The 576716-nt window shown below is 43.9% G+C and overlaps 4 protein-coding genes, 1 long non-coding RNA gene and 4 pseudogenes across 15 annotated transcripts; 5 read left to right on the plus strand and 4 right to left on the minus strand.

Moving 5' to 3' along the window:
• The first annotated feature begins 19209 nt into the window (after positions 1 to 19209).
• On the plus strand, positions 19210 to 363712 carry SPIDR (scaffold protein involved in DNA repair). 10 transcript variants are annotated; one of them, XM_032609383.1, is made up of 21 exons: positions 19219 to 19322; positions 59951 to 60109; positions 60742 to 60808; positions 67230 to 67409; positions 69680 to 69837; positions 145132 to 145382; positions 160393 to 160493; positions 182470 to 182683; positions 260533 to 260728; positions 262171 to 262400; positions 320088 to 320228; positions 340068 to 340152; positions 341099 to 341242; positions 341334 to 341393; positions 342689 to 342893; positions 344206 to 344352; positions 357083 to 357176; positions 357855 to 357969; positions 358230 to 358283; positions 358475 to 358533; positions 362522 to 362605. In XM_032609383.1, exons 1-20 carry the CDS (start codon positions 19290 to 19292, stop codon positions 358484 to 358486), a joined length of 2646 nt encoding a protein of 881 aa, XP_032465274.1. In that variant the 5' UTR covers positions 19219 to 19289; the 3' UTR covers positions 358487 to 358533; positions 362522 to 362605. The 10 variants fall into 10 exon arrangements, with proteins under 10 accessions (XP_032465270.1, XP_032465274.1, XP_032465273.1 ...); XM_032609379.1 differs by lacking the exon at positions 358475 to 358533 and having other exon boundaries at positions 19210 to 19322; positions 362522 to 363712; XM_032609382.1 differs by having other exon boundaries at positions 358475 to 362664.
• On the plus strand, positions 47363 to 48824 carry LOC116742344 (annotated as a pseudogene).
• Positions 59161 to 59771, plus strand: LOC116742155 (annotated as a pseudogene).
• Positions 113430 to 126010, minus strand: LOC116742156. The gene is made up of 3 exons (XR_004346381.1): positions 125811 to 126010; positions 122987 to 124561; positions 113430 to 119001 (listed from the first exon to the last, which is right to left on the minus strand). It is a non-coding gene; the product is annotated as an uncharacterized LOC116742156 (long non-coding RNA).
• Positions 318635 to 318735, plus strand: LOC116742818 (annotated as a pseudogene).
• LOC116742674 lies at positions 330376 to 337924 on the minus strand (annotated as a pseudogene).
• On the minus strand, positions 363443 to 365051 carry CEBPD (CCAAT enhancer binding protein delta). Its single transcript, XM_032609389.1, has one exon. The coding sequence runs from the start codon at positions 364998 to 365000 to the stop codon at positions 364230 to 364232; it is 771 nt and encodes a 256-aa protein (XP_032465280.1). The 5' UTR covers positions 365001 to 365051; the 3' UTR covers positions 363443 to 364229.
• A 29308-nt stretch (positions 365052 to 394359) lies between these two features.
• PRKDC (protein kinase, DNA-activated, catalytic subunit) lies at positions 394360 to 545508 on the minus strand. The gene is given in 87 exon segments (XM_032609378.1): positions 394360 to 395900; positions 395903 to 395912; positions 397358 to 397497; positions 398096 to 398284; positions 398722 to 398923; positions 399010 to 399081; positions 399268 to 399357; positions 401353 to 401445; positions 401679 to 401899; positions 402393 to 402460; positions 403310 to 403514; positions 406563 to 406706; positions 406794 to 406881; positions 407820 to 408031; positions 409922 to 410082; positions 410714 to 410897; positions 411519 to 411712; positions 412898 to 413072; positions 415676 to 415850; positions 425639 to 425750; positions 427141 to 427249; positions 428011 to 428235; positions 428804 to 428992; positions 429810 to 429948; positions 431810 to 432015; positions 434370 to 434549; positions 436311 to 436442; positions 438286 to 438398; positions 441709 to 441927; positions 442745 to 442934; positions 444788 to 444995; positions 446003 to 446101; positions 446621 to 446794; positions 447854 to 448003; positions 448116 to 448240; positions 450130 to 450241; positions 451199 to 451330; positions 451832 to 451983; positions 453263 to 453406; positions 455276 to 455395; positions 455646 to 455780; positions 457342 to 457490; positions 458472 to 458544; positions 459593 to 459658; positions 459839 to 460007; positions 461202 to 461380; positions 464202 to 464406; positions 467557 to 467684; positions 470417 to 470584; positions 471388 to 471492; positions 471873 to 472058; positions 478029 to 478232; positions 478966 to 479124; positions 479548 to 479680; positions 479979 to 480187; positions 480743 to 480966; positions 482615 to 482866; positions 486487 to 486620; positions 487754 to 487853; positions 489232 to 489326; positions 497829 to 498055; positions 500456 to 500563; positions 505253 to 505405; positions 506061 to 506224; positions 507365 to 507455; positions 509298 to 509404; positions 516305 to 516464; positions 516831 to 516950; positions 517700 to 517786; positions 518491 to 518650; positions 519006 to 519121; positions 520512 to 520664; positions 521957 to 522082; positions 522691 to 522740; positions 523121 to 523289; positions 523959 to 524123; positions 525420 to 525566; positions 528966 to 529123; positions 529576 to 529606; positions 529689 to 529744; positions 541121 to 541220; positions 541312 to 541424; positions 541838 to 541946; positions 542696 to 542770; positions 543279 to 543371; positions 543475 to 543551; positions 545353 to 545508. Coding segments are annotated over 87 exon segments (12390 nt in total). The 5' UTR covers positions 545507 to 545508; the 3' UTR covers positions 394360 to 395705.
• Positions 545509 to 546184: 676 nt separating this feature from the next.
• Positions 546185 to 558401, plus strand: MCM4 (minichromosome maintenance complex component 4). Of its 2 annotated transcripts, XM_032609525.1 has the most exons (17): positions 546186 to 546415; positions 546566 to 546635; positions 546760 to 546849; positions 546963 to 547126; positions 547213 to 547314; positions 548149 to 548244; positions 548327 to 548422; positions 549786 to 549924; positions 550883 to 551103; positions 552618 to 552738; positions 553172 to 553431; positions 553752 to 554117; positions 554573 to 554700; positions 555411 to 555618; positions 556445 to 556673; positions 557065 to 557198; positions 557812 to 558401. In XM_032609525.1, exons 2-17 carry the CDS (start codon positions 546572 to 546574, stop codon positions 557902 to 557904), a joined length of 2511 nt encoding a protein of 836 aa, XP_032465416.1. In that variant the 5' UTR covers positions 546186 to 546415; positions 546566 to 546571; the 3' UTR covers positions 557905 to 558401. The 2 variants fall into 2 exon arrangements, with proteins under 2 accessions (XP_032465418.1, XP_032465416.1); XM_032609527.1 differs by lacking the exon at positions 547213 to 547314 and having other exon boundaries at positions 546185 to 546415.
• The last annotated feature ends 18315 nt before the right edge of the window (positions 558402 to 576716 follow it).

Below are 576716 nucleotides of genomic sequence, written 5' to 3' on the forward strand. Positions count from 1 at the left end.
GTATTCAAACCAAAACTAGCATCAAGTAATGCACAGCAGCTCTATTCATAATGGTTAAAACTTAAAGATATCAGTATGTCCTTCTGTAGATGAATTCATAAGCAAATTAGGGCAGATACATGCCAAGGGGAGCAGATACACCACCCCAAAATATGCCCATTTGACAAAAGGATTATTTTGGACTGATTAATTTAAGAAACAGCAGACCCAGGAGAATCTTTCAAACCAAGTAGAAAATGCCCTTTTAGGAGGTAAATTTACATTTATTAAGGATATCTCCATTTGTAAGGGTGTGTCCCTCTCTGGACCAGGAATTGAATGATGACTAAATATCAAGAAAAGCTTGTTGGGACTTCCCTGCTGGTCCAGTGGTTAAGACCCCATGTTCCCAATGCATGGGACCAGGGTTCAATCCCTGGTCAGGGAACTAGATCCTGCATGCTGCAATTAAGAGCCGCATGCCGCAACTAAAGATTCCACAGGCCGCAACCAAGACCCGGTGCAGCCAAATAAATAAATGTTAAAAAAAAAAAAAAAGCTTGTCAATGAAATAGGCCTGGATGTAAATCTGTATAACAACCTTACCCTTGTTTACTGGGCTTTGCCTAATAACATCCTTAAATGGCTGCCTCCATTCCCTAACATCTTTCTCTTATTCTCAGCAGAAGATAGCACTTAAGGTAACGGCTTGGGCCCATTTCAGGGAGTGACTCAGTTTTCCTGGGTATCTTTCAAGTATACAGGAGGTACGCATGGTATATATTAACTTCTGATTGTTTTCTCCAGTTCGTCTCTTTTCAATTACAAGGGGGATCTCAATAAAGAACATAGACGTGTAGAGGGAAAATTATTTTTCCTCATATACATGCAGTGCAACAGTATTCAGAGATATAAAGGAATGGATCATCAACCGGTGCCAAAAAAAAAAAATAATACGTGCATCTAAGACTTACATTGCTAAGTGATAGAATCCAGTGTGAAGTGCTACACAGTGTATGACCTCAGTTATATGACATTCTAGAAAAGGCAAACTGACACGGTAAACAGTTTACGGAATATGTGGTTGAAATAGTCCATATGATACTTCAGTGGTGAATACCTGTCCCTGCATTTGGCTATACCCACAGATTTTTACAACCCAACAAGTAATTGACAATCTATTCAAACTTAGCTACTTAGGATATGGGAGTGTCAAAGACTGGGATACAGAATGTAACAAAGAATCTAACTGATTCAGAAATGTATGAAAAAACTCACAGTTGGTAGTGGGACAAATGGGCTGACCTAAGTTAACTTTGGAAATGTACAGAATCTGTGGCCAAAGACAAAATGTGCCATACATACACAGTGGACTCTATGTTCTTTCCCACGATGGGTAGCAGCTAACAGTACTGAAACTACGATATCAGTCATCAAATGGAACAAGCACTGAATTTCATAAACGACAAATGGTGGAAGCCAGGTTTCTTACCACTGGAGTTGGATGTTACAGTCAAACAAAGGGAGAAGGTTACAATATCCATGTCATAACAGATCTGCTTGGAGATATCAGTATAAACTATCTTTAGCCTACACACAGTTCCACATGGAAATCTTATAATTATGTGTATATGCACAGGCTGGGATACATGCATATATTTCTATGTACTGTCAGCAGAGCATATTTAGCTCCCACATGTAAGTTTTTAATACCATTCTCTAATAAAAGGAACAAGGGCTCTGTGAAGAAAGGGCTGATGGTAGGACTGAGACAGTAAATATATGAAGCAGGATAATCTTAAAATATCAAAAAGTAAAGAAGTACCAAAAATTTTTTAAACCCACAAAAGAAAAATTATGTAAAATGAAAACAAGAGCAAATGGAAAAAGCTCTCAACAGCCAAAGCAAGAATTAACTAAGCAGTCTAATAATGTAGTGCTGGATTATAACCAAAGTTTACAATAAATATTCACGTGTCCAAACTGGTAAAAATAAATTACATAGTTTTTGATGAATGGTGTTAAATAGAAATCTCCTATGCAGAAAGTTTCTAAACAATGTATAGAGCCACTCAGCTGTCCATCAAGGATGTGAAGCTAACAACCCCCTCTCTCCTCAAGTGTGGCTTCTGCATTATGACTGCCTCCTACATAAGACACACAGGATGGACATGGGAAAAAATTAACCTCACTGTGGGAAATCTTGACAAACATTACCTCAGCCAGGTGACCAAAATGAAGAATATAAGGGAGAAGTTCCCTTAAGAGCCAGTCCTCTTGATATATAGTGAAGAGGAAGCACTTCACATCTGTGGTCTGCTTTTTCAAAGCCAAGTCTAACCACGACAAAACCACCGAGCAAATCCCAGCGCCCGGCAGTCTATACAGTACCTGAGCAGCCCTCCTCCACGCTGTCAAGGTCGTGGAAACAAGGAGAGTCTGAGCAACTGTCAGAGCCCAGAAGAGTCTAAACAGACATGATGACTGCATGTCCTCTCAGATCCTGTAACAAGGAAAGGTATAACAAAGGAAACATGAATAGGGACTTCAGTTAATAGTAAAGTATCAGTATTTGTTCATTATTTGTCATGATGCTGTAGAAAATTAGACAGGAAAAATTAAACGTCAAATAAGAGAAACCTACTGTAACAAACTGGAAATCTAGAGGAAAAGGGGGATTTCTTTGTAAAAACACATTACCAAAATGGACCCTAAATTAAGGGAAACACAAAAAGGCCAATTAACCACTGAGGAACCTCTTCCCCTACTGGCTATCCTATCACTGTTCCAGGCTTTCCCTCTCCCGGGACAGGGAAGGAGCAGGGACAAAGCTGTTTGCCAGCTCCCCTAGTTTATGACCCCACCAGTGTCTTCACCTACCCCAGCCACGCCTACCCAGTGAGGACACCTGAGGAAGGGTCAGGGATTATTGACTCAGATGTATCAACCAGGACTTTTTCTTTTCCCAGCGACTGGACACACTTACGGAAGTAAAATAAATTAGTATTTATTGTAAGGGTAGAAATACATTAATACTTGAAAGTGGCAAGTTGAAGAATGGATTGGACCTGGCAGGTCCAGGGGCTCACACTGTCTCAGTGTAACCTTGCTTCTCTCCAAAGCTTTGTCCTGCTCAGTGCCTTTGGGGGACCCCATTCACAGGCACAGGCTCTCTCACTGTACTTGGGCCAACAGCAGTTCTAGGCTGACAACCACTCACCAGCCATTTCCGAGAAAGAGTTTCTCCTTTCCTTGGATTCCAAGAAAGTCATGGTTTCAAATGCCTTTGATCTGGCTTGGGTTGCATTCTCATCCTTGACCCATCACCAGAAGATGGAAAATGGACTGGCTACATGTGGGTTGTAAACCTATCTTCGGGCTGGGTGGAATATGGGGTCATCCTTCTGCAACTGTTTGGACTGGAAGCAGGTGACATGTAATTCCCAAAGGAAAACTGAGGCACATGGGCCTGAGAAAAGATGCTGGCTGGGAGAAAAACAACAGATTCTATGTCAATGACAGCTCACTGCACAGCACAGAATCTGACACAAAAGGAAGAAAGGGGTTCCCTTAGGGTCAGGGGCTGCAGCGACTCATCCAGTACTCTTACTGTCCCTCCCAAGATGGCAAGAAGTTCTTTCACTTGCTGAAAAGTCAGGATCATTGGTGGTGGTAAACTCAAGTCTCTTTCCTTGGGCATCAGGTCCTCACATCTCAGAGGCTGGCCCAGAACAGCCCATTTGCCCTCAGAAGACACACAGACCTCATTCCTGCCCCTGAGAGGTGGGAGCCCTGAGTTATGCCATCTCCCTGGCCATATTAATTGCCCATCCCTGAAAAACAATACTGTTCCTTTTCCAGTTTCTTCTCTCTCCTTTACTAAGAGGAAGAAACCAAATGCTAGGGTGCTAAGGAAACTCTTGTGCAATGAAGTAACGGGAGGCTCGAGAATTATTCCATGCCATGGAACCCATAATCGGCAGACTTTCCAGAGGCCACGTGGATACATAAGGCTCTCCAAGACAATGGCAGTGTCAGTGTAAACCTCCCACCGGGAGGTCCAGTTGCTCCCATATCTTTGATTCTTAATGAATATGCATGTCAAAAGTTTCTAACGACTGAAAGGACAAAGGATTGCAGGGCCAGGGTCTGCTGCATGGGTGTTGTGTCAGGGCCACACTCCAATGTCTAGAGGATTATTACCTCTCTTGGCAGCCTATGAGGCTGTGAGGGGGAGGCCTTTTTCTCAGCCACGTGCATGTTGGTAGTTGAAACTTCTCAAAGGAATGTCTACACTGCCCAGGTAGCTCTTGAATTGCCCGGCATCACGGTCAGCTCCGTAGCTGTACGTGAGGGCCTGAAAATGCCCAGGCTGGACTGAGCTAGAGGACCACAGATGCCTGCCTGGATAGTCAGAGGTCGAGGGCTCTCCTGCCTGAGACTTGATCATCTATTCATTCCCACTCAGATGGGACAAAGGATGCCTCCAGTGCCAGGAGGGCTCCACCAGCCCTCAAGAAGGCAGCATCTGGGGGCTGGCAGGTCACTGCACCCAGTCCTGTCTCACACATGTCCACTGAGTGCTCTCCTGTCTGGGCTGTGCTGGAACCTGGGGCTGCCCAGGCAGAGTAGGGCCAGCATCACCCTTCCCAGGTAGGAGGGCAGAAGGAAACCATGCATGACTTCTGACACCCTCCACAATCCTTGACAGAGGTTGAGTTGGATGAGAAACAGTCCTAGACAAGAATAGACATTTCATTCTTCTCTCAGAGCCCAGGACTGGGGGAAGGGAGGCCAGAAAAACAGTTATTCACCTCAGCTCCCTGACTCCTGTTTGACCCTGGGCAAGTCCTATCCATTCTGGAGGCTTCACAGAGAAGGAGATGGGAGGGCAATGAGGGCCAATTGTGCTTAAACCTAACTCTAACCTTTACCCTAAGAACCCTAACCTCTAACCGTAACCCCCTAACAACCCTAGCCCCAGACCCCTAGACCCTCACCACTGACCCCTAAACTCTAATCCCTGACCCTTTAACCACAACCCTCTACCATGACTCTCCAACAATGACCCATAACCCTAAACCGTGACCGCTGAACCCTCACACTGACTCAGCCCCAGGCAGAAAACCTGGCTTAGTGGGCGCCGAGGGACAACTGAATGAACTCTCAAACAAACCGAGGAATTAAATCTTCCCGACCATGAATTTAGCAATGGTTTCTTAGATTTGACAGTAAAGCATAAGAAATGAAAGAAAAAAGTAGATAAACTGGATTTCCTCAAAATTACAAACCTTTGTGCATCAAAAGAGGCTATCCAGAAAGTAAAAGACAGCCCACAGAATGGAAGACAATATTGGCACATTATATACCTCATAAGACTCTTTACCTAGAATGGACCCAGGACTTTTCCAACTCATCAACAAAAAGACAAACAATACAATTTTTGAAAACAGACAAATAACTTGCATGGACTGCTCTCCAGGCAAGACATACAAATGGTCAACAAGGACATGAAAAGATGTCAAACGTCAGGAGTCCTGATGAAAATGCAATTAAAGCCACAGCGTGATGCCCCTTCACACACACTAGAATAAAAATAAATTTTAAAATAAATTTTAAAATATGTAAATAAAAATAACAAACGGCAACAATGCAGAGAAATTGGAACCCTTAAAGTTACTTGTGGATATGTACAATGGTGCAGTCTATGTGTACAAACCTTTAGCATTTACTCAAAAATATAAAATATAATTACCATGTGGTTCAACAACTCCACTCCTAGATATATACCAAAAAAATGGAAAACAGGCGTTCAAACAAAAACTTGTACACCAGTTATTCATAGCAGCACTGTTCACAATAGCCCAGGGTAGGAAAGATTTAAATGTCCATCAGCAGGTAAACGGATAAGCAAAGTAAGGTAGATCCATAAGCTGCATTATTCTGTCATATAAAGGAATAAAGTAAAATTATACAGCCGCTGTGGAGAACTGTATGGTGGCTCCTCAGAAACATGGAAAATGTATGATCCCTTGATTCCACTCCAGGGTGTACACCCAGAACATCAGAAAGCAAGGACTGGAACAGGTGTCTGTACCCCATATTCATAGCAACATTATTCACAATAGCCAAAAGGTGGAAGCAACACAGCACATCCTTCAACAGATGAATGGATAAGTACAGCGTAGTATATACGCAATGGAATATGATTCAACCTTTAAAACTAAGGTAATTCTCACACATGCTACAACGTGGATGAACCCTGAAGTCATTATGCTAAGTGAAACCAGCCAGACACAAAAAGGACAAACGTTCTATGATTCCACTAGTATGAGGTATGCAGATAAGTCAAATCCAAATACAAAGTAGAATAAGGTTGCCAGGGGTTGAGGGGAGTTCGTGTTTAATGGCTACGGTTTCACATGCGGAAAATAAAGTTCTGGAGGTGGATGGTGAGGATATTTTTACAACAATGTGAATGTACTTAAGGCCACAGAACTGTATACTTACAAATGGTTTAAATGGGGCTTTCCTCGTGGCACAGTGGTTAAGAATCCACCTGCCAATTGCAGGACACACGGGTTCAAGCGCTGGTCGTGGAAGATCCTGCATGCCGCAGAGCAACTAAGCTCGTGAGCCACAGCTATTGAGCCCTCGTGCCACAACTACTGAAACCCGTGCGCCTAGAGCCCGTGCTCCGTAAGGACAGAAGCCACCGCAATGAGGAGCCTGCACACGGCAATGAAGAGTAGCCCCCGCTGGCCGCAACTAGAGAAAGCCTGCGTGCAGCAGCAAAGACCCGACAGCCAAAAAATAGAAAATAATTTTTTTAAAAAAGCTTTTAAAAAATGGTTTAAATGGCAAATGTTATGTGTTCTTAATCACAATGGAAAAAATGAATGAAATAATGATCAATGTTACAATGCGGATAAACAGTGAAAACATCCCAAGTGAAAGAAACCACACAGAAAACCACCCAGATCAGGCTCATCTTGTACACTTTTCAATCCAGCAAGGTTGTTAAAGTGAGGAAAAGCCCCAGTGATGGTTCCAAGAAGAGAAAACTGGATTCGAATAGAAAAATACATTTCCACAAAGCTGGGGCAGCTGGTGAAAGTTGAAGCAGGTCTGTGGATAGGACTATAATGTGGAAACCTTAATTATTCCTCATTTTGGGGTTATGTGCTGGTTCCCTGGGAGAGTGGCCCTCCCACTCTCACAGGGTAAAACAAACTGGAGTATTTTGTGAAGGTAGAAAACTTTATACTGCTATTTAAAGTCTTTTATACACTTGAAATTTACTAGAAAATAAAGTACTTATCAAAACAACCATGTCATACCATGCCAGAAATACAGACATCAAACTCTGTTATAGAGGCCAAGCCCTACCCAGATCCAGTTCACCCGCAGTGGGGATGCCAGTCACCCTTGTAGGAGTCCACATACTACAAGAGGAACCATGGGAAGATTATATTGGGAGCCACTATGTCTTGGGTGCTGTGGATGACATGGATGTAGATGAAACAGTGGGATTTCTGAATTCTAGTTTTCCACATTCAACCACCAAAAAACTGTTACAACTAAAAAATGAATTCAGTAAAGCTGCAGGATACAAAAAAAAGAAAAGTCAATGCACAAAAATCATTTGTGATTCTATACACTGATAATGAACCATCAGAAAAAGAATTTTTAAAAAATCCCACTTACAATTGCATCCAAAAAGATAACTAGGAGTAAATTTAACCAAGGACGTGAAGGAACAGCACACTGAAAACTGGAAGACACTGATAGAGGACACTGAACAGACAAAAATAAATGGAGGGGCTTCCCTGGTGGGGCAGTGGTTGAGAGTCTGCCTGCCGATGCAGGGGACATGTGTTTGTGCCCCGGTCCGGGAAGAATCCACATGCCGTGGTGCAGCTGGGCCCTTGAGCCATGGCCGCTGAGCCTGTGCTTCCGGAGCCTGTGCTCTGCAACGGCAGATGCCACAACAGTGAGAGGCCCGCATACCGCAAAAAACCAAAACAAAACAAGGGCTTCCCTGGTGGCGCCGTGGTTGAGAGTCCGCCTGCCGAAGCAGGGGACACGGGTTCATGTCCCGGTCTGGGAGGATCACACATGCAGTGGAGCGGCTGGGCCCGTGAGCCACGGCCGCTGAACCTGTGCTTCTGGAGCCTGTGTTCTGCAACGGGAGAGACCACAACGATGAGAGGCCCACGTACCGCAAAAAAAAAAAAAAAAAAAAAAAAAAAAACTGTGAAAATATGCATTCTATGGTGGGAATTCCCTGGCCATCCAGGGGCTGGGACTCTGTGCTTCCACTGCAGGTGGTGCGGGTTCGATCCCGGGTTGGGGAACTAAGATCACGCATCCTGCATGCTACATGGTGTGACCCAAATTTTTGTTTAATTTAAAAAAAATATGCAGTCTAGCAAAATTAATGTACACATTCAATGCAATCCTTCCCAAAAGTCCAATGACACTTTCCATAGAAACAGAACAAATAATCTTAAGCTGTGTGTGGAACCACAAAGGACCCAGAAGAGCCAAAGCAACCCTGAGGAAGGAGGACGGGCTGGAGGCGTCTCCCTCCCTGATTTCACACTACATTACGAAGCTACAGTCCCCAAAAAGTGTGGAATTGGCACAAAAACAGGCACACAGACCAGAGGAACAGAGCAGAGAACCCAGGAATCAACCTACAGGTATGTGGTCAGTTAATTCACAAGAAAGGAGCCAAGAACATACACCAGGGAAGGGACAGTCCCCTCAATAAACGGTGCTGGGAAAATCAGATGCCACACGCCAAAGAACAACACTGCACTCTGTCTACAGCACACAGAAGAGGGGACAAAAACCCAGTTTTCCAGATCAAGCACTTCCTCTCCTGGGTCCTCTGAAGACAGACACCCTCAGCGGTCAGCCACACACAGGAACCTTCTGCCCACTTTTCCTCACCTTCTCCCTCAGTGGCATCACCTCCCAGCAGGTCATGAGGAGACGAGGCTCCTGTCAGCATGAACTGGACCCCACAGTGTCCCAAAGCTGAAGGCCCAGCGGGTCCTGAGGAGACCCGGCTCCTGTTAGTGTGGACTCGACCCCGGCTTGTCCCGAAGCCTGGACATCAGCGTGGACTCAGCCCAACGTGTTCCAGAAACCAAAGCCCCAGCAGGTCCTGAGGAGACAGGGCTCCTCTCAGCATGAACACGAACAGCATGATCTGAACAGACATCCCACCAAAAAAGACATACAGATAGTAAAAGTCATACAGAAACAAGCTCAAGGGCTTCTCTGGTGGTGCAGTGGTTGAGAGTCCACCTGCTGATGCGGGGGGCACGGGTTGGTTCCCCGGTCCGGGATGATCCCACATGCTGCGGAGCAGCCGGTTCCGTAAGCCATGGCCGCTGAGCTTGCGTGTCCAGAGCCTGTGTTCCGCGACGGGAGATGCCACAACAGTGAGAGGACCGCGTACCGCAAAAAAAAAAAAAGAAAAGAAACAAGCTCAACATCATATACCATTAGGGAATTACAAATTAAAATCATGAACTATCACAGCACACCTATTAGGACTGCTAACCTCCAAAAATATGACAATACCAATTGCTAGAGGGTGAGGAACAAAAGGAACTCTCCCTCATAGCTGGGGGGATGCATGTGCAGCCACTTTGTAAGGCAATTTGGCAGTTTTTCCAAAGCTAAACAAGTCTCACATTAGCATCCAACAATCATACTTCCAGTATTTAGGCAACTGCTTTGAAAATCTATGTTCAAATGCAAACAAGGATGCAATTATGAAGAGCAGCACTTCCATAACGGCTAAAAACTTGAAGAAATCAGGATATCCTTCAAAAGATGAATGCATAAGCAAATTGGGGTACATCCATGTCAACGCGAGTAAAATATGTCACCCCAAAATATGTCTCTCTGGCATAAGGATTATTCGTCTGCTTTAAAAAAAAAAAACAAAACAGGGCTTCCCTGATGGCTGAGTGGTTAAGAGTGCACCTGCCGATTCAGGGGACACAGGTGCAAGCCCTGGTCCGGGAAGATCCCACATGCCGCAGTTCAACTAAGCCTGTGAGCCACAACTACTGAAGCCCACACACCTAGAGCCTCTGCTCCGTGACAAGAAAAGCCACCACAATGAGAAGTCCGCACACCGCAATGAAGAGTAGCCCCTGCTCGCCACAACCAGAGAAGAGCCTGCACGCAGCAACAAAGACCCAATGCAGCCAAAAATAATAATTTTTAAAAAAAATCTCAGAAAACTGAGATTGCCATTTTATGAAGGACACTTACAACAGGGAAATCTCCAATTATAAGGGTATGTCCCTCTTTGCACCAAAAATAGAAGGGTAATTAAGTAACTCTTTTCAATGGGGAAGTCCTGACTTAAATGTGCAAACAGTCATACCCTTGTTTACTGTGCTTTGCATGATAACCTGCCATAACTGGCCTTCCCCACTTCCCCAGCATCTTTCTTCTGTTTTTAGCTAAAGACAGTATTTAAGGAGATGGTTTTGGTCATTTCAGGGCGTGACTCAGTTTCCCGTGGTATCCCCCCTGTATTCAGAAGGTATACATGTTATTAAACTCCTGCTTTTCTCCTGGTAATCTGTCTTTTATTACAGGGGCAGGGGGGCCCTCAACCAAGAACCTAGAAAAGTAGAGGGAAAATTGTTTTTCCTCCCATACACGTGCAGTGGAATACTCCTCAGCAGAAAGGAATGCACCAACAGCCTATGGAAAGACATGGATAAATCTTCAGTATACACTGCTAAGGGAAAGGCTCCAGTCTGCGGAGGCTGCACACAGTATGACCCCATTGATGACATTCCGGGAAAGGCAAAGCTACGTAGATGATAAGCAGATCATGGGGTGGGGGTTTGAAGTAGTCCATGTGATACTCTAGGGTGGATACCTGTCACTATGCATTTGTCTAAGCCCACAGATGTGTACAGCCCAAGGGGCCAATCATAATCTATTCAAATTTAGTTATTTAGGATGTAGGAGAGTTGCAGGATGGAATACATAATATCACAGAATCTAACTGAATTAGAAATATATGGAAACATCTCACTGTAGGGGATGGGATAAAAGGTGCTGACCTAAGTCACCTTTGGAAATGAATGGGATCTGTAGACTAAAGGCAAAATGGACCGTATATAAACAGTGGGCTTTATTCTATGAACTTCTTTCCAGGGTGTAGTAGCTAACAATTCTGAAACCTCTGCACATGTAACCTGGAAAGGAGCAATGCACAGATAAATGGCAGATGGTGGGAGCCAGGGAGCCAGCCACAGCCTTGCTGTGGGAGTGGGAAGTTACAGATAAGCAAGGGGAGAGCCTCTGCCCTCGTAATCCTGGATATAGGCTTCCTGGGAGGATGTTGACTGGCCGGGGAAAACACACAGATCTTCATGCTGGGAAGACCCTGCAGACATAGGAATTTCCCACCCCATCTTTCCACCCATACCTGCTGGAAACATTCAGCCCTCCATAATCAGTCAACATCTCCCCCCCAGGCAGATAAAGGAGCATCAGGGTCTTGCTTACCCTAAGCTGTCCCAGAATCCAGGCCCTGAGGGTGCAGCCAGGTTGGGGGTTCCTGGGCCTCTGACCAGCAGGTGAGAGGAGGGAGGAAGACCGGTCCTGAGGACAGAGGTTCCCTCAAGTCTGTGAGCCCAAGAGCCCCGATGGGGTTCATTCCCAGTGAGGATATGGGTGGAGACTGCAGTGGTTCTCTTCCACCTGGGCCCTTTGATGAAGCCATGGCAGCACTGGGCCCTGACGTCTCCTGGCGGTGCCTCAAACTCTGACACAGCAGTTTTACAAAGGAACAGGAGAATGGAGCTGAGCCCCTGACGGCCACTCCTTTGTGGCTCTGAGTTGCTTCCACCAGGACCGCAGTCCCTGCACATAGTCTGCTGTGACCTACCTGCCCCCATTGGCCTTTCCTCTCCCTCCCTGTGATGATTCCCATGACGTTTCCAGCCTGGACCCCTCTCCCAGGCCAGACGCCTCTGTCCAGCCACTGCACCCTCATCTCACCTTGGGGGCTAACAGGCCCCTCAGAGGACTGGGCCCGCAGCTCCCCACACCCAGGAGCAGCCCCACCTTCCCAGGTTGCCGATCCCAGGCACCGGGTGTAACCGAGCAGGACCCTACTGGGCCTTCCCAGGACAGACCTCTCCCCAACATGCTCTGCTGTAGCTCCTCTCTGAAGTACCTGGATAACAGTACCTGATGCACGCTTCCTGAGTTGTTTTACAGATGCTAAAACCACCACCAAGTGGAAGAAATTAACTACTTGATGATCATGAACAGGTAGCCCCAGAGCTTCTGGCGCCTAAGAATTTATAATGTTAACCGCCTGTTACCTCACCATCAACTAGAGAATTGTGCACCAGCTGATCACATACCCTGCGACTCCCCTCCTTCACCTGGCCTTTAAAATTGCTTTGCTGAAATCCTTCAGGGTGTTTGGGGTTTTAGAGCACAAGCCACCTGGCCTCCTTGTATTGGCACTTTTACAATTAAAGCTGCACTTTCCTTCACCACACCTGGGGTCAGTAGACTGGTTTTACTGCACTTGGGCAAGCGGACCCAAGCTTTGTTCGGTAACACTGGGGTCTCCCAGGCTCACACCCTCCTTGCGCCCCAGTGACTGTCACCTGCTCCTCCAGAGTCTTCTTGCAGCAAAAATAGAAATGAAGTTTTCCCTCCCCTGAGAACAAGGAAAACAATGGAACAGCAAAGAGGCTAGAGAAGAAACATAACCTGGTCTGAAAGAGTTCATCACTCCTTGTTTTACTTTGTCACTCATTTGTACTAACTACATTTATACTTTACAAAGCTAACCTCACTCCCTGACACTATGTAATTTACATTCGGCACCCATCACCCCTAACTCTGTGTGAGTTACATCCCCTGCCTCTCACTCCCTAACCTTATTATGTCCAGCACTTACATTCTATACGCTCCTCATAACATATCACCCCCTATGGTTTTTGCATTTCAGAAACGAGGTTACCGCAGATAAATCAGAGGCAAACGGACGCAATTACAGACTGCCGGGCGGCCTGATGCCAACTATGACTGTTTTGAAATGATGCAAAGGAAAGGAGGAATGCAAGACCTTCACTACTTTGATCCTTACCCTATACCCCGGACTGCGAGAGCCCCACATATAAAATCTTCCCTGATTCTCAAGGAGGGAGTGCCCAGTTCTTGAGGCACTAGCCGGCTGTGTCTTCCTCTCTGCCTGGCAGAAAAATAAAGCCATCTCTCTCTTCCTCCAAAACCCATCTCCGTATTTCTGTTCAGCCTCGGTGCACGGGGAAGCCGAGATTTCGACAACAGTCTGTGGCTAGTTCCCACACTAATTCCCCTCTATGCCCACAGCCCTGGCCCAAGCCCGATCTGGTGCCTGGTTCCTCCATCAGGCCTGACAAAGCTCCCTGCTTTGTCCCTGTGCGTCTCACACCCACCCCAATGTGGTCTTTCTGAAGCATAAATGAGATTGACTCTCTCCCACCTGTAATCCCCCAAATGTTTCCCCTCTTTCACTAGGGCACCTGCCGGGAGAGACATCTGCCAAGGCCCTGAGAGTCTCCAGCATCCCCACTAGGCTGCTGGCTCCTGAGTTCCCTGACAAGGGGCACCTCAGCAGGCCAGGTGACACGGCAGGAAACCCCAGAACTGCTCACCTCAGGACGGGGCAGGCACTGCCATGGCCTCATCAAAGAGAGAAGAGGAGGGTTCCCCAGCTGGGACACACTCTGCACGAGTGGCCTCTCCTTGAGCCATTACATCACCTCGTGTGACTTGAGGAAAGGAAGGACCGAAGCACACTTGGTTCCTAAGGAGGATGGTATAGGCTCAGTCACGTCCCCCCAAATTCACATGCTGAATCCCTAACCCCCAGGACCCCAGGATGTGGCTGTATTTGGAGATGGGATTTTTAAAGAGGTGATCAACATAAAAATGAGGTCACTAGAGTGGATCCTAATCCAATAGGATTGATGTCCTACAAGAAGAGATTAGGACACAGATAGGCACAGGGGGAGATCATGTGAGGACCTGGGGAGAAGACGGCTGTCTAAGCACCAAGGAGAGAGGCCTCAGGAGAAGTCAGCGTGCACACACCTTGATTTCAGCATCCAGGACTGGGAGATAGGTCTGTTACCCAAGCTGCCCTGTCTGTGCTATTTGTTATGGCGGTCCTGAGCAGACTCACACGCAGGGTAACTCAGGGCTCAGACTGGACAGAGCCCACTCTCCATCCCCCTGTATGTGAGTTACAGGAACCCCAGGAACAGAGGAGGGGTTCCCTGACGGGAGGCACAAGATACAAGATGCTAGGCATTAACATGGCTGCATTCAAGTTAAACGTGCCTGAAGTCCAATCACACGAGATGGTTTTGTCCTGTATGTACATCGGCACCTTCAGTCTGAACTGAAGATCTTTGGCTTCACCATCTCCATCGAGAGCATTAGCTTCCCTGCTGTGGACAGTCTCCTATAGGATTTCCAGAACCACAAAGCATCGAAGCTTCACAGGACCCAGTGTCTGTGCGCTACTGTCCAGGTGACCCTCACAACAGGGCCGCGCAGCTGCCCATCAGAACCCATTTCCCTTTTTCCTGTTCACAGCTACCCTGAACCTCCCGGCCTTCCCACCCCTCCCAGCTGGGGCGTAGTGTCTCGTGTTACCAAGGGAAATGGGTGGAGGTGGTGAGGGCCCTGGTCAGCCTGCATCCTACGATGGAGGGCATGAAGACCAGCTGGTCACCCCACCCTGCTGCTTGGAGACCTCACCTGGAAGCAGGGAGGAGAAACAAGGGGGACAGAGCCTGGGACCTGACACCCATCTTCCCTGGACTCTCACAAGAAGGGGACAGAGACACCTTGAACTTCAGCCCAGTTCTGGGAGACACTTTGTTCCAGCAACAAACTTTTCCCTTAAAAGCCAAGGTGCTTTACAAACCCCTCCCCAGCTGTCACAGGAAGTCAGGCTTCATCTCATCACACTTTTCTCAAACCCCAGCTCATGCTGAGACCACCTCTCAGGAGATGGTGCTTCAGAGAAGCCCCTTTAAAAGATCCCTGGAGTTCAGCTCTCCCAGCCCTGCCTTCAGTTTAAGGGAGAAGTTTCCTTGACAAACCTTCTCAGTTTCCTTGACAACCAAGCTTCACAATCTCCCAAACTCTTCTCCTTCAAACATTGCTATTCTAGGCTGGATGAGCCTAAAGAGACAGTGCTGTCATCACGTGCCAGAAACCAATTCCAAGCCCGTAGCTATTGGTTACACGATGGTATTGATGATGAAATCCCAGGAGAGCCAGCTTTGCAATATAACCACTTCTGGACTCGGCACTGGGTCCCTTTCCACGGACAGAGTGGAGTGGCTGTTTCCACGTGCCCCGTGGTGGAAGAGCTCACCTAATGCCGCCAGGACTTCATCCTTTCCAGGTGATTCCAGGGTCCTCACTCTGCCCAGACCCCACCCACATGGCTGCTGTCTGTGCCAGTCTATACGGGACCTTGGTAATCTCCTAAAATGAGGGTTATTTTATACACAGGTAATGGGTTGAATGCTGGCCCCAAAAGATGTGCCCCCCCAGAACACATGAATAGGACCATATCTGGGAAAAGCATCTTTCTATGTGTAGTTAAGGATCTAGAGGTGAGGTCATCTTGGGTTAGGGTGGCCCTCAATCCAATTGAGAGAGTCCTTATGAGAGACAAAAGAGGAGAAACACAGACACAGAGGAGAAGCCACGTGAAGACAGAGGCAGAGATGGGAGGGATGCAGCCGCAAGCCTGGGAATGCCTGGAGCCCCCCAAAGCTGGAAAAGGCAGGAAGAACCCTATCCTGGAGCCTTTGGAGAGACTTCTGTCCTGCAACACCTTGATCTCAGATGTCTGGTCTCCAGGACTGGGGGAGGATGAATTCCTGTTGTTTTAAACCACCCAGCTTGTGGTCATTTGTTACAGAAGCCACAGAACGGTCACACAGACCCTACTCTGTAGGATTCTGGAGTGCGGGTTTCATTAAAGGCCGACAGAGGCTGGATTGCAGAACCCTTAGAGTCAGCCTTGGGCCCCAGAAATCCTAAAGCAGAGGCTGGACACCAGAATGTTGAGGGGTCAGTCGGAAGCCCATCTCTAAGGGTGCCGGCTGCACACGGCCTCCCCAGGTTTTTAGGCATGTACATGTTGGGGATATGTATTTGCATCCTGATTCAGGACCTCTGGTGTCACCGTTCACGTTGTTAATTAAGAACCCACTAGTTACACAGATGAAAACCCTATCAGGGCACTTGCTCTAGTGGTAAACAATTCTGAAGTTGGTCAGAGGTGGGGAATCGTCTCCCATGCAGCCAGCAGCCCCCCACCCCGCAAGGAGCATCCTCTTTGCAAAGCTGGGGGACCGTGCCGAGGAGTCTCTGAGTAAACGTGAGCTGAGCCCTAGGCCAGCTGCTGCTGAACTGTTCCCACCCTTCCCAGGTAAAACACCTGAACGTGTGCAAGGACTTGAAAGCCTACAGGAAGGGCCATGGAACCACCCCAGCCACAGCACGCCGGCCGACTTGGTGTCTGCAGGCCAGCCAGGATGGTCCTGGCCCTGGGCGTTCTTCTGGAAGCTTTCCATTTCCCTGCCTGACATACCCCTCTTTTCCCGGCCCCCACTGCTTTTTTCCTTCCTCACCTCTGCCCTGGGAGAAATTCCAACGGCAGTTACGGGTGACACATCCTCTTCTTTAGCAGGTGGCAGCCCGGCAACTCCTGCGGAAAGTCCAGCAGAGCCCCACTCACACCGAGCCACCCACAGAGCCGCGGGCCCTACTCCCTCCCACCATCCCAGCAGCAAAACTGCTGATAGGGCAGAGAATATGGCGTCAGACACAGCTGCAGGGGCTCTTGCAGCCAGGAGTGGTGTTTATATTGACCTCAACCCAGGCACACCTGGGGAGGGCTGGACGGCCGGGTCAGGCTGCCCAGGTCAGCCAATCCTCGCCCCCTCAGGGGCTCAGAGTTGTAGAAAATGGGCCTTGCTACACCGGCCAGGTCCAAGGAACAGGTGTTGGGTCCTGAGGGTCAGGATACACATGGGGCTGCAGCTCTGCTTGTGTTCTAATCATTTATTCTGGTCCATGAGTGGGAGACAACTTCAAGACCCTCTCCTAATGAGAGGAACCTAGGAGTCAGGGAGAGGAGGGGTGGTGGGTGGAGACAGAGGCCTGGTGCCCCAGCTGCAGTGGAAGCCTCTGGAAGGCCCGGTGGAAGGAGACCGCACAGAGTGAAGCCCAGGGTCACAGACCTGTCGGAGCTGCTGTTTGTTAGTTCAGGTCCTGCTCTGAGGTGCTCAGGGTCAGCTCTGACCAACAGGTGGGCTTGGGGTGCTCTGCAATGAGGGCTACATGCACAGTTCCTGTGTGCCCAGCCTTGCTGCGTGTCTGCCCAGGTGAGCTCCATATCCTGGGAGGGGCCTGACCACGAGAGCCCCGTGGGCTGCTGGGTACCTGCACATGTGATCTCCATTTCCAGGGAGGGGCCTGGCCACGAGAGCCCCGTGTGCTGGGAGGGGGGCGTGTGTATGAGCGTCCTCTCTGTGCAGCCGGCACAGAGTTGCTTAGCAACTTCCCTGTGGGAGTGCTGGGATGAAGTGAGAACCAGGAGATGCCACGGGCCCCCTGAACCCGTCCATCCAGGGTAATGAGGTCAGTAGGTGGGTACTGGCCACTGGGCTGTGTGAGGGAGGCCCCACGGGTACCTCTTGTTTCTTCCACCTGACACCACGGAAGGCCTCCCCAGGACAGAGCAGACAGCCTGTCTGGGGCAGGTGGGAGCTCCTGGTGACGCTGCAGGGGACATGAGAGGGACGGACCAGGCAGGAGGGGGTGGGATCCCAGGCAGAGCCATGGGGCTCGGGGCCGAGGGGCCCTTTCTGGGTCTGAGCTGGGAGTGGATGTGCAGGTGGTGCGTGTGATCCAGGAAAGCTGCCCTGGTGTCGTGAGGCTGATCCTGCTTCAGAGTGACAAGCCTTCCGGATGATCCCAAAACAGGATAGTGAGACGGATCCTGTTAGAAGAAGGTAAGTGAATCCCCCCAAGAGGAGGCTCTGCGAACTCGTCCCGGGAGGGGGGTGAAGGGAACAGGTGTGGAAGCTGCGGGGAGTGGGCAGTCCCCCTGGGCAGGCGGCGGGTGCAGACCCCACTCCGTGGCCTCACATCTGTGCTTCTGGCTGGATTACCTGGCTTCTCGGAGCCTCAGCGTCCCAGTCTGCTCGTGGGGTGATGGTAGCATAGATTGACTAGTAATTTGCTCAGAACAGGGTAGAAAGGGGTCTAGTGGAAATTCCACTAGAATGTCAGTATGGGGATCCCCAGTCTTCAGGATCAGTCCGAGCAGACTTGCAGCAGAGCCTGGGGATGGGCTCCGTTTGGTGGGTCCCCCCGTTTCCTGAATCTCGGAAGGGGCAGCTCCAGTGTGCAGTGGCAGTGGCAGGTTCATCCCACACCTGGAAGCATCCAGGCCTCAAGGTTCAGCAGTCCTCGAGCCCTGTATCTGGGCCCCCAGGAGGCAGAGGGGACAGGCCAGCGTCCTCTTCGACCCTCTTCCTGCCCAGAACATTCGAGGACCAGGCCGTCATTAGGGAGAAGCAGCGATTCTGGCGTCTCTGAACTTGAAAACTTCTGCTCTGGAGACTAACCCCCTGCTCTCAAGTAGATGGGGAAATAACACCCCTGTCTCCGGTTATCCACGGCTGCAACCATTCCCTAAGCACCGCTTGCTGAATTCATAGCCCACTTCGGGTTTCCGTTTATTTTTATTAAGGCCGGTCCTTGCCTGACAAAGCACACCAAGCACGAGCTTTATTTGAAAAACCCCGCGCGGGTTTTTCAGCAGCTCCCTGGCCAGGAGGCTACGGCGGCGCTGCGGCCACTCCAGCGCGTGCTCTGCCGGACCCCGGCCCAGTTACAGGCAGGCAGAGCAACACAGGACAACCCGGACCTACAGCTGGGGCCGGCGCCCAGTTCCCAGCGGCCGCAGTGTAGATCAGTGCCAGGAAGCGTGGGTAGCAGGGAAACCACGCCCCCGCGCGAGTGTCCGCCAATCGCAGAGTGCAGTGAGGCGCGGCGCGCTGGGAGGGCGGTGCGTCCGGAGAATCCCCGCCCCCAGCCCGAGCGTCCGCCAATCGCAGAGCGTGGTGTGTCGCGGCGCGCCGAGTTGGTCCGGGGACGCGCGGCCTTCCGGCGGCCTGAGGGGGTGGCACGCGCTGGAGGAGGCGGCGCGCACGGAGATGCCCCGCGGAGGCCAGTCTCGTGGCTCGAAGGTAGGCCGTGGGTCTCTGGGTGCTGTCTTCTCGGTCCCCCCACGTCGGCTTCGCCCGCGGGGCGCGTGTGGCTGGCCCCGGGCTGGTGGGCGGCTGGGGCGTCTGTGGCGTGGACGCAGCCCGCGTTGGAGGCGGGGAGGGAGGGGCCGCCTCCCTGGAGGGCGAGGGTCGCGGCTGTGGGGCGACCGGAGCGGGTGAGCCCGGCCGTGCGACCCGAGTCCATCTGGTGCTCGCGCGTCTCTGCTGGGCCGCAGGGCGACGGCGTCGTCCTGGGGTCCGGGAGGGCCTGCGTAGCCGCCGCGTCTGCGCCGCGCTGCCTCCCCTGCCCCTTCCGACGCCGGAGCGGGAGCGTCTCGGCCGAGTCGGGCGCGGGGTCCGCCTGGTGACCGCGCTGAGAGCGGCGCAGCTGCGTTCTGAGTGCATTGCGTTTGTCCTGCGTGTGCCCTTTACCTTTTGAAAGCGATTTCTGAGCTCCTTGCTTACCAACATGCTTGTCTCGTCGTACTGAAAACTGAATGAAAGCAGACACTGACTCCTTTCTTGACTCCTCATTTCTTACCAAAAAGTTCCTGAAAAAATAGTCCGCGCACGCTGGTTCAGCCGCCGTCTCACTGCTGTGTCTCCTTGCCCCTGGAATATCATTGGTTGTCACACACGCTGTCAGTTTTGTGACTACCCATTTACGAAGTCCAGGAAGCCCAAGACAAGCATACCTAACCCTGATTTCAAAAATACTGAAATGTGAAGAAAGAAAAAACCAAGGAATCAAGGAAGTATGTTAAATTGTTGAAGCCCATGTAACTTGTGAACTTGGTCACTGTAGCATTTGACACATTTGCCACTTGATTCTTTTCCCGTATTGCAATTGCTCATTTATTTCTCCTTTGCTGCCTTCCTGCCAGGTTCTGACTTCTGACTTTGCGCCTTTTTCCTCACTTTCCAAGTTTGTTCTGGGAAGTCTCACACATTGATGTTAGCTGTCCCTCTGTATGGACGATTTTCAGATGTGTATTTGACCTTTCCCTTGAGCGTGGTTTAAACGCAGTGCACCATGAAGTTGTCATTTTCTCGCCCTTAGTCCCCTGGGTGCCAGCACTTCCTCCTGTGTTGTGCTGCTCTCAGCCTGTTGACACTGATGCTCTCTAATTGCGATTGCAGGGTGCACTTCAGCAGAAACTGTCAGGAGACTTGGAGGAGCAAGGTTCATTCCTCACAGGTCCTGGAGGGTGCATGGTACACCCAAGGACCTCACGGTGAGGTTGGAGGGCGAGACACAGGGAGAGAGGGACGGCACACCTGGGGTCTGCCTTTATTAGGGTCTGGGGGTTAGGTGTCTAGAATTTCGGGGATTCATTCTTCGTTGGCTAATTTAAAGCAATAGCAGGGAGGGAGAAGCACGGTCACTCAAATGGTCAGTTATTTAGGTTACCAGGGCTTGTTGAAAGAGGAACCTTCATGGGTGAGGGCAGCCTAGTTCCTTACCTGGTTGTTTTGCAAATAGCTCTGGCATACAGCTGTAGATACTTTTGTTCGAGATGGATTTCTTCTAAAGTGGATGCCACCTGGCAATCAGATGCTTAATGTCAGGCACTTACACTACATCCTCACTTAGAAATCTTCATGTTTTTGTCTTGATACTCACTTTTCCCTTCGTCATTCTATCAGTTTTCAAGACCTTATCATAGCACCTGTCATAGTCCCTTGAACATATTAGATACTTAATAGATATCTGATGAATGAATGAAAGGAGAACTAGTATAGAAGGTTTGCAAGTATTGTAGGTATGAAGAAACATGGGGAAAAACCCTGGTCAGAAGACTTGGGTACCAGTCTCAGCTCTACAACTAACTAATTTTATAATTCTGGGCAAGCCATGTAGATCTTTCTGGACTCTTAAAATGGAAGTTGATATGTGCCTGAACTAACATCGTAGAATTGGGAATAGTATTGGGAAAGGACTGAGTTGATAGATAATAAAAGGAAGATGAGACTTACGTACCTGAAATTGAAAGATGAAGAGGGAAGAGTCAGTGGTGACTCAAAACTTGAACCTGTGAAAAATGGGAAACTTGGGGAGAGTTAGTTGCTTCTTACCTGATGTTAGGGAACTTAAGGCCCAGGGAGAGATTAAGCTCCAAGTTGCTCCACGGCTGGGTGTATTTTATTTCTTTCTTCCCTCCTGCCTTTGCCCCCTCACTGTCCTTTCAAGTGCTATGATTCTTATTCCCTTTAAGCTTTGTCTTCTCCCTTTGCTAAATAGCCAGGAACGACCACAGGTACTCCCTTTACCTGTCAGTCGCTTACCTTCTGAGATTTCCTGGTCCTCCCCTCAGTCTCACAGTTCCTTCTGCCTCCTCAGACTGAATTGTAGCTCTCCCCCTTCTCTTTCTCACTGAAAGGAAAACTATCTTGTTAAGGTCATAAAAGAAATAAAGGAACATCATATCTTTCTGATGACACCCTCCTTCTCTACTCCTTTGGGTCCTCATCAGAAAACCTTATTTTATTTCTGGTGCTTCTTTCATAATAGCAAGGACATAGTAATTTTTAATTAAATACAGTGTACGTGTCATTTCAAAGAAGTTGTTTATTTTTCAAGAAAGGGAAACATTGCTTCTTTGAAGCAGGATGGGGAGGAGCCAAGGATAGAATGAGGACCTGGCTTCTGTTACAGAAAGGGGCTAGTATTAGGTAATAGGAGTATTTTTCCTCTGAGACTACAGGGAAGAAGGAGAGCGCAGTAGATGGGAGGTCTGCTGAGTTTTATAGTGGCTTATTTTAACCTTAGGGAAGATGTGACGGCTTGCGCTATGATGGTGACAAGGAGAGGTAAAGGCAAGCACGGGTGTGGAACTTGTGTATGTAAGTGTGTGTGTGAGAGTAGAGGGGTAGGGAATGGTAAGAGTGTTTACCAGCATTGACCAAGGACAAGTAATAAGAAAATATGAAGAGGGCCACTCTCATTTGTGGGTCTTTTTATCCTAGCCTTGTGGGTTGGTGATTGGTAAAGTGAATTGGTAGAAGGGTAGGAGTCTTAATGCTTGAAAGGAAACACTGACGTAGCTGGCCGTAAGAGTGCAGAATGGCAGGTGAGACATCATGATTAGGAGGAGGCTAGTGGCTGATACCATGACTGGGCTTGAGACTTAGAAGTTCCAGTGATATTCCCAGGTTCTCAACCAGGTCGGAAAGCTCAGCTGCTGTTATGTGCCTTTGAGTTGAAGGTGCACGTGACAGTTATCGCTAGACACTTTTGTTAAAGTGAGATAATGCAGAATCAGTGGCTAGAATCTTTATTTCCGCAATTAGACATACATGGGAGAAAATCCTGACATGTTGCTTACTAGCTCTCTGACCAGCACAATATACACAGCATTTCTAAGTTGTAGCTTCTTTGTCTATCAAATGGGGATAAGATAATACCGATCTTGCAAGGTTGGTATGAGGGTTAAATGATGAGGACTGCATGAAATGATGTACTGAGCGTATAGGCACTCAATTAATGTTAGTGATAATGAAAGCAATTAATAATAAAACACCATGATAATGAAAGAAATTTCTAGATGAGGACAGAGCTATTGTTCATCCTTTACTGTTTTTGCCTTTAGATTTCTCCAGAATTGCTTCACTCAATTTGTTGAACAAGGAATAGGAAGAGGGCTTAGTTTTAAAGTTGTTCAGTGGTGGAGAGAGATTCTCTCATAGTTACCTTGGTAGGAGTACATTATGGTTCCAGTTTTAGCCCTTGGTAATCCCATCGGATGATTTACCGGTGGCTGTGCTTCTCAGAGTTGGACTCCTTAGTACTGATATCTTAGTCCAGACGTTGTCTTATCCTTAAAATGGAAGGAAAGGAGAACTAACATTTACTGAAGACTTTTTGTATGTCAGGTACTTCACATATATATTTCCTGTAAGGGGAAAAATATTTTCTTTTAAATCAAAATAATATATGCTCATAGATTAAAAAAAAGTAGTATGAAAAAATTTCTCATGAAAACCAGCAATTGTTGCCCTGCTCCTTCCTGCACTTAATCATGTCCCTGAAGGCAATCGCTGTTTAAAATTGAGGTAATTGTAGAATCACATAACAGCTGTAAGGAATTATAGACATCTCACGTATTCTTTATCTAGTTGGCCACAATGATAACATTCTGCAAAACTGTAGTACGATATCACCACCAATGTATTGACATTAATACAATACAACTGTCTTATTCAAATCTCCCCAGGTGTGCGTCTGTGTATGTGTGTGTGTTTAGTTCTGTACAATTTTATCACGTGTAGGTTCATGCATCTACTACCACAGTCAAGATACTGAACAGTTTCATCAGCATAGGACCCTTTTTATAATCACACCGACTCCCATTAACTCCCACCCCTAACCCCTGGCAATCATTCATCTATTCGTTATTTAAAAGTTTTTGTCATTTCAAAAATGTTATTGGGGGCTTCCCTGGTGGCGCAGTGGTTGAGAGTCCGCCTGCCGATGCAGGGAACACGGGTTCGTGCCCCGGTCCGGGAAGATCCCACATGCCGCGGAGCAACTAGGCCCGTGAGCCATGGCTGCTGAGCCTGCGCGTCCGGAGCCTGTGCTCCGCAACGGGAGAGGACACGACAGGGAGAGGCCCACGTATCGCAAACCAAACCAAACCAAACAAAACAAAACAAGAATGTTATTGGGATAGGATCATACAATTTATAACCTTTTGATATTGTTTTCCTTATATTTCTTCCCACTCAGCATAAGATTCTTGTCTAGGTTGTGTATATCAGTAGCTTCTTCACTTTTATTGCTGAGTCGTAGTCCATGGAATGGACTACCACAGAATGGATGTACCACAGTTTCACTTAGCATTTTACCTGTTGAAGTACATCTGGGCTGTTTCCAGTTTCTGGCTATTAGAATAAAGCTGCTGTGAACACTTGTGTACAGGTGTTTTGGGGAACATAGATTTTTATTTCTCTAAGATAAATGCCCAAGAGTGTAATTGCTGGGTCATATCGTAATTTGATGTTTAGTTTTATAAGAAACTAACAAACTTTATTCTAGAGTGGCTGTACAATATTACACTGGCAATGTATGAGTGATTCAATTTCATAGATAATAAATTCATGCTTTTAAAGTACAGACTTCAGTGGTTTTTAGTATATTCACAAAGTTGTACAAATATTTATTAGAGAATATTCTCATCACACTGAAAAGGAACTCCATGGCTGTTAGCAGTCATTCCACATTCTCTCCTTCCCCATCCCCCTGGCAACCACTAAGCTACTTTCCATCTGTATAGATTTGCCTATTCTGGACATTGCATATAAATGGAATAACATGGTCTTTTGAGACTGGCTTATTTCACTTAGCCTAACGTTTTCAAGGTTCATCCATTGTTGTAGCATGTATCAGTACTTCATTCCCCTTTATGGTTGAATAATTTTTCATTGTATGGTATACAACATTAAAAAAATTCCATTCATCAATTGATGGATATTTGGATTATTTACACTTTTTGGTTGTTATGAATGATGCTGCTATGATCGTTTGTGTACCAATTTTTGTGAAGATGAAAGTTTTCATTTACGTTGGATGTAAACCTACCAGTGGAATTGATGAGTCATATGGTAATTGTATGGTTTAAATTTTGAGGAACTGCCAAACTGTTTTCCAAGTGGTTACATTTTTTAGTCTCACCAGCAAGGAATGAGGATTCTGATTTCTCCGAATGCTTGTCAATACTTGTTATTGCATTCTTTTGACTTTAGCCATCTTAATGGGTAGAAAGTGGTATTTTATTGTTTTGGTTTTGATTTGTGTTTCCCTAATGACTAATTATGTTGAGTATCTTTTCATGTGCTTGTTGGTCATTTGTGTATCTTCTTTGAAGAAATGTGTATTCAAATTACTTGCCCATGTTTTTTTTTTTTTAATTTGGCTGTATTGGATCTTCGTTGCTGCATGTGGGCTTTCTCAAGTTGTGGCAAGCGGGGGCTACTCTTCGTTGCGGTGGGCGGGCTTCTCATTGTGGCGGCTTCTCTTGCTGGGGAGCACAGGCTGTAGGTGCACGGGCTCTAGAGCGCAGGCTCAGTAGTTGTGGCACACGGGCTTAGTTGCTCCGCGGCATGTGGGATCTTCCCGGACCAGGGCTCGAACCTGTGTCCCCTGCATTGGCAGGCGGATTCTTAACCACCGCGCCACCAAGGAAGCCCTTGCCCATGTTTTAGTTGGATTTGTCTTTTTATTGTTGAATTGTAAGGGTTCTTTATAAATTCTGTATACAGTTTCCTTATCAGATATGTGGTTTGCAAATATTTTCTCCCACTCTGTGGGCTTGCTTTTCATTTTCTTAATGAGGTCATTTGAAGCACAAATGTTTAAAATTTTTGATGAAGTCCAGTCTTTTTACTTTCGTTGCTTATGCTTTTGGTGCATATCTAAGAAATCACTTAGGTCATAAGTCATAAAGGTTTATTTGTATGTTTCCTTCTAAGAGTTTCTAGTTTTAGCTCTTACATTTAGGTTTGTGGTTCATTTGGAGTTAATTTTTGTATGTGGTGTAAGGAAAGGGTCTACCTTCATTCTTTTTTTTTGCGGTACACGGGCCTCTCACTGTTGTGGCCTCTCCCGTTGTGGAGCACAGGCTCCGGACGCTCAGGTTCAGCGGCCATGGTTCACGGGCCTAGCCGCTCCGCGGCATGTGGGATCTTCCCGGACTGGGGCACGAACCCGTGTCCCCTGCATCGGCAGGCGGACTCTCAACCACTGTGCCACCAGGGAAGCCCTACCTTCATTCTTTTGCATGTGGATATTCAGTTGTGCCAGTACCATTTGTTGAAAAGATTATTCTATCTCCATTGAGTTGTTTTTGCATTTGCTTTTTAAAATCAATTGACCACAAATGTAAGGATTTATTTCTTAAGTATGAATTCTGTTCCATTCATTTATGTATTACCCTTATGCTGCTACCATACTTTATTAATTACTGTAGCTTGGTAGTAAGTTTTGAAGTTAGGAAATCTCTAGCTTGTGTTCTGTTTCAAGATTGTTTAAATTATTCTGGGTTCCTAGCATTTTCATGTGAATAGTAACATCAGTCAATTTCTGCAAACAGCCATCTGGGATTTTTATTGGGTAACTCTGTAGAGAAATTGGAGAGTATTGCTGTCTTAACAGTATTAAGCTTTCCAAGCCACGAATGTGGGGTGTCTTTCCATTTTATTTAGCTCTTTCATTTCTTTTAACTATGTTTTGTAGTTTTCACTGTAGAAGTCTTGCACTTCCTTGATTAAACTTATTTCTAAGCATTTTATTCTTTCTGTTGCTATTAATGGAATTTTAAAAAAATTTGTTTTTTGTGTTGGTCATTGCTAGTGTATATAATTACACTTGATTTTTTTAGTATTCAGATTGTGTCTTGCAACTTTGCTGAAGTCATTTGTTCTAATTGTGTGTGTGTGTGTTTCTTAGGATTGTCTATATATAAGACCATATCATCTCTGAGTATTCAGAGATAGTTTTACCTCTTCCTTTCCAGTTTGGATGTCTTATTTCTTCTCCTTGCCTAATTGCCATGGCTAGAACCTCTAGTACAATCTTGAATATAAGTGGTGAGAGCTCACATCCTTTTCTTGATCCTTATCTTAGGGAGAAAACATTCAGTAATTTATTATGTATGATGTTAGCTGTGAGTTCTATTTAGATATTCTTTATCGGATTGAGGAACTACTGTTCCATTGCAGGTATGTTGAGAATTACTATGGAAGGGTGTTGGCTTTTGTAAGTTTTTTTTCTGTTGATCCAATTTTTTCCTTTGTCCTTTATTAATATGGTATATTTATTGAGTTTTGGATGTTACATCAATCTTGCATTGCTGGAGGGAAAATCCCTATTGGCCGTGGTGTATATATAACCCTTTGCATATACTGCTGGATTCAGTATGCTGATATTTTGTTGAGGATTTTTGCAACTGTATTCATAAGTAATAATGGTCTAGTTTTTTTTTTTTTTTTTTGATGTCTTTGGGTTTGTTATAAGGATTTGGTTTCATAGTATGAGTTAGGAGTTTGTGAAGCATGGATATTAATGCATTTTTACGTTTGGCATAAGTTATTAGTGTAGTCGTCTGAGTCTTGCTTTTTCTTTGTGATAAGTTTCCAAATTACTGATTCAATCCATTTGTTATGTCTATTAAGTTTTTTAAAAAATTAATTAATTTATTTTGCTGCGTTGGGTCTTCGTTGCTGAGTGCTGACTTTCCAGTTGCGGCGAGCGGGGGCTACTCTTCGCTGTGGTGCGCGGGCTTCTCATTGTGGTGGCTTCTCATTGCAGAGCACGGGCTCTAGGTGTGCGGGCTTCACTAGTTGTGGCACGCAGGCTCAGTAATTGTGTCTCACGGGCTCTAGAACACAGGCTCAGTAGTTGTGGCGCACAGGCTTAGTTGCTCTGCGGCATGTGGGATCTTCCCGGACCAGGGCTCAAACCCGTGTCCCCTGCATTGGCAGGTGGATTCTTAACTACTGCACCACCAGGGAAGCCCTATTCAGTTTTTTAATTTCTACTTGAGTCAGTTTTGCTAGTTTGTGTCTTTCTTGGAGTCTGTGTATTGTATGGTAGTTACCTAATTTGTTGGCGTACAGTTTTTCATATTCCTTACAGGGTTTCCTATAATCCTTTAGTGCTTTTTCTCTTTCATTTCTTGTTTTTGCAATTTGAATCTTCTCTCTTTCCCTCTTTTTTTTTTTTCTTTTTGTGAGTTTAGCTAAAGGTTTGTCCGTTTTGGTCTTTTCAAGGAACCAACTTTTGGTTATATTTATATTCTTCGTTATTTTGTTTTCTATTTTATTTCTGTCCTCATTTCCTTCCTTCTGCTTGCTTTGGGTTAGTTGCTCTTATTTTTCTAGTTTTCTAAGATTAGCGGTTAAGCTATTAATTTGAGGCCTTTTTAAAAATAGATATTAACAGCTATAAGTTTTTAGGTAAGCATTGCTTTTTTCTGCATCTGCAAGATTTAATATATCTTATTTTTTTCATTTTTCTCATAATATCTTCTAATTTTTCTTGTTATTCTGTCTTTGATCCACTGGATATTTAGGAGTGTGTTGTTTAATTTCCATATTTTTGTGATTTTTGCAGTTGTATTTTTGTTGTTAGTTTCATTGTATTGTTGTCTAAGAGTAGTAATAATATGCTCTCACTCCTTTACAATGTATTGAGGCTTGTTCTGTCTACCAGAAGGTTTCATATGTATGTAAGGAGAATGTGTATTCTGCTCTTGTTTGTTTGAGGAGGTTTTCATGATTTCTTGTGGGTAGTCAGCTATTTTATTAGGGATCCTTTTACATGATGAGTCTTTTTTCTCTTGCTGCTTTTATGATTTCTCTTTGTCTTTTAGTAGTTGACATGATGTGTTCAGGGTTGGTCTCTGAGTTTATCCTCAGAGTTTTTTGAGTTTCTTGGGTGTATAATCAACTTTTCATCAAATTTGGGAAGTTTTTGGTCTGTATTTTTTCAGATACTCTTTCTACATCTTCCTTTCTTTCTGGGACTCCTATGCATATATTTGTATACCTGATGGTGTCCCACAGGTCTCTGAGGTTCTGTTCATTCTTTTTTTTTCTGCTCTTCATCTTGGATACTCTCAATTGTCCTGTTGCAAAGTTTGCTGACTTTTTCTTCTGCTAGCTCAAATCTGCTATAGAGCCTCTCTAGAGAACTTTTCATTTCAGTTATTGTACTATTCAGTTCTTGAATTTCTATTTGAGTGTAGTGGTTTCTTGCTTTCTTTCTAAAAAATAATTATGTCTTTATATTCTCTATTTGCTGGGCTATTTTGTTTTAACTTTTTTAGACAATTTCCTTTTTTTTCTTTGAGCATATTTACAGAAGCTGATTTAAAGTCTTTGGTGAATCCAGCTTCTGGCCTCCCTCAGGTACAGTTTTTCTTGACTGCATTTTTCTTGTTATACCTTTCTGTTTCTTTGTGTCTTACGATTTTTGGTTGAAACCAGACATTTAAAATATAATGCAACAACTCTGGACATTAAGTTCCCATCCCCTCCCCAGAGGTTTTTTAATTTGTTTGTTATTGCTATTTATTTGTTTAATGACTTTCCTAAAGTTTCTTAAAGTTTGTAAAGTTCCTGTTTTCTGTAGGAAAAGGGGCATCTCCAACTTTTCCTGCTACCTCTAGGAGATGGGTCCATTAAGGGACAAGGGGTGGATTGCCATCAAAGAGCTGGAAGTAAGGGAGCCTTGCTGTCCCAGCCCATGCCCTGCCCTGTGAACCCGGACCCATAAACTGCATAAAATGGAGTGTTGGTGGCTGTTTGAGGCTTACAGTAAATGCCAAAAATTTGAGGAAAAAAATATTTCCTGTTTGTAGCTGTTGAACACACTACAGTGTTTGTTTACTTGTCTGTGAATTATTGGACAGATATTTGTTTAGATGCTTTGAGCCAATAAGTCTTTCATTCTTTACTGAAGAGCTCTGTGTGCGTTGAGGCGTGCCTTCTGTAGTCTGGCAGTTTATAACTGACTTAACTTTCTCCTTGTGCAGGGCCTTGACATTATCCAGAGCTGAGATATGGGGGCCTTCTCAGGTTTTTCCTGGGCATACACACAGCCCTGCAGATCAGGTAGCATTCCAGATCCCCTGGAACATGTCAGATCTTTTCAGTGCTGCCTGTGGACATCTTATTCTTCAGATATTCCTTCGTTAGCACTTTTGGCTCTTTGGTCCGTGAAACGACTGTTGCTGCCACAGGCAGCTATAATATGAATTGCTGTCAATTGTTTTAGACAAATGCCCTGCTGATAGGGCTTTCCCATTGAGTGAGCTGTGAGTCAGGTCGAACTAAGTTCTGTGAATAAGTTTTTCTTCTCAGGAGCTGCCAGGCAGTTCAGATAGTGATAATACTCTGTGGATAGGGCCTTTTGAGGACCTACAAACCCAGTTTGCTCTCTCCTCTGACTGCTGGGCTGCCAGTTTACACAGCTTATCCTGGTTATGAGGCTGCTGTTTTTCAAGGCTACTATGGAGCTAGAGAGGGGGCATGAGATGAGGGCAAATTAAAACACCAAAAAGTTCACTGTTCTTGTCGATATTAAGCTACTTTTCTTGAGTGAATGTTGTTTAGATTATAAGCCTATGGTTAATTTCCAAAGTTTTGAAAAATTGAACTTTGACTATTTTTTCCCGCTGTTATTATTTCTTTTATGAAGGAGCAAGTTATTAGAGGTTCTTATTCTCTTATTCTGGAAGTTTGCTCATCACATTTTTTATTTTAGCCATTATGATAGGTGTGTGCTGATAACTCATTGTGGTTTTAATTTGTATTTCCATGATGGCTAATGATGTTGAACATGTTTTTATGTGATTATTTGCTATCTGTCTATCTTCTTTGGCAAAATACCTGTTCGTTTCTTTTACCCATTTTTAAATTGGATTTTTTGGGGTTATTGCTGAATTTTGAGAGCTTAAAAAATATTCTAGGTACTAGTCCCTTGTTGGACATGTTGTTTCCAAATATCTTCTGGCAGCAACATTTAAAAATTTTTACCATGTTCATTTGATAGTACGTGCATTTGCTATCAAATCTGTAACAACTCTTTGCCTAGCTCTGGAACTCAAAAATTTTCTGTTTTTTTCTAACAGCTTTATAGTTTAATGTTTTACATTTAAGTTTATGACATATTTTGAGTTAATTTTCATATAAGGTGTGAGGTTTAGGTTGAGGTTTTCTTTTTTTTTCTTATTTTGGTCTATGGACTTTCAGTTGTCCACTACCATTTATTGAAAGTCTGTTCCTTCCGCCATTGAATTGCTTTTGCATGTTTGTCATAAACCAATTGCGCGAATATGTGTGGGTTTATTTCTGGGTTTCTGAAGTGGTCGAGTCATCTATGTGTCTATCTCTTTGCCTACTAAGCCTTAACATTGGATAGAGTGACTTTCCACTTTATTCTTCTTCAAAACAGTTTTAGCTCTTCTAGGGCCTGTGGCTTTCCCTGTAAGTTTTAAGATAGTTTGGCTATGTCTACAAAATACTTTCTGGAATTTTGATAGGAAATGAATTAAAGCTGTCTATCAATCTGGGGCAGATAGACATCTGTGAGTCTCCTAGTCCATTGTCTCTCCATTTGTTAATCTTTGGGTTCTTTCATCAGCATTTTGAAATTTGTAGCAGGCAGGTGCCATACATGTTTTGGTAACTTTATACTTAAGTATTTCATTTATTTTGGTGTGATTGTAAATTGTATCGTGTTTTTAATTCTAGTTTCTACATGTTTATTGTTAGTATTTAGAAATGGATTGTTTTTCATGCATTCATGTTATATTCTATAGCCTTGCTGAACTCAGCAAGGCTGGCTAGTACTTATTAGTACTAGCCATTTTTTTTGGTTAGATTTCTTGGGATTTTCTGTGTAGACTATCATGTCTTTGTAGTTTTGTTTTTTCTTTTTCAAGCTGTATATTCTCAAATCCACTGTTGTCCACTGCCGCCCCCCCACCCCTGTCCCATCTCCCTGCCTTATTGTAGCAGCTAGAACTTCCAGTACCATGTTGGATAAGAGTTATGTGAGTGGACATCCTTACTTGTTACTGATCTTAGGGGGAGGGGGAAAGCATTCATTCTTTCCTGGTTCAGTATGATGTGAGCTGAGGGTTTTTGGTAGTTCGTCTTAAGTTGAGGAAGTTTACTTTTATTTGTAGTTAGATTACAGTTTTATAATGAATTGGTATTGGATTTTATTATATGCATTTTTTGTGTGCCAGATGCTGCAGTTTTTCTTTTCAGCTTGTTGATATATGGTAGATTACATTGGGTGATTTTAAAAAAAATTGATCCATATATATTTTTTAATTAGTTAATTTATTCTTTTTGGCTGTGTTGGGTCTTTGTTGCCGCGTGCGGGCTTTTTCTAGTTGCGGCGAGCGGGAGCTACTCTTCGTTGAGGTGCTTGGGCTTCTCATTGCAGTGTCTTCTCTTGTTCTGGAGCATGGGCTGTAGGTGCACAGGCTTCAGTAGTTGTGGCACGTGGGCTCAGCAGTTGTGGCTTGTGGGCTCTAGAGCACAGGCTCAGTAGTTGTGGTATAGGCTTAGTTGCAGGCTCACTAGTTGTGGTGCATGGGCTTAGTTGCACTGCGGTGTGTGGGATCTTCCCGGAGCAGGGATCAAACCTGTGTCCCCTGCATTGGCAGGCGGATTCTCATACATTGGTTGATTTTTGAATGTTGAATCAGCCATGCACACCTGAAATAAACCCCACTTGGCCTTGGTGTACATTTCTTTGTAAACGTTATTAGATTCCTTTTGCTGATATTCTGTTGAGTTTTTTTTTTGCATTTAAATTCATAAGAGACATTTGGTCTGTAGTTTTCTTTTTTATATTGTCTTTGCCTGACTCTTATCAGGGTAATGTTAGTTTCCTAAAATGAGGTTTGGAAGTGTTCTTTCTTGTTTTATTTTCTGGAAGTTATTATAAAAAGTCGATGTTAATTCTTTGTTGAAGGTTTGTTAGAATTGTGGAATGAAATCACTTGGGCCTAGTGGCTTGTTTTCTGGGACTTTTCAAATTCAATTTATTTGATGGTTATAAGGTCTGTTTACATTATCTATTCTTGGTTGAGTTTTGGAAGTTGTGGTTTTTGAGGAATTGGTTGACTTATAAGTTACTGAGTTTATGAGTGCAAAGTTTGTAGTGTTCCTATATCTTTTTAATGGCTGTAGGATTTGTAGGGATATATTTTTTCAATGGCTGTAGGATTTGTAGTGATATCCCCTATTTCAAACTCATATTTGTCATTTGTGTCTTCTCTGTTTCTGTTTTTTGTCAGTCCTCATAGATGTGTATTAATTGTAATTATCTCTTGAAGGACTGGCTCTTGGTTTTATTGCTTTAAAAAATAGTTGTTTTCCTGTTTTGAATTGAATTGATTCCTACTGTTCTCTTCCTTTTGCTTGCTTTAGTTATTTTTTGTTCTTCTAGTTTCTTGAGGTTGGAATTTAGGTTATTGATTTGAGTTTTTTTCATTTCCAATGAAAATAAGTTGACCCTTGAACAGTGAGGAGTTTAGGAGGCTGATACCCTGTGCAGTTGAAAGTCCATGTATAACTTCACAGTTAGCCCTCTGTATCTGTGGTTCCACATCCATGGATTCCACCACTTGTGGATCATGTGGTACTGGAGTAGGTATTTATTGAAAAAAATCCATGTGTAAGTGGACCCATGCAGTTCAAACCTGTGTTGTTCAAGGGTCAGCTGTATTTAATGTTACGAATTTCCCTCTCAGAGCTGTTTTAGCTGCATCCCATATATTTTGATTGCTCTTTCTTTTTTCATTTAATTATGTATGTTTAAAAAAATCTGTTGAAGACTGTTTTATTCATGAATCAGAAGCTTGTTATTTATTCATGTTTTTATCATTTATCTGTTTTGTTTTCATTATTGGTTTCTAATTTAATTCATTTATGATTAAGCCACACATTCTGTATGATTTCATTCTCTTAAATTTATTCTCTGAATATGCTACATTTGGGTGAGTGTTCCTTTGTGTTTGGAAAAATAATATGTATTTTGTTTTTGTTGGGTAGTGCGCTCTCTTTGGTATTGTTAGGGTGTTTTTGTTTGTTTTGTTTTTTTTGGTGAGATCTTGTATGACTTATATTGTTTCCTACCTAGAAGTTCTATCAGTTGCTGAGCATGGTGGGCAGGTGTCGAAATCCCCAACTGTAGTGGTGGATTTGTGTATTTATTCTTTCGGTTCTATCAGTTTTGTTTTATGCATTTTGAGGCTCTGTTGTTTGGTGTTTATAAAATTAGTAGTGTTGTATCTTTCTGTTGAATTTATTCTTACATAATTTCTTTGTTTCTAGAAATTTCTTTTTGACCTGAGGTCTACTTTACCAGATACTAATATAGCCACTTTTGTTGTCAGTGTTTACTTGGCATATCTTTCTATTCATTTACTTTCAACCTCCCTATAGTATTGAACTTGAAATTAGTTTCTTCCAAATAGCATGTGGTTGGTTCATGTTTTTTAATCTACACTGCCAGGCTCTGTCTTTTGATGGATGTATTTAAGTCATTTACATGTAAGAGAAAATTATTGATATGTTAGTGTTCAAGTTTGCCATTTTGTTGTTTTCTTCCTGTTCTTTCTCTTTTCTTGCTTTTTTGGAGTTACTTAAAAAATTTTAGGTTTCCATTTTGATTTATATATAGTTTTTCTTAGCTTTTTTGGTTGTATCATTTTCTCAATGGTTTTTCTAGATATACAATAATATGTGTAGCTTATCACAGTTTACATATGCAGCATTTTATCACTTCTAGTAAAATGTGGAAGCTTCACTTTCCATTTAGGCACCTTTAATGTAACCTAGTATTGTGGCTTTTGTTTCATATTTCATATTCATTGACTATGATTTATACAGCTCTTGAGAAGGATTGTCTTTTGTATTTATCCATACTCCTGCAGTTTCTGTTTTTCCTTTTTCCACACTGCTCACAAGGTTTAAAAAAAACCATTTTCTACTGTTTGAGTACTTTCTTTTACCAATCTTTAAGTGTGTATCTGCTGGTTTCCAAATACTTAAGTGGTTTTTCTTGGGGGGGGGGGCGGGTCTAAAATATCTTTATTTCCCCTTGATTGTTGAGCAGTTTACTGGATATCAAATTCTGGGTTGCTGTTATTTTCTTTAAGAACTGAAAAATAATTGCCCCACTTCATTCTGGCTCTAAGATTTCAGATGAGAATTCTGTCACTAGAATTGATGTCCCTGTATAGGCAGTATGTTATCATGGTTCTTTTCCAAACTTTTCTTTATCTTTAGAAGTTTAATTTTGATGTCTTGCTGTTGGTTTCTTTGGGTTTATCCTGTTTGGGGTTCTTTCAGCTTATTGTAGAAATATTATATCTTTTACCCAATGTAGGAAATTTTGAGCTGATATGTTTTAAAATACTTTCTCAGTTTAATTTCTTTTTCTTTACCTCTTGGAACAATGATATGAATGAAGAATCCTTTGTTATTGTCTCACAGGTCCCTGAGGCTCTATTCATTTTTCTTCACTATATTTTGTCTGAATCTGTTGTTCAGATTAGTTGAATTGTATTGATTGGCCTACAAATTATTGATTCTATCTTCTGTAGTTATGATTTTACTATTGAGTCTACCCAGTAGGTTTTTTATTTTGGTAATTGTATTTTTCAGTTCTATAATTTCCATTTGGTCCTTTTTTATAATTTTTTCTTTTTTTTCTAATTTTTCATTGTTTCATGAGAACTTGCAGTTGATTATTGAAGCATTTTTATGACAGCTATTAAAAAATTCTTGTTAGATAGTTCCAGCACCAGATTGATTTGCTTGTTGGCATCAGTTGATTGTTTCTTTTTATTTGTTTTTTGATAGTATTGGTTCTTAGTATGAAGAACAATATTCAATTGTATTCTGGACATTTAGTCTATCTTAGGAGATGCTGGGTTCTACTTAAGTGTTTTATTGTTGCAGTATGCTGCTAAGATCAAGCACACAGGTCCTGACCTACTTTTGTGGATTGTGGTTCTAATGATAGTTTAATTTTTAGAGGCTTTGTGATGTTGTTTTGGTCTGCTCGGCATATCTAGTGCCAGTAACCTTAGGGAACAGAAGGGGGTTCCCCAGGCTGACCTGCTAGGGTCTCTTGGTGAAGGAGCAGAGAATCTCAGGCACACAGTGACCAAGAAGCTTCCCTTGTCAGGTTATTGCTGTGTTGGGATTCCCCCATGCCTCTGAGAGACACAGAGTGATTCTTGGGTAATGTGTGAGTTGTCAAGAGATCTATCCTACTGACACCTAATCTCTCCACCTCTCTCCACTCTCTTCCTTGTCCTAGAATCTCTAATGGAAGGAGATCTGGGTCCATTGGGATTCCCTTGATCATTTATTATTGGCAGTGTTTCCAATTGCTCTCTCCCTCTGGTGGTGCTGGGCTTAGTTGATACTGTCAGAGAGATTCCTGTTTGATCAAGAGGAGGAATGAGCTAGGTTGGGGGTGGGGAAACATGGGGTCTGGGTTACCTTCTGTTGGGTGCTCGGACATAAGTCACCTTGTTACTCTGTTATTCCTTCAGTCTTGGGCTCCCAAACCAGCTTGCTATTTCTAGAATTCTTATCAGTCTCTATGTTATTTTCAGGGATTATAGTTGTTTTTAGTGGGGAGAAGCTGGGAGAAACAGATCTGTATCATCTTGTTTAGATCAGAAGTTTGGAAATAACTAATTTTTACCTGTTTTTCTCTGGAGTTTATTTTAAAAAACACATTAATTATCGGGTTGGCCAGAAGTTCCTTCAGTTTTTAAGTAAAACTAAAAGACACCTTTTTTATTTCACCAAGTACTTTACTGAACAACGTGTTCACCATTTTGTTCCACTACTTTCTGCCATTTTTCAGCCAACTTCATAATTCCTTCTTCCCACAACTTTTTATCTTTTTGAGCAGAGATCTGTTCCAGGTGCCTTTTTTTTTTTTTTTTTAAACCCCACATTTGTTTTTGTTTTTGTTTTTTTGTTTTTTTTTGAGGTACGCGGGCCTCTCACTGTTGTGGCCTCTTCTGCTGCGGAGCACAGGCTCCGGACGTGCAGGCTCAGCGGCCATGGCTCACGGGCCCAGCTGCTCCGCGGCATGTCGGATCTTCCCGGACCGGGGCATGAACCCATGTCCCCTGCATAGGCAGGCGGACTCTCAACCACTGTGCCACCAGGGAAGCCCTCCAGGTGCCTTTTACAGTCTTCCAGGGAATTGAAATTTTTTCTGTTAAGAGAACTTTGTGAAGACTAAAATAATTGGAAAGCCGAAGGTGCAATGTCTAGTGAACACAGTGGGTGGATTAGAACTTCCCAGCCAAACTTTAACAGTTTTTGCCTGTCATTAAAGAAACATGTGGTCTTGCGTTATCTTGAAGACTATGCGTTTTCTGTAGACTAATTGCAGACACTTTTCGTAGAGTGCTGCTTTCAGTTGGTCTCATGGGGAGCAGTACTTGTTGGAATTAATTGTTTGGTTTTCCAGAAGGAGCTTGTAGTAGAGGACTCCCTTCCAATGCCACTATATACACCACCTCATCTTCTTTGGATGAAGACCAGCCTTTGGTGTGGTTGGTGGAGGTTCATTTCAGTTGCCCTACTATCTCTTCTGTTCCACATCACTGTACAGTATCCATTTTCCATCACCCATCACAATTTGTTTTAAAAATGGAACTGTTTTTTTTACGTTTCAGTAGAAAATCGAACGTGGAAATACAGTTAAGAAAGTTTTTTTTTTACTTATGTGGAATCCAAACATCAAAGCAACTAACATAACCAAGCTGGTACAAATGCTTTTAACACTTGAATTGGATATTTTGAGTATGTCGGCTGTCTCCTGCATGGTATAATGTTGATCTCAATTAATGTCTCGATTTCATCGCTGTCAACTGCAGCTGGTCTACCCATCTGTGGAGCGTCGTCCAGTGAGAAATCTCCAGCATGAAACTTCGCAAACCACTTTTGACACGTTCGATGAGTCACAGCACCTCTTCCATACACTACACAAATCTGTTCTTGCATTTCAGTTGAGTTTTTACCTTTATTGAAATAAAGCATAATATGCCGAAAATGTTGCTTTTTTCTTCTGTCTTCAATATTAAGATGGCTACACAAAAATTCACCAACTTTGGTAAGCTTTTTTTTTAATGCATGCTGATAGGACAGCTGTTACAATACACTCTAACAAAATTGTTTCGGATGAAGTTAAAGACAACTAAGTGCTACTACAGCCATTTTATGGAAGAAAACAAATGCACTTGGGCCCAACCCAATATTTAATCTGTTGATTACCTAGTATGGCAGATGAGGACTTAGCTGTCTTATGTGAGCATTCCATATCTCTGTTATCCTTTGTTATTGTTACAGGTTTTTGCTAAACCAGAAATAAATATTACTACTATGATCACATAAATGTGGCCCATTGAAGACTGAAGTAGTGTACTTTGTTTCCTTCTTGTGCAACCATTATTTTAATGTAGTAAATCATTGCTACATGTTTTTCTTTACATCATTTTTTACTTAATTATAGGTAATTAAATTTTTTTTATTTTTTGCGGTACGCGGGCCTCTCACTGTTGTGGCCTCTCCTGTTGCGGAGCACAGGCTCTGGACGCGCAGGTTCAGCGGCCATGGTTCACAGGCCCAGCCACTCCGCGGCATGTGGTATCCTCCCAGACCAGGGCACGAACCCGTGTCCCCTGCATCGGCAGGCGGACTCTCAACCCCTGCACCACCAGGGAAGCCCGTAATTAAAAATTTTTTATGCCTGCCCTTAGGCAATATGGCTTATTTCCTCCTTTTGCATGATATATTCTCCAGTATCTTCCTAATAAAGAGTGTGTTAAGAGTTTTTTTGAGCTCTGCATGTCTGAAAATTTCTTTATCTTGTTCCTATAGTTGATTAATAATTTGGCTGAGTAGAGAAATCTAGATTGAAAATCAGTTTTCCTCCGAATTTTTAAGGCATTGTTCCAGTGTCTTCTTATGTCCATTTCATCTTAAATGACTCAATTTAATTAAAATATAAGTGCAGATGGAGTTGGAGCTAGATATATTCAAGGCCCACATACGTATTTAGGAAAAGCAAGTTAAAACTTGATTCAGTACTCTTAATGTTTGCTTCATAATTTGGGTTTTGATCAGGAAAGCTAATGGGTTGGGATGTAGGGAGAAAAGTTTGGAAGTATGGAAGACATTCGGTGAAAGAGGTAGCTAAAGAAACTTAGGGAAGAAAAAGTATGAAGTGAGTAGTTAGTTTTCTTATGTCTTGTTAACTTGCTCTGAAGTTCATAGTCCAAGTATCATTGTCTTTTTTTTCTTTTTAAAATTTATTTATTTATTTTAATATCTTTATTGGGGTGTAATTGCTTTACAATGTTGTGTTAGTTTCTGATGTATAACAAAGTGAAAGAGCTGTATGTATACCTATATCCCCATATCCCCTACCTCTTGGCATCTGCCTCCCACCCTCCCTGTCCACCCCCCAGGTGGTCACAAAGCACGGAGCTGATCTCCCTGTGCTCTGCGGCTGCTTCCCACTAGCTAGTTATTTTACATTTGGTAGTATATATATGTCCATGCCACTCTCTCACTTCATCCCATCTTCCCCTTCCCCTTCCCCATGTCCTCAAGTCCATTATCTACGTCTGCATCTTTATTCCTGTCTTGCCCCTAGGTTCTTCAGAACCATTTTTCTTTTTTCTTAGCTTCCATATATGTGTGTTAGCATACGGTGTTTGTTTTTTTCTTTCTGTCTTACTTCACTCTGTATAACAGACTCTAGGTCCATCTGTCTCACTAGAAATAACTCAGTTTCATTTTTATTTTTCTGACTTACTTCACTCTGTACGTATGACAGACTCTAGGTCCATCCACCTAACTACAAATAACAATTTCATTTCTTTCTATGGCTGAGTAATATTCCATTGTATATATGTGCCACATCTTCTTTATCCATTCATCTGTTGATGAACACTTAGGTTGCTTCCATGTCCTGTTTATTGTAAATAGTGCTGCAGTGAACACTGTGGTACATGACTCTTTTTGAATTATGGTTTTCTCAGGGTATATGCCCAGGAGTGGGATTGCTGGGTCATATGGTAGTTCTGTTTTTAGTTTTTTAAGGAACCTCCATACTATTCTCCATAGTGGCTGTATCAATTTACATTCCCACCAACAGTGCAAGAGGGTTCCTTTTTCTCCACACCCTCTCCAGCATTTATTGTTTGTAGATTTTTTGATGATGGCCATTCTGACTGGTGTGAGGTGATTCCTCATTGTAGTTTTGATTTGCATTTCTCTGATGGTTAGTGATGTTGAGCATTCTTCATGTGTTTGTTGGCAATCTATCTTCTTTGGAGAAATGTCTATTTAGGTCTTCTGCCCATTTTTGGATTGGGTTGTGTTTTTGATATTGAGCTGCATGAGGTGCTTGTATATTTTGGAGATTAATCCTTTGTCAGTTGCTTTGTTTGCAGATATTTTCTCATGATTTGATTTAAAATCTTCATTAGCTTCTAGACACTGCTCTAGGTTTGGGGGAACTATTTAAATAACCAGCAGGGGGAGTACTCAGTTCCTTTTGCAACAGGGACTCAAGCTGGAAAGATAGTTGGGATTTTAATATGTGCAGTTTAGAACAACAGTTTAAAATTTCTTTTTGTTTTTTCTGATATTAAAAATAATATGCACCTATTGTAGAATAGCTATAAAAGAAAGAATACAATAGAAAATAACACATGTAAATCTACAATCAGGTGATATGGGCACTTTCATGTATTTCCTGTTAAACTTTTCTCTCAATGCTTTTTTTTAAAGTTATTTTATAGATTTATTTATTTTTGGCTGCGTTGGGTCTTCATTTTTGCGCGCGGGCTTTCTCTAGTTGTGGCGAGTGGGGGCTGTGCTCACTGCGGGCTTCTCATTGCAGTGGCTTCTCTTGTTTTGGAGCACGGGCTTTCGTAGTTGTGACATGCGGGCTCGAGGGCACAGACTCAGTAGATGTGGCGCACGAGCTTAGTTGCTCCGTGGCATGTGGGATCTTCCCAGACCAGGGCTCAAACCCATGTCCCCTGCTTGGCAGGCGGATTCTTAACCACTGTACCACCAGGGAAGTCCTCTCAATGCTTATATCTGCTGCAAAATTGATGTTAGTTTTAAAACTTAGGGTCGTTAGTATTACATAGATACTCTTTTGAAAATCAATCTGAATATTCTTTTCCATCCTGGTAAGATCAGAAACAGAACATTTATTCTTGCGTATAAATAAGATTTCTGTTGGTTTCTCATAAAGTTGTAGATTTTAATTTCTGTTCTTTTAAGGAGCAGAACCTCTAGAGCATCAGAAAATTCCTATTAAGCAAAGAAAGGCAGCAGAATACAATGTTGTCTATCTTAAGGATACAACTAAAACATATATAATCAGAAGATGCAAACAGGGCAGCAGTATATTAAAACAGTTGTGTCAGGTTGCTGGCTTGGTGCCTGGTACATAATTTTGTACTCAGTTTTTGGAATGGACAAATAGTGGAATAGGGTGATGCTTTTAAAAAATTTATTGTAATGTTAAGACAAATAAAAATGGAGTACTTTTGTAAAGATTGAAACACACATGAACAGTTTCTTAAAAAGTTATGTGTAAGAAAGCTTGTCCAGTTGGTGTAGCTCTAGAGTATCTCCTCTTAAAAGCTATGACCGAGAAAAACAGTACGTATTATCTACCCAATAACTAATTTATTTATTTATTTATTTATTTATTTATTTTTTTTTTTTTTATGCGTTACGCGGGCCTCTCACTGTTGTGGCCTCTCCCGTTGCGGAGGACAGGCTCCGGACGCGCAGGCTCAGCGGCCATGGCTCACGGGCCCAGCCGCTCCGCGGCATGTGGGATCCTCCCAGACCGGGGCACGAACCCGTGTCCCCTGCATCGGCAGGCGGACTCTCAACCACTGCGCCACCAGGGAAGCCCACTAATTTATTTATAGAAAGAAGAGAAACATACTTAGTGCCTGAGTTCTGGCCACAGTTTTACTAAGATCTCAAAAATATTTATCTTTGAACATTCTGTGTAAGTCCCTCCTTATTTTGAACCAGTTTTGTTGAATTCTGCATTCAGTTCTTGTCACTTACGCATTAAAATGACATAGGTAACAAATGTACACTTGTGAGTGTGGAGAAATCCATTAATCAAAGGGAAGACAGTTTTGAGGAGAGGTTAATGAAGAAATCACATTGCAGTAGTTGAAGAATAAAATCTTTGTGTTGACAAATCTCTATATAAGTGTGCTGGGGAAGAGAAGGAGCAAGGGATAGCATGATGGGGTGAGAGAGAGTTAAAAAAAAAAGTTAATGAGAAACTTGTGCATGGTTGAATGATGGCCTAAGGGGTGGAACAGATTAAGATAGGAAACTTTGGAATCCTGAATGCAGTGTCTCATGACTGGCATCCTGTTCTTCATGTTGAGGATTTTCTTTTTATAGCCTCAAGCCACTGGGATGTAAAGCTTTCTGTTTTTTCCTCAGCCTTTTAAAAAATTCAATAGAGACTATAGCATTTTTACCCAACATTGTGTATTTTACTGCAGCAGAATATTCCAGGCATGTGCAGAGAAGTTTGTTCTGTGTTTAGTTTACCTGTATGGTAAAGCCATACAGGTTGGATTTTTTTTTGGCTGCATTAGGTCTTCGTTGCTGTGCGTGGGCTTTCTCTAGTTGCGGTTAGCGGGGGCTTCTCTTGTTGCATAGCGTGGGTTGTAGGCGTGCAGGCTTCAGTAGTTGCGGCGCCTGGGCTCAGTAGTTGTGGCTCGTGGGCTCTAGACCGCAGGGTTAGTAGTTGTGGTGCATGGGCTTAGTTGCTCCGTGGCATGTCGGATCTTCCCAGACCAGAGCTCGAACCTGTGTCCCCTGCATTGGCAGGCGGATTCTTAACCACTGCACCACCAGGGAAGTCCCTAGAGGTTGGATTTTAATCCATTGTTCTTGGTGGTGGTTCTCAAACTTTAATAGTGCCTAGCTCACCAGGCTGGTTGGTGGGCCTCTCATCACTCAGGATTCTAATTTGAGGTTTGAGTATCCTATCTCTAAAAGCATACGTGGTGATTCTGATGTGCATCGCCCTTGATTGCATTTTAAAAATTGTGGTCAAATAGAATGAAATTAACTATTTTAACAATTTTTAAGTCTATGGTCTGTGACATTAAGTACTTTCATGTTGTTCCGAAACTATCACCACCATCCATCTCCAGAACTTTTCATCATCCCAAACTGAAATTATACCCATTCAACAACAACTCCTCATTTTCCCCTCCCCGCAGCCCCTGGCAACCACCATTCTACTTTATGTCTCTGAGTTTGATGACTTTAGGGACCTAATATAAGTGGAATCATAATTTTTGTCCTTTTGTGTCTGACTTATTTCATTTAGCTTAATGTCTTGAAGGTTCTTCCATGTTGTATTGTGTGTCAGAATTTTTTTCTTTCTTCTTTTTTTTTTTTTTTTTTGCGGTACGCAGGCCTCTCACTGTTGTGGCCTCTCCCGTTGCGGAGCACAGGCTCCAGACGCACAGGCTCAGCGGCCATGGCTCACGGGCCCAGCCGCTCTGTGGCATGTGGGATCCTCCCGGACCGGGGCACGAGCCCGCGTCCGCTGCATCGGCAGACGTACTCTCAACCACTGCGCCGCCGGGGAGGCCCCGAATTCTTTTCTTTCTTTAAGGCTGAATGTAGTCCGTTGTATGTGTATACCACATTTTGTGTATCATTCATCCATTGATGGACGTTTGGATTGTTTCAGCCTTTTGGCTCTTGTGAATATGGCACTCTGAACATTGTTGGGGAAATATCTGTTTGAGTCTCTGCTTTCAATTCTTTTGGGTATATGCTGGATCATATGGTAATTATATTTTTAACTTTTGAGTAGCCACCATACTTTTATCCACAGTGAGTGCATCGTTTTGCATTTCTGTCAGAATGTACGAGGGTTTCAGTTTTTCCATGTCCTTGCTAGGACTTACTATTTTCTGTTTTTTTTTAAATTTTTTAAATTTTAACTTTTTTTAATAGTAGTCATTCCTAATGGGTGTGAAGTGGTATCTCATTGTGGTTTTGATTCACAATTCTCTCATGAATAATGATGTTGAGCACCCTTTCATGTGCTTATTAGCCATTTGTATATCTACTTTGGAGAAATGTCTCTTTCAGGTCCTTTGCCCACTTAAAAATTGAGTTGTTGGTCTTTTTGTTGTTGAGTTGTTAGGTGTTCTTTATGCATTTTGGATATTAGTTCCTCATCAGATCTTGGGTTGCATCTTAAGAAATGCTGGCTTGGGGTAAGGAGTTTGAATTGTGGAGTCAGACCAGCCTGTGTGTGAATCTTGGCTTGTGTGTAAGTTCCCTTGCATATTAAAACTGCCAGCTACCAATCTGGAGTGATCTACCTCTTTCTTGGGCTCTCCTTGTCCTCTATGCATGGGCACCAGTTTCAGACTTCACCTGGGGACTCCTGAGGTCGCAAACCTACAATGTGTCAGGATTTCATTGCTTTTTAAGGCTGTGAATAGTTTTTATTTACATGTACATGCTTATTTTGTTTATCCATTCATCCATTGGTGGACATTTGGGTTGTTTCCAGTTTTTAGTTATTGTGAATAATGTTATTTTGAACTTTGACATTTAAACATACATTTGAGGGACTTCCCTGGTGGTCCAGGGGGTACGTACGACTGCACGCTCCCAACCCAGGGGGCCTGGGTTCGATCCCTGGTCAGGGAACTAGATCCTGCACGCATGCCGCAACAAAGAGTTCGCATGCGGCAACTAAGAAGTCTGTGTGCTGCAACTAAGGAGTCTGCATGTCGCAGAGAAGATCCTGTGTGCTGCAACTAAGACCTGGCACAGCCAAAATAAATAAGTAAATATTTACTTAAAAATACCCAAACATCCATTTGAGTCCCTGCTTTCAGTTCTTTTGGGAAATCGAATTGCTCAGAAGTAGAATTGCTAGATCCTATGGTAATTCTATGTTTAATTTTTTGGAGGATCCACTGTACCATTTTCTATAGCAACTGTATCATATTGTATTTCTACCAGCAATGCACAGGGGTTCCAGTTTTTTCCATATCCTTGCCAATACTTATTACTTATTTATTTTTTGACAGTAACTATTAAAATGGGTGGGAGTTGGTATCTCACATTGTGGTTTTGATTTGTGTTTCCCTAATGACTAATGATATCAAACATCTTTTTATGTGACTGTTGGTCATTTGTATGCCCTCTTTGGAGAAATGTCTATCAGACTTTTACCGAGTTTTAAACTGAGTTGTTGAGTTGCGGGAGTTCTTCATATATTTTGGGTACTAGATTCTTAGTTGGATATGTGATTTGCAAATATTTTCTCCCATTATATGAATTGTCCTTCTGCTTTCTGATAATATCTTTTGAAATTCATAAGTTTTAAATATTGATGAAGTTTAGTTTATTCATTTTTTGTTAACTTGTCCTTTTGTGTCATGTCTGAAACCGCTGCTTACTAACTTCTGTTATTTTTTGTCAGACCCTTGACAGAAATCGTTTGACCACAGATGTATGGGTTTTTCTGGACTATGAATTCTGTTCCATTGACTGGGTCTATTGTTATGCCTGTACCACACTGATTTGATTACTGTTATTTTGTAGTAAGTTTTGAAATTGGGATGTGAGTTCCAGTCATGGAACTTTCGTGGTTTTCTCATAGAGTCAGGATGAGTTACATGTTTGGTATCAATGTGTGACTGTATAGGTGGGTTATTGTCAAGGAGGGAACCTCACCTGAGCCTTGGTGTCCAGAGTTTTTACTGGGGCTTTGCTGTGGACTGCATATTTGTGTTCTCTATTCCCAACCCCCATTCATATGTTGAAACCTAATCCTCAATGTGGTAGTATTTGGAGGTGGAGTCTTCGAAAAGTAAATAGGTCATGAGGGTGGAGCTCTCATGAATGGGATTAGTGCCCTTATAAAAGAGGTTCCAGAGAGATCCCTCCTCTCTTTAGCATCAGTGAGGAAGTGGGCCTTTGCCACATTTCACCGCTAACACTGAATCTGCTGACACCTTGATCTTGGACTTCCCAGCTCCTAGAACTTGAGAAGTGTTTGTTGTTTATAGGCTACCTACTTTATGGCGTTTTGTTATAGTAGCCTGAACAGACTAAGGCTCCATTACGTAGACATAAATGGCTGATCTCAGGCTCCAGTTCTTCTGTGTGTGACTTAAAGCCTACACTCTAAATCATACTGTCTTTCTGGTGTCACCAGCCCCCATGCTAACAGTATGGGGTGTGATTAGCCACCACCCTAAATCACATTATTAGACTGTCTGGTGTAACTGAAGCTCTCAGGCAAAGAAAGACACTTCTGTCAGCCATGGTATTCCAAGGGTATAGACATTACTTTCCAGAAGCCAAGGACAAAGGCTAAACTTGTTTGTTTGTTTGTTTTTTGGCCCGCTCTGTGCAGCTTACAGGATCTTAGTTCTCTGAGTATAGATCAAACTCAGGCCCCAGCAGTGGAAGCACTGAGTCCTAATCACTGGACTACCAGGGAATTAATTCCCTAGCCTTCCTTTTAGGTGAGGTGAGATTCTTTACTCCATGTTTACTTTTTCAGTCTTTCCCTAATAGGTCTTTTACCCATGGTTGTCTTTCTTTTCACACCTTAAGAGCCCATGTTTATGACAAACAAAATCCTCTTCTCAGTCTGCAAATGTCTCTCCCTAATTCACATTCATGTGCCCTCATTTTGAAGTGAATTTGTGATTGCTGCCTTAACTCACAGAGTTACTATAAGGCTTCAGTGAGGGAAAGAAATTAAAAAGTGGTTTTTAGAATTAATCTCTGCAATCTTCATACTGCCTCTGCATGTTTATACTAACTTCTGTTATTTTACTTCTCTGTATTGTGTTTTGTGACAGGTCTAATGATCATATCGATTTCTTGAGGACAGGGTTCATGATGTTTCTCTGTGTTTTCTGTGCTTAAGTGATTACAAGCGCTGGTTTGTTGAATTTAGTTTTCAGTAATGCTAAAAATATATTGAAATTCCATTTGTTTTTAACCACCAGAGTGGCTGCATTTGGTTGTGCAGGTTGAAAACCGCAGTGCCCGCAGAGGCCCTGTTCATAGTCATGTCCTGCAAAATTTGTATATTTATTATGCTACTCTTTTAGTAGATGGCAATAAAGCACCTTTCCTAATAAAATCAGTATGTTATGACAATTTCCAAATATATGGAAGTACAGTGACTTGAGAAGGGAGTGTCTTTTTCTCATTTGCAGAAAAATGTAGCCCTATTAAGAATATGGTCCTTGGGCTTAAACTAGCTTGAATTTTGATCCTGGCTTTGCTATTTACAGATACATGGTCTTGAAAAATGTCTTCAACAGTTAGTTTCTTTGTCTGTGAAATGGAATTAATACTACTCATTTCAGCATAAGATATCACCTAGGATCTATATGAGGTAATAGACATGAAACATTTGCAGTGATGTCTGGCAGCTACTGAATTATCTTAGTCTGTTCAGGCTGCTGTAACAAAAATGCCATAGGCTAATGGTTTATAAACAACACAAATGTGTCACAGTTCTGGAGGCTGGGAAGTTCAAATTTAAGGTGCCAGTACATTCAGTGTTTGTTGAGGGCCCACTTCATGGTTCCTAGCCATCTTTTTGTCCACACATAGTGGATCTCTCTAGTACCTCTTATATAAGGGCACTAATCCCATTCGTGAGGGTTCCATCCTTGTGAACTAAGCACCTCCCGAAGTCCTCACCTCCAAATACCATCACATTGGGGATTAGGTTTCAACATATGAATTATAGGGGGGACACAGACATTCCATCTGTAGCATAAATATTCAGTTTGTGATAGCTAAACGATTGTGCTTCTTTTCTTTTTTTTTTTTTTTTTTTTTTGCGGTATATGGGCCTCTCACTGTTGTGGCCTCTCCCGTTGCGGAGCACAGGCTCCGGACGCGCAGGCTCAGTGGCCATGGCTCACGGGCCCAGCCGCTCCGCGGCATGTGGGATCTTCCCGGATCGGGATACGAACCCGTGTCCCCTGCATCGGCAGGCGGACTCCCAACCACTGCGCCACCAGGGAAGCCCTGTGCTTCTTTTCATTGGAGCTGGTTTTACTTTAGTAGTGTGTGATTACAGAGTTATATCTGAGGTGGTTTACAATTATGTAAAAGTAATTTATTCGGTTGCATGAGGTCTTAGTTGTGGCAGGCAGGCTCCTTAGTTGCAGCTCGAGGGCTCCTTAGTTGTGGCTTGCCAGCTTCTTAGCTGTGGCATGCGAACTCTTAGCTGTGGCATGCATGTGGGGTCTAGTTCCCGGACCAGGGATCGAACCTGGGCCCCCTGCATTGGGATTGCAGAGTCTTAATCACTGCACCACCAGGGAAGTCCCATAATTAGGTAAAATCTTAATTCGGGGGGGGGCGGGCTTGTGCGTGGGAGTCCATGTGGGCGCCTGCGTGGCAGGGAGCAGTGCGGGGTCGCCGTGGCGGAGCTGCAGCAGCTCTGGGTGCAGGAGGCGGTGGACTCTATGGTGATAAGTCTGGAGAGAGAACATCCGGAAGATGCAGGGCCTCATGTTCCGGTGCAGCGCCGCCTGCTGTGAGGACAACCAGGCGTCCATGCAGCAAGCGCGCCAGTGCATTGAGTGCTGCCATGCACCTCTATCTCAAGCCCAGGCCCTGGTGACCAGCGAGTTGGAGAAGTTCCAAGAGTGCCTGGCCCAGTGCACAATGTATTGCAACGACAAAGTCAAAGATTCAACAGATGTGGGGAGTAAATAGGTTCAGGTGAAGCGGCTGCTGGAGAGTTGCATGACCACGTGTGTGAATGGCCACGTGAACCTCATCCCAACCATGACCAAGAAGGTGAAGGAATCTCTCTCATCCATTGGGAAATAGATGTCTGCTATTGGCCATCGGGGCTGAAGGCAGCAATCTATTTAAAAAGAGGAATGGGGATTTGGGTTTTCTAAGGAAAGTTTATGAATGAGGAAATTAAGGATGGCAGCAAGTTTAAGGCCTATATCACTTGCCTTTGGGGTCAGAGATAGCAAGGGAGAGTTTTTGTGGGCCTGAATTTCACGTGGCAAGTGCTTATCCTGGCAACAGGGTGTCTCCCTTGTACCAAATCAGAGCCCTCCAAGGTACCAGATTCTCATAGTACACAGTTACCAACAGGCTGGCACGTTTATCTGACCTGATTATGATCCAGTAGAGTGTGAGGAGAGGTGTTTCTATTTGTTGCCAACCTCCTGTTTACCAGAAGGATCACTACCACATTTTACACAAGCTGGAAATAAAACAAAATCCACGAGGTCACTAATTTAGAATGGGAAAGGGGGCTTCTGGGGCTTTGTTTTGCGTGGTTTTGTCTTATATACAAGGGCACGAAGTTACTTTAAGATGTAGAGTTGGTAGAGGTAGTTTGGATAAAAGCTTTGAAAGGGTGCTTGTGGATATTCATTTCTGGCCGTCAGGATGTGGATGCGCATTTCTTAAAATTCTCACACATGACATCTTTCAGCCTGGAGACGCTGCTAAATTATAAGAAGCACTGTCACACTGGAAGGGGAAGCATGTTGCTGCAAATGGCATTATTTTATACTTTTTTAATGACTGAGTAGTATTTCATTGTAATTATATACCACATCTTCTTTATCTATTTATTTGTCAGTGGACATTTAGGTTGCTTCCATGTCTTGGCTGTTGTAAATAGTGCTGCTATGAACACTGGGGTGCATGTATCTTTTTGAATTAGAATTTTCTCTGGATATATGTCCAGGAGTGGGATTGTTGGATCATACGGTAACTCTATTTTTAGTTTTTTAAGGCACCTCCATACTGTTTTCCATAGTGGCTTTACCAATTTACATTCCCACCAACAATGTAAGAGGGTTCCATTTTCTCCACACCCCTCTAGCATTTATTATTTGTAGACTTTTTAATGGGATGGCCATTCTGACCAGAGTGAGGTGATACCTTATTGTAGTTTTGATTTGCATTTCTCTGATAATTAGCAACGTTGAGCATCTTTTCATGTGCCTATCAGTCATCTGTATATCTTCTTAGGAGAAATGTCTATTTAGGTCTTCTACCTGTTTTTTATTTGATTGGGTTGTTTGGATTTTTTGTTACTGATTTATATGAGCCAATTGTATATTTTGGAAATTAAGCCCTTGTTGGTTGCATCGTTTGCAAATATTTTCTCCCTGCCCATAGTTTGTCTTTTCATTTTGTTTATGGTTTCCTTTGCTGTGCAAAAGCTCATAAGTTTGGTTAGGTCCCATTTGTTGATTTTTGTTTTTATTTGTATTGCCTTGGGAGACTGACCTAAGAAAACATTGCTGCAGTTTATGTTAGAGAATGTTTTGCGTGTGTTCTCTTGTAGGAGTTTTGTGGTGTCCTATCTTAAGTATTTAAGACATTTTGAGTTCATTTTTGTGTATTGTGTGAGAGAGTGTTCTCACTTATTGGTTTACATGCGGCTGTCCAGCTTAACCAACGCCATTTGCCAAAGAGACTGTCTTTTTTCTGTTGTATATTCTTGCTTCCTTTGTCAAAGATTAAATGACTGTAGGTGTGTGGGTTTAATTCTGGGCTCTCCGTTCTGTTCCACTGATCCATATGTCTGTTTTTGTGGCGGTACCACGCTGTTTGATTACTGTAGTTTTGTGGTATTGTTTGAAACCTGGGAGGGTTATGCCTCCAGCTTTGTTCTTTTTCCTCAGGATTGCTTTGGCAGTTCTGGATCTTTCATGGTTCCATATAAATTATAGGATTATTTGTTTTAGTTCTGTGAAGAATGTCACGGGTAATTTGATGGTAATCGCGTTAAATCTGTAGATTGCTTTGGGTAGTGTGGCCATTTTAACAATATTAATTCTTCCAATCCAAGAGTGTGGTGTATCTTTCAATTATCTTTAGCTTTCTTTATCAGTGTTTTATAGTTCTCAGTGTATAAGTCTTTCACTTCCTTGGTCAGTTTTATTCTAAGTATTTTATTATTTTTAATGCGATTTTAAAAGGGATTTTTTTTTTTTACTTTCCCTTTTTGATATTTCATTGTTAGTATAAAGAAATACAGTCAATTCCTGAATGTTAATTTTGTATCCTGCTACCTTGCTGAATTTATCATTTCTAGTGGTTTTTGTGTGGAGTCTTTAGGGTTTTCTACATATAGTATCATGTCATTTGCATAAAATGACAGTTTTATCTCTTCTCTTCCAGTTTGGTTACCTTTTGTTTCTTTTTCTTGTCTGATTGTTGTGGCTAGGACTTCCAATACTATGTTGAATAGAAGTGGTGAGAGTGGCCATTCTTGTCTTATTCCAGGAATCAGCAAAAAGGCTTTCAACTTTTCACCATTGAGTGTTATGTTGGCTCTAGGTTTGTCACAAATAGCTTTTATTAAGCATCTTTTTAACTAATTGCTTTTAAGTTAAAGTCTATTGTAATTTTATTCAGACTTCCATCTTCTGAAGAGTAGGCGGGTTAGGGTTGAACTGTAAGTAGAGATTTGGTTAGAGGGCTGTGAGGGAAGGAGGGACAAAGACTTGCATCTGTAGCCTTTGAAGGGGTCTTGCTGATAATCCTGCCTTTGCATGAGAATAAATTTATCACAGTTGGAGTTTATAGGTTGCTGTGCTTCAACATCTCAACAGTGAGGAAGCAGGAATGGGAAAGAACCAACGCAAACTCATTGTTTGCCTTTGAGTGGGGAGGGATCAGTAAAATAAAATTGGACCCAGAGTGTGATGTATTAGCAACTGTCATTGTTTTATGTCTTTTAAGCCCTTAGATTAAGAGTAATGTCAGTGGAGCCATGTCAGTGGAGCCAAGAGTGGTTTTAGGCAGCCTGGCATGGGAACTTGGTTTCTAGCAGAGGAATTTTCCATTTCAGAAAAAAATAAGTTTCAGACTAATGGTATTCTGAGCTGGTGTACAGGGCTAGTGGAAAATAATTCTGCTTTTCTTTTCAAGTGTTGAAAATTAAATACATCACCATATTTCCAACATTGTTACATTAAGAAGTTCCGGATTGTTGAGAAGAATGAGAAAAAGAGGGCTAGATTGCTAGAGATTAGGATTCTAGCATCAGAGTCTTAGAATAGCTGTAGTAAATTAGTCTGGTTTGTTTGAACAGTTTAGGTGTTTGATGACACCCAAACTAGGTGATTATTGTACTGTAAGTTTAAGCATAATTGTACATTCCAGACATTTACTACTTAGCCAAAGTACTCTTAAGTTTGAAAGTATATGAAAATTATACAAAATGTGGCAACCGTTTCCTTTATTTTCTCTGATGACAGAAGAAGAAATGAATTTAAACTGCTACATGATTTAATGCTTTTCTGACCGAAAACTTTAAAACACTGGAATGGCTATGGATTCTTTCCTGAAAAAACTCTTCCATGAATGGAAAAGATAGTATAGATATGAACTTCCTTAAATGAAGCAATGATTTAGGTGACTCCTAAACTTATTTAGCATATGCTGAAATTATTTAGCAGACAAGGGATAAACCAGCAAGTTCCGGAAGCTAGCACTTTTAGAGTTTGCCTCTTGTAGAACGTAAGTTATAAGTGAATCCTGGTTTTGAGGTCATAGAAGACATAAACACATGAAAATAACATTCTCTATTGTGGCAGTGGAGGTGCTATTGGAAGTGCTGATTTCCAAACGAGTGGTTCAAGGAGGATGACTGAGGGCTATAACAGTACAGGAGGATTTGTGAAGAAGGTAGTCCTTGGGCCAAATCCTGAGGGGTCCAGCAGGTCAGACTGAAGAGAGTTGGAAGGACAGCCTGGCAGGAAACAAAGGAAAGGGCAAAGTTGTCTTGAACCTTATAGGCAGTTTTCAAAAATTTTGTTATGCTTTGTGAAAATTTATTTTACTTACATGTTTTTTTCTCGGACTTGTTCTAATACCCTTTATTTTCTTATTTATTAACGTCTGTTGTCCCCACATCAGGAGGGTCGGTCTTTCTTAATCGGCATTGCCTGACTGTGAGAAAGATAAGAAGGCTAGAGCACTGGTTATGGGGGCAGCTCATGGAATAGTGACTTTGACTCTGCAATAAACTGACCTTTTCCAATGAGTCATTTAATTCCCTTCTTCTTTATTTTTAATGTTTTTTTGAAATATTTATTTGGTTGCGCCGGATCTAAGTTGCGGCAGGTGGGCTTCTTAGTTGTGGCCTGTGAACTCTTAGTTGTGGCGTGCATGTGGGATCTACTTCCCTGACCAGGGATAGAACCCGGGCCCCCTGCATTGGGAGCTCAGTCTTATCCACTGCGCCACCAGGAAAGTCGCTTAATTCCCTTCTGCTCCTTAAACTGTCTGAGAGGCTGTAGAGTTCTAATCAGTAAGCTGCTTTTTCTTATTTCTCGAGGTTTGAAATATTATAGTTGGTCATTAGATTAAGACAGTATTTTATGAATCATAGTGTATGAAAATATAAGCATCTTTATAAAAAATGTCTAAAGTACCTTCTCATATTAACTCTGCTGAATGTTAATCAGCTCTTCTTCTACCTTCCGTTATGGTGGTCTGTGGTACTATTATTTCACAGTATTGTCATTAGTGTCAATTTTATCTTGGTAGTCATCTTGAGGTAAGTATATTTATTATTCTCACTTTACTGATACAGAAACTGGATCTTGGGAAGTGTCAGTGTAACCAACCAGTAGCTCAGCGGTGACTCAGGCCAGGTCAGTCTGACAGCACAGCTTGAAGATGGGAGCTGAAAGGATTTGTGTGCTGCTTGTGGAATTTCCTGGATGTTTCTAAGCTTGAGGAGGATAATAACTCAGGACATTTGGAATTAGGACTAGCCTGGGAAATTGAGGATCTATGGGTAGCCATCACCCAAGTACATTTCTTCCTTTGTTCAAGTCCAAGACAGCTTTCTCCAGGAAACATTCTCTCAATCTGTTTTTGAGCTCATTAGCCCAATTTTGGTCTGTTTCTTCCTCCACTCTAATTATATCCTTAGAACCCACGGTCTTTGAAGATGGAAACTGTCTTTAGCTGTATACCTTCAGAGGGCTCAGTGAATCGTTTCAGCTCAGTACGAATATTTACTGAGTATTGTGGTCCAGCTCTTTCAGTAGCTGGTGATTGAAGGCCAACTTCAGCTGGACAGAGGCACAGAAGATTGATGGGTTGGCTTGCAGTTGACAGCATCTGGGCACCTGGGCAGCTCAGGGACCTGACTTACAGCCTGGAGCATGATTTGTGCCTCTTCTTTCTTTCTCAGGTTTCTTCATATTATATGGGACAAGGTGGCTCACTGCTTTGGGGTCACACCCTTGGCCAAGTTGGGAAGAAGAGACTCTTCTCCAGTAGCCCCAGTTAGAAAAGTCCTGGAGAGGGCCTCTGACTGCCTCAACTTGGGTCCCATGGCATCCCTGGACCAGTTACTATGGCCAGGCTGATGTCCTATGATTATCCTTGGCCAGGTTGGGCGCCCAAAACTGTGGTGGTGGGAGTGTGTTTTGTCACTAGAAATGTGGATGGATGAGAAGGCTGAGTAGTGAAGTCGCCCTGTAAGCACCTGCTCTGTGGCTGAGTAAACACTGTGGAGAGAGAAATACACATGTTCTAGAGAGCTGTGGCAGAGGTAATGTTTATAAGGGTAAGTAGATGAAATGGAAATGAGTTTAACACAGCTTAAGGGCTGTGTTTACCCTTAGGTTTATACTTACTGACTTATTTACTTTAGATACTTTAGATTTTGTGACAGGTGTGGTAGTAGTCAAGAAATTTGCATATTCATTCAAGAGTCATTTAGTGAGTACCTCAGTGGGGAGTGCTGTGCACTGGGTATAAGATGAAGAGGCATGAGACTCCTGCCCTCAGGAGCTCTTATTCTAGGGAAAGGAGTAGATGGGGCAGGAGACAGGCTGTTGTCCCAGAGGGAGGGATTAAGTGGAGGCATTGAGGGATATTTCATGGAAAAGATGATCCGGGATCCGTGGCAGAGTTGGAGAGGCTAAAGGAAGAGGAGAGGTGATTTCTGGCAAAGAGTTCCGTGGGTGCAGGTGTGGTGTTGGAAATGCTCCACCTGGCAGCAGCAAGGGGAGTAGAACAGATTGGCTGGGGAAGCAGAAGGGGAGGCTGAAGAGTGCTGTTGAAGGCCAGGATAGTAGGTATCAGAACTTGGGCTCAGGCCCTCGCATCAGTGAATTTGTGGGAGGGTCTCTGTTGCCACTGCCTGAGCTGCTGGAGGGCAGAGTCTTTCTTGCTCGTCTTGTATCCCTGGGGCCTGGCAGAGTGTCTGCCTGCAGTGGGCACTCAGTACATGTTTACTGACAGACTGAAGATGAGGACATTAGAATTCTGTCTTTTATGTTAAGTTAGAGGGTTCTGGTCCCTAAAGAATCTGAGTATGGATGAAATCCAGAGAAGCAAAGGATAAGTCAGATGCAACCAAAGCAGTGAGTGACAGGCCTGAGAAACGTTCTGTTGCCAGAGAGAAGGAAAAAACAAATGTGCAATTAACTTGATAGGACAGGCTCTGAGCATCACAGCGCCTGCCGACTAGCTGATGTGGTTAAAACTTTACATCTGTTCCTCATATTTGACAGGAGCAGATTTGAGAGCCACGGAGTCATTGTCTCTGCTTAATGTAGTTCAATTTCTGGGTGAAAAAGCGTTGACATCCTTCAAGTATGTGGCTAGAGCCATTGGGATACATATATTATTCAGATACCCAAGGAAACTTCCTTTTTGGATTGTTAGATATCAGATTTGTTCCCCAAATTTATTACATGATATCCAAAACAATATTTAGAAATTTTCACTTCTTTCCAAGGGAAGTATCCCACAAATGTATAGTGGAATGCATTTGGTTTTATAGGGAGTAAAGTTTCAAAATGAGTAAATAAAATACATAAGCATGGTGTACTTGAGAAATGAAAAATTGAGCGGAGCACCAATAAGAAGGAAAAGTGGTCTCTGAGGGGCTGATGTGGATAGTAAAGCAGTAAAGCAGAGTTTAACCTTTTTGTGTTTTAATTGGTTGCTTTTTTCTGAAGTATGGTCTATTCAAAGTACAGTCAATCCTCATTTTTCAAAGATTCTGCATTTATGAAATCGCCTACTTGCTCAGATTTATTTGTAATCCCCAAATCAGTGCTCTTGGTGCTTTTATAGTCATTTGCAGGCATATGTAGAGCAGGGAAAATTTTGAGTCACCTGACACCCGTGTTTCCAACCGAGGTCCAAGGCCCCACTCTGTCTACTTGTTCTAGCTCTCACACTCTAAACAAGGGCCCTTTTCTTGGTCTTTTTAGTGCCACGTTTTTCATATTTTTGTGCTTTGTGTTGGTGATGTCACTGTTTAAAATGGCCCCCAAACATAGTGCTGAAGTGCTGTCTAGTGTTCCTAAGCGCAGGACATCTGTGATGTGCATTATGGAGAAAGTATGTGTGTTAGATAAGCTTTGTTCAGGCATAAGTCATAGTGCTGTTAGCCATGAGTTCAATGTTAATGAATAAGCTATATATATTAAATAAGGTGTCTTTAAACAGAAACACACAAAAAGTAAAGTTTCATATTGACAGGAACTATGCTGTATTCCCCGAGGAGCAGTGGTTCAGTATCTGACAATTCGTTGTTTTTGGCAACTTTGTAGAACATTAACTACTTTGAATAATGAGAATTGACTGTATTTGTTTCCTATTCTTCTTCCTGGCCTCAACCTGGGCTTATATAGTTATTGTGTGTGTGTGTGAGGGGGGGAGGGTCGGGATAACTTTTTATTTTGACAAAATTTCAAACTTACAGGAAACTTGCAAGAATAACATAATGAGGTTCTTTCTAGTGGAACTATAAGTGGGTTAATAGTGTCCCCTGCAAAATTCATGTCCAGCCGGAACTTCAGAACATGACCTTATTTGGAGATGGGTGTTGGAAGATGTAATTAGTTTCTATGAAGTCATACTGCATTAGGGTGGGCCCTAAATCCAGTGACTGGTGTCCTTATAAGAAGAGGAGAGGATGCACAGAGATACACACAGGAGAGAATACCATGTGATGATGGAGGTGGAGATTGGCGTGATGCAGCTACAAGCCAAGGAATGCCAAGGATTGCTTAGAGCCACCAGAAACTAGAAAGAGGCAAGGAAAGATTCTTCCCTAGAGCCCCCAGAGGGACTGACACGTTCATTTTTGGACTTGAAGCCTCTAGAATTGTGAGAATAAATTTGTTGTCTCAAGCCACTGAGTTTGTGGTAACTGGTTATGTCAAACCCTAGGAAACTAGTACAGTAACCCTTTATTCTGATTCACCAATTTGTTATTATTGGTCTCTCTGTCTGTTTCTCTTTCTCTACATGTGTATATCTACTTTTTTTCTGTACTATTTCAGAGTAATTGAGAGACATAGTGAACCTGTACCCCAAAATGTTTATTTCCTAGGTTAAGGACAGCTCTTACATACGCATAGTATAATTACAAAACTAGGAAATTAAAAATTGATGAAATACTGTTATCTGATCAGTCGTATATGCTCAAATTTTATCAGTTGCCTAATAATGATCTGTTTTCCCTGGTCCAAGATCCAGTCCAGGATCATATGTTCATTTTCTTTTCATGCCTCTTTAGCCCTGCATTAATCTGGGATAGTTCCTCAGACTTTCTTTGTGTTTCTTGACCTTGCCATTGTTGAGGTGTATAGGCCAGTTACTGTGGGCTTGTCTGATATTTTCTCTGTTTAGATTTAGGGTATGCATTTTTGGTAGTAATACTGTGGAGGTTGTCCTGTATTCTGGTTGTTGCCTCATATTAAGAAGCATTTGATGCTGGTTTACATCAGTATTCATGACTTGATTAAGATGGTGTCTGACGGGTTTCTCCACTGTAAAGTTACTGTTTTTCCCTTTGGAATTAGTAAGTAATTTGAGGGGAGTCATTTTGCGATCATGTATATATCCTCTTCATCCTCAAACTTTTACCCACTAGTTTTAGCATTCATTGATAATTTTGTAAATCCGTCATTTATTTATTTGTTTATATCAATGTAGACTTACACTCTTGTTTTATTCAGTAGGTTATAATCCTTTACTGTCATTATTTATTTGATGCTGGAATGTCCCACATTTGGCCAGTGAGAGCCCCTTCATTCAGGCTTATGTGTCCTTTTTACATGTTCTCATTATTCCTTAGGCACTTTCTCACTCTCTGGCTCAAGATATTTCAGGCTCATTTTGTCCTTCCCTGTCCCATCCCTGGTATCACCCACTTGGTTAAAGAGCTGACCTGGGCTGATTTAATGTATTAAAGAGGTATTCTGGAGATAAAAATATATACGTGTGTGTGTGTGTGTGTGTGTGTGTGTGTGTGTGTGTGTGTGTGTGTGGACTCTGAGTAGGCCAAATGATATTTCCAGTTTCTTTACTGTCTAGATAACTAAGTGAGCTTTCTCAGAGCTGTCAGGTAACTGAATCCTGACAGGTGTCTGTGGAGGGTAGCACCTTCTTGAGGATAGATGCCTCTTCCTCTTGCAGTCCTGCCCCACCATAGGAATTTCTGCATGAGAAGGAACATGCTTAGACCTGTTAAGTATTAAAATACCATCTATGTTATGGCTGAATTTATTTTTATGAATTTGTTCCCTTCTTCCTAGTTAAGAAAGTTTTAATGGTATATTTTAATCTTAATTTATTTTTTTAAACTACAATGGCACTGGATGAGGGATTTTATTTCTGATTAGGTGGTCAGCTCATAGTAGTTGACCTTAATTTGATTCCCAATGCAAATATAAAATTTTCCTTAAATTGCAAATTTAAAAACTTACAAAGTGAGTATTTGTCTGTCATAGACGTTTAAAAAAAACAAAACAAAATAGCTTGAGGAAAGAAGTCAGTGTTGTCACTGTTCCTGGATATAAACTCCTTGGCTCCTTTGGGTCTTCTAGGGTGGATCCCTTGCCCTTTCTATTTCTGGTGCATTCTCAGGCTGCCTGCTCCCCTTCCTGGTGAACACCAGATGTCTGTGCTCAGTCCTCCTTTGCTCCCATGCTTCTCTCAGCTTCTTTCCTCTCAGATATGATACCATGCAGAACTTTCGAGTGTTCATTGTTTGTCCTCACACGCTTGTATTTTGGAGTTTGTTGTCTAGTTGTGTTGTCCACGTGCTTGTGGTTTCGCTATCTCGTGACTCTCTCTTTCTGTGGGGGTTCAGAGACGTTTAAAAACTCTGCCAGTCCTCTCTCGCCTTCTCACTTCCAGGATGACCAAGAAAAGAAGGAACAATGGTCATGCCTAAAAGGGCCACAGACATGTGCAGCCTGTTCGCTGCACAACTGTTCGCGACGTGTGCCCAAGGACAAGGCTGTTAAGAAATTCGTCATTTGGAACATAGTAGAGGCCGAAGCTTTCAGGGACATTTCTTTTTTTTTTTTTTTTAATTTTTATTTTATTATTTTTTTTTTTTTTATTTTTTTTTTTGTGGTACGTGGGCCTCTCACTGTTGTGGCCTCTCCCGTTGCGGAGCACAGGCTCCGGACACACAGGCTCAGCGGCCATGGCTCACGGGCCCAGCCGCTCCGCGGCATGTGGGATCTTCCCGGACCGGGGCACGAACCCGTGTCCCCTGCATCGGCAGGCGGACTCTCAACCACTGCGCCACCAGGGAAGCCCATCAGGGACATTTCTGAAGCCAGTGTTTTCGATGCGTGTGTGCTTCCCAGACTGTATGTGAAAGTACATAACTGCACGAGTTGTGCCATTCACTGCAAGGTAGTCAGAAATCATTCTCAGAAAGTCTGGAAGGACTAAACATCGTCACCTTGTTTTAGATCTGGGGGTGCTGCCCCACAGCCTGCACCAAAGCCCATGTAAGGAGCTAAGTCCTGAAAGACTGAAGAAATACTGTTCTTTGAAAATACAATAAAATGGAAATTATACTTAAAATAAAAACTATGCTGCCACCGATGCCATTTCTGGGCTTCCACCGTGTTACTGTATATTTAGTGAAGTTGATTTCACTGATTTTTTTTCTTTGAAAACCATTTCTACAGAGAAAAAGAAATTGGGATGTAGAATACCCATCCTTTCCAGGAGAGAGTCCACTGCAGTGCAGACGAGCAGGTCTCAGGACCGTGGGGGCAGAAGCTTCCCTCTCTGAAGCATGGCTCAGGTGTGGAGAAGGATTTCAGGAGACTCCTGAGACTCTACTGGTAAAGTCATAATATTTTTTTCCCTGAAATGCTGAAGGGCAAATCTGAGATTCCTGAGAGTTCAGGCCACTGTAATTATATTTCTTCGGAATTCCCTTCCTTATTTTCTTTCAGAACACTGTAATTGGTGTGTTACTTTTTTCTCCTCATCCTTGAATTCCTTAAAAATTGTGGCATAGCAGTATTCACCTCTTTCTGTCATGCAGAACCTTTGTACTTCTTTGTAAGTGAAGGATACATACTGAAAATGTTCTCAGAAGATGAAACTGTTGAGCATCCTGCTCTTCAAAAGAAGTATTTATGAAATGCTTACATATTTAGAATCTAATGGCAGCGAGATATTCTGGTTAATTTTGGTGTATGTGGTAACTTTGAAGTACTCAGCATAAGAAGGAGTACTCACCACTAAAGGTTAGATAGCTCTCTGTTTAGATTCTGGAAAAATACAGAAATGCACTGTAAGTATTTGCTTTGGGACTACTTGTTGGTAAATAAAGGAAAACAGAGGAATATGTTAAAGGGGTGTAGTGTAAGTTCTTGAATATTTTATGTAATGTTGGTTTTTAGCCCTTGTCACATAAACTGCTACATCATCACTAATTATCATTATTGTTATCATTATCTGCCTGCAGTCATTAACAGCTGAAAAGACGACTACTACAGAAAAACACCTTGAATTATCCTCTGGACCCAAGACAGGTAATATTTTGTTGATTTCTTGGCAGAAGAGGTATAAGGCTAATGTATCCTCCTTTGATTTATTTGCTTCCTTTTAAAAAGATGTTTATGTAGTTTGGGTAGACTATATATTCATGGTTAAGAAAACACCCAAACAATGTAAAAAGGTATTTTTTTGAAAAAATCTCTCATCTTTGTCACCATCCACCCCATTTTTTCTGTGTCATGTAGGTAATTATTAAAATTTTTTGTCTCTTTCCTGGGTTCACTGTTATCAACAGAGCCCAGTAGGCAAGCTCAGGTTCATAGCTCCAGAGTTTTAAAAAGAATCTGATTTGGGAAATAAAGTTATGATCTATGATATAAGGACTATACTACTTAGTCAATGAAATTCTTACTTGGCAAATTAGTTAGGGAAGGCTTTCAGTTACAGATAGTAGGAAGTTGTATTGGAGTGTTTGAAGAGATGGGTTGAATTTATCCCCTGCAACAAGAAGGACAGGGGGCCAGACTCATTTTGAGTTCTGCTGCCTTAGTGTAGGGTTTGTTTTTGCAGTCGTGAGGTAGAGGCTGAATTCTCCAGGCTCAATTCTCAGGAAAAGTATAGGCTTGGAGGATTTTCTCCAAATGAACTTTTCCTCTGAGAAGGAGTACTCTCCCTAGGACCTCTGCCTTGGCCAGAGCCTCTTACATAGGGTCACCTCCACTAAAGGGACATCAGTGAAATTAAGGATTTTTAAACATGTATGTTGCTGCTCAAAGAAAATTGGGATTTTGTTAGTAAGGAAGAAGAGGGAGTGGATATCAGGGAGGCCACTGGTTCTGCTGCTACACTCAGTTACCCTCTGGGCAGGAAGGATGAGGGCTTGAGACTTCAGGGATCTCATCTGACCCTGAAGTGGCCTGACTGTATCTTGAGTGTGGGGTCTTGAGATAGCAAGCTAAACATGCTGAGCCTCAGTTTCTGCATCTGGAAAATAGGCCTAAGAATTGTGTATCTCATTGCGTTATTGTGAGTTTAAAAAAAATAATGATCAAAACGCCTAGTTCAAAGGTTTACACTTAGTAGGTGCTTAATGGCAGCAATTGCTATGTTTGATGGCAGAGTGGGAGAGCCTGCTCGGAGTCCTGCGGCGTGGGGAGGCTTTCTGTGAATAAGAGACTAAACGCTTTAAGCTGTATTATTACTTCGCGAGCACTTAAGGGGGTTCTTTTTATGCAATTGAAGAATAAAATTCCCCTAATTTTTTTGATTCATAAAATGCTGTATTATAAAATACCATAGTCTTCTGATGGCTCTACAGAATTTAATTTTTAATATTATTAGTGCTGAATGTTGTGATTTTCAAAGATCAATTTAATTCTGATTTCTAAACTGTCATAACGTATGGAGAGAATAGTATAGTTGATCCTTGAATGACTGACATGGGGGGCTGGGGCGCTGACCCTCCACACAGTCAGAAATACGCCTGTAACTAACTTTACAGTCAGCTTTCCTTGTCCGCAGTTCTGCATCAGCGGATTCAACCTACTGCGGGTCGTGCCGTACCGTAGTGCATATTTATCGAAAAAAATCTGTGTGTAAGGATCTGTGCAGTTCAAACCTGTGTTGTTCAAGGGTCAGCTATTTTCTTTTACAGATGTGGCTTCTATCTTTTTTTGGAGACTTAAAATTGGTGTAGTCAAATTTAACTTGGGGAGAGAGGAATATTAAATAAGCTGCTACCTTGTATTTAATTTCAAAAGGATCTTTTGAGATGATTTCCCATGCCAATGTATTCAACCTAAAACCTACTCTGCTGTGCTTTCTATTCTGTGGAATGATCAGTAGATTCTCATGGGCTGAAAGAGCTTGTATCCATGTATAATTAATTTATTTACAGCATAAGCAGGTTGTTAAGAACAGAAAGTATTGTTAATAACTTAACAGAAGCTTACAAATAGAAATTGATAGAAAAGGGGACTCGAGGCATTTCCTAGAACTGGTTCATTTTAAAAACAGTAACTTCTAACATATTAGTTTAAGACAGGCTATTAACAAAACTTCTAGGATGTGGAAGTAATATTTTTATGAGAGCTGGGAAGCAGAAGTGGGGGAACATACTTTTGCAAAGCGTGCAAAAAAGGGGGAGACTCCATTTCCTTGTTTCCACATCTCTATTTCCTTACCTGTAAGGCACTGAGAACCAGAGAAGGAAGGGGGAGGAAATGGAGGAGAAGGGAAGGGATGAGAGAAGTGAGCAAATGAATGTTGGCAAAGGATCTTGCCAGAAGGTTTGAGGGACGTGGAAGAAGGTAAAAACTTGAAATGAAAAGAGGCTGGAACCTTTGTAGTTAGTGATTTTCTTTAAAAGCCAAAACTTTAAAAAAGTGTATTTACCAAGCAAAATGAAGCTATGTAATAAAAAGATAGTGTTTATTTTTTTTCTTGAAATACCCTGCAAAATATGTTCTCAAAATATTTATTCGTTATGGAGTCAGAAATCTCCTTGAGAAGCATTAGTAAATTTTTATGTATGTATTTATTATTATTATTTAAAAAAATGTCTAGTCAGGTCTTCCCATTTCTTAAAAAAATTCTGTATTTTTTTATTATTATATCTTTTTTGGCTGCATCAGGTCTTAGTTGTGGCACGTGGGCTTCTCTGCAGTGTGGCGTGTGGGCTCTGTAGTTTGCGGCACGCAGGCTTTCTCATTGAGGTCCGCGAGCTCAGTGGTTGTGGCACGTGGGTTTAGTTGCCCCACGGCATGTGGGAATCTTAGTTCCCCAGCCAGGGATCAAACCTGCATCCCCTGCATTGGAAGGCAGATTCTTTACCACTGAACCACCAGGGAAGTCCCGCATTAGTAAATTTTTAAATTATTATTTCTTGATGTGCTTTTCTCCCTGTTGGACCATAGAGGTTTTTCAGGGCAGACCCTCCTCTATTGCTCATCTTTATATCCTAGGTGGCTAGGGCTAGGATATGGCTAGGGCTGCCATAATAAAATGCTACAAACTGGGTGGGTTTTTTTGTTTGCTTGTTTTTGGGGGTTTTTTTTTTGCAGTACGCGGGCCTCTCACTGTTGTGGCGTCTCCTGTTGCGGAGCACAGGCTCAGCGGCCATGGCTCACGGGCCCAGCCGCTCCGCGGCATGTGGGATCTTCCCGGACTGGGGAACGAACCCGTGCCCCCTGCATCGGCAGGCGGACTCTCAACCACTGCGCCACCAGGGAAGCCCCAAACTGGATGTTTTTAACAACAAAAACTTCTTATCTTGCAGTTGTGGAGGCTAGAAGTCTAAAGTGAAGGTATTGGCAGGGTTGCTTCCTTCTAGGATGTGCTCCAGGCTTCTTTCCTTGACTTGTAGGTGGCTGTCTTCTCCAAGTGTCTCTTTACTGTGTTTTCGCTCTCTGCATGTATGGTTCTTTGTTCAAATTTCTCCTTTTTGCAAGGACAGGTGTCATATTAGATTAGGGCCCACACTAATAATATCACTTTAGACCCTATCTTCAAATAAGTTCACATTCTTAGATGCTGGGGGTTAGAATTTTAACATATGAATGAGTTTTGGGGGGACACAATTCAGCCTATAACACCAAGTCCTAGCATAGTGCCTAGCACACATTGGTCACCCAGAAATGTTTATAAATACATGGTAACTATTCTCATAGTCTGGCTGATGTTGTTCCTGGAATTTCGTTAGAATGAGCCTTGATTTCAAGGGCAAACCCCTTTTTAGCAAATAAAATGAATTACTGAGTAATAAATTCCTGGTAGAGGTTAACTATATAAATTATACAGTTAGGTGCCTATAATTTATAGGTTTATGAATTCATTATATAATCTGAAAATAGTGATAACTTCCTGTCTTAGTCCATTCAGGCTGCTATTGTATATAAGAAAAATACAGTAGACTGGGTGGCTTATAAACAAAAGAAATTTATTTCTCACAGTTCTAGAGGCAGAAAGTCAGGACATTGATTTAGTGTCTGGTGAGGACTCGCTTCCTGGTTCATAGCACCTCCCTGCTGTATCCTCATAGGGTAGAAGAGGCTGGGGATCTCTCTGGGGCTTCTTTTGTAGGGCACTAATTCCATTCATGAGGGCTCCACCCTCATGATCTAATTACCCCCTAAAGGCCACACCTCTTAATACCATAACACTGGGATTTGGCTTCAATATGTGAGTTTTAGGGGAACACAAACATTCAGTCTGTAGCATTCTACTTTTTCTTTTTTGATTTACTTGTCCAGATGCATAATAATGAAAAAGATTGATAATGTCTTTGGCAAGTAAGTACACAGCTTAGTTTTATTAGCTCTTTAAATCAATATGAGTTCTTAGGTTATTGTGAATAGTTTATATTTAATTTTTTATTTTGAAGGATAGACAACTTTAGTAATTCTAGATGTTCATGGAACAAAGTAAGTGTTCAGTAAGTGTTTACTATTATTTCATGTTTTTGTGCCTTTGTAAATGTTGATTTTCCAGACATCGTTTTGTCAGTGAACCTTCCTTTCCTGATCAACATAAAGTGGAGCATCCACCTTTTCGGTGCCATCATCATTATACTGTGACATATCTCTAATACAGTATTTAATTTTTCTTTTCATGATCAACTAATGTTGCCTTTCAGATCATGCATTCCTTGAGGGCAGGAGTTTTCTTTCTTTTTTTTTTTGTTTCCTCAAGGTTTACTATATCAGAGGTGTTATATAAATAGGTATTTAATGAAGTCATTTAACTTTTGAGCCTGTTTCCTCTTCTGTAAAACTTGAGTTATAATATCTAATCTCTTAACTTTATACTATATTGAAATGTGACTAAGAGAGTTCTTTTTTTTTTTTCGGTTTTAGCATTATAACTCACCTATCTACTCAATAGGAATAGAAAATTTGATTTTTATTAGATACCTATTCCTTTTCTGATCAAAATCAGTAAAATTTTCTGTTGGACTTCTGGTTCCATCAAGATAGAGTCGCCCTGTTCCTTCTAGGTTTCCTGTCTATCAGAATGGCTAAAATAAAATATAGTGACCACACCAAGTGCTGCTGCTGATGTGGAAAAACTGGATCAGTCACACATTGCTGGTGGGACTATAAAATGGCACAGCCGCCCTGGAAAACAGTTTGGCAGTTCATTAACGAGACCAAACACACAATTACCATACAGCCCAACAGTTGCACCCTTAGACATTTATCCTGGAGAATGAAAGTTACAGTCACATAAAATGCTGTACACAGTGTTCATCGTGGCTTCATTTGTCATAGCCCCAAACAGGAAACAACACAGATGTCCTTCAAGGGTAACTGATTAAACAAGCTGTGGTTCATCCACACCACAGAACACTGCTCAGTAATAAAAAGAAAGTGACTGGTGATATACACAACAGCCTGGTGAATGTCCAGGGAATAATGCTGAGCACAAAAAGCCAGTCCTAAAAGGTAACACAGGTGATTCCATTTATATATTATTCTTGAAATGACAGAATTATAGAAGTGCAAAACTGCTTCCTGGTTGCTAGGGATTAGGAGTTGAGGTGGGGAGGGGAGTTATCCTCACAGGGATGGCAGTGTAAGCTATCCTCACAGGGATGGAGTTCTCTATCTTGACTATCAGTATGGACATTCTGTGTTGTACTGTGGTTTTCATAATGTTACCATTGGAGGGATTGGGTGAAGCATACAAGGGCCCCCTCTGTTATTTCTGACAGCTGTATGTGAACCAACTATGACCTCAAAATAAGTTTAATTAATTAAAAAAGTTTGCTGTTAAGTATTTTAAGCAAACTGCTGTTACCAGGGCTCCTAGTATGGCAAAGGAAGCACACAGAAGCATTCCTATTACAGATAATTATTGGCGTGGTTTGTTTTGTGGTTTTTTTTTTTTTTTTTTTTTTTTTTTGCGGTACGCGGGCCTCTCACTGCTGTGGCCTCTCCCACTGCGGAGCACAGGCTCCGGACGCGCAGGCTCAGCGGCTATGGCTCACGGGCCCAGCCGCTCTGCGGCATGTGGGATCTTCCCGGACCAGGGCACGAACCCACGTCCCCTGCATCGGCAGGTGGACTCTCAACCACTGCGCCACTAGGGAAGCCCTGTTTTGTGTTTTTGTTTTTCCTTATGGCTTGATGAAATATTCTACGAAGTTTTATAGTTTTGTAATTATTCGAAGGTTATTTTTGAGTTTTCATTTGTGCTCCAGTCATTTTCCTTGTCTTTTATGACTTTTCTCAATCATTTTGACTTCTTTTTCTTCTTGTAATTTGGCTTTACTTCAAAGAATCTTAGCCAGGTTGTACATAGACCTTTAGTTCGGAAGATTTGAAATAAGACATTGCTTTCACTATCAGCAGAATATTGTATATTTGTGACTTCAGCAAAGTAACATGTATAAAACTTCATTTTGATCAGTAACTGTATCAATTGGCCATTTTTGTATTTTCCCTTTTTCTTTTGCAGAACCTACCACATCTAAGAGTACCAGTGGGCTTACAGCTATAACATGGAGTTCCAGTGGAAGTGATCTGTCAGATGAAGATAAAACAATTTTTAAATCACAGAGAGAGAATGGACATGGTTCTAGAATAGGCAGGTTTTATAGCAGGAATATTTTCTCTCCAGAAGATGGGGCCAGTGAAGGTAAATTGATAATTTTGTAAGAAATTTAGTTTCTGTTATAGATTAGATTTTAATAATGGAAGAAACTTACACTCATTTTCTAATATTGATACTTAGCATTTTTAAAAATATTAGAGTCCCAGCCTCCCAGCCTTTTAGAAACATTTTCTCATAATATTTATCACAGTAACTCTAAGAGATAAGTATTACCAGTATTATTTTTACAGTTAACAACTTAAGCTTGAACATGTTAGAACTGGTTGGATTCCACTTTGGGTCTCTTTGACCAAGCCAGTTCTCTAAAGTACAGGTACACGTTAGAGATATTGCAGGTTTGGTTCCCGACCACTGCAATAAAGTGAAAGTTGCAGCAAACCGAGTCACATGAATGTTTGGGTTCGCAGTGCACATACAAGTTATATTTACGTACTACTGTAGTCTATTAAGTGTGCAGCAGCATTATATCTAAAAAGAAATGCACGTACCCTAATTAAAAGATACTTTATTGCAGAAAAAATGCTAACCATCATCGGAGCCTTCATTCAGCAAGTCGTGTATTTTTGCTGGTGGAGGATCTCGCTTCAGTGTTGATGGCTACTCACTGAAGGCTGGAGTTGGTGTGGCAGTTTCTTGAAATGAGGCAACAATGAAGTTTGCTGCATCGATCGACTCTTTCATAAACAATTTCTCTGGAGCTTGCAGTGCTGCTCGATAGCACTTTAGCCACAGGAGAACTTCTTTCAAAATTGAAGTCAGTCCTCTCAAACCTTGCTGCTGCTTTATCAACTAAGTTTTTGTAATGTTCTAAATCCTTCGTTGCCATTTCAACAGTCTTCACAGCCTCTTCACCAGGAGTAGATTCCATCTCCAGAAATCACTTTCTTTGCACATCCATAAGCAGCAGCTCCTCACCTGTTAAGAGTTTTATCCTGAGCTTGCAGCAATTCAGTCCCATCTTCAGGCTCCACTTCTAGTTCTACTTCTCTTGCTGTTTTCACCACATCTGCAGTCCTTCCTCCACTGAAGTCTTGAACCCCTCAAAGTCATCCATGAGGGTCAGGATCCACTTCTTCCAAACTCCTGTTACTGTGGACAATTTGATCTTTTCCCATGCATGGATCATGAATGTTCTTAACGGCATCTAGAATGGAGAATCCTTTTCAGAAGGTTTGCAGGTGACTTTGTCCAGATCCATCAGAGGAATCACTGTCAGTAGCAGCTGTAGCCTTGCAAAATGAACTTCTTAAATAATAAGACTAGAAAGTTAAAATTATTCCTTGATCCATGGGCTGCAGAGTGGATGTTGCGTTAGCAGGCATGAAAACAACGTTCATTCCATTGTACAACATCTTCATCAGAGCTCTTGGGTGACCAGGTGCATTGTCGATGAATATTAATATTTTGAGAGGAGTCATTTTTTCTGAGGAGTAGGTCTCAACAGTGGACTTAAAATATTCAGTAAACTATGTTGTAAACAGATGCGCTGTCATCCAGACTTTGTTCTGTTTATAGAGCACAGGCAGAGTAGATTTAGCGTAATTCTTAAGCGCCTTAGGATTTTCAGAATGGTCGATGCGCATTGGCTTAACTTCAAGTCACCAGCTGTTTTAGCCCGTAACAAGACAGTCAGCCTGTCCTTTGTAGCTTTGAAGCCAGGCACTGATTTCTCCTCTTTAGCTGTGAAAGTCCTAGGTGGCATCTTCTTCTAGTAGAAGGCTGTGTTTCATCTGCATTAAAAATCTGTTATTTAGTGTAACCACCATCATGAATTATCTTTGCTAGATCATCTGGATGACCTGGTGCAGCTTCTACATCAGCACTCACTGCTTGACCTTGCACTTTTATGTCATGGAGATGACTTCTCTCCTTAAGCCTCATGAACCAATCTCTGCTAGCTTTAAACTTTTCTTCTGCACCTTCCTCACCTGTATCAGCCTTCATAGAATTGAGGAGAGTTAGGACCTTGCTCTGGATTAGGCTTTGGCTTAAGGGAATGTTGTTTCTGGTTTGATCTTCTATCCAGACCATTAAAACTTTCTCCATATCAACAATAATGCTGGAGAAACTCTAGAAGAATACAAAAACAACTAATAGAAGTAGTTACCTGAGAATTGGGGTAGGGGTAAGAGTTGGGAGAAATGGGATGTTTATAGATAAGAGTAGGAGTATACTTTCTGCTGTCTTTTAATATATTTTAAAACTGTTGAACAACATGGATCTTTTAAAACTATTGAGGAAGAATAGATTTCAAACACATTAAAGATATTTAAAATTAAAATTGTATTTTTTAGATGATCTCCAGGTTATTGACTGGGAGATTGACAGTGACAGGGAAGATCCATGTGATGAATTTGAAGACCGTGAGAGTGTGGTGGAAATATCTGACCATGCTTCTTGTACAAGCAGTCGTTCTTTGACACCTCCAGAGACGCTGCCTGAACTTCCTAAGGTAAGAACGAATTGTTTCCAACTTTCCATTCTGTTTATGGCATTTGTTAGTCACAGCCTTTGGTATTTTGTTTGAAACTCCCTCCTCAGGGACTACCACTTTTGACTCTGTGGATTATTTTGTTCTTTACCTCCTTTTCTCTAAATAACATGCTTGTAGTGTGCTTTTTTAAAAAAAAATATTTATTTTACTTTTGGCTGCCTTGGGTCTTAGTTGCGGCCTGTGAGATCTTTTGTTGTGGTGCACTGCCTTCTCTCTAGTTGTGGCACATGGGCTCCAGAGTGCATGGGCTCTGTAGTTGTGGTGCGCAGGCTCACTAGTTGCGGCTCGTGGACTTTAGTTGCCCCGCGGCATATGGGATCTTAGTTCCCTGACCAGGGATCAAACCCGTGTCCCCTGCATTGGAAGGCAGATTGCTAACCATTGGACCACCAGGGAAGTCCCTGTAATGTGCTTTTAAACGTGGATAAGTACTGAGTACTTTTCTCCTCACCCACTCTCGCCTCTGCTACACATGGGACTTTCCCATCCCTTTGTTCCCCCAGGACAGATGTCTCATGGTCTGGTTACATTAGGTTCAGCATTATGCAATTCTGAATAATAATATTCATAACAAGACAACTATTAATTGCGATTTTCCTTCCCAACTTTTCGTTTTTGTTGGCGTTAATCATTTGGGTTTTTGTTTGCCTAGTTTTACTTATCATGAATAAAACTCTTAATTTTACTTATCATGAATAATACTCTGATTTTTCACCATTGTTCAGTTCTCCCATTAAGATTTTCACACATAGCAGGCATTCTACTAGTTCTTTAAAAAAAGTTTAAAAAATATTTTATTGAAGTATAGTTGATTTACAGTGTTGTGTTAATTTCTGCTGTATAGTAAAGTGATTCAGTTATATGTATTCTTTTTCATGTTCTTTTCCATTATGGTTTATCACAAGATACTGAATAGAGTTCCCTGTGCTCTGCAGTAGGACCTTGTTGTTTATCCATCCTATATGTAATAGTTTGCACCTGCTAATCCCAAACTCCCAATCCTTCCCTCCCCCACCCCTCCCCCTTGGCAACCACAGGTCTGTCCTCTATGTTTGTGAGTCTGTTTCTGTTTTGTAGATATGTTCATTTGTGTCATAGTTCGGATTCCACCTATAAGTGATATCATATGGTATTTGTCTTTGTCTGACTTACTTCACTTAGCATGATAATCTCTAGGTCCATCCATGTAGCTGCAAATGGCATTATTTCATTCTTTCTTATGGCTGAGTAGTGTTCCATTGTAATTATATACCACATCTTCTTTATCCTTTCAGCATTCTATTCGTTTTGTTTTTATGGAGAACTGTTTCCCACAACCTCCTAGCCGCTCTGATTTCAACTCAGAGGCCTCTGTGCTTTGTGAATGTAGCCACCCTTTAGTCACCCTTCACCGTCTTTGGGGGGAATTCCCTTCACCTTGCTCCTGCATGAAGCAACTTTATCCTGGACTCCTCTTTCTTGGTTGTTACTCTCATTTTGATTGAGCACATCTTCCAGTAGCTTCCAGGAAAGGATTTATGGAAGATAATTTTTTGAGACTTGTCATGTCAGAAGATGCATTCATCACACTTTAACGTGTGATTGAAAATTTATACAGAATTTTAGGTTGGAAATTATTTTTCTTTAGAATTTTGAAGGCATTGCTTCATTGTCTTCTAGTTCCAGAGTTGCTATCAAGAAGCCTGAAGCTCTTCTCACTCTTGATCTTTTAAGTTTTTCTTATTCCTTGTTTTAAACTGTTTGATTGTGGTATGCCTGTAGGTGTGGCTTTCTGCTTGGAGTTCGTCAAGCTTCTTGGATCTGTGGTTTGTCTGGGATCCCCAAGCTCACTTCTGGGTTCAGTGATTTGCTAGGAAGACACTCAGAACTTAGCATACAGTCATACTCACAGCTATGATTTATTACAGTGAAAAGATACAAAAGGAAAATCAGCACTCTTCCAAGAGTCTTTTTCCAGTGGAGTCATACAGGGGATGCTTAACTGCTCCAGCAGAGAGTTTTGACAGTATATGTGCAGTGTTGTCTGCCGGGGGTGCTCATCGGTGACTCAGTGCCAACGGTTTTTATCAGGGGAGCTCTCTGCCTCACATGTGCCAGAATTTCAGTTTTCAGGATGGAAAACAGGTATTCAACATAAGCCATATAGTTTGCACAGGTTAGGCACAGGGAGATACTCTTATCATTAGGGAATGGTGGGAATCATCCTGAAATCTAAGTTCCCAGAGGTAGGCAAGGACCAACATTGTAAGCGGGGCTTTCTAGGAATACCTGTCTCAGGTCTGCTAAGTTAACTCTCCTCTTCACATGGATTCAAAGGTTTCATCACATTTGGAGAGTTTTTTGCCTTTATTCAACACTTTTTTTTCTGACTCCCTTTTCCTTTCCTTCTGTGATTCAAATTATACGTATGTTATTTAGGCTCCTTGATGTTGCATCATGTATTATCGACACTGTGCTCATTTTTTCCCCTCTCTGTTTCATTTTGAGTCGTTTCTATTGCTATACCTTCAAGTTTGATAATCTTTTCTTCCTGTAGTGTCTAATCTGCTGTTAATACTATCCAGTGTATTTGTCAGCTCTAAAAGTTTGATATGTCATTTTATCTTGTCCATGTCTCTTCTTAACACGATCATACATTTGTCTGTGTTTTGAACATGAAGAGTATAATAGTTGTTTTAACGGCTTTTTTGGTAAATCTGTCATCTGTGTAATTTCTGTGTCTGTTTCTATTGATTGGTATTTCTTTTCATTATGGGTTGTATTTTTCTGCTTCTTTACATGCCTGGAAATTTTTGAGTAGATACCAAATATTTTGAATTCTATGTTGTTGGGTGCTGGATTTTTAAAAAAAATTATTTTAATTTTGGCTTTGTTCTGTGGTGCAGTTACCTGGAAACAGTTTCATCCTTTTAGGTGTTGCTTTATGATTTATTAGGTGGGTCTGGGGAAGTAGACAGTCTTATATCCCACTACTGAAGCAAGACCTTCCTGAGGTCTGTGTAATTCTCTGAATTATGGGTTTTTTCCAGTCAGGTTAACGGTTACGGTTTCCTGACCCTGTGTGAATAGTGGGCACTGTTCTTCTAATACTTCCAAATGGTTCTTTCGCTGGTCCAGTGTTGTTTCTTTATATGCACATGCTGATCAGTACTCTTCTGTACACTTGAGGGGGATGATTGGGGTTCTCTGTGCAACTCTGGCTTTTCTGGTACTCTGTGCTATGAACTCTAGCTGCTTTTGTCTCCATGGACTCTCAGCTCTGTCTCTTCAACTCAGGGAGCTCACCAGGTTCCACCTCAGTTCTCCCTCCCTACTGTGTGGTTTGGAAATTCTCTCAAGAAAGTAAGCTGGGGCAATTATAGAGCTCAGTTCGTTGTTTCCCAGCTTTCAGGGGTTAGTGTTCTTCTTGCCTGATGTCCCATGTCTTGAAAACCATTGTTTCAAGTATTTTGTCTCTTTTCTTTTCTTTTCTTTTTGATTGTTTCAGGCAGGAGGATAAGTCCATTCCCTGTTATTCCATCATGGCCATCGACCTGATCTTTCCAGGCAGTCGAGCACATGAAAAGGTGCTCATCATCATTAGTCATTAGGGACATGCAAATCAAAACCATAATGAGATCTTACTATGTACCCATTAGTATGGCTCTTACCCATAAATGGGAAAAAAAGTGTTGAGGATGTGGAGAAATTGGAACCCTTGTGCACTACTGGTGGGAATGTAAAGTGATGCAGCCACTGTGGAGAACAGTTCGGTGGTTTCTCAAAAGTTAAAAATAGAATTACCATATGACCTAGTAATTTTGCTTCTGGACATATACCCAGAAGAATTGAAAGCAGGGACTCAGACACTTGTACACTGATGTTCATAGCAGCATTATTCACAATGGCCAAATGGTGGAAACAACCCAGATATCCATCAACAGATGAACGAATAAACAAAATGTGTGTGTATGTATATTGTCTACTAAAGAAATATTCACAGCATAAAAGTTGAGAGTTATGTTTTATTCGGCACGAATTTTTAGGACTTCAAGCCCGGGAGGCAGCATCTCAGGTAACCCTGAGAGAACTGCTCCGAGGAGGCGAGGCGGGGAGCCTGGTTATATCGGAGTTTTGCAACCAAGGGCAGGTGGTTAGAACGTCAAAAGATTATTTTTAATTGAAGTAAACTAGGCATCTCATGTTAAGGAATTTAACACTTTTCTATGTATGGGAAGATGAAAGAGTCTGGGCACACTGAAATCGTTCCTTTGATATATACCTCAGCTGTCTGGGGCCAGTATCCTGTGTTTTCATATCCTGAGTTCCCTCAGGGCTCACCACCTCACCGTAGGCTGGTGGCTGCAATCACTGATGACTGTGACATCTTTTGTTTACTGATATGCAGTCAGTATTCCATTTCTCAACATGTATGTATGTATATTTTTGTATATATATCTACATATATGTATATGTATGTATATATGTATGTTACTGAACCAAACTTGGGTCTACTTGCCCACGTGTACTAAAGCCAATCTATTGACACTGGCTTGTGGTGAGGGAAAGTACAGTGTTTATTGCATGGCGCCCCAACATGGGGCTGAGCAAGGAGAACAGGTGGCTCACGCTCAAAAGACCCAGACTCCCCAAAGGCTTTCGGGGAAAAGTTTTTAAAGACAGGGTGAGCGAGAGGGTTGCAGGGTGCCCGATCAGCTTGTGGACATTTTTCTGATTGGTTGGTGGTGAAGTAATCAGGAGTCACCGTCATCAACCTTCCGGTTCCGTCCAGTCTGGGGCCTGTGTGCTTGTGGTCAGCATGCAGCTCACTTATTCCACCTGGTGGGGGTTTCAGTGTCAGCAGCACAGGTCAAGGACATGGCTCAGCATGTTATCTATAGCTGATGCGGAAGAACTAAAGGCCCTTCACTTTGTTTAATGGCTAAACTATTATTATTTTATCTTGCCTGACAGTTTTGCTTTGTTTCTTCGTTATCTCACATCTCGAATTAAATTTGTTCTTTGGAACTTGGGGAAGTCCTAGGAGGCTAAAGCTTTCCTACAAACAAGAGGCCGGGTACTCAGCAGTGTCCTGCTCTGTTTCGCGTACAGCAGGCTATTATTCAGCATTCAGAAGGAATGAAATTCTGATACATGGTACAATGTGGATGAAACTTGAAAACATTAAGCTATGTAAATTTTTTTTTTTTTTTTTTTTTTTTGCGGTACGTGGGCCTCTCACCTTTGCAGCCTCTCCCGTTGCGGAGCACAGGCTCCGGACGCGCAGGCCCAGCGGCCATGGCTCACAGGCCCAGCCACTCCGCGGCATGTGGGATCCTACCGGACCGGGGCACGAACCCGTGTCCCCTGTATCGGTAGGCGGACTCCCAACCGCTGCGACACCAGGGAAGCCCTATGTAGATTTTTTTCTTGGCTTGTTTTTAGGGGGAATACTCTGTCACTTAAGGATATACTTATCCTTTGAAAGCTGCTGTAAATAACCACTTCTGAAGGACTGTAATGCTGCATGGTAGAGATGCCGGGTGGTAGACTGAGTTTACTAACTCAGCAAACTCTTGCATACAGGTTTTGTAGTGCTTGCAATTCAAGTTTATACCTTGTTAAAATTACAAATTACAGTATGACACAGACTTTTCAGGGTTGCTCTTGAATAATAGAGTTGAGTTATAAGAAGTGAGTGGCAAGCCTCCATAGTTCTCCAAAAGTGTGTCTCTGGGTGGTAGGGTTATTGGAGAAGTTTATTTTCTTTTTTGCTATATTTATTTCATAAATAAAAAAACAAAAGCACAACAGTCATTGGTTTTTCCCTCAAGGAAGACAGAGAATCAAATCACGTATAGTGAACATGTACTGGGCCTTACATTGTACTAATTGCTTTATGTAAGTGTATTAGTCCCTTTGAGCTGCTGTAGCAAAAATACTACAGACTGGGTGGCTTAAGCAACAGAAATTTATTTCTGACAGTTTTGGAGGCTGGGAAGTTCCGCCATCTAGGAGCCAGCGGATACGGTTTCTGTTGAGGATCCATAGCTGTCTTCTCACTGTGTCCTCAAATGATGGAGTGGGCGAGGGGTCTCCCTGGGGCCTTTTAATAAGGGCATTAATCCCATTCAGGAGGGCTACACCTAAAGGCTTCACTTCCAAATACCATCACATTGGGGATTAGGTTTCAACATGCAGTTTATGGCAGTACATTTTCCATTTGAGCCTTAAAACAATCTTGTGAAGTCAATGCTGTTATGCCCAATTTTCAGACAGGAAGCTGTTAGAAAATTATGTGACTGTGGCCAAGTTATGTAGTAAACAAGGCAGCTGTGAAACCTTGCAACAGAAGTATTCAGGTGTTGTTTGATTGCCCCAGAATCTACATAGATTGCTTTCTTATGTTGGAAGAAGCTTGCGCATGGGCAGAACTTTGAAAGATACGGTCATAGAAAAGAGAAGATCTTGGCTTACTTTGTATTTAAAAATTCAAGACTTCTCTATGTAGTTTCTCATCAAGTACATTTGTCTTTATTAATAGTCATGTATGTTAAAAATATAACATACTACGTTGTCATTGAAAAGTGACTCAAAAAATGGATTTCTCCGAGCAGGCATTGGGAGGCATTCCTATAATGTGGGAATTGTGGTTTGCCTAATCATAGCAGTGTTCTCTAGACCTTAACTCCTGCCTCCTTTTCTTCCTTTCTTTCCTCATACAGGTACAAAGATTCAATTATTTTCCTTATTTCCTTCAAGCTGCTAACTCTTAAATCTTTTTCTAATGCTCTTGCTGTCCTGAATTCCATGGGGGTTTCCAGCTGCCTGATGACATCTTTGTGTGGATGTCCTAAGGTTACTGCAAGTCTAAGAGTCCGAAGTCCTGTCCCTCTTCCTTTTAACCCAGGCTCATCCTCTTCATGCGTTTTTGGTCCTAGTTCATCGTTTTTCTTTTTCACTGCCCGAATCTATTCATTATCAGGTCATGCAGATTTGGCCTCAAAACCACAGCATCCCCACCACTTCTGCCCTAAATTGGGCCCTTTCATCTGTTGTCCGTTTTGTTTCAGTTGCTTCATAACTGATTTCTTAGCTTACATCTTTTTGTTAGATTCATCTTAATAAACATTATGACCTTATCATTCACTTATTGAAACACTTTTCAATGGTACCCCATTGGCTGAAAGTCAAGGTCCATGTAACTTGACCTTTACAGTTTAGCCTCAGGCCCTTAAAATGAATGAGGTGGAGTATATACTATATGATTGTCTTTATATAAAATTCTAAAAAGTGCAGATGATTCTATAGTGAGAAAGCAGGTCAGTGGTTTATTGGGAATGAGGGTGGAGGAGACGGATGGATTACAATGGGACATGAGGAAAGTTCTGGGGGTGATGGAAATGTTTATCTTGATAATGGTAATATTTTCACAGGAGTGTACATATGTCAAAACATTGAATAAATATGTGTAGTTTAGTGTGCGTAAGTTTTATACTTCATTAAAATTGATAAAACATTTTGTAAAGTATAAGAAAGATGTAGGTCTATGTGCTTATGAAATAATACTCAAAATACTTTGTTAAATGACAAAAACAGGATATAGAATACTTGTGTAGAAAAATGGAAAGAATGTATGTTTATATGGACTGTCTCTGGATTGAGGAAACTTTTTTCTTGTATGCTGTTTTAAATTTTGAACCATGTACATATATTGCTTGCATTAAAAAAATTTTTAAAGGACAGTTTACGCTTCTATCCAGAATATAGTGAGAAATTCTACAGAACAGTAAAGAAAAGATAAATAGCCCAGTTGAAAATCAGGTGAAGGATAGGAAAGGGAAACCTGAATGACTAATGAGCATGTGAAAAGATGCTCAGTGTCACTAGTTGTATGAGAAGTGCAAATTAAAAATGAGATACTACATTTTCATCAGATTGCCAAAAAAAAAAGTCTGACAGTGCCTAATGTCAGGAGTGTGGATCGATAGGAATAGTTGCTGTTGGAATGTAAATTGGTACAGCCATTAGTAAAGCTGAAGATGTTCATATTTTATCACCCCACAATTTTGTCTTAGATAAATACCCTTGATTTTTTTCAAAATGGCTTATGACCCGTCAGTGGCTGCTGTAATTGATTCAATGACTTAAAAATAGAGTGGAATAAAATAGACTACATTAGAATGTATGACAGTAAGAGTATTTTTTGTGAAACTTTAGGTTCAGATTTATTAGTATACATGTGTTGGATCACAATATGAATGTATGTTTTACTGTGGTTCTTGACCAAAAAGTTTGAAAGCCACTGTTCAGAGAAGTTTTCACATATGCCCAAAGAAGATATGTACAAGAATATATGTTCAAGGACATTTATTTTAGTATTGTTTATAAGAGAAAGAAACGTAGGAAAGTAACCTAATTTTCTGTGAACACATGCAAATTGTGGTACATTTGTATAGTGGAGAGCTGTAGCTACCATCATGGTTAATGCTGAGGAAGTTAGCCAGCTTGCCGAAGGCTATGTGTAGTTTGATGCTACATTACTTGAAGTTTACAAACATGCAGAACTGTAGTTCATACTGATAACGGGACAACCTTGGAGAAGAGGGAGGTTTTCGCTAGATGCATTTTTCAATCCTAAGGTAAGGTCACTTTGCACCATCATTCCCTACAGCGCAGTTATGGAAATGGGCTTGTACTGTACTTGTGTCTGTACTGGGACCATGCTTCCCATGGGCTGGTCCCAGCCATTGACTGAATATGCCAGGGTTGTGACAACAGTCACACAGAACCGCTCAAGGGATGACTTTGAATTGAAGACAGCATCAGCCAAGCTAAAATCTCCTAGAGCTGCAATGCAGTCAGAGACTCTTCTACCCCGTTCTCTTTCCTTCTCCTCCTCCTTTCATAGTTGTCAGACCTGCATTGTTGTCTTAAAGTTCTCCTTGACTCCTGCTTTCTCCCCTTTGTCCTTCACAGGTGTTTCCTCCAATAAATCTCTTCTGTAGCTGTTGCTGTCTTGGCATCTACCTTTCAAGAGACTTTAACTCATATATCTGCATACCCTCTGCCCAGTATCTTGCAGTCACATCAGCAGTTATTTCCTAATACTTCCCTATACTGATACCTAAAGCCATTCTCTTCTGTTCATTGAATATTTCAAGGAGGTCGAAAGAAGTAAAATGCGATGTGCAGTTTTTGTAGACTTGCCTCTACTTAACGATTGTTTGTCTTTGAATTTCTGTAGCAGCATGCCCTGAGAACATCTGGTGGTGAAGTGGGCCGGTGAGCCTGGGAAGGGATGGCAGCCAATCAAGGCATCAATATCAACAAGTTACCATTGTGGGTAACTTAGTACTGCCGGAAACCTCCGGAAGCATCAGAATTATCCCACCAGAGGGGCAGGGAAGCTGGGGTATTTATGTACAGATGCCTTCATTCCTTGGCTGAGGGCTGCTCCATGGTGGAGTTGGGGGATAGGAGTTTTTCCTAATTTTTACAGACTACTGAACAGGTGGAAAAAACGGGTTCCAGCAGCCAGATGAAGCCCTGATGCAAAGAAATCGGGGTGTTGGAAGTTGGAAATAGGGCCAGCATCACTGAAGACATAGGGGAGGAGTTGGGCGTTGACAGGGTCAGCTACAGTGTTAAAATGAGCCATGCACATTGATTAACACGGAGGGGGAAGACTTATACCATAATTAGGAATCAGGTTTCTTCAGAAACAAAACCTCCCTTATATAACTCATGAGGCTATTACTTTTGCCTCTCATGCATGCTTGTAGAAATGGAACATATGGGGGGTGGGAGGATACTTACTCTACAGAAGAACTGTATTTTAACTGAGTGGGAAGCCTTGATGGTAATTCAGGTCTATCTTGAATTCCTTTCCCTGGGCGGAGTGAGGGATGTTTTTGAACTAGGAAACATACGCCTGTAAGCTTGATTCCACCAGTTCTCTGGAATAGAGTTCTACTAGTCCTACGTAAAGGTGACTGAACTCATAACAACAGCAGCAGCTAATATTGTGAGTGCTTCTGATGTGGGGCTCTCCTCTAAGTGCTTTGCTATATACATTAGCTTATTTAAACCTCACCATAACTCCGTGAGCTGGGAGCTGTTATCATTCCTGTTTTCCAGATGAGGATTCTAAAGCACGGAGAGATTAAGTAATTTTCCTGTGGCTGTAAGTGACTGAACCTAGATTCTAACTCAGGCACTCTGGCTTCAGAGCTCTGGTCCTGACGTTGTTACAGTGTCAATTATAGTAGTAGCAATGATAACATTAATAACAATACAGTAACCCTGAGTTATTACTATATGCCAGGCCCTTTGGTAAGTGCTGATCCTGTTGTGTAGATGTAGTTATTAGCCCCATTTTACAGATGAGGGAATCGAGACATAGCCAGTAGATAGCAGAATGAGGTTCCAACTAATGTAGTCTGATCCCAAATTCTCTTAATTACTTATGTTGTTTTTCTTGCAATATAGCATACTTACATAACTTGGAAGAAAAGCATGATGAAAATCAAAGACCATAACTTCTGTTTCTAATGTTGCCCTTTAGGACATTTGACAAATGTGGTTGATTACTGGTGTTGCTTCCTATTATTGTTCAGTATTGCTGTCTGGGTTTTCAATTTATGTGTCTTTCAAGAACCATTCCTATAGAGGGCAGCAGAGATGCAGCAGTGGGTTTTCTATGGGTTTCACATTTTTCAGGAAGTGTGAAGAAAATTGGATTTAGGTGAGCTTTGTTATGTAATTCTCTTGTACTTTATGTAGTGAGTCCTATGCAAATACAGGCTTGCAGACTTCATAAATGTCAGATAACCCGAGTGAGGTTTGGGTTTTTGTTGAAGATGTGCAATAGAAGCTGGGTGGCTCAAACAAGATCTGAAAGCTGTAGTTTTAAGAGAAAGCAAATTTGTTTTTCAAATTTGAAATATGGATTCATTGTTATAAAACAGATGTTTTCTTTGTACTCTTAACAATAGGGGCAGAACAGATGATTCAGTATCTCACAGAATATGGAATATGGAAAAGTTTTAACAAAATTAGAATAAGCAAACTTTTATATTCTTACATGGGAGGATATTGAGAAAGTGATCTGGCAAACTTCAAAAATATTTGTAAATTTAATGAGCATATTTGTAATTCTTTATATTTGTACGAAAGTTTGAAAGTAATACATTTAATTTCACTTTTAATCATTTTTAACGATGAATTAGAATAAAATGATATGACTAAATATGTACTAATTGTTAATGTCTGAGAACTGTCCAATGTATACAACATGTATAGAGTTGAAATAATTTAATCAAGACCAAAAGCACACATTTTAGAAACCCTCTCTAAAATATAATTATGTTTGTATAAAAATGATAATTTAGTGCTTGTAAAGGGAAATATATGGAGTTTTTAGTCTTGATTTTGTTTGATTATATTTTAAAGATTTCATTGTAGAAACATTACACTTAAGAAACAAATTCATACTCCAGTGTGTTCTTGTGGTAAAAAAAGGAGGACCCTTAGGAGTTGTATTGAGGAGCAGGTATCTTTTTTTGTTGTTACTTAATATTACAATTTTATGTGCATATATCTGTGATCTATCTGTTCATGATCTGATAACATTATAGCATATTTTGGCTTTTATTCTCTTTAAGACAGTGAGTATGTGCCAATATCATTTGTAGCATCTGTTTCAGAACTTAACATCCTTATTTTTCCACATCTCCCTTCTTAATTGGCTAAACTTGAGCTTATGACATAGCAGGACAGGGACTTCGTCATTTTTTTTTTTTTTTTTTACTATAAATCCTCCTCCTATTTCGCTGTCACCTTGTCATCCCATTTCCCTTCATTTTCCTTTCATTGCCCAAATTCATCTGTTTTCTGGTATAAGAAGGAGCAGAATAGAAAAAGGACTGCTGTAGGAATTAATATTACGCCTGTATAAATTTAAAAATAGTGAGTCATCATAGCGTGACTTTTATAGTCCTCTAGTTTTCTAATTAAAAAAAAAATCCTTAGGAGTTCCACTTTCAATAATGACAGAGCAGCATGTGTCAGATTACTTTTCTTGCAAATAACAGTGACAAATTCTGGACATACAAAGTGTATTAAATGTATTTTTGAAATAGAGTTTATAAAAATATAAAAAGAATATAAAAATATTTGAAGACACAGTAGAAGGGGAAGACAGCTTGCAGAAACTGGAGGGGTTGACACTTTGAAGATGAGAATGGCACAAATCAGGAGAGTTTTTCATTTTTCACTGCTTTTCACCCAAGGGCAGGCCCCCATCAGTGTTGTTCAGGGTGGCTAAACTTGGATAGAAATCACAACACAGAGTTTGGGGTGGCTGCAGGAGCTTAAAAGTTAGTGTAAAGTAGAACCTCCCAGCGAGAACCACAAATGCATATAAATCTTACAGGATATAAGAACTACACAGATTTCAGTCGCTTTCCACCACATGGGAGAAAGCAGTGTGCAGAGTGAGTACAGCCGAGTTAACTGACATTTTAGCAAAAAAGTAAATACTCCTCAGAAGAGCATAATAGAATCCAGAGTCTAAAATAGTCACTAATAATGACCAGGATACACTCCACATTTATTAGACAAACATAGACACATACACATGTAAACCCAGAAACATGTGACTTATACTTAAGTGAAAAGGCAATTAATTGAGACAGACCCTGATATGACTTATATATTAGAATTAGCAAGTCTTGTAATTCTGTTCTGGGACATAAAGAAAAATATGCACATGATGAATGCACAGACCAAAAAACTTAGCAGAAAAATAGGAATTGGAAAAAAGGAACCAAATGAAAATCCTGTAATTAAATGTACAATACCTGAAATAAAACTTCCATTAGATGGGATTACAGAAGATTGGTAAAAAATAAAAGTCAGTGATCTTGATAGATCAGTGGAAATTACTCAATCTGAAAAAGTGGAAAAGGAGATTTTAGAAAATGAAGCTAGTCTCAGTGACTGGTAGGACAATGTAAAAAGGTCCAACAACACATGTTTAATGGAGTCCTTAAAGTGGCAGAGAGGAAAAATTGGAGCAAAAATTTTTGGAAAAATGATGGCTGATAATTTCCCCAAATTGGGGAAAGGCATATATTTACATATTCAAGATGCTCAGTGAATTTCAAACAAGATAAATACAAGAAAATACATTTAGTCACTTCATAGTCAAGATGTTGAAAATGATAGAGGAAATATCTTGAAAGCATCCTGAGAAATGGTACAGTATAACAAATGGTCTCTACTACTTATCAGAAACAGTGCAGGCCAGCAGGCTACAGAACACGTTTAACGTGCTGGAAAAACAAAAGTCAACCCCAAATTCTATAATCAGTGAAAATAATCATTCAAGAATGAAGGCAGAGACCTTCAAGATGGAGGAGTAAGACGTGGAGATCACCTTCCTCCCCACAAATACATCAGAAATACATCTACATGTGGAACAACTCCTACAGAACACCTACTGAACGATGGCAGAAGACCTCAGACTTCCCAAAAGGCAAGAAACTCCCCACATACCTGGGGAGGGCAAAATAAAAAAGATAAAACAGAGACAAAAGAATAGGGACGGGACCTGCACTTTGGGGAGGGAGCTGTGAAGGAGGAGAAGTTTCCACACACTAGGAGGCCCCTTCACTGGCAGAGACGGGGATGGGGTAGGGGGAAGCTTTGGAGCCATGAAGGAGAGCGCAGCAACAAGGGTGCAGAGGACAAAGCGGAGAGATTCCCACACACAGGATCGGTGCCGACCGGCACTCACCAGCCAGAGAGGCTTGTCTGCTCACCAGCCAGGACAGGTGGGGGCTGGGGGCTGAGGCTCGGGCTCTGGAGGTCAGATCCTAAAGAGAGGACTGGGATTGGATGCGTGAACACAGCCTGAAGGGGGCTAGTGCACCATAGCTAGCCGGGAGGGAGTCTGGGAAAGAGCCTGGACCTGCCAAAGAGGCAACAGACCATTGTTTTGGGGTGCGCGAGGAGAGGGGATTGAGAGCACCACCTAAATGACCGCGAGCCGTGGCTATCAGCACGGACACCGGAGACAGGCATGAAATGCTAATGCTGCTGCTGCTGCCACAAAGAAGCCTGTGTGCGAGCACAGGTCACATCCACACCTCCCTTCGGGGGAGCCTGTGCAGCCCGCCACTGCCAGGGTCCCGAGATCCAGGGACAACTTGTCTGGGAGAACACACGGCGCACCTCAGGCTGGTGCACCGTTACGTCAGCCTCTGCTGCAGCAGGCTCACCCCACATTCCGTACCCCTCCCTCCCCCCAGCCTGAGTGAGCCAGAGCCCTTGAATCAGCCACTCCTTTAACCCCCTTCTGTCTGGGTGAAGAACAAATGCCCTCAGGCAACCTACATGCAGAGGCGGGACCAAATCCAAAGCTGAGCTCTGGGAGCTGTGAGAACAAAGAAGAGAAAGGGAAATTTCTCCCAGCAGCCTCAGGAGCAGTGGATTAAATCTCCACAGTCAACTTGATGTACCTGCATCTGTGGAATGCCTGAATAGACAATGAATCATCCTAAAAATGAGGCGGTGGACTTTGGGAGCAACTACAGACTTGGGGTTTGCCTTCTGCATCTAATACGTTTCTAGTTTTATGTTTACCTTAGTTTAATACTTAGAGCTTATTATCATTGGTAGATTTGTTTACTGATTTGGGTGCTCTCAATTTTATATATATATATATTTTTTCCTTTTTCTCTTTTTGTGTGTATGTGTATGCTTCTTTATGTGATTTTGTCTGTATAGGTTTGCTTTTATCATTTGTCCTAGGGTTCTGTCTGTTGTTTTTTTTGGGGGGGGGTAGTTTTTAGTGCTTGTTATCATTGGTGGATTTGTTTTTTGGTTTGGTTGCTCTCTTCTTTCTTTCATTTTTTTTTATTTTTAACACTATTTTTTAATTTTTCATTTTAGGAACTTTATTTTATTTTTATATTCATTTTTCTTTCTTTTTTTTTTCCCTCCCTTTTCTACTGAGCCGTGTGGCTGACAGGGTCTTGGTGCCCTGGCAGGGTGTCAGGCTTGAGCCTTTGAGGTGGGAGAGCCGAGTTCAGGACATTGGACCACCAGAGACCTCCCGGGCCCATGTAATATCAATCGGCCACAGCTCTCCCAGAGATCAATCCCAATGCTAAGACCCAGCTCCACTCAATGACAAGCAACCTACAGTGCTGCACACCCTATACCAAACAACTAACAGCCCCACACATTAGCAGAGGCTGCCTAAAATCATAATAAGTTCACAGACACCCCAAAACACATCACCAGACGTGGTCTTGCCCACCAGAAAGACAAGATCCAGCCTCATCCACCAGAACACAGGTACCAGTCCCCTCCACCAGAAAGCCTACCCAACCCACTAAGCCAACCTTACCCACTGTGGGCAGACACCAAAAACAGTGGGAACTACAAACCTGAAGCCTGCAAAAAGAAGACCCCAAACACAGTAAGTTGGGCAAAATGAGAGGACAGAGAAATACGCACCAGATGAAGGAGCAAGGTAAAAACCCACCAGACCAAACAAATGAAGAGGAAATAGGCAGTCTACCTGAAAAAGAGTTCAGAATAATGATAGTAAAGATGATGCAAAATCTTGGAAATAAAATGGATAAAATACAAGAAACATTTAACAAGGACCTAGAAGAACTAAAGAGCAAACAAACAATGATGAACAACACAATAAATGAAATTAAAAATTCTCTAGTAGAAACCAGTAGCAGAGTAACTGAGGCAGAAGAATAGATAAGTGACCTGGAAGATAAAATAGTGGAAATTACTACTACAGAGCAGAATAAAGAAAAAATAATGAAAAGAATTGACAGTCTCAGAGACCTCTGAGACAACATTAAACGCAACAACATTCGAATTATAGGCGTCCCAGAAGAAGAAGAGAAAAAGAAAGGGACTGAGAAAACATTTGAAGAGATTATAGTTGAAAACTTCCCTAATATAGTTGAAAACTTCCCTAATAAAGTTGGAAAAGAAATAGTCAAGTCCAGGAAGTGCAGAGTCCCATACATGATAAATCCAAGGAGAAACACACCAAGACACATATTAATCAAACTATCAAAAATTAAATACAAAGTATTAAAAGCAGCAAGGGAAAAGCAACAAATAACATACAAGGGAATCCCCATAAGGTTAACAGCTGATCTTTCAGCAGAAAGTGTGCAAGCTAGAAGGGAGCGGCAGGACATATTTAAAGTGATGAAAGGGAAAAACCTACAACCAAGATTACTCTACCCGGCAAGGATGTCATTCAGATTCGATGGAGAAATTAAAACCTTTACAGGAAAGCAAAAGCTAAGACAATTCAGCACCACCAAAGCAGCTTTACAGCAAGTGCTAAAGGAACTTCTCTAGGCAGGAAATACAAGAGAAGGAAAAGGCCTACAATAACAAACCCAAAACAGTTAAGAAGATAGTAATAGAAACATACATATCGATAACTACCCTAAATGTAAATGGATTAAATGCTCCAACCAAAAGACATAGACTGGCTGAATGGTTACAAAAACAAGACCCATATATATGTTGTCTACAAGAGACCCACTTCAGACCTAGGGACACATACAAACTGAAAGTGAGGGGATGGAAAAATATATTCCATGCAAATAGAAATCAAAAAAAGGCTGGAGTAGCAATTCCCATATCAGACAAAATAGACTTTAAAGACTATTACAAGAGACAGAGAAGGACGGTACATAATGATCAAGGGATCAATCCAAGAAGAAGATAAAACAATTGTAAATATTTATGCACCCAACATAGGAACACCTCAGTACATAAGGCAAATGCTAACAGCCATAAAAGGGGAAATCGACAGTAACACAATCATAGTAGGGAACTTTAACACCCCACTTTCACCAATGGACATACCATCCCAAAGGAAAGTAAATAAACACACACAAGCTTTAAATTATACATTAAACAAGACGGACTTAATTGATATTTGTAGGACATTCCATCCAAAAACAACAGAAATACACTTTCTTCTCAAGTGCTCATGGAACATTCTCCAGGATAGAGCATATCTTGTGTCACAAATTAAGCCTTGGTAAATTTAAGAAAATGGAAATATCTTTTCCTACCACAACACTGTAAGACTAGATATCAATTACAGGAAAAAAACTGTAAAAAAATACAAGCACATGGAGGCTAAACAATACACTACTAAATAACCAAGAGATCACTGAAGAAATCAAAGAGGAAATTAAAAAATACCTTGAAACAAATAACAATGAAAACATGATAACCCAAAACCTATGGGATGCAGCAAAAGCAGTTCTAAGAAGGAAGTTTATAGTAATGCCATCCTACTTCAGGAAACAAGAAACATCTCAAGTAAACAATCTAACCTTACACCTAAAGCAATTAGAGAAAGAAGAAGGAAAAAGCCCCCAATGTTAGCAGAAGGAAAGAAATACTCAGTTCAGAAATAAATGAAACAGAAATGAAGGAAACAATAGCAAAGAGCAATAAAACTAAAAGCTGGTTCTTTGAGAAGATAAACAAAATTGATAAACCATTAATCAGACTCATCAAGAAAAAAAGGGAGAAGACTCAAATCAACACAATTAGAAATGGAAAGGGAGAAGTTACAACTGACAGTGACTAAATACAAAAGATCATGAGAGATTACTACAAGCAACTGTACACCAATGAAACGAACAGCCTGGAAGAAATGGACAAATTCTTAGAAAAGCACAAGCTTCTGAGACTGAACCAGGAAGAAATAGAAAATATAACTAGTTTGTTAGAGATTGCATTGAATCTGTAGGTTGCTTTGGGTAATGTAGTCATTTTCACAATGTTGATTCTTCCAATCCAAGAACATGGTATCTCTCTCCGTCTGTTTGTATCATTAATTTCTTTCATCAGTGTTTTAGAGTCTTCTGCATACAGGTCTTTTGTCTCCTTAGATAGGTTTGTCCCTAGGTAATTTATTCTTTTTGTTGCAGTGGTAAATGGGAGTGTTTCCTTAATTTCTGTTTCAGATTTTTCATCATTAGTGTGTAGGAATGCAAGAGATTCCTGTGCATTAATTTTGTATCCTGCAACTTTACCAAATACATTGATTAGCTCTAGTAGTTTTCTGGTGGCATCTTTAGGATTCTCTATGTATAGTATCACGTCATCTGCTAATAGTAACAGTTTTACTTCTTCTTTTCCAATTTGTATTCCCTTTATTTCTTTTTCTTCTCTGACTGCTGTGGCTAGGACTTCCAAAGCTATGTTGAATAAGAGTGGTGAGAGTGGACATCCTTGTCTTGTTCCTGGTCTTAGTGGAAATGCTTTCAGTTTTCCACCATTGAGTATGATGCTTGCTGTGGGTTTGTCATATATGGCCTTTATTATGTTGAGGTAGGTTCCCTCTGTGCCCATTTTCTGGAGAGTTTTTTTCATAAATCAGTGTTCAATTCTGTCAAAAGCTTTTTCTGCATCTATTGAAATGACCATATGGTTTTTACTCCTTGATTTGTTAATGTGGTGTATCACATTGATTAATTTGTGTATATTGAAGAATCCTTGCATCCCTGGGATAAATCCCACTTGATCATGGTATATGATCCTTGTAATGGGCTATTGGATTTTGTTTGCTAGTATTTTCTTCAGGATTTTTCCATCTGTGTTCATCAGTGTTAGTGGTCTATAATTTTCATTTTTTGTGATATCTTTTTCTGGTTTTGGTATCAGGGTGATGGTGGCTTTGTAGAATGAATTTGGGAGTGTTTCTCCCTCTGCAATTTTTTGGAAGAGTTTGAGAAGGATTGGTGTTAGCTGTTTTCTAAATGTTTGATAGAAGTAGCCTCTGAAGCCATCTGGTCCTAGACTTCTGTTTTTTGGAAGATTTAAAATTATGGTTTCAATTTCATTACTTGTGGTAGGTCTGTTTATATTTTCTAACTCTTCCTGGATCAGTCTTGGAAAATTGTACCTTTCCAAGAATTTGTCCATTTCTTTGTGGTTGTCCATTTTATTGGCGTATAGCTGTTTGTAGTAGTCTCTTATAATCCTTTGTACTTCCGCAGTGTCAGTTGTGATTTCTCCTTTTTCATTTCTAATTTTATTGATTTGCATCATCTCCCTTGTTTTCTTGATGAGTCAGGCTAAGGGTTTATCAATTTTGTTTATCTTCTCAAAGAACCAGCTTTTAGGTTTATTGATCTTTGGTATTGTTTTCTTCTTTTCTATTTCATTTATTTCTGCTCTGATCTTTATGATTTCTTTCCTTCTACTGACTTTGGGTTTTCTTTGTTCTTTCTCTAGTTGTTTTTTTTTTTTTTTTTAAACATCTTTATTGGGGTATAATTGCTTTACAATGGTGTGTTAGTTTCTGCTTTACAACAAAGTGAATCAGCTATACATATACATATGTTCCCATATGTCTTCCCTCTTGCGTCTCCCTCCCTCCCACTCTCCCCATCCCACCCTTCCAGGCTGTCACAAAGCACCGAGCTAATATCCCTGTGCCTTGCGGCTGCTTCCCCCCAGCTATCTACCTTACTACGTTTGTTAGTGTGTATATGTCCATGACTCTCTCTCGCCCTGTCAAAACTCACCCTTCCCCCTCCCCATATCCTTAAGTCCGTTCTCCAGTAGGTCTGCGTCTTTATTCCTATCTTACCCCTAGGTTCTTCATGACATTTTTTTCCCTTAAATTCCATATATATGTGTTAGCATACGGTATTTGTCTTTTTCTTTCTGACTTACTTCACTCTGTATGACAGATTCTAGGTCTATCCATCTCATTACAAATAGCTCAATTTCATTTCTTTTTAAGGCTGAGTAATATTCCATTGTGTATATGTGCCACATCTTCTTTATCCATTCATCCGATGATGGGCGCTTAGGTTGTTTCCATGTCCTGGCTATTGTAAATAGAGCTGCAATGAACATTTTGGTACATGACTCTCTTTGAATTTTGGTTTTCTCAGGGTATATGCCAAGTAGTGGGATTGCTGGGTCATATGGTAATTCTATTTGTAGTTTTTTAAGGAACCTCCATACTGTTCTCCACAGTGGCTGAACCAATTCACATTCCCACCAGCAGTGCAAGAGTGTCCCCTTTTCTCCACACCCTCTCCAGCATTTATTGTTTCTTGATTTTTTGATGATGGCCATTCTGACTGGTGTGAGATGATATCTCATTGTAGTTTTGATTTGCATTTCTCTAATGATTAATGATGTTGAGCATTCTTTCATGTGTTTGTTGGCATTCTGTATATCTTCTTTGGAGAAATGTCTATTTAGGTCTTCTGCCCATTTTTGGATGGGGTTGTTTGTTTTTTTGTTATTGAGCTGCATGAGCTGCTTGTAAATTTTGGAGATTAATCCTTTGTCAGTTGCTTCATTTGCAAATGTTTTCTCCCATTCTGAGGGTTGTCTTTTGGTCTTGGTTATGGTCTCCTTTGCTGTGCAAAAGCTTTGAAGTTTCATTAGGTCCCATTTGTTTATTTTTGTTTTTATTTCCATTACTCTAGGAGGTGGGTCAGAAAGGATCTTGCTGTGATTTATGTCATAGAGTGTTCTTCCTATGTTTTCTTCTAAGAGTTTGATAGTTTCTGGCCTTACATTTAGGTCTTTAATCCATTTTGAGCTTATTTTTGTGTATGGTGTTAGGGAGTGATCTAATGTCATACTTTTACATGTACCTGTCCAGTTTTCCCAGCACCATTTATTGAAGAGGCTGTCCTTTCTCCACTGTACATTCCTGCCTCCTTTATCAAAGATAAGGTGTCCATATGTGCGTGGGTTTATCTCTGGGCTTTCTATCCTGTTCCACTGATCTATCTTTCTGTTTTTGTGCCAGTACCATACTGTCTTGATTACTGTTGCTTTGTAATATAGTCTGAAGTCAGGGAGCCTTATTCCTCCAGCTCCTTTTTTCGTTCTCAAGATTGCTTTGGCTATTCGGGGTCTTTTGTGTTTCCATACAAATTGCGAAATTTTTTGTTCTAGTTCTGTGAAAAATGCCAGTGGTAGTTTGATAGGGATTGCATTGAATCTGTAGATTGCTTTGGGTAGTAGAGTCATTTTCACAATGTTGATTCTTCCCATCCAAGAACATGGTATATCTCTCCATCTATTTGTATCATCTTTAATTTCTTTCATCAGTGTCTTATAATTTTCTGCATACAGGTCTTTTGTATCCTTAGGTAGGTTTATTCCTAGATATTTTATTCTTTTTGTTGCAATGGTAAATGGGAGTGTTTTCTTGATTTCACTTTCAGATTTTTCATCATTAGTATATAGGAATGCCATAGATTTCTGTGCATTAATTTTGTATCCTGCTACTTTACCAAATTCATTGATTAGCTCTAGTCGTTTTCTGGTAGCATCTTTAGGATTCTCTATGTATAGTATCATGTCATCTGCAAACAGTGACAGCTTTACTTCTTCTTTTCCGATTTGGATTCCTTTTATTTCCTTTTCTTCTCTGATTGCTGTGGCTAAAACTTCCAAAACTATGTTGAATAAGAGTGGTGAGCGTGGGCAACCTTGTCTTGTTCCTGATCTTAGTGGAAATGCTTTCAGTTTTTCACCATTGAGGATGATGTTTGCTGTGGGCTTGTCATATATGGCTTTTATTATGTTTAGGAAAGTTCCCTCTATGCCTACTTTCTGGAGGGTTTTTATCATAAATGGGTGTTGAATTTTGTCGAAAGCTTTCTCTGCATCTATTGAGATGATCATATGGTTTTTCTCCTTCAATTTGTTAATATAGTTTATCACATTGATAGATTTGCGTATATTGAAGAATCCTTGCATTCCTGGAATAAACCCCACTTGATCATGGTGTATGATCCTTTTAATGTGCTGTTGGATTCTGTTTGCTAGTATTTTGTTGAGGATTTTTGCATCTATGTTCATCAGTGATATTGGCCTGTAGTTTTCTTTCTTTGTGACATCCTTGTCTGGTTTTGGTATCAAGGTGATGGTGGCTTCGTAGAAGGAATTTGGGAGTGTTCCTCCCTCTGCTATATTTTGGAAGAGTTTGAGAAGGATAGGTGTTAGCTCTTCTCTAAACGTTTGATAGAATTCACCTGTGAAGCCATCTGGTCCTGGGCTTTTGTTTGTTGGAAGGTTTTTAATCACAGTTTCAATTTCAGTGCTTGTGATTGGTCTGTTCATATTTTCTATTTCTTCCTGATTCAGTCTTGGCAGGTTGTGCATTTCTAAGAATTTGTCCATTTCTTCCAGATTGTCCATTTTATTGGCATAGAGTTGCTTGTAGTAATCTCTCATGTTTTTTTTATTTCTGCAGTGTCAGTTGTTACTTCTCCTTTCTCATTTCTAATTCTATTGATTTGAGTCTTCTCCCTTTTTTTCTTGATGAGTCTGGCTAGTGGTTTATCTATTTTGTTTATCTTCTCAAAGAACCAGCTTTTAGCTTTATTGATCTTTGCTATTGTTTCCTTCATTTCTTTTTCATTTATTTCTGATCTGATTTTTATGATTTCTTTCCTTCTGCTAGCTTTGGGGTTTTTTTGTTCTTCTTTCTCTAATTGCTTGAGGTGCAAGGTTAGGTTGTTTATTCGAGATGTTTCCTGCTTCTTAAGGTGGGCTTGTATTGCTATAAACTTCCCCCTTAGAACTGCTTTTGCTGCATCCCATAGGTTTTGGGTCGTTGTGTCTCCATTGTCATTTGTTTCTAGGTATTTTTTTATTTCCTCTTTGATTTCTTCAGTGATCACTTCATTATTAAGTAGTGTATTGTTTAGCCTCCATGTGTTTGTATTTTTTACAGATCTTTTCCTGTAATTGATATCTAGTCTCATGGCGTTGTGGTCAGAAAAGATACTTGATACAATTTCAGTTTTCTTAAATTTACCAAGGCTTGATTTGTGACCCAAGATATGATCTATCCTGGAGAATGTTCCATGAGCACTTGAGAAAAATGTGTATTCTGTTGTTTTTGGATGGAGTGTCCTATAAATATCAATTAAGTCCATCTTGTTTAATGTATCATTTAAAGCTTGTGTTTCCTTATTTATTTTCATTTTGGATGATCTGTCCATGGGTGAAAGTGGGGTGTTAAAGTCCCCTACTATGAATGTGTTACTGTTGATCTCCCCTTTTATGGTTGTTAGTATTTGCCTTATGTATTGAGGTGCTCCTATGTTGGGTGCATAAATATTTACAATTGTTATATCTTCTTCTTGGATCGATCCCTTGATCATTATGTAGTGTCCTTCTTTGTCCCTTTTAATAGTCCTTATTTTAAAGTCTATTTTGTCTGATATGAGAATTGCTACTCCAGCTTTCTTTTGGTTTCCATTTGCATGGAATATCTTTTTCCATCCCCTTACTTTCAGTCTGTATGTGTCTCTAGTTCTGAAGTGGGTCTCTTGTAGACAGCATATATAAGGGTCTTGTTTTTGTATCCATTCAGCCAATCTGTGTCTTTTGGTGGGAGCATTTAGTCCATTTACATTTAAGGTAATTATTGATATGTATGTTCCTATTTCCATTTTATATATTGTTTTGGGTTCGCTACTATAGGTCATTTCCTTCTCTTGTGTTTCGTGTCTAGAGAAGTTCCTTTAGCATTTGTTGTAAAGCTGGTTTGGTGGTGCTGAACTCTCTCAGCTTTTGCTTGTCTGTAAAGGTTTTAATTTCTCCATCAAATGTGAATGAGATCCTTGCTGGGTAGAGTAGTCTTGGTTTCAGGCTATTCTCCTTCATCACTTTCAGTATGTCCTGCCACTCCCTTCTGGCTTGTAGGGTTTCTGCTGAGAGATCAGCTGTTAACCTTATGGGGATTCCCTTGTGTGTTATTTGTTGTTTTTCCCTTGCTGCTTTTAATATGCTTTCTTTGTATTTAATTTTTGACAGTTTGATTAATATGTGTCTTGGCGTGTTTCTCCTTGTATTTATCCTGTATGGGACCCTCTGTGCTTCCTGGACTTGATTAACTATTTCCTTTCCCATATTAGGGAAGTTTTCAACTATAATCTCTTCAAATATTTTCTCAGTCCCTTTCTTTCTTTCTTCTTCTTCTGGAACCCCTATAATTCGAATGTTGGTGCGTTTCATGTTGTCCCAGAGGTCTCTGAGACTGTCCTCAGTTCTTTTCATTCTTTTTTCTTTATTCTGCTCTGCAGTAGTTATTTCCACTACTTTATCTTCCAGGTCACTTATCCGTTCTTCTGCCTCAGTTATTCTGCTATTGATCCTATCTAGAGTGATTTTAATTTCATTTATTGCATTGTTCATCGTTGCTTGTTTCATCTTTAGTTCTTGTAGGTCCTTGTTAACTGTTTCTTGCATTTTGTCCATTCTACTTCCAAGATTTCGGATCATCCTTACTATCATTATTCTGAATTCTTTTTCAGGTAGATTGCCTATTTCCTCTTCATTTGTTAGGTCTGGTGGGTTTTTATCTTGCTCCTTCATCTGCTGTGTGTTTTTCTGTCTTCTCATTTTGCTTATCTTACTGTGTTTGGGGTCTCCTTTTTGCAGGCTGCAGGTTCGTAGTTCCCGTTGTTTTTGATGTCTGTCTCCAGTGGCTAAGGTTTTTTCAGTGGGTTGTGTAGGCTTCCTGGTGGAGGGGACTAGTGCCTGTGTTGTGCTGGATGAGGCTGGATCTTGTCTCTCTAGTGGGCAGGTTCACGTCTGGTGGTGTGTTTTGGGGTGTCTGTGGCCTTATTATGATTTTAGGCAGCCTCTCTGCTAATGGGTGGGGTTGTGTTCCTGTTTTGCTAGTTGTTTGGCATAGGTTGTCCAGCACTGTGGCTTGCTGGTCGTTGAGTGAAGCTGGGTGCTGGTGTTAAGATGGAGGTCTCTGGGAGATTTCCACTGTTTAATATTATGTGGAGCTGGGAGGTCTCTTGTTGACCAGTGTCCTGAAGTTGGCTCTCCTACCTCAGAGGCAGAGCCCTGACTCCTGGCTGGAGCACCAAGAGCCTTTCATCCACACGGCTCAGAATAAAAGGGAGAAAAAGTAGAGAGAATTAGTAGAAGTATGAGGAAAGAAGGAAGGAAAGGAGGAAAGGAAGGAAGGAAGAAAGAAGCAAAGAAGGAAAGAAAGGAGGGAGGGAGGAAGGAAGGAAGGAGGGAAAGAAGGAAAAAAAGACAGAAAGAAAGATGATACAGTAAAAATAAAATAAAGTATAATATAGTTATTGAATTAAAAAATATTTAGAAAAAAAAAGGGACGGATAGAACCTTAGGACAAATGTTGGAAGCAAAGCTATACAGAGAAAATCTTTCACAGAAGCATACACATACACCTTCACAAAAAGAGGTAAAGGGGGAAAAATCATAAATCCTGCTCCCTGATACCACCTCCTCAATTTGGGGTGATTCGTTGTCTAAAGGAGGGAGGGAAGGAAGGAAAGAAAGAAAGAACGAAGGTAAAGTATAATAAAGTTATTCCAATTAAACTTAATTATTAAGAAAAAGAATTTTTTAAAAAAAGTCATGGACGGATAGAGCCCTAGGACAAATGGTGGAAGCTAGAGTATACAGACTAGATGTCACACAGGAGCATACACGTACACCTTCACAAAAAGAGGAAAAGGGAAAAAAATCATAGATTTCGCTCCTAAATCCCCCCTCTTCAATTTGGGATCATTCCTTGTCTATTCAGGTATTCCACAGATGCAGGGTATATCAAGTTGATTGTGGAGCTTTAATCCGCTGCTTCTGTGGCTGCTGGGAGAGATTTCCCTTTCTCTTCTTTGTTTTCACAGCTCACAGGAGCTCAGCTTTGGATTTGGCCCTGCCTCTGCGTGTAGGTCGCTGGAGGGCGTCTGTTTTTTCGCTCAGACAGGACGGGGTTAAAGGAGCCGCTGATTCGGGGCCTCCGGCTCACTCAGGCCGGGGGTTGGGGGATGGGGGAAGGAGGGGCACTGCGTGCGGGGCCGGCCTGCGGCTGCAGAGGCAGCGTGACGTTGCGGCAGAGGCCGGCGTGACGTTGCACCAGCCTGAGGCCCGCCGTGCGCTGTCCCGGGGAAGTTGTCCCTGGATCCCGGGAACCTGGCAGTGGCGGGCTGCACAGGCTCCGCGGAAGCGGGGTGTGGAGAGTGACCTGTGCTCGCACACAGGCCCCTTGGTGGCGGCAGCAGCAGCCTTAGCGTCTCCCGCCCGTCTCTGGGGTCCGCGGTTTTAGCCGCGGCTCGCGCTCGTCTCTGGGGTTTGTGCTTTCAGCCGCGGCTCGCGCCCGTCTCGGGGGCTCGCGCCCTCAGCCGCGGCTCGCGCCCGTCTCTGGGGTTTGTGCTTTCAGCCGCGGCTCGCGCCCGTCTCGGGGGCTCGCGCCCTCAGCCGCGGCTCGCGCCCGTCTCTGGGGTTCGCGCTTTTAGCCGCGGCTCGCGCCCGTCTCTGGAGTTCCTTTAAGCAGCGCTCTTAGACCCCTCTCCTCGCGCACCAGGAGACAAAGAGGGAAGAAAAAGTCTCTTGCCTCTTCGGCCGGTGCAGGCTTTTCCCCGAACTCCCTCCGGGCTAGTCGTGGTGCACTAACCCCTTCAGGCTATGTTCAAGCCGCCAACCCCAGTCCTCTCCCTGAGCTCCGTCCAAAACCAAAACCCGAGCCTCAGCTCGCAGCCCCGCCCGCCCCGGTGGGTGAGCAGCAAGCCTCTCGGGTTGGTGAGTGCCGGTCGGCACCGATCGTCTGTGCAGGAATCTCCCCGCTTTGCCCTCCGCACCCGTCGCTGTGCACTACTCCGCGGTCCCGAAACTCCCCCCTCTGCCTCCCGCAGTCTCCGCCCGCGGAGGGACTTCCTAGTGTGTGGAAACTTTTCCTCCTTCACAGCTCCCTCCCACTGGTGCAGGTGCCGTCCTTATTCTTTTGTCTCTGTTTTTTCTTTTGCCCTACCTAGTTACGTGGGGAGTTTCTTGCCTTTTGGGAGGTCTGAGGTCTTCTGCCAGCCTTCAGTAGGAGTTCTGTAGGAGTTGTTCCACGTGTGGATGTATTTCTGGTGTATCCGTGGGGAGGAAGGCGATCTCCGCGTCTTACTCTTCCGCCATCTTCAAGGTCCCCCCTCTCTAGTTGTTTTTAAGTGTATGGTTAGATTGTTTATTTGAGATTTTTCTTGTTTCTTGAGGTGAGCTTGAATTGCTATAAACTTCTCTCTTAGCACTGCTTTTGCTGTGTCCCATTGGTTTCGGGTCATCCTGTTTTCGTTGTCATTTGTTTCTATGTTCTTTTTAAATTCTTCTCTGATTTCTTCAGTGATCTCTTGCTTATTTAGTAGTGCACTGTTTATTAGCTCCATGTATTTGTGTTTTTTACAGTTTTTTTTCCCTGTAATTGATATCTAGTCTCATAGCATTGTGGTCAGAAAAGATGCTTGATGCTATTTCAATTTTCTTAAATTTTCCAAAGCTTGATTTGTGACCCAAGATGTGATCTATCCTGGAGAATGTTCCGTGTGCACTTGAGAAGAAAGAGTATTCTGCCACTTTTGGGTGGAATGTCCTATAAATATCAATTTATTCCATGTTGTTTAATGTGTCACTTAAAGCTTATGTTTCCTTATTTATTTTCTGTTTGGTCTGTCCATTGCTGTAAGTGGGGTGTTAAAGTTCCCTACTGTTACTGTGTTACTGTTGATTTCCCCTTTTATGGCTGTTAGCATTTGCCTTATGTATTGAGGTGCTCCTGTGTTGGGCTCATAAACATTTATAATTGTTATATCTTCTTCTTGGATTGATCCTTTGATCATTATGTAGTGTCCTTTTTTTTATCTCTGGTAACAATCTTTAATTTAAAGTCTATTTTATCTGATACAAGTATTGCTACTCCAGCTTTCTTTTGATTTCCATTTGCATGGAATATCTTTTTCCATCCCTTCACTTTCAGTCTGTATGTGTCCCTAGGTCTGAAGTGGGTCCCTTGTAGGCAGCATATATATGGGTCTTGCTTTTGTATCCATTCAGCCAGTCTGTGTCTTTTGGTTGGGGCATTTAATCCATTTACATTCAGGGTGATTATCCATATGTATGTTCCTATTACCGTTTACTTAATTGTTTTGGGTTGATTTTGTAGGTCTTTTCTTTCTCCTGTATTTCCTGCCTAGAGAAGTTTGTTTAGCATTTGTTGTAAAGCTTGTTTGGTGGTGCTGAATTCTCTTAACTTTTGTTTGTCTGAAAAGTTTTTGATTTCTCCATCAAATCTGAATGAGATCCTTCCTGGGTAGAGTAATGTTGGTTGTAGGTTTTTCTCTTACATCGCTTTAAGCATATCCTGCCACTCCCTTCTCGCCTGCAGAGTTTCTGCTGAAAAATCAGCTGATAACCTCATGGGGATTCCTTTGTATGTTATTTTTTGGTTTTCCTTTGTTGCTTTTAATATTTTTTCTTTGAATTTAATTTTTGTTAGTTTAATTAATATGTGTCTTGGTGTGTTTTTCCAAGGGTTTATCCTCTGTGGGACTCTCTCTACTTCCTGGACTTGGGTGACTCCTTTCCCATATTAGGGAAGTTTTTTTTTTTTTCTTTTTTTTTTTTTTTTGCAGTACACGGGCTTCTCACTGTTGTGGCCTCTCCTGTTGCGGAGCACAGGCTCCAGATGTGCAGGCTCAGCGGCCATGGCTCACAGGTCCAGCTGCTCCACGGCATGTGGGATCTTCCCGGACCGGAGCACGAACCCGTGTCCCCTGCATCGGCAGGTGGACTCTCAACCACTGCGCCACCAGGGAAGCCCCTAGGGAATTTTTTGACTATAAGCTCTTTAAATATTTTCTCAGACTGTTTCTTTTTCTCTTCTTCTTCTGGGACCCCTATAGTTTGAATGTTGGTGTGTTTAGTGTTTTCCCAGATGTCTCTTGAGATTGTCTTCAGTTCTTTTCATTCTTTTTTCTTTATTCTGCTCCTTGGCAGTTATTTCCACCATTTTGTCTTCCAGCTCACTTATTCATTCTTCTGCCTCAGTTATTCTGTTATTGACTCCTTCTAGTGTATTTTTCATTTCACTTATTGTGTTGCTCATTTGTTTGTTTGTTCTTTAGTTCTTTTAGTTCTTTGTTAAACATTTCTTGTATTTTCTCAATCCATTCCTCCATTTCTACTTTTGAGATTCTGGATCATCTTTACTATCATTACTCTGAATTCCTTTTCAGGTAGATTTCCTTTTTCCTCTTCATTTATTTGGTCTTGCAGGTTTTTACCTTGTTCCTTCATCTGTGACATATTTTTTTACGTTTCATTTTTCTTCGTTGTTGTTTTTTTTTTTTTTTGTGAGTGGGATTGTGTTCCTGTCGTACTGTTTGTTTGGCTTGAGGCTTCCAACACTGGATTTTGTAGGCTGTTGGGTAGAGCTGGGTCTTGGTGCTGAGATGAGGAACTCCGTGAGACCTCACTTCAGTGAATATTCCCTGGGGTCTGAGGTTTTCTGTTAGTCCAGTGGTTTGGACTTGGAGCTCCCACTGCAGGAGCTCAGGCCAGCCCTGGGCTTATGAACCAAGATCCGTCAAGCCATGTGGGGCAGCAAAAAAAAAATAAAATTACACTAGGAAACTAACAGTTATGTTAGAAAGGATATAAAAATAATAATGTAGACGAATCAACAACTGGAAAGTACATCAGTACCACAGTAGTAAAACAGAGGAAGAGGGAGAAGAAAAAACAAGCGGGGGGGGGGGAAAGGCCTTCGCTCTGGAGGTTGGGGCCTAAGCAAGGGTGAGGTCTGGGCAGTGGGCAGGGCCTATGCTTAGGACCCACAGGGCTGGAAAAGACCCTGGGGGCTCTGGGCGGTGGGGCTTAGGCTCAAGGAAAAGAAGGGGCCCAGGTATGCCCGCCACCCCTGGTCTCAGAGGGCAGGGGACCTCACCTGCGAGCCCAGCATGCTTCCTGGGCTCGAGTGCTTGGGGCAGATACCCTCCTCTCCTCTCCTGCTCCTCCGGTCTGGGAGGATCCCTCTCACCTGCCTCTCCTGATCTCCCTGGCCTCCCTCCTATGCCCCAAGGACCAGTGCAGTGGTGGGGTGGGTGGGGGCTTGGAGGGCAGGAGACCCGCCTGGGAGCTCAGCAGGCTCCCCGGCCTGAGTGGGCGGGCCTATGCCCCTCTGCTCCTCTCCCGCTCCTCCTGGATGGCCCCTCCCGCCTGCCTGTCCTGATCTCCCTGACCTCCCTCCTATGCGCCCAAGGACCCATGCGGCCTCGAGGGGGCTTTGGAGGGCAGGGTATCTGCCTGGGAGCTCAGCAGGCTCCCTGTGCCTGAGTGGGCAGGGCAATTGCCCTCTGCTCCTCTCCCATTCCTCCCAGAGGGCCCCTCCTAATCTTCCCGGCCTCCCTCCTTTGCCCCCAGGACCCAAGTGGCCTGGATGGGGCTTTGCGGGGATGGGTTACTGGCCTGGGAGCTCAGCACGCTCCCCGGCCCGAGTGGGTCAGGCAATTGCCCTCTGCTCCTCTCCCACTCTTCCCGGAGAGTCCCTCCCACCTGCTTCTGCTGGTCTCCCTGGCCTCAGGGGCGCAGATCCTGTCTGGCCTCCACTTCTCCTCCCCTGTCAGTCCCCGTACGTACTACCAGTTCACTTTGGGGTTCTTCCCATCTCCTTGGGCGTCAGAGTCCCCACCCAGTGGCCAGCAGGTGCCCTGGTTTTGGGGAGAAGCTAACTCCTTATTCTTTTTATAGCTGAGTAATATTCCATTGTGTGTGTGTGTACCACATCTTCTTTATCCATTCATCTGTTGATGGACACTTTGGTTGTTTACATGTCTTGGCAATTGTAAATAATGCTGCTATGAACATTGGGGTACATTATCTTTTTGCATTGGTGTTTTTGTTTTTTTCCGGATATATACCCAGGAGTGGAATTACTGGTCACACGGTAATTCTATTTTTAGTTTTTCTGAAACCTCCCTACTGTTTTCCACAGTGGCTGTACCAATTTACATTCCTACGAACAGTGTACAAGGGTTCCCTTTTCTCTACATCCTCGGCAACATGTACCGCAAAAAAAAAAAAAAAAAAAAAAATCAGTTGACTATATGTGTGGGTTTTATTCTGGATCTTAAATCCTTTTCTGTTGGTCTGTATGTCCATCCTTATGACAGTTCCATCCTCTCTTGATTAGTGTAGTTTTGTAGTAGATTTTGAAATTGAGAAGTTGGAGTTCCCTAACTCTTTTCCTTTTTCAAGATTGTCCTGGCTATTCTGGGTCTGTTGCATCTCCATAGGTATTTTAAAGTGAGCTTTTCCATTTCTGTACTCTTCTGCCCCACTGCTCCCTGGGCAGGAGGGCCTGTTTCCCCATTCCGGTACTGATGTATGAGAACTGAGGAGTGTTCCACATTGAAAGAGGTTACATCCTAGTAATGATTCACTAGTGATCAGGGCCTGAAGATTTCAGGAGAGGGCATAGTTGGAAGATGTGTTGTTCTGCTTTTATGCCATGAAATTCCTAACAGTAAATTTCATGTGACCACAAGTAGATTATCCATACATTCGCTTACAATGGTTATGACTTGAGGTCTTCAAACAAACAAACAAAATCTAACAACCTTTGAGAGAGTCATTGGAAGTTAGTGTTCACAAGCATTATAATGGAAGAAAAGTGTCATTAGTAGTGATATAACCGACATTAACTAAACGGCATCAAGGAACCACAGCAGATGTATATTGTTTCAATACAATGTCCTAAGACCGTTGTGAGTAATAGCCGTATTGTTACCTTTCTCTTGGGTGGGCGTTACGAAATTAGTTATGCACGTATGACAGTAAAAACCACAGATATGATGTCTATGTTACACCGTGAAGAATGTTTATATGCATGATTAGACAATCAATAAACACTAGTTATCTGTTTTCTACCCCATTTTCGAAAACTTCGTGAATAAATGACTATAGCTCTCATGGGCCCAAGAATTTTGTAAAATCAATTATTTATTCAGACAGATGCCTTACAAAGATTATATGCTGAGGACCTTCACATATCCTAGTAGTGGCTCTGCTCAAGGGTATATTAGTAGGTGGAATCCCAGTTGTTGGTGGGATATCAGCCTTGGCATTCTTTTCTTATGATCGATAGCTTACGTGAGAATAGGGAATGTTTTCATGAGTAAAGGACAGACAGTAATATCAGTTGAGCTTGCATTGTTTTGCTTTAAATAACAATATTATTTATAGTGTATCTTCATGGGCACTGTGAGGAGTGTGAGTGAAAATTTTCCTTAACTAGATCCGTGAACCTTGTCTCAGTATGACTGCCTATGAAGGGCCTGGACTGGGTAGAGAAGAGGAACTAGTGTTATGACGTTAATAATTACAACCTTTAATAGATAGGACTTATAGAGTTAACACAAATAAACAGTAAAGTAGTTTAAAATGTAGTATTTGCTTTTCATTTCTGTTTTAAATATTATTTGTAAGAAATGATTCACCACTCATAATTAATACTGGACACAAATCATGGGATTACAGTTTTGGAACCTTAGAGATTTCGTTGGTGCCTTTTTTTTTTTTTAAATAAAAAACAAACCAAAAGGAACTTCCCTGGTGGTGCAGTGGTTAAGAATCCGCCTGCCAATGCAGGGGACAAGGGTTCGAGCCCTGGTCTCGGAAGATCCCACATGCTGCAAAGCAGCTAAGCCCATGAGCCACAACTACTGAGCCTGCGAGCCATAGGTATTGAGCCCACGTGCCACAATTACTGAAGCCGGTGTGCCTAGAGCCCATGCTCTGCAACAATAGAAGCCACCTCAATGAGAAGCTCGTGCACCGCAATGAAGAGTAGCCCCCACCCGCTGCAACTAGAGAAAGCCCGTTCACAGCAATGAAGACCCAACACAATGAAAACTAAATAAATAAAATAAATTAATTTAAAAAAACCCAAAAATATTTGAGATTGGGCTTTGATAAGATTACTCCTTGTGTCTAATTTACCATGGTCCTATTTAGAATTCACCTACCATATTCCTATCAACTAATGTCTCATGCTCTTATTGAGAACTAATCTACCATGTGCCTACCAAGAACTAATTTACTGTTTCAATTTCAGTGCTTGTGATTGGTCTGTTCATATTTTCTATTTCTTGCTGGTTCAGTCTCGGAAGGTTGTTGAAACTGTGATTAAAAATCTTCCAACAAACAAAAGCCCAGGACCAGATGGCTTCATAGGCGAATTCTGTCAAACATTTAGAGAAGAGCTAACACCTGTCGTTCTCGAACTCTTCCAAAATGTAGCAGAGGGAGGAACACTCCCAAACTCATTCTATGAGGCCACCATCACTCTGATACCAAAACCAGACAAAGATGTCACAAAGAAAGAAAACTATAGGCCAATATCACTGATGAACATAGATGCAAAAATCCTCAACAAAATACTAGCAAACAGAATCCAACAGAACATTAAAAGGATCATACACTATGATCAAGTGGGGTTTATCCCAGGAATGCAAGGATTCTTCAATATACACAAATCGAACACGATACACCATATTAACAAATTGAAGGAGAAAAACCATAAGATCATCTCAACAGATGCAGAGAAAACTTTTGACAAAATTCAACACCAATTTATGATAAAAAGCCCTCCGTAAAGTAGGCATAGAGGGAACTTTCCTCAACATAATAAAGGCCGTATATGACAAACCCACAGCCAACATCGTCCTCAGTGGTGAAAAACAGAAAGCATTCCACTAAGATCAGGAACAAGACAGGGTTGCCCATTCTCACCACTGTTATTCAACATAGTTTTGGAAGTTTTAGCCACAGCAATCAGAGAAGAAAAAGAAATAAAAGGAATCCAAATCAGAAAAGAAGAAGTAAAGCTGTCACTGTTTGCAGATGACATGATACTATACATAGAGAATCCTAAAGATGCTACCAGAAAACGACTAGAGCTAATCAATGAATTTGGTAAAGTAGCAGGATACAAAGTTAATGCACAGAAGTCTCTTGCATTCCTATACACTAATGATGAAAAATCTGAAAGTGAAATTAAGAAAACACTCCCACTTACCATTGCAACAAAAAGAATAAAATATCTAGGAATAAACCTACCTAAGGAGACAAAAGACCTGTATGCAGAAAATTGTAAGACACTGGCAAATGAAATTAAAGATGATACAAACAGATGGAGAGATATACCATGTTCTTGGATTGGAAGAATCAACATTGTGAAAATGACTCCACTACCCGAAGCAATCTACAGATTCAATGCAAGCCCTATCAAACTACCACTGGCATTTTTCACAAAACTAGAACAAAAAAATTCACAATTTGTATGGAAACAACAAAATACTCCAAATAGCCAAAGCAATCTTGAGAAAGAAAAACAGAGCTGGAGGAATCAGGCTCCCTGACTTCAGACTATACTACAAAGCTACAGTAATCAAGACAGTATGGTACTGACACAAAAACAGAAATATAGATCAATGGAATAGGATAGAAAGCCCAGAGATAAACCCACACACATATGGTCACCTTATCTTTGATAAAGCAAGCAAGAATATACAGTGGAGAAAAGACAGCCTATTCAGTAAGTGGTGCTGGGAAAACTGGACAGCTACATGTAAAAGAATGAAATTAGAACACTCCCGAACACCATACACAAAAATGAACTCAAAATGGATTAAAGACCTAAATGTAAGGCCAGACACCATCAAACTCTTAGAGGATAACATAAGCAGAACCCTCTGTGACATAAATTGCAGCAAGATCTTTTTTGACCCACCTCCTAGAGAGATGGATATAAAAACAAAAATAAACAAATGAGACCTAATGAAACTTAAAGGCTTTTGCACAGCAAAGGAAACCATAAGCAAGACCAAAAGACAACCCTCAGAATGGGAGAAAATATTTGCAAATGAAGCAACTGACAAAGGATTAATCTCCAAAACATACAAGCAACTCATGCAGCTCAATATCAAAAAAACAACCCATTCCAGAAATGGGCAGAAGACCTAAATAGACGTTTCTCCAAAGAAGATATACAGATTGCCAACAAACGCGTGAAAGAATGGTCAGCATCATTAATCATTAGAGAAATGCAAATCAAAACTGCAGTGAGATATCATCTCACACTGGTCAGAATGGCCATCATCAAAAAATCTACAAACAAATGCTGGAGAGGGTGTGGAGAAAAGGGAACCCTCCTGCACTGTTGGTGGGAATGTAAATTGATACAGCCACTATGGAGAACAGTATGGAGGTTCCTTAAAAAGCTAAAAATAGAACTATCATACGACCCAGCAATCCCACTACTGGGCATATACCCTGAGAAAACCATAATTTAAAAAGAGTCATGTACCAAAATGTTCATTGCAGCTCTGTTTACAATAGCCAGGACATGGAAGCAACCTAAGTGTCCATCGACAGATGAATGGCTAAAGAGGATGTGGCACATATATACAATGGAATATTACTCAGCCATAAAAAGGAACGAAACTGAGTTATTTATAGTGAGGTGGATGGACCTAGAGTCTGTCATACAGAGTGAAGTAAGTCAGAAAGAGAAAAACAAATACCGTATGCTAACACATATATATGGAATCTAAAAAAGAAAGAAAAAAAAAGTGGTCAGAAGAACCTAGGGGCAAGACAGGAATAACGATGCAGACCTAGTAGAGAATGGACTTGAGGATACGGGGAGGGGGAAGGGTAAGCTGGGACAAAGTGATAGAGTGGCACGGACATAATATACACTACCAAACGAAAAACAGATAGCTAGTGGGAAGCAGCCGCATAGCACAGGGAGATCAGCTCCAGTGCTTTGTGACCGTCTAGAGTGGTGGGATAGGGAGGGTGGGAGGGAGTGAGATGCAAGAGGGAAGAGATATGGGGACATATGTATATGTATAGCTGATTCACTTTGTTATAAAGCAGAAACTAACACACCATTGTGAAGTAGTTATACTCCAATAAAGATGTTAAAAAAACCCAAAAAAACCAAAAAACTAATTTACCATGTTTCTATGATGGTAGCCCAAGAAAAACAAATATTTGAAGGTGAAAAATTATCCACCATACTTTGTATAAAGTTAAGCTATATTTTTCTTAATAATTTCCACACTTTTCTCATTTGTCTGCAGCAGATCAGTAGGTGTAGTACGGGGGGCCTGTGAAAATGGATATTTATTTAAACAACCCACAAAATATAGTCTTTGCCATTTTTTGGACTTACTTAGAGAGATGAAATAAACAACCCATTGTTTTTATTTAAAACAGAACCAAAAAAAAGCTTAAGTTCTATAATTCTTGATGATAACGTAACTATTCACATTCTTCTATTGCTGTTTTAATTATTATCCATGGATAAATATAGTCTTTGCATAGTTATAATCTAGTTGTGGTATCATTTTATGTTTTTTTTTCCAGTTTTTCATGTTTATCATTTTTAGTGATAGTTTTATATTACACCTTTTTTCTTTGCTTTCCAGCTGGATAAACAGTTTCTAACACAAAGGGGGCTTGATCAGTGAATGCATATGTTTGTGGCATTGTCCTATATGGCTGGAAGTTCTGAAGGGAAGATAAAACCATGTGTCTCAAAGAAGTTCAGTTTTTGACTTCTTAAAAACGTGTATTATACATTAATAAAGCAATATTTAACCACTGTTTTCTTATTATAATTAGGAAATTATTATAAAATGTCTGTTTTTCCATGTAGAATGTAAGTTTCATAACTGGGGAAATTTGTCCTTTTTCATTCAGTACCTTGTTCCCAACCCCAAGTACAGGTACTTGATAAATACTTGCTAAATTATTAAATATTTGTTGGATTGAATTAGCCAGTTTTTTGCTGTTATTAAAAGTGCCTGCATGTAGATGTGCATGTGTGTATATATACTATATATGCATATATGTGTACATACGAAATATATGCTTATCTTTTCTTTTTAATTATTTCCTTAACGGTGAAACCAATGAGAATTGAGACAGGACTGTGAATGAACTTATGCCTTAAAATATTGAACACATTATAAGTGTTTTCTGTAACCTCTCCTTGTTTTTTTCTTTTTCCTGTCATCCATTTGTGTTTTTCACATATCTCATTTGGCATCTTGACTTTGCTAATAAGTGTTGTCAGAGATGAATGATACACAGACTGTTGTTAGGGAGCTTATGTCAAGTGAGAGATGTAGAAAAATTGACCCAAGCAAGCACTTAGGAGGAATATTTCATTAGATTGAGAGTGGATTCCAGAGAAGGGGGACTTCAGATCCAAGGCGAAGATAAACAGGTAGTAACCAATTGCACATCTTTGACAAAGAATGTGCTGTGTGTTTGCCAGAAGGCAGTGGCCCTCTTACTTTTGATCAACCAAATATTATAGAAGTCTAACTATTCATATTGAAATCTTGCTCATGAGAAGGATGATTTTGTATAGTTAGGGAGAGATTTCTGCATTCTTATTTTTATGTAGAATAATCTGAATCTTAAAAAAGTTAAAGGGGCGGCGGCTTCCCTGGTGGCGCAGTGGTTGAGAATCTGCCTGCTAATGCAGGGGACACGGGTTCGAGCCCTGGTCTGGGAAGATCCCACATGCTGCGGAGCAGCTAAGCCCGTGCGCCACAACTACTGAGCCTGGGCATCTGGAGCCTGTGCTCTGCAGCAAGAGAGGCCGCGATAGTGAGAGGCCCGCGCACCGCGATGAAGAGTGGCCCCCGCTTGCCACAACTAGAGGAAGCTCTCGCACAGAAACAAAGACCCAACCAACACAGCCAAAAATAAATAAATTAATTAATTTTTTTAAAAAAAGCGTTTAAAAAAAAAAGTTAAAGGGGCCCACTAATGTATGCTAGTCCCACTTAGGTTAAATCTTAATCATTCCGTACCTTCAGCAAAGGAAATCTCTGGTGGTAAGAGGGCAAGACCAGGAAGCATCATGGATCAGCCCTATTCCTGAAGATTGGAAGTGGCGGCGTGAATAATTTTCTTTCTTTACATTTTACAGAATGGAGCAATAGTTGTTTTGATAAGTGTTTAAAATTTTTAGTGAACTTGAATTTCTTGTTTACTTTTTGATTTCTTTTGCTTATATTTTTATATACTCATTTGGGGATATATAACATGGAGGAGTTTGCCAGACATTTATGGAGATACTTAAAAAATTATAAGTGCTTTTATAAAAGTATGCACACTGGGGACATGAAAAGTTGTTTTTCTGTGGGAGTTCTTTTATAATTTTTACATTAGTCAAAGTAATTATTGTTGAGATAAACATTCTATTCTGTTTTTTTAAAAAATAGAACATTTAAAATCCTTTAATATAGATACGTTACAGTTTTTCCAAAGACAGCAACTTTGACTTAGAGAATAAAAGATTAGCTTCGGTTACATAGCTAATTAGTGGTAGAACCTGATTTGAATCCTGGACTGACTTAAAGCTTCTGCTTATTCGGCTGTGCCTGGTATCTTTTTGCTTATCCCACTTAATTCTCACTATAGTTGCACAAGGTATCTAGTATTATTGTTGTTTTACAGAGAACTAAGCTGAAGACTTGAAAAACAATTAATTTATCTAAGGATTTGGAGCTAGTAGGTGGAAGAGGTAGGTTTTAAATTCAGGTCTGTCTGTGTTCGGTATAATAAAAAATGTATCTGGTCCTTGTCCCCAGTTCCTGCTACAAAGCTTTAAAAAGCCTTGGAATTTTGAATGTTAGGAGTATCTTTTTTATGGTAATGAGGTAGGCCTCTACATAGCTTTAGGTTGGAGACTGTTCACCAGAAGGACCACCATGCCTGGAGAGGATTGAGACTTTCAGCTGCCTGACCTTTAATGGGACCAGTGATTTAATCAGTCCTTCCTAAGTAATGAAATTCCAAAAAGCTTCTGGACACTGAAGCTAAGAGGCTCTTCTTGGTTAGTGAACACATCAATATGCTGGGAGGATGTCAGGCCCTGATCCCTCAGCGGCAGAGCATGGAAACTGCATCTGGTACCCTCCCAGGCTTCTCCTGATGTGTATCCTTTATAATAAAACTATAGTTGTTAAGTGTCATACTTTCCCTGAGTTCTGTAAGTTGTTGTAATGAATTATCGCATGTGAGGGGGTTGCAGGAATCCCTGAATTTGTAGTGAGCCAGCTCGATGATACCTGGAACTAGCAGCTCGTGTCAGGAGTACAGTCTTGTGGAGGACTAGCCCTCAAGGTGCGGGGGTCTGGGCTGTCTTGGGTAGTTAGTATCAGAACTGAATTGCAGTGTACCATGTTGGAATAGTGGAGTTGAAACTGCTGATGCGCAGCTTTGCCCTGACATGTTTGCAGACATAATTTCATTGCAAGGCTGTGAAGTAGTAGTGTTCTCTTTCCAACTGTAAGTTTTATGTTCTTAAAGATCTCTCACAGAAGAGTTTTTGTTTAAGTAACTTAAAACCTATAGGAAAAACAATACTGGCATGACTTCGGTTGCAGTTTAGGGCTTTTGGGGTATGTAGACATACATGTTTTTTTGTTTATTTTAAAAAACCTTGAAGCAAAATAAAATATTTCACACATTTAAATTAGTATAATAATATGTTTTGTAATGCTAAGTTCTGTTTTCTTTTCCATTTTCAAAACTTTCTCAGTTAAAAAATGTTTTACTTTATTACAGGTAATTTTTATGCAAAGCAGAATTTTATTTTTCTACACGTGAACCTTCATCCCTGGTTTGTTTTTTGTCTAAGTTTTAAATTACTGTTACCAGCAAACTGTTTCCAGAGTTTCCAGTAACTTTTGTCTCTCATATTGCCAACTTAAGGGAATACTGTTATGTGCATCCAGGGAGTTTTTCCAAATTCCTTTTCTAAAGTTACATTGCCACCCATGATAACTTCCTGTCACAGCATATAGAAAGTATCAGTATTGTCTCACGTGGCTTTATCAGCAGTTCCTATATGAATCTCTTATTCTCCAGTCCCTCCCCACCCCCTTCTCTATCCTGCCTGCTACCATGGCAAAAAGGACATAAGAAAATCCTTCTTAGAGGTAGGTATACTTTGCTGTATCTTCCTCTGTCATTTCCAGATAGTGTTACCAATATTACCAATACATTTTTTGCACTCTGCCTTCTATTTTATCCTCCCCCGCCACCCCATTTCTCACCCTCCATTCCTATTTCTAATGATCCTGAAAAGGATATTTTATATGAAATTTTGTATTTAGAGAAATTGTTATAGAAGTCTAACTATTTGTACTAAAATTTAGCATAAGGGGCTTTTGCTTAGCTTTGGAGATGTTTCTGTATGTTTATTTACAGACTCATGAATCTTAGAGAAGTGAAAGCTCATGGATCCATGGTTGATAAGTGGAGGAGTTGTCTGGACAGAGAGAAGATGCACGGTTAGAAACAGCAACCAGCTCAGGGCTATTTCTTTGGCGTCACTGCTTTCCTCTCTGTAGAATTTCTGCCATATGTTATCTAATTATGATGGTAACATAAGTTAGATTTTCTTCCTCATATTTCTGATTTGTCCTCTGTTGTGCTTTGAATTAAGTCTGGATTTTGTATTTTTTAAGATAGCTTTTGGTATGCATTGTAAACTCTCTTTCTTACTATTACCTATCTTATGCCCACTGGTATTTCATCATTTACTTATCTTTAGTGCAGGTATCTATCTCGGCTGCCTTTCCTTTTCCTCCAGTAGGCTATACTATACTAACATACTTACTGTGGGCATGATCCCTGCATGTGCTTGAAATCTGGTCACATTTTGAAAGAAACATTTCAGAATATATAGGTAATTTGTAAAAACCATATTTCTCAGTTTCATCTAAAGTTCAGTTGGATTGGAAATTGTTAAGACATACACACTTCAAGATCATTATCTAGCTGTCCTAACTTTATTGTACTAGTGAATTGATATTAGGAATAATTAAGTGGATGCTATGTTATATGTTGACTTTACACCTAGGAAAAATTTTGAATTGTAGTCTTGTTTTGTTCATTGTTCAGTATGTCTTTTTTTTTTTTCCTTTAAAAAAATTACCTAATGCAAATACTAGTATTTGAGGAGATAGAGCTCAGCTTTCCTCAGCTGGTTTCCCTAAAAAATTTATTTCCAATATAAAGATGATGGTACTCAAGTTAAGAAACAAATAGGAAAATCAAAGGTTTCCTTATTATTTCTAGTATTTTTGGCTCCAGGTATCTGAGAGTTGGATTTTCTCATATTCAAGAAGAGACTGAGAATGCCTCCAGTAGTCTGAGATTTGATTTATCATTCTTGATACCTAGCTCAGAGATTGGCATGTGGTAAGTCTTCACCAAATGTTGACTGAATCAGGGAATTAATGAAGTTAGAACCAAGTATGTTACAAATCTCTCATGATGGAAACAAATCAGTGGTTGACCAGATTGGGGTAAAGGATTGACTACAAAGGAGAAACGTGAGTTTTCAAGGTGAGGGAGCTGTCCTTCCTGTACTGTGGCAATGCATATACAACTCGGCATTTGTTACAACCTATAGAACTATGAACCCCAAAACGAATTTTACTCTGCACATTTAAATAAATCAAATAAATCAGGTTGTCAGGGGAACCCAAGACAGAATACAGACTGTGGTGAATTATGTAACTTCACTCAAGGGTTTGAGGAAGAGTGTACTGATCTAAGTAACTTTGGCTGAATACCCTAAGGCTAAAAACAAAAAGAACTGGATACATACATTGTACTCTAGTCTATGTTTGTTTCTTACAGCTATGACTTAGCAGTTTTGAAAATACTTTGCATGTGTACTGTTGTTGAGCACATAAGTAAATATAACTCATATTGTAGATACTGAGAGCTGGGGGAGAGTGAAGTTACAAATAAGCAGTGGGAAATGCTGACATGAACTCCATGGCTCCATATTGGAGTTGAGTGTATCAGTTTGAACTTAATGTGCTTTCTTTTAAAAAAAAAGTATATCTAGATAGGTAGATAGATGCAAGAAAGAAGTATAGAAGTGTGTGTGTGTGTGTGTGTGTGTGTGTGTGTGTGTGTGTGTGTGTGTGTAATTTCCTGTCTCTTCCACTGAGGGGGCCCAGAAGCAGTGAGCAACAAGTAAACCTAGCGGCCCAGGTCATGGTTTTCAATACCGCACTCCAATAAAAGGAATCAGGACTCTTTAGAAAAAGTGGCTGAATCTGTGGCCGGGGCAGAGAAAACATAAGGTGAGCCTGGGGCATCTTTGGTTGTCAGAAAATAAGAAAGTATTCAAAAAAGAGTGTTGGGAGGAATGTCCAAAGGACATATTCACTCTGTGGCTAAAGCTGGAACAATTGGAGCAGTGAGGTAAGGAATGATAATATTGAATTATAACCCAAAGAATAAAATAAATATCCATGAGTCCATACTGGTACAGACACATGATCGAGTAAATAAATACATAAATAAATAAATAGAGAAAGAACAACTTAGAAAAGAATTTCAACAAATGTAGAAGGAATGAGGGAAATAGGAAGTCATCTATAGACCAGAACAATAATAATTGCTGAGGGCAAGATCCATCAGGGAATGTTAAAATCAGTGGGCAAACTTTATGAGAAACGGGATAAATTTGTATGACTTTAAAATATTTCCCCCCAAATATTTCTTAATTACACAGGGGAAAATAGTACTTTACATGTTGAACCCTGGCAGGCACCCCCTTAACCAAGTGATCAGTGTTAGTGACATTGATATTATGTACTCTCTGATGTGATGAACTGAGGGCACACCACCACAAAGTTCCTGACTTCTGTCTGATCATGAGAAAATATTATGCAAATCCAAGTTGATTGACATTCTACAAAATAGCTGAACAATACTTCTCTAAGGTGCCAAGTTTGAAAGACAAGGAGAGAAGAACCATCACAGATGGGAGGAGAATTGGGAGACATGACAGTTAAATGCTGTGTGTGATCCTGGATTGGATCCTGAAACAGAAAGACTGGAGGAGTCTGATTAAAGCCTGTAGTTTAATTAATAGGATGGTACCAATGTTAATTTTTATTTTCCTAATTGTAGCATGGTTATATAAGATGTTAACCTTAGGGGAAGCTGGGTGAAGACTACATAGAAACTCTGTGTTATCTTTGTAACTCTCCTGTATGTCTAAAGTTTTATCAAAGCAGGAAGTTTAAAAAAAAAATCCTGCCATTTAAAACGTTCTTCTTTTAATTGAGGTTGTCATCATCTCTTTATATTCATGTATATTTTCTAAGCACTGCCCTCATAGATAGGTATAGATGTAGACACGTGTGTGTGTGTGCACGCGTGCGCGCACACACACACAAGCAGGGAGGTTCATTTCTCTATCATTCTGTGTAGATGGAATAGTTTCTGAAGGATTGTCAGAAATTTTATAATTTTTATGCCAAGGCTGTCTAAATTGTTGAAGTGCTTCTGTATAACATGGTGGAATGCCATAAGAGAGTATATATCCTTATAGCAAATGTATAATATAACTGGTGATTTTATATAAAGTTAACTAATGTGTTTTAATTTGTTGGTTAGATGGTCATATCATAGAAATACAGAGTAGAATTGACTTTTTAATTATAGCAAAATTTTAAGCCTAGGCCTACTTCTAGATGCATTTTTGGTCCATGTATACTTAGTTGTCAGTTAGTATCAAGATATTTAGATTAGTTTTAATATTCATCTGAGTCAGTCATATTTGGTTGAAAAAAGAAGCGTTTATTTGAAGGTAAACCATGCATATTTAAATTCTTTGACTTCCTGGGTTAGTATTAACTACAACTTACTTTAAACATAATTTGAAATAATTATGAACAAATAATTATGTTATAATTTTGAAAAAGTAAGGTTTAAAATACATTATAATTTTAAGACAGTAAGTGTTCAGTATTCTTTAACGTTTTACTATGTTGAGAAAAAACATTTGACTATGTAATTCTGTTTTTATCTGGAGTCTAGGCCATAAAAATATCAGCATCAGAGCTAAAGACTTTATATGCTTGTTTGCTTTGACTTAGACATGGGATATGTGCTGCTGTAAGATGAGAGATCTATAAAAGTAGTAAATAATTAAGACTAAAAGCTAAAGGTTTAAGGGTGAATAAACATCTGTCATTTCATTGTTGACTTCTGCCAGTGTAGACTGCTGAATGTTTGTGGTTTGAATCTTGTTCACTCTGAGCATTCTAGGACTTGTGTGGGTTTCCCCCATATTAGGAGGTGATTGTGAACTGCTGTAGTTTGCGGTGAGATTGAACTATCCTAATGTTAGACCAAGGATGGCATTTTTGGAGTAGGAGAAAAGGAGGATGGCAAAAACTAAAGGAAGACTAGTGTTTTTTTCTGAAAGAAAGTATATAGACTCGCTGCCACATTGTGTGTTCCTTGCCTTCTCATTTGCATCTTACCTTTGTGGACGAGTTAACGTAACCTGTATGGGAATGACATAACTTTAGTACCTCTTACCTGTTCTGACAGCATCGCGTAAGACGACTGAACCGTGGCCCACATTTTTCTCCAGGGCTTTCTGCGGAAGTGAGTCAATGCATTGTTTCTGGCTTTACTTGCTGTCCCTCCTACCTTTGCCAGTGCAGGGTGCATTGGAATTTTCCAGGTAAATCATTAGAGGAGGAAGCACAGAGGAGGGCCAGAGTGGGGATTCACAGTGTTCTGGGAGGGGCCCAGAGGAAGTGTTGAAAGTGAACCAAATGGAGTAGGGGTTAAAAATTATCTGAATTTAAAATGTACCAAACACTGAAAAGCCCTCATCATATTTATCTTTTATCATCATATTTAAAAACCGATTAAAATGTGAGCTGAGATTATTTTTAGTGTGGATTTCAACACCTTTCTTTGTGCTTGTGCCAAGAACACAGTGTTCTGTTAAGTCTTCAGTGACGAAGGTTACTGGCTTGCTGCCAGCCAGGGTCAAGTTCATTCAGATAAGTTTCAGTGTAGATTCTAAACTGAGTGAGGAACACTCCTCTGTCTTGGCATGCTAGGTGGGTCTGGAGAATTAGTTGTTTTAAAACAAGATTATTAATATTTTTGTCTTTCAGAGATGTGGTTTTTATGGCTTCATATACAAACAATGCTTTTGACACCAATATCACGTTCTTGTCTGTTTATTGACTCTCCGTGTCTGAATTGGTGAAATATCACTGCTCTCTTAACCATACCAGACACGTATCTAGTAGGTGCCGTATGAACTCTACAGTGTCATGTAAGGTGTTGCGTTATACCACTGAAGAAAACACATAGTATTCAAAAAGTGCTTTTCTCAGTCACATATGCAAATTAAAGCTGGATGAGGTGGATTAGAAGCAAGAAAAATACTATCAAATATCCGTCTTCAAGGATTTTATTCATCCTTTCACTCATTGGAGTGAATGGTTCTTGCTTAGTTTCTTGGGTTTTTTCTCACTTACCAACTTTGTCTTCCACTGTCAGAAATGCCCTGACCCTGTTGTATTAAAAATGCAGTAAGTATACAGAAAGCTAATGATTAGAGCAGTTTTGTCTGAAAATTGTATGTTTAAACAATTTTTTTCCAAAACTAATTTGCATATGTGTAAGTGAGTGAGCAAACGTATCTTGCCTTATACTAGCTCACTAGATCCTCGGAAGTTTACGTTTTTTCTTTTTCATTCTAGTACTTAACCAAGGATATGAAGTTTCTGTTGATACTGATAAAGGTTTTAAAGAAGTCTTGCATTACTGTCGGAATATGTGATTTTGGGGGGTGATGTCTGCTAATATTTCTTTTTTTGTGATTGATCACTGCCCTATTCATTAATGCCTTTCTGGAATCTGGCAGGATGCCTTGTCCTCAGCTGCTCACCATGTACTAACAGCTTGGCCAGTTAATGGATGACAGTCACATCACACATCAGACTTATGATGATGGGGCATTTAGGTATGGGAACATATTTTATATCAAAAAATAAAGCAAATAAATCATAAACATATGCTTTTACAGGCTTATATTAAGTATTTAAAACCAAACGTGTTAGCAAAAGCTATAATATAAACATTTCTTTCAGGCATTTTTCTGCATGGGTTACTTTCGCTGGGCTTCCAGTAAAGCTTGAACAGAAGAAACTTTTTTTCCCCCATCAAATCTTCCTTTGGCAAAAACACTAATTTATTGCTCTTCCAAGGACCTTTGAACAGTATTAAATACTGTTAATGCAGATTGAATACACATAAATTTCTCAGAAAGCCTTAGAATGTTGAATGCTGGAAGGAGTATACTACTTCCTTCCCCTCCTTCCTCAGGAGACACGTTGTAGCGCTAGTCGAAAGCTAGGGTTTGGGTATCACGTCACCACAGTGCCCTTCTTGCTCCCAGTGTGTCTTTTGTCATAGCTCCCAGTAAGCACTGCCTTACGCGCCTTTCTCCCCAACTGGACTGAAGTTTCCTGAGGGCCTGGATCATCGTGAATGAGTGAGTAGAGGTAAGACAGGCAGATGGGTAGTGGCAGGGATTTTTTGAAAACACTGCTGGCAAGACTCATATACTCATGAGTTAAATACCTGTATCTGTGGTGAAAGCAGAACTAAATATAACTGTTGTAAACATTCAATTCTCATGAAAATAGAATCGGTGATATTATATTTTTTATTCTGTATTTATTCCCTTAAATTTCTCTACTTTTATCAGACAGTTTTACGCCTATAATGAGGGTGACAGGACAAAGTTGAGGGATCAGCATGATTTCTCACTCTGAGTACCTGTCAGTACTGAAACTTTCATATCGTAGTGGGGGATGCTTAACAAAATATGTGTCCTGATACCATCGGAATTTTCATCTGTGAGAAAAACTAAGTGAAGAAAGATTCTGTACTTAATTAAGGAAAAGAGTTAAAGAAATGACTGTGTAATAAGCATGCATGATCACATGGCTTGGCCATTTGAAAATGTATTACCAAAATTTCATGTGATAATTAAATTCCAAGCAGAGAGCTCATTAACAAAGCTAATGCGTCCCATAGGTTGAACGTGTGGTAATGATCTCTATAACGTATATTTCCAGGAGAAATTGTAATGAAAAACATTCCTGAGTAGACAGCACATTTGAGGTAGGTGGGGGCAGGGAAGGGTTGCATCTGATACCTAAAATAAGGCCAGTATATACATAAAGCCCTAGAAAATTTGGATGTTGAACTTCAGTTTTTAAAACTTGTACAGTAAGGACATCTGCTGTTATGTGGGTTTCTAACTGATATACAGAGTCCTAGAGGATCTTGCTTATGTATATTTTTGTCATTCAGTTTCCACAGTGGCCCTGTTGAGGTGGGCATTACTGTCTCTATTGTGCCTGTGGGAAAATTTGGCTGAGTCTCAAATTAAAACCTTGCCCAGCATTACTCTGCTGGTAAAGGGCAGATGAGGACGACAATGGAATCTTTGATTTAGGTCCTAAGAGAAGAAGATCTCCTTGTATTCTCATCAGTTTAAGTTGAGTGCTCATGTAAAAGCTTTTGATTCTTAAATAAGTAGGAAATTAAGGAATAGGGGGAAATGTGAATTTATCAACGGGGATTGTAAGGGAACACATTAAGCTTTCTATACTAACATGTTTCTTGTTCATCTTTTACTTAGAGTCTTCCATCCAAATTTCTGGGCCTTGACACCTTGCTATTTGGATCTAAGGGAGGGAAAATCATTCCACTGTGTTTCCACGTCCCAACACCCACTCCCTAGCCACCAGTCAGAACTTGTGCTTATCTTGCCTGTGTTGGAGACGTCAGTGCACTGCTCTGCTCAGTGTGTATCTTATAGTTCTTAAAGATATCCCACTAGGTTCTAGGATGTCTACGTGAAAAAAGCACTGAGTGTGGAGGGGTTTAGGAAGGCCAAGAGAAGGAGGGCATTTGCTTAAGTCAAACTTCTTTCCTTTATCTTATTTTTACTGCATCATTTCACTTTGGTATGGGTTGCATTCTTTCTGTGGTATGATGGAGCAAGATAGCATTTATTTTCCTCACCATATGATTTCTGCTTTTACTGAGCTGAGCGTCTAAGAAGGAAGGCTCGAAGAGCCTTAAACTCATTTCCATAAATATGTGCCTTTGTTTTTTTTACTTGTAAGAAAGAGATTTGAAGTCTGGAATTTGGAGTTCTGAAAAAAATTTGTGGAGGAAATGAGAAAGAAAGGAAAGGAGATTTCTTATGTGTTGAGGATGTAGTGTTTTAAAGCTGCATTAAGGTTAGTAAATGATATTAGAGGACATTAAATACAAATATGCGTATCTGTGATTCAGTGGATTTGTGAGTGTTTACTCACTAAAATGTTCGTGGCTTACACGTATTTTATTCTGACAGTCTTTGCTCTCCACCCTGGTAAGAATTGCCATCCTTATTTATCAGATCTGTTAACAAGTAAACTGGGCTTTGGGCAGACCATTTCATTTTATTTTTTAATTTTAAAGAAATAAGTATTGAGTGATTATCTTATTTTTTTCCCAAATAACTGTATGTCCAAAATGATAGGTTTACAGGTACGTTCACTCCTGAGTTTGGCCCATTTTCCTGTGGTGGCAGGAGACAGGACCTAACACAGGTTTTCTTAATTTAAGATGAAGGTTTAAGGCTAAGATCTCGTTATATCTGCCCCACAGCAGTCTTGTGAAGAGAAGATGATTAAATACATTCACACCTGTGCTCTCTGTAGTTGTCTGTAAATATGGAATGTCATTGGCTTAGATTGTCTCATAAGAATTTCTCAGTTCTAGAGCACTTTTCTCACCTTTATATCAGTAGGAAAATTTTAAAGATTTTGTTGTCATGTAATATATTTCTTTCTTTTTTATGGGTTTTTGTCCTGCCCATAGTTATTTATGTTTAAGAAGTTAGGATGTAGGATACACACACACCTCTTTTTTTTGAGTTTTCTCTGCATTATTAACTGATAATCACAACTTTTCTATAGTCTCTCTAGCTGGAGGTAATTAGAATTAACATTTTTGTACAATTTATTTTCATCTTAAGACATTATTAACTCAGTGTGAGTGGGGTTTCCTGGACATCTGGTAATGAGAATGAGGCATTTTACTTCCATAGATTTTCAGTAGAGTTCTGTTTTTATATTATTTGTGGCACATTAGATGAAGTATTCATATCACCTCTGTTATCATTGTGTTGGAACACTGTTAGTCCCAAACGTTGACAGCATCTGTCCTTTGGAAAGTACTACAGTCAAGGCGTCTGCTTGTTGGGAGCCCCAGGTCCCAGTTCTGTACGTCAGAGCGTGTGAAGGAGTCTGAGATGGCCTTCCTTTTTGGCTGTATCCACAGGGGCAAAATGGAAAAGAGACTTAATGAATACAGTATAGTGATTTTATGTCTTACCTTTTCTTCAAGGATGAAGGTGGGGTATGAATTTAATTCTTTCTGTTTTCCTCAAAAATCAGCTTAACCACTGCGGATAAACTTGAGATTAAATCTCAGCTTCATGCCTTATAGAGTTTGTAAGTGTCCTACAGTTTAGGGTAGAGAGCATCCCACCTCTGAAGAAAGTACAGTAATTGTGGGTGTGTGTGTTTCATGTGTTTTTTTGTGTCTCAAGAATATATCATAAATGGTAGTTCTCATTTTGGAATGTACCACTAGCTTTCTCCTCCCAGGTGTTCTTCCTTCTTCGAAATAACAAACCATAACAGTGTGATCAGGATTGGCTTTCATACTGAATCATATGGATGTATGTATATGTGTAAAACTGTTTGAAAGAGCCTGGAACACTCTTTTTACAGAAATGGAGAGTGGCTTTCCCGGAAAACAGGCAACAAGAATCATTGCCGTGTGGCTGGTTATTTCTCATTAGTCCTGAAGCAGCCAAAGGATGTCACTGTCAGGTTGTGATTCAGTTTACTCTGCTCGTTCTGCTCACCTTGGAGCCTGGAGTCATTGATTCATCTGTATAGGAACAAGTCCCAGGGTGGGAGGCCTGTGGATGCTTGTGGACCAGGCAAGTGATACAAACCATTAGGGCCCAGAGGGCCTGGCTGAGCACAAGAACTGTTAGTAAAGCTCTGGCCAGCTGTTGCCTTGCAGGAGTGTGACTGCAGCATTGCCAGATCCTCTCAGTTTCAAGAGAAGCTATCAATCAGATCTGCCTGTGAAATCTCCCAATTTCTACATGTAGGCAACTAGTTCAAAGAAAAATAAAAACGAAAAATGAAAAACTCTGTAGGGCAAAAAGCAAAAATGAAAACTTCTCTGCTGGCTGCCAGTTTGCCTCCTGTGCTTTAAAGTATCTTTACAAGTTTGGCTTGTTTAGATTCCACATATAAGTGTGATACCACGCAGTACTTATCTTTGTCTGCCTGACTTATTTCACTTAGTGTAATGGCCTCAAGCTCCATCCATGTTGTCGCAAATGGCAAGGTTGCATGGTCTTTATTGAGGTGTGGGCAGCCTCCTGTGTGCAGTTGCCACTTGTCTGCCCTCGTTGCAGGCCTGTGGCTGTTCTACTGGATGTGTCTTTGCTGTGTACAGTGCAGCGCTTCTGGCAAAAGAAGGAGTCCACAAATGTTTGGGCATGTTACCTCTAAAACTTTTCTTCTGCCAGAGAAGATCAGGTAAACACATATGGGTATTTCTGGAAGCATGAAGCTTCTTCTGGAGCATAGAGCTTTACAACAAGCTGTGGATGAATCTGCTCCATTCCGGCAATTACAGAGGTGGCTCTGCCTGGCCTCTTTCAGTACCAGGTTCACACAGTCCACATACCACAGGTAAGGACGGAAGCCTCCTCCATCCCAGAGTTCCCTTCCCCCAATCAGCAAACACTACTATTAAATTCTTCCAGAGATGTAAGTAAATGTATATGAAGATACGTCCCCTGACCTCTGTAAACAAATGACAGCATACTTGACACATAGCTCTGCACACGAAGTAACACATTTAGTGTGCCCAGACCCTTCCACAGCAGCTCAGGAAGTCTCCTGTTTTACCGCTGTGGCACATGGTGGTGACACCGTCATCCATTTAGCTATTCCCCTGTGGGTGCACATGAAAATGCACATTTTCCCAAGTTCTATTTCTCTCCCTACTTTAAAACCTCTTTTGCTGTGTGTCCTCGATGTCTAGAGGAAGTAGTTTATTTTCCTAGAGTCGTTTTTCCATTTACTCCTATTTTAAGAGTCTTAAATATTATTCAATGTAAACATTAAATAAATTGACTTGTCTGCCACTCTGGATTGTTAATTATGCTGTTACCTCATTCCTACAGAGACCAGAATGGATGGCCTACTGTATTAACCTCTGTTTTAAAGATGTTCTTCCAGGCAAGGAACTGGAGATGTAGATTGGATCGTGGGGAAAATTGACTGAATTCTCTAGCTTCTTGTATGTGCTGCAGAAGAACACACACACACACACACACACACACACACACACACACACACACACACACACACACACACACACACACACCCTTGATAAAGTGGAAGAGGTACAGTGCCCCTGTCTTGATAGGAGCCAGAGCAAGATAAGGCTAATGCCAGGCGGTATGGATGAAGAGGTCCTTGAGGCAGGTGGTAGCATGAGAGTGATCAGAAAAGCCTTTGTGCAGCTGGCGCCACAAGGCTAAGGCACGTCTGCATGAGAGAGCAGTACACAGAGCCTGAGGTGGGACTAGAAGGTGAGGAGTGCAGGCAGCTGACTCTCTGGTGTAGAGCTGGATTACGGGGTTTGAAGTATGAGTTCAGGGCCCAGGGAATGCTAAGTATTGGCCGTGAGCACTGGCACCAGGAGCTCCTGTATCCGGGACTGGGACAGGGGGTGCTCTGGTTCCCGAGTAGGAGTTCCTGAGTCGGCTGAGTGGGGTGTTGGGGACTTCACTGGCATGTGCAGAGTGGGGCCAGTGTGTGCGTGGACAGAAGGGGAAGAAAAGAAAGCTCCAGGGAAGGGAGGTCAGGTTGGGAGACCAGTGTTTCTAATGACCCTGTTCTAGACAGAGTGTGCTTGGGAATGGAGAGAGGGAGGAGTATTAAGATTTATTGATGAATTAGTTTCAGTTCGGCTTGATGTCAAAGAGAACACAGAATAAAAGATAAACTCATCATGCTGAGGCTGGTACCCTGGAACGCTGGCTGCCTGCGGGTGTGATGGAGATCTCAGAGCAGGGTAACTCTGAAGGCGAAGGCTGTTAGTTCAGTCTTATCATGTGAGGTTGAGTGAGATATTCAAATATAAATGTCTCAGGCATTTGTAAAGATGAGTCCAAGTACCCAGTTTCTAATCAGTGCCATAAAATTCTTCCTTGATGACAAGTATCTTGATGCCAAGTTTTTGTGTTTTCTTTATAAATTGTGGTAAGTAGAATTCTAAGATGACCTCTGACATCCCCATTCCCGGCAGTACCCTGCATCATCCCTGCGACTGTGACTAGGATGGTATTTACTCCCGTGATTAGGTTTTGTTATATAGCACAGTGGACTTGAAGACAAGAGTTGATCCTCAGTGGGCCTGACCTGATCCCATGAGCCCTTTAAATCTGGGTCTAGGTGTCAGAGACTGAGGAAGTCAGAATTGGAAGCAGGAAAGGGATTTATGTAATATTGCTGGTTCACAGTTGGACGAGGCCACAGGGCAAGGTATGTGGCAGCATCTAGGAGCTCAGAGTGGACCCCGGCCAACAGCCAGCAAGGAAATAGAGACCTCAGTCATAAAGCCGAAAGGACCTGAATTCTGCCAACAAGAAAATAAGCTTATAATTGGGTTTTTCTTCAGAGTCTCCAGGGGAGAAGTAAGCCCAGCCATACCTTGATTTCAGCTTTGTGAGCAGAGGACTCAGTTAAAGCAAGCAAGGGACTTCCCTGGCAGTCCAGTGGTTAGGACTCTGTGCTTCCACTGCAGGGGGCATGGGTTCGATCCCTGGTTGGGGAACTAAGATCCCGCATGCCATGCGGTGCAGCCACAAGAAAACAAACCAAAAAAACCAAGCAAGACTTCTGGCCTGCAGAACTACTAGCTGATAAGCCTGTGTGACTACAGTCTCCTGAGTTTGTGGAAACTTGTTACACACGATAGAAAACTAACATAAAGCTCGTGGACAGCATTCACAGGGCACAGGTAGTGTATGTTGTTACGTAAACCCACACGTTTAAGTGAGTGGGAGTATGTCAACATAAAGAAGTTAAATAGCTGGCAAGAAACTCTGCTGCCGGCATCCCAGCACAGTGAAGGGTCATCTTCACTCTCCCTCCCTCCGGGAGCCCTCGCTGGCCCCCACCCCTGGGTCTGGTTTCGTGCCCTTCTTACATACCTTATAGCACTTTGTCCTTCTTCCTTCCATGGCATGTAGCACACTCTGTTGTAACAGATGATTCCCTGTCCATAACTAGCCCACGTCTGTCTTCGTGTTTGTGCCGCAGCGTCAAGCAGAGCGCTTGTTGTTCATCAGTGTTTGTTAAGTGAATGAAGGTGAGAAAGGCAGGTGGAGATTGTAAGAACACAGTGATTCCAAAGCCAAATTAGAAATTGTAGGATGGTGATATCAGTGGTTATTAACAGAGTCAAAAGGAGTTGAGACGTCGGAAAGGTGGTTTTGTGAGGGAGATCTCACTCTTGAGTGCAGTTCATTTAGAGTGAAATAGTACCAAACAAGATTTCGGAAATTAGGGTAAAAAGCAGGTCCTTGGTGCCTCACATCGTCTTGCAGAGGTGAACATGCTGTGGGTCTTGATAGAAAATCGATGTGGTCACACACTCTAGATAGAGGAAAAGTCACATGTGGTCTTTTATGAAAAACTTAATAGTCTCCTTCTTGTTAATACCACTATTAAATATTTTTAAAGCTATTGACTAAAAACATATGCAATACTGTTTCTTGCTTAATGGTGGAAAAGGTCTGTTCTGTGAATATTTCTAAGCATCAGGAAAAGAATTCTGGACATGGAAAAAAAAAGTTAAAAAGAGAGATGGGGGGTGGGATATGAAGTTTCCATTGAGTTTCTGTTGTTTACAGATGGAGGAGATAGGAACAACTTCTACCAGAGGTTCCTTAGACCTTATTACGAAAGTTGTATTAAATTCAAAATGATAATTTGTGTTAATTCATTTAATGCCAAGGAACTGACTAGTAGTGTGGTCTTTGTGACTTGGGTACATTTTACAGGCAAGTGGAAATAAACTCTAGAAGTTGCCATTTATTACAGAGACTAGATGCTTATTGTGTGAGGGTTTGTGTGTGAAGAGGGCAATGCAGGGCATTGTAAAATGAAGAGGAATCTGACCAGGACTCTTAACTGTGTAGGGGCAGGTGAGTGAGAGTGGTCTTCCTCTGTCCCTTCAGTCAATATCATCACCATACATTTTTCCAGAAGAGCTGTCTGCAAGGAATAGAGGAGAACAGCAGCCCCTAACAGACATGATTTGACTTCTGTGGGTGAGCTTTACCCTAAACTGCATTGGCAAAGTTTCAAATTTATAACTAATGATAATCTGAATATACTATGTAAGGCTTTAAATAGATGTGAGACCACAAGTAGTTTCTTCAGTATTTTCTCAAGTTCTTAAGACACTTAATTCTCCCTCTTGACTTCCTCTTCATCTTAGAAACTGCAGTTTCCTTTGTAGGAACAACTTCTTGCTGGGCACCACTGTCTTTGGCCACTTCTGTCTTGGATGCCCTGTGTTTTCACCCAAAGTCATAACTGCATTGCAACACCAGGCCATTTCATCATCCTGTGAGTTGAGAAAGTCTAGCAGGAAATCACCAGTTGACTGTCCCCAGCACAAGCTTTGTGTTTCTTGGTTGCTGTGTCATGATAGGCAGTTATGAAGGGGATGCTTTGTAGAAAGAACTTCTTTTCTAGGGTATATTTAAGAGTCTCATCATCTGGGGAACAAAATACATGTGGAAAGAAAATATTTTCACCATAGTCTGAAAAAGATCCTGTTCAGGGTTGTTTTCCTGTGGTCATATTAAATTCACTCATATTTAACAGTGACTCTTTTGGTTTGTCTGTCTGTTTTTATGTTTTAAGGTATGTTATGTATACCCCCTGCCCCCTGGAAGGTAATCTCTATTTGTTTTATCTCCCATTCTCTTCTGTTTTCTACACTTCAAGTCTGCTGCGTTGTGTTAATCTCATCTACTTTGCACAGGAGCTGATTTCACGATTATCTCCTGAAAAGGTGGTTTCCTAGATGTAACAATGGGTCAGAACAGAAGTGGTTAGCCTATCCTATGAGTAGTATCTAAAAATTTGGTTGCGGTCTCCTGGAGGGTCTTTTTGTGTGTGTGACATCTAATTTAGAAAGAAATCTGCTCTCCTCCCAAAGCAGAAGGAACCTCTTTAGTTTCCTTCTCTATTAACTGCAGAAGTGGTGCAAATTTTATTTCCCCTTTGTTGCTGTTCAGATGGAACAGTTGCACCTAGGGCTCCCAACACTTCAGGGAAAGGTATATAGTGAAAAAAAAATTGATTTCTGCTGTTGTTATTTAGAGGTCAAATAAAGAGAAGTTTTCAGTGAGTGAAGTGGTCAGAACTTAGTTATTTCATATTCTCTCACAGGAAGTTTCTTTATGCCAGTCTGTACTCTTGGAGCCATGCATACAAAAACCAGGTTAGGCTTTCAAGCTCACAGTCTCAAAGAAGGACAGACACGTATACAAATAGTACCTAGAAATAGAACTGGGTACAATATGTAGTGGTGGCAAAATGAAAAGCCCTTTGTGGGTTAGGAAGAGCTCCATTGTAGGTACAAGCTAAAGCAGTATGGGAACTGTGACGGGTGGACTCGCCGGGTGGGTGTGTGGGTGCTCACTCATGATGAGTGGGGAGAAGGGTTTCACGGATGATGGATGCTGTAACAGAGTCCTCAGCATTGAATGAGAGTTTGCCAGGTAGAAAAGAAGGAGCAGGGACATTCCAGGTAAAATAAATAGTATATTAAAGGAAGAAAGAAAAGAAAAGAATTCAGTAATTTGGTGTAGCTGAGTTAGGCTTTTTTATGAAAGAGCAATAGGAAATGAGCTTAGAGAATTAGGATCATGAGGGTATTGAATGCCAAATTATCTATTTGCCTTTTACTTATGTTTGCGAAAGACAGAGTTCTTCATCAAAACAAAACAAAACTCTCACCTTTCTTGACTGTACTTCCCCTGCAGCCTCTGCCTCAACTCCTGTGTAAAGCAGAACTCCTTGAGACATGTCTTTATGTTTCTGTCTCTAATGCCTCTTCTGTGCCTCTGGTCCAGCTTCTGCCCCTGGGCATGGTGCTGTTCCCCGGGGCCACAAAGGTTCAGTCCAAAGGCAGACTCTTCTCTCTCAGCCCACATGACTTAGCAGCGGCACTGGCACTGCTGACCACTTGCTCCTCCTTAAAAGCTACAACCAGAGATTTTCTTAAAAGGGAAGAGAAAGGAAACCATTACAGAGTATATATGTTGCTTCGTAAAATAGTTGTTTCAGTTGTAGACATATGTGTCTTGCCAATTGAAATTTGTGTTGTAGTCAAAAGTTTGAAATCATTTGCAAAATTAGACAGAGCATGAGAGTTAAGAACGTGGACAGCATGGTTTCAGATGGGCCAGGCTGGGGTCCCAGTTGTCATTGTTCTACCTAGAAGCAACTTAACCTCTTTGGGCCTTCTCTGGAAAAGAATAGGAATAACTATCTCATAGGCATATAGCAAGGATCAAAAGAGATCATGAAGATAAAGCCTCTGGGTTTTCTTCCAAAAAAGCCAAAAGAGATTGGGAGAGCTGCTAAATAGATGGCAGTTAGAAATGCTCTGCCTAGAGCTTTCTGGGATGTGGTGGTCATATTTTTATCCCCGCTGCTTATATCGTTTGCCCTCTGGCTCTGCCTTGCTGACCACAGGACAACTCCCCACAGATGGAGGGCTCCTTATTCCATCATATTTCCGCCTCCTGCTGTTGTCTTTGCTTAGAATTCACTCTTCTTTCCCACCTCCATCCCTGCCTGTGAAGTATCTACTCAATTTCAAGTCACCTCTTCTGGGAAGACTTTCCCATCAACCTTCCTTGCCCATAAACTTGAGGCGTCGCTCCCTGTGAATCCTCCCATGACCCACATCTACTTTAACGCCTGTCACTCTTTATGTTACTAATGTTTGCCTTTCTGTTCCTTCTTCTATATTGCAGGTTTCTTGAGGCCAAGAAAAATGTTCTATTTATCCTTTGTCCCCAGCTCAGAACAATGGTACATGTTATTAATGTTTGTTGAGTGAGTAGGGATAGGAAGGCTTATAATTTGCTAAGGCAGTGCTGGCCATTGGGATAAGTAAGATAATATACTACTTCTGTTCCTAAGAATCTTTTTTTTTTTTTTAAGGAGTTCTCATTAGCTGCACTCTTTATTTTTTATTTTTATTTTTGGCTGTGTTGGGTCTTCGTTGCTGTGCACGGGCTTTATCTAGTTGCAGCAAGCGGGGGCTACTCTTCGTTGAGGTGCACGGGCTTCTCACTGCGGTGGCTTCTCTTTGTTGGGGAGCACAGGCTCTAGGCATGAGGGCTTCAGTAGTCGTAGCACACGGGCTCAGTAGTTGTGGCTCACGGGCTGTAGAGCGCAGACTCAGTAGTTGTGGCTCGCGGGCTGTAGAGCGCAGACTCAGTAGTTGTGGTGCATGGGCCTAGTTGCTCTGCGGCATGTGAGATCTTCCCAGACCAGGGCTCGAACCCGTGTCCCCTGCATTGGCAGGCGGATTCTTAACCACTGCGCCACCAGGGAAGCCCTATTCCTAAGAATCTTATAGTGCTTTTTATATTTCTTCATTTAGTTCTCAAGGTAACATTGTGAAGTAGGTATTATTATTCCTCTTTTATAGTTTGAGATATTGAGGCTCAGAATGGTTACAAAACTTGTCCAGGTTATACCACTAGTAGATACCGAAGCTAGAATTTACAACCGGGTCTCTCTGATTCAAGTGCCAATTTTTTGTCTGCTGCATCAATATAAAGATGTCTTGTTCACATTTGTATTTCCCATATTGCCTAGAGCATTTCTTTGTATGTATGTGACAGTGAATTAAAATTTTTAAACTGAGTTAGTGTCAAAAGTGAGCCATTTTGTGCCAGGAACAATAATTTTCCAAATCGTATGTGATTTGAAAGAATTAACACAATGTCTAAAATTCTGGTGCTAGGTACTATGCTATGCACAAAGGAGATGAAAAGGAAGAGGTACAATGGCTAGAATTGGAATAAGGGTCTTCGAGAACTTATTCATTAATTATCAAGCTCTAGTGACCTAACTATGGAAAATGGAGGTAAACATGAGTATTCAGATCACTGCTATGGAATGTATTCCTGAAATGGTATCATAAAACTTGATTAAAAATCTGCAGCTCATCAGAAAAAGAGTATTTCAGGTAGTGTTTCAGATAGTACTGCTTGTTTCAAAGTTAAATGAAGAAGATCACAACCTTCTCATAATCAGAAGGCTTAATTAAACAAATCACATTTGTTAAAAATTCCGTAGACTGAAGGGCTTGGCCAAGATGGCGGAGTAGGAAGATCCTGAGCTCACCTCCTCCCACAGGCACTGCAACATTACAACTGTTTACGGAGCAGCTGTCGATGAGGACCATCTAAAGACTAGTGGAAAAGATTTTTCACAGCTAAAGGTAATAGAGAGAACCACACAAGGCTGGTAGGAGGGGTGGAGTCACGGTATAGTCCAGGCCCACAGCCCTGGGAGGGCAGCCACAGTCAGGAGGATAATCACAGTTGCAGCGGTTCTCCTCAAGGAGCTCCCCAGCTGGGGGTCCTGCACCAAGAAGGCAAGTCCCCAGAGTGCCTGTCTTTGAGGGACAGTGGGGCTTACTTTTGGGAGAGCCAGAGGGCTGTAGGAAACAGAGACTCTGCTCTTTAAGGGCACACACAAAATCTCATGTGCTCTGAGACCCAGTGCAGGGGCGGTAATTTGAAAGGAGCCTGGGTCAGACCCACTTGCTGATACTGGAGAGCCTCCTGTAGAGGCAGGAGGCAACTGGGATTCCTCCTGGGAACATAGATGCTGGTGGCAGCCATTTTTGGGAGTGCATTCTCCCATGAGGACACTTGGTGCTGGCAGGGGCCATTTTGGAATCTTCCCTTTAGCCCATCAGTGCCAGAGGCTTACCTACCCATGAACCTGTCAGCACAAGCCCTGGGACCAAGCAGCAAGCTGCATGAGGACCCAGTCCTGTCCACCAGCAAGCCCAGGACTTGGCCTCACCCACTAGTGGGCTAGCACCAGCCCCAGGGCTCCTGGGGCCTGCAGTCAGCCACCTGGGACCCAACCCCACCCACCAGGGAGCTGGCAGCAGCCCCAGCACCCCCCAGGCCATGCAGCCAGTCATTCCAGCACCCAGCCCCAGCTACCAGGATGCTGGCAGCTACTGCCAGTGCAGGACCTAGCAGCCAGCTGGGCCAGGGACCAGCTCCACCTACCAGTGTGCCCACAGTATTCACCTGCCATAACAGAAGGGCCCACACAGCTCACATAGGGGCCACCTCTAGAGCATATAGCTCTGGTGACCAGAGGAGGTGTGCTTTAGGGCCCCCCCACAGGACATGTTCAACCTAAGGCCACCCATCCAAGATTAGGAAGCCTAACCAGCCTTTCTACTTAATACAAAGAAATAAAGAAAGAGAATTAGGCAAAATGAGAAGACAAAGGAAAATGTTCCAAACGAAGGAACCTCGGAAGAACTTAATGAAGTGGAGATAAGCAGTCTACCCACTTAAGAGTTCAAGGTAATGATTATAAAGATGCTTACAGAACTGAGGAGAAGAATGGATGGACACAGGGAGTTTAACAAAGAGTTAGAAAATTTAAGGGAGAACCAAGCAGAGTTGAAGAATGTAATAGCTGAAATAGCTGAAAATAGGCTAGAAGGAATCAACAGTAGATTATAGGATGCAGAGGAATGGATCAGTGAACTGGAAGACAGAGTAGTGGAAATCACTCAAGCTGAACAGAAAAAAACAAAATTTAAATGAGGATAGTTTAAGAGACCTCTGGAACAACATCACGTGTACTAACATTATACACATTTGCATTATACACATTTGCATTTTAGGGGTTCTAGAAGAAGAGAGAGAACTTATTTGAAGAAGTAGTAGCTGAAAACCCTCCTAACCTGGGAAAGGAGAGAGACATCTAGGTCCTGGAAGCACAGAGTCCCAAACAAGATGAAGCCAAAGAGGTCCACACTATAACCTGTAGCAATTAAAATGACAAAAAAATAGAGAATATTAAAATCAGCAAGTGAAAAGTAACTAGTATGTACAAAGGAACTCCCATAAGATTATAAGTTGAGTTTCAGCATAAATTTGCAGGCCAGAGGAGAATGGCACATACATTCAAAGTGATCAAAGGAAAAAACCTGACAACCAAGAGTACTCTACCCGGCAAGGTTTTCATTGAGATTTGAAGGAAAGGCAAAGAGTTTTACAGACAAGCAAAAGCTAATAGAATTCAGCACCACGAAAACAGTTTTACAAGAAATATTAAAGGTACTTCTCTAAGCAAAAAAAGGCCACAACTAAAAATATGAAAATTATGAAAGGAAAAAATAAAAAAAGATATAAATTGGCCCACTTTCAATATATTTCCGAATTGTTTAGATTTAATTATTTTGCCTTGTTTGTGCAGTTTTGAAGTCTAAGTTCTCTTTTGTTTTCCTTCTTTTTATGTCTGTCCAGCAGAAAGAGGATGTTTTCCTGTTTGTCTCCACCTTGGGCCTCTTTGTGATAGTTTACTTTTAGATGCTGTCCTCATTTTTAGCTGAGATTTAATCTTCTGATTTGTTCTGGACAACTCAGCTTTCCATTGTACCTAATTTAATCAAGGAGACAAGAAAGGCCATTTAAACAATAGACAACGGCTAATTTTAATAGATATGGTCAGGTGGATTTGTAGCTAAAACTGGTAGAAAATTCGCAAGGTGTGTAATTCTCTTTATTTTGCTTTGTCTAGTTCAGAAGTTGTATATTTATCTTTCTTTTTTGCTTTGGTAAAATAGATCAAGACTTAATAGCTGTTAAGAAAACAAATAAAAAAGTTTTTTAGGGGCCTTTAAGAAAATAGCTGTAATTGTTTTATGTTTTCAAGCTGTTATAAATTTCTTGTTTTGCTTAGTTTCTTTTAGGATAGTTGTCATTAAATCAGTAAGTTGTGGATGATGAAGAAAGGAATTTATATAGACTTGGGGCACTTACAAGTATGGTTAAGAACTTCACACGATACAAAAGCTTTTTTGTTTGACCTCATTCGAGGTCATGTATTACCTGAATGGTTAAGGTTCATGTTAATGCTGGTCCAGTGTCTCAGAAATTTGGATTAAATGTTTTGAAGGTAGGACCCTTTCTATAAAAAAGCTCATTTCAAAACCTCTCAGTGATTTTTAGGGGCTTTAATTTTGTTAGGCATACTTTGAGATATTCGTTGAGCAATACTGAATCCAGTTATTGGCTAAATTAAATGTTCTAAACTCTGATTGTAAGAACCAGTTGCAGGAAGTTATATGAGGATTCCACAGGAAAAAGATTATCTGTTGCTGGCTCTGAAGATGGGGGAGGCCATGTGGAAAGTCATGTAGGCTGGCAGCAGCCCCCAGCTGACTGCCAGCAAAAATTCAGGGACCTCAGTCCAAAAACTGCAAGGAACTGAATCTTCCACAACCATGCAAGCTGGGAAGAGGACCTGAGCTCCATACGAGAAGCAGCCAGCCAGCATCTTGATTTACCCTTGGGGAACTCTGAGTAGAGAACTCAGCCTGCCATTCCTGGAGTCTCTAAGTTGGTAGTGATTTGTTACGACGCAGTAGAAAACCCAGTGTAGGGGTATGTCAGCCAGTCTAGGGATGCCCAGTGCCAGTGAGCCAGCTTACCCTTGGATTTTCTCTTCGTAACTTTTGGTATTATACTGAGGTCCGAGTGGGTATCAGCAAATACTAATGGAGTTTTAAAACTTATTTCTACTTCTAATTTAGGTGATTTGAGTTTTACTTTTATTATAGCATATTAAGGTACATTGATGAGGAAAGAGTTTTGGTATTCTCCTTGGTTTACTTTTTGTTTTATTATTTTTTAAATCCGTGGTTGTCTTTACCTTGAAAAGAAATTGAGGAAAACTATTTTTATTGAAGCTCAGTTGTTCTGGAATGGGATTGGCAGACTGTAGCTTGCAGGCGACGTCAAGCCCCTTACCTGTCTTTGCAAATGAAGATTGATTGGAATGCAACCACCCTCACTGGCTTATGTGTTGTCTGTGGTGGTTCTCTAAGTCTTGAATATACATTATTAAAAGAAATCTATCCAGGGGACTTCCCTGGCGGTCCAGTAGTTAAGACTCCACCCTTCCAATGCAGAGGACGCACATTTGATCCCTCGTCGGGGAACTAAGATCCCACATGCCACACAGTACAGCCAAAAAAAAAAAAAAAAAAAAAATCCAGCCACATCTGATTACCAGGATTGTGTAGACTAGTTTGTACCTCTTACTCTACTCAAATAAAAGTGTATTAAAATTAATAATATTCTATAAACTCTGTGTCTGGAGTCCCTAAGACCATCCCCAGATATAGTGATTTGTTGGGAGGAATCATTGGACTTGGAAGTTGTTATACTTGAGGCTAAGGTTTATTACAGCAAATGATCCCAAGCACAGTCAACAGGGGAAAGGTGTGTCAGGATCATTTGGGGGAACCAGCCATGAGCTTCCAAGAGTGCTCACCCAGAGGCTGCACAGGACACACTTAGTCCTCGAGCAATGACTGTAGCAGCGCGTGCAGAGTGTAGTAAGCTCACTGGTTCCTGGTGGGGTTTGGTCATGCTGGTAACCATGCTTGGTGACTGACTGTAATGACCAAACCCAGTCCCTCAGAAGGAAAGCTGTGCTCACCATAAATTACATGGTTTGCAGAGACCGTCTATAGACAGAATAGTACAGTGTGGCCAAGGTACTGAGTGTGCAAAATGCTTCTACCAATTTGAATATTCCAAGAGATCAGTTCTCAGGTGCCAGTGAAGGGCCAGTGAGGAAAGCAGCCCTTCTGAGTGCACGTGGTTGGTTCAGCTCGACCGCTGACTTAACCCTCCTGTGCACTCCATGGTAAGTGTTCAGAAACATCCACAAAACTTTTGCTGGTGTCAGTGTTCTGCTATACAGTGTTTTATATATATAGTTTCATGTATATATAAAATATTCTGCTAGTTCAACTATATTTCAGATATGTTCTTTTAGTGAATTGATTATTTTGTCGGCATTATCTTTATTTTTCAAGTAAGAAAACCTACATGACTTCATGAATCAAGCCCAGCATAACTTTATAGTATCATGGGTCTTTAAAACTTTACCAAGATAAGCATTGTTTTGTTTGAATTTACAGTTTAAACCAAGTATCTTCTTAAGAGTGGACTACTTTGTTGTTTCTAGCTTTTAGAGACTGAAACATCCTGGCACTTCTTTTTCATAGTTCATGTTCTTGCATGAATGTTAAAGAGTAATCATTTTCAGAGCTGACTTATCTCCATAATATTGTTTTAGCTCATTGTGGTCAATAAAATTTCCAACAGTATGTTAAACATTATCTTTTAGTTATTGAAATAATGATGAAATGAGCGTTATAAAACATTACACCTTTTAAAATCCTTGATATTAATATAAAGTGCTTGCTGTATCACCTTTATTGACCCTCATGTTATGGAAAAATACACAGGACAAATTTCTTCTTTAGAGAGAATTCATTTTGCCTTTCTTCACTTCAGTAGCTGTTGAAATTAAATACGTGGACATATATATGTATGTGTATCTGTGTGTGTGTATATATGTTTTCCTCTATTCTTTTGGCTGGCATTATTTTCTAGACAGAGCCTGGTGTAGTGTGTTTAGAATCCTGTGTGGATAGTGGGGATTCCTGAGATTATTCACTTAACTTGTTGTGTGACTCTGGACGACTACATATAAATCATTTTATCTTCCTCTGTTTCAGTTTACCTAGTTTGCCCTCTTTCATCATGTTATATAAGATGTGGTCAGATGCTACCTGCCTGAAGTCTGATTGGGACCTTTTCAGCTAACCTCTGAAATAATTACTTTTAATTAATTAATTAATTTTTGGCTGCACTGGGTCTTCATTGCTGCGCGCAGGCTTTCTCTAGTTGTGGCGAGTTGGGGCTACTCTTCGTTGCGGTGCGCGGGCCTCTCATTGTGGTGGCTTCTCTTGTTGCAGAGCACGGGCTCTAGGCGCATGGGCTTCAGTAGTTGCAGCATGTGGGCTCAGTAGTTGTGGCTTGCAGGCTCTAGAGCGCAGGCTCAGTAGTTGTGGTGCATGGGCCTAGTTGCCGGGGAAGTCCCTAAAATAATTGCTTTTAGATTTTCTTTACAGTGAGTGTTTTTGGCTTCACTGAACTGTGAACAAGTAGCTAGATACAAATGTCTAAAGAGCAGAAACTATATTTTATTAACCTTTATAGTCCTCCTGTTGTCCAACACTGAGCCTTGCTGTTTCCTGGTTTCAAACCCAAAGCAAACAAGGAGTGTGTGACTTTGATAGTCAATCAGAAATGCAGCTAGGAGCAGACTTGGGCATCACAGGTTTGAGACCAGCCAGCAGCCTTGTAAGTGGTGGGAAAGGAAGCCCATCTGGCACATGCAGAACTGTAAACGTCCAAGTCCAAAATAATGGTTATCCACGAGAAGAATTGTGAGTTGTCAAGAAAATATTAAACTCTCTTCAGCATATGATATTTTCGAAGATAGAGGTAGAAGAAATTATGGAGAACTACAGCCTCCTCCTAGAGATCACAGTGTGGAAGGATGTGTTAAAGGCCCCTGAGAAATCTCAGCACTTAATTTTATTCAACATGTTTATTCAAATGCATTTGACTGTGGAGCTCCCTTTTCTCCGAATGCCTGTTAACACCTCCTGGAACCCGTTTGGAGGGTACACCTTAGGCCCTGTGAGGCTGTGTAGTTGCTTTTCAGTGTTCTTGCTTTTGTTTATTCCCTTGTTCCTTAGGGCACTTACCTGGCTTGTTTCCTTTGAAGCCTTCTTTCCTTACCTTCCTTACCTTCTCTAGGATCCTCCCTCCATTTCTTACAACCCATCTCCCCCCCCCCCCCACCCCCCATTCTGCATTGTGTAGGATTTTATTTTGTTTTAGTTTAGTTTAGTTTTTTTAAATTGAAGTGTGGTTGCTGTACAATATTATATAAGTTACAGGTATACGATGTAGTGATTCACAGTTTTTAAACGGTATACTCCATTTATAGTTATCATAAAATACTGGCTGTATTCCCCGTGCTGTACAGTATATCCTTATAGCTTATTTTAAACCTAATAGTCTGTGTAGGATTTTAATTCTTTGCCTTGAATAAAAGCAAAGCCTGACTCATAACCAGCAACAACCTGTGTCTTGCCTCTGGTTCTGTTTGCACAAATGAACAGATTAATCTTTTTGAGTATGCTGTCCTTTTTGCTTCCCTGTTAATTTTTTTTTTTTTTTTTTTTTTTTTTTTTTTTATGCGTTACGCGGGCCTCTCACTGTTGTGGCCTCTCCCGTTGCGGAGGACAGGCTCCGGACGCGCAGGCTCAGCGGCCATGGCTCACGGGCCCAGCCGCTCCGCGGCACGTGGGATCTTCCTGGACCGGGGCACGAACCCGTGTCCCCTGCATCGGCAGGCGGACTCTCAACCACTGCGCCACCAGGGAAGCCCTTCCCTGTTAATTTTGAAGCCCCAGTTTTGAGTGTAGGTTTGAGTTGGATGCCCCTTAGCCTCCAGCTGACCAGGGATATGTGTGCCACCCCTGCCTGGGTCTGCCAGAAGGCCGTGTTGCAGAAAGACGTGGGCTGTGTCTTTCTCTGAACATATTTGAAACAGAGAGAATGGTCAGACAGGTTGTGTCACAGACTGCATCCATATTCCAGTCATATACTGTCTTCCTTGGAGGAAGGGTGCTTTTCTTTCTTCTCCTGTACTCACCCGCTGGGCCATGTGGTCCTGGTTCTGGGCGGATCTTTGCTGTGGGGCCCTCCTGGACCTGGGCCCACAGGCAGGCGCTTCTCCACGCTCAGCTGCTACTCAGTGAACTTTGACTGACCCAGCAGGTTCCTTCTTGAGTGCTGCAGTTTCTCTTTCTTGCTCTTTGTCTTAGGATGAGCCTTTGCCCTGCTGTTTTCTCATTTCCTCCTTGGGCTCCTCAGAACAGGCACTTTGGACGTTAAGATGAGGTGGAATGGTGCTTTTGTGAACCCATGTCGGTGTTCTGTCGTTCTCATTGGGCTGGAATTGGAGGCTGGAAACATTTGGTTTGGGGAAGGCAAGCCAAGTGGTTTACAGAGGTGTAACCATGGGTGTAGCTTGTTAAACCTGTTTACCTCAGAAAATATTTTTTTTCTTGAATGTGTGAGAAAATCTGTAGCTTTTGTTTCCCTCTTACTAGCTGGCAGTGCTTTTCATGGTTAAAGTTTCAGTCACAAAAAGCTCACCGAGTAAACAGTGAAAGTCTATCCCCTATCAGTACTTTAAGACTCTGTTGTCTAGAATTTTGTTGCTTTTATTGAGTTTTAATCCCAGAAGAAAATAAAATACTGTTAGCAGCTGGGATTCTGATACACTCCTTCCATTCTTGGTGGTTTTGCTGTCCTTTTTCACACAACCAGTGTAGTTCTTGATAAATAGCCAGTGAACAGCCCACTGCTAATTACGGAGTGTGAGTGTGTGTGTTATGATTCCACGGGAATTTAAAGACCACACAGATAAGGATTCTGGTGTCCCAGCCCCGCCCCCAGTACATCCACTGCACCCAGAATGATTTCTGATATTGACACACAGCAGCATTCAACTACTTTGTTAAACGAATGAATTCCATTTTATAATTATGAGTGGAAACGAGAGCATTTGCTACCTAAATTTGTTGGCTTATCAGCTACCAGTACTCTTCATTCCCCTTAATTTTTAAGAGCGCTCTTGGTTTTGGCGCTGTTACTTGTCACGGCTGCCATGGCGTACCTTCTTCAGCATATTTGCTGTTGCCCCCACCTTTTTTTTTTTTTTTTGCGGTAGGTGGGCCGCTCACTGTTGTGGCCTCTCTCATTGCGGAGCACAGGCTCCAGACGCGCAGGCTCAGCGGCCATGGCTCACGGGCCCAGCCGCTCTGCGGCATGTGGGATCCTCCCAGACCGGGGTACGAACCCATGTCCCCTGCATCGGCAGGCGGACTCTCAACCACTGTGCCACCAGGGAAGCCCCTGCCCCCACCTTTTAACCTTCTTAAAAGCATTCAGTGGTGGTTGTTAGATTTAAAAGCTTCTCAGCAGGCAGGACCTTATACTTCTCTTGTTCTTTCCTTCAAATTCCCCTGGCTGTTCTCATTTGTACTGAGTTGAAGAAAGGGAGGCCGAACCAGGATAAACATGGTGAACTGGTCATAGCCTGGCCCTCGCTGATCCTCCCAGGGCAGGTCTGGGCTGGCCAGTAATTGGGTGGGAAGCCTCGGAGAGCAGAGGCAGTGCTGTCGGGTGTGGTCCTGCCACTTTGCAGGGCTAGCAGGCACGCAAGGTGCTTCCCTGGCCCCACTGGGGATGCCTTCTTGCCTGGGCTGAGACTAGGGCTCGAGGCTTGTGTTTTTGTTTGAGCTGTTTTCTGTCCTGTAATTGGTTATCTCAAGGAATGATTTTAGTTTAGTTACCATCTTCCTTTTGTTTTACCAGCTGGGTGAGTATTTAGCTACAGAGGCGTCATCTCAAAATGAAGAGGTTATCATTTATTATTGATATTCCGCTGTTGCTCTTGGTGTGACCTTTCTATAAAGTTTAGAATTAAAAGCTTTAATTTCTGAAAGTTAGAGTGGTGTTTCATCTGGCTGATTGGTTTCATTTGCTTTACCCCAGAGGGTCGGCTTACTCTTGCAGTTAACTTCTTAACTTTGTTAGTGGATGCAATTTTTATCCAGGAGGACCCTACACGTGTAGACGTTTATACATGGATTTAGATAAAGATTTGATTTATAGGAATTAGGACGCTTCAGTTCAGGGGTAGCTCTTTACTTACAAAACCCTTTCCTGACCATTTCATGAAGAAAAGTTGTAGATGGGATTATAGGTAGTAACTTCAGCTTAAAGAGTATCAGATGACTTGCATAGAATATGATGCTAATTAATTCTTTAAATTAAAAATTTATGATACTTACTTAAAATCTATTTTTTAAAGAAAAAGACAGTGATATTGTTGAATATCCACCTATTTAGAAAATTGTAGAATTTTTTTTATTCCTGGTTTTCCAGATGATTACAGCTCACATTTTATCCTTGTGAGCTGTGTGCCTCCCATTTTATCCTTGCTCTCCCCATCGCTCAGATGTTGTATGCACTGCCAGATAACTGGCAGATTTTAAGGGAGATACAGTGGAGTCTTTTTATCATCTTGGCTGCACGGTATTATAGATTATTAAAATAAAGAATTCCTAAAAGTAATGGAAGTCGTGGAGCCATTGTGATTCCTACCATACAGTCTGTGGGAGGTTGTCTACGATGAGGTGGAAGTCATAAATGCACCTTAACTGGGTTCAAGGAGCCCAGAAATTAGACTGCTGGCGGCCAGCTTGTCTTCATGCGTGTCCTCCATGAGGGCATCCAATACCTTGGATTGTTTCTTCTCCAGTGGCCTCTTTGCCAAGCAGCTGAATTTCCAGCCTCCTGCTAGGTGGCTCTCTGTGTCTGTGCTAGTCCTGTGATCGTTTAAAACTCCCTGTATTCCAAAAAATTACCTTCTTTCTGCTGTTCTTTGCTCTTGAATGTGTCCTCTATTTCAATTGGTAGCACCACTATCTTGACTATCCTGAAATTTGGCCTTTTCTAGTGCGTTACTTTAACCAACTGATTCTTAATCTGAAGTATTTTCAGTAGTGCTGTTTGGTTACCAAACAGTTTTAGAATAATAATTATTAAAGTAGTAGGCTGGGAATGAATTAACACTTGCCAGTGTGCTGAATTACTTTCAGCACATTAAAACGCTATAGTAACTTAATTTGCTAGAGCACGTCATCAGTGGGGCTGGGAATGGAAACAAGTCTGAAGGCATGGACTTCATCACTGACTCAGAGCAGTCACTGGTACCAAGAAGCCACATTGGAAGGATGTGAGTGAATTTGCCCCAGTTCATCATTATTCCAAGAAATAAATTTAGAACCTGTTTCCCATTGATGATGGGTCATTTGATTTATCTTTTTGTTAGAGAACGTGTGTGCTCTCTCTACACACACACCCAATCTGTAGGGTTATGTTGCTATTGTCTCTTGCCTCCCAACATGAACTCTAAACTTCCATTTGTCTAGACTTGTCTCTGTATCTTGAATATCCATGGTACTTTGCTGCCTTATGTGCTTTCTTTTCTCTTTTCTCATCTTTATCTGTTAAGAATTTTTAAGAAATATCTCTTTATTTGATTTCAAGGTCTTTACGGAGCTCTGTCTCATTAACCTTTCTGTCTTGCATAACACCTTACATGTAGTGTGTAGTTAATACGTATTTGTTTAATGGAACATTTTCTGTACTTGGAGATATTTAGCAGATAGTTAATTTTCTTAGATGCAAGTAACAGAAAACAAACGTAGCTAGTTTAATAGGAAAAGTAAATTTTTTGGAATTATGCTAGTATATCCTGTGGAATCTAAGGTAAAGCTGAAGGGTGAACTGAGCCGCAGGGAGATCAGGGAACCTCAGTAGCAGGAACTCACGGATCTTTCCTTTAGAGATTTGTCAGTAGTGTGTCTCAGCTTCTACCTGTCAGACTCTGTATTTCTCAGTTCAAGATCTGCAGAATCTGCTTGCCTCAGATCTGGTCAGTTGCCTACCTAAGGCCAGTCACATGACTGTTCAGACATGGGAGGCCGTCCCTGTGGCTGCTTGGAGGTGGATGGCTGTCCCCCGGTAGAAAGGCAGTTGTTCTCTGAAAGGAGGGGTCAGAAATAAATTGTAACGGATGTCTCCTACAATGGTATTTCTGACTTGTGGAAACTGAGCCAGTATGGGTTTGGTAGATTGCAGGTGACTTCAACTGTGGTCAGGTTAGGGTGTTGTCCTTGCCTTTGCTGACTGATTTCATAGGAACTACTCGCTCATGTCTTAATTTTGTCATTTGTGATACTTAATCACTAATTCAGGAGACTTCCTAGTTCTGAAGTTCATTGGGTCAGAGGAGAGGAAAAGAGTCATAATACTAATAATTTTGTTATGTTTTAAACATTAGCAAATTATGATCATAGCTACCTAGTCCTACTCTTTGGTTCTGTGAATTTGCCCACTGCAGTATTTTTTCTACTGCAGAGGATCCTAATTTTCTCTTCTGTATTTCTGTAAATGGGCTGTAAACCTGAAGGAAGTAATTGTGTATGAAAATTTTCAGAGGGCACCAGTTGGTTAGCTTTCCAAAGAAAGCAGGAGAAAGTCAGCCTCTCCGTCTGTCTCTCTGTGTCTTTCTCTCTGTCTCTCGTATTTTGCTGTGACAGCCTGAGCAGACCAGTACACAGGGTGGTGCTGAGAAGTGTGGTGCTGCTGGAACAAATATCTTAAAATGTGGAAGTGGCTTTGGAACTGGCTGTGGGTAGATGCTGGGAGAGTTTTGAGGTGCACAGAAGCAAAAACCGGGATTGCTGTGAAGGGACTGCTAAAGATGATTCTGGTGACAACTGAGAAAGAAGAGAAATGATTATATTTTTGATACATTTGGTTAAATAATAATTAATTTCACCTGTTTCTTTTTATTTTCTTAATATGGCTACTAGAAAATTTAAAATTACATAACTTTCTTTCATTGGGCAACACTGAAATAGAGCTAACATGTATGAACATGGATAAATATAAAAAAAAGATAATATTGATAGAAAAGTAGGTCATTCAGAGCTGTGTTCACAGGATACCGTTTAAAAATTTTATATAAAGTTTTGGGCTTCCCTGGTGGCGCGGTGGTTGAGAGTCCGCCTGCCGATGCAGGGGACACGGGTTCGTGCCCCGGTCCGGGAAGATCCCACATGCTGCGGAGCGGCTGGGCCCGTGAGCCATGGCCGCTGAGCCTGCATGTCTGGAGCCTGTGCTCCGCAACGGGAGAGTCCACAACAGTGAGAGGCCCGCGTACCACAAAAAAAAAAAAAAAAAAAAAAAAAAAAAAAAATTATATAAAGTTTAAAAGCTTGCAAAATAATACTATACAGTATTTATGTGTGTGTGTGGTAGAAAAAGGATAAAAACAGGATGTTAGTGAAATGCCAGATTCAGGAGAGAGTTTACCTCTAGGAAGGAGGAAAACTAGAACAGGAAGAGAGATACAGGAAATTACAACCGCATCATTAAAAAAACTGAAGAAAAATTTGTATTGTGTTAATACTTGATGAAGGGTGATTGGGTAATGAAAACATATATTTTTTATTATACTTTTCCATGTACTTAAATTATTTCATAATAAATAGTAAGTATCTCTAATTCTTGAAATATTTCTAGTAGAATTTTTCCATTTAACTAAGCGATGGGAGAGCCAGTGAAGTAACTTGTGCAACTGCAAAACAATAAAATAGCTGCACTGTGATTGAGAACCAAGTCTTTCTCGGTCCAAAGCTCATAGCCCTCCTTTCTCATTAACCAGATTCTACAGTATCAAGTGTAAACTGAAGCTTCTGAACGTGCAGGCTCCTCTGACCTGTCTTTGATTCTTCCCTTCTCCTCTCATCCCAGGTACATGCACCTCCGCATCCCTGCACACAGACACACCATGCACGAGCATTCATGCACACGTGTGCACATGTGCACACCATCTTTGTGAAAGAGTGTGAGTTCCTTACTGTCAGGCTGGGGCTAAGACAGCTAGTGTCTGGTGAGCTGTAGTTCCTCTCTGTGTCCACGTGAGGAAAGTTCCTCCACGTTCATCAGGATTTCAGGCTTGGGGGAGCAGTTCTAAAATAAAATGTGCTGAAGTGTTGCCTTTTGCTCTCTTTTGCTAAAGATATTTGTTATGGCCTTTTGCTTCCTGTTAGAAATTAGAAATGCCTATGTGAAGAATACGTGATTTCCTTTGCTGGCTAAGGCATTAGTTGTCTTTTTGATTGGCTGCTGAAGACATTATTTGTCGTCTTCCTCGTTGTCCTTTACATAGAGATCCTCTTAGGAATCAAGAAAAAAACTTTCCAGAAAATAAATACGAAATTTAAAAATACAAAATTTAAAGCATTTACCAAATGCTTAATGTGTTAGATGTGATTATTTCTCCAAATTGAAGATGAGGAAACAGGCATGGGAAAGTTAAATAAATTGCTTAAGATAACCTGCTGTTGAGGGCAGGGCTGAGCTTGAGATGATGTTGGGGTCATGTCTGTGCAATCTCTTTTTTCTCAAATCCAATCCACTTTTCTGTCTCTTCCCACCTGAATACAGGTTTAATGTTGGTGAGATTCGTAAGGTTCCAACCTGAACCTTGTCTTCTTACTTTTACATAACTTCCACGGACAGTCTTTTCTAACTCTCATACCTTCATGCACTGTTTCTGTTCTTATGATTCCTGAACTTGTATCTCCGTGTCATATCCCTTTCTTAAAGCTCCAGACCCATAGAGCCGCTGCCTCTTGGTCAGTTTTACCTCAACTATTTCATAGGCATTGCAATATTAACATATCAAAGCCATATTTAGTATTAGCAACTATCCCTCTGCAGATATATTGGACATATAATATTTCCTGAATTCCCGTTCTTGATAAATGTACCTCTCTTGTTGCTCAAACCAGGTGCTTGGGGTCTCCTTTGACTCTGCTTTCACTTTCATTTCTAACATCTGGGAGTCCTTAAGTATTGTTATATCTCCTTCCTTATGTTCCTTCTAGTCCACTTGTCTCTACTCCCACTTCCCTCACATCTTCTTTGTCTCTTGCTTTAATTATGGAAGAGTCTTCTAGCTAGCCGCTTTCCCTACTTGCCCATAGCAGAGCCAGTTCTTCAGAATGTTGTTTGGATGATCATTCCATACCAACATGGGACTTGGTTAGCCCCTGTTAAAACTGCCCGTGGCTCCCCCAGTGCCTCGGAATAAAGCTGCATGCCCTGCTCTGGTCTGCAAGGTGTTCAGCAGCCCCCTCTCTTCTGCTGCTTGTAGATGTTCCTGCATGTGCTCTGTTCTCTCTGGCCTCATATTTGTGGTCTTCCTGTTCCTGGCCCCGAATGTACTTCCTTCTCTCTCTGCCTAATACAGCATTATACACTTAGCATTCAGCTTTAGGTGGCAGATCCTGATTCAGGTGGTAGTTCTTTCCTTCTTCCCTTCTCCCTGTGCCCCACCTGGCTTTGTTTTCCTCTTGTTCCCATAGAGCCTGAACAACACTTCAGTTGCAGTACTTCCACCACATTGTTTTATGACTATTTCATTTTGACCTCCCCATCCCCACAAAGCCCTGTGTCCCCTTTGCTTCTGCATGTGAGTCCCCAGAACAGGCCACGTGTAGCTGGTTATTTGTTGACATTTTTCTAGGACAGTGGTTCTCAACTGGGGATGATTTTGTCCCCCAGAGGACATTTGGCAATGCCTGGAGACATTTTTGATAGTCATGATTGGCGGGGCAGTGCTAGTACATTTAGTGGGTAGTGGCCAGGGATGCTGCTAAACACCCTACAGTGCACAGGACAGGACCCCACGTTATCCAGTGTGAAATGGCAACAGTGCTGAGGTTGAGAAGCCCTGCTCTAGCAGGAAGCGCAAAACTTGAGAGTACTAAAATAAAAGACATTCCATAACAGAAAGATGAAATTAAATTTGGAGTTCTCAAGTAATATATAAAACTTTTCAGTGTTGAGGAACTTAATTTTCAATGTAAACGACCCTGGTTCTTTTTGTGGCCTATTGTTAATATTTATTCGGAAGCTGTGTTTGGGGGGAAACGTGACCCTTGAGCTTATTAATGGGTTAGCAGTATTTAGTAATTAAACACTTCAGTAATGCAGTAATGTAGGCATGCAACTGAGATTGTGAAAAGGATAGTGGAACTAAGCTCTTCTTTTGAGACTTTTTTTCATTTACTTTTTCGTATTCTAAATGTGCCTGGTAACAGGTGACTACCCAAGCTGGTTTTTGGAGGAGATGTGGGGATGGGTGATGTCCTTTTTAAGCTCTTAAAAAGGTTTTAACTATAAAATCCTCAAAAAAGGCCAAATGTGGTAAACCTTTTGCCTTGTGTGTAGATTAGGAAATGATGAAAACCATAGTGCTAACCAACCTCCACACACGCACACACCCACACCCATGCACACACCCACACCCATGCACACACATATCCCCACAAATGATAACCCTCACCCACTTGTATCCTCTTCACTTGTTCTAGCCAAGTGCCTGCTATAATGCCAGTGACACAGTCCATGCTGACCATCTGTAGAAAGGGCGCCTCATGAGGGTCCCCATAGCTACACCATGAATTGACCGGGTAGAGAATCCATTCAACTAAATGTACAATTTACATTTAGTAAATTTAAAATTTAGTGTAGGTATTAAATTAGGAGGGGCTACTGATATACTGGAAAATTAGAATGTTGAAGGGTAAATTGTTGCTGACATTAGAACAATACGGGACTGACTTGCAAAACCAAGTAATGGGAAAATAAAATACCTACCACACTTGAAAGCTTTAGCATGTGTCTGGGCAAAGACAGCAAACATTACAGAAGAATGTTTTCATTCTTTTCTCCAGGATTGGCTGTTGATATGACTTCTGTTTTATAATCTGGTTTTCAAAAAAAATTCTTATTTGGTAGTTCAGAAATTTGAGTAAAAGAAAGAATAGGAAATGTTAGGAAGAAGACTCAGTGATTCATTCTTTAAGTAGTTCCTGTTGATACTAGCAATTTCAAATTAGCCTCTTGAAAATATAATATTGTATTGGAATTGTGTGGGTAAAGTCCATTTTTCATCTTTATCATTGGAGACTTCTTTGTTAAATTAAGTGGTTTACACCTGAAGAGGCAATTTTCTTTATAGTTGGCTTTTAACAAATAGTGAATATTATTTACCCCACATTAAAATTCAAAATCAAAACAATACTTTTTTTCCAATAGGTGTTAGATTACAATGACTAATGGCTATTCAGGTTGGTGTTAGGAGTTCAGTTTTTGAAACTGACATATGTGCGGCACATTTCTTTTAGTTTATTGAAGGAAGATTGAGATATTTGTACTGAATTTGGTGGATTCTGTGAGATAGTGCCTGGCTTACAATTGATTTAATTTCTTGTCTTTGGGTATATGGCTTACTTAGTTTGGATTTTGTGTCAAAATAGAAGTTTAAGCTACAGATACTATATCTGCAAAGTTATTTCAATGAATATAGTCATAAGGGAATAGAATAATAGGCATGTATAAATGTGAATTTTAATAAAGAGGTCTCCAAATTTAATTGCATTTCTCTTAATTTTTTTTTTCAGACAAATCCTACAGAAATTTTAGAGTATTCATCAGATAGTGAAAAAGATGATGAGTCAGAGAATGTCTTGTTCATTGATTCAGAATCCTCTCACAAATACCACGTGGATTTCGGATCAGATGGAAGACAGGTTATGGAGAGACCGATAAACCCTAGGGTAAAATCTACAGAGGCCATTTTGCATACACCTCAGAAAGAGACAAAGCTTCCCAAGACTCCAGAAAGTTCAGCAAAGAAGAAGAAGCTTTTAAGGTTATATTACATCTTTTTAAATACTTTTTTTTTTTTTTAAGTTTTTCTCTTTCTTAAAAAGCCCAAATACCTACAATGTTAATTTAAAAATACTTATTTACTTGGGAAGGAAGATTGACAGAATAGAATTATAATTCTGATAAGCAGTTATGGAGTCCTAATTTCTGGAGATTGTTTATGGAATTGTTCATCCAAGTTGAGCATTCACTGTTTCAGTCATAACCAGCTTATGTGACTGCTTTCCTTAATGGAGATTGGTTGTTTGGGTTTATCAGATTGTATTGAGCACCCGTGTTCCAAGTGCTATCTTAGACAATTAAGGCAAGTAAATGACTGTTCCTGTTTTTGAGTAAATTATGTCTAAAAGAGGGAAATAGAAATATAGACTATTGAGATTACTTTTGTGATTGTGGTTGGCCAGGGAAACACTTGGAGATGCAAAGACTTACGGGCAAGGATTCATGGGCAAGAAACTGGCTGGTGTGTGTGTGAAGAACCATAGGGGCCAGGTCATGGAGGGCCCAGCAAGACGTGTGAAGGGGCCTGGGGTGTGCCATGTAGGGGGACGTGTCCCAACCCTGCGCTGTACATCATCTCTTTGTGTTTTAAATTAGAACAAAACAGTGAAAACAAAACCCCAGTGCAAGTGAGAAGGAGAGTGAGAAGGAGAACTTGTGGGAAACAGTGCCACAAAAGCAGACTCAGTGGACAGTTTCAAGGAAAAAGGAATGTAGTAGAAAGTGTAAACATGGCGATGAAGAACAGGGTTTTAGATCTGTTTAGGGTATGTCTGCGTCAAGGAGGGCAAGTACGATGCACACCAAGGAGAGCCCAATGACAGTGTCGGACAGTGTTGGTGGACTGGTCGGGGAGGAGGCGAGGGGCTCGAGTTGTGGAGATGGTGCTGTGACCCCTCTGCTAGAAGCTGGGATTCAAGGCAGGAGAGGGGTGGGGAGCTTAGGTTGCAAGTTTGATCAGGCTTGATTGGGATCCATTGTCTAAAGAGATCTCAGAGAAAAGGTGAGATGGATTTAGAGAATAATAGGGAAGACCCAGTGGAGGCAGAGAGGTTAGGAATAATTGCTCTCAGTGTCCAGGAAAGGAAGTGGGAGAGGGAGGCCTGTCTTGAATAAAGGAGTGGAGAGGAGAGTAAAAGGATGTGACCGAGTCTAGTGGGCTGGACATAGCATGGTGAGTCAATTGATGCCTGTTCACTGTATTTTTTTTTTTTTTAACATAAAACAAGACTGAAGGCCTTATGCCCGAAGTGAAGAAGTTACAGCCTCAAATGAATATGGTGATGGTTTGTAATAGTCTCTGGAGAAAACAGGAAAGGAAGCAAATTAAAGGGATTCGAATGTCTTTGTTGAAGTTGATCCTTTGCAATTAGAGAAGGTCATGTTCCCAACTCTGTTGGGGGCCTGCTGTGTGCCAAGCACTGTTTCATGTCCTGGAGGCACAGCAGTGAACAAAGGCAGTGAAAGCTCTACCTGTCCTGAGGGGAAGGCTGATGAGGAGCCAAGAAGTAAAGTAGACGTCATGTCAAAAGGAAATAAACTGTACGGAGAAAAAGCAGAAAAAGAGGGACAGATGGCCAGGAGGAAGGGGAGGACATTTCTGTTTTAAACAGGGGATCAGGGAAGCCTCTGAGAATGTGACTTATTGAGCAGCTGGAGGAACAGAGCTGACATTTCCTGAGTTGAGGTAGGAGGCGGGTGAGGGGATCATATGGTTTGGTTTGGTTTTCCTTGGTGGGAATATCGTGAGGCTTTTTTTAGGGAGATGAGGTTATTAGTCTTTTGCTTTCTCTGGACATTGACTGTACAAGTTCTTTTCACAGTTACTTGGGCTTTGAGTTTTTCATACTTCCAAACAAAAATTGGAGTTTCCCCACCATCTTTGCTGTTTGGCATCAGATGCTTTTATACTTGTATGCATACATTTTGGGGGAGTGTATAAAAGTTTATATTTGTGTGGTCAATTCTGTAGGTCGGTTGTATTGTGTCAAGTTGCCTCCCAATTACTTTTTAAACATAGGAAGTTCTGTATCCTTAGTAATAGTAATCTCCTTTTATACATATTGTGTTATCTTCTTTGTTTTATTGAGATTTAATTGACAGAGCACTGCGTAAGTTCAAGTTCAGGCATAAGGACTTGTATATATTGTGAACAGTCATTTACTTGTCTTAATTGTGCGGAAGCTTTTTAGTTTGATGTTGTTCCACTTGTTTATTTTTTATTATTATTTTTTTGCGGTACGCAGGCCTCTCACTGTTGTGGCCTCTCCCGTTGCAGAGCACAGGCTCTGGACGCGCAGGCCCAGCGGCCATGGCTCACGGGCCTAGCTGCTCCTTGGCATGTGGGATCTTCCCGGACCGGGGCATGAACCCGTGTCCCCTGCATCGGCAGGCGGACTCTCAGCCGCTGCGCCACCAGGGAAGAAGCCCCTCGCTTGTTTATTTTTGATTTTGTTGTTTGTGCTTTAGGTGTCATATCCAAAAAATCATTGCCAAGACCTATGTCATGGAGCTGTTTTCCTTGATTTTCTTCTAGGAGTTTTATGATTTCACGTCTTACATTTAAGTCTTTAATCCATTTTGAGTTAATTTTTGTGAATGGTGTAAGATAGGGTCTAGTTTCATTCTTTTGTATGTGAATATCCAGTTCTCCCAGCACCATTTATTGAAGAGACTGTCTTTTCTCAATTGGGTGTTCTTGGCTCCCTTGTCAGATATTAATCGACTGAGTATGCATCGATTTATTTCTGGGCTCTCTTTTCTGTTCCATTGGTCTATGTGTCTGTTTTTATGCTGGTACCATACTTTTTTGATTACTGTAGCTTTATCTTATAGCTTATCTTGAAATTAGGAAGTGTGATGCTTCCCACTTTGTTCTTAATCAGGATTTCTTTGGCTGTTTGGGGTCTTTTGTGGTTCCATACAAATTTTTGGATTTTCTTTCTACTTCTATTAAAAATTCCACTGGACTCTTCCTAGGAATTGCATTGAATCTATAGACGGCTTTGTATATATTATGGACATTTTAACAGTATTAATTCTTCCAGTCCATGAACATGGGATATCTTTCCACTTATTTGTTTTGTCTTCTGTTTCTTTTATCATGATTTTATATATTGAAAATCCTAAAGATTCCACCAAAAAACTGTTAGATCTAATCAACAAATTCAGTAAAGTTGCAGGATACAAAATTAACATACACAAATCAGTAGTGTATCTATAGAGACACTAACAATCCCACTTACAATAGCATCAGAAACCATAAAATACTTAGGAATAAAGTCAGCCGAGGAGGTGAAGAAGCTCTAAAGTGAAAACTACAAGACATTGATGAAAGAAATCATGAGGTTTTTGACTATGTTCAGTTAGCCATTATATATCTGAGTAGGAGTACGAGTCTGGACTTCACATGACAAGGTTGGTGCTGGATGTGAATTTGTAATCTTTAGTGTCCAGATGGTTTTTAGGGCATGAGCTGGGTCATTTCCTAGATCAAATGCACACTGAAAGGAGAATCTGTCACAGAATCTGTGTCTTAGGCACTCTGCAGTGGTTGAGTCACAGAGGAAGAGGCTACTGAGGGAGGAATTAAATCTAAGAGAGCATGATATCCTGGAAAGCAGCCAGCTATGACAGATGCTGCTGGGTTTGCACTGTGGAGGACAGGGAATATAGAGCCTTCTCAGTGGAATGGTCAGGCAAAGTCAAATTGCTGTGGATTTAGAGAGAATGTAAGGAGAGAAACTGAAGACAGCATGCATAGAAAATTGATTGTGTGTTTTGCTTTAAGGGATGTAGAGAACTGTTTGCTAATTCAAAGGAATTTGGAGATTGAGATTTCTTTTTTATGAGTGGGAATGAGAGCAGATTTTTTTATATATTGATGGGAAAGGCCCTCAGCAGGGGAAAGAGACGATAACTGTTGGAGTTGTGTCTGACTTGGTGGAAGGGGTTTACAGATGGAGGGGTGTCCTGGGTTAGGAGCACAGTTAGTCCATCCACGGACAGCTGAGAGGGCAGAGTCTCTTCAGGTGCAGGTAGATATATGTGGCAGTGGGAACTCATGCCAAGTTCTTGCTGATCACGTCTACTTTCTCGGTGAAATGGGAAGTGTCTTCATCAGCTGAGAGTAAGGAAAAGGAGATGATATTGGAGGAATGAGGGGAGAGAGTAGATGACATGGTCATGTAGTGGGGGAGTGAATGAACTAGGGAATTGCAGTAGGATTGTTCGGCAGGAGTGGTCATCATGAATTGAGTTTGAGACTGACTAGTCAGCATGGATTGAACCGTGGGGCTGCAGATGTGGAACAGAGTGTGGGATTGTCCACTGAGTATGATGAACCCCGTCAATAAAAGTCCTGAGAGTGATTGTGATATTGGACCATGAAATCTCGACTGGGTAAGGTCAGAATGAGAACGTGCAGGGTGTAGAGTACAAAGAGATGGGGTTGTACCATCTGATCGTGGACTGGGGAGAGGTTGGTCGAACACTTCTGCAGTCATGACACTAGGGGTCATGAGCTGAACAGGTAAGAATGACTGGTGCTCAGAAGTGAATTAATGGAGGGAGGCGGTTTGTAACCTTGAGGTTTAGAGGCTGACCATGGGTGATGAGTGGCTGAGGTGAGGTGGAGAACACGCAGTCTTGGAGGAGAGGACTTCAAGGAATGAGGAGGTTGAGGTATCAGAAGCCTGGCAGGGAACTGATATCGACAAGAATGGTGGCCTGCAGCCAGAAGATAAGGCCTCCAAAGAGTTGCTGGCACAGCTGTGGAGGTGCCTTCCCCGGGGTGAAGATGGTCTCTGTCCTGTCCTCCCCACCTCCTGGAATATAAGGGGGGTGCAAGATGGCCTGGAATCCTCAGCGAGGAGCAGGCCTGCCCCTTCCAGGCCCTTCATGCCTGTCAGGTGGAGGGGAGGGAGAAAAGACAGCTGCTTTTTAAGGTCCCTGCCTCAGGGGAGGAGCAGGAAGGTAAAGAGAACATGCGGAGAGGTTGAGGACACGGGTTTTGCTGGCGACTGAAGCAGCTCCAGCAATATGCACATGATTGTTTTCTTGTGATTTCTAAGCGATAACTAAGAGATGTCTATTTTGTGGTTATTCTTTTAAAGTTACTGCGTTGAAGTACTAAAAGAGAGGTTAGTGTGATTTGGGTTGTCTGTCTCAGGCATCAAACTGGAAGACTTTCTGTTGACACAGTAGGAGGAGCTTTACTGAACTGACCAAAAGACCCATGATTGCCACAGGATCGCTGTTTGCTGACCTGCTTCAGAAGCAGGGGAAAGGGTTACATGTTTTGGCTCATATGTGTTTAGAGCATCATGTTTTAGAGAGTTAAGAAAATCTCTTAGCTTGTTGTCTAGTAATGATTGAAGAAAGAGTTTCGCATTAAGTGTTTGATTTGTTGACGTGAAGTCTTACGAAAATGCTGAGAATACAGACATCTTGATAATCCTCCCAGGGAAAGATCACCAACTTTTGTCATAGAGGTTCAACAGGGGGCCTGAGGAAAATAAAACTGCTACTAAGGAAAAAAGCAGGTGTAGGTTATAGATTTTCATTATGTAGCATGAATATAGCAGTGATTAAAAGATTTTTTTTTTTTTTAACCTGATAAGGACTGGCTAGCAAGGATCAAGTTAAGTAGTTGGCATTTCAAGGCTGGAGAACACTCGTCCTCTCTCCCTGTGGTTTGCCCCACAGGGAAATATTAATTCAGTCTCTTTGGGTTTTCTTCCTTGTTTATTTTTATTTTTGATTCATGGCACTGTTTGAGGCATAACTAATGAAAGTCAGTGCAACATTGTTTTGATATTTGAATTATGTTGTCAATAATAAAGCCATATTACCACAGTCGTACGATCAAGTTTTTTTTCACAGTGTCTATTATATCTGACAGAGAGCAAAACTTGAAAATATTGTATACTATATTTATTTAAATTATTTTTTCTTCACCTAGTTTCTTTACCTATTATAGCTTATTAAAAATATTATAATGATTTTTTTTTCTGGAACTTAGAATGTTTTTGAATCTTTATTCTTTTTCACTTCATACATTGTAGAAATGTTTAGCCTTGTTGAATTGATGCCAGTAATCTTTTCAGATACAGTACCAATCTGTTTATTTTATATAAAAGATAGACTATCTTAATTTGGTTAGTGAATTTATCTTTTTTTTTCCCCACTCCACTGGTGTTTTGGATTTTATCTGTGACTAACTTAGCAGACTATATTGAAAAGAGTTAATTTGGAGGTTCCAGTCCAAGATGGCGGCATAGGAAGCTCCTGAACTCACTATCTCCCATAGACATATTGAATCTACAGCTATACTCAAGGCAGTTCCCTCTAAAAGAAATCCAGAAATGGAGAGATTGTTATACATTGGGCAAACGAGAAAGTACGCCCGTTGAAATGGGTAGGAAAGGCTAAGACATGAGACACCCTCTCACCATAAACCCCACCCCAGTGACATACAATCAGTAGGGAACTTGTAACTCCTACCTTCTCCGTGAGGAGCAAAGAGTTTGGATCCAATATCTAGCACCCCAGCTTTTAAGACTTTCACTGGAGGCACTAGCCCCCATAACACCCAGCTCTGAAAGCCAAAGGGGCTTGTGTCCATGAGACCCACGAGACTATAGCAAACATAGAAACAGTTCTTAATGGGCTTGCTAAGACTCCCCGTGGCTATTCCTCCAGGGCTCAGCACACAGAGCTGACAGAAACACTCATCTCCCAGTCTTTGCCCAGAAGAGGCCTATTTGCATATGTTAAAAGCTGCTGCCTGAGGATCAGGTTCTCATTTAGCACACATCTAGGGTGCTGACTGCCAGTCTCCTCAGAGATGAGGGAGGCAGCGGGTGCCATCTTCTTGCTGTCCCTCTACATCACTGTGGGTTGATGGTGTCTCCTAGAAGAGGTTTTTTTCACATGTCTGGCATTCTGGTAGCAGCTTTTGCTGCTACCACCCAGGAGAAACACTTCTTGATTGCCTGTCTCTGATGGCTAGCAGGGCTGGCATTTGTGGATCCCACAGGAAAGTAGCAAACAAAGAAGCAGTTCTTTTCTGGCTATTCCCAAAGGGCTCAGCTTAGAGGGAGTAGGCAGAAATGCCCAGCTCCCAGTATTTTCTTTAAATAGGTTTCCCTGCCTACTTTAAAAGCTGCTGACTGAGATTCTACCCTTTGGGACACTGATAGGTTTTGGTATACTCTCAACTTCTGGGAGCCACTGAGAACAAAGAAGGCAGCTTGGATGTTCACAAAAGTTTCAGAGAACCAAGAACTCAGGCCAAGCTGAACAATGAAAGAGAGGTAAGTGATTTACCTGAAAAGAGTTCAAAATAATAGTCATAAAGATGCTCACTGAGGTTGGCAGAGTAATGCATCAACAAAGTGAGACTTGTAAGAGATAGAAGATAAAGTACCAAACAGAAATCACAAACCTGAAGAATGCAGTAACTGCACTGAAAAATTCAGTAGAGGTGTTCAACAGCAGACTAGATTAAGTGGAAGAATGGATTAGTGAACTCCAAGACAGGGCAGCAGAATTCATCCAAACAGAGGACCAAAAAGAGAAAGGAATGAAAAAGACTGAAGATACCTTCAGGGACTTAAAAGACACCATCAAGTGGAGCAATATTTGCATTATAGGGGTCTCAGAAGGAGGAGAGAGAGAGAAACAGGCAGAAAGTTTATTCAAAGAAATAATGGCTGAAAACTTCCCTATTACGGGGAAAGAAACAGACACCTAGATCCAGGAAGTCCAGAAAGTTTTTAGTATGTTGAATCCAAACAGACCCACACCAAGACACATAAGTAAATTATTAAAAGTTAAAGAAGATCATCTTAAAAGCAGCAAGAGAAAATGAACATGTTACATACCAGGGAACCCCAGTAACACCATCAGTGGATTTTTAGCACAATGTTGGCAAACAAGAAGGGTGTGGCATGATATATCCAATGTGCTAAAAGGGGGAAAAAATGCCAACCAAGAATACTTTACCCAGCAAAGTTGTCCTTCAGAGTTGAAGGAGAGCTGAAGAGTTTTACAGATATGTAAAAGCTGAAGGAGTTCATCAACACTAATCTAGCCTTATAAGAAATGCTAAGGGACTTCTTCAAGCTGAAAAGAAGAGATGCTAAAGGTAACAGGAAACATGACAGAATAAATCTCACTGGTAAATGTAAATATATAGCTACATTCAGAATATTCTAATGATGTTATGGTGGTGCGTAAATCACTTCTAAATATAGTATGAAGATTAAAAGACAAAAGTATTTAAAATAACTATAACTACAATAATTTGTTAATGGATAAATAAGATAAAAGATGTAAATTGTGACATCAAAAACAAAATGTCAGAGTGGGGGAGAGTAAATATATAGAATTCTAGTATGCATTTGAACTTAAGTTGTTTTCAGCTTTAAGTAGACTGTTATAAATATAAGGTGTATTATATAGCCTTGTGGTAACCACAGAGTAAAAACCTGTAATAGATAACAAAAAAGTTAAAGAGAAAGGAATCAAAACACACCAGTATAGAAAATCAACAAATTAAAATGGAAGAGACAAAGAGAAGAAGAAAGGAACAAAGGTGTTACAGAAAGACAAAAAGCAATTAACAAAATGGCAACAGTAAATCCATATTTATCAGTAATTATTTTAGATATAAATGGACTAAATTCTCCAATCAAAAGACAAAGGGTAGCTGAATGGACTTTTTAAAAAAGAGGCCCAACTAAATGCTGCTTATAAGAGACTCACTTCACCCTTAAGGCCAGAAACAGACTGAAAATGAAGGGATGGAAAAACATATTCCATGAAAATGGAAACCTTAAAGAAAGCAGGGGTAGCTATGTGTATATCAGAGTGTATAGGCTTTGAGCCAAAAACTGTAACAAGAGGCAAGAAAAGTCATTTCGTAATGATAAAGTCATCATAATGATAAAGTCATCAAGAGGATATAATAATTGTAAATACTTACGCACCAAGCATAGATATATAATGCAAATTTAACATACCTGAAGGGAGTTAGAAATACAATAATAGTAGGGGACATCAGTACCCCACTTTCAACAATGGATGGATCATCCAGAGAATCAATAAGGAAACATTGGACTTGGACATACTACATCACATGCATTTAACGTACATTTACAGGACATTCCATCCAAAAACAGCAGAATATACATACGTCTTAAAGCACATGAAACATTTCCAGGATAGATCATATGTTATGCTATAAAACAAGTTTTATTAGGTTTAAGAAGATTGAAATCATGTCAACCATGTTTTCCGACCACAGTGGTTTGAAACAGAACAATTACAGGAAGGAAGGAAACTGGAAAATTCACAAATAGATGGAGATTAAAAAAACATGCTCCTGAACAACCAGCGGATCAAAAAAGATGTCAAAAGAGAAATAAAAAATACCTTGAGACAAATAAAAATGGAAAACCACATACCAGAACTAATATGAAGCAGCAAAAGCAGTTCTAAGAGGGAAGTTCATAGTGTTAAATGCCTACATTAAGGAAAAAGAAAGAAAGATACCAAATGAACAACCTAACTTTACACCTCAAAGAATCATGTAAAGAAGAACAAATTAATCCCAAAGTTAGTAGAAGAAAGGAAGTAATAAAAATCAGTCGGGAAATGTATGATACAGATTGAAAAGACAATAGAAAAGATTAGTGGAAATGATTAATGTTTAATGGTTTTTTGAAAAGCTAAACAAAATAGACAAACCTTTACCTAGATATAACAAAAAAGATAAAAGTCTCAAATAAAATTAGAAATAAGAAGGGAGTCATTACAACTGATATCACATAAATACAAAGGATCATGATAGACTACTATGAACAATTATACACCAACAAATTGGACAACCTAGAAGAAATGGATGAGTCCTAGAAACATTCAACCTACCAAGACTGAATCAAGATGAAATAAAAAATCTGAACAGGCAAACTACTAGTAAGGAGATTGAATCAGTAATCAAAAACCTCACAGCAAAGAAAAGTCTCGGAACAGATGGTTTCACTATTTAATTCTTTTTCATTTTCAATGATGAATTAATGCCAATATTTCTCAAACTCTTTCAAAAAATAGAAGAGGAGAGAACACCTCCAAATTCAACACCTCCAAACTCATTTTACATGTCCAGTATTACCCTGATACCAAAACCAGACGAGGACACTTCAAGAAAAGAAAATTACAGACCAATATCCTTAAAGAACATGGACACAAAAATCCTCAATAAAGTGTTGGCAAACCAAGTTCAACAATATATTAAAAGGATTATATACCATGATCAATTGGGATTGATTCTAGGGATGCAAGGATTGTTCACCTTCCACAAATCAGTCAACATGATACGTCATATTAACAAAATGGAGAAAAAAATCATATGGTCATTTCAATAGATGCAGAAAATGCTTTGACAGATATCCGCATCCACTCATGAAAAAAATTTCAACTGGGTGTTAAGGGAATGTACCACAACATAATAAAGGCCACAGAGCGCAAGCCCACAGCTGATACCTTACTCAACAGTGAAAAGGTCAACGCTTTTCCTGTAATATCAGGAACAACAAGGATGCCACTCGTGTCACTTTTATTTAACATAGTACTGAAAATCCAAGCCAGAATAATTAGGCAAGAAAGAGAAATAAAAGGCATCCAAATATCAGAATTAAAACTTGTTCACAGATGACATGATATTATACAGGAAAACCTAAAGACTCACCAAAAAACCGTTAGAAGTAATAAATGAATTCAGCAAAGGATACAAAAATCAGTATAGGCATACTTCATTTTATTATGCTTTGCTTCATTGTGCTTTGCAAATATTGTGCATTTTTGTTTGTTTGTTTTACAAATTGAAGGTTTGTGGCAACCCTGTGTTTCTATGCCATTTTTCTAATAGCATTATTTTAAAATTAAGGTATGTACATTTTTTAAGACATAGTTGTACACTTAGTAGAGTACAGTATACTGTAAACATAATTTTTATATATACAGGGAAACCAAAAAGTTCATATGATTTGCTTTATTGTGATATTAAATTTATTGTGGTGGTCTGGAACCGAATCCCCAATATCTCTGTATACAAAAATCAGATGCATTTCTATATGCTAACCACAAACCTATCCAAAGTAGAAATTAAGAAAACAATCCTGTTTACAGTTGCATCAAAAAGCATTAAAATACCTGGGAATAAAGGTAAAAAATATCTCTACACTTAAAATTATAAGACATTGATGAAAAAAATTGAGGAAGACAAAAGTAAATGGAAAGATATTCTGTGCTTATGGATTGAAAGAATTAATATGGTTAAAATGTCCATATTACCCAAAGCCATCTACAGATTGAATGCAATCCCTATCAAAATTCCAGTGGCATTTTTCACAGATATAGAACAAACAATCCTGACATATATGTGGATCCATAAAGACCCTGAATAGCCAAAGCAATCTTGAGAAAGAAGAACAAAGCTAGAGGCATCACACTTCCTGATTTCAAACTATATTACAAAGCAGTAGTAATTGAAAAGAGTATGGTATTGGTATAAAACACACATATTTCAATGGAACATAATAGAGAGTCCAGAAAGAAACCTGTGCATATATAGTCAATTAACTTACAACAATGGAGGCGCAAATATACTATGGGTAGATGATAGTCTCTTCGATAAATAGTGTTGGGAAAATTGTACAGCCACATGCAAAAGAATGAAACTGGACCCCTATCTTACACCACACACAAAAACAACTCAAAATATATTAGACTTTAATGGACGACCTGAAAGCATAAAAGTCTTAGATGAAAACATGGGTGGTAATCTCCTTCACCTTGGTCCTGGTGATGAAGTTTTGGGATTTAACACCAAAAGCAAAGGCAACAAAAGCAAAAATAAACAAATGGAACTACATCAAACTAAAAGGCTTCTGCACAGCAAAGGAAACCGTCACCAAAATGAAAAAGGCAGCCTATAGAATGGAAGAAACTATCTGCAAATCATATCTGATGAGGTTATTATCCAAAATACATAATGAACTCACACAACTCAATAGCAAAAATATCAAAGTCTGATTTTAAAAATGAGCAGAAGAACTGAATAGACATTTTTCCGAAGAAGACATCCAAGTGACCAACAGGTATGTGAAAAGGTGTTCAACATCAGTAATAATCACGGAAATGCAAGTCAAAACTCATTGAGATATCACCTCACGTCTGTCAGAATGGGTATCATTAAAAAGACAAGAGATGGCGAGTGTTGACCAGGATGTAGAGAAAAGGGAACCCTTGTGTGCTGTTGGTGGGAGTGTAAAATGCTGCAGCTACTATGGAAAGCAGTACAGAGGTCCTAAGAAAATTAAAAATAGATCTGCCATACTATCCAGCAATCCCACTTCTGGGAATATATTCATACAAAAGGGGTGCAAACTTGTAGTCACAGAGTGAATAAGTTAGGAGGATCTAATGTACACATGGGGTAATGTTTATTCAGAACACTACCTGTACAACTGAAATTTGCTGAGAGTAGAATTTAAATGTTTACATGAAAAATAAAAAGATAAATATGTGAGGAGGTGGATCTGTCAATTGAGTAAATGGGGGGGGGGTCCTTTAACATGCACGCATGTATCCAATCTCCACAGTGCACGCTGTAAATGCTTACAGATTTATTTGTCAAATATATCTCAATAAAATTGAAAAGAAAAAGAAAACAAAAGAAGAGTTAATTTGCATGTATTGTAGCAGAGCCTTCTTGAACCTTTTTTTTTTTTTTAATGTACGAGAGGTTTTTTACTAGAATTCTGATTGTTGACTAGAGGTCATGGTGTTTCCATTCCTAAGTCTGGTGCACCAGCTCAGAATTCCCTGCAGGTATTCTTGGAGCAGAGGTATCCTGTGACCCTATGACTGAAACCAAGGTGGAAATGCAGATTCTCTATTACGGTTTCAGATGCTCCCGCCTGTGGAGAACTCTTCTGCCTTCATTTTTACTCTTGCTTTCTATCTGTGAGATTCTAGGGCTTGGCATTAACTATATACTTCTTTCAGATTGTATTTTGTCTTTTTATTTTCTTCTCTCTAAAGAAATCTCATAAGATTGAAAAACAACATCTGGCAAGTAATTATCTAAACCATAGTTCAAAGAACACAGTGTTTTGCTTTTTTTCTTGTGTTTATTATAATGGGTTGGCCAAAAAGTTCGTTCAGGGTTAGGATTAGTTCTTTAAGTAGTAAGTATTCTTTTTTTTTTTGCAAACAAACTTTCATTATTCTAGTTCAGTCTTTCACAAACATACAATACAGAGTCTTATATGGTATAAAACAAAGGGAAACATCTCTGTCTATTCAATTTAACACAACACCAAAATAAAGCAATTAAGACTTTGGGGAATTAAGTAGTAAGTATTCTTGAAGAGGCAGTAGGTACAGCATGAGTCTAAGCTTGTGGTCTCTGGGGCCAGACTGCGTGGCATGCATCCAGCTGTGCCCTCTGCAGATGTCTCACCTGCAGTGCTGCACACTCAGTGTCTCTGTTCATCATCTGTAAAATAAAGATGACAGTAGTACCTCCTTTTGTGGTGTTGTTTAGAGGGGGTGTATAAATGAGTTACTTCATGTAAACAATGATAAGAAGGGCTTGCATATATATAAAGTAGAGATTCTTTGGCATATATGTGATTATGATAATTTTTAAAAAATTGCTGTTATATATATTGCTTGCACACACACGTATTCAGAAATAATTACTGCCTGTAGAAAAACAGCTACCTATAGGAAAACAAAGTAGTTGGTAGTGACAATATATATAATATGTTTTAAAGTAAGATCCTTCAATCATTGTGGAAAGAGCATAGGGTGCAAGTAAAAATCTAACAGAATCAGTAACACCAGTGACTAACATTTTTTGAAGATTTACTAAATGCCATACACTGTGCTCAGTTCTTTCTGTTTTCAAGAATGTTTCCTCATTTGGCTAGTTATACAATATTGGAGACTTTTCTTAACCTCTCTCTAAGCTCTGATTTTATAATGTATGAGGTGGGTATTGATGTCTGTTCTTTCTACCTCAAAGGGATATTATTAGAATAAAACGAGATAATGTAGTGAAATGATCAGTGAACATAATTTTATGAGATAATACATTGATAAATTATATAACATGTAGTCATAATGGTGATTAACAGCTGATCTTGATTTCTCTTAAGATCACAGATGTGTTAGGAGCTGCTGACTTCTGAGTATAGGTAGTTTACGAATTTTAAAAAATGTGTGTTTATATGAATTTATAATTTATCTACCTACCTATCTATCTGTCTAGTCATTGATAGGTCAGGGCTCTTGTGAAGTGCCTGTATGTCCATTGTTATGAATTGTCTTCCTGTCATACATGGAAGTTTTCTTCTTTGTATAATGTTGGTATCCTTGCTGTATGTTTATGATTAATACTCAATTATCTCTGTGGGCCAAGTAATGAGCCCATACCCAAATCCTTATTTGAGTGTTCTACCTATCAACAGTGTACAGGTTTTATTCTTGACTACAACTCTGAACCCATTTTACAATTATCTGTTTGCCCGTCTGCTGATCAGATTGTAAGGCCCACCGTGACATGGCTTATTGCCTTCTTTGTACCCTTGGCACCTGGTGCTTGGCTAGGTAGAGTAGGAAACACGTAATCAGGACATATATATGGAATAAGTAAACTAAGAAAGGATAGTCAGGAAGTCATACTGATCTCAGAGGAGCCCGTATTTCTAAGAATCAGAAAACTGATCTTCCGAGAAATCTTTAAAAAGGAGATTACTAACCTAGAAGGATTTGGCCTCTAGGAAGAGAATGTATTGCCAAACAAGTTAAAATTTGAATGCTTTATTTGTCCCTGATTGGAGGGTATAAAATATAAATGTACCAACTATTCTGAAGCTTTTCTTTTAACTAAGCTTAATACATTATAATTTGTTGAACAGAGGCGGGCTAGCAGAAAGACTAAATGGACTGCAGAATCGAGAGAGATCTGCCGTTTCTTTGTGGAGACATCAGTATCTTTCTTACCAAAGGACACTTTCAGGTAAGGCTTGCACTGGCATCTGTGAGTAAAGAAAATGCCAGTTAAAAGTATTTTTACATTAAAATATATGAAGTTGATCATCACTATTTTTACACCTTTTTCTCTAGGTGTCCAAAGATCTGAGTGGGAGGGTTCTGTATTACACCTTTTTCTTGCTCTGTCCCAGTAGCTTTCAGACTTTTGTGGCTGTGACCCACAATAAACAGTACATCTTACAGCATCTCCCAATACACACATGACATTCACACATATCACACACACACACACACACACACACACACCCGAAACAAACATTTAATAAACAACACTAAGCTCAGTGATGTACCAAAATCCTAGGCTCGTTAAATTGGTGCAGGACCCTTCTAATGAGTTGCAACATTACAGTGAATGAAGCAAATTGTCAAGCACAGAGCTGAGAGAGTGTCTTCTGGAGGCTGGACTAGAAAAATACCAAGACAAACTAGTGTGCCTGGGTGCCTGGACCGAAGGGAAAAGATGACCTTTTGTTTGGCTCATCGGCACCAAATAGCTTATTTGGAATGTTCCTTATGTTTTCTCTTCTTTAATTTGGGAATAGAGGGTATTCGTGGTATTTAATTATACCATGAATAAAAGACAAAAGCAAAATAAAACAAAAAACCAGAGCCAGAAATTAATCCGTGAATTTGAAAATATGAATGTGACCATCTCTAATAGATTTTTCTGTTAGAAGTCTCTATATTTAGGAACTTGGGTTTTGTTTGTCTCTTAGATGAATTTATTTTTCAGATCTGTGAATCCTCCCCTTGATGTCTTGTAATAAGTTGTGTCTTTTTCTTTACTTTTGATATAACTCATTATAAACATATATTAGGAGGAACATTTCACTATTTGATGTTTCGTTTCCTGTGTGGCCTGGCAGGAGAAGTTTCTTCTTTTAACATAAGAAAAGTTTTTTCTCATTTCTATATGTGTATAGCAACTGAATAAATGAGAGAAAAACTCGAAAATATTAAGTAGAGGTAACTCCCTGTCTCCCCAATCCCAAGAACTAAAATTTAGTAAACAGCTGAAATTCAGCGATGGATTTGTTAAAATATCTCTGTAATTAAACTCTCTAATCCTCTTAATTCCCCTGTCAAAAATGCATATAACTGTAGACCCTGGCCTTATGAACTGTGCTAATAATAAATCAAACTGCATGGGAAGGATGTACAGCTCTAGGATGGCCCTGGGACTTGATAGACTGTGGAAACACAGAAGCGCTGTCATTCTGAGGTTGGTTTCACTGCTGCCAGATCTGGAAGTTCAGAAGCAGCCGAGAGCAGCAGCTTCCCCTCCCCCTTAGGGTGTGGGTGTACCTTTGGGTTTGCACAGTACCGCAGTCAGAATCCCGTCTTCTTCTGTTCAGACTCAAGAGCGTTATTGAGCTTTGGTTAATTTTGAATGACCAGGGCACTGTGTCAGGCTTGATTTTTCCTTCTTCTGATGGGTTTGAGAAACCTAGGAGTTAGTAGTAATTTATGAACCACATCTTGGTTTTTGTTCTGAATATTAAGTATAGTATATCTCACTGAGTCTACCTTTATATCCCTCAGATATGAGAAATTATGGTTTACAAAATTAATCTGTAATTGTAGTAATTTAGCCTGAGGCCTTTCTTCACAAGTTTCCTATATTTGAGGAGTATTATTTAATTATTCCACAGTTGAGAAGGACATGGAGCCTGCTTACTAACTTGAAATATTTGAGTAGATGTCTTCAACACATCTTTCTGCCTTTTTTTTTTTTTTTTTTTTTATTGTGGTGCGTGGGCCTCCCACTGCCGCGGCCTCTCCCGTAGCGGAGCACAGGTTCCGGGACGCACAGGCTCAGCGGCCATGGCTCACGGGTCCAGCCGCTCTGCGGCATGAGAGATCTTCCCGGACCGGGGCACGAACCTGCGTCCCCTGCATCGGCAGGCGGACTCCCAATCACTGCGCCACCAGGGAAGCCCTTTCTGCCTTTTAAAAAAAAACTTTTCATTTGGAGGTAATTGTAGATTCACATTACACTAATGCCATTCTAAGAAATAACACAGTGGCTTCTTGTGCCCCTCACCTCGTTCCACCAAGGCTGACGGTTTTCCGATGTCTAGTACGCTGGCACAACCAGGAATTGATCCAGATACAATTCACCAACCTTATTCAGGTTTTACCAGCTTATACGCACTCGTGTGTGTGTGTTTTGTTCATGTAATTTTATCACCTGGGTAGATTCATGTGCCCATTACCACAGTCAAGATACAGGACACTCATCATCAGGATCCCGCGGACTCCCTTTTAGCCACCTCTTCCCACCTAAAGCCTCGCAACCACCAGTGTGTTCACCATTTCCATACTATTGTCATCTCAGAAATGTTCCATAAATGAAATAATATGGTATGTAACCTTTGGGGAATTGACTTCTTTTCACTCGACACCATTCCCTTGAGATTTATCCAAGTTTGTGTGTATATCAGCAGTTAGTTCCTCTTACTCTGTGATATGGATGTACCACACTTTGTGCACCTGTGGAGGGACATTTGGACCTTACAAATAAAGGTGCTGTGAACAGGATTTTGAGTGAACATAGGTGTTTAATTTTCTGGTATAAATGATCAAGGGTGCAGTTGCTGGGTGTTATAGTAAGTGCTTGTCTAGTTTTGTAAGATGTTGCATATTAATATCAAATATTTCAGTGAGTATCTATAACACATGTTTCTGGCTTTAAGAAAAAATTTTTTTAAACACCTTTCGTTTGTGGATTTCAACTCTTCTTTTCTTCCCTCATGGATAGCTTACTTTTCTGGGCTGTTCTATAACTCTTACTTATACCATTTAATAATCAGTTTTGTTTACCTTGTTAGTACCTTCTAGTACATTTCAATATAAAAGACATACATCTCAAGATTCTTAAAAGTTGAGTAAAGTTTTATGTGTGCCTATTTTCTTGGTTTTTGTTGTAGTTGTTTTTTGATACACTCAGGAGAGATTGAGCTTTGCTGTTGAAAGAACAGAGAGAAGCATGTGCACTGCACATGAAGGCCAGTATAGATGGGTGTGTTGGATGAAACACAGAAGAGAAGGCAGAGGGTAGACCACTCAGGGCTTGGAGGCCACTCTTGGATTTTATTGCAATGTGATGCCTTGCAAATATGCAATTTAAAATATGGCTGTAGAATAGAGAATTGTGATTATAGAAACAAGAGAAAAATATTTCCTAGATTTCTTTTCAGGAACCATTTTATTTCTCTTCTTCCTATTTGAGGGGAAACAGTTTTCCAACACTAGTTTGCCATTTACCTGGATGGCAATGGTCAGTTTCTATTAAGTGATATTCAGAGTATTTCACATGTTTATCATCTCATTTAATCGTCACAGCCGACCTTCCAGTTAGGTTCTCTGATCCTATTTTAGAGGCAGAGAGAATCTGGACAGGCAGGGTCCTGTGTCCTGGCTAGCAGGTGGCAGAGTCAGATTTATATCAAACAGTCTCCCTTGCTGGCCCGTGATCGTGGCCCATCTTGTTCTGGGTAGATTGCTGGGAAGGCAGATCCAGGCCCTGAGGACATGAGCCCATATTGTGCCCGACTTCTGTAGATGTGAGTGTAATGATTCCTTTGTCTGACCTCTGTTTAGTAACAGTGCAACAAATATTTTCACAATATGTTTGATATCTGTGTTTTTAAGACTAATAATAGTTACAGATATTCTTGGATGAAAAAGAAACTGAACTTCTTATACTGTTCAGGAAGAGTGTAAAGAGAAAAAAAAGAAAGAAGAAGTGCAACAAAAAGAATGATGGGTTTGAGATAAATTATTTTTCACAAGATTTTTGTTCGTAGAAGTTCCCTTTAAACTTCAGAAAGAAGAAGGGGGTGGATAAGAAAGGAGGGAAATCAGTGAAGTGCAGTAGCAGTTACTGTCGTCCAAAGCAGAATTCTCTCTGGATTTCCTTGTTCGTCACCTTGCTGCCATTGAACGTGTTGGCAGTGCTCGCTGAGGGCGTGTGTGTGAGCACTAGCCTGTGAGGACAGATGTACTTTAGGTTTCTGTGCACGTGTATGTGTTTCAAAGCAGTAAATGTGTCACCTCGAATTTAGATTGGTGGTATCAGAGCAAAGCATGAACCTAGTTACTCACATTGACATTAGCATTTAATAGCTTTTGGATTAAAAAGATTTTAATTTTTTTTTTTTTACCATTTTGCCACTGAGTTGTGGTCAGCTGAAACTTTGTAAAGTGTAGGCCACAAAATAATGTAAATACCTCTGTCCGTGCCTTTTGCCAGCATTGCTCACCAGCATCCTGATACAACCACATGGGAAATCTTGCGTCCACGTACAGTGCTAACCAGCCCTTGGGTGTCCCATATAGTTGGCAAACAGCCCCTGTGGGCTCACCTAGATGAAATACTGAGTTTCCCTAAAATATCAGTAAATTCACACAAGGCTGCCTATCTGCCAGAGAATAATTATTTCCTTATTTTTCCCACCGTGATTTTTTCAAAATTACATTCACTACCTTACTGTTTTCCAGTGCCACATTTTATTACACACTCCACTGCCAGAGCTTTTGTTGTTGTTTTGTGGGGTGTTTGCTTTTTATTTGTTGTTGTTTCCTCCTCCAGAGAACAATCTCTAAATTCAGGGGAGGGGAGAATTTGCTGTTCATAATTTCTCCTTGGATTTCTGGATGCCAGACTTGAAAGTTTTTCAGAGATGATGCAAGTAGGTGAGACACTGGAGTTTAGACTGATGTAGATAATACAAGTGATGGCTCCCACTGAATGCGCCTCCTGCCAGGCCCTGAGTGAGGAGTGCACACAGCCCTCAGAGCAACCCTGTGGAGCTGCACTATGCCTTCCAAATCCTAAAAGTATCCAGACATTTTATTTTCTAGTCCCTAGAGTCAGAGATTATTTGTTAAGTGAAGAAAGCTGATTTGGAGGCAGGAGACAGGGCCTTACTCTTTAAATGTTAAGTTTTTCACTGCCTATTCTTGATAAACAAAGGCTTTTTTGGGGGTGGGGGTTGTTTAAGGTCACTTCAATTAGCTAATTAAAAAACACTGATTCTGCTCTAAATTGTATTGTAGAAGGTAAGCAACCAAGCAGTTTCAGTGTCTTTTTCTGTGAAATTGTCACGTACATCACTTGTGCAGAGGGACATTTTTTATGTGCCCATATTTCTGTGCTAATTTTAGTTATATGAAATAAATGTTATTCTCCCTCACTGCTAATTTTCTGGTGCTTAGAATCTGGTGGTGGAGATGGGGTGGTGGCAAGAGACAGGCACAAGCAAGGAACTGGACACTTCATCTTTCGTTTATTCCTTCCACAGGTGTTTATTGAGAGCCTGCTGTGTCCCAGACAGTATACACCATTGTCACTACACTCATGGAACTTTCATTGTGTTGAGTGAGATAGATGATAAGCAAAGGAAAAATATAGGTACAGGTTGGCACAGTGCGGGATCTGTGAGGCATTGTGGAGGGGCGCTGTGCTGGACAGGCCGCGGAGGAGAGCTTCACATTTACAGTGGATGCCTCCAGTCTCTGTCTAGTTTCCAGGCCAGAATATCAAAGAAATGTGGCTAAAGAGTTATGGAATAGTGGTTTTGTTACTTATTAATTTTTGCAAGAAAAATCATAATTTAACTGAGATTTTGAATAGCCCATATTTTTCTTGTTTCTATCTTTTTTCAGTTTTATCGAGATACAGTTTTTTTCAGTTTTATTGAGAGATATTTCTCAGTTTTATTGAGATATAATCACTATAAGTGCAAGGTATAAAGCATAATGATTTGATATACATATATGTATCATCACAAGTTTAATTAATATCCATCATCTCATATGCATACAAAAGAAAAGAGAAAGAAAAAATACACTTTTCCCCTTGTGATGAGAACTCTCAGGATCTATTAACAACTTCCCTACGTACCACACAGCAGCATTAACTTAGTCACCGTGCTGTACATCACATCCCTAGTACTTACTTATCTTAGAACTGGAAGTTTGTACCTTTTGACCACCTTCCTCCAATTGCCCCTTCCTCCAACCCTGCTTCTAGTGACCGCAAATCTGATCTCTTTTTCTATCAGTTTGGTTTGTTGGTTTTTTTGTTTTTGTATGTGTGTTTTTTTAGATTAAAGTGAGATCTCATATAAGTGAGATCATACTGTATTTGTCTTTCTCTGACTTAGCATAATGACTTCAGGGTCAATCCGTATTGTTGGAAATGGCAGAACTTTCTTCTCTTTTATGCCTGAATAATAACATTCCAGTGTGTGTGTGTGTGTGTGTGTGTGTGTGTGTGTGTGAGAGTGTGATGTATACACACTGGGATATTTTATATATATGTAGTATATAAATATATATGTATATCTCTCTCACACTTTCTTTATCCATTCATCCATTGATAGATACTTCGGTTATTTCCATATCTTGGCTATTGTCAACAATGCTGCAGTGAACATGAGGGTGCAGCTATCTCTTTGACATCGTGTTTTCATTTCTTTCTGATGTGTTCCCAGAACTAGAATTGCTGGATCATATGGTAGTTCTAATTTTTTGAGGATCCTCCATACTGTTTTCCACAGTGGCTGCACCAGTTTACATTCCCACCAACAGTGCACAAGGGTTCCTTTTTCTCCACATCCTAACCAGCATTTATCTGTCTTCTTGATGATAGCCATTCTGACAGGTATGGAGTGATAGCCCATTGTGGTTTTGATTTGCATTTCTGTAATGATTAATGATGTCGAGTATCTTTTCCGGTACTCATTGACCTGAATAGCCCATATTTTTTTTGTTTTTGTTTTTGTTTTGTTTTGTTTTGTTTCGCGGTACGCAGGCCTCTCACTGCTGTGGCCTCTCCCGCCGCGGAGCACAGGCTCCAGATGCTGAATAGCCCATATTTTAAATATTTTTCCACTTGCACAAAATCATTATAATTGAAAGGTTTTTTCTTTAAAGGTTATTATTGAAATTCAATAGGGAGCAGTTTATTTGGTATACATTTTATTCAAGCAGAGAAATACAAAAGTACAATTTAAAGCTTTGGAAAATCTGGGATGCAACAGATTTTTTATTTTGAAGAACCTTTACCTTGTGAATATTTGCTTTCCTTAAATTATTATTTTGTGTTGAAATATATCACGAAGAAGATAATATAGAAAACGTAGCTATATACCGTAACAAGTACTTGTAAAGCAAGTATCCCTATAACCATCGCTACTCAATAGAAATAGAGGTTTTCTGTTAATTTCAGGGTTTTTAGTTACTAGCGAAATACAGTGTATTGGTGCCTCATCTCTTTGTTTTTTCATGACAGGTGGCCTTAATATTTTAACTTGTGTGTATTTGTTTTACTTTGTCTCTTATTTCTTTCATTCAAACTTTTATTAAGCAGCAAATGTGGGTTCATCACTGACAGATCTGTCATAATCTTATAATTAATTTTATCTTGCTTCCTTATTTAAAATTACTATTAAATATTTATTCTTTAGAAGGAAACAAAACAGTATTTTACACTTGAAGATGTTTTAATAATGTCTATAAAATTTTACTTATTGAAGCACATTTTGGAAAATCAGACAAAAGAAACAAAGCCAAAGGGAATAAGGGTTACTCCGTCAAGCTCTAAAGGAGGGTAACTGCAGTGAGTACTCCTGAAGAATGCTGTATTTATACAGTTTCAAGAAAAATTAAAAGATATCATGTACCATTCCTTATTCTGATGATTATAATCTTCAGGATAGTGCTCCTGGGTACTTCTAATGCTTTTAGATTTTCTTCACATTATGTAATAGTTTGGAAGTCTTAGTAAATACTATAAAATAAGTTGTACAAAAATGTTAACAAAGGTTATCATTGGAAAAGGTGTTGGGACAGGGTTTTAAAAAAATGTTCCTCTTATAAAAGAAGAAATTTGTTAAAGTCAAATGTATTATTTTCACAATTAGAGAAGGGAGGAGAATGTGAAATGGTAGAGAGTTCCACCCTGACTTTTCCTCAAGAAGTAGTAAAACTTATACTTTTGTGTCAGGATGTGAAAAGTTCAATAACGAGGCTGATTTTTCCAGTGAGACAGTTTTCACAAGGCAGAGTGTTAGTTGGCCCTTGCCCTCTAGCATAGTTAGCTCTGAGCACTCAGAAGCTTGGTTTCCGTCTCCAAGGCCACAGCGGGTCCCTAGGAACTGTTCCTTCTCTCCCTGCATGAACCTTACGTGGGCATCGCTGTGCCCCTGACACACAGGAAGCTTCTAACCTCCAGTGTAGTGGCGCCCGTGCAGCGGGGCTCACTCGGACTTGCTGGGAATTCGAAGCCAGAAATCTGGCCCCTGCCTCTTCCTCACTGCTTTGCAGGGGCTCCTCTGAGGCCACGGAGCCTCATGGGGTCATGTTCCAGACTCCCCACTTGAGTGGTCAGGAGAGGAAGCAGGAACAGCAGGGCAGCCTTTCCTGTACAGCGACAGCAGTGGAGCAGGAAGAGCCAGGACTTCATGGAGACGCGTGTGTCTCCTTCCCAGTCACCTAGTTTCTTAATCGCTTTGATGCGGTACTTTTTTATAATGGAAGAGTGTCTTGGGTTAGGAAACGTTAGGCTGATTCTTTCTACCAAAGCAAGTTAGTTGGTAAACTAAGATCCCTCAATTACTTGAAAAATAATTGTTAAAAAGATATATGATTTAGTCTAAGTCTTCTAATGTTCAGTGTTTAAAGCTAGGACATGAAGCATGTGGTTAGCTGTTCGTTTAATTTGGCTGACTTTTGTCAATATTTTATGCCTTTTAAATCTTTAGTTTCTGTGGGGACATGGGATTTTTTTTGATATCTTTATTGGAGTATAATTGCTCCACAATAGTGTGTTAGTTGCTGCTTTATAACAAAGTGAATCAGCTATACATATACATATGTTCCCATATCTCTTCCCTCTTGCGTCTCCCTCCCTCCCACCCTCCCTATCCCACCCCTCTAGGTGGTCACAAAGCACCGAACTGATCTCCCTGTGCTATGTGGCTGCTTCCCACTAGCTAGCTATTTTACGTTTGGTAGTGTATGTAAAGGACATGGGATTTTTGACATAATATGACAAGTTTAAAAACAATGCATGTTTGTTTAGATTTATGAAATGAGAATGACATGAAGCGGGTTGTATTTTTTAGTTCAGAGTCTTAGAAAACTCATTTAAAATGTTTTCTTAAACTCCTTGATCTACCTTACTTAACCACCCTTGGCTTCAAGTGAAGGGACACTGCTTGTGACCTACTCAGTGTGGGTCAGCCCCAGGTTGCTGGAGAGGTTTCACACAGTTCCTTTTCTTAACTTCCCCTTTCCTCTGGGTCAAGGGAGCTGCCTCTGGATTGTCTCCAGCTCCCCTCTGACCAATAAAACCAGAAAGCCAATTAGGGTCTAAGCTCTATTTCCCCCCCGCTTTTTTATATCCAGACCCACATTTCGGTACAGCAGTGGTATTTAATATTGTTCTTTGTAGTCATGGGCAGGAGGAATTCACATTAATACTCTTGAGTTATTTAAGTCAGGAAACAAAGTATGATACTAGTTTGCCCACTGTTAGAGATGTGATTTCATGTCCCAAATGACTATAATTTCCAGTGATCATTTTAATATAAGTTAACAGAAGAATAAAGAATTCATATGTGAATGAATTTCATAATATCAAGTTATTTCATAATTACGTTAAAAATAATGATGGGACCTGAGGAACAGAGGAAGGGATACTAATACCAAACTCAACTCTCTAGCTAACGTATCTGTCACCCCTTGGCTGCTTCTGCCACATCCATTTTTAATTCTTACGAGTTTTTCTACCTAAAAGTATATAAAATGAGGTTTGGTGATACAGCAGAATTAAATGATGCTTTCAGGTTCCCTCTAAATTTATTTAATCTGTGCTTTCTCCATTTCTTTTTACATGAAAAGAAAAATAGTAATTCTACAGATCGTTTTCTGATAGATATGAGCTTTAAAAGAATCTTCATTTCTGTTTTCTGTTGTAAATGATCCAAAAATAAGACTGCACCGTTAGCCCATTCTAAATGAATTATATAGTGGGTAAAACATGGTTCCCGTTGAATTCCACATGTGGTTCAATGAATAAAAATTCATTCATAGAGTTAAATTGGGACCTCATTAATGACAAAAATTATCTATATGTTCAAAATTCTGGTTTTAACCTTTAGAAAAGTGTTGATATTGGCAAGGCAGGCTTTTCTCTGGCTCGCTCAACCAGTTGTCGTTTTTATCCTCCAGCCTAGTTCAGTATCGCACTGGCCTTTGTCCATGCTGTGAAATCTTGTGTGTGTCATCTTAACCTTTTCACCAGTCTAGTTTTCCACACTCCTTCAGCTCATTTTTACTTTCAAAGGGGTTATAATTTCCACTTGGGACGCTGGTGCCTGAAGGATGGCTGGCATCAACAGGTGTTCCTCAGACTTCTGTCTTGGCCCTCTTCTCGTCCTGTGTCCCCTTCCTGGGTAATCTGGGGTCTCCATGCCACCTCCGCCGGGACTGCTAGGTGGTCTGGTAAGTCTGTCCTGTGGCCTTTCCTGGCCCAGCCTCAGCACCACCTGCACCTAAGCGTCCTGCAGACCCAGCAGACTCAGCGTGCCCCAGCACCTGCCTGCCCGGGCGCATGAACTGCGCAGCCTTACATTGGGCTTTCTTGTACATTTTTTCAATCCATCCAGTCCCTAGATGCTAGTGATTCTACCTTAGAACTGTCTCTCAAGTCAGTCTCTCCATTGATCCCATCAACCACTAGTTCAGGCCCCTGTTCCCTTGGGCCTGAATTACTGTGTCAGTCTCCATCTGGTCTCCCTGCCACTGCCCTTTCCTCATTTTCAGACTATCAGAGTCATCATCCTAAGAGGCAAATCTGATGTCACTTGCCTGCTTTAAAAAATTTCCATTGACTGCCTCTTCTGTCAGAGTGGATATCCATCACCATTAAAGTCTCTGGTGAGCATTCTTGGTCAGGGTCCTCTCACAACCCAACCCCTTGCTGTGCCACCTTGCACCCGTCACAGCGCTACATACCTCCTTCCTGTATCACCTGTGTCTTTCATGACACATACTTGACCACTAGGCCTAGTATACTTTTCTTTGTTTGTAGTTATACTTCTGGTATCCTATTGTACTGTAATTACATAAAGTATAGGTAAATCCTAACTCTGCAAAGTGCTACAAGGAAGTGTAGGGCTGACCTAGCAACCTGAGCCATGCCTGGTGACTCAGGATGTGTTTATGTAGTAAATAAATGGTGTCAGTGGTAAATTTTAAAATTCCACGTGACACCAGAGTGCAGAAATGGTCCCAACTCTGCCGGAAGTGAAGGCCCATGCAGGTCACTTGATCTGTGCCTGTTTCTTTACTGAGAAAATTTGACTTTGTCAACCCTTAGGTGATTTCTACTTTGGGATTCTGTGTTGCTCTTTTACCTGTCCCTGTCCAGCGTTCCCGTGTAAAGTCATTCTCAGAGTGCTTCCCCCTCCGGGTCCCTGAGTGTTTCACTTGTGATTGCACTCTCTGGTCTCTCCCTGCACGCCCTTTGAGAGATGATAACTTTTATGATATCACCTCATTTTCATCCATGAGTTAATCGCTCTTCTTTTCCCTCTCCTCCCTGTTAGTGTTTGTTACAGTGTCCTTGGGAGGAGATAGCACCCAAGACCAAAATACCTGCTTTTCTTTAGTAGTTGTGAATTCACTGTACTCCTCCTGGGACGTGTACTGCTCTGCCTAATTGTAGGTTTTGCCTATTTTGACCTAATTTAAATGGACTTAACTGATGAATTAGAAGTTCTTCACTGGAATACCCTTTATTAATAGTTCTTAGAGAGTGAGAGGGGGTTGAGGGTTGATAGTGGAGGAAGTATCAAGAATAACACAGCAGGACTCCCCTGGAGGTGCAGTGGTTAAGAATCCGCCTGGCAACGCAGGGGTCACGGGTTCAAGCCCCGGTCTAGGAAGATCCCACATGCCACAAAGCAACTAAGCCCGTGCGCCACAACTACTGAGCCCGCGTGCCACAGCTGCTGAAGCCTGCACGCCTAGAACCTGTGCTCCACAGCAAGAGAAGCCACCACAATGAGAAGCCCGCGCATCTCGCAACAAAGAGTAGCCCCTGTTTGCCGCAACTAGAGAAAGCCCGTGCGCAGCAACTAAGACCCAACACAGCCAAAATATAAATAAATAGATAGGTAGATAAATAAATAAATAAATAAAAAAGAATAACATGGCAGTAGGGACACCCTGGATTCTATCAGCACATCAGTAAGTGTATCTACAAGGTTTACAGTGTGTTGGCCTGGCAGTGGGTATGCTCTTCTCTACAGATGCATATGCAATTCTGCCCTTCTTCAGGATTGCTTAGAGGAGGGTGGGTATGAGTTCCAAATTCTAGAGGGCTCTACTAACAACCCCCAATTAGTAATTTGCTATTTTGTAATTGGGTTCTTAAAATTTTTCTCGTCGCATTTATTTACTTTTCAGCTGATGTTAAATTTAGAGAGAGATTTAACAGCCATATGACCTTTTTTAAGGTACTTCGGGGTTTTTTGGGGCTGCGTTGGGTCCTCGTCGCTGCGTGTGGGCTTCCTCTAGTTGCAGTGAGCGGGAGCTACTCTTCATTGTGGTGCACAGGCTTCTCATTGCGGTGGCTTCTTTCATTGCAGAGCACGGGCTCTAGCCGCGGAGGCATCTAGTTGCAGCACGTGGGCTCAGTAGTTGCAGTATGCAGGTTCTAGGGAACGTGGGCTTCAGTAGTTGCGGTTCACAAGCTCTAGAGCGCAGGTTCAGTAGTTGTGGCACACGGGCTTAGTTTCTCCGTGGCATGTGGGATCATCCCGGACCAGGGATCGAACTCATGTCCCCTGCATTGAAAGGCAGATTCTTAACCACTGCGCCACCAGGGAAGTCCCATGTGACCTTTTAGAAGTTGTTTTCAGTGTGATTTTTGGACACCATTTTAATCCTGTTTTCTGAGCCAAAAATATTACCTGCAGTACTATGAAATAAGGTTTTTAAATATGGAAGAGAAGACCTTTCTTTATACTGAGAGTGGAAGGGGTCAGTTTGCACACTAGGTGGTCCCATACACACCACACCTTGGAAAAAAATATTTTTTTCTTTCTCTGTATAGCACAGGGAACTTTATTTATTTGCATTTTTATTGGGGTATAATTGCTTTACAATGGTGTGTTAGTTTCTGCTGTATAGCAAAGTGAATCAGCTATATGTATACATATATCCCCATATCCCCTCCCTCTTGCATCTCCCTCCCACGCTCCCTATCCCACCCCGCTAGGAGGTCACAAAGCACCGAGCTGATCTCCCTGTGCTATGCGGCTGCTTCCCACTAGCTATCTATTTTACATTTACACCTTGGGAAATTTAACGTATTTATAAGCCCCTGTCTCAGCTTGGGCAGCCATAACAAAGTACCACAGACTGGGCGGCTTAAACAGCAGACATTATTGCTTACAGGTCTAGAGGCTGGAATTCTGAGATCAGGGTGCCTGCATGATCTGGTTCTGGTGAGGGCTCTCTTTCTGGCTTGTAGGCAGCTGCCATCTGGCTGTGCGCTCATGCAGAGAGAGAGAGAGAGGAAGAGAGAGAAATCCAGCTCTCTGGTTTCTCTTATAGGGACACTAATTCTATCGAATCAGTGCCCCTGTCCTTACGACCTCATTTAACTTTAGTTTCTTCCTTAGAGGCCCCTTCTTTAACTGTAGGTACACTGGGGGGTTGCGGGGGGGGGGGCTTCAGCATACGAATTTTGAGGGCCGAAAACATTCAGTCTATAACATTCTGCCCTTGGCCTTCCATAATTCATGTCCTCTCACATTCAAAATACATTCATTCTACCCCAACAGCCCCAAAGTCTTACTCATTCCAGCATCAACTGTACAGTCCAAAGTTTCATCTAAATATCATCTAAATCAGATATGGGTGAGACTCGAGGTCTGATTCATCCTGAGGCAAAATTCCACAACAACTGTGAGCCTGTGAAACCCAAGTTATGTGCTTCCAAAGACAATGCTGGGTCAGGTACAGAGTAGACAATCCCGTTCCAAAAAGAAGAAATAGGAAGGAAGAAAGGGGTGATATGTCCCAAGCAAGTCCAAAAACTACCAAGGGAAGTTCTAGTAGATTTTAAGGCTCAAAGACAATGCTCTTTGGTTCCGTGCTCTGGCCTCCAGGTCCACTGGAGGGCAGTGTCGCCCCAGCTCTCTTGGGCCTCACCCAGGGCTCTCTGCAGAGGCGCCACCCCGAGGCAGGGAGGGGCGGCCTCGCCCGCCCAAACCCTAGAGGCAGCCCTACCCTTTGAAACCCAGGAGAACATATCAGCCCTGCCCTGGGCCTGTGGTGAGAGTGCCAGCCCTTATGATCTCTGGATTGCCTTTAGGGTCATCCTTCCCTTTTTTGAACCATTAGCAGAATGGTTCTTTTGCCCTGTTGGAAGTGTAACAGCCTTTCTTCATTTCCTCTGGGTTCTGTCTCCTTCAGTTCAAACTGGCAGTGTTTCTGCTCCTATAATCACATAATCTCTTTATTGAGTGATAGTTTAGCTACACCTTTGGCATCCTCTTCCAAACATGCTCTTTCATTTTTTTGCAATATGGACAGGCTGAGAATTTTACAAATCTTCCTTTTTGCAGAACAATTCCTTCTTCAGTCCATCTGTTTTCTCTTGCATTTTATTGTAAGAAGTCAGGAGGACTCAGGCCGTACCTTTAACGTTTGCTTAGAAATCTCTTATAACTATCTAATCTCACGACTCACATGTTTCATCATCCATACGACACTAAAAAAAATTCAGTCAAGCTCTTTGCCATTTTATAATAAAAATTACTATCTTAGTTTGGGCTGCTGTAATAAAAATACCATAGACTGGTGACTTAAACAACAGACATTTATTTCTAATAGCTCTGGGGGTTGGGAAGTCCAAATCCAAGGTACCAGCTGATTTGGTTCCTGGTGAGAGCCTCTTCCTAGTTTGTAGATGGCTGCCTTCTGCTGTGTCCTCACATGCTAAGAGAGAGATCCTCTCTCTTGTGTCTCTTCTTATAAGGGCACTAACCCCATTCATGAGGGCACCATCTTCTTGGCCTAATGATCTCCAAACGGCCCCACCTCCAAACACAGTCAAATTAGGGATTAGGGTCTCAATATATAGATTTGGGGGGGACATAAACATTCAGTCCATAGCAATCACCTTTCCTCCAGTATCCAATAACTTGTTCCTCGTTTCCATTTGATACCTCACCAGAATTACCTTTAACATCCATATTTCTAGCAAGCACCCCAGACTCCTCCAGCCTCTGCCCATTACCCAGTTACAAAGCTGTTTCCACATTTTCAGGTATTTATTATAGCAGCATCCCACTTCATGGTACCAAAATCTGTCTTATTCGGCTTGGGCTGCCATAACAAATTACCATAGATGCGGGGCTTAAACAACAGACATTTATTTTCTCACAGTTCTAGAGGCTGGAAGTTCAAGATTGAGATGCCACCATGGTCAGTTTCTAGTGAGAGCCCTCTTCCTGGCTTTTAGGTAGCAGCCATCTGGATGTGTGCTCACATGGCTTTTCTTCTGTGCTCAGCAGAGAGATATAGGGAATCTCTTGGTGTCTCTTCTTCTAGGGATACTCACTAATCCTGTCAGGTCAGGGCCCCACCCTGGTGACCTCATTCAGCCTTAATTACTTTCTTGGAGGCTCCATCTCCAAATACAGCCAGACTGTGGTGATAGGGGTTCAACATATGGATTTAGGGGGGACACAAACATTCGGTCCAGAGTACTCCCTCTTCTCTGGTTTTGTATGAACTTTGCTTAGGGATCTATTGCCTTCCTGGAGCCTTTGTATGCTTTTTCCTTACTTGGGTTTCTTAAAAAATGGGGCCTTCTATTGCCCATTCACCCTCTACAGAACAATACAGGCTACCCCTGTAGAACAAGTCATGGTGACATGCCTGATGATAGCACTGTGACACTGTGATCCCAGGTGGCTGGTGTGCTCTGCTAAATTCTGTTTGTTCTCATTGCTAGGGACTCTGATGAACATTACAGTCTCCTGGTTAGTATTATCTAGTCTTTTTTTTTTTTTTAAGAGTTGGGTTTCGGATTTCTGTTTCATGCTTAGAATTATTGTGGCTTTTGGCAGAGAATATTTTAAACTGGGTGAAAAGGCCAAAAAAAAAATGTAGAATCAAGAAGTGAAAGCACAATTGTTTACAGTTCAGTAAGCAGTTGTGGTTAAGAAATGTGTCTGTTCATCATTGCCAGATGACTTAAAATTTTATGGGGAAGCATAAATTTTAAACAAAAAAGTGCTTTTACAGGGTAAAGATGTAAATTTCTTCAGAATTTAGTTTTTAGGTATTATAATCTAGACCTCCTGCTTAGAGCTTTATGAATTTTATTGTGAAATTATCTGTGAAATGAATCTCCTGGCAGCTTACAGCATTTACTCAGAAACTAAAATTTTGATGTACCAGCATTAATAATAATATAATAATGCAGTTAATTAGAGAGTCACTAACTGAATACTCACAGGCACATAATATTGCTGGGTGTTTGGGATCATGGGTAAAATTAAGCATAGTTGTAACCTTTCAAAAGAAAAGATAGTATAATTGTGTACAAATAAGTACAATTCAACTTTCAGTGCATAGTAATAAAAAAAAGCAGTGGTACAATACAGTGAATAGAAAAACCATCATTTGGATTTGATTTTGGACTGTATTGTTTATTTTTCTTTTTGGAGCATCACTTGAATTACAGTTTAATTTGCATCCTTTGGGTAAATATCAAAACCAATTGAGGTGAGGGAGGTAGGTCAAAACCATCTTGGTTGGCAGTGCAATCAAGAACAGAAAAATAGTCCCCAAAATTCTTTACATCAGTTTGTATTATTCAAGTTCATTCAGCTCTTATATATTTTATTGGTATTTATCCAAGTACAGCACAGAGTTCATGATTTAATAGACTAAATTATTCATTTCATGTGTTAAACTCTTGGTACAGTGGTACAGTGATGACATAAAGGAGAATGATCAACCCTGCTGAATGGAAAAGCAGAACTGTGGTTAGAGAATTCACCTGGGAGATGGTGGTGAAATGCTTTCTTAAAGTACGGGTATAGAAACAATTTAAAGATACTTGAGTAGAAGTGTGGAATTCGAGGGTAGAGCAGTGAGAAGTAACTGGTAACAAAGGTGTCTCTAAACAGTGGACGGTTGTCTGGATTACTCAGTGGTTGGCGCCTGAAGGATTCAAGAACAGAGGTGGCTGTCGTTAAATTTACATGTACCAGAGGGCCACTCTGGAGGGCCTTGTGTTAGGGCAGAGTAGTCAGGTACCAGACTGCGGAGGTCAGTTAGGGCCAGGCTGTAATAACTAAGAGGTATCTCAGCCTTAATAGATCCAACACTGATATCATGACACCACTGTTACCCCTGTCCCTTGCCCCTAACACACACACACACACACACACACACACACACACACACACACACACACACACACACACACACAGAGAGAGAGAGAGAGAGAGAGAGAGAGAAACCTGCTCCTCTGTCTGCACAGGAAGCAGGTGTACTTTAAACTCCCCTGATCTCCACCCCTGACCCTTGCTGTGCTGTCTTGCCCTCCTACCCCAGTCTGTGTGTGTGTATGTGTGTGTGTACATGATGGGTGAGGACTGAGGAAAAAAGTAATGGTGGGCACCTGTTGATGATTTGGCCTGAAGAAGAGAAAAAGTACCAGTTTCAGAGAATAGTAGGACATATATTTTAAATCAAGACGCTTTATGGATTAGCCTGTTAGAATATCTATGAAGATAAAGAGAGTAATCATACAGGGAGGATCCCAAATTACTCTGCAGTCATCTTGTGGATAATGAAGTGGAACAGCTTAAAGTTAGTGCAACAATTATATTATGAAAAGTATTTCATGATAAAAAATTACAGATGTTTCTGTCTCTATAGGAGGATGATTTCAGTATTTCTCCCCCCGTACTAACTTGCTTCACCTGGTACTTTCTTTTATAGTTTTTGTTAATTTCTTGTATAGTATTTTTTGTATAAGTATTCATGAATGTTTTCCTCACAATATATATTACTTCATCAGCATAACCCACTGAGGAGGATTGGAATTAACATGCATATAAATGGACCCTAGCCACCTGTGTATTTCAAATAAGTAATTTAAGCCAGGAATCAAAAATATATTTTGTTCTTATATTACTTGCTCGATTCTTTTGTGGCCTCTTGCTCATTTAAAATCAAAGACTTTTTTTTTAGAGTAGTTTGCTGATAAAATAAACCACTCACTCATTCATGCATTCATTCATCAAATGTTAGCCTTTAAGTTAACTATTTGCCATTTTAACTACAGAGTGTTTCATCTGCTCGGCATATGTATGGATAGAAATGACTAGATCCTGTGGTGTATTTCCTCTGTGAATCGTCTGTTCCTGTGTCTTAACCACTTTCGTGCTGTGTTGATATCTGTGCTTTCCATTTGGTCTTCGGGGCACTTCTTCCCTCAGCGTTTGGTTTCTGTCAAATTATACTCTTCCTTTTCAGTGTTGAAATCCTGACTGTGCCCAACCAGTGAGAAGCCTCACTTGAGTCCATTTCTCAACCTGGTGTGCTTTTTCTTTTTCTTTTTTTTTAAACATTTAAACAAGTCCGACGTTTGAGCATAATAAAATAGAGAAAAAAAGCATCCTCAGTTTCCTGTCTTTAACTGCCATTTACCCTCGAGACACTGCAAGTATAGGACTTGTGAGAATACTCAGTTTTGAGCATAAAATCTGCCAGTAATCCTCTCTAACCTTAAGAAAGTCATATGAGCAACTAACTTGTTCAGTTTTCTTATTTGTCAAAAAGGGAGATTAATATCTTCCTTACCTAGTGCATAGGGTTATTGTGGATCAAGTACCATAATAGACTTGAAAATGCCTTGAAAAGTTGATATTGTGACAGTGACTGATGACAGTGGCAGCCATTATTGTATGGGTGACAGACCGGGCCCTGCACTGTAGGCTTTCTGTTCTCTCTCTCTCAATGTTTGCAGTGTTCTTGACTATAGCTGATACTATCTCCATTTAAAAAGGAGGATACTTGTAAGTGTAGATAAGGTATTTGAGGATTTCAGAGGGAAGGAATAGTTGCCTCTGGCTGAGATTCGGGAGACACTTCCTTGACAACATGAAACTTTGGCTGAGTCTCACAGCATTTATGGAAAACTTGCCCCACTGTCACAGAATGGCCTTTTATGTTTCCTCCATCTAACTGCAGAACAGTCTTCTTCGTTTGTAAAACCAGCATCTCTTGTGCTCAGATTGAAAGCTTGCATCGAATGCATAACTTGTCTTGGGTTGTCCCAGGCTCCTTCTCCCTCAGAGGAAGAGGACATTACGCTGCTTACTTTGTGCAGGGAAGGCAGACCACTGGCTTCTCCTCAGGCCTGTGTGGGAGCACATCCTGTGGGAGGGACTTTACGGTGCTTGGTGGAGAAGTGCTGTTCGCAGCCCTGTGTGCATCCAAGATAGCACTCCCAAACCTGTTTAGTCACCAAGCATGCTGTGGTGATGGTCAAATCAGGGTTCATAGTTATTAGATATTGTCAGGAGTTCTCATACAAATCTTCAAAGAAACTGCAGTCAGTAGCAGTGTGACTCATCATAGATATATAGGTATTTCTGCTGTAATACTATTTATGTGTTTCTGTAGTGTCTTGCCTTTTGTAAAATCTGTCAGTGTCTATGTGGACTGTAGGGTTGGGGGCAGACCGCTGAAAACCTATATCGCTTTTTAATCAGCCGCACGTGCCAGTAATTGGTTACCCGAAGGGAGAACGGTGCTGCCCGGGCACCACTGGCTGCTTGAACTCCAGCAGGACAGTGGGTGCTGGAGAGCACGGGCTATGGGGCTCTGGACAGCGGCCGCTGCTGGTGGCCGAGGATAGTGTTGGGGGTAACCCCTGAGCACAGGTAAAAGTTTTAAAAACTCCTAAAGTATGTCCAGAAATTTGCCTGTGGCTAGTGCAGTCCCTACCACTAGGGCTTTTCCCTTTGCTGCCAGTGAGCTGAACTCTACCCACTGCATTGCTGCCCTGCCCAGGAAAAACGGTGTGCTCACCGCAGTGACCCCCACATATCCTGACTTCTTTTCCTGTTCACCAGCTGAGGTGAGCTGCTTTTTATTAAAAAGACACCTGTCGCGGCAGAGCAGGCTGAGTCTTCACTTCCTAGGTAGCACCGTTCTTTCCAGTGTGTTTTACTCTCCATAGTGACCAGCCCAGCTGAGCCAGCACAGCTTAGGCTGTGCTTGGTCACATCCTTCCCCCTTCTGTTTCCTTCTTACCTTGAGAAACAGTCTCACGATAGACACATTCTTAGAAATCATAGTTCCAGATAGTGCTCTGGGGAGATGCCATGACCTTGCTTCATACATGAACGCTTGCTGAAGGCACTCAGAGAGAGCAGGGCGTGGAAAACTTGGGGTCCAGGGGAAAACGACTAGAGAAAAGTGAAAGGGAGAAAGAAATGGAAACGAAATTAAACTATATAACTAAGGTGCTGGTACTGTTTAAATGTTACTTTTTATACTCACTGTTAACCAGTTAGCTAAAGTGGTAATGAGAGTCATATTGGTGTCTGTTATTAGCAAGGCACTGTGCCAGACACTTCGGTTTTATCTCATTTAATTCATTTATTTTTTTAACTAAAAAGCAGACAGTAATAAAAAAAGTGTATTTACTACCTAGAATTAATAACACATATTAATCTTTTATAACAAACAATACGGCAGATAAGTTTGAAATCCCCTGGGTTCCCTTCCTGAGTCACACTCCTCTTTCTCGCATGATTCAGCAGTTACAACGAGTTTTCTGTGTGTCCTGCTAGTCCATATTTATGTACCTGTATGACATATGTGCCTGTAACAATATTTTATTAGTCTTTGTGTTCAAGAAAAATAACATTATGGGTGTTAGGCTGTACATATCTGTTTACTCCTCTTGTATTTGAGATCTCTCCAAGCTGATATGTACAGATCGGGTCCATTCACATAAGCTTCTGTAGAGTGTCTCTTACATGAATCCACCACAGTTTACCCATTGGCTATGGACTGATGCTGGGTTTCCTCCTCTTACAAACAACACTGAGATGTGCAGCCTTGTCTAGATCTCCTGGTGCATGTGACAGAGTTCCTGGGTACATAGCTGGAATTTCCAGGTTATAGGCTATGCACACTCTCAACTTTATCTATCTTATTTAATTCTTAAAAATGTTAATCGAGGCAGGTGGCATGATCCCCAGTTTACACATGAGAAAAATGAGGTGTTTAAATGCTGTGTAACTTGGCCAACTTAATTAATAAGAGACCCAGTGATTGAATCCAGATCGAATTCCACCCATTTAAATTTAGAGCCCTAACTCCCATCAGTCCACAGAAATCCTCAACTTTGAACGTCCACGATCGTTAGAATACTTGCAGCCGGCCAGTCATACTGTGTCATTTCAAAGTAGACAATCAGAGCAGGTAATGAGGTGGAGAGGACCTGGTCATACTCCTTTTGTTGTGATTTTTGAAAGGGTTCAAGTTTTGGAATGAAAACATGCTTTGTGAAGTGGTGGATCTGGGTTTTCCGTATGTGCAAGACTGTTTCTTTATGATAGAAAACTGTTTCTTATGTTGCTTAAAATGTACATATTAAATGCAACATGCAGGATATATTGATTAAAAAAAAGATGTTACCATGAGCATGTTAGAGTCTGTATTTTACTTTTCAAAGTATCAATATATAGACCATTTTCTCCAGGTGAAGAAGGCTATCTGAAAGTGATTCTCTTTTTCATGATAATTTTATTCACACTTGGACCATATGTCTTTTAGACTTCATTTTTGCTTTTGTTCGTTTCTTCACCTTCTAGGTATAAAATCTGGTATATTAACTGTGAAAATTCTAGAGCTTCATGAGGAATGCACCATCCAAGTTGCAATGTGTGAGCAGTTATCGGGGCTTCAGGCTGACAACTCTTCTCAGGGTGGGGCCCCTGGGACTGGCCTGAGGGTTCTGTTCGCCAAGGAGACTGCACGCTGCCTCCGGGGACTTCCACAAGACATCATCCGTATCTACCCTCCCTGGTGAGTGCAGAGAACTGATCCCCACAGTCCTCAACTGTGAGTTTGTCTCAAAAGACCTTTTTATCAGGAGTATTTTTGTCACTTTATTATACAGTAATGCCAGGGGATGGAGCCAGGATTCGACATAGATTTTATGTAACAGAAGCTCTGAACTGTCTGTGATGGCTCGTTTGTATTTCTGGTAGCAAATTTTTGATAATTTGGCGGGGGTGGTGAGGTGGTGAGGGAGAAACAAGCACATCAAGATTCCTGCTTAAGTGGTGTGTTGTTATGAAATCTGGCTGTTTTTGTTTTTATCGTTCTTAGAAATATAATTTTCGTGAGAGTGATTAAGTGACAATAGGATAATACACATTAATTTAATACTTCTTTGCTAATTACTTTAGGGGGATAAAAATCACGAATTAAGACATAATAGGGTTTGATCTTCAGGGGCATAAGTGGTCATTAGTGGATCAGAAATGATTTTTGAGGATACCATGTTTGTTTTCTTCTGCATAGGGTATTAATTTTTACCACCAAAAGAAGAGGGAAGGTTTGAGCAGACTTGTTTTAAGGGCTGTTAATTTTATTGACAGTTTTTAAGTTTCATTCATCTGTTAAATTCTTAGGTTTGAATTCAACTTAAAGATCTTTAAGTTAAACTTCTTCCCCAGAGGAGGGATCTTTTCATTGTGTCCATAGTGCGTGACCATCAGTCTCTAATTAAATTCTTCCACAGACAAGCTGAGGATATCAGAGGGTAACTTGCATTACTTTATTTTATTTAAATTTCTAAAACATTTTTAAATTGGACAATATAATATACAATATAGAATCGTACACAGATTATAAGTATACGTTTCATCAAGTAATCACAAAGTAAATACATTTCTGTCCAGTCCAAGAAATAGAATGAAGTCCATACCTGAGACTGCAACACTCTCCCCTTTCCTTCCTCTTCCTCCTGCTCCGGGTGACCATGATCCTGACTTCTGATGCAGTAGACACCTTTGAATGTGGGTTTTGTGCTTCTCAATATATTGTTACCATAATAACTTGTAAAGCTTATAGCTGTTTCCACTGCTGACAGTTTCTCAGCAGTCACGTCAATACCACCGTCAACATTTTCATGACTGCACATTATAATTTCTTTACTCTTTCCATATTCTCAGCATATAGTATATATCCATTCTTTTGCTAACATAAATAACTCTTTAATAGATATTCATATATATGTATTTACATATTTCAGGTTATTTCTCAGAGTAGATTTTAGGAACTGTTTTAGTGGATTAAAGGATATACCTTTTTTTTTTTTGCTTTTAATTAATTTTTATTGGAGTATAGTTGCTTTACAATGTTGTGTTAGTTTCTACTGCCCAGCAAAATGAATCAGCTATACATATACATATATCCCCTCTTTTTTGGATTTCCTTCCCATTTAGGTCACCACAGTGCAGTAAGTAGAGTTCCCTGTGCTATATAGTATATTCTCATTAGTTGTCTATTTTATACATAGCATCAGTAGTGTATATGGGTCAATCCCAAAAGGGTATACATTTTGTTGTTGCTGTTACTGCTGTGATTTCTTGATACAGTTAAGTAAACTGTAAACCTCATAGTAGAGTACCTGCTGCTGAATACTCAAACTGAATACTTTCTCTTATATTTATTTACTGATGACAGCTTCTCTTTCGCAAATTGTTTTTCTTAACTTTTACTCATATATTCACTGGGGCCCGGGGGATATTCTTATCAATTCATATGTCTGTTTTGTATAGTAAAACTTTTCTATTTATACAATTATGTTACTTATGATAACAGTTTTGTTTTTTCCTTCCTAATGCTTATGCTTCTTTACCTGTTTCATGTCTTATTGCATTGGCTAGAACTTCCAAATCAAAACTTTTTCACTACTGTATTCCTAGTGACTAGAATAATGCTTGGCCTGTGGTAGACATTCAATAACTATATGATTAATGTTGAGTATTAGATAATCATCAAGATGTTGCCAGTCTTGTTATATTCCCTGTTTGAATGAGAGGATGTATCAATGTATTTCATTGATTTGTACATTCGCTAAGAAGCATTTTTTGATGTTTACTTACTGTATAATAAGCCTTGTGCTAAATAATGGGTAAACAGTATTCAAAATGAATGACAAATCATCTCTGCCCTTAAGGGACTCACTTTATGGTGGAAGAGAAAGGTAAAATAAACATGTGATAAAGACTCTAGGAAGTATAATAATAGAGGTCTGTACAAAGGATGTGAGAGCAGTGAAGAGGTAAGCATGACTGATAGGTCGGTAGGGGGGAGAGAGAGAGAGAGAGAGAGAGAGAGAGAGAGAGAGAGAGAGAGAGAGAGAGTGAGAGAGAGAGTGAGTGAGAGAGAGTGTGTGTGTGTGTGTGTGTGTGTGTGTACTGGGGAGAGGGCAGATTGAGGTAGCTTCCTGGAGTTGCTGATTATCTAAGTTATGAAGGCTAAGTTGGAAAGAACCAAAGAAGGGGCTGTGAGGGCATTTGCAATAGAGGAGGCTGAATTAGCAAAGAACAAGAGGCCAGAGTGGCATGGTGTATACAGGAATATACATAGTTCATATGGATGAAGGGGAATTCTGCAGCAGGAGTGGCAGCAAGTGAGGATGGAGAACACGTGTACAATGTTAAAGAGCTGGTGTGTTAAATCCTCCCTGCTGTCTAGGAAAGGAAGGATGTGATCTTACTCACAGTTTGAAATTTGTGCAGGATAACTTAGAAGGAGGCCAGAGTAAAGGCATCCAGGAGACTTTGGGAGTAGCTCAGGTGTGCGGGAAGATGATAACTTGGACTAGGATGGTAAACAGTAGATTCAGTACGTATCTCAGAGTTGGCAGCAACAGGATGTGCTGATGGATTTGATGTGGTTTGTGAAGGAGAGACAAGAAACAAGATTCCTCTGAATTTCTGGCTTGAGGAAACAAGTGAGTTAGGGCACCATGTAGTAAAATGGGGAGACTTGGGGCAGATTTTGATGGCACAGTCAGCAGTACCTTCTTGACACCAGCAATACCTAAAGCCGTAAGTAAACACAAGAGAGACTGTGATGCCCAAAGAGAAACTGTCAGCTGGTCTGGTTTTCAGTGTAAGCCATGTGTGGTAACTGCCGAGGTAGAGCCCTCAGGCTTGTTCACAGCTGCTTTTGTTCCTGCTCCATCTTTGCCACCTGGGATTCTGTGAGATGAAGAAATTGCTAGGAGTAAAGCAATGCTGAAGGTGGAAGGTTTGTTTATAGGGTGAGATTATCTTCCTGTTATGACAGCCAGTCTTTTCCCACCAAAATTACAGTGTCTTCAGAGGAAATAAATAGAAAAGAAAACTACTGCACTGTGAAAATGAAAAAATGAGCACCATGACAGTAATCTGGATAATCTGAAAAACTAGAGGGAAGAAGAGAAGGAAATCTGTCACTCATGCTTACATGAGAAAGAAGGAGAAGCAGGTGTCAGCTCTTGCTCCATGGGGCACTTTCCCATAGGGTCTTCATAGGAATATGACCAGAAGGCCTTGTGCTTAAATAACATCGGGAAAGGCTGGTTAAATGCGTACTAGTTACTGTATTACAGGAGTGCTCAGAGTATCTAATAATGAAAATGTGCATTATGATTCACAGTAGAGGGAAGCAGAAGAAGAGGGGAGCATACAAACAAGTGACCACTGTCTTCCTAGTCTAAGAAAGTGGATCAGGAGGGCAACTAAGGAGAGTGGTGTCTCAGAACAGAGAGCAGGGAGTTCCAGGAACCCACACCTCCACCTAAACAGCTGCTGCACGGGCAGGAACCATGTGAAGTGTGACTTTAGAATTCTATAGAGTTGAACATCTGTGGTCGAGGGAAGATTTTGTGAAAGAATACAGGGAGGGGGGAAGGGGAAGCTGGGACGAAGTGAGAGAGTGGCACGGACATATGCACACTACCAAACGAAAAATAGCTAGCTAGTGGGAAGCGGCCGCATAGCACAGGGAGACCAGCTCGGTGCTTTGTGACCACCTAGAGGGGTGGGATAGGGAGGGTGGGAGGGAGACGCAAGAGGGAGGAGATATGGGGATAGATGTATACGTATAGCTGATTCACTTTGTTATACAGCAGCAACTAACACACCATTGTGAAGCAATTATACTCCAATAAAGATGTTAAAAAAAAATGGGGAATTTCAGCTGCTGGTAGCAGCGACTGTCCCACATCACCCATCTCCACAGTCCTGGTGCAGAATGCTAGAGCCAGGGTGGGCAGTATATCAGGGTTTGTACTGATTGCTGAATGAAGCTTTGATCACTGAGGCACTGGCACAGAGGCTCGTGGACATTTTTCCAGCCCCTTCACAGGCTGACGTGGTTTCCAGGAGAGTTAAAGAGACAGTACATGTCTACCTCCCTGCTGTTTGGAACCAGACATTTAAGTGAATCTTTGTCAGGTCTAGCTGATGACAGAGACAATGAAACAAAAATACCACTTTGCTACACAAGACAAGGAGCACACAACTTACAAAATAGTATGGAAAATTCATAAATGGATGAATCCAGCTCTCAGTAAGTTAAGCTTCAGCAGCCCCTGTGGAATGGAAGAATTAAATTCCCCGAGTTACGCCAGAATAATACTGAAATGTCCAATTTTCAACAAAAATTACATATACAAAGAAACAGGGAAGAATTGGTGCATTCACAGGAAAAAAAATTGACATCACGGAGGAAGCCCAGACATTGGAATTATTAGTCAGGTATGTGAAATCAACTGTCTTAAATATTTCCAGTGAGTTAAAGGTTTACTATATATTAAAAACTAAAGGAAATCAGGAAAGTAATATGTGAGCAAAATGAAAATATAAGTAAAGATAGAAAAATTATAAAAAGCAAAGAGAAATTCTGGAGCTGAAGAGTATTGGGTTGGCCAAAAAGTTTGTTCAGTTTTTTACATAAGATGGCTCTAGTAGCACTTGTCTTTTAACTTCATTCGAAACAATTTTGTTAGACTGTATGGTGATAGCTGTCATATCGGTGCATTTTAAAAAAACCTTACCAAAATGGGTGAGTTTTTGTGTAGCCAATTTAATATTGAAGATGGAGAAAAAAAGCAACATTTTTGGCATATTATGCTTTATCATCTCAAGAAAGGTAAAAACGCAAAAAAAGATTTGTGCAGTGTATGGAGAAGGTGCTGTGACTGATTGAACATGTCAAAGGTGGTTTGCGAAGTTTTGTGTTGGAGATTTCTCTCTGGATGATGCTCCATGGTTGAGTAGACCAGTTGAAGTTGACAGTGATCAAATCAAGACATCAGTTGAGAACAATCAAAGTTATACCACGCGGGAGACAGCCAACATACTCAAAATATCCAAATCAAGTGTTGAAAATCATTTGTACCAGCTTGGTTATGTTAGTCACTTTGATGTTTGGGTTCCACATAAGTTAAACGAAATAAAACATGCTTGACTGTGTTTCCACATGTGATTCTCTACTGAAACGTAAGGAAAACGTTCCATCTTTAAAACAAATAGTGACAGGCAAAGAAAAGTGGATACTGTACAGTAATGTGGAACGGAAGAGATAGTGGGCCAAGTGAAATGAACCACCACCAGCCATGCCAAAGCCTGGTCTTCATCCAAAGAAGGTGGTTTTGCGTATATGGTGGGATTGGAAGGGAGTCCTCTATTATGAGCTCCTTCCGGAAAACCAAACAATTAATTCCAACGAGTACTGCTCCCAGTGAGACCAACTGAAAGCAGCACTCGACAAAAAGTGTCTGGAATTAGTCAACAGAAAATGCACAATCTTCCATCAGGATAACGCAAAACCTCATGTTTCTTTGATGACCAGGCAAAAACTGTTACAGCTTGGCTGGGAAGTTCTGATTCATCCACTGTATCCCCCAGACATTGCACCTTCAGATTTCCATTTATTTTAGTCTTCACAAAATTCTCTTAATGGAAGAAGTTTCGATTCCCTGGAAGACTGTAAAAGGCGCCTGGAACAGTTCTTTGCTCAAAAAGATAAAAAGTTTTGCAAGGATGGAATTTGAAGTTGCCTAAAAAACGGCAGAAGGTAGTGGAACAAAAGGTTAATACATTGTTAAATAAAGTTCTTGGTGAAAATGAAAAAATGTATCTTTTATTTTTACTTAAAAACCAAAGGAACTTTTTGGCCAACCCAAATACAATAACTTAAATTTTAAAACTCACTAGAGAGGTTCTACAACAGATTTAAACAAGTGAAACAAAAGATAAGTGAACTTGAAGATAAGACAATTGAACTTATATAGTCTAAGGAACAGAAAGAAAAATGAAAAGACCCTGAGAGACCTGTGGGATATGTCTTATCAAATAGAGAAACATGTGCATTATAGGAGTACTAGAAGAAGAGAGGAAACATCAGAAAAAGTATTTGAAGAAATAATGGGTGAACCCCCCGCCCCGGCCCAGATCTGATGAAAGACATACATATCCAGGGAGGTAAGTGATCTCCAAACACAATAAAATCAAAGAGATCGACACCAAGACATATTGTAGTGAAATTGTCAAAATCTAAAGACAAAAACTTTTGAAAGCAGAAATATGAAAGAAACTTGTCATGTACAAGGGATCCTCAATAATATTAAGAGCTGATATCTCATTGAAAGCTGTGGGGTCATGGATGCGACTAGAGATTATCATACTAAGTAAGGTTAAGTCAGAGAAAGACATACCATATGATATCACTTACATGTGGAATCTAGAATACAGCACAAATGAACCTATTTACAAAACAAGCAAACTCACAGACATAGAGAACAGACTTGTGGTTACCAAGGGGGAGGCCGGGTGGGGGAGGGGTGGACTGGGAGTTTGGGGTTAGTAGGTGCAAACTGTTACATACAGAATGGATAAACAGGGTCGTACTTTTTAGCACAGGGAACTGTATTCAATATCCTGTGATAAACTATAATGGAACACACGGTAGGAGGGGCCATGACCCTGGCCCCTTTGTCCTCCTGTGCCTCCTGCTGTTGAGTCACTCAAGGCTTGATTGCCTCAGACTGGTGTGGCTGGGAGAGAGAGTCTTACAGTTCTAGACATATAGAAGCCAAGGAGTCAAAACTAGGGGCCAGAAAACTGGTACTAGACACAGTTGTGATCCTTTATTAGGAAAGATTTGCTCTACTGGACAACGGTAGAAATTTGAATATGGACAACATTTTAGATTATAGTATTGTAGCAATGTCTAATTTCCTTAATGTATTCATTGTTCTGTGGTTTTCCAAAGGAATGACCTTGTTCTTAGGAATGAATACATCCAGTGGTATTTGAAATTAAACGACCATTCAACAAGCTGATTTGAAAGTTTATGTAGAGAGGCAAAAGACCCAGAATAGCCAACACAGTATTGAAGGAGGAGAACAAGGTTGGAGGACTGACACTGCCTGACATCAAGACTTACTTGAAGAACAAAACCTACAGTAATCAAGACAGTGTGGTATTGCTGAAAGAGTAGACAGATACATCAATGGAATGGAATAAAGAGCCCGGAAATAGACCCACAGATATATAGTCTAGCGATCTTTGACAGAGGAGAAAAGACAATACAGTGGAGCAAAGATAATCTCATCAACAAATGGTACTGGAACAACTGGAGATACATATGCAAAGAAAAATAAATGTAGACACGTGGTTTACATCCTTCATGAATGTTAACTAACAATGGAATATAGACTTAGGTAAAATGTACACACCTCCTAGAAGATGACATAGGAGAAAACGTTGATGACCTTGATGTGGCAGTGACTTTTTAGATGCAACATCAGAGGTACGATCCATGAAAGAAAAAATGGATAAACTGGACATAAAATTAAAAACTTTTGCTCTGTGAGAAACAATATCAAGAGAATAAGACGATAGGCCACAGATTGGGAGAGAATATTTGCAAGTGACACATCTGATAAAGGACTGTTATCTAAAATTCCAAAGAACTCTTAAAACTCAACAATAAAAAAAAAAAACAACCTAACTTAAAAATGGGCCAAAGAACTTAAAAGACACCTCACCAGAGAAAATATATACACAGCTGGCAAATAAATACATGAAAAGATGCTCTACATCATGTCGTCAGGGAAATGCAGATTCAAACAGCAGTGAGACACCACGACACACCTGTTAGACTGGCCAAAGCCAACACACTGACAGCACCAGACGCTGGTGGGGATGCAGAATGGTGCAGAGCCCCTGTGGCCAGTTTGGCAGTTTCTTACAAAATTAAACATAGCTTGGGCTTCCCTGTTGGCGCAGTGGTTAAGAATCCGCCTGCCAATGCAGGGGACACGGGTTCGAGCCCTGGTCCGGGAAGATGCCACATGCCGCGGAGCAACTAACCCCTGTGCCACGACTACTGAGCCTGTGCGCCACAACTACTGAAGCCCGCGAGCCACGACTGCTGAAGCCCGTGCGCCTAGAGCCCATGCTCTGCAACAAGAGAAGCCACTGCAGTGAGAAGCCCGTGCACCGCAACGAAGAGTAGCTCGCCGCAACAAAGAGTAGCTCGCCGCAACTAGAGAAAGCCCGCACGCAGCAACAAAGACCCAACACAGCCATAAATAAATAAACAAACAAACAAATAAATACACCAATAAATAAATAAAATCTATTTTTTAAAAAAACTTCTTTAAAAAAAAATTAAACATAGTCTTACCATACAGTCCAGCAGTCATGCTCCATAGTATTGATATTTACCCAAAGGAGTTGAAAACTTATGTCCACGTGAACACCTGCACACGGATGTTCATAGCAGCTTTATTCATAATTACCAAAACTTGGAAACAACCAAGACTTCCTTCAGTAGGTGAATGGATACATAAACTCTGGCTCATCGAGAAAATAGAATATTACTTGACACTAAAAGAATATGAACTATCAAGCCATGAACCTTATTGAGGAGGAACCTTAAATGCATATTACTAGTGAAAGAAGCCAATTTAAAAAGGCTACAGACTGTATAATTCCAATTCTGTGATGTTCTGGAAAAGGCAGAAACTGTGGAGGCAGTAAAAAACTCATTGGTTGCCAGGTGTTATGGGAGAAGAGGAGGAGCACGGAAAATTTTTTAGGGCAGTAAAATACACTATGTGGTGCTGTAATGATGGGTACATGTCATTCTTATACCTTTGTCTGAATCCATAGGATATGCAACACCAAGAGTGAACCATACTGTAAGGATGATTATGATGTGTCAGTGTAGGTTGTAGCAAATGTACCACTTTTGCTGTAGCAAAAGTACCACTCTGTTGTAGCAGATGTACCACTCTGTTGGGGGCATGCTGATAATGGGGAAGCTATGCATGTGTAGGGCAGTGGGTATATGGAATGTCTCCGAGCTTTTCCTTCAGTTTTGCTATGACCTAAAAGTGATCTAAAAAATTAAGTCTTAATAAAAAAAATTTTTTAATGACCATTATGTCTGTAGTTTACTCTCTCTGTGGTCGAGCAAAATAATTGTAATAGTAACTAAACAACTACAATGGTAGTAATGTGTATGTGCACATGTATTTGGAAAGGGTGACAAAGCAGCTCTGGTGAAAGAAAGGTTCACTGTCCACAAATCTAGGTCAGGAATGCAAGGTGTCTTGCGTATTTTCTGTAAGTCTGAAAATATTTCAAAGGAAAATATTGAGGCAGAGAGGCTATCATAGAAAGCCACAAAACCTAGTTCCAGAGAGCAAAGAAACGTAACTTAAATGGAAGTGTGGGAGGACTGGGGGTAGCTGCTCAGAGCAGTTTTCTTTGCTGTTTGTCTTGGTGTTCCAGAAGGGCACAGGGCATGGGCTTACAGAGATTTAAAGTAATTTCATATCAGGGTCTCCTGAGCATGCAACCACCTGCAGAGACATGGAAGTGCAAACTAGGCCACAGAAGGCCAGGCAGCATGGGAGGGGGCAAGGCCTCTACCTTTAACCACTGTGACGCCACTCCTGGTTAGTTCCAAGGATTCTTCAAGCCAGAAGCCTTTTGCTCCCTAACCTGGAACACAAAGTAACTACACCCCTGTGCATCAGAGTTGTCCCCTCCCCATGCCACACGTGCAGAAACAGGACATGATGTGTTACAAGTGGCCCATGCTGCCCACGCTGCTACTTGTATTCCTCCCAAGCTATAAAATCAACATCTTGCAAAACAGATGGGCTTCTCACCAAGGCTCTTTCCTCTATAGAGGGGTTGGGTTTTGAAAATCTCAGCTCTTTCATCTCTGAGAAACGGGTCAGCCACAGTGCATTTTAGCCCTAATGAATTCACCTCTTGCACCTGATGAGTGGGGGGGCAGTGGTTAGTATGGAGCCCCAAATCATAAGTGACAAGTGCCCGAGTCCTCACAGACTGTCTCTGCAGGATGGCTCTGTGATTCCCTTGCTTTTCAACCTTCACTTATTTTTTTTACTCCCTGCCTGAGTTGTACAGAGACTTCCAGCTGGTTACCTGTTCACTTTTGGGTCCTTCTTCCTTCAAGCCATTTGTGTCCCACTGCTAGCGTTGCCACAGCCCTGAGATAAATTCTGGAAGCATAGCTTTGGCCATGCTGCCCATCTGCCCAGAAATCTCAGGTAGCTCCTTGAGGTGCACAGCAGTAGAGCCTGCCTCTCAGTGTACAGGTTACGATTCCCTCATTCACCTTTTCCAAGTGCATTTTCTGTTGCTCTGCTGCTTGTTCTGTGGCCCATTTAATGAACCAATTCAATATTCCTGGTATTTCCCCCCTCACACTGCCTGGAGTGTCTTAACTCTTCATTGAAGACATGCTCATGAAGTTTGTTCTGACTCCTTCCAGCTGGATGGGCTCTTTCCAGTGATGAACCCTTGTGGTTTGTTTGTTTTTTAAAACTAGTGCCTTTCATACAAGATTCGTCACATTCTCCTTAATTTAAGAGCTGTTATATAGGTTTGTCCTGTCCTGCTACTTTACGGATTGCTAGTGCTTTCAGAGTGGGAATATGGATGTGGCACAGTGCTATGTAGAAAACAGATCTTCATTTATAGAATTTGCTAGAATTTGGAATGACATTGTAGAAAGACTCATTCCATTTAGGTTTACAGTTGTTTGTTACTTTTAAATCTATAACCAATAAGAAAATCAGAGTTTATGCCACACATACCACTATTAGCTGTTTTAAGATAGTATTTAAACAGATTTTTAAAATATATTTCCTGGAAAACATTTAAAAAAGAAAATTAATGCTATGGGACTCCAAAATTAGGTTGTTCTTTTAAGTATTGTACTTTGTAAACACTTCAGGATCAAACAGGAAAATATTAAATGTGGCCACTTCTTAATAGTAATTTTAAGAAACCTTGCCTTTCTCTTCCTGACATTTTTAAGGCCTATTTATTTTTCAGTATTACTGTAAAATAAAAGGTGAAAACTATGGTACTGGTCCTAGGAACAGAGGCCTGGAGCCTGGTGAGAGGTCAGCAGGCCCAGTGGTCTGCCCAGTCAGTGTAGGAGTGACGAGGGTCCACTTACTATGCTGAAGATGGCAAAGAAATCTTACTGTTTTTTTCCTCATTGGATTTAAAAGTGGTCCATCTAGTGACAATTCTTTAAGAATACCTTTTCATCCAGGAGTTGATATTTTAAGATTTTGGTCTTTTTTTATATTATTTTTGTGGTAAGATTTTCTTCCTTTAGTAGATAGATATTTACTATCTGGAGTTAAAAGCGAAAATCTTTTTTTTTTTTTCCAAGTTAACATAAAGCTTCATTCACTATTAAATAGAACATCCCTTTAAAACAATTTAATGTTCCCTTCAAGAAGCAGACTGGGGAGGAGTAAATTACAGAAGCATTCTTTAAAACTTCATCTTGGAAACAAATACATAAAATGGAAAATTGTGTGTATGGTAATATATTGATACATGTGTGTCTTGTAGTCAGCTTTTAGGGTAATTCCTACTTATCAGCATCTGCAACCTGGAGAATGATTTTTTCCAGGTTCTGTTAGGCTGGCTATAATTTTGCTCTCTACCTGGCTATTTCCCGCCTGCTCTGCGATTCCCCACTGAGGGAGGGCCCTCTGGGCCAAGCCTCATCCCTGGGCTGGAACCATGTCCCTCTCGTGGTCCCTCCTGGATGCCTCAGTGGTGGTGCTCTCCTTTGCCATTTTGCCACTTGTATGTAGTACCAGTTGGATTAGAAGAAGATTCAGGACATGTGTGTCATGGCATCTCTGAGACCAACTGCTTGGGCTCTGTGGTTCATTTTTAGGTGGTATTTGCTGGTTGCATTGGCCATTCATTCATTTTCATTCATTCTCAGATGGCTCTGACTTCAGACATGACTTTTTTGCTACATCTCAGTAGTTTCATTTTTTAGTGGAAAAAACTCTCCAAAAGGCTCCTGTGGGGGCGGGGAGAGGGGGGACGAATAATAAGGGATGAAGTATTTCTTTGCAGTTTTCCTAATTTTAGAGGGGGTTTTTTTAGTAAGAATTAAAATTTTCTTTTTAAAGATGTCTTTTAGAATCAGTTGTTTAGTGAGAAGTCCATTTTTAAAAAACACACTTTATTTTTTAGAACAGTTTAGGATCTATAGCAGAATTAAGCAGGAGATGTAGGGACTTCCCATTCACCACCTCCCCACACGCCCAGCCTCCCTCATGTCAGTTTTCCCCATCAGAGGGGTGCATTTCTTACAGCTGACAAACCTAGATGGACACACTATCGTCTCTCAACGTCCACAGTTCATACTCGGGTTCGCTCTGGGTGTTGTACATTCTATAGATTTGAACAAATTTGGAAACTAACAAAATTTTGCAAATTTATATATATCCATATTTTTAGTGTAGTGTTTTCCAGAGATATAATAGACTCTAACCTGTTGTCAGAGTTATCAGAAAGTGTCTTGTTTTGATGTTTGGACTATTGGTGAAGGACTTATGACCTGACCTAACTTCCTGTTAGGTTTATATTCCATGCAAATATTTTTTTTTTTTTTTTTTTTTTTTTTTGCGGTATGCGGGCCTCTCACTGTTGTGGCCTCTCCCGTTGCGGAGCACAGGCTCCAGACGCGCAGGCTCAGCGGCCATGGCTCACGGGCCCAGCCGCTCCGCGGCATGTGGGATCTTCCCGGACCGGGGCACAAACCCGTGTCCCCTGCATCGGCAGGCGGACTCTCAACCACTGCACCACCAGGGAAGCCCTGGATGGGTTTTTGATGAGATTGTGTTGAATCTTTAGATCAATTTGGAGAGCATTGCTATCTTAACAATATTGTCTTCCAATTTATGAATATGAACTGTCTTTCCATTTACTTAAAAATTATTTAATTTCTCTGAACAGTCTTTTATAGTTTTCCAGGTATAAATTTTGCACTTTCTTTAATTTATCCCTAAATACTTTAATTTTTAATGCTACTGTAAAGGAAACTTGTTTTTCATTTCATTTTCACATTGTACATAGTGTTGTGCAGAAGTATATTTTTTCTGTTGACCTTGTATCCTGTAAGCTTGCTGAACTCATTTATTACTCTTAATAGTTTTGTAGAGGAGTCCTTAGAATATACAAGATTATGTCGTCTTCAAATAGAGTTTTACTTCTTTCTTTCCAATCAGGATGTATTTCTTTTTTTTTTTTTTTTTTCCTTCCCCACTTTCCTTGACTAGAGCCTCTACTATAGAGTTGAATAGAAGTGGCAAGAGCAGACATCTTTGCCCTTTTCTGGCTCTCAGGGTGAAACTCTTCACCATTCGATATGATGTAAGTCATAGGGTTTTTATAGACTCTGTTTATTAGATTGAGGAAGTTTTCCTCTTCCGAGTTTAATGAGTGTTTTTATTGAGAAAATGTGTTGGATTTTCAAATGCCTTTTCTCTGTCTTTTGAGATGATTGTATGGTTTTCGTCTTCTATCATTTTGATATGGTTGTTGTACATTAATTGATTTTCAGATGTTAAGCCAACCTAGCACTCCTGAGGTTAAGCCTGCTTACCTGTGGTATATAATTCTTTCTTTTACTGTATTGCTACCAACCTAGCACTCCTGAGGTTAAGCCTGCTTACCTATGGTATATAATTCAACTCTTTTACTGTATTGCTACCAACCTAGCACTCCTGAGGTTAAGCCTGCTTACCTATGGTATATAATTCAACTCTTTTACTGTATTGCTACCAACCTAGCACTCCTGAGGTTAAGCCTGCTTGCCTATGGTATATAATTCAACTCTTTTACTGTATTGCTACCAACTTAGCACTCCTGAGGTTAAGCCTGCTTGCCTATGGTATATAATTCAATTCTTTTACTGTATTGCTACCAACCTAGCACTCCTGAGGTTAAGCCTGCTTGCCTATGGTATATAATTCAACTCTTTTACTGTATTGTTACCAACCTAGCACTCCTGAGGTTAAGCCTGCTTGCCTATGGTGTATAATTCAACTCTTTTACTGTATTGCTGGGTTCACTTTGCTCATATTTTGCTGAGCAGCTTTGCATCTATATCCATAGGTGATGTTGGTCTCTAGTTTTCTCTTCTTGAAATGGGTTTAATTTTGGTAGGAGGTTACCATGGCCCTCATGGCTTAGGAAACCCCCATGCCAGGCCCCCAGGCTCTGGGGGTAGGGGGAAGCAGATACCACCCCAGCCACCACCTGGAATGCCTCATCCTAGACCTCCGGTGGTCATGTTCCTCCCCTCCCAGGGCCTCCATTTGGTTCTCCCTTGGGTTACCCACATCCGTTGCCTCCACATAGTATTCGTAGATCTCTGCCACTGATGCCCCCTCATAGATACTCTGGTCTTCCACGACCCCCACCCTATAGCTACCAGCGGCGGCCCTCCCTCTACCCAGACCCACTCCCTAGCCTCCACTTCCCCCGCGTGGCCCTCTTCCAGGTCCTCTCCCTCAATAATGTCTCATTCTGTTTCCCCCTGTTATATCCTCCCAATATTTTTTTCAATTCTGTGGACCAATCAATGAATAAGCATTTAAATGACACTAGAGAAAATAATTTATGTTGTTGATTTATTGCTGCTATTCTTACAAAAGTGGAAGTATTGTAATCTAGCCTTTAGAGACAAAGAATAGCCTTAAATTTCCAAAAAGTGGAACATGAAAGTGGAAAAATATCATGAGAATCATTCATCTATAAAATTAAACATTTGGGATAAACTATGCCATCATTCAGATACAGGTTGAGGAAAATCAATGGAAATCGTAATGATTTCTTTTTACCTGGAATAAATGTGAACTCAAAAAAAAAAGAAGTTGTAATACATATGGAGTGCCTACTGATTATCAAATTCACTTTTCACATAACTTGTGTAAATATAGGTATGTAGTTTCACAACATTTGAATCCAAAATGGCAAACAAATTTGACATAGAACAAATCAGAAAGTGAAAATATAGAAGTCATAGTCTGGGAAGCCTCATGCTAAACAAAATTATAAAATGTTGGTTATTAAGAACTAAGGTAATATTTCAGAATTTACTGTATGCTGGGCAGTATTCTAAGTTCCTTTAAGGCATTTCATTTATTCAAGAATTCTATGACGTAAGTATATAAATTTAACTATTTTACAGGAGAGTAAATGTGGCAAGTAGATTTTAAATTTCTAATCTTAGTTCATTCAAGGAAAGATGAAATTTTGAAGCAAAATAGTGGATTAGGTTTTCTCACGTTTAGGGAGGTGGTTTTTGCTCTGACAAATGGCAAGTCTAGATTTCTGTAGGGTCACATTTAGGTGGCAGGCATCTACTGGCCTTATAGATTCAGTTGTAAAGTATTCCCTAATCACTTACTTTCTGGCAGCATTTGTAAAGGGTTGGTATTAACATTTGGTAGAATTTACCAGTGAATCCATCTGGGCCTGGGCTTTTGTTTGTAGGAAGTTTTAAAATTACTGACTCAATCTCCTTATTTGTTATAGCTATTCAAATTTTCTGTTTCTACCTGTAAGTTTTGGTAGTTTGTGACTTTCTGGGAATTTGTTCATATTATTTCATTTGTCTAGTTTATTGTTATAATTGTTCATACTATTCCCTTAGTGCATTCTGTATAATCCCTTTGCTTTCTGTAAAGTTGGTAGTGATTTCCCTGTTTCATTCCTGATTTTTGCCATTTGAGTCTTCTCTCATTTTTTCATGGTCAGTCTAGCTAATGATTTGTCAATTTGGTCAGTCTTTCCAAGGAACCATCTTTGGGTTTTGCCAATTTAGTTTATTGTTTTTCCATTCCCCATTTCACTTATCTGTGCCTAATCCTTGCCATTTTCTTCCTTCTGATTGTTTTGGGTGTAGTTTGCTTTTATTTTTGTTTTCTTAAATGTGGAAGGTGGGGTTGATTTGTATTCTTTTTAATATAGTTATTCACAAGTATAAATATTCCTCTGAACACTGCTTTATTTACATTTCATAAGTTTTGCTGTGTTGTGCTTTCCATTTCATACCTTTCAAAATATTTTCAGATTTCCCTTGTGATTTCTTCATTGAACTGTTGGTTATTTAGGATTGTGTTGTGGAAAATTCACAAATATGTGGAAATTAAACATGTCTTTGTGCTGTTGATTTCTAATTTTATTTCATTGTGGTCAAAGAAGTTAGTTTGTATGATTTTGATCTTTTTAAGTTTACTGACCACATAGTTTGTCCTGGAGAATGTCTGTGTACACGTGTAAAGAATACATACTCTGTTGTGAAAGCTTTTTATAATTTTTTCATTTAGCATAATTAGAGATTTTAATGGCTTAATCTTTTGGTAAGGCTTACTAGGATCATTAGTTCTGCAAGCGTAAAGGCTGTAGTGTAAATAGACACTGTATGTAAATACAGTGTTTCATCGGGTATTGGAGTATCTTTCTTACAGTCAGTCTGGTCAACAGACACCTATTGTGCAGGCATCATTCTGTGTCCTAGCTATTGTAAATAGTGCTGCAGTGAACCAGGCTAGTAAAGAAACTGCATAAGGCATAGTCTTCATTTGAAGAGCCTGTTCATTATGTTAACTTAACAAAGCGAACTGTGGTAATTACATACAGCACTTCCTTGCTGAAAAAAGGCATACATTTGTACAGCACAGTGATTTAGAGGTACCCAAAGGAGTACCTTAGTGAGTAAGCAAGGTGGATACTGTTTTCTTTTCTGAATTGACTGTAATGTCAAGAATTAACTGTGACTTTCAAGGTTGAAAGAATAAGGACAGATGTTATGTGTTTACTCATCAAGGCTTGAGGAAGGATTGCTTGCTGTCTCTGACAGTTACAGGCCAAAGGGAGGCGTATTGTTGGCCAGCTGATCTAACAGCTCTTCTGTATCATTCCACTAGCGAGGAACAAGCACAGTCATTGTCATGCGTTCCATCTTGAATAGTTGGGGTCAGCAGTTTCTTTATCAAAGCAACCTGGATTAAGTGCACTCATCTATGATTAACACATTGTAATATTCAAATTGTAATTTATAAAGGCAAACCAGAACATTATTGAAAGCTAGCTTTTTTTAAAAAGCAGCAATAATTCAAAACACTGCTTCAGCTGTGGGTTGCAATAAATATTTCCAGTGTTTATAAACCTTTCCGTACAGTGTCTAGGAAAATTCCCCATGTTCTGACTAATATAATAAGACCAGAGTCCTTGACTGTCACTGGAGGCGTATCCTAAACATTCTGTGCTGTGTTCTGGGCTCTTTCTCTGCTGCCTAGGGGAGAAAGTGTTATGTCGACCAGTGGAGGCGCATCTGCCTCACCGATATCACCTGTGTCGTGAGTGCTCATAGCGTGTGACCTACTCCATTATCTTTGCTGTGAGAGGGACATAATGAGAATCATATCTTTTAAAAAAATATTTATTTATTTTGGCTGCGTCAGGTCTTAGTTTGCAGCACGTGGCATCTTTCGCTGTGGTGTGTGGGCTCTCCAGTTGTGACACGCGGGCTTTGTTGCCCCACGGCACGTGGGATCTTAGTTCCCCGACCTCGAACCGGCGTCCCCTGCATTGCAAGACAGATTCTTAACCACTGGACCACCAGGGAAGTCCCGAGAAGAATATCTTTTGTAGCTGTACTCGTATAATTGCCGTGCCCTTACCTAGCTCGTTCATTCAAGTCCCAAATTCAGTGTCTCTTTATTTAGCATTTTGATAGATTCCAGAATAAATAATTTCTCAGCGTGAACCTCATTTAGTGTATTAAAGAAAACACTTGTATTGACCAGTAGTAGATTTTTAGTTATCATTTAGAAGAGAAGACTTCCATTTTCCTTTAGTAACTTCCAGTATCAGAAATTCCAGCTATTTTATAAGACAAACAACCAAGAAAGCATTTATATGGAGTAGTGAGCACCTTGAAGCTATCTGTCCAGGAGGTAATCAGTAAATGCCTGTTGTCTGATGGAAAATCATATTCATAAGACTAAATACAGGAGATTTGCAGAGCACATGACACATCGTTTGTCTGATGCAGGTAATCGTTGACCCACACAGTGATATGTAACTAAGGACGGGAGCTCTTAAAAAGGTTGTGACTATTATATTTCTGGAAAATGGATTTATATCATCCATACGATAAGGTATATGTTTGCTTTAGAGCTGACTGAGAAAATGTCTTATAGTTTTAGGATTGCCTGTGAAACACTGTGCCACCCTGGGCCTGTTCTCACTCCTGGTGAGGACGCTCCAAAGCCTGTGGAGGCTCTAGAACCACTTCAGCTTCCTTGCCGGCCGTCTGAACATACTTGGAGAGCAAACAAGCCACTGTTGGCTTCCCCACCACTGCGACTAGAAGAAATATCCATGTTACCCCAGAGGTAACATTTATGTGGCTTTTATCACCAGTTCTTTCCAGCCTGTCAATGGCTGATTTGACAGAGCTTGGGAAGAAAATAGCACTAATTAGCCAAGAAAACATACAGTGTTCTATGACGGTAGGCATTGCCCCAACTTTAGCCAACTGTGTGTGGTGCTTACCCAGGAGACTGAGAAAATGTAGCTGGGTCAATGAAAAATTAAAACTTTTTTGGAAAAAGGAGTCAAACCATTTGCACTAGTAGTGGAGAATTCAGAGAACATTATATAACACTGTTTCAAAAGCACGGACCTGCCATGAGCTAAGTGAAAAAGAAGGTCTAGTGACAGAACTAGAATTATGGCCCGGGCTTCCCAGCTGAGAATATTAGCATTTATTCTCTCTGAACCTACAGCTCTTGGTGAATTCCTTTTTTTTTGGCCATACCGTGCAGCATGCGGGGTCTTACTTCCCCAACCAGGGATCGAACCTGTGCCCCCTGCAGTGGAAGTGCAGTGGAATCTATAATTCTGTTACTTGGAGTGAATTGCATGGCTGATAGGCTAATATCACCAACACACCCTATTTAAAATACAGGAAAGGCAGAAGGAATATGATTTAACATGCATAAATATATAATGACACCCTGAGGAAAGAAGTATGCATAGGTATTAAGAGTTCTCACTTCCACAGTGGTTATGATGCACTCCATGGTCCATTTGCCCTGACAGCCAAAGTCTGGTACCTGGTGTGTTGAATATACTGCAGAGGTGCTGGCACAGCATGGCAGACGAGGAGGGCAAAACCAGTGCTGAGTGAATGCATTGTTACACTTTCCTGACAGAAAGGGTTCCGTGTAATCACCCTGCTGCCCTGTGGCAGGTGATTCCTCAGGGTTGTTGTTGGACCTGGCAAGCGGGACTCTGACAGGGCAGTAGTGGTGTTGTAGCCTTTGCCACCACGATCCTGCTTGTGACCCACCAAACAAGCTCTGAATCTGGCTCTGTAAAGAATCAGACAAGCATTTTTTTTCTATAAGTCTTTACTGAATTTGTTACAATATTGCTTCTGTTTTATGTTTTCGGTTTTCTGGCTGCAAGGCATGTGGGATCTCAGCTCCCCGACCAGGATTGAACCACGCCTCCTGCCTTGGAAAGCGAAGTCTTAAGCACTAGACCGCCAGGGAAGTCCCCAGACAAGTATTTATAGGTGATTTATCATGTTCTCCTGGTTTTTGAGAGTCTCCTCTTTTCCAGGAAGCATTCAGCTGGGACACAGATATTCTCTGTCATTCTTTGTCCCCCAACCGTCTCTCTCTTGTTTTTTTTTTTAAATAAAATGTACAAATCTCTGTTATTTTAATTTTAATTTAATTTAATTTTTTTTTATTATTTTTGACTGTATTGGGTTTTCATTGCTGTGCGCGGGCTTTCTCTAGTTGTGGCGAGTGGAGGCTACTCCTTGTTGCGGTATGCAGGCTTCTCATTGCGGTGGCTTCTCTTGTTACGGAGCACAGGCTCTAGGCGCGTGGGCTTCAGTAATTGCGACATGTGGGCCCTAGAGTGCGTGGGCTTCAGTAGTTGTGGCGCTTGGGCCAGTAGTTGTGGCTTGTGAGCTCAGTAGTTGTGGCTCACGGGCTCTAGAGCACAGGCTCAGTAGTTGTGGCACGTGGGCTTAGTTGCTCCACAACATGTGGGACTTTCCCAGACCAGGGATCGAACCTGTGTCCCCTGCATTGGCAGGCGCATCCTCAACCACTGTACCACCAGGGAAGTCCCCCAACGGTCTCTTTGTCAGCTCTTCCATCATCTCCCTTTCCCCTTTGTGATCATCCGTCTAATCTTTGGTTCTTCATCAAGCAGTTTGGCTTACACTATCACCTGTCTTTGCTCCTGGGTCAAATGGACGTTGAGATGTGCCCTCGAGGACTAGTCCCAACTACCCAGCTAAGCAGTCATGGCCACCCACGAGTCACTGTGAGCCATACCTCATGCCATCTCTGGGCACATTGGACCCAAGATGCACATGAAGCTCTGCTCATCTGTCAGGCCTTTTCTGAGGGGAGCTGCAAAGCTGTAACACACGTATTTCCAGCTGCTACCCCATGTCATATCAGCCCATCTGAAAACTAGGCTTGCCTTTTTTCCCTTCAGATTACTTGTCATGCAGACTTTCCCATGAGGCCATAAGTGTGGGTGGAGGGAAAGATGGCAGGTATGGCAGGAGCAGGTAAAGTAAGCATGTGTTGCTTCCAGAATCCAACGGGCGATACTAAGATTTGTGCCCCTTTTTTGGTGGTAGTAGATGAAAAGTGCAACGTTTTTTCACTTTGAAGGAAATACCTTTAAATGCCCCAGATCCTAGCACCACTGGAAATTTTACTCAGGGAGCAGCTCCTGAATTTTTCTAGTATTTTTCTTGTATCCACTGGTACACACTTGTATGACCAGCATGTCCTGGGGTACCTTTTATTTCGTGCTAACAGATCCTATCGGTACGGTGCCATCTTGTCCTGTGGGGCAGTGAGATGATAATGTTCCTGCAGACTGAGTTATGGTACAGCACCAGAGCTGACATAGCACTAGGACAGCAAAGTGGAAGTACCCTGCTGCCTGCCGGCTGAAAGCAAGTAGCTTTCTGTTCTCTCTGCTGGTTGGAATAGGAAGACACACATGCACATTCACACTTTTCTCTCAAATCGGTAGCTGGAAATCAGGTCAGGGAACGGGTTGATTTGCTCAAGTATTGATAGAATCCACAACTGGATCTGCAACAGCAGTGGGAATTGCTCCCTGATTAAGCTTGTGATAATCCGCTGTCGTTCTCAAAGCTTGTCTGTCTGCTGCGGAGGCCCGATGCTCACAACAGGAGGTGTGATAGGAATCACCAGCCTGTATCTTTCAAGCCTGCAAGGGTGGTATTAATCTTTGTGATTCCTCAGAAGATGCAGTATTTCTTTCATTGTTATTTTGTAGGGAAGAGTTTTGGATTTCTTTCCAGCTCTTCTGATCACAGCAGTTCTCATTACATGAATCAAGGTGCAAAGGTGGAAGTTCTGCTGATTTCTGAGTATATGTTTCATCTACAAACTCAGAATCTGGGCAGATAATCATAAGAAAAACTCCATTTGTGTTTGTCACTCATAAAACCTTCAATTTAACCTGTAGAGCACAGAGGTATTAAGTCTTCAAGGATCAACATTAGATCAGGGACAGTGTCCAATAAATCCTGAAAGGTCTAGATTTCCCTTTCTACAATGCACAGTTGTCCCCAAAAGTTATACTTCAGGGAAGAGTAGTAAGAAGAGTTAAATGACATGATTATGGTATCAATGAAGGGTACTTTCCTAAAGGACCCAGCCACTCTTTGAGTTAGGGGCTCTAGGACAGCTCCTGACTCAGGCTGTGCCCCAGAAGAGAGGCTCTGGACATTGTCAGGCTTGATCACACAGGACCTCTGTCACTTACCCTACAGATCAGATGGGAGTTTCTTAGGATTCTCAGCTCTTCTGGTCCTAGATATCTCTCATTAACTGTCTTCCACCAAATATCCCTATAGCTCAAATCATAACTTGGGTCCTTTTGGTTCTTACGTGTGCTCTGCCTCTGGATACTTAGCTCCGCTGCCTCAGCTTTTCCTTACCTCATTGAAATCAGGGAGCCTGTTTCAAGGGCAGCCTCTGCAGTACTGACCTTCTTCCCCAAGGCTCCCTGAGGTGGGTGAGCAGGACTCATGACAGATCTCCTCAGTCTTCCTCTTTCTGCCCCTGAGACATTTCTGGCAACTAGATATTCTGATTTCTATTCTGGGCTATTGTTATGCCATGCAGAAGGCAGGAAGTTTGAGTTCCTTTGATTTAGGGCTTTTACGGGACAGTTCCCCTTACAGACAGACACTTGGGCAACTGTAATGAATTCCCAGTTTCATCCTTGGGATGCATTTATTAGTGACATATTACAGCACCTAATAGAAGCTAATCAAGTAACTTCCCTGAGTACTTTCTTGTCTGTTTTCTTATTTCCTCTTCAGATAACCTTCGTGCTATTAAGTAGGACTAGATTCTTACAGATGAGGAAACAGATTCAGAAAAGGTAATTAACTTTTCTGGAGGCAGAACTAGGACTAGAACTTACATCCCTTTACTTCTTACCTTGTGCTCTTTCTTTCCAACATGCACCTTAATGTTAAGGAGGTGGGTGAGTTCACACATATAATATGGCACACAGGCACACATGCGCCTCTATCCAGGAACTACAGTTTACAGTCATGCTAGATGTTGGTTGCTCCTAATAACAGCATGTATTATTAAGAATACATTTGCAAATACGTTAACAAATACACTTGACAAAAATCTAGGAAGTTACAAATGAAAATTGTAAGAAGGTTATATGTGTGTTTGTTTTTTCTCTGTAATATTTACACCTTTCAGTTTCTATCTGTATACAATAATTCTCTCTAGAGAAAATGCATCTACTAATTTCTAAAGCATCCTTGAATGGGACTTTCATCTCTTTTTCCTGTGAGAGGGTTTGGAGACAGGTTGTGGGGTTGTTTAATTGAGGAAGGTCTGCTGGTTGAAGCCCAAACTATTTTGTCGTTCATCTTGCCCCATCTGCATACTAATGCGTAAGGTGATCGGTCTGCTGGTGATTGTTGTTAAATCACTTTTTCCTTGTTTTCTTCTCCCCAGAAACAAAGAAACAAAAATTTTGAACATTAGTGGTAAATATACTTCATAAAGCCAGCTCAGTACCCCAATCCATCTTAACTATCCATCTTTAAAGCGTAACATGGAGTTCTTAGTGTGATTTAGTGCAGGCCTCAGCTGTTATCTCATTTGAGGGGTTTTGCTGGAGGCTGGAGTTTCCCGACAGCCCTGACCGCAGAGAGGTGGAATGTGGGGCTGACGTCACAGCCGGTCCTGGGAATGTTTTGCATTCCTCTTCCTGGCAGTGGTCAGGTGGCTTCCAGCAAGAATGAAGGATAACAGCTTCCAAAGGAGAAAAGGAGAGAGGAGGAAAAGAACAGTTTATAATCAGACTGTTGTGGGGGAGGCACTTTTATTCTGAGCCAAAACTGAAATTAGAAGCAGATGTCTTACATTCTGATGCTGCACGAATGTTAAATGCATTTTATTAATGACTGTAATAGCTGAGGTATTTGGCTTTTTATTGAACTAAAGTTTTGAAACTCTCTTTAAGAATTGTGGAAAAACAACTTCTCGTAGCTGACATTTTTAACTGCGAAAGCAGCTTTCTGACCGTAAAGGGGGAAAATGGCACACAGAGACAAGGGCGCTGTAGTTAATGGACAGGCTGTTTTAAAGTATGTTAATCTAAAAAATAACTTCTGAAACATAAAATCTCTGTAACCTGTTAATGTATTTTGTGCTAATCAAATAATTTCGATCCACTAATTAGGGGAGGAGAGATATTCTATTAAAATATCTGCTAGAAGTTTTTTTCCCCAAAATATTTACACTTCCACTGTTATTTCTGTATAGTATGTTACTGGCCAAGTCAGATATTCAAAACAAAACTTAGCAGACCCTTAATATAATAAACACAGGTTTTCCAAAGTCGTGCAACTCTGCAGTAGTGTGTGCCACAGAAAATTGGACAGTAACTGAGTTCAGTTTTAAATTTAATTTGTGTTTTCCTGTCTTCTAGGTACTGAAGTGCCTTTGTTCAGATTGGTTGTACTGGATTAGCAAATCACGATTTGTCTATGTGTTTTAAAATAAAATACTTCATTTTTTTTTTTTAACAGTGCCTTTCAGTAGATTCTCACTTATTTTGAGGTAACAGCAGTTACATTAAAACAGTTCTCCAGTTTAGGTGAAATGTGTTTGAATACTTCCTGTTATACATTGAAATGGAAAGTTGGCTTCCTGTGTAGGTCATGTTGCTGGTGAGGAATTTCCAGAAATGTGGAGAAGTGCTGACTCATAGTGTACAATGGACTGATCCCACTGCAGTAAGGCTTGAGGGAGTTTTCTGAGCTCCTGGTTGAAGCAAGCAAAATATGCCTGTGTTAATGTGCTACTTTATTTTTAGATGTAGCAGTGGGGGTGGAGGAGAGGCTGTTGGTTGGGGTATGATCCTTGCTAATAGCTTTAAAATGACTAAAAGTTCTAGGGTTAGGTGTGTGTCTAAATGTGTTTTTTTGCAGTCTATTATTAGAGTTTGGAAAACAGGTTGTTTTTGTTATAGTTACCTTCCACTGTGCTCTGGGTGGGGGGCATCTTGCCCCACACTTGAACCCCATGCCCTCAGGCTGGGATGGTGACTGGCTATGGGCTCTATAAAATGTTAGTGATGGTGGTACCTGCATTGGGGGGATTGGTCCAGAAAAAGGTCTGTGGTATTGTGACCTTTATGTCTATGATCAGGAGTTCCTGAATCTAATGGTAACAGTTTCTTTAAAACTTTAAATATTAGCTGGCAGGAGTTAAGAGAAGAACTGGGATTTCTTGTGTTTAATGTGCCTGGCTCTGTCCTGGTGGTTTTTCATTTGTTAAATTGTCTAAATCTGAAGTTACTGGCTGAGATTTATTTTTCATTCATTTGGTATGGAGATGTCTGCTAGATTTGGGGGAGAGGGGCTTTCTATAACAAAAATTCACTTCTAAACACAAATCTAATCTTATAAAGTTAATATATCCCAAATATGTTCATCCATCAATTCCACAGACACTCGCTGAGTAACTGCTCTGTGCCAGGCTGGTTCTGCTGGGTGCTGGGTGCTGTGGAAAATGTGCTCCTTGTTCCCTCTTTGAGGGAAGGGGGGTGCTGCAGGCCCAGAGCAGGGAACACGTGTTCATGATTGTGTGCAGCATTCCTTTATGGCTGTTATGGTAGAATTCTGCAGGTATAGTGAGGCGCACAAGGAAGGGGGATACTCAGATCTGTGCCAAATTCTGTGGGGTTGGTTTCTTTTGATACGGTTCTGAGGATGTCAGAGTTGCTGGTTGAAAGTAATTTGAGTAGGCAGTGCGGAGAAAACAATCTGATAAGGGAGGCAAGGGAAATACTAATGTATGTGTGACAGGTACTAAGACTGCTTAAAAGGAAATTTAATAAACATGAATGATATCCTGCAGATCATTTCCTTCGTATACATACATACAGCTCACAGAACAGCATGACTGCCCTTTCTGTCTGAGGTCTGCCTTTCTCACACATTCCTAAAGAGTTTGAATGGCTGTTTGTTAACAAGTAATCATGGAATCATAGAACATGTCTTAAAACTGTTTCCTGTGATTTTGAGGTTGACAAAAGGAAGAACACGTGTTCTTCTTGTGAGCAGAGCCCCTGCCTTCAGGGAGGCACATGCGGCCCGCAGGCTCGGCCCGCAGGTAAGCCCCACTGAGCAGTTGTTCTGGGTAGCTCTCCTTGTCTCACCTGAGCACCACCCAGTATCACCTTCTGCTAAACAATGCAAAAGGAGTCATTGACCTGTTTTGAGGGGTGCTTATGAGGAATTATGAACAGAATGAAATTCATATTTCAAAATGCAGGTATAGTCCTCTACCTTTCTAAGTGTGTGTTCTCTGATCACATGGCAGAGAAGACCCTTGCCAACCTCTGCTGGTGGTTGTGTGTGAGAATGGAGCGAGCACCAGCAGGTGCAGCCATCAGCTCTGATGCTGGAAGTGATGCAGGGGCACCTGGGGCCTGTCACACCATCCACACAGGATCCTCGGGTAATCTACAAAGCCCGGGGCCAGAATAATCACATATATAGGACTTCACATGTAATATGCTTTGTGTCCATTGTTCCCAATTACTCCCTGCAAGTCTAGGTACTAAATTGTGTAAACTACTTTTCTATGCATATCTCATAAGTGTGTAGAAATTTAATGTTTGTTGACTGAATAAATGAAGTTGCTCTACTTTAAGGCAAAAGTACACTTTTTACTCTGTAAACTCTCATGTATATACACACATAATCCATGATATGCTTTTTTTTAAAAACTGTGGTAAAATATATGTAGCATAAAATTTACCATTTTAATATTTTTAGGTATATTCACTGGTATTAAGTACATTCATAATGTGGTGCAAGCATCTCCAATATATGGAACTTTTTCATCATCTCAAACAGAAACTCAGGACCCATTAAACAATAATTCCACATTCTGTCTCCCCAGTCAACACCTCCCCCCACCCAGCTCCCGGTAACCTCTGTTATACCTTCTGTCTCTGTAAATTTGCCTATTCTAGGTGACTCATGTAAGTGGAGTCATACCCTGTTTGTCCCTGTGTGCCTGGCTTGTCTCACTTAGCATAATATACTCAGAGTTCATCCATGTTGTAGCATGTCAACATTTCATTCCTTTCTAAGGTTGAATAATATGCCATTGTATGGATGGACCACGTTTTGTTTATTCGTTAACCTGTTGATGGACATTGGAGTTCTTTCCACCTTTCAGTTAGTGTGAATAATGCTGCTGTGAACATTGATGTACAACTGTTTCAGTCCCTGCTTTCAAGTCTTTTGAGTATATATCTAGGAGTGAAAATGGGAGACCATATGGTAATTCTGTTTAATTTTTTGAGGAACTATCATAGTTTTGCACAGCAGCTATACCATGTTGCATTCCCACCAGCAATGCACAAGGGTCCCAGTTTCTTGACATCCTCACCAGTATTTGATATTTTCCTTTTTTTTTTAAATAGCCATCCCAACAGGTGGGACGTGGTGTTTCATCCTGGTTTTGATTCGCATTTCCTTAATGACTAGTGGTGTTGAGCACATTATCCACTTTTAAATTCTGAAATAGCCCCAGTAAACAATTAAAAGTCTGCAGCAAAGATAAAGAGTTCCTCATCAGACGTTCTTTACTGCAATTGCAGCCTTCCCAGCCCACAAACAGTTTCTTGATGTAATTTGCATCTATGACTGAAGGCTGGGGCCACCGCTCTCAGGGCTCAGAAAAATAGAAAAGGTTCTTTTCCAATCAGGTAACTGTTGGACAACATGTTCTTTTGCTGCATTTGTATCAAATTCATTAGGTATCCAAAATGATTATGTTCACTTTACACTGACTAGTTTTCTTAGAAAAACCAAGCCTTTAATTTAAAGCTATATGTAGGCATTAAATAATTGGGGAAAAAAAAGGTCTGTGTAGTGAGGACATACTAAAATCATGAAATCAATGAAATGTTTACTTATTTCTCTAGTAATTTTATGGTGTCATTATTTATATTTAATGCTTGATATATTTATATTTAATACTTTAATGTATTTTGGTGTGTAGTATGAGGTAAAGATCAATTTTAATATTTTCCAAATAATTTTATCAGCTTCACTTCCTGAATAGTTTTCCTCTGCTGACTCTAAATGCTTCTCTTATCACTCGTTATTTTCCTGTGTATCCTAGGACTTATTTCTCTGCTCTGTATTCTGTTGTGTTGTGTTGTGTTGTGTTGAGAGCCTGAAAACCTTGCCATAAATCAGTGCCTTGCTTCTGTGTGTGTGGATAATTTATAACTAGATATGCTCGATCGGGGGACAGAATGTTTTAAAATTTAAAAACAAGGTACACAATCGATTTCAAAGACAACAACCAAGCTAGCCCATGAACACAACATCCGGCAGATTTTTGGATTTTACTCCTGCCATTGCACTTGACTCTTGTACTTGCAGCAGCACAGATTCCATCCCACCCTGCGGGAGGTGTAGTTACTGAAGGACAACCTGGCTTCATTGCAGATACATAGCCTCGTGCATGGACTTCACTGTGGAGGATCTATCGCTTGACACTCACTTTTCTTTGTCTCTCAGTTTTCTTGAGAAACTGTAAAAAGGAATTGTAGAGCAATATGCTTCTTGTAACATACAGGGAGACCTTTCTCTTCTTTTCTTTTTTTAAGTACTGTACTGATCAACTAGGCCTTGAAGGGTCCGCTGGCTTGCTGATGATCAGTTTAACGTGCAAGCGCCGAGGAAGCAGCGCCCTGTTCACATCATACTTTTACTTCGTGTTGAAACCGGCACACGTTCTTGTGTAATTTTTGTTGGAGTATAGTTGATTTACAATGTTGTGTTAGTTTTTGCTGTACAGCAAAGTGAGTCAGTTATACATATATACTTATTTAGGTCGTTACAGAGTATTGCGAAGAGTTCCCTGTGTGGTACACTACTATATATACTACTACGTATGGTGTGTATGTGTCAGTCCCAGTCTCCCAATTTACCCCTCCCCCCATTCCCCCTGGTAACCATACGTTTGAAATTGGCACACATGCTAAGGGTTTGTTTGATATGAATGAAACAAAACTTAAATTGTTGAATTTTGTGCTTCTGTCAAGCAAGCTGAAGAGCGGTTTGTTCATTTTAGAATTTATCTTGAGAATCTTTGCTCCTTGAGTTTTTAGTCTCAGGACTTGGTGCTGGTTCCCGCCTCTCCCAGTCTAACCTGTGGCAGCCCAGGACAGCGTGCAGCAGATGGCATGAAAATTCTTGTTCCTTTGAAGAGAAGCTAATCATATGTAATGCTTCATGTGGGTTATTTCCTTTAATCCCTAATAGAAGTGTCAGGGAGACATGACTATCTTAAGTTTGCAGATGGGGAAGCTGAAGGCAGGGAGAGGAGATCATTTGCTCGATGCCCAGCGCTAGTGAGGCTTGCAGAGCTGTGTGACAGGGCGGGTCGGAGTCCAGAGTGGAATTCTGGTTACTTGGCTTCAGAAAGGAGCCCCATCTTTGTCTTAGATTTGCTTTAGAGTGTTGAGCACAAAGAGGTCCTAGAATGTCAAGTTTTCTTGAGCTTTTTGTAGTCTGTTGATGAGAAGGGAAAATGTTAATGACCTTGAGAAAATTTAAACAAACTGGATGAGGCTCAAAGAGTTTTCTAGGGATGTGGCCGCAGCTTTACCTTTTCCTGACAGGCTATGCAATTTCCATATTAATGTGGTCGTGGCCTTTTCAAGGCTTTGCTTTTTTAGGGGGAAAATGCATGGGTGGCATTTTGAGAATGACTCTTGGATCCAAGTCATCTCCCAGCAGAGAGGCTCCTCAGAGTGGGTGTCAAATCAGAGGCAGAGCGGGTAGAATCCAGTAGAGGGCTGGCTCCAGGGACACGTTGAGGGTGACCTCGTTCAGTTCTGCTGTGGACATTGGATTAAGTTGCTTTGATGAATAAATAGTAATAACTATCTTCCTTGCCTTACTGCTTTCTCCTTAAGAGCAAATAATTAAAACCAGATATTTCTGTCTTGGGTGCTGTGGAACGTGCATTGTTGTAAGTGAAGGAAATACAGAATCTGTGAGGAGGATTTTAGAAAAAATACCCAGACGTTTCTGTTGTTCTAACAGAGGGGAGATCCATTTTGTATTTGGAAGCATTCCAGTTAGTTTTTGTGGATAGAAATCTAATCGGCAAGATAGGGTAGCATTTTGTGTTAGTGAAGGATGCGCCTAGATCTCAGAAATGTATGAGCTGGAGGAGAAGACTTCTAGCCCTAAGAGGGTCGTGCTGTCCCCGCCCGCTCCTCGCTTAGATAAGCACACGCTTTGACTGGTCTGTGTGGCACTGTAACACGTGACTGTATGTACCTACGTGTGTTTACTTGCATGGTCTCTGTCCCCAGATTTGTGAGGAAAATAATAATTTAAAAATTCATTTATTTTCCACATCTGGTTGTCAGCAGCAGGAAGAGCCGCTGAAGGCTTGGTCAGAGCCAGCGTGGAAACGCGAGGGCCTGTGAGCTTCGGAGGGGGTGGGGGCGGGGGCTCTGCCCGGCTGCCAGAGTGGCCTTAGGCCGACCAGTCTCCCCTCCACTGTTTGCAGGACTGGCTGGGCTGCAGGTGTGTTCATGTCAGAAATCACAAAATACCACTGTGTTGTATGCACCATATTCTGTTGTTTTCTTTTTTTAAAAAAAGACAAAACTAGAAAGTATTTATTGAATTTTTAAAACATGATTTAAAAATCCATCTTTATATTATTACTTTTTAATCCTAAAAAGTGGTTTATTTACTGGATGTCCTTGTTTTTGGATAGTTTTTTTTTTTTTTCTTCCCTCCAGGTAGTAACGTTCTGTTTCTGACAAAGCTCTTTATTACATATTATTTGTGAAATCTACAGTAACCTAATTATGTTTCTGCCACATTGTTTTAAAAGCAAGATTTAAAATATAGAATCTTTTAAAGTTTTTTTGTTTTTGGTTTTTTAAATTAATTAATTAATTTATTTATTTATGGCTGCCTTGGGTCTTTGTTGCTGTGCACGGGCTTTCTCTAGTTGTGGCAAGCAGGGGCTGCTCTTCGTTGCGGTGCGTGGGCTTCTCACTGCGGTGGCTTCTCTTGCTGCAGAGCACGGGCTCTAGGCATGCGGGCTTCCATAGTTGTGGCTCATGGGCCCTAGAGCGCAGGCTCAGTACTTGTGGCACACGGGCTTAGTTGCTCCACGGCATGTGGGATCTTCCCGGACCAGGGCTCGAACCCCTGTCCCCTGCATTTGCAGGGGGATTCTTAACCACTGCGCCACCAGGGAAGTCCCTCTTTTAAGGTTATAAGGCAATTTTTTCTTTCACAATTTGAACCTTGGTACTAGTTTAGCGTATTTTCACCTAAATTCCATTTTATGAGCTTCCTGGTATTTTATTGAAAACCTGTTTCATTTTATTTGACCCTAACCAGATCAGTAAGATAGAGGCATTGCACACAGCTGGTGTTTGGTAGGATTGTGGCCACAGATGTCAGTTGCGTGGCCTGAGAATCTGGCTTGGGAGTATGGAGGTTTGAAGACTGGGCTTAGGGGAAAAGACCTAGTGAACACAGAGACTTGGGAGCTGTGGCTTTAACACTTGAGCTGTTTCGACCCCCTTGGTTCAGCCGCCAGCCTCTGCTGGGGTTGCCAGTCCAGGGGCTGTTGTCCTTGGGCTTCCACTAACTCATGAACATGTTGGTTGGTGCTGCAGATGACTCTGATCCCTGGTGTGAATCAAATTGCAACCAGGTTTGCCACTGTTCTCTCTTTATTACGCCATGCTGTGAAGCCTAAAGATGCCTCTCGGTTTTTCTTGTAATAGTAATAACACCATAAGTCGACTCAATAAGTTCTGACTTCCTCAGGAACACAGAAGTGCGGTGTGTGGACACCATCCATAACCTAGTTTCCTGGGGGTTACGGTTTTACTCTTTGACACTATTATGAAGCCTTTGCCAGAATTGTGGGCTCTCTTGTTTTCCTGTAGTTGAGTAAAGAGATGGCATCTTGTCCCATGAGACAGCACAGTGAAGACTGGTGTTGGTCTGATTCACAATCCTGGATCCCAGCAATGAAAGTCATTTTAGGGATCAGTTCACTGCAATTGACGTCTGAGTAGGGTTACCAAATAAAATAGAGGGTACCCAGGTAAATGTGAATTTCAGGTAAACTACAGGGCATATTCACACTAAAAAATTACTCATCATTTCTCCGAAGTTCACATTTAACTAGCCGTCCTATATTGTATTTGGTAAATCTGGCAACGGTTCACCTGAGGCTGAATTATATAAAATATTAAGAATTCATGCAAAATAATGTCCTTGTGGGGATGAGAAACATTGCCCCCTTCTTAGTCCTCACTTACACCTTGAAGGTAGGGAAGCCTTTACTTCGTGTTATCCCTTCTACACCCCCCTCCTGTGCAGTCAAGTTAAAATGTTTGTGAGGGGCCCTTGGCCCACTGTTTCACACGCCTGGCTTCTGTAGTCAACAGTGTCATGTAAGTAAGGCCCAGCCTTGGGCAGCAGGCTGAGGTCCTGCCCTCTCCTGACCCCTCCTGGAACCGCAGACTCAGCCCTTGGGTTTGTCCCTGCTCAGGGGCTATCCCTGGCCAGCCAGAGGCACAAGAGACAGGCATGTAAACCTCCTGGCACATTTCAGGGGGTGCCTGGACCAAAGTAAGTGGTGTCTTCCTTCCCTCAGGATCTGAGGGCCCGTATTAAGTTATTCTAGTGACGCAGAGAACGAGAGGGGGCTGATAAGATGTCAGAGGTGGGTCACAGGTTGGAAGGAGGTTGGCGGAATTAAGTAATTATTACTACCTTCTAAGACTTTGATAATCATTATCCAAAGGGGGAGGAGAGAGCCCTCAGTCCCTACCGGGGGTGCTGTCTGTGGGAATGCAGATGTTCCGCACAGGGTTTCTAGTATCATGTGAGTAAAGTTTACTCTTTTATATGGACCTTTTACAGAGGGAAACTTTTATTTCCAAAGGCTGTCATTAGAGGTGCAAAGGCCACACTGTGAGTTAAGGTGACGCGCCCTGTTTTGAATTGGATTTCCTGCTACTTCTGATCGCAGGCATTCTTCCCGGACTAGAGTGAATTCAGGTCCAGTGTGTGCTTGTAAAACTGAATCCAGTCATTGTGTTTGTAGTTTGGCTTTGTGCCTGCTATTAAAGTACAGAGCAAACTTCAGCTAGTTACTCCCTATGGTTCTGTGTTCTCCGCAAAGAGCAGGGAAAGGAAAGGGGAAAACCCAGAGGGTGACTGAGTTCATTTACATACAGAGCCAGAGGGCAGCCCTGTGCTGCCTCGTCATCACATGACTGTGGAGGATCCTGATATTCCGTTTACTGGAAGAGGAGACAGCCTGAGAAAACCCAGGACACAAAAACTGGTCTCTCTCTTTATGGTTCTCGCGTTAGCGTTGGCAGCTGAGTAACGCACTTCTACCGTGTAACAAATACAGGTGAAAAGAATAGAAGGTTTTGTATTTCTCCATCTTTTCAAAGTTTCGTGTATAAAGAAAGAACTGTAAGGGAGAGGCCACAAGGCAGGACGGTGGCACTGCTGGTTGGTCCAACCTGACTCTGCCCACTGAGCTGTCCTGGAGGGGCCCCAGGTCAGCAGGCTACCATCTGGATTTGTGGGTAAGATCCGCAGGGCTCACCCCTTCTACCTGGAATGACAGAAAATATGATTCAGTCCGTTCAATGTAACTCCAAACAACCCATGATGACACTTGACAAAACTTGTCTGAGTGTGCATTAGAAAGGATTTTTCTTCATTAAATGTGAGGGGATCCAGAAGGACACAATGGCACCAGCCACCCTGGGTCCTCATAGGAATAAAGTATTGACAGTCATTCCCCTGAGTTAAACTAAGAACCTCCTAATTTGGGGAAAGGACAGAAAGGGAGGATGGGCTGTTCAGCTGCTGCTCCAAACCTGCTCCCTCACTGAGGTGGCACCACATGGAGCTGAAATGAGGGGTGTGGAGATGATGCCCTGGGCGTGGTGACGCCATGCTGCCCTGGTGGCATCGCAGCCTCTGTATCTCTTGCTGCCCTGATTTTATTTAATTCTGGTCTGGCCCATCGGGCTAGAGCCAGATTACCTTTTCCTTAGACTTACTTTTCTATAAATGGAAGAGATTTGAGTGTTTAATTGAATAAATATCAGTAAATTTTGAGTTTTTTATTAGCGAGGGCAAAGAGCCCTGCTACCTTTCTGCTACTTTGCTAGGTGCTAAGAGAAAATCAGAACGTCAGAGACACAGATTTTGGCCACTGGGAGCCTATGGTCTTCTTTTGGATAGAAACCCTAAAACACAGCAAACTGTCAGCTAGCAGCAGAATGTGGACAAAAAGCAAAAAACCCAGCTTCCTGCTTGGATGTTTTATGGAAATGGTACATTAAACCAGATGTGCAGAAATGAAGAAAATGGTTGACAGATTTCCCAAAGCTACCGTGGAGTGCCGTAGGGATGGGGCATCCGGATGCCCAGGAAGGATAGCAAGATGAGTTTAAAAGGCCAAAATGAAGCAATCAAAAACAGGAATTCTGACTTCGTTTCTGGTCGGACATACAAGGAACTTGGAAGTCATCACTCCCATTTTCACAACAAGAAAAAAGCTGAAGAAACAAAATCAACAACTCTTAGATCCAACAGAGAATTGAAGTCATAGGGCATATACCACTGCCCCCAAAATTAGAGAGACAGACAGGAAGGTGTAGAGACTCGCAGAAGCCCAGGAGCAAAAACATCCACTGGAACCAGAGCTGGGGTAACTGTAGTAGACAGACAGACTGCTGTGGGGACTCAGTGCTTGCGAGTTAAAGACTCCAGGGCCCCTGCCGTGGGTGCAGTTTTGTGAAGTTACCTCCCGGAGTCCTGCCAGGTGCTCACAGTGAAGATCAGAGAAAATTCCCCTCGGGGCCCCTGGCATGGAGGGGGAAAGAAACCATTTTGAAAGGCGCCGGGGCACTCGGTACTTCTTAACAATTCCTGCCCTCCGGAAACTATTTAACCAGAGCCTCGCCTGCTGGGGTCTTATCAGAGCCCAGCAGACCTGGTGGGGAAGGGAGATACCCAACTCCAGGTTCCTCCAGTCTTCCTGTCTCACCTGAGGGGGGCAGGGAAGCTGAGAAGCCGTTGTGAAGGTCACAGTCCAGAGGCTCAGGCTTACTAACAGGCTGAGCCCTAATCATAGGCTCTAGAACATTTTCCCTAACCCCACACCTCACTACTTACTACATCAGGGCTCCTGTACAATGTCAGAGGAATAAAACTGAAAGAGCCACACATCTCAGACCTCATTTAAGAAGAAGCCTCCGGACCTCCCTGGTGGTCCAGTGGTTGAGAATCTGCCTTCCAATGCAGGGGATGCAGGTTTGATCCCTGGTCGGGGAACTAAGATCCCACATGCCATGGGGCAACTAAGCCCATGTGCCACAACTGGAGAGCCCACATGCTGCAACTACAGAGCCCACATGCTGTGGCGCCCACACGCCGCAACTACTGAGCCTGTGTGCTCTGGAGCCTGTGCACTGCAACTAGAGGGAAGCCCGCACACCACAACAAAGAGCCCACGGGCTGCAACAAAAGGTCCTGCCTGCCACAACTAAAACCCGACACAGCCATAATTGAATGAAGAATGAGTGAATGAATGTGTGTGTGTGTGTGTGTGTGTGTGTGTGTGTGTGTGTGTATTAAAAAGAAGAAGAAGCCTCTAGGGAAATGCAAAGACAACAAGGCAGACAAAAACAGCGACACCAGAGGTTTTTGCTTAAGACGACTACAGCTACAGCAAGCAGTAAAGATAGTGTAGCTCCTTATCAGGTAAGCATAAAGTCTCATGCTGAAGGCCTGCAAACCTCAGTTCCTTTGACCCAGGACATCATATCTGGCTTTCAACAAAAAATTGCAGGGCATTCTAAAAGGCGAAAATCATAGTTTGAAGAAAAACAGAGCAAGCGTTAGGACCAGACATAGATGTGGCAGAAATGTTGGAATTAATCAGACTAGGAATGTAAAACAGCGGTGATTAGTGTGCTGGGGGCTGTAAAGGAGAAAGTGGACAACATGCAAGAACAGATGGGTAGTGCAAGCCAAGAGATGGAAACTCGAAGAAAGAATCAAAAGAAGATGCTAGAAATCAGAAGCACTGTAACAGAACGAAGCGAGCCTTTGGTGGGCACGTCGGCCAACTGAAGGTGACCAAGGAAGCAGTCCATGAGCTGGAAGCAACGCCAACAGAACTTCCAAAACTGGAATGCAAAGAGAAAAAAGGAATGATAAAAAGGGTATATAATATTCAAGAACTGTGGAACAATGACAAAAGGTGTTCAGGTACAGGTGATGAGAACACCAGAGAAGAAAGAAAGGAAAGAAATATTTGAACCAATGTGATGACTGAGAGTTTTCCACAATTAGGATAGGCAACCAACTACGGATCCAGGAAGCTCAGAGAACATCAAGCCGGATAAATAAAACGAAATCTATACCTAGACATATCATATTCAAATGCAGAAAATCAAAGAAAAAAATCTTGCAAGAGTTCAAAGGGGTAAAAACACTTTACCTATAGAGAAGTAAGGATAAGAATTGCATCAGACTCCTTAGAAATTATGCAAGCAGGAAGAGGGTATAGTGAATTGTTTAAAGTATTGAAAGGAAAAAACACCAATTCCAAATTCTAATCTAACAAAAGTATCCTTCAAAAATAAGAAACAAATAAACACTAACTCAGACAAGCAAAATCTTAGGGAATTTGTTTACATTAGAGCTGCCTTGCCAGAAATGTTAGAAGAAATTCTTCAGAAAGAAGGAAAATGATATAGGTCAAATACTAGGATCTACATAAAGAAAGTAAGAGCATTAAACGTTCAATAAAATATATTTCTTAATTCATCTAACCGTTAACAGTTTGTTCAGAACAATAACAGAAAACACGTATTCAGTGATTTTAGCTTATACGTAGTGAAATGAATGACAGCAATGCTATAAAGGACAGGAGGGTGGAACTGGAAATACTTTGTTATAAGGTATGTGCACCACCCATAAACCAATACTGTGTTATTTTAAAGTAGGTTGAATGAGTTGGAAATGTATATTGCAGATTCCAGGGTAACCACTGAAGTTTAAAAAGGAAGTATAATTAATATGCTAAAAGAAGAGAAAAATGAAATACCCAATTAAAACCACAGAAGGCAGAAAGAGTGCAGACAGTAATAGGAACAAAGGACAAGAGCAGCAAATAGAAAACATAACAACTGTGGTAGATATTGATCCTATACAGTAGTCACTTCAAACATCAATGGGACTGCCCTGGTGATCCAGTGGTTAAGACTTCGCCTTCCAATGCGGCGGGTGCGGGTTCGATCTCTGGTCGGGGAGCTAAGATCCCACATGCCTCACAGCCAAAAAACCAAAAGGTAAAACAAAAGCAGTGTTGTAACAAATTCAATAAAGACTTTAAAAAAAAAAGGTCCACATTAAAAAAAAACAATCTAAAACAACAAATCAGTGGTCTGAATTCACCAGTTAAAAGCCAGAGACTGACAGAGTGGGAAAAAAATAAGATATAAGTATATGTTGTCTATAAGAAACCCAGTTTAAATATAAAGACAGATTTAAAGTAAAAGGATGGCACTGTTGGTGGGAATGTAAATTGGTACAGCCACTATGGAAGCAGCATGGAGGCTCCTCAAAAAATTAAAGATAGAAATACCATGCAATCCAGCAATCGTACTTCTGAAGAAAACAAAAACATTAATTTGAAAAGGTATGTGCACCCCAGTGTTCACTGTAGCATTATTTACAAAAGCTAAAACATGGAAGCAACATAAGTCACCATCAGTGGATGAATGGATAAAGAAGACGGGTTTGTGTGGGAGTGTGTGTGTGTGTGTGTGTGTGTGTGTGTGTGTGTGTTCCACACAAAATGGAATACTATTCAGCCATAAGAAAAAGAGGAAATCCTGCCATTTGTGAATACATGGGTGGATCTTTCAGATACTATGCTAAATCTGGTCAGACAAAGCAAGATAAATACCATATGATTTCACTTATATGTGGAATTTAAAAAGAACAACAAAACAAGCTCATAGAGAGAACAGATTGGTGGTTACCAGAGGCAGGAGGTGGGAATGGGAGAAAAGGATGGGGAGGGTTAAAATGTACAGACTTCCAGTTATAAAGTAAATGAGTCCTGGAGGTGTAATGTACTGGCATGGTGGCTACAGTTAATAACACTCTGCACGTTTGAAAATTGCTACAAGAGTAGATCATAAAGTTCTTGTCACAAGAAAAAAAATTCTGTAACTGTGTATGGTGACCAGTGTTAACTAGACTGATTATGGTGATGATTTTGCAGAGTGTATAAATATCTAATCAGATGCAACACACCTGAAACTAACCTAATGTTATATGTCAATTATACCTCAATTTTCAAAAAAGTAAATGGATACAAAGAGCTAACACTTTTGAGTAGCTATGTTAATTTCAGACAAAACATTTCAAATTGAGGAAAATGATCAGAGATAAAGAGGAGCATCACTGTAATTATAAAGAGATCAATTCTGCAAGAAGACGTGACACTTCTTAAAAATCAAAATATGTAAGGCAAAAACTGACGGAACTGCAAGGGGAAAGAGAGGAGTTCATTGTTACAGAGTTGCTGCAACTTAAATACCTGAGTGATACTCAAGAGAAAGCTCCAGGACCTTTGATGGGAGGGAGCATGGGCCAGTGATGGAGTGAGAAGGCCTGTGTTTCCAGTGGGCAGTTCTGAAAGCAGCTTGAGGGATGAGCTAGAGGTGGGCAGAGACATTGGGAAGGCTGTTGTGTGGGACGCCTTGGGGCTGGTATTTAAAGTTGGCAGTACCCCATCGGGGTTGTTTGGATGAGGAAGAGGAAGGGGTCTAAGACAGTTCCCAGATTCTGCGTGGACAGCTGCGTGTTGGTGGGACTGTTAAGCAAGATAGGTGATGCTGAGGCCGGAGAAGACTTCTCATTCCATTTTGACAGGTTGATTTGAAATCCACGTGGTCTACTCAGAGTCGAATGCACATGAAGTATCCACACTGGAGGTGCAAATCAGCAGGTCGGGCCGGAGCTGAGGGGCACGTGGGGGTGGCAGTTATGTGGAGTGAGGCTTGTGGGGAAACGTGCAGAGAGGGGAGAGGAAGGAATGAAGGACCTTCAGAGGTGCCAGAGCAGGCGATGGCCGTCCAGTAGCCACGGGAGAGAAAATGGTCAACAGAGAGAGGAAATAAGCAAGTGCCCCTTTAGTTAGGGGTCATTGTGACTGGAGGTGTTTCAGTGGATGCCTTGGGGGAAACTGTACTATTGAAGGTTGAGGCAAACAATTATTCTTTCAAGGAGCTTGGCAAAGAAGAGACCTAAGAAGTGGCTGGTGGCTAGCAGAAATCACAGTAAAAAAGGCTTTTTTCTTTCCTTTAACTGGGAGAAGTGTGGACGTTTTTCCCCTGGAGGCAAGAAAACTTTGGATAGGAAAGGATTGAAGATAGAGAAGAGGCAGAGTTACGAGAGAAGGTTGGAGACAGAGCCGCATTGAGGTGTTTAGTCTTGGACAAGTGTACCGTCCCTTTTCCAAGTCAGGAGGATGGGGGATAGGAGGCATGTACTTTCTGAGAACAGATGCCATATTTTACTGATCTTTGTATCTCCATCAGCTATGACAGTGCTTGGAACACGATTGGCGTAAAAGTAATATTTGCTTAATGAATGGGTGGATTGGTTGGGTCTGGAGTTTGTAAGTGTTGGAATTTAGAAACCACGCTTCATGCCCCTGAGATTGTGTGCAGTGCTTTTGCTAAGAGAAGGGGCTTGAGGGAAACGGTAAAGCCCAATAGAGCCTGTGGGGGATTTGCGAAGGGAGCTGAGGAGACATAAAAGGAGGTAATTTTGCTACATTGTCTCACTGTGTGACTTTTCTCTAGCACAGTCCAGATGTAAGGACAGAAACGGTAACAAAGTTGAGGGCTGGGTGGGGACTTCGCAAGGAGGAGCAGGGGCTGAGGACACCCAGCAGAAGCGACTGCGGACTGCCGGAGTCCAGGCAAAGCGAGGAGAGGGAGGCACCGGAAGCAGGCGCTCTGGGCTGGGCGAGCCGCCTCGAGGGCTGGGGTGGGGGGCGGGGGCTGCAGAGGCGGGGCGGTAGCGCTTTGACAGCAGGCTTTTAGATGGTCATGCGCCTGGCAGTACTTGAGAATGAAAGACTGGATCAGGTGTAAGAACAAAGGTGGGAATCCTGGGCATATACCCTGAGAAAACCATCGTTCAAAACGAGTCATGTACCACGGTGTTCACTGCAGCTCTGTTTACAATCGCCAGGACGTGGGAGCAACCCAGGTGTCCATCGACAGACGAATGGATAAAGAAGATGTGGCACATACATACAATGGAATATTACCCAGCCATAGAAAGGAACGAAACTGAGTTATTTGTAGTGAGGTGGATGGACCTAGAGTCTGTCAGACAGTGAAGTAAGTCAGAAAGAGAAAAACAAATACCATATGCTAACACACATATATGGAATCTAGAAAAAAAAAAGATTATGCAGAACCTAGGGGCAGGACAGGAATAAAGACGCAGATGTAGAGAGTGGACTTGAGGACACGGGGAGGGGGAAGGGTAAGCTGGGACGAAGTGAGAGTGGCAGGGACATATATACACTACCAAACGTAAAATAGGTAGCTAGTGGGAAGCAGCCGCATAGCACAGGGAGATCAGCTCGGTGCTTTGTGACCACCTAGAGGGGTGGGATAGGGAGGGTGGGAGGGAGACGCAAGAGGGAGGGGATATGGGGATATACATATGCATACGGCTGATTCACTTTGTTAGTCAGCAGAAACTAACATACCACTGTAAAGCAATTGTAAGCAATTGTACTCCAATAAAGATGTTAAAAAAAAAAAAAAAGAATAAAGGTGGGAAAGTGATTGCAAGGCTGGAAAGAGACCTGACCCCAGAGAAGATTGTGAAGTCCTTCCTCACCTCCCTCCGCCACGCTGTATGATATCTCACCCCACTTCACCCCTGTCACAGGACAAAGGGTCCAATAGTTGTTGAACTTGTCGATTGATTGAAGAAACTGTATACACTGAGGCATTACCTCCACTGTATAGTCACCTTTTATAACCGCAAATTATGAAATGACTAATTATGAAATGCAAGAGCTGTGTTCTGGCTGAACGCCCTGCTTTTTAAAAAATGGATTTCTACAAGTCTTAAGGGTCAAAGTGCGAGGAGTTCATGGCAGCTCTTTGGAGATCATTCCGATTCCTGCCCTGCAGTCCAATGAAGTGGGGTTTGGTATTTTAACAGGCAGTAAGGGCCTTTGCTTTCCTCCTAAAGAATCCCTTTTTCCCAAGGGAAGCTGTCTGTTGGTGATTTGATTGTTTATTCTCAGACCTTGAGCCCAGTTAGGACTGTCTGCCAGCAGCTGCATTTTCCCTCCAGGGTGGGGACCCTTCCCCTGCTAGTGCCCTAGACCAGCTTCCTCCTTCTCCTAATCCAGCTTCTAAAGGAAGCAGTTAAAAATTCTGTGGGCCTAAGACAGAGACTAAGAGGGAGAGGAGCACCCATGTTTTAGGGACGAGATAAGAAGAGAGTCAGAGGAATTGTGCAGAACGTAGTGCTCCAAACTGACTGCTTCATTCCCCTGGGTTAACGCTTGATAGCAGGTAAATAAACCCCGGAACTTGTTTGGCTCACTGAATGAGGGACTGTGCTGTGCTGAGATAAGGTTTGAATTTTAAACACTTTTATGGATAATATCATAAAAAGGTCATAAGGATAGCTTACGACCACAATTTTCTAATGAAACAGCCAGTAAAATCGGTCTCTAGGTTTCTCCTTTGAGAAAGCCAGCCTTCAGCAGAGGGGAAAGTAAATGTTGGCATTACCCAAAAACCGTTGTGCTGACTTTTTGTAGTCAAATAGGGAAAAGAAAACAGAGGAGTTAGTTAAATTTATTTTTAAGTTTTACTTTAAAAAAGTATTCTTAGGGCTTCCCTGGTGGCGCAGGGAAGTGACACTTAACATTTAAATTAATGCTTTTGAAAGAAAATACTACAAACCTATCTTTGTACTGAATTGCATGAATGATCTCATTTAATCTTCACAGTAACCCTATGAGTTAGAAACGGGCATTACCCCTTTCTAGTAAGAGAGGAGCTTGCTCAAGCTGGTGCTGCCAATAGGAGGCGACCTGGGCTTCTGTCACAGTACTGTTTTTGAAGCAGTTTTAAAGTAGAATAAGCAGGAGAATTTTTTATAATACCGTACTTACAGTGATTTTCTTTATGTTAACGTGGGCAACATTCAGAATTAGATGTTTGGCAGTTCTTGAACATTTCAGTAAAAGCTCTGAAATGCAGCAATTTTATCTTATTTTTTCACAGTAATTAGAATTATTAGAAGAGGTGTGTTTATGCATATATGTACAGATGCACGTGCATCGCATGCATACATCTGACCCTAACTGACAGGAACCCGTGCGTATTGTAGAAACCCCTCTCAAGTCAGTTACACGCACGTGTTACATTGGTACAGAGCCCTCTTATCAAATGCAGGGTTAGAAAGATCTCAACAAGAAACTGAAGCAAAGTTTTCTGAATTTCTTTAGGAAGAAAATTTCTGTAAGCTTATCATGACTGTCATTTTCTAATGATCAAGGCTATTACAGAGGAATTGCAGGGTGGAGTGGGTGGGATCTCAGTCGAGAGTGCGGGTGAGTGCAGACAAGGGGAGGCTCAGGAGACCTCCTGTGAGTTAGAGGAGGGCCGAGTGGTCGGAGGTGAGCAGGGACCGCGGTTGGGGAAGGCTCACCTTTCCCTTGGAATGCGCAGGGCTGTTCTTCTCATTTCCACACAGTGGCCAGTGACATTTTTTGAAATGTAAATCAGGCCATGTCTCTCCCCTGCTTAAAAACCTGGAGGCCTGGAGCTGATGAGAGAAGCACAGGGCAGAGATTTTCAAAGTTGCCTGTGTAAAGCTAGTAGCTGAGGACTTGCCGGGGGAAGGAGATTGGGAGAGAAAAAGGTTTTGTGGAGACAGCACTTCTGCCTTATCAGTAGTGACTTTTGTATGAGAACCTGGATTGCTATCCTTTGGTTTATTCTTATATTTTTTGTACCTTCTTTTAAAAATTTACTTTTAATTAAACCTTCTGTATTTTGCAATCATTGTAGATTCAGAAGCCGTCATAAGAAGTAATAGAGAGAAATTCAGTTTCCCCTGAGGGTAACATCTTGCCAAACTACAGTACAGTATAAACCAAGGCTGTTGTTACTGATGCAGTCAAGATGCGGGACAGCTCCAGGACCCTCCCGTTTCTTTTACCCCAGTCCCCTCCTTAACCACTGGCAATTGCTAATCTGCTTTCCATTCTTACTATTTCTCATTTCAACAACATTATATAAATTGAATCATATTTCACTCACATGATTCTCTAGAGGTGCGTCCAAGTTGTTGCCTGTGTCGACATTTCCTTCCTTTTTACTGCTGAGGGGTCTTCCCTTGTGAGGGTGCACCAGAGTTGTTTATCCACCTGTTGAGGGTATCTGGCCCTTGTGAATGAAGCTGTTGTGAACATTGGTGTACCAGTTTTTGTGTAAACATATGCATTCATCTCTCTGGGGTGAATACCAGAGTGTAATTATGGGATCTTATAAGTACTTATATGTTTAGTTTTCTTAATAAACTGAAAACTTTTTCAGACTGGCTGTGCCATTGTACATTCCCACCAGCAATGCGTGAGTGGTCCAGTTTCTCCACATCCTCTCCAGTGTATCATGGTATCACTGTTTTTATTTTAGCCATGTGCATAGTGATAGCTAATGTGGTTTACATGTGCATTTCACTAATGACACTGAACATCTTTTGATGTGCTTGTTTTTGCCTCTTGGTGAAATGTATTCGTATCTTTTGCCTGTGTTCCAATTGGAATGTTTTCTATTTACTGTTAAGATTTGAGGCTTCATCATATAGTCTAGGGCTGCAAATCCTTAATCTCAGTTTCTAGTTTATCTTTTCAGCCTCTTAACACGGTCTTTCACAGAACAAAAATTTTTTATCTTAATGAAGTCCAAATTACCAAATTTTCCCTTTTCTGAATTGTGCTTTTCATGTCAAGTTTAACAAGTTTTTGCCTAGCCCTAGATTCCAAATATTTTCTCCTATGTTGTTTTATATTTAATTCAATGATATATTTGGAATTATTTTTTATATAAGGTATGACACTTATAGTGGAGGTTCTTTTTTTGCCTATGGATGTCTAATTACTTCAGAACCAGTTGTTGAAAGGCTATCGTTTCTCCATTGAATTATTTTTGCACCATTGTCAAAAATAACTTGAACATATGTGTGTGGATCTATTCCTGGGTTCTCTATTCTGTTCACTGAGCTGTGTGTATGTCCCTCTGCCAGTACCATACAATCTTGACTATAGAAGCTCCATAATGTCTTGAAATCAGGGAGATCAGTTGTTAGCACTGCATTTTCCTTTTCCAAAACTACTTCAGCTATTCTAGATAAACATTGCCTTTCCACATAACTTTTCGAATAATTTTTGTCTGTATCTTTGAAAAACCTTGCCAGGATTTCAATAGGATTTATGTTAAACACGTATATCAATTTGGGAAGAGTTGACATCATTACTCTATGAAGTCTTTAATCAGTGAACATAGTATGTCTCTGCATTTGTTTAATACTTCTTTGATTTCTTTCATCAGCATTTTGTAGCTTCAGCATGTAAGTCTTATACATGCTTTGTTATATTTACACTGAAATATTTCTCTTTTTTTTAGCAATTGTAAATAGTGTTATATTTTGTAATTTTAGTGTTATTACTAGTACATAGAAATACAGTTCATTTTTGTATGTTGGTTTTGTGTCCTACAGTATTGCTAAAGTCATTTATTAGTCCTAGAATTTTTTTGTAAAATCCTTGGGAATTTATGCATAGACGGTCATGTCATCTGCAAGTAGGAACAGTTTGTCTTCCTTTATGAGCTGTATGCCTTTTTTTCCTTTCCTTCCCTTATTGCAGTGGCTACAACCACTAGTGCTATGTTGAAAAAGAGCAGTAAGAGCATACATCCTTGCTTGTTCCTAATCTTAAGGGAAAACTTATAGTTTTTCCCGGTTAAGTATAATGTTACCGATAGGTTTTTTGTTGATGCTCTTTATCAAGTTGAGGAAATTTTCCTTTATTTCTACTTTTCTGAGACTTTTTATCCTGAATGAGTGTTGAACCGTATCAGGTGGGTTTTCTGTATTGATTTATATGATGATGTGATTTTTCTTCTTTAGCATTTAATGTAGTAAATTATACTGATTGATTTTCAAGTATTGAACCAGCTTTGCATCCCTGGAGTAACCTCTGCTTGGTCATGGGGTGTATGTATTTGTGCGTGTGTGGTGTGTGTGTTTGTGTCTGTGTGTGTATAAATTTTTTGTTACATATTGCTGAATTCTATTTGCTATTAATTTGTTAAGAATTTTTACAGCTGTATTTATAAAGCATATTGGTCGGTAGTTTTGTTTTTTGTGTGTGTTTGTTTTGTTCGTAGTATCAGGGTGATTCTACCTTCATGAAATGATTGAGAAGTGTTTCCCTCTACTCTTTTCTGAAGGATCGTGTAGAATAGGTGTTAATTTGTCTTCATATATTTGGTAGAATTCTCCAGTGAAACTGTCCAGATTTAGAGCGGTATTTTGGGGAGTTTTAAAATCACATTTTCAATTTTCTTACTAGTTATAAGTCTATTCAAATAATTATTTCATATTGTCTGAGTTGTAGTAGTTTGTGTTTTCTCAAGGAATTGGTTCATCTCATTGAATCTGTCACATTTACGTGTGTAGAGTTGTGTGTAGTGTTCCCTTCCTCTCCTTTTGATGTCTGCTGAGTTATGTGCAGTCCCCTATTTCATTTCTGATACTGGTTAAGTTGTGTCTCCTCTGTTTGTCAGTTTTGCCTAAGGGTTTATTAACTTTATTGATTTTGTCCATGAACCAGTTCTTTGTTTTATTGATTTTCTCTTACTAAAAAATGTCAACGTCATTGATTTCTATTCTTATCTTGATTATTTCCTTTCCTCTGCTTGCTTGGGTTTATTTCGCTCTTCTTTTTGTAAGTCATTGAGGAGGGAGTTTTGATTATTGATTTGAAACTTTACTCATGTATGCATTTAATGCTATAAAATTCCCTCTCGGCACTGCTTTAGCTGCATCTCACCGATTTTGTTGTGTAGTATTTTCATTTTTGTTCAGTAGAGCGTATTTTTCAGTCTCCCTTGAGACTTCCTGTTTAACTCATGGATTTTTTAGAAGTATGTTATTTAGTTTCCAAATGTTTGGAGATTTCCCTGTTATTTTTCTATTATTAATTAGAACACAGAAGAAGTAGCTTTTGCTTTTGCCTTAAATTAAAATCCAGTAATCAGTATGATAAAGGACAGATGCATGACACATGAAGTATACAGATTAAGTAAAACTGATAATTAAGGATATATTGCTTAGATCTGCTGTGCACATTAACACAAAGAGGGGAAGAATTAGCTTAAAACATCAACTTTTTACATTATTCTGTTTAACAAAAATGATAAAAAGACTGATTAAAATTATTTTAAGAAACCCACGCCATCCTGTGTATTGAAATATCCTAGCTGTACCTTGTGTTTAAATATACATTGCCCAGGTTAAACTTCAAATGCATGCATCCCATAATTTTGATCATTCAGAAATACGAGGCTCCTATCTTCCAGCCCTTGGTTTAGAAACGTTAGATGGTCACGATCTAATCTAGGGAACTTACTACTTCCCTTTTTATTATCTTTTCTCTCCGCTTTGCTTTGGCGTTCTCCCACTCTGTCCTTGGGATCATTATTTTATTGTCCTGAAGCACAGATTTCAGAAGACATTGTGTATACACTCTTAAGGAACAAAACTAGAAAATGAATCCAGCCATAGCACTCCATTGCGTAAAATAACCACTCCGGGATAAGAAAGGCTTGCTGAAGGAACTGAGAAAAGTTCACTCCAGCATGTGTCTGTGCGCCTACTGTGTGCCTAGCGCTTAGTGCATTCCAGGTGGGGCGAAAGAAATAGAAGGTGCCTTTCCAGTCCTTCGCATCGCTAAGATCTCACTGGGGGTACATCCTACAGAAGGAACTGGGGAGATAGGTGCTTGCCTGTAGTGATGTGGTCTAGTAATTGGTCCATGAACAGCTTAGTAACATGATAAGAATGTTTTTTAAATTTTGTACCCCTGGCAGCTGGAGTATAATAGGGCTCAGATCCTGTCCTATACACACTGCATTTGCACGGAGGTGACAGTGGCTGGGATTGGGGGTCAGTGCACGTGCACTCTTTGGACTGTGTGTGGTCCCATGAAGGGAGACCCTTTGTTTGCTATGTATAGCCTGTCTCCTCTCAGTGGACAGTGAGGCATTCTTGAGGCGCTGGGCGTCAGGGCGCTCTGTGTATGTGCATGTTTACTACATTTGGTGAAGGTAACGGTAGTGTGGAGAGAACATGACCCCGTCACTTAGAGCAAAGCAGTCAGGCACAGTTCTCATCTGTCAAGTAAGAACATAACAGCACCCTCTCCACCTTGACAGGGTTGTTAGGAGAACTAATAGAGGAATAGAAGCAAAAATCTTAGACAAGCAGAGATGGCTCAGCATGTTCGTGAGTTTCACGTGACCACATCCTAAAGCTCCCTGAAGACCCCACCCGCTCCTGCTGCATTGTCTGTTGTCAGCCAGGGACAGCTTTTGTCTCTGCTAAGCCAGAGGGGACAGCTAATGAAAACAAACCCCTAGGCCTAGTGACCTCAACTGTGATCTGGGGGCAAGCGGACATCAGATGGGTTCCGAGGGAGCTGCGTGCGCGCGCGCGCGCGCGTGCGTGCGTGTGTGTGTGTGTGTGTGTGTGTGTGTGTCTCTGAGTCTGGTTCATTCTGCATGATGCTTGTCCCATGTGGGTTCCCAGCCTGCCTCCACCACTCTGCCCCCACTGGCCTTTGTCCTGGGGAGATACTGGGTATAATCTCGTGCTCTAACTGCAGGATGAGCAGCCTCCCAAGCCACAACTGTCACCTGGGACCTAGATATTTGGGCTGAAAAATCCTGGCTTTTGTTTTCTGGAGCACATGCGTGTTACATAACATATCTGGCCTTCGCATTACTTGAAGCATGAAGTCCTCTGGTTAGACATAAACAAATAATGTCCACACTACATGTTGTAATTTAAACCTGTAGGTGAGTGTTTGGGACTGGAAATCACAGGTGGTAGGAATAAAGCTTATTAATTTTAAATTAGAGTTTTTGAATGTCCCTGACTTTGCTCTCTCAACCCAAAGTACGCACCCTAAAGTATGAATGGGTTGTTTCCCAAAAGTTCCTGTCTTAGAACTTGGAATGCATTTGCCCAAAGAACAGTAATAGAAATCGTGGCTCCGTTCCCAGGCCAGTTCCCAAAAGTCTGTTTCACCCTAATGCATTCTAACATTTTACTGATGAAGGAACTTGAGCTCCCCTTACCCACATTTATAACATTATTTCTCTGAGAAAAAAACCTTTGAATCCAAGTTCAGACACTATGGACATAAGTCCATGGGAGTGGGGAGAAAAAGAGGGGAAGGAGAGAATCTGGTATCTGAAGGCTGGCATGTCTTAATAAATTGGAGAAACATTTCTGAACACTGAGAGACAGGTCTTTATGCCTTTTCTGAGGGGATACCTGTCCAGGCCAGCACTGCTTCTCTGTGCTGAGCTGGTAACAAAAGGGCAGTCTCAGGGCGATGGCAAATAGGAAATGGTGAGGAATAATATCTAAATATTGTCTAAATAGTGGCAGATCTGTACATTTGTTTGGTTATTTCCTAAATTGGAGGCAACTGAGAAACTGGTTGTACAATCTTTGATGTATATGTTTCTCATTTTTAAAGCATGTTGACTGCATCATTGTCACCATATTAATTTGTAAATAATGGAAGGCAGAACAAACATTGGCTTATTAACACTTCCATGTAGCCTGGACGCCACACTACATGACTGTCTTTCAGATTTTTAATTTAGCTTGCTGGCCAGCATTGTGTATAGGTTCACTTGTTTGAAGATATGAACCTTTGGTGTATTCCTAGAGACACCTAAGGTCTCTTTAGGTATGTACCAAACTTTTGAATTCTTTAATTGGTTTAAAGAAGCCAGCTTTATACTTTACTTTGATGCTTCTGTTACTGTGTTGGTACATTTCTGATATTCTTAAAAACAGAGATCTTTAATTTGACACAAATATTCATATCATGCAAATGTAAAAATTAGATTTTGAGCCTTTACGTAGCTCCAATTGAACATGAAATATTTTTCCCCAAAGAAGAAAAGTTCCACAGTGTCTTAATTCTGGTAAGATACTAGTAAATAATGAGCAAATTAGGGCTACACTCAGCACTTGTGGATGATTGTTGTCTTTACAAACCCAGTTCTGGATAAGTACAAGCTCTGCTGTTTTTAAACCTAAAGAAGGGTTTGAATTCCACATTAACCTTGTAACAAGCCAGTGAAATATGCACTGGTGTATCTTTGTGCAGTATCTGACCCATATCTATAGATTCTAATATCCTTTGTGGTTGCTGGTGACGTGGTTTGTTTTAGGCTCTGAGGAATGTTTGCTCTTGTTTATTTCTCTAGTCGGGCACTAGTTTACTCTGGAGTGTTCCTTTAAACAATTAGCTGTATAACATAAAAGGAAAATAAAAGCAATTTGGGCGTAAAGAGGTGAAAAAAGTCACCTGTATGAATAGTGGACATTTTAAAATTATACAGTTTTTTGGAATAATAACAATTCAGTACTGAAAAATGTGTTGCATTTAACTACCTATACCTATATTCTAGTGTGCCATCTGACTAAAACTGCATAGTATTTTTTTAAATCAATTTTACTCTACCTGGATGTGACTGTCTAACTTAACTTGGCTGTATGCATGCCATTGGAAACAGTTGCTTTGCACAGCCCAGCTGACCTGAGCCCATTCTTCCTGAGCTTTGGGACCCCATGAGCCATCATCTGGTCGTCCGGCGCCTCTGCTTCCCCATCTATAAAATGTCTGTAGTGGCATAAAGAAACAATTATGTGTTCTTCTAAGGCAGGGTGATCTGACAACTGGGGAGATTTTGTGTCTTCTATGCAGTGGTGGTTGAGAAGACAGGGGTCACAGTACGGGTTGATGCAGAAGCATCCCCTGTGCTTGTTTGGAGGGAGTTTAAAGATGAAGCTGGGCGGCAGCAGTATATAGTGTTGCATTCATGGGACCTTGTTGCTCCCTTTGTGAAGAAATAAAGTGAAGTAAAATACAAAAGAAGTCTTCATAGCAAAAACTATACGGTAGCATCTTGTATCTTCCATCTGGGACCCAAATCCAAGTTTTCTCTTTCAGATCAGGTTGACTTTACCAAACACAGAAACTGTGGTTCTTGATTTTATGTAGCCAACTTCTGAAGAATAACATTTAATATAATGTTATTTGTTTAAAAGTGAAATGCTTATTCCCTTTGGGGAAAATAGACACAGATACAACTCTCAAAGTGGCAAAATTTCCTTGCTTATGTTGATAGGCCACACCTGATAAAATTGCAGACGATCTTATCAAAAGTGGTCATTCTTGTTGAGTGCACTAAAGAGCACTTCATAATTTCTCCTGGTATTGACACTCTTTCTTGGACTCTGACATGCATATGTCAATGTGAAACGACATTTGTTCAACTCTCCTGGTAGGAACTGTTGCTCTTTTGCCTTGTTGGGTATTGTTACAATCGTGACTGTCATTTCCAAATCTGTCTTTTCACACTTAGTACTGGTGAGCCAAGGGGAAGACCTCTCCACGGGTTGTGCAGATTCTTGGGGCCCAGCGTCTTTTCTAGAAGCCTTCAAGTTAGCCACTCAGAGTTCCATTTCTGTGTCTTTAGGGGCCAGGCAACCACGCTTATTCTTTTTTTTCCTCATCCAACTTGCAGCTCTTCTTGCATTTAGCAGTTTGCTTGGGATTCTCTCTTCCCTGAAAAGCCTTCCAATTTCAGCCAGGGAGTTCAGACTATATAGGCATTTTGCCAAAAATCTGGGTTTGCTCAGGGACACACGTTCAAGAAGCCCAGTGTAATTGCTTTTACATATTCCACCAGAATTACAGAATTACACAGCATATTCATATGCCTGTCTGCCTATTAATGATTTTTTTTCTTCTTTCTACTTTTCTGGTTTTCCCAAGTTATCTATACGGGCCATTTATGATTTTCGTAATCAGATAAAATGACTTTTTTTCTTCCTGCTCTCCTGTCCTCCCTTTGTGTGTCTTGGGGTAATCTATCCATTCTTAAGTCTACGGCAGCTCCACATTTTACCACTTGAAGAGTTAATATCTGCGTGTGTTTTCTTTCCTTTTTTTTTTTTTAATTAATTAATTTATTTTTGGCTGCGTTGGGTCTCTGTTGCTGCACACGGGATTTCTCTAGTTGCAGCGAGCGGGGGCTACTCTTCGTGCGGTGCGTGGGCTTCTCATTGCGGTGCTTCTCTTGTTGCCGAGCACAGGCTCTAGGCGCACCGGCTTCAGTAGTTGTGGCGCGTGGGCTCTAGAGTGTAGGCTCAGTAGTTGCGGCACACGGGCTTAGTTGCCCCGCAGCATGTGGGATCCTCCCAGAGCAGGGCTCAAACCCACGTCCCCTGCATTGGCAGGCGGATCCTCAACCACTGCGCCACGGGAAGCCCTCTGCGTGTGTTTTCTTCTAAAGAAATAGGCATTTCACTTTAAATAGTCACTCTGGACTGTGCTGTAAAATGAAACAGCCAATTCTTTTGTGTCCGGAGGGTGTCCTTTCTAGGTCTTGTGTTAGATCCACTTAAGGCAGAGTTAGTTCAAACCTAGTTTCTATTCCTGGCTTTGTAATCTTGGTATATTAACCTCTTTCCACCTCCGTTTCTTCACCTTTAAATTTGTGACACTAACAGCACCTCCTTTATAGGATGGGCTTAACAGCTCATCGAGGTGAAGCATGCAGAGTGCCTGGCGCAGTGCCTGGCTGAGGGCAAGTGCTTCATAAAACCTTCGCACTTGGCGGCTTGAACAGTTCATGCATTCAGATCCCGCTTGAGGTGGCCCCAGGCTGCACGATTAGGGCCTATGAAGTGTTGGTATACCTGCACGGCTGCATATCAAATATAAGTGTTTCTCAGTTTGAGTGTTGTGTTTGTTTTGTAGTTTCCACTTGGAGCATCCAAGCAGAATTACTGTCTCACATCTCGACTTGAGTCCCTACTTTTATCTTTTAACTTTTATACTAGCTTTAAAAGTGATTATTCTACCACTTTGTTTAATTTGGTATCTTAGATATAATATAGAAAAATGATTTTCATAACTTTAAATATTGAAAAAGATACCTAATTATCCCACTATTATATTTAAACTACATAGATTTTTTTCATTTTCACCTAGTCTTTACTCATTTTTGTCTTTTTTACTGTTGCAATTAAATTAACCATGGCATATTACATTTTTTACTTAATATTTCACTAAACATTTATTGTATGATTCTATAGTCTTTATATGCAGTTTTAATACTTGTATTCCTTCATGTTTCTATCCCATAGATTATTGTTTAACCTCCTGTTAATATATTAAGTTTTTAGTATTAAATGTTACTAAAAGGAGAATAAAATTTCAAATAGGAAATTCTTTTTTCCATTTGGCTGAAAATTATATAAGCAGTATATACCAGAATGTTATTGATAAGGATCTGATACTTGTACTCGGATTTATTTTTTTCTATCTTGAAACTTTTTTCCCCTTCTAATATTAAATGATTTCCTTCTCTGAGTTTTCACGTCCATGCACAGGTACAAATCTATTTTCTTCTCCTCCTTGCTGGCTAATATGCAGTTTTAAGTGGGTAGTCATAGAATTGTAGGACTAGAAGGGACTTGTGGAGTCCAGCTTCTTGCCTCCAGACTGGGTGACGGTTGCTTGAGGCAGATGAATATCTTTTTTATATCTTGAAAATCTCCTGGGAAAGAGATGTCAGAGCTCTCTGGAGCCATCGTTACATATTTTAAGTCATTTTTCTGCCTTTTTACATTTATCTTAGATCATATTCACTACAGTTTAAGCCACTATCACTTAGTAATAAATTGAGCACCTGCTACATGCAAGAGCCAAATATTACGTGCTGAGAAATATATAAATTAAAGTTGCAGCCCTGAAAGGCTATGCAAGCCGCTTTTGGAAATTGAATGGGCTCAAATACCCCAGTAAGGACAGTGGACTTTATTCTGGGTATTGGAGCCATCAAGGATATATTAGTGTAGATGTGACACTATGGAAGTTGTATTTTAATCTGTGGTCCTGGGCAGACAGGTTTCATTTATCGCTCACTCAGCAGATATTTGTAAGAGACCTGATTTTATTTATACATACATGGGTATATGTAAAGGGAAGACAGAATTTCTTTTCTCCTTCAAAGATTTTAAACACATGACTACATAAATAATTGAAGTGTAAGGCACTGAGTTCCATGCAGGTAATATAGACGGAACAGGGCTTCCCTGGTGGCGCAGTGGTTGAGAGTCCGCCTGCCGATGCAGGGGACACGGGTTCGTGCCCCAGTCCGGGAGGATCCCACATGCTGCGGAGCGACTGGGCCCGTGAGCCACGGCCGCTGAGCCTGCGCGTCCGGAGCCTGTGCCCCGCAACGGGGGAGGCCACAACAGTGAGAGGTCCGCGTACCGCAAAAAAAAAAAAAAAAAAAAAAAATATAGACGGAACAGAGACTGCATTTACTGGTTACAATTAACTCTTGATGGCAGGCTTCCTAGAGAAGGTGGGGATTAAGCTGGTTTGGGAGGATAGGCAGTATGTGTAAAGAATGTGAATTCTGGACTCTGCCATTGCTTCCTACCTAGGAAAAGATTTTCATGCAGATTCCAAATGCCTAGGTGCTCAGAGGAATGAGGATGTCTGGTAGAAAAGGGCTGGAAATTGGTAAGCTAAGTTACAGTCATCACTTTGCCGTTAGTAGACTCTTTGTGTGACCTTTGGACACTTCACTAACTTCCTTGAAGTTTTGTTTTCTTATTTACAGAATTACTAGCTCAAACCTGATGATTTTTAAGTCAGTTTCTAGCTCTACTGAAGTTCTGTATGCAAAGTATAATGGTTAAGAGAACAAATTTGACGCTAAACTGCCTTGTGTCCCAGATCAGCCATTTCCCATGTCCTTGATTAGGCTCATTACTCTGCCTCTGTTTCCTCATCTGTAAAATGGGGATCCTCATACTACACTCTCACAGAGGGTTGGTATGAAGATGGAGAGTGCTTAGAGTAGTACTTGGCACAGACTAAGTGCTTAGTAAGTATCAGCTAGTTTTGGAGTGCAGTCAGGGAAGATGGCAGAGCAGGAAGCTCCAGGAATGTGTACCTCCACCAAAACAACAACTGAACTTTCAAAAATGTCTGAGGCAACTATTTTGGAACTTTGGGTCTAATAGAACACTTGCAGCATCCAGGGGAGAACTTGATGAAGACGCTCGTAAAGTTCAGTAAGTTTTGGTTGAATTCAGCTTTCACACTGTAGCGGCTACCATCCCCTACCCCCAGTCCCATGACAGTCAGCTGTCGGGTGAGAAGCATTCCTCATACGGCTTGCTGGTTCCACAGCAAGCAGTGAGGATTTTGTCCTCCAAAAATGAGCGTTGTGAGTTTTGATTGTTGATTGCTGCTTTTGATCACTGAGGGCATGACAGAGAGGTCAGCCATTGTTTCATCCCACTGTGGGCTGAGGTGGCTGTCCAGATACGGGAGGATTTAAGAGACAGAACCTTTTTTCTTTTTCCTTTTTTCCCTCCACTCTTGGGAATCAGACATTTAAAGAATCCTTTGGTTAGGTTAGTGGCTGTCTGCAGAGATAAATGAAGAGAAACTTTATAGTTTCTCATACACAGCAGGAATACACAATTTGCAAAACTAGTTTGGAAGAGTCACAGAAAGATAGCTTGAGCCCTCAACAAACAAAAGTCCTTCCTGAGGAGTGGGAAAATTAGATTTCTAGAGTTACAACAGCATAATACTCACAATATCCAGTTCTAAAGAAAAAACATACAAAGAAACAAGAAAGTATGACTCCTTCACAGGAAATAAGAATTTGACAGAAACCATCCCTGAGGAAGCACATACACTGGAATTATAAATCAGACTCTTTAAATCAACTGTCTTAAATATGTTCATTGAGCTACAATAGACCATGAACAAAGAATTAAATGGAATCAGGAAAACAATGTCTGAACAAAATGAAAATATCGATAAAGAGGTAGAAATTATATAAAAGAACCAAACAGAAACTATGGAGCTGGAAAATACAAAACTGAAATGACAGACTCACCAGAGGAATTAAAGAGCACTTTGGACAAAAGATTAGCAAACTGAAAGGTAAGAAGGTTGGACTTACACAGTCTGAGGAACAGAGAGAAAAAAGAATGAAGAAAAATGAACAGAGCCTAAGAGACTTGTGAGACACCATCAGGTATAGCACCATACACATTATAGGACCATTGAAAGGAAAAGAGAGAAAGAAAGGGGCAGAGAAACATATTGGAAGGGATAATGACCCCAAACTTTCCAAATCTGAGGAAAGACTTGAATACACGTGTTCAAGAGCTCAGCGAACTCCAAGCAGGATATACACAGAGAGAGCCACACTGAAACACATCATAGTCAAATTGTCAAAACCCCAAAATAAAGAATTTTTAAAGCATCAAGAGAGAAGTGACTTATGTACAGGGGATCCTCAATAAGATTGAGAGCTGATTTCTCATCAGAAATAATGGTGCCAGCGGCAGTGAGATGACATTTTTAAAGTCCTGGAAGAAAAAAACTGTCTTTCAGGTATATCCTGAAAGATAGTATATCCAGCAAAATTATCTTTTAAGAATGAAGGCGAAATTGAGACATTTCCAAATAAACAAAAGCTGAGGGTGTTCATTACCAGTAGACTTGCTCTATAACAAATGCTAAAGTGGCTCCTTCAGGCTGATGTAAAAGGATACTTAACAGCATCTTGAAACCGTAAGAAGAGATGAACACTGGTAAAGGTAACTACATAGGTAAATATAAAAGCCAGTATTATTGAAACTAATTTAAGATTATTCAAACCAGGTTGTTACATGTTTAAGATGCTAATTGTAATTTCCAAAGTAACTACTAAGAAGATTAAAAAGTACAGGACAGGAAAGAAGAGAATTAAAATGATACACTCCAAAAAAATCAACTGAACATTTAAAAAGCAGTAATGGAGGAAATAAAGAATAAAAATATATATACATAAAAAGAATAAAAAATCATACACATAAAAAGAAGAATAAAAAAGCATTAGGAAAACAATTGATAAATGCCAGAAGCAAATCCATCTTTATCAGCAATCACATTAAATGTAAATAAATGAAACTCAACTATTAAAAGGTAGAGATTGGCAGTCTGAATTTTTTTTAAAAAAGGATCCATCTATATACTGTCTACCAGAGACTCAACTTAGATATTAAAACACAACGGAATTGAAAATAAAAGGGTGGAATAAGATATTCCATGCAAATAGTAATTGGATGAGAGTGTGGGTGGCTATATTACTGTGAGACAATGTTGACTTTAAATCAGGTTACAAGAGATAAGGAGAGACATTATATGTTGATAAAAGTTTCAGTACATCAAGAAGAGATAACAGTTATAAACATGTGCACCTAAAAAAATGTTCATGGATTGCACAACTGAAAATATTATTAAGATGTCAGTACCACCCATAGCTATCCATAGATTCAGTACAATCCTTATCAAAATCCCACTGGTATTTATTTTTTTATAGAAATAGAAAAAAACATCTTAAAATTCATATGGGCCCTGAATAGCCAAAATAATCCTGAAAAAACTAAACTTAGAGGACTCACACTTCTTGATTTCAGAATTACTACAAAGCTATAATAATCAAAACAGTGTGACAGTGGCATAAAGGTAGACATAGACCATGAGTAGAATAGAATATAAAACCCAAGGTATACCCTTAAATATATGGTCAGTTGAATTTTGACAAAGGTGCCAAAACCATTCATGTGGAAATGATAGTCTTTTCAACAAACGATGCTGGGAAAACTGGATATCCATATGCAAAAGAATGAAGTTAAAATAGTCAAAGAATATGAATAAACGTTTTTTCAAAGAAGACGTGCAAATGCCAGTAAGAGTAATGGGAATCAGACTACCTCTACTCAAATCTTGGCCCACCACTTATTAGCTGTGTATTCTTAGGCAGTTACTGCACTTCTCTGGGTCTCAGGGGGTCTTCTTTGAGGTTAAAGGAGTTAATGAGTTGGAAAGTGAAATGTTGCCTGTGGTTGGTGCTCTCAGTTGCCATCATAAGCTTGGTCACATCAAGGTGCCAGGGTAGGAGTCTGAGCCTGCCTTTTCACTCATCTGCTATGCAAATCACAGTTTTCATCTCTAAAATGGAGATGCTTCTGTGTATCCTACTTTTCTCCCAGGGTAGTTACAAGAATCAAATGAGATAATTTAAGGAAAAGTAATTTCTAAAATATTCGTTTAATTAATGTATAAAACATAAACATTATAATAATAAGCATTATTATAATTATTAAGCACTACTATAATTAACATAACAACAATACATGTTATTATTACGGTTTCCCTCTCCTAATAGACTAAGCTTTTTATTGAGTTAATCCTATTCTTATTTGTATCATTTGGTTTACTAATTTCCTGCATAAAATAAGTGCTCAGTAAATGCACTGGAGAAGAATTTAATTGAAATAGTATAAAATTTGAAGTTATATAAAATACTTGAATGTTATTTTGTTTTCCTGAGGTGATGCTGCAGCCTACTTGGAATTAATGTCAATAACCTATTTGGTCTGTTTTGATAAAGATGACTTAGATAATCTTTACCATTGTATTTATAGCTCATCAGAATGATAGTTTACAACCATAACGTGCAAATATCTTTAACTGTAAATTTTAGGGACTAAGAATTCAGTTGATCAATATTATCAGTAATAAACTTGTAAAAGAAGATACAAACACTTGTACAATTGATTCCTATATTGTTTCCTCTGAAGATCCACTTTGCAAATGATAACTGTTTTAGAGACAAAAATGAGATAGGATAAAGACTTCCATTCAGCCGAGTCTGTTCCCTCTTGCACTCTCATATACTCGGACTCAGCGTCTCTCCTGGAGCTGGAGCTCTGCCCTCCCGGCCCCCCATAACCCACTCAACAGAGTCCAGAAGGAGCGGAGCGTTAAGCAGTACCCTGTGGACAGAAGGAAATGACCCCATCATTGATGAAAACAAATCCTATGTGCTTGTCTTTGTATTAACAAACAAGAACGGTTTAAGTTTGTTAAGTAGAAGATCATTTATATTAATTTTTCAGGTAACAAGTTTAACACAGGTTAGCCTGAAATATAAATGACTTGAGGTTCTATTTAAAATATGTCTAAATTGCAAAGCGGTGCACAAGTTCTGCACGGTGAACTTACTTACTGCTTGTCTTGATCATCCCTCTAGGGCTCACAGAGTGCTGGGTAAGCTTGCACCTGAGGAGACTTGGGAGTGTGGGTGGGTGTTTGTAGCTAAAAGGTATGTTTCAGGCTATGTTACTAACCTTTCAGAATGAAGGGTAATGGCACAGTGACTGCTCTGTGGCCGTATACTCACCTTCAGGTCAGGCATGCTCAGGAGTCCTCTGTGCTGACCTGGGAGCAGCCCTCTGACCCTGCCAAACACTCCCCTGCTCTGCAGCCACGTTTGTGGCACCTGAGACCAGGGCCAGGCAGCTCTCAGGAGGACGCATTGACGGATGGACCAAGTCTGGAGGAAGGTAACAGGAGCAAGTCAGAGGAGAAACAAAGGCCAGGAGGTTTTATCCCCTCCCCTGGGTTAATCCTCACCAAGACGGTAGCTTTCAGATAGTTGTAGAGTCTCAAGGGAAGTTTTCCTTTTCCTTTTCACAGTCTTACTTTCTAAGGGCCAGAAATTGTATTTTTTTTGTTTCTGGCTCAAGTTACTTTAGTATTTCTCACGGTTGGGTGAAGCTCACATTGGGATACTGTTTTGATTTTAGCAGATGACACACCCTGCTATGGTTTTGCTGTGCCCTGGTTGCTATGTGACATTTTGAGGTTTCTGCCATTCTTGTTTGTCCTAATTTCTTTTCCATGAAGATACGTGGTGCCATTCAAGAGAAGTTGTGCTGCTGCTGCTTCTAAGAATGTTTTGATCCCAGAACATTCTTATTCCTTTTATAATTTAAAGCATGTCCTTTAACCAGTCTTGCACATTTATCTAGTTCAACTGAGGTTGCTTCTGTTTGAAGCTAGACTAAGTCCTGTTTGTGGTAATAATTAAATCTAGGCTTTGTGGTTTTTGAGGACAGTCTTAATTTATTGATTCACTTATTTTAGTAGAGTGTCAACTTCAGCTCTTCTGTGATCATTGTCTTCCCAAATCTCTTTGTCATTTAGTGTGAATCCTTTTGGTCTGAATTTAATAAATTTTCTACTGAAATTTTAGTTTGGGACATTTTGTGGATTTTATTTTATTTTTTAATTAAAAAATATGTGTTTATTATTTTTTATCATGTGTCCGTGTTTTAATCACATGCTCTACATTAATTTAATGCCTTGCCTATTTCCAAAGATTGAATGCTTACTTTAATTCTGTATTTGTCGATAATAGATTCCTATCCAACAGAAATTAATCAGTTATAGAGGAAGATGATGTGTTTCCTGGTTGCTTGTGCCACTTTTATATATTTCTAATACGTAAGGTGTTATCACAATATGCAAATCCCCAACAACAGCTAGAAAGGTTTTTTTTTTTAATTTAATTTATTTTTTTATACAGCAGGTTCTTATTAGTCATCAATTTTATACACATCATTGTATACACGTCAATCCCAATCTCCCAGTTCATCCCACCACCACACCCACCCCGCTTTCCCCCCTTGGTGTCCATACGTTCTCTACGTCTGTGTCTCTATTTCTGCCCTGCAAACCGGTTCATCTGTACCATTTTTCAAGGTTCCACATATCTGCGTTAATATGCGATATTTGTTTTTCTCTTTCTGACTTACTTCACTCTGTATGACAGTCTCTGGGTCCATCCACATCTCTACAAATGACCCAATTTCATTCCTTTTATGGCTGAGTAATATTCCATTGTATATATGTACCAAATCTTCTTTATCCATTCGTCTGTCGACGGGCATTTAGGTTGCTTCCGTGACCTGGCTATTGTAAATAGTGCTGCAGTGAACATTGGGGTGCCTGTGTCTTTTTGAATTATGGTTTTTTCTCTGGGTAAGTGCCCAGTAGTGGGATTGCTGGGTCATATGGTAATTCTATTTTTAGTGTTTTAAGGAACCTCTATACTGTTCTCCATGGTGACTGTATCAATTTACATTCCCACCAACAGTGCAAGAGGGTTCCCTTTTCTCCAGCATTGGTTGTTTGTAGATTTCCTGATGATGCCCATTCTAACTGGTGTGAGGTGATACCTCATTGTAGTTTTGATTTGCATTTCTGTAATGATTAGTGATGTTGAGCAGCTTTTCATGTGCTTCTTGGCCATCTGTATGTCTTCTGTAGAGAAATGTCTATTTAGGTCTTCTGCCCATTTTTGGATTGGGTTGTTCGTTTTTTTAATATTGAGCTGCATGAGCTGTTTATATTTATTTACTTATTTATTTATTTAGGCTGCGCCAGGTCTTAGTTGTGGCACTCGGGGATCTTCGCTGTGGCATGCAGGATCTTTTAGTTGCGGCACGCATGCAGGACCCGGGCCCCTTACATTGGGAGCTCGGAGTCTTACCCACTGGACCACCAGGGAAGTCCCCATTTTGTGGACTTTACAAAAACATTTTTCAGTTCATTTGGTTTGTTTTTCTCCCTTTCTTTTCTAGGTATACTCAAATAGTGTAATCTGTTCCTCATATTTTGTGCCATCTCAATTTTTATTTCTCTTTGTGAAATCAGAAGATTGAACCATTAAATTTTTTTTTACGTATGAACACTGTCAGCTTTTGTTGGGATGACCTATATTATGTATGTATGGTGACCATTATTAGAATTCCTTTTAAAGAATGCTACTACCTTTCTGCCTTTGTTGGTTTTTAGTGATCTGAGTCTAGTTGCAGATTATTAAGTTATTTGTATGAATAGTTACTATGATCATTCTTGATAAGGTGGGTTTTTTAATGAACTTTTTATCTCAGTTGGATTAAAAAACCTAGACAACAAGACAAGCTTAGCTGTTTTGACTGCTGTGGTTCTTCAGCCTGTCCTGAGCCAGGTTTTCCTTCAGCGCTTTAGTGAAGGTGACCGTAAGGAAAAACCCATTCATTCGTCTGACTCCTGGCTTGTCTTGTGTATTGTGGCTTCATCTTTTTGTTTCTAGGTTTCCGTTTTCTTTGAAAGTGGTCTGCGCAGTGAGGTTTGTGGTTATAAACATCGTAGAATTGAAGTAGGCTTTGGTACCTGTGCATTTGGAAAGTCATATATTTCTGATTAAAAATCATACACCAAAGATTTCTCAATTTTGATAGTAAAAAAGGCATCAATTTTTTGTTTAAATAACTTTAAGTTGCATTTAAATTACAGTTTTAAATGGTTTGTTACTGGAAAGATGCTATTTAAAAGTTTTCTAGAATGGACTAATTTTTATAAATCCAAGATCTTTGAAGAATAATAAACACCGTTAATATAAAGCATTTTAATGTACCAGATACTTTCGTATCCATTATTGTCTTAAAATGGTCAAACATAAATGTCATTATCCCTCTCTACAAGACAAAAAGGATTCTGTTTAGGTGACGCAATCAAGATCATTTGGCTTGTAAGTGACAAAATGGGACTTGAACAAAAATCTATAGACTTCACGTTCTTGTTCTACCCGCTGAACCAAACTGCTGCTCTGAACAGACAGTTTTTACCTAGACAGAAGCGTGGAATGGCGTGTTGCGAATTTCTGAAAAAGTGCATATTACTTGCTGACTTGTGACACTGCAGATGAGATGTGAGGGAGGCTCTGTTAACTCAGTCAGGTGAAGAAAAATGTTTGTCAAATTGTGATTTTCTCTGCAGCAATTGAGCTGTGGGCCCAGAAACATTAGGTATCATTTTAATCTTTTTTTTCTGCTGCATGGAGTGAGATCTTTATTGTTAATACGAAGGCGAGAAAGCCCAGCCCTATGTGTCAACAAGTTAAAGCATTGAAATTCCACAGCTCACCAGATGTAATGGAGCTCAAACGAGGAAGCGCTGCTTTCCTACCAGTTCTGGCAAAGCCAGAAGGCTCCACCGAGAAGCTGCCTGCCTCTGTGCCAAGTCCTGACAGTGGAGCAGGTGTTCTGTAGGCAGAAAGAGCACGGTGAAGCCTGCCAGGCACTTGAGTAAAGATAAGAAGGTGTAATGGTCATGTGTGTTTTTCTAGGAGTAGTAATCCTCAAAGTATCGTGGTGGGACCAGCAGCATCACCTTGGAACCTGTTAAAAATGCCAATTAAGTGGCCCCATCCCAGACCTACTAAATCAGAAACTCTGGGTGTGGGGCCAGCAGTCTGCTTTAACGAGCCTGTGATTCTGATTCATGCTGAAGTTTAAAATGTTCTGTTCTAGAGTCACACGAGGAGATAAAGACTGTAAGATAAAGGTTTAAAACTGGCTAGGAAAAGTAGTGCTAGCAACATATGAATACATTTAGTTTTACATTCAGGAGATACCTTATAACTCAGTGTGGAATGATCCTTAAAGATAGAGACCAGTCATAACTGATACTAAGGCATCTGGTTTCTGTCTGCACTATGCACTTCACTTGTTAATGCATATATTTAGATCTTGTTATAAAGATTTCTATTTCTGATTTTCAAGAAACAGAACTGAGTAGAGCAGGTAGAATCCTTTACCCAGAAGCCATACCTGTAGGAAGCCCAGCCGTAGCATTGTGCTGTGTTACCTAGTGGACTTTAATGAAGCAAAGTAGCTGAAAGATGATAGTCTCCCTTCTGAATACTAGACTCACAGCCAACTCTGTAGAGATGATACTGTCATGGCACAAATCTAAACTTAGAGATAGGTAGACAGACGATAGAATTGGGATGCTGAGGAAGAGATGTGATGAGGGCATGTTGACTCTCAGCTAGTTGGGTTGGATGGATGGATAGATGGATGGAAGGAAAGATGGATGGATAGATAACAGAGGGAGGGGGATAAGGAAGGAAGGAAAGGAAAGGAGGGAGGGAGGGAGGGAGATGACAGAATTGAGATGCTGAGGAGGGATGAGGAGCATGTCAACTTGTATTAGTTGGGTCAGTTTGGGCATATTTGAGAGTACTCATAGGGAAGTGGTCATCGCTTAGTTTCTTCAAGTAACGAGGCAGTTTATTGTTAAAGAATAAGATTGATTTAAGTGCTTATTTGTATCTATTAAAGAATACATTTTTATTGTGGAAAAAAAGACACAATAATAGAAGAAAACTTAGCTGTATATATATAATCCTTTCATTTAAGGATAAATTGCTTAATATTCTGGTACAGTTCATTCCAGCGCTTTTTCCTTATAAGAATATTATATTAATAATATATATGGTCCTACCATCTTGGAATCTCATAGGTCATATAGGCCTGAGTCTGTTTCTCTAATTCAACAATATAACAGGAGCTCCACCCACAGTGTCATTAAATACATTTTTTTGAATTGGGATTTTTAGTGCTATCATTTGTATAGCGTTTTCTTGATTTATTTTTCTACTTTTTGTTAGAAAGTTAGATTCTTTGCTATATTTTGCTATAATAAATAAGTATGATTAATATTTTAGTGTGTGTTTTTCTCCACATCTCTGATTATTTCATTGGTATAGATGAAATAACATCTATACCAATAACAGTGACTTTGTCGAGTAAAAGCATATGAACATTTTTAAGGCCTTTAATTACCCAGTTGTGTATAGAAGTGAATATACTACCATGAACCCAGAGAAAACTAAATTTTTCTAAGATATCCGATCTTCTACTGGGAAAATTGTTAACCTCTAGAGATTTTAAAAAGTTAATGTATTAGGTACTATTTTATTTTAAAATTAAGTTTCTTTTTTAAATATTTTATTTTATTTTATTTATTTGGTTGCTCCGGGTCTTAACTGCGGCCGGTGGGCTCCTTAGTTGCAGCTCACCAGCTCAGTTGCAGCACGTGTGCTCCTTAGATATAGCAAGTGAACTCTTAGTTGCAGCATGCGAACTCTTAGTTGCGGCACACATGTTGGAACTAGTTCTCTGACCAGGGATTGAACCCGCGCGCCCTGCGTTGGGAGCATGGAGTCTTAACCACTGTGCCACCAGAGAAGTCCCTTAGGTGCTACTTTAAATAGTAGCTAGTGTGTATGCCAAGCAGTGTATGTACTTGTCTCTTTGTGTGGCTTGTATATTGGAACATATGTACCTAATCTCGCAGTAACAACATTAGGTAGGCATGATACCCATTTTAGCTATGAAAAAGTTAAAGTTCAGAAATTCAAAGTAATTTGGTGGAGATAAAATAGGCAATAGGTAGCAGAGCTAGAATTTAAACCCAGGTCAGTGTGACATCAGACTGTGCTTCTCCTGCCTTGTTCTCCTTCTTTGCATTTTCTGTTACATTTTGGCAGAAGTTTTGTTACTGAATAAAAGTATGGGATTTGTGCCTTGAAAATAAACTTTACAGATTTTTCCCCTTTAAGTCAGTTACGGTGGCTGGGAAGAGACTAGCAAAAACTATGAAAGAAAAGCCTTAGTGGGAAGGGATCTGCAACCTCACCCCCAACTCCTACCACAACTCTACTTCCACCCCAGGGGGAAAGCACCTCTGACTTCCTCCCATAGAGAGTCCAAACGGTGCTAAGAGACACCCAGAAGGTGGTTTTGACAAGAAACAGAGAACTGGGGTAAGGAGATGAGAAACTCACCAACCGAAGCAACGCAAATCAGTCTTTGAAGGTCATCAAACAGCCCTAAGAGTTGGAGGCAGTGCTGGATGAAAACAGGCAAATGTCTTTCAGGGGGACCTTCAAGATGGCAGAGGAGTAAGATATGGAGATCACCTTCCTCCCCACAGATACATCAGAAATACTTCTACATGTGGAACAACGCCTACAGAACACTCACTGAATGCTGGCAGAAGACCTCAGACTTCCCAAAAGGCAAGAAACTCCCCACGTACCTGACTGTGTGGCTGACCGGCTCTTAGTGCTCTGGCTGGGTGTCAGGCCTGAGCCTCTGAGGTGGGAGAGCCAAGTTCAGGACATCGGACCACCAGAGACCTCCTGGCCCCATGTAATATCCATCGGTGAGAGCTCTCCCAGAGATCTCCGTCTCAACACTAAGACCCAGCTCCACCCAACAGCCAGCAAGCTCCAGTGCTGGAAAGCCCATGCCAAACAACTAGCAAGGCAGGAACACAACCCCACGCATTAGCAGAGAGGCTGCCTAAAATCATACTAAGTTCACAGACTCCCCAAACCCGCCACCAGATGCGGCCCTGCCCACCAGAAAGACAAGATGCAGCCCCACCCACCAGAACACAGGCACTAGTCCCCTCCACCAGGAAGCCTACACAACCCACTGAACCAACCTTAGCCACTGGGGGCAGACACCAAAAACAACGGGAACTACAAACCTGCAGCCTGCGAAAAGAAGACCCCAAACACAGTAAGTTAAGCAAAATGGGAAGACAGAGAAATATGCAGTAGATGAAGGAGCAAGGTAAAAACCCAGCAGACCTAACAAATGAAGAGGAAGTAGGCAGTCTACCTGAAAAAGAATTCAGAGTAATGATAGTAAAGATGATCCAAAGTCTTGGAAAGAGAATGGAGAAAATACAAGAAACGTTTAACAAGGACCTAGAAGAACTAAAGAGCAAACAAACATTGATGAACAACACAATAAATGAAATTAAAAGTTCTCTGGAAGGAAACAACAGCAGAATAACTGAGGCAGAAGAACGGATAAGTGACCTGGAAGATAAAATAGTGGAAATAACTACTGCAGAGCAGAATAAAGAAAAAAGAATGAAAAGAATTGAGGAGAGTCTCAGAGACCTCTGAGACAACATTAAACGGACCAACATTTGGATTATAGGGATCCCAGAGGAAGAAGAGAAATAGAAAGGGACTGAGAAAACACTTGAAGAGATTATAGTTGAAAACTTCACTAACATGGGAAAGGAAATAGTCAAGTCCAGGAAGTGTACAGAGTCCCATACAGGATAAATCCAAGGAGAAACATGCCAAGACATATTAATCAAACTATCAAAAATTAAATACAAAGAAAAAATATTAAAAGCAGCAAGGGAAAAGCAACAAATAACATACAAGGGAATCCCCATGAGGTTAACAGCTGATCTTTCAGCAGAAAGTCTGCAAGCCAGAAGGGAGCGGCAGGACATATTTAAAGTGATGAAAGGAAAAACCTACAACCAAGATTACTCTACCCAACAAGGATCTCATTCAGATTTGACAGGGAAATTGAAACCTTTACAGACAAGCAAAAGTTATGAGAATTCAGCACCACCAAAGCAGCTTTACAGCAAATGCTAAAGGAACTTCTCTAGGCAGGAAACACAAGAGAAGGAAAAGACCTACAAAAACAAACCCCCAACAATTAAGAAAATGGTAATAGGAGCATACATATCGATAATTACCTTAAATGTAAATGGATTAAATGCTCCAACCAAAAGACATAGACTGGCTGAATGGATACAAAAACAACACCGGTATATATTCTGTCTACAAGAGACCCACTTCAGACTTAGGGACACATACAGACTGAAAGTGAGGGGATGGAAAAAGATATTCCATGCAACTGGAAATCAGAAGAAAGCTGGAATAGCAATTCTCATATCAGACAAAATAGACTTTAAAATAAAGAATGTTACAAGAGACACGGAAGGACACTCCATAATGATCAAGGGATCAGTCCAAGAAGAAAATATAACAACTGAAAATATTTATGCACCCAACACATGAGCCCCTCAATACATAAGGCAGATGCTAACAGCCATAAATGGGGAAATGGACAGTAACACAATCATAGTAGGGGACTTTAACACCCCACTTTCACCAATGGACAGTTCATCCAAAATGAAAATAAATAAGGAAACGCAAGCTATAAATGACACATTAAATAAGATGGACTTAATTGATATTTATAGGCCATTCCGTCCAAGAACAACAGAATACACATTCTTCTCAAGCTCTCATGGAACATTATCCAGGATAGATCATATCTTGGGTTACAAATCAAGCCTTGGTAAATTTAAGAAAATTGAAATCGTCTCAAGTATCTTTTCCGACGACAACACTGTAAGACTGCATATCAGCTACAGGAAAAAAACTGTAAAAAATACAAGCACATGGAGGCTAAACAATACACTACTAAATAACCAAGAGATCATTGAAGAAATCAAAGAGGAAATCAAAAAATACCTAGAAACAAATGACAGTGAAAACATGACAACCCAAAACCTGTGGGATGCAGCAAAAGCAGTTCTAAGAGGGAAGTTTATATCAATACAGTCCTACCTCAGCAAACAAGAAAAATTTCAAATAAACAACCTAACCTTAAACCTAAAGCAATTAGAGAAAGAAGAAGAAAAAAAAAACCCCAACATTAGCAGAAGGAAAGAAATCATAAAGATTAGATCAGAAATAAATGAAAAAGAAATGAAGGAAACAGTAGCAAAGATCAGTAAAACTAAAAGCTGGTTCTTTGAGAAGATAAAATTGACAAACCATTAGCCAGACTCATCAAGACAAAAAGGGAGAAGACTCAAATCAATAGAATTAGAAATGAAAAAGGAGAAGTAACAGCTGACACTGCAGAAGTACAAAGGATCATGAGAGGTTACTACAAGCAACTATATATGCCAATAAAATGGACAACTTGGAAGAAATGGACGAATTCTTATAAGAGCGCAACCTTCCGAGACTGAACCAGGAAGAAATAGAAAATATGAACAGACCAATCACAAACACTGAAATTGAAACTGTGATTAAAAATCTTCCAACAAACAAAAGCCCAGGACCAGATGGCTTCACAGGCGAATTCTATCAAACATTTAGAGAAGAGCTAACACCTATCCTTCTCAAACTCTTTGAAAATATAGCAGAGGGAGGAACACTCCCAAACTCATTCTGTGAGGCCACCATCACCCTGATACCAAAACCAAAAAGGTCACAAAAAAGAAAACTACGGGCCAATATCACTGATGGGCACAGATGCAAAAATGCTCAGCAAAATACTAGCAAACAGAATTAAACACACACATTAAAAGGATCACATTAAAAGGATCATACACCATGATCAAGTGGGGTTTATCCCAAGAAGTCAAGGATTCTTCCAATATACGCAAATCAGTCAGTGTGATACACCATAGTAACAAATTGAAGGAGAAAAACCATATGATAATATCAGTAGATGCAGAAAAAGCTTTCGACAAAATTCAACACCCATTTATGATAAAAACTCTCCAGAAAGTAGGCATAGAGGGAACCTACCTCAACATAATAAAGGCCATATATGACAGACCCACAGCCAACATTGTTCTCAATGGTGAAAGACTGAAACCATTTCCTCTAAGATCGGAAACAAGAAAAGGTTGCCCACTCTCACCACTGTTATTCAACATAGTTTTGGAAGTTTTAGCCACAGCAGTCTGAGAAGAAAAAGAAATAATAGAAATCCAAATTGGAAAAGAAGAAGTAAAATTGTCATGGTTTGCAGGTGACATGATACTATACATGGAGAATCCTAAAGATGCTAGTAGAAAACTACTAGAGCTAATCAATGAATTTGGTAAAGTAGCAGGATGCAAAATTAATGCACAGAAACCTCTTGCATTTCTGCACACTAACAACGAGAAATCTGAAAGAGAAATTAAGGAAGCACCCCCTATATGCCACTGCAACAAAAAGAATAAAATACCTAGGAATAAACCTACCTATGGAGACAAAAAACCTGTATCCATAAAACTGTAAGACACTGGTGAAAGAAATTAAAGATGATACAAACAGATGGAGAGATATACCATGTTCTGGGATTGGAAGAATCAATATTGTGAAAATGACTGTACTACCCAAAGCAATCTACAGATTTAGTGCAGTCCCTATCAAACTACCAACGGCTTTGTTCACAGTAGAACAAAAAATTTCACAATTTGTATGGAAACACAAAAGACCCCGAATAGCCAAAGATTGCTTTCTCAAAGCAATCTTGAGAAAGAAAAACGGAGCTGTAGGAATCAGACACCCTGACTTCAGACTATACTACAAAGCTACAGGAATCAAGACAGTATGGTACTGGCACAGAAACAGAAATATAGATCAATGGACAGGATAGAAAGCCCAGAGATAAACCCAAGCACACATGGTCACCTATCTTTGCTAAAGGAGGCAAGAATATACAGTGGAGAAAAGACAGCCTTCTCAATAAGTGGTGCTGGGAAAACTGGACAGCTACATGTAAAAGAATGAAATCAGAACAATTCCTAACACCATACACAAAAATAAACTCAAAATGGATTAAAGACCTAAATGTAAGGCCAGACGCTATAAAACTCTTAGAGGAAAACATAGGCAGAACCCTCTGTGACATAAATCACAGCAAGATCCTTTTTTTGACCCACCTCCTAGAGAAATGGAAATAAAAACAAAAGTAAACAAATGGGACCTAACGAAACTTTAAAGCTTTTGCACGGCAAAGGAAACTATAAACAAGATGAAAAGAGAACCATCAGAATGGGAGAAAATCTTTGCAAACGAAGCAACTGACAAAGGATTAATCTCCAAAATTTACAAGCATCTAATGCAGCTCAATATCAAAAAAACAAGCAACCCAATCCAAAAATGGGCAGAAGACCTAAATAGACATTTCTCCAAAGAAGATATACAGTTTGCCAACAAACACATGAAAGGATGTTCAGCATCACTAATCATTAGAGAAATGCAAATCAAAACTACAATGAGGGCTTCCCTGGTGGCGTAGTGGTTGAGAGTCCGCCTGCCGATGCAGGGGACACGGGTTTGTGCCCCGGTCCGGGAAGATCCCACGTGCCGCAGAGAGTCTGGGCCTGTGAGCCATGGCCGCTGAGCCTGCGCGTCCGGAGCCTGTGCTCCGCAACGGGAGAGGCCACAGCAGTGAGAGGCCCGCATACTCCAAAAAAAACAAAAAAACAAAAAAAAACTACAATGAGATATCGTTTCACACCGGTCAGAATGGCCATCATCAAAAATCTACAAACAATAAATGCTGGAGAGGGTGTGGAGAAAAGGGAACCGTCCTGCACTGTTGAGGGGAATGTAAATTGATACAGCCATTATGGAGAACAGTATGGAGGTTCCTTAAGAAACTAAAAGCAGAACTACCATACGACCCAGCAATGCCACTACTGGGCATATTCCCTGAGAAAACCATAATTCAAAAAGAGTCATTTGGGCTTCCCTGGTGGCGCAGTGGTTGAGAGCCTGCCTGCCGATGCAGGGGACGTGGGTTCACGCCCCGGTCTGGGAAGATCCCTCATGCCGTGGAGCAGCTGGGACCGTGAGCCATGGCCACTGAGCCTGCGCGTCTGGAGCCTGTGCTCCGCAATGGGAGGGGCTGCAACAGTAAGAGGCACGCGTACCTCAAAAAAAAAAAAAAAAAAAAAAAGAGTCATGTTCCACAATGTTCATTGCAGCTCTATTCACAATAGCCAGGACGTGGAAGCAACCGATGTCCATCAACAGATGAATGGATAAAGAAAATGTGGCACATATATACAATGGAATATTACTCAGCCATAAAAAGAAATGAAATTGAGTTATTTGTAGTGAGGTGGATGGATCAGAGTGAAGTAAGTCAGAAAGAGAAAACAAATACCATATGCTAACATGTATATATGGAATCCAAAAAAAAAAGTACTGAAAAACCTAGGGGCAGGACAGGAATAAAGGTGCAGACATAGAGAATGGACTTGAGGACACAGGGAGGGGTAAGGGGAAGCTGAGGCGAAGTGAGAGAGTGGCATGGACATATATACACTACCAGCTGTAAAACAGGTAGCTAGTGGGAAGCAGCCGCATAGCACAGGGAGATCAGTTCGGTGCTTTGTGACCACCTAGAGGGGTGGGATAGGGAGGGTGGGAGGGAGATGCAAGAGGGAGGAGATATGGGAATATATGTATATGTACAGGTGATTAACTTTGTTATACATCAGAAACTAAACATTGTTAAGCAACTATACTCCAGTAAAGATGTTAAAAAAAAAGAAAGTAAAGTTTACAACCACTGCCAGATATGTGATGGTTCTTTCTTTAAATTGCAATTTCCAGTGACCTGTGTCTGAGAAAGGAAATGGTCAAGTCAGAGACTTTTGTTAATCTAGAGAATTAGACTCCTGGTTTATAGAGGAAGTCTATTTCACATCTTATATTCTTCAGTGAATTCATCTTCAGTGTAGTTTACTGTTCACTTTTGAACGGAAATAAAGTGTTCCTCAACAATGTGTTTATTTGGATAAAAAGGGAATTAGACAGAGTCTACTCTGGGAATTTAAAATAACACACACAGTTATAAATGTCAGTGTTTTTATCAGTTTTTTTAGATAAGGTGGGTATTTTTTGGGTAGGAAGCTAAAAGAAACAGTTGAACCTGGGAGATAAATCTTGGCAAATAAGAAGTTGAAAATAAAGGAAGTATAAACCTTGAACTTCTTATTTCTGAAATTGGCTTAATTCTTCATTTTAGAGATATTTTTTAGGACTTACGGTTTTAAATTTTTCTTAGAATAAATCTGACTTTTGGTGAGAGGAGGAGTGCCTGTTCACTCTGTAAGTAATTGAGAATGTGGGCAGGATAGTTGGTATTTTTAAAAATTCACGACAAACACTGTTAACATTGTCTTGTCACTGACTTGAGTTTCATGCAGGGGTTCAGATGCCGGTGTCTGGAGGAGGGAACTCAGATGGTTCAAAGCTTGTGCAGTTGCCTCAGAAGTCACTGGGGCATAATAGCCTTTTTCAAATCCAACGAGTTAATCAATCAGAAAGGGTTTACGAAGAAACTAGAATGTGGTTTACTGTCTGCCCTGAGAATCAAAATTCTCAGATAGCTGCATGGAACTTTCTTCAGGGATGGAAGCGTTCTCTGTGCTGCCCACTGTGGTACTGACCACATCAAATACTAGAAATGTGGCTTTTACATCTCAGGAAATGCATTTTAAGTTTTATTTTACTTCTTTTTATTTAAAATCAGTTAGCCACAAGGGCTACCTTAAAAGCACAGGTGTAAAAGGTGGCTCTGATGTTCTCTTTTCACCAGGGACCTTTTTGCATTAAATGTAACGTCCCTCCATTGCAGCTTGTCACACCGGCCTCCCACATCTCACGCTGTCCTAGTAGTTTCATCTGATCCTGTGGGCCAGCGACCGCCTGGCCGTTGTGTCACTCCCTTTCCCACGCACTGGTCCCTCCAGGAAGGATGCGGGACCTCTCTTGCTGTATCCAAGTTGGTGGGTCCCATCCTCCTTCCAGGGAAGAGAACAGACTGGCTTCATTTTTTATTTTTTAATTCTTTACACAGTTTTTTTTCTATAAATTAATTTTATTTATTTATTTATTCATGTATGTATGTATGGCTGCATTGGTTCTACTGCAGCACCAATGATGTTTTACTGCACTTAGTTGTTTCCTTCGTGTGTGTCCCTGTATGGACTGTAAGCCCTCTCAACTAGCCCCACACGATGGCTTGGCCTCCCGTGTCAGGAAGATGTGTGCACTAGACAGCTTTGTCCTCAGGCCAGTGGGGCTTCGAGTTGAGACTAAATTGTAAACAAAATTGATTAGTTTATCCCAAGTATGTCTTCGGTGGAAAGAAGAATTAAGTCTAGGTTACGTTTTTCTGACAACTACAGTTCTTAGTCTGACTTCTTTAGCTGACTAGCCATTAAAGGAGGGAAGGAAAGGAAGGAAAGAAAATACCTTCTATTTGTCTTGGTTTAGGTCACTGCATTAATTCCTTAGTCATCCTTGCCACCCACCAAATTTGGACACATTCTTCCTAGACAGTAAACAAGCAAACTGATCTGATTTGTGATGTGAAATAAATATTGTTTGTTTTATGAGCTGATAATGGGGTATTTAACACTTTGGCAGTGTTGACAAGTGATAGCAAATGGAAAGATATTTCACTTGGTTTTCCTCTCTGCCCTTGGTGACATTAAAAAAAAGTCTTGTTTCTTGTTTTACCTGAGTTCTGTATATAACACTCTCAGTAAAGAGCAGTGGAAATGGTTCTTCATGAAAGCAAACATTCGGACAAATTGTCATTTGTATTGAACATACAGGATTCTCTTTTTTTTTTCTTTTTTTTAAAGTTTCCAAGAGAAACCATAGTGCTTGGACTCCACGGAAGACTGTTACTGTCTAGTTTTTTGTGTATCTTACCATGTGTGTGACTGTCCCACATTGCAGCCCATCCTATTGCCATGGCTGCTGACTTGTCAAGGATGCTCTGAGAGTTTACTAGAAAGTAAACACACACTCTTCAACTTCCTTAACAGAAGAGTCACTGTGAGTCCAGCATCATGATGATGTCCACTGGTGTTGTTGGTTGTGATGTGATTTATCAAGTGAGGTTTAACATTTTAAGTTTGTCTTATTTATTTGTTTGTGTTTGTTTATTTATGGCTTGTTGTGTCTTCGTTGCTGCGCGTGGGCTTTTCCTAGTTGTGGCGAGTGGGGGCTGCTCTGTTGCGGTGCACGGGCTTCTCGTTGCGCTGGCTTCTCTTGTTGCGGAGCATGGGCTCTGGGTGCATGGGCTTCAGTAGTTGTGGCACACGGGCTCAGTAGTTGTGGCTCGTGGCCTCTAGAGCGCAGACTCAGTAGTTGTGGCCCACGGGCTTAGTTGCTCTGCAGCATGTGGGATCTTCCCAGACCAGGGCTCAAACCCATGTCCCCTGCATTGGCAGGCGGATTCTTACCTCTGCGCCACCAGGGAAGCCCCTTAGGTTTGTCTTTATTTTTAGTTAGATCTTCAGAAAAACTGGTTAAACTTGTTACAATATTAATCTGAATACATGCTCTGTAAACTTGCTTTTTGGTCATCACATAACATTTGCGGCAATAAGGTAAGTAGAGAGGTGATAGTAGAGTCCACAGCAGTTAACGCTGGCCTGCAGCATGAAAAGAAATAAAGAGGTCATACTCCCTAGGAGCATGACGCTGGTGCCATGTATATGGATGTTGAAAGGCTGTGACGTCCTCAGCCTCCAAACGAAGGAAACAGCATCTGTGTTTCTTCTGCAGAAGCTCAGTGAGGTAGTACTGAGAACTCTGCTTGTCACATGGAATCCGAGTTATGGTCATTGCCACCAGGCAGCCCCGCAGGTGCCCCACCATCCCCTTCCCTGTGCCTTCACACACCCTCACCCAGGCAGCCCTCACCTGGTTACCTCTCCTGGGAAACCTTCCCTGTCTCCAGAGGGTCCTCCCTCGGGGTATCATATAACACCCTTTTCCTTTGCAGTAAACCTGTCCTCTCAGCCTTCTTGTCTCAGACTGGATTCCCAGTCCCCTGCCCCTTGCCTGGCATGTCATAGGTGTTGAGTAAAAACAGCGAAATGAACCAAATGAACCTAGATATGGGTTTTAAGGTCTATCCCAAATCCACTAGCCTTGCACATCTATTTTGTATAGGTATGTTTTTAATTTGGTTTAACCTTAATAGCCTCAAACAGGACATTGAATTTGGCAGAACAGAGTTCTAATGTTAGTATGTCTATCTGTAAACTGTAAGGTTCTAAATACACACAGAAATCTTGTGCTATGTTCTTAACTTAGCAGTTAAAATAATATTACTTGATCGGGCTTCCCTGGTGGTGCAGTGGTTGAGAGTCCGCCTGCCGATGCAGGGGACGCGGGTTCATGCCCCGGTCCGGGAAGATCCCACATGCCACGGAGCGGCTGGGCCCGTGAGCCATGGCCGCTGAGCCTGCGCGTCCAGAGCCTGTGCTCCGCAACGGGAAGGGCCGCGGCGGTGAGAGGCCCGCGTACCGCAAAAAAAAAAAAGGAATATTACCTGATCATATTTTTCAAATTAACTTGAAAGAAAAGGCTGGGCACGTATGACATCTTTCATCCATCCTGCTGTATCAGGACCTTCACAGTTGAGCCCAGTGGTACCCGATGCTGTGCCCCACCCCTGCCCTCTTGCTTCCTTGAACCTCTTCTTGCTGACTGTCACTCTGTCTGGCTTGCCTCTGTCTCTCCATGTCTCCTAATTGTTATTTCTAAGTTACCATACGTGTAGTCTATCGGCTTAAAATATTACTATTGCAAATTTGTCTTCTTGTTGGATTGTCCCTTTTAATCATTGCGTGATGTCCCTCTCTATCCCTGATAATTTTCTTTGCTCTAAGGCCTACTTCATCTGGTAGTAATTTCAACCATATTTAAGTTAATGTTACATGATGGTTTTTCCCCCAGCCTTTTACTTTCATCCTACCTGTATCTTTATATTTGAAGTGAATTTCTTGTAGACAGCATAAAGATGGACCGTATTTTTTAATACACTCTGCTAATCTGTCTTTTAATTGCTTTTTTAGACCATATACACTTAATGTAATTATTGATATATTAAGACTTAAGTCTCCCGTTTTATTTCTCGTTTTCTCTGTGTTGTTCTCTGTTTTTCATTTCTCTGGGTTTTTCTTTTTCTCCTGGCATTATGTGGGTTGCTTGAACATTTTTTAGAATTTCATTTTAATTTATCTATAATGTTTTTGTGTTGTTATAGCTATGTTATTGGTTGCTCTAGGCATTACATTTTATATGCATCACTTATCAGTTTATGGGGTCAACATTTTGCCAGTTTGTGTGAAGTGTAGGAACCTTGCCTCTTATGTCCCTTTACTGTCCTCATTTATATGATTGTCTTAAATATTTCCTTTGCATACATTTAGAACCATATCAGACAGTGTTTGAATTCTTGCTTCAACTCCAACTATAATTTCAAAAACTCAACAGGAGCAGGAAAGCCTATTTTATTTACCTGTATCTTTCCATTTTTATTTCTTCTTCCTCACACCTCTTGAGGTTCTGTTCATTGGTTTTTTTGGTCTCTTTTTTCTTTGTTGTTTATATTTGGTAATTTATATTATTTTATCTTCACGTTCACTGATCCTTTTCTCTGCTCCCTTCATTCTGCTGTTGAACCCATCCAGTGAGTTTTATTTTCATTATTTTATTTCCTAGTTATAGAATTTCCGTTTAAGAAAATCTGTATCTTTGCCAAGACTCCCTGTTTCTTTGCTGAGACTTTCTATTCTTTCATTTGTCTCATTGTGCATTTGTAACTGTCACTGAAGCATGTTTGTAATGGCTGCTTTTGAATCTTTGTCAGGTAATTCTGACATCTGCGTCATCTTAACATTGTCATCTAGTCACTGTGTTTTTTCATTCAAGTGAGAATTTTCCTGGTTCTTAGTGTAACAGGTGGTTTTAGATGGTAACCTATACATGTTAGGTATTATGATACGAGAGCCTGGATCTTATTTAAACCAGTTTTAGGTGGCTTTGTCTGGCACTGCTCTGAGAAGAGACGTTGGGAGGGTGGGGGGCTTCTTACTACCAAGTGGAGGAAGGCGTCAGGATTCCCTTCGTTACCGCTTCCCACGAGGCTGCCACTCACCGCAGTGGAGGAAGGTGGGAGGGCCGGGTAGTGGTGAAAGTACTGACTCTGCTGGGCCACTGGACTCTGATCCAAGGGGCGGGGAGTGAGGCTCGGTTACGGGAGTGATGAGGGTGTGAGGGTGAGCGCCTCGTCTCACACCAGCCCAGCCGGCCTGCACAGACTCTTCATCACAGCCTGTCGAGGGGCATGTCCGGCCCCCACTTGCGCTTTGCCTGCTGTGTGTGGCAGTAGGTCACAGTGTTTCTATGATACTTGCCAGGAGCGGAGCAGTGATTCCCTAGGACTTTTCTGTCTCACTGGGCTGCCCCTTCCTTGTCCTTCCTTTCGAGGGTGCTTTTGTCGGCACCCGTTGCTGTTCCTAGGCTACAGACAGGAAGCTCAGGAACTTGCTGCTCTGTCTGTCCTTGGGTCCCAGCTGGACAGCCTCCTCCTCTCCCTTTTCAGCTTCTTCTGCTCTTTCGTTTCTGTGCAGCACCAGGCATTTCCTTGGGTCTAACGGGAGAAATAGGGGAAAGTGTGTCTACTCCGTCTTCCTGTTAACCTTCCTGTTAAGCAGCGCTGCCTGTGTGAGGAATGAGCGTTAGCTAGTCTGAGAGGACCCAGTAGCACATTGTCCTACTTCCACTTGAATGTGGGCCATTTCAGTGACTGTGGTCTGTTTGGTAGTGAAGGTGGAGCTCCTTTGGTGTCTGGTGTCATGTTTTCTGAAAGATGAGAGCTGTGAAGTGTCCGAAGGTCTTTCTTGTAACATTCACTTCAGTGTCGGGCAGCTGTGTGCCCCACCCCCGCCCCCGCCAAGTACTTTCCCCGAGGGGCCCTGAGGCCACTGTCCAGCAGCCTGGGAGGCCCCGGGGGACCTCCAGCTCGAGCACTGCCGCCCCTTCCACCCCCACTCCTGACACAAGACTTGCTCAGAAGAGCAGAGCCAGATGCACTGGCAGCTGCTCTAGGGCCTGTGTCCTTAGCCAGCAAGTCGTTGCCCTTTGTGATTTAGCAAGAAGGTGAGGGGAATCCAGCATTGCAGATAAACTTGTATTTGTATTTCTTTCCCTTTCCAGGCAAAAGCTTATTATCCCAAATGGAAGTTGCCCTGTTATTCTGAATACTTACTTTTGTCAGAAAGTTGTTGCCAAAGAAGATTCAAAAACAACACATGAAGTGCACAGTTGGGACACACCCCTTCCGAGAAGAAGCATCATTTTGGCCCAGATGTTTAGATTTCAGAGCCTAACAAATAACTCACCTGAAAACCAGGTAAACTATCACTGACTTAGAGGTTTTTTGCTTTGTAGTAATACTGCGTTTAAAGGCTTTGGAATTTATAGAGGTGATTACCTTTGGTCCTTTCCAAATATTCAGCAACTATATGTGTAATCTTTAATTTATTAAAATATGAGTTTTCTTTTTTTTCTCTTCTCATAATTGCCTAAGAATTTTATTTAAGCCTCTTTTATTTATTAAAAAAATCATGTTTTTCTTTTTCATAACATCTGTATCCCTTGGGATAAAGAGAGCTGCATAAACTTGAGGTTATACACTGGAGATTGCTTTTTGGAATTTTAGTGGCCCTGAGCCATGGTCATCCACCAAGATGAACTTGGGGAACCACTAAACTTCACTTGCGGCAGGCACAAAGGACACCCCCGGGACCACTCGGGCTCCAAGTGTCTGACTTCAGTGCGCCTGCCTCAGGGTCGCCTAGTTATCCCAGTCAGCGCAGAGCGGAATACTGAGGCTGACGGTGTGAGGGGACATCGGAAAGGAAAGGAAACGGACTTTGAACCTACTTTGTAGGTGTGGAGTTGAGCGGGAGCTCCCTTTGACTGTCAGAGCGTGTGTCTGGAGAGGATTATGTGAAAAGGAGGGCTGTCTAATCAGTTTAATTTAACAGATGGAAAATACAGCTCAGAGTGCATTGCTGCTCTATGTACAGTTTCAGACAGCTATGTGATGGTGAATTCATGAGGTGTGTCTTCGTCTCACGTCCGTGCTAGCGGAGCGGCAGTAGAGCTTAGCGGTTAAGTGTGTGGACTTTGGAACTAGGTGCCTAGTTCGGGTCCTGCCTCAGCCACTTGCTGTTGGGTGACGTTGGGTAAGACACTGAACTCCTGTCTCAGCATTCTCATCTGTCAAACAGTGGTAACTATGCAGCCTGCCTCCTTGGGTTGTGAGGTTAAATGTGTTTGTTACATAGCACCGTATGTAAGGAAAAGTGCTGCAATGTAGGAAGCACGGAGCACTCTAGAGGATGTTTATTTACTAGGATGTTTACTGGGGTCATAAAGGTGTTGCATGTTGCTCACAGGAGTGTGCAAAGTGCTAGCACTTCATAATAACCCTAGTCATTCTTTTATTTTGTTTTGTAGTTTGTGCTATTGAGAGCGTTACCTCATAAAAGAAAATGTTTTAAATCACCATAAGGTGTTTTAATAGCAGTACTTTCTCCATGTTTTCAAATCCCCGAGGTGGTCTGTCCTCCTGCCGCTCCCCTGTTCCTCGACTCACCAGGCCTCCTCTGCCACGTTGGTGGCCCGTGGATGGGAGCCCCGCGCCATGGGCGTGCATCTGTCCTTGTCATTCCTTGAGTGTCCTGCAGTCACGCCCGATGCTTAGGGTTCCCCAAGCACGTCGGGATTTGGTATGTAGTGTGCCCTTGTGGGTCAGACTGGAATTGTTCCCTTTGCGTGTCTTGCCAGGTTATGTGTGGTGGTCACACCACCGTGGGCACAGACTGGACCCTCAGGCCCGAACAAGCAGAGCTGGGCTTCCCCGCCCGAGCTCCCCTGAGGGATTCTCTGCTGGATGCAGTCGAAAGCCAAGGAGTTGCCACCTGGTCGGGAGCCGGGGTCCGGGTGGTGGTGCAGAGAGTTTACTCTCTTCGCTGCAGGTGTCAGCAGGCAGATGGCACAGACCCTCCTGGAGTTCGGTGAGTGACGAAACACAGGTGCAGGTGCCCAGACTCACCTGGAGAAAGTGGAGGCTCTTCTCAGAGCAATTTCTTCACTGTATTCACCATGTACATGGGTTGTATTTGTTTGGTTGGTTTTTATTTACATCAGAATTTGGGACACATGGTATGACAGAGGATTTTGTCTATTTGTAAAAAAAGTCCTTACTGAAAAAGTTAGTCGCATTTACTTTTACCTTTAATAATTCATGTTACTGAAAGTGATACAAGCACAAATGGTATTGTTATAAGAAATCCAAGGCATGGTTACGTACTTAAAAAGACCACTGCAATAGCTATCAAGTTTTATGTCTTAAAAACCTGAATAAGTAAATGGCAGCTGGTAAATCTGTGGCTCCCAGATGGTGCCGTCGAGTCTGCATCAGAGCTCTTGGCAGAACTTCTGCTGTGATGCAAACATTTTTTTACTGCCCTAACCAGTGAGGTGACCACTGACCACCATGTAGGAAGTATGGCTGGTGGGACCGAGGAACTACATTTTAAATTTTATTTAAGTTTAATTAACTTTATTTTAAAGTTTATGTGGATAGTGGCTGCCTTGGTACACAGGATGGCTAGGTAGCTACGAAAGCGAGGGCAAACCTGTGATTCAAAGTACTTTGCTCCAACAAATTGTGGGAATGGCATCTTTTCTACTGAGACTTAGGCTCCTCCTGGTTTTATTTGTTTTCAAATAGCTAGAGACACATCGCTGACTGAGAGTTTATTTATTTATGTCAGACTCTTCTGAGGTTATCTTTCTGTGTTAAATTGCCCTCAAAGCAGTAAGACAGATTTATAACAGAAGAGAAATGAAAAGGTTAGATGCCAGTTCATCAAACAATCATTTTGTCTCTCTACTATTAGGAGAACACTACAGAAGAAATAGTAATTCACAGTCATCATATCCTTACAGTGCCTTCTGGTATTTTTCAGAAAGAGCAAGCAGGAAGCACTGCCCTGTTAACCGTGAGTCCTCTTCCAGTGGACAGCAACTGATTTTAAAGTACCATGAATTTGAAAAAGTCCCTTCAGGTGTAGGGTTAGAGAATGTTTCTTTTGGAATTATAGAAAAAATTTATTTTTATTTTGTTTGGAATATGCGTGTGTGTGAAACCATTATATCCATCTTTAGGTTTTAACATGACTTCTAGCTGTCGACCAGTTTTGTGCTAGACTTAAACTTGTGTAACTCTAAATAGGATCACCTGAGACAGTTACAGGTTAGACAGAGGTTTAGTCTTGCTTAGCTTTTTTCGCGGTCGGTAGCCGTGCTAGGCTCTAAGGCTGGAGTACCAAGTGAGCAGGGCGCGGAGCACCGCTGCAGGGGGGCGGGCACAGCCGGAGCTGAGGCGGCAGAGCTGGCGTTGAGCATCACGTTCCTCGGAGGCCATCCTCCAGCTCTGCGGCGGCGCCTGTTTTACTTGTTGAGCAAAGAGAAAAAATTGGAAGGTAAGCTGCTGCCAGTGGTCGGCGTGTGAGTGCTTTGGGTTTGTGCCTTGTAATACACCTGGGACATATCGAATGAGACTGTGCTCGTGGTGGATTGAAGGCAGGGCAGGCATACCTCAAAAATAAGAAAACAGCATTGAGTTATTCAGATGGAATGCGCCTGCATCGTGGTGGGGGGCTTCTCGTTGCACACGTGAGGCTGTAAACAGAGGCTGGAGGACCTTAGCGCCATTTCACAGGTGAGGAAACGGGACCTCAGAGAGGTTCTTACTGCTGATAGTCATACAGATGGATGAAAGAAAAACATCATGAGGTATAGAATCCCCAAATGACAGTATTGTAGAGAATACGGGAGCTACAAAAGAGGGAAGAATATTGAGTTAGAACCAAGCTGGGTTTAGAATACAGCTGACCCAGGGGTTAAGTCGTCCTGGGAAGCCACTGCGGGAGCTGTGCATGAAAAGGAACCTTTGGACAGAGGCCATAGCGTTTGGCTTTGGGTTTGAGACAAGGCTTCTGAGATGTCTTTGGGGGTACAAAAAGGTCTTATTGTATAACTGATCATTAGTTTTTTCTAGATTCATTTGCTATAATAATGATCAGGGTCTCCAGTTTACAAATCACATTAAGAGAGAAGTAACATTACACTTAGCACCCTAGTGATTCTTTGCTGGTGTGTATAAGGCATCTCCTTGGGGAGTCCCTCAGCAGCATGTGTCCTGGTGTGGACCTTTACACCTGCATGTGCAACACGATACAAGAGGAGACACCATCAGAAGACTTAGGCGTATCGCCTAGGTCACCCTTTTCTACTTGAATTCTGCCTGTAACTTCCTGCCCATCGGTAACTTGGGGCAGCTGTGCAGTGCAGAGTCAGTCTTGTCCAGAGGCCCGAGCACAGCCAGCACAGGAGGGAGGTTGAACAGTGAGGGCCGCTGACCTGCCGTCCCCTGCGTTACCTCACCTGCTTTACCTCAGAGACCTCTCTAGCCAGCAGTGAGCTGAAGACTACTCTGATCACTGTGTGTTTTCTACAGTCAGAAATGGCCGTGTCAGAATACATTAAGGCCTGTGCAAAGAGAGACAGCGCTGTCTTATGAGACTCTGCGGCCACGGTGATTCTCCCTTCCTGCCCAGAGCAGGCCAGGTGCCTCCCGAGGAAGCTGTGGTGACTTTTCGGTCTAACTTGGCACTTTGATCGTATCAAGCTAGTGCTCTAGCCGTGTCACTTTTATGAGATCAGTAAGAGCTTGTCTTCTGGCAGACAGCCCAATTTTTGTCAGCTTTGAAATCAAAAGAAATCTGTTCGAAGCCTGCCAGTCCTGAAGGGGGTCAGATAGATTCTGTCAAAAGGTTCATATTCTCTGAGCTGTGAAACAGTATCAGAAATACACTTCAGGTTTCAGAAATATAATAAGTAGGAGTCTCCGGTCCGTTGTTCTTCAGGATGACGTCCTTTAACTCAAGCTATTACAGAAAACATTTCTACTTGGTCTCTCAAGGTGTTATAGGTCAGCGTAACCAACACGAACTGAAGTTTTATAACCCCCTAAATCAAAGGTAACAAAAAACCAGTCCAGAGAACACTCCCTAAACAGTAAGCAAGGCAGTCTGTTCAGAGGCAAAACACACCTTTATCTAGATCCACTGCATATTGGATGAATATTATATAAACGCATGACTAATAAGACCATAGGCTTTTTTAGCCCAAAGGGAGCACTGGTTTATACTGATGGAAACTGGGGCCAAGAAAAAGTAAGTGGACTCCCTAGTGACCCCCTCCCTCCTGGCAGAGTGGAATCTAGACCGAACGGCCTTGCTCCAGGTCCATGGGGATCGCCGTTAAACATTGCCTTTTTTCCTCCCTTTCTGTGAAACCTTCACTTCCTTTCTCCTTGAGATATTTAACTTATTTTATCCCTCAGAGACGCACATTCTTTCTAGCCGGTCATTGCAGAAATACTTATTATGGGAGAGTTAGTCTTTTGTGAGGGCGTTGAATTCATAGAAATGGTCATGCATTTGGACAAACGCCCGGAGGGGACAGAACCTTCTTATTTAACTATTTTCTAGTTATCTTGCACTTCAGTTTTATGGAAATTCATTGAGCTGAACTCAGGAAAAATAGGCACATTTTCCTTCCTCTATACCTTGATGTTACTCTCTTTTCATCTTTTGACCCTTCCTTTAGTCTTTTGTCACTGTTACCCTGGGCCAGATTCTGGGTCTGCATGGTTGACAAAAACAGCCATCATGCTGTGCTCACGGGGCATAGTCTGGTGAGGGCGTCGCATGCAAAACAACTGAAAACAAATACGTTTATGGTTTTAAGTTGTGGTCGGTGCTCTGGTAAGGAAAAAGTGGGAGACTGTGAGAGACAAGTGGAGAAGGGAAGGAGTTTACTTTGTGGATTCAAGTGCAGGTGTTCTAAGGCAGCACTATTTAAGTGACACTTGAAAGCTAAGTGGATGTTAGGTGAAAAGCAGATGAAATAGAGGGAGTGCCTTTGAGAGCTCCAAACAGGAGGGAGATGGTGGAGTGACCAGCGTGCGTGGGCCATGGGCAGGAGCCAACCCCAAACAAGGTGTACCCATCTGACAGACACTTCAGCTGTGGGATGGAAGATGGTTTGGGGAAGAGGGGTTGTGGAGCAGGGCCCCAGTGGAAGCAGAGAGGCCGGGAAGAGGCTACTGCTGCATCCAGCACAGCCCAGGCTCCAAGTGTCACGCGGCACCACGGCAAAATGGAGGAATGTTTCTGATGCGTGTGGTGACTTGGTAAGGGATTGAGTGGAGGTAGGCGGAAGGAAATATTAAGACTGATCCTCAGTTTGAGTGCTTGGTTGAGTGATGGGCCATTTACTGAGGTGAGAAAACTGGTTTGGAGGGAAGCTTGAGAATTCAGTTTGGGGCCTGTTTAGTTTGAGATTCCTATGAGACATGCAAGAAAGGATGTCAGATGAAAAGTCTGGATATACAGATCTCACATTCAGAGAAGATTTTAGGTTGGAAATAAATATTGGGGGGTTTTCAGCCTACAGCTGGTCGGTCTGTATATTTGTATGTGCATTCGTTTTGTTGGCTAATTTGAAGAGGTTACGGTTGTCCGTGGTGCTAAGTTCCAAAGGCCCTGGAGGGCCTGTAGTGAGAGGCAGATGCCCCAGCCCTCCTCCCTTTACCCCCTTCACAGCTGTTCTGTCCCAGCTGGAAACTGTCTAAAGCCAGGGCAGTGGATGAGAGCACATTAGGGAAATAGTAGACACAAAAGAAAGAAGAGGTGTAGTGTCAAGATCTAAGGTCCTGTAGCATTAGAGAATGGGTAGAAGAGGGACCACAGAGGAGCCTGGAGAGGAAGGGCTAGTCGTGGCAGGCACTCAGCATGGTGGGATGCCATGTGTGGTAGAGGGCAGCTGACGGGGTGCCTCAGAGAAGCCTAATAAGGTGACGGATGAAGCCGTGTGAAGTTCCTGGATGACTTTATGCACAGGAGTTGCTGGGGGTGGAGGTGGATGCTAGCTCCCTGGGCACGCAGGAGTGGGTGGGAAGTGGGGAGCGTGGACAGGTTTTGACAGCAAAGTTTTGTTAATGCAGGAGGGAGTGAGAATGCCCAGCATTCAACAGCACAGCAGAACCACAGTGCAGGCATTCTGTCTCTTGCTTCCAATGTTGGGACCAGTTTTCTTTCTTCTTTTTTTTTTTAATTGAAGTATAGTTCATTTACAATGGTGTTAGTTTCAGGTATACAGCACAGTGATTCAGTTTTGTGTATATATATTCTTTTCCATATTCTTTTCCATTATGGTTTATTACAAGATACTGAATATAGTTCCCTGTGCTCTGCAGTAGGTCCTTGTTGTTTATCTATTTTCTCTAGTGGTGTGTATCTGTTAATTCCAAATTCCTAATGTTTCCCTCCCCCGCTTTCCCCTTTGGTAACCATAAATTTGTTTTGTATGTCTGTCTGTTTCTGTTTTGTAAATAAGTTCATTTGTATCATTTTTTTTAGATTTCAGTATAACCAATGTTCACAGTGGCACTATTTACAATAGTCAAGACTTGGAGGCAACCTAAATGTCTGTCAACAGATGAATGGATAAAGAAGGTGTGGTATATGTATACACAATGGAATACTACTCAGCCATAAAATAGAGTGAAATATTGCTATTTGCAGCAACATGGATGGACCTAGAGAATATCATGCTAAGTGGAGTGAGTCAGACAGAGAGGCAAATACCATTTGTCTTTTGAAAATGCGTTGAGGTAGAGGCAGGTCGTCAGTGGAAGGAGCAGAAGGTCTAGATTCAGACTAGCCTTGGTTCAAATCCTGACTCCCCCACTTAGCAGGGAGACTTGGAGCAAATTGTGTTTCCTTATTTGTGAAATTGGAATTATAATACTGTCCATAATACAGGTTCATGATGAGGATTAAATGAGATCACATATGTAAAGCATTTACCACGATGCTTCCCATATACTAATAGCACTCAGAGGGTGACTCACTAGCTCTTGAAAAGCAAGCGTGAATACTTTAAAATTGTAAAATACTGATAAACAACGTTGTACAGTAATAGAAACCTAACATAAGCAAAGAAAAGACATCTAGTTACGAATCAGCGTTTGTGTTACTTTTGTGTCTGTTGTCTAGCTGCAGGGGAAGCTTGACTAAAGTGGTTTTACTTCCATGCTTTTGGCCACCCTCACCCTACTCATCAGCAAGGAGTTGACTCTCATTTACTTCAGAAAACAAACATTTATGTGTATTCATACGTGAACTGTGACCCCTGCCTCTCAGTGATGGAAGTATAGAAGTTCCTCTGTAATAAACACATTTCCAGCAATTGCCCGAGTGCCGCGTCCCGTGTTGGATGGTGCTGTTAACTACAGCTGGTCTAGTTTTGTCTTTTATCTAGAGCAACTAAAGACATCCCAGACGGCTGATGGTGGAAATGCAGAATGAGGAACTAGCAGGTAGTGGGTGGGATGATTCGAGCCCTTTGTTTGTGTTTGGGCAGTAGAGAACGATTCTTGTCTCCAGCTTGCCAGGGCTCTGTTGAAAAGAAAGTCATCAGCTGTGTGCTCACCAGCTAGGTCTCCAGCTCTTATGAACTTTCATTCTCTTCCTGTTACCTGGTTGGATGATATGCTGGATTCATGTCTCTTTTGTGTGTGTATCAAGATGGAATGGCGTGGTGTTCTTCCTCCAGAACAGCAGTTCATACATGTCAGCAGTGGAAGAGCCCAAAGGGAGGACGACAGTTCCTGCTCATCAGAGGCACACAGGCCACCCCACCTGCCCTCCTTTTGTGTCTGCCACACCCACCAGACTGTGCAGTGACTGCATTGACTGACCCGCTCAGCATCACATTTCTAAGGTTGTGATTTTACTTGTACTTTATTTCTTCATATTGTAGGAAAATTGGAATCACTCCTCTTCAATGATTTGAGTATTTTTATCGTGATGCAAAGGTATTATAAGAGGAGAGCATCATTTTTTTAACGTGTCCTCATAAATGATGTCATAGCCCATTCCTCAGGTTTTTCTTAAGGTTTTTCTAGTTAGTCATTAACTCTGTGTTCATGAGTCTTAAATAAACCCTTTAATCTCAGCTTCCCAGCTCTTAACTTTTGCTTATTTCCTCTCTAAAACACCTCTTTTGTGATATCCCAAGGTCATTCAGCCCCATTTTCTTCTCAGTCCTGTCTTATTGCTGGTAATTCTACTGATTGACATCCAGATCTTTTACATTCTTTGCCGTTCCTCCTGTTCACATTCTGAATTACTGTGAGGGGTAAAAATAGCATCAAATCCATGGAATTACAGTTCTAGTCCTAGCTGTTCTTTAATGCGTACACAAACAGCTGTCAAAATTGGAAGTTGAAAAGAAGCTGAAAGAATCTATCTTACTTCTACCTCTTTATTAAAGAGCTTTATCAATACATAATTCACATGCTGTAAAAATTCACCCTTTTAAAGTGTACAGGTCAACAGTTTTTATTATATTTACAGAGTTGTTCAATCATGACCATATTCTAATGTTAGAACATTTTTGTGACCTCAAAAAGAAACTCCGTACCAAGTGGCTGCTGACTCCCCTTCTCCATGGCAACCACTACTCTGCTTTCTGTCTCTGTGGATTTATCTGTTTTGGAATAGTGCTGGTATGAACATTTGTGTCCAAGTTTTTTCTGTGGATGTAATTTTTCAGTTTTCTTGAGTATATATCTAGGAGTGGAATTGCTGGGTCATATGGTAACTCCTTTCTTTTTTAATTCTTTGAGGAATTAAAGTTTTTTCCAAAGAAACTGCACCATTTTACATTCCCACCAGCAATGTATGAGGGCTCCAGTTTCTCCACATCCTCTCAACACTTGTGATTGTCTTTTTTATTCTAGCCATCCTAGTGGATATGAAGTAGTATCTCATTGTGGCTGTGATTTACATTTCCCTAAGGATTAATGATGTTGAGCATCTTCTCATATGCTTCTTGGCCATTTGCATACTTCTTTGGAGAGATGCCTGTTTAAGTCCTTTGCCCATTTTCTTAATTGGGTTATTTGTCCTTTTTTTGTTGAATTATAAGAGTTCTTTATTCTTATATATATGAGATATGAGTCTCATATATATGATTTGCAAATACAAGTCTCATGTCATATATATGATTTGCAAATATTAATTCTGTAGTGGGTTTTTTTTCACTTTTTTTATAGTGTTCTTTGAAGCACAAAGGTTTATAATTTTGGTGATGTCCAATTTATCTTTTTGTTTGTTCATTTGGTTGCTTGTGCTGTTGGTGTTTTGGTGTCATATCTAAGAAACTGTTGCCTAATCCAAGGTTATGAAGGTTTACTCCTGTATTTTCTTCAGAGTTTTATAGTTTTTACGCTTACAATTAGGTCTGTAGTCCATTTGAGTAATTTTTGTGTATGATGTAAGGCGGGGGTCCAGCCTCATTTTATTATTATTTTTTTTTATGCAGTACGCGGGCCTCTCACTGCCGTGGCCTCTCCCGTTGCGGAGCACAGGCTCCAGACGCGCAGGCTCAGCGGCCATGGCTCACGGGCCCAGCCGCTCCGTGGCATGTGGGATCTTCCCGGACCGGGGCACGAACCCGTGTCCCCTGCATCGGCAGGCGGACTCTCAACCACTGCGCCGCCAGGGAGGCCCTCCAGCCTCATTTTTACATGTGTGTATCCAGTTGTCCTAGCACTGTTTGCTAAAATGACTGCTCTTTCTCCATGGAATTTTCTTGGCACCCTTGTCAAAAATCAATTGACCATACGTAGAAGCGTTTTGACTCTCAGTTCTCCTCCATTGCTCTGTCTGCATGTCGTTATGCCAGCACCACAGTGATCTTAATTATCAATGCTATACCTTTATAGTATGTTTGGAAATCAGGGAGTGTGAGTCCTCTAACTTTATTTTTTCCAAGATTATGTTTGGAATTGTGAGTCTTTTATATTAACACATGAATTTTAGAATCAGCTTGTTAATTTTATTTTGCAGTAAACCAACTGGGTTTTTGATAGAGATTGTGTTGAATGTGTATGTCAATTTGAAGAGAATTGCTGTCTTATCAATACTTAGTCTTTGGATCCATAAACAAGGGATGTCTTCTCATTTAATTAGATCTTTAATTTCTTTCATCAGTGCTTTGTAGCTTTCAGCCTGCAAATCTTGCATTTCTTTTGTTAAGTTTATACCTATTCTCTTTTTTTATGCTATTGTAAATGCAGTTGCTTCCTTAATTTCACTTCTGATTGTTTACTGCTAGGTGTAGGTATGCAAGTGATTTTTATATATTGGCCTGTGTTCTAAAGTCTTGTTGAATTTGCTGTATTCACTCTCATAGTCTTTTAGTGGATTCCTTAGGATTTTTCACACATAAAATCATGCAGCCTTCAGATAAAGATAGTTTCACTTCAAGATAGTTTTACTTCTTCATTTCCAATCTGGTTGTATCTTATTTCTTTTTCTTTCTTAATTGTCCTGGAAGCGCTTTTAATTGTCTTGAGGCAGAAAAATAGAAATGGCTATTTGAAGCTGTGGTGCTTTCGCAGTAGCTCATCTTCCTGCTCATTTTCCTCAGTCTCTTGAGGTCCTGTGCGGACTTCACTACCATCTTACGCCACTTGCCTTGTGAAGTCTCTCTTGATTTCCCCCGCAGAAATAACCTCTTCTTCAATGTGGTAGGATGAAAAAAACCACATTTTGGAAGCAGACAAACTTGGGTTTGAATCTGAACTCTGCCATCTGCTAGCTCTATGTTCTTGGTTAGAGATCAGTAGGCAGGTAGACAGGTAGGCAGATAGATAGGTAGGTAGATAGGTAATCTTAACTCTCTTCATTTTCGTAACAGCCCCATGCAGTTAGCACCGCCACTGTCAGCCTTGCATGGTTGTTGTGAAGATTCAGTGAGATAACATTTATAAAATGCTTGATGCCAAGTAGACACTCTTAGCACTATTTGCTTTATGATTATCACGGTCATTTGTATTGTGGTTAGTTATAGAGGTGTCAGTCTTTAAGGTTGTCAGCTCCTTGCAGGTAGGGGTTACGTGTAGGAGTATTTATTATTGCATCTTGTGCAAATATTGTGCCTATTATATATCCCTAAATATATTTCAGTTTGATGTATTTCTTTTTGGTATTTATGGTAGTTTGTCTTTGTGTATCATTTCTCCCCTTCCAGATGAAACAAAATGGATCCATTTTCCTACGCTTTATCTCTTTTTTAAGCTTTTATCATTTTATTGGTCTGGTATCAGGTTACAGCTAACTGATTGAAATTTGAAAGGTTTCAGAGTAAAATCAGAGCTGTGGATAATCTGAAAGCAGTATGTTCATGTTCTTTAAACATTGTATAATACCAACCCCTATCATTGATCCAATTCATATTTGCTTATGAGATTATTTAATGCATATTTAATGAGCTTATTGATACTATGAAATGGCAATGAAAGTTCCCTTGTTCTTTTTTTATGTATTAAACCAGTGATGCACTTGAAAAAATCAAAAGGAATGGCAACAGCCTAGTGATGTGAGTACAGAAAATTATGAAAATAAAATTTTCATAACAGTATGAAGATAGCAAGAGTAATTTTCCAGATTCACAGCCAGATGACTATGCTGTGTGTATCCATAGTTCTAAGTTTGCATCTTAATCTGGCCTTGGTGATTTTCCAGCACCTGTTATCCATCAAGATCAAGAATGGTTTCAAGGTGGCCCTATATAAAAGGCATGGAATTTTCTGCCTGTTTCTGACCTCCTTTCCCTGGAAACTTTTGTTCCTAAAAGCGTCTGGAGACCTCTAATGGTCTGCACCTCCACCCTCCCGTGCCTGCAGCTGTGACCTGGAGCAGTACTGTGGTCACACTAGAACTTTCCTATGAGTCAGGTTGCGGCTCTAATGTGTGCTCTGAGACGACAGCACAGAGCAGAGCCACGGGAGACAGAGTGACAGCCCGCAACTTGTGGGGGGGGGGGCGGCGGTGGTAGGCAGCCAAATGCAAGCACTGAGCACCACGTGCCTCGGCAGCCAAAGATGCACAGACGGGTGAGGTCAAGAGTGAGAGGCAGCTGGGCTGCCGCAGTTCGCTGCCCCTTTCTCCCTGTTCGCGTCTGTCACGTGGACCTGTTCTGCCCTGCCTCCCGGCTGCTGCTGGACCCAGAGCTGCTTGGGGCAGCCAGTTGGCAGTCTTGGCAGGCTTACCCTCGTTGTGCTCATTGCTTGGCCCTGAAGTTCTAATTAGCTTGAGCCTCATCAGCCCCATGTGCCACAGAAAATTGCAGCAAACATATCCTCCAAAACCATTCTTTGGAAGAGAGAGACACTGTGATATATGAACAGGGACCCTTGTTTCTTCCAGACCAGTTGGCCTGGCAGTGATATCAGTGTTCTGAACCTTCACGTTTATTTGCACAGATACAGAAAGAGAGGGGCAGATGCAAGGGCATCTAGACAGGTGCTTGTCGTATAGTGAGGATAATGGCCAGGTGTTGTGCATTCTCTAGTACTTGTCAGTGCTTTCAGAAGCAGCCCATACATAACCGTTTTTGAATGTCGCTTCTCCCGTTTAACCATCTGAGGTCAAGGACTGTGACTCATCTGGTTTTGGTACAGGACCACGAAGGTAGTGGACACATAGCAGTACGTGTGGATGGGGAAACGGAGTGGTGGGTGGGGACCTGAGGACATAGTGGGTGGTTGTGTCCCCTTCTTTACTCAGGACTCACCAGACTGTGGGGAGGTACCACGTGTGCTGTCATTCCTCTAAGGAGACTGACAGGGAGGCTGGTGAGGTCAGAATCGCCGGGAACACTGTGCTTTAAGAAAGATGGAAGGTGAGACGCTTGGACTCCGGGCCCCTGCAGGGTCGTCAGCGAGTGTAAAGGAGCAGGCGGAGGGCAAAGCAGAAGGGCCCTCAGGGCGGAGGCAAGGCGGGAATAAGAGCTGCGCTGGGGCGAGAATGTCCATAAAGAGAGAAAGAGAGTCCAGTTGAGAACGACTGAAAGGTTTCAAAGCATTTGTTACAATTCCTGCAGCGCTAAGGGAAATCAAGAAGAAATCAAGCAGCCACAGGTAGAAGATGAAAGGATGAAAACAGTATTTAACTAAATGAAACTTAATTAGCTGAGGAGGAAGGGACCCGTGATTTGAATTAAAGAAAGAAGAAGGTCTGCATTGTGCAGGGAAAGCTGGCGGGGTAAGGTGTCCCTGGTCTGGAGTAGCTCTGATTGTCTCACAGATGCTCTGTGGGGTCCTCGGCTGTGTCCTGGCCTGTCCCTCCTCTCTCTGCTGTGGAATCTGAATGCAGGTGTCAGAAGTTCCTGCAGGAGGGGATGAGCAGAGAGAACCAGGCTGGTTAAATGTTGGGGAGTGGAAAGAGAAGAGCGAAATAAACGCCAGATTTCCCGATGTCTCACCACTTACACAGCCTTTTGGAAAACTAAGAGGTGGCTTAGGCAGCTTTGCCCACGAATAAGTGACAGTGAAACGCTGGCTGTGCAGGAGAACCACAGACGTTCTTGGAAGGCCTGTCTTTCTGTGAGCTGTAGAAAAGTGGAAAACTGCAGTGATGGCAGAGACCTCAGAAAAAGTCACCTTTAAATCTTTTGCAAGCGAGTAATTCCAATTTGTGTTCTGCTCATTAAGGCATCATCTTCTCTTCAGAAAAGGTGAGAACGAGAGAATTCCTATGATGATGTACTTTGCACACCAGGGTTACTACATTTTTGGTAGCAAGTACATTCATCGTGGTAGACTATCTGCCAATGTTCGTTTATGTTTAAATTCTGAATTTCTTCCAGGTGCTTCCTAAAGAAGAGTATCTGGTCTGTTTTGGAGGGTGGGTGGAAAGTAGGAGAGAGACTGACCCAAGGATTGAGGTGCAGCAATGAAGCCCCATCCCAGGGGGCTCTCTGCCTTTTTTCCTGGCCATGTGACATCTGCAACTCTCCTGTCCCTTCTGGTTGGAGAGAGCATGCTCAGTTAACATTTAGTAAAAACAACACAAAGAGTGCATATTTGCATAGGGACATGCACGAATGCCCCCGTAATAAACAGACTACCTGGAAGTTTACATGAGGAGAGGCTGTTTCCATCACTGCCTGGGGAGGAATTTGACATTACCCTGAATGCCTGGTAGAACAGGTGGATTTTGTGTGTGCACATCACCTTTTCTTTGAAAAGAGTTTTTGATTAAGGTGAAATTCACATAACATAAAATTAACCATTTTAAAGTGTACAACTCAGTGACGTTTACCGCAGTGTTGTGCAGCCACTGTTTCTATTTAGTTCCAACACATTTTTTTTTAACGCAGATGGAAACCCTGCACCCATTAGCAGTCCCTCCCCGTAAACCTCCCCAACCCGGCCAGCCCCTGGCAACTGCAGGTCTGCTTTCTGTCTCTCCATCTCTACCTGTCCTGGACATTTCATGTAAATGGAGTCATACAGTGTGTGGATTTGGGGGTCTGGTGTCTTTCACTCAGCATCATGTTTTCAAAGTTTGTCCATGATGGAGCCTTTGTCAGTGCTTCTTTCCTTTTTATGGCCGAATAATGTTCCATTGTATAGATATATCAAATTTCATTTATCCATTCATCAGCTGATGGGCATTTGGGTTGTTTCCACTTTGGGCTATTATGAATGACGCTGCTGTGAACATCTTTCTAGAAGTCTTTCTGTGAACACGTTTTCATTTTTCTTGGGTATATCCCTAGGAGTTGAATTGCTGGGTTACATGGTAATTCTCTGTTTAACTTCTTGAGGAACCACCAGAATATTCTCTGCAGCAGATGCACCATTTCATATTCCCTCCAGCCACGTATCGGGGCTGCAATTTCTCCACATCCTCCCTGACACTTGTTATTTTCTTTCCTTTAATAACAACTGTTTTAACTAGTGTGAAGAGATATTTTTACTTCTTCCTTTGCAATGTATTTGTTTCTCGTTCTTACCTAATTGCTCTGGGTAGAATTTCCAGTACAGCGTTAAACGCAGACAGCAGGAGAAGGTATCTTCATCGTGTTCCTGATCTTAGGGGAACTTCATCTTGCGCCACCAAGTCTGATGTTGTTTGTGGATTTTTCACGTATGTCCCGTGTCAGGTTGAGGAAGTTCCCTTCTGTTCCTAGTTTGTTGAGTGCTTTTATCATAAAAGAGTGTCGGATTTTGTCAAATGCTTTTTCTGCACAGCCTAATCCAACTTTTTTGGGATTACACATCATACGGTTAGGGATCAGAGAAGTTTACTAACATGGTGATTCTTAGTAGAGAAGGTGTTGTAACCAAATTATTAAAATAATTGCTTTGAGTCACCAGGTTATGGAACTACTTCTATTCTACTTGATCCTTCTTGGCAATAATCTTCTCTGTAATAGGAGTTTACAAACATGCACTTATCGTTGCTTTTTTAAAAATTGATTTTAATATACTTTTTATTTTAGAATAGTTTTAGATTTACAAAGATAATACAGAGAGTTCCACATACCCCATACCCAGTTTCCCCAATTTTTCTTATTCAAGTATAGTTGATTGATAATATTGTATAAGTTTCAGGTGTGATTTCCCCTATCTTTAACATCATATATTATTATGATACAGTATCACATTTATTGAATCAATATTGATACTATTATTATCAACTGAAACTTATACTTTATTCACATTTCTTCAGATTTTCCCTAATGTCCTTTTTCTGTTCTAGGGTCCCATCCGCAGACCATACTACATTTAGTTGTCATGTCTTCTTAGGCTACTTTGGACTGTCAGTTTCATAGATCTGCTTTCTTTTGGTGACCTTGCCAGTTGTGAGGATTACTGGCTAGGTATTTTGTAGAATATCCCTTAATTTGTGTTTTTCTGATATTTAGGGTGGTATGAGTTTGGGGGAGGAAGATCACAGGTGAAGAGCCATTTTCCCCACATCATGCCAAGGGCACATCCCGTCAGCACGACTTATCTCTGCTCTTGCTGACTTGATTACTGGTTAAGGTAGTGTTTATCAGGTCTCTACCCTGTAACATTACTTTTTAAAAAATTAACTTACTTTTTAACTCCTGTTCGATAATGTCCTGGGGACAGAGCTAGAGCATTCACTGTACGTCCCTTGGTATCTAAGGGAGTCTGAAGCAAGAGCATTTGTGACTTTGACAAGCTCAGGGCAGAGTGATGTACGAGCCAGATTCCCGAGTTGTCTTTGAAGTCTTTTATTATTCGTGTTCACTTCTGTATCGAAGGTACAGAGTTGGGATTCTTCGCCCACAAACATAGTTGTATGGTGAGAAGAGCATTACTCTGGCCGTCAGAAGACCCGTTATCTCCCTTTAGAAGGTCAGGTGGGAACAGTGGGCCCGTGTTGCCAGGGTACTGTTCAGTTAGGCAACCTTTATCGAGCCTCTTGTGGCACATCACCCTGCAGCGCAAAAAACGGCATTAACAGGAAAGAAACTAGAGCCCCGTCCTAAAATAACTACATGAACAAAAGTCACCTCCGTGCCCAGACTTGCCCCGGATGATCCTCAATGCATGTGGGGTAGGAAACTCTAAGGAGATGAGTGTCACGCCTGTGTCAGGGCATCTGCGTGCACAGGAGCCTGCGTGGTTGAAGTATGCAGGGCCACGCGTGGTCCTCGGGGCAACTGTAGCATCTTCAGGGTGCGTGACAATCCTCAGAGGTTTCCTTTAGGCCACAGTGGACCTTAATGTCACAAGGAAGCTGTAAAAGTTGAGAGTGTGTGATGAAGGCAGGAGTTGGAGGCAGGAGATCATGCAGACTTCGGGCTTTTATGTTTGAGATTTGTGTTTGAATCAGAATTCCTCCCATGTGTCATTTCTAGTTGATTTGTCCAGCTGGGCTTGGGTTTTTTTTAGTTAATAAAATATCTTCCTTTTCTTTATCTTCTGTAGCAGAGGTTTATGTATCAGTGACATCTTTTCTTGTCATCCAATTCAACCAAAATAATTTAGTTGTTTTTATTTAGTCTTGAAGGAAAACTAAACTGAATTTATTCAAAATCTGAGTCACTTGAATTAAAGGTTTTTTTCCCTTCAGGTGCATACATTAACCCAAACTGTAATAAAATACGGCCAAGGATGATAGGCTGGGCAGTGAACATTTCCTAAATTTTAACAGGAGTTAATTTTTCTTTATATATCTATATTTTTTCATAGTTTAATTTTGTAAACATGTTAGTACTTTTGCAAAAGAATATAAATAAATGTGTTGCTTTTCCATAATTACCTGGGAAACAATTTATTACTCTACACAAAGTGTTATTTTTTAAAACCCATATGTATTGTATAAGAAATTTTATTTAAGTGCTGTTTATTTTGTTGTTTAGTTGTTTTTTAAGAACTAAGTAAGTGACTTCAAAAGTAATGGTAATTATTTGATTCCGTTGGTCTTCAGCTTCATTCATGAGGACTTGCGAGTTAGTTTGGGAGCCATCTCAGTGTCAAAAGTGGAATACTGTGCGGTCACTTAAAATAAGGAATGTGAAAGCTCTTTCGTATTAATACGGAATCATCTTCAGCATGCACTATTAAAACAAATGAACAAAGTCCGAAACAGTATACAAAATGTACTACCATTTGGTTAAAACAAGTTTGGCGGGGGGTGCAGTATGCACCTAAATGCTTTATATGGATAAACTATTTCCGGAAGAATCCTCAAGAAGGGAGTAATTTGAGTTGTCCCAGGAGGAGAACTAGGTGGTCGGGGAAGGAAGGAGAGGTTTGAATTTGAATCATGTGAATGTATTACCTGTTGTAAAATAAAACTCTTTTGATAAATTATCTAAGACGGAAGTGAGGGCCAGCTTTAGGTTTTGTTAATGGTTGAACCTCACTTTCATTTCTTCTAAGTCGTGGAGTCAGTTTCATGTGGCTCTAAGACAAACTCGTGCAGATGGGTCTTTGAATATTTCTTTCCAGGTGGTAGGAGTATTCAGCTTTGGTTTGGTTAATTTGTGTTTTCTGGTTTACATGTCTTTCAATAAAAATGTTATAGAATCATGGAGACTTAAGAGTTGGATTGGCCCTTAGATACCAGTTGTAGATCATTGACTTGATGTTTTAGCCTTAGCTGTAGAGCGTTTGAGCTCTCATGGGGCAGACACGTTGCTCTGCCTCAGCCATTCATGCGTGTGAAGTTCTGTTCCAAGAAAGTTCTCTCCTATCTTGAGCCTAAATTTGTCCTCCTGCATCTTCTAACTCTTGGAACTGATGCTTCCTCTCAGGGTCCTGTAAAATTGATCTGTTTGCTTTTATGCACGACAGCCCCAAATGTGAAAATTACACACACAAAACGTGCTTCTCATCATAATCATAGTTGTTTTCCTACGTTAAAGCCTGGGAAGTTGTTGATGAGCTTCTCTGTCCTTGCTTTTTTTAAAAAAAATTTATTTCTGGCTGCGTTGGGTCTTTGTTGCTGCGCGCGGGCTTTCTCTAATTGTGGCGAGCGGGGGCTACTCTTCGGTGCGGTGTGTGGGCTTCTCCTTGTGGCGGCTTCTCTTGTTGCAGAGCACAGGCTCTAGGCGCGTGGGCTTCAGTAGTTGTGGCGCATGGGCTTAGTTGCTCCGCATCATGTGGGATCTTCCAGGACCACGGCTTGAACCCATGTCCCCTGCATTGGGAGGCGGGTTCATAACCATTGCGCCACCAGGGAAGTCCTATGTCCTTGCTTTTGAAGTTGATTTTTTTTGGACCCAAATGCAACACCTTGTATTTATCTCTGTTAAGTTTCACTTTGGCAGATTCAGCCCATGAAACAATTCATTGTTTTAATCCTGATTCTGTCAACTAAAAATTATGTTATTTCTCCCCCCTTTCTCTTTTAAGACTGATTTTTTTAGATCAGTTTTGGTTTTACAGCAAAATTGAGAGGAGAGTGCAGAGATTTCCTTTATACCTCTTTCCTCACATACATGTAGCCTCCTCCATATCAACATCATTCACCAGATGGTGCGTTTTTAATCAAGGATGAACCTGCATTGACATGTCATAATCACCCAGAGTCCAGAGTTTACATTCAGGTTCACTCTTGGTAATGTACATTCATGGGTTCAAACAAAAGTATCATGACCTATATCCGTCATTATAATACACAGAATATTTTCACTGCTCTGAATATCCTCTGTGCTCTACCTCCTCTGCCACACCCCTGACAACCACCAATCTTTTTATTGTCTCCATAGTTTTGTCTTTTCCAGAATGTCACATACAGTCTGCCCTTCTGTATCTGTAGGATGTAGAACCCGTGGATACAGAGGGTCAGCTCTACTGTGTCATTTTATTTAAGGGACTTCAGCACCTGCAGATTTTGGTATCCATGGGGGTCCTGGAACCAATCCCCTCTTGATACCAAGGGGCAAATGTAGTTGGAATCATACATTATATACCCTTTTCAGATCAGGTTCTTAAACTTAGTAATATGCATTTAAGTTTCCTCTGTGTCTTTTCATGAATTGATAGTTCATTTCCTTTTAGCACTGAATAATATTCCATTGTCCGGATATACCACAGTTTATCCATTCACCTACTGAAGCATGTCTTGGTTGTTCCCAAGTTTTAGGAATTATGAATAAAGCTGCTATAAACATCCGTGTGCAGGTTTTTTTTGGGGGGGGCAATAAATTTTCAGCTTTTTAAGGTAAATATCGAGGAGTATAGTTGTTGGATCACATCATGAAAGTAGGTTTAGTTTTGTAAGAAACTGCCGAACTGCCTCCCAAAGTGGCTGCACCGTCTTCTATTCCCACCAACGGTGACTGACGACAGTTCCTTTGAGTCCACACACTCACCAGCATATGGTGTCAGTGCTCTGGGTTTTGGCCATTCTAAGAGGTATGTAGTAGTATCTCATTGCTGTCTTAATTTGCATTTCCCTGATGACATATGATGTGGAGCATCTTTCCATATGCTTGTGTGCCATCTGCGTGTATATCTTCTCTGGTGAGGTGTTTTGTGTTCTTATTGTCAAGTTTTAATAGTTCTTTGTATATTTTGGATTACAGTCCTTTATCAGATGTGTCTTTTGCAGATATTTTCTCCCAGTCTGTGGCTGTCTTTTCATTCTCTGCATATTGTTTTTCTCAGAGCAGAAATTTTTAATTTTAATCAAGTCCAGCTCATCAGTTATTTCTTTCATGGATCATGTCTATGGTGGTGTATCTGAAAAGGTTATCACCATACCCAAGGACATCTAGATTTTCTCCTATGTTATCTTCTAGGAGTTTTATAGTTTTGCATTTCACATTTAGGCCTATGATCCATTTTGAGTTAATTTTTGTAAAGGGTGTAAATTCTTCGTCAAGATTCATTCTTTTGCATGTGGATGTCCAGTTGTTTCAGTACCATTTGTTAAAAAGACTGTCTTTGCTCCATTGTATTACCTTTGTTCCTTTGTCAAAGATCAGTTGACTCTATTTATAGGGATCTATCTCTTAGTTCTCTGTTCTGTTCCATTGATCTATTTGTCCGTTCTTTCACCAGTACCACACTTTCACTAGTACTTAAGGGGGAAACTTAGATCATTTATTTTAGATTATCCTTCGTTTCTGAAATAATATGAAGCTAATACTGTAGCTTTCTAGTAAGTCTTAAAGTTGAGTAGTGTCAGTCCTTCAACTTTGTTGTTCTTCAATATTGCGTTGGCTCTTCTAGGTCTTTTGCAGCTATATATAAACTTTAGAACCAGTTTGTCAGTATCCGCAAAATAACTTGCCAGGATTTTAATTGTGATTGCACTGAATCTATAGATCCAGTTGGGGAAAACTGACATCTTGACAATACTGGCTCTTCCTATCTGTGAACTTGGAATATCTCTCCATTTATTTCTTTGATTTCATTCATCAGATATTGGTAGTTTTCTTCATGTAAATCTTGTAATAAATTATTATACCTCAGTGTACCTAAATATACCTCAGCATTTCATTTTGGGGGGTGCTAATGTAAATGCTAGTGTGGTTTTGTTGTTTGTTTGTTTGTTTTTTGTGGTACGCGGGCCTCTCACTGTTGTGGCCTCTCTCGTTGTGGAGCACAGGCTCCGGACGCACAGGCTCAGCGGCCATGGCTCACGGGCCCAGCCGCTCCGCGGCATGTGGGATCCTCCTGGACCGGGGCACGAACCCACGTCCCCTGCATCGGCAGGTTAACTCTCAACCACTGCGCCACCAGGGAAGCCCTCCAGGAGTTTTTTGATTGATGCTTTCAGATTTTTTACATAGACGGTCAAGTCTGCAAACAAAGACAGTTTTATGTCTTCCTTCCCAATCTGTATGCCTTTTATTTCCTTTTCCTGTGTTATGCATTAGCAAGTACTTCCAGCATAATGTTGAAAAAGGAATGGTGAGAGGGGACATCATTGCCTTTTACCTGTTCTTAGTGGGAAGGCTTCAAGTTTCTCACCATTGAGTATGATGTTAGCTGTAGGTTTTTTGAATAGTCATCAAGTTGAGAAAGTTCCCCTCTATTCCTAGTTTACTAAGAGTTTTTATCATCAGGAAATACCAGGTTTTGTCAAATGTTTATTCTGCATCTATTGATATGATCATGTAATTTTTCTTTTTTAGTCTGTTGATGTGATGGTTTGCATAAATTGACCTTCAAATGTTGAATCAGCCTTGCAAAACTGGGATAAATCCTGCTTGGTCATGGTACATAATTCCTTTTATACACTGTTGAATTTAATTTGCTAATATTTTGTTGAGGATTTTTGCATCTATGTGTTGAAGAGACATATTGGTTGGTAGTTTTCCTTTCTTGTAATACCTTTGTCTGGTTTTGGTATTAGGGTAATGCTGGCCTCATCGAATAAGCTAGGAAGTGTTCCTTCTGCTTTTATCCTCTGAAAAAGATTGCAGAGAATTGATATAATTTCTTTCTTAAATGTTTGGTCAAATTCACCAGTGAACCCATCTGAGCCTAGTGCTTTCTGTTTTTGAAGATTATTAATTATTAGTTCAATGTTTTTAATAGATATAGGCTTGTTCAAATTATCTACTTCTTGTGTGAGTTTTGGCAGACTGTGTCTTTCAAGAAATTGGTCCATTTCATCTAGGTTATTAGATTTGTGGGCATAGAGTTAATTATAGTATTCCTTTAGTATCCTTTTAATTTTTTGTTTTAAATGGCCCTGTCTTTTTTTTTATGTTGCGTTGGGTCTTTGTTGCTGTGCGAGGGCTTTCCCTATTTGCAGCGAGCGGGAGCTACTCTAACTTGCAGTGCGCGGGCTTCTCATTGTGGTGGCTTCTCTTGTTGTGGAGCATGGGCTGTAGGTGCACGGGCTTCAGTAGTTGTGGCACACAGGCTCAGTAGTTGTGGCTCGTGGACTCTAGAGTGCAGGCTCAGTAGTTGTGGCACACGGGCTTACTTGCTCCGCGGCATGTGGTATCTTTCCGGACCAGGGCTCGAACCCGTGTCCCCTGCATTGGCAGGAGGGTTCTTAACCACTTGTGCCACCAGGGAAGCCCTCCTTTTAATTTCCATGGAATATGTAGTGATGTCCCCTCTTTCATTTTGTTTTTTTTAAGTCTCTATTGAATTTGTTACAGTATTGCTTCTGTTTTACATTTTGGTTTTTTGGCTGTGAGGCCTGTGGGGTCTTAGCTCGGCGACCAGGGATCAAACCCACACCCCCTGCGTTGGAAGGCAAAGTCTTAACCACTGGACTGCCAGGGAAGTCCCCCCTCTTTCACTTGTGATATTTAGTCATTTGTGTTCTCTCTTCTTGTTAGACTAGCTAAAGGCTTATAGATTTTTTTTTTTTTTTTGGCCGTACGCGGGCCTCTCACTGTTGTGGCCTCTCCTGTTGCGGAGCACAGGCTCCGGATGCGCAGGCTCAGCGGCCATGGCTCACGGGCCTAGCCGCTCCGCGGCATGTGGGATCCTCCCGGACCCGGGCACGAACCCGTGTCCCCTGCATCAGCAGGCAGACTCTGAACCACTGCGCCACCAGGGAAGCCCGAGGCTTATAGATTTTATTGATCTTTTCAAAGGATCAGCTTTGGTTTCGTTGATTTTCTCTATTGATTTCCTTTCAGTTTCATTGATTTCTACTCTAATCTTTATTCTTTCATTTATTTACTATTTTTTCCCCCTGCTTACTTTGGATTAAGTTTGGTCTTTTTTTTCTAGTTTCCTAAGGTGGAAACTTAGATTATTGATTTTAGATGATTTTTCTTTTCTAATATATGCGTTCAGTAGTATAAATTTTCCTCTAAGCACTGTTTTTGCTGTAGCCTACACATTTTGATAAGTTGTGTTTCCATTTTCATTTATTAAAAATTTTAAAATTTCTCTTGAGATTTCTTCTATGACTCGTGTTATTTAAAAGTTTGTCTTAACCTATGGAATGGGAGAAAATATTTGCACATTATGCAGCTGACAAGGGATTAATTTCCAAAACATACAAGCAGCTCAATATCAAAAAAACAACCCAATCCAAAAACAGACAGAAGACCTAAATAGACATTTCTCCAAGGAAGACATACAGATAGCCAGCAGGCACATGAAAAGATGCTCAACATCGCTAATTATTAGAGAAATGCAAATCAGAACTACAATTAAGTATCAGCTCACAATAAATGCTGGAGAGGGTGTGGAGAAAAGGGAACCCTCTTGCACTATTGGTGGGAATGTAAATGCCACTCTGGAGAACAGTATGGAGGTTCCTTAAAAAACTAAAAACAGAGCTACCATATGATCCAGCCATCCCACTCCTGGGCATATATCCAGAAAAGATGAAAACTCTCATTCGAAGAAATACATGCACCCCAGTGTTCAGAGCAGCACTGTTTACAGCAGCCAAGACACGGAAGCAGCAGATGAATGGATACAGAAGATGTGGTGCACATACACAATGGGATATTACTTGGCCATAAAAAGACTGAAATAGTGCCATTTGCAGCAACATGGATGGACCTAGAGATTATCATACTAAGTGAAGTAGGTCAGACAAAGACAAATATCATATGATATCACATATATGGAATCTAATAAAAAACTGATGCAAATGAACTTATTTATACAAATACACAATACAAAACAGAAATAGACTCACAGACATAGAAAAACAAACATATGGTTACCAGAGGGGGAAGATGGGGGGAGGGGTATATATATATTTTATATATATATATATATATAAAATAGATGAACAACAAGGACCTACTGTATAGCTCCGGGAACTGTCTTCAGTATTTTGTAATAACCTATAATAGAAAAAGAATCTGAAAGAGTTATATGTTCAGTTATATATAACTGAATCACTTTGCTATACACCTGAAACATTGTAAATTACTATACTTCAATTTTTAAAAAAAGTTTGTCTTTCAGCTCCATGTATTTTGAGATTTTTCGGTTATCTCTTCGTTATTGAATTCTAGTGTAATTCCACTGAGAGCATACATTGTATAGTTTCTGTCTCTTTAAGCATGTTAAGATGTGTTCTGTGGCCCAGACTGTGGTTTGTCTTGGTGAATGTTCCATGTGGGCTTGAAAAGAATGTGTCCTCTGCAGTTGTTAGATGAAGTAGTCTATAGATACCACTTACGTCCAGTTGATTAACAGTGTTGTTGAGTTCAGCTAGGACCTTGCTGATTGTCTATGAGCTGGATCTGTCCATTTCTGAGAGAGACGTGGTAAAGGGTGCAGCCGTGATAGTGGATTCATCTGTTTCTCTTTGCAGTTGTTTTATCCCATGGAGTTTGATGCTCTGTTGTTAGGCACATACACATTAAGGATTGTTGCGTCCTCTTGGAGAATTGACCCCTTTATCGTTGTGAAATGTTCTTTGTCTGTGATAACTTTCCTCTGAAGTCTGCTCCGTCCGGAATTAAAGTCGTTTTTCCCGCTCTCTTTATGTACATATTAGCGTGTTGTTTTCAGTATTGTGGTAGCATGTTACTATTACTGTGTTATTATGTCAGCATGGAATATTTTTCTTCATCCATTTACTTTTAATCCACTTTATATTTAAAGTGGGTTCTTTTTCTGTCTTTTGTGGCTTAATTGAGCATTTTATATGATAACATTTTCTCTCCTGTTTTTAGCACATCGGTTATGCTTATATTTTTACTTTTTTTAGTGGTTGCCCTAGAGTTTGCAGTACACATTTACAGCAAATCCAAGTCCACTTTTAAATAACACGGATCACTTCTGGGTAGTGTGAGTACCTTATAAGAACAAGACAATCCTGATTCCATCCCCCACCCCATCCCTTGTATTGTTGCTGTCATTCATTTCACTTATGTGTAAACACACATAGGCATGTGTGTGTATGCGTAAGAAATATACATAAGCATACATAATTGAATACGTTGTTGCTATTATTATGTCAAACAAACTGTTATCTATTAGATCAATTAAGAATTAATATAAAAGTCTTTATTTTTACCTTCACTTATTCCTTCTTCAGTCCTCTTCCTTCATGTAGATCCGAGTTTCTGATCTATATCGTTCTCCTTCTCTCAAAAGAACTTCTTGTATCATTTCTTGCAAGGCAGGTCTGCTGGCAACAGATTGCCCCAATTTTTGTTTGAGAAAGTCTTTATTTCTCCTTCACTTTTTAAGGATAATTTAACAGGGTACAGAATTCTGGGTTGGTGGGGCTTTTTTCTCTCAACACTTTCAATCTTTCACTCCACTCCCTTCTTGTTTGCATGGTTTCTTAGAAGTCAGGTATAATTCTTACCTTTTTTCCTCTATAGAGAAGGTGGTTTTTTCCTCTAGCTTCTTTTGGGTTTTTTGTTTATTGTTCAGTTTTTGGCATTTATTCCTGCTTGGTGTTCTCTGAACTTCCTGGATCTGTGATTTGGTGTCTGACGTTAATTTGAGTGAGTACGTCAACTGAACGTGGAAATGGAGGTGATGACGGGAGACCCTGGAGGGGTGTCACACAGGCAGATGGAGTGTGGGACTGGGGTTTAGGAGGGGTGGTGATGACATAACGACTCAGAGTCTGTACTGCAGGTTAACGTCTCAGGCCCCTAGTGTCAGCCCTGCATGTCCAGGGCAAAAAACCCTTTCATCCAGCAGAATCGTGCATTGAATAACATTTTCAGGCTATTCGAGGACGTGAAAAAAAGGCCGGGGCAACACTCCCTAAGTTGTCAGTTGACATTGCAAGTAACCTCATACATTAAAAGGCTGGGTTAGGTCAAAACCTATGATACTATGAAATAATCCAGGCACTGTCTGTTTTATTCTTGGCCATGTTCATTTAGCCACATCTAGCAAAGACGGAGTAGAGAAACAGTTGTGGGTGCCAGACACCCAGATTCTTTATGCCACCAGCCAGTGTGGTCTGAGGCAAGCTAAGGATCCTCGGAGCCCCACACAAGTATCTGTGAGATGAAATGATGGAAAGAATCACCACAGCCCCTTCTAGCACTAACTAAAAGTCTGGGCGTTTTTAGCCGTGTAAAGAATTAAAGTAGTGAGCATTTCTTTTTTTTTTTTTTTTTTTTTTTTTTGTGGTACGCGGGGCTCTCACTATTGTGGCCTCTTCCGTTACCGAGCACAGGCTCCAGACGTGCAGGCTCACCGGCCATGGCTCACGGGCCCAGCCGCTCCACAGCATGTGGGATCTTCCCGGACCAGGGCACGAACCCGTGTCCCCTGCATCGGCAGGCAGACTCTCAACCACTGCGCCACCAGGGAAGCCCTGTGAGCATTTCTTTATCAGATGATTGCTTCCTTTTGGAAAGCAGTCAGTAAGGAATTATTTACATTGAATTAAGAATTTAGAATATCTGATAAGGCATTAATTTATCTCAGATTTAATGATACATTTGCACAACAAAAACTTAAGTACTCAAAGTGTGTATGTGTGCTTAAGAAATTGCTCAGAGTACTCCAGCTCTGCTTTTGAAAGTTTTCTCTGCCTCCTATATGTTATAGAGCTAAATTCAAGATCATTCGGAAAATTGGCCTCATGCACTAATAGATCCTGTGGTCCTGCCCTCCCCACCTCTGCTCAGTGGTCCCTGCACACACATCTCTGCCCATACTGTTCAGTAAACAACTGAGAGAACCAAGCTCAGCCGGTTCATTCACAGAGTATTTGGAAAGGGCTGTCTGAGCAGCCTTGACACACTGGCTGAAGTGGGGTGAGAGGCAGTGTTGGTGTTTTCATTAGTTCTTTTTATAGCACTGAACCAGCTGTAGCTGGTTAACTCAAGCCTGGGCTCCTGTTAGTGCACAGGTCTCTTACGCAGGATAAAGGGCTTCTGATGGAAGCAGATTTTGTTACTCATGATACCACCGCCTGTGTTTACATGAACTCACCCAGTCTGTCATGAGATGTGATTTAAAAGGGTTCCATTAAAACACAGGAACTCCCTGAGTGCTCTTCAAATCACCCTTGAAAACAAAAATATAGATAGCTTTCCTTATTAAAGCAGCCGTCCTTCACAGATCATGCTTCCCTTGGATGACGCTTTTGAAGAGAGCTAGGATGTTTTCCCATCAGTGTTATAAAAATTGGGTGGGGCTTCCCTGGTGGCGCAGTGGTTGGGAGTCCGCCTGCCGATGCAGGGGACATGGGTTCGTGCCCCGGTCCGGGGGGATCCCACGTGCCGCGGCAGCAGCTGGGCCCGTGGGCCATGGCTGCTGAGCCTGCGCGTCCGGAGCCTGTGCTCCGCAACAGGAGAGGCCACAGCAGTGAGAGGCCTGCGTATCGCAAAAAAAAAAAAAAAAAAAAAAAAAAAAAATTGGGTGGAGAAAGTTGTTTCTCCTCTGCCCACAGCAAGGAATCATCATCTTATAGGGGGCAGAGAATAATTTACCCAAGCATTTCTGGCTAAGTTAAATAGAAGTGTTTGTATTGCTGTAGCTTTTCAAGGGGTGAACTCTGACTGAAGGCAAAATCTAACTTTTTAGACATCATTAATAGCTAGATGGAAATAAATGTATGTACATATATTCATTTCTATCTATAGGAGTGGAAATGGGAAATAAAAACATTTTGAATGGAGAGTGTTTATTGGATTCTTGTGTGGCTTGTTTTGGGGATTAAAGGATAAACCAATTTAGCCAGTGTTCCGAAGTAGCCAAGAATCTGTGAGGCTCAGCTACTTCCTGGATCAGTTTCACCAGAAATTAGAAAATATAGTGTTCTTTTAAACCTGATTTATTGGCAGAAGTGAGCTGAGGCATTTGACATGATGAAGTCGTGAAAGCACAAGGGCTGAGATTCTTTCTGTAACAGCTGTAGCAGCTGTTTGAGGAGACGCAGCCACCTCTCACAGGATCCAGAATTGTCCTTGATTCCTCCTGATGCTTTCTTTTTCCCCAGAACAGGGTCTGACAGGCTCAGAGATTCAGTGGTTCCGTTTGTAGGGTGGTGCTAGGGGCTGGACTGTCATCCACCTCACAGGGTTGTTTAGGAGGTTAAATGAAGTAGCAGAGGTGAGGTGCCTGGCTCACGGTGGCGCTTCGTTTTGTTCTCATTTATAGAGCGGGGCTGGCAAGTGCAGTATTTTAGGCTGTCCCAGTCCCTCACCTCAGCCTTTGTGGTGTGAAAGCAGCTCTGGGCAAGAATGCCTGAACAGATGGGCTGGTCCCAATGAAACTTTATTTACAAAGACAGGTGGCGGGAAGAATTTGGCCCACAGGCCATAGTTTGCCAACCCATGATCTATACAAAGAGGCGAATTTCTTTATGACTCATATTTCCTTTGAAGGATAAAAGAGAATTTTCAGCCAGTGTTTACTAGAGTTGTAACTTCCCACAGTGCTCATCAAGATAACACGTGAAGGTGTAAGTATATGCTTACGTATTTTTGAACTACATACAGAAAGAATGTGTAAAGTGCTTAATGAAGTAATATATTAATTTTCAGATAAAATAGTTCCTGTCACATGTGTTGAAATGATGTGACTGTAGAAATATCGGGATTCCTCTGTGTACTTGGCCTTCAGACGTTGAATTACAAAATGATAGAGGCAGCATAGCAAACTTAGGAGCCAAAGTAAGGTAAAAAAACCAAATCTTTATACCAGGATTTATGATTTGCGAGTGAGAGAATGAACGCGGGAAAATAGAAAGCCCAAGGAAAAAATGTAAATCAGAGTGTGGGTGGAAGCAGGGCTGATGCAGATTCGGAGAGAAGCAGTGGGGAGTGGGAAGGAGCCCAGGGTTTGTGCTTCCCGCGCCATCCCTGGCGCCCCGCGGTCTCCCGACCCGGGCAGGCGGAGGGCATCGCGGCTTCCTTGCCCTGTGGCGCGCGTGCGGTGTTTCTCGAGCTTTCTCGACCAGGCCGCCGACTCACCTGGTCCACGGGTGGGCCGCGCCCTCCGGAGCAGCGGGGCGGGGAGCCGCGCAGCCCCGCGCCACCCACACCGCGTCCGGGCTCACGCGCCGGGTGCGGGGCGGCGGCAGGTCGCAGAGAAGAGGCGCCCTCTCCCGCGCCTCGTTCTCGTCCCGGCGCTGTGCCCCGGCGCCTGCCTGGCCGAACGCTCGCGGCTGAGCCGGCACCACCGGTCCGCCCTTCCGGGGATGGAGATCAGCCCACCGCGTGTGCCCCGGGGGCTCAAAGGCAGGAGAGCAGCGGTCACCGCGCGGGAAGTCACCTGCCGCCCTCAGGGGTCGGCAGGGGTCGAAGCAAGCCTGGAGCCGACCAGGCGTCCGGAGGGGAGGGCCCGAGGCAGGGGAGGTGGGCCCGCGCATCCCCGGCAGCCTCAGCGTGACCCCCAGGCCTTGAAACAGTGGGGACAGCAAAGGCCGTGGCCCCTGGCCTCAGGCTTTGAACTTACTCATTACGGTAGATTTGAAGGGAGGTCTGTTCTGGGGTCGTACAAACAGTTCTTGAAAATAAGAATTTAGGCTTTTGTCTACAATTACATGGGTCTTACCTCCTCATAATTCCATATTTCATGTGCTAGTTAATGGATTTTTAAAACCACACAAATAGTACTGCATATTTTTAAACCAGAAAGTAGCCCAGAAAAGCACTGGATTCAGGAATCGTCACAATAGATACAGCAGGGCAAACGGTGAAAGACTACCTTTGTATCTGAAAAACAGGTTTAGATTTATTTGTTCCGATCATATGAAAAAGGAATGAAGGGCTGATGAAGAATTCTTACTTGATTTTTCAGGATTCACAACTCATCAGAAATTCAGAGAATCAACATATGGTTTTCATTTATAATTGTACTTTATTTTCTGGAAGGCCAGTGAAATACAGCTCCTTGATTTATATGAAATTTACTCCGTGACAAGCTAAGTCTTTCTAGTGAGACCAGAATCCAGGATTCAGCCGTTACCTCGGGCTGATCTGAGAGAACTGAAGAGCCAAATGTTTTGTTGCTTTAGATTAGTTAAGTGATGATACCGTGAGCATTTATAATATTATTTTTAAATTGGCCTTGTGAGGTTTTAAGACACAGAACTGAATGTACTGCCAGATATTTTTGCAGGAGTCACAGATGTGAGAGAGAATTCTGCACACACAGCCCCCTCCCCAACACCCAAACAGAACATATTTTGCGTTAAACCCTTTGGAATGGACTATTTTTAGAAAAATGTCAGGGGGGTTAGGAAATGTTTTTTCACAACTTTTTTCATTACACCCCATTAACAAAGAAAATTTTACATTTTAATTTAATTGTGAGATGTCCTGTACTGTGATTGATTCTACTGATAGTGAAATGCCAAGTTGAACTACCATCCCATCTTTGTCAAACAAACAGCAGAGTTTTACCTACTCTGAAATTTGAGAGATAACACATGGTACCCAGGCGTGGGCCAGACTTGGCAGGACTACACCACAAGCAGCATTGCTCAACATTGCACTCTGCACTGCTTGTGCTCACAGCCCATCTTGTGCATGAAATAATGTGACCATGGAAGTGACAGCCTGGTCCATTAATATTTTTGTGTAATTTTAACAGATAAAAGCAACCTGGTGACATCTATAGAAAATTTCAAAATTTGCACTAATCGAAAAGTTATTCTATTCACTGTATAATCATTTTGTATATTATCTTCTAGTCTTTTTTATAATACGTCTTTTAAGCCGAAGTTATGAAACATTTTGTTCTTAGCCCAAAGAATGTCAGCACACTGTAATCATTTTTACTGCCTCTGTGCAACGTTTCAATTTGACTGTGGACACACGGGAGAAGAAAGGAAACTTGTTTGAGAACCGACAGTATGCCAAGTGCTTGTGTTTTTGTTTGCTTGTTTGAGGGGCTAATTAAGCACATAAAATAGCCATGCAGTACCTGCCAGTGGTACTCTGCACAGCAGTGATGGAAAAGGCCAGCACCTGGGAGAGGTGGGTGTGAGTTTTCCCGTTGCTCGGAGGAGACCGCTAACAGGGCAGGAGGCCGGAGACTTGTCTGGGGCAGAGCTGGAACTCAAAACCGAGTCTGTGTGCCTCTGAGCAATTTGCTGTTCTAAATGTAGCAGCCAAGGTATTTCACATTCTGTAGCTACCACTGGTTACAGCATAAGCATGGTTACTGTCACTCACTCTGGTGCAGCCTGCACTGGCACTGATAATAGAAAAACTACAGGTAATATTTTTATTTGAAGTGTGAGCAGTTACTGTCAGCTGTCGAAACAGGTGGCTGTAATCTGGTATTTGGAAAATTAACGTTGATAACATTGTTTCTTGATGTCTAGAACATTTTTAAACAAAAAGCCGGTCACGTATGCAGTCATAAAATTGCGTAAACTCTTTGATGAAGAAAGAAAGTAAAAGTCCCTGAGCATTTCATGTCACCTCTTGCAGCTTCTGGCCGTGTGGGTGGCAGTGCTTTTCTTAGGAAAGGGACAATAACAGGGCTAACAGCACCATGAAAACAAGGCCAACGCTACTACCTGTTGCTGGACCTCCGTGCCGTGCTACCAGATGTGTATGAGATGATTTGAAAGATGGGTTGTTTTTTTTTTTCCTTTTTAAGACTAGACAGGGACATGTTTCTTAAACACACACACACACACACACACACACACAAACAGGAATAAAGATGTGGGAAAGTAGATTTCAAAGATGAAGGAAAAAGAGAGGGAAGAAACATCCCTTCTAGTCAGAGATCATTGTGTAGAACTATTTGTATATTAGGACTAAAATGTTACCACTTAGAGCAAACCCAGAAGAGAGAAAACATAGGCCTTGGCTTGAGTGTGCGTGTCCTGTTTTGCCTCCGACGTACGGCTGCGTCTCCCTGACCTTCCTGGGCTGTGTGAACTTAGAGGAGGATGTGGCTGGGAGGCCCGTGCTGTCCTGGGTGAACAGGCACCGTCCCCGGCGGGGGCAGGAAGGTGCTGGTGAGACAGATACTTGGCTTCAGGTCTCACTGCTTCTCGTGTCCTGTGGGTCAGGGTTTATGGTGGAAGTAATGGTCATTTTCCTTATTGTACAGCAGAGCCCCCAGGTGTATTTGGGGAGTGAATGCTGTAATTATGTTCAGTAGAGTTTTTCACATTGTGTTATCTCTGGTAGGTTTTTTGTTTTTTTCTTAATTAGAATTTTTGCTGAGATCATTGGAGAGTCACGTGGAGTTATAAGAAGTGATGCTGTGTAGGTTCGTGTATGCTCCACACAGTTCCATTGCCACAAAATCCCTTCTGTTGCCCTTTCATAATCACACCCCCTTCCCTCTGTCCCACCTCCCTCCCGCCCCACCCCAGTGCCTGGCAGCCGCCCATCTGTTCTCCCTTTCTATCATGTTCTCCTTTCAAGAATATTATGTAAGTGCTGTAGAGATGTACAGTGTGTAATCTTTGAGGATTGGCCTTTTTCACACAGCGTGATTCCCTGGAGGTCCACCTGAGTTGTCTCTGAGTCAGTGGTGTCCGTCCCTATCTGGTGCTGAGTGTGCTCCTGGCTCTGGACGCCCTGCAGTTTGACCTAGCGTCTCACTGTTGGAGGACTTCAGGGCTGTTATGAATAAAGCTTCTGTGAGCGTCCGTGTATACAGGCTTTTGTGTGAACCTGTTTTCGTTTCTCTGGGACAAACGCCCCGGAGTGCAGTTTCTGGGCGGCAGGTCAGTTACAGGTTCAGTTCGATGAGAAGCTGCCGCACCGTTCCCGAGTGGCTGCAGCATCCGCCTTCCCGCCAGCAGTGTGTGAGGGACCCGGTCTCTGAGCTGTGTCACCAGTGCTTGGCGCTGTCACTGTGTTGTATTCAGCCGTTTTGATTGGTGCTTCTGTGTTGAATTTCAAACCAAGGGTTTTGGATTTTTAATACCTTTTATTTTCCCCATGTTGGGGCATATCATGAACTACTTTAACAAATCTGAGTTTATCTTTCTGTGGGTCCCGCTGGACTATAAAGCATCAATATAAGAGATTGTTTCATTCAGGTCTGCATCCCTCACGTAGAAAGCGGGGCCAGGCTCAAGTGTGGCTGACGGGAGAGGAGAGGGGACAGAGAGAGCGAGCTGTCTACTGCCTGCGGTCACCGGCACTATCAGCTAATATTCACTGAGCACGTTCAAAGTACACAGCAGCATCATGGCTGGAAAAAAGCATAGTGAACTTAAGTTAGAGATGATCTCAGCTAGATTCTAGATGCAAAAACAAAGAAAAGAAACTTTCCACGTACAGAAGTGAGAGAGAAAACTCTTCATGTTCTGAGTCTCTGTAACCCTCCAAGGGAAAACCTCTCCTCCTTACCTACCTGAAGTCGGCAGAGGTGTTCACTGCAGGCGCTGTTTCTCTTTGAGCGTCATGCTGCCTGCCTGGCGCAGGAGAGCGTGCCCTCACCCGCCCGGGACCTGTGCTGGCACCGCCAGCTGGATCCTGGTCCTGCAGCGTTGGCTGCCTCGTCTTTCACGAGGTATTATTTGTTGACAGGATTGCAGCCTCTGGTTTCTGCTTTGCAGTTTGTTAGCCACAGAAATGAAATAGCAGAGCATTCAATGGCTAGAGGAAAGTTTGCACCATCCATGGGGATAACTAGCAAGTTTCTAGTGAATCTCTTATATATCTGGCTGTAAAAATTAAACACCTCGCCCCAGGAAAGCATATCTATCATCAGGTAACACTTTACTTGACAGTGGGACCCCAAAGTTTGCTGTGTCATCGGTTAAAAAGAGCTGTGGAAGAACTATAAGCAAGCATCAAATATTAAAAAACCAGATTACCCTAAGAAGAGGCTATTTGAGCTCTGACCCCTGGGAGGGAGTTAGGAGGCCTGCATGCAGACCCACATCCCAGGGGCTGAAGATCCCAGGGGGGGCAGACACACTCGTGGGCTTTCTGTGCGGCCGCGGGCAAGGTAGCCCGTCCACAAAGGGAGCTATTTCCCTGTGCGCGTGGAAAGTGAGTCAGGAAAGCTTTCTAAGCAATTCGTGAATGCTGTACTGAGAAATGAGGTTAAATCTAAAACTGTAGCAATTTAGAAACATGTACTAGTAACAGAAGAGTAAAATAGTCATGCTAGTCAAGAAAAATATTATCCCATTATGCTGTATGCTTTTAACTTACACAGTGCTGTATTCAGTTGTATCTCAATAAAACTGGAAAAAATAAAGCTAAATAAAATGGAAAACTATTATTCCTTCCCAGTGTAGCGCTGATCACCAAATCTCTACTGAAGGCTTCAGCTTGAGGGCAAGGGGTCCTGGAATCCACATAACAGTTATCATTGTCTACATAGACTGAAATAATGTTTGCCACAGATATAAACTACTTTTTGAAAGTATGTAGATGTGATTTTTCTTTTTTTTAATTAACTAAAGTTCTTACTTTACTCACATTTCCTTAGATTTTTCCTTAATGTTTTTATTCTACCCCTGGACCCCATCCAGGGACCACATCACATTTAGTGGTCATGTCTCTTTAGCCTCCTCTGGGCTATGATAGTTTCTCAGACTTTCCCGGTTTTTGATGCCTTGACAGTTTCGAGGGGCACTGGTCAGGTATTTTGTAGAATCCCCTGAACTGGAGTTTATCTGATTACTCAGGATTAGACTGGGGTTTGTGGGTTCAGGGGAGGAAGCACGCATTTTCGTCACACCGTATCAGGGTGCCTGCTGTCTGCATGACCTGTCACTGTTGGCCTTGATTGCTGGCTGAGGTGGTCTCCACTGGGAGGTTACACCTCTCCCCTGCTCGCCCTGAAGTCCTTGGAAGGAAGTCAGTCTGTACAGCCGCCCCCTAAGGCGCGAGTTCTGACGCCCTCCGTGCCAGGGGAGTAATGATTCAGAGTTCCTCTGCAGAGCAGATTTCTCTTCTCCCTCACTTATTTTTTCAATTATTTAGATCAGTATGGACTCATGAATTTTTACTTTATATTTGGATTATAATCCAATACTGTTTTACTTACTTTGTTTGCTCAGATTGTTCCAGCTTTGGCCACTGAAGCTCTTTGCGCTGACTCCTTGTCTCTTTGATGTACTCCTGTCATTGTGGGTTTTCGGTTTGGCTTTGCTCTGTTTTCAGCAGTTTCTTACTTCCTGACACTACATGATGCTCCAGGCTCATCTTGTTTGTTTCCTGCCCCAGGCCTAGAATCAGCCATATCTCCAAGGAGTTCCTTTTGTTGGAGAATGGTTTTGAGCCACAAAACACAGGAAGATTAAGAAAATACAAGTTCATTTTAAAGCATTACAGGGTTGTGACCAGCTTCAGTAGTCATGGCCAGATAGAAGCTTCAGAAAGAGGAGTGCTCAGTTCTGGAATGTTTGATGTGTAGCTCTCACCATGGGCAGCATTGTCTGTAGCCCAAGGAAAAGGTTCTTCTCTCAAAATTGTTCTCTACATAGAGCTTTCTTTAGCTTTTGTCCTCATTTCTGTCTCTGAGACAGTTTTCAGTATCACCCTCGACCTCTGTTTCCGTAGACAACACTTTTCTCACTTACTGCTGTCACAAGGGTTTCTGGAGAAGTCTCGGTGTCTCTGCTGCGGATCCCGGCAGCCCCCCTCCCTGGTCTGCTTTGCTGGGCCTCTTAGCTGCGTGCCAGCGTCACCACGTCCTCGAACCATTTCAGGGTATTTCTGCACAGTAAGGCTCCTCTGAATGGTTTACCGTTTGTTTTATGAGACTCTGGCGCCTAGATGCTATGGTTTCTATGATCTGTGACTATGGTATTAAAAGAATGTGCATTCTCAGATACTTTTTAAAATATTGTTTGGCTGGATAAAAACTAGGTATTTTAGCTACTGGTTGCCAAATAGTAAGAGTCTTTTTTTTTTAGCATCACAAATACTGTTTTCATGAAAATTTGGGATTCTTAGCTGAGATGTATTTAGTGGTGGTTGTCTAATGAAAATTGTAGTAAGCAATAAGTAGAAGGAAAGAAAAAATTATCTGGGTACACCCTTCCTTTGTTGTGTGTGTCACTCATTTTCTCAGGACGTGTTTCCATGTAGATATTCTATAGTTCTTGACACGTAAGTAATGTTTCCTTGTATATTTTCTCCTAAGTCATCCCAACAATTATATATTAAAAGGCCCAGGTCAAAAAAAATCACGGGGTCTCTGCTCTCAAGGGACTCCTGGTCTAGGTACGTGAACTGGTACGGTCCTGATCTCACCTGTCTCTCAGAAACTTACAGTATTCTACAACAGTGAACACAGGTTTGTTTTGTTCATGCTTTTGTTTTTGCCTTTGTGATGGTCATTCATTTATCCAGGGAAGAGTGTATACCACTCCCTTCCTCCACGATCTACTTCTTGTTGGCATCTGCATAGTTGAAGGAGTTAGGCTCGGAGCCAAAGGCATCTACTCAGCTTCACATAGACAGAAAGAGGTTTGCCACAGGGTTCAGAAAGCTTATAGAAGCTTTGGGAAAAGTGAAGAAACAGACTCTGTGCTGGACCTTTAGGAAAGACTCTCAAAGCAATGCTGAAGAGCCAGGCCACCGTGAGAGCCACTGCCCCTCCCGCAGCTGCGCGTCTGTGCTCCAGCTCTCCACCAACTCCGCAGCCACTCCTGGTGGTGCCTCTTTTCTGCCTTTTGACCCTTCAGAGCAATTTCCCAGACCCTGAGATCTTTGTTAATGTCATGCTTGGCAGCAGAAGTGGCAAGATCAGACCCCTCTGCCTTGGCATCACTTCTGTCTTTGATCGACAGGTCCTAAGTTGCAGGAGGAACTCTAGCTGCAGGGAACCGGAGATGCATAGAGCTTTCTTCCAGCCTCTGGAGTCTAGGAAAGCCCAAAGAAGGCAACTGGAATCCTTCACATCTACCAAAGGAGTTGCAAAGAATCGAAAAGAGAGAAGTAAAAATGTGTGAAAGAAACACAGGCACACCTCGAAGACACTGAAGGTGCAGCTCCAGACCACCACAGTAAAGCAGATATCACAATAAAGCAAGTCACACGAATGTTTCGGTTTCCCAGTGCGTATAAAAGTTATGTTTACACTGTTGTTTATTAAGTGTGCAACAGCATTATATCTAAAATAAACAATATACGTACCCTAATTAAAAGATACTTTATTGCAGAAAAAATGCTAACCATCATCGGAGCCTTCATTCAGCAAGTCGTGTATTTTTGCTGGTGGAGGATCTCGCTTCAGTGTTGATGGCTACTCACTGAAGGCTGGAGTTGGTGTGGCAGTTTCTTGAAATGAGGCAACAATGAAGTTTGCTGCATCGATCGACTCTTTCATAAACGATTTCTCTGGAGCTTGCAGTGCTGCTCGATAGCACTTTAGCCACAGGAGAACTTCTTTCAAAATTGAAGTCAGTCCTCTCAAACCTTGCTGCTGCTTTATCAACTAAGTTTTTGTAATGTTCTAAATCCTTCGTTGCCATTTCAACAGTCTTCACAGCCTCTTCACCAGGAGTAGATTCCATCTCCAGAAATCACTTTCTTTGCACATCCATAAGCAGCAGCTCCTCACCTGTTAAGAGTTTTATCCTGAGCTTGCAGCAATTCAGTCCCATCTTCAGGCTCCACTTCTAGTTCTACTTCTCTTGCTGTTTTCACCACATCTGCAGTCCTTCCTCCACTGAAGTCTTGAACCCCTCAAAGTCATCCATGAGGGTCCGGATCCACTTCTTCCAAACTCCTGTTACTGTGGACATTTTGACCTTTTCCCATGCATGGATCATGAATGTTCTTAACGGCATCTAGAATGGAGAATCCTTTTCAGAAGGTTTGCAGGTGACTTTGCTCAGATCCATCAGAGGAATCACTGTCAGTAGCAGCTGTAGCCTTGCAAAATGAACTTCTTAAATAATAAGACTAGAAAGTTAAAATTATTCCTTGATCCATGGGCTGCAGAGTGGATGTTGCGTTAGCAGGCATGAAAACAACATTCATTCCATTGTACAACATCTTCATCAGAGCTCTTGGGTGACCAGGTGCATTGTCGATGAATATTAATATTTTGAGAGGAGTCATTTTTTCTGAGGAGTAGGTCTCAACAGTGGACTTAAAATATTCAGTAAACTATGTTGTAAACAGATGCGCTGTCATCCAGACTTTGTTCTGTTTATAGAGCACAGGCAGAGTAGATGTAGCGTAATTCTTAAGCGCCTTAGGATTTTCAGAATGGTCGATGCGCAGTGGCTTAACTTCAAGTCACCAGCTGTTTTAGCCCGTAACAAGACAGTCAGCCTGTCCTTTGTAGCTTTGAAGCCAGGCACTGATTTCTCCTCTTTAGCTGTGAAAGTCCTAGGTGGCATCTTCTTCTAGTAGAAGGCTGTGTTTCATCTGCATTAAAAATCTGTTATTTAGTGTAACCACCATCATGAATTATCTTTGCTAGATCATCTGGATGACCTGGTGCAGCTTCTACATCAGCACTCACTGCTTGACCTTGCACTTTTATGTCATGGAGATGACTTCTCTCCTTAAGCCTCATGAACCAATCTCTGCTAGCTTTAAACTTTTCTTCTGCAACCTTCCTCACCTGTATCAGCCTTCATAGAATTGAGGAGAGTTAAATCAGCAATATGTCTGTTTCAGTTTCTTACCATTTTGTGTGTTCACTGAAGTAGCACTTTTAATTTCCTTCAAGAACTTTTCCTTTGCATTCCCAGCTTGGCTGTTTGGCTCAAGAGGCCCAGCTTCTGGCCTGTCTTGGCTTTCGACATGCCTTCCTCACTAAGTGTGATCACTTCTAGCTTTTGACTTGAAGTAAGAGATATGCAACTCTTCCTTTCACGTGAACACTTAGAGGACATTGTAGGGTTATTAACTGGCCTAATTTCAATATTTTTGTATCTCAGGGAAAAGAGAGGCATAAGGAAGGTAGAGAGACCGGGGAAATGGCCGTTGGTGGAGCAGAGTCAGAACACGCAACATTTGTTGATTAATCTTCCGTCTCATGGGTGCAGTTCGTGGTACCCCAAAACAATTACGATAGTAACATCAATGACGACTGATCACAGGTCACCATAGAATAATACAGTAGTAAATGAAAAGTGTGAAATATTACGAGAATTACCAAAAAGTGACACAGAGACACAAAGTGAGCAAATGCTGTTGGCAAATGCTGTTGGAAAGATGGCACTGATAGATTTGCTTGACGCTGGGTTGCCACAGACCTTCAATTTGTTTAAAAAAATGCAATATCTGCGAAGCACAATAAAGTAAAGGTCAATAAAACGAGGTCTCCCTGTAGAGGAGAACAACAAAGCCCCACAGTCCTAAAATTTCATTTTAGAATGCCATTGCCATGGAATGCAGGGTGGGCAAAAAAAAATTCTGTCGTTTAACTTAATGTTCTATCTTTTTAAAAGAATTCAGAGTCCCCAAATTTCTGGATACATTACTTGATAACAAGTATTAAAACTATAAAAATTTGGGACTTCCCTGGTGGTCCAGTGGTTAAGAATCTGCCTTCCAATGCAGGGGACGCGGGTTCGATCCCTGGTCGGGGAACTAAGATCCCACATGCTGCGGGGCAACTAAGCCCACATGCTGCAAGTACTGAGCCCATGTGCTCTGGAGCCTGGGTGCCATAACTGAAGAGAAGCCCATGCGCTGCAACAAAGAGCCCGCATGCTGCAACAAAGAGCCTGTGTGCCGCTACTAAGAACCAATGCAGCCAAAAAATTAATAAATAAAATAAAATTTTAAAAAACTAAAATTTTATGCTATAGACTATAAATGTTGAGCTTTGATGTAAAAGGGGAATTTAATTAGTAGATGCTGATGATGATAATGGTGGTATGCATAGTTGAGGTTCACTTTAAAATTTTTTTGAAATAAGCAAATCTTAGTACAGACATATTTCATACATTAAGAAATTAAATAAATAAAATTAATCAATTCCCACTTTCCTCTGTGCTGCTTGCTGCTCCGGTGCATAAACTTGTGTTATTTCTGAACGTTGTTTAGTCCTGGGATGTCATAAAGATCATCATCGATTCCTTCCTGCTTTATATTTGAAGGAATATTCAGTGCAACAAATTTACTTGCGTGCCTGTTCTAGGTGAGACATTTCTAAAGATTTAATGCTCAGTGGCAGTGGGATTATGAACTAGTTAGTGCTCCAGAGTAATAGTGTTAAGGTTTCATAGCTCTTGAAGCTCTAGACTAGCATATGGCGGCACTAAAGCAGACACGGTGGGTGCCACGTGTGACTGGGAGCTGCTAGTCAGTGTTTAGCCTCTGGGGGATGGAAACTAACCCTGCAGGGGAGGGACCACAGAAGTGGGAAATCCCAGCCCTGGGGCTGTCTCAGCCTCTGCCAGCCCAGCACGTGCAGGACCTGGGTGAGAAGAATGAATTCCCTAAACGGCTTCTAGCTCAGTGGTGAACAGAAATGGGACACCGGCCTGCACTTTTGGGAGATCAAATCCAACCTGACCACAGCCTTTGGGGCGTAAGAGCAGTGGCAGGTCTGTGTGACAGCGTCAGGCTCAGCGTGGTGGTGTGGCCTACGTGGCATGTGCGCGCACGGATCAGCTTCCGTGGCCCTGGCTGAGGAGGCCCCCAGGCGTGCGCGGGTGTGGTGAGCGGCGACCCTGGGGAGGGCCCTGTGCCCTGAGCCAGCCCCCTGCTCCACCACTCTCAGCACGTCCCGCAGGGCAGCGTTGCTGCATCCTCTGAGACTTCTCATGAACAGTAACTCTTGTAAAATGTTAATGCTTTTCTCATTTTAAAAAAGGTTATTAAGAGAGGAAATTCAGTGAAGGTTGGAAAAGCAGTTGTGAATATGTGAGTCTGTTCATGGAAAACTCTTAAAAAAAATGTAATTTGGTGGAAGGCAAGTTGTACAAATATTCCCAGGCTTTGTAATTTGGGAAATTATAAAGGTCTTGGAGTGTATCTTATTCATACATGAGGAATCTGGCATATCGAATCTAGAATAGTCTCATTTGTTCTACTTTGTTCTCCTGCAGTGAAAATAACTGCCACGGTGTCGGTCTTCTCAGCCTGCATCTAACAGAGAGATAGCTGTCAAGGTCTATAAAGGCCTTAAAACGTGGGTACTATGTACACAACCTGTGGGGCGCTTCTCCTAAACAGAGTGCATTATTAAGTCACATTCAGCCCATATCTACTTACTTGTGATGGAAAATACTAATATGCAGATGATTAATAGATACAATACCCTTTATTTTCTGTTCTGCTTCATGTAGTGTTCTCCATGTTTTTATAAGTGTGATCTTCTGTTTTAGAGAAAGCTGCAACTCCGTAGTTGAAATGTATTTAGTATATTATATACAAAAAAAAAGCATTTGCCATGAAAAATCTTTGAACTGTGTATTCAAAAACGTTAATAATGAAGAGTGTTATTCGAAGTGGAAAGACTTTCCTTCCTGCCCCAGATGGAATAGTTGGTCAGCTCTATGCTGTCATGACCTGGTGGAGCAATACCTAACACATCCTTTCGGTTTATGAAAGGTTGGTTTTTTCCATGATATGTTTTATTCAACTGTATAAATTTTGGGGGGTCCTTCGTGATAGTCAGTGACATGCAGACGCTTGTTAATCACACTGTTTAAACTCTAAGCACAGTGTCCGTGGAGTTCACACTTCTGGAACCTGTGGGCTCCACCCTCAGTCTGTCCTGGCAGGTCCTTGGCAGTGACTCCTGATAACACCAACGCTGAGTCATGGCCAAGCCAGTGCCATGGGATCACCAGGGAGCCAGGACCCTGGGGATTACAGCCTCCACTGCTGGCCTCCCTGGCCACCTGCTGGCAAGAGGGTGAGAGCACAGTCAAGCACAGTGTGGATCTGCATGGAGGCCGAGGTCGCTTCCCTCCTCTTTGTAGCTAAGGGCTCACAGTTGTTTGCTGTCCTTGCGGGAAGTGACACCGTGCTGTGTACGGAGGAACTTGGGTGGGGCATCAAGGTTACCTGGAGTGACTAGGACGGGAGGCCTAGGCAGAGCCCTTGGAGGAGGGGCCTGAATGAAGAGGCGGAGCCTGCCTGAAAAGCTTCCTATGCCCCAGGAAGCAGAAAGGGAGCTGGCCTGGCGTGGCGGGGCTCTGCGGCCCCAGGGTCCTGACGGCGGAGCCGCCCTGAGGAGGCAGGCGGCTTCCGGTTCGGGCATGGGGTGGGTGGGCCTCATTTGTGCTTAGAGAAGAACACTTTGGCTGACCCGGGTCACAGGGGATGTGGCAGAGCAGGAACCCGAGGAGGTACAAGGCCATTTCAGGAATCCAGACAGGGGAGGCTGTGGTCTGGGCAAGTGTGCTGGTGAGGAAGTGGTGAAAAGTAGAGATCCAGGATCTGTTTCAAAGGTGCCGACGGCTGGATGTGCCATGATGGACGGGAGGGGAGCCGGGGACGATGGCGGGGCTGCTGGTTTGGCGGCAGCTCGGTTACTGCGGCGGGTGACCCGGCAGGTGCTGGGTGGAAGTGGAGAGTCCCAGTGTGTCATTGGGATCAAGGTGCCCGTGAAACACTGGGCTGGAGAAAAATAGCTGGATGTGAGCGCGCAGTGGGGGAGAGGTGAGGACATGAGAGCCAGGCCCTGTGCCCAGGAGGGAGCTATCTTCTTTATTCTTCACAAAAACACCATATGATAGGTAACATCTAGCTGTTAGAAGCGGATATTAATAAGCCACTTTCTAAAGATAAAGGGGTTTTCGGGGACTTCCCTGGCAGTCCAGCAGTTAAGGCTCTGCACTTCCACTGCAGGGGGCGCTGGTTCTATCCCCGGTTGGGGAACTAAGATCCCGCCTGATACGCAGTGCAGCAAAAAAAAAATTATAGGGGTTTTCTCCTTTAATGTAACAGATAGACCAATGAAACAGAAGAGAAAATCCCAAATATATATGGGAATTTCATAAGTAATATACATATCTCAAAGCAATGGGGAGAGGTGAACCATACAGTAAATGGTGTAAGGACAATAGATAAGTCATCTGGGGAAAAAAATTGGGCCGGTTTCTTTCAGCCCCCACTAGAATAAATTACAAATGGAGCAAAGATTTTAAACATAAAAATTAAAACTGTAATAGTTCAAAAGAAATCGCAGGAAAATTATCTTCAAGTGGAAGTTTTCTAACTGTGACTTAACATCCAAAGGTCCCAAAAGCAAATAGTAATAAATCCTATTAAATCTGCATGGTAAAGTCAAAAGTTAAAGGGCAAACTGGGAACATGCCTTTGTAATCTGTAATACAGAGCGTCAGTCTCTCTGATAAACAAAGTGTGCACAGAAATTAATAGAGAAAAATCCTCCAACCCAAGAAGCAAAAGGATATATGAACACACAGTTCACGGAAGACAAGAAGCAGTTGAAAATGTGTTGTGTCCATGATTAAAGAAATGCAGGTTAACACTTCTATCAAACTCGCAGAAATCCAGAATTTTAGTGACATCTGTTTGGTGAGGCTGAGGGGAAATGTGCCTTTGCTGTAAATGGTGGAGGGAGAATAAGTTGTCACTACTCAGGGCAGAGAGGCCGTGGGGAGTGCGTGTGTGTGAGTGTACGTGGGGTGCGTGAGCAAAAGCATGGATTTTAAGCATGTTATGTCTTTAACCCAGCACTTCCTCTTCTTGGAATATATCCTACAGGTACACCTACACACGTATGGAGTACAAGGTTATTCTTTGCCCTGTTGTTTGTGATAGCAAATGTGGAAATAGCCTAAGTGGTCAGCACTAGAGGGTTAAAATTAAATCACATACAGTGGGATACTTACTGCATAGCTGTCTATGCTGCTATAAAAAAAAGAATGAGGAAGCACTGTGATCTGATACACAAACATCTATGACATTGGTTAAATACAAAAAGTAAGGAGCAGGGCGGTGTTTAAAATGTGCTGTATTCCTTGGAGATATATATATGGGGGGGCGGGGGGAGAGAGAGAGAAACTCTTAAAGGACATGTAAAAAACAACAGTTCATTATCTATGAACTAGGGGGACGGAGGACCAGAATGTGGGGGGAAACGGTCCCACACCTCTGTGTACTTTTAAATTTTTAATTATATATTAGGAAAATAATAGGACTTTTTATACACAGTTATTGCTCTTGGAATTTCTAAACATTACAGCTGTTTTGGAAAGCAGTACATAACATATAGCAATGAAGATACATTCTTTAACCCAATCATTCTTAGAAATGTAATCCATGAGAAACACAAAAATCACAGGTGCACACACTATTCTTCATAGTAGCAACGCCTGTAATAATGGGAAAATAGAAGCAACCTCAGTATTCAGTATGAGGAGGATTATTTAATTATAACATATTCCATGGTATAATATCAAGCCACTGCATAACATAACGAAGAAAGCCACGTGGAAACACTCATTCAACAAGCATTTTCGTACATCCTCTGTCACATGTCGTTCTGGGTGTTAGGGACACAGCAAGATGTGGGACCAAAAAAGAGGAAGTGTATGCACCAATGGAACTTACATTAGACTGGGGAAGACTGGCAGCAATATAAGAAAGTAATAGTGGTTCTGACTTCAAGTAAACCTGGACAAGGGGATAGTGAAGATGGAGCGGTTGCTACTTTTACATAAGAATTGAGGAGAGCCTCGCTGAGAAGATAATATTTGAGTGAAAATCCCAAAGGAGGTGAGAGAACAAGCCATGAGTTGTTTGGGGAGAGTGTCCCAGGCAGCGGGGCGCGCATGCAAGGCTGTGAGGCAGATGAGGCTGTGTGTTTGCCAGACGGGGGAGGCCAGTGCACGAAGGTCTGGGCGGGCGGATCCGGCGAGGGTCTGGTCACGAGAAGGTCTGGAGAGCTATAGCAGGGCCTTTGATTCTTTTGTTTTGTTTTTTTAATATATATATATATATATATATATATATATAAGGTGTTTTTGTTTATTTATTTATTTTAATATTTATTTTGGCTGTGCTATGTCTTAGTTGCGGCACACGGGATCTTCGTAGCGGCATGTTTAGTTGCGGTGTGCAGACTCTTAGCTATGGCATGCATGTGGAATCTAGTTCCCCAGGGATTGAGCCCGGGGGGGGGGGGGGGGGGGGGGGGGGGGGGGGGGGCGGGGCCTGCATTGGGAGTATGGAGTCTTACCCCCTGGAGCACCAATGAATGAATTGAAAATTTGACAAGGAATAGGATATTTACATGGTTTGAAAGTATCTCCCACACAATGTTTTTTTAATTTCAAAAGGAAAAAGTAACTTACAGTTGAGAAGCCTGACAGGCATTGCCTCAATTAAGTAATAAAACTGAACATCATCACTATTGGGACCTACTGAAATAGCATGCCAACTGCTTAGAAGAACACAGCGCCACTTCTGTGTTATCCTTACCAGTAATACATGAGCTGGATCTCATTATGAGAAAATATCAGAGAAACCCAAAGTGAGAGTTTGTGTACCACAAAATTACTGGCCTGTGTCCTTGGAGAATGTCAAGGTCACGAAAGTCAAGGAAGCCAGGGAGCCTTCTGGATCGCAGAGGATTAGAGGGGATGGCAGCTAAATGCAGCACGCAGTTCTGAGTTGTCTTCTGCTGCAAAGGGTGTGATGGACACAAACGGGTGAAGCACAGACGGGCCTGAGAGCTAGGAGGAGGGTAGACGGTGTTCATTTCCTCCCCTTTGTGGTCGTGTAGTGGTTGTTTATGTAGGAGAATTACATACGTAAATAACCTGTTTGTTTATTACATACACAAATAACCTACATAAATAGGTTATTTATGTAGGAGAAAGTCCTTGTTTGTAGGATTGACCCTCACTTGAGAGTGAGTTGGGGGATAAGTGAGAGAAACAAGACGACCGTCTGCCCAGGGCTGCTGAATTGATTTGGTACATTTTGAGTAAAAACTTTCTTGGCTAAGATCCCTCCTTCCCTTCATTTATCTTGTTCTAATTTAGAACTTCACTAAGACACTGATGATTCAGGGGGAAAAAATGCTTTGTACTGTATTTAGACTTTTAGTAAATTTGAGATTGTGAGGCCTGTAATTTCTCGAAGACGACAGGAAAGTGGGCTGCAGAGCAGCAGCTGGGAGGAGACCACGCTGCGCTTCCAGGGTGCTCGTCTGCTGGTCCACACGCGAGAGCTGGTGCATGGAGGCGGCATACATGCAGGAGGGATGCTCATCAGGGTGGGGCTGGGCGGTGGGTGTCCTGGCGCCCCGCCAGGTGGGACGCTGAGGCTGGGAGGAGAGCCAGGTGTGGCTCACAGTCCTGCCACGAGGTGGATTCACACCTGAGCACCTTCCTTCCCTCTGGAATAAAGTTGTCTTCTGAAAGTGATCCCTCGTCTGCTTTCTTGAGTACAGTAAACTGAATGTGGTTTAGTCTTTGAAATTGAAATTATGTCACTATCAAATATCCTAAAACAATTTTCTGTTGCTCAGTCATGGATGTTGCGTTCTTAGGATTGAGAACTTACAAAATCAACATTGATCTTTGAAAAACAAGAAAGCCTTTCATGGATGCCTTTTGCCGAGGTAGTTTGTGTTTTATTTGGTGAGGTCAGAGCAGGTAGAACATGTACCTCTGCTTCACAAACACAGATGATTTACAAGCTGCTGCATTAGACGGGACTGGTTTCTAGGCCAGTTAGTCAGCTTCTAGTGTGAAACCCTGACTCAGAAGCCCATCATCTAAGAATGAGTATGCTGTTCCTGCTGCGTCATGAGGCCCGATGCAGGTTGATTGACTCTCAGCTGGCTCCCTCACTTGAACCACAGAACCCTGAGGATATTCCAGACTCTTCTCTTTCCTCCCGAGTCTGCACGTAACTAGTGTCACCTAGATGCACAGGAGGGTCGGATCTGTTTCATACAGTGCAGTCTTAGAGTGTCAGGGCTTCGTCCCCCACAGAGAACCCAGGTTAAGAAAGGCTGTGATGACTCTTGGTTGGTCAACATGCCATGTGGCGATCCAGGGAAAGCCGTAAGATGTGTGACTTACCTCGGCACTCCCAAAGCATGTGCCCCACCTGGGCGCCTTCTTCCTTACTGTGCGCTCAGTCACAGACCCTAGGCTGTTCAGGTTCAGTGGTGGATAGCCATGGAAAAGTGGGAATACCAAATCACCCTCGTTTGAGAGTGATTAGGGGATAAATGAGAGAAAACGAGACCACAGTCTCCCCAGGGCTGTTCAGTTGATTTGGCACATTTTGAGTAAAAACTTTCTTAGCCAAGATCCCGTTTTCCCTTCGTTTATCTTGTTCTAATTTAGAACTTGACCGGGACACTAAAACTCCTATCCTTTGTAGCAGTGTAAAGATCTCACCTTGTAAATTACCTGTATAAAGCCTCTTAATACTGATTGTTGTCCATAAGAGTAGGGGCTACTTCTTATACCTTTTTTTTTTTTTCTTTTTTTTTTTTATGCTGTACGCGGGCCTCTCACTGTTGTGGCCTCTCCCGTTGCGGAGCACAGGCTCCGGACGCGCAGGCTCAGCGGCCACGGCTCACGGGCCCAGCCGCTCCACGGCATGTGGGATCCTCCCGGACCGGGGCACGAACCCGCGCCCCCTGCATCGGCAGGCGGACTCTCAACCACTGCGCCACCAGGGAAGCCCTCTTATACCTTTTGTTCCTACAAATCCTGAATAAATGCCTGTCAATTAATTCAGCTTAGTGCACCAAGCACATATTGATCATCTATAATGCACAGCTAAGGGCTGCGATGGGTACATAGGGAGTAAAAAGTATGATCCCATCCTCGAGAAACTTCCAGTCAAAAAGGAGAGAGAAGAGATCTACTCAAGTTTTTATAAGATAGAGTAGAATGTGATAGAAACTAAAATAAAGGCAAAAAATAAACCATTTTGCATACAAAGAAAAAGGAAGAATTGTTTACACTATGGAATGAGAAAAATCGTGAAAGAAATGGAATTTGAGTTTGACTTTGAAAAATGAGCGTCCTTAGACAAGTGGGGTGGTAGGGAACATCAGATTCGTTTAGAGGAAGGAATGGGAACCAGGTCTCAGGTGGGGCTGAGACTGCAGGAGCTTGGTCTTGGACTCACACATGCATGCATCCGGAGACACGCAGGAGTCACTGGGGTGCCCTGGAAGGCCCGTGACTAGTTGAGTGACATGACCAACTCTGTCCCTTAAGAAAGATTACTTTAGCAGCAACCTGCAGGAGTGGCTAGAGGGAAGAATGAGGTTAAAAGATCAGTTGGGAAACACCTGCCTAATCCATGTAATAAGCAGAACAAGACAGCAAAACAGGAATGAGAAGGACGGATGATGTTAAGAAGATAAATATGGAGCAGATGGATTGGCTGCAGCAACTGGATGTGGAAAAACGGAAATAAAGATCACTCTCAAGTTTTGGAAGAGAGCGTGACCGGGAGAATGGTGGGGCCCAGTTACACAAAGAGGGAACACACAGGAAGAGCCACAGGTTTGGACCAGAAGACACAGAGCTTTAGGAGTCCTCTGCAGGATGATGGTAAAGTGATAGAACTAGATTAGAGGCGATTCTGGCCAGTTACCCTTGCTCAGTATTCATTGGACCTAAATAAATATAGCAGCAACTTTAGTCTGTATATCCTGGGAAGAACAGATGCATTTACACAACTCTTGGCTAATGATAGACCAAAACTCTGATTAAATCCTCTCGTTTGGTGAGTTCAGACTCTTTCTTTCTTTTTAAGACCTACACTCATATACTTCATTATTTTTTTAGATATCACTGGCATGATGTATATGTTCTTTTAAAATTTATAATACCTTATATTTATGGTCAGCTGATTTTTGACAAAGGAGACAGACATTTCAACTGTAAAAGAATAGTAATTCCAACAGAAAGCACTGAGACAACTGGATATTCACATTCAAAAGAGTTAAGTTGACACCTGCCTCACACCATACACAGAATTAATTCAAAATAGATCATAGGCCTAAACCTAAGAACTAAAACTATAACACTCAAAAGAAAACATAGGAATATCTTCCTAAACATAACATATTAGGTAATTGTTTCTTACCTATGGCACCAAAAGCATATATAACAAAAGAAAAATCCATAAATGGGGCTTCATCAAAATAAAAACTTCTGTGCTTCAAAGGACATTGTCAAGAAAGTAATAGACGAGCCAGAGAACAGGAGAAACTTTTTTTTTTTTTTTTTTTTTGTGGTATGCGGGCCTCTCACTGCTGTGGCCTCTCTCGTTGCGGAGCACAGGCTCCGGACGCGCAGGCTCAGCGGCCATGGCTCACGGGTCCAGCCGCTCTGCGGCATGTGGGATCTTCCCAGACCCGGGCTCGAACCCGTGTCCCCTGCATCTGCAGGCGGACTCTCAACCACTGTGCCACCAGGGAAGCCCAGGAGAAACTTTTTGCAAATCACATATCTGATAGGGGACTTGTATCCAGAATATATAAAAACTAATACAACTCAATATAAAAAGATAACCCAAATAAAAAAATAGAGGATTTGAATAGACACTTCTCCAAAGAAGATGGCCACGAATCACTTGGTAATCAACATCATTAGCCATCTGGGAAATGCAAATCAAAACCACAGTGGCTACCACTTCACACCACTAGGATGGTTGTAATAAAAAAGACAGACAATAATAAGTGTCGACAAGGATTTGGAGAAATTGGAGCCCCTCATACTGGCTGGTAAAATGGTACAGACACTTTGGAAAACAGCCTGGCAGTTCCTCGAAAAGCTAAACATAGCATTACCACATGATCCAGCAATTCTACTCCTAGGTATAAACCCAAGAAAATTGAAAACATATATCTACATAACTTCTGCACTGACATTCATAGCAGTATTATTTATAAATGCAAAAAAGTGGAAACAACCCAAATGTTCATCACCTGATGGATGGATAACAAAATGTGACATATCCATACAGTGGAATATTATTCAGCAACAAGCAGGAATGCAGTGCTGGCACCTGCTACACCTTGGATGCAACTTGAAAATGTTATGCTGAGTAAAAGAAGCTAGTCTCAAAAGGCCACAACTTTCATGATTCCACTTATGTGACATATTCAGAACAGGCAAATCCGTAGAGACAGAAAGTAGATGGGTGTGTTGCCAGGTACTTGGGGGAGAAGAGAACAGGGAGGCTGCATAACAGGTTGGGGTTTCCTTTTAGGGAAATATTCTGGGACTAGATAGTGCTGGTGGTTGCAGAACACGTGCGTGTACTTAACGCCACCAAATTATACACTTGAAAATGGTGAAACTGGAAATTTCATGTGCATTTTGCCGCAGTCTTTTTATTTGGGTGAGTTTTATGGTATGTGAGTTAGGTCTCAAGCTGTTATAAAAATAAAAGGTGTAGTAGCTTGATTATTGCCAGGGAGCTGTGCTGAGGGAAAAAACTCAAACCCAGAGGTCATATACTAGATGATTCCAGTTTTGTAACGTTTCAAAAGTGGCCGCATTTAGAAATGGAAGACAGATTAGTGGCTTCTAGATGCTGGGGATGGAGGGTAGGGAGACAGAGGGAGGTGCGTGATAAAAGGCAGCCTGAGGGGTCCTTGTGGCGGTGGATACAGGATCCTCCACAGGTGATAAAACTTCACAGCACCACACACACACACACACACGCACGCACGCACGCATGCACGCACACACCAGTGGGGTGGGTGAGCCCTGAACCGGGTGGTGCTTGCAGCTGTGAGGTGTCTGGTGTGATGTCTTACTGTGTCAGTCAGGGCACAGTGTGCCACTGGGGGAAAGGGGCAGAGTGTTTGAGGGTCTCACACCTGCACGTGAATCTACACTTCTCTCCGTCGAAATTTCAATTAACAAAAATGTGTAAGAGTAGCTATGTATCTTTGAAAACTTGTTCTGGAGGCAAACTTGTATGAATGTATAAAACGTCCTCTTCTGACTTGTCTCGGCCCAGTCAAGTCTTATCTCCAGGAGTGGTAAAACCACAGTCCAAGTGCAGGACGTCACAGTTATGTCCACATTATTTGTGTCCTCCTTAAAAGACCACGCTTGCAGCAGGGTTTGTTGTTTGGTTAATTTCAGCAATGCAGTATTTTCCAAAAATAAAGAGGAAGTGTAAGTGTGGAAAAGGCCTTTCTCAGGCTTCTTGCCATCCTTTAGTTAAGTTAGTTTTAGCAAAGAACGACTGTTAACTCCTTCTTGTTCACTAGTATTAGAAAGTTTCCGTGTCACACTTTTATTTTAGCAAAGAGAAAATATGATTTTTTTAATGAATAAAAACCCCATTTCTGTGCAGTAGAGATCATCCTGCTAACATCTCATGTTAGAAAGATAAACAGCAGGATTAGCTGTTTACTTTAGGAGCGTGGTCTGCTTGTTTTTCAGGAGGACACAGTGTCCTGCTGTATCTGGTTTCCCGTCTGCGCGCGGCTTGGAGCTGGGAAAGGCCCTGCCCCCTCCGCGCACCCTGCTCTTCGCCCTCTCCTCCCTTTCGGGGTCAGGTCCAAGCTCCCCTCCCAGCCTCTCTTCCCCTTTCTCTCTCTCCTGCTTCTTTTTCTCACTTCATCCTCGAATTTCTTCTGTTTCTTCCTTAGATTAGGGCTTAGTAAGGGCTTATAACATGGAGAGAAAGATCCTTGTTGATCTTCAGAGGCTGCTTCGGTTGACACTGACCTAGAATAAAACAGCCAGGCCTGACTCTGATTCCGGGAATTCTTGGTGGACTGCTCAGAACTGCTTCCATGACTCGTGTAAACATCCCACATGTCACTTCGCCTGCTTCTCTCTCGGAACACAAGCGTTCACAGGCACACAAGCACACACACACGCACACACATACCCATGTTCTCTGCTTCTTTCTTGCTTTTCTTAATTTATATATCTATGATATTGAGCCAGTGAATGAAAGGAGGGAAAGTAAATATTTTTGAAAAGTTGGGGAGGGGCATTTAAAGCTTCAAAGAGGGATTATCGTCTCACTAAAACCCCCTCTGTGAGTCAACAGTTTTGTTTTCCTTATTTCTTGTGCTTTGTTCTGGTACTTTCACAGCCTAACAATACATGCATTTTTAGAATTTTTAAAATGTTCTTTAATTAGCATGATGAGGCGTTCAGCTGGTAAGAGAAGGAAGGAAGCATTCTTAAAGATAAACATTAACTGCACGATGGACTTTATACTTCCATCGTGATGTGGCCGGATGGAACCGTGCACCTCTTATCTGTATTGCTTTATGCTGCTGGGCATGTGCTGTGGAGTGTGGCTTCACTTGGCATCAGTTTTAGTCAGTTCTTCCAGCCTCACCCTCGTGGCTCAGAAATGCACGGAGTCGAGGCGCTGCAGCCGAGGGCTCTGGGGCCATGCGAGGTGTTGGTGATTCTCCATCTCTTTACCCAGAGAGGAGCTTTACTTACCATGAAACTGGGGAGCTGGGTGGTGAGGACGGCACCACGAGGCGGATCACAAGCTGGTGTCAGGAGTGACAACGTCACGTCTGTGGCGGTGGGCCCTCTGCTGCTTCGAGCACGTTCCTCTGAGCCCCTTCACGCAGGAGATCAGCCCTTTTACAGAGGTGCACACACCTCCTATGGGCTCAGGAGAGCTGACAAGTGATGTGACGGGAAAAAACCACCTTCTTGCCGATTAAGTGTGTTTGTAACGAAGTGGATTTGCCTGGTGGGTGAAGGAAAGCACGATGCTGGGCGCAGATTCGGTGCAGGCTCTTCGCTAGGTGCCGAGCAGATAAAGTTGCCTGGATTTAAGGGTTCCAGAGCCGAAGCTCCCAGCAGCTGGCCACGTCCCCCAGCCGCAGAGCTGAGGCAGCCCCTCCCAGGCCGCTGCCACCCAGCACCATGTGCTGAAAACCATGAACGTGGGTGAGGGGTTTTATTTGGTGACGGTCAGTGTTTTAGGCGTGGGTGGAACATTGATCTGAAATAAGTGGTGTTCGCGTGCCAGACTGTTACTGCGAGAGGTTTGAGCGGCGAACTCTATCTCAGGGAGCGAAGTAGTTCTGAGGCTCTTACTCTTAACCACGGACATCCCCCTTCCTCCCTGGAGACGTTCTCTCTGTGCTGGTCTAGCGTTTATCTAAGCTGACCACTTCTGAAGACAGCAGTGTCCCTGTCAGGCGAGGCGTGGGATTCCCGGCACCAGGGCTCAGTATGTGCGGAAAGTCACCTGCAGCCAGAGCCCGAGGTTGCCCGTCGCCAGCAGCCCGGGGTGTGGAGTTGCTGGGGATCCTTGGCATCCTGGCCGGAGGGCGAATGGACGCACCCAGCCTGCTTCCCAGAGCCGAGACCCCATCTTGTGAGCGCCAACCCCTGACGTGATCTTAAAATGTCGAGTCTCCTCGTCTCCATATGGCTAGGCTGCAGCTCATCCAGTATTTCAGGGATACTTAGGGGCAGTGCTCGTGTCGGCTGCGTGTCCTGCTGGGCTCGGCCACTCTGCTACCTCCGGGCGGGGCCCGAGCGCCTCCCGTGTGGAACTGGAACCGTCTCACCTGGCGCAGACGAGGTAACTGACGTGGCGTCCAGAGCCGGCCCCCGGTGTCGACGGGGACGGGCAGCCAGGAGCTGGCTGGTGCTGGGGCAGGGCCAGGCCCAGCCCTCCATGCCCTGCGGCGAGCCCTGTCCTCCCCCGGGCCCGTGTCGGTCAGCTCTGTCCGTGACCTCCCGGCTCAAGTCGCTTGGCTGGTCTGGATTCCCTGGCTCCTCCACTCTGAAATGAGACCCACGTCTGGGCTGCCCACACCCGGGGCGGCGCTTCATTCTCCACTCCACTCACCTCTTCAGAAATCTTAGGCCAGTGCAGACTCTGCCGGTCCCTCGTCCATCCCCCAAGACTGTGTGCTTCAGTCTCTGCCCTGAGACGTTGCCCTCACGCAGGCCCTCCTGCTGACTGAGGCCAGCGGGACACACACGCGTTGACGGCTGGGGGGCGGGTGGGGCCGCGTGATGACCGGACAGGCTGGTGCCTGACGATGAGTGTCGGCCACCCAGTACTGCCAGAGCCGCAGGCTTCTTAGGAAAACAGGAAACGAATTTTATATAAGATCCCTTAATTTTTAATATTTGCTGCTAATTTTTTTAAAAAAATTTAACACTTTATAAACTAAAGAAAACACATGAGCCAGTGGAGCTCAGCCTGTGAATAGCACTTTGCAGTCCCCCTGTTTCCATCGATTAGGGCAGCGAACTCACACGCGGACCGCCGAGGCTCTGAAAGTGCTCGGTTCAAGCCAGCCTCCTGCCTGTGCCAGCGGTTGTATCTCTGAAACGGAGCATTTGGTCTAACGCCTGTTAGTGTCCCCCGTGACTCGCCCGTGGCGGGAGGCGGGGGTGCTGGCTGGACCGGGCCAGCGATTTACCACCTGGGCCCAGGCAGCCCCTCCGCCCCCACACAGGGAGCCCCCGGCACGGGCCTTTGCGCACAGCAGAGGCGCCCCTCCAGGGAGATGCCCTTGCCTCCTCCCCGTTCCCCATCCCGCCCCTTTACAAGTGCCTCGAGTTTTTAATTTTTCATCAACATAACTTTGATTTTAAATCAGGAGCAATGCATGGAAATACCCACATAGTACATAGTCTTTCCCCTTATTACCACTTTCCCCCTGTCTTCTTTTTCTTTCTTTTGTATTATTTTCCAGCCTTCTTTCAACTTCTCAAACATGGAAAGGCTCGTTGCCATCCCAGGTTCTGTGTGTGCTGTGCTCTCTCCTCTAAGTGTGCTTCTTTCAGCCCTGTGCAGGGTGGGCTTCTCTTTCTTCAGGACACAGCTTAAAGATCACCTCTTGTAAGGAGCCTTCCCTAACCACCTGGCCAGGCCATTCCACCCCAGTGCTTTCTCACAGGCTGTCTATTATTTCCCTCCTGTAATCCCACAGCCTGTGATTGTGTGTTTACCTGTGCCAGGCCTTTCCCTAGGGAGGTTCAGAGGGCACCTGCACAGGCCTGGGTCCGCAGCAGTCCTGCTGTGTTTAGCACATAAATAGACACCCCTAAGGCCAGGGCACTGTTTGGGGTACATTGACAACCCCGTATGTGCCACTGTTACTCAAAATCTTGTGACACTGATTTTGAGGCTCTGCAGCCCTCTAGACCTCGCTACATCAAGCGCTTCTGTGTCTGACCCAGTAATTTTGTATTTGGCTCATTTCTTGTGTTCAAGCAAATCAAGATGTCTTTTAAGAAAAAAAGAACAACTCACACGTAAGTCTACAAACTCAGAGAGTTTCCAGATACTCTCAGAACCTGTAAATAATGGCTACAGAGCCATTATATTTTCTTACACGGCGCATGCTAACTATCCAGAGGATCTCTGCTTACACAGTGGATTCTCCCCTTCGCAGAGTTTCAACGGCAGAAAGCTGTAAAAAACAATCATGTGAAGCCTCTGGAAATTGTCCTAAGGGCATACAGCAAATGGGGAAGCATTCCTTCAGTGGAACCAAGAAAATCTGATAAATCTCACTAAGAACAGTGAGTCTGTGGCCCTTGAGCCCTGACTGCCCCCCGCAACCACTGCTACTCTGAGGCTTTACTCCAGGGAGTGCAGTCAAGAAGACAACCCCCTCCCCTCAACTCCCAGTCCAGGGCACATTTCACTCTAGGAGGGCTGTCCACTAGCATCCCTTATCCGCAGGCCCCTGTTGCAGAAGCTCAACCCCAAGTGTGGTGGGCCAAGAATACTGGCCCAGTTGTCCTACCCCAGCCCGCCGCAGGGTAGATGCACCACGCAGAGAGGCTGGCCTAGAAGACCAGCGCCACCACCCCGCCCCCCCAGCACCCACTCTAGAGCAGAGGTGTCAGTCCAGGCAAAGGGGGCACTGCCCAGAGGGAGACAGGTTATGGTGAAGAAGAAGAGCTCTGTAGGGCTGCATGAGATGGCGGGAGAATTCCATGCCCAAGAGTGTTGTTGAAAACAGTGAGGATCTTGGTGGAGAGAGGTTCAGAGAGTGCTTGTAATTTCCTGACTCTTTATCAACAAGCAAAGAACAGAGCAATGAAAAGTTAGCAGAGAGAATCAGGGAAAAGAGACCACCAAGAGCCCTCCTGGAATCACAGTCAGACTTGAGAGACAGGAAGGGTGTGCTCTCAGGAGCACTGACGGCCCCCATGGGAAGGTTGGGGTACGAGCCTCACTTCCCTGAAGGGCCTCAGGACCACCTCCAGCCACACTAGATGAACAGTTGGCTGCTCTGAACCAGGGACAACTCTGGGAAGCCAGACTTTAAAATCGCACGCAGGTCTGGCTGTCTGACCTGCCCAAGGCCACATCTTCACAGGTGTGATTAGGGAGGGGAAATATGAGCTCTGGCCAAAGGAGAGGGATGAGGGCAAAAACCTGCACTCCTTGAACCATGAGATCAACCTCCAAGACACACATGTCCAGTGGTAAAGGTTAAAAGTCTGACTGGCTAAGGATGCTCAAGCACAACCTTTCACTAATAAGTGGCTTCGCTGACCTAGGGACAGCCTCTGGGTAGCCATGTGAAAAGATAAAAACAAGAAGACAGTCTGAGCAGGACCATCAGAGCCTGCAGGGAAGAGCTGTTCAGACAGGTCACTGAGCAAGTGAGTAAACTACATCATCAACCCTTGGCGGAGAGGAGTCAAGGATCCAGAGTTGCCGCAATTTACTATCCAGCACGCCCAGTTGTCAACCAAAAATTGCAAGGTTTGCAGAGAAACAGGGAAGCATGACCCATACATGAGGGAAAAAGCAGATGATAGAAGCCGCTTTTGAAAGGCCCAGTTGTTGGACTTAGCAGACAGAGATTTTAAAACAGCCATTATAAATATAAAACGTTCAAAGAGCAGAGGGAACCATGTCTCCAGATTACAGTGTGTAGATGACAGAGTCTAATCAAAAGGAGGATATCGGTAAAAAGACACAAACTGGAAAGAACCAAATGGAAACTCTGGAGTTGGAAAGTATAATAACTGATATGAAAAATTCACTAGATAGGCTCAACAGTAGATGTGAGCTGGAAGAAGAAAGAATCCATGGACTTGGATCTAGAATAATGGAGCTAGTGCAGCCCGAAGGAGAGACAGAATGAAAAGTGCTCACTTTGACAGCACTTACACCAAAATTGGAACATACAGAGAGTAGCATAGCCCCTGTGCACATGACATGCAGATTTGGGAAGCATTACACATTTGTAAGCCCTTTGTCAAACTTAAAACTCTTCCCCAAGAAAAGAGGATTGTAATTTCAATAGGATGTTAAAACTTAATCTCAAATTGATGACTGCAGAGTATTTTAGCAATTAAAAAAATGCTTGTGAAGACTTTTTAATAACTTAGTCTTTATGAAGAATTAAAACATACCATGATTATCTCTGCACTATTATGGAAATCTCACAAATGACAAATAAATATTCTAAGGGGAGAAAAGAATGAAGAACCTCAGAAATGTGGAACACCATTAAGTGCACCAATACACATGTAATGGGAGCGCCAGAAGGGCAGGGGAGTGGGGGAGGGAACAGAAAAGATATTTGGAGTAATAATGGCTGAAGATGGCTCAAATTGGACTGGAAAACTTTACACATCCAAGAAACTCTATGAACTTGTAGTAGGATAAACCTAAAAAGAGACATACCCAAATGCGTCATAGTCAAAATGTTGAAAGCCAAAGGTAAAGTCTTGAAAGCAGCAAGTGAAAAGTGACTCCTCGTGTAACAAGGGACTTCTCGTTAGAAACAGTGGAAGACTAGAAGGCAGTGGGACAATATTCAGAATTCTGGAAGAAACAAATAACTTACATCCCACTTCCTTTTTGACCTTTAAATCCTGAGGTTAAGTCAGTAGGATTGAACATTAATTTTTCTACTTTAGGCAACTCAGCTCCTCATTTTTGTAAAATCCAAAGGCCACCGTTGTTCATCTTCATTTTGAAGTATTCTAGCTTTTCACTTGTTTGATCCAGACCTAATTATAAGCCACAGAACCCTACTCTTTGTGTAAAATTTTCTTTTTCCAGTCAACCATGAGAAATGAGTTTGTACTATATAAATGTCTTATAGCTACAACATATTAAATAATGTCACACATATGGAAATGTTAAGACTAATATATTTAAGATAGATAGGACATTCTTCTGGGTACCACCTGCTACATATCGCTCCGGAACAGACTAAAACCATATGGGCATCAGGCGAGCAGTCAGGGATATTTCCTGGTGTTCTTGGGTATAAAATGTCGTATTGCAAGAAGAATTGACCATAGTAATAATTGTATGTGATTTCAATGTATTTTTTTCTCCATAGATCTGATGAAGTAAATTTTAGAAAAGTTATTGCTAGCAACATTTTGGTGATAATTTTCAAGGAATACCTATTAATATCTTTGAATATTAGTGTTTGATAAAACATAATTTGAAATGTTTTAAATGGAGGTGGATTTCTACGGTGGATCTACAGTGGATTTCTAGTGAAGGAGAAGGAAATTCTGGTCTCTGTACTGAATCAAAAACTGTCTCCTAAAAGAGCAAATGTGGATCCTTTTTTGTAGAGTCTGCCTTCTCGTGCAAGATGCCCTCGGACTCTTCAGTGAGGTGCACTCGGCGGGCGCCGTCCTGAAGGACAGGGAGTTGGAGGGCAAGTCCTGCAGGCTGGTGGGAATGAAGGTTCTGCAAAAGGTCACCAGAGGAAGGTGAGGACACCACAGTAGCATCCAGTTTGCTACAGTAACATCTGTAATTTCATTTTTAAAGACAATAAACTAGGATCCTAGAGTCTGCCTCTGAGACAAGGCCACGAGTTGGGTGGAGCCCATAAAGTACTTATGGAAGAAAAATTACCATTGAAAACAAAAATAATTATGCAGGTTTAGTGATTCACAATTTTATTAAAATTAGGATTAAAAATGTCATATATATATGTATTTTAACTAAAGTTTTTTCTTTCTTTCTCTTTATCTGTAGTAATAAGGCAGCTTTGCATGAGTCCGTTTATGTAAGTGAAAATATAATTGAGTGAAAAGGCATTTTATAAGCGTTAAGCAAAACTCTTAATTTGTCACGTTTTTTGCTTTCCATAGCAAGAAAGCTTGTTTTCTGTCACGTTTCGTGGCTCCTCGCGCTAGATGTTTTGGGTGGCGGTGGTACATAGATCTGGCCCCAGTGTGGGTTGTTCCATTCCAGTGAGCATCTTAATCTATGAATTAGGGAGCAGAAGAAACCTTTTCGGTGGAACGATCCAGTCATATAGAGAATTAGTGTAAACGGTGAATTTGGGTTTCTCTCATCATAGCCGCTTTCCTCAGGCAGTGTGTAATTTTAGCTGTCTTAATGCTACTGTCTTACTTAGAGCAACGTCTGAGCTTGTAACAGTGCGGGAGGGAGGCGCCGTTGGGCGTTGGGCGTATGCGCTGCTCCTAGTCCAGTGGTCTGCATACCGGCCCTTCGGGCCGTGCTCCGTCCAAACTGAGAGCGCCGCCGCGTGTCTCGTGTCTCGTGACTAGCAGCCACTTTCCCCGGCCCCGCCCTGTGCCACATCTGTCTCTCACGTGCAGCTGAGTGGCGGCTCCACCCAGGACCCTGTTTTCCTGAAGGACAGACCCCCTGTGAGCCCTGCATTGATTCATGTACACTCGGCTGGTAACAAATGCTTCCTTTTGCTTACAGAAGGGAGGCTGTGTTACAGTGTAATTGCCTTATGGATTAGGGAGGGAGCTGCCCAGATATTTGGAAAGCTTAAGTGGGTCACATGAACCTTATCGTTTCGAAGGCTGAACCCCATGTAGTCCTCAGTTTCAGAATCACAGGCATCTGGAAAGACCGTGTGTAGAGGTGGTAAGTGAGGTGCTGCTCTGGCGTTGGCCTGACGGCATTAACCCCACCGGGGCCGTGTAGACCTCCCTGACATACATTCGGCACCAGCCTCGCACCTGAGCATGCCGGGGTACTGGGGCTCCCCATCTCGGGCGCCTCAGTGGAGCCCCTCCAGCTGGCACGTGTCCTGGTGTCCTGCAGGCCAGAGGAGTCCACTCCTGGGGACGTACTTCCTGCTGGCGACTGGGGGACCCAACTCCAGGGAAATACTCCTGGGGACTGACAGAGCCAGGAGGGGTCCAGGGGCTTTGCTCTATAAAGTACATGCTTTGCTACCGTGATGCTATACAGCCATATGTGTACCTAATGTTTAATCTGGTTTTTGTGGGTTACACTGGAAGCCTTGCTACTGTCTACAACATTGCCATAGGAAATGTTTTTTCCACGGGAAATGCACTGACTATTCTGAATAATTCATTTACAGACTTTTGGAACCCATCCATTTTTAAGTTGGACTAAAATTTGACTAAGTATTGGATACTTTTTTAGGTTGGAATTAATTTCTTTATCCTATGTGTTTAACTTTATTTTAGCATGCAACTATCCAAATAAATATTAAGATTGTCTTTTTGTTCTTTTGGAAGCTGTATTTCTTCAAAACAAATTATTAAATAGTTTTGGAATGCTGAATGTTATAATTGCCTATTAGTGACATCATCCACTGTCAGTCATCCATCCACGGCCCAGTAAACACAAATTGTCTCTTCCCCCCCAATTACTGTGTTTCATAGCAACTCTCATAAACCTTAACAAAATATATTTCTGATACACCTTAACGAAATACACTTAGTTCCCAGAATTCAAGCTAAAATGATTAATTATAATTATATAATTCCAATATCTAATATAGAAAATTATTTTTTGCCAGTTGGAAGATGGTTTTACGTTTGGGCTGATCGTGGAGCCTTTGAAATCTTAGCTCCCCGGTCTCATCTGGTCCACAGTCACAGTGACGGAAGTCACTGCTCCCTGTGGCGCTTTGGGTGGACTGGCGGCCTCGGGGCTGGGCCTGTGCAGGGCGTCCCACCCTGTTCACCTGCCGCCTTGGGAAGAGTTGCAGGAAAACAGCTGTCATGTCTGTCGCATTTCTCTGACCGCTTTTTGGAGTTGTGTGTCCATACTGACTCGTTAGGGTGAGAAGAGTCAGAAAAATACCCTGGATGTAAAGGAAAAGACCATTTTAAAACAACACTGCTGAGGCATGTGCCTCTCCCTGGCTCTCTGCGTCCCTGGAGGACTCCAGGCTGTTTGTCCAGGGGCTGAGGCGTGTCCCCTGACCTTTGTCCTCCCAGGTGGCCTCTGCAACAGTTTAGAGGTCAGACAGGCTGAAAACTCACTTTACTTTGGTGTCTTAGTCCTGTGTATGAGCTTTATCTTTTTATTGCTGATTATTATGTGCTCTTATTTTTATGTGATAGGGTAATACTGAGGGAAAAAAGAAATTTTCTGAAACATCTTAATCCTATAAGTATGGAAAATATAGTTAGCATATTTTTGGCGGGGGAGAGGAACCTCTTTCAATTCAAAGTCCTGCTAATACTTAGGTTCCTACTTGTTAAAACAAAAGCCACTAATCTGTCTAAAATACATTATTAATGTATAAGTGACTATTTTATTAATATCTCTTTAAGAGTAATGTACTGGAGAAGACTGTTGCAGAGCATTTAGTCAGCACTCACCGTATACAGAGGGGTCTGTCTGAGTGCTGAGAATGACAGGGAAGCAACTAACAAGATCTTTGACCATGAATTGCCTCCTTTTGAACTGGAGACTAGACCTGCCCAGGGATCCTGGGCGGTTGTTGCTTTAAGTGATGGGGCCTTAAATGGCTGGTCTTTTCCTCAAATTGGTAAGATGTTATCTGTGAAGACACAAAAGTAGGATTAGGAGAAAGTATAATTCAGTCATTTATTCGTTAAATATTTAGGACCTCTTTGTGCTATGCCCTGGCTGGTTGCTGCTGTGCTAGATTTGGGGATTATCTGAAGCCACAGCACGCTGAAGTAAAGTCAGCTAGACAAAGCCTTAAGTCCTATTAGTAGGGATTCTGCATTGATCCAAGAGAAAATTAGGGCCCCTAGGAGTTTTTGAGAGAAGAAAAGAAGAGGTAATAAAAATGAAAATAGAGTTAAGATTATTCTACTCTTGTACTTTTAATAGATTTGAAGAAGGATTGGGCAGGGGTGCAGATTTGGAAACTTCTGCAGCAGTTGAGGGCAGGAGAAGGAAGAACGCATCACCACTGATTTTTAACTTCCAGTAGCTTCGGGGGCCGGGGGGGGGGTGGGTGGCGCTCTCCTGGGAGCTGCGGTGATGCCAGGAGTGTAAAATAGCCCCTTTCTCCCAGAGCTCATGGACCAGCAGGAGAGCCAGGAGGAGGTCCCGAGAGACACCAACCGGCGAGTGCCAGTTACAGAGCAGCCACTTTGCCCGGCTCAGAGGGCGGGTTCAGATTTGGGAACCCTGGAGAGAACGGGAGGGGCCTGGGGCTGGGGCGGGAGGACACGCCCCCTGATCTAGCTGTTCACTCACCCCCTGGAGCAGGTCCATCTGGTCAGCTTTGAGGATAGAGTGAGGGGTTGGGCACGTCGAGGGGGGTGTATTTCAGAGAATGGTCCGATTAATAGTTACTGTTTAAATGCCAGCTTTTGTTTTAAAGGTAACAGATTAAGTACTGATAAACTTTAAGTTAGAAGCCAGGCTTAGTTAGCATGATCACAAACTAACCCCATGGTCAGGAAACAGAAGGCCCTCGAAGCCCCCATGCTGCTCCCCAGCCCACTGCCCTTAGGGCTGTTGGTCTGGCCCGGGGTTGGGGGGTGGGGGTGGGGGGGGTGCAGAGCACTCTCCCGTTCTCCGGGTGGCGCCTTTGTCTCCTGCAGCCGCTGCTTTGGGTCCAGTGCTCGGGGCTGTGTGGGATTCTCAGGACCTGTGTCCCACCAGAGGGGTATATTGTCATGTAAACTTGAGTGACATTTTAGCAATAATACGCAAGCGTTAACAGTGGTCTGAGGAGCCCCGGGATGGCTCCCCCAGCTGGCCTGTGCTGTGTCCCAGCTGCTCAGCTCTGAGTCCCAGCGGCTTCTTGACATGCAGACCTGGTCTTGCCCCTCTGCATGGTGTAGACCATTGTGGATTAGGACGCCTCATGGCCAGTGTCTGAGGCTGGCCTGCCCATCATAAGGCTCTGTTTCTCGCTCACCATTGTGTTTCCTGTATGTGGCTCAATTCCTGGCAGTTGAGAGGCTCATAATAAGTATTTGTGGAATGGACATTCGTTGTTTGCTTGGGTTCATCTTAGGTTCTCCTCAACGAGATTTGAATGTGTACACTTGTACTTTCTGAGCAGTAATTATTGGTGCTCAATTTTAGTGGGAAGAATAGAGACTAAGTTGGTCCCAAGACCAGTGTCCAGTGCAGGGTGAGGACCACGCCTTTTGTGCCCCTTGGACTCAAGACCCTGGGTCTTCCTCACTAATAAGTCTAGGGGGTAATGCCTGAGGTTGTTGTGAAAGCACTTTATCCAGGATGGGATCCCATCTTATGGAGGAGGGCCTGGATCAGGTGAGGGTGACTGGTGAGGGTGACTGGTCAGAGGTCAGGCTCCACTGTGACTTTGGGCACCAGGGCGTTGGTCTCCTGGGAGACCCTGTGTGACCCACGTGCATGGAGGTGCACCAGAGGGAGTTTTTAGGGATCGTCCAGCACAAGTCGATGCGTGTGGGTTAGGGTCGTTGTGGAGGGATCATCTCAGTTGCTCCTCTAACAGGAAATAAGCCGTGGTGAGAGCTCTCCTGGGGAAGAAACTTCAGTGGCAATTTCCTTCCTTTGATTTCCCCTCTTCAGAAAGGCTGCCTCTTAAAGAGACAGAATTCCCTTGGAGTTTGAGGTCCAGAATCTTTTTGCTCATTGCTGTGGTCGGAAATGCTCTTTTAAGGGGACATACTTAAGAATTCTTTCATCATTTTGAAAAATAAAATTGTTGCCGGTAAGTTCACCACCCAAGTTAATGGCAGGAGAGTAAAATGTCACCGAAAGAGAATGTACTAAATCCTGAAACCAGTGATGCTCAAAGAACTGCCCGAAAAGAACTAAGCACTGACCCGTGTGAAACATGGTACTGAGTGAAAGAAGCCCACACAAAAGGCCACACATTGTAGGATCCCGTTTATATGAAACGAACAGAACAGACAAGCCCACGGTGACAGGACGCAGGTTGGTGGTGGCCAGGAGGAGGGGAGCAGGGAGTGACCGCTGATGGGCACGGGGTCTGATGGGGTGATGGCGACATTCTGGGGCTAGACGGCACTGTGCATGTGCTACATGCCGCTGAACTGTGCACTTCCAAATGGCTAATTTAATGTGTGAATTTCACCTCAGTCCTTAAGGGGGGGGATGGGCTGACTGCCTAAAAAGTGTTTACACTGAGTTATAAAAACAACTACAAATGTTGCATAAGTCCAGTTGGAGAAGAATAGTTTCTAAATGAAACATCTGGGCATCATTTCACATATCTCAAAAAGACCCAACTAGGGAATAGGGGCTCAGAAAGCAAATGCCGATTATTTAACCTTAACCATAAGGGTTATTTTGGGGAAATTAGGACATATGTTTAGTAAAATGGGTACCCCTCTAAATCAGTCATTACCTTTATTGTTCAATGAACAATCCTTAAGAAAACTATTGTATATCTATCTATCTACCTAATCAGTGATAGAGACATTGACAAAGGGGAAAACCAGCAGATTACAAAAGGCCTCACACACCCACCAGGTTGATCACAGGAAGAGGAGGGGAGAGAACCGCAGACCTCCTGAAAGAGACCTTTGAGCTGTGTAGGCCAAGCGTTAACTGTTGTCAAGATTACTGACCTAATAGTGTTTCAAAAACTATCCAGTAAAAATAAATTCACCCTGTCCTCAGTTAGGTAAAGAAGTTCTGCTCTGACTGGTCCTTGCATGTCTCTCTCCATCAGTCATTCGTTAACACAGCACCTGGGTGTGGACGCAGGGATGAATTCACAGTTCAGTCTGACTGACTTTCCAGTGGGGAAGCACTGACAGTCTAAGAAGATTTTTGCTGGAGTGGGTGGGGCTTCGCCGAGAAGGCCTTCAGGGTGTGACTTGTAGGTTCATCTGGTTGCTAGGCAGACACCCATGGAAGAGCATGTTCCCACCCATAAGTTCATTCCTGTTATCTTCTGACCAAAAATAGACTGTCATGCTGGAGCCAAGTGTTATCTAGCCTGGTGTCCTCGTGTCCTCCGCAGCAGTTAATAGAGCATTCAGTAAATACCTGACTAAGGAATGAAGTCTGAACCAAAGCAAACTGTGCCAGTAGTTCTTGGCCATATAAGAATTCTTTCAGTAGCAATCTCAGAAGTGGCTCAGGGCTACCCCCTTGCTCCACCACCTTCCCCCAGAGACTGGGGGACAGAGTAGAACCCAGTTCACTTGGGGTGATTTGGCTGTGTCGGCCTGGCTGATGCGAGGGGACTTGCTGTTCAGAAGCAAACCCAAAGCTTCTGGAGGGAGCGTCGCTGGTCACTGAACGGAGGCATCAGAGGGGAAGGTGGGGGCCTTGGAGCCACTGCCCCTGAGTCGCATCTTGACCCTCAGTGGTCAGCAGGACGAGTAGCTCTGCCTCCCCCGGGGGTTGGGTGGTTTGATGAGCTCACAAGCGGAAGCTGCCCTGCACACCCTAAAACACGCAGAAGTAGTGGTTCTTCCCTCCCTCCTCCTCCTCCTCTGTTTCTCTTTTCTAATTAACTGAAAAGTAAAACTCTGGCCAACATTGATGTAAGTCTTTCTTGTCTTGTTTCTACAAATAAAACAGGAAGGGAAAGATGAGTAACTTAGAAGAACTATAACTAGAAGTTGGGAGTGTTCCATTTTTTTCCAGGAAAGAAAATAAATCCAGTTGGAAATTGCTGGCCTTGTCAATTATCTGATAATAATGGGAGAGAATGGGTAATGAAGCCAGTGGAGTTAAAAAGTACAGAGAGATTTAGTTAAAACAGGGATCAAAGAAACCAGAAGGAAGATCTGCTGATACAAGAACATAAAAGCAACTGCCCCCGTCCCTCCAGGTTAGTAATTTATCTGGTGGATTTACCTGGCAGCACTGGTAAGTCTGGAATTCAGCAAATGGGCAGGATTTTTTTTTTTTTTTTTGCTTTTTCATTCATTCCTTCTCTTACAAATCTCAGTACTCCCCCTCTCCCTGCACTGTTCTCACAAAAATCATAATTACCCACCAGTAGTTTTCAAACTTCTGAACTTAAAAAAAATAGAATCCAAAGAGGAAGCTCCGTGTTAATAACAAACCAACGTGGAGCTATTCTGTTCAAAACTGGGAGGTGGTGTGTCGGGCCACCCAGCCCCCAGCCAGCTCCTAGGGCCACGTGGTTGGAAAGTAAGCACTGAGGACTGATTGCAGCTCTGAACATCGCACACATCAGTAAGGTTCTTTCTCTCCCTCTCTCAGGGTAACAGCCTGTGGCAGTAGCGTTATTGTGAGGGCCCTGGGTCATGTGATTCAGAAGCTAAGTGGGGTGTTCCTTGTTAATCTCACATAGGAAGTGCAAATACGTAATTATGCTTTCATTAAGGGCCTTCTCAAATTTGCAGAATCTTATGCATTTTTATCATAGGTAGAATACTCTTAAATCTTTGTAAGTTTGCCAGTGAAATCCTGTCTTTTCATGTGGGACACGGAAGTGGAAAGAAAAGAAGTTTCACTGTCACTGTAGCCCCTCTTTCCTTTCCTTCAACTCTCCAACTAGATGGCAGATTAGGTGGTGGCATCGTTCACTACAGGCATCACCCGTGATGCCACCACCAAATTCAGGACAAAATAAATTAGTCTTTATTGAAAAACAAATTATTGTGTTGTTAAATAAAGACCCTCAGGCTCCTGAAACTAAGTAGTAGCTTGGCTGCATGTCTGTGAGGTGGGCCTGGAGCCCGGTCCATCAGAGTCCAGCGCCTGCATCTTTGGTGCTACAGCCTCCACGTAATTACTTACAGTTTTAGGGGAATTCATTTCTGTAAATTTCCCATTTGCCTTATAGTCATAATCCCCGGCCCTCAAGTCAGAAATCTGACCATTTCTTGTCAGGGGTGTTGATGTTAGATTCTTGGTGTTTTCCATTGTTTTTGTTAAACAACAGCAGCGAGCCGTCTGTGCTGGAATTATCTTGAGTGGCCAGGAGGAGCATCAGATCCGTTGGAAATGATGACACTGGGGGCCTCAGGTCCAGTTTGGCATTTTTCTTTTCTGTTTACTTAGACACTTATTAATGAAAATATGACTTTTAAGAAAGATCATTTTCATTACTGTTTTCTTTTTTTAGAGCAAGAGAATTTGCTCCTCTCCCTAGAATCACTGACAGTGGAGAGGATGGTCCCGAAGGCCCCTGGACCTGGACCGGGACTGCGTGTTGTGAGCAGCCTCAGATCAGGCATTTCAGCATTATGTGCAAGGGAGGTCGTAGTACAGCCGCTGCTTTCACTGGTTGCTGCTGTAAAAATAAGTCACACAGAGAGTAAAGGGAATTTAATACTCCCCTCTCCACTGGTGTTCACTCCACATCTTTCTCATGAACGGAGGCATGTCTGTAAACAGAGAAGAATGGTTGCTTTTCCCTTTGGTATCTTTAAGGGTGTCCCTTTCCAGTTTCTGCCTCTTCGCAGCAACAGACGTCAGTGTGTGCGCACCTGTCTCCTTCTTTACGGTTCTTTATGGGGAAACACGACAGACGTATGGGCGATCCCCAGTTGCAGAGTGCAGTGAACGACTGTAGGGCCACCCGTGAAGCCACCACCAAATTCAAGGAACAAAATGTGCTGGGTGTCCAGGCATCACCCCCAGCGTGCTCCTCCTGGTGACGCCCCGTCCCCCCAAGATCACTGCAGTCCTCTGGTTTCCTCCGTGGTTTTCTTTGTAGTTTTCCCAGTGGGAACAGCAGGCTGTCTTTGGAAGAGTGCATGAAGGGAGGCCACTTCACGTGTGAACTCACGGTAATCGAATAGACTGAGAAGGCAGGTTTGTCTCAGGTATCAGAGCGCACTGGTGATAGCGTTTGGTCGAAAGTAAACGCATCTATCAGAAAACCTGGGCTGACAGATTTTATGTGGAATGTGGCTGTTCCTGCTTCCACACTGGTGAGTAGATCATGTGACACTTTTGAAATGGTAAGGACCGCCTGGGAATGAGAGCAGCCTAAGAACTGTCTGCGGTTCCAGATAGCAGCACGCAGCAAGAATTCCTTACTTCCCTTGTCACTGAGTGTGTGTGTGTGTCATTTCCTGCCGAGGTAGAAAAGAAATGTGCAAAGAACTTGTTTTATGGGCTTCCCCGGTGGCGCAGCGGTTGAGGGTCCGCCTGCCGAGGCAGGGGACGCGGGTTCGTGCCCCGGTCCGGGAGGATCCCCCGTGCCGCGGAGCGGCTGGGCCCGTGAGCCGTGGCCGCTGAGCCTGCGCGTCCGGAGCCTGTGCTCCGCGACGGGAGAGGCCGCGGCAGTGAGAGGCCCGCGTACCTCAAAAAAAACCAAAAAAACAAAAAAAAAGAAGTTGTCTTATAATACAAAGTTGCACTAGTTAATATTTTTATATCCTAGATCTTGAGGAAAGAATCTAGATTAGGAAGGATATTTCTTAATATTACTAGCAGATAGCCTACAAAATGTGAGGCCTTCCAAAGTTACAAATTTATCTTTCATAGTTACATAATTTAAGCAGTGGTTCAAAGAAATAGTGCAGAAGGCTTAATTTCAGGTGTGTCTTTAATTTCCTTTCTTCAGTTTCTCTATCTGTTGAATAAAATTTGAAGAATATTGTCCTGAAATTCATGGAACTAGCCTTGGAAAATGTTTAGTAATTCCCCACATCTATAAGGTATTTGTGGGATATTCTTAGCAGAGAGTGGTCTCTGAGGTCAGAATGCCATCACTGTCTAATTCAGAAACAGTGTCATCACCCCCAAAAGACACGCCTTCCCCATGAGCAGTCATTCCCCACCCTCCAGCCCCTGGCAACCACTAATCTGCACTCTGTCTCTGTGAATTTGCATATACTGAACACTTCGTATAAAGGAACCATCCTGGCTTCTTCCACTGAGCGTCATGTTTTCGAGGTTCATCCCTGTTGTATCGTGTGTCAGCACTTCACTCCTCTTTATGGCTGCCTGATACTCTGTTGTGTGGATGTACCAGACTCACTTATCCATTCATCAGTTGATGCGCATTTGGGTTGCTTCCATGTTACTTTCTGGCTGTCATGAACAGTAATACTGCTATGAACGTTCACGATGATGCACATAGGGACGTAAGTCTTCAGTTCTCTTGGGTAGATAGCTAGAAGTGGGATTGCTGGCTCGATGCCAAAGTGTTTTCCAAAGTGACTGCCCCATTTTCCCGTCTCACCAGCATAATGATGTAGTTTAGTCCCTGATTATCTAACCTCCTCGGGATCTCAAGGTTGCCATGGCTCCCATCAGTTTGCTCATGATCTCCTGGGCCATCTGGTAGTGTCTGCTCCGGCAGCCAAACCTCTGAAGGAAATGCGTTTCAGTATCAAGGCAAAAGTTTGTTTAGTTGATTCGAGGTTGTCTCGTGTATGTATGAGGGTGACATAAAAGGACGTAAGGTGACACAAGCTACCTTCTGGAAGACAGTCGAGGGCACAGAGGGAGACGGAGGGAGGGAGGTAGATGGTAGAGAATGGATCTTGAGTGGTGCACTTCCAGGCTTCATGGTCTCAGGACCCCTTAATACTCGTCAAAATTACTGAGACCCCCAAGGAGATCTTTTTAATGTGGTTATATTGATCAATAACTACTATATTAGAAAATAAAATGGAAAAAATTAAATATTTATTAGTTCACCTAAAAATCCTAAAAATAAACCCATTAAATAATAACATAAATAGAATTTTTATGAAAAATATTTTCTAAACCAAGACAACCTTAGTGAGAAGAGTAGCCTTATTTTATGTTTTCTGCAGATCTCTTTAATGTCTGGACTAACAGAAAACGATGGACTGTCATCTCTGCTCTGCATTCAGTCAGTCCTGTATTGTACATAGTGTAGCCTCTAGAAAACTCCACTGTACACTCATGAGAGAAGGGGAAATAAGGTCCCAGGACATAGTTCTGGCCTTGCGGGTCCCTTGAAAGGGTCTTACAGACCCAGGGGTCTCCAGACCCCACTTTCAGAATCCCTGGTCTGAAATATTCCATCTCCAGGTAACCTGTCTTATTAGAAAGCCATGAGTACTACATAACAGTAGGTACAGAGAAATTAGCAACTGCACGGAAAAATTTTAGGAACATTTTACAACCAATATAAAATGCTTCGTTTAAAAAAATAATCTGAGATCTCTGAGGATGAGTTAATCAGTGAACAGGTCGCGTCCCATCTTGAGGGTGACGTCACCATTGTGGTTTAAATCTTCTGCAGCAAATTCCACTCTACCCACACCCAAAAGAAAGTGATTCAGGCAGTCTTAGATTATCCGGTGAAGATTTGGGAGTAGTTAGATGAGGCAGTATCAGATGGAAAAATAACTCTAAAATAGCATAGAAAACAGGCCTGGTGAGCAGGCGTGTCGGGGAACAACCTGGTGAGCTCAGGGAGAGCTCTCCGCCGTGCTTCCTCCCCAGGGGCTGCAGCCGGGGACCTGCTTCCAGGCGACACTGGCCGTCGCCCTCGGTACAGGGAGGCTGCGCCAGTCTATAAAATCAGTGTGAAATATGTACATTCAGCATCCTTTCGGGTAGTGGTGAGGCCAGAGCCCCTGCTCCTTCCCCGTCTATCTCTGATGTTCCTAAAACTCCTCTTGCTGTCGTCCTCAGGCACACTCTGTTCTCGTGGCCTCTTCTTTGCGCCAGGCAGCCCTGCCGTGGCTGCCCCAGGACTAGCCCCGGTCCTCTTCCTCTTGTCAGAGCAGCTGAGAGCGTCGGGGTAAGGGTTAGAGGCTGCCTTTCTCAGCCAGAAATTCAGCAGTTGATGTGCGGTCTCGGCTCGATCGTTTTCCCTGGAGGGCAAACCTGGGCTCTCGTCCGTCCAGGAGAGACACCTGCATGTGGGCATCATTTCAGACTCTTATGCTGAATTTGTGAGACTTTCTTCGGAGATGGCCTCAAGTCGGTCTCCTCGCTTTGTGACTCATTTGTGTGTTTTCTACTTAGATTTTTACAGCTTCCAGAATATCCCACAAACAACAAAATGCAGGCAACAGAATGGGTTTTCTCATTCTAAGAAATCAGTAACTTTGCTCCAGGTAAGTATCTCTATCTGTGTACTAACCCTTAATAATCTTTGCAGCACTTTTTTCTCTCTTAGGGAGCTGGTAATTATTAAAACAACAAATCAGGGCTTCCCTGGTGGCACAGTGGTTGGGAGTCCGCCTGCCGGTGCCGGGGGCACGGGTTCGTGCCCCGGTCCAGGAAGATCCCACATGCCACGGAGCAGCTGGGCCCGTGAGCCATGGCCGCTGGGCCTGTGCATCTGGAGTCTGTGCTCCGCAGCGGGAGGGGCCGCAGCAGTGAGAGGCCCGCGTACCACAAAAAAACAAAAAACAAAAAATCAACAAATCAGAAAATGTTTTTGAAGTTAACTACAGTGCTCTGTATTTGTAATTTTTTTACTTGCAAATGAGTTGGAAAACGTTGTCTTGTTTTGTTTTAATCAATACCCCAAGGCCTTTGCGCATGAACAAGGTATTCAGCCAGCCAGGCTTGTGTCTCAGCCTGTAGAAGGCATGTGTGCCAGGCGGCTGGCTGTTTCCAGCTACCTCGTGCTGCTGCACCCTCCCAGAAAGCCTGCGCTGCTCCCACCCACCTCAGCCGCTGCAGGTTTAGAAGTGGGAGAATCAGAGTCCTGCAGGGAGCACAGCGGGGCCAGGAGGTTTCAGGGCTCACCTGCAGTGCAGATGAAGGCGTCCGCTCTGCGCCCCATCAGGCTCCAGGCCCCCCAGAGCGAACACCCAGCTCCAGAAGCACAGGGAGTGGGAGCCCCGAGGCCTGGCCGTGAGAAGCAGTATTCCCGCTGACCTGCCACCTCTGCTGCCGTCGCAAGTCTCAAGCAGTCGGGTTAGATTCAAAGAGTATGGTGCGGCCAGCCTCCTCCGGCTCTCCTGGGGGGTCTCCCCAAGTGAAGATGTGCGAGAAGGCACCTCTTAACACTTGCAGCAGCTGGTCACACTCAGAGGCGGCCTTTGCCTTGGAGAGAGTGGAAGAGCTGAGCCCGCCCTAGAGGAGGCCCTGGGTCCTGGGCCACAGGGACTGTCTGGGGGAGTGTGCTCGGCTCCCTCCAGGTCACTCCAGTCACCAGCCGTGTTTGCCTTCGCAAAGGTCACTTTTCAAGTTTACCCACCTTTCCCACTAGGAAAGTTCATCTTTAGGTAATTTTTCTAAAAGTCTAAGATTAAGTGAAGGCAGCTGCAGTAAAAGCCTGTTGGCAGATAGATTATGACCTGTTTCTTGAGGAAATTAAGGTATCCTTTCTCCATTATTTGCTCACAAGGTTATATGGAAGACAAAGAGTATTTGAAATTTAGACTTCCCCGGCCTTAGCAAATAGATAATAAAAGTCTGACTCTCTCTCAGTAGTATTCTGCCACTTTCTGAAGTCACCAAGACGGCCAGTCCAGTTGGTAAAAGCAGGCGTTTAGCTTCAAGCAGATGTGCACAGAATGACAAGGGGTGTGTTTGTTTTTTCTCTGCAAGTCCACCTGGATTAGTAGTTTTTGTGGTCCTGGCCCAGCTTTTCTTTGAGTAGTTTCATCATCGGGCTGGGGGTTGGGGAGAAAGACGGAAGAAATGAGAGAAATTGGTCTGCACGTGACCTTTAAGTGTCAGCCCTTTTCTCTTCATCCAGCTTTGCCAGCGTTCTGTCGCCAGCATCACGCCCTGACGCTCTTCACGTGCTGTTTATCGTATTTGCTGTCCTGGATGTCCTCTCAGAGGGTTTTTTCTATATCAGCGTGTTTGAAGTTAAATGTTAGATTCTGGTAGAGTACTTTAAAAGTACTAAGGAAAAGGAAAAAGACAGAAAGGAAGAAATAAAACTGTCTCTACTTTGGATGACGTGATGGTCTATGTCGAAAATCCCAAGGAATCTACAAAAGAAAAAGAAAAAATTCCTAAAACTAGTAAGTCAGTTCAGCAAAGTAGCAGCATACAAGATTAACATTCACAAGTCAGTCACATTTCTATATACTGGCAATGAACCCTTGAAAACCAAAATTAAAAATACAGCATTTACAGTTGCCCAAAAAGGAGTATTTAGGTATAAATCTAACAAAACATGTCAAGACTTGTATGCTGCAAACGACAAAACACTGATTAAAGAAATCAGAGAAGATCTAAATAAATGGAAAGGTGTCAATGTTCGTGGAGTGGAAGACTCAACATTGTAAAGATGCTATAGTTCTCCCCAAAAGATGGTATAGGCTTGACGCAAAACCCATTAAAGTCTCAGCAAAAGTTTTCGTAGATATATCCAGGCCTATTCTAAAGTTTTTTTTTCTTTTTGAAATTTAAGGAAAAAATTTATTGAAGATCTGAAAAACAATTTCTAAAATACTGACTTTTCCAGAAAACTAGCTACACAGTGCATTGTGTCTATCGTGTTAAAACGTGATTAGACACAAATATAAAAACCATGAAACAAGCCACCACTCTGACAATCTGAGCAAAGATAAAATGCCTAAGGAACAACATGAATGACTTGCAAAGGATGGGCTCTTCACTGTAAGCACCATAAAAAAGCGGGGAGCGCAAATGGATGAGTGTTTTCAGTTATACACACGGAATTGAACTTTTGGCACTAGGAATCAGAGCATTTTGTCATATAGCATTAACACGTATTGTGAAAGTGCGTAGTGTCAAAGGAATAGAACCACCAGCATTCAAACGCAGCTTTGTCAGCTAAGCAGTGAAACACTCTACAGTACGTCTGTCTGTTGTCTGTCATTGAAAGCACTGGTAGCAACTTTGAAATAAAAAAAAAAAGAAAAGAAAAAAAGGAGCTGTAACCCCTTTTATTTTCTGTTTAAAATCAAACAGAAAACAAACATCATTTCTGTTATACACTAACGTTTCCAAAGTACATCATTTGTACAAGAGAAGGACTAACGAAAATGTGTTTACAGAGATCCAAACATGAGGGCGTACAAGCGCCTCACACAGGTTTCCACTCGTACTCGGGAGGAGCCACTTCATAATCACTGGCACTGAGCAGAGTTCTTCGCCAAGTGTTCTAGGAAATCATGAAGATAATTCAGTAATAAAGCAAGGCTCTTCTCCTCCAGAGGTGTGTAGGCCAACATTGCTCCAATACGTACAAATAATCTCAGTAGATGTGGCGCTGCATGCACCTTGGACATGGCGCATCAGGGTGATCTGCAAGGATTTCAGCATACCGCGGTCTCTCATGTTTGCAGAGCAGCTGAGTGCCCAGCATTACACTGAAGTATTCCTTGATCCCTGCCACAACTTCATTAACAGCATACTCCTTATTTTCTGTGTTTCTTCAAGATGTCTTGTAGTTTGCAGAATCCTCTACAATGGAATCCACATTCTTCTTATCAGGAAGATAAAAGAGCTCTTTTTGCCAGGTAATTAAGTCCCGGTCTTCAACAAGCCATGGTTTTAGTTCTTCAGGAATCTTTACTTAAACTTCAACTCTGTTCATGAATGTTTCCTCATTTTCAACAGTAGAAGCTACTCGGGCCCTTTCCTCGCAAGGAGACTGAGGTGTCTCACTCGTACTACCACCATCTCCATTTCCAGGTGTTTTCTGTTTGTTCTTTTTTGTTTTCACTTCAACATTTTTCTGTTGCAAACCAGAAGTCTTCCTTCCGGGGCAGCCCCTCTCATCTTGCCCTCTGCGTACTGCTCCTGATTGGCTTTGCTTGGAAATGCAAAGGAACTTGAGTAGATAAAACAGCTTTGAAAAAAGGATAAAGTGGGAGGAATCACACCCAATTTCAAAACTTAGGATATGGCTACAAGAAACTGCGGCATTGTTGGAGGGATGACTCTCTGATCAGTGGAGAGAACTTGGGAAGTGGCCTGTGGGATTATGGCCAAATGATTCCTGACCAAGGTGCAAACAAAGCAATCTGGTGGAGGAAGGATAGTCTTCAACTAACTGGACATATATGGGCAAAAAATTAATCTCAGCCTAAATCTCATACCTCACAATAGATCTTAGGTTTAAGTATAAAACATAAAACTATAAAGAAAACCTTTGGGACTTATCAAGTAAAAAGTTCTGAGATGTGACAACACAAGCAAGACAAGCTACAGACCGTGAGAAAATATTTGCAAACCTTATATCGTAGACTATATAATGAAGTCTCAGAACTCAACAGTAAAACACACACACCCACACACACACACACACCCACACACACACACACACACACACACACCACATAATCAGTCCAGTTAGAAAATGGGCAAAGGACATGAAGAGACATTTCCAAAGAGGACATCACATGGCAGATAAACACATGGAAAGGTGTTCGACGTCACTGTTATTAAGAAAAAGCACGTCAAGACCATGGTGAGATGTTACCATGCTCCTAAACAACTAAACGTGAAAATCTAAAGTGAACAACAGTGAGAGCACCGGGTGCCATTGAGGATGTGAAGAAACCATCTCTCACATGTTGCAGGTGGGCGTGTAAGGTGGTGTGGCCCCCCAGGAGCAGAGTTGGCAGTTCCTTTGAAAACTGAACATACTTATCAGAGCAGCTGCACTCCTGGGCGTTTATCCAGAGAAACAAATATCTGCATTCACACAGAAATCTGTACCCAAGTGTTTGTAATAGCCACAAACTGGAAACAACCCAGATGTTCCTCAGAGGTGAATGGTAAACAAGCTGTGTCACATCCACACCATGGATAGCACTCAGCAGTAAAAGGGGACAAGCTGCTGATGCCGCAGCAGCTTGGATGGATCTCAGGTACATGGTGCTGAACAACAAAAGCCAACTCAGCATGCCGCGCACCACACCGTCTGTTTATGCAAGGTTCTCAGAAGTTGTGTGGGTGTGTATGAGACTGTATGAGTGCTGGTTATTCGTTCACCGAGTCTCCAACCCCTCGTGTGGGCTGGCGCTTCGGTACCTATCCTTCAGCGAGCTGTGTGGAAAGCAGCAGGATGTTCAGGGCAGGAGCGGGTGGACGATCCCCGGAAGAGAGGCGCAGCGGGCCCCCAGCGTCCACCCAGTGTCCAGCCAGCTGCCTCTGAACCTCAACTGGCCCTGGTCGCCCAGCCCTGTCCAGTCACCCACACAAACAGCTTCTGTCAGGAGAGGGAGAGAGTGAATTTCCCTCGTGTGTCCCCCTTCGCTTACCGCTTTTGTGCTTGATTTGGACCCAGAATCTTGGTGTTGGCTGTAGGCCACGCCCTGCGGGCCACGATGCTGTTGTGTTTGGTGTGAGGGGCTGAAAGACCGTGGGAAGCTTTGAGTCTTGTTCTCCGTGATGCTGAGACCCTCATTCTCAGTTCTGAGTGTTTCGACTTTGTTAACCGCTGGATCCTAAGCACTTAAAATAGTACTTGCTCTTAGGGCTTCCCTGGTGGCACAGTGGTTGAGAGTCCGCCTGCCGATGCAGGGGACACGGGTCCGTGCCCCGGTCCGGGAGGATCCCGCATACCGTGGAGCGGCTGCCCCTGTGGGCCATGGCCGCTGAGCCTGCGTGTCTGGAGCCTGTGCTCTGCAACGGGAGAGGCCACAGCAGTGAGAGGCCCGCGTACCGCAAAAAAAAAAAAAAAATAGTACTTGCTCTTAAATGTTGAGAGAAATAAGAATATGTAACATTAATTATTAAGGCCACAAGCTTTTTAAAAAGTAAACAACATTATTATATATAAACATTGTTAAGGGATTTCCCTGGTAGTGCAGTGGTTAAGAATCTGCCTGCCAATGCAGGGGACACGGGTTCGAGCCCAAGTCCGGGAAGATCCCACATGCCGCGGAGCAACTAAGCCCGTGTGCCACAACTACTGAGCCTGCACTCTAGAGCCTGCAAGCCACAACTACTGAGCCCACGCGCCTAGAGCCCGTGCTCCGCAACAAGAGAAGCCACCGCAATGAGAAACCCGCGCACCACAACGAAGAGTAGCCCCCGCTTGCTGCAACTAGAGAAAGCCACATGCAGCAACAAAGACCCAACAAGAAAGACCCAATGCAGCCAAAAATAAAAATAAATTAATCGATTAAACATTGCTGAAACTTAAGGCAAAGTCTAAGAAGTCTTTATGATGTATATTCTTTTTTTTTTTTGCAACTAAAACGGGATTTTTAAAATTGTGGTAAAATGTACATGACATGAAGTTTTCCACCTTAGCTATTTTTAAGTGGCACTAAGTACCTTCACATTGTTGTGCGACCGTCACTACCATCCACCTCCAGAACTTTCTCATCTTCCCAAAGTGAAGCTGTGTCCCCAGGAAACACTGGCTCCCCAGCCCGTTAACTGCTGTCTGTCTCTGTGAATTTGTTTGGTGTAGGGACCTCGTATAAGTGGACTCATACACTATTTGTCTTTTTGTGTCTGGCTATATTCTTTATTTTAGATAACTTATTGATAATTTTTTTATTCTATGAGTGACACATATCTGTTTTGCAAAATATAGGAAATACATAAACCAAAGGAAGAAAATAAACGTCACCTTTAAGTTCTACTTAGATAACCACTAACGTTTTTCTATCTTTTAGAGAGAGAGATACATTATAATTTGTTGTCTGCTTTTCACTTAGCAGGGTATCATGAATATCTTTCCGTGTCCTTAAATATTTTCTCTGTAACCATTTCTCTTCCGCCTCTCTTCCGGGGATCGCCTCATAATTTTTTATAGTTTTTTTAGTTGAAGTATAGTTGATTTACAGGGTTTCAGGTGTACAGCAAAATGGTTCAGTTATACATGTACAGATATATATATATTCTTTTTCAGATTCTTTTCCATTATAGTTACTACAATATACTGAGTGTAGTTTCCTGTGCTATACCATAGGTCCTTGTTGTTTATTTTATATATAGTAGTATGTGTCTGTCAGTCCCAAGCTCCTAATATATGCCTCTCCCTTTCCTTTCTGGTAACCGTAAGCTTGTTGTCTATGTCTGTGAGTCTATTTCTGTTTTGTAAATAAGTTCATTTGTATCATTTTTTTACATTCCACATATAAGTGATATCATATGATATTTGTCCTTCTGTTTGTGACTTACTTCACTTAGTATGTTGATTTCTAGGTCCATCCACGTTGCTGCAAATGGCATTATTTCATTCTTTTCTATGGCTGAGTAGTATTCCATTGTATATGTGCACCACAGCTTCTTTATCCACTCCTCCATCGATGGACATTTAAGTTGCTTCCGTGTCTTGGCTATTGTAAATTGTGCTGCTGTGAACATTGGGATGCATGTGTCTTTTCGAATTAGAGTTTTCTCCAGGTATATCAGAGGCATCGTAATTTAATGAACAGTCTCCTTCCTGTTCTCGTGCAGTCAGGTTCCAAGGTCTGTCTGTGTGCCCCTGACTTCACCGTCCTGAATGGTGGTTCCTTGGCGTTTGGCCTGGTGTCTGTGGAGCAGGTCTGCCTGTGAGCAGCTCACTGACCAGGCATCTCTTCTTTTTCCAGGATGACAGAGCTTTTCAGTTTGATTGACACCATGTGGCCTCCAGTGGCGCCTCTGAAAGCACCAGGCCATGGGCCAGCCTTCGAGGTAAGCCCAGCATTGCAGCGTCCCCCAACCCCACACCCCCCCATCGCACTTGCTCTGTGGCCACCAGGCGCTGAGCCAGTGCCAGCCCACAGTGCACATCCCCAAGAAGCCCAGGTCCAGAGGGTAGGAGCCGGTACAGAGATCCAGACCCACTCGCCTCGCTCACAGGCTGCGGCCTGGCTGCCTTCCACACGGTGCCGCACGCATGCCTCCTGAGGTTACCTTACGCGACACCTCTCGACCCCCATCGTCAAGGGCCACTGTGAACTGAGGGTCTCAGCCTCGCACCGAACAAGAAGCAGGTGGCTTCCCCGCCACCTTCCTGTCAGTAGTAGAACCAACACTTAGTCACCAATTAGAGCAAAAACTCAGTAAACAAAACCATGGATATCGGTTCAGCCGCCAGCTCAGCCAGGGGTTTCCCTTTCCTTCCTCATCACATTGCTTATGGCAGCCAGTTGCTCACAGGTAGCAAAATCGAGCGATGAAAATGTGCCCCTACTCCCCACCCCGAGCCCTGTCCAGCAGGCTGGCAGCGCCTGCTTTGGGCTTTAGTCCCCAAGCTGAGAACTGGGGCTGCCGTGCTTGTGTGGTAGCTAACTATCTAGCACAGGCCGAGACAGTGGCTCTGTCCTGTGCTAGACCAGCAGCCTAGTGGTCAGGAATGCCATTTCTAGATTACTTCCGGGGAAGAAGTTTCTAAATGGTGTCTTCAGTGTACTCTGAAGAATAAACTTCTAAAATGAAGTCTTGAATTGGTAATAAACTCAAAAGCACAGATGTTCTTATGCTTGTTTCCGGAGAGAAACAACATAACCCGTCTCTTACAGAGCCTTCCAGAGAAACAGCCTGCATCTGTGAATAAAGAGGTCTTTATTAAAGAGTAGGTTTATATTAATAGTGTATTTGAGTCTTTTAACAATACATTCGCCTTCATTTTAAACAGGAAAAAACTCATCTGCCTCCTCCTAGCTTCTGTTACATCCTCACTGCTCATCCAAACCTGGGACAAATTGATGCAATTGAAGAAGACTCTATTTCGAAGCTTTACCAGCCTCCGATTCCCCGCTCCTTAAGAGAAATTCTCCAGGTGGCGTCTTTGTTTGTACCCTGGTCTCAGTTACTTTGCTGTGTCCGTGAGCTTGGGGAGACATTCCTCTCTGTTTTCAATACCTTTCCAGACTGATGGCCCCTGTACCCGTTGCAGTTTCTATGCCAGAGTGATTTACCAAAGACCACAGGTAATCCATCTCTCTTTTCTCAAATCGTGTTGTGAAACTGCTGCAGTGCCAAAAGAGAAAAACACTGCTGAACTTGAGCTGTGTGCACTCTGCTGACACGGTGGTCAGTCCATTCCTTGTGCAGGTGGGGCTGCCGCCCCTGGTGAAGCGCTGGGCGTGCAGCCGCCAGGGGGAACCCGCCCGGCTCTCAGACCGGGCATGTCGGCCCCTTTCTGACACAGGCAGGCTGTAGAAAGGAAGGAGCAGCTGAAGCCTCCTTTCCGGGGTGAAAGTAGGAGTCTCAGGATGGAGCTCAGCCATTTCTAAGGTCTCTTTCTTCCACAGTCGAGAGGAGCCTGTGGTCGCTGGGAGGCCTCAGGCAGCTCTCTGGGGCAGCACCCAAGTCAGAGGGCCGAGGCCAGGGGAGGGGTGCTCTCGGCCCACGAGTGCGCACCCTCAGTCCTGCAGGAGCCTCCACTGGACCTTAACTCAGAGCTGGACGGCCGCGTGTCACAGCCACTCCCTGTTCGCTTGTAGGCACTTGAGAGAGAATCAGCACTGTCCCGGAACTTTCTCTAACTTCCTGTGTGTAATCACCCTCTCAACCACGTGAGCACTCTCCCCCACCCAAGTCACAGCTCCTGACCGTGCCGCCACCTCCTCCACCCGGTCGTGTGAGCCGCCATGCCATGTGGGATCCGCAGCCTTCCTACAGGGGCCTTCCCAGCCAAACCCTTGTCCCCATTTGCATCTACTGGATCCTAATGGCAGAGTGGCATTATGTCCTAATCACCTCCCGAAGGCCCCATCTCCCATTACCATAACATCACGTTGGAGTTTAGGACTCCAACATATGAACTGGTGGGGCGGGGAGAGGCAGAGGAGGGGGACATAAACATTCAGTTCGTAACTATTCCTAACCCTTGGGAAGCTTGTATCTAGCAGGAGAGAAGAGTGTGTGTGCTGACGGTAAGGCAGTGTGATGATATGTGAACACGTGGCATTGGGAGGAAGGGCATGGCTTCTTCCTGGTGGGTCAGAGGGCAAGCAGAGTGGAGCCAGGGACGGGCAGGTCTCCCCCCGCAAAGGAGCCCTTAAACCAGCTGCAAGGTGGGAGCTCACAGGGCTCAGCCGTGTCCTGAGGGCTGCTGACCAAGACACACAAAGGCTATTGCATGTTTTGAAATACTTATTGAAATGATACCGGAAATTGTTAGTGTTAATACTAATCATCTAAGATTATTGCTTTTAAAAAATAATTTTGGCTCTAAGAAAAGCTTTTAAGTTAACAGCCTGACTGTGTCTTTGAATTATAGGGAAACAGTTCGCTTCTGGAGCCAAGGGAGCTGTGGCTGGTGGTGACCGATGTTACTCTGCAAACACAGGACGAGGGCTCGGGTCTCCCCAAAACCATGCCTGTGCGTGTGGCCCCCTCATGCGTGCTGGGCCAGGAAGTCCGGGACACGCTCTCTGAGGCCACCTCCAAGAGCTTCTTCTTCAGGGATGCTCTCCGAGACCAGGGTATGCTTTCCTCTTACTGACGGCTCTGATGTGGTGACTGAGAGATGCCAGAAAATGGCTTTGTGGATTCTTGATGCCTCTGTCTTGCTCTGGAAATGCAGGCCCCATCCCGAAGTCCACTGCGGACAAGACCCCTGTGATGGCCACATGGACAGAACCAGAACCCCCTGCATGCAGTGCCGGCACAGCAGCAGGAGATGCCAGTGGTCACTCAAGGGTGGTCTGTTGGGGTCACACTTTACAGGTGCAGAAGCCACCTGAAGCCACTGCCTGGCGCATCACTTTTGAAAACAAATGAAAAGCTAGAACATTTAAACACGTGCTTTCGTCCCTCAGTATCCACCCCTCTGTGGACACCAAGACCTGCAGGTGCTCAGGTCCCTTCTGTAAAATGGTGGTATCTGCATATGAGCTGCACACATCCTCCCTTTTTTTTTTAAAAATAAATTTATTTATTTATTTTTGGCTGTGGGTCTTCGTTGCTGTGCATGGGCTTTCTCTAGTTGCGGCGAGCGGGGGCCACTCTTTGTTGCCGTGAGTGGGCTTCTCATTGCGGTGGCTTCTCTTGTTGTGGAACACGGGCTTTAGTAGTTGTGGCACATGGGCTCAGTAGTTGCAGCACACGGGCTCTAGAGTGCAGGCTCAGTAGTTGTGACCCACGGGCTTAGTTGCTGTGCGGCTTGTGGGATCTTCCCGGCCCAGGGCTCGAACCCGTGTCCCCTGCATTGGCAGGCAGATTCTTAACCACTGCGCCACCAGGGAAGCCCTCCTCCCACACTTTAAATCTTCTCCAGATCACTTACGATACCTAATACGATGTCAGTGCTGTGTAAATACTTGCCGGTGTGCAGCAAATTCAGATTTTGCTTTCTGGAACTTTTTTTCCAAATATTTTCCATCCGCCGTTGTTTGAATCTGTGCTAGTTTGAATCTGCAGATGCAGAACCTGCAGATGCAGAGACCTAACTGTATGCTTAGATTAGTCAGTACTTTCTTCCAGGAATCAAAGTAGGATCCTGCCTAGACTATATATTTTTCAGTGTATATAACTTGCATGACACAGGATTTGCCTTTATGAATGGAATTTGAACGCAGTGTTTGTGTGCTCTTACAGCTTAGTGCACAAGGCTTTGGGCTTCCTTTCTGCACGGTGCCGTGTCTCTGGACACACAGGGGCCGCACAGTGGTGCCCTTGGCTCCCCCAGCCCCCCCAGCTCCCAGGTGGCTGGCAGAGGACACATCTCTATTGTCAGGAGAACTCACTTGTTTCAAACCTCAGAGCTGCAATAATCTGAAGTGTCTCTGTTGGCAGGTCAGCTTGTTTGTGTTGGACGAACTGTCCTCCTGCTTCCAAAGCCCCACCTGGGTGTGGCCTCTGGTGCCTGGGAGCTGACGAGCCCTGTGAGGCTGGATGAGCTGGATTCTGTCACTCGGGTCAACTCCATTTGCAGCGTCCAAGGTGGGTAGTCGATTTAGATGGAAGAGGTATTTGTATTTCCTTAAGTATCACACTTACCTTATATTCATTTGCTCATTTGTTCATCGAGTATTTGTTGCGTGCCTGACATTGGATGCGTGACAAAGACGCGACCAGAGACAGGACGGCAGCCTTCCGTGCTCCGAGTGCCTGTCGCCAGGACCTCACCTGTAGGAGGCACAGACAGGAGCCCTGAGCCGAGATGGCAGGGGAGGGGGGGCTGGTCAGGTGCAGGGTGGGGGCAGGAGGAGAGCAGGGCTTACAAAGGCTGCTGACAGGGCAGGTGGATAAGCGCCAGAATCTGGGAAGAGGCTGCAGGGGCATCTGGAGGGGCCGGAGGGGCTGCGGCCTCAGGTAGCACCCAGGGTGGGGGGCGAAACAGGGCAAGGAAGTAGACCTGCAGGTGGATTAGTCAGGAGGGAAACTGACAGGTAGGGTAACAAATTCAGTACAGGGGAGCGAGACGTGGACGGAGGGCAGGAATGTCTGTGAAAGCAATTTGCTGAACTAATTTCCAAAAAGTACAGAAATTCCAAAAGTAACATTGAGGGCCTGTCTCTTCCACCCTTGGACCACTAGATGCCTGAACCCCACTGTGGTTTTTATGAACAGCAAAAGCTGTGATGCCACTGATGCTTGAACCCACAGTCCCTGCGTGCTTGTGAGGTTGAGCACGTGTTCATCGTGTTGAGGCCGTTTGGATTTTCCCTTCTTTGCGTCTCCTTTTCCCGTTAGTACCGAAACATAACTGCTACAGCCTGGTGGTCCTGAAGAAGTCAGGCTCTGTCACCTGTGTCCGGGTCCCCACTTTCTCATCTCTGCAACAGGGATAACAGGACTGACCCCAAAGCCTTGCTGAGGAGTAAATGAGCTGGTGGTGAAGGCGGACATTCAGTGCTCCGTGCTCCGGGCGGCAGGCTGCGGGCGGCAGGCTGCAGGCGGCTGGCTGGGGGCTGGAGGCAGTGACGGCAGGGGTGGGGCGCCAGGGCCCTCAGGATTGCTCTGGCAGAGTTGGTCAAGGCCTTCCAGACAGGAGAGGGCACGTGGAGAACGCCGGGCAGCCGTGAGAGCTTCGTGTGCTGGCGGAGCGGGGCTGTCGTGGGCAGGCTGGCCCTGTGCTGTTCTGCCGTCCCCGGCCGTGTTAACGAGGTGGGATGGTCAGATTTTTGTCTTAAATGAAGCGATTCTTTCAGCACCACGGATGGATCGACTGTGGTGCAAAGCCGGGGCTGGCTGTTGGCAGGAAGATGATTGCGCTGCTGTTTGGAGGAGCACGGGGGAGGGTGGCCGCGAGGCTGGAGGCCGAGAGGGCCAAACTCGAGCAGTCTCAGGCAGCCTGTCCACAGCCTGTGGTTTCCAGCTGGCCGCCGAGAGGCTCCCATCCCCTCACCTCTCTCAGAGCGGGGTCGCTCCCGGGCGCAGAGCAGGGAAGGATGAGGAAGCAGCCCCCAAGTGACAGTCCCCACCCCTCCCACTTTGCCTTTAGGAGACCGCAGGCATCGCCACCACCCAAAGCACCATTTTATGAGAAAGTGCACCTGAAGAGCTGGCTTCCTGAGGAGGGTTTGGAACCTGACCCACTCTTACCTGCAGCCAGGGAGTAAGAAGCACAGAGGTGCAAGCAGAGGAGAATGTGTAGACACTTGTAGGGACAGAGAGAAGACCCGAGTTTTCTGAAGACCCTAATATTTTTTGTTTTTGTTTTTTTGTTTTTTGAGGTTTTTTTTGCGGTACGTGGGCCTCTCACCGTCGTGGCCTCTCCCGTTGCGGAGCACAGGCTCCGGACGCGCAGGCTCAGCGGCCATGGCTCACGGGCCCAGCCGCTCCGCGGCATGTGGGATCTTCCCGGACCGGGGCACGAAGCCGTGTCCCCTGCATCGGCAGGCGGACTCTCAGCCACTGCGCCGCCAGGGCAGCCCCTAATATTTTTAAAAAATAATAATTTACAGTGAGATTTACAGAAGACAAACTGAACCATTTTGAAGTGAGAAGCTCAGTGGCAGTCCACTTATAGGGTTGTGCAGCCACCTCCTATTTTACATTTTGGCTTTTGTCATCTGAGTGGCTTTGAAGACAAAGTGGCAGTCTGGTTTTCAATCACAGTGTCATTGAGATGAAACTCACCCTTTTAAAGTGTACAGCTCGCTGTTCCTAGTGTGTTCACACAGTTGCGCAAGCACACCCACTGACTAGCCCCAGGGAGGAACCCGTGTCTGTCCGCAGTCATGCCCCGTCCCCGCCCAGCCCCTGGCTTCTGCTTCCCTACCTTCAGTCTCATGGACACTCACGCACATGAATCCTGCACTGTGCGCTCCTTGGCTTCTGGCTGCTTGCACTCAGCAGAACATTTTCGAGGCATTTCTCAGGCTGCATTCCTTTCTGTGGCTGAATATTCCATTGTATGGGTAGACCCTGTTTTGTTTAAACATTCATCAGTTGATGCACATTTTTTTTGATACTGTGATTCATGCTGCTGTGGATATTCATGTAAGGCCTTTGGGTGGACATGTATTTTCCGCTCTTTGGGTGTATTCCTGTTGTTTCAGATGGTGTTCATGTGGGCCATGATCGTAAGTAGAGAGCAGCAGCAGAACCAGGAGGAAGCTGTGCTCCCTCCAGAGAAGGTAACCCTTCCGAGGGACAGAACTGAGGCTGAGATTGGGCCCTCCCGGCGCAGACAGCATGATCACAGGGCAGTGTCGGGAAGCGTGGCCCACGGTGAGAGATCCAGTGTGCACTGTGGCCTCTCTGGAGAAGGGCAGTGTCGATGGAGGGTCTCTGGCCAGCAGCACCCGTGGAGCGACACCTGGGCAGTGGAGGGAGAGCTGGGCCAGCAAAGTCCTCCTCGTGCCCCCAGAGCAGAGCTCTGCGACAGGTCGCATCCCCTGTGCTTCATGTCCTCACCAGCATTTGGTGTTCGCAGGGCTTTAGATTGTCAGCCATTCTGACAGGTGTGTGATGGTGCCTCATTGCTATTTTAGTTTGCGTTTCCCTGACCACGTGGGACATGGAGCGACTTTTCACGTGCTCATTTCCATGTGTATATCTTCTGTGGTGAGGTGTCTGTGAAGCGCTTTGGTCCATTTTTTATTCAGGTTGTTCATTTTCTTATTGAGTTTTAAGAGTTTTTTCATGTGTTTTGGATAACGGCCCTTTGTCAGATAGGTCTTTTGCAAATATTTTTTCCTGTCCTTGGCTTGTCTCTTCATTTTCTTAACAGCGTCTGTAGACCAGTTTTAATTTTAATGAAGTCCAACATCAACTTGTTTTTTTCATGAATTGTGTTTTTGGTGAATCTAAACACTTGTTATCTGATCCAAGGTCACCCAGATTTTCTCCTGTTTTCTTCTAGGAGTTGTATAGTTTTGCATTTTACACTTAAGTCTATGATCCATTTTCAGTTAAATTTTGTGAAAGGTATAAGGTCTTTCTGGATTCATTTTTTTCCCATGTGTTTTGTCAGTTGTTCTGTCACTGTTGAAAAGGCTGTCCTTTCTCTATTGAAATGTCAAAGATCAGTCGACTATATTTATGTGGGTCTATTTCTAGGCTCTCTATTCTGTTGCACTGACTTACTTGTTCTCTCACTGCTACAGCACTGTCCTGATTACGGCAGCGCTGGTGTGTGTAGTCCTCCAGCGTGTTCTTCATTATTGTCTTGGCTATTCTAGGTCTTTGTCTCTTCCACATAAACTTTAAAATCGGTTTGTTGGGGGCTTCCCTGGTGGCGCAGTGGTTGAGAGTCCGCCTGCCGATGCAGGGGACACGGGTTCGTGCCCCGGTTTGGGAGGATCCCGCATGCTGCGGAGCGGCTGGGCCCGTGAGCCATGGCCGCTGAGCCTGCGCGTCGGGAGCCTGTGCTCCGCAGCGGAAGAGGCCACAGCAGTGAGAGGCCCGCGTACCGCCAAAAAAAAAAAAAAAAAAATCGGTTTGTTGGTATCCACAGAATAACTTGCTGGGATTTTGACTGGGATTGTGTTGAATCTGTAGAGCAACTTAGAAAAAATGTACATCTTAACACTGTTGAGTCTTCCTGTACGTAAACATGGAATATCTCACCGTTGATTTCTTTCAGCAGAGTTTTATACTTTTCCTCATATAGATCTTGTACATATTTTGCTACACTTATACCTAAGTATTTCATTTATTTTAGCTAATGTAAATGGTGTTGTGTGTTTTTAATTTCAAATTCCCTCGTTTATTGTTAGTATATAGGAAAGCAATTGACTTTTGTATTTTAACCTTGTATCCTACAACCTAGCTACAAACATGTTTGTGGTTCTAGATTTTTTTGTTGTTGATTCTTTGGGATATTCTACAGAGAAAACTGTCATCTGTGGACAGGAGAGTGTTTTTCTTCATTCCCGACCTGTATACATTTTATTTCCTGTTCTGGCCTCTGGCATAAACTGGGACTCCCAGCACCAGGTTGCATAGAAGCAGTGAGAGGGGACTTCCTTGCCCTGTTGCTCCTCTTAAGGAGAAAGCATCAACTTTCTTTCTCACCATTAGGTAATGATGTTAGCTGTAGGGGGTTTGTTTGTTTGTTGTCTTTTCTGCTAAAGATAATCTCTTTATTCCACACATTGAAGGAAAAGAACCCTGCTCTTCTCCTACTGCTCTCTTCCTTCCCCTGCAGTTGGTTCTGCGTGTTGCTAAGGTCAGTACTGTCCTGTAGCTGTAAAGCCTTGCACTTTGTCTACAGGTTGATCCTCAAAGATGAAAATCAACACATGGTATTTTGGGACTTCCCTTGGTGGTCTGGTGGTTAAGACTTCGCCTTCCAGTGCAAGGGGTGTGGGTTCAATCCCTGGTTGGGGAGCTAAGATCCCACATGCCTCACTGCCAAAAAAACAAAACGTAAATCAGAAGCAATATTGTAACAAATTAAATAATGACTTTAAAAATGGTCCACATGAAAAAAACCTTTAAAAATGGTATTTTCATTATTATGATTATATAAATACTTTTAGCTGAACTAGTCTATACACTCTAGTTCCTTTCTTCTATGGTTTTTTTCATGGAGCTTTACGTTGACTTTTATTTTCCTAGCACTGCCTGCCCTACACCCTAATTTTCTCCCAAATTCTCAAAAAACGGTGACAAATCTTTGGAGTCATCCTTTTCCTTTGTAATCTCCCTCCTGGAGCCTTCTGTCCCTCTGAACCAATCTTGACTAGTTGCTCTGTTGTCAGCTATTGTCCTGGGCCTCCCTTCTATTTATCATTTAGGTTCGATTCATTCTTTCCTAAATCACATAACTTCTTTATTGGTTTATTCTGTCTGTAGGTTTTTTGTAAATTTCTTTACCAAGTTGTGGAAACCCCCTCTAGGCTACTGAGAGTTTTTATCATGAACGGGTGTTGGATTTTGTCCAGCACTTTTTCTGCATCTATTGATATATGATCATATGATTTTTCTTTAGTCTGTTGATATGATAAATTACAGTAATTGATTTTTTAAATACTGAACCAGCCTTATAAACCTGTAATAAATCCCATTTTGTCATGGTATAATCCTTTTTTTATATAGTTGGATTAGATTGCTAATATCTTGTTAAGGGCTTTTGTAACTATGTTCATGAGAGATATTGGTCTGTAGTTTTCCTTTCATGTAATGTCTTTATCTGGATTTGGTACTAGGTGAATGCTGTCCTCAGAGGACGAGTTAGGAAATATTCCTTCTGCTACTATCTTCATGGAAGAAATTATAGAGTATGGGTATAATTCCTTTCTTAAACGTTTGATAGAATTTATCAGTGATCCCATCTGGGCCTGGTGCTTTCTGTTTTGGAAGGTTATGAATTATTGATTCAATTGCTTTAATATAGGCTTACCTTGTTTTATTGAGCTTGGTAGATCCTGCATTTTGCACAAATCGAAGTTTTGTGGCATCCCTGTGTCAAGCAAGTCTTTCAGTGCTATTTTTCAACGGCATTTTGCTCACTTTGTGTCTTGGTGTCACGTTCTGGTAATTTGTGCAATATTTCAGATTTTTCCATTATGACTACGTTTGCTGTGGCGATCTGTGGTCAGTGATGTTTGATGCTACTGTTACAAAAACATCATGACTTGCTGAAGGCTCAGCTGATGGTCAGCATAGTTTAGCAATTAAGTATTCTTTAATTAAGTGGGTTTTTTAAGACCTAATGTATTTTTTGCACACTTAATAGACTACAGTATAGTGTAGACATAACTTTTATATGCACTGGGAACCTCCCAAATTCATGTGACTCGTTTATGGCAGTATTCGCTTTATTGTGGTGAGTGGTCTGGATCCGAGCCCACGGTATCTCTGAGGTGTGCCCGTAGGTCTCGGCCTATTCAGATCACTAGTTTCTTCTTGTGGGAGTTTTTGCAGATTGTGTCTTTCAAGGAATTGGTCCATTTCACTTAAGTTATTGAATTTGGGTGCATAGAGTTATTTCTGACATTCCTTTATTATCCTTTTAATTATTCCTTTATGGTCCTTTTATTACTGATCCCATGGGATCAGTAATGATGGCCCCTCTTTCATTTCTGATATAAATAATTTGTTTCTTCTCTCTTTTATCCTTGGTTATCCTAGCTAGAAGTTTATTAATTTTTATTGACCTTTTCAAAGAACCAACTTTTGGGTTTCTTGATTTTTTTCCTACTGATTTCCTGTTTTCAATGTCACTGATTTCTGCTCTAATTTTTGTTATTGCTTATGTTCTCCCTACTTTGTGTTTTAGTTTGCTTATCTTTTTCTTGTTTCTTAAGATGAAAGCTTAGACTGTCTATTTTAGATGTTTTCAAATATTTACATTTAGTGCTGTAAACTTCTCTAAGCACTGCTTTTGCTGCATCCCACACATTTTGATGTGTTTTTGTTTTCATTTAGTTCGAGGTACTTTTAGATTTCTCTTGAGATTTTTTCTTTGGCCCAGACCCGCGTGTTATTTAGAAGTGCACTGTTTAATCTCCAAACGTTTGGGGTTCCTTTCTGTTACTGATTCTGTTTAATTCCGTCGTGGCTTAGGAGCATAGTTAGTATGATTTTTATACCTTTAAATGTGTTAAGGTGTGTTTTGTGGCCCAGGATGTAGTCTGTCTGGATGAATGTCCCATGAGAGCTTGAGAGGAAGGCGTGTCCTTCTCTTGTCGGATGGAGGCATCTGTAAACATCAGTCAGAACTGGGGAAGGTGCTACTCAGTTCAACTATGTCTTTATGATTTTCTGCCTGTGGATCTGTCGGTCACTGGTAAGGGGACTTGAGGTCTCCAAACACAATATATAAAATACAGCCGTGGGCTTCCCTGGTGGCGCAGTGGTTGAGAGTCCGCCTGCCGATGCAGGGGACGCGGGTTCGTGCCCCGGTCCGGGAGGATCCCACACGCCGCAGAGCGGCTGGGCCTGTGAGCCATGGCCGCTGAGCCTGCGTGTCGGAGCCTGTGCACCGCAGTGGGAGAGGACACAACGGTGAGAGGCCCATGTACCGCAAAAAAAAACAATAAAATACAGCCATGGGTCTCTTTCTCTCCTCGCAGTTCTGTCAGTTGGCTTCACGTGGTTTTAGCAGCCTGTTGTTAGGCAGACACACATTAAGGACAGATACGTCTCCTGGGAGAACAGACCCCTTTCCCATGAGGTAACGCCCCTCTCGATCCCTGATGCCTTTCCTTGCTCCGAAGTCGGCTGTGTCTGAAATTAATGTAGCTCCAGTTTTCTCTTATTAGCATAAGCATAATATACCTTTTTCTATCCCTTTGCTTTTCATCTCTGTGTGTCTTTGTGTTTGAAGCAGATTTCTTGTAGACACTGTAGAGATGGCTCACATTTTTTGTCCGCTCTTAAGAGTCTGTTTCTTATATTTAGACCATTCACATTTAAAGTGAATATTTATATCATTGGGTTAAGATCTATCATACGTATATTTGTTTTCTGTTCCTTGCTCTTGTTTCTTTTTTTGTTTTCCATTTTCTTCCTGCCTTTTCTCTTTTTTTTCTCCCCCTTGGCTGCACCAGGTGGGATCTTAGTTCCCCGACCAGGGATCAAACCCAGGCCCTCGGCAGTGGAAGTGCCAGGTCCTAACCACTGGATGCCAGGGAAGTCCCTGCCATTTCTCATCTTAATTGAGCATTCTATGTGATTCCATTTTCTCCTCTCAGTATGTCAATTATACTTCTAGAAAAAATTTTTAGTAGTTGCCCTAGAGTTTGCAGTGTACACTTAGAACCAGTCAAATCCACTTTCAGATAACACTGCCTGCTTCAGGGTGTAGCCACATTACCAATCTCTCCCTCAGTCCCTTATAACAGCTGTCATTCACTTCACTTACAAGGCATAACACTGAACCCATCATTGTTAGAGATCAGTTTAGAACCACAAAGGTTAAAAATTTTACTTTACCCCCATTTATTCCTTTTCCAGTGCCCTTCTTTTCCTTTATGTAGGTCCAGTTTCTGACCTGTATCATTTCATTACCTTCATTACCATTTTAACGTTGAGCACTCTGTGGGTCTCTCTGAAGCTGTCCTGCAGGCGTGCAGGTGGGTCAGATGGATGTGTACAGACTGTTATCACAGTGCAGCCAGGTCCTCCGAGAAGGCCCAGCTAACTAGGGATTAAGAGAAGATGAAGCCCAGCTGCAAAAACCAGGGATTGGCCCAGCCTCCCACACAGGAGCCCCCAGCCAAGGCAGAGGCCATGCAGGAACCAGCTCCCAGATGGACACAGGGACGGGATCCCCTGCCCTCCAGCCAGCCGTGGGCTGGCCCAGACTGGATTCCATCAAATCCAGGATAGCCCCTCAGCCGTGCTGTGCTCTGCCCTGCCCAGCCTGCCCCAGGAGGGGCTCTCAGTTGGCCTCAGGGTCTCCCTCGGCCGCCTGGACCTGGCAGGACAGCAAGCGTGTTCCCTGAGCAGAGCTGGGATGGATGCAGGGAGTGGCCTGTGCGTCAGTCACTCGCTGAGAACCCGCAGCACCTGCCAGGAAGACGTCTCCAGGAGGTGACGGCGCCCACGGCCTCCCTGCCCGAAAGGCGGCTCCAGAGCCGCGGGGACTTCCTTCCAGTCTCTTTTTGGGGACAGCTTTGCAGTTGGTTTTATCTTCCTTGCCCCACTTGACACTTTGTATCTGCCGCTTGCTGGTGGGTGGTGATCTTCCCTGCACTGTGCAGGGGGTGCGGTCACGCAGGGGGCAGAGTCCTGTCCTCAAACCGGGTGTCGCCCTTGACCTAGAAGAAGGTCCTGAGCCCCAACTTCTTTCAGCCAGAAAGAAGGGCGGGGACAGTGTGGCAGAGAGCTGGCCACCCACGAAGGATGGGCCGGAGTGCTTCCCATAGGACCCTCAGGAAGGACCTTTCACAAAGTCGTTTTCATAAACATGGGATACACCTTCCCAAGCCTAATTACAAGAGGTTTCTGTAAATGAGACAAAGAATGTAAAGGCTTTTAACAGCAAACTGCAGCAATTTGCCAGATTTCTCAAACCCTAACCACAGTTGTTGTTTTCCTTCTGATGCTTCTTTAAGTGAATGTCCTAGATACTAAAGGTTAATAGTACAACTCCCACCTGTCCCCTGGGTTGCCAGAAGGGATTGCCAGTGGTGTGGAGACCCCAGATGAAATGTATTTCCTCAGACTGTGCCTCCTTCCCTAATTGGAAGGAAATTGCTTAATCCCATGTAAGTGTAAATGCTGTTAACACCCAAAGATATTCTAGGGTAAAGGAAACTGTGGTTTGGAGCAGTCTTCTTTTTCTTAATTCATTTAGCAGACCTGCCAAGGACTGTGTGAGCCTCTGTGCTGACAGCCCCTGGGGTGGGAGCCCTCCCCGCAACCTGGACTCTTGACATTCATGAAGACACACCTTCGGCTGTATTATGAGCTCTTATTGGCTTAACTTTTCATTGCTTTGACTCAATCTTGATTAGATTTGCAAGAACAATGAAATTAGCTGGGCAGCCTTTTAAAAATCAAGCTGTATTTTCATTTTGCAAAAGCCATTCAAGGACGCATTGCATGAATGCACTTTGATAAATTGAGCCTACTTAGTTCTCATCATTCTGTTTTATCCTCTACAAATACATTTTCTCCTAATGTTTGTTCTAGTGGAGAATGAAATTCTTTGCTCCAAGAGTGTGAAGGATGACTCTTCTATCTTTCTGGAAACCTAGGTCACATCTTACTTTTTTTAAAATGTCTAATTTCACCACTTTCCAACAAGGATGGTCTGTGATTTGCAGTGAATCTTGATGGTATGTACAATGCTTCACATTCCAAGAAAATCAGACCAACTCAGTCCCCTGTTTAAAATTCCCTTCTGTCTCCTCATCCCTTCCAAGACCAAGTCTGGAATCCCCAGCGAGACCCTGGATGGTCCTGGCCTGCCAGCCTGCGGACTTCACAGCGGTCTCACCTGCCTCTTCTTTCTGCCTGTTTGGCCTCCAGCCCCACCTCAGGGTGAAGAGTGGGCCTGTGCCTCTCCCTACGTGCAGCCCCTCCTCGGGTCCATTCTTTCGGGAAGTCTTCCCTGACACTTAGGCCAGCCTAGAGGCCTCTCTTTTGCACCTCTGAGGGGTCTTTTCCATTTCTCAATTTAGCATTTATTTCATGGTTTTCTTTAATAAACTGATTTTTTTTAGAGCAGTTTTGGGTTCACAGCAAAACCGAGCAGAAGGTACAGAGCTTTTCCGCGTTCCCCAACCCCCATACACACACAGCCTCGCCCGCTGTCAGCATCCCCCCTGGATAGTTGATGACTGTGATCGACACGCCATCATCATCCAGAGTCCATAGTTTACAGCAGGGTTCACTCTTGGTGTTGTCATTTTATGGATTTAGACACTTCGGACATGTAGCCATCATTACAGCATCATACAGAACAGTTTCCCTGGCCTAAAACCCTCTGCGCTCCACCTCCTCAGCCCTCTCTCCCGCTTAATACCCGGAAACCACTGATCTTTTCACCATCTGTACAGCTTTGCTTTTTCCAGTGTGTCCTACAGTTGGAATCATACAGTGTGTAGCCTTTTGAGCTTGGCTTTTTTCACTTAGTAATACACATTTAAGGTCCCTTCATGTCTTTTCGTGGCTTGAGAACTCATTTTTTTAAAAATCATTGAATAACATTCCACTTTCTAGATAAACCAGAGCTTATGTATCCATCCAGCTACTGAAGGACATCTTGGTTGCTTCCGTGTTTGGTAATCCTGAATAAAGCTGCTGTAAACATCCACGTGCCGGTGCTGATGTGGACACACGTTTTCAGCTCCTCTGTGTAGATACCAAGGAGCGAGATTGTTTGATTGTATGGTAAGACTGTGTTTAATTTTGTAAGAAGTTGCCAAACTGTTCCAGAGTGGCTGCACCATTTGCGTCCCCACCAGCACTGATGAGAGTTCCTGTTGCTCCACATCCTCACCAGCATTCGGTGCTGTCAGTGTGTGGGCTGTGGCCGTTCTCGTAGGTGTGCCGCGGTGTCTCGTTGCTGTGTTCATCTGCATTTCCCTCAAGACGTGATGCTGAACATCTTTTCACATGCTTTTCTGCTGTCTCTGTATCCTCTCCGGTGAGGTGTCTGTTCAAGTCTTTGGCCCAATTTTTAATCAGGTTATTCTGATTCTTATTGTTGAGGTTTTTTGTTGTTGTTGTTTTTTGGGGGGGTGGGGTGGGGCTGTGCTACACGGCATATGGGATCTTAGTTTCCCAACCAGGGCTCGAACCCGTGCTCCCTGTATTGGAAAGAGGATTCTTAACCACTGGACCACCAGGGAAGTCCCTTTACTGTTGAGTTTTAAAAGTTCTAATATACTTTGGATGGCAGTCCTTGATCAGAGTGTCTTCTGCAGATATTTTCTCCCATATTTCATGATCTTTTTACTTGTTATTTGTTTATCTGCTTTTCCAGCCTGACTGGCGTCCATGAAAGTGTAGATTGTGGCATCTACCCTATGTTCAAAGTGCTATGTGTGTATCCCACACTAAAGAGCATTGTACGTATTTGTTTGTTGAATAAATAAACCACAAACGTTGGAGTAAAAAAGAAATGAGGGAACCAGAGAAATCACATAAGAAGAGATACTGACAAACCAATAAGCATATTTCTCTTTCCGTACCGAAGAAGCGGAGCCTAAGCTGTGGAGCTTCAGCCTTACCGTCCGGCAGGCAGTGCTGCCTGTGAGCGCCAGTGCAGTGGGCGGGCGTGGGCGGCAGGGGTCGGAGGTTCTGTGGGAAGCGCCTCTGAAAGGGGTTCCGCCATCTCTGTGCTCACGTGCTTGGACGCAGTAACCCCACTCCATGAGCGCATCCTAAGAGAAGGGTCCAGCACGGAAGGAGCCAGGTAGACAAATGCCCACCGCCTCGGGCCAGGGCAGTTTGGAGGCCTGGTGTCCAGTCAGGAGAGTGGCCGAGAGAACCGGGACCTAAGGGGACAGCCATGCAGCAGCCTAAGGGCAGGACGAGACGGAGCAGGGATGGGGTGCTCGTCACGGCCTCAGAACATGCACGTTGGAAAAAGGCAAAAACGAAAATACTTGGTTAGTAATATGCCTGAGCTTTAAAACCTGCTCTTTGTTGTAATTTTGTGCCATGAATGGAAATTATAAAAAGCTTAGGAACATTTATATAAACTCACAAATGAGAAGCAAACCTGGGGCACCTCATGTTACCGTCTGTGACCTGAGGGGCAAAGAGAAGTTGGGGGACAGAGCCGCCTCTGAGCCCGGGTCTGCTTCCCTGGGTCTAGGCGCTGTGGTCGCCGTGGACGAGAGCACCGCCTGCTCGTGGCCTGCGTGTGACCTGTGTGGTGGTGAGAGACTGGAACGGAGGCCGGAAGACAGGTAGGGGCAGCGGCAGCAGCAGCCCGGGACCCCACTGCCTTGTGCCTCGGGCCAGGGGCCGGGCCCAGGGCACACGGAGGAGGCCGGGCGCCGTGTTTTCTCTCCTCACGACTGGGGTTCTGCGGTTCCCCGAGGCTCTTCCTGTCTTAAAAGAGGGAAGAGCCAGGTTTCCTCAGCTTCTTTGTTATCAGGCGGGAGAAAAAGAACTCGGGGCTAACACGAATGTGAGACACACTTGGTGACGGCACAGCCGACCTCTGCAAGCAGACATCCCTGCCCAGCCTTACCGCCCCCCACCCCGGGGCCCGTCCTTGGCGCCAGTCCTCCGCGCCCCCCGCCCCCCCCCACCCCATGACTGTCGGAGGCACGTGCACAGGGCGTGTCATCACGTTCCTGCTTCTTGACGCCTCACAGGTGGTGGCCTGGACAGGCCTTCCTTGGAAGCAGGAAGGAGCAGAGACACTGGTGGTGGGAGCAGGTTTGCCGTCCGGCCCTTCCCCTTGTTGGCTGCTTGGCTGCTCCGGTTCCAGGAGCCGGGTTTCTGAGCCCCCTCCCCCCCCCCCCCCCCCCCCCCCCCGCTAACACGGCAGACGGACACTCACTCACGTGCAGGAAATGTCTGTGTGTCTGCCTGCCGCCAGGCTCCCACGCTCTGTGCCTTCTTGTTTCCAAAAACAGGGGCGCCTTCTCCTGTGGGGACTGCTCCCGCGTGGTCACCTCTCCCCTCCTCAGAAGGCACCTGCAGGTCTTCCTGGACTGCCCCTCACGACCCCAGTGCACAGTGAGGGTCAAGGTAGGAACCGGTGGGAGCTCGTGCATCCGCGTCCACCTACTGTGCGCCCCCTTCACCCGCGGCTGGGCCAGGGCTGCATCTCCTGCTCTTTTCCTGGGAAAGGGGGCAGGGCTCCCCTGAGGGGCCGCAGCCCTCCCCTGACTGACTTAAGGCTCTGCGACGGAAGCTGGTGGCTTAGAGTCACACGTCAGGTCTCGGTGGGGGATCGTTCCGGGTGAGCGGGGTTGGGGTCCTGACCCTACCCGTGACTGTTCTTGCAGCTGCTGCAGCGCAGTGTCTCTTCGCTCCTGAGGTTTGCCACCTGCGAGGACGGGGTAAGTTGGGGCACCCAGCCCAGGCGCGTGTCCTTACTCTCCTCCCCCGTGTCCCTTGGCTGCAAGGGCCCTCCACGTGCCACGTGCGAGCTGAGAGTCCGGACTCTCCCGAGACTCGGCTAGGCCTTCTGCTCCCTCTTCTGACTCACGCCCGAGTCCGCTAACAAGATCCTTTCCCTTTTGGAATCGAGGTTATTTTCTGATCGGCCTTGCAGTAGACATACGAATCTGTCCCCCAGCTTTGCTTATGGTAAGTCGGTCTTGAGGTTTCAGGTTAACCCTCCTGCCATGGTTTCACGTTAATAGGACAATGACCTGAGATGCACGTTTTTCTAAATTGCTGGGTCTCTAGTCTGAGTGCCTGGAAACTTGACTTTCACTTCTCAGATCTGCCCTGTTACTGTGGTGAGCTTTGTAAAGAGGTGTGAGTGAGGTGTGCTCCTCAAAGAAAGCACCACCTGAGCACACATACCTTACCTTTGGTCCTCATAAACAAGAGAGGTCTGTCCTTGTCAGAGCCATTTGAAAGCCCTGCAAGTGGCCTGTGGAATCGCTGAGCCCTGGAGAGAGTGCTGTGTCTGTGCCCTGCTGGGATCCACATCCAGGTGGCAGATATGGGTCAGCTCGTGAGACTGCTGTGAAAGGGGAGGCTCACACTTGCAGAACTTTCTGATGGGTTCCCGAAGCGAAATGCCAGCTCTTATGCCAGCCCGAATTTGGAGTCTCCCAGGCTGCTCTCCCGGCCACTTGCCAGGCCTGTCCCAGCCTGTCCTGGGCTTGGGGTGTCGGGGGAGAAGCAGCCCTTAACACTCTTTCATGTGCACCGGATGTCAGAGTTTGGAGTAAATTGGAATGTGGACAGATCTGTGCACAGAACCTTTAAGGATCCCTGGTCTGACTGTGGTTCCAGCTCTGATTCCTGGCCTCGCGCATCTCTTGAGAGCAACTCGGTGACCCCCGCAGCGCAAACCTTTGTACGGGGGGCTGCTGCGCGGTGGGGATTGATGTTTGAACCCTGCTGTAGGAGGGCTTGTAGACACATGTGCCTGACTGTGTGACAGTCCGTGTGACAGTAAGCGTGTGTGATGCCCGGGCACCGTGCTGCCCGCTGTCCCCGTGCTGCCTCACCTCCTCCCCAGCATCCCCGTGGGCGCAGCCCATGCTGCCCGGGAGGCGTCGGGGTAGGCCCGCGGTATGCTCCCTGCCGGATTCAGAGACACTGCAGAGCGGGGCCATCGCTCTGCTCACCACCCGCAGGGTAGGGCCCGCAGGGGCCTTGTGTGTGTTGCGCTCTCGTGGAGTCCTGCATTTCACGGGTGGCGAGGCCGCGGTTCCTGGGACTGCGGGTGCTTAGGTGAGGCCGATGGAGTGGGTTCCAAGGTGGGGCTGCAAACAGGCACTAAAGCCGGCAGATCTGGGTCATCGGAGAACACGTTCCTCTGGAGGATGCTGGGGGAGTGCTGCTTAAGGAGAACAGAGCAAAACGAACCCAGCAGAGCGCATGGCTGAACGCCTGGGGACAGCGCCCAGAGCACCTGCCGGCCCTGCGGTTACTCAGGCGCCTGCCTCCCCTGGGCCCCCGGCTCCCAGGAGGGTGGCCCTCAGCCACCTGCTCCATCCAGGGACCTGGCAGGAACCTGCGTTCACGTGTCGCTTCGGGTGGAGGCAGGCTGTGCCTCCCCCACAGTAAACTCCCGCTGCTCCTAGAGACACGAGAGGCAGGCGTGCGGCCCAGTTGGCGAGCGCCTCGGTGACCCTGCGTGGCTGCTCTGCTGTCAGAGGCGAGGCCGGTAGGACTGGGGGGCGCCGAGCTCCTAACCCCCCACTACCGCCCCCCGGTCTATGCCCGGTGGATTCTCAGGCTTTACGCTGACCTGGAGGGAAGCGGACACCTTCCTTCCTACCTGTAGGAGACCTCCCCGGGGCATCGGCCACGAGGCTCATCTGGATTCTGTCGGTTTTCAGGGTGAGAAGGTACATTCGCCAAAATCCAGAGAATCAGATGAGGACTTTACACGAGAACCGCGGCTCCACTCCCGGAACAAAATGTGCCGCTTCCGGGCCGGCACACACACGCGCCTTTAAAATAGAGGCACATTTTACACATGCGCGTTCGTATGACTGGCACGTGAGTTTACTGGTGTGATTGTTTTAACTTCTCCGTCTTAACTTCCCCCAAATATAATGTATAGTGTAATGTCCATTTATAAACGAGACAGTTATTATCGAAAACTGTAGCTGCCAACCCTGACACTTTAAAAAGAGGGTTTCTGCGGACTTTTCTTCCAACGCCAAGGCCCGTGCTCGTACCCAGCCGCCGGGGCCCACACCCACGCGCAGGTGCAGCCCTCAGAGCCGACACAGCGCATCCAGCATCACGGCGTCCTCCCGGCCCTGGGTGGGGACTGCCCTCCCCGGTGTCACTGTCGCCTTCCTGCTGTCGTGGGCTCCATAGAAGCCCTGGGAGTGACCTTGACGTCTTGGCCGCGGGAGGCCTCCCCACTGTCCAGTCGCATCCTCTCCTTCCCTCTCTCTGCCTGCCTGGACCGGCGACTCTCAACCCTGCTTCACCTGGCGTGCCACCAGGAAAGCCGCAGCTCCCTGCGAGCCACGGTGGGGAGGCCGTGCCTGTCTCGTAGGCGGGAAGACAGCCACGGCGGTGAGCTGGCTTTAGGGCAGCGTCCACATCCCAGACCGATCTGGACACTTACTGCTTCAGAATGAGCCGTCTCAACAAGGCTCGGTGCTTCTACACCGACTCTGCACACAGACCTGCAGTCTGGACGAGGCTCCATGGGGCAGCAGCTGGTGCCCCAAAGCTGGGCTGGTGTCCCAGGAGGCCCTTCAGTCCCCGGCTGGCTGCTGTGCTCCTGTCGGCTGGGACCTTCCCGGGCTCTGGCCAGACATCCACACGGCCTGGACGCCCTCACAGCATGTGACTGGGTCCCGAGCCGGGCAGAAGATGGGCCCCGGTCCTGACAGAGCCTGGGACACACTCAGCGCCCCTCCCCTCCCACTCTGTTCACGAGAAGCCAGTTGGCCTCCCAGCCTGGACCCAGGGGGAGGGCAGCGAGGTGCCTGTCAAGGAGCTACAGACGTGCCAGCTTTGGCCATGTAGTCTGACACCCGCCCGCCCCCGCCGAGTCCCCTCTGCCAAGACACTAATGGTGGAGGGGCGAGTTAGCAGTGAGCTCAGTCGCCACAGACGCCCGTCAAGTGTCTGGCACAGAGGAGGGCTGAGAGGTACTCCTGATGTTACTCTGCAAGTGGCAGCAAAGGAGTTTCCGAAAGAACACGTGACCTTCTAGGGCTTCAGTCTCCAAAGACCAATAAACCTCTGTTTTCAGCCCCACCCCCAAAAGAAACTGTTCTGAGGTGTGATCCACGGAGACCAGGAGGGCACAGCACACCTTCCCAGCCTGCTCACCTGGGGCCCCTGCCGCCCGTGGTTCTACATTCCCATGTAGAGATGAAACTTGCCCACAGTTCACCAGTTCCCTAAGACAATTCATCCAACAATGTGAAGGAAAGGCTTTCTGTGGCATAGGAAGAGGTGTTCAGCTCAGTGCAACTCTGGGAGAAATGGGATCCTGTTAACGAGGGAAGTTTGGGGCAAAGGAAGTCCTTTGACCAGAAGTGTTGCTCAAGTGGGGAAGTGGGATGCAGCAGCAGGCGTGATGTGTGCCTCCTGCTGGGATGCAGGGCATGGCCCTTCCCATGTGTTTCCCCCCCCCAGTTTCTCCTAGGACGGCCAGCTGGGAGATGCACATCCTTGCACCCACTAACAAACATCGATCACAGATACTTTTAACGTTCTTGTGTAAAAACTAGCTCGGGGGCTTCCCTGGTGGCACAGTGGTTGGGAATCCGCCTGCCGATGCGGGGGACACGGGTTCGTGCCCCGGTCCGGGAAGATCCCATGTGCCGCGGAGCGGCTGGGCCCGTGAGCCATGGCCGCTGAGCCTGCGCGTCCGGAGCCTGTGCTCCGCAACGGGAGAGGCCACAACAGTGAGAGGCCCGCGTACCGCCAAAAAAAAAAAAAAAAAAAAAAATCGGCTACCAGAAAAAAGCACTTCCTTCCTTTGCTTTTGCTGCAGCCTGTTCTCTCTTCTGGAGAGGGTTGGAGAGGGGTTATGGGCCGGGGAAGGGCCTAATGCTCTGTCTTTGGTGTCCTGAGCCGATGGGAACAGCAGGCCCAGGGCTGTTTGCTTTAACCAGCCTGCCTCTTATCCCTGCAGAGTTACGAGGTGAGGAGTGTCCTTGGAAAGGAGGTGGGGCCGATAACCTGTTTCGTCCGGTCCATCACCACCCGCCCAGCGGCCAGCTGCGTGGGATTGGAGGAGGTGGAACTCCTGAGCGAGGGGGGAGCCTCTTCAGCACACCGGTGGCAGCCGCAGGATCCGTGAACTTTACAAAGTGGCTGCCAGTGGTGGTGGTTCGGTAGTTATTTGTTAACTCTAGGCAGAGTGAATGTACTTTATGATCTTGAAGTGGAACTTCGATTGGGGCCAATGTTAGTAAAGTGGCTTTGTAAACTGTAAATCAAAGTACTTCTTTCTGCGATGATATATATTTTTATTGCCTTTCTGCACATTTAGGAACACGATAGAGCTTAAATAAGCTTGAGGTTTTCATTTTGTATTTACCTTAGACAATAATATAGTAGAAAAAGTTATTTTGTTCTGTAATTCTCAAGTGTTCAAATTTTACAATGATTCAATGTGTTTTTCTTATATTTCTTTTAACATTTCCCCAAAGAATTAGCCTGCCGCGTGTAAACCTTTGTCCTCTATCGTCATATTACTGCTCTGCAGTGTCCAGCCTAAGCGTTCTGCAGCTCAGTATTTTTTGGAAAATGTTCTGGGGAACTATGTCAGAGGTAAAACTTTCCCATAAAGTAGAGATAAAGTGACTGGCCTGATGGTAGCTCCTTACGGAGAGACTGACAGGTCTGGTTAGTCCTGCCGGGCACTGCGCCAGGACTACGCTGCCGCAGGAGAGCTGGGGAATCGCTCTCCTTGTTGGCAGAGATCTGAGTTAAAACTAAAACCACGGATTAATCTGGACACTGTAAAGATTTCGCGTTTCCTCCCTTATGACAGTGTAATAATGACAGGCCACGGTTAACTAATTACATAATATAGACGTAGCAGCCAAGACCAAGGGAGGCTGCCTAGTACCCACTCTCATGGGGGAAAGGCAACGGCTTTATTTATTCGTCCAGATTCAGCTTTGAAGCATTACCAGTACCGGGAAGGTAGCCGATTTTAAGTAGCTTTGTGACCGTCCTTTCCATCTCCTATATGACTTCTGTACTTTATGCACTTTGAAAATCTACTTGAAGCTGTCTACAGGACTAAGGGAAGCGAAAGCAAATCCCAGGAAAGCCAGAATGAGTGGGACTGGTTTTCGGATAACCTGAGCCTTCCTCTCCTTGCCCCCGACTCGAGGTGGGACCCGCTCGGGCCGGTTTCCGACACGTTCCCGGGGCACCTTCCACCCGAGCGGGTCTCGCTCGGCAAGTTAACCGGCACGTCCGCAGGTGGAGTTTGGCCTGTTGGAGAAGCAAAGCGACGGTCCTTCCAGGAACCCGGCCCCGGGGCGCACACCAGCCAGACGCGCCCTCGCGCCCTCCCCGGCCAGTCCGGAGGGCCGCGAGCGCAGGAATCAAGGTGGGTCTAACACGCCTTTATTCTTACAAATACTGTAAAAATCAGTATAAAAAAGTGAGCATGCTCAGTCCTTTCCTCGTATCTACAGTACAAAGGTTTGTCCGAAAGTCTCTTTAACGAATGTACCTTAGCTGCCTCCTCGGGCGTAGGATGCAGAGAAGCTGCCGTCACAGTAACTTAGGGTCCACGCGGCAGCTGTCCGAGTCCCGGCCCCGCCCGGGGGTCCGGCCCGGCGGTTCCAGGCACTGCGGCCGCAGCCCGCACGCCCCCCGCGTCACCGCGCGTCCGCCGCCCCCGCGCAGGGCAAAAAGGGCGCGCCGGGCAGCTGCTTGAAGAAGCGCCGCAGGCCGGCCAGGTCCCGCGTGAGCTGCTCCACGCGCTGCTGTAGCTTCTCGTTCTCGGCCGAAAGCTCCACCAGCTTCTGCTGCATCTCCTGGTTGCGCCGCTTAGCCTTGTCGCGGCTCTTGCGCACGGCGATGTTGTTGCGCTCCCGCCGCTGCCGGTACTCGGGGCTGCCGCGGTCCGGGCCCCGCTTGCCCGCTGCCTTGTCGCGCGCCGCCCCAGGAGCTGGGGGCGCGGGGCTGCGGCGCGGCGGCTCGGGCGACGCGGGCGGAGTGGGCTGCGCGGCGGCCGCCAGGCTCACCACCGTCTGCGCGCACGCGGCCACCTGCGCGGGCAGCAGCGAGCCGGGCGCGTCGCCGTCGCCCCAGTCGGGCTCGCGCTTGAGCGGTCGCGGCGCGGGGCCGGGGCCCGCGGGGCGCGCGGGGCCCCCGGGCAGCAGCTCCAGGGTGCCCGCCTTGTGGTTGCTGTTGAAGAGGTCGGCGAAGAGCTCATCGTGGCACAGCTCCAGGGTGGGCACGGCGGCCATGGAGTCGATGTAGGCGCTGAAGTCGATAGCGCTCTCGTCGTCGTACATGGCGGGCGCGGCCGGCTCGGCTCCGCGACCCAGCTTCCCCGCGCGGCCGGGCTCGTAGAAGGCGGCGGGCTCCGCAGTCCAGGGCGCGCCGCGCGCCGGGCCGTCCAGGCTGAAGAGCGCGGCGCTCATGGCGGCGTCGGGCCGACGGCGAGCGCGGTCCCCGGGCGGCCCGGGCGCCGCCTTTTCTAGCCGGACTGACGCGCACGCCCCGCCCCGGCCGCGGACCGCGGGACCCCCGCCCGCGCGCCTCCCCCGTGCTTCCTGCCCGCCGGCCCGGCCCGCGCAGCGCTGCCGGGAACGACCCTCCCTCGGCCGCGCCTCCTCCTTCCTGCTGGTGGGTCGGGGCCTCTGCGCCCGCGGAGTCGGGGCGGAACCAGAACGGGGCCCGGGCCAGCGCGCGGACTAGGGCCCGGGGGCGCTCCCCCGCGGCTTCAGGGAATTAGGGTCTCGCGGCTTCCGGATGGCGGGGTTGGAGACGCTGCCCCGCGGGGTTCCGCCGGGTCCGTGGGGCGCTCTCCAACCCCGCGCGCCTAGGGCCGGGGGAAGCCGGGAACCACGAGCGCGCAAGAGCTCCGCGCCCCCGGAAAGCCCACGAACTGCCGGGTGCTCCACACTCAGAGCCCCGGGAGCCCCGCGCCCCCGAGGCTGCTTCCAGGGACACTAGAGCAGTGCCATCTTGCGGTGGTGTCTTACTTCAGTCCTGTCTTTAGTTCTAGGCTCTTTTTTTTTTTTATGCTGTTCAGTATTCCAAAAAGAAGTGCCTTTGGATCCAAAGCAGTGGGGTAGGTCCCCTTTAGGAGAAAAATAAGGTTTACACTAGCAGCTCTGACAAGGTGTTAGCTTGCTAGCTCTTCACACTGTAAGATGCAGGTAGACTGAACTGGCTTTGTTGGTTAACGTTTCCTACAATTTGGGTCAGGTATTTCGGGTCAGTTCTATTTTTCACATCACCGTCCCTGTTCAGACCTGGTCTCTGTCCACATCCTTTCTCATTTCGTTGCTTCCCAACACCAAACGCTCCACAAGCTCCACAGTATTCCAGAGGTGACTTCTGATGACGGCACCATGGGATACTGAATAGGTTTTCTAGGACAGACATAATACGCTAGAATTACTCAGGGGCCGTGATGTGGATGTCACACGATTAATTACCTATTAAAGGGAAACCCCAGGAACACTTAGAGTGTGGTTCATGCACACCCAGAGGAAAGACATACCTATTTTGGAAGCCATAAAAACACTACTAAAGCCCTCCCCAGTCAGGGAATGCAAAATAAATACAGAGAACCATATTCTCATGAAAATAATTCAGTGAGATGATTAGTAGCTTCAGATGTCAAATTGGGATTGAGCTTGAAAGAGATGCTACGCCCATCTTTTTTTCAATGTATTAACTAGTAATGATAATGTTTAGATTTAAGAGTTTTCTTCCCTTTTACTGAAAAAGAGAAAGGAGAGGTCGTAGACCAACAAAGTAGAGATTTGTTATGACGTTTAACGGCAAGTGAAAGACCATTAAAAACACAATAAAACAATTTAAAGTTTAGCTTCTGTGACAGCAGTTGTCCAGTCATTTCTTGAATGTCTCCACTTACTGTCTTTTCCTAACTCTACTGTGAATTTATCTGAGATAAATACAAAGTAGGTCATGATTCCTCATTGTTAGGAGTCTTGAGCCTGTGTTCTGAGAACTGTGTAAAGGACGCAGTCAAATGAGAAAGCACTCCTTAAGAACGTCGGCGCCTTGGACTCGCCCGTGTCTATGAGGACGTTGCTATGTTGGGCTTAGTTGAGTTGTTCAAATGCACCACTTCATGTGGACTTTCTAAACACATCCGCCCTTGAGAAACTCAGGAGGCTGGATGTGCTCCCGCTGTGGGACACTGTTGGGGTTAGGAAATCGGGCCGGCTCACTCATAACACGAAGGGGCCATACCTCAGTCCTCACGAGGGACCACTTTCGGGTGCTTCATACGGTGCAAGATATGGGGCAACAACAGTTCTCCAAATGAAAGTCTGGAACAGTGAAAATGTTTTTGAGCAATGCCAGTGTCAAGAGGAGGGAAATTGTGACTCTAGCGCCCTCTTCAGGTGATGATTCTCAACTATCATCAGATTAGATACTTTTGTTCATCTTCTGGCTCAGGAATAATTTTAACTGTATGATATGTTCTCATGTGTTTTGTGTCAGACAATAGTGAGGTTACAAATACAGGCTTTTCGGATAAACCTGATTTCCAGTATTTTGTGTGTGTGTGTGTGAAAGGAAATATGAGGGCCAAAAGAATAAAGCCCCTGGGTATTAGGGTCACACATCCTTGGCAGTGCTTTATAAAGCCTGTGTATTTTACTAAAAACCTACTGTGATGGGTAGAAAGTTCTGCATTCCCTTCAGCCTCTGGAATTTAAGAGACAGATCTCCCAGATTACAAAGTAGCCAGAGCTGAAAACAGTTATTTGATTCTGTGAGTCAGGTGTCCAACCTGCCATACACTTGCACATGTTCCTAGTAATAAAACACAAGGAGGAGCGATTTGCCCTCCCAGCCTGTTATTCCTGTGAAGTGGATTCAGTCTCTCAGGGACACCTGTCAGCCCTGCCACAGCTCATTGGTATTTTGATAGGAATGGCGCTGAATCTGTAGATTGCCTTGGGTAGTATGGTCATTTTAACAATACTGATTCTTCCAATCTGAAAACAAGGTACATCTTTCCATCTGTTTATGTCATCATCACATTCTTTCATCAGCGTCTTACTTTTCAGATTATATGCCTTTTGCCTCCTTAGGTAGGTTTATTCCTAAGTATTTTATTCTTTTTGATGTGATGGTAAATGGGATTGTTTAATTTCTCTGAGATTTCATTGTTAGTGTATAGAACTGTAGCAGATTTCCATATATTTATTTTGTATCCTGTAACTTTACCAGATTCTTTGGTGAACTCTAAGAGTTTTCTGGTGGCATCTTTAGGATTTTTCTCTGTATAGCAAATCGTGTCATTAGCAAACAGTGACAGTTTTGATTCTTCCTTTCCTGTTTGGATCCTTTCTTTTCTTTTTCTTCTCTGATTGCAGCGGGTAGGACTTGCAAAACTATGTTGAATAAAAGTGGTGAGAGTGGGCATCCTTGTCTTGTTCCTCATCTTAGAGGGAATGCTTTCATATTCTCATAATTGAGTGTGATGTTAACTGTGGGTTTGTCGTATATGGCCTTTATTATGTTGAGGTAGGTTCCCTCTATGCCTGCTTTCTGGACAGTTTTATCATAAATGGGTGTTGAATTTTATCAGAATCTTTTTCTGCATCTACTGAGATGATCGTATGGTTTTTCTTCTTCAATTTGTTAACGCGGTGTACCACGTGGATATTGAAAAATCCTCGTATCCCTGGAATAAATCCCACTTGATCATGGTGTATGATCTTTTTAATATATTGTTGAATATGGTTTGCTGGTATTTTGTTGAGAATTTCTGCATCTGTGTTCATCAGTGATACTGGTTTTGTGATGTCTTTGGTTTTGGTGTCAGGGTGATGGTGGCCTCATAGAATGGGTTCGGAAGTGTTTCTTCCTCTGCAAATGTTCGGAATAGTTTCAGAAGGATAGGTGTCAGCTCTTCTCTAAATGTTTGGTAGAATTTGCCTGTGAAGCCATCTGGTCCTGGACTTATTTGTTGGGAGTTTTTATTTTTTATTTATTCATTTTCTTAAATCTTTTTTTTAGCTGTACTGGGTCTTTGTTGCTGTGCTAGGGCTTTCTCTAGTTGCAGCGAGCGGGGGCTACTGTTCATTGCAGTGTGCAGGCTTGTGGTGGCTTCTCTTGTTGTGGAGCATGGGCTCTAGGCGCGTGGGCTTCAGTAGTTGCAGCATGCGGGCTCAGTAGTTGTGGCACGTGGGCCTTAGAGTGCGTGAGCTTCATTAGTCGTGGTGCCTGGGCTCTAGGGCGTGTGGGCTTTAGTAGTTGTGGCTCACGGGCTCTAGAACACAGGCTCAGTAGTTGTGGCGCACGGGCTTAGTTGCTCTGTGGCATGTGGGCTCTTCCCGGATGAGGGGTCGAACCCGTGTCCCCTGCATTAACAGGTGATTCTTATCTTAACCACTGGGCCACCAGGGAAGTCCCTGTTGAGAGTTTTTAAATCACAGTTTCACTTTCAGTACTTGTGACTGGTCTGTTCGTATTTTCTATTTCTTCCTGGTTCAGTCTTGGGAGAATTTATGAATTCTGGGTTGTCCATTCTATGGCCGTATATTTGCTCATTGTAGTCTCTTACGATCTTTTCTATTTCTGTGGTGTCAATTGTAACTTCTCTTTTTCATTTCTGATCTTATTGATTTGGGCCCTCTCCCTTTTTTTCTTGAGGAGTCTGGCTAAAGGTTTATCAATTTTGTTTATTTTTTCAGAGAACCAGCTTTTAGTTTCATTGATCTTTTCTGTTCTTTTTCTTAAAAATATTTTTATTGGAGTATAATTGCTTTACAATGGTGTGTGTGTTAGTTTCTGCTTTATAACAGAGTGAATCAGTTATACATATACATATATCCTCGTATCCCCTCCCTCTATCCCCTCCCTCTTGCATCTCCCTCCCACCCTCCCTATCCCACCTCTCTAGGTGGTCACAAAGCACTGAGCTGATCTCCCTGTGCTATGTGGCTGCTTCTCACCAGCTATCTGTTTTACATTTAGTAGTGTATATATGTCCATGCCACTCTCTCACTTCGTCCCAGCTTACCCTTCCCCCTCCCCATGTCCTCAAATCCATTCTCTATGTCTGCATCTTTATTCCTGTCCTGCCCCTAGCTTCTTCAGAACCTTTTTTTTTTTTTTAAAGATTCTATACATATGTGTTAGTTAGCATATGGTATTTGTTTTTCTCTTTCTGACTTACTTCACTCTGTATGACAGACTCTGGGGTCCATCCACCTCACTACAAATAACTCAATTTCGTTTCTTTTTATGGCTGAGTAATATTCCATTGTATATATGTGCCACATCTTCTTTATCCATTCATCTGATGATGGACACTTAGGTTGCTTCCATGTCCTGGCTATTGTAAACAGAGCTGCAATGAACATTTTGGTACATGACTCTTTTTGAATTATGGTTTTCTCTGGGTATATGCCCAGTAATGGGATTGCTGGGTCATATGGTAGTTCTATTTTTAGTTTCTTAAGGAACCTCCGTACTGTTCTCTATAGTGGCTGTATCAGTTTACATTCCCACCAACAGTGCGAGAGGGTTCCCTTTTCTCCACACCCTCTCCAGCATTTATTGTTTGTAGATTTTTTGATGATGGCCATTCTGACTGGTGTGAGGTGACACCTCATTGTAGTTTTGATTTGCATTTCTCTAATGATTAGTGATGTTGAGCATCCTTTCATTTGTTTGTAGGCAGTCTGTATACCTTCTTTGGAGAAATGTCTATTTAGGTCTTCTGCCCATTTTTGGATTGGGTTGTTTAGTGTTTTTTTTGATATTGAGCTGCTTGTAAATTTTGGAGATTAATCCTTTGTCATTTGCTTCATTTGCAAATATTTTCTCCCATGCTAAGGGTTGTCTTTTCGTCTTGTTTATGGTTTCCTTTGCTATGCAAAAGCTGTGCCTATTTCCTCTTCATTTGTTTGGTCTGGTGGGTTTTTACCTTGCTCCTTCATCTGCTGTGTGTTTCTCTGTCTTCTAATTTTGCTTAACTTACTGTGTTGGGGGTCTCCTTTTCACAGGCTGTAGGTTCATACTTCCCATTGTTTTTGGTGTCTGCTCCCAGTGGGTAAGGTTGGTTCAGTGGGTTGTGTAGGCCTTCTGGTGGAGGGGACTGGTGCCTGTTTTCTGGTGGATGAGGCTGGATCTTGTCTTTCTGTTGGGCAGGACCACGTCTGGTGGTGTGTTTTGGGGTGTCTGTGAACTTATTATGATTTTAGGCAGCCTCTCTGCTAATGGGTGGTGGTGTGTTCCTGTCTTGCTAGATGTTTGGCATAGGGTGTTCAGCACTGTAGCTTGCTGGTTGTTGAGTGGAGCTGCGTCTTAGTGTTGAGATGGAGATCTCTGGGAGAGCTTTTGCTGTTTGATATTACGTGGAGCTGGGAGGTCTCTTGTGGACCAGTGTCCTGAACTTGGCTCTCCCACCTCAAGAGGCACAGCCCTGATGCCCAGCTGGAGCATGAAGACCGTGTCAGCCACACGGCTCAGAAAAGGGAGAAAGAAAGAGAGAAAGAGAGGAAGGGAGGAAGGGAGGAAGGAGGAAGGAAATAATAAAGTTATTAAAAAAATTATTTTAAAAATTTTAATAAAAAAAAGAAAAAACAAACGGACAGACAGAACCCTAGGGGAAATGGTAAAAGCAAAGCTATACAGACAAAATCACACAAAGAAGCATACACATGCACACTCACAAAAAGTGAAAAAGGAAAAAAAAAAATATATATATATATATGTATCATTGCTCCCAAAGTCCACCTCCTCGATTTGGGATGATTCGTTGTCTATTCAGGTATTCCACAGATGCAGGTACATCAAGTTGATTGTGGAGATTTAATCCTCTTCTCCTGAGACTGCTGGGAGAGATTTCCCTTTCTCTTCTTTGTTCGCACAGCTCCCGGGGTTCAGCTTTGGGTTTGGACCCACCTCTGCATGTAGGTCGCCTGAGGGTGTATGTTCCCTCCCAGACAGGATGGGGTTAAAGGAGCAGCTGATTCGGGGGCTCTGGCTCACTCAGGCCGGGACGAGGGAGGGGTACGGATGCGCGATGAGCCTGAGGCAGCAGAAGCCAGCGTGACCTTGCAGCAGCCTGAGGGGCGCTGTGCATTCTCTCGGGGAAGTTGTCCCTGGATCACGGGACCCTGGCAGTGGAGGGCTGCACAGGCTCCCCGGAAGGGAGATGTGGAGAGTGACCTGTGCTCGCACACAGGCTTCTTGGTGGCGGCAGCAGAAGCCCTAGCGTCTCATGCCCGTCTCTGGTATCTGCACTGATAGCTGCAGCTCATGCCCGTCTCAGGAGCTCGTTTAGACAGTGCTCTGAATCTCCTCTCCTCGTGCACCCTGAAACAATGGTCTCTTGACTCTTAGGCAGGTCCAGACTCTTTCCCAGACTCCCTCCCGGCTAGTCGTGGTGCACTAGCCCCCTTCAGGCTGTGTTCACGCCGCCAACCTCAGTCCTCTCCCTGGGATCCGACCTCCGAAGCCCGAGCCTCAGCTCCCAGCCCCCACCCATCCCAGCGCGGGAGCAGACAAGCCTCTCGGGCTGGTGAGTGCCGGTCGGCACCAATCCTCCGTGCGGGAACCTCTCCGCTCTGCCCTCCACACCCCTGTGGCCGCGCTCTCCTCTGTGGCTCTGAAGCTCCGCCCCCCCCAACCCCCGTCTCCACCAGTGATGGGGTTTCCTAGTGTGTGGAAATTTTCCTCCTTCACAGCTCCCTCCTGGAGGGGCAGGTCCCGTCCCTATTCTTTTGTCTCTGTTTTTTCTTTTTTCTTTTGCCCTCCCCGGGTACGTGGGGAGTTTCTTGACTTTTGGGAGCTCTGAGGTCTTCTGCCAGCGTTCAGTAGGTGTTCTGTAGGAGTTGATCCACGTGTAGGTGTATTGCTGATGTATGTGAGGGGAGGAAGGTGATCTCCACGTCTTACTCCTCCATCTTGAAGGTCTCTTCTGTTGTTTTCTTCGTCTCTGTTTCTGCACTGATCTTTATGATTTCTCGCCTTCTGCTGACTTGGGTTTTGTTTGTTCTTCCTTCTCTAGTTGCTTTAGGTGTAAGGTTAGGTTGTTTATGTGAGCTTTTCCTTGTTCTCTGAGGTAAGCTGTATCCTATAAACTTCCCTCTTAGAACCGCTTTTGCTGCATTCCATAGGTTTTGGATTGTTGTATTTTTGTCTTCATTTGTCTGTAGGTATTTTCTGATTTCATCTATTCAGTGATCCATTGGTTGTTTAGCAGCACAGTGTTTAGCTTCCACATGTTTGTGTTTTTTGCAATTTTTTTTTCCTGTAGTTGACTTCTGGTCTCTGTAGCGTTGCGTTTGGAAAAGATGCTTGATATGATTTCAGTTGTCTTAAATTTACCAAGGCTTATTTTGTGGCCTAGCATGTAATCTATCCTGGAGAATTTTCCGTATGCACTTGAAAAGAGTATGTATTCTGCTGCTTTAGGATGGAATGCTCTATATATATCAATTAAGTCCATGTGGTCTAATGTGTTATTTAAGGCCTGTGTTTCCTGATGGACTTTCTGTCTGCATGATCTGTCCATTAATATAAGTGGGGTGTTAAAGTCCCCCACTACTATTGTGTTACCATCAATTTCTCCTTTTATGTCTCTTAACATTTGCCGTATATTTAGGTGCCTCCCATATGTATATACAATTGTTGTATCTTCCTGGATGATCCCTTGATCATTATGTAGTGTCCCTCCTTGTCTCTTATAACAGTCTTTATTTTAAAGTCGATTTTGTCTGATGTAAGTATTACTACTCTGGCTTTCGTTTGATTTCCACTTGCATGGAATACCTTTTTCCACTCCCTCACTTTCAGTCTGTATGTGTCTCTAGATCTGAAGTGAGTCTCTTGTAGGCAGAATATCAAGGGGTCTTGTTTTTGTGTCCATCAGCCACTCTGTGTCTTTTAGTTGGAGCATTTACTCTGTTTACATTTAAGGTAATCATCGATATGTATGTTCTCACTGCCATTTTGTTAGTTGTTTTGGATTTGTTTGTGTAGGGTCGTTTTTCCCTTCTTTTGTTCTCTCTCATTTGATGACTAGCTTTACTGTTATGTTTGGTTTCCTTTTTCTTTTTTGGGTACATATCTATTATAGAGTTTGGGTTTGCAGTCACCGTGAGGTTTTGTATAGCAGTCTGTATGTATACATGATTGTTTTAAGTTGCTGATGGCTTAATTTCAAATGCATTTTGAAAACCCTGCATTTGTACTCTCCCCCCCCCCCACAATTACTGTTTCTGCTTGCATATTTTATGTCTCATTGTTTTGTGTATCCCTTAACTGCTTATTGTGGAATAGAGACAGTCTTACTACTTTTTTCTTTTAACCTCCCTACTAGCTTGGTGTGTGGAGATTTCCTACCTTCACTGTATGTTTGCCTTTACTGGTGAGCTTTTTCATTTCGTAATTTTCTTGTTTCTAGTTGTGGCCTTTTCCTTTTCACCTAGAGAAGTTCTTTTAACATTTGTTGTAAAGCTGGTTTGATGGTACTGAACTCTTTCGGCTTTTGACTTCTCCATCAAATTTGAATGAGGGCCTTCCTGGATAGATTATTCTTGGTTGTATTTTTTCCCCTTTCATCACCTTAAATATATCCTGCCCCTCCCTTTTGGCCAGTAGAGTTTCTGCTGAAAAACGGGCTGACAGCCTTATGGGAATTCCCTTGTATGTTATTTCTTATTCTCCTGTTGTTTTTAATATTCTCTCTTTATCTCTTTGTCACTTTATTTACAGTGTGTCTTGTTGTCTTACTCTTTGGGTTCATCCTGTGTGGCAGTCTCTGTGCTTCCTGGACTTGGGTGACTTGTTCCTTTCTCAGGTTAGGGACGTTTTCAGCTATTATGTCTTAAACGTTATGTTCTCAGGCTCTTTCTCTTATCTCCTTCTGGGGCCTCTATAATGCAAATATTAGTGTGTTTGATGTCCCACAGAGGTCTCTCAAACTGTCATTTCTTTTCATGCTTTTCTTTTTCTGTTCAGTGGCAGTGATTTCCACTACTGTCTTCCAGCTCACTGATTTGTCCTTCTGTACTATTGATTTCTTCCAGTGTATTTTTCATTTCAGTTACCGTATTCTCCATCTGTTTGGTTACCCTTCATGTTTTCTAACTCTTTGCTCAAAACTTCTAATTTCTCACTCTGTGCATTCTTTTCCCAAATTCTTTGATCATCTTTTTGATTCTCACTCTGAACCCTTTCTTGGGTAGATTGCCTGTCTCTACAACACTTAGTTTTTCTTCCGGGGTTTTGTATCTTGTTCCTTCATCTGGAACATATTCCTCTGCTACCTCATTTTGTCTGAGTTGCTATTTGTATTTTTATGTTTGTGGTAAGTTACGTACATTTCTCAACCTTGGAGAAGTGGCCCTCTGTAGGAGACATCTTGTGTGTCCCAGCAGTGCACTGTCCTGCAGTGTCCTCCCATTACCTATATGTTCTAAGGGTTCCCCCTAAGAGGGCTGCATGGGTCCTTCTGTTATGGTGGGCTATGTGGCTGATCTGGTGGGCTTGGTTGGCCCCTAGCCCGGTTGGTTGCCAGGACCTGCCTTGTGTAGAAGCTGCTGGCTGCTGTTTAGCGGGGCCTGGTCACGAGGCAGCTGGCTACAGAACCCTAAGGGGCCCTGAGGCTAGTGCTGGCTCAGTGATGGGTATAGTCAAGAGTCGCAAAGATTTAGGCCTGCCCATTGGAAACGGGCAGAGTTCACCCAATGGCAGGTGAACCCAGGTCCTGAGGTTAGTGCTGGACTATTGGGGTGGGGGGGGGGGAGGGGGGCTCCTGGTTCCTCACACAGTTAAGTATGCGGTGCAGGGTATGCATTGGCCTGTTGGTGGACAGGGCTGGGGCCAGTTGGTCTCAGAGTACGATCTGGCCTGCTGTGGGCAGGCTGGATCTGCAGGATTGAGGTTTTCTTTTGTCTGCCCCGTGGTGGATAAGGCTGGTCAAGAGGCTGGTGCAGGCTTCCTGGAGAGAAGGCCTAGTGCCTGCCTGCTGGTGGTGGAGCTGGGTCTTGGCCCTCTGGTGGGCAGGGCCATGGTTAGGCATGGCTGTGGGCTCAGGAAGTCTTTGATGGGTGGGGCTACGTGCCCACCCAGTTAGTTGTTTGGCCTGAGGTGTCCCAGCACTGGAGCCTACAGGCTGTTGGGGCCAGGTCTCGGTGCTGATGAGCCAAGATGGCAACCAGCAGCAGCAATTCACATGGTAGAATGTTCCCAAATGTCTGCCACCAGTGTCTGTGTCCCATGGTGAGCCACATACACCCCCCACCTCTCCAGGAGACTCTCCAAGACCAGCAGATTGGTCTGACCCAGGGTCCTATCCGATTACTGCTTTTGCCCTGGTTCCTGGTATGTGTGAGATTTCATGTGTGCCCTTTAAGAATGAAGTCTCTGTTTTCCCCAGTCCTGTGGGGCTCCCAAAATTAAGCCCCTCTGGTCTTCAAAGCCAAAATGCTCTGGGGGCTTGTCTTCCTAGTGCAGGACCCCCGGGCTGGGGAGCCTGCTGTAGGGCCCAGAACTCTCACTCCTGTGGGGGAACCTCTGTAATATAATTATTCTCCAGTCTGTGGGTTGCCCACCAGGTGTGTGGGATTTGATTGTACTCGTGAGTCCGTCCCTCCTATCCATCTATCTCATTGTGGTTCCATCTTTGTCTTTAGCTGTAGAAGATCTTTTTTGGTAGCTTCCATTCTTCTTCATTGTTGGTGGCTCTGCAGATAGCTGTGATTCTGGAGTGCTCCTGAGAGGAGGTGAGCTCAGTCAGGGTCTTCGTACTCTGCCATCTCGGCCAGTCCCTCTACTGTAGTTTTTTGGTTTGTAGTTTCCATGGGGTTCATATATGATGACCTGTAACTGTAATTATTTTAAACAGGTAGTCCTTTTAAAGTTCATACGCATTCTAAAACATCCACATCTACATCCTTCCCCCACACTTTTTTTTTTAAGATTATTTATTATATTTTTATTTTTGGCTGTGTCAGGTCTTAGTTGCGGCACATGGGATCTTCATTGAGGCATGTGGGGTCTTTTGTGTGGTGCACGGGCTTCTCTCTACTTGCAGCGTGCAGGTTTTCTCTCTCTAGTCGTGGCGTGCTGGCTGCAGGCTGCATTGGCTCTGTAGTTGTGACGTGCGGGCCCCAGAGCACGTGGGTTCTGTAGTTTGTGGTATGTGGGCTCCAGGTGAGGCGTGCAAGCTCAGTAGTTGTGGCATGCGGGCTTAGTCGCACAGCGGCATGTGGGATCTTAAATCCCTGACCAGGGATCAAACCCGCATCTCCTGCATTTGTAAGCGGATTCTTTACCACTGGACCACCAGGGAAGTCCCAACACTTTGTGTTTTTGATGCCATATTTTACATCTTCATTTTTATCTCTTTACTGATACTTGATTTTACAAGTTTTTGTCTTTTAATCTTTGTACTAGCTTATTTAAGTGATTGATCCTCAGCCTGTAAATATATATGTGCCTTCACTAGTGGGATTTTTCCTTTCCTATAGATACTTACTCTTGTTATATAGCCTTTTCTTTCCCACTTAGAGAAGACCCTTTAACATTTCTTTTAGGGTTGCTTAGTATGGGTGAACTTTTTTAGTTTCTGCTTCTCTGGGAAGTGCTTTATCTCTCCTTCTGTTCTCAATGACAGTGTCGCTGGGTAGAGTATCCTAGGTTGCAGGTTTTTCCCTTTCAGCACTTTAAATGTATCATGCCGTTCCCTTCTGGCCGCAGTTTCTGCAGAAAAATCAGCTAATAACCTTATGGTGGTTCCCTTGTATGTGCCTCTTTTTCTATTGCTGCCTTTAGATCTCTCTTTAACTTATTCCATTTCAATTGTGATATGTCTTGGCATTAATCTATCTGTGTTCATCTTAATTGACACACACTGTGCTTCCCATAACTGATTATGTTTCATTTCTCAGGCTTGTGAAGTTTTCAGCCATAATTTTATTAAGCGCATTTTTGACCCCCTTCTATCTCTTGCTCCCCCTTCAGGGGTGTGACCTGTATAATGTGAATGTTGGAAACACTTGATGTTATCCGAAATTCCCTTTTGGGTTTTTCTTTTTGTTGTTCTGATTGGGTTATTTCCATCTTCCAGCTCACTTATGCATTCTTCTGTATCACCTAATCTGCTGTTTATTCCGTTTTTCCTTTTAGTTACTGAATTATTAATTTCTCATTTTAAAAAATAATTTTCTAGTTTCTTGTTAAAATTCTGTGTTCATCTCTTCTTTTTCCTTTGTTAGCATTCTCTTTTTTGTTGGTTATCTGTTTTATACACACATCAGTGTATACATGTCCATCCCAATCTCCCAGTTCATCCGACCACCACACCCACCCCGCTTTCCCCCCTTGGTGTCCATACGTTCTCTACATCTGTGTCTCTATTTCTGCCCTGTAAACCGGTTCACCTATACCATTTTTCTAGATTCCACATATATGCTTTCATATACAGTATTTGTTTTGCTTTTTCTGACTTCACTCTGTATGACAGTCTCTAGGTCCATCCACATCTCTACAAATGACCCAATTTCGTTCCTTTTCAGGGCTGAGTAATATTCCATTGTATATATGTACCACGTCTTCCTAATCCATTTGCCGTCGATGGGCAGTTAGGTTGCTTCCGTGACCTGGCTATTGTAAATAGTGCTGCAGTGAACATTGGGGTGCCTGTGTCTTTTTGAATTATGGTTTTCTCAGGGTATATGCCCAGTAGTGGGATTGCTGGGTCGTATGGTAGTTCTACTTTTAGTTTTCTAAGGAACCTCCATGCTGTTCTCCATAGTGGCTGTATCAATTTACATTCCCACCAGCAGTGCAAGAGGGTCCCCTTTTCTCCACACCCTCTCCAGCATTTATGGTCTGTAGATTTTCTGATGATGCCCATTCTAACCGGTGTGAGGTGATACCTCACTGTAGCTTTGATTTGCATTTCTCTAATAATTAGTGGTGTTGAGCAGCTTTTCATGTGCCTCTTGGCCATCTGTATGTCTTCTTTGGAGAAATGTCTATTTAGGTCTTCTGCCCATTTTTGGATTGGGGATTTTTTTCTTTTTTTTAATATTGAGCTTCATGAGTTGTGTATATATTTTGGAGGTTAATGCTTTGTCCGTTGATTCGTCTGCAGATATTTTCTCCCGTTCGGTAGGGCTGTCTTTTTCTCTTCTTTAGAGTTTCCTTTGCTGTGGAAAAGATTTGAAGTTTCATTAGGTCCCACTTGTTTATTTTTGGTTTTATATCCATTACTTTCAGAGGTGAGTCAAAAAAGATCTTGCTGTGATTTATGTCAGAGAGTTCTATGTTTTCCTCTAAGAGTTTTATAGTGTCCGGTCTTATATTTAGGTCTCTAATCCACTTTGAGTTGATTTTTGTGTATGGTGTTAGAGAGTGTTCTAATTTCATTCTTTTACATGTGGCTGTCCAGTTTTCCAAGCACCACTTATACAAGAGGCTGTCTTTTCTCCATTGTATATCCTTGTCTCCTTCGTCATAGATTAGTTGACCATAGGTGTGTGGGTTTATCTCTGGGCTTTCTATCCTGTGCTATTGATCTGTATTTCTGTTTTTGTGCCAGTACCATATTGTCTTGATTACTGTAGCTTTGTAGTATAGTATGAAGTTAGGGAGTCTTATTCTTCCAGCTCCATTTTTTCCCCTCAAGATTGCTTTGGCTACTTGGGGTCTCTTGTGTCTCCATACAGATTGTAAGATTTTTTTGTTGTAGTTCTGTAAAAAAAAAAAAAAAAAAAAAATGCCATTGGTAATTTGATAGGGATTGCACTGAATCTGTAGATTGCTGTGGGTAGTATAGTCATTTTCACAATATTGATTCTTCCAATCCATGAACGTGGTATATCTCTCCATCTGTGTCATCTTTGATTTCTTTCATCAGTGTCTTATATTTTTCTGAGTACAGGTCTTTTACCTCCTTAGGTAGGTTTATTCCTAGGTATTTTATTCTTTTTGCTGCAATGGTGAATGGGATTGTTTCCTTAATTTCCCTATCTGATCTTTCGTTGTTAGTGTATAGGGATGCAAGAGATTTCTGTGCATTAATTTTGTATCCTGCAACTTTACCGAATTCATTGATTAGCTCTAGTAGTTTTCTGGTGGCATCTTTATGACTCTCTACATATAGAATCATGTCATCTGCAAACAGTGACAGTTTTACTTCTTTGTTTCCAATTTGGATTCTTTTCATTTCTTTTTCTTCTCTGATTGCCGTGGCTAGGACTTCCAAAACTATGTTGAATAATAGTGGCAAGAGTGGACATCCTTGTCTTGTTCCTGATCTTAGAGGAAATGCTTTCAGTTTTTCCCTATTGAGGATGATGTTTGCTGTGGGTTTGTCGTACATGGCCTTTATTATGTTGAGGTAGGTTCCCTCTGTGCCCACTTTCTGGAGAGTTTTTATCATAAATGGGTGTTGAATTTTGTTACAAGCTTTTTCTGCATCTACTGAGATGATCATACGGTTTTTATTCTTCAATTTGATAATATGGTGTATCACATTGATTGAGTATATTGAGGAATCCCTGCATCCCTGGGATAAACCCCACTTGATCATGGTGTATGATCCTTTTAATGTGCTGTTGGATTCTGTTTGCTAGTATTTTGTTGAGGATTTTTGCATCTATATTCATCAGTGATATTGGCCTGTAATTTTCTTTTCTTGTAGTATCTTTATCTGGCTTTGTTATCGGGGTGATGGTGGCCTTGTAGAATGAGTTTGGGAGTGTTCCTCCCTAGGCAATTTTTTGGAAGAGTTTGAGAAAGATGGGTGTTAGCTCTTCTCTAAATGTTTGATAGAATTCACCTGTGAAGCCATCTGGTACCTGGACTTTTGTTTGCTGGAAGATCTTTAATCAGAGTTTCAGCTTCATTACTTGTGATTGGTCTGTTCATATTTTCTATGGTCCCGTCTTGGAAGGTTATACCTTCCCAAGGATTTGTCCATTTCTTCCAGGTTGTCCATTTTATCGGCATAGAGTTGCTTGTAGTAGTCTCTTAGGATGCTTTGTATTTCTGCGGTGTCTGTTGTAACGTCTCCTTTTTCATTTCTAATCTTATTGATTTGAGTCCTCTCCCTCTTTTTCTTGATGAGTCTGCCTGATGGTTTATCACTTTTGTTTATCTTCTCAAAGTACCAGCTTTTAGTTTTATTGATCTTTCCTATTGTTTTCTTTGTTTCTATTTCATTTATTTCTGCTCTGATCTTTATGATTTCTTTACTTCTGCTAACTTTGGGTTTTGTTTGTTCTTTCTGTAGTTCCTTTAGGTGTAACGTTCAATTATTTATTTGAGATTTTTCTTGTTTCTTGAGGTAGGCTTGTATAGCTATAAACTTCCCTCTTAGAACTGCTGTTGTTACATCCCATAGGTTTTGGGTTGTCATGTTTTCATTGTCATTTGTCTCTAGGTATCTTTTGATTTCCTCTGATTTCTTCAGTGATCTCTTGGTTATTTAGTAATGTATTGTTCAGCCTCCATGTGTTTGTGTTTTTTATGGTTTTTTTCCCCTGTAATTGATTTCTAATCTCATAGCGCTGTGGTCAGAAAAGATGCTTGATACGATTTCAATTTTCTTAAGTTTACCGAGGCTTGATTTGTGGCCCAAGATATGATCTATCCTGGAGAATGTTCCTTGTGCACTTGAGAAGAAAGTGAATTTTCTGCTGTTTTTGGATAGAATGCCCTATAAATATCAATTAAATCTATCTGGTCTGTTGTGTCATTTAAAGCTTGTGTTTCCTTATTAATTTTCTGTCCACTGGTGTAAGTGAGGTGTTAAAGTCACCCACTATTACTGTGTTACTGTCGATTTCCTCTTTTATAGCTGTTAGCATTTGCGTTGTATATTGAGGTGCTCCTATGTTGGGTGCATATATAATTGTTATGTTTTCTTCTTGGATTGATCCCTTGATCATTATGTAGTGTCCTTCCTTGTCTCTTGTAACATTCTTTATCTTGAAGTGTATTTTATCTGATATGAGGATAGCTACTCCAGCTTTCTTTTGATGTGCGTTTGCCTGGAATATCTTTTTCCATCCCCTCACTTTGTCTGTATGTGCCTCTAGGTCTGAAGTGGGCCTCCTGTAGACAGCATATATACGGGTCTTGTTTTTGTATCCATTCAGCGAGCCTGTGTCTTTTGGTTGGAGCAATTAATCCATTCACACTTAAGGTAATTATCAATACGTATGTTCCTATTACCATTTTCTTCATTGTTTTGAGTTTGTTTTGTAGGTCCTTTTCTTCTCTTGTGTTTCCCACCTAGAGAAGTTCCTTTAGCATTTGTTGTGGAGCTGGTTTGGTGGTGCTGAATTATTTTAGCTTTTGCTTGTTTGTAAAGCTTCTGATTTCTCCGTCAAGTTTGAATGAAATCCTTGCTGAGTAGAGTAATCTTGGTTGTAGGTTCTTCCCTTTCGTCACTTTAAATGTATCCTGCCACTCCCTTCTGGCTTGTAGAGTTTCTGCTGAGAAATCAGGGGGTAATCTTATGGGACTCCCCTTGTATGTGATTTGTCATTTTCCCCTTGTTGCTTTTAATAATTTTTCTTTAATTCTTGTCAATCTGATTACTGTATGTCTCAGCATGTTTTTCTTTGGGTTTGTCCTACCTGGGACTCTCTGCGCTTCCTGGACTTGGGTGGCTGTTTCCTTTCCCAAGTTAGGGAAGTTTTTGACTATAATCTCTTCAAATCCCTCTCCCTCTCCCTCTCCCCCCCTCCCCCTCTCTCTCTCCCCTCCTCCTCTGGGACCCCTAAAATGCGAATATTGGTACATTTAATATTGTCCTAGAGGTTTCTCAGGCTGTCATTTCTTCTCATTCTTTTTTCTCTTTTCTGTTCTGCAGCAGTGATTTCCACCATTCTGTCTTCCAGGTCACTTAGCCTTTCTTCTGCCTCAGTTATCCTGCTATTGATTCCTTCTAGTGTATTTTTCATTTCCGTTATTGTATTGTTCCTCTTTGTTCTTTAATTCTTCTAGGTCTTTGTTAAACATTTCTTGCATCTCCTCCATCTTTGCCTCCATTCTTTTTCTGAGGTCCTGGATCACCTTTACTGTCATTATTCTGAATTCTTTTTCTGGAAGGATGCCTATCTCCACTTCATTTCGTTGTTTTTCTGGGGTTTTAGCTTGTTCCTTCATCTGGTACATAGCCCTCTACCTTTTTCATTTTGTCTGTCTTTCTGTGAATGTGATTTTTGTTCCACAGGCTGCAGGATTGTAGTTCTTCTTGCTTCTGCTGTCTGCCCTCCGGTGGATGAGCCTCTCTAAGAGGCTTATGCAAGCTTCCTGATGGGAGGAACTGGTGGTGGGTAGAGCTGGGTGTTGCCCTGGTGGGCAGAGCTCAGTAAAACTTTAATCCCCCTGTCTGCTGATGGGTGGGGCTGGGTTCCCTCCCTTTTTTTGGTTGTTTGGCCTGAGGTGACCCAGCACTGGAGCCTACAGGCTCTCTGGTGGGGCTAATGGTGGACTCTGGGAGGGCTCACGCCAAGGAGTACTTCCCAGAACTTCTGCCGCCAGTGTCCTTGTCCCCACAGTGAGCCACAGCCACCCCCCCGCCTCTGCAGGAGACCCTCCAACACTAGCAGGTAGGTCTGGTTCAGTCTCCCCAGGGTCACTGCTCCTTCCCCTGGTCCCGATGCGCACACTACTTTGTGTGTGCCCTCCAAGAAGTGGAGTCTCTGTTTTCCCCCAGTCCTGTTGAAGTCCTGCAGTCAAATTCCACGAACCTTCAAAGTCTGATTCTCTGGGAAATCCTGGTGCTGGACCCCCAGGTTGGGAAGCCTGATGTGGGGCTCAGAACCTTCACTCCAGTGGGTCGACTTCTGTAGTTAAGTTTTCTCCAGTTTGTGAGTCACCCACCCAGCAGTTATGGGGTTTGATTTCACTGTGGCTGTGCCCCTCCTACCATCTCATTGCGGCTTCTCCTTTGTCTTTGGATGTGGGGTGTCTTTTTTGGGGAGTTCCAGCGTCTTCCTGTCGATGACTGTTCAGCAGTTAGTTGTGATTCCGGTGCTCTCGTGAGAGTGGGTGCGCGTGCGTCCTTCTACTCTGCCACCTTGAACCAATCTCTGTTAGCGTTCTTGTTCTTGATGCATTGACTTCTTGCTCTTCCTTTCAACTGAGATAAACTCCTCTGCTCATTTTGCTCATCTTTCTCTGTCTCTATTAAATCAGGCGAAACGGTCACCTGTGGCGGTCTCGAAGAGGTGTCTTTATGTGGGAAGCGCCCCTGGTACCGTTTGTGTGTGTCCAGTGGCTTTGGTGGGGGAGCTGAGTTTGACTGGAACCTAAGCCACGTACTCTCTCAGCATGTGCTTAGCAGCTGTCGGCTTGGTAGGTGGTGGGGCTTGAGACAGAGGAGCCGGAGCCGGAGCCAGGGGTGGGGTGAGGCCTGCGCTGGCTCAGCTCCCACTGAGCGCTCTTTCCCCTCCCAGTACTGGTGCCCTCAGTCCCGGACGGGACCAGTGTGGACCAAGCGGGGCTGGTGTGTGGCGGGGGGGGGGGGGCGGGGGGGCGGTTGGCAAGGGCCAGGGCATCGGGTGTGTGGTCTGGCTGCCGTCAGAGATCTGGTCTGCGTCTGATGTGCCGCCTTGTGCAATTGCCAGTAATGGCTGCCCCTTTCCTGCTCAGATGCCACTTAGGGTTTGAGCCACCACAGCAGTTTGTTGGCCAGGCTTCTTCCTTGGTCATGGCAGCTCTCACTCCATTGTGGAGCTGCAACACAAGGCAGATGCTACTGGAGTGTTAGCTTGGTTCAGGCTGGGGTGCACACTGGGTTGGTCACAGGAAACCAGTCAGCCAGCAGTGCAGTTTCAATCTGCCGTCTCTGCCCAGCTTTGGGAGCCAGTAAGAATCCATGCAGTCCGTACCAGCAGAGTTCCAGGCTTCCCACAGCCTTCCAACCAGCCAAGGAGACTCGTCTTCCTGTTGTTGGACCCCAGGGCTGGGCACCCAGTATGTGGCTCCAACTTCTCACTCCCCAGGGAGGGTGTCTGCCCGAGTAAATCTCCCTTTTCCTCTGAGTCCCCTCCCACGGGCACAGGTCTTCACCTGACCACGTCTCTTCCCTTCCCACCTGAAGAATCACGTGGATCTTTCTTGCAGACTTGGGTTGCACAGGAGTCTTTCTGCCAGTCTCCAGCCAGTTTTCAGTGACAGCTGTTCCACATGCAGATGCATTTTTGATGTGTTCATGAGGGGAGGGGAGCTCTGTGTCCTCCTAGTTCAGCATCTTGATTCGAGTCACTAGTATCAGCCTAATGTACTGTTCTGCCTCTGAGATGTTTTATGTAAGCCCCATGGTAACCACAAAAGACAGACAAAGAAAGAAAGGGGAAACAATATACCACCACAGAGAATAACAAATTTACAAAGGTAGGCAGAGATGGGCAGGGGGTGGGGGCGGGGCGGTGCGCAGGGCGCCAGGAGAGAAGCAACAGAAATACAAATCAACCAGAAAGCAAATGTTAAGGTGGCAGGAGTTAAGTCCTCACATATCAACAAATACTCTAAATGCAGATGGGCTGAACTCACCAATCAAAAGGCACCAAGTGGCTGGATGTATTTATTTTTAAAAGGACTCAACTATATGCTGCCTACAAGAGACCCACTTGAGCCTTCAGGACGCACGTAGACTCAAAGTGACAGGACAGGAGTAAGTATTCTGTGCAAGTGGAAACCAAAAGAAAACAAGGGTATCTATACTCTTATCAGACAAAACACTTTATGACAAAAATGGTAACAAGAGTCAAAGAAGGTCATCATTGTAAATGCTGTAAAGAGATCAATCCATCAAGTAGATATAACAGTCATAAGTATAAAGTATGTATGCACCCAGCATGGAAGGACCTGAATATGTTAGGCAAATACTAACAGAAATGAAGGGAAGCCAGACAATAATACAATAATCATAGGAGACCTCAGTGCCACACTTTGAACAAAGGATATAGATAACCCAGAAAGAAATTCAACAAGGAAATGATGGACTTGAACCAAACTTTAAGCCAAATGGACCTAATAGATAGACAGATACCTATAGAACATTCCATCCAACAGCAGCAGGATACATTCTTATCAATGGCACATGGTACCCTCTCAAGGACAGATCATGTGACAGGGCATAAAACAAGTCTTAGAAAACCTAAGATGACTGAAATCATATGAAGTATGTTTTCTGACCACCATGGTATGAAACTAGAAATCGAAAACATGAGAAAAGCTGAAAAATCTAAAAATATGTAGAAACTAAACAACACACTCCTGAACAAAGATTATCTCAAAACAAATGAAAATGGAAACACAGCATACCCAAACCTACAGGGCACTGCCAAAGCAGTTCAGTGAGGGAGGGTTAGTTAAAAATGCATATATTAATATTTTAAGATCACAAACAAACAGTACAACTTTATACCTTAAAGAACTAGAAAAAGAAGAATAAATTAAGAGCAAAGTTAGCAGAAGGAAGGAAATAATAAAGATCACAGCCAAAATAAAAGAAATAGAAATGAGTAAAAGATCAATAAGGGCTGGTTCTCCAAAAAGATAAAATTGACAAATCCTTAGTGAAACTAAGAAAAAAAGGGAGAAGGCTCAAAATCAGAAATGTAAGAGAAGAAATTCAAATGGACACTAAAGAAATGCACAGGATCATAAGGGACTACTAAAAACAAGTATACACCAACAATTTGGACAACCTAGAAGAAATGGGTAAGTTCCTAGATTGATTCAACTTATCAAGACTGAACCAGAAAGAAAAAGTCTGAACAAGCCAATAATGAGTAAGGAGCTTGTATGAGTAATCAGAAATCTCCCAATACAGAAAACACCAGGACCAGATGGTTTCATTGGAGAATTCTACCAAACGTTTAGTGAAGAATTACCACCTACCATTCTCAAACGCTCCTGAAAAACTGAAGAGCGGGGAGCACTTCCAAACACATTCTACGAGGCCCAGCGTTGCTCTGATACCATAGCCAGATAAGGACACTTCAAGAAAAGAGAACTCTAGACTAATATTCCTGATGAACACAGATGCCAAATTCCTCAACAAAATATTAGCAAACCAAATTCAAGAACTTATTAAAAGGATTATAAACCATGATCAAGTGAGATCTTTCCCTAGGATACAGGGCTGGTTCAACATACACAGATCAATAAATGTGATAAAACCACATTAACAGAATGGAGGGGAACAGTCACACGATCACCTCAACAGCTGTAGACGATGCACTTAACAAATACAGCATCATTTTATAACAGTAAAAAGCTTCAGCATATTGGGGTAGAATGAAAATACCTCAACCTAGTAAAAGCCATATGCAATAAACCCACAGCTAAAATGATGCTCAATGCATAAAAAAAAAATTAAAGCCTTCACTCTAAGATCAGTAACAAGACAAGGGTATTCACTCTCACAAGCTGTTCAACGCAGTACTAGCCAGTCCTTGCCAGAGGAATCAAGCAAGACCAAGAAAAGCTATCCAAATCTGAAAGAGAACAGCAAAATCATCACTGTTTGCAGATGATACAATCTTATCTATTAAAAATCCCACAGCCTCAACTTTAGAACCTACTGATATAATAAATGAATTCAGTAAATTTGCAAGATATAAAAATCCATACATAGAAATAAGCTTCATTTCTATACACTGAGAATGAAACATCAAAACCAATAAAATGCCTAGGCATAAATTTAACCAAGGAAGTGAATGAAAGACGTACAATGAAAATGAAAATTATAACTTTGCTGAAAGAAACCGAAGAAGACACGAACAAGTGGAGGGGCATCCTGTGTTCATTCATCAGTTGGAAGAGTTCATGTCGTTGGAACTTTCAGGCTACCCAAAGCCGTCCATTCATTCAGTGCAATCTCTATACAAACCTCAGTGGCATTTTTCACAGAAAAAGGAAAAGATCCTAAAATTTGTATGAAACCACAAAAGACCCCAAATAGTGAAAGCAGTCATGAGAAAGAAAAACAAAACCAGATGTATCACACTTCCTGATTTCAAAGTATACTAGAAAGCAATAGTAAGTAAAACACTATGGGACTGGCATAAAAAGAGACACACAGACCAGTGGAACAGAATAGTGACCTCAGAATTAACCCCCCACATATATGGTCAACTAATATTTGATAAGGGAGCCAAGAATGTCCAATGGGAAAAGGAAAGTCCTCTCAACAAACAGTGTTGAGAAAAGTTAACAAACACATAAGAAAAATGAAACTGGACACCTATCTTACGCCACTCACAAAAATTAACTTGAAGTAGATTGAATACTCAAATATTAAGACCTAAAACCGTAAAACACTTAGAAGAAAACATAGGTGGTAAGCTCCCTGACAGCAGTCTTGGATTTGGCGACAAAAGCAAAAATAAACAAGTGGAACTACATTAAACTAAAAAGCTTCTGCACAGCAAAGGAAACCATCAACAAAAAAAGAGGCAACCTACCAAATGGGAGAAATTATTTGCAAATTATATATTTGATCAGGGGCTAACATCCAAAGTATGTAAAGAACTCATACAATTCAACAGCAGAAGAACAAACAGTACAGTTTAAAGTGGGCAGAGGGAACCCTTGTGCACTGCTGGTGGGAATGTAAATTGGTGCAGCCACTGTAGAAAACAATACGGAGCTTCCTCAAATAACTAAAAACAGAACTACCAAACGATCCAGCAATTCAATTCTGGGTATTTATTAAAAGAAAATAAAACATTAACTTGAAAAGACGTACACACCCCCGTGTTTATCGTAGCATTACTTACAATAGCCAACACATGGAATATCCCATTAATGGACAAATGGATAAAGAAAAAGTGGTACAGGTACTCCCTGCTTTCCAAAAGTTTGCATTACACCACTTTGCTTCTACAAAAGACTTACATCAGTACAGTAATGGCTTTTTTCATAAAGGCGAAAATCTTTGGATTTCTTTTGGTTAGTGAAAACAGGTACTAATGTAGGACTTCTGTAAAAGTGGCATAATTTGAACTTCAGGAAAGCGGGGGATGCTCTTCTCTTTATACCATTTTGCTTAGGAAAGTTTTCACAGGAACGCTCTACTTTCGGATAGCAGGGCAAACTGTGTGTGTGTACGAATATTATTCAGCTATAGAAAAGGAAATCTTGGCGTTTGCGACAACACGGATGGACCTTGAGGGCATTACACTAAGCGAAATAAGTCAGACGTGGAAAGACAACCGTGTGACCTCAGTTATATGTGGCATGTAAAACGAAACAAAACAAACTCATAGGTCAAACAAACACAGATTTGTGGTTGTCAGAGGTGGGGATCAAGGGATGGGCAAAATGGGTGAGTGGTCAAAAGGTACAAACTTCCAGTTATAAAGTCAGTCAGTCCTAGGGATGTAATACATAGCACGACAATAAATAACACACATAAAACAAGGTTACATACTGGTCAGTCAATGAAACTACTGTGACCAGAGGCCCCCAATAATCTAAATTATTTCCCCCTGGAGCACTGGTGCAGTATTCACCAGTTCAGTGTCTGTGCCGATGTTCCAGAACGTCACTGATGTGAAGAGCAAGAATCAACTATAATCTAAGTAACTTAAAGTCCAGGTGTCAGTCACATTAGCCACCTCTAAAGGGCTTGATGGCCGCATGTGGCTGCCGTACTGAACAGATTTAGAACACTTCCATCACTGCACTAAGTGGGTATCAAGCAGTGCTGTTTTAGTGCGTTATTCCAGAGAGAACTCCTGACCCTCTGGGCCTGGGCACAGGCAGCCTTTTCCTAGCGCCCTTGGGGTGCTGTTTCTCTCACTGTACACTGCGGATCTTCATATACAAACATCACCTTTAAAGTCTCAGCTTTAAAGTCCTCGTGGTTGGCCTCTCAAACAATGCACGTCTGTGCCTTGCCCACAGGTCTGCAAATAGTAGTTACACACAGGAACTCTAGAAGTTCCTGACAACCACGAGTCAAAGAAGATCATCTGAGCATGTCACGGAGGACGGCAGAGTAGGGCCTCTGAGGGTCAGTGCCTCCACTGAAGCTACCAATCAGCTGGCAAAATAACGGCAGAATCAGCGTCTTTGGAATGCTGGATTCAAATCAGATACTCACAGAAACCAGGGGCAAGATGCTGGGAAAACTTGGTGAGTGCTGTAGCACTGTTCTGTACTTGCCTGCCACCCCAGCTCCCAGCTGTCGGCGGTGACCACGCTCCTGGTGTGGGTTGCCAGTTCTGGGCACAAGGGGCGGGGTGGCCATAGGGACCTTGCTCTTCTAAAGCTGTCGTTGTGCATTTGACCTGTCTGGTAGTGACCTGAGGGGCCGGCACAGAGCCTTCCCTTTGCTTTGCTCTTTCAGCTCCAGCCACTTCCAGGAGGCACGAATCAAAAGCATTTAAAGACTATCCATGCTATCCGTGGGCAGATGGGGCAAGCAGCAGACAGAACCAGCAACCTAGATGGGAGGAGGCTATGGAGGAGGGTCCTTGGGGGAACAAGGGCTTCAAAGGGCTGCCTAGTGCATTTGCACGCCAAACCCCGACACGAGCTCAGAAGAGAACTGACAACACTGAGACTTACACCACTCCTTGGGCTCCAAGGTGAAAGCTGGAGTGGAGTCGCAGGCAGCCCGGCTGAGCACTGAAGGAGCACCCCAAAACCAACCTGCAAAGTGCGGGAGGAGATCTTTTTGGTGCTGGGTGTTTAAGGAAATCTCGGTAACTATATAAATAAATCTTGGTATGTTACTCCTCTTTTTATTTATATGATTTAAAAGACAAGTGCATAAAACTAATTATAAATCTAATGTTAATGGGGATACAGTATTCTAAGATGTAACTTGTGATGGCAACAATAACAGCATCAAGTGGGAGAGAGGACAGAGCTGTACAGGAGCAGGGTTTTTGCGAAGCTGTTGGAACCAGTATCAATTCAAACTATATTGTTATCAATTCAGCATGTTAATTATAGCCATCAGAATAACCACTAAGAAAAAACTTAAAAACACACAGAAAAGGAAACAAGGTGGGAATTGAAATGATATATTAGCAAAACCAAATCAAACACAAAAGGAAACAGTTTGGGAAGAAATTGGGGGGAAAAGATGAAACTCGTAGAAAACAAATGGAAATAAGATAGAAATGGGTACTCCCTAATTTAGAAGTTGCTTTATATTTAAGCAGATTAAATTCACCAGAGGTACTGGCAACATGGATTATAAAAGCATAAGCCAATTATACACTATCTACAAGCGACTCATTTTAGAGCCAAAGTCACAAACAGACCGAAAGTATGGAAACATGTTTTCCATGCATTAATAACCAGTAGAAAGCTGGCATGGTATGTATATAGCTGATTCACTTTGTTATACCACAGAAACTAACAAACACACCATTGTAAAGCAATTATACTCTAATAAAGATGTTTAAAAAAATAATAAAATAAAATGAAAACAAAACAAAAAAAGAAAGCTGGCATGGCTACTAGTATCCGGAAATAGACTCTTAAGTCACAACTTGTTACAGGAGACCAAAAAGGGGCATTATATACTGATAAAGTCAGTCCATCAAAAAGACATCACAATTATAAAGATACACGCACCAGACAGCAGGGCCCACCCCCACCCAAATACAGGAAGCAAAGCTTGACAGAACTGAAGGGAGAAACAGACCTACATTAACAGCTGAAGACCTCAACACCCCAATTTCAATAATGGGCACACAGAACATCTAGACAGAAGAATAAGGAAACAGAGGACCTGAACCCCACATATCAGCCAGACCTAACAGACAGGCACAGAACACTCCACCCACGACCACAGAGCACACTCCTCTCAGTGCACTGGAACATTCTCCAGGATAGACCACATGTTAGGCCACCAAACAAGTCTCCATAAATTAAAAAAGATTAAAATCTTACGAAATATCTTCTCTAACCAAATGCAATAAAGCTAGAGATCCATAAAGAAGGAAAAGTGAAAGATTCCAAATATGTGGAAATTAAACAACGTAGTCTTAACCAAATCAAAAATGAAATCACGAGGAAAATTAGAAAACACTTTGAGACAAAGGAAAACAAAAACACAGCATACCAAAATTTAAGGAATGTAGCAAAAACCATGGTCAGACTTGTTGACAAAAATTCAATTAACAATCAAATGAAGAAAGAAAAAAGGGCATTTTATTCAAGCCAAACTGAGGATTTGGAGAACTGTTCCACCTGTTTAGAAGTCCAAGGCACAGTCAGACATTTTTGAGACGAAGGATCGTGTATATAACAATGACTACTGGTATTTTATAGAAACGTCACCACAACACACAGTCCAGGTAAGCACGTACAAAGGAGCAGCATGTCACCGTGACCCCAGCAGATCTGGGAAAGAGTGCTATTCTTTCAAGAAGTTACACTGCTAGCATCAGAAGGAAAGGAAACAGTGATCTTTGTGGTTGACCGGCCGCTCCGCCTTTGAGGAGCTCTGGTTAGTGTGCAGCGGGACGCACACTGCACGTGAGGGGGCACGGAGGAGACCCGGACACACACACAAGAAGAATTTTTCAATCTTTCTTGTCCTGCCTTAAAATATAAATTTCATTTCACCACACTTCAGTGCCTACATTAAAAAAGAAAGATTGCAAATGAGTAACCTAATGCTACACTTTTAGGAACTAAGGAAAGGAAGAGCAAACTCAACTCAATGCCAGTAAACTGAGAAAACAGTCAAGATTAGAAGCACAGATAAAACAGAGCACAGAAAAAGAGATGCAACAAAACCAAACACTGGTGCCTTGAAGAGCTCAACAAAATTGACACACCTCTTTCCAGACTGATTCAGAAAAAAAAGAAAAAAAAAACTCATTAGTTCTAATATCAAAAATGAAAGTGGGGGGGTGGCGCAGTGGTTGAGAGTCCGCCTGCTGATGCAGGGGACATGGGTTCGTGGCCCGGTCCAGGAAGATCCCACATGCCGCGGAGCAGCTGGGCCCATGAGCCATGGCCGCCGAGCCTGCGCGTCCGGAGCCTGTGCTCCGCAACGGGAGAGGCCACAACAGTGAGACGCCTGCATACCGCAAAAAAAAAAAAAAAAAAAAAAAAAAAAGAAAGCGGGGACATCATCTACCTTACAGAAATAAAAATGCCAACTTATCAGAAGTTCCTAGAAACATAAATTACCAAAACTGACTCAAGTCATAGAAAATCTGAAGAGATCTGCAACAAGAGACTTCATCAGTAATAGAAAAAACCTCCCCAAAAGAAAAGGATGGCTTTACTGGTGAATTGTACCAAACCCTGAAAGAAGAATTAACACCAGTCCTTCTCAAACTCTTCCAGAAAACATCAGAGAAGGGAACACTCCCGAACTCGTTCTATGAACCCAGCATTACCCTGATACCAAAGCCAGACAGAGAGGCTCCATAAGAGAATTATAGACTAATAACCCTTATGGGCACTGATGCAAAGATCCTCAACAAAATACGAGGAAATGGAATCCAACCTCAGAGTAAAAGGATTTCTCACCATGGCCAGGTGGGATTTGTCCCAGCACTGCAAGGGTGACTCAACATCTAGCATCGGGCTTCCCTGGTGGCGCAGTGGTTAAGAATCTGCCTGCCAATGCAGGGGACGCGGGTTCGAGCCCTGGCCTGGAAAGATCCCACATGCCACGGAGCAACTAAGCCGCTGCACCACAACTACTGAGCCTGCGCTTTAGAGCCCACGAGCCACAACTACTGAGCCCATGCGCCTAGAGCCCGTGCTCCGCAACAAAGAGTAGCCCCTGCTTGCCACAACCAGAGAAAAGCCCGCGTGCAGCAACGAAGACCCAACATGGCCAAAAATTAAATTAAAAAGAAAATCTAGTATCGAATGTTGTAATATACAACTTTAACAAAGGAGAAAAAACACAGGTTCATCTCAACTGATGCAAAAAAAGTATTTGACAAAATTCAACACCATTTCACGATAAAAACACACAGCAAACTAAGACTAGAAGGGAACTTCTTCAGCACGACAAAGGACATTGCTGAAAACCCACAGATGACATCACACTCACTGGTGAAAGATAAAAACGTTCCCCTGAGATCAGAAACAAGATAAGGATGCCCTCTTTCACCACTGCTATTCAACACTGTACTGGATGTTCCAGCCAGAGCAATCAGGCAAGAAAAAAGAAAAAATATTCAAATTGGAAAAGCAGAAGTAAAATCATCTCTATCACAGACAACATGATCCTGTATACGAAAAGTCCCAAAGATAACACAAAATAAGTACTAGAGCTAATAAATTAATCCAGCAAAGTTTCAAGAGAAAAGATCACCACACAAAGGCAGCTGTGTTCCTCTACACCAGCAATGACAATCCAAAAAGGAAATTGGGAAACTCTGTAAATACATAATATCTACAAATATACAGCAGCATCCAAAAGAATACTAAGAGTAAATTTAAACAAGGAAACTGAAAAGTAGAAACATCAAAAACCAGTAAAAATGACAAAACACTGCTGAAAGAAATTAAAGACAAATAAAAGGAAAGACACTGTGTTCATGGACTGGGAGCCTTAATATTGTTAAATAGCAAAACCACCTAAAGCCATCCACAGATTCAGTGCAATCCCAATCAAAATTCCAATGGCCTTTGCTTTTTTGAAAAGCCAGTCCTTAAACTCTTCAATTTCATGATGTTCAAAGAGAATAAGTACAAACCCCACAGCTGTGCTGTCACTTTAACATACAGACAATATTTCAAAGTTCACAAACGCCTATCTTAGCGGAAGTTACTGGTCATTGATCAACAGCACTTCGAACATTCTTGCAAGTTGATGAAATAATTTTTATTTTAGAAAGTGTTTACAGTTTACATCTTTACTCTCTCCCCACGATTTTATTTTGTCGATTGGAAGCTGTGTGTAGGCGTCCCGTCCTAAGGGAACTTAGAATTTTTTTGTTTTTTTTTCTTTAAATGTTTCAGCCACGCTGTGCAGCATGCTGGACGTCTCAGTTCCCCGACCAGGGATCGAACCCAAGCCCCCTGCAGTGCAAGCACAGAGTCCGAACCACTGGACCACTGGGGAAGTCCCCATAAACGTTTCTTATTAATGCCATAATGCATTCAACCTGTATCTATCAGAATAAGTTTGTCAAGTAATACAATGAAATAATTATAAGATGAAATGTTTGCTTGTGAAACTGCATAAAAGCTATACACTGCTTTGGGAAAAAAACTTTTAATGTTCCTTAGTCTTAAGATTTACTATTTCCCAAAATCATACAAGAGTTTCTAACTGGACATGTTTGAAAAAACAGTAACAAAAAGCTCAAAGCCCACCTGAAATCGGCTCCGGGTGGGGACAGAGGCCCTTCGAGTGCAGAGGAAGCTGCTTCTGTAACTTGGTCTGGCTGCTCTAGAACGCATGTTTTATCTCCAAATAAGGATTCATTTCAAACAGGGATTTCTTTTATTTTCCTAGAACCCGAATGCTTAGTGCTATCCCTACTTTCATACTTGGAATTTCTGAAGCTTTCCTGAGTCTGGGATGCAAAGCTCTTTCATCCACCTTCCCGTTGTGATCAGAGTAGCAAAAGTGAGTGCTGAGACCAAGGTTTTTCCCTCTCCTAAACACTTTCCCTTCCAGAGAACAGTTCTGTCATAAAATGTCAAAACTAGAAGAGAAAAATGTGAAAGGGAAAAACCTACAAAAATATCCTAAAATGTCAAATACAATCATTTCTAAATATAATAAGCCATAATCATAGCCTGACCTTATTCCTGTGCAGCTAACATGACTCTCAGAGTCTCCGGGACGACGTCTTCTGGGTGTGATTTCCATGGCGCCGCGAGGCAGGTCGCAGAACGCTCACGTACACAATGAACTACCACAGCTCTTGGTCCGCTCACAGCACTCGCGATCTGCTACGGTCTTGACTCCGTGCTCTGCACAAGTCTGCCCTTCTGCATCCATTTTAACCCTAACCTGGTCTATGACTATGGCCTAGTCATTCACCCAGGCCAGCATTCACTTCTTCATCAGGACCTGGATTCAACTCGGGATACAACTCTGGTGCTTCGGGACGATGAGCCCACTGACTGCTTGGATCAAAGTTTAGGACACTCTCTCCACACGCATGCCCTTTCTCTGCTGAATCCCCAGGACCTCACATCCAGGGCTCCCACCCTTCCCAAGTTCTGCCAAGGATGTTGGGGTCTGTCGCCTGGTCAATCAAGCACTTCACCTGGGCCTCTTCTGAAAGTCCACTGCCTGGCTCCTGGGCACGGACGTTGTGATCTCTGCTTCCTTGCGCTACAGCGATGTAATGCTCAAAGGCAGGCACCTTCTCATAGGCCCAGAAAGTAACTCATCACTGGAAAAAAGATGAAACAAACATGAAGACACAAACCACGCATGATTTTTCCTGTCCAAACCAGACATTCCCCCCTCACCGACGCAGAGTATATTTGTTGCTCATAAACCTTAAAAGCCAAGAGATTCGATCTGCAGGAAACCAGAACATGATGGATGCTGGGAACGCCTGTCTTCACGTGTCATGTGTGGACTCACTTTTACTTCGCTTGGGTTAGTATACCCAGAATGGAACGCAGGGTCCTATGGTACCCCACGTTTAACTCTTTGAGGAACTGCCACACCTCCCCACAGTGGCTGTAGCATTTTACCTTCCCAGCAGAAACAACCACGAGGGCTCCGACTTTCTCCAGCCCTCACAACAACTCGCTATGTTCCATTTTTTGATTCCAACAATTCTAGTGGGTGTGAAGTGGAATCCCACTGCATTTATCTGATGACTAATGATGGCCAGCATCTTCCCATGTGCTTGTTGGCCATTTGTGTGTCTTTCTTTAACAGCAATGTCCGTTCAGGTACTGTGGTCATTTTTTAATTGAGTGGTCTTTTTATTATTCAGCGGTAAGAGTTTTTTATGTATTCTGTACACAAGTCCCTTAGCAGCTGTATGACTTTCAAATGTTTTCTCCCATTCTGTGGGCTGTATTTTTACTTTCCTGATGGTAAGCACTAAAGTTTTCAATTTTGATGAATTTATCTGTTTTTTCCTTTTCTTGTTTGTGCTTTTACTGTTATACTTAAGAGTGCCAAACTGTCATTGCCAAATCCCAGGTCCTAAAGATTTACCCGTGTTTCTTCCTAAGTATTTTACAGTTTTAGCTCTTACAGTTAGGTCTTTGATCCACTTTGAATTAACTTTGTATGTGGTGGGAGGTGGAGGTTCCACCTTCATTCCTTTGCCATTTGTTGGAAAGACCACCAAATGGTCTTGGCACCTTTGTCAAAAAACAACTGACCGCAGACAGCCTTTTATTGTTAATTAAATGGGAAAGTCCAACTTTTTTTCCTTCTTGTGAATCATTTCTACAAATTCCTGTTTGTTTTAGACCTCAACTAGAAAAATGGGAAAGCTATGTTAAAGGTAACCCGATTTGCACACTTGTTAATGAGCCGCCGCTGTGCTCTCCGCACCTCGGGGCTGTGCCGCCAGGGTCCCATTCGTCCTGAAAAAGGACAAGAGTAAGTTTAAAACCTATATCTCCTCGGGCAGGTAAAGGTATTCATGCAACAGTCTAGGAATGCGGTGCAGGGACCCCAGGCAGACTGGAAAGGGCTCCAGAGTTAGAACCTTGCAGGGCAGTGGAGAGGCCGGCCTCCTCAGGCCGTGGCCCTCCGTCTGTCAGTGCCGACACCACAGGCCGAGGATAAACATATGGTGTTCATTGATTCTTCCGGAAACGCCAGCGTGTTGGTGTGTGTTTGTTTCTTCCACAAATAACGTCTTACCAGGTAATAACTGCTGGATTGGCACCTGCTAACTTTCTCTTGGCATGATGTATCTTCTGCCGGGGATACCAGTTTTTTTCAGTTACATTTATTTCTTGAATCCATGATCCTCCTTTTCTTAGCATTTTCTGTTCAAAATTCTAAAGGAAAGGAACATGATTTTTTTTTCTCTGCTTAACAGTATACATGATCACATTCACACAGATTCACCAAGTAACGATCTTAAAAGAAACAGAATCTCTAACTGGGGAGGGCGCCGCAGCTTTTCATGCAAACTCTCACGGCAGCACAAATAACAGTGACCACGACCGTGAGGGTCTTACCCTTAGGCTTAAAGTATCCCTCCCTGTGGAGGGTGCCTTTGCTATGCTCCCTTTTGGGGGCAGTATTGTGAAGAACCCTTGAGATTTAAGAAAGCACTATCTGTCTTTATGATCAAGGAAGACTTTGTGTAGAACAGATTTTAAACTAAAACTTTTCTCAGAGAAACCAAACCCACCATCACCAAAGGGTTAAAAATACTCTCAAGTCAGTTTCCTCCAAATAAAAGGAACGTCTCATCTGATTTTCAAGCCAAGCCAAATGATCCCAAGTGTCCATTCTGAGAAAGTGCTGTACAAAACAGTAAGTATTTTAGTAATAAACACAACATGACACATTCCCACCAGGTAACAGGAGATGTGGGTCAATCACAGGCACGCTGTAACAAAGGCACAAAGCGCGAAGAGACCACCGCACCTTCCAGTCAAAGGACGGCTCCTTCACAAACACGTCCATGGCGGTGGTGAGCAGGTCGGGGCGCGAGCGGAAAGCCCTCAGCGCACACACCATGGTGCTGCCCACGAGCCCCGTTTCTTTCAGTGGTAGCATCAGGGTGATAAACTGGCGAGTCAGACGGAAAGGCATCAGCTCAGGGACCGGCAGAAACTACAGAGAAGAGGATGTGTGAGAAGCAGTGGATGCGGGGGAGGGCCCTTCCACGGCTGTCGCTCACGCGTGGGGAGCACACCAGCTCCTGCCACACGGATGTGAAGTCACTGTGTCCACGAGCAGTGACACGGCCACGGAGAAGGAGACTTGGAGCTTGATGTCAGGGAGGGTGCGCTTCACATCCACGAGGGATGTGTCCATGACGGGGCTTCACAGAACCTCCTACCTTTTTACAGGAGCACGTTTCTCTTAGCTCCGATTATCTAATCTATCGGCACACCTTCTACAACCTGTCTGCACAAGGCTGAAACACAGCTGAGATTTTCCCTTTCCACAAGAATGACAACGTCAACGACCATGCAAACCGACCGCATGCAGAGCGGTCGCAAAGCCCAAGGGCAACTCCAGCCCAGAGCAGAGAAGGGCACACTCACCTGGGTGGCTGATCCGAAAGCATGTCCAAAGTCGATCCCGATCGCGCCGCCCGTCTCCAAGCTCACCATGAGGTTGTTCAGGTGCCTGTCTCCGATGCCCAAGACCCAGTGGCTGATGCACAGGAGTGCGTGGGAGCTGGCAAAGTGGTCGCGGAGAGCCAGGAAGGCCTCGGGGCCGGTGCTCATCTTCAGGAAGGCCCGCCTGCAGGGCGACAGTCGCGTGGCCTCTGCCCTCTGCCCTCTGCCCCCGCCCCCAGCCCCCGTGAGCAAAGTCGGGAATACTCTTACTTTAAGAGATCGGCCGGCACTTTACTTTCTCTTTTTCTAAAAGATGTGACTGTTTCAGTGCGACTAGCTCCCCTATGATTTAATAATAGGAAATGTCCGATTAGAACTTCTCATGACTTGAAATTTAAACCTCTTTGTTATATTGAAGCTCGAATATCAGACAACAGCTAGATTTTGATGATCTGAGGCAACACTTGCTAAGAAACAAAAGTGAATACGCAACGTTGAGAAGAATGAACTGGTCGGCGCAACACATACTTGAACATGAGCGCGTAGGCCCCAGGGTCACACCTTCCCGACATCCTCCTCAGCCAGTCTCTATACTCAGACGCTGGTGCCCGGGGGTCACTAACAAGTAGGGAAAGAGAAATCAGCATTAGGAAGATGTCCAGGGTTGCTGATTTCAGAGGCAAACATCACCAGGAATTCACTGAAAAGTAGTGAAGAGTCAGGGAAAATAAACGTGACTTTCATCATATTTAATATTAGCACTGAACTCCTGCTACTCTGGGTCTAGGATTTCCACACGCCATTATCCATTCTTCATCACGCCTCAAGAACCATGGCTATCTCCTGTGCAGAAGTTCAGGAGCAGAACCACCAGATGCAATAAACGTCCCACTTCACACACAGGAACAAGATGAGCTGACGACGCAGGCATAAGGTCCCACACGCCTGACCCTGGGCGGGACCCCTCGCAGCAGGACAGCACCACGTGCAACTTGTTTAAAGCACGTAAATCACTAAAGAAGCAAAATGGCCACAAGCTACTTGTTGAAGACAGCCTGTCTGCTTCTGTCATTAAACACTGCCACGCTTTTTTTTTTCTTTTAAACCATTTCCAGTATGCAGACACAGACAAAATCCACAGTAAGTGCCAAAAAGTATCTTCTTAAATGACGATGGGTTTGAATTGAATTTGAAAAGCTTGTTTTCAATAATGCTTCACAGGCAAAAGGCAGTGTGGGGACAGGTGGAAACCCTGTGTTACTTGTATGTTTAGCCACTTTTGCGTTTGCATCAAAAGTTTTAACAATTTTCCTTAAAAATAATAATAATAATCACTAAAGACAGAACAACTTCACAATATGTTACTTAGTAGTTAAATCCCTTAAGGTGAATCTTTTCTGAGTTGCTACTACATTAATTTCACAAAGAGACCACTCCATTTCCATCTAAATTCTCTCCTAGTTTCAATCGGATAAAAGTCTTCAGGCTGGAAAACTGCAACATGTAAATTAAGAAAAAAACAGCAATGATCTTAGGGATGGGGGCTTGAAGTGCCTTGTTTTAAAAAGGTAGTGGGAAGTAATGTATACGATTCCATATGTGAAAAGCACTTTATACTCCCTGGACACCTGTGTTTACCAGATGCCTTTCACTCTCTCCCATCTTACAAGTGGGAGGCGGGGGGCGGGGGCCGTGGCTCGGGCCCCCTGTGCGTCAGCACAAGCACAAGCGAGAGGGGGGCCCCTGGCCCCGGGGTGCCGGTCCTGCAGGGGCTGCAGGAACAACTTCAGGCAAAAGACTCGAGTGAATGGAAGTAACAGTTGGTAAACACTGCCCCACGTAGCAACGACTGTCCAGGAACGAGAGCGTGACCGATGAGAACACCGGCCCCGCGCAGGCGCTCTCGGGAAGGGGCAGGAGTCCAGTGAGGAGAATCTCCTTGCCCGCCAGCCTAACGCTGGTCCCCCAAACGTGCCAACCCTTGCTTCAAAACGGCTGTAAGCCATGCTGTCCTTAGTTTTCTTTACAGAAACAAGGAACAAATTTTTTTTTAAAACTTCCTGATTGAAAAATAACATGCTCATCGTAGGAAAACTGGAAAATAAAAAAGGATAAAGGAAAACAGAAAAAGCACCTGATTCATGACCCGGACCTACGCACCCACCTGCGCCCCCTACAGGCCGGGGCAGCCCCACCTCTCCAGCCTCAGCTGCCTCGTCTGTACAGAGGTGACAACGATACTCACCTTCTTGCTTTTTGTAAGAAATAAATGACTTCATACACATTAAGAACTGAGACTAGTGCCACAGAAAATGTATAATTAAATGTTAGCTGCTAACCTTACTGTTTTATTTTCCTCAAAGAGTCTTTTCTTCCCCAAAGTTAATCCTTTTTTAAAAATTGTGATAAAATATATGCAACTACTGTTTAGAACCCTGGACTCCATTTCCTTTGTTCACCCATGGAGAGGCAGATTGAAGTACAGGCCAGGCGGCGGCCAAGGGCGCCAATGCAAGGGCCTGAAAATTCAGGTCCCTGGAGGCAGGGTGGAGGTGACCTGTGGGCTGGGGCGGCCGGGCAGGGCCGGGGCAGGGCCCTGGGACTCCAGGTCACCTGGTGTAGGCCGCCTTCTCCTCCCGTGACATGCTGCTCAGAAGGAGTTCCTTCAAGGTGCAGGTGCTTTCGATCCATTCAATTAGCCCCAACCTGAAAGGAGAGAACAGTCATGAACACCCCTGCCCTCGCTTCTCTAGAACACAGTTCTTCCCTTTCTCCACGAGGATGAACATCACAGGCTGAGCAGCGTCTGTGCTGTTGGCCTCTGTCCCGTGACACCTAGAACCCGAACCGTCACAGGACCCCCTCCTCCCCTTCCCGACAAAACCCCTTCCGGTCCTGTGCCCCCTGCGCCCCCATCGCCCGCAGGGGGCTCTGCGCACCTGGAGGTCATGGGCACCACGCGGTAGGTGGTCACCTGCAGGCCCCTCTGGCCACAGGCGGCGTCGCGGGCGAGCACCGCGTTCATGACCTGCAGCAGCTGGCAGACGCGCTGGTCCTGCCGCAGGTCCTCCCCGCCCTTCACCAGGAAGGCGTACTCGCGCTCGTCGTGCCCGCGGACCACAATGCGCACTGGTCTCCTGAGCGAGGCCATCACTTTCACCTTTAAAGGTCAAACGAAACAGCCCGTGGCTCATCACCAGAGGGGAAACGAGGCCTGGGGCACGCCCTCCAGGGACACAGGAGCGCAACAGAGCAAAGGACAAGCGAGGGCACTGGGTCTCCTGGTCCCTGTTCCTGCCCGGCTGCAGTGCCAAGAGGTGCCAGGTTCCCGGTGACAAGTGAAGTGCTTATAAACATGCGTCCTCGGGAACAAGCCACACACGACATGTCCACTTGCTACAGACACTTAAGACTCGTACGTTTGTCTCACACACACACACACACACACACACACACACACAGAGTTTATTCTTCGAGTTCACTAGGTCCTTAAACATGACTGATGTTGAAAGACTGGAAACATTATATTAAGGCCAGTAAATTCCCATCAGAAAACTTGTAACACAACCCTCAGAGAACCCCGTGCGCTCGACACCGACACGGGGAGGGAGCTGCCTCTCCCGGAACCCGAGGAGCTGACGCCCGGCACCTACCCGCTCGTCGAAGCCGGCGATGCGGGCGTGGTACTCGGGCATCGGCTTCCCTCTGCCGTCGTACTGACCTGGGACAAACCACAGAAGCTGACTCAGAGGCTGCACCCTGCATTTAAAACACACCCACTGGTCTAACAGGAGGCGAGTTTTAACTCGAAGTTTTCATTGGATGTATTTTTTTAAATGCTGCCATTTCTCAGTTTGACAGGCTAGTGGACGCCGCTTCCCGCTCGGGTGGAGCAGACAAAGGCAAACAGGGACGGTAGCGCCCCGGGCGAGCACCCGTGCTGTTTCCAGCGGAGTCAAGCTGCATGTCAGGAGGCTCTGTTTTTGGTGGTTTGCTTGAAACTCATGGTATGTGATGCACAGCTGTTAATAATAACAAAGGAAATTGTTTCTCCAAATCTCTTTCTCCCCACTGGAATAAGGACCTAAGTGACCACAGTGAAACACCTGGTCTGGCAAATTCCACGGTGAAGACAGGGCGGGTCCTCAGTGCCACTAGCGTCCCTCCTGCTGGCACGTCGTGTGCCATCACCTCGCTGCTTTAGGTGGGACCAGCGCACACCCCACAAAGCAGTGTGCAGGCACACCGCGTTTTACTGCACTTCTCAGATGCTGCAGTTCCTACCATGCACGGGTAGGTTCAGAGGACATTACCAGCTACCGTTATTAGTAGGTGGACGTCTGAGCACTTGTCTTAACCAGGAATATGACTAGACGTTTAATAAGCGTACTACTCACAGTAATTATAGATTTTCCTAATGATGAAAAATATGTGGAATTTAAAATTCTTTTTAAAGAAAGAAAACTGTCAAGACCCCGATTTCACCATCTTAGAGTCAAAAGTGCCGGCTGCAGCACGATCTCCTCCAAGCACCCTCCTGCCCACCCCCGCCGCCGCGAGGCGAACTCACCAGGGACCTCTAGCTCGTCCCTCAGGAACTCCGCCCTGAAGCTGCTCATCCAGGGCGAGCACTCCTTCAGGTTCCCCGGCGCCTTCGAGGCCCTGCTCATCCTCCCGAGCAGCAAGCTGGTGATGCTGCGGAAGTCCTGGGGCCTCATGCCAGGGAGCTTAGAGCCTCCTCTCCCGAAGTGGTCATCAAATTCTTTCCCAAAAGCCTGAAATTAATGATAATTTACCTGAAATATTAATGTTTAGCTGAACTTCTGAAAAAGTTCCAGGCTCACGAATCTTTACAATAGACAGGTGCTCAAGTTGTATTGGGTTTTTTCTGTGCTTTTAACTGACAGTTTCACTCTCCTTGAATGTTTCAACACTCTTAAAGCACAGCAGGCTGCCTTTGTTTTTGTCTTTGTGCGCCTTTGAGAAGATGGAAAGGATGACAGTCAGCGGTGACTTCTGAGCATAAGTTCTTAATAAGGGCTTTAAACACATGGGGAAATCCTTTAACCTCTGGGACCGTTGTACAGCTGCTGATCTGCACCATCATGACAACGGGAGTAAGTAGGAACAAAGTACAAAATAAAGGACATAATTCAATGGAAATGAACAGCCCAGGGACTGCCCTGCTGGCGCAGTGGTTAAGAATCCACCTGCCGATGCAGGGGACACGGGTTCGAGCCCTGGTCCGGGAAGATCCCACATGCCGCGGAGCAACTAAGCCCGTGCACCACAACTACTGAGCCTGCACCCTAGAGCCCATGCTCCACAACAAGAGAAGCCACCGCAATGAGCAGCCCCCGCTCACGACAACTTGAGAAAGCCCGCGCGCAGCAACAAAGACCCAAACAGAGCCAAAAACAAATAAACAATTTTTAAAAAAATGAACAGCCCAAAGTTCTTCCTCGCAGCAAAGAGAAAAACATAAGAAAAAAACACTTTCCCTTAGTGAGGGTCTTTCAAGCCATTATTTTGGATCAAGAACCAGTATAAATAGCATTTGGGTAAGCTGTATTTCTAGAAGCGATTATTATTAGAAGTTCCCTATCCTGGAATATATTAAATCATTCTTTGTATTAGTTTCTACTCAAATATTTAAATTATAACCCTGATATCAAAACTTAAAAAACAAAACTCAAGAGTATTACTAACGGTGACCTAAGGTGTCAAGATTCACCTGATCATCTTTAATTAGAAATGTTTTCCCAAATGTAGAACTAACCCCACATCATGAGCCTGGTATAAATGAAATATCAGCTCTGTTTTAGACAATCCACTACAGGAAAATTAACATATATAAAACACAGTTCTTCCTTGGTCTATAAATGGCCTGAAAGTATAGAAACAGTCTGCAATCCTTAGAATGAAGGGAAAGATCAACCCGCATTTCCCAGCATAACCAGAACCAACACTGATCCAGATGGCAAAATGCCCCTAAGGGGCCCCTAGACTGAAACCTGAGGCAGTTCTGTTTTAGTGGATTAATATTTTAAATAATCGACGCAAATTATGTGCTGATTTGGTACAAAGCAGAAAGTTCCAGATGGACCGTCCCAGGTACTAGGAAGCAAGCCCTGGACAGACCACGGCTGCAGCTGTGGGGAGGTTTCTGCCGGGCTCGGCCCTGCTGGGCGAGCGGTGGGCTGAGCTTGGCCGGGACAAAGCCCGCCAGGCTGCGGTTTCCAGGGTGGGGCCAACAGGCAGACCCCCACCCCCCCCTTCGCAGGAAGCTCACGGCGTCCCCTCTGCCGCCCTCTCGGTCGGCCCTGGGCCGGCCACGTGCTTAGCACAAGCGGCGTGGCTCAGAACGAGGCCTGGCGAGCCCCAGACCCTGGCCGATTTCACACGTCAAGCCTGTTGGGGCCGCCATCCCTGCTGCCCGCCCGCTGCCCGCCGGGGCTGCTCCTGCACTGTGACCGCAGAGGCTGGCGCGGCCCCAGCTGGGGACAGGGCGGACACAAGCGCCTTCCCACCGACGGTTCCCGCTGTGGCCGCGGGCCCGCCGCCCTTCAGGACCTTCTCAGGACGTGGGTTGCCCGCCGGGGACCTGCAGTCACTGGGCAGCAGTGCTGTGAGGCTGACCTGATAGGACATGGGGTCGAACACGCGTCATAAAATGCAGTACGTGCCCAGGTTTAGGGTTTTACTGTCACTTGAGACACAGCCCGGGACACATGAGGCAGCAGGTAGTCCTGTCTGTTCCCACATTCAGACAGTTAAGGGAAGCTCCCCGAAGCAGGGACGACTCCCCCAGCCCTCCCTCTGGAGGTCAGAACCGTCCCCCGCCCGCGTATCCGACAGAGACGCCAGCGGTGGGCTCCGTGGGCAGAGGTGAGTGGAGTCGGGCCTGCCCCCGAGTCTGACTCAGGAGGGCGCCCCGGAGTCACTCTGCCTCCTGCACAGGAGCATGGCTCAGTGGACGAGGGACACACAGGCTGTGGAGCAACCCCCAGCGCCCAGAGGGGAGGCACCGACACAGGCTGCAGCACGCGTGCCGCCGGCAGGGCGTGTGACCGACGTCTCGCTGGAGCACTTGGCACACCCCCAGGGGACAAAGACGCTCCTCCGCACCAGCGACGTGCGACTGGCGAGCGCCGCGGCTCCTGCACGCGCTAAAGCTTCCTGAGGTTTCGTGAACAGAAGCGGTTTCACCAAACTGTCAAAACGAACTCAGCGTGACAAACGCAGGAGAGGTGCACACAGGTGCGGACGGAGGAGGCCCACCCCGTCCCGGGGGTGGGGGGGCGGGGGTGGGGGTGGGAGGGGCCAGACGGGGGCAGGCGGGGAGCGCGGCGTGCGTTCTCGCCCTTCCAAGTCTGGAGCAACTTTGAAACTAGAGCTCACGCTGACGCCACAGTTCTGTCCACACAGCACGTGTCAGGTGGCCCCGTGAACTCTCGGAGCCTTGGACAGAACTAAGTGCTCACAAAATGGTTACAACCTGCGGCAAATACAAACGTTTTCCTGGTCCGATACCCAAATCACTCTGAGAATTAAAAACATTAAACTACACATAACCTTCATATCTAAGGATCTGGCCATGAAGAACAGAATGTAATAGAAACCCTGAGGTTTTACCTGTGCCCCGCTTGCCACTGTCTGACCTAAAAACACGCCATCAATATCTAACAGAGAGACACAAATCTAAGGAAAGTTTACAAATTCAACAGACATTTTAAAACCAGAAGTGTTAACACACCAGCAAGTAGAAGCCCTCGTCTTCATAATGACTCTGTAATCACCAAGCGGCTGCCGCTCCCCCGTACCTGGATAAACCTCCTTCGAAAACTCCCGAGACCCGGAGCCTGTGGGTCTCCCAAGGCTGCGTACATTCTCTCATACATCCTCTCAAGGTTCTTCTTATTTACAGGGTTCTTCTCTAGTTCAAGCTTGACGTCCTCCGTCCAGTCCTGTGCAGAAAAAAAGACACGTCAAGCTGGACTGCAGGCAGGTTGCACTGAGCCCGTGTCTTACGTGCGGGAAGCTGTTAACACTACCTTAAAGAGCATCTCAGGGCTGGAGAGCTGCTCCAGGGCGTTAATGAAGTCCTGAACCACTCCTTCTCGATCTAACTTAGCTTTAATCCTACAAAAAATGACCAAGTTTAGGTGCTCAAACATCTTCCAAAGATCCAAGGCCTATAATTTTTATGTCTATATAATTATATTTATATATAAAACAATACATAACCAACTACACAGTCTAGGGAAGGAGCAATTTAAAAATTATCTCCAAAACAGATGAAGCACAAAGTGTGTCCTGTATCAAGAGATGAGGTGAAAGCAAATTCTCAACATTTTGGCGCCCACGATCTCAAGTTCAAAAGGCCCCGCTTCTCAACAAACTTTCAACATTTCTCTTTGCTTTCTTTCTAAGGAAGCGATCACGCGGCAGCTACCTCTGCTGAGACACAGGAGGGCACCACAGGGTGGGTGGGTTGCATGGCTGGCCCATCGGCGAGCCAGGATGAGGGCTGTGCCCCCCAGCCTTGTCCCTCGGAAGCAAAACACTAAATAATGAGGCAAATCAGCTCTTGACAGAGAAGGGCAGCTAAAATGCCGTGCATTTACCAAGTATTGTTTCTAAAGTAAAACACTGCTGCCGGCTCTGGCAACTGTCCTCACTCACAAATCAACTGAAGAAGCGAAAAGGACACCTGGGCAGTTTACTGACTTAACGAAGAAGCGGGGGCTTCCCGGAGATTTTAAATTACAGAACAATTTCAGGAACTGATTCCAAAAAGCATCTCATCTAGTCTGTCTCAACCAACAGATTACTAATGGTTAGCATAACCATCTCATGAATAACATTTTAAGATGAACTGTGTTTACAAAAGGAAATAAATTCTACAGCAAATAACACACCAGGGCAGATGCACCCAACAGACAGACATCTAGGCCTCCTGCCCTCCATGGCAGCTCTAATTCATCTGAGGACACACATAAGCGTCCCTGTGTCTGCTTTGACCACAGACGTTTCGATAACCTTTCAGTGTTGGATGGACCTAATTTTTCTTGTGTCACCTGGCCACAAAGTCCTTGTTCTTATGGCCAGCAGAAGTGTCTCTGAAGGCATAGCTTTCACTGCTTATCATGAATGGGTACACGACGGCCTGCGGGTAGTGGTCGGCGATGTCCGCCACAGTGCGCTGGACGGCGACCCCCTCCTCCTTGTCTAGCAAGGCCACCATGTGGCTGATCCAGCCGATGAAGTGCCAGCAAGGAATGGAGGACATCTGAAACAGAGAGAAATGAGTAATGAGCGACACATGCAGCGTTCTTCCCTTACGGAAGTACTGTGTGTCCAGTATCAAAGTATGGCTGTATTTGCTACCGGCAGTATAAAAACCGACAGACGCGTAGACAGAAAGTCTTCGCAGCCCTCTCGGTTCCGACCCACTGGGAACCATCGACTCTTCTGGGCCTTTTCAGGGCGTGTGCACGTGGACCCTTTCTTCAGAAGAATGGAACTGGAGAAGACTTGCTGTTGCTGGTTTTTCTTAGATCTACCTCATTCCTTTTAACAGCTGTACCATATTCTGCTTCATTTCACAAGGGCTCTATGATGAACTTTTAGGGTATCTGCAATTTTTGCTATCCAGATACTACAATGCACAACCCTATATGTTTATCTCTTTGTACTTGTGCTATATACCCACAGGAGAAATTCCTAAATGAGTTCCTAAATTCCTTTTTACTTTTAATGTGAACCTTAACAACTGTAAAAACATGGCTAAATTTCCCTCCAAGAAGATTTTTCAAATTTCCACTTCTAAAAGCGTACATCGACTACTTTCCAAAATCCTTTCCGACACTTGACGTGATCCATTTTTAAAATCTACTGTCAATCTGACAATTTTTAAAATCTATTTTCAATCTGAGAAGTGAAAGATGTCTAACTTTAATTTGCGCGTCTCATCATTAGTGAGGCTGGGCCGTCAGCGTTTACCTGCGTTGCGTGCTTTAACCGCACGTGTGTCGCCCCTTGCTACGAGTCTGTCTGTTGCGGACAGTAGAGACGCCTGCTCTCCGTCTCCAGTGTGTGTTGCAAATTTTTTCTCCCAGTTTTTTTTTCCTTAACTTTGTATATGGCATTATTTTAACGATAGAAACGTCAAGTTATTTTCCTCTATAGCTCCTGGGTTTTGTCTCTTAACTCCAAGACCATTTTCAGATTTTGCTCAGGATTTCCTCTAATGCTTTTCCAGGCGTTTATTTCAAGATAAACTCCGCTGCACTTGGAATGCTGGTATAAAGCCAGGAAGGACGGGAGGCTTGGGGTCCCTCAGTGCAAGGCCAGCTGCCCATCTCAAGGGTCATGAGAACATCGACCCACCATTCCATTCGTTTCCACACAAACTCAAAATGCTATTTTTATTATATACAAGTATGATTTGGGGGGAAAAAAGAACCATAACTTACTGAAATATTTCTTTACTTATCTTTGAGGAAAATGCATGTGTACCGCATTTCATACCGAATTTACTTTAATCTCCTGTGTAGGACCTACTGAAAACCCTCACCTGTCCAAGCGCACAGAGAACTGACTGCGGGCTCGGCGACCAGCACCGTCTACAGACCTGCTGTGCACCCTTTCTGAACTATTACGTCATCAACTCAAAGCCTGGCCCTGTCTTCCAGTTAAACATCCACGAAGTCGCTAAGGAGCCTTTCTGATAACCCTCCCCTTTTTCCCCAATGCAGCCCCAGGGGAGAGGCCGGGATGGGGTGAGAGCGGGCAAGCGCGATGTGGGGCAGGAGCCCTGGGGGTTCCCGAGATGTGGAGCATGGGGGGACGGCACCTGAAACGTCCGCCTTTTCTCGCTGCTGAACAGTGACCTGAGCATAAGGCCCCCGGACGTACAGACGCAGCTCAGCCCTGAGGGGCAGCCAGCTCCGGGTGGAGGTCTCACTTCCCGTCTCGGTCCTCGTTCAGACGCGGCCTCGTGTCAACACCCACAGAGCAAAGTGGGTGCATGGGAACACTCCCTTACACGGTTTTCAATGACACGTGTTGTTGGGATGGAGCAAAACTCAGTGGTTACGAAAAGCCATTAACACACGCACCCCACACAACACATCTGTTAGTTCGGTCAAGTCCCGTCCGCCAGAAGGAAGACACTGACCTCTCTGGTCATGAGGCTCAGGGTCTCCTCTGGATACTGCTCAACGATCTGGAGGAGTCTGGGGAACTTCAGCCTGGCCTCGCTGGAGTGTAACTTCAGAGCTTTCAGCATTTTGTCCACCACAATGGCCGGATACGTGCGCAGTTCTGCAGCGTCCAGGACTACCGGGGACAGGAGAGGAGAGACGTGGTCACTACCCACACACAGACACGAGTGGCATACTCAGCGCTGGCTGCTCTCGCCCGGGCTTCCTTTCTAACAACTACTGCAGCTCAGCAGACGGTCTCGGACTGCATGTAAGAGCTCCTCTCTGGGGCTTCCCTGGCGGCGTAGTGGTTGAGAGTCTGCCTGCCGATGCAGGGGACACAGGTTCGTGCAGTCCGGGAAGATCCCACATGCCGCGGAGCGGCTGGGCCCGTGAGCCTGCGCTCCGCAATGGAAGAGGCCGCAACAGTGAGAGGCCCGTGTACCGAAAAAAAAAAAAAAAAAAAAAAAAAAAAAAAGAGCTCCTCTCTGACGCTGACCTCCGCTACCGGGTGAAGTAGTTTGCTTCCTGGGCTGGAACACGAGGGGTGGCCACAGGAGCTGGTCAGGCACGCGCCAGGGAAGCAGACGGAGGGAGGGAGGGACAGAGACGCCCAACTCCGGTCCCACACCGGCCGTGGGGCATGGCCATGTCACAGCCTCTTAAACAGACAAGCCATCTCTTAGAACACATGCCATTGAAAAACACACAGGAGAGCACAGGACCCGCAAGACCCTACATCTCCGGCGGGCAAGCGCGGGGCTCACCGGGGGGGCCCTCCTCCTGCTTGCGGAGCCGCTGGTCACAGAACTCCACCAGCGCCAGGTAAGCCGCCACCAGCCCACACGCAGGCTCCTGGCCCCATGCCGAGCGCCCGGCCTCCTCCTGTGCTTCCGTCCGCACGGCCTCAGAAAGGTGGTGGAACGCTCTCTGGTACAGGCCTGCCGCAACCTGGAACGCACAGACCGCGGCAGGCTGTGAGCGAGACCAAGCTTCCAGAAGACCCTGCCCCCCGGGACCCGTCAGCCACCGGTAAACAGAAAGCCGCTCGAGGGCAGAGCCAGGTCTGCCTGGACTGGGAAAGAGATGCCAGCCCTACGCCATCTCGGCGCCTGAACACCAACACGCGGGGCATGGCTCAGGAGGGGCTGGAGGCTGGGGACACAAGTGATGCGGGGAGCACGTGGGAACTCACAAATACACAGAACCACCTGAGAAGTGCCAACAAAGCAGGTGCTACACAAAAAAGCAGAAAAGCTGATTCTTCCCATAAGCTAGCGGGGCGTCTGAATGGTGACCAGTGGTGAGATTCCACTAATAAGATTCACGGGAGAACCGTCCACATCAAGCCAACACAGACTTCTCATTATTAACACTAAAAGAAGGGTGTCGTTCAAATAAACAGGAAACACAGGGAGTAGGTCATTTTTCCAATAAGAAACCTGACTGCGTGTAACTGTCAAATGTGTCTTGAAAACACAAAGCGAGACTTGTCATTTCTTTCGTGTAGCGGAGCCTGCGCGGTCGAGACAAACACACGACACGAAGCGCTCAGGCTCCCAGCGTCACTACCTTCTCTGCATCCTCTGAACTGGATCCTGAGAGCTCCACGACGCTCCTGGCCTTGCTCTCCTCGATCCCAGCGAGGCAGGTGGGCTCACTGCTGAGAGCGTCGGCCATGATCTTGTACGCTGTGCCCACGAGAATGTTATGGTCACGGGACGCCACAACGTTTCTGCTCAAGTAGCCTGATGTGTTCTCACCTGCTGGATTACACACACGGACACACAGGATTTTTTGAGAACTGAGTGAGTGACGTAAGTTACAAAGAAGATATTCATAGTGTTCAAAGGCTGTTTTCTATTAAGAAACTAAAAGAAATCTTGAAGGTATAAGAAACTGACTTCAAACGTTGACTCGAGAATCTCTCGAACTCACATTAATGAACAATGTTCTTTGTCACCAGCGACCACGGCCCACCGAGGCTCAACAATTAAAACACCAAATAAACTTTCATTCAAGCATCACCCTTCTGCATTTTGTCCAAGCACTTCTTTGTGTTAACAGAGAACAGGAAGTGTGCTTTCTAATGCATTCGTGCATGTACATCAATAACGCAGATTTTTATACTGATGCTGTGACCTACAGCTGACAAGGCAACAGAGACCACCGCAGTCCAAGGTCTAGTACTACGTCCGGCCGTGTGGCTCTGGGCAAGCCTACAGCGTGCAGAGGTCGAGAAGAGAAAGGGCTGTCACCCGGCAAGTCCTGCACGCACACCACCTGCTCCTCCGGGAGACGCTTACTTCACAGGGCCGTGACCGACGGCAGCCGGTCATTATCACGAGAACCGAGTGCCGTCTTCATGGCAGCAAACTCCTCCTGCCCCCCCGAAAAGCCTATAAAAGAGCTGAGCAGTCACAGCGTCATTTTCCGATCCTGGGATCAACGTGGAAAGTGCTTCCCCGTCCTGCCCAAGAGCCGGGCCCGGGACCAGCGGGAGGCCACAGGAAAGCCCTGCCGTGCACCTGGGATGTGCACACGAGACCCGGGACCCACACACGGGGCTCCCGCTCAGCCTTACAGGCCACGTCATCACAGACAGAAGAACTGAGGAGGAAAAAGGCTCTCATGGCTAATTGTTTTAGGCAGTTCTTGTATGTAAACATAAAGTTTTCAAAATAATTAAACTGTTACACCCCAAATTTGGCTAAGTCTTAAAGAGGACATTTTAGAACTTCAACTTTAGTTTACAGATGAAGAAACAAAAGCTCCAGGAGTCACAGGCGGTAGCATTACTGGACACACAGCACCTTGGCACCGCATGTTCGGTAAATACTTAATAAAACTTTTACAAATTTAATTCCCACTGTCAGATAAAGCAGCACAAAGGATACTGCGAGAAGACACACAGCCACAACACAAACTGTGGGAGGAGAAGAGCCTCGTACCCAGCAGGGGCACCGTCTTCAGCGCCGCGCAGAGCTGCTCGGGCGGGCGCTGGGCCCGGGCCCGGCCGTGGCTGAGCCGGCAGTAGCTCTGCACCCACTTCACGAGCCAGTCCTCCCGTGTTTTTGACTCTCTGTGCAGCTCCTTCAGCAGTTTCAAGGCAAGCGAGAAATTATTCTACACGGCGGAAGAGAGAAAGCAGAAAGATGACACAGGAAGATGATGAGAAGTCAGGTCACTGTACGAGAGGAGCTCCTCGCTGGCCCGCAGCGACCCATCACCTTAGCTTCACCGCGGGGACAGATACACAGTCCAGAGTCTCCGGGACACTCACGCAGCGGGGCACCCATGGCTGCCGTCTGATTCCAGGACTCTGTCGTCCGCCAAGAAACCCTCCATCCACAGGCATCTGCTCCCCTCCCCCAGCCCCCAGAGACTACAGCCTTCTGCCCCGGGTCTGCCCGTTCCGGACACGTCCTACCCAGGGAGTGTGTCAGGTGGTGCTCGCATCAGAACTTCACCCCTCGCTGTGGCTGCGTAACATGCACTGCTTGCCTAAACCACAGCTCATTTATCTATTTATCTACTGATAAACCTTCGTGTTGTTGCCACCTTTTGGCTATTCTGAATAATGCTCTTTTTTCTAATTTCAATGAACACAAAGAATCTGTATACAGATTTCTGTGTGGACGTTAAGTTTTCATTTCTCTTGGGTATATACCGAGGAGGGGAACTGCTGGGTCAAATGGTAACCCTCTGGCTTTTGGAGGAGCTGCCAGACTGATTTCCACGGTGGCTGCACTGCTCACCTCCCTGCACGGAGGGCCGTCCCTCCACTCCAGCCGTCCTGTGGGTGTGCAGCGGGACCTGGCTGTGGTTTGACCTACATCCTCCTGATGACTCGTGGTGCTGAGTGTCTTTTCTTTCCTTCTTTCTCTCTCTCTCCCTCTTTCTTTCTTTCTTTCGCCATGCCACACGGCTTGCGGGATCTTAAGTTCCCCAACCAGGGATCGAACCCGTGCCCCCTGCAGTGGAAGTGCGGAGTCCTAACCACTGGACCGCCAGGGAAGCGCCCTGAGTGTCTTTTCATGTGCGTACTGACCACTTGTGTGTCTTCTTGTGAGAAATGTCTATTCAGATCCTTTGCCTGTTTTCTCGCTGGGTTGTTTGACTTTCTGTTGTTCGGTTGTAAAGAGTTATTTATGTATTCTGGATAAGCGGACCCTTACCAGATACATGATTTCCAAATATTTTTTCCCATCATATGGGTTGTCTCTTCACTTTCTTGAGTGTGCCATTTGAGGCACAGAAGTTTTTAGTTTTAATACACATTTCTCTGTTTTTTACTTAGCTGGTTGTTTGGGGATGTCTTTTACATCTAATTCCCTGCTGAGCTTCAAGGACACTGACATCAGTCCTGTGCGTCCTTGTTACGACCCTTCCAACCACTCAGTCCAGGAGTCCAGCCACCCTCGTCATTCCTGCAGTCTCTGGCCTTATTACATCTGCATATAAGAGTGTACATTTCACACAGTTCTCATCCCCACCAGCACGTCCAAGACCTTCGATGACCTCCTAGCCTCCAGTCCCTAGTGCTGGGTCACATGCTCTACAATCCACCTCAAACCAGCATCAGGAGACAAGCCGTCCGCCCACAGCGGCCTCCACAACTCCCAGCTTCTCCCCTTGGGATTCTGTTTAAACGTATCTCCGTACCTGCCTCTCCTACCACCCCCAAATGCCCCCCGCTCCATGGGGCCCTCCTGGCCCCTCTTCTTGTGCCCTGCCCCCAGCAGCGGGGAGCACCCACTGCACCCCCGCCCTGGGATGTGCCCCTCACTTCCTGCTGAGAGGCCACATGCGCCACCTCGGCCCCGGCCACTCCCTGCTGCACCCGGAGCTGAGGGGATGGAGGGCGAAATGGCCAGGGCCTGCTGGAAAAACAGCATCTCCTTTTTCTCTGCGGGAAACAGTGAGGGAAGACACTACCTGAGTCCAGAAAGACGCAGTGGGGAGGGGGCACGACTTGAAACACCCACAGCATCCACAACTTCAAGGGGAGAGCCTGGGGAGACCAGGCGAGGGGGCAGGGCCTCCTCGGTGGAGTATCTGAGAGCATCTGAAGGCCAGCTCGTCCAGAACTGAACGCAGGGAACTGACAGAGTTATTACTTCCTTTATTCACTTAGGCTGCTGTTATGGGAAATATAAAAATTCCTGATACAAGACCCATCTCAAAGAAACACCTATAAATGAGCCTTTAAACCCACAAAACAGAAATATTATTTGTACTAGAATAATATTCTTTGCTTTATAATAGCAATCAATATAGGGTCATTAAAACAGCAAGCTCCCCTAGTATATCCAAATATGATTTAATTACATGAAAAATATAATTTAATACAGTTGAAATGCTTATATGTGACTTTTAAGCAAACCGCCCTTTTATCAAGAAAGGATCTTATTATCAAATGATGGATTTCCACAAACTAAACCTAAATATAATTTGTTACTACCTGGCAAGCATTCATTTTGTTAAATAAGAGAAAACCTTTTCTTTATAAGTAAAGCAGAGAATAATCATTTTGAGATGATTAACAAGTGTATAATAAACTTTAGAGGCTTTCTGGAAATTTTTAAGTAAGTATTTCTTCAAGTGTACTTCCTTATAGAGAAAAAAAAAGTACTAACTACTCAATTATCTCTAAGCTTCAGATTTTAAAGAAAAGCTAAGTTTAAAGAACGCCAGTTTTGGATCGTCTGTGACCCGGGCGTGCCCACCTGCTTCCGTGCGCTCTCCACCATCTGCAGCCTCATGGAGAACTTGCAGCTCGCGATCAGAGACCGAGCATCTTCCCCCAGAGCCTGCACGCCCATCCCGTCCGCATCCTCACTCACACCACCATCGTCCGGAAGGAGACTGAGCTTCTCCTCTATTTTGCTGAGAAAGAAACATCTACAGGAAACAAAGAAAAATAAGAATTAATGCCGGACGCATAAAAGAAATCTCTGAGATTCAGGAAGCTGCTGGACAGCATTCAGACAGAAATTCTACAGTTGTTAAAATTTTGCTCATTTTTTAGACTATAAATATACACTCTCAGAACGGGACTTAACCCCCATTTTAATTAACCAGCTCTTGGAAGATCACTGAGGGTACTTCAACACAATTTTCCAGACAGCATCTACTGCTTCCACCTCCACAAAGTGAAGTATTCACACTCGCAACCTGCTCTCTTAACAAATGGACAGCACACCCTGTGTTGAGTCAACACCATTTTTCTCCTTTTATCTCTGAATCTAAGGTCTTCGTCACACACGTGGACAGTGTCAAGCAGCGGGCAGGTTACCACCACCGAGAACAACGGCTGTATCACATGGACGGCCAGAAGGTTATTCTTATTTGTATCATGATTTACATATTTGACTTGGTTCCCATGATTCTAGTTTCATTATTTTCGTTGTCAGTAACACGGACAAAGGACCTGAACATACAACATTCACCCCAATTAATAGTCAACTAACTTTCTGTGCATCTGCGGACTAATTTCGATTTCTTAGAAACACTGCAGCCACATAAACTAGCAAGTCTCACACCTCTCTTGCTTATTTTTTTCAGTTTTTCCCAACAAGCAGCCTCCCCAGCCACGGATCTGCTCCTGTACTCCTGACCCCATGACCACCACGCAAGTGCCCACTTCCTTCCCAAGAGCTAAACAAGCGAAGGTGGTGGACCCCGGGTGCTGGGTAAACACTTGGAGAAGCAACGCGTGAACAGGAATGTCACCCTGTGGCGTGAACGAGGGCCTGGGCTCCCAGAAAGTGGGGCAGCAGGGGAGAAGGACACGCCGTCACCAGCGAGAAGAGGGCATTCCACTCCGCAAGGCAGGGTAGCCAGGAAGTCCCAGAGGGAGGGCACAGGTGAAACAAAGGTGATACCTGCCATGCTCTTGTGTCAGCCCTTGGAGGAAGGAGCCCGGAAAGAGCCATCTTGGTAAAAGTGACAGAGCCCTGGCTCTGGTGAGGCCACAGGAGGCGCCACAGCCGCCCTTCTGCTGGTGACGGCTAGAAACGGGGTAGTATGCAATCACAACCACCCAGGGGTCTGAGGGTCAGCAAGAGACAGCCACCTTCAAGGACGCAGAGACCAGAAAAAGGTTCTGCCACTGTGGTGAGTGTCCTGCTTTTCTCTATCTTCTCCCAGTTCTGCCACAAGGACAACCACAACGTGGAGCGTGGCAGCCTGAGTACGAAGACTCTGAAAGAAGCAAGCCCTGTTGTGTTGTGCCCAGAGGAACCAAAGGCTGCAAAGGGAACCCTGCAGGGGAGAGAGCGGACAAGGGAGCCTCAAGCTCCAAACAAGAAGCCGTGTGGGCCGTGGCTACCCCGCGACGGGCACATGTGCAGGACTGACTTGAGAGCTGAACTGAGACCTGAGCCAGGAGAAAGCGAGAGCCCAGGTGCAAGTCTAAGGGGCCGGCTGCTGCAGGGTCAGAACAGCCCACGTCCCCTGGGAGCTGTAAAGGGGCTCAGTCTACACACTTTCTAGGACACAAGCCAAAATTCACCGAAATCCAAAGAACCCAAGAAAATGTGCCTGTTTTTAGTGAAAAGGACAGTAAGCAGATGTCGACTCTGAGATGATCAATAGGTTGGCAAAGGTCATACAAGGACCTTTAAACAGCTATTTTAACCATCTCTAAGGGGTCAAGAAAAATACACATGGAATAAACGAAAAAGTAGGTATCTCAGCAGAGAGGGAGTGTAAAAAGAGCCAAATAGAAATTTTACTGAAAAGTACCCGAAATAAAACATTCACTAGACAGAATTAAAAGAGGAAACAACAGTGAGTTTGAAGACAGATCAATAGAAATGATCTAATCTGAAGAATAAAGAGAAAAAAGATTGAATGAAAGTGAACCTGTGGGACAATGTCAAAAGGTCTAATATATGTGTAATTGGCATCCCACAAACGAGAAAAATTGGGGCAAAAAAAATACTTGAAGAAACAATAACAGAAAATTTCCCAAATTTGGTGACATATATGTACAGATTCAAGAAGCTTGGTGAAGCTCAAACTGGATAAATTCAAAGAAAACCATACACAGACACATCATAATTAAACTGATAACCAACAATTAAAAAAAACAATCTTGACACCAGCCCCCATATATGACACATTACATACTGGGGAACAACCATTTGAACAAGCATGACCTTCCCTACATAGAGGACAAATGATCCCCCAGTACTCTATACCCTGAGAAAATATTCTTCAGGAATGAAGTGAAATAAAGACACCTCAGGCAAAGGAAAAGCAAGAGAATTCATCACAGGCAGATCTGAATTCCAAGAACTGCTAAAGGAAAATCTTCAGCTGAAGGGAAATATTAGAGGAAAACTTGGATCTTCAGGAACAAATGATAAGCATCAAAAATGGTGAGTGTAGGGCCTTCCCTGGTGGTCCCGTGGTTAAGACTCCGCCCTTCCACTGCAGGGGGCATGGGTTCAATCCTGGTTGGGGAACTAAGATCCCACATGCCATGCAGCATGGCCTCTCCGCAAAAAAAAAAGGAAAGGAAAAAAGAGAGAGAGAGAGAGAGAAAGAAAGAAAAAGAAATGGTGAGTATAAAAGACTGTTCCTTGTAAGTTCTGAATCATGTTAGACTATTTAAAGCAAAAATATATTATCTGTTAATATTTTCACTGTTACTTCATATATATATATATATATATATATATATACATATACGTGAAGTACACACGTCAATGTGTCTTTACTGCAACATAAGCTAAAGTGCACATTTCATCAGGAAGACACAGCAATTATCAACATGTATGTGCCTAATAACTGATTATTAGGCAAACAGACAATTCCACAATCACAGTAGGAGGTTTTGAAATCCCAATCTCAACAGCAGATGGAGCTAAACAAAAAAAATCACTAAAGACATGGAAGATCTGAAAAACACAATTGACCACCTCAATCTAAATGAAAATTATAAACATTCTGCAGTCCAAGAACTGCAGAATACACAGGATTTTCAAGTGCACATGGTGTATTTACTAAAGTAGACCATACGCTTGGTCATAAAACAAGTCTCAATAAATTTAAAAAGGCTGAAACCATACAGTGTGTGTTTATAACCACAAGGAGTTAATTCAGAAATCAATAAATAAGAGACACAGAAAACTCACTTCTAACTATTTCATGGATCAAAAACCGTGTGCCACAACAACTGAGCCTGCGCTCTAGAGCCTGCAAGCCACATCTACTGAAGCCCGTGCACCTAGAGCCCGTGTTCCGTGACAGGAGAAGCCACTGCAATGAGAAGCCCGCGTACCACAACGAAGAGTAGCCCCCCACTCGCCACAACTAGAGAAAGCCTGTGCACAGCAACGAAGACCCAACACAGCCAAAAATAAATAAATTTTTAAAAAAAGCAACATATTACATCATGAACACAGCAAAGACAAGTGATGTCACCACACCACAAACAGCAAAGATAAGTGACATCATCCAGATCGTGACACAGGTCATTCTCGACCTCGGTCCCCCTCACAGGAAAACCAACCAACAACACTCAAGGACAAGACAGCACTGGGAAAATCCCACAACATGGGGATGAGGTGAAAACAGCCCCACACCCCAGGGACTGCGAGGGACCCCACTTGAAGGGTGCGAGAAGAAGCCACACTGGGACCGCAGCCAGGGCCCCCGAGCCTACGGTTTCTCCAGTGGGAAGAGGAAAGCCCAGGGCTGTGGGTCTCACCTCCCAGGCATCGCGGGGCTCAGGGTATGACAGAAGACGGGGTGGGGCTTACAACTACCAGGGCTGGGATCCTGCCAGGCAGTCCCAGCAGAGCCCGAGCAGAAATGCTAACCAGTGGCTTCACGTGCCTGAGCCGACACGGTGGCCCAGTCTGACCAGGGAGCTGGGCAGGGCGCGCGTCTGCCCGATTCAGGACCCAAACAATGAGCCTTGCTGGCCTGGAGCGTGTTCTGCCCTCTGCCTGGGCAGGGAGCTAATTCCCAGCCCCACCCACCTGACTGGGAAACCCAGCCGGAGCTCGGGGTACCTGCATAGCCCACGCTGCGACCCTGCTCACAGCAGAACGTGCTCAGAGCGCCTGCCGGTGGACACAGCCAGGACTCCGGCCCAGCAGTCCAGGGAGCTTGGCTCACGGTTCTTTTGGTTCCCAAACAAGAGTCTGGCCAGCCGGGGGCCTGTATGGTGGCCCCTCGCGCACGGGCAGGGAAACCAACCTGCCGAAGAGCCTTCAGCTCACCTAGCCGGGGAACCTCACCAGGGCACGTGGGGAAACCCCACAGCCCAGTGCACCGTGGTGCTGGAGCCTCTCCCTTCCCGTCTGCAGAGGCAAACCGGTGGCCTGCCTAGCCAGGGAATTCGCTGTGCAGTCCCACCTGATCTGGGTCCCCAAACGATGAGTTATGCTGGCCCTGGGGCCAGCTTGGCTGCCTCCCCCGACCCCCTGGGGCAGTACCCCACCTACTGCTGAGCATGGCACCCAGTCCCGGCCACCTAGGAAGCCTGACCAGAGAATGCAGGCAACACAGAGCCATGCTACAGCTGCGCTGGGGCAGGACCCCAGTCCTACCCAACTGTGCTGGGCCAGCGGCACCCCGACCCCCAACCTCAGAGCTCAGGCAGCAGCCTCACCCCAAATACACAACAGCAGGTTCCACCTGCCCAAGGAAGCTACCAGCTGGCACATCCAGAGCCCCAGGCTGAGCTGACTGGTGAAAGACTATCTCTGCAAAGTCTGAACAAGACCATTTACTCAGATGCAGATACCAACATAGGGAACCAAGGATCACGAAAAATCAGCTATGATGCCACCAAAGGAAACTAAGAAAGCTCCATACCTGACCCTAAAGAAATTGAGATCTGTGAACTGTCGGACAAGAATTCAGAATAATCCACTTAAAGAAGTCAGTGAACTACAAGAAAGCACAGACAACTAAGTGAAATTAGGAAAACAATGCATGAACAAAATGAGAGTTTAACAAAAAGACAAAAACCATCAAAAAACAAAAACAGGAATCCTGGAACTGAAGAATTCAACAGAGAGCTTCAAAAGCAGATTCAACCATGCAGCAGATTCAATGAAATTATCCAGTCAGGGGAGCAAAAGAAAACAGAATGAAAAAGAGTGTAGCAGAGCATAAGAGAAACAACACACCCATTATAAAAATCCCAGAAGGAGAAGAGATAAAGAAAAAGACAAAGTACATTTAAAGCAATAATGGTTGAAAACTTCCCTAACCTGAGGAGAGATATGGACACCCAGATCCTTGAATCCCAAAAGACCCCAACAATGCAGGGTTCCAGGGTTCGATCCCTGGTCAGGGAGCTAGGTTCCACATGCTTGTGGCAATTAAGAGTTCGCAAGCCACAACTAAGGAGCCCTCGAGCTGCAACTAAGAAGCCTGCCTGCCGTAACTAAGGAACCTGCCTGCCACAACTAAGGAGCCCACCTGCCACAACTAAGGAGCCCACCTGCTGCAACTAAGGAGCCCACCTGCTGCAACGAAGACTCAGTGCAACCAAATAAATAAATAAATAAATACTTGGAGGGGAAAAAAAAAAGAACCCAAGTAGGTTGAATCCAAACAGGGGTACACCGAGACACATTACAACTGAAGTGTCCAAAGTCCAAGACAAAGACTTTTGGAAGCAGCAAGAGAAAGGCGACATGTCACACAAGGGAACCCTCCCACCCCCCACCCAGTAAGACTATAGGCAAAGTCCTCAAAAGGAACATTTCAGGACAGGAGAGAATGGGGTGATACATTCAAAATATTGAAAGAAAAAAAGAACTGTCAACCAAGAATACTGTATCTGGCAAAGCTGTCCTTCAGAAATGAAGAAGAGATAAACAAAAGCTGAGGGAGTCCATTACCAGACCTGCCTGCCTTACAAGAAAGCTAAAGGGAGTTCTTCAAGCAGAACTGTGATGCTAATTAACATCACAGAAACATATGAAGTTAGTACATAACTCACTGGTAATGGTAACTATAAAACCAAAGTCGAATTCTCTAATACGGCAGTGGTGGTATGTAATTCACTGACAACTCTAGTTTAAAACTTAAAAAACAAATGTATTAAATATAACCATAACTTCAATAATCTGGTATTGGATGCATGATATAAAAATATGTAAACTGTAACATCAATAACCTAAAATGTAAGAGGGATGAGGACACAAAAGCATAATAAAGTTTAAGAATGTTATCACAGTTAAGTTGTTATCAGCTTAAAATCAGGTGTTACAAGATAGTTTATGTAAGCCTTGTGGTAAACACAAAGAAAAAACTGTAGTAGTCACACAAAAGATCACGATGAAGAAGTCAAAGCCCACCAAACAAAAAGTCATCCATCAAATCACACAAAAAGAGAACAGGATAAGCAACAAGGGGTAATGAACCCACAAAACTGTCAGAGAACAATTAACAAAATAGCAACAGTAAGCCTTACCTACTGATAATTACTTCAAATGTAAATGGTTTAGATTCTCCAAGCGATTAAAAAAAACAAGATCCAGGGAGTTACCTCGAGGTCCAGTGGTTAGGACCCCAGGCACTTTCACTGCCGTAGCCCAGGTTCAATCCCTGGTCAGGGAACATAGATCCCACAAGCCATGAGGCACGGGCCGGAAGGAAAAAAAAAAAAAAAAAGATCTCCAACGATATGCTGCCTACAATACACTCACTTTCGCTCTGAAGACACACTGACAAGGGTGGGAGAGATATTTCAAGCAAATGGTAACCTAAAAAAAGCAGGGGTAGCTATACTATACCAGACGAAATAAGATTTTAAGCTAACTGATAAAAAGATACAAGGAAGGTCACTACATGATGATAAAGGGGCCAACTGCCAATCTGTCAAGAAAATACAACGACTGTAAATATTTATGCACCAAACAATGAAGCACCTATAGGTATATAGGGCAAATACTGATAGAACTAGAAGGAGAAATAAACAGCAATACAATAATAGTTGGGGGTTTTAATACCACTGTCAACAATGGACAGATCACCCAGACAGAAAATCAATAAGGAAATAGCAGATTTGAACAATATTATAGACACACACACACAATAAAACAGAAAAACAACACGATCAGTTAAACAGATGCAGAAAAAGCATTTGGCAAAATTCAACACCATTCATGATAAAACAACTTTCATTAAATCAGTATATGAACAGCAAATAACCAGAAAATACAATGAAAAAAAAAAACCCTCTGTTCACAACAGTGCTGAAAAAACCATACATACTTAGGAGCAAATCTAACAAAAGACAGCTAAGATCTCCAGATGGAAAAGATACAGATCTTTGAAATTAAAGAGGACCTAAATAAACGGAGAGACATACCATATTCATGAATTGGAGAACTCTACACTGTTAAGACAGCAATTCCCAAAGTTGATCTAGAGGCAACAAAATCCCAAACTCTGTTTTTCTTTTTTCTCTGGTAGAAATTGATAAGCAGATACTAAAATGTATATAAAAATGTAAGCAACCTAAAATAAACAAAGCAGTTTTCATAAAGGAAACAAAGTTGGAGAACTCACCCTATCTGACTTAAGACTTACTATAAAGCATCAGTAATGAAGACAGTGTGATACTGTGAACAGATATGCATATAAATCAAGGAACAGAACAGAGCATTCAAACACAGACCCACAGACATAACCGTCACTGACTTTCAGAAAAGGTGCCAAGGCAATTCAGTGATACAAAGTAAGACTTCTGAACAAATGGGAGTAGACAACTAGCTATCCATATGGAAAAAGTGAACATGTATCCCTACCTCATACCATCTACAAGAATTATCTTCCACTTGGGGCTTCCCTGGTGGCGCAGTGGTTGAGAGTCCACCTGCCGATGCAGGGGACGCGGGTTCGTGCCCCGGTCCGGGAGGATCTCACATGCCGCGGAGCAGCTGGGGCCGTGAGCCATGGCCGCTGGGCCTGCGCGTCCAGAGCCTGTGCTCCGCAACGGGAGAGGCCGCAATGGTGAGAGGCCCGCGTACCGCAAAAAAAAAAAAAAAAAAAAAAAATCTTCCACTGGATCATAGACCTAAATGTAAGAACTAAAACTACAACATTTCTAGAAGGAAACACAGGAGGATAATTTTGCAAGATGAGCCTGGAGGGACTTCCCTGGTGGCACAGTGGTTAAGACCCCGTGCTCCCAATGCAGGGGGCTCGGGGTTTGATCCCTGGTCAGGGAACTAGATCCCACATGCACGCTGCAACTAAGGAGCTGGAAAGCCACAACTAAGGAGCCCACCTGCCGCAATAAGACCCGGCACAAGGCTGGTCTGGGCTAAAGTCATCCACAGACACAGAACACGGAGGAGTAGGTCTCATCAGAAGCAGGATACAGGCATGTCTCAAAGCATCTCCCACACTGCTTGTTAGTTGCAGAGGAAAGAACAGGGCTTGTACACCAGCAAGACCAGACATAGTATTAACCAGGCAATCAACACTGCTACCACCAGTAAAAGGCAGGAGGACACTCTGCGCTTCCAGATGCGAAGCCGCAGGACGAATACTCCACTTCAGTGGCATTCTGGCTACGGGTATTTCACCCGAACATAATCAGGAGGATACACAGCCAAACCCAAACTGCAGAAAATTCCCCAGGAGTGTCAGTGTCACGAGGGCCTGTTCCAGATTAGGGGGGACCAAAAAGATACATCAATTAAATGTGTACACGACTCTGCACTGGATCCTGTCTTAAGAGACAAATTGCTTTAAAGGACGCTAATGGGACAACTGACAGAACTGAAACTGAGGCTGTAGATTAAAATGAAAACAGAGAAGTGACTACTGTACTGTGGTTCTAAGAATATACTCTTTTTCTTAGGAAAGGTACACCGATAAACAAAGAGGTAAAGAAATAGATGTATGCAACTTACCCTCAAATGGTTCCGAAAATAAATATATGTATGTGGAGAGAAAGAAAAAAATGCTAACGCGGCAACATGTTAAAAAATGTTAAAAAAAAAAAAAAGTATATCTGGGTACAAGGTACACAGGAGAGTTCTACTTTTCTTGTAATCTTTTTTATAGGTAAGAACTTGTCTCAAAATAAAAAGTAAAAAAATTTGAAAAACAAAAAGGATAAAAAGTAAAATTTTAAAAAGCTGTAGTATCAGAGGAAACAGGGTCCAACGGCAAGAATGCCAAACATGGGATCACAGTCCTTCAGTCCTACTGACTGTGTGTTTTTGAATAAAATAACTCACAACCGTTCTGGCTCTATTACCTCTTCTCCGACACATATAGTTAATACCTGCCTAGGATTACCCAGGGCCGTTACAGGTGAGGAAAAGAATCTCAGACCTGGCGAAGTGATGAATACAGCACGTAACAGAGCTGGGAGGTAGGAGGTGGGGGTGTCAAAAATCCAGGTTATAATAACAGAATAACAAGAAGTTGTTAAGCAGTATCTTCTTTGCCGCCATGTCACTCGCCCACATTCAGCCCTGAGACAGGAGCAGAGGGGACGCCCCTGCCTTCTCTCCCCACCCAGCACGGAACGGACCAGGGCACAAAGACGCACGGAGAGTACTGCCAGAACAACCTCAGTGCAAACTGGCCCACGAGGCTCAGACCCCACATTTGTCTAAACCACAGTTTGGGAGAAAAGCTATTCTGGCAACTTCAAAAAAGAAACCACATTCAACTCAGAAGGCTCAGCATCTCACCGATTCGTGATGATGTCATCCCAGACGTTCATGGGGTCCATTTTAGCATCCGGATATCTACTTGTCCAGGTTTTTAGAAGCCTCTTAAGGGGAAGGTGAGATGACAAATTGCCTAAAAATAATATCAGAGTGTGACTATGTCCACGGCTCAGTGACCAGACCACCTTACAAAGCACAGCTGTCAAGTTTCTTGTCCAAATTTAAACGTTTTGTCTTATCTTTCACAACAGGAGCAAAAGCTACCATATTTTAAATATTCTGGCATTAAAACTCAATTTCTTCGGGCCATAGAGGGAAGACGAGGAAATAAACATACACAATCTCTACATTTAGCACAGGTCCACAATCCTCCATCCACGATTCCAAAATCTAAAAAGCACTGAAAACTGACATGTTTTTCACAGAGTTGCAGCCAATTTTCCCGTGTGCAAAATCTGATCTGAATCATCACAGGGCAACTTACAGTCTGTTTACGCCACTCGTGGGGACACCCACCCAGGCGGTGGACAGCCATCAGTCGTGGGCTGACGGGCCACTGCACACAAGGCCCAACCCAGTATGCACACTAGGTGGCTGGAGATAACCCCAAACGACCTGGCCTGGAGGGCTTCGGTAAAGGGATTCACGATAATCCTCATGAAATTTAAATTTCGCACTGCTAATGTTTAAAGCTTTGGTTTTCTTTCAGCTTAAATCACAGTCCTGAGCTCAAAATCTGGATCCTTCATGTATTAGCTTAGGCAAGTTATTTGATCTCTGATGCCCTACAAAACGAGAAGAAAGGATCTACATCTCATAAGGCAGTTATAAAAACTAGAAACTACAGAGATAGAGAAAAGAGATCAACATAGCTCCTGGGATAATACATCATTAATAATAACGCACTTGAAACTCATTCTCCAGATTTAAAACAGAGAACAGCTAGGTAGATAGTTCTGAATACCAACTCTTATTAGTACTCTGAAAAGCCTCCAAAACTGAAATTCAGATTTACAGTCAAGACGTTACCTCTGACTCTGGGTGGCCTCCCATCAGCACCAGGATAAAACCTACTCATCGGCAACAGAATGGCCTTCCAGGTCCGGGCATTGCCTCCCTTGGCCTCACCGTACCAGCTGGCACCCAGGACAGAAGCTCTGGCACCTCAGGGTCAGGCCGGTCCTCTGCGAGCTCCTCTCTCCCGACCACGCCCAACTCGGGGTCCTGCCGGCCGGGTGCTGTCACCCCAGTTTCTCATGGGGCCCTGGACCTGCCTCTGTCTCTGTGGGTGCCATGTGTCAGACCACTACTCCTTGGAAGCTTCTCCAGTGCCCAGAATCACACTTGACCATGTTAAACACTTACTTCAACAATCCCAAATACATACATTTGTAGAATAAACCCAAGGCAGTTTCTAACCCGTACAGTAAGAAACATGTACTATCACTAGGCAAAAAGATCAGAAGCCAAAACTCTTCCGAAATTATAAAAGAAAAACAAGGCAGGTATAAATTGAACGTTACCTTGTTTGCTAATAAAGCTGATGAACTCCTGGATTTCTATGAAAGTCTGCACAGACTGCAATTTGGTGAGTCTACTTCTGTGTAAGAGGACATCAATACTAGAATAATTCTGGAAAGAAGTTAGTTAGCACTGGTTACAAGTCAATTTACTGCATTAGATTTTAACACAGTTCTCAACATGAAACAGCAGCTACCCTATAAACACATCAGTTACACAGGACGTCTCAGAGTGGTTAATAATTAGGTCATGGGAGCAATTAACAAACAGTGTAATTTTCTTTTTTAATTTAGGTTTTCAATTGCATTTCAGTTCAACAAAATCAATAAAAGTAATACAATCGGGTACTGCTACCTCTATTTGCCACCAATTCTTAAAAATCACAACATCCTATAATGTAAAACTGCCAACTACAGAAGCCAATCTTTCTTCTTCGATAAACTTCAAGTGTACTACTCAACCTCAAACACATTTGAAAAGTAGAACAAAGACAGTGAACGTCCATATATGGCAACGACAAATGTTCACAGACTCTACACAAGACACGGCTTTAACAACAGAACGAGCCGACACCAAAGGAGAACACAGAGCCGGGACTGGCGGGGCCTCTGCTCTCAGGTGCTCGTCCACAGTCAGAGAAAGGAAACCCCAAGGGGACACAAGACGTGGAACGTTCTAAAACAGAGAAAGGCACTAAAAGGCCCCAGGACCAAGGCCGGTGTCCACAGGCCTCAGGGGAACCAGGACGCGGGGAAGGTGGGCCCATCACGCGGTCGGTCAGGGGAACCTGCTGCTGTGATTCCCACCCAGGAGTTTACCGATGTCAGAAAGGTCACAGAGATGGCACATTTCCGGCTGGGATGTCATATTACCTGCAAAAACATCTGAATGCAGTTTCTGATGTAATACTCGGCCCTGTCGACGTCATCTTGCAGGAGGTAGAGGAGACTCAGCTCCTGGCTGTAGCGGAGCTCGAGCAGGGCCCTCCGCAGCTCCGAGGTCACCGCCTCGTCCACGAAGGTCAGCAGGGCCTGGTCACCCTCCCCACGGAGCAGGGACTTGAGCCTGCTGCGGATCATGTGAGGCAGGCAGGTCTCCTGAGGAGCAAGAATCGCATCACCACGGCATCTCTGGTGTCATTTTACAGGCCCAGGTGCCAAAGCGATGGTGCTTAATGCTTCAAATGTTAAAGCACCTAAGGCTACAATTTTTAGAACAAGTTCATCTAAAGTGGTTCATTTTATAACCACAAAATACATAGGAACACGGTCTACAGAAAATGGCAACTACTTGTAGCTGAAAGACAACTGGACGTCTGGTACAAAGACAGGGACCTCCAGGCACGGCCGAGGACAGCAGTGCGGATGGGCCAGGCGGGCCCAGCGAGACTGCAATGCCGCGCAGACACAACAGGAAATGTTCTCCCGGTGGTCACGCCAGGGATGCTGACGTTCATTTTTAAAGGCCTCCGCTTACTCTGAAAGGCTGAGCTAAAAGCGGTGAGCAGTTTATTATGCAGTTTGGGGGCTGTCTGGTCGTATAAATACCCTACTGCTGCACAACTACTGCCCTGTTTTTGAACACTTCTAAACAACTTGACTAATGAGAGCACACCTGACCATCTAAAACATTTATTTCCGTGGCCTCAGAAATGACCCCACACACCTGACAGAAGGGTTCACTCCACATCCTGCTGAGATCTGGGGCGCCCTCGCCGTCAGCACTGGCCGTGGAGCAGTACGCCAGCGATTTCCAGTCGGCAAGCTGGTTGTAACACTCGAGGGATGCAAGTTCCCAGAAGTCCTTCTCGGCTTCCGCGGGCTCACCGTCTGCCCACTCTTGTCTATTGAGGGCCTGGTAAGATTATTTTACAAAGTTGCGAACAGTACAAATGAAAACATCTGCACTGTAGGCTGTGTAACATTCGTACTAAGAACAACCATTTTCAGACATATGACAAGAGGAGAAAAAAGGGAAAACAGAGTAACTTGAGTGGAATCTAATAGTCAAATGAGTATTAAAAACCCCAGCCAAGAGGGAACCACGTCTCTGGGAAACTTAACAATGAAGCCAGTGAATAAGCTGAAGACTTTAAATGACCCATAATTTGATGTAAATACTGTAGATTATTTACTACTTACAGAGCTCTCAGAATGGAAATTAGAAAATAAGACGTTTACAGAAAATTGCAGAAGATTCCACCACCTGGATCTCTCACACAGGCCGCAGACCTGAACTCCAAGTATGTAGCTGCTACACATCCACACTCGGCCACAGGTAGCTCAAACACAAACCTGAACTTCAGTCATGTTCCCAAAACCAACTCTTACCTACCTCTTTATAAATTTTTTACTTCCTGAATGAACACAATCTACTCAAATGGAAATTACATAATAATATCAGATACTGAAGTAACATCTTACAATTTTATCGTACTTGGTAAAACATGCTTTCTTTTATTCAGTGACGTTTTCTTAAAAAGAGTAAGGGATAACAATACTTAGCTCACATGCGGTTATTATGAAGCCATTTTCTGATGCTAATCTTTGTGTAAATTCTAAGGAATAAAAGCTGAAATACTTGAAGCTCTAAATTCTAAAGCTAACAATTTTTCCATTCAGAGATCAAAAGTGTTTAAGCAACTAACACACTTGGTAGAGATCAACTTTACCTCGTTATACAGCCGCGCAGCTTCAGAATAATCACTTCTCGCTTCTGCTAGTAACGCGTCCTGTGTGATCTGCTTTGTTCCTATCTCACTGCTGAAAATACCACGGAGGGTGTCATACTCTCCAATCGACCTGTACAGCCTATAAAACAAACCAAAAGAAAAAAAATAAGTCCAAATCAATGAATGCCCCAGTATTTTTTAAGTCTTTACTCTAATGAAATGATATTAAATCAAGATGTCATACGTTATAATTAACCAAAAAAGATACGTTATTCTTGTTTTGTAAAAATATGAAATCTAAAAAATTTTGAAGTTACCATTAAGTTTTACTACTTTAGCCGTACTGAAGGCAGAAGTTATTCTACAGCGCATTTAAAGTAAAATCTGAAAATTATAGGTTTACAATGCGTAAGTTAACTCATTAAATGAGCCTGTTCTGTGTTAATTCATTGCTGAGACACTGCTCTTATCTGTGGTAACCTATCTGGAATCCTTGTCTAGTCCTAAAATTTGGAATGTAGTTAAGAACCCCAAAGCAGGTGAATTAGTCCTGGTCCTAGAGATGACACGTTTTACTCCACGTTCTATGGCTTTCTCAATTCTACTGACAGCCTGGACACGGGCTAGAGCATTCATCTCTGCCGTTAACACAAATCTGCTGGTCCGTCAGCCAAGCTCCCCCTTTAAGGTAGTCTCAAGTGTTCAGTAAGTTCGCTCCCTTTTCTCTAGAGACTTCTTCCCACCTTCTGAGTCCCCACACAAATGTCCTCTCTTCCTAACCCTGCAGTCGCCTGACCACCGAGCTGAGGACCACTTCCCTCCTGGTCTTCCTGAGTTTGGTGCTTCCCTGGGTATGAAATTTCATGTGTTTATTACATCAAAAAGCCCCACGGGTTCTCTTTCAGAGCCCACTGACTCCAAATTTAGACCAAAAAAATCTAATAGCTATAGCTCTCTTACTGCCCTGCTCATGGGGAGTTAAAGGTAACAAATCAGAGGCAGAGGTAGGGAGGTGGGAAAACAGCCCACGGCCCAGGAGTCCAAGAGGAGAGGAAGCTACAAGCATTCTCCAGGAATTCAGAAAACACACCAGCCTTAGGTCCACCCTACACTGGCCCCCGGTCCCTGGACCACATATGCTGTAGTGTGGTCAAAACAATGATGTAGGACTTCCCTGGTGGTCCAGTGGCAAAGACCCCGTGCTCCCAATGACCAGGGGCCCATGTTCGACCCCTGGTCCGGGAACTAGATCCCACATGCATGTCGCAACTAAGAGCGGGTTTGCATGCCACAACTAAAGATCCCGCACACTACAACGAAGACCCGGCACAGCCAAATGAACAATTAAAAATAAATAAATATTTTTAAAAATTCTGTTTGAAAGGAATGCACAAACATAATATAAAAAGTGTGAGGAAGCCTTAATAAAGCTAGAAAAAAAATGTTTAAAAGTTTAGGCCCTTAAAAGCTGTGTGCTTCGTTTATCCAGACAACACCCAAGACCTGAGACTCTGCCCCCTGAAACTCCCAAGCGCACAAGGCGTCACTACTGCCCATGGCCACGCCAGACACAAGAGGGTAAGGACGCCCGCGGGCAGAAGCAGCCCCCGCAGAGGCCCTTCCTCCCGCCCAGGGTGCTGCCTGCGCCGCTGGCGGTGTCTAACCCGCGCTGTGCTGCTGCCGGCGCCTGGCGCAGAGCCTCGCTACCCACCACGGCACTCAGTTCAGAGAGACAGGAGCGACCATGCACCAGCGGCGAGGCAACAACCCCCGCTCTCACTTCCACTCTTACACCCAGAACCCGAAGACCTAAAAACTAGTGTTACAGAAAAGAAGCGCAAGTGAATTTCACCCGAATCCAGCATCCTCAGAATTAGGCACTGGCTTTCTTATGATGAAGCCTCACGTAACCGAAACGGAATTTGTTTTTCCCAAATAAACGAAGTAACTGTATCAGATATATTGGCCTCGGCCCCAGCGGGGTCGGGGCCCAGGCGTACCTGGCGAGCTCCATCCATCTGCTGACGGTGGCGGGGAGGCCGGGCCTGCCCCGAGCGCGCTTGGCAGGAGGCTCCTGGGGCAGCAGGTGCAGCAGCGCTTCCTCCAGCAGGTGGATGGCCCCCGGCTGCTGCAGGCCCGCCAAGCCGGCGCTGCTGACCACGGCCGGGTCCAGGCTCAGCAGGTCGGCGTGTCGGCAGCTGACCTCCTGCGAAGACAGACACGGCGGCCCTCTAGCCCACGGCTCCCCAGCCACCTCTGCCAGCAAGGACCTCGTTCTGCTAAGCACGAAGGTCTGACGTTCATGGTGCAGAAAGCACAAGCTCCTCTGTGTGATTCTGTTAAGCCTTCCCTCCACTTGCTCAGAGGAGGAAATGATCTCTCCTTACTGCACACTTCCAATCCAGGATTAATTCAGAGCAACAAAGCCACTAGTGGACAGTGAGGGTTTTACACATTTGCTGTATGTCCAGACCACAACCGCAGTTTCCCGGAACGTATACCCTGGAGAGACGAGGAGAGCATCTGAGACACAAAGATCGCACACCCAGCCACTGCAGAGTAGGTGCGCTCACCCCCACTACCTGGCAGCCTCCTCACGTCTCCCCACCCCGGGGGCTCACGTGCTCAGCAACAGGGAATGGAGGGCTTCGGGAATTATCATGTTGACCTTTACTTTGTAACTCTCAATTTGAGAGTTCTGTATATGCAAAAATAACGAAAAGTGAGCCCCAAACCAATAGAGAGAACAGTATGGCTAGTAGGACAGCATCTCATGACGACAGACCTGCGTCTGCATGCACATCTGGAAGGGCACCTGCCTCCCGCCCTGCGAAGCTGCTGGGCCTGGAACCCTCGCTGAGACTGACCAGCTACCACCGAGCCAACTTGCATTCAACACCAGGGGTCTTGGAAGAACACAGATTCTCCAAAGCAAGCAAACAAACAAAAATGCTTGTCACTCTTAGCTGGAGCTAGTGGTACAGGAAAGAAAATCCAAACAAAATTCTATTTCCATGAACAACACAGCAGGACTTCCCTGCTGGCGCAGTGGTTAAGAATCCGCCTGCCAATGCAGGGGACACGGGTTCGAGCCCTGGTCCGGGAGGATCCCACATGCCGCGGAGCAACTAAGCCTGTGCGCCACAACTACTCAGCCTGCGCTCTAGAGCCCGTGAGCCACAACTACTGAAGCCTGTGTGCTCCAGGGCCTGCGTGCTACAACTACTGAAGCCTGCACGCCTACAGCCTGTGCTCCGCAACAAGAGAAGCCACTGCAATGAGAAGCCCATGCACCACAACTACTGAGCCTGCGCTCTAGAGCCTGCACGCCACAACTACCGAGCCCGCGCACCACAACTACTGAGCTCATGCACCACAACTACTGAAGCCCGCGCACCTAGAGCCCGTGCTCCACAAGAGAAGCCACCGCAACGAGAAGCCCGTGCACCTCAACCAAGAGTAGCTCCCCGCTCACCGCAACTTGAGAAAGCCCGCACGCAGCAACAAAGAACCAACGCAGCAAAAAATAGATAAAATTAAATCTTTAAAAAACAAAATCGCTTCGGGATAAAATGTAAAGAGAAACTTATTTTGAAATACCGGCTGATTCAATATAACTTCTCAAGCCTTGTCTTTGGCATCACCAGGAGAAAGCCAATGAAGGAATTCTACTTGTAAATTATAAACCAATAAAAATAGAGTATATAAAAAGAAACTGTATTAACAGTTTCACGCTACAACAAAAAAGTACGAAGTAAGAATACTAAGTACTTCATCTCCGGAATTATTACCCAATCAGTTTGCAAACCAAAGCTACTGATAAATAACACCAAAGAATGTAATTTTTAAATTATTCCAGGGAGGTAACTAGTTACAAAAATACTGAAATGAATCCAATGGATTTTCTATTAGGGACTTTTGTAACGATCCATGGTTTGAACGGCAAAGAAAACATTTCTTACATGAAAGAGTAATCTTCCAGTAAGTGTGTTTAGTGCGTACAAAAGTCCGTCTACACTAGTTCTCCGCTCGAAGATCACAGCCTTCAAAGCCTTCTCTGAGGGCGGCCTCACAGCGCCCACAACAGTGCACAGCCCACCCCGGCCGAGAGGCGGCCTGCCGACCTGCCTCTCCTCAGCCTGCACCACCCCGGGCTTCTGCATCACTCGGCCCTCGTGCCCTTCCGCCTCTGCCTGTCTACCGCCTGGCCCGAGCCCGCCTGTGCCTCCGTCCCCTGCCCACAGCCAGGCAAGGGCTGCACCCACGTCCCCAGAGGACGGCAGGAGGACTGGGCGCCACGCGACACGCAGGTGCGAGCAGAACACTAAGGGGACTGGCTGGTTTAAGACCTGAACAATTTTATATCAAGTTTGATTTCATCACTCCATCATATGTAAGTTTTTTTTTTTAATACAAATAAATTGCGTCTAACCATCTGGGAAGAAGCGGCCCCATCACAGGACATGTGCTCTGTTAAAACCCTCGTTTCAACTAAGAAGCCAACGGAGTCGCTAGATGCCGGCGTGCGAAGGGCGGGAGACAGTGCGCGCGCGGCCTCACCTGGATACAGGACACAAACGGAGGGAAGAAGAGGAAGGTGGTGCTGAGCAAGTGAGTGAAGTCCTGCAGCAGCTTCTGGGTGGCGCCACGCCTCTCAGACGCGGTCCTGTGCTTGTCCATCTCCTTCAGGATCCCGGAGCACAGGCTGCTGAAGAGCTGCTTCGCGATGAGCGGATCCCTCTGCAGGACATTCCGGAGGAGCACAGACTGGGGTGACTCACCCACAGCACCGGAGCCGAACCCAAACACACAAGCTGCTGCCCACACGGCCACGCCGACAGCCGCAGCCGTCGACGGGGAGGGTTCGGAACTTAACCCAGCACATCTGTTATAAAAGGCACGACGGCACGGATTCCAGACCCAGAGTACAGACTCAGAAGCTGGCTCAAGTCCTGCGTGAGTCTGGACCTGCGGGTCCCTGCCCCGGGCCAGGGGGACACAGGGCCATCCCTGGGGACTGAGAGCAGCCTGGAGACATTGGAAAATGGCCCTGAGCTTAGACGACAGGCCAGAGCCCCATCACCGTGGCCATTTAATCCCTTGACGCCAGCAGGAGCCACCTCCGTCCTGCGTGGAGGGTGGCCAGGCTGACGGACACAGTCAGTCCCTCCCACTGTCCCCGGGCACAGACCCCAGTGCTGAGAACGGCTCCCAGCAGGCAGCGTCTACATTTTTTAAATGAAGGCATGAAAGCAAGAATACATAAAATTTTTAAATTATTTTGTTTGGTAAAAGCTGTGTCTGAATAAAAACTATAATTTGATTTTTCTTTATTTTATGTTGTTCATTACTCTATTTTAGGTAATGTATTTGTCTTATAAAAAGTCATAAGGGTTCTTATATAAAATTTTAGAAAATACGCATCAGGAAACAAGAAGAAAATAAATATTGCCCATCGTTACACTCCACGGAGACGGTTACTGCCAGGTGGGCCTCTCACTCTGCTACGTGGGGTCCACTTAGTCTGTCAGGGGGCTTCCACGTCTACACCCACTGACTCTTGTGTACAAATTCCTTCCTCTACACGTGAATCTGCACGTGGGACAAGCGGCCCAGAACCTCACACACACACACACACACAACAGTGCCGCAGGGGAAGTGGTGGGACTCGCGCGTCTGCAATCTGGTCACACTGGGGGCTCACTCAGGTGCTCCGGTGACGTGAGCCGTCCCCACGGAGGGAAGCTGGGGGAGGGGACACAGGACTTGGGCTATTTTTGCAAATTCCTGTCACTCTGTAATTATTTAAACAAAAATCTTACCAAGCAGTATGGGCTACACAGACATAATCCATTACTATCATCAACATTAGTACTGCCAGTTAAGTGCCGTAAAATATGAGGCATCACGTTTCAGCACCTACAGCACAGTCATGTATTACGTGATATGTATGATACCCTTCGATTATAAACAGTACTTCAATTAAAGTCAAAGAAACCTTGATCAGACTTTGCAGAGATAAATATCCTGCTTCTGTCAGAGAATTCAGTGAGAAAACTTCCCTCACTCCCAGTACACTTATCCCCGAATGGCTGAGAAAAGTACTCCCCATCCCCGGCTAATAAGACAATTACCAGAGAAGGACACTGATCCCACTGTCGCTCTCTCGATCCTTCCCCGAAAGAGCTCTCTTGATCCTCCCCAGAAAGAGGATTTTGTATAATCAATGATTTAAGTGACTTAGCAACTTACACACTGTTTCATTCCCACTGACATTACTGGTGAGAAAAACAGACTCAGTGTGTGACTGGCACACAGAGACACTGGGCCCAGAGCAAAGTGTCTCGATGGTACCCCGTGTCAGGGTCTCACAGAGCTAGGAAGCGGCAGAGCCATGACTGGGGACAAGGCCCTTCACTGAGCCCACCGTGTGGGACAGATCAGCACCTCTGCCCTGCAAAGAGGCAGCCCTGCGAGCATGAGGTGGGTTCCAGCACCGACCTGGGCCACAGCCTGCAAGGGGGTGATCAGGCTGCTGTGCGGAATCTGGATGTCAGGAAGGTCTCCACGACGGTAACTTCTGTACAGGACGACGTGGGCCTCGTGCTTCATTTTTAACTCACTCTTCATCTCCTATAGTCGTTAGCAACGGAGGAAGATTAGAATTCTCAGTTAAGAATACCAGTAGCCGGCTTCCCTGGTGGCGCAGTGGTTGTGAGTCCGCCTGCCGATGCAGGGGACACGGGTTCATGCCCCGGTCCGGGAAGATCCCACATGCCGCAGAGCGGCTGGGCCCGTGAGCCATGGCCGCTGAGCCTGCATGTCCAGAGCCTGTGCTCCACAACAGGAGAGGCCACAGCAGTGAGAGGCCCGCGTACCGCAAAAAAAAAAAAAAAGAAAGAATACCAGTAGCGTGTGAGCTATGAAACTGTCAGCACCCACCACTAACAGAAAAGTGAATCAGGGACTTCCCTGGCGGTCCAGCAGTTAAGACTTTGCCTTCCAATGCAGGGGGTGCGGGTTCGATCCCTGGTCCCACATGCCTCGTGGCCAAAAAACCAAAACAGAAAACAGAAGCAATATTGTAATGAATTCAATAAAGACTTTAAAAATGGTCCTCATCAAAAAATCTCTTGCAAAAAAAAAGTGAATCAATGACAATTTCTAACCAAGACGGTTTAGTCACTATGCTTTACCAGTCTGGCAAATGATAAATCTGGAACAAAAACCACTGTCAGATGAACAGTGAAGATTATTTAAATATTTATTACAAAGAAATCTGAGTTTCTCTGAAATCAGAGAACTTGATTTAAAACTTTTTAAAGCCATAAACGAGAGGCTGTGTTTCCAGTCTGACAAACCTCGCGATGAGCCCCACCCTGCCGGCCCTGCTCTCCCCACGCGGGGCCCATGCGACGCTGCCGGGAACGCACCTCTGCAGCTGCTCCCTCCGCAGGGACCGTCTCTGCGGAGCCCCCCACTCCAGCCTCTTTAACAGGCTCCCCAGCGTGCTCATCTCCCCTGGTTAGTTTCCGGCGCTGCCCCTGCTTTCTGTCTGCTGTACACACCGGACCACAGCTCTGCCATCAAGCACTCAGGTGACACGCCCCCAGCTGGCGAGCGCGCCCAACACTGAGCGCGGGTCATCCCCACCCTCTCCCTGAGAGCCTCGGGGGTCAGCCCAGTGCCTATGCCCCCAAGCCCACTCCTGGCTCCCCAGAAGCCCAGGCAGGATTCAGACTGAACGAGGGGCTCGCAGCTCAAACGCCTCCGGTGGAATGGGGTTGGCAACAGGCCTGAAGTGTTGCATTAGTTGCGCTGGTTGCCACAGTTACAGGGATGAGAGGGAGGTGAAAGCACGTTTTCTTTCCACAGGAGACCCAGGGGAACCATTTAACCACCCCGTGCTCAAATTTGGAAGTTAAGTGGCTGAGGATTTAAGCTGAGTTAGAACAAGACAGGGCTTTCACTCACAATCTGGCCCGGTAACAGCTGGGCATCATCACTGATCTGTATCTCGCACTGGAGCCAGGGCTACACAAACTCTCCCGTCACGTCCACATTTTGAGGAACGTCCAGCCACCGGTTCGTGCCACACGTGTGGCTGCAGCGGGCAGCTCAGCCCCAGCCCTTCTCCTCGCCCACCCCCGTGGCACCTCCAGCAGCACACCCCCCTGCTCACAATGGCTTGCTGGTCCCGAGCTGGGTCAGGGCTCTGGCCTCGGCGTCGAGAGGGGCTGAAGCTGGGAGGCAGGACCCCAGGGGGACGGGCGGTCTCGTCTCCACCATGTGGAGAAAGCCCGTCTGTCCAGACAGAGCAGCCCCCGAGGGGAGGGCGGACCGGAGCAGCTCAGGGGACCCCCAGTGGGCTGCCGCCACAGTCGGACTCTAGACCGACAGGGAGCCTGTGTCCTCGGCACACGTCCTCTGACAGACAACAGCCATTTCTGATCAAATGCTAGAAAGAGACACAAACCTTCTCTCGCTTTTGCTCAGCCACACCTTTCCTGGCATAAATCAAACTCAGTTTTTCTCGGTCCTTTAGAAACCGTCTGCGTAATCGCAATATTTCTGCCCGATTGTCTGGACCTGAAGAACAGAAAACAGGCTGGTTATTCGCGGCCGACTTTGTCCTCCTCCCCAGAATCCCTGACACAAAAGCGAGGCTGTCTCTGAGCTCCATCTTTTACCTCCCCTTAGTTTTGTTCTCAAAACAAAGCCGCACAGGAAACCGCTGACCACTTCGGGAAGCTGGCAAACAGCAAGTCGTGCCGCCTCGGTGCCGACCGACGGCCGTGCGGAGAGAACCGGCAGAGGCCAGACAGCACCCGGGGACAGCGGAGAGGGCTCGGGGACGCGAGGCTGGGGCAGAAACCCTGGGGGCCGTGAGGACTCCTGGAATCCGGGGCCGCCCCGGCACCAGGCCCTGGGCCTGCAGGCAGGAGGGTGGAGATCTGGCCTCTAGGGGACCAACCAGCACAAAAGGGGGGCTTCTGCGCCATGGTGGAGGCCAGTCAGCACACGCCCAACGTGCAGCCACCCCTCCAGACACTGTTTATCGCCCCGGCTGGAACACAGCTAAAGCCGGAAGCCACCAGTTGCTTGAGGAAAGCTTCAAATAGGAAAAACAGAACCAAACTATAGCAAAACAGCAAAAGCTGAAAGCAGGCCGTCTAGGAAGGAAATTCAAAAAATGATCATTTATCAGAAAGAGCAGAGTAGATATTGCAACAGTGGACCGATGGGATGTTCAGAGACTAAAAAGGCTCATGGAAACTAAAAACAGGATGTCATCACTTGAAAGCATAGGTTAGAAGATAAGGTTGAAGACATGCCCCAGAATAGAGAACGAAAAGGGTAAAAACAGGGACTTCCCTGGTGGTCCAGTGGTAAAGAATCCACCTTCCATGGCAGGGGACGCGGGTTCGATCCCTGGTCGGGGAACTAAGATCCTACATGGCGGGGGGGCGGGGGGGCGGGGGGGCGGGCGGCAACTAAGCCCACGCGCCGCAGCTAGTGAGCCCACGCACCTCAACAAGAGATCCCGTGTGCCTCAACGTCCCACATGCCACAACTAAGACCCAACGCAGTCAAAATTTAAAAATAAATAAAATATATTTTTTTAAAAGGGTAAAAACAGAAAATTAGAAGGCTAATCCATTAGGTCTGATAGTCAAACAGAATCCCAAAAAGAGAAAACTGACACTTGGAAATCATCATCAAAATCATCCACGGGAGAGGACGGAACCCTTTTCATAATGGAAAAGAACACGAAAAAGAACGTATATAGATACACATATATGCGTAACTGAATCACTTTGCTGTACAGTAGAAATTAACACAACGTTGTAAATCTATACTTCAATAAATTTTTTAAAAAAATAAATAAAATAAAATGTCTAGAGCAATGAAAAACAAAAACAAAACAGACAAACAAACAAAATCACCCAAGCAAAAATATTCCAGAACCGGAAAACAGGAGTTAGCAGCCTGAAAGGGCCTTCCTCAAGCCCAGGAAAATGGACTAAAACAGACCTGCACCTAAGGACCCTTTTGTGACGTTTCCTAAAACTGGTCTTAAAGAGAAGATCCTGAGAGCATCCCCAGAGTAAAGACCCTGTCCTCACAAAGGACCATGACGAGGCCACACCAGGCTCCTCAGAGCCCAGAGCTCTGTCCCCACAAGCACCAGTGCCTGCAAAGCAGTGAATAGCATCGCGTCACAAGAGCCACCGTGCTGACCCCTACCCTGGAAGGTCTCCGGGGAGGTGCCCCCCAGGAAGGAGGACCAGACCGAGGAAGGACAGTCCGGGGCCAGCAGCCTGGACGCAGCACTCGGAGGCTCAAGGGAGATTTCACACAGACAACAGCTGTGCAACTCAGAGGAAACTAGGGGACAAATGTGTAGAAAGCCAAACAGCTAAAGAAAATAGTCATGTACACAGGAAGCTGCTCCTGTAACTTTGTTCGAAATAATGAGCGAAAAGAAAAAAAGAAAAGAAAAAAAAAGGAAAGGGGAAGAAAAGAAAAAAAAAAAACCCGAAATGTTCATAAACAGAGTATTGACAGTCTCTTGTATATTCATTCTACTGAATCCTATGCAATGATTTAAAAGAAACTTGTGCTATGTGTATCAATATGGATAAACAATATTGAACAAAAAGTGTGCATGTAGAAAATAGAAACATTTTATAATATTTTATAAAACATGCAGAGCAATGCCTTACTTTTTTTATGAATATAAGTTATGAATAAAAGTACATAAATTATCTGTGGAAATGAGCTACACAAAATTCAGGACCGAAGATTACCTCTGGGAAGATTATGGAGGGGAGTGAAATACAATTTGGGAGAGTTTTTGTTTAGGGTTTTTTCTTTAACTGAAATAATTGTGGCAAAAGTTAAATTTGGTAAAGCCTGGCTGTGGATATAGGAATGTCAAATATATTATTTTTATTTTGTCTATATCTGAAATATTTCATAATTATAAAAATATAAATATGAAAAGAAGTCTGTTGGTTTAGAAACCTGAATGGCTGACACCTGGCAAATAAAGTTGGTAGAAGTAAAAAAAGAAAAAGAAAACAGTCATACACTCAATGCCCTGTGATAGACCATAACGGAAAATATAAAAAAAGAACATCTCTGTGTGTGTAAGCGAGTCACTGTGCCGTACAGCAGAGACTCGTGCAACACTGTAAACCAACTACACTTCAATAAAAAAGAAAGAAAGTAGCCATTACTACCCAGGAAAAATTACTGCACGAGACAGGAAAAGAGGCCCACGTGACCCCAGCTCAGGCGTGAACTGCTCAGGCACGTGGGTGAGCCCAGGGCTAGGGCACGCGCTTCCCACGAGTGGGTGCGGGGCGGGCGAGGGCTGGGGACGCAGAGCCAGAGAGAGTGACTGAGACCCAAAGGAAAGGGGCAATAAAAACGCCAACCGGAGCTGTAGAAGTCGCACGAGGGACCTGGCCGAGGGCGGATGCCATCGCTTCCCGCGAGTCTGAGGCGCTGGCCTGTCTGCTGGCTCCCCGCCTGAGCCGGGGCTCCTCCCAGGGCCCCCAGCCCACCCCGTCAGCCTCCTTACCTGCCCCCGCCCCGGCCCCGAGCTGACCGCCTGTGTCCTCACTCCCCACCATCCAGGCCTGGCCTGACCCCTCTCCACCCCATCCGGACCTCAACTATCTGAGGCTCAGCCTCCACATCCTACCTCCTCTTGTGACCCCTAAACTTCCAAAAAGTCACTAAGCGACGGGGCTGAGCCTACTTTACTCAACCGCTTTCTGGACCCCGAACCGTGCTTCCACAGTGCTGGGCGCCACGCGGGGGCCGGGACGCGGGGACAGCCACAGGCTCACGGAGGCGCGCGTTTCAACACACCTCAGCGACCGCCTACCTTTTGCTCCGTTGTCCACCTCGTCCCCTGGGAGGCGCAGCCTTTTCTTCCCAAAGTCGGGTCCCACTGACTTTGGGGCTGCCCCGCGCAACCCCTCAGGCCTCTTGTGGGCAAACAGCAAGGACGAGGATGAGGGCGAGGACTCGGTGGCGGGGGCCGAGCCGTCCCCCAGCGGGTCAATGCTGCCCCCCGTCAGCCAGTGGCAGGAGCCTCCTCCCCCTGCAAACAGGCGTGACAGGCGCGTCAGGGCAGCGGGGACACGCCGCGGACACGCCGCTCGAGAGCAGAGGCCGCCGCCTGGCAGCAGTGACCAAGACGGGAGCCGGCCAGGTCCCCGCGGGAAGACCCGGGCGGCGGGCTCCCGTGTCCTCAACGTGAGAAGTGGGAGACATGTCACCTGCTCCTAAGAACGATACTTTGTGTCTGCAACAAGGTACTAAGGTCCGTGATTTCTAGCATCAGTGTCATAAAAGTTCCACACTAACTGTCCAAATCACTCCTATTTCTAGAACCAACAGAAATGTGAAGAAATCCCACGAAGGAAAAGCACTGAAGAATTTACATAAAACCACTTGGGGATTTCACTCTACAACTTGTACTCTGCTGATCAAAGGAACCAGCTGACTCATTTGAGAAAGGAAAGTTTAATGAACTACAAACACAGGAGATGAATCTGGTTTAGCTCTGCTTTGCTTCTGAGGTAATAAGGGGTTTTAAACATGATGCACTAAACGAAACCAAAACGTACACGTACTAAGACTCTTCCTGCTTTCTCCAATCAGAAATAACCCTTTTCTTCCCTTTCTTGGCTGTGGTGGACACAGGACGCCCATCGGACTCCACGCTTCTAAGCGCCCAGCATGCCTGCTGGTTGAGCGGCCGTCCCCACCTCCACCCCCAGGACTGTCCCCACGGGACTCCTGTCCCCACCCACCCCCCGAGTCTGCCCTCCAGGAACTCAGCCCCCCTCCTCCTTCATGTCTTCTGGGGGGTCCCTGCTGCCCCGACAGCCGGCGCCTCGCGGCAGATGCGTTACCTGCACTCTGTGTGGGTGTGAAGTCGAGCTGCTGTTGGGTGGCCCGGACCTGCCCGGCCAGCCCCCGCCGAGCCGAGAGGGGCCCATCCTGCGTCCGGGTCTGGAGCGCACTCTGGGAGGCCTGGGTCTCCAGGAACATCGGAGTGAGGACCGTGCTCCGACAGCGCCAGTCGGGATCAATAGAATACTCCTGCACACGAGAGTTTCAGGTGAAGCAGTGGCCCTTCTCGGCAACACTCAAATGCTTTATTTAAAATCTAATGGTCCCATCAGCATGTACGTACTATAACTTCATGTGTCTCTGTGAGAAGTAGCTTAAGAACCTTTTCAAACTGAGTTTTAACGGAACAGTTATCTGCCAACTAGACAAGCCCATCAGTCCTGGGGAGGAAAAAACCCTTTCCTACTCCTCCACACTCTGCATCCAGAGGCTCACGCCCACCCTCAGGAAACGCCTCAGCTCCTCTGAGCACCCAGCCCCCACCCGGCGCCCAGACCGCCAGGCGCTAGGGTCGCGGGGGTGGCAGGGCGGGCTCTGCTCCAGGAGCTCTGGGCCGAGGGCTGGGGCTGCTGGGCCGAGGCGCCAACGGGGCTGCGCCACCGCGGCTGCTGGGCCGAGGCGCCAACGGGCATCTACGGGGGTGGCGGGAGGGGAGAGAGGAACAGCTACGTGGAGGCTGAAGGGACGAGGGTGCGCCGCGTGCAGAGTGACGCACAGGCGCTGTCTCAGGAAGAACGTGCGTGGATTCCAAATAACATCAGGAAGCCAGCACGCTGGTCATCAGGGCAACGCCGACCAAAGCACAGCGAGACATCACCTCGCACCTGTCAGGATGGCTGTCATCAGAAGGGGGCCCTGTGCACTGCTGTTGGGGCTGTAAGCTGGTGCAGCCACTGTGGAAAACTGTGGAGCTTCCTCAGGAAACTTAAAATACAACTACCATACGATCCAGCAATTCCACGCCTGTGTATTTATCCAAAGAGAACGAAAACACTAATTTGAAAAGATACAGGCAACCTAGGACTTCCCTGGTGGCACAGTGGTTAAGAATCCGCCGGCCAGTGCAGGGAACACGGGTTTGAGCCCTGGTCCGGGAAGACCCCACATGCCGTGGAGCAACTAAGCCCGCGAGCCACAGCTACTGAGCCCGTGTGCCACAACTACTGAAGCCCACAGGCCTAGAGCCCGTGCTCCGCAACGAGACACCACCGCAATGAGAAGCCCGCGCACCACAACGAAGGGTAGGCCCCACTCACCGCAACTAGAGAAAGCCTGCACGCGGCAACAAAGACCCAACGCAGCAAAAAAAAAAAAAAAAAAAAAAAAAAAGATACAGGCACCCTAATGTTCATAGCAGCACTATTTACAATAGCCTAGACATGGGAACAACCTAAGGGTCCATCGCCAGATGAATGGATAAAGAAGATGTGGTGTACGTACACACACACGCACACACACACACAGACACGCACACACAATGAAATACTGCTCAGCCCTGAAAAACAATGACATCCTGCCATTTGCCAACAACATGGATGGACCTTGAAGGCTACAAGAAATAAGTCAGAGAGAAAGACAAATACTGTATGGTCTTATTCATATGTAGAATCTGGAACAAAAAACAAACCAAGCTTATAAAAACAGAGAGCAGACTGGTGGTGAGGGGTAGGGGATGGGAGAAATGGGTAAAGGGGGTCAAAAGATACAAACCTCCAGCTATAAAAGAAGTAAGTCCTGGGGTACAATGTACACATGGTGACTGCTGCGTATTTGAAAGCTGCTGAGAGAGTAGAGCTTGCAAGTTCTCATCACAAGAAGAAAATGTGTAACTGGGAGGTGACGGATGTTAACTGGATTTATTGTGGTGGTGACTTTGTAATACATACAAACACCGAATCATTACCACGTACACCTGAAACTAATCCAATGCTATACTTCATTTATACCTCAATTAAAGAAAAGAGGAAGGCATTTAACACTAGTGGACAATGTCTGCTGAGCAACAGGCAGGGAAAGCTCAGATCACAGGGGTGAGAGCTCACCTGAAACTCACACTCCGACAGAGGGTGCTCGAACACGGGACTACGGAAGTCGGGGCTCACGCTGGTCATTTCAAGCAGAAAATCTGTCGCTAAACTTAAGAAGCGCACTTCTATCTTCGGGGAATATAAGGAATTTAGGGCCAGCAAGCGGTCCAAGGTGTTTGACGGCAACCTAGTTTCGTGGCTCCAGAAGTTCCGAATCATTAATCTGAAGGGCAGAGAGGAAAGAAGAGAAGGAGGCCTGTACGTGTGCCCAGCAGGGAAGGCATCTCCTGCCGCCCCCCCACCGCCCCCGCCCAGAGCTCAACGCAGGGCAACCATAGGCAAAACTGTGTCAACAGGGTAAGCTGACTTACAAACAATGTATGTGCTGAAGGGGAGAAAGATTCCAAAATGTTAGCATTATTTAGCAAGAGGTGAAACTAGGTGGTGTTATTCTCATCTCTTACCTGGCAAGTTTCCAAAGATGAGAATACAACATTAGATATTTTGAAACTGAGAAAACATTGAAAGAAATTACATATATAGTCCTTCATTGCCTTGCTAATAAGACAATTCACTCTAAAAGTCAGTGCTATACAATATTCAAAACATAATATGAATATAAAATATTCAAACTATTCTGGTTAAAAACCAGATTAGGCTTTATAATTTGTGAAGGTTTAAGAAATCCAAATACAACTTTTAATGAATTAAAAATTCCAGCACAGTTAAAAGTCCGCTGATATACAGAATCATACGAAGAAGTCTACACTGCTCCTTATGCAGTGTAACGTAATTAGCCCTCGGGGGAACAACTAACTGTCCTCTCTCCACGTGTGATCACCCTGGAGCGCCCTCCAATTTCCAAGGCTGCAAACATGTCACCCGATACTGATACACACAGTGAGACCTCACTCTGGGTTAAATGGGAAACAATAACCCACTTTTTATTACAGATTTCTCATCTTGAAATGCTGTACGTCACGGCACAGCAGAGAGAGTGTGAACCCGCGCCACTTTTTCAAGGCTTTTATGTTAAAGTAACGTGTCAGGATTTTTAGGTCTTAATGTGATTTGAAATACATTTTTATCACACACTATGGAAGCAAGAGGCAGAGAAAATGCTGATACTGCAAATGTGCTTCCAACACCTCTGAAAGACCCCACACTGGCCAAGAACGAGACCCCCTGAGTATGCCCGCCCAGCCCAGCTGTTGCAGGAGGGGCACATACTGAAGGCCGGGATTCTCGTCGGTCAATCCTTGGATCAACACGTCTTTCGCCAACTTGAATACTTCTTGGGAGTCATCATCTGCCTGGCTCTCTGGATCTCTGAGAAAAGTGACAAAATGACAAATCCATTGATGCTCCTTCTGTTGCTTTTGTTCAACCCCAAGAGCACTGTCCAGAATTGAAGAAACAAAACCTGCCTCTTCCCGCGAACTTCCAAACCCACCCTCCGGCACCTGCACCCTGACACGGGCCCTTGGTGCGGCTGGGGGAACAGGGCCACAGAGGCCCCATGAGGCCCCATGAGGAGTGGCGTGGTCGCAGCCCCAAAGGAGGAAACATCCCAGCAGCCCCTTTCCTTAATCTTGTCAGACTGTAAAGGGATAACTATGGAAACAAGTTACACTTTCAGCTCAACCCATAATGCCACGCTCTGAATATTTCCCACAGGTAACACAAAATCAATTAAGGTAAGGATATATTTCAATACACTAAACTTGTTTCAATTATTAATGACATATTTTTAAATACTTTATCATTCATCTTAATCGTTCCAGACTGCTAAAGGCACCCAAACGGTCCCCCAAAGACTGCGCCGTAAACTGTCAGAGCGGAGCTCACCGGTAGTTGTCGTGAACCCACATGAGGATACTGTACATCTGCTCCCGGCACAGAGCGGAGGGGTGAGACAGGAACTCCGCCACAGGGCTCAGGAGTCCCCGGAGCTCCACGGGCTTCAATCTTGCCATCAGCTTGTAAATTATGTCCAAACACACTTTCTGTCTCTCGTCGTCTCTACGGTAAGAGGGATTTTTAAAAACACACAAATTCGACAGTTGTTATTACTAGACTTTCAGATATGACAGGTAACTTTTTCTTTTTTGTGATGTTCTGTATTTCAAAATATGATATTAGGGCTTCCCTGGTGGCACAGTGGTTGAGAGCCCGCCTGCCAATGCAGGGGACGTGGGTTCGCGTCCCGGTCCGGGAAGAGCCCACATGCCGCGGAGCGGCTGGGCCCGTGAGCCATGGCCGCTGAGCCTGCACGTCCGGAGCCTGTGCTCCACAACGGGAGAGGCCACAGCAGTGAGAGGCCCGCGTACCGCAAAAAAACAAAAAAATATATATTATAGGTAATACTACACTTATATAAAAATTACATTCTTGAAAATAATTATCGCGGGCTAGATTATTAAAAGTAAATTAACAACGTGGTATCTTGCCTGGATCCTAGAATAGAAAAAGGGCGTCAGTGAGGAAACTGCTGAATGCAAATAAAGTCCAGCCTTGTTCACAGACATGTACTAACGTTAACTCCTTGGTTGTGACGAACTCACCGTGATTATGTAAGATGGGGAACCTGGTGAAAGGTGTGTGGGAATCCTACGTACTATCTCTTACCTTTTCTGTAAAAATAAGATTATTCCAAAATAAAAAGTTCATTTTCAAAAAGCCGGCAATGTCAAACAAAATAAGCTAAACAGAAAGGATGTTACGACTTTAAAAAATGGCTTCAAGTGCTAGTCATGCACTGGCGTGTCAAGCAGGGGGTTAAGTGCAGCCTGGGTCCTGACGGTGCACGCCTGCTTCCTCGTGTGTCTACCTGCTTAAATAAGCACCAGTTGAATGCTCTATACACAGCAGATACTTAGTAAGCACTGAATGGAGAAAATCAGGACACAACGACACGGTTCATCACTATGGAAAAATGTGCACACAGGCAAGACGAGAAAAGACACAGATGCAGAGGGAACACACACTCACGTAGCGACAACCTACAAGTGCCTTGAGTGGAGGGGAACGGCTGAGCAAAGGGACGTTTTACGAGCCAGCTGCATCCGAGGACGCACTCACCTGTGCCTCATGAGCTGCGCGAAACCCCTGCTCTCTAACTGCAGGTACAGGTCCGCCCTCTCGTCTGCACGACACAGCACCACCTCCAGGCAGAGCGTCTTCATCACACCGTGGGCCCGCGGCAGCAGGAGAAGCACGGAGCTCATGAACCTGGGCAGCGGGCAAGGTCGGTGAGGAGAGGTGGTGCTGACCCCCACCACCACCCCCCATACCCCCCCCCCCCGCCCCGAGGCAGGAGCAGGGAGGCGGCGCTGACCCCCACCTGTCGGCGAGAGGAGGGAAGTTCTTGGCGGCTCTGTTCAAGCACACGATAAACTTGTCCTCCGCTGTGTGCTGATGCCGCTTCAACTGCTTTACCACCATTTCACACACAGACTCCTCCAGCGTCTGGAAGATTAAGCTTGTCTCAAATACACACCAGGTGGGAACTTCGGTTAAGTACAGCGTCACGAGGTGGAGGCCCCGGGGGGCTCTGAGCACTGGGCACCTCCAGAGGCTAGGGGGCTGTGGCCACACGCCAGGCATCAGAACGATCAAGATTATACTTCCTTCTGACACCAGAACGCTGCCCGCAAGTCACTTGAGAAGCTGAATGAAAACCAGCGACTCAACGGTGCTTAGTGTTCACGTCTCTGGTCAAACCAGTTTCAGAGAACTCGAGCTGCACGTGCCCTGCCCATCCCCCTGCACCTGCCTTCCCCCGCCACAGGTCCCCGGCTCCCCCACAGCCTGTGCCCACCAGGGAGTAAGTGCCCAGCCATAGAACATGTGACCCTGACGGCATGGAACAATGAGGGGGCACAGGGGTGCTCGGGAGCGGAGCCCACGGTCCAGGGGCCAGGCTGGTCCATAGAACACGGGACCCTGACGGCATGGAACAATGAGGGGGCACAGGGGTGCTCAGGACCGGAGCCCACGGTCCAGGGGCCAGGCTGGTCAGTGGTCAGAACACGCGTGACCCCTACTTCTGTGTTCCACTCTGCTTTCCAAACTTCTACACTAAATCAATGATGCCATTTTATATTCAGAAAAGAACTATGTAAAACGAGAGGGTTTATCATTCCCATTAAGTTGAAATTTAAGTCATGAGAGATTAAGCCCGGGCTCTGCCGTAATGTGCTCCACCCATGGTGAAAATTAAGCGTATTATGTAAATTGAAACCCACCATTAAAGGACATTAGGATCGTATCGTTACAAGATTGTGAATCTGAATATGTTTTTATTTTACAAAAATAGCTAGTAGTCCCGAAAATAAATTATAAGTGAAGTTTGATTTTCTTGGCGGGGGGGAGGGCGTTCTATTTCCTTTTAGCTTAATTTAATTTTGCTAAATGTTCTAAATCCAAATAAATGCCTTACTGGTGAAATGGGCAGGGGTCCAATATACTGTGGGCGGCCTTGGTGCCCTCGAGACGCCCTGGCTTCTCCCAGGCCGCTCCTCGTCCTGGCTCCTTGCAGGAGGGGAGGGGACTGGAGACAGGAATTTGGGGACCACGGGCAAAGGCAGTTCTCAAGCCGTGAGGCCGGGGGAGAAGACACGGCAGCGAAGGAGAGGGCAGAGTGTCCTGCAGGCAGTGACAAAGGGCCGAGGACTGGTCCAGCGTGCCATCCTGGGCAGGCTGCAACCCGGCGTCTTGTCACCGTGGGGGACAGCTCTGCAGGCCCCAGCATGCTAAGCCACGGGGGACAGACACACGGTAGTAAGTTACAGCCTGCCATTTCCATACAGGGCCCACGCGGTTCTACGCACGTCTTAATGATAACTTATGGAGAATGTGTGCCGCACGTTAGAGACGCAACCAGGCCCTTCCCACAGTCGTGCAGAGTGGGCAGGGCAGAGATGGAGAGCCCTTCCCTGAGAAGCCCTCTCCTACCCAACAGCTACATTACGTCCAGAAGTACAAGGGGAGGGCTCTAGCCGTTTACTCCGCCCAAACCACAGCAAGGCTCTACCAGGGCAGTTTCTCCAAAAGGGACTCCTGAGGCCAAGTTCAGAGGAGTGAAAGCTGCTTACATACTCATATCCTGATTTTTACAATAAAAAGAAAGTTACCACCTTTACATGCTTTGCCAAGTTTCCAAGAGTCCGAAATAAAAAAAAAATCACGTCTTTTTAAAAAAACTGAGCACTGTACATAGTAGGAAAGAGAGTAAAATCGTAATAAATCCAGAATGCCCACTTTGGTTTCCTAGTGTAGAGGCTACAAGTATCAAGGGCCGTGTCAAGTCAAAACTGAAAAACGAGTATTTATATAAAAGTGCACAACACACTCACCTTCTCTCTCCCGGTGAGGTCTCGAAGAATAAGTCCCAGAACTTCTGCTGCTGCCGCGTACACCTCTTTATATTTGACAAAGGACATGTTGTTGACCAGAGGCTGGAAGTATCTATGACAAATGTAGAAAGTAAGTAAGCATAACACCACCCATCCCGTCGTCTGACAGAAGCGTATCACGACTTTACTCCCCACGCCCAGAGATGAACGGCACCTGAACAGGGGCCCAGAACACCTGTGCGGCTCCAGGTGCAGAGGCACAGAAGCTCTGACACAGCCGTGGAGGCTCGGCCTGCCGGGCCTGCAGTGAAATCAGCTGCAACCTGAGATCTGACCCCGTCAGAGGTGTCTATACCACAGGAGAAGGACACGCAGAGACCCGGGGGTGGGGGGGATGCTCCCCAGCCTCACGACAGCAGGACGTGAACTCAGAGAAGTCACTTGTCCAAAAGTTAACCACTTCCCATTGACCCTGTGTTGGGCCGCACGTCCATCCGTGACACCAGGCGACTGGCGCCCCCGGTGCCGCAGAGGCTGACCCTGGAGGACCAACGAGAGAGCAAGAACTTCCAAGAGACGGGAAATGTCGGCAGACATGGACTCGACCAAGCATCCAGCTCTGCACGGACCCCACCTCCTCTCTGTGCAGTTAGGACTGTCCTGCTAAAGCCCCTCCATGTGGACCCCCCCCGGGCGATGAGGGGCCGGAGGCTGCAGCGGTGGCAGGGCCGCAGCGAAGGGCAGCAGGGCCCGGCCACCTGCTTCGTGGTCATGACGCTGACGTGAAGGCTCTCCAGAGCTCATGCTGCTCTCAGGAATCAAGGGTGAAAATGTCACTTCAGAAAATAACAAAAAGAGCTAACACTTTGTCTGCCAATACTACGTGAAAAAATCACACTAATTTTTGAAAACTCACTTCCCTCATTCACTCCACTAACATATTTCTTCAAAATATTTTTAACATGGGTCCGAGTCCTTAAATTTACCAACATTAAACAATATTCCAGTCTCCAGTCCGATTCAGGTGCACTCTAACCAAAAACAGAAACAAGCCGAAAACGACACTTACCTCACACTTTCTATGCCACATTTTGGGTCGTATGGAGGCAGGTCGTTGGCCATTACAATGCCTAATAACTGAATTCCTATGGAATTGTCTTTAGAATTAGGGTCCTTACTGGAAAACTTTTCAAACATTAACCTGAAACATGAGCATAAAGGAACAGTATAACGTGTCACACGTAAGAAGCCGGAAGACAAACATAAAACTTTCTGTGGCTAATTTCAGGGTAAGAAATACTCCTTTTCCCACCCTCGTGGTCCACACCCAGGCTGCTCTGCCTTTGCAGCACAGGCACTAAGTACTAGTTACCATCTAATTGCTGGTCCTAATCTCCCCTCGGCTGACAGCTTCCGGCAGTTTTAGCTTGCCCCAGGTTGTGCCCGGCAGGAATCACCCCTGGGGGGCAGCGAAGGGCAGGGTAAACCCCACACCAGCAGGCGACGTCCGCCCAGAGGTGCTTCTAGTGAGGAAAGCGGAGCCTGCATGCATTAGTGGCAACGCTCCACCTGCCTGTAGGTTCCACTTCGGATCACATTCCTCCTTCTACCCATTCAAGCAACTTTCACCGTAACCATCGCGCACAACGTGCTAGGTGTAAAAGACCCTCAAACGATAGTGCAAAATCTAGCCAATCTATACCTGTAAGGGATGGATAAGCAATCCTTCCAGCACTCAACAAGCGTCTTTATAATTTCAAGGTTATGTCGAAACACAGCTCTTTTTTGATGAAAAACGTGTTTCATTAGAAAATGAAGCAATCGATTTGCTAACACTTCATCTTTGGGGACCCCCTAAAAAGGTACAGAAATTCTATGTAAATACATAGCACTGCATTCTGGGAAAGCATTTTTTGACCCGAAAGTCGATTTATAAAAGAAAGCTGGCATTCAGTGAGGAGTCTGCTTCGTGGTTAAAAGCCACCTGTGCGACTGTAACTCGAAGGCTTTACCTAGCAGGCCTCCACCCAGCAGGCGGAGAGGCCACCAGGGCCCTGCAGCACCCCTGCCCCCGCCAGACACTCATACCCTTCCGAGGGCCTCTGCTGGGACCTCCCTATGCGGAAGATGTCCCCCCCCCCCACCCACTGCGTTCCTCCCAACCCCAGGGTCCCACCAAACTGCTGGAGCCTTTCCGCTGGGGCTCCCTCTACCATGAGATGACACCCACATCTGTGCTGGCCCCCTGACCCTTGACCGGGGAGGCTGTTCCATGGGGTGCAGGGAATGGGTGTCATGGGGAGGGAAGACGCGCTTCCTCTGGTTTCAGCCTCTTGCTCAGACTATTGCAACGAGTGGTGAAAGGTTCACTGTGACTTTCACCCTGGCTGGTGCTCTAATCAGTTATCCTGACACCTGGCAGCTCACTCTCCCAGCCCAGCTGAACGCCTGACGTCTGCATCAACCTCTTTCAATGGCTCCTCAGTTAGACTTGGTTTGCTGCGAAATGAGACGGGCACATCCCGACACAAACACATGGGACAGCTCCGTGGACACACGTTATGTTTAATTAGGGCCATCCCAGGACATCTTTCCATGAGGACTCTGGACACTGTTAGTGCTGATGTCTTTAAGCCAGCGGGCAGAGCTCCAGCACACAGACCCGCACTACGTCAGGACTGGCCGGTGCCCTTCTCCAGGGGCACTTCCTTAGCAATCTCAGCCATCACAGGCCACCGTCACACTCTGGGAGTAGGGAGGCTGGCAAGACGAATGCCAGAGGCTCGTGACCTCAGTCAGAGGAGGCCTTTTCCGAACCTCACACTCAGGGTCTACAGACGTTTATTTTACACATACTTTTAATAAACCAATGATCAGTTTCCAAGTTCCTAGCAAGTTAAAGCAATAAGCAAAACAGCACAAACACCTGATAGCTTAAAACTAAAAGCAAGGCTGGAGGAATTAACGAAAGCAGACCGAACAAGACACAACTGAGGCAGTAAAACGAAGCCGCCTGGGACAGCAGCAGCGCAGACGGGCATGACCCAGGCTGGAAACACTGAGGACGGACAGGAGCCTGGATCACGTCCAGCGCTGCTCTGGGAGAGGACACCAAAGGCGCATCTGCTCTCACCACAGGAGTTGCTACTCCCGTCCATGAAAGAACCGTGGCCACGATCTCAACCACCATGTAGTGGATCCCGCCCCCAACGTTGTTTTCAGAGACCACCAGCTGCAGCAGGGGGCCGATCCAGTGCTTCGCGTGAGGCCGGAAGACCTAGGTGAGAGTTCAAAGGTCACATGTCACAGGAATGCCCTGAGTAACCAAGATGTGAGTTCAGGAACGTCATTCTACGTTACGACTCGACCTAAATTCAAAACAGGTGTAAATGCCAACAAGTATGCTGCTTAATTCGATTAGATTCTCAGCTGAAGTCTTTCCTCATGGGTCCTGAAACCACAGCTCAAAGGAAATGGATTCTTATTGATCTGCTCTTTGCTTAAAACCCTTCTGCTATACCTACGCTCGGAGAAATAAAAACGAAGGCATTCTACACCAACCTCTCCCCATCTGAGCAACATGCAGCCCTGGAGGATCCTACTTTTACCGGCTGCGAATGCACAGGGTAAATTAGAAAGGAGAATATAAAAATTAGGTGCATGAGGCTAATTTGTTTTTTCACTTCTTCCCATGCTGTAGAAGTCATTCTGCTACATACTACACATGCCCAAGATCTCTGAAATCCAAAGCATCTCCATATACTAAATTCCATTTAATCTATTTCAGAAATTGCAGACTGAAGTGTAACTCAGACTATCAACCTTCTTCCCCTCTGCCACCTTCTTTTCCCAAATGTTTTCTCATCTACTCTCACAGCTTAAATCTGTGTGGTCGCAAATTGTTTCTGATCATGTACTCCATAGGTTAAAAAAAAGTTTATACTCTCCACGTATGTCTACTGGCTTATTTATAAATTTAAAATATAAACTTCCTTCCTGTATTATTAAACTGTAAGAAAAGGATAAATTTAAGGCTCAAGCTTTAAAAACAGCTGTAAACACAAGTTCTCATCTTTCGTTCCACAGGACAATGGGCCCCCCACTGTTCCCGAGCTCTGGGAGTGTGCGATGCTGCAGGGCCACCTGCAGTGATTCCAGGGGTACCTCATGCCACACGTGTAAGCACAGCTTAGCAGCCCCCTTATCGAACCAAAAACCAGACACCAGCTCCCTTCTGCCAGCCATCAAGTCAGCACCTACAGCAGCACCAGCTGGAAATCATGTGTGAACCCCAAGTACTGTGGGCTGAACTGTGAGCCCCAAAAGGATGCCGAGGTCCTCCTAACTCCCCGTATCTGTAAATGTGACCTTATTTAGAAATGGGGTCTTGGAAGATCGTCGAGTTGAAAAGAAAATCATCAGGGTGGGCCTTAACCCTAAGTAACAGTGTCTTTATGAAAAGGGAAACTTTTACACGAGGCAGGTGTGCACACCGAGGGAGAAGACCACCCACAGGCCAAGAGATGCCCGCAGCCCCCAGCGGCTGAGAGAGGCCCAGTCACAGCTTCAGCAGGAACCACCCAGCCGACACCCTGGCCTTGGGCTTCTGGCTCCAGCGCAAACAGGCTCGTGGTTTCTGTTGCCTGAGCCCCGCAACTAGAAATCAAGTGTGACCCTGAGGGAGGGGCCCTGCTGCAGCCCCAGGCCAGGCCTCTTCTCCGCTTGAGGGCCTTGAGGGGCTTGCCGTCCGCTGCCTGGGAGGGCCCTCCTCCCAGCCCCCTTCAGCAGCTCCCTCTGCCTTTGCACAGCCCCCTCTCCAACGGATAAACACAGCAATGATATGAGTTACCGGGAATCTTTCCCCACTTTCTTTGCTGCTGTAAACCAGGAAGGCTGGCAGCCGTAAGAAAACTGCCAACACATATACTTCCTAACACAGGTCACTTCTAACTCGAAAGAATTTAATTTACGTGTTTTACAAGAAAATGACAGAAGACTGATGCTGCGCAAATGACACAAGCTGGCGAACTGACTCAGAGAGTAACGCCACGCTCTGACCCTTTACGTCTTTCTTCACTGTGGGCATTTTTTTTAAGTAGATGCATGTAATTGCAAAGAATTTTTAAAGAAATCATAAATTACTTACTTCCTCTGTATTAATAACAAGCTTGGCTAAGAAGAGACGGATATTTAATGATACTGACGGATTTCCTAGTTTGTCGTGAAGAAATTTCATCCATGGAGGAAGACTTCTTGGCACTGAACCCTGAAATAATACACTCAAAATTACTTCAGTAAGGAAGTGGAACCAAACAGCTTCGTATTTTGACACTATGAGACAACAATGACAGGGCAGGAGACGGGTGACAAGACATCACGTGTCTGAGACAGAACCCGGTTTAGGCTTCGATGTGAACCGCTCGCTCTCAGCGTGACAGGGCGAGCAGCGGCGAGCGAGACCAGGAAGATCAGCGCGCCTGCGAACCCACACTGCAGCCCCGGCTTAGCCCAGGCACCTCTTCTGGCCGAGTGGCCTGCAGCCTCTGCATGTGCCGCACCAGGGCCGCCATGGGGGCCATGCACTCGTGCCGATTTAGCTCGTCCATCTCCAGCTCCAGCACGTCGCCTGGGACCTCGGGGTCTGGACGCTCCTGGGGAGGGAGAGGCCGGTGAGGTGGCGGCCCACAGCGCGCTGCTCCGAGGAGAGCTATCACGCAGGGGACCTCACGTCTCCGCGTGTCCTCGGGAAGTACCCCATCCCCCCGCCCCCGGCCACACTGGCTCTCCTCCAGGCTCGCGCTCAGGTCAGGGTGTCACTGCAGACACCGCTGCTTCGGACCAAGTTCAGTCGTGTGCATCCTGGCGGCCCAGACCCTCTACATCTTGAGAGCCGCAGCCTGCATCATTCTTCGTTGCCACTTTATATAGAAAGTAGAGCTACTGAAGTAGAATTATAGAATAAATTTTTACCGATTTTTCTCAGTACTTTGAAAAACTCTGTAAACTCCTTAATTTCCCCTAAAATTTCAATCAATAATAGAACAAAACTTTTAAAACATTCTTGATCCTTTTTAAGAAAAAAGAGCAGGAATAATCATTTTATAAGTGTGATGCTGCACTGAGGTTTTACATACACGTATGGTGTATTTCACACACACACAACTGATCTGGGTGGTTCCTAGCACAGATGGCTTCCAGGAAAGAACAGCGTAAGAAACGCTGAGAGCACAGTTTGGATAAAGGTCAGCCTAGGCTACTAAATGCTTGTGGAGAGTGGGCAGAAAAAGGAATAAAAAAGGCCCTAGTGAATTCCGTCATTCTGTCTGCCCTGGTGGCAGTAACTACTCCAGAACATCTCCTCCCAAGACGGACAGCCCTGGACACGTAGTCCTCTCACAACCTCCGTGCCCGTGGTGTCTGGCCCCAGGCGATGGGTAACGTCTACAAACTGGGGCAGAAGAGAGAGGCGGGGTGTCACGGGTTAGTGACAGCAGGCTCACTCAGCACCGAACAGTAACCGACACACACCCAGGGTCACGAGAGATGAGAGAGACAGGCGCACCCAGCAAGCCCCCCGGAGAGGGGGGAAAGGAGTGCGTGGCCACGGGCGGCCGTACCTGGGCCCATTCAGCACGTGGGCAGCCAGAGCCACCGCCACGCAAGGGGCCGCTCACGGGGCGGGCCGCCTGCAGAGCTGGGACGGGGCAGGGGGTGGGAGGCGGGGTGGGGTTGGGGGGAGGGTTCCCTCTGAAAGAATGACCAGCGTGAGGTCAGCCCAAGCTAGAAACGGAGTGCTGTGCCGGAAAAGCCGCTCCGTGAGCTGTGGACGACCCCGTGAGCTGCTGGACCCCGGAAGACAGACTGAGCTCAACCTCTCAAAGCAGCCGTCAGACCCAGTGCACCCCCTGCCCGTCACCAGAGCCCACCCTTCAGGGAGGAGGCTCTGCTCAGGCCGGGGCACTGACAGCAAACACCCCTCCGGGGGGCGGGGGGCAGGGGGAACGGACAACAGTCAGCCAGCGCGGTCAGCTCTCTCGGGAGGGCCTCACGCAGCTCTGATGCAAACACTGACCTGACCGCGGGAGGAGCCCGGCTAACGTGAACCCGCCCTGCATGCTGGCGGGGTCAGACGCTGAACCCCAGGACGAGAGGCCGGCGCCCTGCCACCCCGAGGCTCCCCTTGCCCCCCAGACAACAATGTTCAGTAATCACCCGTCTCCAGAAACGGCCGGCGGTGGACTGAGGGTCTTGGGAGCCATACGAGTAGCTCTGAACTCCAGTACAAAAGTCGAACTGACTCATCTCCTCACTCAGGCTACTGTCTGCCAGATACGACAAGGAAGACATATAACACGGGCCGCCTGAAGCAAAAAGAGAAGGAACTACATTTACTCAAACTAGTGAGAAATGGGTTTCTCTACGCTCAAGTGATACCCGGATACCTGCACCGAAGGCGTTAGTCAAACCTGTGGCTCTCACTTACCACCCGGATCCACAAGCAAAGAGAGCCCGGGGGGACCTCCTTGCACTCTGTCCCCACTGAGCAGTTACTCTCTGTGGCAAACAAAGGCATGAAGTCGAACTAGATCCGGTTTTTGGATGTGATGCTAACAGAACTTCTTGCACTGAAAATTCTGATGATGTACACTCTGCCCATAAAGCCTAACGTAAATGCTGCAAGAGATAATACTGAGAACTAACTAATTCAATGTAAGGAACTTAACTGGTCCAGATTTTATCCTCAAATCAAGAAGAAAAAAAAAGCTATGAAGAAAATTAAGCAAAAAATTGAAACCAGGAGCGTGTGGAGGGAGAGAGAGTTGATTCTAAACAGGGAGGCTAGGAGAACTTCCTTTAGAGGAAGGGGCCATGCTGGCCTCTGGGGCCGAGATTAGTCCACCTAGGGGAACAGCACAGCAAACTCCCTGGGACGCAGGGAGCAGACATGGGTATAGCGGGGAGGTGGGAGCCGATGTGAGGTCTGGAGGAGAGGAGGGGTAGGATGGGACTGTACTTTCACACAGGGTTCTGAAAGTATCTAAATAACACACAAACATAATCCAAAAACAAGCAAATAAATGCAGGTCAATCTTGCTTTTGTTAAAAAAGCGTACCAAAAAAAAAAAAGCATACCACATCTGAGCCCCCTCTGGCCACCTCGAGATGTTTCTGTGCTGTTAAAGTTTAACTAACTGCATTTCTTTCAAAGTACAATTCCATTTGCCACTTGAAAATAAAAATTTTCAAATTCAGTTTCAACGCTGGGGTATTTAAAGTATTGTCTATTTATATAACAAATACCAACTACTGGCATCTTTCTCATCATTTTGAAAACGTCCTACCTGAGTCCCCATTTGCGGCTTCCCTGGCTTCTCTCCTAATTTCCATGTACCTCTTCTTTCTTTCCATAGGAACCTATTAGGCAAAAACAGACAATTTAAGATTTCTTAGAATCGTGGTCACATATTTTCTATTTTAGTAGCAATCTGGCAAAAATCACAAATACTAACTTTTAAGCAAAAACTTTAACGAAACTTAAAAGCACTGAAAACCCCCTACAAAGACAGGCGGGCGCCCTTCAGGAAGGCCCCCCACCCCAGCCGGGTGCCAGGAGCTGGTGCCCCCCCTCGGGCTCTGGGACCCGCGTGGGCTGCACCCCTCCAGCCACAGGCCCGGGGACCCGCCGTCTGCACTTATAAGCCTCAGTTCCCTGGACTGCACAGTCATAACAGGTCACAGCACCTCACGGCTGCGGCGGAGTTCACAAGTAATGCACGGTTAAGTGTCTGAAGGCTTAACGGACGTGTGTGTTTATTATTTCATGTCTTTAGTTCTCTGAACACAGGCCTAGAAAGAACTTCCCAGTCTTGTTCCAAAAGGGCTCAAGGCGGGAAGCAAACACTGGCCTGAACCTGTGAGCCACCAGGCAGACTACGAGGGGTGGAGGCCAGAACACCAGCCGGCTCCCCAGCCCCCGCTCACTCTGCCCACCCTCCCGCCCACCGGGCTGTGAATGGCTGCTGCCCCCCAGCCTCCGCTGAGCTCGACTGAGCCTGAGCTTGGCTCCTTTGCCAGAGCATCTTCCCCCCAAGACGTCTGCTCCCGGCGCCCGAGATGTGCCGACCCTCCCACCAGGGCCCCCAGGGCCTAACCCTATATCGGGGTGGATCTCAACATCACTGACCAGAGGAACTTCAGAAAACAACTTCAGGGATGTGTCCTAAGAGCTCCTTTCAGTGGCATTTTCTCTCCTTTACAAGTTGAGGGAAAACCCGAGTCATGACCAATTTTTTGTAGTTGCCTGAGATTGTATCTCCGGTCAAACTGTAAGAAGCTTCCAGTGTTTACAGCGTACAGCAGACGTGAGTACTGGGCAGTTAATGTTCAGCACAACGTGTGTGTTTCTCTATAAGCATTTGCTAAGTGTTCGTAGCCTGGAAACACCACGAAAGATTTCACTCACCTCCACTTCTATGGGAAACGTGTAGCAGCGCTTCAGGTCTATCAGATTTTCAAAAATGAGCAAGTTCTGTGAATGCAAAGCCCCACATGAAGATGCCTGAGTGCCAGGTGGTGATATCAGCCGGGCGCTGACGCCACCCCGGGGTCCCGCCCTCCGCGTCCGCATGCAGGGCTGGAGGAGCACGCCCGCCGCGGCTCGGGGGGCGCAGACCCCGGGCAGCCCGGCCGGCGGTCGGGAGGGGCCTACCTTCTCCGGCTTCTCACTGAACAGGAAGCCCTGGTAAAACTTGAGCTCGGTGAAGACACGGCGGATGGCGGCGATGGCGCAGTTGTAGGCGGCACAGTGGTACAGCCGCCTGCGCTCCAGCAGCTGGGCCTCCCCCGCCATGTTCTCCGTGAAGGCGTCGTGGCACAGCCTGCGGGCAGCCGGGCGAGTGTCAGTCCATCCAGGGGGGTGAGCCGGCCCCACGGGCGCCCACACCTACTGGGGCTGCAACAAGCCGGGTGGGCAGCGGCCCAGCCTGAGGGGCAGGAAGGGCTCTACCAGGCGGGGCCTGAACTGACCCTGGGGAAGCAGCATGCGGGCACTGTGAGGGCATGGAGGGGTGGCAGTGGCGGAGGCAGGGGTGGCTGCCACACCCAGGAGCCCGGTCTCGCCTGGCCGGCTGCGGCCAGCCACCGTGAGCACGGTGCGGTCAGAACACGGCCACCCCACATCTACGCTGCTGCCAGCTGCTCCACAGGGCCCAGGAAGCCAGAGCGGTTACCGCCCAGCCCTCGAGGGGAGAAGCCTGCCGGCCCCTGCTACTAGGACGAGGTCCCTCTGAAGGGCTTCAGGCTGGGAAACAAAACAATCAGGTTCCTGTAACATATGGACGGTCACTCTGGCAGCGGGGCTGAGAGCGGCAGGCCTCGGGGTAGGGAGACTTATTACACAGGAGGCCACTGAGGCGCTTCACCAGCAACCCCAGTGCCACACGAGCCACTGGTTCCAGGAGCCCCGCGGACATAATCCACCAGCTCTGGGGCCGGCAGGGTGTGTGCAGAGGTTGAAGAGATTCAGAAGGAAAAATAACACAACCCCCAAGACGCTCACGGTGACAACGTCATCCGCTGAGGAGGACACGCGAAGAGAGGGTTGGAGAAGCTGAAGGTGAGCCTGCAGAGACCTGGCACGCTGGTGCCCGACACTCAGAGGAGCCTCACCAGAAGGCCGGCTTCAGAGGAAATGGATCTGACTACTCTGTGCGTTACGAAACGTCTGCTTAGAAGTATGTGACACTCCTTTAATTTTGAATGATAGAAAAAATAAAATACACTAAATCCCTCCTTACTGTGAATCATACCACTAGAAACATATCAAGCTATTGAGGGAGAAAAGACAGTAGGAAAACACAGTAAAAGAAAAAGCTTTACTCTGCATAGAAGATGTGTCTAGGATAGAACGTTACCCAATAACATGCTGAATTAATGTCCATCTAAGTAGTCTGTACATAGGAAAACTATAAAAATTCGTTTAAACATTTATTCACATTATATACATGCGTAAAAATATACGCATCACAAATATTAACAAATTAAATACAATCCGAAATTAAGTAAACCCTTACTTGATGAGGGTCTTTGTAAGCTCATTTCCTTCTGGGACACGCGGGCCGTGGAACACCTGATTAATTTTAGATTCCTTGGAGTGAACATCACCTTTCGGAAGACGAGAGTACATCACATCGAGCAGCTTATAGTAGCCCATCTTCTTGGTGATTTGAGTATCAAAGGAAGATTCATTCAGCTAAGAAAAGATAACATGAAAAGTATTTTACTGACTAGATGAAATTTAACACTCAACGCCCTTTACATTGAAAATAATTTTAATAAAGACGTTAAACCACTTCAACAAGAGGTAGCCCAAGAGCTAAAACGTGGATGTAAGTGTTGATGTGTTCTATTTAGTGTGGCAGCAAGTACTGACTTCACCTCAGTGAAACTCATTTGGGACTTCTGGCCTCCAAAGCTGTGAGAGGATAAACTTGTGTTCTAGGCCACCGAGCTTATGGTAATCTATTACGGCAGGTTAAGGAAACTAATACAAATTTTGGTACCAAGAGCTGGAGCTTTACTGCAACAAATGAAAAAAATACGTTAAGTGGCTTTGGAATTGAGCAGAGGGTAGAGGTAGAAAAAATGTTTGCCATGTATGACAGAAAAGGCCTAGCTTGCCCTGTAGAGACCACTGTTAGGAAATATCAACATTAAAGGCACTGCTGGCGAGGACTCAGAAGGAAGTGAACAGAAAGCCAATATTGTCTTAGGGAATGCCCATCACCATAAACATATTTTTATTAGAAATACGGACATTAAAGTAGTTGCTGGTGAGGTCTCAAAAGGAAGTAAGTACCAGATTTTTGGAAACTGGAGGACAGAGGATCCTTGGTAGGCGGCTAACAAGAAAACTTAGCTGAACAGTCTTCTGAAGTTGTGCGGAAGGCAGAACTTGCAGGCCGTGCACTTGAATACTGGGCCGAGAGGATTTCCGAGTAAATTTGCTGGAGGTACTGCCTGGCTTCCCCTCTGCCGCTTACAATAGAATGTGAGGTGGGAGAAATTACTTGAGACAGAAACAGTCAAGCAAGAAGAACCAGAACTTGATGACCTGGGAAGTTCTCAGCCCGTGCAGACTGTAGAAGACGCTAGCATCAGGAGACTGGCTGCTGGGAAAGCATGCTTCGGCGAGAAGCCTGAGGGCATGGCTGAAGAAACGAAGCCTGTGGCTCACGGCTGCGCTCGGCCACCTCACAGAAGCCGCGCACAGGGAAGGGACTCTCCTATCTCACAGAGGGAATCTCCAGAATGAGCATGAAAGAGACAGAAGGTTTCTGAGAATGTTACACCAGATGAACTGAAAGGGACAGAGACAAAATGAAATGGAAAAAAGGATGCTGCACTCCCCAAATTCTACAGGCAACAAACAGACAAAGCTACTCAGCTGCAAACACCTGCTAACCTTCAAGAAAAAAGAAGAATGACTCCAAGGATGGAGTCTCTGCCCAGAAGGCAGAGCACCAGGCCACAGAGCATTATTCCCAGGTCTTGAAACCTAATGGATTTGCCCAGCCAGATTTTAAACTTGCTTTGGAAAACAGACTCCTTCCTTCCATTTTCTCCTATTTGGAACAGGAGCGTCTATAATTATCATCCTATACCTGTCCTACCACTGTGTTCTGGAAGCAAATAACCTGTTTTCTAGTTTCACAGGTCCAAAAATGGACAGAGTTTGGCCCCAAGATGGATCACACCCAAAACCTGCCCATATCTGGTTTATATGATTTAGATGATGAGATTTGGGACTGGTGCTAATAATATTTAGATGAGGTTTTGGACTTAAAAGTTGATGTTGTAATGGGTTTAGACTGTGTCAGGCTGAATAATAGCCCCAAAAAGATACCCACATTCCAATGCCTCAGACCTGTGACTGTTACCTAGTACAACAGAAGGGATGAGACAGGTGAAATGAAGCAAAGGATCCTGAGATTATCCAAGTGGGCCCGAAATGCAATCATATTTACAGGCAGGAGGCAGAGAGAGATTAGACAGAACTGCGGAAGCTGGAAGCACCTAAATGTCCATCGACAGAGGAGTGGATAGAGAAGCTGAAGCTGTGGTGCACAGATATGATGGACTACTACTCAGTCATGAAAAGAATGAAATAATGCCATTTGCAGCAACACGGATGGACCCAGACATAATCACACTAAGTGAAGTCAGACAAAGACAAACACCACATGTATCACTTATATGTGGAATCTAAAGTATGACACAAATGAACTTAGTTACAAAACAGAAACAGACTCACAGGCACAGAGAACAGACTGGTGGTTACCAAGGGGGAGGGGAGGCGGAGCAGATAAATTGGGAGTTTGGGATTAGCAGATACAAACCACTACACATACAACAGATAAACAACAAGGACCTACTGTATAGCACAGGAAACATTCAGTACCTTGTAATAAACCATAATGGAAAAGAATTTGAAAAAGAACAGACACGTGTACATGTATAACTGAATCACTTTGGTGTGCTCCTGAAACTAACACAACACTGTAAGTCAACTACACTTCAATAAAAGAAGAAAAATGGCGGACTGTTTAAAACAGAAGAGGAGGACGACAAAGCCAAGTGACCTGAGAAGCACGGGAAGGGGCACCGTGGCCACGAGCGGAGGGGTGCTGGTGCCTCTGGAGGCTGTTGGCAGGGCGAGCAGTCTCCTCCCCAGAGCCTCCGGAGCAAGTGCAGCCCCAGGAAACGGTTTCCGATTTCTGGTCTCCAGAGAAAATACAGATTTTCTGATTTCTATTTCTATTCAGGTTCTGATTTCTAGTTCTCCAGAGAAAATAAAGGCCTGTGGCTCTAAGCCACATCTGTGGTCCCCTGTGACAGCAGCCTGAGGAAACTAACGCACACATCACGTGCCTGCAGGCTGAGACCAAGACATGGAGGCGACGCTCCCTGAGCTGCACACGCCCTTGACTGAACACATGGCAATTTCTAACCACACTGACCATGGAGACCTGTCACCTCTTATTAACATTCAATTTAATAACAGACTACGATACCTTTATAAATCTGGACTTCAACACATCAATGGCATCCACCACAATGCTGCTAAAGAAGTCTCTCAAAGCACTCAAGTCACAGTGCCACAACAGAGTGAGGAGAACGCGGTCCACAGTCGCTTGGCGGGTGACGCTGGGAAGGTCATCCCTCCTGAACGTCCCGTACACACTATCCAGAAGCCCTAACTGTGTTGCACATGAACTCCTAAGAAAAAGAGAAAATCACAGGCACATTCAGGCTTGCAACAAATATTTCATGACGGCCTACTACATTACAAGCAAAGTGAACGCCAATGACTATGAATCAGAAAAATAACTTTAAAGATCATATGTATAGAAACCAGGAAATACAAGGAGCATTTATACATAGGTCATGTTACTTTAACTCATCCCCAGAAATCCTCATGCCTATTTAGGCATTAGGAAAAAGAACTTTTTTCATTTACTTTCAATATGGTCTTTCTGGAAGGCTTTGGAAGAGACTCAGCCTCGACATCATCACGTATCCCAGAACCTGAAACTCATGAATCCTGATCAGACAATTCCAGCCTCTTCCTCAGTAATGAACCACCATTCCTACTTGCCAGGCAGAGAGAATTCAGCTGGCCCATTGTTTTCTCATCTGGGTAACACGGTATATGAATGATCACGTATACGAGTCCGTCTATACATCTATTAATTAAGAATAGCGTTAGCTTCCCCGCCTATAAAAATAAGAGGTTAGGACTGAATGATCATTAAAATCCTTTCCAGTTCTAAAATCTCGACGCTCAGAAGTTAGCTATGACCCAGAGCAAAAATACTGGATTTGAACGTCATTCAGTCACAAAAATGTGAGGTTGCAGGACACCACTAGATCTACATGGGCTCTGCAATATTCATCTGGACACTGTCCTAGATTTCCGTTCTCTCAAGGAGCATCCTGCTTAGAGCAGTGGAGACGCACAGCCCTTACACAGAAACCTAAAGGAAAGAGGAGGGAAAGAAAAAGAGCATAAATGGGCCAACAGATGGTTTACTGAAAAGTAAATGCAAATGAGCATTAAATATATGAATATATGTTCCATTTTACTCATAATAAAAGAAATACAAATTAGAGCAACACTGAGAAAGCCTTTCTCCCCTATTAACGCTGGAAAAAATCCAAATGTTTGACAATATACTCTATTGGCAAGACTGTGATGAAACATACTTTCATCCACTGCTGGAAGGAATGCAAATAATACAGCCTCCAAAAGGGGATGTGGTGATATCTAGCAAAGTCACAAATGCATTTACCTTTTCACTCACATTTACAAATCCACTCCAAAGCTACACTGGCAAAATACAACATGACATGTGCACAGGGCTATTCACTATGCCATTATTCTCATCAGCAGAAGACTGACCAAAAGCCCATCAGTAGGGGCTGCTTCAAAACACATGGTACTTCCAAACAGTGAATAATTACACAGTTGTTTAAAAAACAACAAAAAAAAGGAAAGCAGAAGATCTCTACGTGCTGATTTAGCATGATCTGTAGAAAACATGAAGTAGAAAAAAAGGTGAAAGGGCAGAAGACGACAGGAGCGGGAAGCAAGGCTCCTGAACGTAGCGCGTCACGTACTTCTAACGTTCGAATCACGTATGTATTTTACATATTCAATGAGAAAATTAAGTCAAAAAAAGAACACAAAAACTTCTAAGCTCTGAAAATGAATTAAAGCATACCTAATGAATTGGTATAATAACTGCACAATGAAAAGCACTTTCAAGTGATTCTGGAACACAAAATTTGACTGTATATCCTCAGAGAATATATTCTAAGTAAATTATAAATAAAATATAAAATGTTAACTTCATCCAGCTATGATTATTCTTAGTAGTAATACTGGTAGTGTTAGTTTTGAAAATATTTTATGTGTATTATAGGATAAAGCAATTAAATACTGGTGAAATGTTATTAAAAACAACACTGAACAGAAAAGAATTAAAATCTACAATGTAAGGGAAAAATAATAAAAGTAATAAAAAGCCCATAATGTTAAGATTGAAAGGAAAGTATCAGGATATTTTTCTTTTCCTTAAAACAAACAAAACTATTCCTCAGTACAGCACTAACCAGTAGTAGTGCTATAACCCTGTAGCACTAAGTTCACTGAGGACCCAGCCTGTGGTCTCTAGGTGCCGTTTCACGGGGCTCTCTAGAGAAACAGCTTGACTCTGGGTCAAGGTGAGCCTGCGGTGATCTGCTGAGCCAGAAGACATGTAAAAGACATCAGAGATTAAGGAAGGCTGCCCAAGAACCTAGGAGCCGGCCGCCATGGACTCCCACTGCCACAGATGGGAACAGTGTGAACATAAAAAAGAATAACAACTGCCACTGATTGAAATTTACTTCTGTTTTGTTTTTAAAAGTTCTAAAATTGAAAAATATTAACTAATTTTCACAGAGACAACTGTAGCATTGGAGTAAGTTTTAGAACTGGGATGTGAAAAATCCTCCCATTTTGTCTCTCTTTTTCAAAATTGTTTTGGCTGTTAAGGGGTATTTTGCATTTCCATATAAATATTGGGAACTGCTAGTCAATTCCTGTACCCAAAAACTGAGGCTTGCTGGAATCTGGATATGGAGTGCATTAAACCTAGCAATTTGAATAGAACTGTCATGTTAACAATATTGCATCTTCCAACTCATGAGCATGGACCATCTCTCCATTTACTTAGATCTTTAATTTTTTAATTTCCTTCAGCAATAGGTTGTAATTTTTGCTGTACAAGTCTTGTGCTTCTTGTGTTAAGTTTATTCCCAAGTGTTTTATTCTTTTTGGTGCTATTATGAATGGTATTACATTTGTAATTATAGTGTCAAACGTTCTCTGTTCATAAACAGAACTACCACTGACATTAGACTACTATGTATTCTGAATCCGACAAATTTTCTATGATTGTTTATTGGTTCAAACAGTTTCTTGTAGATCTTTAGGATTCTCTGCCTTGTGCCATCTGTGAGTAGGAACAGTTATACTTCTTTCTTTCCAAGTTGACTGCCTTTTATTTCTTTTGCTTGCCTGACTGCAATGGCTAGAACCCCCAGGACTATGTTGGATAAAAAAGAACAGACGTCCTCGCCTTGTTCCCAACTTTGGAGGAAAATTCAGTCTTTCACTATGAAATATTTTGTTGGCTACTGGTTTTTCACAGATGATCTTTTCCAAGTTTTATCATCGATGAGTAAATGAGCACTGGATTTTGTCAAAACTTTACCTGCATCTACTGAAATAATGCACTCATCGTTTTCAAGGACAGAGATGATAATCTCCCACAGAAATAACACACATATGGTTCCTGGAATCCCAGACTAGGAATGACTCACTTTCTGGCTATCTTCCTGAAAGTGGATTGAAATAATTCTTCCATCACATGTTGTTGCTCCCGACAAAGAATCTCTGTCATCAGCTCCAGCAACACGGGACTCTGCGATAACTCCAATGCATCCAGAAGCTAGAGAAGAAACACACACCAATAATAATGATGATGATGATGATGATAATTGCATTGGATTTGTTTTTTGACAGTTCAAATAAAAAGGGAAAGCAAATTATAACAATTCACAAAGATTAACAAATGCTAATATATGTCATTTTTGCAGCTATGGAATGCCTGGCATATAACAATGTTCATTAAATATTTGAGTTTTGATTCTCTAAAAGTTTTGCAGATATTCTTCCTCCAACAGTGTTTGGGGCCCTCTCTTCACCTCCACGACGCCTCTCCTCGGCTCTGGGCCCTCTGGGGGCGGCAGCGTGCGCCCTTCACACCACCCTCACTGCACAGCACACACACTCCAGGCTGTGGGTCCAGTGTTCTCATCTCACCTCCCATCTTCCATCTCCATGTCCTTTTGCTCTACTCTCTAGGAGACAGCTGCAATCTTATCTTCCATTTGGTGAAGGTTTTTAAATTTTTCTTTCGTGTATTTAATTTCCAAGAGCGCTTTCTTGTTCTAGTTCATGCACTTGATATACTGTCTCTCCTCTCTGAAGCTGCTCTGAACAGTCTCTTCGACATTCTTATCTCGACTTGTTGCCTCTGCTCCCTCTGAGTTCCTTTCTCCTGTTGGTTTACATCTTTCTTAGACTGGAAGCTTTCTTCAAAGGTGCCGCGACTGTCTGCACTTGCATTTACGTTAAGGGAAAGTACTAAAGATCTACCCAGAACCTTTGTGGACGTGACAACCATCTGCTGGCAGATCGCTGGGGAGCAGGAAACTCAGATGGTACCAGCATGATGGTGCAGAAAGAACACAGCATACGACAGAGAAATGAGGAGGTTACCACGTCAACCAGGCCACCAGATGCGAGGTTGCTCACAAGGGGACGTGCACGACACCTGCCTCCAGGTGTGGGGTTGTTGCCAGAAAGGTTAGCCTGAATCTCACGGCCAAGCTTGAAGCCTAACTTCCAGTTTAGAGGAAACACAGAGGGTGAGGAAAGCCAAAACGCACCTCAAGGGAGCAATCAGACAAACAGGACAGCATCCGAGAGACGCGCTCGGGCTACTTCCAAAACCCAGTGTCGCAGAGAAATAAAAGGGATGGGGGTGAAGCAGTCCTGGATTTAAAGACACCAGAGACATGACATTCGAGCCAATCGTTACTTAGATCCTGTTTTGAAAAATCCAGCCAAACACAGGGACATCTGGAGAAACGTGACCATGGACGAAACAGCACAAGGTCTGAGAGCAGCGAGAATTTTCTTGGGCCTAGTATCAGCGTGGTGCCTGCCTCTCAGGAACTGCTGCTGAAACATTCAGCAGTGAAGCACCAGGATGTCTGCAGCTAACTCGCAAGTGTTTCAGTCAAAACACACACACACACGCACACACAGACAAAGCAAATGTGACAAAAAGTTAACTGCTGAATACAAGAGATGGTTATATGGATGCTTGTTTACTATTCTTCCAACTTCTCTGCATGTTTGAAAGAAAAAAGTCATATCAGGGTAGGGAGGAGAGAACCCATGTGGATGGGTGGTTTGTAAACAGCCTTTCCGTGTGGCTGCGTGGCTTCTGTACAGGATGGTGACTGGGTCCCACAGACCAGAGACCCAGGAATGAGCTGGAAACCTTTTAAGGCTAGACTTAGAATCACAAGCATCACTTCCACTGCATTATTTTCTTGTTACTAGTGAGTCCTTAAGGACAACCCATACGCAACAGGAGAAAAATCAGACTACGTTGCTCAAAACGTATGACGTCTCTTTTATCCCCATGTGACGGAAAGTCACATCATAAAAACATGTGGACGGGATACACTGGTGCAGCCATCCTTGGAGAGTATGTGTATCTCTACCCTGGCACTTATTACAGTGTGTTTTAATCATCGTTTCTTCCTTACTTTACTATAAGCTCCTTGAAAATAAAGACAGTATCTTTAGTATTCTTGAGCCCAGGGTTCAGTCCATCACGAGTATGGGCGACCACCACCTACCCTCCCTCCAATGGTGATTCTCTCGTTTTCCCTACTGGCTGGCCCCTGAGTTTTAGCTGAGTATACTGCTGCCCAAAATAAGAACATTCACAGTCTCACTTGCTTGTATGTGGCAAGTGGGTTATCAGCAGAATTAATACGTGCAAGGTCTGGATTTAAGCCCTTAAAGGAAAGGGATGCTCTCTCCTGCCCTCTCCTCCCCCCTGTTGGCTAGAAGGGACAAGACAGGAGCTGGATCAGCCAACCTGGACAAGGCAGATGCTACGTGTGGGGGACGACAGAGAAGAAGAAGGTAAAGGAGACGGGGTCCCTGTAGAGGATCTAGAACTGTACAGGAGGGAGAGAACCTAGTTTCTTGGCTAAGCCCCCGGTGTTTCGGGAACTTACGCTGTATATTAACTAAGTGATACCCACTAGATATTTCTCAAATGACCACTAGTCAACTAAACTTCAGAAACTGCACCATATAGGTGATATTCTATTTCTTAGCTCTCTTCGGTATTATTCTTCAAAGCTTATACATTACACATAAAATATTTCACAAATTTTAAATGGGAGAAAAATTAGCCCCAAAGGATTCAGGTACGCATTGGCCCCCACAGACAAGCTTTCAAAATGAGGTAAAATGAATCCTTCGAGTTAGAACACTCTCTGACTCTGAATATTTCACTAACTTCTTTTCACTAAGAAATGTTAACAGGAAACAAGCAGTGCTTAATTTTAGTTGCAACTACTAAAAACTAACCTTTTTCATACAGTCCGCGTAGTTATTGTACCGCAGAGTCCCCGGGGGAAACTCTTCAGACTTCATAGGGAAATTAGAAACAATGAGCTTCCCGAGAACGTGCTTCAGCTCCTGCAGATGGCCTCCAGTGAGACTGGTGAAGAATGGGAGCAGAATCACAGCCTGGCCCTGCAAAGCGAGCGCAACATGAGACTGGCTTAGGGATTCTGCACGAGTGCAACGACTGCTTTCTAAAGACTGCGCCAAGAAAGCACCACACGTGTGGACTCCGTGCCCACTTCAGGACACCTCCTCGGCAGCATCAAACCCACCAGCAAGACGCATCCCGGCCCTCGGCTTCCACTCTCGGGCTCGCAGGCTGAGCCAGGGCTGTCCCGTGTGAGCACAGGACAGGGCAGCCTGACTCTGCGTGTGGATCTCCTCTGCAAACGCAGCCTCTACTAGAAGCGCGCTGCCTGAGTTCTGTGAGGAAAGACTATCGTGAATACCCTACGGGGCGACTGCGGAACTCAGGGCTTCAGAGCACTCGGTGTGCTTCCTTCCTCCCTTGGGTAGCAGGTCAGTTCCCAGACCTCCTCGTGTTGAGAAATGTGAAACCTGACTAATCACATACAGCAGAAAATTCCAAAGAAATACCCTCATGTTCCACTACAAAGATGGTTTTCATGAAGGCCACACTTTACTGGAGTGTAAAATCTAATTACTACAGGACTTTAAAATTACAAAATCTGTTAAGTTCTTGACCCTAAAAGTAAGAGAGATATTTTCTGTTATTAATTAACAGAAAGATGACTGAGGGCCACAAAAGCTGGTGACGGGTATCCGGGCGTCACTGTGCTGGTCTCTCTGCTTCTGAATATGTCTGAAATTTTCCATAATAAGAAAACAGAAAATATCACAAATACACAAAAATACAGAACAGGAAAAAAGATGGAGAACATAATCTGAAAAACATCTTTTCAACCACTTACCTTTAAATGTAGACCCAAATTCGGATCAGCAAGTAGACTAACATATGTTGTAAAAACTTCTGGGAATGCACTGTGATTTGTATTAAAAGATACAGATGAATCAATCTAAAGGAGGGAAAATGAAAACACATTTCTACATTATGCCTCTAATTTCCTTTAATGCATTTTTCCGTTTTTTAAATTTCAGAAATGACCTATACATTTGTTCTTGGGCGCCAACAGCATTTCAACAATTCCTGTTCTGAAATATTTTAAAACTATCTGCTAAGACAACGCATGTAAAGTTTCACTGAGAAGATAAAGAATAAGAAATGAAAATGAGAATAAAAGATAATTATGTAAAATAATGGAAAAGTATAAAATGTAAGTAATCAGCAATTGTCCAAGTTATTTGTCAAACAAATGAGCTTTTCAAGAAACCTCCATCAAATTTTTAAAGACATAAGCAACAGACGCAACTACATTTTCAAGGTCTCTCAGAATACCTGCAGAATTTTTGCCAGCAAGGTCAGCACGGCCATTTTGCTGTCCGGGGCAGCATCCCTGGCCCACCACGGGCCGCAGCTCCTCCAGCTCTGCAGGATGGCACCCACCAGTTTCAGGCCTTGGTGCTTCTGACTGGCTCGGTCCCGGAAGCTCTGATCCAACAGACCATTCAGAACAGTGCTCACCTGAGACAGAGCGGGGTGAAGCAAGAAAAACTCTTACCATCAAGGCTGACAGACACGCAACAGAATTTACTGTCATTTTTCAAAGCTATTCTTGGAAAATGAAGATGCTATTCCTAGAACAGCTGTTTACTTCACAACTCCTCATATCTGAACACAGCACTTTAACATGTAAATTTTCCCACAAAGGCACACAGTGGTCCCCTTTATGAAATAATGCTTAAACTGCTATCTGTTGTTTTCTTGGTCGGGGCCATTCTCCATGGCAGGGGAAATCAGCTCTCTCTGGTCACCATCACCACCAGATGCACTCATACATGCACACACACACAGGCATGCACACAGGGACACACACACGCTTAGAAACAGCACACACACACGTGCAAACACGGAAACGCACAGTGAAACACACACATGCACACGCACGCAGGGACACATGGACACGGGCACGCAAGGGCACAGGGAGGTACATGCACATCTCCTGTCCTACTGCCTTCCCAACAGTGATCTCCTAAATCCGGTTAGATTAATTCAATATTCCTGCTGCTGTGACAGGTAGCTCCGCTCACAGATGATCCGAGCTGGGTACTAGCACACATTTCCTTCCTCACATGACATTTTGATCTCCCTGAAGTGAGTACTTGACGCTTGAACAACTCGGGTTTGAACCGCGTGGGTGCACTTAACGTGGAAACGCGCACTACAGCGCCGCGCGGTCTGCAAGAGGGGGATCCGTGGACACGAGGGCCGACTGTACAGACAGTTGTACGTGGGCGTTCGCCTGGCAGAGGGACAGCGCCCCAGCGCCCCCACCCCTTAGCTGTTCTCATCGTGACTGTCACTGTTGTCATCAAGCTCTCCCAAATTCACTACGTCTCCTCTAGACGTGCGAACGCGTCAGGGAGGCTGTGAGCCATCTCCGGGGCGCCACCTCGGGAGGGTCAGGGACACCGGTCCGGGTCTTGAGTGGAGGTCACCACCCCCTGCCCCCGGGAGACTCGTCGGCAAACTTCCCTGACCCCACGCCCTCCTTTTTCCCGGCTTCTGCTCCATCTCGGTGGAGAACTTCCCCCGGCAGCTTCCCAGCGAGAGGAGCACAGGACACAGACCCCCATGGGGACCTGGCACACCTGAAACACCTGCACTCGGCTCTCACTCATAATCGTTAATCCTTCCCACTCAGGTGAGAAGTACTCTTTCCGAAACTGTGCACGAAATCTGGCTCACTGTCTCCCAGGCTGCACTCCGCTGTTGCAAAGACAACCGTCATCCAGGTTCCTGATCCTTTTGAAAGACCTTTGGGTTTTTTCTCTTGGAGAAACTTTTCAGGATCTTCTCTCCCAGGGAACCCCCAAGGTTTCAAATTTTCAAGAAGTCTGCTGCGTGTGGAGCTGTTTCCATACAATGCACGGGACATTCGACGGCCTTTTCCATCTGGAACTCAGAATGGTCATTCCTGAAACGTTATCCATGAAGCCTCTACTTGGCTCGTCCTCTGTCAGGGCAGAGGCCATGGAGCTGGACCTTGTATGTCAGGGGCAGAGGCCATGGAGCTGGACCTTGTAGACAGATTCCAAGTTTCCTCGTCGCTTCTCCGTTTTCCGATTTGTAACCTTACTCTGCTCTCCGTGAGAGTTCCTGAATTTTGTCTTCCAAATCCACTTCATCCTTAATTTGTGATGCATATGTTTAATTCACAAATTTTCTTCCTTGTTCTCTGATATTCTTTCTTAATAGCGATGCTTGTTTCATGGATCCAGTGTCTTCTCTCACCTCTCTGAAGTTTCTTTCTTTTTACACCCCCATCTCACTGAATAATCTCTGTTTCAAGTGCTTTTTCCCTGCCTGTCCTTTCAGAAGCCCTTTCCTGGAGTGCCTGGTGCTTCACGGTGGTCGGTACCCACTGAGGAACAGACAGAAGCGTGAGCAGTGGGCAGGGCTCACCAGCAGTGAGGACACCGGAAGTAGATCTAGTTGGGCTAGGATAACGGTATCTTGATTTTCTCTTAGGCTTTTCAGAACAGTCTGAAATCCTGCCTGAGGGTGTATCTAGCTGACTGTGTTCTGAGAGCCGAATTGAAGAAAATGGCCTAAAGCCTCAAGTTTCAGAACTTGGACAGGCTTTCACTTAATTCCCCAGAAGGTATCCTTACATCACAAAGGATCATAAAAAAGACCACTAGGAACAATTATACACCAACAAACTGGACAACCTGGAAGAAACAAATAAATTCCTAGAAACAAACAACCTACCAAGACTGAATCATGGAGAAATAATCTGAACAGACCAATTACTAGCAAGGAGATTGAATCAGTAATCAAAACATCCCAACAAGCAAAAGTCCAGAATCAGATGGCTTCAATAGCGAATTCTACCAAACAATCAAAGAAGAACTAACACCTTCTCAAATTCTGCCAAAGAAGTGGGCGGGGAGGGGGGCACGGAGGAAGCACTTTCAAACTCATTTTACATGGCCAGCGTCACCCTGACACCAACACCAGACGAGGACACCTCAAGAAAAGAAAATTACAGGGAAATATCCCTGAGGAACACAGATGCAAATATCCTCAACAGTGTGTGAGCAAAGCAAATTCCGCAGCACATGAGAAGGGCCACACACCGTGACCAAGCGGGGTTTACTCCAGGTACGCAAGGATGGTCCAGTGTCCGCAAATCCATCAAGGTGATACACCACAGTAACAAAACAGAGGTTAAAAATCATCCGATCATCTCAACAGATGCAGAAAAAGCATTTGACAAAACTCAACATTCATTCATAATAAAAACTCTCAACAAACAGGTATAGAGGGAATGTACCTCAGCATAATAAAGGCCATATATGACAAGTCCACAGCTAACATCATACTCAACAGCGGAAAGCTGTAAACGTTTCCTCTAAGGTCAGGAAAAAGACTAGGATGCCCACTCTCGCCACTTTCATTCAACGTAATTTCAACATAATATTGGAAGTTCTAGTCATAGCGGTCAGACAAGAAAAAGAAATAAAAGGTATCCTTTCACTCAGAAAAAGCAAAACAGTCTCTATCTGGAGAGGATAGGATATATAGAAAACCCTCAAGACTACCAAAAAACTGTTAAAACTAATCTAAAAATTTAGTGAAGATACAGGAGACAAAATCAATATACAATTATAACATCCTACATAATAGTATGAATACATAATAGTTCTCAAAAAGATTTGAGAACATGAATAAATGTTTGGATAAACTGAGAGACATACTATAGAAAACGTGGCTTAATTTTTTTAAAGACGTCACCTTGGTTTAAATATGCTCTATACACATTGTATCACCACTCAAAATCCCTGTATGTTGTGGAGAGGGCTGTAGGAAACTTGGCAAAATGATTCTAAATTTCACTTTAAAGAAAATGTGTAAGTACAGCTTGAAGAATTCTGAAAAACAAAAATACTAAGAAGGAACGCTGCCTTACCAGATGTTAAAGTGTATCTTAAAATTGCTGAAATTAAAACAACGTGGTACTGGCTGAAAAACAGGTAAGTAACAAATTAAACAACCTCCGACCTAAATTTGTACAGAGATTCGGATCTGAAAAAGTTAGAAACTTGAATTAATGAGGAAAATATCCATTTGTGAATGAATGTTTGTCCAGTATATATCTATTTAGGAAAAAATATTTCTACAGTGCTGTTTGCATTACTTCCATTTGTTTAAAAAAGAAATTATAAAAGTAACAGAAGAAAACATGGGCAGATAGATTTTAGGGATAATACTGGGATGGAGAAAGCCTTTCTAAGTATGACATGAAAAACAGATCAACTGAAAAGAAGACTGGTATCTTCTTTAACTATATAAAACCAAATACTTCTGTACGGAATAAACACTCCAACTGAGAAAGACAAATGGTCAGTAGGAAAAAGGATTTTCTGCATACATGACAGACAGAGGTCTGCTACACTTAGTATACAAAAATTTTACAAATTAATAAGAAAATACAGGGCTTCCCTGGTGGCACAGTGGTTGAGAGTCTGCCTGCCAATGCAGGGGACGTGGGTTCGTGCCCCGGTCCGGGAAGATCCCACATCTGCGGCTGGGCCCGTCAGCCTGCCAATGCAGGGGACGTGGGTTCGTGCCCCGGTCCGGGAAGATCCCACATCTGCGGCTGGGCCCGTCAGCCATGGCCGCTGAGCCTGCGCGTCCGGAGCCTGTGCTCCGCAACGGGAGAGGCCACAACAGTGAGAGGCCTGCGTACCGCAAAAAAAAAAAAAAAAAAAAAAAGAAAGAAAATACAACCCAAGAGAAAAATGGGCAAAACACAAAACTACGGCATACACCAGAAACACGCTGGCTGTTCAAAAACAATCAGTGGGAAACCAAGATCAGAAGAATTGAGGAACTAACGTTAGACTTGGGGATAAAAGTACAAAGTGGGTTCTCACCACTGGAGCAGTGCAGTGCTTCTGCTATGGTTCAAAGCATTTCAAACTTCACTACGTTGCTTAAATACTTGGGTTATATACTGTGATTCTAATCTTCACTAAAGATGTTTCTTCAGAAAAAAAGGTATCTTTACCCTCAACTATGCCCAGGGTCCCCCACACAAGAGGGTCTGCGCCTTCAGCCTCCTGCACCCCGCAAGGACAGGGCGAGGCCACGTGAGCCGGCTAACAGTCACCCGATCCCCCCATTGCTCCAGGCCGCCTGCACACCAAGGCCCCACTGCAGCCTTCTCGGACTCTGAAGTCTGTTACTGCTTGTCCTTTTGCTTTCTAGCTTCCAGAATGTTGTCACTCTTGTCTTTTCTCCTTTTCTGTATCCTTTAAGACTGTGCTTTCAAAAAAACAAAAAACCAAACAACACTTTACAGGGATCTAGGGAGGGGTGGAGGTAAATGAGTATGGTTTCTATCACTTTAGAGGGATCTAGGGAGGGGTGGAGGTAAATGAGTATGGTTTCTATCACTTTAGAGGGACCTAGGGAGGGGTGGAGGTAAATGAGTATGGTCTCTTCCCCGTAAGTCTGAATAGCTTACAAGCTCGAAATGCTGTATTTCCTGAGTGTTGTGGGTCTACTGCAATTTTATTTCAAACTTCTAAAAATACAAATTTCTAGGGCAATCTACAAAATCTTCCCCTACAAGAGACAACTAGCACTGCTGGGAATAAAAGCTTATTAACTCAGCAGGAAATTATGCCTCTCCCTTAGAATGATCCTTCCAACAGTTAATTTTTGATTGTCTACCAACCAAGTTAAATTTCAAAATTTTGTGTTTAGCAAACAAGTCAACTATACATTAAATACTGATCTGGAATTCCTTGGCGCAGTGGTTAAGAATCCGCCAGCCAATGCAGGGGACACAGGTTCGAGCCCTAGTCCAGGAAGATCCCACACACCGCGGAACAACTAAGCCCATGCGCCACAACTACTCAGCCTGTGCTCTAGAGCCCCGCGCACCACAACTACTGGAGCCCACGCACCACAACTACTGAAGCCCGTGCGCCTAGAGCCTGTGCTCCGCAACAAGAGAGGCCACCGCAATGAGAAGCCCGCGTACCGCTACGAGGAGTAGCCCCCGCTCGCCACAACTAGAGAAAGCCTGCACGCAGCAATGAAGACCCAACACAGCCATAAATAAATAAATAAATTTATTAAAAAAATATATTGATCTGCACAGGTTCAATCTGAGGGGGCAAAGGGACTACAGCAGGAACACGTGGGAAATGAGGGCTCAGCCTCGAGACCATGGAAGCCATGAACAGGGAGGATCATGGCACATCAGCACCAGCCGCGGCCGGTGGGGATGAAAAGGCAGGCCGGCCTTTCCAGGGATGGAACCCGTACCCCCCTGCATTTGAATGCGAAGTCTTAACCACTGGACCAGCAGGGAAGTCCCTCACTTTGTTTTACTGATGTATTATTTCAGGCATACAGCAACCCTTTTATAAGCATTACTAAAGAAAATATACTGTATTAAAAGGAAAAATCCATTACCATTTTGGGATTATCCACAGACGATTTCATGAGCTCCAATACAGCAACATCTAGATTTTTCAACAGTTCAGTGTTGATTGTTTCTGAGAACAAGCTGTAGAAATACTGTCCGTGAGAGAAGCTGATGATGTTCCTCTGGGACCCTCCTGAGGATGGCATGGACACCACCGCCGTGTCCAGGAGAAGACCCACCAGGTGCTCACACTGCAAAGAGGAAAGAGAAGGGCTGTGGCACACGACTCCCTGGGCGGCTGTGAACTCCGACAGCAGAGAACACAGAGTCAGCAGGGGCCTGGTCCTGGGAGGCCTGGGTTGGTCTAACTGTAGACGTTCAACATGGCTCCACTTTCCAGGTCTTACTTTGGGCGAGAACTCTCTCCCTGACTCACGTGTCTCTCAGTGTTCCACAGAATCTCGTGGCTGTGGCTTTGAGGGGAGAGTCTAGGAAGGCTGAGGACTGTTTGCACTCAGTGGACAAAGGGGCACGAGAAGGGGAGGTGGGTGCACTGGGGGACCACAGCTAGAGAGACTGTGAGGCCAGCCCTGCACAGCTCAGAAGGCCCTGAGCACTTTGTGGGGCATCTGGAATGCTCCTCCAGGGCCTCTCCCACATCAGCCTCTGAAGAGTTGCCCAGGATGGGGGAAGCAGAGGCCACTGTGTCAACACAGGTCGGCTTTGCAGTCACAAATTGCTCTCTGCCTGAAGGCCTTTTGGAAATAAACTGGGATAGACAAAACTTCAGCTTAAGAAGGTCATTCTACTCCTTTTATATTAAAAATAAAAAAAAACTTTTAGAAAGTCATCTCTGATAAATCAGTTATAGTCCTTTTGCAGCTAAGAAGTTATCCAGCTAAATTCCCGTTTTCAGAGACGCTGCATGTGAGTGATGCCTGACATCACTGGGACAGCACACGTGCACACAGCTGTTTTTCCTACCAGTCCTCCACAAGCAAAGGCCAACTCCAGAAGTCCATTGGCGAGCCGCTTGCAGCTGGGGTCCAGTGAGGGCAGGCACTGCCCTTCGACTCCAGGTGCTATGCTTTTATAAACCAGGGAGAGAAGCTTTGTGCCGAGAGAATGCGGCTGATCTGCAGACTAGAATAGAGCAACACTGAAATACCCAACAGTGAGGTACGACATAGAAAACCACAATCTCACAGCTTTCATTAATACAAATCCACGCTCACCAACACTGACCACTGCCTCCCAACTGCCAGGGACACTTTCACGTGCCTCTGACTCCTGGCCACACAGGCACAAGAGGAGCTAGTGCCTAAAGGTCTTCAGAAGGTGCTGGAAATATTCAAGTGGCCTTTATTTTCATTGTACATTAATAAACTTTTACACTTACTGTCATATTTACACTCTAGGCCACACTGCCACGTGTGGAGCAAGTATTTCTCTAATTTCTATCTCGGCATGCTCTGTACATTAAGGGATATTTTTAAAAGGCTATAAATAAATCGACAAACTGGCATAATGAGCTAAGAGAAATGTAAAACAAACCGGCACAGTTACCTGCGATGGTGCTATAACATGCAGGAAGCCAGCCCTGTGAAGCTGCTTACAGGCCGACACGACAGACGCCAGCTCGGCCCTACTAGCGTGAGCGTCCAGGCCATAAAGGTCAACAGCACAGAGCTCCTCAATGCTGGCCGTGCAGGGAAAACAAAAGGAAACCAGGTGAGTGCCGGTCTCATGATGCTACAGGACACTGAAGACCGTGTGCGTCCTGCTGCAATGTATTTACTAGCTTCCCGGTGCCCCAGTCCACTGCGAGGTCCTGGACAGCAAACCCAGGTTGAGCAAACTAGGGTGCATGTCAATGCCGCAGGGACCACTCGGTGCCACCCGCAGGCCGTCTGCTGCCCTAAGGGCTAAGCCGTGGAGGGGCCTCTGTGCCCCGGCCTCACCCCCACCCCGCCCCGAGGCTGCCCTGGAAGCCCCACCTCCGTGTCATGACCTCCTCCCTGAGGCACGCCTCCAGCGCAGCGCAGTGCGGGGACGTCTTCAGGGCCTTCAAAAGGCCCACACACACACTGGGGAGGTGGTCCATCACCGGGAAGTCCCCGACGTTGAAGCCCACGCTCGAGGGCGCACACAGCGTTCTCACCAGGAGCTTCGTAAGGTCTGCGCTGCACGAATCCTTCCCAAGGAGCTGCACAGACACACCCATCGGTCAGCGTCGGGACTTTCACCGCAGTGGACGGCCCAGCAAGTGGGAAGGATGGGGTGGGGCTCAGACAGCTCACAGTTCAGGCTCTGCGGTCCCTAGGTCTCCGCCGCGTGGACCTGACTGCCGTCACGGTGGAAGAGCAACCGTCGACCACACGTGGATAGGAGGGCCCGGAGGTGCCCCAGAGAAACCTTCACAGGGTGGCGCCGTGGGCTTCCAGCCCTGGCAGAGGCAGGGCCTGGCGCATAGTAGGCGCTGAGCAGGCACTGACGGGATGCGGGTCTCAGCCTCACAGACACATTTACAGATGCTGGCTGATGCGCATTTCGTCAGGCAGATCACAGCATAACACACAGTAGCCAATAAACATCTAGGAAAACTGTGTCTCATTTGCACAGTGAGAATCTGAAGCACGTGCAGTTTTATCATTATTTTCCAGAAGAGACAACTCCTATAGCAAGGGAAGTTCTAAGAAGGCCAGAACCACCGGTGGGAGCCAAGCACAGGCCCCTTGATCAGGGCAGCGGGCGGGCCTACCTTCCAGCTGTCTGGGGAGGTGCCAAGCAGCGTTGTGGAGAACTCCAGGACCCGGACCACCACCGTGCATTTGCTGTAATTGTATCTCTCTCCCTCCTGTGGGCTGGGTCTGTCACCTGCGGCCCCAGCACCAAAGCACCTTTCTGCCGCCGTGATATCGTGCAGAGCAATGCTTTCTAAGAAGAAAGCCACTGCTTTCCAAAGTGAAGACTGTGTTTCAGCGCCTAGAAAAAATTGTATTAAAATGTTAACATACACTTCCTTCTAAACCCACTAAGATTAATGTAAAGTTCCGTCTTTAAGTATAGGTGTGATATACTTTCAGTCAAAATTGTAAAAGTTTTAATGAAAGCCGAATAAAACAGCACTTATTTCTTCTCATTTCAAAACACCACCTGAACAGAACTCAACTGCAGACTCGTATGGTAAGAACACACCTACGGAAGGTTAGGTCTTGGCTCTCAAAAACTACCACGGGACCATAAATTAACATGATCTTTCTGAAGGGCTATTTGCCAAATCGTACTAAAAGCTTAAAAACACGTGCACACCAATTTCTATCAAAGGTTTAAAAGCTCACATGCTTTGATCCAGCACTGAAATTGTATCCTTGGGAAATAATGGCAGAATTGCAAAGATGTGCTTTGAAGATGTTAATTTTAGCATTGTTTTTAATAATAAAAAAATAGAAGCAACCTAAATGGCCTTCAGAGGGCAACGGAGAGACACGCCACGGCAGTGGCCTTTAAGCAGGAGGCTGTGACTGACGTTTTATGGGATCAATTTCAGATCAACTCCCCAACGGGTTTCTCCCAAAACTCGCGAGTGTGAGACACGCTCCGCCACAGGAAGGACGGACATGCTGTTCTCCACTCCGCAATCCGAGCACAGCTCACCGTTCTGGGGTAAAGGCAGGGGACATGTGACAACAATGGTGCACAAGCCAAGGGAGTGAACAAAGGTGGAGGCTGGTTAGGTCCTCTAGGGTGATGGCTTCCAGGTCTTTGTTCTCCTTCGATTTAAGGAAGGCGATCAAACTGTCAACTGACAGGTCATTATGTATTTTAAAAACTGGGAGAAAATGTGTTTAGAACTGCATTCTCAAACACCAGAGACCCTGAACCCAACAGGCCAGGGGCCGTCTGACTCCTCCCAACCCCGTCACCTCTGACAGGCCTGCGGAGAGAAGAGCAGGCCCTCTGCTCAGACGCCGCCCCGGCTGGAACGGAGACCCCCCCACAAACAGTCATGCAAAGAGCACAGCCCATTCTGAGGGCAAGTCTGAGGCTCCGCCCACGGCATGGGGCGGGGGGGGGGGGGGGGGGGGGGGCAGCGGCAAGAGAACTGTCACCTGCTCCGAGAACCCTGAAGCAGAGAGCACACCTGTCAGGCGACAGCCGGCTCCAGGTGCTGCTTCCCGGGGGACACCATTCCCAGAGCCAGCGCCTGCCCTCGTGGGCCACCGGGGTCCCCAGGGGGACACAGCCTGCCCAGCACTCACATCCCACCCACCTGACGTCCTTTGCAAACAACACCGTCACTACCGCACTACAACAGAGAAGCTCCAGGGACAGAAAGATGCGAGAAAACTAAAGACCCACTCCACAGAGACATGGCACAAGATCAGAGGGCCTCAGGAAAACCTCAGAAGGTTACTTTACACAAAGGTCACTGAGAACCTGTGCACAGGGCAAGAAAGCAGCACAGACTCCGGGCGGGGAGCCCCCCCACCCTCACTGTGAGCTCGGAGACACAGGCAGAGCTGAAGAAATGACACCCTGTGATCCTGTCCAACCAAAACCCCACCCATCTTGGCCCCGGCATGGTTCTAGGCAGAGCCGGACGGTGCTGACCCAGGGAGGCTCTACCCACCCAGGAGCTGGGCAGCACCAAGGGTCCCTGCGCCCAGGAAGGTGTTGTAGCACTCCAGCGCAGCCAGCAGCGAGTCCATCCACTGCAGTGTGGCACGCAGGCTGAACGGCCCGCGCAGCTGGAGGAGGGTGGGCTGGGTGAGGATGCCGGCTGGCGGATCGCAGGCTCCTCCGCCCTCAAATGCGTTTATGAGGAAGGAAATGCCTTCCTTCTGGATCAGGTCTCTCAGCCACAGGGAAGGGGATTTGTTGCCTTAAAAGAGAAATAAGATTAAAACACACATATAAGTCACTTTCATGTAGTTAAAATCACTTGATCTACATCACTGTACCTAATTAAAAACAGCATCTCCCAATAATGAGAAACAAAAATTAAAAGTCTGGTATGTTAAAAATGTAATCAGACCAGAACAAGATAGGCAATATCACAATATTTCAAATACAGTTTTCCATAAATGTCCCACATAAACGACCTACCAGTGCACTGAAATTCCAAAATGACCCAGGATAGTCTTATTTTAACCACAGCACTCACAACTTGCTCACTGTACTTACTGTCAAGAAAGTTATTTCCACCCAAAGCCATTCTCTTCAGTTTCTTTAAACATTATTAATATAGTCTGATACCATCTGAATACCTATAAATTTCATACTCTTTCTCTTGCCTTTTTTCTTGAAAGTCATTATTGCTTTTTTTAAGGAATAAACACAGAGCAGTCAGACACTCCAGCCCCTCTGCCTGTGCCGCTGCCTGTGCTGCTTCCTCGTCCACGGTGAGACGCACACAGTATCTACCTCTGAGGCTGTCACCAAGGTGAAGTGAACTGAAGCAGTTAATACCTGAAAAGGCGCTTAGAATAGCATCTACCACATGGTAAGTGCCGTGCTTATTAAATAAAACAGTCAAACGATCTGCTTTTGAAAAGATATTTTTCTTTTAGGTATTCATCATTTTCTAAATTAAAGAAAAAAACATTAAAGTGTATTTTGTATGCTCTGAAATCAGTGGCTGTGAAAAGGTCAAGTCATTCTGACCCTAATGAAGTTACAGAAGAATCCAAAACAGTAATGTAATTCTGATGCAAAAGAAGAACTGGGGGCTTCCCTGGTGGCGCAGTGGTTAAGAATCCACCTGCCGATGCAGGGGACACGCGTTCGAGCCCTGGTCCGGGAAGATCCCACGTGCCGTGGAGCAACTAAGCCCATGAGCCACAACTACTGAGCCTGCGTTCTGGAGCCCGTGCACCACAACTACTGAGCCTGCGCTCTAGAGCCCCTGAGCCACAACTACTGAAGCCCGCGCGCCTAGAGCCCGTGCTCCACAACAGGAGAAGCCACCGCAATGAGAAGCCCGCGCACCGCAACAAAGAGTAGCCCCCACTCTCCACAACTAGAGAAAGCCCGCGTGCAGCAACAAAGACCCAATGTAGCCAAAAATAAATGAATGAATTTATTTTTAAAAAAAAGAAGAAATTTTTTTTTACTGGGTCAAAAATACCTCTCACAAGCTATATAAGTAAAAGATTAGTACCACGTTTTCAGGAGTTGTTTTAGGAAGAAATATTAAACATTCCATTATTTTCACTAAGAAGAAATGAATAAAACTGTAACCATGAGTGAAGAATACTACTATATTTAAATTCTACATCGAGTGCTAGCTACGAGCGGCAGAAGAGGACGTGCAGAAAGGAAGGACCTGGGAAGACAGGTCTAGAGGGAAGCAAGACAAGTCGCGGATTGGGGGGGGGGGGGGGCGCACTCCCCACTGTGAGGTGGTCTCTGTCTCTCTGCCTCTCCACCCAACCCGCCCCCACTCCCCCGTGTCAGCATCGGAAGGCCCCGACACGCAGCGGGGACACACCTGCACCTGTCATTACGTCCCATGGGTCTGGGTGTCCACATACCCGGCCCGACCACGCACACGGTACTACTGCAGGAAACGGGACCTTGAAAATCACAGGGGCAAAGACAAAGAAGAGGGCAGACACCCCACTGGAAGACACAGAAGAGGTGAGACACGGTGGAAGCAGGGCAAGGCTCACCAGTACTCAGCAACCTGTGCTTACTGACGAAGACCATCCTGAGAGGCAGAGCGCTATTACTTCCCGGGAAGCATGTAGCGGGCAGCTACGAAGCAGAGCAGCGGAAACGTCTGCGATCAGCCAAGCTGACGCCGCTGGAACCGCGGGGCCTGCAACCAGCAGTGCTACCTCAGCAGAGTCTGGGCCTTAGTTTCCTCTAAAAATAAGGAGAAGATGCCCTGCCCTCCATCCCATCCACTCTTCACTGACTTCGTTGTGAGAATGACAACATGTAAAGCAAACTTGTTAACTAAAAGCAGTAAGCGTATATAAAATACTAATAATGTTTTTAAAACAATTCTGTAAATTAAAAAATACAAATATACATTTCTACCATATACATAAAATTATAGTCTAGTAGATAATTACATACTCTGTATTTATATGGTATACGTAATGCATAGTATGAATACAATCACAACATACAGTACGCAGAATATATAGTATTTAACATAACGCGTTCCACAGTATACATCATATTCGAGCATAACACACGCAGCACCCTTCTAAGTCTCAGAATGACATGCAGTCATTTCCACCTGTTGCCCCTGAAGCAGCCCCACAGAGGCCCTCCAAGCCCCTTGCTCAAGAGAACCAGTTCACGGTCCGTTGTGTGCTGGCACCTCCTCACCCAGATGCACATGCCCTGGTTCTGGACTAGTGCCCGGTGCACATGAAGGGGAGCCAGGGCCTGAGTCTGTCCTGGGGCACAGCTTCCCCACGCCTGAGCTACCGAACCCCACACCTGAGCTACCAATACATTTATTCCTGAGAAATTTAGAAATTATCTCAAGTCTCTTAAGTACAGTTTAATGGTTTAGTACAGTAACGACTGAAAAGCATAGGTCCATGGCTTTCCTTTAATACCAAATGATCTGAGATCATTCAGACTTAGGAGTCTGGCAATTCCTTATTAATTACAGGCCAAAAAGAACAACTGCATTACTTCATTAACTATTTTTTTAATATATATAACTGGTTTTTTTAAATTTATACTTGGCGGCATTGAGTCTGCTGCTGCACGTGGCTTGCTCTAGTTGTGGCGAGCTGGGGCTACTCTTCCTTGCGGTGCGTGGGCTTCTCATTGCGGTGGCTTCTCTTGTTGAGGAGCACGGGCTCTAGGCATGAAGGCTTCAGTAGTTGCAGCACGCAGGCTCAGTAGTTGTGGCTCGCAGGCTCTAGAGCACAAGCTCAGTAGTTGCGGCACACGGGCTCAGTAGTTGTGACTTGCGAGCTCTAGAGCACAGGCTCAGTAGTCGTGGCGCACGGGCTTAGTTGCTCCGCGGCATGCGGGATGTTCCCGGACCAGGGCTCGAACCTGTGTCCCCTGCACTGGCAGGCAGATTCTTAACCACTGCACCACCAGGGAAGTCCCGCTTCATTAACTATTAATAAGATTTCTAAACTTTAATTGAATATCATGTTAACTACTATGGTCATCCAATCCTTCCTTCTTTCTTTGAAGTGGGACAGAAAAGCAAAGATGCAGAATAAAAGGTACTAGGAAATTCTAAGTTCACCTCTTCTGTATCGTCTAACATCAAAACAGCATTTTTTTCTTTCCTTCTATAAATCTTTGAGAAATGTACAGCCATAATTTATCACCTGTCTTACAAATGATCTGTAATGATTATTTTTTGTACTTATTCTTTGTATGTATTAGAACGTACTTATTTTTTATATTTATTAGAACATATTACATTTATCTAAATAATGGAAATATCATGTTTTATATAAGTGCATCTCTAAACTACTAGCAAAAGTCATTTATAGGGCATAAAGACCATCATACCTGGCAACAAAGGAACAAACTTATAAAAGAGTTCTATGGACTTGTGTCGACATTCTGTCTGGGGCCTCCCACAATTGGAGAAAAGCCACTGGACCACGTCTGATAAACACAAGGGTGCCGTAGGTGGAAAGCCCCTGTGTGGAGAACACACTGTATTTAATATTCACACTCCAACATTCAGCATTTAGCCGACCCCAGAGTCTAAAAACCATAAATTCAATTTTGCTACCCTGATACACGCAGAAACCATATTTAAAGGCATTCAATTTATTTTTAGTGTATTATCATTAGAATACAATCAAACCCTCCCAGGTGAAATAGGTCCTAAATGCTGCTTACCTTTTATTTCTTTAATTGAGGGAAAATTAAAAAGCATTTCTTAAAAGATCAGCACCAAGTCTTTGCATGCTCCCTTTTCAATGCACTGTAAACTGAAAGGGGGTTTAGGTTCTGAAGTAGTGCTTCTCAAACTGTGGTCCCTGGACCAGCTACATCAGTATTAGCTTGGCATAAAGGCAAATTCTCAGCCCCACCCTAAACCTACTGAAGCCAATTCCAGAGCAAGGCCCAGCGACCTGTACTGTATGTAACCAGACCCCAAGGTAATTCTACTGCTCAAGTGTGAGCATGAATGACCTGGAGAGATGTCATACTCGCGGCAGAATCTAGAAGAATCGATTTTAAAACCACAGAGGGAGGATTAATGTCCAGTCTACAAGCTATGCTTCTGCAGAGTGGTGGGCGCCAGCAGACACCAGAGCCCCCAGACCCCTGCACAGACCTGGGGGAAGAGGCATGGCACACCCGCACCCCGTCTGAGAAAGAGACCTTGCCGGGATGGAAATGGGAGCAAAGACTGGAAACCACTGGGCAATAAGCCAGCCTTGGTTTCGAGTGGCTTTATTTCATAATCTGTAACCTCATTCTGTCAAAATCCTACTATTTCAATATTTTAGTTCTTACATTTCAAATCTACTCCATAACAAACAGCTCATGCATATTCCAAGCAAATAATTCCACACCAAATTCGTATTCAAAATTAGTGCAGACAAATGTCTCAGTTACAAAACTGATTTTCAAATTGTATCCACTATCCCAACCAAGATGACACCTTAAACAAAGCACTTTCAAATATAAAGCTTTTAAGTTACTTTGGAAAATTGACTCTTTATACTTCCACAAATTCCTCCTAGATTCTCCTGTGTTAACTGAGAATTAGTTTTACGTTCGGGGGAAAGAAAAAGAGAAAGGAAGCAACATCACCTACCGGGGACAGCGTCGCTTTTTTGCTTTGTTTAAAGAAACGTGCTTCTTCTCGACAATGCGCCCCAGGTGATCGATAGCATCGCAGCATTGCTGAACTGTACCTGCTCTCAACACAAACAGAGATTGCTGAAGGAGATCTACAGCTGATCATCATTAACAAAGTAGTACTACAGGCTTATTGGCCCAGTTTTGAAATTAAAAAGGTGATTTTACAAAAGAGTGTTTTTCATCCCTCAAAATACAACACTGCACATGCAAATACAAAACCCATGTTTAAGATCGCAGGACAGCAAGGCACAGCCTTGCGTACAGGTCTGAGATGGAAGAGCTCTGCAGGTGTTACAATACCCACAAAGCAGGCCAGAGCCCGTGCACCCCACTGAAGGCTATTATTTCAAGGGGTCAGTTCCTTGACCCGCACTTTTCTCATGTAGGTTAAACTATATTACAGTTAATAATACAGCCACTGCAGGAGAAGAAGAGAAATAAAATAGTAAAACCATCTACAGGCATCTAGGGTTATTCAGGAAAGGGGCCTCACACAGCCTATTTTGACCTCTGCTACCAAGGAAGTTTTCTTTCTACACTTTTTAACTATGGCAGTGATTTTTTAAAGAGTAAAATTTCATCTACGCCTTTTAACTATGGCAGTGATTTTAAAAGAGTAAAATTTCACTTGTTGAGAAAATCCCCCTATATGTGATGTCAAGATAAGGCAACTTTAAGCTAACGACGGCTGACGGCAGGACTGAATTGTAAGTGTTTTTGCTCATGAGTAGGGCTGTCACCATGGAGGACAACAGAGCTTCAATCTGTCAAAAAATGAGAGACACCACCATTTGGCAAGTGAGAGGGGGTCTCCACGGCACCCACTGCGAGAGCTACATCAGGGCCCACGCGCCCCGGGCCAGAGGCCCTGCAGACTGAGCGGGGAGATGCCAGGAAGTTTTCCAGCCCCAGAACTCCTGGGTAGTCCCGACAGCTTCTGGACAGAAGTTAACTGCAAAGACAATCATTTATTACTCTCTTTGCCACTTCAGCATATTTCTGACTTAGTATTTTAAAATGACGTCTTAGTTACTGCCAAAATAGTCTTATTGCAATTCTGTAAGGAAACCTACTTTCTACCTTCTAGCTGTCATTAGTGAATTCAGAGACAAGGGCCAGCTTTCTTTAGCTCGTGTCAGCCGTGCACTTTCACTGGAGCTTCACAGCAGGGCTGCCCCACCTGCCCTGGCCAGGATCCCTGACCAACCAGGGGTCAAGCTGAGTGGATGCCAGGGGACACGGCGAGTCGTAGAGGAGGCACTGAAGCCTCTTGTAACAAGCGGGTTTGAGGCAGCAGAGGGCCCCACCTCCCCTTCACTTATCACCCTAAACGGGGATGTGAGGAGAAGACAGCACCTTACGAGGGGGTGACCCAGGCCCCCGCATGGACAGACTCGCTGCGCACACACAGAGAGCCCGAATGGGACCTACCCAAGGACCTCTCATCCGCATGTGCTAAGGCCAGGCTTTCCACGTATGTAACCAAGGCTTCAAACACAAACTGTTCTACCAAAGACTCTTCCTCCCTGAAAAATAAAGAATATTGAGCCTTATCTGAGAAGACAATAAAACAGAAACAATGAAGGGGAAAAGTTATGTTATTAAAGAATACATACCTTAATGAAATTTGTCTTTAAAAATGCCGCAAATTTTTTAAAACATAAAACCTAAAACACTTCTGAAAGAAGAAAACCTGGTCAAAAACAGACCCAAGAGACACAGGCTTTTTTACTATTACAAGCACCCTCCTCACCTGTGGACCTGCTCACAGCACATAACCTAAAACCTAAAGCCACTGTTCTGACCACACTCCACACACCTCATCAAAATTACATGTAGCAGAAAAGAAGACCTGGTACTACGTCCACATTTTTTTAAATAACGGAATTTTAAAAGTTCTCTACCGGGGCTTCCCTGGTGGCACAGTGGTTGAGGGTCTGCCTGCTAATGCAGGGGACGCGGGTTCGGGCCCTGGTCTGGGAGGATCCCACATGCCGCGGAGCAACTAGGCCTGTGAGCCACAACTACTGAGCCTGTGCGTCTGGAGCCTGTGCTGTGCAACGGGAGAGGCCGCGATAGTGAGAGGCCCGCGCACTGCGATGAAGAGTGGCCCCCGCTTGCCACAACTAGAGAAAGCCCTCGCACAGAAACTGAAACCCAACACAGCAAAAATAAATAAATTAAAAAAAAAAGTTCTCTACCTATCCAAAAGTAAGTTAACATCAACAGTCATCTCTGGGCCTTTTACAAGCATATCCGCCACATGTGGCTGGACCACCAATATCTGTGGACCAACCACTGACGTCACACTCATGGGCAGGCCACAGGCACAGGCCAGCCTCTCCCTGGAAAATCTGTTCCTCAGTGACACAGGACAGTGAATGATTAAGCACACAACGCCAGGCAGGGGCACTAAGGCTCATGGGCGCTCTAGCTGTGTGACCAAGTGCAGGGTCACTCACTGCTCCACCTCTGAGGTGGTGATTTCCTGAAACAGGACCAGAGTGAGGAACCAGCAGGCGCTGGAGGGTGGCGGGGGACTGAGAACAGGACCGCACACCGCTGTTTGGTTTGGGAGGAATATCACCCTAATTTTTTAAATTTGAATCCTAGAAGGGGACCCACAAGCTCCAAGTGTCCGCCACGACACCCCACCACACACCCAGATGTGACACTGACACTCAAGGGCATCGCGCTGTGGGCCACGAAGGCGGATGCAGGACAGGAGTCGGAGCGAGGGGCCAAGGCTCACCTGGAAGAGCGACGTGAGGCCAGACCATAGAAGGTGGGGTTGGGGTCAGAGTCCCAGGCTGGCTACAGTAGCTTATATCTTAGATGCCAAAACCACTTGAAGTAGCAAGGAGGAAATGACATGACCAAATGATACTCCAAATCCACGATCCCCAAGGAAAGCTCTCCAAAACAGTTCACAAGCTTGCAGGATGGAAGCACCCGAACTTGTACTTACATCACTCAACACACAATCCCTCGAACACGGTTCCCTCGGGCATCATTTCTCAAAGCCACCCGGCATGTAGTCCAGCAAATCCGAGCGTCCGAGAAAGACGGCAACAGGGGAAAGGCAAAAAGGCCCAACAGGACGGAGCGGGGAGCGCACGGGCGCACAGTCGGGTCAGACAGGGTGGGCGAGTGGGGTGCAGAGGAGCTCTCCACCCCGACAGACCCAAAGGAGCCAGGCCCAACGACCCCCTGCGTGACGCTGCCCTCCAGCCCAGGTTCAGCCTGGACTGTCGACTGCGCTCACTGACCCCACGAGAGAATTCTGCTCTGACCTGCTCCTGACACCCAAGTCAGGCCACTGGGGTCTCAGAAGCAGAAACTAAAGGGCAGTCCACATTCTTGGACGGTACTTCTCCCCAGTGTCAGTTGTGGGTCCACTTCACACATTTCTAGAGAGCTCGGCTTCCCAGGACTAACGATGGACTTTGTCAACCTAATTCCTTGGACCAGGCTCCTGTCCTCTGAGAAGCTGAAGCCAGTCTCTGTTCAGCAGTTTCCCAGGATCCTTTACCTGACAGTGAAAACACTGACCCAACCTTCCCTGGCCATGTCTATGCCTAACAGCTGCTTTCCGAAACCAAGAGCACAGCAATTAGGGTACATACCAATATACAGAGAATGAAGCAAAACAGCAAAGCAAGGGAACAAGTGACATCCAAGTCAGGAGAAGGATTAACTTAGGGCAGGGCGGATCTAAAATACTGATAACGCTCCATTTCTAAACCTAGGTGGTCAATATGCGGGAACTTCTGTTACTATTATTATTATACGAACTTTACACATTTTAGGGCTTTCAAGTTGAGGCATAACTGACACACGTTGCAGCAGTTTCAGGTGCACAACGTAGCAGTTCGCTATTTGTACATGTTACAAAACCATCACTGCAAGCCGAGTCAACATCAGTCACCACACCTACTTAGAAAATGTTGTACCTTGTGATAGGAACTTTTAATATCTTCTCTCTCAGCAACTTCCATATGTAGGATACAGTGTTTTTAACTGTAGCCATCATGCTGTGCATTACTCCACCAGGACTTACTTCTTTTATAACTTAAAATTTGTAGCTTTTGATCCCCTTCACCCATTTCTCTGAGCCCCCAGCCCTGGCTTTAGCAACCACCAATCTGTTCTCTGTATCTATGAGATTGTTTGTTTGCTGTTGTTGTTTACAATTTCATATAAGTGAGATAATACAGTATTTGTCTTATTCTGTCTGACTTATCTCACTTAGCATAATGCCCTCTAGGTCCATCCATGTTGTCACAAATGGCAAGATTTTCTTCTTTTTTATGTGTGTGTGTGTGTGTGTGTGTGTGTGTGTGTGTGTGTGTGTGTGTGTGTATTAGATATTCTATATCCATTCATCTCTCAATAGGCACGTAGGTTGCTTCCATGTCTTGGCTATTACAAATAATGCTGCAATGAACATGGGGGTGCATAAATCTTCTCAAATTAGTGTTTTCATTTTCTTCGGATAAATACCCAGGGGTGGAATTGCTGGATTGTATGGTAGTTCTATTTTTAATTTTTTGAGGAACCTCCACACTATTTTCCACAGTGGCTACACGAATTTACATTCCCATCAACAGTGCATGAGAGTTCCCTTTTCTCCACACCCTCACTAGCATTTGGTATTTGTAGACTTTTTGATGACGGCCATTCTGACCAGTGTGAGGTGATACCTCATTGTGGTTTTAATCTGCATTTCCCTGATGATTAGTGATGTTAAGCATCTTTTCATGTACCTGTTGGCCATTTCTATGTCTTTTTTGGGAAAATGTCAGATATTCTGCTCATTTTTCTAATCAGATTTTTTGCCATTGAGCTCTCTATATATTTTGGATATTAACCCTTTATTAGATATATGATTTGCAACTATATTCTCCCATTCAGTAGGTTGCCTTTTCATTTTGTTGACCGTTTGCTGTGCAGAAGTTTTTAGTTGGATGTAATCCCACTTGTTTATTTTTGCTTTTGGTGTCAGATTCAAAAAATCATCCCTAAGACCTATGTCAGGAAGCTTACCAGACCTATGTCAGGGAGCTTACCACCTATGTTTTCTTCTAGGAGTTTTATGGTTTCAGGTCTTACGTTCAAATCTTTACTCCATTTTGAGTTAGTTTTTGTGAATGGTGTAAGACAGGGGTCCAGTTCTCGCAACACCATTTATTGAAGAGGTTGTCTTTCTCCACTGTGTATTCCTGGCTCCTCTGTCATAAAATTAATTGACCATAAGTGTGTGGATTTATTTCTGGGCATTCTGTTCTGTTCCAATGATCTATGTGACTGTATTTCTGCCAACACCATGTTGTTTTGATTACTATAGCTTTGTATAGTAGTTGGAAATCAGGAAGCGTGATGCTTCCTGTTCTTTTTCAGGATTGCTTTGACTTTTCAGGGTCTTTGTGGTTCCATACAAATTTTAGGACTGTTTGCCCTATTTCTGTGAAAAAAGCCATTGGAATTTTGATAGGGATTGCACTCAATCTGAAGATTGCTTTGGGTAGTGTGGAAATTTTAACAATATTAATTCTTCCAATCCATGAGCACAGAATATCTATTTATTTGTGTCTTCTTCAATTTCTGTCATCAATGTCTTACAGTTGTCAGTGTACAGGTCTTTCACCCCCTTGGTTAAATTTATCCCTAGGTATTTTATTCCTCTTGATACAGCTGTAAATGAGATTGTTTTTTCTTTCTCTCTTTTTTTTTTTTTTTTGGCTGCGTTGGGTCTTCTTTGTTGCTGCGCGTGGGCTTTCTCTAGTTGCGGTGAGTGGGGACTATTCTCTGTTGCGGTGCACGGGCTTCTCATTGCAGTGGCTTCTCTTGTTGCAGAGCACAGGCTGTAGGCGTGCAGGCTTCAGTGGTTACAGCACGCAGGCCCTAGAGCACACAGGCTTCAGTAGCTGTGGCTCACGGGCTCTAGAGCACAAGCTCAGTAGTTGTGGCGCACAGGCTTAGTTGCTCCGCAGCATGTGGGATCTTCCCAGACCAGGGCTCGAACCCATGTTCCCTGCATTGGCAGGCGGATTCTTAACCACTGTGCCACTGGGGAAGTCCTGAGATTGTTTTCTTAATTTCAATTTCTGATTGTTCATTATGAGTACATAGACAGGCAACAGACTTTTGTATACTGATTTTGTATCCTGCAATTTTACTGAGTTTATTAGTTCTAACAGTTTTATTGGTGGAGTCTTTAGGGTTTTCTATCTGTAATATCATGTCATCTGCAAATAGTGACAGTTTTACATGTTTTTAAACATTCTTCTATACACACAGGTTTCACAATTTAAAAAACTAAAAGGAAAAAACATATCAAAATGCCAAGGGCATTTTTCACAGAACTAGAATAATTTTAAATTTTGTATGGAAATACAAAAGACGCCAAATAGCCAAAACAATCTTGAGAAAGAATAACAGAGCTGGAGGAATCACGCTCCCTGACTTCAAACTATACCGTACGGTAATCAAAACAGCATGGTATTAGCACAAAACAGATGTATAGATCAATGGAACAGAGCAGAGAGCCCAGAAATAAGCCCACGCACTTATGGTCAATTAATCTATGACAAAGGAGGCAAGAATATACAATGCAGAAAAGACAGTCTCTTCAATAACTGGTGCTGGGAAAACCGGACAGCTACACGTAGAAGAATGAAATTAGAACATTCATTCTCTAACGGCATACAAAAAAATAAACTCAAAATGGATTAAACACCTAAGCGTACGACTGGAAACCTTAAAACTCCTAGAAGAAAACACAGACAGAACACTCTCTGACATAAATTGTAGCAATATTTTCTGTCTCCTAAAGCAAAGAAAACAAAAGCAGAAAGAAACAAAGGAGGCCTAACTAAACCTAAAAACTTCCGCACAGCAAAGGAAACCATCAACAAAACAAAATGACAACCTACTGAATGGGAGAAAATATCTGCAAATGATAAGATGAATATAGGGCTAATATCCAAAATATACAAACAGCTCAAACAGCTCAGTATCAAAAAAACAAAGACCTGAATAGACATTTTTGCAAAGAAGACACACAGACAGCCAACAGGCACAGGAAAAGATGCTCAACATGGTTAATCATCAGGGAAGTACAATCAAAACCACAGTGAGACATCACCTCACACGTGGCAGATGACTATCACCAAAAAGACTGCAAATAACAAGTACTGGCGAGGATGTGGAGAAAAGTGCGCCTCATGCCCTGTGCGTGGGAATGTAAATTAGTGCAGCCACTGCGGAGAACAGTGTGGAGATTCCTCAAAAAACTAAAAATAGAGCTACCATACAGCCCAGCAATTCCACTCCTGGGTATTTATCCAAAAAACCCAATAACACTTATTTGAAAAACTACATGCACCCCACTGTTCACAGCAGCACTATTCACAATTGCCAAGACATGGAAACAACCTAAGTGTCCATCAACAGATGAATGGATAAAGACGATGTGGTAAGGGACTTCCCTGGCAGTCCAGTGGTTAGGACTCCGTGCTTCCACTGCAGGGGGCACAGGTTAGATCCCTGGTCAGGCCGAAGAAATAAATAAATAAAAGATGTGGTAAATATATACAATGAATGTTACTCAGCCATAAAAAAGAATGAAAATAATTCCATTTGCAGCTACATGGATGGACCTACAGAGTATTATGCTTAGTGAAATATACCAGATGAATACTGTATGATACCACTTGTATGAGAACTCTAAAAAAAAAACAAACATATGTATATAACAAAACAGAACCAGACTCACAGATATAAAGAACAAATTAGTGGTTACCAGAAGGAAGGAGGAGGGGCAAAATAGGAGTAGGGGACTTAGAGACACAAACTACTATGCATAAAACAGATAAGCAACAAGGATATAATGTACAGCACAGGAAAACAGCCAATATTTTATAATAACTATAAATGGAGCATAACCTTTAAAAATTGTGAATCACTACACTGTACATCTGAAACATACATTTTACATCAACTATACCTCAACTAAAAAAATCAACACAGTGGCTTCAAACTCCAGTCGATTTTTTTTTTTCTTTGCGGCACGCGGGCCCCTCACCGCTGTGGCCTGCCCCCCCGCTGCCGCGGAGCACAGGCTCCGGACACGCAGGCCCAGCGGCCACGGCCCACGGGCCCGGTCGCTCCACGGCAGGCAGGATCCCCCCAGACCGGGGCACGAACCCACACCCCCTGCATCAGCAGGCGGACCCCCAACCACTGCGCCACCAGGGAAGCCCTCCAGTCGATTTTCATACAAACGTGCACATGCCCACACACATGCAGAGACAGATTCCTATCCATCCAGCTATCCTCTCTCTATCCATCTACCACCGATCTACCCATCCATCCATCTAAAATCTACCTACTTATCATCCACCTACCCCTCCAACCATCATCCACCCATCCATCCATCATCCATCCATCTATCCACCCATCCATCATCCATCCATTGTCCGTCCACCCATCCATCTATCCACCCATCCATCATCCATCCATCCATCCATCATCCATCCATCTACCCACCCGTCCATCATCCATCCATCCATCCACCCATCCATCCAACTAAAATCTACCTATCACCCACCTACCTCTCCATCCATCATCCATCCCTCCATCATTCCTTCCATCATCTTATTTTCACAACTGCTCCCCTCATCACTATCCCAACTGCCAATTCCTGAGAGAAGCTATTCTGACCAAATGAGGTCAGATTCCTCATTATAAGGTTCCTTAGTAATCATGTACCACTACTTAATTTTTTTTTTTCCCATGCTGCACAGTAGTGGGATCTTAGTTCCCTGACCAGGTATTGAACCCGGGCAGCCGGCAATGAAAGTGCAGTGTCCTAACTACTGGACCGCCAGGGAATTCCCTGTACCGCTACTTAAAAGCACTAATTCCAGCTACAGATTTTACCTTTATCTTTGTGATTGGTTGAATATTATCTACCTGTCTTTTTAAAATGCAGCCCTCACGAAGGGCTACATCTTTGTATCTCCAGCATTCGGCATGATGCCTGGCACATAACAGTCTGACCTAGCAAACAGTACTAAATGAACAAACGAACAAACACTACTACAACCTTAGGTCAGGGACTATCTTGTCCTTGGACTGTGAAACCACCCTGTCACTGGTGTCCTGGCCCTCAGACCCACTCCCCACACAGCTACTGGCAGGCGAATTTGGGGAGGAGTCTAACCGTGCCGCTCCCTGCTCCCACTATCCAGGACTCGCTGTCTCTGGAAGTGGCCTTCACATCTTAATTCCACAAAGAGAGGCTCCTGGACAGTCTCATTTCGCTCCCTTCCAAACCTCAAACTCCACAGCAAGGAGTAGAAAATGACTTCGTCTCCTTACATACTGTCCTCTTATCTCTGCCCTGTCCCTCTGACCTGAAATGCTTGGGCCAGTTTCCACTCATCCCCTAAGCCTCATCCCAAGTATAAATGGAACAGGAGGCCAGGAGGTACAGGAAGCCAGGAGGCCAGGAGGTACAGGAGGCCAGGAGGTACAGGAGGCCAGGAGGTACAGGAAACCTCCCCTAACCTACTCAAACCATGTCAGACACTCCTCTTCTGTGCTTCAAAAGACTGTGTATTATGGCTTTTGTTGCACTTTCCAGACTGGGTACTATTATACTTCAATGTAGATCTCAACACGTTCTGAGCCTCTTCTTGAATGCAAACATCATTTTAATTCATTATTTAATCCCCAGAAAACAGCACAGCATCCAGCATGTTAACTATTTACTAAATGCTTGATATATGACTACATGGATACATAAACAGTGAGTCACTTTACAAAATCACTACTGAATATTTAAAGATCTTAGACCGCGTGCCGTAACGAAAAGATCTCACAGGCCCAAACAAAGATCCCATTTGCTGCAACTAAGACCCGACACAGCCAAAAAAAGAAAAGGAAAATAAATAAATATTTAAAAACAAAAAAAAGAAAATTTAAAGATCTTTACACCCTTCCCTGTCAGGTAACTTACGTACCTGAATTCCCTGTAGATATTATTAAAAGCAAGTGATGCTCCCAGTCTCTTGAAAGCATTGGGGTGAAGTGCAAAGCTGTACAGTCGCTTGAAAAGTGATTTGGTGTTTACTGGACTGTTTTCCTGCTGCTGCGGTGTTGTCTGCTTAATGGACCATTTGAGGAATTCCTGAATACACCGACCACAAAAATCTCTTAAAGTACTGTCAAAGGGGTCCACAATTCCATCCTGAAACAAAGCATAAAATGACAACTGAATACCTTGGTCTGCCTCTGAGCATAAATGAAGTATGTTATGAAAATTAATTTAGAGCACTATTAAGGAAAAAAGCGCACACTAGTCAAACCAATCTGACTGTCTAGAATCTAGACTCTAATAACGAATTCCTTGTGACATAAAGAAAAGTTTCTTCTAAAGAAATTAAGAAACTGAAAAATACATGAAAAAAAGAGAATACTTTAATTGTACAGCAACAAAGCAGACTTTCCTTCCCCTGAAGAAACACAATGATTATATCCTAAGAACTTCTGTTGATTCTACCTCATAACATTATCTGAAATGCTTTATTTATTGAGGATAAATAGAGTAAGACCCTTGCAAGTTTCAAGGAAACTGTAAAGCTACACAAAGAAAAATCAGAGAGATGTGGTTCTAAAAGTAGAACCTTCTATCAGAGCAATCTCCAGAAAGGCACCGTCTCTAAATACTTGAAAAAACAGCTAAGGAAATTTGAGTGCTTTTGTTTCTCTCTTAGATCCACAAAGGAAAAGTTTAACTTGAGAAAGTACACGGAAACTGAAATAAGGGGATTCTTTCTAACATGCCTGGTTCCTTGCTACATGCAAAATCTTTGATCACAGTGCGAATTAGAATTCACAGAGGTGATGGTAATGCACCGCGGAAACGGGCAGAGGAGCGGACAGCAGGGACACAAGTGCACTGGAGTGCACCAGCCTCCACCTCCGCCTTCACCTTTTCTTTTCTTTCTGTAAACCCTCTCATGTTACATTTCCATTCCCACCTGGTTTTTTCCTGAAGCTCTGACTTAAGCTACCTTCAAGGATCAAAAGGGGAAAAGGAACAGCTAAGATAGAAACTTCAGAACAGAAACATTAGAATAAATCCGTCTGAATGAAATAAGCCACAAGTTAAATTTAATTAAATGGATCTGTCATAGACAGGTTTCACACTAGACACTGCAGGGAATTAAACCACAGGTACAATGATGTCATCATCCTAATTACAAATGTTCAGTAACTCCCACTGCCCACAAGTGGCAGCCAGCTAGGCAACCTCTGAGAGGGAAAGGAGCTGTGTTAGTAACTACACACACAACAGGGGCAACAGGGAGAACAGGGCTGGCCTGGGCAAACTGCAACAGATAGTGGTCCTACATGCAACGACACACCTCATTTCAAACTTAACAGAAAGTGACCCACAGATTCAAACAAATCAGTCTGCAAAAACATGGGATTAAAGGATGTTTGTTTGCACAAACTTGCTATGTGTTCAACTGGGCATTTTTTAAAAAAATTTATTTATCTATTTTTGGCTGTGTTGGGTCTTTGTTGCTGCGCGCGGGCTTTCTCTAGTTGTGGCGAGCAGGGGCTACTCTTCCTTGTGGCGCACGGGCTTCTTGTTGTGGTGGCTTCTCTTGTTGCAGAGCATGGGCTCTAGGCACTCGGGCTTCAGTAGTTGTGGCTCGCAGGCTCAGTAGTTGTGGCTCGTGGGCTCTAGAGCGCAGGCTCAGTAGTTGTGGCACACGGGCTTAGTTGCTCTGTGGCATGTGGGATTTTCCTGGACCAGGGCTCGAACCCGTGTCCCCTGCATTGGCAGGCGGATTCTTAAGCACTGCACCACCAGGGAAGTCCCTCAACTGGGGATTTTGATTCCAAAGTCAGTATATGCCAAAACAAAAGTACAGGTTGAAATAATAGGTAAATATCAATTAAGATGATATTTAAAGAAATCAAATGTAGTTATTTGCACGAGTTCAGAATATTAAAATCAAATCAGTGTGGAAAGACAGTAAGGCTTTAGCCGACCTCACTGCCTCTGCCCGCAGTGAGCCAGTGACCCCACCCTAACAATTCCACCTCTGCTGTCTCAGGACAGTTCTATGTACACGGTGAACTGCGATGTCTAGGGGTTTTGAGTTGCTGAATCTGAATGCAGGAGAAAACAGGACCAGCTCAAAAAATTCCTTTTACTCTGAACTAGTATACTATAGTTAAAAAAAAAAAAAAAAAAAAAGAGGATACTGTAACTCTGATAGAAGTCCAAGAACATTCTTATTCACCCTTTCCACCCTCAACACACACACACACACACACACACACACGCACACACACACAGCCTTAATGTAGATGAAGTCTGTCAAATTTATAACCATCCTCCCAAAAGGAACAAAACAAAAACATCTATTTGCTTGTAGCTATTTAAAAGTATCCCTTAATAAACAGCACCTTGTTCATTAAATGCCATCTCACCAAAACAAAAGAAAAAAGATGATCCAATCTAGCTAGATGTTACATTTTGATACCTTGACAGGTAGCTTTTCTCAAAGTTCTGAGTATTGATCACATATAACCAGTTGATGGGAATGGCAGGACAGGAACCATTACTCACCAGTATTGTTTCTAGTAAGGCAACAGTGTCCTGACTCTCAAATTTCTTATTGTTGGTGAACCAGTGAATCAGCTGCATAACTAGAGGTTCATACAGTTGCCTCGGCACCTGAAGGAGTAATAACATCATGTAAATTTACTTTTTTCATGTAAATTTTATATCAGAGACAGTTCCATTTATATGACAGGAGCAAAATTAAGCGTAATACTACTGTGGTTATATTAGTTTCCTTCTCTAGTTAAATTCTGTGACGAACATGGTCTAACTTCTTCCTAAGAGTCCGGCAAAGAAAAATACGCATCCCCAAACTTACTGTTCCTCTAACGAGGAGGGCAATTTGGGTCGACAGTGATGGTATTTGTCATTCATCCTGATTAACCTGATCCGGAGCTAAACAGAAGGCATTCTGTTCACAACCCCGTGGGGACAAAGCAGAAAGCCAGGTCAGGGCTTCCCTCCGCGCAGTGGTTGAGAGTCCGCCTGCCGATGCAGGGGACACGGGTTCGTGCCCCGGTCAGGGAAGATCCCACGTGCCGCGGAGCGGCTGGGCCCGTGAGCCGTGGCCGCTGAGCCTGCACGTCCGGAGCCTGTGCTCCGCAACGGGAGAGGCCACAGCAGTGAGAGGCCCGTGTACCGCAAAAAAAAAAAAAAAAAAAGCCAGGTCAGCATCCTCTGCATAGAGACTCCCAGGCTGTATCACAGAACAAGAGAAGAGGCACCTCCCCCTCAGCTGCCTGCCGAGAAAGAAGGGAAACTAGTCTTTACTCTGTGGAGATGCGGGTTCTTACCCTAACCTTCTCAAATGTAAATACAGTCTCTGCAGGGCCCAGAGAGCCCTGTGGGTGTCTGGCTCCTACAGTCTAGGGTGGCTCCCAGGCCTGGAGGGTTTTACTGTCCTTTTGGATCAGAGCAATTTCCTGAGACAAACGGTTATGCATCTAACCCTCATTCTCTATGAACAGTAAATGTTCACAGCCCGAGTGAAGGGGAACATTCCCGATCTTCATGTCTCACAAGGCTGGCCCTACAGGAGCACTGAGAAATCCAGAGGAGTTCTATTTCCCCGCTGATACTCAGCTTAAGAACAAAGCACGTGGTACGGACACCCCATCAAAAATCACATGAGGGAGGTCCCTGGCAGTCCAGTGGGGGACCATGTACTTCCACTGCAGTGGGTGTGGGTTCCATCACTGGTCAGGGAACTAGGATCCCACATAACGCCTGCTGCGGCCAAAAAATAAAATAAAATTTAAAAATTAAAAAACAACAACAAAAATCACGTGAAATGTCTGGGGCTCGGACTCAACAACAAGTTCTCTTGCACCCGGGTATTTCTCCAAAAAATATCTTTCTAAACTTTGAAGCAACTTTTAGACTTAATCAAAGTAAAAGAATCTTACCTTTTAGTTTGGAAATTTAACCTGGTCTTAAAGCATCACTGTTTTCTTCCCCCAAAAGAATTATTTTGTATTCTTAGAACATAGATTATATATATGTACACACACACCATTTATAGAACATGTAGAAAACCATCCAACTACAATCCTACATCCAAATGGTAACCACTGTTAACATTCCAAACCACTGTTAACTCAGTATATTTATACACATTTAAATATACGTATACACGTGTGTAAAAATATACACTTTTGTAACCACTTTTCTGCCCCTTAATTTTGAATACTTTCCATGTAAATACATAAGCTATATCAGTATCTTTATTAGATGCCTGCTATCTCATATATGGATAAACCATGATCCAGTTACCCAATCCTGTTGTTAGAAATGCAGTATTTCTAGTTTATGTCTGTCTTATACACACCACTCTGAACACCTCTCTGGACAAGGGCTGCTGTCCACACTCCCACCTGCCAGGACTCACAAGCCCCTTTCCCTACAAGCTTGGCAGCACTAAACACTGCCAATTTTTAAAATATTTGACAACTGCTGCAATCCGTACCATTTTAATTTGAATTTCCTTATCTACTAAAAACGTTGAATATTTAAAACATATTTAATTGGCCATATATACTTCTGTGTTCACGAGCTGCCCACTTTTGTTCTTTATCCATTTGCCCATTTTAAAATCTTATCATCTTCAGCACAATGTGGGAAAAAAAAAATTTCCCTACATCATGTGTATGTCAAAACTGTGGGTTTGTGCCATTCAGTGGCTTTACATACTTATAAAGTCAGAACTATCAACACACTAGCAGTTTTCTTCCACAGATCTCCCTTCAATACCTTGTATGAAAATTTCCCTTTCTACACAAACTGTATGGAAAGACATCTATAATGTAATGATAAAATCCACCCAAGCAGAAATCACATTTTACATAAAAGAAAGCATTTTTGAATGCTATAATCCTTTTTATCTGTAAAACAAAATTTATATGTATGCTTATAAAAATTTATATAAAATTTATACGTATGCTATGTTTTACAAAGATCTAGGAGTATATTCACCAAACTTTCGGCAGAGGATACACTGGCTTTTCCTGAGGAATAATAGGGGGAAAGGGGTGATGACATGGAGGTTCACTTTTAGCATCATATGTTTCTATATTAATTAGTAATATTTTACCAATGAAAAAGACCATCCCAATCCAAAGACACAAACAGCCGTGCTATAATTCATCACATTTTTCTATAATATTTTTATAAATGCTATAATAGAATTTATTAAATGTTCCATTTCTCACTAACTTAAAAAGCCCCTTTTATCACACATACAATATTTATGTGTACACATGGGTCCACCTGCCAACTGCCAGACAGTCCCACTGACATATATATCTGTGCACAAGTTCAACCCCATTATAATTAACGTGACTTCTTCTTAATATCTGTTAGGGCAAGACACCCTTCAGTACCTGACCCTGCCAAAATTTTTCTTGGTTAGGCTCTAGCAATTATTCTTCCAGATTACTTTTGACGTTCAAAATGAAATTAATTCTGGGATTTTTGCTGGAACAATACCAAACTTACTGAACGATTTGGAAAGAGCTCGAATTTTTTCAATATTGGTTCTTTTTTTTTTTGGCCACGCCACCCAGCTTGCGGGATCTCAGTTCCCTGACCAGGGGTCAAACCCGGGCTACCCGCAGTGGAAGTACCAAGTCCTAGCCACTGGACTGCCAGGGAGCTCCCTCAATATTGATTCTCCAGGTACACAGCACTTTCGTTTTATATCATAAAATATATGTCTGCCTGGCATACTAAAGTTTATTCCCAGATGTTTTATTTTACTTCATTTTATTTTTTACACTGCGCCATGCAGCTTGCAGGATCTCAGTTCCCCAACCAGGGACTGAACCTGGGCCATGGCAGTGAACGCCCAGAATCCTATCCACTAGGCCACGAAGGAACTCCCCCAGATGTTTTATTATTATTACATTTTTTGATGCTGCTATGAATGCTATGTTGTAAACACATTTTCCAAGTGGTCAGAGCTACAATAGAATATAAGACATATTAGAACACTGATATATGAGAATTCTATCTTGTAATTCATCAGCTTTCTCCTTTATTAATTCTTAGATTTATCAGTTGATACTCTGGGCTTTCCATAGTTTTTGAAAACTATATTCAAAATAATTTTTTTCCTTCCTTTCTCCGACATCCCTGACCTCAGGGACCTCATGGCCTGATGAGAGACCCAGAGGTTAACCAGTGCAAACTAACTTATGAAACACAGACGAAGCCGTTCTGAGCAACCACTCCACGCACAGGCCCTGCCCCGGGTCGGGGCTGGAGGTGCCTGTGAACAGGCCACGCCACGTCTCACCCCAGCACCCACCTCAGCCGAAGCACGAGGCGGCATCACTGCGTCACGGCTGGGCAGGATTTGCCTGTGATCTTCAGGTAAACGTTCTTCATCATTTTTTAAAGACAAAATTAAACTATTCCTGATTTACCAAAACAAAATACCTTCTTGGCCTATATGAAGAGAATCGTTGCTTACGAAACCTATTTCTGTGGTAAATTTCCAGTTTTACCCCAAACTCCTACTCAATCATGGTGCATTTTTTTTTTTTTTTTTTTTTTTTGCGGTACGCGGGCCTCTCACCGTCGTGGCCTCTCCCGTTGCGGAGCACAGGCTCCGGACGCGCAGGCTCAACGGCCATGGCTCACGGGCCCAGCCGCTCCGCGGCATGTGGGATCCTCCCACACCGGGGCACGAACCCGCGTCCCCTGCATCGGCAGGCGGACTCTCGACCACTGCGCCACCAGGGAAGCCCTATCATGGTGCATTTTTAAGGCACTACTGGATTGTATTCATTCACATATATACTGAAGGATACTCCATGTATATTTATAGGTGAGTTTTTCATTTAGTTTTCCTTTTTATGTGTGCACCCTTGTATCAGGGTTCTGCCAGCTTCATAAAATAAAGAATCTGAATGTCTTCCGTGTCCCAGCAGCAAAGGAGAATTCTGTCCAAAAAGCCCCGAGGAAGAGATGACCTGCTGACATCTCCAAGCGCCCCCGACTGCTGGCCACGGCCCCTCCTCTCTTCTTCACCCCTAAGTGACAGAGCCGGTAGCAAAATCAGCCTTAGGGGCTAGACTCTCGTAATTAATTCCTTAATTCCTTAATTAATTACTCTCCTAACTTAATTCCTTAGGGCCGATCCCTGAGGAATTAAGCCAGAGTCGGAAGGGCAGCAGCCAGGTAGCAGGTTTTCAAAGACCCCAGAGTGGTCCCAATGTGCAGCAAGCTTTGACCATCACTGAACTAGACAGGACTTTTTAAAAAAACTCTGCAACTGTTTCAAACTCAAAGCCATGCACTTACCTGATCTACATCACATGCCAGTCGAAGCAGCACAGGAAAAGTGCGCTTATAGAGCCGGTACATGGGTGGGGGGCCCAGGCCACTGTCAGGCATCTGAGTGGCTTTTCCCAGCATAAACATGACAATGCTGTGCAGAAGTTCACAGGCCGCAACCTGAAACAGGCCAGGGGTCCAACAAAGGTTAAGAGCATTTTGAAATGCTACACAACGTAGCCCTTTAAAAAGGAAAACTTCTGCAGCAGATAACTATCCCACCCAAAATAAATGAACTGCAAGTGGCACTTCTTGTATAAAATTCATGCTTCCGTTCACTTTGAGCTGGAGCCAACAGTGAAGAACTGAGATTTAAAAGATTTAGACATCAGGACTAATACATTCATAAGAAACATATCCATGCTGCCGTAACACAGAACTCTGCTTCATGTGTTAGCACATTTTCAACTGTCACTTTCAGTAAATACATCTTTAAAGCACAAATTTTGGAAATGTACAGATTAATATAAAGACTTGAGATAATCTGTTTCTAATCTCCCAGGTTGAAGAGAGAATCAAGCACAGACTAAAAATCACTTTTCAACGCCCTTTGTACTATTTTCTATTATGAAGAGTTCTGGTATATTAATGTTTTGCCAGGTTATCATCTATTATTCAGATAATTTATGTTTAACTTCCATTTTCCAAGGACACGTACTTCTGATAACTGAACAGTTTCCTGATTACTATACTAGAGAAAATACAAAATCCGTGAAACACAATACGTGTTTCCTAATGAATACACGTCTAACCACAGCAGGTGATCAGTGAGTACTTTGGTTTGTCTGTCGGCGGCCGAGAGCGCCAGCTCTGTGACACGTGGCAGGAATGGGTCCAGGTGGATGATGGGCTTCATGTCCGCGAAGGGCACCGCGAAGCCAAGCCTCCTCTCTCTGTCCCAGGCCACACAGCGCCTGGCCCTCTCCTCGGGGGACACTGCTGTCAGAGAGATGCAGAGCGCTTTCGGTCAGTCCCTCCTCGCTCCAGGACAGCCCCTGGTTCACCCCCTCCTGCTCTGTTTACCACACGTGTACAAACCACTACACACTGTTTCTGAATTTGACTTAAAGGCAAACTATTTTTTTTTTTTTTTTTTTTTTTTTTGCGGTACTTGGGCCTCTCGCAGTTGTGGCCTCTCCCGTTGCGGAGAACAGGCTCCAGACGCGCAGGCTCAGCGGCCATGGCTCATGGGCCCAGTCACTCCACGGCATGTGGGATCTTCCCGGACCGGGGCACGAACCCGTGTCCCCTGCATCGGCAGGCGGACTCTCAACCACTGCGCCACCAGGGAAGCCCAAGGCAAACTATTTTTAAACAAGTCTAATAGTCTGGAATGTTTAATTTCCAATTTCAGTAAGAGTTACTCTTCTGTGGAAAAATGATAAATGCACAATACTTTAATTAAGTATCTCCTCTTCATAACACTTATTTTCCTAACAGCGGTTCTGACTTCTGAAATGCCAAAATCACCAATACATTTAATATGAAATTTTAAAGGTAAAAGTACCAATTTTTACTAATCAAAAATGCTAATTCCGGGCTTCCCTGGTGGTGCAGTGGTTGAGCGTACGCCTGCCGATGCAGGGGACACAGGTTTGTGCCCCAGTCCGGGAAGATCCCACATGCCGCGGAGCGGCTGGGCCCGTGAGCCATGGCCGCTGAGCCTGTGCTCCGCAACGGGAGAGGCCACAACAGTGAGAGGCCCGCGTACCGCAAAAAAAAAAAAAAAAAAAAAAAAAAGCTAATTCCGATCAAAAACAACTTAAATTATCCAAATATTAAGGATATCAGGTTAAAAAAGATAACTTTGAACTCCTGACACAATGTTTAATATAAAGGTGCATCAAGCTAGATTCTGCTTCAAAAAGGAAAAGACATCAGACCCCAGTGAGCGAGCACAAAGAACCACACAGGCTGCAAGGCACAGTGGAAGTATTCACTCCATCAGGCAAAATATGGCTCTTCATAATCTTACCTGAAAACACATAAATGACATATAGGAGAAAATATCAGAACACACCATGACCTGTATGCATCCAAACACATCCATGGGGTTAATGTGCTTTAAGGAAAGGTCACCTGTTATGAGGTTTTTGCTGATCTGTCCCCCAAGACGGCCAAGCACTTGCACAACCTGAACCCGTATTTCTTCTAAGGACAGCGCTTCATGCTGCAAACACGGTGACAAGTTAAACATTAGAGAGAGTGATGAGCTGAAAGGAAAACTGCTCTACCACCCTCTCCATTGTTGACGCCTCCAATGGCTCATTATATCCTACACGGCACTGCAGTTAATTTTATTTTAAATTCATGAAAAGAAGCCACATCTCTTCCAATTTTGCAGTTAGCTGTCCGTTTCCTAGACCATCGGTTCCAAAGTTTTGGCAAGAGCCTTTACACCCTTAAAAAATACTGAAGCTCCTCAAAGAACTTCTGTTCATGTAGGTCGTATTTACCAGTATTTATCATAAGTTGAAACTTAGATATTATTTAAATAGTTATCATTTTATTTAAAAACACTGAACCCATGACATGTTAACAAACGATATGCTTTTAGGAAAAGTAACGATATATTCCAAATAAACAACCTCAGGCAAGTGGTACTGTTTCCCATTTTCACATTTGTGACAGACTTGCTGTTGGGCTGTAACTGGGAAAAGGAGGAGTATTTTAATAGTCTTTCTAGATAACTGGGGTTTTTCTCTGATACGGCTCCACAACTGAAGTGGAAGTTTCTTAAAGGTTAGTCACAAAGTGGACTCTGAAACCACAGCAGTGAAGACTATGTAGTCTCTACTACATTAAAATCCATGGGCTTATCCTGCTCTCTGTGGATTTTCACCCACACACGATTTGGGAAGATAATGTACCGTTCATCTGAAAACAGCGGTTCCCTGGGTCATGCAGATCTCCCACACGTTGATGCATTTCACTGTACGTGTGAAGACATCACAGTTCTTAAGTACTGAGAAGCTGCCCAGCGCATGATGGCTACAAGTCTTGCAAAATTTTAATTTTCACTTAAAAGCTTGAACTGTATCACTGGCAACCAATACTCTGAGAAGTTTTCTTTGAAGTGACAGCCTCGCTCTCTGTCCTGGAGAAAACGCCTGCGAGATACTGAGCAGCCAGGCTGTCTACCCCAGTAACAACGGAGTTCACAAGGGAAGGGCTGCTCGGCGCACCGCTGCTCCAGCACACAGGATGGCACACAACGTGTGCTCAAGGGTCTATCTAGGCTTAAGGAGGCGCTAGGGAACCAACGCACCACCCACCGCTGCACAGTGCAAATGTCGACGCGTGAAAATACTGATAGTTCTGGCCTTGCACCCGGCCTAGGGCCCACCTAGGGAAATGGGGTCCCGTGTCTGTAAAGAAATGTGCAAAACTAGAGGCACGCTCAAGTAACTTTACCTTCCTTTACTTATATGTGATAAGATAATTTAAAACCTTTAGACACCATTTCTAGTTTCATCCAGGTCTCCCAATCAAAAGCTGTCAAAAATATCGAGATGGGAGGAACTTTCCCTAGAGCTTGCAATATCAGTTCTAGATATTAAAAGTTTTTCAAATTTCCTTTTTCACATCATACTTAAAAATATTTTCCCTACACTAACTCAATTTTCTCTATTTACATCATTTTTATCTGTCACATTACGTGCCACATCTAAAAAACTGGTCTCAAGAAATTATCACTGGAAAAAAAACATAAAACCTGCCATGAACTGAACTTGACAATATGTATCTCAGAGTTAATCAGTAAATGAGTCAATCTTACATATCCATAATATCACTACTGCAATTGCTTATTCCAAACAAGAAAACAAGAAAATAAACCTGTTAATATAGTTTACATTTTTACTGTAAATATATATTGAAATTATTTCTATATTGTACTCTAATAGATACGTAAGAACAACTAATATTTTAAGTGAAGACTTTTCCTTTTCACGAGCATTAGAATCTGGTCTCTCCGTTATTTAAGTTAAAGAAGATACAAGAGATTTCTTACCGATGAAACGTTCTTTGCCCTTTTCAGATGCTTTAACACGTCTCTAGTAAATCCTTTCTGGGCGGCCCGAGAGAGTGCTGACACTTCCCAGTTATTCCTGGTCTCATCTGTCAACAGTAAACAAAAGTCAATTTTAAACAGCACCATTCATTTATTTAATTAATACAAGGGAAAACACACTACACTGCTATAGAGAGACATTAAAATCCTAAAGTGAGATTAAAAATGAAATTTCTAGAACAACAATATTAACAGTGGTTATCTTAGTTTTAAATACCACTGCTGACTAAAAGAAACACGGTTCCTTGGAGAAGTGGCTGACTCCCAGGCTGGGTAGACTGTGCTGGTAAGAAGCGCCAGGAGGGGGCACTGCTCAGGGAGGGGCACACTCCCACGAGTCCCACACAAGTCACATCTGAGACAGGCTGCGCGCAGATATCAGTGAGAGCAGGAAAGGGCTGGACCCACTGAGAATACAAGGATCCACAAGTCCCTCCTGACAGGCAGAAATAATGGGTGAAAAAAGTTATTTCTCACCATAGAGTGCCAACTAGATAAAAGGAATCATGGAGCTGGAACATCACCATTGTGCCACTTTTACAGTAATAATCAACTCAGAAGAATCACCAATGGACAGACATTAAAACCATCACGGTGAGACATCCCTGAGGAATCAGAACACTTACAGCTGTGAAGGAGCTGCCATTCGACCATCATAAACTTCTACAGAACTTGCAAGTTTAGCACAAAACTTTCCCTCCCGAACCACTTCATGGTAAGGTACCAATCTGACGCCACCGCCCCTGAACGGGCCGGGTCCTAAAGGAGCCGGTCCCACGTGACAGCCACACCACAGCCCAGATGAGGGTGCCAAGCTGCAGACGCGGCCCCCAATCACCCCCACCCCCAGTCAGGCTCCACTCGGCCCTAACAACGTCTCAGCTTAGAACCACAGGTTACACTTAGTTGTCTTGTCTTTTTCATCTCCTTTAAGGGAAACAGTTCTTCAGTTTCCTGGAGTTTCATGACTTGGACATTTACAAAATTAGATGCCTCCGTCTGGGTTTGTCTGATGTTTTCTCATGACTGCGTGCAGGTTACAGAAACCATTTGCAGCGTCTCGCTAGTCCTTTATCTATAAAGCCCTTGCACCTGCTCACTTTCTCTCAGTGGAGTCACACTCACTTCTCCCAGTGCTGAGACAGCCTGGGAGGACCCTCACGGGGGCTATACCCCAGCACGCCTCTCCTGGCCCCCAGAAGTGCCACCCGCTGACGGCAGAGCCTGACTCCCCTCTGCTCTCTGCTTCCCATCTGTGAGTCTGCGGCGCAGGCTTGCTGCTCATGCCCCGTGAGCTAGGCCCTGGGTGGGAACAATCACTAGGAACTGGGGTTTTGGTCTTGGACCTTCTGCCGGTGGATATTAGAAATCTACCCTCTGGTGGCCCCAGATTAAAAGAGGATCTGGTTTTTATTCAGTCTTTATTAAAATGTTTTGGAGCTCAAATTAGTTAAGAATTTTGTACACTGGGAAAAACAACTCTCTGAGATATGGACTGGTCAAGTGTTTTATCTGTGTCTATGACTCAAACTGCGGAACTGAAGCCATAAACCCTCATGTGTCTGCGTGTCACCTAAGCCCTGAATTGAGAACCACCTGACTTCTCTTGTGAGTGTGCTGTTCTCCTGTATTTGGAAAGTATTAAGAAATTAGATTATTAAGTCTCTTAAAGGAGCTCTGTTCTTATTTATACAGATAAATAAGCTTATATAAAATGAATATTCCTAAAATTATCTGAAAATAAAAAAATTGGACTTATAATGCTTTAAATGTGCCAAACTTTAAAAAAAATGCTATAGTCACTAACTCAGAAGCATTTCAGAAATCCATATTCACATAATAAAGGCACATCTTCGGTAAATGAGACAAATTTCCTGATTTTAGTTTAAATAAATGTGTTTTCCTATCAGGGTTAAGTACAATACAAGCATACATCTTATTCTACTTGGGTCTGTTTTTCCTATACTTACTTACACACTTATTATACTTATTCAGGCTTACAAAGCCAACAAGCTAACATCACCTCTCATTACATTGTTATTATGGTACAAGACACACAAAATAACACCACCAGCCATCTGCAGAATTTTTTCTTCATCTCGAACAGCCCTACATAACTTTTTTTTTTTGGCGGTATGCGGGCCTCTCACTGTTGTGGCCTCTCCTGTCGCGGAGCACAGGCTCCGGACGCGCAGGCTCAGCGGCCATGGCTCACGGGCCCAGCCACTCCGCGGCACGTGGGATCTTCCCGGACCGGGGCACGAACCCGTGTCCCCTGCATCGGCAGGCGGACTCTCAACCACTGCGCCACCAGGGAAGCCCCCTACATAACTTTTAAGATCATGATAAATGCAGTAAGTTTATGTTCGACTAAACTGAATCACTGGACAAACTTTTTACTTCCCCAGTAATTACGTTTTGTAGCATGTCAACTGGAAGATCATTTCTATGATCTGCAGCCTTGAAACCTTGGACTGAGTTAATTAGTAAATCATCATTGGATACCCACGTAATTTCTAAGTAAAACAGAATACCGAAACACTGACTGCTAAGCAACATTTTTTTTCTTTCTTTTTTTTTTGGCTATGCCGCGCAATTGGTGGGATCTTAGTTCCCCAACTGGGAATTGAACCCAGGCCCCCCTGCAGTGGAGGCGCCAAGTCCTAACCACTGGACTGCCAGGGAAGTCCCACTAAGCATCATTTCTAAGTCTGTGTGCTTCTGCTTCCTGCTTTCTAGGCCGTGAGGAGATGAGGCATGCTGCGTGTGGTGCCACGCCGGATGGATGCGGCTGCAGGTGGGTGTCACGTGTGCTCACAAGCTCCGAGCCTGAGAAACTCCAAGACCCCAGCACTTCTCAAAACCATCCAGTCTGCATTTTCTCAGTCCAAGAGAAGTCTGGCAGAGAGCTGTAACTGATAAGCGGATGAGGCTGCAGTAGAGGTAGGAGGGCATGCTTCTGACTTTCAGGGAGGGTGAGCTGCTCTGCTGCCCACGAAGCAGCGAGTCTCGGCTTCTTGGTGTCTGGCCGTCCTTCCACAACCGGGACTCACTAAGAGCTCACAGATTTTTGCTTTTGTGGGTTACAACTAGCAACGGTCAGCATACTGGAAGCAGAACCTACTTTTGTAAAGACCTACTGATCTATTTGAAGACCGCATGTTAACACACACGACACCTTAGTATTCCTCTGAAAACAGGTGGATCTCATGGACTCCCTGCGAGACCCGCTGTTTCAAGTTGTCAGTGGGTCCCAGAACATGACAAAACTTGGAAAGTGTAACACCTGAGTCTGAGAAGAGGCTATGAAACGCGTTACATTCTTAGCAAAGTTCACTCAGTCTCAAAGGACGTGCTTCTCTGCCTTACTGATCAATGCCTTTGTCTTTAACGGGCAAAGTTACTCTTTACTTTCTGTGGAATCCACAAGGGAGCAAGCCTTGAATCTTATCAGAAGCACTTTGAGCGAAAGGCTCAGGCTTTGCACCTCTGTCAGGAGCGGCACAGAGCGGCACTGGGCTCTCAGCAAAGCACATAAGGAGGCGTGCTGTCCACTGGCCCCACTACTGGTCAGCAGGCTGACGACTGTCTGCCAGGGTCTCCACTGTAAAGCTGCCATCTGCACCCTTGGTGAGTAACATGTGTTGTGGGGTGAGGTAGGCAGGATTTTAAGGTAGCCCCATGACCCTCCCCGGTGTTACCCCTGTGACTGTGTCCCCTTACAGAACAAAGGCAGGTCTAATCTCATCACACAAGCCTCTTAAAAGCAGAGTCTCCTCCAGCGGATGCAGGAGAAAGGGGCACAGACTCAGAGCCTAAGGATTCAAGGTGCACCGCTGGCTGTGAAGGGGGAGGGCCAAAGGCAAGGGGCGGGCCAAGCTGGGACCACCAGCCAGCAAGGAAATGGGGCCTCAGATGCCGCCGACACCCTGCATGAACCTGAGGGCCCTCCCCAGAGTGCCCGGAGAAGGGCCAGGCCAGCCCAGCCGGCCCCGAGCAGAGCCCACCTAGGCTCCTGACCCAGAGGACGGGAAAACGACAGATGGTGTTTCAGCCGCTGGCCCTGTGGTGACTTGTTACACAGCAAGAAGAAGCACACGACGAGGCTTTCCGTTTACTCGCTGACTTGTAACTGTACACACGCAACAGTCCTACAAGATTCAGTGGGTCTTGATCTCTTTCTGGGACACTCTGCCTCGATGATCAGATTATCCCAAGTTGGCCCGTGACATTTCCCAACATTCTTCGAACACTTCCTTGATTTCTGCATGTTTCAGAAAACACAATATTCTAGGTTCCTCTTGTACTTTCCCTGTGCAGGCTGGAAGCAGCCATTTCTCCTAAGCCACAACCTGGGGACTGGTCTTCTCGCTGCTACAAAGGTACCACTAGCCCCAGGCAGCCCCTTCCAACGGACAGAAGGACAACAGGTGTGCACGTTGCACGTTCCACTTCACCCACCCACACACGTGTGCGGGTGCCTGTGCATGTGTGCAGAAGCCGTGAAGCCCGGGACGGGAGGCAGGGCCCTTTAGCTCTTTCTCCCTCTCCCCTCATTGTCCTTGATCCAGCTGTTAATGTGGCTGACGTCCCGTATGCCGCCCTCCTCGCCTGCCTGGATACCCTGCCCCACCGGGAGCCCCCCGGTGCCCACCCTCCTCGGCACCGACCACTGGAGGAGGACCTCACTGGGAAGACGGCCACTCGCAATCAGAGAACGGAGCGGCTCCCGCTAACCACAGGCCCGTGGGCATGACCATGACAGCACCACCTGCCATCGGTCCTGGGGGCCCCTCACATGAGAAGACATCAGACAAGCCCAGCTGGAAGGACCTCCTCCCAAATCACGGACCGCAACCTTCAACAACATCAACGTCATGAGAACTGTCCCACAAGAAAGGACGCCCGGAGGCACGACAACTAAACGCGAGGCCCAGACTGAATTCTGGCCCCGGAAAAACGCAGCTGGAAGCACAGCTACGAAGGAAGTTAATGGGGCAGCCGAGCCATGTGCACACGGGCTGCAGAGGAGGAGAGTGAGGGATCCATGTCACCCTTCCTGACCTTGACCACAATGACGCTGTGCTCACGCAGAGGAAACGTACATCGCAGTATTCAGGCATACACGTCTGTGATGCCTGCAACTTACTCACAAAAGGTTCGGGAAAAAACATCATGTATAAACACGCACACATATTATCACACGATACAGAGAAAGCACATACAGTGACAAAGCAAGCGGGACAAAATTTAGCTGCTAAACCTCCATATAGAGCAGACAGGAGCTCTTTTCACTATGAATGCAACTGTTCTGGAAGTTTAATATCATATCAAGGAAAACATTACTAAAAACAGTCTTTCAGGTTATGGATTTTCTGCTGTTAGTTTACTTACTCTCTGCTTTTCCCTATCTCCTAATTACCTGGAGAATGACTATTTATCAATAACTAAATTCTCTGCTTAAAGGATCACAGTAATGTCCCACATTAACTGAAAAGAAATATAAATCTTTTCAATGAGCTCACTGACAGAACTAAATTCAAAAGAGCAAATGAAAGGACCACAAAGATACCTGCTAACAGATATATTCATTTCCTTTAACCATGTCCACGTGTTTTCAGTGAACTACTCAAATAGCAGCACTCCTTATAAGAAGTGAATTTTAAAAGCCTAAATAAGAGACAAACATCAACTAGTTTTTTTTTTCCTCTAAATACTTATCCCGAAACTGTGACTCTTTCTTCATGAACTCTGAATATGCATTGAGGTGTCATAAAAACCAGACACAGTGAATGAAATTTGTCACACACTTTTCATTTACGGTTTCTAAACCAACAGTATTTAAGCTGAACAATAAAATAATGATTTACGTAGATGGAATTTTACGAATTAACACTTGATTTTCTACTTTGCTGGCAGGGGCATTTCAATTCTTAGCAGTATTTCAGGGTTCTTCTCCAACATGAACCCTTCTTTTTGCTCATCTGATCACAATGTCCATTTCCACTCTGGTTCAAGGAAATCTGACCCTCCTCAATTCTATGTAATACTGTTCTTGTCTAGTACAACTTTGGCCTGGGGACTTCCCTGGTGACACAGTGATTATGAATCCGCCTGCCAACGAAGGGGACATGGGTCGAGCCCTGGTCTGGGAAGATCCCACATGCCGCAGAGCAACTAAGCCCATGTGCCACAACTACTGAGCCTGCGCTCTAGAGCCCGCGAGCCACAACTACTGAAGCCCCCGCGCCTAGAGCCCGTGCTCCGCAACAAGAGAAGACACTGCAATGAGAAGCCCGCACACAGCAACGAAGGGTAGCTACTGCTCGCTGCAACTAGAGAAAGCCCGCACACAGCAATGAAGACCCAATGCAGCCAAAAATAAATTAATTTTTTAAAAACCTCCAATCCATTAAAAAAAAAAAAAAGAAAAAATTTTGCCTGGCCAGATGAATTTTTTCTTTGAATCTTTTCCCAAATCTACTTCTTGTATGACAATTCTTCTGAACTAACATTAGTACTAAATCAGTTATATCTGAAAAACCAATAAAAAATCAGGTGAGATTAGGTCAAAATACAAAATTACTATTGGATTTCCTTATAGTTTTAATTCCTGTTTGATTTGTCAAACAAAAGTGTCTTTGCAAGGCAGTATGTTAGAATCTATAAGGAGCTCAAAATATTTAAGACTGACTTCTTGCCCTTTAAGATTTTATAAATTTTGGTAGGATATAAGTGACTAAAATAAAAAGTACGTTTAATATCTCAGTTATACTTCTTATGTCCCAATTATATTGAATTGAATTGGGGAGATCACAAAAATATCAAACATATTTTGAATATGTTGGGTTCAAATTTCAGAAGTTGCAAAAATGAAAATATGTAGTCTTATTATAGGTATTACGTTGCCATTTTAAGATACACGTCAAAATTCTTCTAAACCTTACCTGATAAGGCTGAAGTTTTCAGATATCCATCAAGGCTGGGTAAAATGTCCTTATAATAGGGCTGAATTACATGTTTGCCAATGTAAACTGACCATTCTTCTAGGGCATTCAGGCCAACTTCTGCCAATGGGGTATAGCTCAGGCCCAGTTTAAAAGCCATCTGTATGTGAGTACGAACAAGGTAATGAAACACAAGGAATATGAGATTCAAAGAGGGTTTCTAACGGCAAGCCTTTCCTCTGCCAGAACCAGACAGGCTGGAGGGAAGGGTACACTGAGGCCCCCTCAGGAAGGCCTGCCGGGGGGTGTCACTGCACACCTGCAGCACAGGGAGGGCTGAATCCTCACCCCCACCCCCAGGGGTCCTCAGAGAGGCCCAGTCAGGGTCCCTCCCCAAAGCTGCTCAGTGGCAGAAGCAGAACATGAACCAGGGTGTCTGACGGGTGAGCGCCTGCTGTGACTGCCATGCTTTCCAGGAAACAGGACACTGCACAAGAGATGCATCTGCTCAGGACGATGCACCCACCTGCAAGGCAGGGACATAGGCTCTGACATCAAGTTCGATGATGTCATGTGGCAGGGACAGGACAAAGGTCAAACAGGAGGCCAGGAGTTCATCTTTGTACTGCTTCATTTTAACTGACACCTTAGCAAGAAAGACGACAAGAACATCAGTGCTGCACACCTGAAGAGAGCCTTCGATTTCACAATCAACTACAAGAAACCCTATTCGCAAATAGGGAAAATGATCACGGGGCCTTTATCTGACACAGCCACGTTCATTTAAAAATTAAGCACTGATCTCCAGGAAAAGTTCATTTGTTGAGTACTTAATTTCCATTATGTGGAAGAGCTAAAGAATCTATTAACTTTGAGTTGTCATCACTCAATTTTAAGAAACCTCAGGGGACTCTGGAAGCACAAAGATATCCTCTGTTAGTGATTTTAACCCCTTAATCCCCACATGGATTAAGCAGCTCATTTTTAAGTAATTAAATCATTTATAGGATTTTTTCAACATACATTTTTTTAAACATCTTTATTGCAATATAATTGCTCTACAATGGTGTGTTAGTTTCTGCTGTATAACAAAGTGAATCAGCTATATGTATACATCTATCCCCATATCTCCTCCCTCTTGCGTCTCCCTCCCACCCTCCCTATCCCACCCCTCTAGGTGGTCACAAAGCACCGAGCTGATCTCCCTGTGCTATGCGGCTGCTTCCCACTAGCTACATATTTTACATTTGGTAGTGTATACATATGTCCATGCCACTCTCTCACTTCGTCCCAGCTTCCCCTTCCCCCTCCCTGTGTCCTCAAGTCCATTCTCTAAGTCTTACATTCAATTTTAAATAACCCATGACAACACTGGATAAATCATTTGAAAATTACCTCTTTACCAAATTTTGCAAACAAAGCAAAGCAAAAAGACTTTTCTGGGTCTTCAGAAGACTGTTTCTGACTCTTTGGACCAACACCCTGTCAAACAAAACAGGGAATTAGTTCAGTGAATGATAACCAGGTAACCCTGTGTCCTAATCTGGCAGTTCCCAGCCTTCCTTCCAAGGGGAACCCATTTTCATGTTGCTCAGGCCTCATGCAGAGGGGAAGTGAAATCAGCCCTGAAAACGTTTCAGGCGGAGGCCAGCGAGAAACCGAGTGGGAGGTGGGCGGGGGGGGGGGGGCTTGCCGGTCAAGACCCAAGGCCTAAGTCTGCTCCCTGCCCGGGGGTTCTGATGCACACACCTGTGGGCTGAGACACTGCTCGCGCCCAGAGCCCCAAGACACAAACCCAGGTCCTCTCCAACCTCACGGGCCACCAGATCCCCTGGGCGGCCTGGGCACAGGCTGCTGGGCGGCAGCCCAGAGCTCCTGACGAGGTGAGCCTGGAGAGGGTGTGAGTGGTGCCAGTGATGCCGGAGCACAAGCACCCCATGAGAGCCCCTGCAGAGCCAACGTCATCAGCCAGGTGTTGTAAATCAAAACAGAAAATGCTACTGGTTAAACTTTAAAGAGTGTCATCCAATTGCCACTCACATTATCAGTCTTTCAAAATACAGATAATAAAATTAGTAGACTTTAAAACTGCAATATGCTATCATGTTGCATTTTAGAAGGTATTTATACACACTCATGTGATCTAAGAAACAGGAATATTCAGTGTCCTTCAAAACAACACTTACCTCAAAATATTTTATTTTCCTGGCATTTCTCACAGCAATAGATAGCAATTTGTAGAAACCACTAATGAATGGCAACCGTGTAGACTGCAGAATTAATTCATATGCAAAGGAGCATACCCATGGCTCAAAAAATTCTACATGTTTCTCAGGAAGAATCTCCCTGTAAAAACAAATGTAAAGCTCAATGTAGAAATTCTCATCATATACTATTTTTATTCAGCTTTGAAATTATAAGAGACATAATCAAAACAAAATCATAATCTATGATTCCATTATATACCATTTTCAGGTATATCTATATTCTTTGTTTTCCCCACCTGAGGACCCTTTAAATGTATTTTTTTTAAATAGATAAATCTCAGCTGCTACATTTAAATATATTTTAAGTTTCACACAAGCAATTTTAGATTTTAAGTCCTACTATTTCATTTCTTATATCTACATAAGTGATTTTCCTATATTACAGCCAATAATTGATAATTTCCACTCTTGAACAAATAGCATTTTTTAAATACCTGCAAAATTCCACCAGGTTGATGAAAGCTGAAAAATCTTTAGGTTTAGCAGGATGCAAGTTAGCAGCTGGATCTGAAGTCGGGCTCACCCAAACGCCAGCAGCTTCATTTTCATGCTTAAAAATTAATGGCACCAAAAAAACACTGTAACATTCAATCATTCAACAAATGACTCAGCAAGTGACTCCACAGCCAAGGCCTGAGTCTTCGAGGAAGGAATGCAAAACTGAGGAGGTACAGACGGGCCTCGGAAGCTCACAGTAGGATCAAAATGACGGGACCACAGAACACGTGGCACGGGCGGCCACAGGGGACACAGACGGGGGAATAAAGGTGCACACACAGAGAGACAGGGTAGGTGGGGACTACGACTTCTCACAGGAGCAGTGGCGCCAGACAGAGGCAGAAGCTCACAACACAGAAAGGGTCAGTAATGACGTGTAGCTTTCAAAATGAGAAACAGAGGAACAGTTACCACTATTAGGTAACAGAAATATTAACATGTTCAGTCTGTGTTTCAGATTCAGGTGGAAATGTCAAGGGCAAGGCTGGAGTCTAGACCTATTTGGGAAATGCTAATCTCAGAGGCGACAGCTGACCCGGCGGACAGTGCAAGGGGAGCAGAAGACACAGAGACTAGGACATGTGCTCCAAAAGCAGGTGTGTGGCCGACAGTCTCGGGGAGGCCCTCTGGGCATGTTTGTTTGTGACATTATTTTAGACGTAAATAAATAAAAAGCCTTAAAGAGCAACAGACCACCCCCAGTGTCCCCTTCTCGTGTAAAAGCATCACGAGTGCAGCCAGGCTGACGAGGCCCAGGGCCCACCTCTGCCCCTGCAGGAACCCCTGACCAAGTGGCCTTGGGCTCGGCCATGGAAGCCAATAGGCAAAGTCGACTGAAGGAACCACGGGCTCAGCAGTGAACTGAGTGTGTTCCACAGAGTCCACGCCCACTGACTCTAGCTTCATCACCTGAGTGTCTTGTGATGAGGACTCCTCAGAGCGGACAGCAGCTCTGAGCCGGCAGCTTCACGCTAGGTCCCATCTTTGAGCCAGCCAGGAAAACAGTGCCTTAAGAACACAGGAGCAGGGGGTCTTCCCTGTCCGCCCTGGCCTACCTTCTACTGACTCCAGAGCACAGAGCTTGGAGTCTCCTCGGGTATCAACCAGAGGAACGCCAGGTTTCCCGATCCTACTGCAAAAGGCCACCTCTACACTAAGTAAGACTTGACTCTGCTATTGCTGAGCAATGAGTAACAATCCTCCTAACAACTTGTTCCAAAGAGTCGCTTTAACTTATTAAACATATAAACTACTATCTAGTAGTTCTGAACAATCTAGTACAGAATATAGGCAATGCAAATAAAAAAGCATCAAGGCCACGTATTAATGCTAATAAACCAATGTCCCGTGATGTCTACAGGTGTGAGATTCGCTCACACTGTGGCGGCAGAGGGAGTTAGTACAAAAAGGATGCAAAATTATTACTGACAAGCCCTTCTAACCTCTTGTTCCCCAACACTCTGCTTTTCCAGCGTAAGATCCAATTTCTCGATAATCTTCAAAACTGATTTTACAAATTCATCATACAGCAAACGATTCAGACTTGGAAGGGAGGAATTCACAAAGAGAAATGCTTCATCTGCTAAAAGAGAATCCTTAAAATAAAGAAAATAATAAATTTCAACATGCTGTGCCAAAAAGTATGAGTACCAGTATTAAATAAGCGCTATGCCACATAAAGATGTGCACATACTTAGGCATTATGGAAACCCCTGTGTAAACTACAGCAGATCTACCTCAAAGTTGGTCAAGCTGGAAAATGTAGGTTCCTTCCTAAATTATTGGACATTACCATTTCAGTCAGATACGACTTACGCAGTCATGTAACAAACACAAACAGTACTAAATGAGAAGATTTAGGCCAATCCTTGTCAAAGTATTTACTACATTAATGTGTGTGTGTGTGTGTGTGTGTACACACATCTGTATACTATACATGGTGTGTCTACGTGCAAATGCACATGCATGTACATACGCACATATACACGTGTGCACATATAAATACGCATGTACTCACACATGCATGCATGCATACGTATGTATAAATATGTATCTATTCTCAGAATGGATTTAAAGTATTATCATCTATTATTTCTTTAAAACTGAAATATTCTACCTTTCCAAAAATATGGACCAATTACTCTGCCTTTACTCAAATAGTCTATGAAACTTAACCTCAAAATGTATCTAACATCACATATAAGAAAGCATATTTTAGGTAAAATTATTAACATTGTTATACTATTTTACCTCAATAAGAAAAACTTCTAAGATTTTTCACAGGATAGGAACCATCTATTGACAAACACTGCTTTTCCTAGGCTATGAATGCTTTGTCAAAGACTATGTTAAACGGTGGCCAGAATCTGGCTTGGAGCAGACACTGCTGAAACACCTGCCAGAAACGTAGGAGGCGTGATTCTGACCGTGACAAACAGCCGTGCACCCATCTCCTTTGTACCTACTACATCAACCGGATTTACCTTCAGCTTTAGCAAATAAAAAGAGCACAGCTCTCCCGCGGTGATAACACTGCCTGCCAGGTTCTTTTTATCCACCAGCCTGGGTCTGTTTGAAAGAACAACCCTGCACCAATTACACTATGTATGCTGCTTCTTTGCTAAAACGAGGACTCAGCTATGGTAATTCATTAACTTTAAATGAGTTCTATGATTTTGTTCTTTTTATTTGATTTTTTTCAAGTCTCACTTTAACTATCCTAACTTACACTGTTTTAATTTTTCATTACCTGAAGTACTTAAAAAAAGAAAAAGCCCTATTGAAAGTTAGTAAAATATACTTCTGAAGTAATTCTTAGGTGTAAAACTATGGAAACTAATAAAGAGGAACTAAGGTACTTCTGTGGCTTTAAAGTGGTCGTTTTTACCGTCATCTGGTCACAGCTCAGGAGATTTCTAAAAAGATCCAAATAGTCTTTGTAGGTGGGCACTCGCCATTTGCCGGTTCTAGCTTCCCCTGACACACAACAGTGCTCAGACTCGGGCTCAGCACCCTGGTGGGAAGACAAACATCCAATACTGAGGGCGGATCGGAGAACAGCAGCACTGCTGCACTTCTGCTTTCTGCTGTCAGAGTTCTCTAAGCTAAAAGAGCCCCCAGCTGCAGACCCTAATTTGCTTGAGGAAGATAGCATATTATGAAAGCATAATAAAAAGGCTGGAAAAAAGTCACAATTTTCTAACGAGGACTAAAACAGTGATGCACTAACAAGTGTTTCAAAACAATATCCAAGGTATGTGTTATGAATAATTTACCTCAACTTCTTATACAGAGCTCTCATCTCATCCTATTTCCTGTTAACTTAAAGTAACTAAGACATGCCTCCCATAATATACCTAAGTATTTTGTCCTACAGCTTCAAGAGGAAAAGATCCCTTTTTGTAAAAATGTATTTATACTAGTAAGGTTATGTTTAAGGATGTCTCATAACCATCACCGGAAAAAGTACTTAGGTATTACAGCCTATACTTTTCAAAATGTAGCTAATGGCTAATAACAAAAAAACCACTTTTGTATATTTACAGACTAAAAACTCCAGCAACATCTTTAGCTTTCAAGATGACAAAAGACTAACTTTCAAATCATACATTCAGAATTTACCTTTTGAAGGATCACTGGTTTAGAACATATTCTGATTAAACCTTGATGCACTATAAAAAGAAAATGAAAACAAAAAAGAAAAATACACTGAAAAATATAACCACTCAATAAAAATGACAGCCATTATCTTTTTGAACATAACTTACCTCTCAAATTTTTCTCTAAGTTTGGTAATATCTTTAGTTTTAATTTTTTTTCTTTTTTTTCTTTTGTTTTAAATTTTAGACTATTAAGATTCAAAAGCAAAAGAAAGGAAAAAAATTCAAAAAATGGATAGAAAAAGGATATTTTGGTCCACCAAAATATTAGGAGTTCTCCAAGAGGCATCAAAAGATACAAAAGAATTTGGCAACCAGATGTTCTTTATATCAAACAACATGTTAAGTATTAACCATTCATCATCCTCAAAACAAGTAAATTCCAAACTCACCCATAGTACTAATGCAATTCCAGAGAACTGGTCCTTTTTCTGCCAAGGCCAGGAAAACTTTCACTATGGCTTTGCAACACACCAACTGCATTTTTGGACCGTACTGGGGGAAACTGTCTATCTGCACGACCACGAGGTGCTCCAGAACTGGCATGTGCACCTCAGGAACCTGCCAGAGAGGAGAGCACACGAAGAGCTAGGGCAGGCAATGAATAACTACAGGGACCATACAGACAGTCACAGTAAACACAACGCCGTTAGACATGTATCAGATGAATGAAAAACCAGTATTACCTAATCTGCTAATTTGTTGCTGTGATTATCTAAAAAAAAAATCAGAGTAACTGTCTAAATGATACTTAAGGTGCAATTCTACCCCAAGCAGCAATCTGAATCTTTAAGAAAGATAAAAAGTAACAAATCATTTTTCCTGCTTTGGGAACAAAAAGTCAAGTTTCATGACAAAAACCGTACCGATACAAAATACTAGCTAAAAATGTCACCTTGGGGACTTCCCTGGTGCTCCAGTGGATAAGACTCCGTGCTCCCAATGCAAGGGGCCCAGGTTCAATCCCTATTTGGGGAACTAGACCCTACAGGCATGCCACAACTAGGGAGCCCGCCTGCTACAACTAAGGAGCCCACGTGGCACAACTAAGACCCGGTACAACCCAATAAATAAATATAAATAAATAAAGATATTAGAAAAAAAAGGTCACCTTGCCCACAATGTGCCCGTACTGAACGCATATTAACTCCTGCTACGCCATCAAATTACCTGAAGAACGGAGGTTAAACAGTCACAACTGTGCTCCGTTTAACCAACTATCTCACTCACCGTATCAAGGTGAAGCAAGACACTGGCAACAGACTGGAGGAAACTGGGCATCTGGTAGACGTGGTCCTCAGCCGTGTCTGTCTCGGTGAGGAACAGCTGCCGGCAGCGCTGAACAAGCTCCACGAACATGAAGCCAACGTCTTCTTCGTTTATAACCTTGCAAGGCTTTAGGGAAGGAAAACAAGCCTTTGTCAACCTTACCAACCTCAAAATAACGGTGTCTGAGGTGTCGTGTTAAGCCATGTTGTTATAAACTGAATGTTAACAAGCTTTTTAATGGAGAAGAAATACAGATATAAAATACAGCGTATGTTCTAAAGATGCTTTCTAAAAAATCTGTAAGTACATTCTGAACAGCTATTAATACACAACACACCTACTGAACCCTGTGTTCTAGGCACTGGGAAGACAGTAGTTATCAAAGACAACTGGGTGCAGGCCCTCCCCAGAGGCCAGTCGCCCAGAGGAAGGGACAGACCCAAACCCCGGAGGCACAGCACACGGCACCCAGAGGCACCTTCCTCACTCAGGCACCCGGCTGTGCCGTCCTCCGCCCGGCCGCGTGCTCCCGAGGCCCCTTAGACTTCGGCTCAAGTCCCTCCTCCAGGAGACTCTGGCCCCTGTATCTTTGCCGCGTCCTCTCCCTTCCTCCCTGTTGGCCACGCTCTGGCTACACTACGTCACCACAACGAACAAGTCCCAGCTGGCCAGACCTCAGGGTCTGAAGCTGTGAAGCCCAGGCTCTCGGTCACCTCTGAGCCTTCTCACACAGTTTCTTCTGCCCTAAGTACACTGAAAGGAGCCGCAGAGACAAGTGGAGATAAAGGTTTATTTTTAAGGGGAAAGGATCATCTGGAAACAAATGAGGAAGCACGAGGGAAGGAGTGAGGAGTGGTGTGGAGGGCTGGAAACAGAAGCACAGACCCTACAGCAGGGAAGCGCCCTGGGAGGCAGATCTGCAGAGGCAGGGAGTGACGCCCTCTGTCGAGTGGAAGCACCCACGGCGACAGTCAAGGTCCCTAAACAGACCTCACGCAGGCACAGGGAGGGGCTCTCGCTAGCGCGCCAAGCGTCACCACCAAACTGCACCTCATCAACAACAGGCAGCGTGGCAGTGGGAAAAACGTGCTGTTTCTCATCTTCAGGTCGGAGTTATGTCTCGGTTCTGTCCACTGTTCGCTGTGTGCCCTTTCACGAGTTACCTAATTTCTCTGGGCCTCAGTTTCCCCACCAGTAAGGTGGAATCATATTCCTAAAAGCTTGTGGGAGAGTTATGAGTATTTGAGATAATACACATACAGAATCCTAGTACACAGCAGGCACTGAAAAAAACAAGTTAATAACAAAGCAAGTAAGAACAATATTTTCACAAGTGTGAGATGCTATTCAAAATACAATAAAGTACATTACTTTAAACACTCAAGTGAAACTAAAAAGACAAGAGTAAATTAATGGGCATACCCCTGCAAAGAGTCCATATCCTCGAACGGCGATGGACAAGTCCTTGCTGTTTGCGTCCACGTTTCTGATGATGCCATAGAACTGCTCCATGAAGTACCGCAGCTTACTTCTGTGCATCTCTGCGTTGTTCGCTACCATAAAAGAAAGCTGCAATGGCATAATGTTTACTTTAGAGACACTTCTAGGAAAACAAAGGAATCTATCCAAATGTGAAAAGGCTAGAACTGCTGAGTAAGACATTATCAATGTGTTGTCACAGTTCCACAGTTGTTTTTACTCATAAAGAACCATTTCTTCCATCTGCTTGCTTAGTCTTCAACAGGTTCAGAAAAGGCACTTTCTCAAGTAAGCCTTTATTATACGTGATGCTTTTACTAGAGAAAGGGACTGAAAGAGACCAGGCAGATGCAGGAAGACATTTGCACAAAACACAGGCTCCGGACGAAAGCTCCCTGATGAAGCAGAAGGCATCTTTAGACTCATCTGTGACTCATGGTGACACAGAGCTGGGCAGCCCAGTGGCCGGTGAGTTCAGTCACCAACAGACTGGGACCCACAGGAGAGAACATGGGGACGGCTCAAAACTAAAAATCAGAAAGAGGGCTTCCCTGGTGGCGCAGTGGTTGAGAGTCCACCTGCCGATGCAGGGGACGCGGGTTCGTGCCCCGGTCCAGGAGGATCCCACATGCCGCGGGGCAGCTGGGCCCGTGAGCTATGGCTGCTGGGCCTGCGCGTCCGGAGCCTGTGCTCCGCAACGGGAGAGGCCACAATGGTGAGAGGCCCGCGTACCACCAAAAAAAAAAAAAAAAAAATCAGAAAGACAAGTGTCTTATGTGCCTTTCTGAGTACAGGTTTTTTACCTCCTTAGGTAGATTTATTCTTCCTTAGGTAGGTATTTTATTCTTTTTGTTGCAATGCTGAATGGTATTGTTTCCTTAATTTCTCTTTCTGATCTTTTGTTGTTAGTGTATAGGAATGCAAGAGATTTCTGTGCATTAATTTTGTATCCTGCAACTTCACCAAATTCATTGATTAGCTCTAGTAGTTTTCTGGTGGCATCTTTAGGATTCTCTATAGTATCATGTCATCTGCAAACAGTGACAGTTTTACTTCTTCTTTTCCAAATTGTATACCTTTTATTTCCTTTTCTTCTCTGACTGCCGTGGCTAGAACTTCCAAAACTATGTTGAATAATAGTGGCGAGAGTGGACATCCTCGTCTTGTTCCTGATCTTAGAGGAAATGCTTTCAGTTTATCACCACTGAGAATGACGTTTCCTGTGGGTTTGTCGTATATGGCCTTTATTATGTTGAGGTATGTTCCCTCTATACCCACTTTCTGGAGAGTTTTTATCATAAATGGGTGTTGAATTCTATCAAAAGCTTTTTCTGCATCTCTTGAGATGATCATATGGTTTTTCTTCTTCATTTGTTAATGTAGTTTACCACATTGATTGATTTGCGTATACTGAAAAATCCTTGCATCCCTGGGATAAATCCCACTTCACCATGGTGTATGACACAAACAGATGGAGAGATATACCATGTTCTGGGATTGGAAAAATCAATATTGTGAAAATGACTATACTACCCAAAGCATTCTACAGATTCAGTGCAATCCCTATCAAATTACCAGTGGCATTTTTTACAAAATTAGAACAAAAAAATCTTAAAATTTGTATGGAGACACAAAAGATCCCGAAGAGCCAAAGCAGTCTTGAGAGAAAAAAAAAAACGGAGCTGGAGGAATCAGACTCCCAGACTTCAGACTATACTACAAAGCTACAGTAATCAAGATAATATGGTACTGGCACAAAAACAGAAATACAGATCAATGGAACAGGATAGAAAGCCCAGAGATAAACCCACACACCTATGGTCAACTAATCTATGACAAAAGAGGCAAGAATATACAATGGAAAAAAGACAGTCTCTTCAATAAGTGGTGCCGGGAAAACTGGACAGCTACATGTATAAGAATGAAATTAGAACACTCCCTAACACCATACACAAAAATAAAGTGGAAATGGATTAAAGACCTAAATATAAGACCAGACACTATAAAACTCTTGGAGGAAAACATAGGAAGAACACTCTTTGACATAAATCACAGCAAGATCTTTTTTGACCCACCTCCTAGAGTAATGGAAATAAAAACAAAAATAAACAAATGGGACCTAATGAAACTTCAAAGCTTTTGCACAGGGCTTCCCTGGTGGCGCAGTGGTTGAGAGTCCGCCTGCCGATGCAGGGGACACGGGTTCGTGCTCCGGTCTGGGAAGATCCCACATGCCCCGGAGCAGTTGGGCCTGTGAGCCATGGCCACTGAGCCCGTGCGTCTGGAGCCTGTGCTCCGCAGCGGGAGAGGCCACAACAGTGAGAGGCCCGCGTACCGCAAAAAAAAAAAAAAAAAAAAAAAAAAAAGAATGGTAAACCACTACAGGAAAAAAAGATCATCAACAGTCACCACGGAAATTCAAATTAAAATCACAGTAGGGTAACACCGTACACCCATCAGAGGGGCTGAAATTAAAGACTGGCAATACTAGGTGCTGGCAAGAACGTGGGGTGGCTGGAACTTACCGGTGGGGATGGAAAACGGTGCAAACAGTTTGAAAAGGAGTTTAGCAGTTGCTCATAAACTGCAACCTATCCCTACCATGCACCCCAGCAAAGCCCCTTCCAGGTGTCTGCTCCAGAGCCATGAGAACAGTCGGCAAGGGTGCTGCTCTTCAATGCCCTCAGCTGCTCCCGCTACAAGAGCCCCCGCAGCCCAACCCCTGGTAGCCATGCGTCTGCTGCTGCATCTGGGACTCTATTTCTGTTTTGTGGATGGGTTCATTTGTACCCTTTTTTTAGATTCCACATGTAAGTGCTATTTTATGAAAAAATAAAATAAAATAAAATAAAGCAGTAAAACGCCCCAGGAGTCCCTACAGGAGCTGTGGGATATGCCTGCAGCAGGACAGCAGCTGTGCCCCAGGTGCGTGAGGGCTCCCAATGCCGCTCTTCAGAATTTCCATCAGCGCCGCCCCAGCCAGTCTCATTCCCACCACCAGCCCACCCCTTGGGTGTTTCCAGCTGCCACTGGGCACTCAGAACCACAGCACCTGCTCCTTGGCCAATGGAGACACCCAGCCACCTGCAGGCTCCCCCTGCACCCACACCCCGGCTGGACCTTGAAAGACCCCAGGGTAGGTGGGCTCATCTCCGTCACGAAGCCACAGAGACACAAGCATCTTGTCTTAACATGGCAGCTGACGCTGACCCCCACCTTCACTGGGCCACCGGCTCCAGGGAGCCCTGGCCTCCCAACCGTCTCTCCCTGCCGCCACTTCTTCTGTCCAACCTTAGCTCTGAGGCCCTGATCCGATCTGGCATCTTCTGAACTTTCTTCCAGACCTGCTGCCACCATGCGGCTGATGGATAAGCATGCTTTTTCTTTAAGTACCATGGAAGCTAATGGATCAACTTGTATTTACTTTTCAGACGTTCATGCACAAGATTGGAATTTAATTGTTTGCATAGAAAGAATTTTAAACAGTACCTGTTTCAGGAAAGATTCCAGAGCTGAATATGCAGCTTTTTTCAATTCTGTATTTGTGTGGCTGCACCATTTCGACAGGATTTCAAACAAGGAAACGTAGTTGTCCAGGAGGCAGGTGCTAAACTGAGATGCATGCAGGGTAAATATGGACAGGCCAGCTGCAAATGCAAAATACATCACGTTTAAAATAAGACAACAAAGGGCGGAACAAAGAGCTAAGAAAAAGCTTCAGGCACACGTCAAATTAAAACTGTGCTCACAAAGGAGGCTCCAGTGGTCCCTGAGACCTCTGATGCCTCCATCCTCCATCTGAATCGACAGGCCCGTGACTCCCAAAACAAAGGCCGGAAGAAGGATCAGGGTTTATTCAGATAAAGTCAGAATCAAACAATCTGGATCCCCTGAGAGTTGCTCTGAAGAGATTTTTTTCTGCAATCATGTGATCTAAGTGTGACCTTCTCAACCAGCGCCCAAGAGGCCCCGTCATAACCACGTGGGAGCCTCACAGGTGTCATTGCACTGACTTTCACTCACAGTTTAAGCAAACGTTCACTCAATGCACTAAGTTAATAATCTGAAACATTCCAGCTCATTAAATATAGGATCTTACCCAAAGGCACCGCGTATCTCTTCAGATCAATCTATTAAAAAAAAAATTTACCATCAATGTTTGACAACCACAAGGCTCAGCTGGAAAAGAATGAGAGGAATATTAAATCTTACCTGAGGACAGATTGCCTTCAGTGCAAAGTCAAAAATCTCCCTTGAAGTCTGGGGATCTGGGGAAAAACAGACAGCAGCCGCTGTCACACAGCGTAATAGTATCATCTGACCAAGCTCACAAGGTATTGAGACTAACAGCTCTGTTTCAGACAGCACGGCCTCCTCCTCCCTCACCTGGCTTCACCCGACAGACCCTTAAACACTGTCCCGCTTGCGCTGACAGCGACCGGCGCTGCCTGTGCTGAGCTGGACTCTGCTCTGGTCTCCTGGCATCACCTCCTCCAGAGGAGCCTCCCTCAGGCATCCTGCGGGCCTCTCTGCCCAGGCTCCCGAGCTGACCCCGCCCACACACACAGCTGTACACATCGTGTCTCGGGAGACTGCCAAGGCCGTGTCCTGAGATCTCCTTTCTCCCACAGGACCCAGTCCTACGTGGTGCGCACACGCTAAGTGTGGATGCTACACAGCGGCCACAGCTACACACGTCCGGGACGAAAAGCTAGGTCTGGCCTGCAGCTCAATAAACAGCGGACGGACTTCAGCTGCTCACTGCCGCCGAGAATCATGGCTCTCGGCGCTGCACTAAAGCACACCTCAGCCAAAGCAGGCAGGCAGACCTCATAAACATCAAGGCCCAGACCTGTTCCTCAGAAAAATCACCGCGCGGAAGCCCCTCTCACACTGACCCCGCATTCTGTGCGACCTCACCCCTCCCCAGCACTCTGCAGCAGGCAGCCCAGCTCTCGTGACCCCGACCACAGCCGGCAGCCTGGATGCCTGGGAACCCACTGCTCCCGCTGCCCGGAACGTCCTCCCCAGCCCCTCCCCAGCCGGCCCCTCGCCAACCCTGCAGGCCTTTGCCTCTCGTCACCTCGCCAGAAAGAACCGTGGGCTGTGCACCTCCTCCATCTCTCCATGCTCCAGATTCCCACCCACAGCACCCGGCGTGCATGCACAAATGAACCCTGAAATCTGCGGAGCTTGTGCTCCTCGTCTGTCTTCTCACCACGCTGAGCTCGCGATGGCAGGAACCCAGGGATTCCCAACTCTGAGCCCAGCACCCAATCCATCACTCTTCAGACAGAAGACACCCAGGAAAGACGTGCTCTATGAACAAACGTATTAGTACTGAGTATTACCGCCTGAAGTCACATAATCACAGCGTGACGATAAACTGCAAATTTTAGCCTCATACCAAGGCTTAAATCCCAGTCCTGCCACGTGCTGGTTACATTAGTTTCCTGTCGCTGCTGTGACCAATTATCACAAACTCAGAGGCTTAAAACCACACAAACTTATCACCACAGTTCTGGAGGTGAGAAATCTGAAACCAAGATCACAGCTACAAGTAGAAAACTCTCTGAAAACGCCCTGGGACCAGGACAGACCATGCACAGCTGAAGGCAGAAAGGAGCACCCACGCAGAGGAGCCGGCGCAGCGTGGCCTCTGCTCCCCCAGCACTGCGACCGCAGGGTCCGGACCCACATCGGGCTCCCCAGCTGGAGACCCTGCACCCGCAAGACGAGCCCCCAGAACATCCGGGAGAGCCAGGGGACTGCAGGGAACGAGAGCCGCTCCCCCCGAGGCCCAGCACAGGGGCTGCAGCTCGAAAAGCGTCTGGGTCTCCTCTCCCACGAAGGAGTGGCATGGACTCACTCCAAATCGTGTGCCAGAGGGGCAGGACTCTGCTGGCACGTTCTCAGGGTCCCCAGGGGCTGGCGGGCACCAGATGCTGGCTGTGGGAGCCCTGCCCTCCACCGAGCTGGCTGGGTACCACCAGCCCCTTTCTGACTCCCCATCTTACCCGTCAGCCCCGCTCACCCCACCCGGTTTCAGCTGCAGACCCACCATGGCCTGCGCTCCTCCCAAGCAGCCCCCGCCCCACCAGTCCTGGTGCGTGCCCTCGGCCGGCACCAGAGCCCCTCCAAATCCACCCCTGCCTGGCCAGACACCTCTGGCCAGCACCAGCATCCCCCAACGTGGCTCCTGCCCCAAGGGCTGGCCGCACACACCGGAGCACCAGCAACAGCTGTATCCGGGCCTCAGAGCCCAGCGCACACGGTAGTGCACGGGAGGCCAGCCTGGCCCGGCCACACAGGGGACGCTCCTGGGGCACCCGGCTCCAATGCAGTCTGGGGGCACTGCACTACCGGGCCCCACAGGGCACCTTCTATACCAAGACCAGGAAATGCAGCTGACCTACCAAACACACAGCATCAGGCAAGATGAGGAGCGAAGGAGCGTGTCCCCTCCTGCCCTGCTGACAGGAAAGTAAACTGCTGCAGCCGCTGAGAAAAACTGTGCGGTGGCTCCTCAAAACTCAAAAATAAAACTACCACATGATCAAACTACAACCCCGCAGCCTGTGGAAGGAAAACCACACCCCAGAAAGACAGACAAAATGAAAAGGCAGAGAACTCTGTACCAGATGAAGAAACAAGACAAGACCCCAGGAAAACCACTAAGTGAAGTGGAGATAGGCAACCTCCCAGAATAAAAATTCAAAATAACGACAGTGAAGATGATCCAGAAGCTCAGAAAAAGAATGGAGGCAAAGATGGAGAAGATGCAAGAAATGTTTAACAAAGACGTAGAACAATTAAAGAACAGATACCTAAAAGAATTAAAGAACAAACAGACAGGGATGAACAATACAGTAAGTGAAATGAAAAATACACTAGAAGGAATGAATAGCAGAATAACTGAGACAGAAGAATGGTAAGTGACCTGGAAGACAGAATGGTGGAATTCACTGCCACAGAACAGAATAAAGACAAAAGAATGAAAAGAAATGAAGACAGCCTAAGAGACCTCTGGGACAACATTAAATGCACCAACATTCACATAATAGGGGTCCCAGAAGGAGAAGAGAGAGAGAAAGGACCCGAGAAAATATCTGAAGAGATTGTAGTCGAAAACATCCCTAACATCGAAAAGGAAAGAGCCACCCAAGTCCAGGAAACGCACAGTGTCCCAGGCAGGATAAACCCAAGGAGAAACATGCCGAGACTCATAGTAATCAAATGGACAAAAATTAAAGACAAAGAAAAATTACTGAAAGCAACAAGGGAAACCAACAAATAACATACAAGGGAACTCCCATAAGGTTAACAGCTGATTTCTCAGCAGAAACTCTACAAGCCAGTAGGGAGTGGCATGATATATTTACAGTGATGAAAAGGAAGAACCTACAACCAAGATTACTCTACCCAACAAGGATCTCATTCAGATTTGACGGAGAAATCAAAAGCTTTACAGACAAGCAAAAGCTAAGAGAATTTGGCACCACCAAACCAGCTGTACAACAAAGGCTAGAGGAATTTCTCTAAGTGGGAAACACAAGAGAAGAAAAGGACTTACAAAAACAAACCCATAACAATTAAGAAAATGGTTATAAGAACATGCATATCAATAATTACCTTAAATGTGAATGGATTAAATGCTCCAACCAAAAGACACAGGCTCGCTAAATAGATACGAAAACAAGACCCATATATATGCTGTCTACAAGAGACCCACTTCAGACCTAGGGATACATACAGACTGAAAGTGAGGGGATGTAAAAAGATATTCCATGCAAATGGAAATCGAAAGAAAACTGGGGTAGTAATGCTCATATCAGATAAAATAGACTTTAAAATAAAGAATGTTACAAAGGACAAGGAAGGACACTACATAATGATCAAGGAATCAAACCAAGAAAAAGATATAACAATTATAAATATGTATGCACCCAACATAGGAGCACCTGAATACATATGGCAAATGCTAAACAACCACCATGAAAAGAGAAATCGACAATATCACAGTAATAGTAGGGGACTTTAACACCCCACTTACACCAATGGGCAGATCAAACAGAAAATAAATAAGGAAACACAAGCTTTAAATGATACATTAAACAAGAGGGACCTAACTGATATTTATAGGACATTCCATCCAAAAACAGCAGATTACACTTTCTTCTCAAGTGCACAAGGAACATTCTCCAGGATAGATCACATCTTGGGTCACAAATCAAGCCTCAGTAAATTTAAGAAAACTGAAATAATATCAAGCATCTTTTCTGACCGCAACGTTATGAGATTAGAAATCAATTACAGGGAAAAAAAACATAAAAAACACAAACACATGGAGGCTGAACAATACATTACTAAATAACCAAGAGATCACTGAAGAAATCAAAGAGGTAATCAAAAAATACCTAGAGACAAATGACAATGAAAACATGACGATCCAAAAACCTATGGGATGCAGCTAAAGCAGTTCTAAGAGGGAAGTTTATAGCAATACAGGGCTACCCAGGAAACAAGAAAATTTTCAAATAAACAATCTAACCTTACACCTAAAGGAACTAGAGGAAAAATAAACAGAACCCAAAGTTAGTAGAAGGAAAGAAATCATAAAGATCAGAGCTGAAATAAATGAAACAAGAACAAAGAAAACAATAACAAAGACCAAGAAAACTAAAAGCTGGTTCTTTGAGAAGACAGACAAAATTTATAAACCTTTAGCCAGACTCATCAAAAAAAAAAGAGGGAGAAGACTCAAATCAATAAAATTAGAAATGAAAAAGCAGAAGTAACAACAGAAACGGCAGAAATACCAAGCATCATAAGAGACTACTACAAGCAACTCTATGCCAATAAAATGGACAACCTGGAAGAAATGGACAAATTCTCAGAAAGGTATAAACTTCCAAGACTGAACCAAGAAGCAACAGAAAATACGAACAGACCAATCACAAGTAATGAAACTGAAACCGTGATTAAAAATCTTCCAACAAACAAAAGTCCAGGACCAGATGGCTTCACAGGTGAATTCTATAAAACATTTAGAGAAGCGCTAACACCCATCCTTCTCAAACTCTTCCAAAAAACTGCAGAGGGAGGAAGACTCCCAAACTCATTCTATGAGGCCACCATCATGCTGATACCAAAACCAGACAAAGACACTACAAAAAAAGTAAATTACAGGCCAATATCACCGATGAATATAAATGCAAAAGTCCTCAACAAAATACTAGCAAACAGAATCCAACAACATATTGAAAGGATCATACACCATGATCAACTGGGATTTATCCCAGGGATGCAAGGATTCTTCAGTATACGCAAATCAATCAATGTGATACACCATATCAACAAACTGAAGAATAAAAACCAAATGATTATCTCAATAGATGCAGACAAAGCTTGTAACAAAATTCAACACTCATTTATGATAAAAACTCTCCGGAAAGTGGGCACAGAGGGAACCTACCTCAACATAATAAAGGCCATATACGACAAACCCACAGCAAACAGCTTTCTCAATGGTGAAAAACTGAAAGCACTTCCTCTAAGATCAGGAACAAGACAAGGATGTCCACTCTCACCACTATTATTCAATACAGTTTGGAAGTCCTAGCCACAGCAATCAGAGAAGAAAAAATTAATAAAAGGAATACAAATTGGAAAGGAAGTAAAACTGTCACTGTTTGCAAATGACATCATACTATACATAGAGAATCCTAAAGATACCACCAGAAAACTACTAGAGCTAATCAATGAATCTGGCAAAGTTGCAGGATATAAAATTAATACACAGAAATCTCTTGCATTCCTATACACTAACAACAAAAGATCAGATAGAGAAATCAGGGAAATAACACCATTCACCACTGCAACAAAAAGAATAAAATACCTAGGAATGAACCTGCCTAAGGAGGTAAAAGACCTGGAGTCAGAAAACTATTAAGACACTGATGAAAGAACAAAGATGACACAAACAGATGGGGACATGTATCACATTCTTGGATTAGAAGAATCAATATTGTGAAAATGACTACTACCCAAAGCAATCTACAGATTCAATGCAACCCCTATCAAACTACCAGTGGCATTTTTTACAAAACTAGAACAAAAAGTCTTAAAATTTGTATGGAGACATAAAAGACCCCGAATAGCCAAAGCAGTCTTGAGGGAAAAAAACTGAGCTGGAGGAATCAGGCTCCTGGACTTCAGACTATATTACAAAGCTACAGTAATCAAGATAATATGGTACTGGCACAAAAACAGAAATATAGGTCAATGCAACAGGATAGGAAGTCCAGAGATAAACACACACACCTATGGTCAACTAATATATAAAATAGGAGTCAAGGATATACAATGGAGAAAAGACAGCCTCTTCAATAAGTGGTGCTGGGAAAACTGGACAGCTACATGTAAAAGAATGAAATTAGAACACTCCCTAACACCATATACACAAATAAACTCAAAATGGATTAGAGACCTAAATGTAAAACCAGACACTAGAAAACTCTTAGAGAAAAACATAGGAAGAACACTCTGACATAAATCACAGCAAGATCTTTTTTGATCCACCTCCTAGAGTAATGGAAATAAAAACAAAAATAAACAAATGGGGCGTAATGAAACTTAAAAACTTTTGCAAAACAAAGGAAACTATAAACAAGATGAAAAGACAACCCTCAGAACAGGAGAAAATATTTGCAAACGAATCAACAGATGAAGAGCATTAATCTCCAAAATATATAAACAGCTCATGCAGCTCAATACTTAAAAAAAACGAACAACCCAATCCAAAAATGGGCAGAAGACCTAAATAAACATTTCTCCAAAGAAGACACACAGATGGCCAAGAGGCACATGAAAAGCTGCTCAATATCACTAATTATTAGAGAAATGTAAATCAAAACTACAATGAGGTATCACCTCACAACAGTTAGAATGGGCACCATCAAAAAATCTACAAACAACAAATGCTGATGAGGGTGTGGAGAAAAGGGAACCCTCTTGCACTGTTGGTGGAAATGTAAATTGATACAGCCACTATGGAGAACAGTATGGAGGTGTCTTAAAAACTGAAAACAAAATTACCATATGAACCAGCAATCCCACTACTGGGCATATACCCAGAGAAAGCCATAATTCAAAAAGACACATGCACCCCAATGTTCACTGCAGCACTACTTACAATAGCCAGGTCATGGAAGCAACCTGAATTGCTCATAGACAGACAAATGGATAAAGAAGATGTGGGGGCTTCCCTGGTGGCACAGTGGTTGAGAGCCCGTGTGCCGATGTAGGGGACACGGGTTTGTGCCCCAGTCCAGGAAGATCTCACATGCCGTGGAGTGGCTGGGCCTGTGAGCCATGGACGCTGAGCCTGTGCGTCCGGAGCCTGGGCTCCGCAACGGGAGAGGCCACAGCAGTGAGAGGCCCACGTACCGCAAAAAAAAAAAAGAAAAAAGAAAAAAGATGTGGTACATACATATGAAATATTACTCAGCCATAAAAAGGAACATGGTACATACATATGAAATATTACTCAGCCATAAAAAGGAACAAACTTGGGTCATTTGTAGAGGTGTGGATGGATCTAGAGACTGTCATACAGAGTGAAGTCAGAAAGAGAAAAACAAATATAGTATATTAATGCATATATGTGAACCTAGAAAAATGGTACAGATGAACTGGTTTGCAGGGCAGAAAGAGATAAAGACAGAGAACAAACGTACGGACACCAAGGGGGTAAAGTGGCAGCGGGGTGGTGGTGGTGGTGGGATGAATTGGGAGATTGGGATTGACATATGTACACCAATATGTATTAAATAGATAACTAATAAGAACCTGCTGTATAAAAAATAAAATGCAAAAATTCAGAAAATAAATAACCACCACAGGATCCAGCAATTTCACTTCTGTGTATTTACCCAAAGAAAACAAAAATACTAATTAGAAAAAATATATGCACTCCAGTGTTCAAAACAGCATTATTTACAACAGCAAAATATGGAAGCAATCTAAGTGCCCATGGATAAATGAATGGATAAAAAAAATGTGGTGAATATTTATGTATATATACATATTTGTAGGAATACTATTCAGCCATAAAAAACAAAGAAGTCTTGCCATCTGCAACTACATGGATGGGCCTAGAGAGTGTTATGCTCAGTGAAGTAAGTCACACAGAAAGATAAACACCACGTATTTGTCTCACTTATATGTGGAATCTAAAAGACAAATGAACAAACAAAACAGAAACAGACAGATACAGAGAGCAAACTGCATGTTGCCAGAGGGAACAGAGGTGGGAGGATGAGTGACACAGGTGAAGGAGATTAAGAGCCAAAAACTTCCCATTGTGAAGTCAGTCAGTCTCGAGGATGTGCCACACAACATGGGGAATACAGTCAATCGTATCATAACAACTTCGTTTGGTGACATATGGTTACTAGACTCGTCGATGTGATCATCTCCAAAGGTATTTCATCGTCAGGTCACTATGCTGTATGCCTGAAACTAACATAATACTGTATTACAACTATACTTCATTTAAAAAAATAAAATAGGGAATTCCCTGACGGTTCACCGGTTAGGACTCAGCACTTTCACTGCCAGGGCCCGAGTTCCATCCCTGGTCAGGGAACTTAGATGCTGCAAGCCATGAGGAACGGCCGGAAAAAAAAAAAAAAGGAAAAAATAAAATACAACATAAAGTCAAGGTGTCATCAGGATGTGTTCTTTCCTAGAGGCTTTCAGGGCTACCTTCACCTGACTCTAGAGGCCGCTCGCTCTCCTTGGCTCCAGGCCCCTTCTCCAACCTCAAAGCCAGCTTCTCCTGTCACAGGGACCATGCAGCCTCCCTCACCCCTGTTTAAGTACCTTTGTGATCATACTGGGCCCACCTGGATAACCTCATGTCACAGTCAGGTGATGACCAACCTTAATCCCGTGTGCCACCTGACTCCCCTTTGTGATATAACCTAAGTCACAGGTGCTGCGATTAGAATGAGGACGTCTTTGGAAGCCATTATTCTGCCCACCTTGCTACCTGAGTGACTTTGGAGAAGTTTCTTAGTTCTAGTTTTCTAATCTATGAAAGAAAGATATTATCACCTACCTTAGTGAGTTATTTCAGGAATTTTCCTTGCAGTATGAATAGAATAATCTTTAGCACACAGTAAATAAGCAGTAAGTGCTATTATTTTTCTTGTTCGCCAAATGTCAATTAATATAGGAAGCAAGGACAAAAAGAAATAAGCAACATTACCTGCCACCACGGTCAAGTGACAAAATAAACATACAACCTGGTAGATTAAAAATACGTCACAGGGGCTTCGCTGGTGGCGCAGTGGTTGAGAGTCTGCCTGCCGATGCAGGGAACACGGGTTTGTGCCCTGGTCCAGGAGGATCCCACATGCCGCGGAGCGGCTGGGCCCGTGAGCCATGGCCGCTGGGCCTGCACGTCCGGAGCCTGTGCTCCACAGCAGGAGAGGCCACAACGGTGAGAGGCCCGCGTACCGAGAAAAATAAATAAATAAATAAATAAAATAAAATAAATAAATAAATAAAAATACGTCACAGAAAGTGCTGTCACAGAGAGGACTACAGAAGCCCAAGGAAGTGACCCACACAGGGGGAGCATAAAGCCTTCAGAAAACAGATCTTTGAGCAGGAACCTGACAGGGTGGGAAGCTGGCCACAGACATGGATCAAAGACAGAGGAGACTGAGGAAGGGAAAGCAGGTGGAGTTGCGCCAGTGTACCTGGTCAGAGGCAACAGAGGGTGAACAGGAACACTAGGTGGAAACATCTGGAACTGCTGTTTTCACAGGCCAAAATCACTGGATACTGGCAATTTCTTAAGTTTCGATTTAATAAAAGCAAACACATGCTGGAGGTAGAAAAATTTGGCAATTATCTGAACAAAACACGGTAAGGAAGGGCAAACAGATTTTTTTCTTGTGAAGAATTTATGGGGTTTTATTTGTCTTATAAAAAGAAATGAATTTCCTAATGCTTACAATGCTGTCATAGCTAGATTATCCTCTACACTTTTAATTTTGAGATACTATAGAACACTACTGACGGCTACGTAGAAAATTGTATTAAACAGAGTTTAAAATCAATAGGTAAGGATGTCCAGCATAAGAATTACAAAATGCTAATGAAGGAAATCAAAGAGGACCCAAACAAGCGAAGAGGTGCACTGTGCTCTTGGACTGGAAGATTCAGCGTGGTAAAGATATCAACTCTCCCCTAAGTGATCTACCAGTTTAGCACAACGACCATCAAAATCCAAGCAAGGCTTTTCGGACACAGACCAACTCATTTTAAGACTGACGTGGAAAAGCACAGACTTTAGAACACCAAAATGATTTTTAAAAGAAAGAATAAAATGCGAGGACTTAACGGCACCCGACATTTAAGGCTCACTATATAGTTATATCAAAAAGACAGTGTGCTGTTGGCAGGAGAACAGACACACAGACCAACAGAAAAGAGAACCAAGGATTGACCCACACAAACTATTTTCTACACAGGCACACAACGATTCAGTGACCTGGCAATGATCTCCTGGAGATGGCACCAAAATCACAGGCAACCAAAGAAAAAACAGATAAACTGGACTTCATCAAAACAAACAACTTTTGCACATCAAATGGCACAATCAACAGAGTGAAAAGGCAATCCATGGAACAGGAGAAATCTGCAAATCATGTATCTGTTAAGGAACTGATATGCAGAATATACAAATAACCCCTACAACTCAGTAACAAAAAGTCAAATGATCTGACTTTTTAAATGGGCAAAGAACTTGAACAGACATCTCTCCCAAGAAGAGAGAGGGAGTGCAACGGGCACTTGTGAAAAAACTCAACACCATCAGCCATCAGGGAGATGCAGTGAGATACCACCGCACACCCACTACGATGGCTATGATCAAACAGAAAACAACAAGTACTGGTGAGGATGCAGAGAAACTGTGCATTGCTGGTGGGAACGTAAATTAGTGCAGCCCCTGTGGAAAACACTAAGGCGATTACTCAAAAAATTAAGTATAGAACTACCACATGGTCCAGCAAGCCCACTTCTGGGGATATACTCCCAAAATGAAAGCAGGGACTCTAGGTATTTGCACACCCATTTTCCAGCAGCATTATTCACAAGTCAAAAAGGAGAAGCAACCCAAGTGTTCACTGAGAGGGGAGGAAGGAGGGGGAGGGGAGGAGGGAGCGGGGGGGGGGGGGGAGCAGGGGGGGGAGGTGGCTGTGGCCATAAAAGGGGAGCATGAAAGATCCTCCTGGTGACGGGCTGCTCAGTATCCTGGCCGCCATGGTGCATACACGAGTCCACACCTGCTAAAACTGCACAAAACTAAACCCAACACACAAATGTGTGCACACGAAGCATGTGGAACCTGAGCAAGGCCCACAGATTTTATCAGGCTGTGCTATCGTGCTACAGCTATGACAGACGTCATCAGGAGACGCCGGGTGAAGGACACATGGAATCTCTCTACTGTCTCTCCCAGCCGCATGCGAATCCACACCTGGTATAAACGTTCAAAAAAATACAAAGTAATTCATTTTAGACCAGTAGTTTCTGAATAAAGAAACTCAAGTGCTATCAAGCGATACCTTCTTCCATGGATTTAGTGAAGTTACACAGAAGCGAAGCCAGTCCCTTCAGACACCCTGCCAGAACCGGAAGTTTGGGCTCTCTCACTGTTGATGTCATCTGAAAGGAGAGTTTTAACAAGATATCATTAAAAGAGAAAAATTCACCAGATATATGTAAGCAGAAAAGAAGATCATAAAGTTTATCATACCTGGGTCTTCAGTTCACCCAGAAAAGCCCGGAAGAGTTTATCTGAATTATTTACCATCTCACTAGGATGAACTTCGCCTAATACTCCTAGGAGCTCATATATCTTTTCTAAAACTGAAAAATAAATTTTGGACAAATTTAGGCCTAAAATCATTTAAATAAACAAAAATGCACAAATAAGAAAATGAAAGGATGTTCAGTTCAAAATAATTTCACGATAAGCCACACAAAATATCTAGTTTTATGTACTGAATCTTCCGTGATATGTTTTATGCAAATTTATTATTATAAACTAAATTACACTTGACACGCGTTGTGAGTTTTCCATTAAAAGAAATCTTTTGTAAAGATTACAATTTTTATAAGACTTCACACATTGTTTCTTGTCTCCATTTTGGTTTGTTTTCAGTAAAAAGAATTCATCTGTAAAGCACATAAATACCATGGCAGAGAAAACCTACGTTTTATGCTAATAATTGTTTAATTTGTTAAAATATTTTTTTAAATAACATTTAAATACAGCTCACCTGTATCTGGTATTTTTGTTTTCAATGCAAGTTCTCCATAGAACCTGCTAAATAACTCTCCAACTCTAAATTCATCCATGAGGCTCGAACTTCTCAAAGTCTGAAGTAACTGAAAGAACACAAGGTAGCCGAGTGTACAGAGACAGCAGCAAAAAGGCTTCCATCTACCGCACCTGCTCACACGCAGCGGACCTCCACACCCACGTGTCTCTAGGGCACTCACTCTCCGCCTCTCAGGGCTCTAATCCAGCCACATTATTTGGGAGGACGGGTTGAGGTGGGTGGTGGAAACACAGGGGCTACAAAGGGGAAGGGGAGGTAGACTTAATTTCACCTTCCCAAGAAAGGTATACTATGACTAGACACATGTTCTCAGAGACATATTAAGACAAGGACCAACAAGACCCAAAGAAATTCTAAAAGAGAGACACATCTAAACAGATACCTAGATGACAGTGAGCCCAATGACCACTTACACAGAACACACAGACCCATCCCAGTGTAAGGTTTTAGGAAAACATTCAAAGACACAATGAAATGAACTTTGGCAATTCTTAGCAGCGGTTAGGTTTTCACAGTAAGGGTAAGAGTAATGGAGAGGCAGTCAATTCCTTACACTCCGCGCTACCTTCCCTTCATACCCCTCACAACCGAACTTCTCCCTTTGCTACCCAGAAGGGTGTGAGGGCAAAATACCAAGGTTGTTATTGGGTGATGGCTGGGAAACATGCATCTTCTCCACACATCAATGTGATTCTACAACATCTCTCACCCAAAACATAACCCAAAACTCCAATTTTCAGCTCAAGATATATATTTAATAGAAAACACATGCGCTTAGAAATATGTTTTAATTACCTTAATAAGAAGTTCTAGGGCTGGAATTTTACACTTAGCAGCTTTATCTTTTGTATAAACACTGGTACAAGTATTCTAGGTTTTAAAAGGAGACATATCAAAATCATCAATAAGACCTTAGTTCTTATAACTAAGACTTAACAGCTAAAACTACACCTGGGAGGAGCGATACCAGTATATATTACAATTTAATACTTTCCACCAGGGCCTTAGCTCATTAAATTTTTAAAAAAATAGCCACTTAGGGGCTTCCCTGGTGGCGCAGTGGTTGAGAGTCCGCCTGCCGATGCAGGGTTCGCGCCCCGGTCCGAGAAGATCCCACATGCCTTGGAGAGGCTAGGCCCGAGAGCCATGGCCGCTGAGCCTGCGCGTCTGGAGCCTGTGCTCCGCAACGGGAGAGGCCACAACAGTAAGAGGCCCGCATACCACAAAAAAAAAAAAAAAAATAGCCACTTAATTTCTAACACAATCAAGCAAAAATAAACTCCCCAACAAGAAAGGCAGAAATAAAATTAAGTTTAACTTAACATCATAAGTTAAAAGGGACACTGGTATATAACGAGGTATGTTTTTTCCCCCTTACCTTAATATCGAGAGAATAATGTGTGACCTTCTGGCCAATTTTCTCTAAGAAAACACATAAGAACTTTAGGGCTTCTTCTCTACAATCACGAAACTATAATAAAAAAAATAAGCATTACAGAAACACGGCTAAGAAAAAAGGTCACCTCAACGTGAAGGAATATACTAGAAGAGCAAAGTGAAAATCTTCAACTTACTTCATCAACGCTAAGTGATTTCCGAACAAATACAAGCAAACCAAAATCTCTGGAAAAAACTAAGGACGTGTGTAATGCTGGAAAAAACAAACAAACAAAACAAATAAGAGAGCTGCCAAGGTACTCCATAAACCCACCCTAAAGGTGTTGCTTGTTTCTCAATTCAGCCTCTGAAGTGATAAAACACTAGCCTAAGGCTGCCGTATTTTGACAAGGAAAATGGGAAATTCTAGATGTTCCACAGCAATTAGGCAGAAAAATGGCCCCAAAGATGCCAGAACCCTAATTCCTAGTGTCACACCTGTGAATATGCTACCTTTACATGGCGAATGAAAATCAGGTTGCTAATCAGCTGACCTTAAACTGGTGAGCATCCTGGACCATCAGGTGGGCCCAATGCAATCACAAGGGCCCTCACAAGTGGAAGAGGGAGTAAGGAGAGGGAGCACAGGAAAGCAGGACAGATTCCAAGCATGTCACTTGACCCTCTGCTGCTGGCTTTGAAGATGGAGGAAGGGGGAGGGGGGCAGTGTAATCCAAGAAATGCAGGGGTTCCTTGTCTAGAAGCAAGGAACGCCAGCAGGGAAAAAGGGACCTCAGTGATGCAACTGCAAGGAACTGAAGTCTGCTAACAACCTGAATGAAAAAGGAAAAGAATTCTCCCTCAGAGCCTTCAGAAGAGGGAAGCGGCCCTACCTGCTGCCTTGGTTTCAGCTTGATGAGACCCGGGCTGGGCTTCCAACCACACAACTATAAGACTGACAAACCTGCACTGTTGTAAACAGAAAGCCAGTGGCACGTTTTAGCACCAACAGAAAACTAGTACACTCCCCTATAATCTCTCAAGTGAAAGGACACACCCTGGATATGCAGAGTGGACCTGGAACTGCTTTACGAAACGTTACTGAAGGAACAAAACTGAACTCTTAGAACTCAGACTAGAAAGCATTTACACAATGATGCTGCTGTTTGGTCATTAATTTCCCCGTTAATACACCCCTGACAACATATAGGTACTGCACAGCATCTTCTTCAAGACTTTGCTTACTGTATTTCTCCACCGTATTCAACAATGACTTTCTTAGGAAGAAAATCTCATCTACCTTCTAATTAAGCGGACACAACATGAAGAGTCTGCTTACTTGCGGCTTTAAAAGGGAATAACACTGGGACTGCCCAGGTGGCGCAGTGGTCAAGCATCCGCCTGCCGACGCCGGTTCGAGCCCTGGGCCGGCCCGTGCGCCACAACTACTAAGCCTGCGCTCTAGAGCCCGCGCTCCACAGCAAGAGAAGCCACCGCAGTGAGAAGCCCGTGCACAGCAACGAAGAGCAGCCCCCGCTCGCTGCAACTACAGAAAGCCCGCGCGCAGCAACGAAGACCCAATGCAGCCAAAAATTAACGAAATAAAAAAATAAAAGATTCACTTTCCCTTTTTTTAAAAAAAGGGAATATCACAGATGTTTTCACGCGATGACACATTTACAAATGCTGAAATGAGGCACTTTTGCTGCAAAAGGAAAAGTTCTCATCTAGGCATTGCTAAAGAATTAAAAGAACAGCATGGCTTGCTTCTCAGCAAATACAGGGGTTTGGAAAAGGTGCTGGTGGGTTTAGGCGACACTGAGGTGGAAGAAAATACTCTCCTCTCGTTGTTCCTACCCACCGCGGATAGCAATGATCCCAAATTCGGGTCATTTTCACCACCTTTCGTTTTAAAATACCTTTCCTCTGCCGTTAAGAAAAGAGGAAGCCGACAAACCACTTTTACACACATCACGAATTCCGACCAGCTCGTGAAAAAACCGCCCGAGGCGCCCACGCCGGACCCGCAAGGGCTGCCGGGCTACGGGCTGTTGGAAGCCCGGAGCCGTACCCACCCAGCAGCGCAGGGCCGGAGCTCAGCACGCACTCCTGCCCCAGGCCCCGCAGCAGCTGACAACTGGCCACCGCCGCTCCGCAGCGGTCGGCCGCGGACAATGACTCCTGTAACTGAAGCAGAGTACCCCTCACGCCAGACCCGGCGTCCGCCATGACGCCCAGCAACACCCACGCGTGCGCACACAACACCCGGGCCTTAAGTGCCTAGTGGAAAGGGGCGGGGGCGGGACTTCCGGTGAGTGAGCACAGCTCTCCGGGCCCGGAAGTGCCCCTGAGGCCGGGGGCGGGGTCCTGCGAGGGGCGGGGCCTTAGCGGGCTGAAGGGAGCGGGGTCCTCGGCGAGTGAGCACATCCGGCCCGGGCGCAGAAGTGCCCCGGGGGCGAGCGCGGGGGCGAGCGCGGGCGCGAGCGCTGGAACCTTGTCGAAGACCATCGCGGAGGGAGCCTTCCCTGCAGGATCAACGGCTTAGACGTGCATTAAGATAGAGGCAGGCTTATGAATGTGTGGCCCACAGTACACTTAGCACAATACGTCAAAACTCGGGGAGAATCAGGAATCCAACCGCTCGACCTCCGGAAATAGATGCGGAGGACAGGTGGCGAATTGGAGTTGACTGAGTGCCCGAGGCAGAAAGAAACAGGCTACGGCTCGGGTCGGGAGCCACAGCTAGCCCTTGATAAGGAAGGCCGGGGTCGGGGGGGGGAGGGGGGGGGTCGTTTGGATTCCCAAGGGACACAGGAGCGGCTCCTCCTTAGACACTCCCTGTAGAGGCCGGCCCCCGAACGCTGTCCGGCGGCCTCCCCTGATTTCCCGCGAAATCGCATTCCGGCTTTGGACAAGACCACCGGAGCGGGGGAGCCCCGAGCGAGTTGTGCGTCGGTGTCCCGCGAGGCGCGGGGCGACCGTCGGATCCCCCCTGCCGCTGCACAGTGGTGCCTCCCGGAAGCGGGGCTGCGCGAGGGCGCTGCTGCGATTGGTGGGCCGCCGCTGGGGGCGGAAACAACGGTGCCGGCGGCGGGAAACCTGGCCCCTGCTGAAGCAGAGCAGAAGCGCGACCCTTAGGTGGGGCTGGGTCTGGCCGGCTCGGAAGGCGGGGGTCTGCCGGGGTCGGCGGTGCTGGGGGGAGGGCCGAGGGACGGGGGGCCGGAGCGAGGGGAGACGGGCGGGGGTCTTCAGGGAGCGTTCCCGCGAGCCCGCGTCTCTGTCGCGCAGCCCGCCATGTCGTCCCCGGCGTCAACTCCGAGCCGCCGCGGCTCCCGGCGGGCCGCCCCCGCTCAGCCACGTGAGTGTCCGCGTACGGCCGTGCCCCGCGGGGTCCTCAGGGAGGCAGGGCGGGCGGTGCCGTGTCAGCCCCGTTCGGCCCCAGTGCCGCCCGCGCCGACGCTGCCGTGCCCGTTCCCCCACAGGTCAGGACCCGCTGTCGTCGGGAGAACCTCGGCCGCTGCCCGCGTCGCCCGGCGCAGAACCCCGCAGCCCACCCCGCGCGCCGCCCGCAGGTACGCTGCCTGCTCGGGCACGGGGGGCCGCGGGGCCGGGGGGGGCCGGGCGGGGGGAGCGGACGTCCCGCAGGGGTCCTCGCCGTGCTCACCCCCGTGGACGCGGTCCCCAGCCGCCCCCTTGGACCTGGACGTGAGCTCGCCGCTGACCTACGGCACCCCCAGCTCACGGGTGGAGGGCACCCCGAGAAGCGGCGTGCGCGGCACGCCTGTGCGGCAGAGGCCCGACCTGGGCTCGACGCGGAAAGGGCTGCAGGTGGACCTGCACTCGGACGGGGTGAGTGCGGGGCCGTTCGGGGCGTGGTGGGCCGCGCGAGGTGGGCCGTCCCCCGCAAACCTGGTCCCGTCGCCTTTCCTGTGCAGCCGGCCACAGAGGATATAGTGGCGAGTGAGCAGTCTTTGGGCCAAAAACTCGTGATTTGGGGAACAGATGTAAATGTGGCAACGTGCAAAGAAAACTTTCAGGTGAGGTTCGGGGCTCCGGAGATGAGGGGGAAAGTACTTGTCACCTCCATCCACGTGACCCCGGTATTTAGGAGCAGATCTTCACGTGGCTCAGAATTGGTGGTGTCTTTTTCAGTTTTTAGGAAAAAGAAAAACACCTACGTTTGTCTCCAAATTCTGACACCGTTCCTAGTTTCCTTTTTTTGAAGTATAGTTGACTTACAGCAATGCGGTAGTTTCGTTTGTACAGCAAAGTGACGTACAGCAAAGTGATTCGGTTATACTTCTCTTTCTGATTATGTCCCATTATAGGTTATTATAAGATTTTGAATGTAATTCCTCGTGCTGTACAGTAAATTCTTGTTTTTCTACTTTACAGCTGGTAGTTTGTGTTTGTTAATCCCATACTTCTAATTGATCCCTCCTTCCCTCCCTCCCTTCCCCCCTCCCCCTGCTCTTTGGTAACCATAAGTTTGTTTCCTGTGTCTGTGAGTCTGTTTTGTATATGGATTCATTTGTGTTACTTTTTAGATTCCACGTGAAAATGATATATAGTATTTGTCTCCATCTGACTTATGTCACTAAGTATAATATTGTCTAGGTGCACCCACGTTGCTGCAGATGGCAAATTTCATTCTTTTTTATGGCTGAGTAATATTCCATTATGTGTATACATATATAAATCTGTATATATCACATGTTCTTAAGCTAATTGTCTATAAATGGGCACTTGGGCTGTTTCCAGGTCTTAGCTAACTTGAAAAGATAAGTGGCCCCCAGCATTCATAACTTTTATTTTGAGTAGTTGCTGGTTCCTAACTGCATTAAGCCTACTGTTTCTCTCCCCACGCTAAGAGATTTCTTCAGCGTTTCATCGATCCTCTGGCTAGAGAAGAAGAAAGCATTGGCATAGACGTTACTGAGCCTCTGTACATGCAGCGACTTGGGGAGGTAATGAAATATGCTAACCTGAAAATTCAAACTAGGGGTTGAAATGGTTAGCAGGATATAACTTGTTTGTTCTGCCCTGTAGATTAACGTTATTGGAGAGCCGTTTTTAAACGTAAACTGTGAACATATAAGATCATTCGATACAAATCTATACAGACAGCTCATCTGCTACCCACAGGTAACAATTTGCCGTTGAACTTGGGGGTCTGCAGTAAACATCTAGAAGATCTGCAGGGTTTCTGGACAGTAGGGTTTCCTTAGTAACAGAGAATATGCCTCCAAAGCAACTTTTGGGGGGTGGGGGGTTGCCGCATGGCATGTGGGATCTTAGTTCCCAAACCAAGGATCGAACCCATGCCCTCTGCAGTGGAAGCGAGGAGTCCTGACCATTGGACCGCCAGGGAAGTCCCCCAAAACCTCTTAAAACCATGTTCTGTCTTCTTTAAGATGAACACTTTTCCACACGTTAACATTAGAAATCGGGGTGTGTGTTACTGTTGACGGCATGTCATCGTTTGGTTGGCAGCGTTTCTTAGTACATAAAACAGTGGTGACTCACAATTGACAGCTTGTTGGGTTTGATGACTTAAAACATATTAAACGAAGACACACACACCTGCCTTCTCTAACAGGTTGTGTTAACCATACTGCAGTCTTTTCTGGGCTTAAGGTCAGACTTTATCAACGAAGCATCAGCTACATTGATTCTAGCTTTAGGCTTTGGAGGCAGGCAGACTTGGTTTTAAATCTTGATTTTGCTGCTTAATAGCTGTGTAACCTTGGTCCAGTTCCTCAGCTTCCCAGAGGCTGTTTCCTTATCTGCAAAATGGGGAACAGGTGTTAACAAATTGGAATAATTATGATTTAACCCATTTTGGTATCATTCTGTTATGGAAGAAAAGTAAGACCTGAAAGTATGAGCTTCTGTTGCCAATTAAAAGCCTACAGTCATGCCAGCATATCCTGAAGGCACGATTATATGTCTTATCTCATTTTTTTAAATTAATTTATTTATTTTTGGCTGTATTGGGTCTTCATTGCTACGTGTGGGCTTTTTCTCTAGTTGAGGAGAGTGGGAGCTACTCTTGGTTGCAGTACGCAGGCTTCTCACTGCGGTGGCTCCTCTTGCTGTGGAGTACGGGCTCTAGGGGCGCGGGCTTCAGTAGTTGTGGCTTGTGGGCTCTAGAGCGCAGGCTCAGTAGTTGTGGTGCACGGGCTTAGTTGCTCCGCGGCACATGGGATCTTCCTGGACCAGGGCTCGAACCCGTGTCCCCTGCATTGGCAGGGGGATTCTTAAGCACTGCGCCACCAGGGAAGTCCATGTCTCATCTCATTTAACTCTAGTGAGAAGATGCAGAGGTGAGAGATGTCAGTGTGCCCAAGGGTTTACAAATAGCATGTGTGATTTTATAGGGTAATGCTTTTGGATTATGCCATATTCTTTCTGTTTTTATTCTTTGCTAACATGAATTGCTTTATTAGATTTAACCCTAAGATAAAAATACAAACACAGCTTGGCACCGTTATACTTGTTTTTAAAGGAAGTTATCCCAACTTTCGACATGGCTGTCAATGAGATCTTCTTTGACCGCTATCCTGACTCAATCTTAGAACATCAGATTCAAGTAAGACCATTCAACGCATTGAAGACTAAGAATATGAGGAATCTGAATCCAGAAGGTAGTATTTTTTCCAATTTAATGAGATATAGTTGACATATAGAAGATAACGTTTGTAATAGCAAGAGAGCACGTTCCGTGAAAGTCACTTCATCAAGGAACTTTAAAGGAGTTGGTGACAGCGACGGTGGTGGACTGTGGCTTGACAGGAGCCAGTTGCAGGCTCAGTTACCCCATATGCTTCTGGACCCACCATACCTTTTTAACTAAACTGAAATTATATAAAAGATGCTGTAACTCCTGATACTTTTCTATCTTAAGATGAACTGATCCAGTTATGATAGTCTTACAGTTATTTTACTAAGAAGGCAGTCCCTCAGAATCAAAGTAGAAGACAAGTATAAAATATGATCCGTGCCCTGAAGCATAAGGAGGAAATCTAGTTTGGAAAGGAAGAGAAGAGGCAGGAGAACAGAGCAGGACTGTCTCAGCCCAGGGAGAGACGGAGCGTGCCGGGCCCCAGTGGGAGGACTTTGTGGTGAAAGATTTGGAAAGCAGACCTGAAACATCCTATTATGTTATTTATTGGGGGAAATGCTATGTCAGGGGCCCCAGTTACTACTGGGACAGGTAAGTCTCTGAACCCTCCACGTATAGTGGGCGCGACTATGGAGAAGATTATCACGAGTGCGTGGGCTGTGACAGCCACTTCACAGGTCCGGTCGTCCCCAGGCAGCCTCGGGTCGGCCTAGCTCGGCAAGGGTCAGTAGACTTAAGGGGTTGAGAGGGAGCACACTGGTCACAGGAGGGACATCCCAGGCCAGAGCTGAGGGTACCCAGCGAGATGTTCGTGCTCTGGCCGTAGCGTCTCCCTGTGACCCCCGCCATCCCAGCACCTCCATTCCTCCAGTGAGGTTCTCCCAGGCTGGACAGCAGAGCCAGACCCGCCCCAGCTGGCCTCCAGCTTGGGGAGGCCCACGCCCAGCCGGGACGAGCTGCCCTCTCTCCCCGCCTTGCAGACATCGACCAGCTCATCGCCATCAGCGGCATGGTGATCAGGACGTCCCAGCTGATTCCAGAGATGCAGGAGGCCTTCTTCCAGTGCCAGGTGTGCGCCCACACGGCCCGGGTGGAGATAGACCGCGGTCGCATCGCCGAGCCCTGCGTGTGCGAGCGCTGCCACACCAGCCACAGCATGGCGCTCATCCACAACCGCTCCGTCTTCTCCGACAAGCAAATGGTGCGTGGCCCCTGCGCCCCTCCACGTGCTCCATCCTCATTCTGCCCCAGCCAGGTCCTCAAAAGCCAGGTGTAACTTGTCCACTCATGCAGCCCTGAAACCATGCTTCCTGATGGGTTGAGCAGCTTCATTCCTCCTCGGAAAGCAGGTGTGTTAGAGGGCGAAGCTGGGCACTCAGTGTGCCTGAGGCCCCAGCCTCGGGCCAGCAGCACTGCTGTACCGCCCATGGGCACCTGTGCGCTGTGTTCCACGCTTGTCATAGGGGAGGAGTGCGTTCTCCAACTGAATATCTTAAGTTTAGTGTCATTCGTGATTTCCTAAGTCAAATTTAACACGAGATGCTTCTATGGGAAATACTTAAGATTGTAGGATGTAAGAGTGTATACATTAAGAACAGTAAACGCCGTTTGATTACATTCTGACACTTGGCAGTTCTACCACTGGTAAAGAATGGGCTAAGAAGTTTTGCCAAAGTTTTTCTCACAAACTATTGCCTAGGGAGTTCGACCTTGTAGCTCTTCATTCATGAAAAATTTTAAGATGCAGATTAAAATACCAGAGAAAGGCAGAAAACTATTTATTTACTGCGATTGTAATGGTATAAAGTATGCATAAGGAGTGAAGAATTTTTTGATTTGTTTTAATGTTTAAGCAATCCTAACTTTAAGTGGAGAGAATGAGTTCAAAGTATAGGACAAGAGATAGTTTCCCTTATTGGGAGGCACTAGGAGAACACTAACACATGTGAAAAGCATCCACTTCCTTGCTGATGGAAGGGTCATCGAGGTGAGAAGCTTTCTTCGCACGTGGGCACCAGTTCCTGGGCCTGGGTGCTCCAAGGCTCTGCCCGCAGACTCGCTGCCGTCCTCCGGCTCCTCCAGGCCACCTCGGGGCCCTTGCGCTTGCTGTCCTGTCGCTGAGGGCACGTGGCCCCTCCCTGACAGCCTCTCCTCTGCCCAGTGGTCACCTGGTTTGAGAACGGCCTTCCCTGCCCTTGACGGTGGGAAGCACAGCCTCCACCCCCGCCCCTTGCTCCCTCCTGTCGTCTTCTGCCACCGCGCCTGGCACTGCCAGGACTGTGTGTGTCCCTCCGCTCTGGGGCAGAGTCCCCAGCACCCGGGATGGAGCTTGGCAGCTGCTTGGCAGGTGCTGTGGGTGAATCGATGTCACCAGGAGGACGGGCAAGAGTTTGGGAGGCACGGTGACCTGAACGGGGGGTGCTTCTCCACCCAGAAGCGCACTGGGGGCAGCGTCCAGGAGGAACTAGAAAGGCAGGCCGACACGGATACAGACGTGCCCGCCACAGCCTTAATGCGGGGAAAAACAGCCCTGGCATCCCCGCCCCCACACGGGGCAGCCTCTAAACGAACAACCGCCTCAGAATGCGCGCCAGGCTGGGTTTCCAGAGGTGGAAACAGAGCGAGGTCCCGGGGCAGCAGAGGCGCTGCTGTCGGAGTGGCTGGGTGGGCAGGGCTCTGGGCCTGTCCTGAGGCATCTGCCCCCCACCCTCTCAGATCAAGCTCCAGGAGTCCCCTGAAGACATGCCCGCGGGGCAGACGCCGCACACGGTCGTCCTCGCCGCTCACAATGACCTCGTGGACAAGGTCCAGCCTGGGGACAGAGTGCACGTCACAGGTGAGGGGCTCCAGAGTCAGCCCTGTGACCTGGTCGGGGATGCCTGGCCTGGGGCTGCTGTTCCCAGCGCCTGCCTTTGACCTCCGACGTGGCCCCTGCCCAGATGGTAGGCTGTCTCCCTGTTATTGTCTGAAATAACTTGTGAGCGACCTTCCGTATTTGAGCTCTTCAGGTTTCTTTTCTTTCTAGGTTTCTGGTATGGGATTTAGGTACTTTCTTTCAGGTAGTTATTGGTAATTCCTTACATTCGGTTAAGAGAAATGAAACTTCTCTTTCAAACTGCGATGCATCGAACACAGGTGAGCAGGTGGCGTGTGGAGGCAGTGGTCCCGGGTCAGCCTCGCTGGCTCTGCGCGAAGCCCCCCGGAGCCCTGCCTCCCCCGTGCTCCAGGCCAAGGTCAGGCAGGTGAGAGTGTGTCCTTTGTGCCCTCAGGCATCTACCGAGCGGTCCCCATTCGCGTCAATCCCAGGGTGAGCAACGTGAAGTCTGTCTACAAAACCCACATCGACGTCATTCACTATCGGAAAACCGACTCGAAGCGTCTGCACGGCCTCGACGAAGAAGCAGAGCAGAAACTTTTTTCAGAGAAGCGTGTGGAATTGCTTAAGGAGCTTTCCAGAAAACCAGACATTTATGAGAGACTCGCTTCCGCCTTGGCTCCGAGCATTTATGAGCATGAAGATATAAAGAAGGTAACAGACTGATGGGCTTCTCACTTGCGGCTGGGCTTGAGAGCTCTCGGGTCAGACAGTGTGGATACCCCGGAAAGGCTGAGCCTCGGCCCGTTGGGCCGAGCAGGGCCTGCCGCCTGCCTTGGCTGTTGGTGATGAGAATGGTCGGCACCCTCGTCTCGTTTCCAGGCACAGAAGCCGCCATGGGGTGGGTGGGGTCCGGGCCCCTATGGCATCCGTGCCCCAGGGCTGACTCGCAGCCGCTCCCGTCCTCTGATCTCTTCATTGTCGCCCTTTGTCCATCTGAGCACTGAGATCTCTCTGTCTGTCCGCCCGTCTAGGGAATCCTGCTTCAGCTCTTTGGCGGGACAAGAAAGGATTTCAGTCACACAGGAAGGGGCAAGTTCCGCGCCGAGATCAACATCCTGCTTTGCGGGGACCCAGGGACCAGCAAGTCCCAGCTGCTGCAGTACGTGTACAACCTGGTCCCCCGGGGCCAGTACACGTCCGGGAAGGGCTCCAGCGCCGTGGGCCTCACCGCCTACGTCATGAAGGACCCTGAGACACGGCAGCTCGTGCTGCAGACCGGCGCCCTGGTGCTGAGTGACAACGGCATCTGCTGCATCGATGAGTTCGACAAGATGAACGAGAGCACACGCTCTGTCCTGCACGAGGTCATGGAGCAGCAGACGCTGTCCATCGCCAAGGTCAGTTGCCCGTTCTGTCCCGGCGTGGACACAGTTGGGGTGTCGGGGGGCTTGAACCTCAGCATCTGTGGAACCTGCAGCTTGGGAAACTGGCCAACACTTCTCCTGTTAGGTCCCAGCTCAGTCTCAGTATTTTCCACAGATCCTCTTTCTTCCTTTGTGCTGTCCTAACCCTCTCATGTGTGGTACTCGTAGAACTTGAGTCTGTCCTAATGCAAGGGGTTTGGTTACTGAAAAAGACACAGTCGCAGCAAACGTTCATCTACAGCTCGGTCCTTGGCTTGACTCAGTGCTCAGGGCTGTCCCCAGGGGGACGCCTGTGCAGAAGTCACCTGTGCTGGGTGACGTGGCTCGTGGTGACGGCGGATCCCTGGCAGAGGGCACCCGGGCGGAGGTGGCTCACAGTTCCTGCTGGCCTCGGGGCGAGGTTTCTAACCACACTGTCCCTCCGCCAGGCTGGGATTATTTGTCAGCTTAACGCCCGCACCTCCATCCTGGCAGCCGCAAACCCTATCGAGTCTCAGTGGAATCCGAAAAAAACCACCATTGAGAATATCCAGCTGCCCCACACACTGTTGTCAAGGTACGAAAACACGTTTTCATAGAATAGATGGTCTCACTTTGCTCATCTGTGGAATGTTCAGGGTGAGCTTGAGAAGGAAATACAGGGCAGAGCCCAGCTGATGTCGTAAACCCTTGAGGCCGACACAAAGCCTGCACACCTGCTCGGTCACGGGTTTTCCAGGCAAGGACGGTGTGTTTTTCTGCTCACCTTGATGCGTACTTGTTTTTTGGAGCAATTAGGGCCTTTCACCTTCATCCTTTCAGAAACCCACCTCTCGCTGCTCTCAGTCTTAAAGCTGGTGTAGAGAATCAACAAAGTGCAGAGAGCGGTTTTACACAGTAGATAAGGGTCTGAAAATTAAACTTGTGGAAGGGGAGTCACGTAGTCCATACTTTTTTCTCAAAGATAGATATGTTTAGACTTTGACTACTTGACTGTTCTAACGGTAGTTCCTTCTCCCCAAAAGAGTTGAATGTATTTTCATTCGCATCTTCCGGTCTTCAGAATTACAGCGGCGTTTCCCTTGGGAGCAGCTTGCTTCTGGCTCAGCTTTCAGTGCCCGGTATTCCCGGGCAGAAGGGGCCTGCGGGGCCGGGGTAGGGGAACCGGAGGCCCGGGCTCCTCAGGCCGCCTGGGCAGGACACGCCTGCCTCCCTTGCGGGCCCCAGGGTTCACGCACAGGTACGTGGGTGTCCCAGCTGGGAAAACTGTTCACGATGTTTTCTCAGGTTTGACTTGATCTTCCTCATGCTGGACCCTCAGGACGAAGCGTACGACCGGCGTCTGGCTCACCACCTGGTGTCCCTGTACTTCCGGAGCGAGGAACAGGCACAGGAGGAGGTCATGGACATGGCGGTGCTCAGGGACTACATCGCCTACGCGCGCAGTGCCGTCCTGCCACGGCTGAGCCAGGACGCCAGCCAGGCCCTCATCGAGGTACCTGCGGCCCGAAGCGCAGCAGGGGGCCGCTCAGCCTCTAAAACAGCCTCTGAAACTTCTATGACTGTCTTCCTTCCTGTGTTGCAAAATCGAGTTTTCCAAATGTAGAAAGGGGAAAAGGATTCATTTCTACACATTGTGCACACTCTTTTTATATTTAAATACTTGTAAGCACAGTGTATTTAAGACCAGGATACCTGAGTTGAAATATAGGTGATGCTACTTAGTGACTTTGTAATTCTGGTCCCTTGGCTGCATTTGCTCGTTTCTAAAAAATTAAGTATTTTAAGTACACTTCTTAGTACCTTTTAAGTGGGCAGCAGTGCATGATGACATATACCCAGTAGACATTGTGACACTAAGAAAGTTCCTGGTGCTTTGATAGGCTTTACATCCTGACAAAGCCCTGAAGATGCTCAAGTGAAAGTTACAAGTGATGACGCGGTTTTCCGTCTCTGTCATCTTGAAGGAGTTACATCATCCATATATGGGTTTAGACAATTTACCTCCTGCGTGTTGCCCCGCTAATCCTTAGCCTGCTCCTCGCAGGGGTGTAAACAGACAGACCGGAGTCCTCAGCTGCCCTTCCCAACGCCGTGTCCTCTGGGTGCCGGGCTTCGCACACCCTTGCTGCCCGGTCCCGTCCTGAAGCTGCGCCCGCGCCTCCCCCAGACGAGGCTCGAGGCCCAAGGCTGCACCCACTCTCGCTCCCCTCAGGACCTACCTGCCCAGGGGGTTATTTAACGGGAGCCCGACTGGCCAGAGTCCAGGCGCGACCCTCAGGTCATCGTGTGAGGAGTTGGCGTGTCCCCTGTCTCGCCAGGCTTACGTGGACATGAGGAAGGTGGGCAGCAGCCGAGGGATGGTGTCCGCGTACCCCCGACAGCTGGAGTCGCTGACCCGCTTGGCCGAAGCCCACGCCAAGGTGCGGTTTTCCAGCAAGGTGGAGGCGATCGACGTCGAGGAGGCCAAGCGCCTGCACCGGGAGGCCCTGAAGCAGTCGGCGACCGACCCACGGACGGGCATCGTGGACATCTCCATCCTCACCACAGGTGGGGCTGCACGGGCCCTCTGAGCACGTGACGGGGGTGCCTCACCGAGGAGGTAGATGTTGGCGCACGTGACCTGGTCCTGTACTGCCCGCTCTCCGGGCACCACGCCCCTAGAGGAGCGGTTCTTCCCCAGCGAGCACAGCTCGTTTCTGTGCTCATTGCCTGGACTGTCTCAGTGGAAAGGAGCAGCTATAAATAAGCTCTTCAGAAACTGGGAACAGAATTCAGAACTTGCTCCAACCGTCCCCTAACCTTATTTGGTGACATGACTAAACAGCTGTTGTTTTTTTTTAAGAGTATAGTTGATTTATGACTAAAGAAATATTAATGGAAGTTTGAAACACTTGCTTCCTTAGAGCAAAAACGTCTTCACTAATTTCTTTTAAATCAGGAATGAGTGCCACCTCTCGTAAACGGAAAGAAGAGTTAGCTGAAGCTTTGAAAAAGCTTATTTTATCCAAGGGCAGAACGCCAGCCCTGAAATACCAGCAACTTTTTGAAGATATTCGGGGACAGTCTGATATAGTGAGTGTTTATGTGTATATTTTGTTTAATAGAGTTTTCTTTTTCCTTGATGCTGCTTTAAAGTTTTTTTCTAATATTTTTCCTTCGTTTGTAGTTTAAGTAATAAATTGTTTAAGTAGTTACAGATAAAGAAGAGAAGTGAGATCACCACCCACCATCAGGGAATGATTGCGATGAGAATTGTGTTAGGCTTTCAGTTTTCTGTGTGGATGTGGATGCGTGGTTTTGAGCTGCGTCAGTTAGTACTCTTAGCTTCATCTGTGACGCAGAATCCACTTCATGACTTAACGCACTTTACCTCATGCCTCCCCCGTGAGTTACTTAACCATTTGGTGGGCACTTAGAGCATTTGCAGTCTCTTGCTGTTAAAAGGAAAGCTGAGTTCATGGCAAGAGCTCTGCTGGTCGGGTCCAGTCTTGCCTGCTGCCCTAACGCCCTCCCTTCCTGGCCCTTGGCAGGAAACGTTTGCCACTCCCAAGACGGAGCGTTAAGACGTGTGTACAGCCACCAGGAAGGAAGGAGACTGGTGGTTCTTTAACTTGGAAACCATTGTGTCTCTAAGCGGGGAGGGCAGCTCCACGTGTCCAGTTCTTTTCTCTTCTCTTCCCCAAAGGCAATTACCAAGGATATGTTTGAAGAAGCGCTGCGTGCCTTGGCGGATGATGACTTCTTGACGGTAACTGGGAAGACAGTGCGCCTGCTCTGAAGCCCCACGAGCAGCGCTGGTCACCACCCTGCCGCCGGCGGGAGAAAGAGCCTCAAGGTCATTACTTGGCTGCATAAAAATTTTCTAACCTGGGTTCCGTTTTCTAGGGAAGCGTGTGTGTTCATCTTTTTAACATTTTAAGTAAAGAGCACTGTGCCAGTTTATGAGCATGATATAGTACAACTGTTTTCTTCAAGTGCCGTTTCTTTAGCACCAGGTTTGAGCTGTGTGTAGGCACAGACAGGGTGCGATCTTCTCTGGAGACAGCGGTCTGGGTCATGGTTTTGTGCTGGACTTCGTCGTGGCCGTTGGAGATGCTCGGGTGTTCACATCCCTCCTGTGGGGAGGTGCATGCCAGCGCTGTCCCCACTGAGTCCTCAGGGCTTGTTCTCTTGGCTACATGAGGCTGGAAATGATGGGGTTCCGGGTCACTGCTTTCTACTGCTTCACCCTAATATGTAAAACTTTTTCCTCAATAAATGATAGAATAAGTAATACTTGGTTATCAGGCATTATTTTTCATTAAGAAAAAAGCTTTAATAAACACTGCTTTCATGATAATTCATGACGGTAAGTACTTTGTGTAAGTTATAAACTCACTAAGATATAATACATTTCATCTTATTCAAAAGTTATTTCAATTCTAGCAGTCATTCTCATAAAACCACCATAGGCTGAAATCTCAGGTGGAGATAACTATGGTAACAAGTAATCCCTGGAACATTCAAGTCTCCATGAGTTTGGCCTTTTTTATAATCAACATTCATTAGCGAAGCATTCATGGAAAGTGACAGATCTGAGTGTTTGAACAGCCTTAAAATGCTAATGTGGGCGTGGGATCCAGAGGTCATCTGAGCAGCTCCGGCGGTCCCCATTCTGTCCTGGGGGTCACGGTGCCTCAGCAGCAGTCAGGCTGGGGCATCACCAGAGGGTGCGAGAGACGAGTCTGAAATGAAAACCGCTGAATCTTCTGAGTAGAACTCTGTCTGGTGTGGGTGGACGCTGCTCACGCTTCCAGAATTGGGCTGAGAAGGGAGACCGTTGGGGAGAGGAGTCTGAGGCCACGCGCTGAGCGGTTCCCAGCCCGAGTTGCTCAAGGTGGCTGGTTCTCAGGCCACTGACGAGCTGTGGACAGCACACACTACACTGGGGCCCACAGTGTGCAGGGCGTTGTGAGGCCAAGTTCCCTGAACCAACTGGGAAATGTCCCGGGGCCACGGCGAGAGCTGATCTTCCCCCCAAACTGCATTCTGAGTAAGGTCACAACAAGAGTGCCTTCTTGCACAATTACAAGCTAAGTGAAAGAGCACTGCTGCAGACTTCCCAGGTGGTCCAGTGGCTAAGACTCCCAGGTTCCCAATGCAGGGGGCCCGGGTTCGACCCCTGGTTGGGGAATTGGATCCTACATGCATGCCGCAACTGAAGATTCCCACACACAGCAAACGAAGATCCCGCGTGTCACAACTAAGACCCGGCACGGCCAAAATATATAAATGCCAAACAACAAAAACAAACAGCATTGCTGCCATCAGGTTCTGGAGCTGCTTCCTTGACACAGTTCTGTAGATCATAGACGAGTGATACAGGAAATAAAGACAGGCTTTCACCAAGGTGAACCCTCTGCCTGCAGTCATGGCTAGAACATAGGAAGTTAAGTGGCGAGTGTGCTCAGTACCCGAACCTTCTGGGGCGCTCCTATCTGTTGACTAAGATGCTTTCCCCCTGAGGTAACACAGTAGTGATATTTTTTTAAACCTTGTTATTCAATACCAACATGGAACTTATGGCTGCAAATAAAGTTTGATTTTACGGGAATCTGAGTTGAATTAACATAATGAGGCTTCTGTTATGGTGGATCTAAACTTATTCAATTGGGCGCGTTTCCGGTCACTTGTGGAATTGCGACGTGGTTTGGGGGGCTCCGAGAGCCAGGAGGGGCTCATCCTGTCAGGGCAGAGCTGACGGATGCCTGTTGGGTGTCTGTAGGCAGCAGAGCAGGAGAGGAAGAGGGTGAGTCACGGGAGAGCTCTGCCCTTGGAGGCCGAGCCTCCGCACTTACCCTCAGGAGTATCGGGGCAGGAAAGACGGCACCTTCCCCGGCACCTTCCCGTTTGTAGAAGGTGGTTTGTTGGCACAGATGTGGGCTGCCCAGGCCAGATCCTGGCTCGTCTTCCTCCCAATCTTCAGTGCTTACGACTGGCACATGGTCAGTGCCCGACCACGTTCCTGTGAACAAAATAAGTAGAATGTAGGTTTTTCTTATGAGGACAATACAATTCAGCTCAATTCCTACAAATATACGTTTTAAATGTTACAGTATAATGTAATTGCATTTGAATTTTTCCCTCCAATTTTGACCCTGAAAGATACCCAGACTTGCCAGTTGGAACAGCCTTACTTGATTTACACACATACACAAGCCATTGTACTCCCAGTATCCATCATAAATATAACCAGCTCCACCCGAGGAATCAAACACCAGCAAGAATGAAGAAACCCAGAAGGTAATGACTCACTCTTAGCACAAGGTTAGGAAATGTTTAGTTTAAGAAAGTGCTGTTACTTATTAAATTTGAGGTCATTTCTTAAAATGCCTCACAATTTAATTTTTTAAACTTTTTTTTTTTAAACTTTTTGAAATAAGTTTCAGGCTTACAAAAAAGTTGTAAGGTTAATAAAATTCCCATTTACCTTTCACTCAAATTCCTTTGTTACATTTCCTCGAACCTGCTTTTATCATTATCTATAAAGTTTTTTTAATTATTTGAGACTAAGTTATAGACAGGATGCCCCTTTACTTATAAATACTTCCTAAAAACCATGTATATCCTAAAACCAGTAACCTTACTTTATATAATAACCTCAGAATAATTTCATAACGATCGAAAAATTAAGGGATTTCCCTGGCTGTCCAGTGGTCAAGAATCATGCTTCCACTGCAGAGGGCACAGGTTCGATCCCTGGTTGGGGAACTAAGATCCCACGTGCCGCGTGGTGGCACGGCCAAAAAACATAAAATAATTTTTTTTTTTAAATTAATACTGTTACCCAATCTACAGACATTCAGATTTCATCAATTGTCTCAATGATGCTCATAGCAAAACTAAAAAAATACATGCTTCTGCTTCAGGATCACAAGCCACATTTTTATTATTTATTTGTTTGCACTGGGTCTTAGTTGTGGCAGGTGGGCTCCTCAGTTGAGGCTCGAGGGCTCCTTTGTTGCAGCATGCATGTGGGATCTAGCTCCCCGACAAGGGCTCGAACCCAGGCCCCCTGCACTGGGACCGCGGAGTCTTACCCACTGCACCACCAGGGAGGCCCCACAAGTTGCCCTCCTCAGCTGCCCGCTGCTGCCTGGGCCCCTTCAGGGCTTCCTACAACACCTGCCCCATGATCTGAGCTGCGACTCTTTCCTAAAGGGGACCCTCCCTAACCACCTGCCCCAAAGAACGGAGCCAGCGGCCACCTGTGCCGCTCTTATTGTTACCCTGTTTGCTTTTCAGCACTTATCATGGTGGAAAATTGTCTCATATATGTATTTGTTTAAGAGTTTGCTGTTAGTCTGCTTCCATTAGCACAGAAGCTCCATGAAGGCAGGGACTTTTTCCAAGGCAACTACAGATTTTCCAGATAAAAAGAGAAATCTATAAAACCTCATGGGCCCCATGATCATTGCAGCATTATTCACAGTAGCCAAGACATGGAAACAACCTATGTGTCCATTGATGGATGAATGGATAAAAAAGATGTGAAATTTTATATATATATATATTTATATTTATATATATGTGTGTAACTATACACACAATGGAATATTATTCATCCATAAAAAGAAAGGAAATCCTGCCATTTGTGACAACATGGATGGACCTATAGGGTATTATGCTAAGTGAAATAAGTCAGACAGAGAAAGACTAATACTGTTATGATCTCACTTACATGTGGAATCTAAAAACAAAAAACCTCAGGGGTGTTTATCCTTTGGATTCTCCTCTCACTGCTCTCTATTGTTGCAAATGGCAAGTTATAAACTTTAAAATCTGCTTCCCTTTCTTCCCAGGCTTTATCAGCCTCTGCAGAGACGGAGCGATGGACTCCGTGTTTTATTTAATAAACACGCCTCGCGCAGCCACGTGCCGTGTCCTCCCTTCCCAGCAGCCCCGCGGGGAAGTGCTGCTCCCATTCCACAGGCACATCTCTGCGGCCCCCGAACTGGGAGGGCTGGAGGAAGACACCGGTCCAGCTCTTTCCCCCGCGAAAGAGAATCAGCTGATGCAGCCGCCTCCCCTTTGCGGTGTCTCCTCGCGCTGAGGGCTGAAACGCAGGGCCGATCTCTGCAAGGGTAGGAGGCTGTCTGCCGGGAAGGTGCAGCCTTCTGCAGCGTCTGTTCCAGAACCACCTGGGAGCAGTGGGACAGGTGGGCCCTGCTTTAGCCCCAACAGTTGGACAGCATCAGCCTTTACATGGAAGCATCTGATTCGGCGACGTTTTCGGCTTGTAACATTCAGCAGCCCCTGACTTCTCTCCTGCTGCTCAGATGCCTGGACTTCTGGCACAGGCTCTTCGACCTTCAGTGGGATTTCACAGGCAAAGTGTGTGATCTGATCGCTTGAAGTATTTGAACCCGAAAAACACAAATCTCACAAAAAAGAAAACAGTCTTTCCTTAGTTGGAAAATTATATTGTAACATAATATTATATAACATACAGCATCTGTGCTAAGGCTTCCAATAAGCTATCTGCTGCGATTATTTCAAACAGGGTTTACGGTAAAAGATCCCTGAAAACTATTTCTACCTGATCAGATACATTCTGAACTTTTGAGGAACCAGAGGGCCAAACTCAAGCTCGGCGATGTGTATTTTAAGTGCATGAAACCTCTTCCCCCTGCACCGTGGAGCTTTGTCAAGGGCTAAAGCGCTAGAGAATAATGATTTAATGGGCAACATGCTCCCCTCAGGACTTCGGCGTTATTATAGCAAAACCACACTGGACTCAGGAGTAAACTTTAACGACTGTTTCTTACAAGACTCCTGTAAATTAAAAAAGGATACAGTAAAGGCAGGCAAAGACGTAAAAATTATGGTCACAGCAGAAAGCTTCAGCACCAGGCACAGCCCGTCCTTGGTTACTCAGTAACCGTCGCCAAGCATTGATAACATTGCTCCTTGTGACCCTAGCCAATCCTCCCAGCTGCTCTGACCCAGAACCTAAACTTGCCGAATTATCCCAGCTTGCACTGTAACTCTGGAGTTTGCTGTCCAAATGCAAAATATCTAGAAGGACTTACACATCAAAACACGGTCAAGTGTGAAATTTTGCTCAGAATGAATTCGTAAGTGAGAAGGGCCTTCAGAAGAAAAGATGCCAGGTTGGCGAATTATCAAGCGTGTGAAACACTCTGCTCACTTATTCTCAGTATCAGACTTCCAGATCGTAGGTAATCCTACATAAACTCAACTTCTCATGGATAAAGAACAGACAGTTCCATGAAATAGGCTTTGACCGTGGGGTCCAGGTGCTTTCCAAACTGTCGATTTTACACATTAATGATTCTTTTAGAACAAGGTTAATGTCATGGTAAACTATTCTGTTGCTTAATTAGTAGCTGTTATTAAAGAAAATAGAACTTCATCCACCAAGGAAAGACTGATTCATGTTGTTGATAAGCCCGTGTGTTTAAAATAATAATAATTTGCTTTTACGTCTTCTGCCCTCTGCATATTAACAACTAGATATGAAGGTCGCACAGATACATCAGATTTTTTATTGAGGTCCAGTTGATTTACAATATTACGTTACCTTCAGGTGCACAACAGAGTAGTTCACACTTTTTAGAGGTTATGCTCCATTTATAGCTATTATAAAATACTGCCTATATTCCTGTGCTGTACAGTATAACGTTAGCCTATTTATTTACACACAGTAGTTTATGCCTCTAACTCCTCCCTAACCCCTACCATGCCCCCCCTCACTGGTAACCACTGGTTTGTTCTCTACATCTGCGAGTCTGTTTCTTTTTTGTTATATTCACTAGTTTGTTTTACTTTTTAGAATCATATAAATATCATACAGTATTTGTCTTTCTCTGACTTATTTCACTCAGCATAAAACCCTCCAGGTCCGTCACGCCGCCTCTGCCGCCGCAGGCCCGCCCCGCACGCAGTGCCCCTCCTTCCCCCCCCCCCCCCCCCCGGCCTGAGTGAGCCGGAGCCCCCGAATCAGCGGCGCCTTTAACCCCGTCCTGTCTGAGCAAAAAACAGACGCCCTCCAGCGACCTACACGCAGAGGCAGGGCCAAATCCAAAGCTGGGCTCCTGTGAGCTGTGAGAACAAAGAGAAAGGGAAATCTCTCCCAGCAGCCACAGAAGCAGCGGATTAAAGCTCCACAATCAACTTGATGTACCTGCATCTGTGGAATACCTGAATAGACAAGGAATGATCCCAAATTGAAGAGGGGGAATTTAGGAGCGAGATCTGTGATTTTTTCCGTTTTCCTCTTTTTGTGAATGTGTGCGTGTATGCTTCTGTGTGAGATCTTGTCTGTATACTCTTGCTTCCACCATTTGTCCTAGGGCTCTATCTGTCCATGGTGTTGTTTTTTTTTTTTAATTTTTTTCTTAATAATTAATTTTAATTATAATAACTTTATTATACTTTACCTTCATTCTTTCTTTCTTTCTTTCCTTCCTTCCTTCCCTCCTTTAGACAACGAATCACCCCAAATTGAGGAGGTGGTCTCTGAGAGCAAGATTTATGATTTTTCCCCCTTTACCTCTTTTTGTGAAGGTGTATGTGTATGCTTCTGTGTAAGATTTTCTCTGTATAGCTTTGCTTCCAACATTTGTCCTAAGGGTCTATCCGTCCCTTTTTTTTTTCTAAATATTTTTTAATTCAATAACTATATTATACTTTATTTTATTTTTACTGTATCTTCTTTCTTTCTGTCTTTTTTCCTTCTTTCCCTCATTCCTTCCTTCCTTCCTTCCTTCCTCCCTCCCTCCCTCCCTCCCTCCTTTCTTTCCTTCTTTGCTTCTTTCTTCCTTCCTTCCTTTCCTCCTTTCCTTCTTTCTTTACTCATACTTCTACTAATTCTCTCTACTTTTTCTCCCTTTTATTCTGAGCTGTGTGGATGAAAGGCTCTTGGTGCTCCAGCCAGGAGTCAGGGCTCTGCCTCTGAGGTAGGAGAGCCAACTTCAGGACACTGGTCAACAAGAGACCTCCCAGCTCCACATAATATTAAACGGCGGAAATCTCCCAGAGACCTCCATCTTAACACCAGCACCCAGCTTCACTCAACGACCAAAAAGCCACAGTGCTGGACAACCTATGCCAAACAACTGATGAAGTGATGAAGGAGAAAAACCTGCAACCAAGACTACTCTACCCAGCAAGGATCTCATTCAGATTTGATGGAGAAATTAAAACCTTTACAGACAAGCAAAAGCTGAGAGAGTTCAGCACCACCAAACCAGCTTTACAACAAATGCTAAAGGAACTTCTCTAGACAAGAAACACAAGAGAAGGAAAAGACCTATAATAACGAACCCAAAACAATATAGAAAATGGGAATAGGAACATACATATCGATAATTACCTTAAATGTAAATGGACTAAATGCTTCCACCAAAAGACACAGATTGGCTGAATGGATACAAAAACAAGACCCTTATATATGCTGTTTACAAGAGACCCACTTCAGACCTAGAGACACATACATACTGAAAGTAAGGGGATGGAAAAAGATATTCCATGCAAATGGAAACCAAAAGAAAGCTGGAGTAGCAATTCTCATATCAGACAAAATAGACTTTAAAATAAGGACTATTAAAAAAGACAAAGAAGGACACTACATAATGATCAAGGGATCGATCCAAGAAGAAGATATAACAATTGTAAATATTTATGCACCCAACATAGGAGCACCTCAATACATAAGGCAAATACTAACAGCCATAAAAGGGGAGACCGACAGTAACACATTCATAGTAGGGGACTTTAACACCCCACTTTCACCCATGGACAGATCATCCAAAATGAAAATAAATAAGGAAACACAAGCTCTAAATGATACATTAAACAAGATGGACTTAATTGATATTTATAGGACACTCCATCCAAAAACAACAGAATACACATTTTTCTCAAGTGCTCATGGAACATTCTCCAGGATAGAACATATCTTGGGTCACAAATCAAGCCTTGGTAAATTTAAGAAAATTGAAATTGTTTCAAGTAACTTTTCTGACCACAACGCCATGAGACTAGATATCAATTACAGGAAAAGATCTGTAAAATATACAAACACATGGAGGCTAAACAATACACTACTTAATAATGAAGTGATCACTGAAGAAATCAAAGAGGAAATAAAAAAATACCTAGAAACAAATGACAATGGAGACACAACGACCCAAAACCTATGGGATGCAGCAAAAGCAGTTCTAAGGGGGAAGTTTATAGCAATACAAGCCCACCTTAAGAAGCAGGAAACATCTCGAATAAACAACCTAACCTTGCACCTCAAGCAGTTAGAGAAAGAAGAACAAAAAAACCCCAAAGCTAGCAGAAGGAAAGAAATCATAAAAATCAGATCAGAAATAAATGAAAAAGAAATGAAGGAAATGATAGCAAAGATCAATAAAACTAAAAGCTGGTTCTTTGAGAAGATACAAAATAGATAAACCACTAGCCAGACTCATCAAGAAAAAAAGGGAGAAGACTCAAATCAATAGAATTAGAAATGAGAAAGGAGAAGTAACAACTGACACTGCAGAAATAAAAAAAATCATGAGAGATTACTACAAGCAACTCTATGCCAATAAAATGGACAATCTGGAAGAAATGGACAAATTCTTAGAAATGCACAACCTGCCAAGACTGAATCAGGAAGAAATAGAAAATATGAACAGGCCAATCACAAGCACTGAAATTGAAACTGTGATTAAAAATCTTCCAACAAACAAAAGCCCAGGACCAGATGGCTTCACAGGAGAATTCTATCAAACGTTTAGAGAAGAGCTAACACCTATCCTTCTCGAACTCTTCCAAAATATAGCAGAGGGAGGAACACTCCCAAATTCCTTCTACGAGGCCACCATCACCTTGATACCAAAACCAGACAAGGATGTCACAAAGAAAGAAAACTACAGGCCAATATCACTGATGAACATAGATGCAAAAATCCTCAACAAAATACTAGCAAACAGAATCCAACAGAACATTAAAAGGATCATACACCATGATCAAGTGGGGTTTATTCCAGGAATGCAAGGATTCTTCAATATACACAAATCTATCAATGTGATACACCATATTAACAAATTGAAGGAGAAAAACCGTATGATCATCTCAATAGATGCAGAGAAAGCTTTCGACAAAATTCAATACCTATTTATGATAAAAACCCTGCAGAAAGTAGGCATAGAGGGAACTTTCCTCAACATAATAAAGGCCATATATGACAAGCCCACAGCAAACATCATCCTCAATGGTGAAAAACTGAAAGCATTTCCACTAAGATCAGGAACAAGACAAGGTTGCCCACTCTCACCACTCTTATTCAACATAGTTTTGGAAGTTTTAGCCACAGCAATCAGAGAAGAAAAGGAAATAAAAGGAATCCAAATCGGAAAAGAAGAAGTAAAGCTGTCACTGTTTGCAGATGACATGATACTATACATAGAGAATCTTAAAGATGCTACCAGAAAACTACTAGAGCTAATCAATGAATTTGGTAAAATAGCAGGATACAAAATTAATGCACAGAAATCTCTAGCATTCCTATATACTAATGATGAAAAATCTGAAAGTGAAATCAAGAAAACACTCCCATTTACCATTGCAACAAAAAGAATAAAATATCTAGGAATAAACCTACCTAAGGAGACAAAAGACCTGTATGAAGAAAATTATAAGACACTGATGAAAGAAATTAAAGATGATACAAATAGATGGAGAGATATACCATGTTCCTGGATGGGAAGAATCAACATTGTGAAAATGACTCTACTACCCAAAGCAATCTACAGATTCAATGCAATCCCTATCAAATTACCACTGGCATTTTTCACAGAACTAGAACAAAAAATTTCGCAATTTGTATGGAAACACAAAAGACCCCGAATAGCCAAAGCAATCTTGAGAACGAAAAAAGGAGCTGGAGGAATCAGGCTCCCTGACTTCAGACTATACTACAAAGCTACAGTAATCAAGACAGTATGGTACTGGCACAAAAACAGAAAGATAGATCAATGGAACAGGATAGAAAGCCCAGAGATAAACCCACGCACATATGGACACCTTATCTTTGATAAAGGTGGCAGGAATGTACAGTGGAGAAAGGACAGCCTCTTCAATAAATGGTGCTGGGAAAATTGGACAGGTACATGTAGAAGTATGAGATTAGATCACTCCCTAACACCATACACAAAAATAAGCTCAAAATGGATTAAAGACCTACATGTAAGGCCAGAAACTATCAAACTCTTAGAGGAAAACATAGGCAGAACACTCTATGACATAAATCACAGCAAGATCCTTTCTGACCCACCTCCTAGAGTAATGGAAATAAAAACAAAAATAAACAAATGGGACCTAGTGAAACTCCAAAACTTTTGCACAGCAAAGGAAACCATAATCAAGACCAAAAGACAACCCTCAGAATGGGAGAAAATATTTGCAGACGAAGCAACTGACAAAGGATTAATCTCCAAAATTTACAAGCAGCTCATGCAGCTCAATAACAAAAAAACAAACAACCCAATCCAAAAATGGGCAGAAGACCTAAATAGACATTTCTCCAAAGAAGATATACAGAATGCCAACAAACACATGAAAGAATGCTCAACATCATTAATCATTAGAGAAATGCAAATCAAAACTACAACGAGATATCATCTCACACTAGTCAGAATGGCCATCATCAAAAAAATCTAGAAACAATAAATGCTGGATAGGGTGTGGAGAAGAAGGAACACTCTTGCACTGCCGGTGGGAATGTGAATTGGTTCAGCCACTATGGAGAACAGTATGGAGGTTCCTTAAAAAACTACAAATAGAATTACCATATGACCCAGCAATCCCACTATTGGGCATATACCCTGAGAAAACCAAAATTCAAAAATGTACCAAAATGTTCATTGCAGCTCTATTTACAATAGCCCAGAGATGGAAACAACCTAAGTGCCCATCATCGGATGAATGGATAAAGAAGATGTGGCACATATATACAATGGAATATTACTCAGCCTTAAAAAGAAATGAAATTGAGCTATTTGTAATGAGATGGATAGACCTAGAGTCTGTCATTCAGAGTGAAGTAAGTCAGAAAGAAAAAGACAAATACCGTATGCTAACACATATATATGGAACTTAAGGGAAAAAAAATGTCATGAAGAACCTAGGGGTAAGACAGGAATAAAGACGCAGACCTACTGGAGAACGGACTTGAGGATATGGGGAGGGGGAAGGGTGAGCTTTGACAGGGTGAGAGAGAGTCATGGACATATACACACTAACAAACGTAGTAAGGTAGATAGCTAGGGGGAAGCAGCCGCAAGGCACAGGATATTAGCTCGGGGCTTTGTGACAGCCTGGAGGGGTGGGATAGGGAGAGTGGGAGGGAGGGAGACGCAAGAGGGAAGACATATGGGAACATATGTATATGTATAACTGATTCACTTTGTTATAAAGCAGAAACTAACACACCATTGTAAAGCAATTATACCCCAATAAAGATGTTTTAAAAAAAAAAAACCCTCCAGGTCCATCCATGTTGCTGCAAATGGCAAGGTTTCATTCTTTTTCATAGCTGAGTAATACTCAATTGTCTGTTGAATGACACTTAGGTTGCTTCCATATCTTGGCTATTGTAAACAATGCTGTAGTGAATATTGGGGTGCATGTATCTTTTTCAATTAGTGTTTTTGTTTTCTTTTCAGGATATGTACCTGGGAGTGGAATTGCAGGCAGCCCTATGTTTAGTTTTTTGAGGCACCTCCAGACTGTTTTCCACAGCAGCTGCACCAAGTTGCACTCCTACCAACAGTGCACGGGGGCTTCTTTTCTCCACATCTTCACCAGCACTTGGCCATTTGTTGTCTTTTTGATGACAGCCATTCTGACAGGTGTGAGGTGATGTCTCATTGTGGTTTTGATTGCATTTCTCTGATGATTAACCATGTTGAGCATCTTCTCATGTGCCTGTTGGCCATCTGTGTGTCTTCTTTGGAAAAATGTCTCAGATAAACTTAAGATGAAATATACATCAAAGAGGAGCAAAATAGAATTTTTTCCACTTTGTCCAACTCCAACGCCACTTAGGAGCAGAGCTCTTTGCCCCTGAATTTCAGATAATACTACAGACGCAGAAGCAGCAGCTGATCCGTGCGGGCAGCAAGGCACTCTCCTTCCCTGACTCTAAGGACAGAGCAGCATCTCTTCCTGCAGAAACAGCTTCCTGTTTGTGGGACCTACCACGTGCAGTCCTTCAATGACCCCCAAAGCTGCTTAGCAGGACCTTCATTCCTCAGGCTGGCAGGGGCCCGTGTCCAGCTCCCCAGCTGCCGTGGGCTGAATGTTGAGTCTCCCTAAAATTCCTACATTGAAGCTTAATCCCCAAAGTGATGGTATTAGTGGGTGGGCATATGGGAGGTGATTGCAGAGCCCCACAATGGGAGCACTGCCCTCATAACAGAGACTGGAGAGCGACCATCCCGAGAGGATACAGTCGGCTTCCTGCAACCCTGGGAGAGGGCTCTCACCAGGCCCTGAACCTGCTGGTGCCACGATCCTGGACTTCCAAGCCCCCAGAACCATGAAAGATAAGCTTCTGTCGCGTATAAGCCACCCAGTCTCTGGTACTTTATTTTGTGATAGCAGTCCAAGTGGATGAAGGCGCCAACCTTCCTTCAGCTGCCCCCCATTCACCTCTGGGTATGTCATGCTCCCCCTCACTCGGTGCTTCTGCACAAAATGCCTTCTCTGACCAACTCCCACCTGTTCTACAAAATCAGGAACCTTCTCCGGTCCTCCCACTGCCCTGCACCCTCCTCTCTGGGACGTTTGCTCTGCAGCGCCGTGCTTTCCGTACCTGCTGCTGTGGGTCTCATCTTTCCTCCCCAGGACCCAGTGCAGGGCCTGAGTGCTTGATGGAAGTGGAATAAATACATAAATACGACTGGAATGCACTTGTAGTCCCATGAGCTCTTACTGAAATCCACTGTATGGAATATAAATAAAGCTCCTTGTTGTTGGTAAAATTTTTTTAAAAGATATAATCAAGACACTGAGACAGATAAAATGACAGTGTCAAAGGTTTTAACTTACTAGTTAACCAGAGAATCAATAAGAAATTACGACTGGGTCAAGTGAAAAATGGAAGAAAATTGGTATTAATTTATAAACTGAAGCAAACTGGGACTATACACAGACAATAATCTATGGGAATCACTGGACACAATTTGTATTTCTATGGACAAAAATCATGGCCATTATTACCAGTTTTTTACAAATTAATGAGTTGTAAAATAGCTCAAAGACAGCAAAAAGAGCAGAGAACCTGCAGAATCAGGTCACCCAGACAATGTTTCCTTCACATACATCCAGTGCGCTTCTCAGTTCATTTCAAAGTCTTTTACAATTTTTCCTTTTACTTCTTTAAGTCTGAAACTGTCAGAAGCATTAAAAAATTTCAAGTGTTGGGACTTCCCTGGTGGTCCAGTGGCTAGGACTCTGCACTCCCAATGCAGGGGGCCTGGGTGTGATCCCAGGTCAGGGAACTAGATCTCGCATGCATGCCACAACTATGAGCCTGTGTGCCACAACTACAGGCCTGCATGCCACAACTACAAGCCCACGTGCCACAACTATGAGCCCGCATGCTGCAAGTAAAAAAAAAACGATCCCGCACACGGCAACAAAGATCCCACATGCCACAAATAAGACTCAGTGCAGTCAAATAAATAAATGAATTAATATTTCTTTAAAAAGTTGTTTAAAAAAAATTTCAAGTGTTGTATAAATGGCAAGAGCAGAGACAGTAATCGAAACATCTATTTCAACCATCAGAAGATACACTTAGTTCTGAAAATAGCGTGTGAAAAAAGTACTCTACTTTAGATCAAGGTGGAAAAGAAAAAGGAAAGAGTGAAGTCACTGTAAGTTCAGAAGTATCTAAAATAATTAGACATATATACATACACATTACCCCTATGAAAGCCATTTATGAACTGGAAATAATCTAAAATATGTTTCATAAATCCTGCTGACATATCTTCAAGCATAAAATTATGGTTTGAATGGTAAAAAGAGGCTCTGTGCAAACCAACATGATGAGTGTCCTCAACCGTGCACGTTGAATTCTTAGACAGACAACAGGCAGGAGACGTCATTTGTGCTCAAAATTAGAGCACAGTCCAGTGACCTCACATGAGCATTCATAGCCTCCTGACTTGCCAACAAACAGACTATTCAGTTAGTTCTCGGGTTGTAAGTATTCTGTACGTGTGGTGGCTGTGTTTGCTGTCAGCCTGGTCAAGCTGGAACTGTGTTTCGTGGAATTCCGTTCCCTGGATTGTCTGGGCTGGGCTGGCCCAGGAGGCGTCTGCCGGAGACCAAGGGGCAGTAAGGGAGCAGCCGTTCCGTCAGCAGGTGCACTCCCCCCTGGGTCCAGAGCTGCCTGCTCACCTGTTGGCGGAGGAAGGTCCCTCCCCCAGGAGCAGCTGCGAGCACAGCCCCGATGGCAAGGGCAACGCCTTCCCTGCAGGTCCTGGCGACGCCCGTCTGCCCAGGCTGCTCTGCTGTCTGCTGACCTGCAGGGACACCACTGTATTTCCATCTTAAGGCTGCGTCTTCCAATCCATAAGCATGGGCTGACTTTCCATTTATGCATGTCTTCTTTAGTTTCTTTCAGCAATGTTTTCAACACTGCTCAGCGTACAAGCTTTTCTCCTCCTTGGTTAAATTTATTCCTATTTCTTATGCCATTATAAATGAAATGGTTTTCATAATTTCCATCACAAATTGTTCACTGTTAGTGTATAGAAATGCAAATGACTTTTGTGTGTTGATTTTGTATCCTGCCACTTTGCTGAATTGGGTTCTTAGTTCCAAAAGTTTTTGTGTGTGTGGAAGTTTTAGGATTTTCTACAAGATCATGTCATCAGCAAACAGAGATAATTTTATTTATTTTTTTCCAATTTGGATAAGTTTTACCCCTTTTTCTTGCCTAACTGTTCTAAAACTTCCAAGAATGCATTAAATGGAAGCAGCAAAGTGAGCAACCTTATTGCTGATCTTATGGGAAAAGCTTTCAGTCTTTCACCACTGAGAATGTTGTTAGCTACAAGTTTTTCATATGTGGCCTTATGATCTTGAGGAAGTTTCCTTCTATTTCTAGTTTTTTTGAGTGTTTTTATCACGGAAGCGTGTTAAATTTTGTCAAATGCTTTCACTGCATGAATAAGGATTACAATGTGATTTTTTTCCTTCATTCTATTAATGTGGTGTATCATGTGAACAAACTTTGCATTCCTGGAATATAACCTAGTTAGTCATGGTGTATAATCCTTGTACTATGCTGCTGATTTCAGCTTATGGTATTTTGTTGAGAATTTTTGCATCAATATCCATAAGGGTTTTTTTTTTTTTTTTTTTTTTTTTTGGTGGTACGCAGGCCTCTCACTGTTGTGGCCTCTCCTGTTGCGGAGCACAGGCTCCGGACGCGCAGGCTCAGCAGCCATAGCTCACGGGCCCAGCCGCTTTGCGGCATGTGGGATCTTCCCGGACCGGGGCACGAACCCGCGTCCCCTGCATCGGCAGGTGGACTCTCAACCACTGCGCCACCAGGGAAGCCCTATCCATAAGGGTTAATGGTCTGCCGTTTCCTCTTCTTGCAGTGTCTTTGTCTGGCTTTGGTATCGTGTAATGCTGACGTCACAGAATGCATTAGAAAGTGTTCCCTCCTCTTTAATTTTTGGGACACATTTGAGAGGATCAGCATTAATTCTTTAGATGTTTGGTAAAATTCACCAGTGAAGCCATCTGATCCAGGGCTTTTCTTTGTTAGGAAATTTTTTTATTACTGATTCAATCTTCTTACTGGTTACAGGTTTATTCAGATTTTCTATTTCTTCATAATTCAGTTTCAGGAGATTGTGTGTTTCTAGGAATCTGTCCATTTCCTCTAGGTTATCTCATTTATTAGTGTACAATTGTTCATAGCAGTCTCTTACAATCCTTTCTTATTTCTGTATAATCATTAGTTATATCCCCACTTTTATTTCTGATTTTAGTCATTTGAGTCTTCTTTTTTCCTTAGTCAGTCTAGCTAAAGTTTTGTCAGTTTTGTTTATCTTCTCAAAGAGCCATCTTCAGGTTTCATTGATTTTATTGTCTTCCTAGTCTCTATTTTGTTTTCCTACACTCTAATCTTTATTGTTTTGTTCCTGTTTCTTTCCTCTGTTAGCTTTGGGCTTAGTTTGCGCTTCCTTTGCTAGTCCCTTAAGCTGTATAATTGGGTTATTAATCTGAGATCTTTCTTCTTTTTAAATGTATGTGTTTACAGCTATACATTTCCCTCTTTACACCGCTTTCACCACATCCCGTTAAGTTTTGCTATACTGTATTCTTGGGAAATTAAAAAAATTCCCTTGTGATTGCTCTTTTGACACACTGGTTGTTTGAGAGTGTATTGTTTAATTTCTACATATTTGTGAATTATCCAGTTTTCCTTCTGTTAATGATTTGTTTCATTTCATTGTGATAAGAAAAGATACTCAGCATGATTCCAATCTTTTAAAAATTTGACTTATTTTGTGACAGTCTATCCTGCAGACTGTTCTATGTGCATTTGAGAAAACCATGGGTGATGCTGTTGTTGAGTGAAGTGTCCAACTCGTCCACAGTATTGTTCAGTCTTCTATTTCTTTCCTGATCTTTTGCTTGGTGGTTGTATCCATTATCAGAAGTGGTGTACTGAAGACTCCAACTGTTATACAGAACTGTTATTTCTGCTTTTAAGACACAAAGGAGGAGCTAGTGATGTAAGCTTGATGCCCACTCAAAGAATGAGGAAGAAGGTGGTCTTCTCCCCCTCCCCACTTTTCCTTTGATGGTAAAAATGTAGCTCACTTAGTTCTCAGGGTGGAGCCCTCTTGCCTGCCCACTTGTAGCCTTCACAAGTGTCCTATACTAGTCAGATCCACTGCTTACCTCCCACTCTGTCCCTCACTGAAATTCTTTCTGTGCTGAGACATGAAGAACATGAGCTGCATTAATTCCTGAGACCAGTTGTGTGGTTTCAGCTGGAATGAAAAGACTGATGATTAATATTCCCCAAACATCACCCTGTTACCTCATCACCAGTCAGAAGAATGTCCATGAGCTGATCCCACACCCTGCGACCCTCACCCCTAATGTTGCCTTAAAAACCCTTCCCTGAAAGTCCTCAGGGAGTTTGGGTCCTTTGAGCACTAGCTCCCTGTTCTCCTTGCTTGGCATCTGCGAGTAAACACTGTACTTTCCTTCACCACAACCAGGTAGATTGGCTTTGCTGCACATCAGGTGAGCAAACCAGAGTTCGGTTCAGTAACATGAGGATTAATTTAGGCTGATTATTTTTAAAAAATATTTTTTTGGCTGTGTCAGGTCTTAGTTGCAGCACATGGGATCTTTGTCGAGGCATGCGAGATCTTTCATTGTGGCATGCGGGTTTTCTCTCTCTAGTCGTGGTGTGCAGGCTCCAGGGCGCATGGGCTCGTAGTTGTGGTGTGCAGCCTCCAGAGCACGTGGGCTCTGTAATTTGCAGCATGCAGGCTCTCTCACTGAGGCGCGCAAGCTCAGTAGTTGTGGCGCATGGGATTAGTTGCCCCACAGCATGTGGGATCTTAGTTCCCTGACCAGGGATCAAATCCGTATCCCCTGTATTGGGAGGCAGATTCTTTACCACTGGGCCACCAGGGAAGTCCCTAGGATGATTATTTTTAAGGCCCAAAAGACTCAGGAAGAACCTCTGGCCTTTCCCCTAACTGCCTAAAGATATAGATAGAGGAACTTGTTCTAGGAAGAGTCCTGGAAGCAGACAAATGTCCAAAATTAAGAGAATGGCTTGATAATGTGATAAATATTTTAAAGCCTTTAAAATTATAATTATGAAGATTGAGTGGAAAAATATTTTTTACTGAAAGTAGTAAATAATATATAGAATATAAGAGGAATTATAAAAATGTTTATCTGAAAGGTGTAAAAGAAACTAAAAGTAGGGACTTCCCTGGTAGCACAGTGGTTAAGACTCTGCGCTCCCAATGCAGGGGGCCTGGGTTTGATCCCTGGTCAGGGAACTAGATCCTGAATGCATGCTGCAGCTAAGAGTTGGCAAGCCACAACTAAGGAGTTGGCAAGCCACAACTAAGGAGCCCGCCTGCCGCAACTAAGACCTGGCACAACCGAATTGAAAAAAAAAAAGAAACTAAAAGTGGATGTGTTAAAGAAATAGTCATGAATAAATTATTACAGAATTATTAACAAAATATTTTATGTTATCTCTTTTCTTTAAAAAAGAAAAAGGGGGCTTCCCTGGTGGTGCAGTGGTTGAGAGCCCGCCTGCTGATGCAGGGGACGTGGGTTCGTGCCCCAGTCCGGGAAGATACCACATGCCGTGGAGCGGCTGGGCCTGTGAGCCATGGCTGCTGAGCCTGCGCGTCCGGAGCCTGTGCTCCGTAATGGGAGAGGCCACAACAGTGAGAGGCCTGCATACCACAAAAAAAAAAAAAAAAAAAAAAACAGAAAAAAAAGAAAAAGGAATTTAGA

The sequence above is a fragment of the Phocoena sinus genome, chromosome 17 (genome assembly GCF_008692025.1).
Source record: "Phocoena sinus isolate mPhoSin1 chromosome 17, mPhoSin1.pri, whole genome shotgun sequence".
Taxonomy (NCBI): Eukaryota; Metazoa; Chordata; class Mammalia; order Artiodactyla; family Phocoenidae; genus Phocoena; species Phocoena sinus.

Excerpts from the sequence above, each read along its gene's own strand:
- SPIDR (XM_032609379.1), top strand. The coding sequence starts at position 19,290 with ATGCCCCGCGGAGGCCAGTCTCGTGGCTCGAAG. Across the intron at positions 69,838-145,131 it reads CGCTGCCTGAACTTCCTAAG|ACAAATCCTACAGAAATTTT; the intron begins GTAAGAACGAAT and ends TTTTTTTTTCAG. Across the intron at positions 320,229-340,067 it reads CAAAAGGTCACCAGAGGAAG|GATGACAGAGCTTTTCAGTT; the intron begins GTGAGGACACCA and ends TTCTTTTTCCAG.
- CEBPD (XM_032609389.1), bottom strand. The coding sequence starts at position 365,000 with ATGAGCGCCGCGCTCTTCAGCCTGGACGGCCCGGCGCGCGGCGCGCCC.
- MCM4 (XM_032609525.1), top strand. The coding sequence starts at position 546,572 with ATGTCGTCCCCGGCGTCAACTCCGAGCCGCCGCGGCTCCCGGCGGGCC. Across the intron at positions 548,423-549,785 it reads AGCTCATCTGCTACCCACAG|GAAGTTATCCCAACTTTCGA; the intron begins GTAACAATTTGC and ends TTGTTTTTAAAG. Across the intron at positions 553,432-553,751 it reads AGCATGAAGATATAAAGAAG|GGAATCCTGCTTCAGCTCTT; the intron begins GTAACAGACTGA and ends CCGCCCGTCTAG.